The following is a 514,731-nucleotide window of genomic DNA, read 5'->3' on the forward strand; positions in this document are numbered from 1 at the left end:
CAGCTTATTGCGCGTTTTCAGGAGGAACTGAACATTGTCACCTTTCAAGAGACAGCAGTATTCGCGGATAGCTTTGCAACGAGTTTAAGAATGTATTCGTAATCAGGAGCGCCACACAGAACACTAAAAAGGTGAGTCGATGACTGTCCATATCATTTATACAAATAAGAAACGTGTGTTTGCAGAAAAAACTCTGTGTGATTAACATATTCTAAAAAGCCCGAGGTAGAAGCTTTCCGTCCAACCTGTAGCTTCCGCTCATGCAGCATGTCTCATATGAAATACTGAGGTGTATAATTTTCTCCATGATTACGATTGACCCGAAGTGGAAATTGATAAAACACAGCACATAGTTTGCAACTTACATTGATAGCTGGAAAGGAAAGCTAGTGTCATCGGAATGAAAAATAAATGGGAATCAACCTTGCCCCACACTTAACTAAAAAGTAAGGTAAAAAACACTTTGCATCTTGAAATCGACTGTATCTACGTGCAGTCTCGTGTCACACACTGTCAGAAGCTCACGGCTAAAACCTCAAATAACATGGATATAATAAAATTTACAAAATATATAAAGACGTTTGCGGGATGTCAACATAGTATACGCGATCAACACAGACGACTAACACGGTAAGGAGACGAGGTCGACTTTATAATCTCCATGTCCGAGGCAGAATTCGAACCGTATCGGTCGCGCGGTTCCAGACTGAAGCGCCTAGAACCGCTCGGCCACAAACCGGCGTCTCATTTGCATTTCACTGTATTGCATGTGGTTCTGATTCGGAGGAAGGCAGAGAGTGAGTGACGTTGACATAAACCACTATGTCCAGTGCCTGATCTGAAGCAGCCGGTGGCCTCCGCTTAGAGAGGACCAGACTTCCCACACTGCCAAAGCGTTAGCCGGGTTAGGTGCGATGACTGAACTGCCTTTGAAGTCTGCGGGCGAAGCTTCACGCCAGATCCCAAGCGCAACTAGCAAAATCACTACTGCTTGAGACTCGTGACGGTGTGTGGAAGAGGCCTGTTCCCACTAGCCAATAAGCCTCAGCACCCTCTTCTTCACCCAGTGTCAGCATCCACTTACAGTCACCGCCGCCAATTACACCTTACTACACATCAACAGAGTGGAAATTTCATTGCTCATCTCTATCTTCAGATTGGGACCACGAGATTTAATCTCCTCGTAACGTCTGTTCACCTACAAAATGCAAACACACCCCGAGACAGACTTCACATCTTAGCCATAGGCAATGTTTGTATTTAAAACTAGTCGTTACACAGAAAAGAAAATGGGCAGTGCCCAAGTGAAGCCGCGGCTGGTTCACAGTCAGTGCAAATGGCGATGCCCTCTGTTTGCGGGCACCAGGAATTATTCCAGAACACCAAATGTACCTTCCAAACAGTTTGATGTTCTTTTACCAAAAAATTGTTCAAATGGGTCTGAGCACATCAGGACGTAACATCTGAGGTCATCAGTCCCCTAGAACTTAGAATTACTTAAACCTAACTAACCTAAGGACATCAGGCATCCATGCCCAACTAACCTAAGGACATCAGACATCCATGCCCAAGGCAAGATTCGAACCTGCGACCGTAGCGGTCCCGCGGATCCAGACTGAAGCACCTAGAACAGCCTGGCCACACCGGCCGGCATTTCACTAAGAAGTTAGTAATTTCGACTAAGATGGAATTTTGCTTTAAAAGCAATCCCTTATGCGAGATGAAACGGTGCATCGTACGTGGATACAACAAAGAGACGCTTTGAGCCGTAAGGAGGCGTCAGGTCTGGCAACTTCCCCTAAGCCGTGAAAATAAACTGTGATTAGCCGTAAAAATGTAGCACCTCTCTGGACAGTCGGCCATTCCCTCGATCGCCGAGTTTTCTAACAGTGTTTCGTCTTCTTATTCTGTTTACGGTTTTACAGGCAATAACCATATTCTGTGGTTAGCAAACACCGTCTATGGATCACAGAGATATACACTTATATGGATATGGTGTCTGTTCTTTCAGACATGTCCGAAAGAGCAGACACGATTGATGAATTACAGCCGTCTACAACTAAATTAGAGTTATATTAATACCTTCAGCTGCTAACGGGCGTTGATATATATCAACGGGGACAGGGGGAAATGTGTGCCGCGACCGGGACTCGAACCTGGGATCTTCTCCTTACATGAAGACGCTCTAACCATCTGAGCCACCGAGGGCACAGAGGATAGCGCGACTACAGGGACTATCTTGCTCACGCCTCCCGCGAAACCCACATTTTCACCTTGTATGTCCACACACTACATTCGTTGTGTCTCACCCCAAGACACTCATTATTCGCGGAAGACATTCTTACCAAGTCCCGTAAGAGTTCGGGGAATATGTGTGCATCCGCACAGAAGAAGAAGGTCATGGCCGGTGTTGCCAGCACTAAATACTTATATGGATGTGGCATCTGTTCTTTCGGAACCATAGCCCGCGGCCAGCCGTGCAGTTTGAACGTCCAAACGCAAACCGTTCGGAAGTTTCATACAGTTCAATAATTGTCACCCTGCACTTAGAGTGTGCTTTATATACGTATATAGGAGACTCGGAAAATGCCGCTAAAAATTATAGGACTTGCTGACGAGACTGAGTAGACAATATTTCAAACTGGAACCCATGTTTGGAAACGTAATGTTTCCGTTTCTGTGCTACAACCGTTTGAAAACATGTTTGCTAGGTAGTTATACAACAGGGTAGTCATGGTGAGGGATACTTTCGTCGGATTGGAATGTCGTTTGACATCTATCCTACCTCTTTGACCTGGTTCGAGCCCCATTCACGTGCCTGTGAGTATTAGAGTAACATGGTTGAGTACACATAAGGAGAATACACAGACGTGGTCCTTCTATACGGCGAAGCTCATGATAATGAAAGAACTGGTCCTCTCCTTCATAAAGATCGTTACAGACAACGTATGACTCCAGCGCATACCCTTTTTGCCACAATGAAGCAAGGGCTTCGACAAAGTGGTACCTTCACTTTCAGCAAGCGTGACTATGGCGCAGAAAGGAGACGCCAAACACACGAAATTAAGTAGGTCGTACTGCTCACGGTGAAGAGAACCCCTCAACTATCAAACGAGGAATTCTTTGGTTATTAATGAGTGGAACTGTAAAACAAGAGATGTACTGGATCACGTCAAATAAATTACTTGTAAATGTGGTCACGTTACCAAATAGTTGTAAGATGGAAACGATATGTTTCCAAACATGGATTCCTGTTCAAAATGTTATGTACTCTACAAATTTTGGAAGTTTGTAACAGGAGCTTCAGAAAATCCTGTATACTAACTGAATATCCCGACTTCACTCAGGTAGCCACTACGTCCATGGGGGAATATGAGGCTGAAAATGAGGGGTTACTGCAGACTGATACATGATAGGTGCAATGCAGATACGCGCATAACCCCTGCGCTGCATCAATGTAGAATGATGTTCCTGAAGTTAGGGCCATCTATAGATCTTACCTATGCAATCTTGGACGACTGGGCTGCATTGAAATGGTGTTCCTGCTTCCCTGGTGGTCGTTTACTGAAATGTACAACTAATATGTAGCCATCTCCCGGCAAACTTTCCAAGGCAGTTTTCAGTTGTGCAATTAGACTGTTGCGTCTGTGCAACATTTCTTATAACGTAATCACGATCTCGCGACGTGTGCCATGGTAGCATTCGCATAGTCTGCCTGCCTCGAGGACGCTGTTACCTAGGAGATACAGTTGTAGCTATTTGGGGCCATTGCCTTCAGGTGGCACCACACACTCTCCCAGTAATTTATCTGCCCCTGAATCTTGAAAGTGGTTGATGCTATGGTGTGCATCCATTGTGCTGTTGTACCGAACGACGTCATTTTGATTGTTGCGTTATATAGTCGAATGTGCTGTGAGAAATGTCTTGACTACTGCGTGTCCTCTTGTGTCAGTCCATGTAATTCGGCAAGTGGTGGACCGGTGTGGGCAGTTTAACATGGCTATTCCTGCAACATACGCCAGGTGGTTCGGTGGGAAACCTTTTCGTGCCACAGTGTGGACATAATGCTGACATTTCGGGTCATTTACAGTGCCATCATTGAGCAATGACGTCATACCTAACGCAAAGCCGCTGCATGGAGGCAGTATTTAAAAGCAACTGATCATATTCGTAGACAAAGGAATGTAGTATACAATAAAATTACAATCGCAGTTCATGTGATTAATTACTTAGCCACGAATTATATCGAAAAGAATTGAAGGTAATGAAAATAAATAATAGCAGAAAAAGATAAATATGCATATTTGAAACAAATTACTATCGTAATTTATGCGAGTACCTTTAAATTTATTACAGTACAGCGCATGGAGAAGTCGTAGTATTATTAAACAGCGTTAACTTTTAATAATAATTATTGAATGTAATAAGACTACTGCGACGAAATCGGGGGTTTTGGGTGGGGAGAAACTAGAATGAAACACAACAACAGGAAAATGAAATAAATAAAACATATGAACCATAACAGTAGCGTGAAATGTGTAGAAACCTTCACCGAACCCTGTTCCTTTCCCAAAAAAAGAATCTGAGAAAAAGCCAGCATGCATACAAGTTAAGAAAATTCATAAAAATTAAAAAATTAACAAATACTTGAATCGGTAACGAGAATCAAGCTACACAGGGTGTTTCCGTAAGAGAGTGCAAAAATTTAACAGGGCATAGAAGATGCTCGACTGAACAATTTGAGGTAGGGAATCTGAGGTCGGAGAAGCCAGTTTAAGGAGACAGGAATAAAATCATACTACTGTGTACTTTTTATTTCCATTAATTACAGTTAACTGCAGAGACCATCACTGAAAGCATGAACGTGCCATTTGGACTGTATCTTACAAAATATGCTGAAACTGACACCCATCAACCACAATGCAAGCACGACATCGGTGAACGAGGTCCTGACACACCCCGACAAATATCCCTGGTGTGTTTCGAATCATATCACAGGCACCTACAATTCTGGAAACTAATTCCATCTCCGTATCCACTGGGGTCTCATACACAAGTGACTTTAGATATTCCCGTAGGAAATAATCAAGGAGATTCAGGTCAGGTGACCTCGGGGGCCATAGAATAGGATCTCCCGTTCCAATCCAGCTGCCAGGAAATACAGTACTGAGGTGGTAGCGGACATCCGCTCTGAAGTGAGGCGGTGTACCGTCATGTTGTATCCAAATCCTCTCACGAAGAGCCAAGAGTACATTCTCTAGCAACGCAGGTAGAACTCTTTGCACGAACCCCAAGTACGGGCAGCCATGCAGACGGGCAGGTAAAAGATATGGTCCAGTGAGATCTTCATCTACAAGGTCGTCCCAGATGTTCACAGCAATTGGTGCCTGATGGTGTGACTCTGCTGCAGTGTGAGAGTTCTCCTCATCTCACTCATGGCTATTCCTGCTGTTCGAAATATCATCACGATCAAATAATGCTTCGTAAGCAAACAGCACGATTTGGGGGAAATGTTGTCGATCAATCCATTGTTGTAGCAACCACTGACACAATGCGACTCCTGGTGCAGTCAATCACAAGCACTACATGGACTTGTTGTGGGTAATAAGGGTGTAATAATTGTTCGTGGAGTACTCGCTACACGCTAGTATGTGCAGCCGCCAATTTCACGTGTAATACGACGAGTACTTGTAGTGGGGTCCGCTGAAACACGTTACAGCACCTCCTCTTCAAAATCGGGTGTGCGAGTGGTCTTCATGTTGACAGATCCCTCATTTCTTCTTTCCAGTCAACCAGTCTTCCACATCCATCAATCGCGAGAAATAAACACTAGTTGTCACAGGTGAAGCCTGTTAGGAACTCCTTCCCTGTACAGCCTTTCAGCGCCTGCCGGAGTGGCCGAGCGGTTCTAGGCGCTACAGTCTGGAGCCGAGCGACCGCTACAGTCGCAGGTTCGTATCCTGCCTCGGGCATGGATGTGTGTGTTGTCGTTAGTTAGGTTTAATCAGTTCTAAGTTCTAGGGGACTGATGACCACAGCAGTTAAGTCCCATAGTGCTCAGAGCCATTTGAACGACATGAACAGCCTTTCAGCAGCGTTAGCATTGCAACGTACTAGCCCAACACAAGGTGCATGCCAGTGAGTTCTGCGAAACTGTACCGGTACCTGGTTCAAATGTCTCTGAGCACTATGGGACTTAACATCTATGGTCATCAGTCCCCTAGAACGTAGAACTGCTTAAACCTAACTAACCTAAGGACATCACACAACACCCAGTCATCACGAGGGAGAGAAAATCTCTGACCCCGCCGGGAATAGAACCCGGGAACCCGGGCGCGGGAAGCGAGAACGCTGCCGCATGACCACGAGTTGCGGACTGTACCGGTACTCTTCGTCTCTGAATAGCACTGAATAACGAATAGGTCCGTCGTTGATTCATAGCACGTTCTCTCACGGGACAATGTAAATACGATACAACGGAGTCTCCTTATGAACAAGTAAACAAAACCTGCATCATGACTTCCCAGTAATCAAGCTTGTCCTCCTCGTTTCCTTCTAGAAAATAAAGAATATACATGTAAATAAACAAACAGTACGTGTAAACTTGTACGCATGTTAGTTGTAAATAAGCTGGAAAACAGTAATGCTAGACAAAGCGGCACACAAGTTTACTTCCTTATCTTCTTAAGCTGGCTTCCCTGAGCGCAGGTTTCCTACGTCAAAATGTTCAATGGATCATTGTCTATGTCCTGTTACATTTTTGCCCACTCTTACGGAATCAAACTGTTTAAGTCAATTCTAGTTAACGATTCCAATCATTCCATGCTTCATTATTTAGATCGTTTCCAGCAAGTATGTACAATAAAATATGATAGGATTTCTTTATTTGTAACTGCACTCTGGACTACTCCGAAAAAGTAATAAGTATTGGAATTTGTAACTAGCCTTGAACTATACAGGTTAATTCTAGGAACCGATCGAACCCATTCCATAGTTCGCCATTTAGACCTCTATAACAAATGTGTGCACTACTGTGTTACAGAATTTTACAATAATTGGTATTACTCTCTCCACTACTACGAAAAAGAAAAAGAAACTTGGAATGTATATCTACAACAGTTGTTACTTTTTTGCAGAAGTCCTGAGGTCAATAAGAACTCTAGAAATCGTACAAAAGAAGGTTTACACACTTACTGCAAACATGTCCTGAGTCATGAAGCATCATATGGTGGGAATCAGAAACTAGAACTGATCTCGTAGGTCAATTCTAGTTATCGATTCCAACAGTTCAATTATTTAGATCGCTCTGCGGCAGGTGTATACACTGAAATATAATAAGATTTCGGCACTTGTAATTGCTCTCTAAATTACAGCGGAAAAGTGAAGAATATTGAAATCAGTAACTAGAATTAAGCTACATAAGAGGTAGAGTAGTAAGTAGGCTGTTTAGGTTTTTATGTTGGTAACGCCACGTAGCGCTCTATATGAAAATCACTGACTGTGCTGTGTGATTTCTGAGGTTGGTTGGCATCGTTGGAATAGTCGCTATTGTAGTGTTGGGCAGTTGGATGTGAACAACGCGTAGCGTTGCGCAGTTGGAGGTGAGCCGCCAGCAGTTGTGGATGTGGGGAGAGAGATGGCAGAATTTTAAGAGCGGACGATCTGGACGTGTGTCCACCAGAAAGAGTGAATTTGTAATACTGGGTATCATGAACTGATAGTGATATATTATGACTTTTTAACACTATTAAGTTAAATACATTGTTTATTCTCTATCAAAATCTTTCATTTGCTAACTATGCCTATCAGTAGTTAGTGGCTTCAGTAGTTAGAATCTTTTATTTAGGTGGCAATAGTGGGGCTCGCTGTATTGCCGTAGTTTGAGTAACGAAGACTTTTGTGAAGTAAATGATTCATGAAAGGTATAGGTTATTGTTAGTCAGGGCCATTCTTTTGTAGGGATTTTTGAAAGTCAGATTGCGTTGTGCTATAAATATTGTGTGTCAGTTTAGTGTTGATCAGAATAAGTAAAGAGAGTAATGTCTGAGTACGTTCAGTTTTTCTCCGCTGTTTGAAAATCAGATAACGTAAGAGATTTATCAACACAATCAATTGACTAATTTTTCTAACGGGATGTTTCAGTAGATTCTAGTTACCGATTTCAACTATTACATAATTATTTAGGTTGTTTTTGCAGCAGGTGCGTGCACTGGAACGTATTAGGATTTCTACACTTGTAATTGCACTCTGAACTATTGTGAAGAGATAACTAATATTGGAATCTATGACTAGAGTGAACGTATATAGCTCATTTATAGCTACCCGTTCCAATATTATTATTATTATTATTATTATTATTATTATTTACTTTTCATGATATTCCATATTTGTGTACTGGCATTTATGGGGATTGCTGGGTCGGTTTTTCATATTTCATGCTACTACACTACTGGCCATTAAAATTGCTACACCAAGAAGAAATGCAGATCATGAAAAGGTATTCATTGGACAAATATATTATAGTATAACTGACATGTGATTACATTTTCTCGCAATTTGGATGCGTATATCCTGAGAAATCAGTACTCAGAACAACCACCTCTGGCCGTAGTAACGGCCTTGATACGCCTGGACATTGAGTCAAACAGAACTTGGATGGCGTGTACAGGTACAGCTGCCCATGCAGCTTCAACACGATACCACAGTTCATCAAGAGTAGTGACTGGCGTATTGTGACGAGCCAGTTGCTCGGCCACCATTGACCAGACGTTTTCAGTTGGTGAGAGATCTGGAGAATGTGCTGGCTCGGGCAGCAGTCGAACATTTTCTGTATCCAAAAAGGCCCGTACAGGATCTGTAACATGTGGTCGTGCATTATCCTGCTGAAATGTAAGATTTCGCAGGGATCGAATGAAGGGTCGAGCCACGGGCCGTAACACATCTGAAATGTAACGTCCACTGTTCAAAGTGCCGTCAATGCGAACAAGAGGTGACCGAGACGTGTAACCAATGGCACCCCATACCATCACGCCGGGTGATACACCAGTATGTCGACGACGAATACACGCTTCCAATGTGCATTTACCGCGATGTCGTCAAAAACGGATGCGACCGTCATGATGCTGTAAACAGAACCTGGATTCATCCGAAAAATGAAGTTTTGCCTTCCGTGCATCCAGGTTCGTCGTTGTGTACACCGCCGCAGGCGCTCCTGTTTGTGATGCAGCGTCAAGGGTAACTTCGTCGAACTGTTCGTGCAGATGGTGGTTGTCTTGCAAACGTCCCCATCTGTTGACTCAGGAATCGAGACGTGGCTGCACGATCCGTTATAGCCATGCGGATAAGATGCCTGTCATCTCGACTGCTATTGATACGAGGCCGTTGGGATCCAGCACGGCGTTCCGTATTACCCTCCTGAACCCACCGATTCCATATTCAGCTAACAGTCATTGGATAACGACCAACGCGAGCAGCAACGTCGTGATATGATAGACCGCAACCGCGATAGGCTACAATCCGACCTTTATCAAAGTCGGAAACGTGGCGGTACGCATTTCTCCTCCTTACACGAGGCGTCACAATAACGTTTCACCAGGCAACGCCGGTCAACTGCTGTTTGTGTATGAGAAATCGGTTGGAAACTTTGCTCATGTCAGGACGTTGTAGGTGTCGCCACCGGCACCAACCTTGTGTGAATGCTCTGAAAAGCTAATCATTTGCACATGACAGTATCTTCTTCCTGTCGGTTAAATTTCGCGTCTGTAGCACGTCATCTTCGTTGTGTAGCAATTTTAATGGCTAGTAGTGTATTTCATATACGATATTATTAATTTGATTTTTGCGTTTTAACTTTATGTTTTAGTTTCTTCCTACCAAGAACTCCCACTTTCCTGCGGTTGTCCCGTTAGATTCAATAATTATTGTTATACATTAACGTTATTTTATAATATTACGATTTCACCACGAGCTATACTGCAATGAAATTTAAAAGTTCTGTATGCTTTTTTTCTCTCACAAATTACCTCAGCAAGTTATTTCTAACACATGTATGTCTCGTGTCTTTTATTCTTATTTATCTCCGTTTTCTTCAGTTCGCTTCGATATAATTCGTGGCGCAACAAAGAATCGCTTGGATTGTCATGGTAATTTTATTGTGTGCTACATCCCTCTGTTTACGAATATCATCCGGTGCTTCCAAAGATTGCCACTATGTGTCGTCCGTGCCCTTGGCATGACGTCATTGCCTAAAGCAGATCACCTAGCGGTTCTAGGCACGTCAGTCCGAAACTGAGCTGCTGCTACGGTCACAGGTTCGAATCCTGCCTAGGGCATGGATGTGTATGATTCCCTTATGTTAGTTAGGTTTAAGTAGTTTTAAGTTCTAGTAGGCTGATGACCTCAGATGTTAAGTCCCACATTGCGCAGAGCCATTTGAACCATTTGAACTCAGAGCAGACGAGTGGAATCAGACATTTTACCAACACAAATAACTGGTATCTCTGCATATTTCTCACAAGGTATGCAATGTTGGGCCAGCGTGGAGCGGTATCGATGTGCATTTGCCTTACGATGTCTCATGTTTTCGAGGCTGATTCACGCTTTAGTTGAGCCTCATGTGCTCGTGAGTGGCAGGCGTACTGCCCTAGCCGTTGGAGCCTCGCAGCACGGTCGTCGTCAGACCCGCCACTCCACGAGTTCCTGCAGTTCATCGCATGTGTGCATGGCGTCGTTCCATGTCCTCAGAACGTTCCTGCGCACGTAACTTTTTCGGCGTATATTACGGATGCGTACTTGACCTAACGGCATGTACTTTCGTCTGAGCATGGTATCGGATCGTGTCTATGCCGTTCATCCACGCCGCATTGCGTACTACGCCGTTCGTGATTGGTTAATTGTTCGTATGATTTGGGGAGGGGACCAAACAGCGAGGTCATCGGTCCCCTTCGGATCAGGGAAAGAAGGGGAAGTAAGTCAGCCGTGCCTTTTCAAAGGAACCATCCCGGTATTTGCCTGAAGCGATTTAGTGAAATCAAGGAAAACCTAAATGAGGTCAGCCGGACGAGGGTTTGAACCGTAGTCATCCACACTGCGAGTCCAGTGTGCTAACCACTGAGCCACCTCGCTCAGCCAACCTTGCCGGACACGTAATGAATGTATCATTTGTACGTAAGTATAATGGGGATCAAAACACGTAGGTATTTCACAGTAGGTGAATGAGTACTCTTTCCGCGCTAAGTGTGTGGCATACTTCCGGTGACTTTATGTTGTGGGGCACACTCCGAATGTCTAATTGCAAAGCATCTAGCACGCTTCCTATGATGTACTCATGGCCATTACCTCGAAAACAACTCATTTTATTCTGAGGACGACAGGAGTGAAAGGGCGTATGCTGAAGATGGAAGGAGGGGGGGGGGGGGAGGCAGTATATCCACGTGTTGTCTATTCGATTGTCCATAAGGACCATAGTAAGGACTTCACGTGTCTGTATCTCTGTAAATATTAGAGCAGGACCGTTATAACCCCCACCCCCCCACCCCTATGTTGGTCTTCTTGAGGCAAGGAGTTGTGCGTCAAGTCCACTTCAGTCCAGGGACTTGGGAAGAATTTTTACACATACGTACATATTCTCAGCTATTAAAATGCTGATTCTAAAATTTTCAACGCGATTGCGTCTGCAGGTGCGATGATTTTTTTGAATTTCTCTTTATTTTATGTACGACTGTACAATTTCGGCCTTAGGTAATTTTCAAGGAAAACGGAAGCATTATACATTGGATACATTAATGACACTTGTGATTTTGATTTAGAAACAAGTCATATCTGTAGATAAACTAGGTGAATTATAACTTACTTTATGGGTGACTTTTTAGTAGCAAATTATGCCATGTATGTCTTTGCTCCTATGACTCCATGTTATAGTCATAAATTAAATCAGAGAGGTTTTATGCTATTTAGGAGCATGTTACTTTCGAGCAGTTGTTGGAAAGCCCTTATCTATAAAGTCCATGTTTTAATGTACTTAACACTAGGAAAATTATAATTATTTCCCAGAAACCTGTCAATTAACCTGCATATGCTTTTGTTCTCAATTATATTTAATTATTTAATTATCGTTCATCATTGGTTTAAATATGGCGGTATGTAATTTATTTGAAATAAGTTGAAAATACTTGTTCTTTTATAATGCTAGCACGTCATTTCTGAATAATTGGTACAAAGATCTTGTATATAATTCTAATGGGGCGTCAGGTCATGACCACCATGATGTTGCTGTAGTCTCAGCTTCAGGCCACCCACTAATGTCATTCTGTTCAAATGGCTCTGAGCACTGTGGCACTTAACATCTGAGGTCATCAGTCCCCTATATTTAGCACTACTTAAACCTAACTAACCCGAGGACATCAGACATATCCATGCCCGAAGCAGGATCCGAAGCTGCGACCGCAGCAGCAGCGCGGTTCCGGACTGAGTTATTCTGTAGCTGGTGGGGATATTCTTCCATTTGTGTTTGACTGAGTCGCTATATGGTATACCTATGACAACCAGGTATTTCCACAATCAAGTACTTGACGGGAGCCTACAACCTTTCGTAACAACCCATCTAGAGGGACTATAAAAGCTTTCAAATCAGCTGGTAGTATCATTGATTTGCCGTCATACATTCGACTGGCGCATCCTCCGTGCCAGTTGAGTGTACAGCTAAACTACTCATTGAGTAATGTCGCCAACTAGTCGAAGCCACTGGTGTACGAGCCGTCAGGACACATTGATAGTTCCACGCTTTGAACTGGATCTGAGGAGGCGACACTGCCCAGTGGTGCCATTGCTTGACAACCCATCTGGTCTGTGAGGATTCTGGATCTGACATGGAGCCAGTGCAATTTCCTCCAGTGTCACAGAGCGCCGGTGGCAACTGACCATTGCCTGGCTTGATCTCACGTCAGCAAGCTGACAAGACGACTTGCTTCCCCCAGGTCGCTGTCCACCGCCAGCCGCCGCTGTCTGAGCATAATGCTTTGGACGTCACCCGCTCTACACAATCCACGACTGGCACCTTGACAACTGCGAGCTAAGTATTGTGCGGAAGGCGTTAAATAATAAAGAGTTGTCGGAAGTTCCATGCGGCTTTTCGCGGATCATGCTGCAGTGTACAGAGAAGTTGCAGCATTAGAAAATTGTAGCGAAATGCAGGAAGATCTGCAGCGCATAGGCACTTGGTGCAGGGAGTGGCAACTGACCCTTAACATAGACAAATGTAATGTATTGCGGATACGTAGAAATAAGGATCTTTTATTGTATGATTATATGATAGCGGAACAAACACTAGTAGCAGTTACTTCTGTAAAATATCTGGGAGTATGGGTGCGGAACGACTTGAAGTGGAATGATCATATAAAATTAATTGTTGGTAAGGCGGATTCCAGGTTGAGATTGACTGAGAGAGTCTTTAGAAAATATAGTCCATCAACAAAGGAGGTGGCTTACAAAACACTCGTTCGACCTATACTTGAGTATTGCTCATCAGTGTGGGATCCGTACCAGATCGGGTTGACGAAGGAGATAGAGAAGATCCAAAGAAGAGCGGCGCGTTTCGTCACAGGGTTATTTAGTAAGCGTTACGGAGATATTTAGCAAGCTCAAGTGGCAGACTGCAAGAGAGGCGCTCTGCATCGCGGTGTAGCTTGCTCGCCAGGTTTCGAGAGGGTGCGTTTCTGGATGAGGTATCGAATATATTGCTTCCCCCTACTTATACCTCCCCAGAAGATCACGAATGTAAAATTAGAGAGATTCGAGCACGTACGGATACTTTCCGGCAGTCATTCTTCCCGCGAACCATACGCGACTGGAACAGGAAAGGGAAGTAATGACAGTGGCACGTGCCCTCCGCCACACACCGTTGGATGATTTGCGGAGTATAAATGTAGATGTCGATTTTTAGATGCACCCTAGACACTGTAATAGAGAACCCCTCAAGCCCCATAGATCGCCGCACATGCAGCTCTTCAGCCACAACCGATAAGTCCTTAACAATAAAGTCGTGTTGTCAGAAAAATTTCGTACACATCAAGTTCTTACGCTGTCTTTTACCAGCCTTTTGGGTCGAGTCCTAACTTTTTGCTCTCTCACCTACTTTGTTCCGTTTTGTGGCTCTTACTCCGTTATTCAGAGAGGAAAGCTGGTATTAAACTTATTGAAGTTTGGAAGTTTGTTTATTGTAGACCAGCGGCGCGTGAAACCCACTCGTCGCTGAAGAAGACTTGGCGAAGGCTGAAGAGCAGGCGGCGAGAGGGGCAGAGAGGGCGCCACGTTAAAAACGCGCCTCGGCCTCAGCTCGCCTGCAAAATCGGCGCCGACGTCTCGTAATTAACAAGCTCGCGGTGGAGCTGCAGCCTGCAGCCTGCAGAGAGCGCTACCCGGCGCGGCGCGGCGCGGCGCGGCGCGGCGCGGCGGAAGTGATTTAATTTCCTCCAGACGAACGCGCCGCCTCCTACGCGGCCGCTGCCTCTGGCTGCTCCTTCTCCTCGTCGACGTTTTCTCTTTTTCCGCGAGAAACGAATTGTAATTGGTTTTTACGATTCATTGTCGGGTCGGGCGGCGCTGCTATCTGGCGGCGCGGATAGGTAGGCGGGTCGCGCAGGTTTAATTTCCCCGCAGCCAACAGCCAGCCAGCAGCCAGCCAGCCAGCCCGGCCTGGACGTGGCGCAGGTCTGACGGAAGGTGTGAATGAACCCGCCGTGATGGCCGACAGCGCAGCGTCGCCAGTAATTACGTTTCCGCCCTCAAACTTTCCGCATCCCAAAAACTCGCGGTAAAAATCTTTAATTGGCCTAGTTGGAATTGTTTGTAATCGGCTGCCAATCCGAAGATGCCGGTAGCGCAGAATCACCAATCGTTCTTTAACCACTCTTCACTGTGGTGACTGGAGGGTAATTCAAAAAGATGGACACAGTTTCAGTTGGCTACATTTCCTGTCCTACACACTGTACTTCAATTCTGTCAAGAACATTTTTTTTTTAATTTATTGGCGATCGGAATGTGCCCATACAGCCATATCAATGCAGTAAACATTGTTTTACAATTTATTCAGTTTCAAAATTTTGTTGAGAGGGAACCAGCAACTTTATTAAATTTCTTAAAGCATTTATTAACGATTCTGTCAACAGTTGCGATATTTAATTAGGCGACTATTTTCGAACCTTACAGGTTCATTTTCAAGCCTGACCTGAGGCTGCACCGACAGTGCTTTATCTTGATAATAAACGTGAAAGTGACAATACATGCTTTATCAATGTTTGCAGAATCATTGCCACAATCAATCCACACTTGCCTCTCACCAACTCAGAATAATTTGGTAAGAGGTAGGTGTAGATTGTGGCAACCATTATGCAAACATTTATGAAGCATGTACTCCCACTTTTATGTTTATTATTAAGATCAGGCACTGTCAGTCCATCCTTAGTAGACCAGGCTTGAAAATTAACGTGTAAGGTTTGAAACTAGTCTCCTAATATAAATATTACAGCTGTTGACAGAATCGTTAATAAATGCTTCAAGGAACACTACAATTTATTTTAACGTGGACCACGTTATTCTGAGACATACTCTGGTACGAAGTTACATGTGATTAGCGAAGGATTGATTCGACATAAAACAAGATTCACAGAGTGTACTAAAACAAATAAACAAGACGAAAATGTAACACAGGATAGACAGTTGTAGTATACAAAAAATTCCTATAGTAACACAATAAGAAATGATAAACTGGCGTAGGCACACATTTGGGATATTCCCGATCCCGCTTCAGTCCATGTAAGTGACTTGACAAATACATGTTCTTTGTTTGCCCTGTGAGAATTGTTTCAAAAGCTACGAATAGAGAACTGAATATTCGTGCAGCTCTACAAGCACTAACTACGGCAGTATTCAGGCACATAGACGTAGGAGTTACTGTAGTGAACTGTGAATTCTTTTCTCTGGTGCTGGACATGGTATGACGAGTAGATGACTAATGATACTGCTCCACGTTAGGAGCCAACAATTAATTGATATCAATAATTAAATGAAATCAGAAACAAAGGGTACGAAATTAAGGGGTTCATGTATAAATGTAAAAGGTTGCTTATAGGACCAAAACATGAAAGAAATGTGTTTATTTTTGTGTTGTTTACAGACACCAAAACAAAATTAAAAATATCAGGGCCGATTTTACTGGTGGTGGACGCGACTCAGTTACTAAGGGAAAGGAGGACGGGACAAAGCGTCATCGTTCGTCGTCTACTGCTGTCCGCGGCAATTACGGCTTTGCGGCGGGGCCCAGGTACGATCTCCACGTTGTCTAACAGTTGTCGGTCGCGTGACTGAAGCTGTGCTACCACGGTATCGGAAGGTGGATGTTGGCGATGGTAGAAGAGCGACCATGTCCTCTCGCTTCGCCGGTGTCTCCAAGACACACCTATCGCTTCTCCTTCATCTCTCAGGTCAACTCCTCTTCGAAATATTCTTCCTTTTAGTGTTGTAATCGGCGGATGAAATTGTTCAAAAAATGGGTCTGAGCACTATGGGACTTAACATCTTAAGTCATCAGTCCCCTAGAACTTAGAACTACTTAAACCTAACTAACCTAAGGACACCACAGACATCCATGCTCGAGGCAGGATTCGAACCTGCGACCGTAGCAGTCCCGCGGTTGCGGACTGAAGCGCCTAGAACCGCAGGGACGAAATTGTGAATGCAGCTCAATGACAGATCGCCGTTTCATCGCCACCCCTCTTCGTGCAGGGTGGAAATTTTCTATCTGGCCTGGGCTGTCGTGTGCCCCGTGAATTGGCATCTTACTCAAGATTTCACATTCTAAAGATGTTTTCTTGCACTCCGAGGATGTTCGGAGGGCAACTACACAACACTTCTTTATAACCGCTTTTTATAAGGAATGTCCTCATTGTCGCGAAAAACATCTGACTTCTTTCACACACTTCCCTGCGGTAATTCCCCACGCTTTGTGTACACTCCTCCTTGTGCTCATGGCGTGCTGGAACCATTGGCACATTCCTCCTTTCTAAGGCAGGTAAAATGACTGCCGCCAGGAAAGAAGAGCCGGCCGCGGTGGTCTCGCGGTTCTAGGCGCGCAGTCCGGGACCGTGCGACTGCTACGGTCGCAGGTTCGAATCCTGCCGCGGGCATGGATGTGTGTGATGTCCTTAGGTTAGTTAGGTTTAAGTAGTTCTAAGTTCTAGGGGACTAATAACCACAGCAGTTGAGTCCCATAGTGCTCAGAGCCATTTGAACCATTTAAAAAAAGGGAAGGAAAGAAGAAATAACATGCTTTCACGCACACATTCTTGGCGTTCCGTCCCAATGGCTGCAGGTGTCCATGAGTTCTCAGCAAGCTTCTCACTGTCAAACAGGTCCTTCACAACGTGTCCCTTCTTGAGTGAGGCGAAGGCGTCTGCCCGGCTTTTCCACTGTGTGTTTGCAGAATAACAGCAATGTCCTCTCCTCTGGGGCTCGCCTCAAGGCGTTCGTTTCCCTCCTCCTCCACCTCCTCGGACCCTCGCGAAGTGGCCGCGGTCGGGTGTATTACAGTACACACGTACAGAGGCAGAGCATTTCAAATTATGCAGAGAAGCACATGGTGATAGAGTCAGAAAACTGCAGTTTTGGTCTTCCCCTGGCATTCTAAGCACCAATGGCAGTAGATTAGTTGTGCAGGGAACCATATCTTGAATTTGGCACTGTTGACAAACTCGTATAGTAGCACACATCAGCATATTGCTGTGTTGTTGAATTCTAACTAGGTTTAGAGACTGCCTGGGAACAGGTTATTAAGACCCCAAGGATTACTTGAAAGATCATTTAAGTGATATTTGTTCTGAGAACATTGAAGAAATTATGGTTCAAAATTGGCTCTGAGCACTAACATCTGAGGTCATCAGTCGCTTAGAACTTAGAACTAATTATACCTAACTAATCTAAGGACATCACACACATCCACGCCCGAGGCAGGATTCGAACCTGCGACCGTAGCGGTCGCCCGGTTCCAGACTGTAGCGCCTAGAACCGCACGGCCACAACGGCCGGCGCAGAAATTATGGTTTGGATCTTCTTCTTCTCTGCAAACACATAGAGCAGTGCGCATAGTTCGAGCTGATAGAGGTGTTTGTTGAATTGTCAATGATTTAATTTCAGCCTTACTATAACTGTTGTAAAGCTTCTTCATGTTTGTGGCTTATTACACCATGGCACTCTTGGGATCGTGAGATGAACCAATGCCTAGTGACTGCTTTTGATTTCAGATGTCTGCGTCCATTCCTTTACCAGTCCAAGGATAACCGCTTTTTGAATACGGGTATCATATCTGTAGGAGGGAGTTTATCATATTTAATAGCTCCATTCAGAGATTTCTGCTACACTAGGGCGTCCACTTTTCATTACTAGGTATCCCAGAGTGGTGTTTCATCAACACCACAACGATGTTGCTTGAGTTCCTCTGCACCTGAAACACAACGTCGTCAATTGCTTCAACTATGGGATGGGCACAATTATTATGTTGCTTTCTAATCAGTAGTAGGGCTGACATACTATCAGAGATGGTGACTATTGTGTCGTCTATGGTCGGCTGTGCGAATGGGAGAATTTCCCAAAAGGCAATCAGCCCAGCTATCATAAAAGTTGAGTGTGGATCCAGCTTGTAGAGGCCCTGCTGTTTGCTTTTTTGTAAATTTGTAATAAGATCTTGGGACCAGACTGCTGAGGTCATCAGTCCCTAAGCTTACACACTACCTAATCTAACGTAAACTAACGTACGCTAAGTACAACACACACACTCATGCCTGAGGGAGGACTCGAACCTCCGACGTGGAGAGCCGCACGCACCGTGACAAGACGCCCGACCAGCGAGGCTACCCCACGCGGCTTGCTTTGAGGTACACAGTAATCAGTACCAGTGCTTCCACTAGACTTGGGCACATCTGTATAGAGCACGCAAGCATCTTGACAGTGTGACAAGAATTCCACCGCCGTTGTGTCACTTCGATCCCGATTTTGACAAGTTAGGCTGGTCCTACCATCAATATTCAGAGTCGTCGTTTCATATGACCTGTTGTAGCTCTGTGGAAGAGGACATTAACATACCTGGTGCCTTAATGCAACTCAGATCCACGTATTCAATCTTCACGGGTGGGACTTGTTCATTTTTTCAATATCTTCCGCATGCACATTAGAACGTTAATTTCCGCATTTTTTGTCAAGGATCTCATATTCGAAAGAGAGTCGCAGAAGGATTATCTTGCAGAGGAATATTCGTCCCAACTTCAACGATGGTGCATTAGCTTCAACCAGTGTGCTTTGGTTAGGGTTGGCACGAACACCCAGTAACTATACGCAAGGCTTTGTACTGCGTAGTGTCGAGTCACTGGAGTGTGCTGTCTGATGCTGATCCCTAGCACAAGGTCCGTAATCGATGTGTGTCCATTGTGGGGGCCGGTATAAAGACATCGCTGTCTGCCGATCCTAGCCTCACCATACTCCAGTCACAGCTCTGGTGAGATTGAAAGCTTTTCCACATTTGGTAATGACGTGTCGGATTTGAGGAGGCCATCTTAGTTCATTATCGATAAGTATGATGTCCCAATTGCATTGTTTGGGGAAGAAGAATCCTATGGCGAGTAAAGATAATAAAAGTACACCTGCTACCATAGATTTCGAAACCACTTTTCGCACACCACAAACGCAGAGGTATGAGGCGGATGTGCATTTTCAGCTAAAAAGACTGAAGAGTACTATCTTCGAATTACATGAATACGTCATCTACATAGTGTAATATTTCGATGTCACTAGCAAAGAGATTACGAAGGTATACACTATAGAGGCTGAATAATAACGGAGCCAAGACAGATCCCTGTGGGAGTCCACTGCTAGTTACACTGGGTCCCAGTGTAGTTCCGTGTTGCAAAATAATTGTCTTCCTGTTCTTCAGAAGGCTTTCAGTGTAATGCACGGGTGACTTTGGGACCTGGGGTGTTTCCAATTCTTTCCTAAGATTGATGAGACGGCGTCGTCTGCGATACTCTACTATTGTATAAGTATTCAGAGAGAAATTTATCTGTATGTAACTAACTGTAAAAGTGAATTGTATTTGAAAAAGGATGTTGTAAAGTTTAGAATACTATCGTTAGAGCGCTCCAATACCGCACTGCCTGTAGCATGTAGCACATCAGTTGTAAGCGTTATGGCTGCTATGCCACACAAGATTTTTTTGCACTCGTGAGTTCAGTAACTGCATGCAACTGTGGAGCAATGTGCATTTCAGTGTAAGTTTACCGTTGAACCTCCAACGAGGAACATCTCTGATCGCTGGAACAAACAATTTCATGAAACTGGCTCTGAATGTAAAGGTAAAGATCCAGGCCGACGGTCTGTATCGAAGGAGAACGTGGGGTGAATTCGAGTCAGCTTTGAACGTAACTTGTTTCTCAAATGAATAAAGATCCAGGAGATATCGTTTTCCAGCAGTACGGAGCTCCACCTCGTTTGCATCTACATGTTCGAATTTTCCTGGATGAATGTCTAATTCAACGATAGGTCGCATGGGGAATGAAGACTTAGGACTTCATTTCTAGCCACTGGGGTCGCATGATCTCACACCCTGTAATTTTTTCTAGTGAGAGTTCGTGAAAGATGCAGTTTACGTGCCGGCCGCGGTGGTCTCGCGGTTCTAGGCGCTCAGTCCGGAACCGTGAGACTGCTGCGGTCGCAGGTTCGAATCCTTCCTCGGCCATGGATGTGCGTGATGTCCTTAGGTTAGTTAGGTTTAAGTAGTTCTAAGTTCTAGGGGACTGATGACCACAGCAGTTGAGTCCCATAGCGCTCAGAGCCATTTGAACCATTTTTTTGCAGTTTACGTACCACTTCTTCCCACAGATTCGAATGACCTAAGACAACGTTTCACAGATGCGGTGAATCCAGTGACGCAAGACAATCGTTACTGAGTGTGGGATGAATTCAGCTACCTGCTAGATATTTTCCGTACAGCTGTGTAGTGGACATCCGGAAGCTTCCATATATGTACAACGAAATGTAATTTACAGAATTAAAATAAAGTGTCTAGCTCAGGAAACACAGACAAATGAAGTTCGGTCCATCTTTTTGAACCATACTTCTATCCACTTTTTTGAATCATACTTCTGTCCATGACGCAAAGAGCATACTCGCAGAAGCATATTATTATAAATAAAGCCTTTCTCTCTCAAAATAACTCCTTTATTTTAGGACTGAAACATCGGCAGGAGCACATGGAGGCATGGAGCTGAGTTAACGTATCGAACACACGCGTAATCTTACCTCGGGCTCAACTGTCTAAAACTCGCAATCTATTCAGTGCTCAAAGATGCAACAGGCAGCGGCGTGTTCTGGAAGAGCTGCACTATGGTTTCACAATACTTCTATTTGAGGTATAAAATTTTACGACAGTATGCAGGACGTTTAAGAGAATGTGTTGCTGATAACGGTACTGAATTTTAGACATTCGGAACCTACTATATTATTAATTTATATGAATAAATTATGAAACAGAATCTTAAGAATACATCACTTTTTCACCGCTTCAATCCGGATCTCTGTTAGAGATTTCCTAAATGAGGTAAATGTGGTTTCCAATGCTAGGCTAGCGCCTTGCCTTTCACGACAGCTGGTGGCTTTATAAGCCGGAGTGGAATCTGATGAATCCAGAGGCAGACTGAGACGTGCCGAGATCTCTTTATCAGTCCGGATCTCAGGCCGGTGACTTGGAGTGTGGCGGGTTACCCGACTCTTGGTACAGCAGACGTTTCCTGTCAGCTGGTCTGCTATGGATGAGGCTGTGACCACAGCGCATGTACGTTTGCCTCACAGGCGGTGCTGAGAGTACTCTGCCAAAATCACTGCCTGTGTTATTACATCACATGGACTGCGATGTCGGATACTGTGAAGTCATGTTAATGCTCATCCTGGCCCACCGGGTCAGTAAGCCACTTGACTTGAACGATGTCGAAGCTACAGAGCACCTGTTACCCAGAACTGGAACGGATTTTTTAGACCTGTGGACTTCCAATCAGAAGCTGCTTCAGTATAGGATGCAGATTCGCAGCCATCCGTGGCTACGGATCGGTGGTCATCACGTCATGTAACAACAGTTTGACTACCACTGGAAAGTCCCACGAAAGATGTTATGATAACCAGACAATTGGAAGCGAATTACATGAACGCCGTCGAACCTACTTATCGGCTGATTCTAGGCTACATATACACCTGCAGGATTACTCTGAAATTCATAATTAAATGCCTGCAGAGGCTCCACCCAACCACCTTGCGTCTATTTCTCTACCATCTGACTCTTGAATGGCGCTTGGGAAAAACGAGCACTTAAATATTTCAGTGCGAGATCAAATTTAAATTGTTTGATCATGATGATCATTTCTCCCTATGTAGGTGGGTGCCAACAGAATATTTTCGCTATTGGAGAAGAAGTTTTGTGTTTGAAATTTCACGAGAAAATTCTGCTGCAATGAAAAACAACTTTGTTTTACTGATTACCACCCCACTTCACGTATCACATCCGTGGCACTTTTTTCCCTATTTCGTGATAATGCAAAAGGAGCTGCCCTTTTCTCAACTTTTTGGATGTCCTCCGTCAGTCTCATCCGATGCAGATCCCACATCTCACAGTAATACTCCAGATGAGGCTGGACAAGCGTTGTCGGGCAGCCTCTTTAGCAGACGTTTTACACTTTCTAAATATTCTGCCAATAAATCGCAGCCTTTGGTTTATTATATGCACAACATTATCTATGTGATCTTTCTAAAGTAAGTAAATCGTAATTGTAATCTCTAATTACTTAGTTGAATTTACAGTATTTAGATTTGTGTCATTTGTAGTTTAACCGAAATTAGAGGATTCCTTTTAGTATTACATATAATTTCCACTCTCGCAAGTTACCGATATCTTGTCCAAATCGTTTTGCAGTTGATCTCTAACATCTGATGGCTTTACGAGACGGTAAATGACAGCACCAGCTGCAAACAATCTGAGACGAGATCTCAGGTTGTCTCCTATATCGATTAGGTAGATCAGGAACTGCATAGAGCCTACAACACTTCCCTGGGGAACGCCATACCTTACTTCTGTTTCACTTGATGACTTCTCGTAAGTTACTATGAACTGTGATCTTCCTGACAGAAACTCGCGAATTCAGTTTCACAACTGGGGCAATACTCTATACTCACGCAATTTGATTAGAACAAGCTTGCGAGGAACGGTGTCAAAAGCCTTCTGGAACTCCAAAAATATTGAATCCATTTGGCATCAGCACTCTTTACTTCATGATAGAATAAAGAGCCAATTGTGTCTCACAAGAAAGATACTTTCTGAGTCGGTGCTAACTGTCAATGAACAATTTTTTCCGAGGCAATTCATAATGTTCGAACACAGTAAATGTTCCAAAACGCTATTCGAAATCAATATTAGTAATGTGGGTCTGTAATTCAGCGGATTACATCTATTTCCTTTCTTGGGTATTGGGGTGACTTGAGCAGCGTTTCAGACTTTACGTACAGAAATTCTGATGAGGAACATGATTGATATACACCATGGATCGGAATCGGGGTGGAGTTTTTATGGCGTCTAGGAGTAACTTTGCTGTACGATGTCATTTGTAATCACAGGAGCTTAGCGGTCTTTAGTTTCACTGTACTGGCTTAATCAGTTAGTTGCAGTATCATAACGGTGTCTTGTAGCGTGATATTGGCTTATCAAATGCTAAAAGAAGAAAACCTTGAGAAAAAATAGCCTGGTTCGCCAGATTGGGGTTGTGCAGTGGGCCAGCTCCTCACTCAGACAAAAATATTAAAATGCTAAAAAACCAAAGAATATGCCTCGGAAAAACTGTGATCTTGGACGACGAACTGGCGAAGAAAATTGAAAAATGACATTTCGATGCAGCAATGTGCAAGGTATCCCTACGAATTTGAATACATTACCAATAAAACTTAAGAGGTTCAAAATGGATATTGCCGTACTCTCTGAGACCAAGAGAAAAGGCAAAGGAGAAGAAGAACTTGGTAATTATGTACATATTTGTAGTGAAGTGCCCAAAGCGAAAAGAACCAAAGCAGAAGTCTCAATTGTGATTTTAAAAAAAAAGCAAGGAAAAAGAGAGTCACAAATTGAAATTTATCAGTTCCATATTATTATGGTTGAAATGAGATTATTTGCCAGGGAATCTGTGAATATTGGTGTATATGCACCCACAAATGATAAAAGAGACAGGGGAAAGATACTTTCGGGACAGTACTGAGGGAGGCTATAGAAAAAATCCCAAGAAAGAAGGAATTGGTTGTCATCCGGAATATGAACGATGTACTGAAGTTTGTGAAGAGTTTGATCTGAAAATTTCAAACACAAGGATATTCATAAATATACTTGCAACAGAATGCTAGCTAACGTCGTCCTGTAGTAGACTGTATTACTATGAGACAGACAAGTAGTTTCAAGAGAGCAGATGTTAGATCCTATAGTGGAGCCCAGTGTGAATGAGGCCTTTGTCTAGTAAAATGAAGAGTTTTTGGCCATGGGATAATGCAAAGAATGATATTAACAACTCTAAAACGAATTGTGCTGAGAAAGTTCAAAATCTGCACTTTGATAGCCCAAAATGAAAGTTTACAAACGTTCTTTGTTGCCAGAATGGAAAAGACACTGGAACGAACATTTGAAGGAACTACAGAGGAACTATATGAATACATAAAAACCAGTGTTATAAACATAGCCACAGAGGTGCTGGGCATAAGGGGGAACAATCACAGCCGTACAGCAGAATGGTGGTCGGTGGAAACAGAGGAGGCAATTAAAGAAAAGACGAACGCGTTCAACCAGTGGCTAAGTGATAAATCGGAAGCAAAGAGAACAATCTACAAGGAAAAGAAGAGTGAAGTGACGAAAAAAATAAGGATAGCAAAGAATGAAGCATGGGGAAGGACACGTGCCAATGCCAAGGGTAAACTAAAATTTAAAGAAGCGTAGTCACTATTAAATGGGCTTCGACAAGAGACGGAAGCCAAAAATCAATCTTCAACAGATAACGCGAAAAGAATGGGATGAATATTTCCGGAAATTATTAAATGAGGATAGGGAAGCATATCTGGAGAAAGGGACAATGGAAGGAAAGGAACAGGTAGGCAAGGGGGTCCATTTTTTAGAAAGCGAGGTGAATAAGATATTAGGAATGAGGAAGAACCGTAAATCACCTGCACCAGGCAGTATCAATCTGGAGTTCTTAAAATATGGAGGTGACAAAGTTGTGAAACTAGTAAAATATTTATTCAGTAAAATGTTACATGGAGATTCAGTACCCAAGGAAATGAAGCTAGGATATATCAATATCATATTTAAGAAAAGGGGTAGCAGAAACTGCTCGAACTATCGAAGAATTTGAGTTATAATCACAATAATGGTAATTTTTGGGAAAATAATTAAAAATAAACTGGAAATCTGTTTTATAACCCAAGAAAAACAGTGTAGCTTCACAACTGGCAGATAATGCGTAGACCATATTTTTTTCACTTTACGACAGGTTTGAGGGAACCATAAGGAAACTTCAAAAAACAAGATTGATTTTCACAGGTTTAGAAAAAGACTATGATATTGTCCCGAGAGAATTACTTTGGAGTGCAGTACTTACGGGGAACATAAGGAGGCCGTTAATTAAATTAATATAAGAAATATATAAAAATAACATACGTCAAGTGTAAATAAGTAATACAATTTCAAAGAAATTTAGAACAAGCAAGGTCTGTTACAAAGCTGCTCCCTCTCACCATCAATATTTAAAATCGGCATAAACATAAATCTCGTAAATGAAATGGGACGGGTGTAGAAATCAAAGATAGAGTTTGATTACATCACCTTCTATTTGCTATTGATCAAGTAGTTACAGCACAAGACAGGGATGATGCAAATGGTGTTTGTAATCAGTTAGCAATTGAATACAGAAGCTGGGGATTTAAGATTAATTATCAGCAAACAGAATACCTCACTAATAAGCCAGATGACTTATACATAGAGGGAAAGATAATTGAGAAGGTCAATACCTTCAGCTGTTTGAGATCCATTTTAGAGAAGGAGGGGAAATCAAAGTCAGAAATTAATAAAGCAATTAGCGGTGGAAGGAAGGTCATTGGGATGTCCAACTTACTCTTATTGAATAGAAATGTAATAAACTGAGGCAAACGAAGCATGTATAAATCGATACTTGAGAGAATAGTTATGTATGGACTGGAGACATGGACTACTAATTTGAAACACGTAAAAAATTGCAAGCAGTAGAAATAGACTTCTGCAGAGGATCAGCAAGAATTTCTCGAAAAGAGAAAATTAGAAATTACAAAGTAATAAAGAGAATGAATGTAAGAGAAAGAATGAAATTTTCTTACACTTTTGCGCTGAGCTCGCTCGAACTCACACACATGGTGACCGATTAACCATGTCGAAATGTTTACGCATAACGACTGGCTCATGCTGATACTTCCATGTGCTTGAGTAATGCTGGGCTCTAAGGACTTGGAAAAAGTTTCTCTCTCCATTTAAATTCTTATCTTAATACGTAACACCACGTTTTATCATCAAATGTATTGCTTACTTTTCATATCTACTATTGACATTACTCTTGTCACGGTTACAAATGCCTGAAGCTGCTCTATCATTACTGTGTCGCCCGATCATTTACTGCGCTAAATTTTCAAAATACTTTCACTATAGCATACTTTTTCCACGGTTTGCTGAATATCGTTGTCGGTTCTCTTTGGGTTATCAATGGTGATTTTCTTAACAGTTTCGTAGTGAAGGACTGAAAAAGGAGTAATATTATATTATTATTTCTGAAAAAGTAATCTTTAATTTGGGCTCTCATTATTCATTCTGGGTTGTGGTGTCAGAGATAAGGTGGCAAGGTAATGGCTGTATTGTGGCGAAACAAGCGCTGTATCGTTGTCAGAGATACAGATGCGAGGGAGTGAGCCGGGACATAGCCTAGTTCACTATTCGTACTAAAGCCACGTCATCGCATAGCACCTGTGCGAAGTCTCACTATAATCTAAGAGTGAAATTAAGAATTAAAGTAACTTTTGCAAACGTTGTCAGTATATGTTTCAATATGTTAAAGTTAAAATTCTTAAGTGTCCGAATGATCAGAAGAATACGTTTTTCTAAGCATAAAATTTTAAGAAAAAAGTATGTGGCGCTCAATAATGAAGCTTGAGAGTTAAAAAAATTGAAGGCGCTAATTATTAAACTCGGGAAGATGAAAGTTCGTATTTAGCCTCAGTTTCAGATAAAAACCTTATATAAGTGACATCAATAAGCTACCTCTATTAGTTTTCAATTTATTTACAAAAAACTAAATTTGGAACAAAAACAGCGTTATTCATAATATATTAAGTATCATATGTATCTGTAATACACTCCTGGAAATGGAAAAAAGAACACATTGACACCGGTGTGACAGACCCACCATACTTGCTCCGGACACTGCGAGAGGGCTGTACAAGCAATGCTCACTCGCACGGCACAGCGGACACACCAGGAATCGCAGTGTTGGCCGTCGAATGGCGCTAGCTGCGCAGCATTTGTGCACCGCAACCGTCAGTGTCAGCCAGTTTGCCGTGGCATACGGAGCTCCATCGCAGTCTTTAACACTGGTAGCATGCCGCGACAGCGTGGACGTGACCCGTATGTGCAGTTGACGGACTTTGAGCGAGGGCGTATAGTGGGCATGCGGGAGGCCGGGTGGACGTACCGCCGAATTGCTCAACACGTGGGGCGTGAGGTCTCCACAGCACATCGATGTTGTCGCCAGTGGTCGGCGGAAGGTGCACGTGCCCGTCGACCTGGGACCGGACCGCAGCGACGCACGGATGCACGCCAAGACCGTAGGATCCTACGCAGTGCCGTAGGGGACCGCACCGCCACTTCCCAGCAAATTAGGGACACTGTTGCTCCCGGGGTATCGGCGAGGACCATTCGCAACCGTCTCCATGAAGCTGGGCTACGGTCCCAGACACCGTTCGGCCGTCTTCCGCTCACGCCCCAACATCGTGCAGCCCGCCTCCAGTGGTGTCGCGACAGGCGTGAATGGAGGGACGAATGGAGACGTGTCGTCTTCAGCGATGAGAGTTGCTTCTGCCTTGGTGCCAATGATGGTCGTATGCGTGTTTGGCGCCGTGCAGGTGAGCGCCAGAATCAGGACTGCATACGACCGAGGCACACAGGGCCAACACCCGGCATCATGGTGTGGGGAGCGATCTCCTACACTGGCCGTACACCTCTGGTGATCGTCGAGGGGACACTGAATAGTGCACGGTACATCCAAACCGTCATCGAACCCATCGTTCTACCATTCCTAGACCGGCAAGGGAACTTGCTGTTCCAACAGGACAATGCACGTCCGCATGTATCCCGTGCCACCCAACGTGCTCTAGAAGGAGTAAGTCAACTACCCTGGCCTGCAATATCTCCGGATCTGTCCCCCATCGAGCATGTTTGTGACTGGATGAAGCGTCGTCTCACACGGTCTGCACGTCCAGCACGAACGCTGGTCCAACTGAGGCGCCATGTGGAAATGGCATGGCAAGCCGTTCCACAGGACTACATCCAGCATCTCTACGATCGTCTCCATGGGAGAATAGCAGCCTGCATTGCTGCGAAAGGTGGATATACACTGTACTAGTGCTGACATTGTGTATGCTCTGTTGCCTGTGTCTATGTGCCTGTGGTTCTGTCAGTGTGATCATGTGATGTATCTGACCCCAGGCATGTGTCAATAAAGTTTCCCCTTCCTGGGACAATGAATTCACGGTGTTCTTATTTCAATTTCCAGGAGTGTAGAAAGTTCCCACTAAGCATTCGATTACAATAGTGCTATATTACAGATGTATCAAGTTTCACGAATGTATTATATATAATAATGAACATAAGGACTCCTTAAGAGACAATTCGGAGGTTGTGTTCTACTGTAGGTTCAGTTCTAAACATTGTAGCTGGCAAAGCTTACATGTAGTCGACCTAAAACTTTTGAAATAACTATAGCCAACTTAACTCTAATTAGAAACGGATTAAGAAGATTGTAAATTACTGAACGACAGAGATATTAATTAATACGCATCCAAGAAAGGCGCCATTTAGATGCTGCTGGCTGTCGCTAGAGCTGTTGATACCAGATGTTCCGTTCGGCAGTCCGCTTCGCCCATATATAAATACAACCAAATGAGCCGTAAGATGATCCATAACACGGATTCCTACACCTTTTCTCCCTCCGCCGGTCTGCCCCAAGGCTCCGTCCTCTCCCCCCTTGTGTTCCTTTTGTACACGGCGGACATGCCGCCGCCGTCATCCCCCATCCACCTTCTCCCGTTTGCCGATGACACCGCTTTCCTTGCCTTTGCCCCACCCTGCAGCGTTCCCAACACCTTCTCCAATCCCATCTTGGCTTGTTCACCTCTTGGTGCAACCAGTGGTGGCTCAAGGTCAATCCCTCCAAAACCCAGGCGATCATTGTAGGCAAAACCACCCCTTGCTTCCGCCTCCTCGACTGCTGTCCAACCATCTATGGCCGACCTATCGCCCTCACCCCCACCCTTAAATACCTTAGAGTCACCCTCGACCGTCGCCTCTCCTGGACCCCCCATCTCCTGACAATCCAAGCCAAGGCATGCTCCTGACTCCATCTCCTCAAGCTCCTTTGCAGCCGTACTTGGGGTCTGGACCCCTTCACCATCCTCCACACCTATAAATCCCTCATCTGCCCTATCCTCTGCTACGTCCATCCGGCCTGGATTTCCACCCCCCCTACTTTTTATAAATCCCTTCAGATCCTTGAATGCCATGCTCTCTGCCTCGCATATCACATCCGTCTCCCTTCCTCCACGTGGATACTGTACGACTTAATTCCGTTCCCCCACCTCCTCCTTTTCCTCGAACAGATTCGGATCCTTTACACCTCCTGTAAACTCGATCCTCCTAACTCACTTGTCTCACCCATCCACTCCCAACCCCACCCACTGCTGCACCTGTATTCCCATGTCCCACCCGTCTCCATCTCTCCACCCTCCTTACCCTCTCCCATGGTGGCTTCTGCCAGCTCCCCCTCCCTGATGATGCCCTCCTCCCCTCCATCTACCCCTCCTATCAACTTTGATCCCCCTCCCACTTCCTGTGTTTTTTCCTTTGGGCACCCTCGCTCCCTTCTCCTTCTTTTCCCCACATCCCCCCTTCCTCCACCCCGGGCTTCCCCTCCCCTTCCTGCCTTCCTTCCTCCCCCTCATATCTCCCCAGCCCTTGGCATCTCTGCTCTGCGCTCTCCCACCCCCTCCTCCTCTCTTGACAGGTCCCGGGACTCATACACGCTCAGTGGACATTCGCACGCCGGAGATCATCGCCATCAGTGCCTCGTGTTTGTGCCTTCATGTTTGTGTTTAGTGTTATTTCGCCGTAACGCCACCAACGTTCACCTGTTCCATCGCAGTTGTCTGTGTTTTGTGCGCCGTGTCAACTGGTTTTAGTGTTTTTTCTTGTCCAGCGTGAACGGCTTCCTGTATATTGTTTTCCGTTTCTACAGTTTTTTTACCCGCCACTTGTGTTGTGTCATCTGTACCTCCATTATGTTTTATGTTGTGTCACTCGCGGCTGAAGAGCACCGTATTATGCTGCTGACAGCCCACCTTTGTACAAGGTGTTCAAAATAACAATTAGAAAAAACCGCAAGAAGAGAAACTTTACACCGAGATATTAATCCGTCCGCGTCAGTCAAACGTCTGCGTGAGCTATGCGTCGGATGACGACATAACTTCCTAGCAATGAAAAGCGTTTCCGGTAAAAGTAGGAAGTGAACTCGTGAGACTGTACACCATCCCGGATCGCTTACATTATACGGAGGTAACTGTTTGTGTGCCACCCGTAACGTTGACAAAACCGCGTGGCAAGTGAGGAGATTATTTTCCACTTTTAAGGCGAGGAATTAGCTTTTGGTGATTACAAGTGAGGGCGATAGAACATTTCACCTCTAACTTTCCGTAGAGGTCGCCTCTGAACTGTTAATACTGCTTTTTCCGATAGGGACATTATTATTATTATTAGAAACTGCATTAAATTTTGTGCGTGTGCACTTTTACTGAATATATCTATCAGTTAAAATTCAAAAATTTTAATTTATAGTTATTGTTCTTGATCCCAATGAGTAAACAGCAGGTAGGATCATTTTCCTTCAGCGAGCAGATTGAGTAACGTGGATTCGCGGACTGGAAATTATGGCCAATATGTTCTCCTTCGCTTTCTGGCTGAAAGCTCTTGTAAACTGTGAAGATTTTATTTATCAGCTGCCCCACAGTATGTGCACAAGTATTTGCTAGCCCGTTGGTTTCGCGTTTGGGGAACCGTCGTTTGCTGAGAGATAATAGTTCGTAAGTCCCATCTTTTGAATACATTATACTTACGAACGGTTCCCCAAATGCGAAACCGACTACGTTTCGATGCTGAAGACAATAAATCATTTCTCCTTTTTCTGTGCCAGATTGTTGGTGCTATCAGTAACGACAGAATAGTTGGGAGTACTACAGTATTATCAGTAACAATTACTGATGGTGGAGACACGTGATGCGCTGACCTATTTCTCTCAACTGAGTTCGTATATCAATTCCCTGGCCAAGGGAGCGATGCCAAACTTCCCCACCGAATAATATGTCCGCACCCGGTACCTGAGTGGTCAGTGTGACAGAATGTCAATCCTAAGAGCCCGGGTTCGATTCCCTGCTGGATCAGAGATTTTCTCCGCTCAGGGACTGGGTGTTGTGTTGTCCTAATCATCATCCTTTCATCCCCATCGACGCGCAAGTCGCTGAAGTGGCGTCAAATCGAAAGACTTGCACCCGGCGAATGGTCTACACGACTAGTCACACGACATTTACATTTACCGAATAATAATTCTTAAGCTTCCTTCTGACATTGAGCAGCATTTGATAATACACCAAATAATTATAATAGGGATAAAATATTGAAAAGGAATTTATCGGAATATGCTTCTGGACAACAGCATTGGGTCGAACTGGGTACTCGAGTCGGAAAACTGGAAAAATTAAGTACTGCGTGAGGAAAGCAATAGGCAACGGCGTTGCCGCAGATGATACGCCGTTTCCCGTGTGATCACCGAAGTTGAGCGCTGTCGGGCGTGGTCGGCACTTGGGTGGGTGACGATCCAGGCCGAGATACGCTGTTGCCATTTTTCGGGGTGCACTCAGCCTCGTGATGCCAATTAAGGAGCTACTCAACCGAATAGTAGCGGCTTCGGTCAAGAATGCCACCTTCCTACCGGGAGTGCGGTGTGCTGCCCCACGTCCCTCCTATCCGCATCCTCCACCGAGGATGACACGGCGGTCGGATGGTCCCGCTAGGCCACTCGTGGCCTGAAGACGGAGTGAGGAAAGCAATACATGGGAAACACTAACTGCAAGGAAGGGTACGGTACTAATGCCATAAGTGAAGAAACAACTCCCGTGATACAACAGGGAGCGCTGAAAATGCACCGGAAAACAGATGATAGCCCACACGAATAAATGAGAATTTTGGGCGTATATCGGGACCAGCCACGGCGCGTCAAACTTCACACGTGCGCCACATGCGTGCCAAGGCTCAGCCTGCCGCTCGGCTTTTCTCGGTAGTACGCAGAACACTGCGACATTTCATGCAGCATTGCGGTGCGGTGGTCCCCAGATTGTCAGAATGGTGGTGTTACCGCTGTTTACACTTCGCTATTTGTTCGTAGTATGAAGGACGTTCATAGGTCCAGGAGCTGTTTGCACAAAAAGAGGCAGTCTGGCAGTTATCCTCACAATGCTTTAAAAATTAGTGGGAATGACAGAAGAGAGGGAAGAGAATTGTCACTTCGCATAAGCGACGGGTAGTGCATATTTGCCTGAAACGACATTACAGGACCATGCAGAAAGGATTTAAAGATTTAGACAACAGCGAAAGAGCTGCTAAATTTGCAAGCATGGAGCAGGTGAAGAAACTATTGGCATGAATGGTAAAATTTCAGAAGTTACACGCATTATTCCATTGTCAGTTGCAACAGTTTTCAGAGGAACTGAACGAAGGGTATGGAGACTTTATGTAGCGTTGCAAAGTACGTTGGTTAAATCAAGAGGCATGCCTGTAAGGTTTTCCGCATTAAAACTCGCTATTGTTGACTATATGAAGGAGAAATTAGATCATCCGGATTGGATTGCAGACTTCACTACACTGCCCACAGCAAAATATTGCATGGTAACTTCTTTCTGATTTGATTGGGATGCATTTAACGATAAAATCTCTTTGCAGAAGGGACACATTCCCTAAGCACACACGCGAAATTTGAAAAATCCATTGTGGCCTTGAAACAAATACAAGGATAGTTTCCTAAACGCGTTTCAGCGACACTGCCAATGTTACATTAGTTTTCAAGTTGTTTTTGGTACCGGTTGCCTTATCACTTCAAAGCGCCCCTGTGCGTGTGTTTGATCTGCAAGACAATTCCCATTTTAAAGACAAATATTTCTGATGTTTAAACTGTCTAGGACGTATACATTACTTTCCTCAGGCGAGTCATCTAGCCCCTTTAATGATATTGCAAAAGTGCTACAATATTTCGATTAACATATATGTGTGAAAGATTCTTTTAAATTATGAAACTAAGTAAGCACTCTTACGTGGCAACCTGAGTGCAAAAATCTGTGAAATTTTCCGCTTCTGCCTGTATGACGACAGTCTGTATCAGAAAAAAATTGTCTTCAGCACGTTAAAAATGATTAAATAATACTGAAATTTTGCTTTTTAATCCATGTTGTTCAGAAATGTGAACACACAAAACCAAGCTACATGCAGTGCGACTGCGCTGCTATTCAAATGCGGCACGTTCGCAGTTTCCCGCTCTACCCCCTCCGCTCGGTCACACAGTATAGCGTGGTGGTGGGTGAACTGTTACAGCCAGTTTAAGCTCTATGACCACCCCTGGTGTAGATGATAATCGTAAATGAAAAGGTTCACACAGAGATTTTCGTGACGGTCCACATCAAACCAATCCGACGGCAGTTGAACCAAAGGAAAGAAATGGAACAGCTTGCAACGCCGTAGCTTCAGTCGGAGCCCTACTTTTCCATAGTTTTTTTTTTTTTTTTTTTTTTTTTTTTTTTTTTGAGGTTGAGGCATCAGACTTCTGGCTGGTTTGAGGTGGCCCTCCACGAATTCCTTTCCTGTGCCAGCCTCTTCATCTCAGAGGAACACTTGCAACCTATGCCCTCAAATTATTTGCTGGATGTGTTCTAATCATTCTCTTCCTCTACATTACTCTTTCGATTTCTTCACACTTTCCATGCAGCCATTTCGCCTTGGCTTCCTTGCACTACCTATTTATTTCATTCCTCAGCGACTTGTATTTCTGTATTCCTGAAATTACCTGAACATTTCTGAACTTCCTTCTTTTATCGATCAACTAGAGTACTTCTTCTGTTAGCCATGATTTCTTCGCAGTTACCTTCTTTGTACCTATGTTTTTCTTTCCAACTTCGGTTATTTCCGCTTTTCAGAGATAACCCTTACTCTTCAATTGAAATGCCTAGTGAGCTAGTCTTTATCGCAGTATCTATAACGTAAGAGAACTTCAGGCGTATCTCTTTATTCCTTTGTACTTCCGTATCCCACTTTTCTTCGCGTTTGTTCTTCCTGACTAGTCTCTTGAAAAACTTCAGCCTACTCTTCAACATCTCAAAATTGTGATCTGAATCTACATCTGCTCCTGGGTGAGCCTTTAAATCCAATATCTTGTTTCGGAATCTCTATCTAACCGTGTTGTAATATAACTGAAATTTTCACGTACCTCCCGGCTTTTTCCAAGTTTACCTCTTCCTCTTGTAATTATTGAAAAGAATAATCGCTATTACTACTTAAAATTAACTGAAGAACGGCAATTAGTCTTTCTTATCTGTCATTCCTAGTACCAAGCCCATATTCTCCCGCAACCCTTGCTTCTACTCTTTGAACTGTTCTTTACTATGTTTTTTCTCAGTGCCTGTGAGTTGCACAAATTGTTTTCGTGATGAAAAAAGATATGTTCTTGTATTATGGAGGAACACAGGACCGTGAAAATATGATAGGGATCGAAATCTGGAACGACTCCAGTTCAAAGTTATGACACAAAATAGTTCCAGACAAAAGTTATCTGTCGAGAAGAATACTGCACCTATATTTAGAGCAATTTATCGAAATGCGGTAGTGACAGAATTGCCGTCAATCCACTTAGCGTATCTCTTCATTGTTTCATACAGCATCGCATGTCGAGACCCTGCTACACGTCATCTGCCTCGCCTCTGCGATATTGCATTTTATCACGTAAACAATAAGGTAGCATCCACAAATGTTTAACAAAAACGACGTGTCATGAACACCTTTCTTACTCTTACAAGAACTGTTGAAAATATGAATTTTCACAATCTTCAACGCAAATTCAATCATGTATAACAGATGCAGAAATCGAATAGTCAGTGCCAGAGGGAATTTCAACACTGTATGTTAATATTTGCATGTACTTTGCGTTAAAGTTCATCGGAGTTTCTTGTAGTTTCCTTATTATTTGTCTACTGTTTGCTATAGATCTAACGTAGATGTAAGCAAAGCATACACATTATACTGGTTGAAAATGGAGTTTGACCCTGATATGGGCCAGATCCAGCAAAAGCTCTTCAGTTAATGGAGACCTTCCTGATCGTCTTTCCAGAGTCTATCTGGTCCTCCTGCATCCATTTTGCTTTGTCCCACGCATAGCACAAGATATAAGCTTTGAAACCCATCGGGGTTTCTTTAATCTTGCATCTCAGGGTATCTCTAACATCTCTTTGTTATTGGTAGTCAAGATCATGGTATTCAGACAGTTTGAGTTTGCTCTTACCTCTCCTCCTAAGTACGTATTGCGTAACAGTCATTAGTGCTTTTGCTCACATGATAATTCTGACATTTCCGAAAACGAGAAGCCAGTATAGCTACATTCGTCCTCCATTCTCCCTCAGACATTAGCTTTACATGGTAAAGTGTTGTACTCATGAATCTTGACCAGGCAGAAAATGCCGAAATTGTACTGGTAAGCATCTGACGTACGGTACAGACAGATCACAGTACCTTTCGTCCAGGTCCATAGAGTGATAATGTCACATTTTTGTGTCTGCCACCTCCATTTCTCCTGTAAAGTAATCGATGTACACTTCAGTGAGACGTTAAATTATGTTGCACCAGCCAGTCTGGCTCTCCGCTCCAAGAAGAGCTGCCACAACATTCTGCTTAGGCAAATCGTATAAATGCGTGTTTATTGATGGAGCTGGAGAAGACGTGCTCCATTGTGAAACGTCGTTGCCATTACTTTGAAGACCACCTTTGGTCTGGAACTTGTTTAAAAAATGAAATTACAATTTGTCCAAAGTGTTGTATCGACGCTGGACTAATGCAGTGGGTGCAGACCCGTTGCGCTGACGGCTCGACCCCGTCTGCGATGTGGCGTCATGGATCAGAATTATCTTTCATTGCCCAGAAACAAAAACTATCTCTTACTGCAGTGGAGACACGAATTTCGTAGCTAGCGTGCTGCCTGACAAAACGTGATCTTCCCGGACGAGTACCGCTTCGACCAGCCATGCAATAATGACCACATACATTTTCTACCCTACTTTCGTGACTGACATTTGGCCACCGGTGCTTCTGAGTGTCGAACCGGATACATGTTAAGTGTGATGTCACAGAATCACAAATCTTTTAATGCTCGAGGTATAGCCCCTCCTTCAGGTAACTCTAGACGTCATATTTCAGGAAGGTTTAGTAATTTTCATTACTTGTATTGCAATTCATTTCTGAAAGTCAGGTGATTTGATTGTTCCCTTGTGTAAAGATGCCTCTGTATGTAGCAATAATTTGCAAATCTTTTTCAAATCTTTTGATCCTCAGTCTGAATCTCTGCATAGTCCATCCTTTGCAAGTCTCTTAATCGCTGCATAACTACTGCAACCAACACCTGATTTATGTTCTATTTACTTGTCTTGCTCTTCAATTGCCCCGACCACCCACTCCTCCTCATACTTTCCTCCATTTTTAATTAATTATTCCTCGGTTGTTGCTTCCTCAGGGTGTATTCTATCAAATTATCCCTTCTGCTACTCGAGTTGAGCTACAAATTTTGGTCCTCTCCGCTTCGATCTAGTACCTCTATGTTTGCTATCCCTTTCATTCATTCAGTCTTCCCATCCCTTCTGCAGAACCAAGTTTCAAATGCCTTTATTCTCCTATTACCTTCATTGTGTACTGTTCATATTTCAATCCTATGTAGTTACACTCAAAACAATATCAGAAAAAGACTTTCTAACACTTAAATTTAATTTCAGTGCTGACATATTTGTTTTTTTATGACGTTTTCTTGATACTCTGGGTCTGTACTTTACAACCCTTTCTGCGTCCCATTGCCTGATCTGATTCCCTCAGCAGCACTTGGATTTAATGGTGCTCCAATATTTTATGTTATTTTCAACTTCCTACCTTGGAAAAGAAGTTGTATTTGGGTGACGTGCTTGGACGCTTGCAGCTAGACGTGTCACTGGGCAGTCGTGAATTAAAGCTCAAATAAGGATGGCAATATACTGAATGATGATGAGCAACACGATGAGGCTTGGCACTCTAGTGAAAGTTCGGATCACTGGTCTCACCTAACTCAGGCAATTTTGACTAACTAATTTAATAGTTATTCACCCAGGACAGTTTATTCACCCAGGACAGTTTATAGTTCAGGGTCTAATGATGATAAACAATTCGATACTCGGCGTTAACTTCCCGATGATCTATCATAAATAGCTGCTGGTCTGTAATTGTTCGGCAGTTGCCAGTGTTGACCAACTGCTGACCTGCGACAGCTGTATCTCGAACTTTGACAAATAGCCGAGACAAGGTGTGCGTCTACACTCATCCGCGAATGGCAGAAGAATCGTCATCTGCCAACTATTTGTCCGGTGAAGGAATTAGTTCCTAGTATCAGCACTCTTTGGTTGTAGAGACAACTATCGGAGGATGTAGCGTTAAGTCATGTGGCGGAAGTGTCAGTAGGTTCTTGTTATCTGCATCTTCTATGTGGCGACTGGTCATAGCTCCTTAACGCTACGCTAGAAACTGTCTGGCCTGTAGCGCCATCTGTATATGAGACTGTGTACCGTAACAGACGGTGTACACTGCACATTCCAAGACCCTTGTTTTGCTTTTGCTGACGTCCGTGTTGATTAGCTCTTTTCAAGACGCTAATCGATACTGTTTGACTCATCTTACAAGTTTTTCACCGCCTATAACAAAATAGCAATATCATTGCAAAAATCTCAGTTTTTACTTCTTTTCCGGCTTATATATGATATCCTTTACCGCTTGACCTCTGTACACGCTGAATATCATGGGATATACGGTATGGCGCTATCTCAGTCCCAACTCTCCTTATGTCTGCCTTGCATGTACTTTGACTTCTTTATTTCAATCCCATCTCTACAAGTTATTCATAGTGTTTTGTTCCGAGTATGTGCTAACTAAATTTCGTTTTTATTTTATTTTTTTAAATTCACAAAGGTTTTTTGTTTTTGTTCACGTAAGTTACACACGTTCATAGACTTCGTCTCTTATGTAGATCGTTTTGTAAAAATCGTTTCACTCACATTTATCACCATATATTTTTAACTAACCTGGTGATTTATACAGGGTCTATCAAAAAGGATGGCGCAAACTTATACGGCTAGAAGTACACGATAATATAAGCACATATGTCAAGTAAACATGAGCTCTAAAACGCATTCCTTAACAGCTATGAGATATTCTTGATTTTCAGTATGTTGAAACAAATCTCTTCTACTAGAAGTTCTTCGCTTCCCATGTTTTGTGAAGTGGTAGTATGAACCAAAAAAAGAAAAATTGTCCATTAAATGTGTGCTGTAAAATGCATACTTTAAAAGTTACGAGCACTTGTTCATTAGAAAAGTTCTGTTCCAAAGCACCGAAGATGAACAGGTGCGCAAAACTGTTAAAGTATGCATTGTAGAGCACACATTTACTGGACATTTTTTCCTTGTTTTGGTCCATACTACCACTTGGCAAAATATGAAAAGTAAAGAGCTTGCAGAAGAAGAGATTTGTTTCACAATATTGAAAATCAAGAATATATCATAGGTCTTAAGGTATTCGTTTTAGAGCCCATGTTTACTTGATATATGTGCTTCTGTTATCGTGTACTTTCATCCATATAAGTTTGCGCCATCCTTCTTGATACACCCTGTATACTGAAGCGCCAGAGAAACTGGTATAGGCATCCGCATTCAAATACAGAGATGTGTGAACTAAACACACAAAACACGGCGCTACGGTCGGCAACGCCTATACAAGACAACAAGTGTCTGTCGCAGTTGTTAGATCGGTTAATGCTGCTACAATGGCAGATTATTAAGATTTAAGTGAGTTTGAACGTGGTGTTGTAGTCGGCGCACGAGTGATGGAACACAGCATCCCCGAAGTAGCGACGAAGTGGGGATTTTCCCGTGTGACCATTTCACGAGTGTGCCTTGAATATCAGGAATCCGGCAAAACATCAAATCTCCGACATCGATGAGGCCGGTAAAAGAAACTGCAAAGAACGGGATCAACAATGACTGATGAGAATCGTTCAACGTGACAGAAGTGCAACCTTTTCGCAAATTGTTGTAGATTTCAACGCTGGGTCATCAACAAGTATCAGCGTACTAACCGTTCAACGAAACATCATCCATATGGACTTTTGGAGCCGAAGGCCCACTCGTGTAACCTTGAGCCTTACGCCTCGTCTGGGCTCATCAACACCGGAATTGGACCGTTGATGACTGAAAACATGTTGCCTCGTTGGACGAGTCTCTCAGATTGTATCGAGCGAATGGACGTGTAATGGTATGGTGACAACCGCATGAATCAATGGACCCTGGACGCTGCACGTCAGCAGGAGCTGTTAAAGCTGGTAGAGACTTTGTAATGGTGTGGGGCGCTTGCAGTTGGAGTGGTGTGGGACCCCTGATATTTCTACATACGACTCTGACAGATGACACGTACGTAAGACACACCTGTCTGATCACCTGCTTCTTTCATGTCGATTATGCATTCCGACGGACTTGGGCAATTTCAGCAGTACAATGCGACACGCCACAACTCCGGAATTGCTACAGAGTGGCTCCAGGAACACTCTTCTGAGTTTAAACACTTCCGCTGGCCACCAAACTCCCCAAACATGAACATTATTAAACATATCTCGGATGCCTTGCTACGTGCTGTTCAAAAAATGATCTCCAGCCCCTCTTATTGTTAGGGATTTATGGAGAGCCCTGCAGGATTCATGGCGTCAGCGCCCTCCAACACTTCTTCAGATATTACTCGAGTCCGTGCCACGTCGGTGTTGAGGCACTTCTGCTTGCTCGCGGGCTCGCTACACGATATTAGGCAGGTGTACCAGTGTCTTTGGCTCTCCAGTGTATTACCCATGCTTCAAGAGCCACTCAAACTGATTTTAATCATTTCTCCTAGTGACGCATACCGGCACGAATAGAATGCTTCTTGTATTTGGTCAGCAGACAACGCTGTTGTGATAATGTCGCTGAATGCAATTACGGGTGGAAAATTCAATCAAGACATCTACTGCAGTTGTACCGATTAGTGTTTTAATCAAACCGAAAGATGTGACAGTTAGTGAAGTAATTTTTTGTTGTCTGTATGATCGTACTATTAAAAGAGAAGCTTCCAGAGAATACTGAATTGAATGAAGACACGTACTTGTTATTAGCTACCCTTTTCATCGAAAAATCTTTATATAACTGTAACAACATGCGGCGTTCATTTCGAGGCGCCTCTTGGTTCACTTTAAGTAATTAAAATCTTTTTGGGAGTTTGTGCAGTGGTGCGTTGGTTGCCGGCGTAATTAACGAGCAGGCGGCGTGGATTACACGGAAACAAATTCAAGGGGCGGGGGCGGTCGCGTGCGCTTTCAAGGTTATTATGCGCCCTTTTGACAGAAGCATTTCATCAGGCCCATGAAGATCTTCCCGCTGTAACGAATGGTCATTTCCATTTCATCTCTAGCAACGGAGAAGATAAAAGGTATCTGACCATATATAAATGGTCATTCAAGTGAAATATGCATTGTATCACTCTTTATAAGTAATGTAATAAGCACATTAGCTAATTTTACGCCGTTATATGCGCGTGCAAGGTTAAACCTAAGTGATCCATTCCTGGAAGTGTTATCGTGGAAGGTCCTCAAAGTAACCTACTTGTCTACGGATGATATTAACCTTCACTGAGCTGTAAACGTTTTGTAGCTACAAATTTCTTTACTAATGGGAATATGACGAGATCAGAAACTACTGAATTGAGTGCATATCACAAGTGTTCTTACTTAAAATAAGTGTATATACTGTTCAACCTTAACGAAGGGTAAATAATAACTGTTTTATCACTGTGAAGAGAACTGTTAGAAAAATTCATAATAAGTTTCATCGATTTGACGCTGTCAGTTAGCAGCGATATTTCCAATGCCTAACGTAGTGTCGCGACACATTACTACGAATATTTTTATCAATATCACAGAATCACCTAAATGAATTTGCTACTTCCGAATGTGTGAATAGTAACAGAGCCGTCGTAGCTTTGTGGTTGTTCATTTACATTCCATTCACCATCTATTATCAATTGTATTTCCTATATCTACAAAGAGAATGTCTTACTCGATTCGGTGCACTGCTTTTCATAACTTTTCGAAATAACGTGATAGTTTCATAATTTCTTTTAAATTATGCACCGATGAGTGGAAACGTGACAACTACCTGCTTAACAGTTGTTGGTTCACCTTGGGAACGCAGTACAACTGCGATTCTGGCTGGCACGTGTATGATAAGTGACTGTAGTTTTCTGGAGTACTTCTCAATCGATTTCTACGGACTGGTCAAGCAATCCCCGTAGCTTACGCATCTGTGGTTTGTGTGTGCATAGCAGGCAACCAATAAAGCGCCCCAGATGTGTGCCACCTGGTTGCAGAGGGAGCTGAGCGGAGACATCCCTGTGTGAAATCAGGATAGCTGTCGGGACTCTGTCACCGTGAGGTTCTAGGCGCTGCAGTCTGCAGCCGAGCGACTGCTACGGTCGCAGGTTCGAATCCTGCCTCGGGCACGGATGTGTGTGATGTCCTTAGGTTAGTTAGGTTTAATTAGTTCTAAGTTCTAGGGAACTGATGACCTCAGAAGTTAAGTCGTATAGTGCTCAGAGCCATTTTTTTTCTACTGAATGTGTACCTTCACTCAGCAGACGGTGTCATTATGTGCCAACGACCCTATCCACCTGTGACATACTGGCTCGCTTCCTGCTTCCACCTCTTCCATCATTTGAGTTTGCCTGTGGCAAAGTGAATTAATTTTAATACAACTTTCTAATTTCTATCAGTTCACTTCTTTGTGCCATAACAGGGGCTCAGATAACACCAACACCGGCTTACACCCACTGGTGAGTTGCATGCTTGAGCAGCCGTGCATCCGGATGACAATGTATCCGGACACAACGATCAGTCTGTTGTAACAAGGAAGGTCATTTATCCGAACAAGTTATACGTTTGCATTTAGCCATGAAACAATCTCAATGATGCTGTGCGCACTCGATTGTAGCTGACGATATCGTTTCATCGACTTGCAAACAAATGGTTCTGCATCGGAATAACTGAATGAAATTTGTATGTGTAATCTGCCTCCAGAGATACCCTGACAATGCTTACAATCAGTGTACTGGCATGCCTCTAAAATTAATCACTGGAGCGATAAAAACTCCGTGTAGTATCATACGAAGTAATTTTTAATTCACGGGACGTAGTAAGACTTCAGTACTTACTGATCACACAGTGCCGACTGTCCATGTACGGTGTTGTCTTTAATACCGATACACATCTTTATTTCTTTACACCAAATGATATGCAAATGATCATAATCACCTAGGTCCACACACGTAATTAATCATAGATGTAAAAATGTAAATTATATGATTGAACTGTTGCTATCTAATGCTGCCAACAGAGAATTACTAATATTTTTATACACTCTTTTACGTATCTTCTTACTTGCTTTTCCTTTCTTTCTTTGGGGCACAAAATTAATCAGGGAAAAATTCTGTTTACCTAAGTAAGAATTTGGGAAACGATTTTTAATTTTTCACTAATCAAATATTTATTTGATGTTTATTATCTTTACAAAAATTTATCATCGGCTGTGAACAGGTGCCAGCAAAGCTAATGCCCCAAATCAGCAACAATACTGAATAATAAAAAAAAATACAAACAAAAGAAACCTAGGCGCCACCACCACTTTAGGTCCTGAAGCCACACAATCAAATCAGAATTCTATCTATTCAGGTGTTGGCAGACGTATCCCACTACCATGTCGTTAACGAATGGTCACTCGCCATAGTAATTTTGCAACTATATGGTCATTCTGCAAAAAGCTCGCATTAATATCTCCATCAAGATACCATTCCTAAATAATTCATGGAAAGATCTTCGAAAATATTCGAGAAACATACGGCGTATGACCAAAGCGAGGTTCCGTTCTAAAATCTCTAGAGACAGTTAAACAAAATATCATGCAACTGAGTCCATTCCTCGCTCAATGCAAAAAAAAAAAGGTTCAAATGGCTCTGAGCACTATGGGACTCAACTTCTGAGGTCATCAATCGCCTAGAACTTGGAACTACTTAAACCTAACTAACCTAAGGACATCACACACATCCATTCCCGAAGCAGGATTCGAACCTGCCACCGTAGCAGTCGCGCGGTTACAGACTGTAGCGCTTAGAACCGCTCGGCCACCTCGGCCGGCCGTTCAGTGCAAATCAATTCACAACAGTAGTCAACGTTTTTTACCTACCGCCAATTTTGTATCTCTACTAGTACTAAAATTTTCTAACTGCTACCCCCTCCCCACGTATTCCACTGATAAAGATGGGAAGCAACCTTACTCTATAAAATTTCTATAGCAGCGTACAGTCTATTAACGCAAATAATAATACTTACTTACCAAACACTTTATATCAAAATTTTATGAGTATCTAATGGAAATACCGTCTACAACCTACGTCCCACAACGAAATCTGGAACAGCCAGTAGTGGGGGGTATGCAACAGATTGACTACCACTGCCTTAGAGGGTGCCGAATAAGACCACTAGTCATGAGATACGATACAAATCAGATCACAGCTCTATCACAACAAATCCTGACACCAAAATAACAGTAGTAATTGCTTGATCAAAATTCAGATCTACAACAACAATGCTGCAGTAATCTAACAGTTGATACATGCCTGCTCTCTATACCATTATCTAACAAGAGTTCCCCATATTAGCAATAGTATCATGCTTGTTGATCATGGTAATTTAATCGGTAGGAAACACGAGGAGCTACAAAATTAGCAGGTATTCACTCTCTCTGTAACTGACTTATCACACCCACAGGGTAACTTCCGACTATGTCTGAGCTCCCACACAAAAATGGTCACTAGTTACTCTGACCCCCTGAGTACACAAAGCTCAACTGCAACTGTCCATAAGAACCATGTTAATCTTTTCTGTAGCCATTAAAGCAAACAAATGTACAGCGCTACTATCACTTTTGACAATGTTGTCAGTTCATCTTCTAGTAGCCAGCTGATGAGTGCTGTAATGTCCTTGCCACACGAGATGCTTTTGTGTCATAGACAATGAATAAATTGTTTTCCAGTGACACTTCTTCATTGTGATCAGCAATGAACAATATACACCCAGGTGGAGAGCCAATAAGCAAAGATTATAATTTATACCGTGACGCCAAACACCATCAAATCTTTTGACCCATCACAACACACATTAAGGTTACGCACATATACGGAAACAGTCAGGAAATTCAGTATCCAAGGTCTACATTGTCAAGAGTGTGCCAAGAACACAAAATTTCAGGCATTACCTCTCACCATTAACAACGCAGTGAGCGACGGCCTTCACTTAACGACCAAGAGAAGCAGCTTATGCATAGAGCTGTCAGCGCTAAAAGATAAGCAGCATTGCGTGAAATATCCGCAGAAATAAATGTGGGACGTACGGCCAACGTACCTGTTAGGACAATGCGACGAAATTTGGTGTTAATGGGCTGTGGCAGCAGACAGCCGACACGGCTGCCTGTGTTAACACCACGACAACACCTGCAGCACCTCTCGTGGACTCATCACCATATTGGTCGGACCCTAGATGACTGGAAAACAGTGGCCTGTCCAGATGAGACTCAATTTCAGGTGGTAAGAGCTGCTGATAGGTTTCGAATGTGTCGCAGACCACACGAAGCCAATGATCCATGTTGTCAACAAGGCACTGTGCAAGCTGGTGGTGATTCCATAATGCTGTGAGCTGTGTTTACATGGTAGGGACTGAGTCCTCTGTTCCAGCTGGACCCATCATTGACTGGAAATGATTATGTTTGGCTACTTGGAGACGGTCTTCAACTATTCATGAACTTTGTGTTCCCAAATAACAATGGAATTTCTTTGAATAACAATGTCCCGTGTTACTGCACCACAGTTGTTCATGACTGGCTTGGGGAACATTATGGACAGTTCAGACAAATGATCTGGCCAGCCATATCACCCAACATGAGCCCCATCGAATATTTATGGCCCATAATCGAGAAATCAGCTTGTGCACAAAATCCTGTACCAGCAACACTTTCACTCTTATGATCGGCTATAGAGTCAGCAGGGCTCAATATTTCTCTAAGGGAAATCTGACGACTTGTTGAGTCCATGTCACTCTGAACTGCTACACTACACAGTGCAAAAGGAGGTCCGACACGATTTTAGAAGGTATCCCACGCCTTTGTCGCCACAGTGCATTTTTCTCCCGTGGAGTACGATGACCAGCAATGTGTTCTTAATATGTTGCTCCGATACACTTGTTCCAGCACCAGAAATCTTCTCTGTTATCATATCTATCGCAGATCACCACTTATCCTGTTTGGAGAGTGTTAAAGCCATCGAACTCCCATTCAGTGATAAGGCAAGCACGTCCATAATTTTGTTACCTGCTTGTGATTTCAGTGTCCTTTGCCGCGCGGGGTAGCTGTGCGGTCTTAAGCGCCTTCCCACGGTTCGGTTCGCGCGGCTTCCCCCGTCGGAGATTTGAATTCTCCCTCAGGCGTGGGTGTGTATGTTGTCCGTAGTGTGTGAGTTTAATTTAGATTAAATAGTGTGTAAGCCTATGGACCGATGACCTCAGCAGTTTGGTCCCATAGAACTTACCGCAATATTCCAAATTTTCAATGTCTTTCAACCACTTTCCATATATGCTTACTGCCATATCCAGATATCAGTTCAGAGAGAGCGAGACAGTTAACAGTTCCACTGATGGCGGCACCACGTACTCCCACCAGGCAGCCATCACATATACGTGTGCTGGAAACAAACCCAGAAGCGCCACATCATGTCATACTACGCTACCTTCTGATCTTCAGAGCGAGATGAAGCTGTCTGTGTGTTGCGGTAATCAATTACTTGCTTTCAACATACACACTACTCCCCTCTTGTTGACATCCAATACTATCTTTGACTCTATTTGATGTTTGTCTCTGGCTGAAGTTCTCTTAGCATTACATTAGACATTGACTTTGTTGACAGACCTGCAGCAATTTAGAGCACTCATTCTTTGTGTAGCCACCTCCAGACACGAGTCTGTGTGGTGCACCCATAGAGAACTTGTAATCATTGTTTGAATTTAAATAAATGAAATGGAAAAACTGTCCCAACACCCACAGCAGTAGCACGTGAACAGCCAGCCAGATTCTCCATTTCGGAAACGCTCAGTTCCTGGTTCTAGGATATAACAATCTGTTCTTTGTAAAAGTCGCTTATTTTAGTGGATGTAACGATTTGTGCCCCATATCGTTGGTTGAAAGATCCACCACTTGCCTTTGTTCATATTATATAGACATGTTACATGCCTCCAACACCACCAGGTGGCATTCAGTTGTCCAGTTGACAGTGGTAATATTTTTATTTCTTTTCAGAAAACTGGGATCAACAGAACTGCAATAATACGAAATGTTCTGGAACAGAAGGATATAAAATTTTTGTGGACATATAAAGAATAAAATGAAAGATTATTAGATGAATAAGATGTAGAAGGAAGTCTGTGTGAAGTCCTATTAAAAAGATATGATGGATTGTAGCTGCTGAGAAGAAAAGATAAACAGGAAAATAATGTTATCATAGAACTATACCATCAAACCCTAGTCTCTCACTCGTGGCACATTTCTGAGACATATCGTCCAATTATATGATATTTCACGTCCAAAACAACTTTACAGGCCTGTGGCTTATTGACGTAATTACCTGGAGAATTTTAATATTGATTCATTGAAAACTGGAAGCTTTTCTTTCATGATCAAGACTATTGTTCGAGGGCAGTAACATTTGCATGGCCTATGTGTCAGAATCAGCCGGAAGTGGTTAGCATCAATTAAACCCTGCTAGCTGCACACACTTCACAAGGAGTGCCTACAGCACCAATAAAAAGTGTGAGTAATGAGTCCCATGTGTTTCCAGAGCTTGATGACAGAGTGGGATCCAGACTTAGGCCCTGTCTGCTACAACCACTAATCCAGCAACACGTACTTCCTATGACTACTGAATTTAAAGGATTTAAGTATCGACCTTATGAGAGGTCTTAGAAGGTAAGAGATCATGATTATGGGATATATAAACTGGCAAAAATGTTCCAAAATGTGGAAGCATCGAGTACAAAGGTTTCTGTATTGCAGTTAGATGAAGTACTTACTGCCAAGCTACGGGAAGTACAAGAGCAGGATGCAGAAATCCAGCAATATGCTGCTCTTCCAGATTTCATGTTTGATGATTGTATCGTATACGGAAATTATAAAGCTTTCTACAAAGCAAATACGTAGCAACTGGCCAGCACTAATCATAAATAGAGACTGCCTGAAACCCTCACACGCTGTATTTAGATCTAAGGTGCATTTGTGTATTTGTTTTATTATTCTGTAGTTTGCTGAAATATTTTGTCTGAAAGTAGAGAAAGAGGTATGGTCAACAAAATTTTGTGTAAAATACTAAATCAGCCCATACTGTGTATTTTTACTGCTCTCCCTAGAGATTGAATTACATATTTTGAAGGACATATTCAATGTACCACACGGCGGCCTCTAATTTATGATAGGTGTTTTGTGCTTAACTGGAAGACTATGTTGCACCTGGAGGATAGTGTACATAGGAACTCATGATGTTTACTGGTCTATGTAACGGTCTTTTGCGCTTGTCTTTGGGGAGAGCATTGTATCTGGAGGACAGTGTACCTAGGAATTGTAATGTTCCCTGGCAGCACACACACTGTTAATAAACTGAAATGACGTTTAATTGTACTATGTACGCCGCTATGAAGCAATTCGTACGTACTGTAATTGTTTAACAAAAAATATTATTTAATTTTGTATAAAGGACTTTGGTTATTATTGTAATATTATCTGTAATAATATTCTCGACGTATTTATGATTGTAATATTTCTATACTCATAGTATAATTACGAAATATGTTATATCTACGAAGGAAAAATGTAAAATATAGCCGCAGAGGATAATAATGTTGTATGATTACAAAGAGATATTAATAATCAGCAATAGTATAAATAGCACTACATAATGTGCATTCTTTGTCGTCTTCCTCGAGAGCTGTGAGAGAGAGAAGAACCTGTGACGTAGCATTATATGCATGAGTAGACTTCTTTTGTCTGTATCTGTCTTTAGCCGCCATTAGAGAAGAAATTATAAAGGTGTGTAATTTTAATTATTGTTGTGGTCTAAATACATTATAATTTATCAAAATTGTGTATTACTAATGCAAATTAGCTTTCCCATGTCTTCAATAATATTTCTTTAAAGAATTTTCAGCACTTTTAGCGATTATCGTCGGTGTTGCTGGGCTGTGCCATGACCGAACGATTTGTAGCGGCGGCACATTTAAAAAAATTGTTCCGCTAAAGAATTAACCAAACCCATAAATCGGGAGCAGGTAAAATTAGCAGTGAATTAAGACATATTTTTCTTTTACAGCGATCCTGAGGATGACTGAATTTACTACTGGTTTTACATTTGTGCATTCATAGGCGGATAATTAACGTTGAAGATGTTAATCTTTTGGTTCTTTCAATTTCTAAAGCAAATACCTTATACGTATAGTGAAGTGTGTTCTGTCAATGATAATTAAACGTTCAGAAGTCATAAATGTTATTAATCAGTTAGTTTGAATTTATCAGCATGAGAGGGTTGTCAAAGATCACGTAATTTTAAATGTGTTTAATTCTGTCTAAATGAATTTTTATTACCACACGTAGAAAAGGGTTCTACAAATAAGTTCGTACTGAAAGAGTAAATAACAAAAATATTTAAAGCCATTTCTTCCCCATTTTCATCCATTCATTTTATGTATATATGTTGTTGTGGTCTTCAGTCCTGGGACTTGTTTGATGCAGCTCTCCATGCTACTCTATCCTGTGCAAGCTCCTTCATCTCCCAGTATCTACTGCACCCTACAGCCTTCTGACTCTGCTTAGTGTATCCATCTCTTGGTCTCCCTCTACGATTTTTACCCTCCACGCTGCCCTCCAATGCTAAATTTGTGATCCCTTGATGCCTCAGAACATGTAGTACCAACCGTTCCCTTCTTCTAGTCAAGTTGTGCAACAAACTTCTCTTCTCCCCAATCCTATTCAATACCTCCTCATTAGTTATGTGATCTACTCACCTAATCTTCAACATTCTTCTGTAGCACCACATTTCGAAATCTTCTATTCTCTTCTTGTCCAAACTATTTATCGTCCATGTTTCACTTCCATATATGGCTACACTCCATACAAATACTTTCAAAAACGACTTCCTGACACTTAAATCTATATTCGATGTTAACAAATTTCTCTTCTTCAGAAACGCTTTCCTCGCCATTGCCAGTCTACATTTTATATCCTCTCTACTTCGACCACCATCAGTTGTTTTGCTCCCCAAATAGCAAAACTCCTTTACTACTTTAAGTGTCTCATTTCCTAATCTAATTCCCTCAGCATCACCCGACTTAATTTGACTACATGCCATTATCCTCGTTTTCCTTTTGTTGATGTTCATCTTATATCCTCCTTTCAAGACACTGTCCATTCCATTCAACTGCTCTTCCAAGTCCTTTGCAGTCTCTGACAGAATTACAATGTCATCAGCGAACCTCAAAGTTTTTATTTCTTCTCCATCGACTTTAATACCTACTCCAAATTTTTCTTTTGTTTCCTTTACTGCTTGCTGAATATACAGATTGAATAACATCGGGGAGAGGCTACAACCCTGTCTCACTCCCTTCCCAACCACTGCTTCCCTTTCATGCCCCTCGACTCTTATAACTGCCATCTGGTTTCTGTACAAATTGTAAATAGCTTTTCGCTACTTGTATTTTACCCCTCCACCTTTAAAATTTGAAAGAGAGTATTCCAGTCAACATTGTCAAAAGCTTTCTCTTAGTCTACAAATGCTAGAAACGTAGGTTTGCCTTTCCTTAATCTTTCTTCTAAGATAAGTCGTAGGGTCAGTATTGCCTCACGTGTTGCAACATTTCTACGAATTCCAAACTGATCTTCCCCGAGGTCGGCTTCTACCAGTTTTTCCATTCGTCTGTAAAGAATTCGCCTTAGTATTTTGCAGCTGTGACTTATTAAACTGATAGTTCGGTAGTTTTCACATCTGTCAACACCTACTTTCTTTGAGATTGGAATTATTATATTCTTCATCAAGTCTGAGGGTATTTCACCTGTCTCATACATCTTGCTCACGAGATGGTAGAGTTTCGTCAGGACTGGCTCTCCCAAGTCCGTCAATAGTTCTAATGGAATGTTGTCTACTCCCGGGGCCTTGTTTCGACTCAGGTATTTCAGTGCTCTGTCAAATTCTTCACGCAGTATCGCATCTCCCATTTCATCTTCATCTACAGCCTCTTCCATTTCCATAATATTGTCCTCAAGTACATCGCCCTTGTATAGACCCTCAATATACTCCTTCCACCTTTCTGCTTTCCCATCTTTGCTTGGAACTGGGTTTCCATCTGCGCTCTTCATATTCATACAAGTGGCTCTCTTTTCTCCAAAGGTCTCTCTAATTTTCCTGTAGGCAGTACCTATCTTACCCCTCGTTAGATAAGCCTCTACATCCTTACATTTGTCTTCTAGCCATGCCTGCTTAGCCATTTTGCACTTCCTGTCGGTCTCATTTTTGAGACGTTTGTATTCCTTTTTGCCTCCTTCATTTACTGCATTTTTATATTTTCTACTTTCATCAATTAAATTCAATATTTCTTCTGTTTCCCAAGGATTTCTATTAGCCCTCGTCTTTTTACCTACTTCATCCTCTGCTGCCTTCACTACTTCATCCCTCAGAGCTACCCATTCTTCTTCTACTGTATTTCTTTCCCCTATTCCTGTCAATTGTTCCCTTATGCTGTCCCTGAAACTCTGTACAACCTCTGGTTCTTTCAGTTTATCCAGGTCCCATTTCCTTAAATTCCCACCTTTTTTTTCCGTTTCTTGAGTTTTAATCTACAGTTCATAACCAATAGATTGTGGTCAGAGTCCACATCTGCCCCTGGAAATGTCTTACAATTTAAAACCTGGTTCATAAATCTCTGTCTTACCATTATATAATGTATGTGATACCTTTTAGTATCTCCAGGATTCTTCCATGTATACAACCTTCTTTTATGATTCTTGAACCAAGTGTTAGCTATGATGATATATATATATATATATATATATATATATATATATATATATATATATATATATATATATTCATTAAAGAATACATTCCGTTTTTTGGACGATGTGACTGATTTTACAATCACATGAAGGAATGCGAACTAGAAACAGCGATGTCCAGTTTCCGGCATTCTCCGCAGTTTTTATTGTTGTGAAACATGTGGTTGTGTTTAGTGCAGTGTTTGTAAACAGTATCAGTTCTACTTATTTAAGTGCTGTATAATTACAGTAGAGCTGCTATCGGAGAAACCCTGGACTGCCTAGGTATTTATTTACAGTTGTGTGTTCACGCCCGTGCCGATGCTGTGTCTGACCTTCTGCTTAATGTTTATGATGTCATATCTCCCGAACTATGCGTCGTACAATGATATAATTTTGTAGGTCAATTCAACGCCATATGTTAATACTGTCTGCAAAAGCCGTTGCGAATAGAGATAATAGCATCGAAGTAATATATTCAAACATCATCCAAGATAAGGCAGTTTTCCATGTATGTCACCGTTTATGACGTCATGTCTCCTGAACTATGTATCGTATAATAATATATACGGAACCGCTAAAGAAACTGGTATTCAAATACAGAGATATGAAAGAGGCAGAATACTCCGTTCGGCAACGGTCTTTCCAACACCAGCATTGGGCTGGTCCAGAAGGACGAGGTTTCGAGCCCCAGAACGGATGGTGCCAATTTTAAATTCCCACCGTTCCAGGGTGGGAGAGGTGGAGTGGGATGTCAGCACAGCCCTGCAATAAATTTCTACCAAAATTCGAAATTCCCGCCAAAATTGGAAATTTCTGCCAATAGGGTGGGTTGGGGAGGTGGTTGGGGAGGGGGTGGGGGAAGGGAGTGGGAGGAGGAGGAGGGGGCTGGGGCACACGTGCAGCTGAGAAAACATGTGACGTCATCTGGAGGGGGGTGGGATGGTAGGGGATGGGTGGGGCGGGCATGGGCGGGTGTGTGCGGTGGCATTGGTGATTAATTGATCAGTTTAATTAATTTGCATATCAAAAGTGGAGTGGTAGCCCCAGCTCCCTATTACTAACATGACTGTCACAATGAAGGCCGAAAATTTTGAACGTAATGGCCGAGATGTATTAGATCTGACGACATATCGGAAACTGAGCACAGATCCGACGCAGCGTATCACACGGAACACGAATCATCAGCTTCTCTCTTGGCCGAAATATTGAGGAACCTGCACAAAACACAAGCCCTACCGCCTTGGCTTTATGGATTACCGAAATTCGATAAGAATAATGTTCCATTAAGACCGGATGTTCGCGCTCCTGGCTCACCGTCGGGTAAACTGGTGAAACAGAAGGCACGTGCAATTCTAGTTGTCGTCTGACCATATTGGGCTCGTTGTTGCCACCTAAGGTACGGAATCCAACTAATTTTGGCCCACTGCAGACGATTTTGTTCGTTGCACATGAAAGCAGTTGTCCATAGCAGGTGACGCTAAGGTCCTGAAATGACACCATTTGGTCATCGAACCTGGTAGCTTGTTTTGAAAAGAATAAAGGACGCTGGATTCAAATACACCCACTTTTTTTTATCAGCATTCAAGTTATAAGAAGTGTCACAAAATCAGACACTCGGCGAAGTGACACATTGGAGAGACAAATGTAGGGGCTTCCTTTTTATCATACACTCACAGAGTGCCGGACAGAATCGTCAGTAAATAAGACAAACACAGCGTGATAAAAAATTTTAAACCGACAAGGAAAATCAAAGAGGGTCGCAGATCGATAAGGATAAAAATAACCCACTTACAGCGTCGGGAATACACCGAGAAAGTCTATGTTCGAATGTCTGGAAGATTCATTGACACCAGGTTCACCGAATTGCAGGCTGGTGCAAGTGGAGAATTCGGCGGTCACGGAGCACGCTCTGCGTGAGACCAACCACACATTGCAATTCGCCGACACGGAAGTTCTTCTTTAGAAATACACAATAATGACAATTCCTTCAACAACAAATAAGAGAGCCTCAAGGTGAACGGCCCCTGGATTCCCGTGCTGCAGCGAACCACCGTTTCAGGTAGCAAGGGGCAAACCGCATCGGAAATGCCCACAAAATAGCTAGTGGCCTTTGGCGCGCCTGATGCATATAGTGTACGGCCTCGAGCTCGGCTCCTGTCCACCACCAGGAATGGTGGGTGAAGCTGTGACAGTACCAGCCACTCGTGCCAGTGAAACATCAGAAAAACCATCAAACGTCGGTCGAAGAACACGACACGGAAACCAACATGATGTTTGTCAACAAATTGGACAAAAGCTTTAACAATTTTGTGGTGTTTCTTTGTCTCATTATTCCACTTTTTATCTATTACGGTTCCAATGATGACATCATGGCAGTTGGGGAATATCATCTGCGACTAAGGCACAAACGTAAAGAAATATTTGTAGTATATTCATTTTAAGAACAATCCTGATGTAAACATTACGCTGCATATTCTTACGTGTTTGCTATTACCTCATTAGATTTGATTTCCCATCGGGCTTCAGCTGTGTATATTTTGGTACAGTAATAATTTTACGTTTTATGCAGTAGTACAGCTCGCCTACACTACAGCTAACAATTCAACGCACAGCGTTTTACTGACGCATTTAAACAGGGATGACGGTCTATCAAGCCCACAGTGATTTGAACAATTCCAGATACTGGTGTGGAAGCTTATTTGTTTCTGTTCGACATTCCACAACAGAATGCTACACTCCTGGAAATAGAAATACGAACACCGTGAATTCATTGTCCCAGGAAGGGGAAACTTTATTGACACATTCCTGGGGTCAGATACATCACATGATCACACTGACAGAACCACAGGCACATAGACACAGCCAACAGAGCATGCACAATGTCGGCACTAGTACAGCGTATATCCACCTTTCGCAGCAATGCAGGCTGCTATTCTCCCACGGAGACGATCGTAGAGATGCTGGATGTAGTCCTGTGGAACGGCTTGCCATGCCATTTCCACCTGGACCAGCGTTCGTGCTGGACGTGCAGACCGCGTGAGACGACGCTTCATCCAGTCCCAAACATGCTCAATGGGGGACAGATCCGGAGATCTTGCTGGCCAGGGTAGTTGACATACACCTTCTAGAGCACGTTGGGTGGCACGGGATACATGCGGACGTGCATTGTCCTGTTGGAACAGCAAGTTCCCTTGCCGGTCTAGGAATGGTAGAACGATGGGTTCGATGACGGTTTGGATGTACCGTGCACTATTCAGTGTCCCCTCGACGATCACCAGAGGTGTACGGCCAGTGTAGGAGATCGCTCCCCGCACCATGATGCCGGGTGTTGGCCCTGTGTGCCTCGGTCGAATGCAGTCCTGATTGTGGCGCTCACCTGCACGGCGCCAAACACGCATACGATCATCATTGGCACCAAGGCAGAAGCGACTCCCATCGCTGAAGACGACACGTCTCCATTCGTCCCTCCATTCACGCCTGTCGCGACACCACTGGAGGCGGGCTGCACGATGTTGGGGCGGGAGCGGAAGACGGCCTAACGGTGTGAGGGACCGTAGCCCAGCTTCATGGAGACGGTTGAGAATGGTCCTCGCCGATACCCCAGGAGCAACAGTGTCCCTAATTCGCTGGGAAGTGGCGGTGCGGTCCGCTACGGCACTGCGTAGGATCCTGCGGTCTTGGCGTGCATCCGTGCGTCGCTGCGGTCCGATCCCAGGTCGACGGGCACGTGCAACTTCCGCCGACCACTGGCGACAACATCGATGTACTGTGGAGACCTCACGCCCCACGTGTTGAGCAATTCGGTGGTACGTCCACCCGGCCTCCTGCATGCCCACTATACGCCCTCGCTCAAAGTCCGTCAACTGCACATACGGTTCACGTCCACGCTGTCGCGGCATGCTACCAGTGTTAAAGACTGCGATGGAGCTCCGTATGCCACGGCAAACTGGCTGACACTGACGGCGGCGGTGCACAAATGCTGTGCAGCTAGCGCCATTCGACGGCCAACACCGCGATTCCTGGTGTGTCCGCTGTGCCGTGTGTGTGATCATTGGTTGTACAGCCCTCTCGCAGTGTCCGGAGCAAGTATGGTGGGTCTGACACACCGGTGTCAATGTGTTCTTTTTTCCATTTCCAGGAGTGTATTTATGTTTCGTTTAATCTGTTGCCATTTTGACACTTCTCACAGACAGGTATTTGAAAATGCTGGAATCCTGGAATGATTCCCATCAAAAGTATTAAAACACAACATTCAGTAGCAGATTAGACCAAACATTACACCTGCAGATGATTAATAAAATCATCGAACAGCAGACAAATAGTAAAACGTTCAGTAATACTTCGGTAATACACTTCTTAAGGGACCAGGCAGAAACCATATTTTAGTTTAGAAAAAGAGCATAAAAATGCTCGTGTAAACACACTATGTGTTACCGCTGAGAACAATAAGTGACTTTAAGGGCATACTGGAGAGATTTCGCTGTATAATGAAATACTGAAGCCACTTAAATTATTACTTACCTCAGTCATGTGGTAACCTTTAAACTCCTTCCATCTCCGAAACTGAATAAGTATTTCATCAATCGAACTGCATCTTCAACATCGATTAGTGGTCGTCAACAACACAGTCTATGAAATATCCTTGTTGTTTTGCCTCCCATCAGCGTTTGGTAGTGACATGCGACAGAGCAACGTGCATTAATGTAAGCACGTCTGATAGCTTAAATGCCGTATTATTTCTTGCTACTTGTCCTTTACTTTGACTCCAGATAAGTTCTATGGAGTTCAAACTACAATGTTATGGCGGTAACCTAACGACAATATGAATTGTACATTGCGCCCTTCCGTCAATAATGTACTGATCAACAACGTAAGCTTCAACCTGTTCCAGTAATTCAAACTCAGTCGCAGTAGAATTGCCATTTGCTCCTTTTCCCATCAGCCAGTTCACAATGTCTTCCTCCTAAGATTTTTATTGCACCACGGTCAACATGGAGCATTGTCCATAATTATAAAGCTGTTGGGCTCCAATTTGGATAGAATTTCTTTGAATCATTTTAGGAACACTTAACCATTCTTGTCTTCATGATAATCTCGTCCTTTTTTATTCAAAAATCAATTCAGCACCTTCCACAAAACTACAGTCCTTGCCTATGTGCGCTGTATTTAGTCTTTTACGTTTTCCCGTCGGAATTTTGTAAGCACTTGGCAACTTTATTCCCATGAAGTAATGACTACTGTCGACAAAGGATCTCAGATCGATTCCATATTCCTAGATTTCGAGAATGCTTTTAATATAGATTCTCACAAGCGACTATTAATCAAATTGCGTGCATATCGAGTATCGTCTCAGTTGTGTGCCTGGATTCGTGAATTCCTCTTAGAGAGGGCACAGTTAGTAGTGATAAACGGTAAATCATCGAGTAGAACAGAAGTAATATCTGGCGTTCCGCGAGGTAGCGTCATAGGGCCTCTGCTGATCCTGATTTACATAAATGATCTAGTTGATAATCTGCTGGAATATTGCTGTGCAGTGTGAGATCCTTACCAGGTAGGATTGACGGAGAACATCGAAAAAGTGCAAGGAAGGGTAGCTCGTTTCGTGTTACCCCGCAATAGGAGTGATAGTATCACTGATATGATACGTGAGTTGGGGTGGCAGTCACTGAAACAAAGGCGGTTTTCTTTGCGGCGAGATCTATTTACGATATTTCAATCACCAACTTTCTCTTCCGAATGCGAAAATATTTTGTTGACACCCACCTACGTAGGGAGAAATGATCATCATAATAAAACAAGAGATTCAGAGCTCGAACGGAAAGATTTAGGTGTTCCTTTTTTCCCACGCGCCCTTCGGGAGCGGAATGGTAGAGAAGTAGTATGAAAATGGTCCAATGAACCCTCTGCCAGGCACTTAAGTGTGAATTGCAGAGTAACCATGTAGATGTAGATGTAGACCTGCATGAAAAGCTTATCTCTTATCTGTCGTTGTTTTATCAGTCCATAATTTTTGTGTCACGTATCTTGCATTAACCCATGTTCCGTCATCTGTATCATTAATTACCCTTTGTCTGTGATTACGCTATTTCATTTCCTACTTTATAAATGAAAACCAGTAACCTTATCAGTTTAGATAATGTCGTTCTTTTGAAAGCAGGCAGTTCATCGTCATTATTTACCACTATCAAGTACCTGGTTTGTTGTAGATGCTTCGATCCTGAAGAAATAGGAGCACACCTTTGACTGCACCGTATTTTTACCGAAACTGTCACGCTTTCCTACAACAATGGACTGTCGGCTTTTTGTCTTTCCTTGAGTTGACAGCGTACCCGTATTGCATCTTTCTTTGCGCGATCACACTACACTTCTCACAGAAACACAAGTAAACTCGGATCTCATTTTCGTATCCTTATACAGTGTAAGGTGTCAGGCAAATCCATCACCTTCCATGAAAACCCTGACATGATAAGAAAATCCAGTAGTATGTCACATAGCTCCGAATAAATCGTGACATTAAATTAACCAAAGTAATACGAGTAACGAGTGAGCAAATGAAATACAACAGACAAACACAAGAATGCCTAAATGCCTGTCGTACCTTCCCATCGTGAGACAGACGCAGTTCCAAGGGCAGAAACGAGGACAGAAGCCGAGAGTAGAACCGTGTTAAGATAGAAGGTCCTACGATAAGGGACGCACACCCACGTCTCCAGCTAACCGCTAGGACCACCTCCCAGCACAAGTTAAAAGCTAGAGCCCTCCAGAAGAACAGTATAGATCTTACGATAACACAAAAAGGGCTACCCCAGTCGCAAGTTTTAGAGTGAGACTTTTTCGCGTCTCTGTTACGTCAGGACCACCCCCCACCCCATGTTAAAAGATAGAGCCCTCCAGAAGAACATTGTAGATCTTACGATAACACTAAAAGGACCACACCAGCTGCAAGCTTAAGCGTGAGACTTTTCCGCGTCTCTGTTACGTTGCAAACTTTAAAAACATTGCCCCACCACGAAAAGTATAACGTTTCTCATTGGATAGACAGAATTTTTGTAGGCGGAGCTTAAGGTTAATATTGAGACCCTGATTGGTCAGATTAAAACACAGCCACATAGCTTTTTTTAAACCAACGTCGGTAAATTGTAGTAAGGAGAAGTTAGGAGAGAGTTGCTTCCGAGATGGTGAGGTGAGCGGAGCTGTGCTGCCCTGCGCAATTCCGCATTTTTGAGCGCATAAAGCTTCACTCAGAACTGCAGAAGTTTCATCTGTTACACCCCCTTTTTGCGTAATACTGGTGTCTATCGTCAATTAAAGCTCATGGTGTTCACATTTGCCACTTGAAGTAAAAATCTGAAACATGATTATTTTTCTGTTATATAGTTATTGAGAAGCCACATCAGCCACTGTAATTTAAGACAAGTTAGATAAGTAATTAAAGATAATTGAGGGTCACTGTAGACCATTTTGATAGTTTTCTCTTTTGTGAAACTTAATTTAAACCTAGATTATAGATGTGATATGGCATAGGCCATCCTTCGATCCGTTGTAGAACTTGGAAACCCATTCAGGGAATATTCGTTCACATTTTTGTTGAACACAGTTGGTTTTTTACCATCCTGTATTAAAACATTTCCTTTTATCAATAGTGCAATTTATAAACAATGTTTTGTGAGTAGAATAAAATTTCCAATGGTACACTTAACTTCTTTTTCGACGTTATTTTTACCAGTAACTAAAAATAGGAACCCCTTCCACTAAATTTAGTTAGTATTAAGATTCTTTTACAGTGAGTGCAGTGGAGCTGACGCTGAAGTCATTAAGTATTTGGTTATATTATCGCTAGTCTCACTGAACTCTTCTGAATTCTACATGTCATGTGTGGTCTGGCGTCTCCTTACCAGCAACAGGTCCCAGGTTCAAAACCGAGCGAGGTGGCGCAGTGGTTAGCACACTGGACTCGCATTCGGAAGGACGACGGTTCAATCCCGCGTCCGGCCATCCTGATTTAGGTTTTCCGTGTTTCCCTAAATCGCTCCAGGCAAATGCCGGGATGGTTCCTTTGAAAGGACACGGCCGACTTCCTTCCCCATCCTTCCCTAATCCTATGAGACCTATAACTTGGCTGTTTGGTCTCTTCCCCCAAACAACCAACCAACCAACCAGGTTCAAACTAGTTAATTCCCTAAAAAACACGGTCAGAGCATCGTTGAGCGAAAGTCGTAGGGAGGCACAATATACAACAAACAGACACCACGCAGAATGTTAGAACGGAACCGACGAATGTTTCTTCTATATCTTCTGCAAAACATTTATAACTATCAGTTCTTCATCTCTCTATAACGGTGCTTCACCTCTCTAGAACGGTGTTCCTCTTCTCTGTTTCTCAAAAGAACGCAGTATCACCGTACAAGTTGGAAACATGAACGAGTGAGAAGCAACACAATGAGTGCCGGCTTTATAGCTGAAAAGTGTTTTGAGGAAAGGGGAGAGGAGGGGAGGACATTTCCCGTTATTTCTTCCAGTACTCACAACGGGAGAGGTTCTTTGCACTCTCCTATCCTCCGGATGTTTCTTCAGAATGTCGTATATAACTGAACGCTCCAGTACAGGGAGATCACAACTTACAAATTGTCACATACAAAGGTTGATTTTCCTCCGCACATTCTATTCATTCTCAAGTGTACAAAACATAATGCCATTTCGCTAAATATTAAAAAAACAGAGTAAAATCAAACCCAGAAGATTGCGTATGCATATCAGTTATTATATCCAATACACTACCACAAGTATGTAGATTTAGTGATATTTATACCATGATAATTTACTACAGAGAAGATGAAAACTTGAGCGTTTCTGCATTCCATGTTCAAAGGAGAAATTGAGAGGGTATTTACAAATCATTCCGGCATTTACTGATCAGAATTAGACATAGTGTCTTGCAAAAATCAGTTCAGAGATAGCGACTGTACACTGGTATGTGAATAAGGTATACATGGCGTAAGTAATTATCAAAACCATTGCTATCTGTTAATGCTTCCGAACGTCTGAAACTTTCATTAGCTGTAGTATAACACAAAATATCTAATACATAACTGGGGTCTACTTGCAGTGGCGCCAGAACATCCAGTACCGCGTCCTACGACCACTGACCAATCGCCAAGCGCGGGAGTGTTTACATAGGCATTGTTGTTACGATTAATAGGGTATAGTTCATTGTTGCTCTACGGCAAGATAAATGTGATGCTGCGTTATACGTTGATGCCGTTTGACACCTGAACAGTGTTTTTGATAGTTGAGAATTACGTAAGTATTCCCAACGCCATATGTATCTTTTGCAGCTATTAATTCGTATTCTGTGGGGTTCTTTTTCAAGATCTTAAGAGCTTACGTCTCGTTTTGTTGCATAAGAAGATTTAAAAATCTTTATTTACACAGAAACTAAGAGGTTTTCCAAATATTTTTTCTTAACAGTAAGAAAAGAATTCTGTACGTTACAGAAATGTGCACACCAGCCTTGAAGAAATCGTTTTTCTTTATTTCACAATGAGAAGTGAATGATTACAAATATTATATTTCTGACAAAAACATACCTTTATTTTATTTTGTAGCTCATCCAAGAACATCCGTGTATGACCGAATATAAAAAGTAATGAGTTCGACGCCCTATACCTCTATACACTGAAACATTAAGTGTATGTGCATACACAAAAAATAGATTACTTAATTAATTAAACAATTCATGTTATAAACTCTGTTTTAATTGTAAGCGCAGTAAATGGACGTGAGTGAGACAGACACCAGCGAAACAGGATGAAGCCGTGCTTGTATGTTTCTTTGTAGGATAATACTGGTGCCTTAAGTACTTGTTTTCCTGCATAAATGAAATACTACTGCTGCTGATCAAAAATTTCTCTTACCTTACGTTTCTATTAAGCCACAAAACAGTCATCTACAGAAGTAAAATCTTCATGTTTTGTTACTGTTTTATAGTTTACGTATTATTCAATGTTACCAGAATGTTTCATTGGTTCGCTTACTCGAAAATTTATTCTATTTCTGTCCGCTGCTGCAATAGACACGTTGAACGTATTTTCTTTAATTTGGTAACACATTTACGTCAGGTAATATATCTACTGTAACAAGAGTCGTAATAGTGATAGACGAACATTACAAGTTAAAAACATCTCATTTGGCTTTGATTTTATTACTAAACCGATTCTGTAAGTTAGCTTAAAATATGAAACGAAATGATCGTATGGCATTGTTGGCTGGGAGGCCCCATGTGGGGAAGTTCGGCCACCGTATTGCAAGTCCTCTTTAGTTGACGCCACTTCGGCGACTTGCGAGTCAATGATGAGGAAAGACACACAACACCCAGTCGTCACGAGGCAGAGCAAATCCCTGACTCTGCCGGGAATCGAACCCAGGACCGCGAGCGCGGTAAGCGAGAACGCTACCGCAAGACCACGAGCTGCGGACAGCTTAAAATATAATAATCCGTAATTGAAAGCATATCCACTCTAACAGATTCTTATTAAGTAAGTAATAAAAAATAAATCTTCAAATCGAAAGATGCGTACAATTTGTCTTACTTTCTGTCGCTGCATATATGTGGGTGCGAGTGTCGTACATTGAAAAAAAAAAGTATTATGTGTGACATATGGATACTGAATCGAAACATTGTATTTGCTTTGTATTTCCGACTGTAAATTCATTAAAATGAATCTGGAGTGCTCCAGTGCCGTTTCCTGTTTCGCTGTTTAAAATTTAAAGCGTATTGATATTTGTTATTTCGTAGAGAATAACATTACAGCGAATCACCACGTTAGTGCATTTTACATTCATGATCAAAACTTTGTTCCCTGAATTTCAGTTTATTTCTCGTTTCTCTCATTCTGTTCGAGTCTGGTGTTCTACCCAGACCATTTTTCTTATATTTATACATGCCTTCTACCATATATCACGGCAACTGAAGCTTGTAGTTATTCTTGCTGTTATTTTCTGAAGAAAGCTACGAATGAACTTTTTACAGTGGAAATAAATAGACGCTATGATTAATTAGACTTTCATTCAATTTCATGAATTCTTAGTATCAGTTATATTATGTTTCTCCTCTGAAGTTAGTTCATGTTATTGGGATAACTTTTAATTTATGTGTTTTATGACAAAGTGATTCGATTAAGAAATACATAAAAACAGTGTTACTCCTGACGCATAATGAGACCCTATTGTGTGACGCTTTGGCTGGAGACTAAGGAAACATTTCCCTGTTGTATGGCGACAGCCTTTCGTTTGCCGTGTCTACACAGCTAAATAGTCACTAGGCTTTATTCTACAATTTTAGGCTCTCGTGTCTATATACACGAGTCTCACTTCAGCTAGTGACTGTTAAAACATTGATTTCCAAGTGCAGTTTGCTTCAGAAACAAACGAGAAAACAACACAAAACAAAAATTTGCATCAATAACAAACGTTCAGTTTCCTAGTGCTGTGAAATGTGGAAAAAAACTCAAGTGGCAATTATAAGAAGAGAAACGGCACCAAAAATGGAACAGAAACGTAAAATCGTCCGCGCAGCCTATAAGTAGAATTTAAAATATACCTCATCATAGCAAAAACCAATCGCCAGAACTGTATATACCCTATAGGTACATTGCCCGATAATATAAGCTAAATAGTAAAAATATGGACATATTCCAGGCCACTGAAGATGCCTTGCAGAGAATAAAGGTGAAACGCGTGTGGCACGAAATTGTGGTTCACTTGTAGTCGGACGGTCCAAAAAGTAAAAATTATCAATGTACCGTAAAATTCCGTACTGTTGTCCATGTGATGGTCAATTCTCATGACATTGCTCTACCTCTAGCACTGCCTGGTGCTGCAAGGTCAGTTACAGCAACATCAGCCTCGTCCATAGGAATAGAACGTCTTCCTCTTCCTGTTGCCAATTTTTTCGGATTTCATGACCATTTTCTTTAAACCTTTTAATGACATCAAGCATCTCCTCAGACCGTTCAGTCGGTGATACTCTCTCAGTTCAGCACTGTAATTTCTGTCGTTTACATAAAACAGTTTAACTAACGGCGCACGTTCTCTCATCTCGATAGACATACAGTTTATTCAAGGTATGTGTTGTGAAATTACAGAGTGGACATCATACCGTCGTACAAACGATGTACGCCATCAAATCTGCACCTGGTGGACACAACTGGATTGCATGAGCAGATCAACCAACTTTTTTCTGCCGTACGATGACTGCAACACTCACTGGACCTCTGTTAGAAGTGGCCCTTTAACTAAAACTAAAAGGAAGTTACATGTCTGCGCTCTGGCGGCTACTTTTTGCAATATCGCCCGTGAACCAATAAAAACTGGTACACTGATTTCACCAATAGTCAAGTTTTTTTACGGAAAAAGAGCGCCTTTTTTCAAAATAAATGTTATTTGTAGGTGAAGCTTACATTTAAGAAACAGGTCTACAAATGCGAGTCGCTGACTCTTCGTCGTGTAATGTACCTGTTGATAACGGATCTCCGCAGCAGCAGCTCTCTCACTCCTGTGGTGTTTGCTTAGATGTTCAGCACTCACTTCCAGTTTCAGGTAGCGGGTAGTCAGTCAATTTCACGAGCAGCATGCTTTACAATGTGTGGTCAGAAGACTGGAAGGTCACTGCTGAGCACTGGAAATATTTGTTGCCAGTTGTAACCTCGGCCAGGGTTTATCTTATGAGTGCTGACTGGAAAAAGGCGAAGTCTGTTTAATTTCTTCCTGCACAATGGTGAATTGCTTGTAACGTCAATACGCAACAGCATTTACTGCACTTCTTTGCAGTAAGACTCGTAGCTTCGGAGCTGTTGGCGGTGATAGAAACAGCCGCTTGTATCTTACCGTGAATTATTCACACCTGTCACTAGCCACGCCGTGGGAAGCGGTACCTGTGTCAGTTCGAGCGACAGAATATTCAAGCCCTTAAGAATCTAAATAAACTATATTAAAGATCATGCAATTTACTTAAAAGTCAATATACTGCCCTTTGTTATTTAGAAGAAGATTTGTTCTCAGATTTCTAGCTGGTACACTTTCAGAGTTGGAGAAAATTACCTAAAATACCCCGAACCGACACTTGTAAGATTAAAGTCAGTTAGGATTCATAATAGTCTGTCTTTTAGTATCATTTGGAATCTTTATCAAAGTTCACAAAATGTTAGGTCAATTTGTTTCAATTTTCATAATTAAAAACGTTAACTATTTTTAATTTTTTGTAATATAAAACCCAGAAAAGATTAATAACTATTTGTTTTGTTATTTTGGAATGAATGAGAACGAGTGAGCGTGTGTATGTAGGACATACGTAAGGATTCAATATTATACTATATACACCATTACGTAACTGTGTCGTGGGAAACTTGTGTTTTACCCCCATTGTTGATGACATATGTCTAAGCACACTTGTTTTTGTAAGAAGACAACCAGAATTGTCATTTGTAGAATAATAGTTTTCTAAATTTATATCAAGATTAGTTTCCTTTTCGTTTGGTTTTGTTAAATAATTTATTAATATTTCACGTTTCTTGCAGTGGCCATTTTCGCAGCAGCTGTATATAAATTGCAGCTGTTTCAAAGAAAACGCGTTTTGCATGCTGCACATCAAAATTTTTATTTTTATTTGTGCACTCAGACGCGTTTCGCCGTTTGTACTAGTTATCTTCAGTGGGTGCCCTGTAATATTACAAGATTTCTCCTTTTTTCACATAGGTTATACTTTCCCATCTAGGCTATAGATTTAAAAACAGTTGCCAGATGAGAAAAAGCAGTTTGCTTGGATGCAGTGAATTACAAGTTACCTGTAAGTACCGTTCCACTTCGTAAAAAACGTTAAGGAACTGTTTTTAAATCTATAACCCAGATGTGAACCCGTAACCTATGTGTGAAAAGGACAAATCATGTAATATTTCAGGACACCCACTGAAGATGCATTGTAAAAAATGCGAAACGCGTCTGGGTACACTAATAAAAATAAAAATTTTGATGTGCAGCATGCAAAAGGCATTTACTTTTAAACAACTGCAATTTATTAATATTTGTATGACGAAGTGACGTAAATGCATCTGTGAATGTTGATTGGTGTAGGACAGTTTTGGTGCGAGAATGATCTCGAACGATTGTTATGATTGGCTGGTCATTTTGATCAACTAATCAGAGTTTAGCAGTTTCCCCACACCGCCAGGTACCTATAGAATGTGGGAGGAGCAACATTCAAGTTAGTCGCTGGCTAGCTATCAGACGTGAAGGTCATGTTGGAAGCGTCTGTCTACATTACGAGTAAAATGAAGAAGTTATTGCTTTCTCCTTTTCTGATTATATTGCCATGAAAACAGTTGCATTTACGGACAGATTGTCAAAATGTGAGCTTGGTGAAGTGATTTGTTAAAGAGATAAAAGCCTATGAACATTCAGCCTTTGTAAAATTCCGCCTTACATGCTTCATATTCGATTATGGAACATTCGGCGTGCAATTTCTTTATTAGAAATCCACTGAAAAAGGACTGAATGTGAAACCCGTATATTGTAGCAGACTAATGACTGTAAATCGCGTAATAATTCGGGTTGGACTTAGGTACATTTCAGGCTGCCTACCCCCAGGAACCATGGACATGGCCGTTGGTGGGGAGGCTTGCGTGCCTCAGCGATACGGATGGCCATACCGTGGGTGCAACCACAACGGAGGGGTATCTGTGGAGAGGCCAGACAAACGTGTGGTTCCTGAAGAGGGGCAGCAGCCTTTTCAGAAGTTGACTGATCTGGCCTTGCAACACTAACCAAAACGGGCTTACTGTGCTGGTACTGCGAACGACTGAAAGCAAGTGGAAACTACAGCCGTAATTTTTCCCGAGGGAATGCAGCTTTACTGTATGGTTAAATGATGATGGCGTCCTCTTGGGTAAAATATTCCGGAGGTAAAATAGTCCCCCATTCGGATCTCAAGAGGACGTCGTCACCAGGAGAGAAAAAAAAAAAAAACTGGCGTTCTACGGATCGGAGCGTGGAATGTCAGATATCTCATCGGGCAGGTAGGTTAGAAAATTTAAAAACGGAAATGGATAGGTTGAAGTTAGATATACTGGGAATTAGTGAAGTTTGGTGGCAGGAGGAACAAGACTTTTGGTCAGGTGAATACAGGCTTATAAATGCGAAATCAAATAGGGGTAATGCAGGAGTAGGTTTAATAATGAATAAAAAAATAGGAGTGCGGGTAACCTACTACCAACAGCATAGTGAACGCATTATTGTGGCCAAGACAGACACGAAGCCCATGCTTACTGCAGTAGTACAAGTTAATATGCCAACTAGCTCTACAGATGAAGAAATTGATGAAATGTATGATGAGTAATTATTCAGGTAGTGAAGGGAAACGAAAATTTAATAGTCATGGGTGACTGGAATTCGAGAGTAGGAAAAGGGAGAGAAGGAAACGTAGTGGGCGAATATGGATTGGGGGAGAGAAATGAAAAAGGAAGCCGTCTGGTAGAATTTTGCACAGAGCATAACTTAATCATAGCTAACACTCTGTTCAAGAACCATAAAAGAAGGCTGTATACATGGAAGAATAATGGAGATACTGGAAGGTATCAGATAGATTACATAATGGTAAGACAGAGATTTAGAAACCAGGTTTTAAATTGTAAGACAGTTCCCGGGACAGATGTGGACTCTGACCACAATCTATTGGTTATGAACTGTATATTATAACTGAAGAAACTGCAAAAAGGTGGGAATTTAAGGAGATGTGACCTGGATAAACTGATTAAACCAGAGGTTGTACAGAGTTTCAGGGACAGCATAAGGGAACAATTGACAGGAATGGGGGAAAGAAATACAGTAGAAGAAGAATGAGTAGCTCTGAGGGTTGAAGTAGTGAAGGCAGCAGAGGATCAACTGGATAAAAAGACAAGGGCTAGTAGAAATCTTTGGGTAACAGAAGAAATATTGAATTTAATTGATGAAAGGAGAAAATATAAAAACGCAGTAAATGAAGCAGGCAAAAGGGAATGAAAACGTCTCAAAAATGAGACCGACAGGAAGTGCAAAATGGCTAAACAGGGATGGCTAGAGGACAAATGTAAGGATGAAGAGGCTTATCGTACTAGGGGTGAGATAGATACTGCCTACAAGAAAATTAAAGAGACCTTTGGAGAGACGAGAACCACTTGTATGAACATCAAGAGCTCAGATGGAAACCTATTTCTAAGCAAAGAAGGGAAAGCAGAAAGGTGGAAAAAAATATGGAGGGTCTATACAAGAGCGATATACTTGAGGATAGTACTATTTACAATTTGTACAGAAACCAGATGGCAATTATAAGAGTCGAGGGACATGAAAGGGAAGGAGTGGTTTGGAAGGGAGTGAGACAGGGTTGTAGCCTCTCCCCGATGTTATTCAATCTGTATATTGAGAAAGCAGTAAAGGAAACAAAAGAAAAATTCGGAGTAGGTATTAAAATTCATGGAGAAGAAATAAAAACGTTGAGGTTCGCCGATGACATTGTAATTCTATCAGAGACTGCAAAGGACTTGGAAGAGTAGTTGAACGGAATGGACAGTGTCTTGAAAGAAGGAAAACGAGGGTAATGGCATGTAGTCAAATTAAGTCGGGTGATGCTGAGGGAATTAGATAAGGAAATGAGACACTTAAAGTAGTAAAGGAGTTTTGCTATTTGGGGAGCAAAACAACAGATGGTGGTCGAAGTACAGAGGATAATAAATGTAGACTGGCAATGGCGAGCAAAGCGTTTCTGAAGAAGAGAAATTTGTTATCATCGAATATAGATTTAAGTGTCAGGAAGTCGTTTCAAAAGTATTTGTATGGAGTGTAGGCATGTATGGAAGTGAAACATGGACGATAAATAGTTTGGACATGAAGAGAATAGAAGCTTTCGAAATGTGGTGCTACAGAAGAATGCTGAAGAATAGATGGGTAGATCACATATCTAATGAGGAAGTATTGAATAGGATTGGGGAGAAGAGAAGTTTGTGACACAACTTGACCAGAAGAAGGGGTCGGTTGGTAGGACATGTTCTGAGGCATCAAGGGATCACAAATTTAGTATTGGAGGGTAGCGTGGTGGGTAAAAATCGAAGAGGAAGACCAAGAGATGACTACACTAAGCAGATTCAGAAGGATGTAGGTTGCAGTGGGTACTGGGAGATGAAGAAGCTTGCACATAATAGAGTAGCATGGAGAGCTGCATCGAACCAGTCTCAGGACTGAAGGCAACAAAAGCAGCGTGTACTGGGATGCATGAACTGTGAGCTGAGGACAGTGATGTTATTCGTTAATTAATTCGGACTCAGTGCAAGTGTTTAAGTTTTGAACCTAAAGAAATAAAAGAGCTCGCTGCAGAATTTTGTCATTTTTCTAGAGGGATGAAGCAATCGCCCTCCACCCGGAATTTGTGTTACAAGATATTACAGGACAGCTTGGCGCCAGAGTTAACGGGGACTTTGTAAACGTAAGTATTGACAGTATTTTTCTTCAACGCTGTTTTTAACATCGTCCTAACAGTATCTACGTATGCAGAGCAACGGGCTGGTGATCTGACGTCGTACTGAGGTAGGTGGAACTTTTGTAGTGAACAGTCCGACGAGAGACAGTGGTCAAACAATTACGCAACGCAATGCGACTTTTAACCCTCCCAGCCGCAAGCTATCGCGTTTTCTTGCGTGAATTCTTAATGTTCAAAATTATCGTACTAATTCATCTGAAGAAGGATCACTGGCTTTCACGTAAAATCTTTGAGTAGACAGTTTCCGAACTAATATCTGCAATGTGAATTATTATCGTACTAATACATAAGAGACACGATTAAAAGATATTGTCACATTGCAGTATGCCACATTTTCAGAACCACTTACGTTCGTTTTTCAGAAGACCGAGTTCAGACTTATAATAAAAGCCAGAGACCACTAAATCACTGCCATCAAATTTCTTTGTCACAGCAGCAGCCTTTGGTGCACAGCGTGCACTAGGTAACTGCTGCGTCCAAAAATGCTTCACGTACCATAAAATTTTCTTCTTCTCCGTAGACCAGTGACTGTAGGTCTTTTATCACCCTAACGGACGTTGCAAGCTCTTGATAGTAATCAGTGTCTTCCAAATAGTCCCACAACAATAAGTACTGAGTCTCACAGCCTGTTGATAGATATATCTGCCACTCACCTGTATCTTCGTACATCCAAATTTGAACTGGATGTTGGTGGGACATCGGCTGGTATAATTTTTTTTTTATTGAAAATGAAACTCCTCCAGCTGTATTTAAGATTTCATATTTATTTGGCTACTAGTTTCGACGTTGCGTCAACGACATTTTCAGGCCCGTACCCTTTAATGATATCAATTGTGTTTGGCTGTGTACTATACGTCCGCGGTGAGACCAATACGTGTTCCACATGGATGGCGGGCAATAGCTTCCCGCCATCCATTTGGAGCACATAATGGTGCGGACTACAAGTAGATTAGCGAATCCCTTTTTTTTCTTTGTAAAGATATTCTGTATACCATGTTCTACGTATTTCAGTATCCCCTTATGGATCTATTAGAGAAAGAAGTACGTCTAATCTAATAATCCATTAGAGGCGGAGCACAAGCTCGTATTACTAAGAGTAAGTAAGGATATCGGCTGCCTCGTTTTCAAGTGAAACACACTCAGAAATTTCCTTAACTGATCTAGGAAAACCACGGAAAATGTCGATTTGAAACGCCGTTCTCCTGGCCAGTGAACGGAAACTGCGAAAACTCTCCGACGAGTGCCTGAGCTTATGCCCTCCACAGTCATTCCTCATCTGAACTCGTTTAGTTCTGTAAGTAAACTCGGCCTGATACAAGTCAGGACTATACGGTAACACATTATGTCCGTCCTTACACACCCCTGCAGTCTTGGTGTTCTGTTAGTTTTAGGCTCTCAATATAAATATGAAGTCAGTCCAGCTGTAATATGTGTGATAGTTAAATTACCCGACTTGGATTATTTTATTCTCACTAAAATGCTCGTACGCTATGTGATCAAAAGTATCCGGACACCTGGCTGAAACTTACAAGTTTGTGGCGCCCTCCATTGGCAATGCTGAAGTTCAATATAGTGTTGGCCCACTCTTGATGGCTTGATGACAGCTTCCACTCTCGCAGGTATATGATCAGTAAGCTGCTGGAAGGTTTCTTGTGAAATGGCACCCCATTCTTCATTGAGTGCTGCACTGAGGAGAGAAGCGATGTAGATCGGCGAGGCCTGGCACGAAGTCGGCATTCCAAAACATCACAAGGATTTTCTCTAGGATTCATGTCAGGACTCTGTGCAGGCCTGTCAATTACAGGGATGTTATTGTCGTGTAACCACTCCGTCACAGGCCGTGCGTTATGAACAGGTGCTCAATCGTGTTGAGAGATGCAATCGCCATCCTCGAATTGCTCTCCAACAGAAGCAAGATGATACATGAGACACCAGTGTAGGTCTGTGCAGTGATAGTACCACGCAAAACAACAAGGAATGCAAGCCCCCTCTATGAAGAACTCGACGACACCATAACACCACTGCCTCCGGATTTTACTTTTGGTACCACACACGATGGCAGATGATATTCACCGGAAATTCGCCACACCCACACTCTGCCATCGAACCGTCACTCTGTGTACTGTGATTCGTCACTCCACACAACGTTTTTTCACTGTTCCATCGTCCAATGTTTTCACTCCTTACACCAAGCAAGGCGTCGTTTGGCATTCACCGGCGTGATGTGTGGCTTATGAGAAGCCACTCGACCATGATATCCAAGTTTTCTCACCTCCCGCCGAACTGTCATAGTACTTGCAGTGTATCCTGATGCAGTATGAAATTCATGTGTGATGGTCTGGATAGATGTCTGACTATTACACATTACGACCGCCTTCAACAGTCAGCGGTCTCTGTCAGTCAACAGACGTGTCTCTTCACGTTTCCACTTCACTATAACATCGGAAACAGTGGACCTAGGGATGTTCAGGAGTGTGGAAATCTCGTGTAGAGACATATGACACAAGTGACACCCAATCACCTGACCACGTTTGACGTCCGTGAGTTCCGCGGAGCGCTCCATTATCCTCTCTCACGATGTCTAATGACTACTGAGGTTTTGATATGGCGTACCTGGCAGTAGGTGGCAGCATAATACATCTAATACGAAAAACGTATGCTTTTGGGGGTGTCCGGATGCTTTTGATCACATAATTTATATGAATAACTGTTTCAGTAACGAGCCTGCAATATACGTATGTCGAATGATAACCTGTCATCCACTGTGAAGGAAAACGCGATTTAAGTTTCTCCCTAGCCCGTCGGAAGCAAGATTGTAATACGAAGTTTAACTGAGCGACAGAAGATCTAAGGCTGGTGAAACATTAAGTGAAAGATTCAAATGGAAATGTTAAAAAGTAAACACAGAGCATTTAATCATACAATGAGGGCTTTCACGCCCATTATTCGTTACATGGCCTCACGGAGAAAAAGGAATCCCACAATTTCCAAACTTTCTGAATGATTTTCATTCTAATATACAGTAAACTATGAAAAAAGAAGCCAAATTTCATCTTTAGAAATATAAATTCTTAGAAAACCCGACGGAACTTCAGGACACGAAGTCTACAGTAGACCCACCTATACGTATAGATACGTTCATAGAAATTCCAATTACTATCCCGACCAGAAAAGAGGAGTTATTCAAACTTTGGTGGTTCGGGCTGAATGAATCCGTGAACCACAGTACTTGGAGGACGAGCTCGAGCATTTAAGAACTGCCTTCAAAAAGAAACGACATCTCTGACAAAGAGACAAATAGGCCATTACATCCTAAAATATCTGAAAGTTCTAATGAATAAAAACCTATTAGAAGAAAGTTTTTTTTTTTTTCCTGTTGTAAGGACGTTCGCAGATCGTGAGATGAGCAGAGTATTCACAAGTTAGGGAATTGACAGTTTTTAAACCAGCAAGAAAGATGCACGAATATTTGAACAGTGCACACTACGCCCACCACTTACCGCAGCAGGAGTATATAAAATCCTTTGCTCATGAGGTCAAGTTCACATATGAAGTACCCACCTTAAGAAACACAGGAGCTGTATATACTGTACTCTGCTAACAGAGACAAATAGACAGCTCAGAACGTGCACTGGGACCATAGAACCTCCAAATTCATTTCTCTGGTATTCCTTTTATAACCCTAGAACGTCCTGAGACACCACAGAAATTCAAAATCACAGAAACAACTTTCACAGAAAAGAGCCTTGAAATGAGCCAAGTTGGGTGCCTTAGTATTAAATGAAGTTCTATAACACACGTCCCACAGGTCTCCATGGCCTTAAGCAGCGAACTGATGGGGTTACGGCCGGACAGTTGCCTCGATACGTATAAACAGTTCGGTTTGCTGAGCTTGTTTGAAACTGTAATTGTTTTGTGAGTTGTTATGGCGTCTGATGATATCTCCAGCAATGGAGGACGAAGCGTTATGCGGAGAAATGCGACGTAGACCACAGCTTAATGCCCATAAAAAATATATCATCAAAATTACGAAATATTTAACTATCACTGAGCATTATGAGACACTATCAGCGACCTATGCATCGATTTAAGTACCAGTATAAAATTCAAGATGTTAAGATCTTACTCTGCAGTTTCCTAAGCAAAATACTATGTATAACATATACATAACAGTGATGACTACAGCTATAGCTGCTGAATTTTGTAAGCAACTTAAAACAATAGGAGCCCTCCAACCGGCAGTGCGTCAACATGCCAACTCTGATGGACAAGCGATTCTTCTAACAGCGCAACTAGTTCCGGACAGTAGTAGAAACTGAGCTCCTTAGTGTCTTACGAAGTCATAATATTATCGAGTCTTTGTTGTGATCGTCAGTCCGAAGACTGGTTTCGTGCAGCTCTCTCGACTGTTTCATCCTGTGCAATTTTACTAACACCTCTTCCCCAAAACCATCACTTTTCACAAACCCCTTATTTTAATCGTGTCATACAGTTCCTTTTTTACCCAATTCGGTTCATTACTTATGCAATATACACATAATATCTTCTATTGCACCACATTTCATAAGCTACAATTCTGTTCTTTTCTGAACCGCTTATCGTCCGCTTTTCATTTCCGCATAATGCTACACTATACGAGTCGATACATACCTTTAGAAGAGACTTCCTAACACTTACATTTCTATAGAGAATTAAATTTTTTTCAGAATTTTTTCCTAGTTATAGCCAGTCTATGTTTTATGCCCTGTCTATTTCAGGCACAGTCAACTGCTTTGCTGCCCAAATAACAAAACTCTTCTATTACTTTTCCTAATCTAGCTCCCTAAGCATCACATGATTTAATTCGACTGTCCCCCATGATCATTGTTTTACTTTTCTTCATGGTCATCTTACAACCTCTTTTCAGGATACTTCCATTTCGTTCAAGTGTTCTTCCTGGTTCTTTGCTGTCTCTGACAGAATTAGAATGCCATCGGAAAACCTCAATGTTTTTATTTCTTCTCCCTGAACTAATTTATTTCGCAGGTTTTTTTTCCTTTGATTCCCGTTAGTGCTTGCTCAGTCTACTAACTGAATTACATTCGGATTAGGCTACAACCCTATCTCACTCCTTTCTCACCTATTGCTTCCCTTTCATGTATTTCGACTTTTATAAGTGCAGTCTGATTTCTGCTGTACACAATCTCTCGCTCTTCGTAGTTTCCCCCAGCTATCTTCAGAATTTCAAAGACTGTATCCCAGCCATCACTGTCAAAAGAGGTGGGGCAACGCATTATTGGCTTGCACTATTTGTAAAGCTCTTTCTCTTGAATAAATCATCCAGTTTTTCTCAAATTGGAAATTGTAATAATTTGTTTGATGTACATTTACTTCACATCCATCACTTTACGCCCGATTCGAATAATTCCTTTCCGGTGCGCCCACCCCCTTTTTTGTATAAGTCTGAAGGAATGCAGTCCAATCCAGGTGCGTTGTTTTCTTATATATATTTCAGTGCTCTGTCAAATTAGTTCATCTCGCAGTACCATATATCCAGCTTAATCTTTAACTGATTCCATGCTACATTATTGTCTTAAACTTCATTTCCTTTGAATACCCACCTTTCTGTTTTTCCTTATTTCCTTAGTACTGGCTTGACATCTGACGTTCTGAAGTATTTATTCAGTTGTTTCTCATGCCTCAGAAGATCTCTTTCGTTTTACAGTTGGCTTCATCTATATTTCCCCTGGTTGTGCATGGTCCTACGGTCGTACATTTGTCCTCTAGCCATTCCTGATTTGCTAATTAGCATTTTATGTGAATCCCATTTTTTAGACGCCTGTATTCCTTTCGGCTGCTTCAGTTGCTGCATTTTTATATTCCCTCCTTTCGTCAATTAAATTCATTAAATTCCGTGCTATCCAATGATTTCTACTAGGTCTAGTCTTTTTACCTACTTGATCCTCTTCTCCCTTCACTATTTCGTCTCTCAAAGATACCCATACGTCTTCTACTTCATTTCCTTCCCCAGTTTGAGTCAAGTGATGCCTAACACTCCCTTTAAAACTCGGAACAGACTCGGGCTCTTTCAGTTTATCCATGTACCGTTTCCGCTATTTCTTAGCATTTTGTAATTTCTTAAGTTTTAACTTACAGTTTGCAACTAATAAATTATGGCCAGGGTCACGATCTGTCCCTGGACATGTAATACAGTTTAAAATTTCGTCTCCATATCTCAGTCTTATGATTATACAATCAATGTGAAACCTTTCAGTTTCTCTAGGTCACTTCCACGCATACAATCTTCTTAAATCGTTGGAAATGATTAATAATCACTTTGTGCAGAATTCTACCAGGTACTCCTACTTCATTTCCCTTCCCCAGCCCAGATTCCATTATTTTTCCCTGTCTTTCTTTTACCGCTATCGGATTCCAGTCCCGCATCCAAATTAAATTTTGGTCTACCTTAACTGCTTGAACATTTTTTATCTCATTATATGTTCTATATCTTCATCATCTACACAGTTAGTTGACATATTAACTTCTGTGGTAGGCTTTGGCTTCGTGCCTATTTGGTTACAACAATAAGTTCACTATTCTCCCCGCCTGGAGATCCGAATGGGCAACTATTTTACCTCCAGAATATTTTACTCTACAGGATTCCATTAATATTTAACCATACAGAAGAGCTGCACTTCGTTTGGAAGCATTACGGCTGCAGTTTCCCATATTTTCAGCTGTTCGGATGTGCCCAAACAGCAAGATCACGTGGGATAATGATACAAGGTCATATTAATCGTCTAGACTGTTGCCCCTGTAGCTACTTAAAAGAGTGCCGAGCCATTAAGGAACCAAATGTTTATCTGACCTATCCACACACACCGCTCCATTATGGCTGCACCTGCGGTATGGCAGTTGTGCGTTGAGACACTCAAGCCACTGTTATCGAGTATCACCCGAATCAGAAGAAATGCACTACTGACCATTAAAATTGCTACACCAACAAGAAATGTAGATGTAAACGGGTATTCATTGGACAAATGTATTATACTAGAATTGACGTGTGATTACATTTTCATGCAGTTTGTGTGCATAGATCCTGAGAAGTCAATTCCCAGAGCAACCACCTCTGGCCGTAATAAAGGCCTTGATACGCCTGGACATTGAGTCCAACAGAGCTTGGATGGCTTGTACAGGTACAGCCGCCCATGCAGCTTCAACACGATACCACAGTTCATCAAGAGTAGTGACTGGCGTATTGTGACGAGTCAGTTGCTCGGCCACCATTGACCAGTAGTTTCAATTGGTGAGAGATCTGGAAAATGCGCTGGCCAAGACAGAAGTCGAACATTTTCTGTACCCAGAAAGGCCCATACAGGACCTGCAACAAGCGGTCGTGCATTATCCTGCTGAAATGTAGGGTTTCGCAGGGATCGAATGAAGAGTAGAGCCACAGATCGTAACACATCTGTTCAAAGTGCCGTCAATGCGAACAAGAGGCGACCAAGACACGTAACCAATGGCACCCCATACCATCACGCCGGGTGATACGCCAGTATGGCGATGACGAATATACGCTTCCAATGTGCGTTCACCGCGATGTCGCCAAACACGGATGCGACATCATGATGCTGTGAACAGAACCTGGATTCATCCGAAAAAATGACATTTTGCCATTCGTGCACCCAGGTTCGTCGTTGAGTACACCATAGCAGGCGCTCGTGTCTGTGATGCAGCGTCAAGAGTAACCGCAGCCATGGTCTCCGAGCTGACAGTCCATGCTGCTGCAAACGTCATCGAACTGTTCGTGCAGATGGTTGTTGTCTTACATACGTCCCCATCTGTTGACTCTGGGATCAAGACGTGGCTGCACGATCCGTTACAGCCAAGCGGATAAGATGCCTGTCATCTCGACTGCTAGTGACATGAGGCCGTTGAAAACCAGCACGGCGATCCGTATTACCCTCCTGAACCCACCGATTCCATATTCTGCTAACAGTCCTTGGTTCTCGACCAACGCGAGCAGCAATGTCGCGATACGATAAACCGCAATCGCGATAGGCTACAATCTGACCTTTATCAAAGTCGGAAACGTGATGGTACACATTTCTCCTCCTTACACATGGCATCACAACAACGCTTCACCAGGCATAGCCGGGCAACTGCTGTTTGTGTATGAGAAATGGGTTGAAAACTTTCCTCATGTCAGCACGTTGTAGGTGTCTCCACCGGCGCCAACATTGTGTGCATGCTCTGAAAACCTAATTATTTTCATATCACAACATCTTCTTCTTGTCGGTTAAATTTCACGTCTGTAGCACGTCATCTTCGTGGTGTAGGAATTTTAATGGCCAGTAGTGTATTATCTAAGCTGAACATTATCAAGTATCAAAAGAATTAAGATAACTATTTTTAGAACTCTCATGATCATCTTAATTTAGTGTGATAGTACGGTGTCCATTACTGATAGCTTTTCACTTCTGTAACCTAAACGACAGGTGTGTTGTGCCAATGCTTTCCGTGAATGCTTCCAGTAAGTGCCTCAAAAAAGGTACGGCACCTCTTTAGCAGACTATTGCTGCATACCCTTCATGTGAATTTTATTGTTGTGACAGTGAGTGCGCCTCTGCTTACAGTATGTCATTGTTCCGTTTGGTTCAGCATCTAGCACGACCGAAGTTATCTGGAAATATTTTACGAAGTATAATAATCAAGTGAAATATTTTGGCCTTTTACCTGTTTATACTTACAAGGAACCTCCCTATCGCACCCCTATCAGATTTAGTTATAAGTTGGCACAGTGGAAAGGCCTTGAAAAACTGAATACCGATCAATCGAGAAAACATGAAGAAGTTGTGTGGAACTATGAAAAAAATAAGCAAAATATACAAACTGGGTAGTCCATGTGCAAGATATGCAACATCAAGGACAACATGAACTCAGGAGTGGCGTTGTCCCGTGGTTAGATTGAGCAACTGCGAAACGAGACGTCCTTGGTTCAAGTCTTCCTAGGAGTGAAAAGTTTAATTTTTTTATTTTCAGACAATTATTATCTGTGTGTCCGTCCGTCCGATGCGAGGTAACTGCACCGTAGTATGGAGACGCTACACCTAAACGGAAAAATTTGAAAACGTTAAAAATATATGTTTTGACAGAGCACACGGAAAACTGTGCGACTGTGAAACTGTTGCATTCATTTGTTGCAGTTTATGTGACAAACTCTTATGTTTTCATCACTTTTTGGGAGTAATTATCACATCCAAAAGAAAACCTAATCGGGCAAGGTAGAAGAATCTTTTTACCCATTCGCCAAGTGTACAAGTTAGGTGGTTGACAACATATTCCTGTCATGTGACGCACATGGCGTCACCAGTGTCGTATAGCAGATATCAGACGTGTTTTCCTGTGAAGGAATCGGTTGACCTATGACCTTGCGCTCCGGTGTTTTCGGTTCCCCTTTGGAGAGGTACGTCCTTTCGTCTACTAATCGCATGATTTTGCGGTGCAGTCCCAAAGCATAGACACTAAACTTATTACAGTGAACAGACGTCAATGAACGAACGGACAGATCATAACTTCGCGAAAATAAAAAAAATTAACATTTCACTCGACGGAAGACTTGAACTAAGAACGTCTCGTTCCGCAACGGCTCACGCTAACCCCTGGACCTGATGTTGCATACCTTGCGCGTGGACTACCCAGTTTGTATATTTTGCTTATTTTTTCATAGTTCCACACAACTTCTTCCTGTTTTCTCGATTGATCTGTGTTCAGTTTTTCAAGGCCTATCCACTGTGCCACCTTATAAATAAGTCTGAGGAAGATGCGATGGGGAGGTTCCCTTGTTAGTATAACAAGTGCTTCAGTCCTAAAGTTGTTTAAATTGTCAGTGATAGTGTCCCTCATTGGATATAGTTGAAGTGTAAGCCTCCGTTCAGCTCACAGAGATTTTAGCTCGTATCGCTTTTAGTAATACGTGGGTACCAATTAATCCCATCTTTTTTACGACGGATGTCGGTTGACGTGCTTCAAAATTTCACGAGTAACTCTTCAAGTGGCTCACTTCCTTCCAGTAATTTCTCCCAAAGGAGTTTATTCAGAATCTTTATAGCGGCGTTGGACCGTCTAAGCAAGCCCTTCACGAATTGCGAAACTTTCCTTTGAAACTTCGCCGTTTTTAGTCGTTTAAATCTCTCACGAATGCCAAGCAGAAGAGAAATCATGTGCAGAGTTTCATATAAGAGATATTAAAAAAAATTAGCAGCTAAATTTAGTAGTGGCCATACTCGGACATTCTGCCTGCATAGCACAAGATCTATGTAATTGTTCCATTACATCTCTCTTCATGTCTCCTTCCACGGTATTCAGTCACGTTGTAGACGCTAACCGACGTTGCTAAAGATTAATTTACGATTTGAAATAGCTATCGTTCACTGCACAAGGTGCTGGTGTTCCCGTAATTTGCAGTTGATTTCAAAAGTATCGTCCTGCACATTTTTAGCTTCTTGAATTTTCATCTAAATTGTTGACATATTCTGTGATCAGTGACTGCCATTTCAGACACTTAATGTAAATTTATTCTTAAAATCTTAACTACTTATGGGGATGTACTGCTGCGAATATCATCAGTGTAGTTGAACATCTTATGTTGTATTTTAGATGTATGACCTTGATTTATATGCTTGCAGAGAAAAACTTCATATCCAATTTAACCCTACAGAGTACAGTGTGAAGGGAAGAAATGCGTCTGAGAGATTTAAATTAACTACAGTTAATTTAATTAACTTTACAATTGGAAATTAAGTGTAATGCTGCACCTTAAAATTTTTTATCCGATACAATTTTTACTGTCTTCATTTAGAAGAGTCATACGAAAAATTATATTTTTAACACGTTAATTGATTCTACCGCTGCTACTGGGTTAATTAGACAATATTTATTTATTTAATCGACCGTTTTTCAGCTTACAAGCCCATTAACGACTCATGACGTTGTTATAAACGGAAGATGGTTACTTAAATAAATGCTGTGCAATATACACATTTTTCGGCTTTTTATTTAAAATAAAAATTTTAACTCTGTTGTAATTTTTGTTTCTGTAATTATACTAAAATAAATGTTGTAATTTTTCGTAATATACTCCCGAGGATTCTTTCCCATCCCGCAGGTTCCGGATTACTCTTTGGGCACCACATTTCTGTGCCACCAGCTTCTGTTTGCGGGTATCTTCTTGTTTACAACTGTTTCTAAACAACACGTGTTTATCCCCTAAACACATTTGCAACACAAAGTAAATTTGTGCGTACTTTGCAGATACCTGTTGTCTTGGAGAGGCGACTCTCTTGCCGAATGGGATGACACGTGAGTGACGACGGTCAGTGTTACAGTCAAGTAAAGGATGGCCGATATCGGTGCATTTACCACGGCCAGATCGTGGAGCTCGATGCATGAGGTAGTCCGTTTCTCAGGACATGTGGCAACCGGTGTTGTCACGGCTCACTGTGCCACGAGTTACTGCGAGTACCCATATTCGGGGAAAGCCTCCGTCGATAGAGATGGCTGCTGTGGGGAATGTGACGTTGATGACGTGGTGTAAGCTGCACGTCGTGGTGTGTATAGATAGTCCGGTGTTAACGCCGCGCCGGCCCGGGTGGTCGAGCGGTTCTAGGCGCTACAGTCTGGGACCTCGCGGCCGCTGCGGTCGCGGGTTGGAAGCCTGCCTCGGGCATGGATGTGTGTGACGTCCTTAGGTTAGTTTGGTTTAAGTAGTTCAAAGTTCTAGGAGACTGATGACCTCAGAAGTTAAGTCCCATAGTGCTCAGAGCCATTTGAACCATTTGTTAACGCCGCGCTTCTTCCTTTGGAGCGACATCGGTGGCGGTCGCCGAGAAAGAAGTGTGTTTGCATCCCCTGACATCACAAGGTGGTTCAAAATTCGCATTACAGGCTTTTAAGGATTGTAGAGGGCACTTAGTTTGGATGTAATATCGGTTTGAGTATCAGATCAATTTCAAATCTCCCGCTTCACATTATTGACGCCGCGGGGACAATGTCTTCTGACCTGTGTGCTGTAGCAGCGCAAAGACGTGAACAATGTTTAGAGTGCTTGTCCTCGGATTCTCTTCTACGAGACGGAAGACGTTCTCCTCAAGGTCGAAAGAGCTGCTCAATCTTGGAGCACCACAGCCAACCCTCCTAGTTTAGAACTTACTGATTTCTCACATCCTTTATTGTAGTCGACGAAGGTGTTACGTATTGTCATAATTACAACACGGGAAAGAGAGGCCGTGGCGTGTATTTCACAGCACGCCGCACTGTAGATCTTACGAGAGCCAGCAGCCATCTCCGCCTTGGAGCGAACAGCTATTTCAGACGAGTTTAGTAATTCCTGACTGCGCGCTCAAATCCAGGCAAGCTTTCATTGACACACGAAAAGTTAAGACCTTTAGTGGGTACCCTTTCAACTACATATCGATTACCCATGAACCCTGCACAGAGCCGAGCGTTCGCGAAGTGCGGCGTACAAGTCGACTAGAGTGACGTCACAAGTTCGCTTCAGGACCCGTACAACAAGACCTGTAGACGGCGCCCTCCTCTCAGCTTTTGTGGTAACCGTGAAGAGGAATGTTTTACATCCGAACGGCACATTTCTGGATATGAGTTCCTTATCAAAACTTGATCTGCTAATTCCCCTCTACAATCCTTACAAGCCTGTATTAGGAATTTTGGGTTACTCTTTATAATGATGGAAGCTTGGTTCGTTCATTGGAGTACGGAGCAGGGTGTGAAGTTAAAATCTTCTGGGTGATTAGGCCGCTTCATGTTTCTTCTGAAATGCTAGCAGTAGTGGACACCAAAAGATCCTGAGGAAGATCCCAGCAGAGGGGTCGAAACGTCGAACATTTTAGAAGAAACATGACGCGGCCTAATAACCCAGAAGATTTTAACTTCAGTGACAGCGGCCATAGCCTGCAAACTTACATATGGTGTGAAGTTCAAAAGTATATTTGAGTGGTATGAAAGCAATTATTTGGACGTGTGCGTACCAGAGGTGGCAAAAATTAAATTAAAATATAAAAATAACCGGTTACTGAGAAGTAGCAGTTACAGTAATAACCACTCGTCTGTTACTAACCGCTATTTTATTAACTGCAAATAGCGTGGCGCCATGTGCTTACCGAACTGCGTGCTACGCTTTCGCATCATCTGAGATGTGACCACGGATAAATGAACAGAGCAGAGGGACCGACCATCTACGAGGTACTGTATACCTCATGGAAATAATTGTCAGAATGCTCGCCATTGATTATCGAAGTATGTACCTCGGTTTCGTGTTATGTAACTATGTGGAGTGACCACAAGGGATTCGTGCGACTGTGGACATGATCTACAATATCTGGAAGTTATTCTTCTGTGGGTGCTACTTTTTTGGAAATTTGGAAATTTGTCGTAAGGTCTTATGGGACCAAACTGCTGATGTCATCGGTCCCTAAGCTTACACACTACTTAATCTACCTTAAACTAACTTACGCTAAGGACAACACACACCCATGCCCAAGGGAGGACTCGAACCCCCGACAAGGGGCTATTTTTTTGTCAATCATTTTTCTCTGGGAGTTACGGCTACCGCTGCAGGTAATGTGAAAATTTATAACTGTGTCCCGGACTCAGTTATCAGGAAAGATATTAGAGTGTAACAAGTATTTTCGTGCTTCTATGGAAATAGCTACCGTCCATCATGCTTTCCATGGACTGTACGAATAAATGGAATGTTAGTACACTTAACGTGATGCATATGCCGCCATACATGCAGTTGCCATTAATATGTATGCGGTAACTGTTAGCGTGGTGCTGTCCGACACAATCAACACAATAAAGCAAAACAAAAAATGAAAATTTCAATTAACCAAAGAGTTTTTAAATGGGCTATGACATCACACAAACGGGCCTCGAGGCCCACGAGAAAGACAAGCTATGGCGCGTACGTCACAGCACGTGAAACTGCAGATCTTACGAGTGCCAGCAAGGCGAGGAACGAGAATTATTTCAGATGATTTTAATAATTCTTAACTGGATGTATAAATTGATGCAAGCTCTCGATAGCACATGACAAATGTAAGGCCATTAGTGAGTACATTTTCATTGACACTCTGATTTCCCGTGCGACCTGCATGAAGTCAAGCATTCATGTGTAAGTAGGCTGTTTAGGTTTTTTTATTGGTAACGCCGCCGCCACGTAGCGCTCTGTATGAAAATCACTGGCTGTGCCGTGTGCAGTCTGTGGCTGGTTGGCATTGTTGTAATACTCGCCATTGTAGTGTTGGGCAGCGGCAGCTGGATGCTAACAGCGCGTAGCGTCGCGCAGTTGGAGGTGAGCCGCCAGCAGTGGTGGACGTGGGGAGAGAAATGGAGGAGTTTTGAAATTTGTGAGAATTGGTGTCATGAACTGATATATATATATTATGACTATTAAGGTAAATACATTGTTTGTTCTCTATTAAAATCTTTCATTTGCTAACTGTGCCTATCATTAGTTAGTGACTTCCGTAGTTTGAAACTTTTAGTCAGCTGGCAGTAGTGGCGTTCGCTGTATTGCAGTAGTTCGAGTAACGAAGATTTTTGTGAGGTAAGTGATTTGTGAAAGGTATAGGTTATTGTTAGTCAGGGCCATTCTTTTGTAGGGATTTTTGAAAGTCAGATTGCGTTGCGCTAAAAATATTGTGTTTCAGTTTAAGCACAGTCTTGTATAAATTTTTCAAAGGGGACGTTTCACATGAAGTACGATGGAAAAAGCGGATTGAGTGACGTCACAAGTTCGCTGCTTAGCCCGTTTTTCTCCTGGGAGCCGACTGCTTGTTAAGAGACTGGACTGCCTATAGATTAAGCTAAGAAAGTTAAAAGTCCTGCTCATAAGAAATACATTGAAGAGATCTTTAGCGTCCCCATCTTTGCCTGATGCTAATTACGGAACTGTTGTTCAGTTAATGAAAAGCGGCACCAGTTAGCTAATTAGATATTCATTAAATTCACACGCTTGTTTTCGATCTTTGTATTTGGCCATTAACAAGTGTATCTGAAAGGTATGCTGTAGCGAAGAAATTATTCAAGTCCGAGTTAATGCATAGGCGAGCTAAGGGAAATCTGGACACTCACTTTACGCGGGCACTATGAGTTAACAGACAGTTATAAATAGCTGTTAACTAGTATAAACATAACCGTTACAGCGATAACTAATACTTTGAAATACCCGTTTGGCCAACGTGCGAGTATATGCCGTGTACGTGTGTGCCCCTAATAGTCCAAACGATACATTTAGTGCACAAATTAGGGCACTTCGTACTCCCTACTCCACATTCTCTAAAGAACTGAACTCCTGTGTTTATAACAGTTCCAATTTATGAATTGCTAGTTTTGTAAATATCTGAATGTTTATGAGATGATTTCTCGTCAACTATGTGTCGTACAATGACATACTTTTGCAGTGGTACATGTGGACACTGCAAAATGTATTGCGAATAGAGCTAGCAGTAAAGAAGTAATAAATTGAAACGTCATACCTGATGCTGACGTTATACTGCATGAACAGCGAAAATTTAGTAATCAATAAACTTTCTTCTTTTATCTTGTATGTGTGTGGGGGGGGGGGGGGGGGTCGGTGTTAGAGACAAAGGGTTTTTAATTATGCATTAAGTTTGATGGAAGTCACTGAATGTTCTGACTATTAAATACTCGATGAATATAGTCTGGGAACGTTGCGCACCATTAGTTCCGCTGCATCAGGATGTACACTTACGGAAAAAGAAACGCAACACCAAGAAGGAGTTGACGAAATAAACGATAGTTGGTGGGCGTGTTCATGCATATGAAATATGATGTCTGTTCAAATTTTGCGCCAGTCGCATAGGAGTGGAGCTAGTAGGACGCAATTCAGGTTTGCTTTAAATACTCGTTTTAACGGTCGTGTGCTTTAACTACCTATGAGATCGGACATGCTGAGCTGACGTCAAAAATTCCTTTAAGGCGACAAAGACTCCGTTATCAACACCTTACCGAGTTTGAACGAAGTCGTGTGATAGTGCTACGAGAAGCTGGATGTTCCTTCTGCGGTATTGCAGGATGACTCGGCAGGAATGCAGTCACTGCTTATGATTGCTGGCGACAGTGGTCAGGAGAATGTACGGTCGCAATAAGACTGGACTCGATGTGGCCATGCGACACAACCGAGAGGGGACACCATCGTGTTCGGCGTGTAGCCTTGGTGCATCGTACTTCAACTTCAGCAGCTATTTGAGCAGTAGTTGGCATCACAGTGACACAACGAACTGTCACAAATCGGTTACGTACAGGAAAGCTCCGAGCCAGACGCCCTTAGCGTGCATTCCACTGATCCCAAACAAGCCCATTTTGCGACTTCAATGGCGTCAAGCGGAGGCTCACTGGAAGTCAGGGTGGAGGCTAGTTTTGCTTTCTGATAAAACCTAGTTCTGCCTCGGTGGCAGTGATGACCGTGTGTTGGTTAGAAGGTGGCCAGTTGAGGGCATGGAATCAGTCTGTGTGCGTGGTAGACACACTGGAGCTATTTGCGGAATTATGGTCTGGGATGCGATCTTGTATCACACAAGGAGCTCTCTCGAGGTTATCCCATACACCCTGGCTGCAAATTTGTACTTCAGTCTGGTGATTCGATCTGTTGCGCTTCCATTCACGAACAGCATTCCAGGGGGTGTTTTCCAACAGGATAGCTCTCGTCCAAACACCGCTGTTGCAACTCAATGTGCTCTACGGATTATCGACTTGCTACCTTGCCTGTTCGCTGTTCGATCACCATACCTGTCTCTAGCTTAGTACATATGTGACTCATAGAACGAAAACCCATCATCCACCAAATAGCATTAAGAGTCATTGTATTGACCAACCACCTTCAACAGGCATGGAACACTGTACCACAAACAAACATTCGGGACGAGTACTGCACAATGCAGGCATGTTTTTATGCTTGCATTCAGCATTATGGCGGTTACTCCCGTTATTATTGGACCAACATTTCACGTTTGGAAGGGCTTATCTCATGCTTACATTTACGTGTGATCTTGCAATGTTAATCAATTAAATGTGTTAGCTATACATATGTTTTCCCGAAATTGTATCTCCACACATGAACTACTTTTCAGCATTGCGATTTTTTTCCATCAGTGTATATGTACAGTTTCTAATTTTACTAAATCTCTTATTGTGTTAAGCTCTTAATCTTGTGACACGACAGTCATTTGGAGAGAGAAGTTTGGTCGCGGGTCGCGCTTAAAGGGCGAGCGCACGGCGACCGACGAGGCCGGCTCAGCCAGGTAGCGGGCGAGAGCGGGATGGAAGAAGGCGGCGAGCGAGGGGTCAGCGGCAGATCGTTTCACGTGGACCTGCCGCTTTTAAACAGCTGGCGGTTACGTGACGCCACGGGGTTTACCGATTCCAGCGTACAATGCTATATCCACGTTTGTGTTGATTAACGCAAACGCATATTAGTACGACAAAGTACGACACGGCAAATGAAAGAGGAGTTGAGACTAGTCAGCCGACATGCTGATACGATTTATGTGAATTTCATATCAAAAGATATTAAATAAACAACTCTGCTATATGTGCAATTTAGTGAATAATTTATAACTTCTGAGCCAATATAAGTGCAGAGCACAGCGAGTGCTCATTATAACGTCTCGTCAAAACGCAATGACTGACACATTTGCAAAATTTCACCATTAATATTTCACTGGTAAAACACCAATTTTATTAATTTGTTGCTACTGATTAATTAAAACAATAATACCAGACAGATACACGAACAACAAGGCAGTGTACAGCAGCGGATGACATTATACACATTTCAACATGATTACGTGATGCTGAGGGAATTAGATTAGGAAGTGAGACACTTAAAGTAGTAAAGGAGTTTTGCTATTTGGGGAGCAAAACAACTGATGGTGGTCGAAGTAGAGAGGATATACAATATAGACTGGCAATGGCAAGAAAAGCGTTTCTGAAGAAGTTTGTTAACATCGAGTATAGATTTAAGTGTCAGGAAGTCATTTCTGAAAGTATTTGTATGGAGTGTAGCCATGTATAGAAGTGAATCATGGACTATAAATAGTTTGGACAAGAAGAGAATAGAAGCTTTCGAAATGTGGTGCTACAGAAGAATGCTGAAGATTAGATGGGTAGATCACATAACTAATGAGGAAGTATTGAATCGGATTGGGGAGAAGTTTGAGGCACAACTTGACCAGAAGAAGGGATCGGTTGGTAGGGCATGTTCTGAGGCATCAAGGGATCACCAATTTAGTATTGGAGGGCAGTGTGGAGGGAAAAAATCGTAGAGGGAGACCAAGAGATGACTACACTAAGCAGATTCAGAAGGATGTAGGTTGCAGTAGGTACTGGGAGATGAAGAAGCTTGCACAGGATAGAGTAGCATGGAGAGCTGCATCAAACTAGTTTCAGGACTGAAGACCACAACAACAACAACAACAGGTAGAACTATTTGTAATTATTATGATATATTGTCTCCGGTTATTAACAATTTTTGTGTAGTCATACCCATATTTGTTTAACCTTTGTATATACGTAAAATGTGACCAGAACATCAGAAAGAGCGCTTCAAATCCGTATGGAAAGAGGTGCCCTTTAAAAAACAGTAATGTCGTTTAGTAGCACAAAAGGACAAAAACTATTTTCACACTGTGCGAAAATAATTGCAAAACATTAAAATATTAATTCTGGGTGAACCACTGGAGCTACAAATTTGTGTAACATATGTTTTTTGACGGGATTTTGGGCACGCATAGAATGGTGCAAACAAAATTAAAATTGCTCTTGTACGTAAAAAGTCATGCCAAGAAGTGGTGATCAGTGAAAAGCAGTTAGTGACTTAGCTTGGGAAACTTCGGATCGAGGATATTTAAGCGGAGCTGACCCAAAGCTCCAGGACAGAGTGCTGCACGCCATGGCCGAAGCCGGACTTGGGTTTCTCGACGCAATACTTTGGTGATAGTTCTTTGCTGTTCCAGAAGTGTTGAACTTCGCCCAATTTCGCGTGTGCGTGCAAACGGAAGATAGAATTTTTAGCTAAGAATCCGGGCTTAGGATATTTCAGTGTCGAACACACCAGGGACAATCGTTGTGTCTTTTGGTGATTGTTTTTGCAAGCAAACGGAACTTTTCTGCAAAAACGTAGCTGCAGGACCCTGTTTCCACTCGAGAGCTGCCACACCTAGCCGCTGAAGCGCTACTGTGGGACTCCGTTAGTTTTTGAGGATTCCGAACTGTGTTTTAGGATACCAACGGGACTTAGTTTCTGATACTGTCAGGTTAGTTATGAGTTTCACCACCTTTAGGTGATTGATTCTGAAACGGAGCCACTAGACTTTAACTGTGTTTAGACTAGACGGGACTTGAAAATATTTTGTGGCACCCGACATTTTGCAATTCGCGAAAGTGTCGGCTGATATTTAGAATTTTGGGACTAGGCGGTGTTTTAGGGAACTGATCGATTTTTTAAATGTAAATCTATGTTTTTTCAACATTCAGAACCTTTTATTGAAATTTATGGCATTTCGGAATTTCTACAGGGGGCTCAAGCAAGTATTAAAACGGCAGTTACTATGATTGGAAGACACCACCAGTGAACTGTATTTATGGAAAAACATGTGAATTTTAAGGAAATTAACACACGCCATTCAATTCTTCATTTGACTTCAGCCTCCTAGAGTGTACCTTGGTTAACATTTGTATGTGTCGGTCACCAGCATCGAGAGTATTTTACTGATACACTTTAGCATGTGTTAAGCGCGCGTGTCTGGCGGTAGAAAGGGTAGGAGATCATCCCGAGTCAGACGACGCGAGCCAGCGAGCAGAAGCACTTGGAGCGCTACTCCATTCCACCGACCGTCACAGCCTCAGATTATACCTCTTAATGACTGCAAGAAGACAGAATTCAGATTTTCAAATTCGGTCAATAACTATATGAATATCGAAATTAGAATTATTTTTGTTCCAGCAAGCCGTTAGACAAGCTACTTGCAACTGTGACTGGGTGACAGTAGGCGTTTAGTAATACAGATATCCGTATACACCTGCCGCGACGCATTGACTGAACAAGGAGTATCTTGATAGGACCGCCAAGAAAGCGATCGGTAGAGTTGTGTGGTTTGGCTGTGAAGGTGATTATGATTTACGTATGAGAATAGCACGCGGACATTGGTCTCCTGAGAGTGAATATTTTTCACAATAAGCATTACCAGAACTTAATTAGTTTCATCGGTAAAGTAGCGCTCATTCCCCCAGTGTCGAAATTTTATACTGTACTGGAACAGTTCATTGTATCCATATAACGAGAGAGGTGGCGCAGTGGTTAGTACAATGGACTCGCATTCGGGAGGGCGACGGTTCAAACCCTCGTCCGGCCATACTGATTTAGGTTTTTCAAGATTTCCCTGAATTGATTCACGCAAACTCCGGGATGGTTCCTCTGAAAGACCAGGGCCGACTCCTTTCCCATCCTTCCCTAATCCATCGAACCGATGACTTTGCTGTTTGCTCCTCTCCACCATATTAACCAACCAACCAGCACATCTACATACGATAGCGAGATAAAGGAAAGAGCAGCCTGAGATGAGGCCGCAAATAATTAGTATAGACCACGGGCTCAAAACAGTATTTCCGTTCCAGTATATCTATTATTATTCCTGCTGTGTCGCACAAGTGATTAAGTATTGCAACTGGGGATAGACGAGCCAACCTGCAACTTATCACTCACACATTCATTTTCGGAGAACAATAACAACTGAGTAGCTATACCTCCCAAATAAACGTTTTGATTAATGGCTACAGAAGCCACCGCTTCATAAGTGTACTTCTGATGATTGAAGTTCATGGGTCGTTGGACGCTTGAAAAATGGAAAAAGGCAACCTGCACTGAAGACTGGCAATATACATGCTATAACCCAACAAATCAATTCAGCATCCCACAGAACCCAGACTGTGTCCGAATAGTTTGAAGATCACTCCACGAACAGTATGAACGGTCCGCTCATCAGTAGTTACATGTTGCAATTGGTTTTGATGAAACTCGAAGTCTCACATCTTGCGTCCTATAAAGACATCCTGGAACTGATGCTGTGTACGGCAGTGCCAAATTATATAGACCAGTTCCAGTTTCACAATTCACAGTTTATACAGGTGAAGGAACCCTCATCTCTTCCGGTGCAAATATATACAGAAGAAAAGTTACCCAATTATTAATCACACTCACAGTATTTGTTAAGCTTCAAAGTGAAATAATGTACAATGGCAGCGACATGAAAGCAAGAGGGCACGGTTCAAAAAATGGTTCAATTGGCTCTGAGCACTATGGGATCTAACATCTGTGGTCATCAATCCCCTAGAACTTAGAACTACTGAAACCTAACTAACTTAAGGACATCACACACATCCATGCCCGATGCAGGATTTGAACCTGCGACAGTAGCGGTCACGCGGTTCCAGACTGAAGCCCCTAGAACCGCATGGCCACACCGGTCGGCAGAGTGCACGGGAAATGATCTATAGTAAGACCACTAGGATTAATGACACTGTTCAATAAATAATGGTGGCGGAATCTTAACACTTTAAAGCTGTATGTTTACCATTTTACAAGAGATGTTAAAGCAGCAAAGTTGTTTCACGATTGCTGACACTTTGCATTAAATGACATATTTGTTGCAAGTACAAACACTGGCGGGAGGCTCTTCGTGTGTCGATCATATTCGGGTCATTTCCGACCACGAACTTAATGCATGTTTTGATGCGAAGATGTTGCCTAGATAGTCGTGGGTCACAGACGCCAATGCGATCCAACATAGAGATGGCATTGGTGTAATGGTCGGTCACAGACTTTAACGCCAATCGACACAGCAGAGCGACGTGTATGAGCTTGGTGAGCAGACTGCCAATTTTGGTGGAAGGTGCTTATTTAAAGATAAACGTCAAAGTACGGTGTGATTTCTGGAACCACACAATGCTTTGAAATTCAACTAGGTTAGATTTCACTATTTTGCATGGACTCTGAGAATTTATTACTGTCTGGTTTATGAGAAATGTTTCAGGTTAGTGATTCACAAAAGTGTGTGCTGCGTTAATATTACTCGTACTCTGAAATCCCTTATTTACGACCATGGCATCCACCTTGAAACAAAAATGTTATATGATATTAAATAATTCAGAATCTTAGCTATAGCCTGAATTAATTAGTGAGACGTGTTGACCGATTCAGAAAAAAATATAGAATAAAGTTATATTACCAAAGTTCAGGATCTCGCAGCCCTTAAAGCAATATACGCGATTGAAATTTTGAGAAACCGAACTTTAGATGTCAGTTATTTCGTAAGTTAACAAATTTCAGGTAATTCTAAACACTTAATAGAAAGTAGAAAATACCTGCTTTCGAATGGCATGTAAAATACGTCCTCTCCTTTCTCTTTGCTCACAATGTATTACCATTAAATGGGGTTATCTTTACTTTAATCAACTGCAACTTTTAATTATTCAGGCTTCTAGTAAAACAAAATGCATCACTATAATAAAAAAACTGAGCTGTAAGTTTAATTAAGATTTCGTATCAACAGCAGTTATACATATTCCTGTGCAGATTACCTACAACGTGTGCAGCGGCATTGGGTATAGAATGAAAGAGCGAAAAATTTTAGTTATATTTGGGAGCAGAAAAAAGTAACAGATGGGTTGGATTCCAAATTACGGCATTTCAGAAAGTGCTCTTGTGTGGCTTCCTGCCCTCGTGACCTCCGTCTTATCCAGTGTGTCTGTGGCTCAGCAGTTCAGTCGCGTGTTGTTAGCGACTTCTGCCATGCAGGCAATCAGTCATTGTGACTTGTTGTGGAGAGTCTCAGAACGAAATAAATCAGATTGTTTTGACGATCGGTCCAATAACAGTACTCTCCTGCTAAATTCACACTCACATACGAGTGCAGCATGGAGAATTCTCCGTCCGGCAACGAGAAGCTGTACTCTTGGCCATAACTGCAATAATATTTCGACGGAGTCCCATTTTAGTTCAGCACAGTTCGTTCATTGTTTTCCCAGCAAGTAGACTCTATCTCAAAAGTTTAATTCTGAGTATTCTATAGAGTGATCGTTTGTGGTTCTCACAAGCTCTGCCCTCCATTCAGTACGTTTAGCAAAAATCCATTTGGGGGTGGGAATACTTTGAGGTAAGTGTGAGATGCAGCGACTATGGATAATTATCCTCAATTCCCTTAGTTTTCCCACTGCCGAACCACCTTCTTAAGCGGTTGCATAGTTCTGATACAAAGTCATGTCTTTTCCTTTCACGATAGATGCGGCTTGTACTTGATAGAGAGGACTTGTGGAGGATCCGCATCCCACAAAATACGAACCACTGGTTTTGAAACGACCCCTTAGAAAAATTAATGAATTACTGTGCTGATAAACCTCATACATTATTTAATATTCAAACAGCTGAGCAGAACTGAACGTACTCGGACATTTCGCTCTTTGCCTATTCTGATCAACACTAAACTGACACACAATATTTTTAGCGCAACGCAATCTGATTTTCAAAAATCCCTACAAAAGAATGGCCCTGACTAACAATAATCTATACCTTTCATCAATCACTTACCTCACAAAAATCTTCGTTACTCGAACTCCTGCAACACAGCAGCACCACTACTGCCAGCTAAATAAAAGATTCAAACTACTGAAGGCACTAACTACTGATAGGCATAGTTAGCAAATGAAAGATTTTGATAGAGAACAAACAATGTACACTCCTGGAAATGCAGAAAAGAACACATTGACACCGGTGTGACAGACCCACCATGCTTGCTCCGGACACTGCGAGAGGGCTGTACAGGCATTGATCACACGCACGGCACAGCGGACACACCAGGAACCGCGGTGTTGGCCGTCGAATGGCGCTAGCTGCGCACCATTTGTGCACCGCCGCCGTCAGTGTCAGCCAGTTTGCCGTGGCATACGGAGCTCCATCGCAGTCTTTAACACTGGTATCATGCCGCGACAGCGTGGACGTGAACCGTATGTGCAGTTGACGGACTTTGAGCGAGGGCGTATAGTGGGCATGCGGGAGGCCGGGTGGACGTACCGCCGAATTGCTCAACACGTGGGGCGTGAGGTCTCCACAGTACATCGATGTTGTCGCCAGTGGTCGGCGGAAGGTACACGTGCCCGTCGACCTGGGACCGGACCGCAGCGACGCACGGATGCACGCCAAGACCGTAGGATCCTACGCAGTGCCGTAGGGGACCGCACCGCCACTTCCCAGAAAATTAGGGACACTGTTGCTCCTGGGGTATCGGCGAGGACCATTCGCAACCGTCTCCGTGAAGCTGGGATACGGTCCCGCACACCGTTAGGCCGTCTTCCGCTCACGCCCCAACATCGTGCAGCCCGCCTCCAGTGGTGTCGCGACAGGCGTGAATGGAGGGACGAATGGAGACGTGTCGTCTTCAGCGATGAGAGTCGCTTCTGCCTTGGTGCCAATGATGGTCGTATGCGTGTTTGGCGCCGTGCAGGTGAGCGCCACAATCAGGACTGCATACGACCGAGGCACACAGGGCCAACACCCGGCATCATGGTGTGGGGAGCGATCCCCTACACTGCCCGTACACCTCTGGTGATGGCCGAGGGGACACTGAATAGTGCACGGTACATCCAAACCGTCATCGAACCCATCGTTCTACCATTCCTAGACCAGCAAGGGAACTTGCTGTTCCAACAGGACAATGCACGTCCACATGTATCCCGTGTCACCCAACGTGCTCTAGAAGGTGTAAGTCAACTACCCTGGCCAGCAAGATCTCCGAATCTGTCCCCCATTGAGCATGTTTGGGACTGGATGAAGCGTCGTCTCACGCGGTCTGCACGTCCAGCACGAACGCTGGTCCAACTGAGGCGCCAGGTGGAAATGGCATGGCAAGCCGTTCCACAGGACTACATCCAGCATCTCTACGATCGTCTCCATGGGAGAATAGCAGCCTGCATTGCTGCGAAAGGTGGATATACGCTGTACTAGTGCCGACATTGTGCATGCTCTGTTGCCTGTGTCTATGTGCCTGTGGTTCTGTCAGTGTGATCATGTGATGTATCTGACCCCAGGAATGTGTCATTAAAGTTTCCCCTTCCTGGGACAATGAATTCACGGTGTTCTTATTTCAATTTCCAGGAGTGTATTTACCTTAATAGTGTTCAAAAGTCATAATATATATAGCAGTTCATGACATCCAGTCTTACAAATTTATTGACTCTGATCGACACATGTCCAGATCATCCGCTCTCAAAACTCCACCATCTCTCTCCCCCCACATCCACCACTCCTGGCGGCTCACCTCCAACTGCGCAACGCTACGCGCTGTTAACAGCCAATTGCCCAACACTACAATAGCAAATTACAACAATGCCACCCAGCCACAGACTGCACACAGCACAGCCAGTGATTTTCATACAGAGCGCAACGTGGCGTTACCAATATAAGAACCTAAAGATCCTACTTACAGTTCGATTTCTGTTTAGCGTCTGGCATACAGCGGAAAACCCACGTCTCATCTTCAGACACGGTCCGACAACCAGGAGTGATTGTCTGGGGTATCATTTCTTTTCATAGAAGGAACCCTTTGGGTTTCATTCGCGTCACCCTTACACCACAGTGGTACGTCTACGATATTCTGGGCCCAGTTTTGTTCCTCTTCATGGTAAGCCATCCCAACCTTAAATTTTAGCAAGATTAGCCCCACATAAAGTGAAAGTTTCGGCTGCTTATCTCCTTGTTTGCGAAAGGCTGCCTTGGCCAGCAATTTCGCCGAATCTCTCCACAGGTGACAACGTTTGGAGCTTTATGGGCAGCGCCCTCCGTCCATCTCGGGACTCTGACCACATAACGCGCCAATTGGCACATTATTCCCCAGTGGACATCGAACAATCCTATCAATTAATGTCAAGCAGAATAACTGCTTGCATATGGGCCAGATGTGGACCAATGCGTTATCGACTTTCTCAATTTGTGAAGCTCTTTCTCCTGAATAAATCATGCAATTTTCTGAAACTGTAACCATTTGTTTGTCTGCACATGTAGATTACATGTACCAATTTCTTCGTGGTTCGTCCTTTTTTCGTCTTGGAGTAGACTCCACAACCCACTATAAAAGTGTCCATGTTGTGAGAGATACTGATACCTCTTCCAAAACCAAGACGAACTTCTCTACGGCTATGTATGACTGGACGTATTGCATTTAGACTTAAGTCTTGCCTTCATATCTTGAGGAACGGCATAGAGTAGTGGAAGTTGGAGTCAGGTGTCTCAGGCTTTTTGATTACCTCTTTAGGATTAAGACCATAATTTCTGCAAGAATTTTTGACAGCTTGATGTATATAATACGAAGATCATCTTGAAAGAAAAGAATCTTTTTTTGATTTTTAACAAGCAAAGTTTGAGGTGTATAAGGGTGATGTTTATATTTGGTAACGGAATATTGCATTTAGTAACTCAACTGGGTATTTCTTTTCTGAAATACATTCACTTCTAAGGAGTGGTGGAATCTTGCCACTCGAACAACCATCTCGTAAGTGCATTGACTTCCCTCTGCGACGACAGCATCTGCTACATGCGCAATCTGTGCAGCTTTGGTCGTGATTTCCAGTTTTTCCTACGGTTTCGCGGCGAATTCCAGTCAGAGAGAACACTATTTGTGACACTTTATGCAGAGATCGTATTTGTCAGAGGACGTCATTCAGTGCTGAAGCAAACAGAAAATATACAAAAGTGGTGTGCTTTACAGAAACCATTTTAGCTTGGTTCAGTGTTAAAATTATTAATTGGCATAAAAAAATTTTCAAACTGATGTTCGGTACCAGTTACTTATTTTTTGCAATGAACAACTTGATACAAACTGTGCAGAGTAGTACCACTTATAGAAAATTTGTTTACGTTTGTAGAATTAGCACAGATTTCTTCCAAAGGTGTCAAAATTTAGAAACAGAACAGGAATCTACAAAGTAGACAGAGAACTCTGTTTCTAACCCTTCCAAGTCGATTCAATAGTTCAGTCAAAACCATTGAGATTTCCACGCCCTTTAAATAGATTTTTTTTTAAATATAGACATTCAGTTTTGTTTCAGTAATATTTTTGGTTGTCAGAGTCATTTATTTTTATGTGTATCACATACATCGTCCTGGAAAGCGTCAAGTCTTGAAATATTGTTTTTCTTCCAGTTACATTTCTCTTTTTATAATATTTTTTGTTTCGTTTAATTCATAGTAGATCAGCGCCATTAAAATGAAAGAAACCTTCCTTTTTTCTCTGTTTAATGAATTTACATTAATTTAAGCTATTTCTGTTTAACGTTGAAATTAATTTGCAAAAAGTACGAATTTCAGCCTATAAACAAGCATATGATGACGTCAGGGAACGCATAGAATTCTCAATGGAATGCAAATAAAAGAAGATGAAGCGAACTGCAGGAATGTGAAAAATGCACATTAACAATGATGACGCACATGCTCCATTAGTTGCTCTACCTATTTATTTAATACTAAACAGTGTCAGGCGTATCAAAATATAACAGTAATTCGCAGCTCACACTACAATTTAAGAGGACCGGTAATTAATAATTAAGGGTGTGCTTCAAACAATCTTATGATTGATATAATTCCATTTGATTATAAATCTCTAAAAACTGGTTCCTAATCTCGTCAGATGCATCTATGCTAGATGGTAAGCGGAAAACAATTTGAAAAAAAAATGAATATTCTTGTGACATGTTGCAACAGTCTTTAGAAGGGACTTTCTTGGTGTATGCAGGTGGATCAGATGCCGCGTATACATCTACATTTTCATGGATACTCTGAAAATCACACGTAAGTGCCTGGCGGAGGGTTCTCTCTAGTATTCCAGTCTCGAACAGCACGCGGAGAAAAAACGAACATCTATATCTTCCAGTGCGATCTCTGACTCTGATTTTATTATGTTGACCGTATCTGCCTATGTAGGTCGGCGTCAACAAACTATTTTCGCATTCGTAGGTGAAAGTTGGTGACTGAAATTTCGTGAGAAGATTCGCCGAAACGGAAATCGACTTTTTTTTTTTAGATGTCCACCCAAAATCCTGTACCATGTCAGTGATACCCTCTCCCCTATTTCTCGACAGTAAAAAACGTGCTGCTCTTCTTTGAACTTTCTCGGTGTACTCTATTAATGCTATCTGGTAAAAGATCCCATACCGCGCAACAGTTCTCCAGAAGAGGACGGACAAGAGTAATGTAGGCAGTCTCTTTAATAGATCTGTGCATCTTCTGAATATTCTGAAAATAATTCGCAGTCCTTGGCTCGCCTTCCTCATAACATTTTCTATGTGTTCTTATCACTTCATGTTGTTAATAACTGTCATTTCTAGATATTTGGCTGAATTTACAGCCTTTAGAGTAGACTGATTTATCTTGTAACCGAAGTTTAACGGATTCGTGTAAGAACTCATGTAGATGACGTCAGACTGTTTATTATTTAAGGTCAATTGCCAATTTTCTCTCCTTACAGATATCTTTTCTAAATTGTTTCACAGTTTGTTTTGATCGGCTGATGACTTCACTAGACGATAAACGACAACGTTTCCTGCAAACAACCTGAGATGGCTGCTCAGATTGTCTCCTAAATCGTTTATACAGATAAGCAACAGCAGACGGCCTATAAACACTACCTTGTGGAACACCAGAAATCAATTTCTTTTTACTCGGAGACTATCGATCAATTCCTACGAACTGTGACCTCTGTGACGGGAAATCATTAATCCTATCACATAATTGAGACAATATTCCATAAGCACACAATTCCATTACAAGCCGCTTATGAAATATAATGTCAAGAGCCTTCTGTAAATCTCTAAATACGGAATCAATTTGAAATCCCTTGTCAGTAGCACTCAACACTTAGCGTGTGTGAAGAGATAGTTCTGTTTCACATAACGATGTTTCCTAAATCAGTGTTGCCTCTGTGCCAGTAGAACATTCTGTTCAAGGTAATTCACAATGTTTGAACACAATATATGATCCAAAATCCTGCTGAATATCGACGTTTATAATATTGGCCTATAATTTAGTGGATTACTCCTACTGTCTTTCTTGCATATTAGTGTGACTTGTACGCCTTCCTAGTCTTTGACTACAGATCTTTCGTCGAGCGAACGGTTGAATACAGTTGTTAAGTATGGAGCTATTGCATCAGCATACTCTGAAAGGAACCTAATTGGTATACAGCCTGGACCGGAAGAAGGGCTTTTATCAAGTGATTTAAATTGCTTCACTACTCCGAGGATATTTACTTCTAAGTTACTCATGCTCGCAGTTTCTCCTGCCGCATGTATAGAATGCACCAAAGCCAGTGACTGATTTCCATCTTGCATGTTGCTTGATATTGGTTTCGGCTGTCGCCGAAAATAATGAAATGTTTTGTGCAATACCTCGCTTTTTTCTGAAGTTACTCATTCTCTGCATGCGAGAATTCACATAATACATGAATTTAGGATTAAAATATTTCCACGACTATATTCGTAAGAACGTCGTGACAACTACATGTTTTTGTGTTGAACGAAGGACTATATACCCCCAGTTCCACGTCAGCAGCTCTTTATAATGTTACACATTGCAGGCATTACATCAGGCTCATTGTGGTCACAGATGTTACTTGTGACACACTCTGGGGAAAACTTTGGAGCGCATTATCGGATATTATGTTTTCTTGTTGGATTGCAAAAGCTACGAATGTGGGAAATGAGTCTCTCACAGAAGAAAGCCCCTCGTTTGGTAGGTTGTTGAGAATCATAATCAGCTTAACTCCAACACTTGACTTGATAAAGTACGAGGCAATACGTTAGGCATAAGCTGACTGTTGTCTGGAACGACGCTCTTTACAAAACGAATTGGCTTACGCAGAGGACGTTGCCCTGTGTTCTGAAAATTTTTATTGTATAGTCTCTTTAGCTTGTGTTCAGTGTCATCGATCACTATAACAGATTACTGCCTACAGGGTCACGATAAGGTTTGATCTATCGTGAACAATTCGTATTTGCACTGAGTTGCAAATAGAGGCAAATTTGCCACTAGGGTGATGTTGGGCAGTTTTAGCACATAGCTCATGTAATGCAAGTGAAACGTTGCGGCACAGTCTACGAGTCAAGTAATGTACACAGACAAAAGGAAAAAAAATGTTTTCTGGGCGTAAGGCACCAGTAGTGGAGTATGCTAAAAGTTAACGGAATAACAACAAATAATCGAATTTTCAGTCATGCGAATCGATTCGCTTTCAGAACAATGTATTTTTAAATAACAATAGGAAGAAAAGCCAAGAGAACATTACTGTAACATCAACAATGTACTTTACAGTGAATAAGGAGTTGTTATTTAGTAACGTTGAAAGCCACTAACAGCTGTATATACTTCCCCGTAAGTGCAATGTCCGTTGTTGCCGATGAGTTCTACACAATTGGAAAACGCCTCCATTTTCAGTCGCTTATAAGATATGACAAATGATTTCAACATAATTCATTCTTTTCCTGTGTTTGACTGTACCTAGTGTCAGAAGACATGAATATTGGGACTGAAAGTTGACACAAAAACAAAACAATAACAGATGAAGCATCGCCTTGGTCGGACAAGATTGAGGGAAAATTAGTCGTGACTTAATCCACCAAGTGACCTGAAATGATTTAGTGAAACCCTTAAAAGTTAAAGAACATCGCCTAATGGAAATCTACTGCCTACTTATTTCACGTACAGTACCACATCGATTGGTCTGGAATTATATCATGAAAGAGAGATGCTACTGACTTCTGTAAAAATTCAGTTGTTTGTGCTACTGTAAGGAGAAACATTTTGTGGTTTACTTATTTTATGATTGAAGACAACTGTGTAACTTGAAAGGACATGTTTAATGTCGCAATACCAGCATGAAAATACACGCTTTTAGACAGTTTTCAATGTGACAATAAAAAACAGCTGTCAGGATATCGCATCTTCTCAACATCAAAAAGTGAAATAATCTTAAACACAACAGTATAAAATATTAACTCTCAGAAGTTTAAATTATCCTAAATACGACAATATTAAAGTTTAACTAGAAGTTTCTTTACAAAATTGTTGCTACACTTACGTTATGATGTTGGTCAATACTACGAAAATCGTCCGATTTCGGTTCAAAGTTCGGTACTAATTTTAAGATGACAATCAAGTCTGCGGTGGATGGTTAGTTATGTGACAAACTGAGCAAAATATTACCCAAGGTCGCTCGAGTTAACAGTGGAAGAAAGCTGGTGAACCAATACGTTTACGCCTATGCTCGCGGTATTTACGTTAAGCTGCGATGAGCTATCGTCTGCTAGGGCGCTCTCTTCCGCTGAAATTCCTATAAAACCAATTACATTTTTACTGAATTTTCCTGCAGAAACTTTCCCTGTGTTTTTCGTTAGGCGAGAGAACATGTACTCACCCCTAGTCTTAGAATGTGGCGATATACACGAGCGTGGTTGGAGCAGCATGCATATTAGAATGCCCTTTCAGTTCTCGCAAGAACAATTAACTAATTGGCTGGTTCGTTTCCGCACAGTTGGAGCTAAACGATGCTACGGCTAATTTCTAGCTGAATATCAGCAACTGTGAACGCAGTGTTCACACAAATTAATCCTCTGCGTCGTACAGAGCGTTATGCGCTCTATTCTGCACTTGATACCAGTTCAGAGAAGAGTCCTCAGAATTTCAGCCTTGCTTACTCTTAGCCGAACTGTCTCTCCACCTGTGTTCTCTCGTTCTTCATGTCACGGCTTTTTTCGACCAATAGGAGTGTTCCTCTTATTTTGTGGAAACACTCTCTACCAATAACAAGGTCTCTGCCATTAAATTCTGTCGAAACCTTGCCTCTTTTCTCCTTCCTAGCGGGTTTTCTCCAATCGGACGTTTTGTGCCCGTTCCAGATGCCTAAATGCGTACATTGACTCTCTTACATGTGTACCACTCGCTGTGATCGAAAATGCGTCACTGGTCTTGTTTCGTATCCATTTAGAATTCCGATACGCAGCTTTCTAAAAGCTTTCTTTCCTGCCCTCCCTCAGATGGGTTCGTTATACTCGCTCTCCCCACTTCAGTCACTTGGTCGATCGCTGACTTTCCGTCTGGGACAGCCCTTTAAGTGGTTTCTGTGGTACCCCCTGTAGCACGGCCTTGCCTCTGACCTCGTCTCTCTGAATTCCAAATTAAAACGCCTCTTGCTGCTTGTTTCAGCTTCCATCCAAACATGCATTATAGGAACGGTGTGTTAATTACTGTCAATTGAGTGTCGTCCCTTTTTACATTACATACTGATGGGCAAATTTGCTCATTACCACCGAATTAAGTTAGGTGTCATATTCACCTTCCTGTTTCGATGTATAATGCTCTCTTGTAATGTGAGAATCTGACCTTCATTTATTCTGTCTCCTTACACTACCACTCTTTGAACATAAAGTTGTTGCTTTTCCACTGTCTATGAATCACCGATTATCTCGCTCACAAAGGACAATCTCAAGAGTCCAAAGAAAGGAGCTTAGAAAATTTTCATTAGCCGCTTTGATACAAAGAGGTAGCACATCTGTACGTATCTACTACAGTAAGCTTGCCCCGGTCCTCATCACAGATACATTAGACTGTAGAGAGTTCCAAGGAATGTAATTATTGCCTGGGAATCAATTTTTTAGCATACGACAACATTAGTTCGCATTTAACATTCCAGCAGCAAAATTACTGATATTCCATTATATTTGAATAACTTCGTATGGAACTACTGTTGCCTCGTCAAATTCCCCAGTTTTGATTTTACAAACCATTTACTGGGCTGCTACAATGTTTAACACAAATCCTGACATTCAGAGTTCTTTTAAGGGCCTTTTATTAATATGAGTACTGTTTCACTGTTTTCTACAGTTAAATCTAGAGGCTCCTTATTCTGTCCATGATGAACACGTAATATCTTCCAGTATCACACAAATTACAAGACGCGCATAGTATACAATAGGCTCCCCATTCCAGCTAGCATTAGTAAGTGATATGGGCCTCATTCACGTATTTCTGATAATACTCTCTGTCTGGTACAGTAGGCACCATAAACGTACCACTTGGTCGAAGTAATATGGCAGTGGAAAATGTATAAATTTTGAGGCCCTTACGATAAATTTACGTCACCCATTCTGCTTGCATCATATGCAAGAGGTATGAAAATGTTCTTTACAACACCCGCTTACTTTTCATCATTCCTGAACTACCTCTGAGGGGGTACGATGTGATATGTATTGTATTTTCTTCTGGCGTAAATGAAGTGTCTCCATAGAAGCAGTCGCATACACGTGAACTACAGCAGTGGGCATCGGTACAGAGACAGCAGACACAAACAATAGAGTGTTCCAGTTAAATAGCGTAATTTTAGGTAATCTGGGTACTTCGAGTGTAATGGTCAATTTAGTGACTATCCCACACTCACAAGGGAAACTCCCCATCCCACCCTCCTCAGATTTAGTGATAAGAGGGCGCCAGTGGACACCTTGTCAAAAACTGAACACAGATCGAGCATGAAAACAGGAAGGAGGTGTACTGGATTGGGAGAAAAAGGCAAAATAAAAACAGGGACCAGGCCTAAGAACACAAGAACAAGAAGTGTAACATAGAGAAGGCGGGAACAGAAATGGTGCCATGGTTAACAGCCGGCACAGTAGCTCAGCGTGTTCGGTCAGAGGGCTGGTTGCCCTCTGTAATTAAAAAAAAGTGAGTAAAGGAATCAACGATCAGTTTGAACGAATGTCATGTGACGTCCACCCCGATCAAACGCAACGAGAAGTACCGAAAAAAATGGGCTGGTTGCACTCTGTAATAAAAAATGTGAGTAAAGGAATCAATCGTCAACTTGAATGGCTGTCATGTGACGTCCTCCCCAAATCAAACGAAATGAACAGTACGGAATAAAATGAAAAAAAAGTGCGTACTATGTTGGACTTCCAAGTGGGTGAACCACGTTCAGTGCTCCGTGGCATGATTTTTTTCCGCTGTTCGCTTTATTCAAATTTGTGTCTGCGTCGTGGTGCACTGTCCGTTTGCAACAGCGACATGTAAGGTAAGGACGTATGACAGTTGACTCTGCACAACTACTCTATTAGCATCCGAAAGGAAGTGGCTTCATAATAGGACAAGGCGACAAGTCAATGGAATCCTCCACCGAAAAACACGTCTGGTGTGTCATTTATGGCATTAGTGACAGTACGTGTGTTATGTGATAGAAATCTCTTACTGACGCACCTAGTTTGTACGACAGGTAAGCGAGTGAGATATGCCTCCTTGCCCGATATGGGTGTTCATATGAATGTGAATGTGATCACTCCCAAGAAAATGATGAAAACATAATAGTACATCACATAAGCTGCAAGAAATGAACGAAACTGTTCCACAATTACACAGTTTTTCAGTACTTTGTCAAAACATATGTTTTTAACGTTTTTGAAGTTGGATTCCGTTTTCGAAGTCTTGACTCTTGAATTCCCTTTTTGTAACGTAGTTCACACCCGTCTATTTGTTGTTTTTATTTCTGCGAGACGTCTATATCATATCCCGCCTGCTCTCACTATTCATCACATTTATTTGCGAAGGTAAAGTATTCTTTCCACATGACTTATGTTCTATAACCAATGTATTGTATGACAACTTCCAAGACTACAGAAAGAGAACAAACATTTCAATGACCGGACGAACATTTCCTAATGTAGTGGGAAAAAATGGTAACAGGGAGGTTTGAACCATGCTCGCATGCCTTGCACTCCGATACTAAGACCGCGTAACCACGACACCGTTGCTGTTGCAGGCTGCTCTTTATTGCAGTTCTTGTTCTTCGACTTTTCGCTGATCCTGTTTTGATTTTTTTTTTACATTTCAGTATTTCCTCTTCCTGTTTTCACGCTTGATCTGCGTTCAGTTTTTGAAGAGCTATCCACTTTACCCTCTTGCTGTTTAATCTGAGAGGAGTGCGATGGTGAGTTTCCCTTATCAGTAGCTTCCGCTTCGTCGTGTCTGGGTTGACAGTTCCTCGTATCTCTTTCTTTCTGTCATAGAGCCAATCAATAACCAATAAAGGTGTAAAGTGATCAATCCTATTTAGTATTTTATGCTATGGTCCTGCTAATTAAGATGAAGGTCAAGATACGTACTCAAAATATTAACATGTAGCGTCATAAGAACGCAGTCGTTATCAATACGTAGGAAAACTGCACCTGAGTACACAATTTGTCTAGGGAAGATTGCCATGTGAGATGCCCCAGTTTCTCGTTACATTACCGTATCGTTCAAAGCAAATATTGGCTTGTAACACTTTCTTGTAAATTTGACAACACAGTTCTTACGGCTGGCATATACTATCAAATCACCGTTCTATTGTAGGATGGTCACAGTATAAGGTAGTCTTTTCGCACTCTCAAAAGAATATACACTCCTGGAAATGGAAAAAAGAACACATTGACACCGGTGTGTCAGATCCACCATACTTGCTCCGGACACTGCGAGAGGGCTGTACAAGCAATGATCACACGCACGGCACAGCGGACACATCAGGAACCGCGGTGTTGGCCGTCGAATGGCGCTAGCTGCGCAGCATTTGTGCACCGCCGCCGTCAGTGTCAGCCAGTTTGCCGTGGCATACGGAGCTCCATCGCAGTCTTTAACACTGGTAGCATGCCGCGACAGCGTGGACGTGAACCGTATGTGCAGTTGACGGACTTTGAGCGAGGGCGTATAATGGGCATGCGGGAGGCCGGGTGGACGTACCGCCGAATTGCTCAACACGTTGGGCGTGAGGTCTCCACAGTACATCGATGTTGTCGCCAGTGGTCGGCGGAAGGTGCACGTGCCCGTCGACCTGGGACCGGACCGTAGCGACGCACGGATGCACGCCAAGACCGTAGGATCCTACGCAGTGCCTTAGGGGACCGCACCGCCACTTCCCAGAAAATTAGGGACACTGTTGCTCCTGTGGTATCGGAGAGGACTATTCGCAACCGTCTCCATGAAGCTGGGCTACGGTCCCGCACACAGTTAGGCCGTCTTCCGCTCACGCCCCTACATCGTGCAGCCTGCCTCCAGTGGTGTCGCGACAGGCGTGAATGGAGGGACGAATGGAGACGTGTCGTCTTCAGCTATGAGAGTCGCTTCTGCCTTGGTGCCAATGATGGTCGTATGCGTGTTTGGCGCCGTGCAGGTGAGCGCCACAATCAGGACTGCATACGACCGAGGCACACAGGGCCAACACCCGGCATCATGGTGTGGGGAGCGATCTCCTACACTGGCCATACACCTCTGGTGATCGTCGAGGGGACACTGAATAGTGCACGGTACATCCAAACCGTCATCGAACCCATCGTTCTACCATTCCTAGACGGGCAAGGGATCTTGCTGTTCCAACAGGACAATGCACGTCCGCATGTATCCCGTGCCACCCAACGTGCTCTAGAAGGTGTAAGTCAACTACCCTGGCCAGCAAGATCTCCGAATCTGTCCCCCATTGAGCTTGTTTGGGACTGGATGAAGCGTCGTCTCACGCGGTCTGCACGTCCAGCACGAACGCTGGTCCAACTGAGGCGCCAGGTGGAAATGGCATGGGAAGCCGTTCCACAGGACTACATCCAGCATCTCTACGATCGTCTCCATGGGAGAATAGCAGCCTACATTGCTGCGAAAGGTGGATATACACTGTACTAGTGCCGACATTGTGCATGCTCTGTTGCCTGTGTCTATGTGCCTGTGGTTCTGTCAGTGTGATCATGTGATGTATCTGACCCCAGGAATGTGTCATTAAAGTTTCCCCTTCCTGGGACAATGAATTCACGGTGTTCTTATTTCAATTTCCAGGAGTGTAGTTTAAAAATTACTGGTTGTACTTTGTCTAGTAGTAAACATTTTTAAACGGTTGTCATTTGCTAACCAGCGCTATTCTACAGTACGCCAACGACCTTGCCGCAGTGTAGACACCGGTTCCCTTCAGATCACCGAAGTTAAGCGCTGTCGGGCTGGGCTAGCACTTGGATGGGTGACCATCTGGTCAGCATAGCGCTGTTGACAAGCGGGGTGCAGTCAGTCCTTGTGACGCAAACTGAGGAGCTGCTTGCTTCAGAAGTAGCGGCTCCGGTCTCGGAAAATGACATACAGCCGGGAGAGCTGTACGCTGACCACATACCCCTACATATCAGCATCCAGTGACGCCTGTGGGCTGAATATGACACAGCGGCTAGTCGATACCTTTGGGCCTTCATGGACTGAGCGGCAGGAGTTTAGTTTTTTAGTTAACTATTCTGCAGTCAACTGCAGTTACATTAGATTTCCTTTGGACAGAATACTCAAGACTAAGCCGTACGTGGCGTTCACTATAACGTCATTACGTAGGAGCACGTCCTCAAATTGCTGAAAGATGGGAAAGGAAATGAGACGTGTGGTTTTCAAGAGAACCGCACCGGCATTTCCATCGAGGGATTAGAGAAAACCATATAAATAACTGTGACTTCGGTGTAATTATTGTCTTTGAATAAAAATCTAATTTCTACTCGTTTCACTGCGTATTTCTATCAGTTACCTTCTGTACTATACTTTCTATGTATGGTACCAGTTTCATCGAGCTATAAGCTAGATGTCAGTGGCACAGCATCCAGAATTTAGTTTCATCCTTAACTTTTGCCCACCAGTGTACTATCGATAAATTGAACGAGTTATTTCTTAGCTTTTGGCTGGGTTGCACTTACTATAATAATATATAATTTACAATTAATATGTAATATTATAACTCTCCCTCTCTCTCTATCTGTTTTTGTTGTGCTCTTCAGTCCCAAAACTGCTTTGATGCAGCGCTCCATGCTACTCTATCCTATGCAAATTTCTTCATCTACAAGTAACTACTGCAACCTACATCCTTCTGAAGTTGCTTAGTATATTCATCTCTTGGTCTTCCTGTACGATTTTTACCCTGCACGCTGCCCTCCAATACTAAATTTGTGAACCCTTGATACCTCAGAACATGTTCCATCAACCGATCCCTTCTTCTAGTCAAGTTGTGCTACAAATTCCTCTACTCCCCAATTCTCATCAGCAGCTCCTCATTTTTACATGATCGACCCATCTAATCTTCAGCATCTTCTGTAGCACCACATTTCGAAAGCTTCTATTCTCTTCTTGTCTAAACTATTTATCGTCCATGTTTCACTTCCGTACATGGCTACACTCCATATAAATACTTTCAGGAGAGACGTCCTGACACTTAAATCTATACTCGATGTTAACAAATTTCTCTTCTTCAGGAATGCTTTCCTTGCCATTGCTAGTCTACATTTTATATCCCCCTGTTTCGACCATCGTCATTTATTTGGCTCCACGAATAGCAAAACTCTACTATTTTAAGTGTCTCATTTCCTAATCTAATTCTATCTATTATCTATAAAGTAACCTACCTACGCCCCTGGGAAGTAATTTGTGAACTCTGTAAGTTCTACACTTAGTTTACACAGCATATGGGCGTTTGGCAAGACAGACTAGCTCCTTCTCCTTTTTTTAAAAGCCATCCAGTCACTAGCACGCTTCGATACTGAATGGATGGATGGCGTTGATGACTACAAGTGTAGCTGCAGCTACCTTTAGAACCACAATCTGCGTTCGAATCTCTTTTTGCAATATTACAGCTACCGTGCTTTATAAAACATCTCTGCTTATTAGATATTTAAGTACGGAACCTGCCTTCAGTACCTTCACATTGCTGATCTACAATGAGGCTGATTTTCTACTTTACCTTCACGCTGTTATCTGCTGTTGCATGTTTGATTTAGAGTGTTGCTGTCAATGATGTTACTGTATCGAAGTGTTTGGATGCATTTCTAACTTTTTAATTGGCTTTTATGGGCCTCCATATTGCTGTAATAGCAGCCGTTTTTAAAGATTTTCGGCCTGCTGATATTCCTTTTGCTGATACTGATGTACATATTGCATCTGTTGAACTTGCTGAGTGTGATGCGGATGCAGCTAAATCCGATGAACGTCTGATGTTTGCAGTAGAAAATGATTGTGCCGTATAATATGAGTAGCATGACTAACGCTTTGATCTTCCAGGAGACTGCAGTCCTGCAAAACCCATGGCACTTAGTTAGGCCACTATCAGTTGGCCATTGTCGATCGTGATAGAATCTTTCATCTTCACTTCAGTACATAACTCTTTCCAACTGACGATGTAGATACTCTACACTGAAGCACTCACAAAACATGCGACATAACAGAGTTCTCGAGTCTAACTGGGCGGGAACATGGAGTGGATTCGAACGCTAGAAGTGACACATGTCGTCTGTGTTATCTAGTTGCCCTCATAATTGTGTACTGTCAGGCTTGTTCCGTGTTAGTGCCAGTCCGTGTAAAATTTACACGTCATTTTAATGTTAATCGCGCAACAGAAAGGGCAAAGCAATGTATGTGTCCTGTTAGCGTGATTTAACTTACTCCGATTCGTAATGGCACAGTCCAAGCGTGAACGTTCCTGCAGCAAGCTGTCTTCCCTAGGACCATTTCCAGCACGAATTACTGGAACTTCGAACCTGCTCACCATATCAGATTCCTCAGAGTTCCCTCTGTTCCTACACATGAGAAAATTGGCCACTAGGCCGCTAGAAAACGCTTTAAGCCCAATGGACAAGTTTTGGAAGGCGTATGTGGGAATTTAACAGACGTCGATGTAATCCTCTTACTCGAAACTAGATAAAGTACACACACCTGAAATATGCTTCTACGAAAAAATTCTGTTGTTAGCTCAAAAAACTTTCATCCTTACCAGTCGTAACGAAGAGCTGACTAGCAAGTTTTAACTATGGAACGATCACGCAAGTATACGTACGTGAACTAGGAGACTTACACCTAATACTCACTTCACTTTGTTACAGGAGATATGCAGTACACATCTTTCCGAATCGCCAAATGAAAGTCTTTGATATTATATCGACATCAGTGAAGTAGAATTATTTATCCTTACGCTAATTCCAAACGACGGTTGAACTTAGCTGTATACTAATAAACCGTTCCGTCTGTCGGTTCACTATTTCTGAGCAACTACTGATTATTCTTTCGAACCAACAATCTCAGTCGGGCATTAATCGGCAATGTGTGAGACGGTGGTGTGGTTCACTCTCGTAACTGGGAGACGTTAGTTAAGAAACATTTACAGGCTAAATACGTTGCTATTTCTTGATATTTACAAATCAATAAAGTTGCCCCCAGTGAAGAGTTCTAAAAATCTTCCTGCTCATATTACCTCTCATTTCATACAGTACCATCAAATTGTTTATCCATAGCCTTCGAGATAGTACACGAATGGAGTGACGTCACATTTCTGCGGTGATATCCTTGATTACTCACATCGGTGTAATGAGTTCTTTGTGAACAGCGCTGTAGCTGCAATAAAAAATTATGATATCCGGTAAATTCGAAGAATTTTCATCTTCTACTATCCATTTCCTTTGAAAAAAGAAATATTTACCAAGCGTTTGGTACAAAAGAGCAGCAATAGACGTACCATAGGTGACAGTTCTAGAACTGAGACTGATTATATTCTTCGATGAAGCTTGAATTCCAAGAATGGAAATCCCTGTTATGCGTCTGCCCGACAAATGAAGATTTGAGTTTAGAGTCTTCAGTATCGAGGTATGAATGTAACTGAAAATGTGCGCTCTTATTCTTATTCTGCCAGTGCTCACGCCAGTGTCCCCTGTTTGTGTACGCCTTTCGGCTGCTTGCTTGTTTTCAAGAAATTTGTTCACTTTAACATGAGCACCTACAGAAGCACTTGAAATAGTTTGCCTGAGTCCCTTCTGATCAGTTAAATGTTCGTACATAGGTCCATTTAGAAAAGCAGCTCTGGTATAAATGAGGCCTATGGAAAGGTTCTTGTTTCAGACTGAAACAAGCAGAAATTCACTAACTTTGTTTTGATGAATAGTGTTTAACATACGAGGTGCATTCAAGTTCTAAGGCCTCCGATTTTTTTTCTCCGGGCTGGAAAGAGATAGAAACATGCGCATTGTTTTAAAATGAGGCCGCGTTCATTGTCAATACGTCCCAGAGATGGCAGCACCGTACGGCAGATGGAATTTTACTGCCAGCGGCGAGAATGAGAACTATTTTAAATACTTAAAATGGCGACGTTTTCCTTACTTCAACAGCGTGCAATCATTCGTTTTCTGAATTTGCGTGGTGTGAAACCAACTGAAATTCATCGACAGTTGAAGGAGACATGTGGTGATGGAGTTATGGTTGTGTCGAAAGTGCGTTCGTGGGTGCGACAGTTTAATGAAGGCAGAACATCGTGTGACAACCAATCAAAATAACCTCGGGCTCGCACAAGCCGGTCTGACGACATGATTGAGAAAGTGGAGAGAATTGTTTTGGGGGATCGCCGAATGACTGTTGAACAGATCGCCTCCAGAGTTGGCATTTCTGTGGGTTATGTGCACACAATCCTGCATGACGACCTGAAAATGCGAAAAGTGTCATCCAGGTGGGTGCCACGAATTCTGATGGACGACCACATGGCTGCCCGTGTGGCATGTTGCCAAGCAATGTTGGCGCGCAACAACAGCATGAATGGGACTTTCTTTTAGTCGGTTGTGACAATGGATGAGATGTGGATGCCATTTTTCAATCCAGAAACAAAGCGCCAGTCAGCTCAATGGAAGCACACAGATTCACCGCCACCAAAAAAATTTCGGGTAACCGCCAGTGCTGAAAAAATGATGGTGTCCATGTTCTGGGACAGCGAGGGCGTAATCCTTACCCATTGCGTTCCAAAGGGCACTATGGTAACAGGTGCATCCTACGAAAATGTTTTGAAGAACAAATTCCTTCCTGCACTGCAAAAAAAAAAAAAAAAAAAAAAAAAAAAACATCCGGGAAGGGCTGCGTGTGTGCTGTTTCGCCAAGACAACGCACCCGCACAGCTTCTTCGTGATAACAACTCTGAAGTGATTCCTCATGCTTTCTACTCATCTGACCTGGCTCCTAGTGACTTTTGGCTTTTTCCAACAATGAAAGACACTCTCCGTGGCCGCACATTCACCAGCTGTGCTGCTATTGCCTCAGCGATTTTCCAGTGGTCAAAACAGACTCCTAAAGAAGCCTTCGCCGCTGCCATGGAATCATGATGTCAGCGTTGTGAAAAATGTGCACGTCTGCAGGGCGATTACGTCGAGAAGTAACGCCAGTTTCATCGATTTCGGGTGAGTAGTTAATTAGAAAAAAATCGGAGGCCTTAGAACTTGAATGCACCTCGGACAGTCGAGGAGATCAGTAAACATTTTATTATTACTCTTCACTGTCTATCACTGTAAGGGTCTGGACCTAATATCCCATCGAAATTTGGTTAGGGTGGAGGGTACCTTATTTGGAATATATGGAAGGGAATTACCAGTTCAAACATTTGCTTTACAAACTAGAAGCACTTCCAGATAACGTTGATCTGCAGCACGATGGAGTGCAGGAGCCTGATAGTAAATAGGTATATCCTAAGGCATTCGTGAATCAAGGATCGCTTCTAATTTTTATTCCATGGGGCGAAGCCATGGAGAACTGTTTGACGTCCAGCGATTATTGAACTCGTACATTTTCAGACAAATATCAACCAGCTGGGAGTACATCACACCGCTCGGCCACCCCGGGCGGCTACGTGGTTGTGGGAAGACTTTCAGACTCTGAGAAAAAACAATCAGCACACTGATGTATCTACCATATATCCGTACTTATACCCGATACACCTGTATATGTACTATTGAATCACGAAACTCTCTGTTTTTCTTCTTAATTTATTCCTACAAGTAGAGCAGGGTGTTGGAGCAATGGTCCAGTGGAATATTTGAGCGAGTATTTTCAGTTGTTCGAGCGTATGTATCAGAACCAAAGAAATCCATGCGAAAACCTTGGTCAGAAAAAGGGGATGGGGGCTGTTTTTAATTTAATTCTGGTGCGAAATATCCCAGAAGTGTGAAACCTTGTAAAGTGGGAGGGTATTTCTTTGCGTATATACAGATTAAGGTCTATAACGTGCTCTACTTCTGCCGATTTGGGCCAGGACTTTGACGTTCTCCTGCTTGAGACCGACGGCGTGCCCAGAGGACTCCACCTTGGGTGTATTTAATTTTCTGCATTGCTGCTCTATTTATACATGCAACATTTATTGGAATCGTATGTTATTTTAACCTCATACTCTAAATGAAAGAAAAAATAGTGAGATGTTGATGAATCTATCCATAGACTATTCATGTCTTCTTCCCTTTAGGGTTATTACGAAGCAAGACCTGCGTGGCTAGATTTCATTTCACTTACGGCATGGATATCTCTTATGGAAACAATGTAATGCTTTCAGACTACGGTTACTACAGAGATCCTCTACACTGTAAATAGTTTCTGGAAATATAAGAACTATCTTCCCGGAAATTATTTTTTTTCAATTATTTGTCAATTTGCCATAGAACTACATAGAATCTTCTTTGAAATATAGGTAGACGCAACCGAAAATGAACGAAGCTACACACAACTAGGTACTAACACGACATTCCGATCAGAACAGCTGCACGTAAGTGAAGTCTAATTCGAGACGTGGCACTGCACAGTGTCTTAAGCAGTGTTAACTTGTGCAGTTCCCGCGTAGGAATAGCCAGCCAGGGAGGCGAAATATCATTTCAGTTTCGCAGCATGACCAAATTAAGTGAACTTGAAATTATTTTTGTTTCTAGCTGACTTGAGGATAGTTCTAAATCAGACCCTTCTACAGCATACATCTCTTTCTTTTCTTTACTTCCATACTCAAGCTATGACACTGGCTCTAACAGCGTCAATGTCGTTGAAACATAAATTACAGCTTACCTTCATTTGTTTAAATGAACCTGCGTGATTTCTCAATTAAAATTAACCATTGTAAACAAATTTCTATAACTGTTACTTCTTTGAGGACTGTAGCAGAGTAGAATCTTGGATTTTACCCTGTTTAACATGACAAGTTTACTAAAAATATTCTATACACAGAAACAGGGCACGAAAATATGAGAGAAAAAACTTTTTTATAATTTATGTAACAGTTCTAAGGCACATATAGCTGGAAAGAATATTTAGTGGATCTATATAATGGAAACAGACTTGAGGTCAGTATTGCAGAAAGAGTAGCTGAAGCAGTTGAATACGGACGGAAGATATGATACTGCGGTTTGGTTGGTTGGTTTGAGAGAGGGGACCAAACAGCGAGGTCATCGGTCCCATCGGATGAGGGAAGGATGGGGGAAGGAAGTAGGCCGTTCCCTTTGAAAGGAACCATCCCGGCATTTGCCTAAAGCGATTTAGGGAAAACACGGGAAACCCAAATCAGAATGGCCGGACGCGGTTCTGAACCGTCGTCCTCCCGAATGCGAGTCCACTGTGCTAACCGCTGCGCTACCTCTCTCGCTGATATTTCGAGAATTTGACAGAGTATGAAACACTTAATTGGAAACAAAGTACCTGTAATATAGAAGGTTACCTCAGGATTATTGACATCCTTGTGATGCTAGCCACAACAAAATTATTCCACTTGGTGTGCTATATATATGAAACAGGCAAAATACCCTCAGAGTTCAGGAAAAACGTAACAACTCCAGTTCCAAAGAACGTGAATATTGGTTGCGAAAGTTTATTTCCAACTTTTTTTTTTTTTTTTAGCCAAACCGCTGTTATAACAGCCAAAGGACGTGAAAGGCAAGCTGTAGTGGAGAGGGGAGTGTGACAGGACCGTAGCATACCTCCTATGTTATTCAGTCTGTACACTGAGCGAGCTGTGAAGAAAATGAAGAAGAATTTTTGAAAGGGAATTAAAGCTCAGACTGAAGAAATAAAAACTTAGTGGTTTGCCGATGACATTGAAATCCTGCCAGAGACGGCAAAGGATTTGGAAGAGCAGTTCAACGTAATGGGTGGTATGTTTGAAGGCATTATACAGTGAGTTTCAACTAAAATAAAGCTATGGTAATGCAATGTAGTCCAATTAAATCAGATGATCCTGATGGGTTTAGATTAGGAAGTAAGAACTGGATGTAGTAGATAAATTTTGCTATTTGGGGACCAAAATAATTGATTATGGCTACGGTAAAGGTGAAGTAAAATGTAGAGTGGCAATAGGAAAGAAAGAAACCTCAAAAAGAATAATTGTTTAATGTCTAATTGTAGCGCTACGAAGCTTTTCTGAAGGTATTTGTCTGTAGTATAGCCTTATATGTAAGCGAGACGTTGACGATAATGAGTTCAGACAAGAAGAGAATGTGATACTGAAGAAGAATGCTGAAAATCCGATGGAAAGATCAAATAAAATATGAGGCCAGAAGACGTTGCGCAAAAAAGAAATTATGGCAAAAATTGACAAAAAGAACGGTCCCATCGACAAGATACATCCTGAGGCATTGTAGAATTGTCAGTTTGGTAATGAAAGGAACGGTAGGGGATAGTAATTGTACGGGAATGTAGCAAGCATGTTCAAATGAATGAAGGTTGCAGTAGCCATGCATAGATGAAGACAGGATAGACTAGTGTGACAGGACGCATTTGTTGGAATGAATACCACAACAACTATCACAATGGTTGTTCATAAAGTCTGTGACTACGACCACTTTATAATCGAATGCTAGAAATGAATCCTCGTCCTTAAAATAGTAAAAAACACTATAAACAAAGAAACACAACTAATGTGCGAATTAAGTTTTCTCATCTTTCTTGTGGTTACACAATAAATAATACTCAACGAGACCATGAGAACATGCGTACATACTACTCGTGAAAGTTCAGTGTGTGCCTTAGCAATATATCTGACTTCTTCCCTATATGAGGAATACGATAATATTGTTCCTTCTTAAGATAGTATTATCTATAACTAATTTTTATTTTCTTCATTAACTGCTGCATTCCTTAAAATATATTCGATAAGCAAGATTAAGTATTTGTCTCCTGCGGAAGAGTGGAGTGTCGACAGAAGCGGTGCTCTGATCTCAGTAACGGAGGAGCCATCCATTGACCCAAAAGTCGAATTGTAAAAACATCGTGTGTAGCAGAATGGCGGATATCTGGGAAGGTCTTTTAAAGAATGTGAACCCTTGCTATTATCATTTATTCAATTACAAATTTGTTTTATTTGTATTTATGACTCTGTAGGCATATAATCATATAACATCAAACATTTGCAGTCGGTGAGTTACATGTACTCTTAATTACGAAATTCTCAGTGAGAGATTAGAATATTTGCCTTTGGGAGAGGTAATGTTGATAGGTTGCTTGATTACCCGGTATGAGTTCAATAATGGACATTCCTCAACACTTAACTATGTGCACAGTTCATTGATATAAAATTGTTGAGGACTACTCAATATACATACAGTATGAAGCAGTGAGTCGTTCACAAAATATAGTGTAATAAATACATGTTTTGTGTAAGACAATTAACATATGTCTCATACTGATGCGAATATCTAATTTGGAGTACGTATATTGTAAATAAGAGGACAAATACCTCATTAAAAATTCTACTGAAATCGATCATAAACTGCAAACATCAGTATCAAGAAACAGCTTCATCGACATTGCATAATATGTACACATACAGTTACTCTTCATTTGAATTTTCAATTTACAACATTCACATATTGGGAAACATTTTTAATTTACGTGGCAGGGACGTAAGTGTGGAGTAGGTTGCTGATCTTTTCTCTATCTTTAAGCGACATTCAGCCACGGTGAAAGCACATGGTGAGCACACATACAACTAAGTGAGGGAAACCGTTCAGCAAGTCATCACAACAAACAAGCGATTGCATTATACTGACTGTTGTGAATTTTTATGAAGTTCGTAGTTACAAGAGCTGTATGAAAAACACTAATCGATTTTCATATTAGCTGTTCACATGTAGTACGAAGCAGATACGACCATCAATGTGACAGATATGCACTTTATACATTGAGTGTACACAGATGAACGCGTCACAGAGGAATTTTCCCTACAGAGCTCGTGTGACTAACATGCATTATCTTTCATGGAAGTATGATACCAGAGGTTCACTCATGTCTGGAGCCCAGCATTACGTCTGCATAGAATAGTTCTGTACACTACGAACTACGTCTCCTATTACATAAAGCGATCTACACTTGAGTGACGGATATTTAATACTCGCTCCACAACTACTTCTGCAATATTCAATACGAATCACGCTTAGATTTATCCACACTGTAATTGACTCTAGCGTCTAAACATAGCTAAATGCTTAGTACGAGAAACATTTTATCCAATGTCAACAAATTTAGACTCGTAGTACACTAAAAGGATACAAATTACCATGCCATATTGTAATAAACCCTGGTTGGGTATACAAAAAAGTGACTGGGGAAAAAAAGCTATCCTCTCACCTACTTTTTATATATGTATATGGGCCCATATAAAATGTGCAACGGTATTAAGATGCTTACAAATACAAACATTTATACGTTATGTACACTTTTTACAACACAGACATTACAAGGAAAATCAAGTGTCCTCAATAAATATATTAAATATTTGGGTGGTGGGGTACCTCTCATGCAAAGGCCACCAACAGACAGCACGATGCCCATAATAAAACTATGGAGTGCACACGCATAAAAATAAAATTCTTCTATAAACAAAACGACATTGTTCTTTTTTGGCATAAAATATAAAAAAGATGCTTCTCGAAAGTTGTGCTGCGGCAGCAGGGGTGACGGACAGCTCCCAGCTGGCGTGTGAGGTTGAGGTACGGGTCAGAGGCGTGACAAGTAGGAACATCAATCGAAACATCTTTTTAGAATAAATACTGTACAGTGCGGGGGAAGGTGGACGCCTCCCTTTGCTTAGTCGACTTCAATCAGCTGACGATACAGCACACCAACAGCAATACAGCGTGCATATAGTAGCTAGCAGGAACACAAACATGGTACGGTGGAAAAAATTCTGGAGACACCTCGCTTTTTTCGGACGGAGTCCGAAGCTAGGTCATGTTATCTACAGGAGACGATTAATGCACCACCTCAAAGAAGTGGATACAGTAACCTGTTGACAAAAACTATTCAAACGTACCGTCTCCACAGCAGTGGCTGTTCAGTGCGTTACGCTTCGCGTGTTAAAGAAATGTGACATTTGGCGCGGGTAGATAAATAAATATGTTGTACACGAATAGCTTCTTTTTGGTATCGGTTGCCGCCCCCCGCGGTTGCGGACGACGGAGTCGAGTGACTAGATTCAGGCATTTGACTCTTTGAGGTTGTCGAAGTACTCCATGATCTGGTCGTAGTCCATGCCGAGGTTGAGGTCGTCCAGCCCGACCAGGTGGTCGTGGGCGGCCCCGGACAGCGCCACGGCGGCGCCTGCCGAGAACATGGGGTTCCCGACGATGGTGGCGCGCTTCACCTCCGAGCCGCAGCCCGCCCCCCGCTGCGCGCCAGGCACGAAGTCGGAGTGGTTGGCGCCGGCCGCCGCTGCGGCTGCTGCCGCGGCTGCCGCCTCGTGCTGCAGCTGCAGCTGCTGCAGCTGGTGCTGGTGCGGCGGCACCTGCGGCTGCACCTGCACCTGCGGCTGCACCTGCGGCTGGTGACCGGACGAGCGGCGGGACTTGTGCCGCTGCGGGGGCTGCTCCGGCGCGCCGCCGTCGTGGCCGCCGCCACCTCCGCCTCCGCCAGCCCTGAGCACAGCACAGCGTCACATCTGCTGCACACTTCCCGGTAACACAGCGCTATGCAGGGGTATCAGCTTTTCTACATCACTGGAGTGCTGCTATTGCGTTATCATCTGGTCTTTTTACCAAACCATTTGGGTCACAAAATAAAAAAGGAAACGAAAAGATAAGCTGCTACCTACTACCTATAGATTAGCTTAGGTTACGTACATTACATCGAGACCTTACTGTGAGGGGTGTTGAAGAGAAACGGTACGAAACATCATTGTGGGTATAATTAAAGTCTTTATTCAAAAGCAAACACCAGAGGTGTGACTACAACTATCGCACTGCTTCACGAGCCATATGATTCCCAGAATGCCTGTGGCTTTGCCAGGAACCAACCGTACACCGTGTCCTTTTTGGACATTACACATATTGACTGGAATACTCTCTTTCAAATTCTAAAGGTGGCAGGGGTAAAATACAGGGAGCGAAAGGCTATTTATAATTTGTACAGAAACCAGATGGCAGTTATAAGAGTCGCGGGCATGAAAGGGAAACAGTGGTTGGGAAGGGGGTGAGACAGGGTTGTAGCCTCTCCCCTATGTTATTCAATCTGTATATTGAGCAGGCAGTAAAGGAAACAAAAGAAAAATTCGGAGTAGGAATTAAAATGCATGGAGAAGAAATACAAACATTGAGGTCTGCCGATGACATTTTAATTCTGTCAGAGACTGCAAAGGACTTGGAAGAGCAGTTGAACGAAATGGACAGTGTCTTGAAAGGAGGATATAAGATGAACCTCAAAAAAATGGTTCAAATGGCTCTGAGCACTATGGTATTTAACATCGATGGTCATCAGTCCCCTAGAACTTAGAACTACTTAAACCTAACTAACCTAAGGACATCACACAACACCCATCCATCACGAGGCAGAGAAAATTCCTGACCCCGCCGGGAATCGAACCAGGGAACCCGGGCGTGGGAAGCGAGAACCCTACCGCACGACCACGAGATGCGGTCAAGATGAACCTCAACAAATCCAAAACGAGGAATTAAGTCGGGTGATGCTGAGGCAATTAGATTAGGAAATGAGGCACTTAAAGCAGTAAAGGAGTTTTGCTATTTGGGGAGCAAAATAACTGATGATGGTCCAAGCAGAGAGGGTATAAAACGAAGACTGGCAATAGTACGGAAAGCGTTTCTGAAGAAGAGAAATCTGTCAACATCGAGTATAGATTTAAGTGTCAGGAAGCCGTGTCTGAAAGTTTTTGTATGGAGTGTAGACATGTATGGAAGTGAAACATGGACGATAAATAGTTTGTACAAGAAAAGAATAGAAGCATTCGTAATGTGGTGCTACAGAAGAATGCTGAAGATTAGATGAGTAGATCACATAACTAATGAAGAGGTACTGAATAGAATTGAGGAGAAGAGGTGTTTATGGCACAACTTGACTGGAAGAAGGGATCGGTTGGTAGGACATGTTCTGAGGCATCAAGGGATCACAAATTTAGCATTGGAGGGTGGGTAAAAATCGTAGAGGGATACCAAGAGATGAATACACTAAGCACATTCAGAAGCATGTAGGTTGCAGTAGGTACTGGGAGCTGAAGAGGCTTGCGTGGGATAGAATGGCATGGAGAGCTGCATCAAACCAGTCTCAGGACTGAAGACTACAACAGCACATATGTGACCTTTGAGACGTGTGCGTTATGTGGAGCAGAATCACGCCCTCTGTGAACAGTCCAGGCCGATTGCCCTTGATAGTCTTGCTCAGGCTACGGAATGTCTCACAGTACACGCCCCCATCCCAAAACAAATAGCGTCGCCTGAAGTTGTCCCGGCATTCTCCTTAAACAATGCCAGCCTGGAGATGATGTTAGCCCCTCCTTAAGGACAAGTAAAAATATTTTTTGCGCCTCATTGCAGGAAAATTTGGCATCTGTTTACAATATTACTTGCAAGTCACGTGTCTTGAAACGGAACTAGTTTATGACTCACTGGTAGTGCGAGTCCATTGCGAGAAAATGTCTCCCGTTACAAATGTGCCAAGGAGTTGTTAACTCAGTGACTGCTCGTATCTTCATTAGATCAGGGCGACTCCACCGCCACTCACTAGGTGCCGCAAGGTTTTTCTTTTTTTCTTAGGCGACAGAGAGGCACTTTACCAGAATCAAACAAAGACCTGTATTTTTGAACGCACTTCAACGCAGATGTTCTTCAAACATGCTATAAAAACGACAATGTCATCCAGACAGCAAAGGTACGTCGTTCATTTTAGGTGCCGAATCAGGTTGCCATCACACTCTGGAAGGTGGCTATAGTGTTAAATAATGCAAACTACGTAGCTCATAGAAGTCATCAGGAGTTACGAAAGCAGTTTTCTCCCAGCCAACGACGGTTTACCAGCAGCCAGTCTCAATGTACATAGCCGAGAAATGTTTTGCTGCTTTCAAATATTTTATGGTGCCATCAGAGCGCGGTGGGTTGGATAACAACTTCTTCAGTGGTAAACAACGACCCAGAGCAGTGATTGTTATATGTTCTCGTTGGAATAGCTTCGTCGACCTGAAGCTCTGATCTTTCATAGTTCATGACTGCTTGTGACACATGTGAAGTCCCTTCTGTGAATAAAATTGTGACTATGTTCTGTTAAACTGACATATTGTAATGTTTGTGTTCTGTCATTGATTGTTATTGAAATATTTCATATTCCAGTTGGCACTATGTATTTCGTTTCTGAACTTCGGCACCATCGCTTTTATATCTCGGAACATGGTATGCTTTAGCTGGCGATGATGAGCGTTTGACATTATGGACAAAGAAGTCCCTTAGGCAAATTGCACCAAGATTGGTTGGCCGGCAGTGACGACGTGGTTGAGATTTCCTCTCTTGTTTGCAACTATCGTGCATGGAGGATTTCTATCTGTGGCAGTGTCACTTCTATAGGGGTCGCGTGGCGTTGTTTTCCAGATTTCGGCAGCCAGGCGAGTGGCATGCTGGGGAGCAACCTCTTACAGATTACGACGATGAGTTTCGGCCCATAGGTCTGAAGATGACTGGTGTGTTTAGGAAAGTTGTGGTTGACGTCTTACTGCGTAACAGTCGTCGCACAATCGTCATCATTTTCTGCATTTTCTCACAATATGTACAGGGCATCTACACTGAAAAACCAGCGGCATGTTTTCCTCCGTCCTCCAAATGTGTTTTCTTCTACTAGGTCCTTTGGTTGGTGAAAGACTTGGAGACTTGGTTGTACCCACATAGTTCGGATGCTGGGTTGTCGTTTGACGCCAGCAACGTAAGTCCGAGCTGACCTTCATAGTGCCTTGACCTATGGTGGCGATTCGTGCTACAGACTGATTCACTTCTTCCTCATCATTTTCTATTACCACCTGTTATATCGAGCCGATATTCAAGACTGCTATCTCTTGAGTACTCGGTTTGAGATTTCTAACTGTCATCCACTACTATTACTCTGCCCTTATTGTCTATCTTGTTAGAGAGGTGAGCTCATGGTAGTCTTCACACTGCAATAGGAATCACATTTGGCAGTCCGTCATAGGTCTTTCGACCGACTCTTTCTTTGTTGCATTTTCTCGATTCGTTGTCCCCTCTTGATGAATTTCTCTGTTGTTGTGACGCCGTTTACCATGAGAGCTTGATGCATATTTTCCACGACTGCTTTCATCAAATGTGGGATTTTGTCAGCTTAAGTCATATTCGGATTTAAAATGTGGCATAGGGCCAAAACATTATGTATACATAACTATGCCATTTCCTCATGACGTTACTCCCAGTTCTTAAATTATTCTTCCGCTAAGTGGAGTTGCTTCTGATTGTCACCAAGTGCTTCAGTCAGTTCAGCCCAGAATTTTTCCCAGCTATCGTGCTTCTTTTCGTTGTTCTCGAGCAACTTCTGGGCTGTTCCGCCCAAACAGATGTACATATTTGCCAAATAAGTTATCTTATCTGTTGTATTTGGCGATCTGGTTCGAATCCTATCTGCTATTTTGTTGGGTCTTGGGCAACATCTCCGGAGAACACTGATGAATGTCCAACGTGCAATTTACTGCTGATTTGGAGTCCACTGGTCTACTGGACAGATGGACATTTAAACAATTTACTGCTAGTATTCCGGTTCCTGACCACGTAGGTTTCGGCATTTATATTGCCTAATTGGAGCCACGATGACGTACACGTTTTACAAGTACGCAGCGACTTTATCAAACAATGTCATATCGTTACAGCTCTCTTGTCCAAATTTGGAAGGTGGGTCGTAAATGAAATACAACAATTAGAACTTGCATGCAGCACATCTATTAAGAACAACAACATACAACCTGAATAGAGAATGCAGGTATTTATACAAATATCCACTATTTCAGGGAGCTAGTATTTATAAAACCGTCGAATACTGCAGATATAAAAATATTATAAGAAATTTTTTTTTGAAGAACCCTTCCAGAAATGATAAATTAGAAATAATAAACAATTTCTGGTGGCTGGATGTGAACTAGCGACCCACAACACGCCAGACAGTGACGCTAACCACTACACCACAATCATGACACCGGAGGTCACCACAATATATTCTCCTGTGAATTATAAGGCATACTGTACAAAAGATGGTTTTACAGATATTGCGTCCCCAGATGCCTGCCGGACAACATACTTCCCCACGTCACTGTACCACTGGCAGTCTACCTCGCAGGCGCAGCCATACAGTAAGGATGACGTCGACAGCCGCCTCCACAGGGCACTCCTGACGGGGGAAACTACTTTGCCACGCCCTCCTCAAGCACCAATGAAACGTCGGATAACATCATCGTGCCCGGCGAGCCAACTTGGGAACTTTTCGTTCTTGCGACCAGTGGCAGCCAATCGTGCAGGCTGAACATACCCCTGAACTTGATGTGATAACCAACCTCGCCAGGCCCATACGGAAATCTTCAGTGAGCCTACAGCCAAAGCTACATCTACCATCTCTGACGAGGATCTTCAGGATGTCTAGTCGGAAACCTGCGTGCTAGCTAAAGCCTTAACTTGGGACTATCTCGTACTATTCAGCCCATCGATGTTGGACTTCTACAAGCGATGTGTTCAAGGAAGTGTTCCTTGTATTCATTTCTCATGAGATTTGAGTGTTCGAATACATAGTTCCTCAACTTGGACTCTTCTCTGTGCAGTTGTTCTTGACCCTAACCAAGTGTACTAACAATGAGGTGACGTACTACTGGACAGATGCAACCACACCACAACAACAGCTCACCTGTTAAACTATAAAAGAATTTCTGTTGTGATTACCAGATCATTCAAGCATTCTTTGGACTTACAGATTACTTTTTGTCTCAGTACATAGCATATGGTATGGGTTTCTTCTCCCCACTACTAATATCTGAAAACATCCTACCACACGTACTATACGTCAGTATTTCTGTACGTCGGTAGTTCTGCCTCTTATCTATAGTTTTTTGCAAGGAGAGAGGAAAGAGCAAGTTGACATGTAAAGGAGCAGACATAGGGTACACAATTTTTGTAGCCGTAATTTATTGTTGTTTGATTGTCTTATCCTGAAGAAGTACGTGTATCCGCAAAATTTAACATTTGTGTTACCATTTGAAGTAAGGACCATGATTTCCTTCGGAAAGTAACTTTCTTTTAAATTTTTAGAGTGGCGTCCGCATTTAACACTGTCTTCTGCTGTGACATCATCAAAGGCTTCCTCACGTAAATTCTGTACATCTTTAATTTCGCCTAGCCAGTTAATGGATGCGACCTTTCCTTCCACTAGAGCCCCCGCATATAGTATTGGATTCTATTGGTGGTGGCAAGGATGAAGCCTTACAACGTCGTCGCTCATTTTGGTGCTAAGTTGTCAAGATAAATTTTATTGTAAAGGAGCTTGTAGCACCACACATCTTCCTCCATCTTACCTTTCAAAACTGAAATAATTTCCTGGCGATTTCTTGATTTCTTCTTTCTTTGTAACTGAATCAGCAACTTTCGCTTGTTGTCCTTTCCAAAGATTATTGTCGTTATCCATGACAACAACACAGCCTCCTCCTAAAGGATGTATTAAATCCAAAATTAGCGCTCTACACATCACTACGCGTCTCTTCTAGATAATCGTTGGATTTGCTGGCTGCAAATATTAGCTTTGCAGCTCTGAGACAGCCATACTCAGATGATCCTTCATGACAGATAATAAACCAGTCTCCTCTGGTAGGCAGCACTTTCAAACTTCTTATCTTACAAGATGTGCTTCCTCGCTTGATTTTGATTAAGCCAAATCTCATCGAGAAAAATAACGGGGCAACGATGATTTTCTTTGCTAATGTCGTGCAATGACTCAATTAAATTGCCAGAGATGCTGTAAAAGCATGCCTCTCCATCAGAATATGTCTCCAGCGTCGCACTGTCTGTACCTGAATCCCCCAGACCTTTGAACTACACTCCTGGAAATGGAAATAAGAACACATTGACACCGGTGTGTCAGACCCACCATACTTGCTCCGGACACTGCGAGAGGGCTGTACAAGCAATGATCACACGCACGGCACAGCGGACACACCAGGAACCGCGGTGTTGGCCGTCGAATGGCGCTAGCTGCGCAGCATTTGTGCACCGCCGCCGTCAGTGTCAGCCACTTTGCCGTGGCATACGTAGCTCCATCGCAGTCTTTAACACTGGTAGCATGCCGCGACAACGTGGACGTGAACCATATGTGCAGTTGACGGAGTTTGAGCGAGGGCGTATAGTGGGCATGCGGGAGGCCGGGTGAACGTACCGCCGAATTGCTTAACACGTGGGGCGTGAGGTCTCCACAGTACATCGATGTTGTCGCCAGTGGTCGGCGGAAGGTGCACGTGCCCGTCGACCTGGGACCGGACCGCAGCGACGCACGGATGCACGCCAAGACCGTAGGATCCTACGCAGTGCCGTAGGGGACCGCACCGCCACTTCCCAGCAAATTAGAAATGTTGCTCCTGGGGTATCGGCGAGGACCATTCGCAACCGTCTCCATGAAGCTGGGCTACGGTCCCGCACACCGTTAGGCCGTCTTCCGTTCACGCCCCAACATCGTGCAGCCCGCCTCCAGTGGTGTCGCGATAGGCGTGAATGAAGGGACGAATGGAGACGTGTCGTCTTCAGCGATGAGAGTCGCTTCTGCCTTGGTGCCAGTAATGGTCGTATGCGTGTTTGGCGCCGTGCAGGTGAGCACCACAATCAGGACTGCATACGACCGAGGCACACATGGCCAACACCCGGCATCATGGTGTGGGGAGCGATCTCCTACACTGGCCGTACACCTCTGGTGATCGTCGAGGGGACACTGAATAGTGCACGGTACATCTAAACCGTCATCGAACCCATCGTTCTACCATTCCTAGACCGGCAAGGGAACTTGCTGTTCCAACAGGACACTGCACGTCCGCATGTATCCCGTGCCACCCAACGTGCTCTAGAAGGTGTAAGTCAACTACCCCGGCCCTCAAGATCTCCGGATCTGTCTCCCATTGAGCATGTCTGGGACTGGATGAAGCGTCGTCTCACGCGGTCTGCACGTCCAGCACGAACGCTGGTCCAACTGAGGCGCCAGGTGGAAATGGCATGGCAAGTCGTTCCACAGGACTACATCCAGCATCTCTACGATCGTCTCCATGGGAGCATAGCAGCCTGCATTGCTGCGAAAGGTGGATATACACTGTACTAGTGCCGACATTGTGCATGCTCTGTTGCCTGTATCTATGTGCCTGTGGTTCTGTCAGTGTGATCATGTGATGTATCTGACCCCAGGAATGTGTCAATAAAGTTTCCCCTTCCTGGGACAATGAATTCACGGTGTTCTTATTTCAATTTCCAGGAGTGTATTACAAATTGCGGATCTCTGTGAAGCCTTCTCGTGTAAAACATCAGTCACCTTTTGTTTTGTGTGATACTCGTCACGATCGTAAAATTCCAATACAATACGATGAACACTGTCCTTCAAATACTATCCTTCCTCGGAGACGGTAACATCACTTTTTGCTCCCAGATTGTCACTATCCGTGGTTTCTGTGTACTGTTTGGTGAGAAAACACCACACGCCTTTGCCGTTAAGAATTTCCTCTCTTATGGAGTTGTCTAAAAGGTCACGAAGAAACTAGTTATTTGGTTCCTTATGTCTTGTAACCCGGAAACGAGAACAACAATAGTATGCGGTAATAATCACATCGCTCCCCGCAGATCCGCAATATTTCTTCACAGCAAATCGATAAGTGAAAGTAGCAAAGCGCTGCCAACCTCAGCGGTAGCAGTTGTTTTTTATGCTATCTGGACGGTAGCTAAAGCAGAAATGATAGTGTAGCAACAGTGTACAATTAGCCATGGATTGAGACGGACTACGTCAAAGGTTTCTCATTGGTAGTTACAAACGAAGTGAAGACGAGAGTTGAGGGAACGACCATTCGTTTTCGCTGTTTCTTAATATAGTAGCTTACAGGTGAGGAAATCCCATCATAAACCCAACAAGGTGCAATGTTGTCCCCTCTACTTTTTGTTCTGATAAACAGAACTGAAATGAAGTGAAAACATATTATTCTTTTACATACCTCACCATCCTTAAGAAAAACGAAGTACAGTACAACACTTATATTCAGTGTACAGTACTTCTGCAGTATATGCAGCTGGCCAAGGTAATGTAGTGGTCAAGTCATCAGATTCGAATTTTGGAGATCTGTAATTCAAATATCCAACCAACCTCCACAACCAGTCTTTCCGACGGGGCTTTCCCGAATTTTCCTTAATCGTTTAAGCCAAATTCACGGCGGATTTCATTCTTCCACTTTCCCTGAAATTTTAAGATACCTTCCTTTTTGAATATGATATCGAAATTTATTTATCTGTTTGTCACATACATACGCTACAAATAAAGAAAATGTATTAACGCACAGCAGACGATGCAGTCGTTTTGCTACTCGGTGAATAGGATAAGAAAGGAAAAAAAAGGAAGAAAGTAGGATTAGCATTCAGTGTCCGTCAATGACGCATTCATCAATTCCAGATAAATGAAAATACACTCCGAAACAAAAGGTGGTCTCTTACAGCTGTATACTCAGCAGTACACATCTCCATTTCACAAAGAAAAGCACATACTCACGAATAAAATACCGTCAACGCGAATTTTTATGTATCCATTTTCTATCCCTTGGGCATATCGAGCAAAATGTTTTTCAATGTATGACATCGTGTTAGGATGTAATATGATCCAAAGTTTTAGCCCCTTCTGAAAACGTGTTTGACCGAATTGATGATGTACACAACTGATACACTACTTCATCTATCATGACATGAGTGTGTCATCATAGCCGTAATATTACTGGATGGTAAGAACAGAGAGGAAGTGACCGCAGGTGTTTTATTGATGGTAATGTAAACTTGATTTTTCAGGGAATATTTTAACTTCTGTCTCACGGAGTAACACAGAAAACGCACCAATCTAAAAATGAGGACGACAAAAAGTTTCATCGATTAGTAAAATTCTACCATGTTTCTCTTTGTCGTAAGAAACTGAATATAATAAGTGTATCAGACAGTAGTGAACATAAACCACCTCAGTGGCACAAGATATGAAATAGTTGTCGTATGCCACCCCTACTAAAGTTTCAAGATCGATGGGAATACGTTTGCGAAAATGATGTGAAACGTGTGTGCGTATGATAATAAAATAAAGTAATTTGAAAAGGAAAGCAAACTATTATTTCTTAACGTAATAGTGTTTTCGTCACTAATAGCGATGGAAACAAATAAAAATGAAGAAGAGCTTTGTTTCTAAAGGATGAATATATTCTGGACACTTTTTAAAAGCATTGCAAACTCGCTTACTTTATCAGTGAAAATACTCACCAAGCCCTATTTGCGCTGAAGATTAGTCAATAATGTAACAGAGAATATTGACCAACAGTTGCGTTAAGATTAATGTCTCGAAAATAATTCATTGCCACCACACATACTAGAAAGCAGAAAGACACTGCGGACTATTCCTCTTATGGTGCAGATTAGTAGATGTAAGAACCATCAATTCGAAGTAAGTCTTACTCCAGGACCAGAGGCACTAGTACATGCCTAGTTACGATACACAATGCAGGACTAGCATTTATTTTATCAGTAATACTTAATTTCTATGCGTGAATTGGGACTTCTAGTTAACGCAAGACAATTTAGGTTGTCGAATTCAGCATATTAGCAGAAATTTTGAGATGCCACGCAACCTAAAATACATAGGTATTCCAACATGTTGTTTCTAACATATCTCTTTAACACTAAGCATCAAGAGGGAACGTCACACTTATATTATTTTCAAATCTATATCTCTAAACATGAAGACTAACATGCTTAACAGTCTTATGCAAATTAAAAGCAGGCAACTGCACATTGCATGAATATGGAAAATAAAGTTCTAAATGTAGATAAGAACAATATTTTAAGTGATAAAAAGAACGAGGAAAGACTACAGAAAAACTATGGTTAGCGGGGTGAAACATAAAATTGGGGAATGCCCACTAAAACTAAAAGATATTTGATTTACGTTCAGCAACTCGAGCTTGTGGCAGCTAATAAGCAAGTGACGCTATTTTGACATTCGTTTACCTTTTATTTAGAAAATTATCTGCTTTTTCAAAATTTTTCTTTTTCGACACTAACGAGAGAGAAGTAATTGTATGATAAGCTATCATCTTTTTCCAAAAAGCGTAAAAATGGGAAAATGGAAGAGATGTTTCAAAAGCTTGTGTTCATAAATCACTTTACGAAGAGTTTAGAACAAAAATCTCCAGAAATTACTTCAGACACAGAAGAAGAGGATTTTTTTTGCGTCATGAATTCGAGATAAGAGGCGAAGAGGAATTTTAACGTTGTTAATACGACAGTTATCCAGAAAGTAAGAGACGTTTTGAAATAAAAAATTGTCGATATGTAAAAACGAAATACTATTACACACATTATAAAGGTACACTTTTAAGCTATTTTTAAACGTAATTGCCACTCAAATTGAGGCACTTGTCAAACCGAGGTACAAGTTTTTCAATACTGTCTCTGTAGAAATCCGCCGCCTGCGATTGCAACCACTGGTTTATACTGGCAACAAGTTCGGCGTCAGTACCAAAGCGTTGTTAGCGACGCATGTCTTCATTGATGGAAAGAGGTGGCTGTACGGCGGACAATCAAAACTCTGTTGGAGCTCTCGCTCTCGGGTACGACTGGCCGTGTGTGGACATGGGTTGTCGTGAAAAAACAAAACACTTGCGCTAACTCTCTTCCGACACTTGTTTTGTATCGCCGCCTTAACTTTGTCAGGTTTCGATATTACGACTCTGAGGTAACTGTTATGCCACATTCAAGGAAATCAACGAGAGTCATTCCCTTAGAGTCTAAAAATACAGTAACCACGATCATTCTTGTTGACAGCTTTTAAAACCACTTCCTTAGTTTCTTGGGAGATCGCGTGTCCCATTCCGTCGATTGCCTTTTTGTTTCAGAACAGACATGCTTCACCCAAGTCTCGTCCCCCATTACGATACGATCGATAACTTTGTTACCAGTTTTCTCGTAATCTTCGAAGAAGGTCAGTGTCGCAGGCAGTCTCTGTTTTATGTGGTCGTCCATTAGGATTTTGGTAACCCACCTAGCAGAAAATTTGTGGTAACCAAGTTTCTCCGCCACAATTTTTTTGCACTAAATTCCGTGAAATTAGGGGAAAATATTGCGAAAGCTTTTTAATGGTGGAATGAATGTTGACACGTCAAAGAAAGCAAAGTAGCGGAGGCACAGATCACATGCTACCACCGCCGGATACATAATGAGTGTAGTAACGTTATGCCACCAACATGACAGTGGCTGTAGCCTGTGACCGCTCAATGTCATTCAATACGATCACGACGACACCCCTCGATCGATGTTAGCGCTCGTGGTGTGACTCGCCTTCATACATGGCAGTGGAGGTTTGAAAATTCGTGACGCTAGTTCAATGGTCGTCAATTGATTTAAATGTTATTCCCGGCTGCCACGGGCGTGAGGAGAAAGAACACATCCTGGTGATACCAGCATTATGCGTATTTACATGTTAGATTAATCTGAATGGTTTGCAATGTTCCAGCGATTCTATTCGAACTCTATGCTGGTGTACCGGCAAGGAGCATTTTCGCAGATAAACATGTAAGCCCGTAATGAATGTTCAGTTTCTCAATATAGTTCGTCGCACTCACACATTGTACATCCGCTGTAAGAACAATTTCATGCTTTTGCATTTTTGGTGTCCCACAATATTGGTTGGCTAAATATTATGACGATACGTTGTATACAACTTCCACAGATATTGTTTATCATGTAGTCAAGACTGCGTAATGAAGCCAAAATGGTAGATAAAATTGAAATGTAGTTTGTTTATTAATACTTTTCTTTTCACTAACTAAATATGAAATATGAATCGGGATCGGAGGTGATGATCCTATCCTTCTTTTCAGTATTAGAATGGTCGATATAGTGTTCTGAATAATGCGTGTCATATAATGTCCAAATATCGACACGGCTCAGGCTCTCAATTCGGTACTTAAGTGTCTATTCTTCGCTCTCGGAAAGTTAGATGTGATTGTCTTTCACACGCAGGGTTCAATTTAACTGTGTATGCACTGTTTTTAATATTTTAGGTCCCCGTTTATTAATATCTGGTAGTTAATAAGCGAACTATTTTTATGCTGGCGCGTTGTTTGTATCAGTTACCCCCGCAACCGTACAAGATTCTCTAAATGTTCCGCGCACACGCGTTTCACAATTTCATAAAATGCAGAATTACGTAAACTATAGCTTTCCGTTGCGTACAACTTTTGTGGGTTCCACAACCATAATAGTTTCACAAAAGTATTTTTCCCAGCGAACACAAAGTTCGAATTGTGTTGTCGGAATCATTTTCACTTCACCCGACAATAAACGTCTCTGATCACATCGTCCCACGTAATGTATTTTAAACGTGCTTGAAGAGTCTTTAAATAATCTCCTTAACGAATTTCGCAGTCGCGTACCACTTTTTCATCGGTTAGCCCCATGGGGATAACTGAAGGTAGACAGCTCAATAATGTGTTACATGTTCTTTTGTATGTATTAAAAAACAAACGCAGCCCTATATCTTTCTGTCCCACTTGGACTTTGCTACTTTGCTTTTTATTACTTTTCATTATCTTGCTTCTTAGTAATACTGTGTAGTTATTAAAGTTTCGTATTACTTTACCCTTTCTAGTTCTTATAAAGTAAAAGTCTATTTATGCCCGATTTTAATTAATATGATGCTAATTGACACGCGTGCCCGCAAAGTACCAACAGCAGCAATAGACCAAAAGATCTGTTACTTTCTGGACAGCCTTCGTAGTACTGGTTGCTCCTACGAAATTGAGGACTCGTTTTTAATCCCAGAGTGTGTCAATACGTCCACGATGCACTGGCTGTCGACATGCTTGGCAACCGTTTGCTGCAGAAGTGAAGAAACGGATGCATTCCGGGATAGCGGCTCAGGCAAACGCAAGCAGAGTTTACCTGCCGACAGCAAGGTGCAAATAACGTAAACGTGAGAAAATAGAAACGGGAAAGAACATTTAGGATGGTACACAAGAATAGCACTTGCTTTGAAGCAGCGGACTCCGAGTCCTTCACGACGACTGGAGCGGCGGCGCGTGGTTGAGGCAGTAGTGGGTCTCTAACCTGTTGCTGCGGTGGTGGTGGTGGTGGTGGTGGTGCCTGCGCTGCTGCGGCTGCAGCTGCTGGTGCGGAGGCGGCGGGGGCGGCGCCGGCAGCGGGGAGGCGGTCTGCGCCCCCGCGGTGTCGGCACCGGCGGCTGCCGGGCTCTGCTGGAAGCCGGCGGCGGGCAGCCCCGCGGCCGCGGAGGGCCCGATGCGCGCCGTCACGCCCATGTTGCGGTGCGGCGGCACCGGAGGCCGGTACTCCACCTCCAGCGGCTTGTCCGCCACCGAAGACGCCGGCGCCGGCGCGGGCGCCACCAGCCCGTGGGGAGGCAGCGGCGGCGGCGTTCCGCTGCTGCGACTGCCGCACACACCAAGTAGCGTCTCACTACAGCCCTTCCGGTGCCTTTCACCACGACCGCGCGGCTGCTACCGCAACAAGGACGAAATTTTCGAAAGGAACGAGCCAAACCGACGCCTACCCACGACCTGAGCCAGAGAAGACGAACTTGGCAAAGGGTGCAAATCATATTAATTTCCTGGTGAATGAAGTACACTCTAAGACAAAAAAGTGACGCTCGACGAAATAATTATCCGAATGGGACAGAAATCGGTAAAGATAAACAAATTATTGTAATTACAGAAAAATTAGACGATTTATTCAAGAGAAAGAGCTTCACAAATTGAGCAAGTAAAATACGCATGGGTCCTCATCCGGCGCGTATTCCACCAGTTATTCGGTTTGACATTAACTGATAGAGTTGTTAGCTGTCCTCCTCAAGGATATAGAACTAAATTCTGTCACAAAATTGTTAAGGCTTTCGTAGCCACTTGTTGACAAACTGCCTATCTGCTTCTGTCTCGGGTTCTTCTGCTGACGTTCATCTGATGGTTTTATTGACGATTCGCTAGCACTAGTGGCTGTCATTGTCAAAGCTTCACCCTCCATTGTCGGTGGTGATCTGGTGCCGAGGTCGCGGCCGCAGACTATATGTACCTGGCGCGCCAACGTCCGAGGGCTTCTCCGTGGTCATTTCCGGTACGGTTCTTCTCTTGCTACCGGAAATGACCACGGAGAAGCCCTTGGACGTTGGCGCGCCAGGTACATATAGTCTACGGCCGCAAGCTTGGCTCCAGTTCACCACAGGCAGTGGAGGGTGAATCTTTGACAATGTCAACCGCTCGTGCTGGTGAAACTTCAATAGAATCATCAGATGAACGTTGGCTGAAGAACCCGAGATAGAAGCTAATAGGTAGTTTGTCAAATTCTGTCAAAGTGGCGTCTTAGATCGTCAAAAACCCGAGATGTTTGGAGGACCCTGCTCATAATACGCGAAACGTTCTCTGTTGCGGAGGCATCCGATGATATTGCTCGATGTTGGGCCGCCGTATGGTGGGTACCCCACCGCTGTCTTGGGCGTCTCAGACGGGTTTTCACTGATCATCGGGGCTCAGTTCGAAGCGGTACTGATCACTGAAGACAATTCTAGTCCATTCAATGAGATTCCAGGCCGAAGACGCGTCTGCAGACGCCCCAGACAGCGGTGGGATACCAATCTGACTGTGGTAAGACACCCTTAGCTTACATTTCAGCAAGACAGTGCCCACCCGCAGGCAACGAGAGTTTCTACTACTTGTTTCCGTGCTTCTCAAGCTCTACTTTGGCCAGCAAAGTCGCCGGATATCTCCCCAACCGAGAAAGTTTAGAGCATTACAGGGAGAGCCTTCCACTCAGTTCGGGATTTTGACGATCTAATTAATCAGTTAGACAGAATCTGGCAAGATATCCCTCAGAGGACATCCAACAATTCTATTAATAAATTCCAGGCCGAGTAAGTGCTTGCATAATGGCCAGAAGTGGACCAACATGTTACTGACTTGCTCAATTTGTGACGCTCTTTCTCTTGAATATATAATCCAATTTTTATGAAACTGTAACCATTCGGTTGTTTTTACATGTACATCACAACTACCGGTTTCTGTCCCATTCCGACAATCCCTTCATGGTGTGTCACTTTTTTCGTGTTAGAGTGTAATTGTTTCTGGGGTGCGGCAGCCCGCATCTCGTGGTCGTGCGGTAGCGTTCTCGCTTCCCGCGCCCTGGTTCCCGGGTTCGATTCCCGGCGGGGTCAGGGATTTTCTCTGCCTCATGATGTCTGGGTGTTGTGTGTTGTCCTTAGGTTAGTTAGGTTTAAGTAGTTCTAAGTTCTAGGGGACTGATGACCATAGATGTTAAGTCCCATAGTGCTCAGAGCCAACGATAATGGGGTGCGGCAAGTGCACCACCTCTCCCCACCCCCACCCCCCTTTCTCGCTGGATACGCCAATGAGCTAAATCCTGTCAGTGAACAGAACCTCCCCTTTCGAGCTTAATCCCATTGCTATGGCGATCAAGCAATGTTGCTCCTCCATGAGTGTTATTACTAACTCTGTCCTTTGTACAGCCACTTTCCTTATCTACAATTTGCCTACTTGGCTTGCATCGCTAACTGTACAGTAGCAAAATTAATTAGATGAGAAAATTTACGTTCATACGAAACGTAATCTTTTGTGGTGGCATTCTAATGCTGTCGGTGGAAGGAAGTTTCATAATAAATATTTGGATTGCTGTTGACTTGTAGTTTCTGTTTATCACACTGTGTGCCAGTTTCCGGGAGTAAGTCCCAAATTGAATGTGTCATGGAGAGTGGGTATGTCACACTGTTGACGGTCATCAGTCCGTCACGTTCGGGTGTTACTTCAAGCTGCCCGCTTTGTGCTATTAAACAATATTAGGGCAGGCGAATGTAAGACGTAGGTTTGATGATACGGCTCTGCGAAAGTGGTATGCATCTGTGAAGGTAATGGATACAAGACACTAGAGGATGCAATTATACAGTATAGTTTCAGAGTTTTAACCCCTCATCTTGTAGCATGACAATAGGTATCGGCGTAATTTAGAGACTTAATTCAGAGACTCACTCTTAGCATCATGGAAGGTCGGTGCGTCTCTCATAAAAGAGTAACAGAAATTCTCTGGCAACTGAAATGAGAATCCTTCGAGGAAATACGACGAAATTCTTGGATTTCGTAGACAACCTTTCAAAGAAAACTGTGCAAAAATTAAGCTGGCACCAGCGGATGTCGCGCATAGAGATGATGAGACTAAGGTAAAAAAAAAAAAAAGATTAGGACACTTTAAGAGGTGTATGGACAGACACGTTTCACTCGTTCAATCAATATTGTTATGATGCTCCCTCCATCATGCACTGTACAGTGACTTAAGGAGCACATACTCAGCTCGATAAAAAACGGAAAGAACCCAGAACACATGGTTGAATACCAATGTAGCTTGTACACGTTCTCATCGCCGATAGGTTGATGTAAAGAATTACAGATACAATTCCGTCTGATATGTAGAACGACAACCAGAGTGGACTAGTGTTGTAACCACGCCTGGCAGGGTAGCGATCAGTGTGAAAGACGCACATGTGCAGCGTACTTGTTTGAGAGACAGTATTAGCACATGAGATAGTTTAAATGCAGCCCCATTGTAGATCTTCATTTTGCTGTCTGGCTGAATCGAGCAACTTCCAGATTTGTGGGGCATTCGTATCTAACGTATCTAACAGTGACCAGTTTTTTGATTGAATTTGAATGTGAAGGAAGGCATATTCGTCGTGAAGTTTCCGGTTGAGTACGTATGACCAACACAAGGCAGGATCGCCATATTGTGCTCCAAGCACATCGCAAACCTACACATCTGCGCCTGGCATCGGAGAACAAGTAATTCAACATTCTGTGCCATCTCGCACCATTTGTCGGCGGCTAGCAGCAGTGGACTCTCCAACTACCGCCCCATGCGTAGGCCGCCGGTAACATCACAACACAAACATCTGCGTATGGAACGATGTCGTGATTGGGAAGTATGGACTCCTGATGAATGGAGTCAAAATACGTACAGCGATGAATCGCTTAACTTCTTTTTTCAGGCCGTGTACATAGATACAGAAATACATGCCACGCCAGATTTCACTCTCTTAATTTTCTCTGAGCTCTTAAGAAATTTCTCTGGCCATAATGTTCAATGCCGGTGTTAAGAAGAGTCGCTCATTTCCTCGTGACTACAACTGTAGAATTTTCACTCAAATGTGATTTAAGGTAGTTGTTTCACATGTACATAGTGAGTATGTCCCCCTAGAATAATGTGATTTGTTACGGAGAAACTTTATCTCGACAAGTAATTACTGAGAAGAGATCTATTCACAGAATTTTCACATTTCCGGTAGAATACGTTTAATTATAACCCAGAATGCAATACTAGTCTGGCTAGGTGCTTTAAGAGAAGTTCATTTCCAAATGTATGAGAGAAATATTTTGATTATCCTCCCATAATGGTGAAGCAGATGAATGGCGACTGAAACTCATCTGTTACGAGTTGTTAGATTTCTTCTATGAATCACTTTGCTGTATTCTAGCTGATGAGTACGTTCTCCAGTACTTACTTCCAGGCGCAAACATGTTGCTACGACTGATTTGCGTTACTATTATATCGTGGAGAATATTTCAGTGGCATTCTCTTCGGAAGTTAATCACTATGAAGGGCAGTTCCGGTATCTTCCCCAGGCTGAATGTGATGTCTCAAGAAGATAATGTGCCTTACCGCACAAGTAGACATTGAAAAATGACGAAGGCTTTAGGGTCCTTTGAGGGACCTAATTAAGCGTTTGTGGATACACCCGCCCCTCCCCCCTCCCCGTAACAGGATCAGAAAATAGTTCCTTCTATTTCCTTTATTTTCATTTTGCAAGGAAAGTAAATTCCTTAAGCGTAAAATAATAGTTATTTTCTTACTTTTCAGTATAGTTACCATCTTTGTTCACAGTTTTACCACACTGAAACAATATGATTTACACTAATGTCGTATGAAGCGTGGACCTCCTTCCGAAGGCAATAGAGCAAGTCTCGTCTTCAGGCATAATTTTCACCAAAACCTCTTCTTCCTTTCATCCCTCGGCGCCCTTCATACTGAAGCGCAACAACAGATTGAATGCACTTGTTGTCCTTGCCGCTTTATTCTCGTAAGTCAAAATTTCGTTTCCCAATATTCACAAACCTTGAAGTAGATCAGTTTTTCAAAAATAGCCATCAGAGCTCCTTCACCGGTGGACAACTGGAGACACACTCCATCTGTTTTTTCCCGACAGTCGTCAGGGACGGTTTGGCCCACACGTTGGATGCTGTGTGAAGTCTCTGCAGTCGCCGGCCGGTAGCTCCACTTTGCTGCGGCCAACTGTGTTCCGCCTTCAGCTTCTCTACAGCGACGAATCCATCTTCTAACGGCCCTGGCGTCCACCGTATCATGTCCATACTTTCATGAATACGACTGGGCGTTTCATCTTTTGCAGTGAGTAGTTCATGTTCAGAATGGTGTCTCATGTGTTCGTCGGCTATTTTCTGAACTTACCCACTACTTCGATACATTGATGTAGGACGCTATTCCTACAGTGGGGAGAAGAAGTTTTCGGAAGTTTGCCGCATTCATGATTACTATATTACCAGCTTAATGAAGGAGATACATGAATTACTTTCTGACTGGTCCTCGTAGAATATTGTGTTTGCTGTGTAAATCCTCCACAATCGCCTTGCGACACTACAGGCAGTACGATCTCGGACGTCTATCGAAACGTGATTGGGACCTGATATATGTTTTTTGTGTGCTATAAACAGCAATTTCTCTGTGAACTAGTACACGGTTATATTACAGTGACCCGACAGTATTCATTATTTCGTTTTGCTACTCTTGTATTAGCCGAGTTTGCATATAAAATCAATGGATGTAAGGTCTGCCTGTTATGCAAAAACATGTTTTCTGATAGAGACCTGAACATGTTTCAGCACTTTTATCCCCATTCAGTTTTCGTAATTTAAATTTCTAAAATGTGTACTTCCTTTGAGTGATAATAGATCTATGAAAATTTGGCTAAAAGTAGTTATTGTTTGTTATTGCGATTACCTTCATTTTTTTACATCACAAGCTTATGCAGGATCCTCTGCACATTATCGGGAACTAACATCTTGTCATTTGTTATTATACAATGTTAATGTGAATTTAGTTAGTGAATTAACACATCACTTTGCGTCAACAGCAATTTTGTTGCAGAAAGATATTTCGCGAGAGTATAGGGTGGTCAGAAACACCATTAAAATCTTCTATGGACGCTGCTGGGGAGGTTATGCTCAGAAATATTTGTTAAAAAAATCGATACGTTGCCCCGTTTCCGAGTTATTTAGCATTTAAGTTAGCCAATCAGGCCGTTACGCTCGCAAATTCAAGCATTTGACAAGCTAAGCCGCGGTAATGCACAGTCACTTTTGTGTTCGTGAATTGCGATTTGTTCAAAGGCTGATTATCATTTAAAATGTGCCTTTTTCGGAACTGATAAAGTGAAGTTCGGAAACCAAACGAAGAACACAATGGGTCACACTGCCTCCGGCAGGCTGCTTGAATTTGCGTACACAGCGACCTGATTGGCTAACTTTAATGTCACTTAAATTGCAAACGGAACAATGTATCTAATTTTTCTCTTAACAATTATTTCTCAACACAACACACCCGCAACACTCGTACAAGCTTTTCAGACTTTTCTGACCACCCTGTAAATGCGATTGCTTACAGCTTTCGCAAATACTTCTTTATATGCATTCTCACGGGTGCCCGAGAAGTGCACACAAATACTACACATATTTTACAGAATTTCATTAGTAAAAAACACTTTTCAACGTCGCTTAAACACAATGTAAAAATTGCTGTTGTATGTAGAGTCCCAGCTGACGTTCACTTGTTAAGCGCTTTGGCTATGCAAGCGCAACTCATGGCCCAGACTGAAAATTCCATATTTCGTCGTTTTGCGTCACAACCAGTACTCGCACACACGTTATACACTGAAGCGCCAAAGAAACTGGTATAGGCATGCGTACTCGAATACAGAGGTATGTAAACAAGCAGAACACGGCACTGCTGTCGGCAACGCCTATATAAGACAAGTGTCTGGCGCAATTGTTAGTTCCGCTACTGCTGCTACAATGGCAGGTTATCAATATTTAAGTGCGTTTTGAAAGTGGGGCACAGCATCTCCGAGGTAGCGATGAAGTGGGGATTTTCCTGTACGACCATTTCACTAGTGTACCGTGAATATCAGGAATCCGGTAAAACATCAGATCTTCGACATCGCTGCTACCGGAGAAGAATCTGCAAGAACTGGACCAACTACGACAGAAGAGAATCGTTCAGCGTGACAGAAGTGCAACCCTTTCGCAAGTTAGTGCAGGTTTCAGTACTGGGCCATCAGCAAGTGTCAGAGTGCGAACCATTCAACGAAACATCATCGACTGAAGGCCCACGCGTGAGCCCTTGAGGACTGCGCGATACGCAACTTTACGTATCGTTCCGGCCCGCCAACACCAATATTGGACTATTGATGACTGAAAACATGTTGCCTGGTTGGACGAGTCTCGTTTCAAATTTTATCGAGCGGATGGATGTAAACTGGTATGGAGACAAGCTCATGAATCCATGGAGCCTGCGTGCCATCAGAGGACTGTTCAAGCTGGTGGAGGCTCTGTAGTGGTGTAGAGCGCGCGCAGTTGGGGTGATATTGGATCCCTGATAGTCTAGATTCTTGACAGGTGACACATACGTAAGCATCCTAACTGATCACCTGCACCCATTCCTTTCCATTAAGCATTCCGACAGACTTGGACAACTCCAGCCGGACAATGCTACACCCAACACGTCCATAATTTCTACAGAGTAACTACAGGAACACTCTTCTGAATTCAAACACTTCCGCTGGCCAGCAAACTCCCCAGACTTGAACATTATTAAGCAAATCTGGGATGCCTTGTTACGTGCTGTTCAGAAGAGACCTCCACACTCTCGTACTCTTACGCCCTGCAGGATTCATGGGGTCATTTTCCTCCAGCACTACTTCAGACATTACTCGAGTCCATGGCACATCATGTTGCGACGCTTCTGCTCGTGTAAGCCCTACACACTGTTAGGCAGGTTTACGAGTTTCTTTGGCATCAATGTATAATTCCTGTAAACGGGATGACATTGTAGTCGAAAGTCTCTGCCTGGTATCGGCGAATAAATGCGTATCGCAGTGCCAGTGTTGTTAAGAAGAGCGGTGCGATATTGCGTCAGACATGCACACATGTCAGAAGGAACAGGGCATCGTTCTTCCTAGCAACACAGGCACTGCGATATCGCAGGAGTGCTGGCGGCGCCAGGCGGTACTCACATCTGCCACATCCTCTCTGGCGGCGTGGGCAGTGCCGGCTCCCTGGAGTGCTGCCGCACCGGCGTGGCGGGCTGCGGCCTCTCCCTGTCCCTCTCCCTCTCCTTGTCCCTCTCCTTCTTGCAGTAGGTCGAGCTGTCCACGGCGGGCACGTGCCGCACCGCCGCTGCCGATGTCGATGACGCCTGCATCTCCGTCGACTGCTCCAGCGGGTTCGCCGTGATCCGTACCTGTGCCCGACACAAGCACTGCAGCTGCGCGCTACATCCCTCCAGAACTCGAACAGAGGAATATTTCTGTGGACATCACGACGGAGACTGAACCAATGTTTTACTCACATTTGTCACTATGAATCACGAACTATGCAACAAACCTTCCTGGCAAATTAAAACTGTGTGCCGATCTGGGATTCGAAACCGGAATATTAAGTAAGGAGGTCAGGCCGCATCGTGAGTCGTCCCTGAACGGCTCGGTTGGTAACTGCAATGTCCGTGGAAAAAAGGTTCCCGGCGTTCGGATCCCGATCCGACACACAGTTTCAATCATCCAACAAGTGTCACAGTTTTCATGTTTCACCATGTCACGCACACACATTTGGAAAACTTGAATTAAAATAGTACGGGACACCAGATGATACTTTTGTGAAGACAACCGATTCATCGAACAGGAGCTATCTTGCACAAGTTTTCAAAATAGCACGGGAGCAAACACACTTCGCCGCCCTAGGTTTGCGAACAGTTTTCGATACCATACGACACTAACTACTGATATCCATGAAACGATTGTGTAGATGTCATCCCGTATATGTGAAATTTTCTATGATTTCATCGATAGATTATATTAGACGACAGACGTTCAATGTAAGTAATAATGGCTCCACTGCAAGAAATGTGGTGAATTCATGATTTACCGCCAGAGAGGTCACAGTGCGTAGTGATTGACGGGAAGTCATCGAGTAAAACAGAAGTAATATCCGGCGTTCTCCAAGGAAATATTATAGGTCCTCTATTCTTCCTGATCTATATTAACGACATAGGAGACAACCTGAGTAGCCCTCTTAGATTATCTGCGGATGATGCTGTCATTTACCGCCTTGAAAAGTCATCAGATGACCAAAACGAATTGCAAAATGATGCTATCTGTATGGTGCGAAAGTAGTAGTTGACACTGTATAGAGAAAAGTGTGAAGTTATTCACATGAGAACTAAAAGAAATCCGTTAAATTTCGAATACGCCGTAAGTCACACAAATCTGAAGGCCGTAAATTCAATTAAATAGTTAGGAATTATAATTACAAATAACCAAAATTGCAATGATCACATAGATAATTTTGTGGGTAGAGCAAACCAAAGACTGCGATTCATTGTCAGAACACTTAGAACGTGCAACAGATCTACGAAGGATACTGCTTACATCACGCGTGTCCGCTCTAGCCTGGAGTACTGCTGTGCGGTGTGGGATCCGCATCAAATGGGACTGACGAATGGCATCGGAGAAGTTCAAAGACAGGCGGCTCGTTTTGTACTATCGCGAAATACGGGTGATAGTGCCACAGACATGATACGTGACTTGCAGTGCTAATCATTAAAACAAAAGCGTTTTTCTTTGCGACGGGATAATCTCATGAAATTTCAGTCACCAGTTTCCTCCTCCGATTGCGAAAACATTCTGTTGGCACCCATCTACATGGGGAGAAATGGTCATCACGATAAAATAAGAGAAGTCAAAGCTCGCACAGGAAAATTTAAGTGCTCGTTTTTCCCGCGCGCCATTCGAAAGTGGAACGGTAAAGAGACAGCTTGAAGGTGGTTCATTGAACCCTCTGCAAGGCACTTCATTATGAACAGCACAGTAATCACGTAGATATATATGCAGATGTGGAACGGTCATGGTTCCCGAACTCATATAAACAATTTTTCATTAACGGTCAGCAGAATTCTGCTCGTAATTTATATGACGACCGACCACATGCAGGTATCGTCGATGCCTTCGCTAACGTTTGTTCCCCGATTTCTTACGAATATATTTTCTTAACATGGTGGTCCCTGCGGTATCTAACTGATGGTCATTTTTTTCCCTATTAAGGTAGTCGCTACGAGTCTTTAAAGTAATTCCCCATAAAAGGAAAGAGTAAAACATCATAATAACCAAAGTCAAATTCAGTATATTTAGTCACATTAAGCATAGTGGTTACAAGTAGTTCCTATTATGTTCCTTTTTGCTATAATTTAATAGGATATTCCAGTGTTTATACTGTGGCAGAGTGGATACCCGGTGACTTTTTGGTGCCATCTTAGCAGCTGTCTCAATGAAAGGTGAGTCACAGTGATAGAAGTTGCTGAAAATTACCTTAACACAGCCGCAAGCTACGTAAAACAACAACAGTATTTTTTCTTTTCTTTTTTCATATCCACTCGATCCTTCAAGATACTTTTCCTTAAATCCGACGTAAAGTTTGCCTTCTCATGGCAAAGTAAAACTTAGAAAACCATTGTTTAAGTACCATCTACACCAATACGAAAGCCATTTAGTATGAACATAAATTAATTTTAGTAGCGTCAAAATGTATTAGAAGTGATCTCCAAGAACAATTATCGTGTGAGCGCCGTTTAGATAAAGACACAGGACTCGTATCCATAATCAGTGTTCAAATCCCCTACCGTTCGCTCCTAATCGGCTTAGGCGTATTTGTTTATGAAGCATTTGTTATGCGTGTTATTATGTGACAGATCGCACCGTGGACCCTCGCGTAGTGGCAACTAACTTGGTCGTGTGACAGGATACAGTCACGCTCCAGTTCAGAAAATTGTGCGTTCTTGCCGGCAGTCTAAGAGTGGAAAGTGATGCATTCGTGGGCAGCCACAACGGCTTGGTCTTAATGCCATTAACTTACTGAAAATGAAGAAGAGAATGGAATGGCACTGCAGACGGGAAACGTGACAGAACGCGTAACAAATGTTGTTAAGTTCGGTAAGTGTATGGTGTGCAAATTGCAGCAGGAGGGAACAATGTTCTACGAACTGAGATTCAAGTACCCGAAAGCAAAGTGCACGTAATAGACAGCCAATTGAAGATACGGATAAACGTTTTTATTAGGCAGCGGTTTTCGCGACATTTTGTACTTTGGGTATACTTCACTCCTTTTGCTGCAGATAACTGGACTTCAAAGAAACTCTGAAAAAAATATTCTCTCTATGGATTTTTTGTCTCAATAAGGAAGTCTATGTTATGATTAACTAGCAAAATGAAACGGCGAATAAATGTTGTCAAAGTGTGCCAGGAATGTTTCCAGGTATTAGCGGCGATGAATCTTCAAGAATATGTAGAAGAATCTAAAAGAAATGGAGGAGTTATTAGAATCACGCTGGCTATAACAAAGGGTAGACCACAACCACTACAGAATCAGTTCTGATGTTGCGCCTGATAGTGGAAGCAAGACTTAAGACGAATCAAGACACTTTCATAAGATTTTTCGGTCTAGATAAAACAGTCAACAGTGCACAATGGTGCAACATGTTATAAATTGTTAAAAAAATGTTATAGGAAATACAGTAACGTGCAATATGTATAAGGCACAAGAGTGAACAATAAGAATGGAAGACCAAAAACATAGTGCTTGCATTAGAAAGAGTTTAAACAAAGTATTAAGTCTCCACTACTGTTGAATACTTGCGCTGAAGAACGAATAATGGAAACAATGCAAAGGTTCTGAAGTGTGACTGAAATTCAGGGGGAATGGATATAAAATTCTTTGGTGACAAGTGAGGAAGAATCACAGGATCTTTGGATGGAATGAACATGGTGTGCTATATGCAGGTCGGTCACGAAGAGTCTGAAAATTTGGTAAGGGTGTTGCATGGTAGATTGTAAGAAAAGATTTCGATACGTTGTGCCGTTAATGAGCATTGAAGTTAACAATCAGACCGTTGCGCGCCAAATTCAAGGGGACAGCCAGATACAATTAGTGACAGTTTTTCTCATAACGTAGGTGATAGCGTACGAGACTGAGCCTTTGGCTCGGGTTTGATTCTTACTACTGTTCAATTTCTGGTATGGCTCTCTCGTTCGGCTTTAGGAAACCAAACAGAGTACACGTTTGGCGGCACCGTGTCTGGGCGGCCGCTTGAGTTTGCGTGCGCAAGACCTGATTGGTTAACTTCAACTCGGCAACTACTATATGTATCGATTTTTTTTATTTCATAAAGCAACGTACCCTGCAAACACGTACAGGTTCTTCGGGCAGTTTCTGATCAGCCTGTGGATTGACAGTAAACAGAAGGATGAAAGTAATGGGGAGAAGTACAAATAAGGTTAGAGATAGACTTATCAAAATTGGAGAATACGAGGTTGGCGAAACAAGAGAGTCTGCTGTCTTGGAAGCAAATAACATATGACGGACGCAGCAAGGAGGACATAAAAAGCAGATTAGCAAAGAGAAAGAGGGCATTACTGGTCAAAAGACATTTGTTCCTCTCAAATATCGGACTAAATTTGAGGAAGAATTTTGTGATATCGTTTCGAGTACAGTATTCTGACGAAGTGAGTCATGGACTGTGAGAAAAATGAAAATAGAGTCGAATATGTCGTGCTGTAGACTGATGTTAAAAATTAGATGGACTGATAAGGAATTTTGTCTGCAAGCTCGGTGAAGAAAGGAACATTTGGAATATTGACAAGAACGATTGACATGCTGATAGGTATGTGTTGAGAAATCTAGAATAACCTCCAAGGCACTAGTGGGAGAAATGCAGAGATTCGAAAGTATCCAACAAATAACTGAAGACGTCGGATTTAAGAACTACACTGAAACGCAGAATCTGACATAGGACAGAGTTCGTGATGGGTGGCATTAAATACAGTTTATTCAAAAAACGGAGGCATAATTGCACAGTTATCATTTGCTGGGTGATTAATCGTTGAACTATGCCGGCCTTGTGGTACGGACGTGTAGCATGTGATAGCGTTCCTACTGTGGGAATACGCAGATACTAATCCCAGTTCCCGATCCTCGAACATAAACAGCACGGCACTGCTTGTCTAAGCAGGTCTCCGTTTTGTCGGGTAATAGCCCCGCTACGTGAGTCAGCAAACGCTCGCGGAGGTCACGATGCCGCAGAGAGCGGGCAGCTTACCTTGCAGTTGTTGTTGTTGTTGTTGTTGACGACGGCGTGGCCGGAGGCGCGTTCGAGCGTGGCGCGGCCCAGCCAGACCCAGTCGTGCGCGTTGGTGGTGGTGGGCTCCTGGCCCTTGGGCGGCCCCCCGCCGGCGGCGCCCGCCCCTCCGGCCGCCCCCAGGCACGCCGCCCCCGAGCTGGCCGCCCCCGAGCTGCCGCCGGCCGCCCCCAGCGCCGGGCCGCGCGCTCCCACCATGGCCGCCTCCATCGGCGTCAGGGGCTTGAACTTGGACGCGTACACCACGCAGGACACCACGAAGACGACGATGGCGAAGCAGAAGGCCGCCAGCAGCACGTACATGCCGATCTCGAGCGGCGTCAGGCTGACGGCGGGCTGGCCGTGGGCGGCGCCGGGTCCCAGGTGGTGGTGCGACACGCCGCCGCCGCCCACGTGTGAGCCGCGCACGCCGGATCCACCGCCCAGACCGGACACCGCCGCCGAGTGCTGGCGCGCCTGCACCGTCGGCTCGTGGTTGTTCTCGTCCTTCAGCGGAAACCCTGGCGCCACACAAAGCACGCATTAAGTATAAGCCGTCTGGAGACACCGAAATTTCGTGACTGCGTTGTCAGGCTCTTATAGAATCATCGAGAGCCGATACTGTTCTGCATAAACAAATTGAACAAACATTAGTCACCCCTAGGCCTCTATCCTTGAAAATGACCTAAATTGGGGGACAGAGAGTATCCTTAAGTTTCTTCTCGTACGCAATTCCAGCTAAAAACATTGATGATTGAATTCCTTAGAACTACCAAACTGCTAGGATGTTGTTCGCTATGTTCCACCCAATATTCCAAATAGTACCCTATGCAGGGTCATTCTTGTTAACGTTTAGAAACCACTGAGAAAAGTAAGACACATGGGGCCGCAAATTCCTGGAAATACCCCAAAAGCGAATGATAAATGTTAGACATGTGTCATCAACAGATGACTTGCTTGGCCGCTTGTGAAACAGTATAACCCATCGATCCGTCGCACCGGATCATCCAAATCCAAGTCAATTATTCACGTCTTTGTGGCTCCCGGCCTAGGTGGTTAGGTGGTTAGGATCTTGCATCTGGCAGATAGATTGAGACTATTATCAGTTTACAGTAAGGTTTTGACTTATTAATTTATTTACCAGTCTCGCGGTCTCCGCTGGTTTATTGCAAAGTACAGCATAACGATACTCCAAGCTTCCGAACTGCATCTTAACTAGCAAATAACGTATGTTTTCTTTACAACATAAGATCTGTAAACAAGAAAAAGAACGGAAGAAAAGTAAGAACAAAAAAAAACAGCTTTTGCTTGGTTACAGCGAGGATAACAATTTTGTAATTTCTATGGTCACAACACATCACATTCACAAAAAGTGTTCGAAATGTGTACCGTCTGCCTGAATGCAAGTATTGCATTGCTCAATCGTCCCCCTATGCTCACGCTCGAAAACCCCCTACGTATTTTGGATGTGACGTCACATGTTCAATATTTTTCATCCACTTTTGGTGTATTTCCCGACTTTTGCACCCCATATGTCTTATATCAAATTACTTTTCTCTGCGTTATTTACGTCGGTTAAGGTTTATTTAAACGTTAATATGAATCATCCTGTTTATTTCAGCCCTAATACAGCAAAATTTTTCAAATAACTATTTGTAATTAAATTCCAAAGGGCGAGTACACTGCATTCTGTACGTACTATGGAGGTATCTATATTACTCGTAAAACTGGATAATGGTTGCTTATGTTCTCTACAGTCTATAACACAGTATGCAATGTTAACGCTTACCGCTGAAGGATGACTTGAAACTAATTACTTGAGTAATGATAACAAAAACAGGGGCTGTATTTGAATCCAACATTGTTTATTCTTTTTAACACTTCCTACCATTTTCGACACCAAATTGTTTCATCTTCAGGCCCCAAGCGTAACTTGCCGTCCACAACCGTCTTCGTGTGCAATGAACAGAATTGTATGCAGCGGGCCAAAATTAACTGGATTCCGTGGCAATAACAAGACCAGCATGGTCAGACGATAGGAATGCAGTACGGCAACGGCATAGTACCATTGATCGCTATCGGTAACTCATCCGTTTCGCTAAGTAACCAGAGGCGTCCTATATCGCATTTTTGGTGTACACAACTCCCACAGACTGCAGTTCACTAACGTGTTAACCGGTGCCATTGGCAGGTCATTTGTACTTTTTCACGTTATATTATGCATAATTTTATCTGTACAACATATAAATTGTTATTTACATATACTTTACGAAAATACCCAGCATAGTATTAAGATTTATATACATGCTGTCTAACGTGTACCGCATTCGTCCTGTCCTGTTGGGTAAATGGGACGTCGAGTAACAGGTAACGAACAGGATATCTGCTATCCTACTTCATGACGACGTCAAATAATCAGCAATCGATATCAGTGCATGGTATCCACGGTTTCTGCTCCGCACCATTGTCTTCACACGATAACACTGTGTATAACATCGTATCTTTCATATTTAACTTAATGTTTATTACATTACATACTTCGTTCTGTTCTGTTGTACTCTAAATTGCACAGTCGGTGCCAAGACGATGCACATCGGGTAGAAACTGGTCATCACATACAAATATAAGTGTTTTGATCCGATCAAGATTGTTCTACGAGTATATAATATTTTGTTACTGTTCATTGTGATCTCTGCTATCCCCAATGTGTTCATAAAGGTTATTCTCTATGTGATTTAGATCTCGTGATTTGGCGGACAAGTCGATATGCGATTGGGTACTTGACTGTTAGACATGGAATGTAACGGTGAAGACTTGCAGACTTGAAAACCGGGAATGTTCACAGCGTACCTATTATGAGGATGCAGCAGACAGGCCAAGATTCCTTCACCGACAGTGTAGAACTAAACGTCCTGTTTCATGTTTACGGTAACCCCAATGAGGATGCCCACGTTGCAGTGCGAATAACATCTATTTTTGTCAAAATTTCGAATATTTTGTACCACTTCACATTTGCTACCGTTTTTTCCTCTTCGAAAAATCCTATGAATGTGTCTTGATTTTATTTCAGTTTTACGCCGGCCGCGGTGGTCTCGCGGTTCTAGGCGCGCAGTCCGGAACCGTGCGACTGCTACGGTCGCAGGTTCGAATCCTGCCTCGGGCATGGATGTGTGTGATGTCCTTAGGTTAGTTAGGTTTAAGTAGTTCTAAGTTCTAGGGGACTGATGACCACAGCAGTTAAGTCCCATTTGAACAATTTCAGTCTTACTTCCGTTATCAACCGCAGCGTCAGAACTGCCTCTCTGGTGCCTTTACCCTTCCTAAAGTCAATCTGATCGTAATCTAAGGCATCCTCAGTTTTCTTTTCCATTCTTCTGTATATTATTCTTGTCAGGAACTTGGATGCATGAACTGTTAAACTTATTGTACAATAATTCTCGCAACTGTCGGGTCTTGCGATCATCGGCATTTGTGTATGATGTTTTTCCAGTATTCTGATGGTATACCACCAGTCTCACACTTTCTACATACCATCTTGAACAGCCGTTTTGTTGCCATTTCCCCCAACGATTTTAGAAACTCCGATGGAATGTTACCTATCCCTTCTGCCTTATTTGATTTTAAATCTTCCAAAGCAACTAAATTCTAATACTGGAGCCACTATCTCTTTCCTATCGACTCCTGTTTCTTCTTCTATCACGTCATCAGAGAAGCCCCCCCCCCCCCATCCCCACCTCACAGAGGCCTTCGATGTACTGTTTCCACTTATCCAATCTCTCGTTTGCATTTGACAGTGGAATTCCTATTGCACTCTTGATACTACCGCCCTTGCTTTTCATTTCGTCGAAAGTTGTTTAGACTTTTCAATAATCTGAGTCAGTCATTCCGACAGTCATACCACTTTCGATTTCTTGACATTTTTCATGCAGCCATTGCGCCTTAGTTTCCCGAACTTACTGTTTGTTTCGTTTCTAAGTGACTTGAATTTTTGCATACCCGTCTTTTTCCTAGCATTTTTGTACTTCCTTCTTCCATCCATCAATTGAGGAATTTCTTTTCTTGTCCTTGGTTTCTTTGGAGTTACCATCCTTATATGAACGTTCTTCTTTCCCACTTCTGTGACTGCCCTTTTTAGAGATGTTCATTCCTCTTAAACTGTATTGCCAACTGAGTTATTCCGTGTCGGAGTATCTATAGCCTCGGAGAACTTTAAACGTATCTCTACATTCCTTAGTATATCTGTATCCCACTTCTTTCCGCAATGAGTCTCCCCAACTAGTCTCTTAAACTTCAGCCTATTCTTTATCACTACTAAATTGTGATTTGCGTCTATATCTCCTCCTGGGTACTCCTCACAATCCAGTATTTGATTTCGGAACCTATGTCTAACCATGATGTAATCTACGTAAGCCTTTTCCAAGTACATCTCTTCCTCTTGTGATTCTTGAACAGAACATTCGCCATAACCAGCTGAAATTTGCTGCGTAACTCAGTCTTCTTTCTCTCTCATTTCTACTATGAAACCCATATCCTCTCGTATCCTTTTCTTGTACTTCTCCCCTACAGCCCCATTCCAACCCCCGTGAATGTTACATTTTCATTTCCGTTTACGCAATGTATTACCCCCTCAGTATGGTCATATACTTTATATCTTCATCCTCTGCTTGCGACGCTGGTATCTAAGCTTTCGTTGTCAGTGTTGGCTTGCTGTCAATTGTGATGAGGACAAATCTATGACTGAATTGTTTACAGTAACTCACTCTCTGTCCTCCATTCCTACTCATAACGAATCCTACTCCCTTTATTCTATTTCCTGCTACTGTTAATATTACGTTACACTCGTCTGACCTGAAATCCTTGTCTTCTTTCCATTTCACTTGACTGTAGTGGGCATAGTGGATGAATGCTGTAAAGCCCAAACTGTTCATCGGTTTTAATAAAGAAGCATGTCACCAAGACATTCACTTTTCCAATTTAATCGCAGCTAACACAGTGCTTTTCCCGCGCCTGTTTCGTGGAAACACCATGAAGGCAACGTTAGAGAGATTCGAGATCACGTGGAGGTTTGCCAATAACTGTCCTTCCAGCACAGCAACGCCATTGAAACCTGAAGCGCGGAGAAGTGACTGTAAAGATGGAAAGTTGATCAGGGTTTAATGTCACGTCGACAATGAGGTCAGAAGTTCGGATTGCATCAAAAAAGGGGCAGGAAATCGGCCGTGCGCTTTCAAAGCAACCATCCCGGCATTTGCCCGGAATGATTTAAGAAAATCTCGGGAAATCTAAATTTGGACCGCCGTACGCGGATTTGAATCGTCGTTCATCCAAATGCGGATAGTGGTACACATCCAGCACACACCAGAAGGTGGACTGCAGGGTATAGATGTGGCTGGAAGTAGCTTTATTATTCTGTGAGTATAGCCGTATCTGATCAAAAAGTCAGTATACATTTTAAAACCTAATAAACTACGGAATAACGTAGATAGAGTGGTAAAAATTGACACACATGTTTGGAATGACATGGGGTTTTATTAGAACCAAAAAAAAAAAAAAAAAAAAAAACACACAAAGTTCACTAAATGTCCGACAGACGACGCGGAACACCAACACGTCAGTGACTGCGAATGACAATCGTGTATAAAAGGAGCTGTAATGAGAGAGAGAATCAGATGCGATTATTGGCTTAGGGGTTACCTGAAGTCGCAAGTACATCGTGATCGACCGACATCTCTAGGGATTCTGAAAGACAACATCCGACGCCAATGCCTCACCATAATTTCGGAGATACGTTACAGTGTTGTTCACAATATTATTGCTCGACTACAGCTATTGTTGAGGAATGATGGTGGACATATTGAGCATTTTCTGTAAAGAATATCATATTTGCTTGTTATGCTAATTATTGCTATTCTGATCAGATGAAGCGCAATCTGTCGGACATTTTTTGACCTTTTGTATTTTTTTGGTTCTAATAAAACCCCATGTCATTCCAAGCATGTGTGTCAATTTGTATCTCTCTATCTACATTATTCCGTGAGTTATTCACTTTTCAAATTTATACTGACTTTTTGATCACCCGGTACTTTAAGCACGATAGCGATAACACGAGTAACAAAAGGGAACATTTTGATTTAAGCAGTGTTACGTCAAGAACGTAAGAACGTTATTTACGTGAAATTCATCACTCAACTGTGGTAATTATGTTTGACTATAAGGCTTTGTTGGGAAGAAGACTTATTTATATAGTTTCTACCGTTTCCCCGAACAGTAGGATAATTTCAAAAGCTGTTTAAATCTGCATGTGCCGACGGTAGCGCGAGTGTCGCCGGCTCACCGATGGAGATGTCCGGGACGTCGGCGACCATGTCGCGGCTGGAGCGCGGGCCGAAGCCGAGCGGCAGGCCGCCGCCCACGCCGGGGCCGCCGTCGTTCTGCACGAGGTCCGGCCGCTGCGGCAGGTCGCTGCCAGAGAAGTCCACCTCCACGTAGGCCGATGCCGCCGCCAGCGCCGGCGCCGGCGCCGCCCCCGCGCCGCCCGCGGCCGGCCGCCCACGCGTCACGGCGCCCCCGCCTCCGCCGCCCCCGCGGCAGGCGTCAGCCGGCAGCAGCGCGACGCGCAGCAGGTCTCCGCGGCCCTCCCCCACGGCGATGACGCGGGGGTGCGGCGATGTCACCATGGGCGCGAACGCCACCACCTCGGGGTCGAGGCTCTCCACCAGCAGGTGGTAGTCCGACACCGCCACCTCGCGCAGCGGCGTCCGCGTCCCGTCGGAGAACTCTATGTCTATGTCGAGCAGGCCCTCCTGCAACACCAACGACGGCCACTCGTCTCTCTCGTCTGACAACACGCTGTCTCACGGTCATCCTCACCGAGAACATACAGGAAATAACTTCATTGCGGCATTACCATTACACACGGCCTGTACTAAGTTATTTTATAATTTGCAGGAAGAGTTTTCATAGGACTCGGATTTAATTTAATGTCGTACTCTAAGTGAAGAAGGGATATTAGGGTTTAATATCCTGTCGGCGGCGAGGTCATTCGAGAAAGAGTGCATGTTCGGATCGGAGACGAGTAGAGAAAGAAACCACTCATGTCCTTTTTAAAGCAATTGTCTTCATATTGTCTTCGGCGAGTCGGTAAATACTGGAAAACTTTTATGGTCTGATTGGGATTTGAATCTCTACCCCCCCCCCCCCCCCCCTCAGAATAAACATCCAGTGTCTCATCACTCATTATACACTCCTGGAAATGGAAAAAAGAACACATTGACACCGGTGTGTCAGACCCACCATACTTGCTCCGGACACTGCGAGAGGGCTGTACAAGCAATGATCACACGCACGGCACAGCGGACACACCAGGAACCGCAGTGTTGGCCGTCGAATGGCGCTAGCAGCGCAGCATTTGTGCACCGCCGCCGTCAGTGTCAGCCAGTTTGCCGTGGCATACGGAGCTCCATCGCAGTCTTTAACACTGGTAGCATGACGCGACAGCGTGGACGTGAACCGTATGTGCAGTTGACGGACTTTGAGCGAGGGCTTTTAGTGGGCATGCGGGAGGCCGGGTGGACGTACCGCCGAATTGCTGAACAGGTGGGGCGTGAGGTCTCCACAGTACATCGATGTTGTCGCCAGTGGTCGGCGGAAGGTGCACGTGCCCGTCGACCTGGGACAGGACCGCAGCGACGCACGGATGCACGCCAAGACCGTAGGATCCTACGCAGTGCCGTAGGGGACCGCACCGCCACTTCCCAGCAAATTAGGGACACTGTTGCTCCCGGGGTATCGGCGAGGACCATTCGCAACCGTCTCCATAAAGCTGGGCTACGGTCCCGCACACCGTTAGGCCGTCTTCCGCTCACGCCCCAACATCGTGCAGCCCGCCTCCAGTGATGTCACGACAAGCGTGAATGGAGGGTCGAATGGAGACGTGTCGACTTGAGCGATGAGAGTCGCTTCTGCCTTGGTGCCAATGATGGTCGTATGCGTGTTTGGCGCCGTGCAGGTGAGTGCCACAATCAGGACTGCATACGACCGAGGCACACAGGGCCAACACCCGGCATCATGGTGTGGGGAGCGATCACCTACACTGGCCGTACACCTCTGGTGATCGTCGAGGGGACACTGAATAGTGCACGGTACATCCAAACCGTCATCGAACCCATCGTTCTACCATTCCTAGACCGGCAAGGGAACTTGCTGTTCCAACAGGACAATGCACGTCCGCATGTATCCCGTGGCACCCAACGTGCTCTAGAAGGTGTAAGTCAACTACCCTGACCAGCAAGATCTCCGGATCTGTCCCCCATTGAGCATGTTTGGGACTGGATGAAGCGTCGTCTCACGAGGTCTGCACGTCCAGCACGAACGCTGGTCCAACTGAGGCGCCAGGTGGAAATGGCATGGCAAGCCGTTCCACAGGACTACATCCAGCATCTCTACGATCGTCTCCATGGGAGAATAGCAGCCTGCATTGCTGCGAAAGGTGGATATACACTGTACTAGTGCCGACATTGTGCATGCTCTGTTTCCTGTGTGTATGTGCCTGTGGTTCTGTCAGTGTGATCATGTGATGTATCTGACCCCAGGAATGTGTCAATGGGACAATGAATTCACGGTGTTCTTATTTCAATTTCCAGGAGTGTATTAGGTAAGCTATAGTATGTGGCCGACGTAGTCGAGCGGTAATGTTCTGTGAATGAGGCGAACGAAAGGCATTTTCGTGGGTTTTCAACGATAGATACGGAGGTCGGCGCGTCGGGATCTTTCTTTTTTTTTCTTTTTTTTTATAAAGCTTTTAGCGCCTGGGGCATTACCTCATGATAAATGTGGTTTGATGATGGAGCAGGGTTTCGTATGCTTTTATCGAAAGGTAAATAGACACTTTCAAAAAAACGAAAAAGAAAACGTAAACAATATTGCGATAAATGCTGCTAGTAGCGAGCATGAAAGCAGGGAATATCCAGTCAGAACACTGCAATTCAAGATTTACTTCGAAAGGCTGAGCCGGCTTTTTGATGTTTTGCAAGGTGCACAATGTGCTAAGTAGATTGAGCTGGTTTTTATTTGCTTAATAGTGAAAGACAAACCGTATGAGCTACTTATGTGTCTTCGAATTAAGTATTTCCACCCTTACCACAAGCCATATTCAGCTCCAGATCTATTTATTGTGAATCGTATTTTGTCAACGGGATGAAACTTCAGCGATATCGAACAACGATTCGCTGTAACTACATTTTAACTTGAAAAAGACCTGCGACGTATAATGGCATCGGTGATGCTAAGGAAAATAAAAAGTTATCCAGAGAGTATCTGTCGTCATTCATTATAGTAAAACTCGTTGTGTTATTTACTTAAGATTAATGTTACGTAGGGTATACAAAATTACGTGCGACGTGAGAAACGTTCTCACAACCCGACATCAAATATGCTTCACCTTACAGGTTTTTGCCAGAGCATCGTGTTTTCCAGGGCAACAGTGTAGTGTTGTATCCGACACGGGAGTCACTATTTGGCAATTGTCAAGAGTTGTTTTTTGTATCTAAAACTACCCGACGGAGTCATCGATCGAAGAAGTGGACTTGGCAAGGCTAGTTAGAATTCAAATACACTATGTTGTATTTGTGGAAAACGAAGTGTTTGACTGTGTGTCACTATTCGCTCTCGTTGTTTCGTTACCTTAACCCAAGACTGTACTCTTCAGAGATTTGCTGAGGCTGTAGCAAGAAAACAAAATGAGAGTTAACTGGAGACCGAGGTGCATTGCCTGCGGTCCGGAGGCCGTATCAGAAGTGAAAGTGAGTCCAATCAGATTGCCACAGGGCTCAAATCAATGTACGAGCAGTGAGTGGCAAATAGAAGTGAAGCTGGCCACCTCTATTGAAACTACTTCGTGAGTACACGAGCACAAGAAGCTGGAGTGGATTTTAATGGTTAACGTTTTCTTCACAAACCGAGTAGTAGTCAAGTAGCCTGTACCATGTGGCTGGCTTAGTCAGACTTGACTTCGTAGCAACTGAGGAGAGCTCCGCCTACCATCCTAAGGAAGCCATAGGTCTGATGATGGTTATGTAAAAATAACCGAAACCTGTTACCTATGTCATTGAGATATAAATGGTGTGATCAAGACTGAACTTTAGTCAAAATATAATAGTCTATTGATCACTGTATTCCAAAAATGTTTACCAAAATCGTACAAAGTTAAGTCCATTAAAAAATTCCTATATCTGAGCGTTTGACCATCTCTAACGGAAAATACACTCTTCCAGCTGGATCCAAACAACTTCAACCACAAATATAAACGAGATTATAAATCAAAGTCAATAAGTTAACATATTAAGAACCACACATAATCATAAAGTTTCCACAAAAGGAACATATGGGTTTGACGTCCCGTCGACGACGAGGTCATTAGAGGCGGAGCACAAGCACGGGTTAAAGAAGGGTAGTGAAGGAAACGCCAGCGATCTTTTAAAGAAATTGTCCAAGAATTTGCCTTAAGCGAAACAGGGAAAGCACGAAATACCTAAATCTGGATACCCAAACAGGGATTTGAACCATCATCCTCGTGAATGAGAGTACAGTGTACTTACCACTGCGCCTCCTCTTACGGTTGACATTCCACAGAAATAAGTGGAATATGTTGGTTTCAATTAGATGTTGTTAGTCCATCTCTAATTGACCATCACCTCCACTTAGCCAGTGGCTCTCCGGTTCGACACGACGACCTGTCGTCTATCGAGCAGTAACAAGCGCAATAAACTGCAGCACTGACCTATAGAAAACTAGAAAATTATTAATCGTAATTTCGCTCTAGGGCACGGGAATGCTCTTCCGAATTATTTTAAGCTTTCCGTATTGGAAAAAATAACTTATCTTAAGTACTGCTCTCCGGCCGCTCTTTATGCAAGTTACTCGTCAACAGGTGCTGCAAAGCACCTTCCGTTATGGGCGGAGTTCTTAAAGACAAACTCGTAACCGAGCGAGGTGGCGCAGTCGTTAGCACACTGGACTCGCATTCGGGAGGACGACCGTTGAATCCCGCGTCCGGCCATCCTCATTTAGAGTTTCCGTGATTTCTCTAAATCGTTCCAGGCTAATGCCGAGACGGCATGCAAGGGAACGGTCGACTTCCTTCCCCGTCCTTCCCTAATGCGATGAGACCGATGACCTCACTGTTTGGTCTTCTCCCCCAAAAACAACAACAAACGACTCGTCTCCCTGCATGCGATATGTCGGGTGTCAACGTTCAGATCATGATCTGACTTCTCAATGATCTTACCTGGAGTCATGAAACGCTGTCAAGTACTTTGAGCGCCAAACGCTACATAAAAACTAAGCTATGGCACATAAACTGCAAACACAAAGTGTAATACTGCCAAAATTACTTTTGGTATTTTAACCATCGTTAGCAACTGAAATTGTATGTAACGAAATAATAAAGAACAAGGTGCATAAAAGAAGTTTAACTTCTTTACCAGTTTTGAACACTTGTGTCCTTATTCAGAAGAAATGTCACCATTAAGATCATACAGCAAAATGCCGTTTTCCTGCGACAGATATCATGTACAGCGTAGGTTTAGCGACTCCCACAAGGAACTACGAAAATGCAAACTTAACCGGCCGCAAAGCTGTGAAGCCTCTTCATGCAGATTATCACCATCCACACAAAACCACCTTTTTCTCACTCCATTGGCAGTGGCTGTGAAAAAAGGTGGCTTTGGGTGGATGGCTATAATCTACATGAAGAGGCTTCTGGAGCTCTACGGCCGGCTACGTCGCCATTTACGTGGTTATCGCCGCTTGTGGTGGAGTCACTAAACCTACGCCGTTCGTGGTACATGTCGCAGGACCACGGCATTTTGCTGTATGCACCTTGTTGGTGACACTCGAAAACAATGCGACTGAAGAAGGACACTAAGGACCCAAAATTGGTAAAGAGAATTAATTACTTTTATCAAAGTTATGAAATAGCAGTGTCCTCTGAAAGCAGTTATTTGCGTTATTAATACCTCACTGCGTTTCAGTTTAATACTGAATCCCATATACTGAATGCTAAAAAATCATTGTCCTTGTTGACAAATTTAACCACTGTTGGATTCCTTTATCATACCAAAGGAAGTAGTGTCACCTTACTAGAAGATTTTACAATTTATTTATTCGTTTAATCATTAAAAGCAGTAGATGAACGTGATGAGACATCTCTTAATACGAGGTACAATGTGAGGCAATTAGAATGGCGTGTAACCAGTGACGTGGCCGCCCCTAGAGCGCTCTTACGGAGAAATACATCCATCGAGATGAACGCACTACATAGAAACTGTGATGGGAGACTGCTATTAAAATAATGGACTCAACCAAAAGAGGGAGACCGGCGGTAGGCCTCAAAATTGTGCGTGTCTTTAAAATATGTTTAACGGTATATTTTTCTAAGAATTACAAATACAGACATTCTCTCGCTTTTACCACCAGTTGAAACAGAGAAGTAAGAGCCAGCCAAGAAAAGAGTGAACGCTAAATAATGGACAAGGCAAGCAAGTAAGTAAATATGCGTGCCACCTTGGTTAGCTGTGACCCAGTGACTGCATAGGTAAATCACTGTTCCAACATTGCTCTGAGGCACCACTGCGCTGATTGTCGAGATGCAGTTAGCGTCTCTGCATCGCTATACTGACATTCGTGGTTTATACGCCTTCTACGAAATGTATTTACGTCTAGCTACTTCAGGTCAGCTGAGAGAGATTGTGAAACGCAACTAGCCACGATCAACAAACCCAGTAATTACTAATTCGTTATTACGGAAGGGTTGAAACAGTGTAGCAATTTTGTGCTGAGTCTGCATTCCGCGTGATAGCAGCCGCAAAATACCGGTTATGTTTTACCTATAGGAATTGAGTTTGAAGACGCCATACTCACTCTGATATTTTCCATCGCTACAATGACATCCTTTAGTAGCGTATGAGAAAGAAAATTTCACTCACGTTTGGTTGACTCCTGTGGTTTGCTTGTTATCGGATCAGGTGCAATGTAGAAGAAAAATTGTCAAGACATAATTGTAAAAATAAAATAAGTAAGTTCTGGGAAATAGCATCAAAATACTTTAATGGATGAAACACCACCGTTCTTTCTCCGTTGAAATTCTTTGCAGTTTATTCTGCCAAAAGGAAGCGTACCAGCAACATATCCCTCCATAGGCGTCAGAACGGGTAGTTGGTATGGAGCGGCGGTCAACTGTGATTCAGAGCAGCATCTCTGCTCAAGATAAGTGGTCGCATAATGATGTTTGATACTGCTGTGCTCCTCCCAACCGTTTAGATACTTTCAGGATAGGATAAGTTCGCAGTGGGGTGGTGCAAAATTAGTGAACGTCACCCTCCAAAGATAATGTGATTAGACTCAGAAACACTACCAGGTAATCTCATCTTGCAAGCAAATGATTGTTAGTTTCATGTGCCATATATCATTTTACATGATGTGGAAAGAATCAGTATACATTCACATCGCAAATTAATTTGCAAATATGGCTACATTCCGAACATCTATAACTTTTATTCTTTTCAATATACAGATATGTGTTAGAAATTCCTGTCCACCTCCTTTTACACATTATAATAATAGAAATTCTTCTATGGAATAGAGGGAGTTATCTAGCAGAATTTATATCAGTTATTTTTACTTTCCTGTCAAATATTTTATATCACTGGGTAAGAGATCAAAAATTTTTATTGCAGCATTGTACACCTCTTTTGTGCTAAAGACAACCTTAATGTGAAGTAATGAATGTCATTTTTCCCTCTGATATTGTAATTATGTATATCATAGTTTCTTTTGAACTGTATTGGGTTATTTACAAAAGTTCCATGAGGGAATAAATATGCTATGAAGCAGTAATTCGAACGACCGATTTCTTAAACAGACGTCTACAAGCCCATCGTTTTCGAGCAACAAAGATTTTCTTTCCTAAAGATGAGTTACCCCATATCGTTACTCCATACTACATTATTGAATGAAAATGCTGATTTGTCTCTCCGTAGTATTTGCAATGATAGTATTTGCAATGATTCTACGTCAAATGTGGCTGAAGTAAGTTGTTCTAGGAGTTCTAAATGTGATTTTTCCAACGTAAATTCTCATTATTATGGACATCTAAGAATTTTTGAGTTTCCAACCTATTTATTATTTCCTACCATGTGTTACACTTATAATTGGTGAAGTACTCTTAGATGTGTAGGACTAAATATTTCGAGTCTTCTTGAAACTGAAGGTGGGACCATTCGCCAGTGAATGATACTTTTAAGAACTTTGTTTCCCATTTCATTACATACAGGGTGATTCACAAAGATATGAAAAAATTTTAATATGTTATCCTACAAGTAAAGCTAAAGAAAAATGTTCATATAAACATAGGTCCGCAAATGTTTAGTTACCGAGTTACGGCTTTGCCTGAAATTCACCAATTTCCCTAATATGAAGCCATCGCAAAACTGTATGAGGTTAAAGTAAAGCACAATTTCCATTTATTTTGTTATTATTGATCTGGTGAATATAATAAAACATGTCCCAGACATATATCTGCAGTAGTTTTCCAGAACATCCAGAGAAGCAAAGAAGTAATTTCGTAAAATTTTTAATTTATTAACTACTTGGCCCATTTTTTTAAAAAATCCAGACAATTCGACAAAGTTTTCAACAGAAGTTGTCGAGAATTTTATTTCGGAAAAATTCCTCTGTCGTAAATTTGAAAGGCATCCCTATTTCATGAATTATCTACAAACTGCAACAGTTACTATGTGATTTCACTTAAATACACTATTGTTATTATATTCCTTCACTGAACAATACAGAAAACTAACTCACTAACGGTTGCCAACAATGATATAAACGTTTCGACCATCTTAATAGAAAGTAAACAAATTTTCTTGTTTAATAATGTTTGATTCTCTGGATATTTTGGAAAGCTACTTCAGATACACGTCTGGGGCATGTTTTATTAGATTCGCCAGACCAATAACAACAAAATAAATGGAAATCGTGCTTTAATCTCTTACAGTTTTGCGATGGCTTCATATTAGCGACGTTGCTAAATATCAGGCAAAATCTATTATTTTGTATGTCCATTCTTTTTACAGGAGGTCTCTGGGACGACGGACGTTTACTATCGTGACAAATAAAAACATCTACAGCCGTCCTTATGATTTTATTTTATTTTGTCACTACCAGTTTCAACACTTCAGTGCGTCATCTTCAGGCTGTTTTTGATGCGGTACAGGTTGATATGATCCCCATGCATAACACATCAGTCAGCTGACACATTATTTGCGTATCCAGTAATGCTGGAAACTGATGTGTTATGCATGGGGATCATATCAACCTGTACCGCATCAAAAACAGCCTGAAGGTGACACACAGAAGCGTTGAAACTGGTAGCGACAAAGTAAAATATCATAAGGACGGTTGTAGGTGTTTTTATTTGTCACGAAATCTATTATTAGGCGTAACTCCGTAACTAAACATTTTCGGGCCTATGTTTATACCAATTTGTTTCTTTAGTTTTACATGTAGAACAAAATATTAAGATATTTTCATATATTCGTGAATCACACTGTAGATGAGGAACAACAGTGGACCTAAGATTGAGCCTTGGGTAACCCCGTTCATGATTCCTCCTGGATCAGAATTATGTTTCCGGACTGTATTGGTTATATTACTCAATATAACTTTCTGTATTCGTTTGGTTTTCCATTGATCGACTATACCATCATTCCCGTAAAATCTCAATTCATCTAGAAGAATTCTGTTATTCAGACAGTCAAATGCCTTAGATAGGTCGCAGAAAATACTAGTCGGCGCAATTTTATTATTAAATGCTTGTAAAACCTGGTGAGTTGACATGTAAATGGCGTTCTCAGTAGAGCAGCATCTGTGAAAGCCGAACGGTGATTTGCTTTTTAATTATGGTGGTACACACCGAAGGCGCAAATTCTTACATAGAAATATTCCTACAACTAGACATGTACCAGGCAACTCAGCAACCTCTGAGAATATCCGTAACGACTGCATTCGCTTGATAAGAGCACAGTTGCAGAGTCCTACCTGGTACTGGGCAGTCAGCTTCCTCGTGACGGAGGTCTCGGCGACGTATCCGTTCTCGACGGCGCTGTCGGGCACTATGGAGAGCTGCAGGCCCGACACGACACGCACCTGCAGGCGCGTGATGGACACCTTGTCGTTGCCCACGCGCACCTCCTTGGCGCCGATCACCCTACCAGTCGGCGACAGCACCTGCCGTAAGCGACACATGACATCCACATCACAAGCCTGTTTGAGTTACGTGACCTGCTGGCCACATCGGGATTCGAAACAAGACAGTAGCCATTAGCGGACGCGTCTCTTACAATTGAACGGGCAGTTTGTAGACTTTTAGTCAGGCACTGCGTCCTACCTTTCATTCAGAACTACATACAGGCTACCCTGCTAAACCTCTAGAACCAGCATTGTTTGGGGAAGACGCTATAGTGGAGAGACTGTCTTTTAATACAGTCGACGTTGCCAATGGAGCATAAACTTGTGCTGCAGGTGGGCTCTTCATTGTACTGAACATTCACGACAGTTTTCGCTGAAAGCAGTAGAATATTGAAACTTGAGGCGTGCACAGAAAAGTTCGAATGACTGTACAGCCCGTGGTGGAAGTAGGTTACAAAAAAAATTTCGGCCTATCTACTAACTGTAACGTACTCAGTACAGCAAATAAACTGCTTCAAATGAAATATTTCAATCCTCGGTATATTTCTATCTTTTTAACACCTAATAACATTAGACGCAATGATATATGGAACAACAAAAATATTAGACCTTTCTCAAAATGTGCATTGTTATATCCTAGAAATAGCACTGGCAAAGAGATGAAGTAGGATCGCAGTAGTAGCGCAATGTAGACCTTAAAAGAAAACGTAAAAGTCAAACAACACAGTTGAGTCACTAGTATACAAGAGAAGCTCATTTATTCCTACAGGAAAGAAAGCTTTCAATGGAAACACTCGTAACGTAGATGTTTGGAATAAACCAAGCAATGTATGTGAAATCCAAATGTCAACGTTCCTAACCATACAGGAAAACTACAGATACTAAAAAGAACATGAATAATATTGAACCATACCTGTGTGATTGTTTGTTTGAACAGCTAACTAAAAATCTGAGCAGTATGATGTTGATGACTTTTGCTATCTGTGAATCAAAATAATTGATGATCGAAGTAGACAGTATACGAAATGCGGACTGTCATTTCTGTAAAAGAGGAATATGTTAATATCTAACATAAGTTTAGGCTTTTGGTAATTTTTTCACAAGGTACTTATCTCTAGTATAGTTTTGTGCGGAAGTGAAACGACAAGTAGTTAAGATAAGAAGAGAGCAGAAGATTTAGAAATGTGGTGCTACAGTTAATGCCGAAGTTTGAATGGATAGGACTCAGGAGAAAAGAAATTTGTGGCACAACTTTACTAAAAGAAGAGATCGGTTGATAGGACACGTCATAAAGCATTAGAGAATCAACGATTTGGTATTTCAGGGAAGAGTGGGAAGAAGAACTGTAGAGAAGGACCAAGGTATGAATACAGTAAGCAGGTTCAAATAGATGTAGATTGCAATAGTTATTCGAAAATGATGAAGTCTGCACGGAATATACTAGCGTTGAGAGTTGCATCAAATTAGTCTTTGGACTGAAGAACTCAACAACAGAATCCAAACAACAACTGGAAAACAATTTTTTTTTTTTTTTGTTAATCTCTTCTGTGTCACAGACTTTCTCTGAAAGAAATAGATAACTTTTAAACGTACTGCACGAGAACAATAACGCAAATAAATAAATGGAGATCAATTATGGTAAATTCCTTCAATACCTACCTCACTCTTAAGGTTGCGGAGATGGAAAGAAATACATCTCAAATTTCAATATAAACTATGCATAAAATTCATGATTTCGAGCTACTATGAAAACAACCATTTTCACAACAGGGCGCTTATGAACATTAGGAGTAAAATCCTCTAATAAACAGTAGATTAATGCTTAGAATGTCAAATTAACTCGCTTTCGATGTTAAAAAAATGTAATACTGGCATACGGTAATCAAAATAAATAGCTGGTAGTGTGTTACTGTCAAGTAAGATGATCACCTATGCAAGGTGTGATACCAAGCAGGTATTTAATCATTAGGGAGATGATAAAACTATCCATTTTATTAAGTTGTACCACTACTGTTATTGTAGTACATGTAAGCTATCGTGCTGCAAAATTGTTGGTAGTGTTGACCATGCCGTTTGCCTGGCCGGATATGTGATCAACAGCAAATGTTTCCGGAACACGTCCAACAACATACACACATCAAAAATGCTTTGCATCACCTCAGTTTCAAGAGTTCCGGAACCTATACAGAAAATTGGAATATAGATCAACATGAACATCATTTACGCCCATTTTATTGCTCATGAACACCTCACACTGCATGTTGTACCACCATACACCGAGACCTTCAGAGGTGGTTGTCCAGACTGCTGCACACACCGGTGCCTCTAATACCCGCTAGCACGTCCCCTTGCATTGATGCATGCCTGTTTTCAAAAATCGCTCTGAGCACTATGGGTCTTAACTGCTGTGGTCATCAGTCCCCTAGAACTTAGAACTACTTAAACCTAACAAACCTAAGGACATCACACACAACCATGCCCGAGGCAGGATTCGAACCTGCGACCGTAGCGGTCGCGCGTTGCCAGACTGTAGCGCCTAGTGCCTGTTTTCGTCGAGGCATACTATCCACAAGTTCATCAAGGCACTGTTGGTCCAGATTGTCGCCACTCTTCAACGGCAATTCGGCGTAGATCCCTCAGAGTGGTTGGTGGGCCACGTTGTCCATAAAAATCCCATCTCAATCTAACCCCGGCATGTACGACAGGGTTCATGTCTGGATAACATGCTGGCCGCTCTATTCGAGCGATGTCGTTATCCTGAAGGAAGTCATTCACAAGATGTGCATGATGGGAGGTGCGAATTGTCGTCCATGAAAACGAATGCCTCGCCCATATGCTGCCGATATGGTTGCACTATCTGTCAGAGGATGACATTCACATATCGTAGAGCCGTTACGGCGCCTTCCATTACCAACAGCGGCTTACGTCGGCCCCACATAATGCCACCCCAAAACAGCAGGGAACCTTCACCTTGCTGCAGTCGCTGGACAGTGTGCCTAAGGAGTTCAGCCTGACAGGGTTGCCTCTAAGCACGTCTCCGACGCTTGCCTGGTTGAAGGCATATGCAACAGTCATCGGTGAAGAGAACGTGATGCCAATCCCGTGCGGTCCATTCGGGATGTTGTTGGGCCCATCTGTACCGCGCTGCATGGTGTCATGGTCTCAAAGAGGGACCTAGTCATGGACGTCGGGAGTGAAGTTGCGCATCATGCAGCCTATTGCGCTCAGATTGAGTCGTAACACGACGTTCCGTGGCTGCACGAAAAGCATTATTCAACATGGTGGCTTTTCTGTCAGGGTTCCTCCGAGCCATAATCTGTAGGCAGCGGTCATCCACTTCAGTAGTAGCCCTTGGGCAGCCAGAGCGAGGAATGTCATCGACAATTCCTGTCTCTCTGCACCTCTTCCATCTGCGAACAACATCACTTTGGTTCACTCCGAGACCTCGTTTAGAGCTCTTCGTGGCACAAAGCAACAATGCGGACTTGATCGAACCGCGGTATTGACCGTCTAGGCATGGTTGAACTACACACAACAAGAGTCGTGTACCTCCTTCCTGGTGGTATGACGGGAACTGATCGACTGTGGGACCCCCTCTGTCCATAGGCGCTTCTCATGCATGATTTTTTGCGTCTTTGGGCGGTTTTAGTGACATCTCTGTGGTCGAAGGGACTGTGTCCGTGACACAGATCCACAGTCAACGTCTATCTTCAGGAGTTATGGGAACCGGGGTGATGCAAAACTTTTTTGATGTGTATATACATAGTGCGAGCTACCGAAGACTGCAGAAAATGTGTAAGGGAATCAAAAACGTATCTAACATTCTTCACGCAAATCAATATTTATGGAGCTTTCGCTACTTCTGTGTAGCTCACAAACGACGGGCACATTGGTCGCAAAATGTAGTATATGTTTCAAAGTGAACACTCGAGAGATGGTCGTACGTAGTAGCTTCGGGAACAGTGTACTTCTATCTGTGGTGGCTGACGGAGAGACTGGGGATTTGTCGTCGAACGAATGTGGCACCTTAACCATTCACCGCATATTCCCAACACGAATCGGGAAGCCTACGACGAGGCTGGTCGTTCCCACCTCCACGCTCGGTTCCTGTTGGAGTCACGGGTAGTTACCGAAGGTCATTTTTACCAATGGAAACATTAACATTAATTTTGGAATAATACAATGGCCAAACAAAAGAAAATGTCTGCAAGTTAGTTGCAGTTTCTGCCGAAGATCCTACTGTATACATGGGTTATTTCCTTATATCGTGTCGGACCTCCCTTTTCCTGGCGTAGTGCAGAATCTCGAAGAGTCGTGGACTCAAGTCTTCGGAATTCTACAACAGAAATATTGAGCCTTACTGCCAGTATAGCCGTCTATAATTGCTGAAGTGTGTCCGGTGCAGGCTTTTGTACACGAACTGACCTCCCATTTATGTACCACAAATGTGGGATTCACGTCGGGCGATCTCACTGGCCAAATCATTTGCTCGGATTGTCTAGAATGTTCTTCAAACCAATTGCGGACAATTATAGACCGGTGACATGGCACACTGTCATCCATAAAAACTTCATCATTGTATGGAAGCATGAAGTCCATGAATGGGTGTAAATAGTCTTCAAGTAGCCGAAAATAACCATTTCCAATCAATGATCTGTTCAGATGGACCAGAGGACCCAATCAATTCCGCGTGACCACAGCCCACACCATTATGTAGCAACCACCATCTTGCACAATGCCTTCTTAAGAAGTTGGATCCCTGACTTCGTAGGACCTTAGCCACTCAACTCTACTGTCAGCTCTTACCAACTGAAATTGGGACTCATCCGACCAGACCAAGGTTTCCCAGTCGTCCGCGGTCCAACCGATGTGGTCACGGCCGGTCGGAGTGGCCGTGCGGTTCTAGGCGCTACAGTCTGGAGCCGAGCGGCCGCTACGGTCGCAGGTTCGAATCCTGCCTTGGGCATGGATGTGTGTGATGTCCTTAGGTTGGTTAGGTTTAATTAGTTCTAAGTTCTAGGCGACTGATGACCTCAGAAGTTAAGTCGCATAGTGTTCAGAGCCATTTGAACCATTTTGATGTGGTCACGAGCCCAGGACAGGTACTGCTGTCGATGTCGTGCTGATAGTAAAGACATTCGCGTCGGTCGTCGGCTGCCATAGCCATTTAACGCAAAGTTTCGCCGCACTGTCCTAACGGATAGTTCTTCGTACATCCTACATTGATTTCTACGGTTATTTCACAGAGCGTTGCTTATTTGTTAGCACTTTGCCGCTGCTCTCGATCGTTAAGTTAAGGACGTCGGCCACTGCGTTGTCAGTGGTGAGAAGCAATTCCTGAATTTTGGTATTCTCGTCACACTTTTGACCCTGTAGGTCTCAGAATATTGAATTCCCTAACGATTTCTGAAATGCAATGACCCTTGCGTCTACCTCCAGTACCATTCCGTGTTCAAAGTCTATTAATTCCTGTCGTACAACCATAATCACGTCGGACATTTTTCACGTGAACCAGTTGAGTATAAATGACAGTTTCGCCAATGCACTGTCATTTTACACTTTTTGTAGGCGGTACTAAACCATCTGGATTGTGCATGTCGTTATTTTGTGACTTTGGTCAACTCAGTGTATAATACAGAGACAGTACGATAACGATATCCTGAACTTCAGCAGACTGCAATGTGTGTCTGAGGAACTAGCTCATGATACGAACTTGAGTAAAGAAACGGTGCCACAGAGCGTCTAAGTTATAGGGGCCAGTGAGTTCAGACGGGAAATGTACACAGACAAAATGTTGTCTTGAGCGGCGCCTCAGGTCCTGAATGCTGTGGTAACTTGTTCTTGCTGTCTGTCTGTCTACAGACTCAGGTGTTGATTAGGTACAGCCGTTAGTTCCTATAATTTCGACTGTCTGCAGCGTTGTTGGAAGACGTTTCTTGACCTTCGGTGCTACTGAATTTACTCCTAAAAATACCATCTATAGTCCTAGTTAATTGGTTGGTATCGATTTGTTGGACATTGCATATAGAAGAAATGAACAGTTGAAGGACTAAGACAAAAGTAAATGCCTGTACTTAACTATTTTCTAATGTTGACAGGAAGGACATTCGTCCACACCTTAAATTAACCAAGACAAAACTGTTAATAACCATGCCATCCATGGGCTCACGCCGGACAAAAGCACAGTAAAATGAGGATGAACTACTCTCTAAGAACGTCATCTCCTTTTTGAAAATACAAACTTTTATTTAAATGCTAAGTCTTGAGTTGCTAGTACATACCCTGCTCTTCTCACAAAGGTCGTCTCCATACAGCGAACAAGTTGCCATCAAAAGTTATACAGACCCTCTTGTTGGAGTACATTTATAGACCCTCTCGTTAGGATACACCGTGAAAAAGTTTGGGTTTTAAACCAGAATATTGACGCTATGTACGGTGACCATCAGTTACACAACCACTCTCTCCTCAGTTCTTTGCTTAAACACAGTAAAAACATTCTTACAGGATACCACCCAACTACCTATGAATAGAACACCATTGCTGGATCTTGGCCTTCCATGGAACCAGCCCGTTCGAAAACTGGGACGTCTGTATGCGTTTTTACTTTTAAGAACTTACATTTGTAAACGACGCTGTCGTTAAGCTGTCAATTATAAGTTTCTGTGGATGTCATTATCCTCTGGAACCGACTCGGTTCAAACCCTAGGTCGTAATTTTGTGTTCCTTAATTTACATAACGAACTTTCACAGTCTTAAGACTGTTCATCTGTGGAAGTTGCAGTTAAACGTGACACGTCTGTCACTACCGTCACTGCCCAAAACGAAAATAAATACATAAAGGAAGGATGTCTTTTAAAAAAAGCATCATTTGCTACTTTATCAGCCTCTTTTACAAAAGTGGGTTGCGCATAAGAAATGTTATAATAAGTAACATTCGAAAGTCGGTAAAGGCAGAAGTGAATGAGTAGTCCGCTGTTACACATGATTTAGGCGACTTCCACTGACAAGTTAAAAGTTCATTTTACTTGTTCCCTACGGAAGTTAACACATTCACAAACCAGCAACAAAGTAAGGTATCTTTATTATAATGGATAGTTTAGTTGTCTGACATTGTGTTTGTCAAAAAAGAGGCATTCTTCTGAAATAAATTTCTTCTATTTCTGTCTGTAATCACAAACAAAAATTGGTCCTTAAACCATCGACACACGGACTGTGCACTCGAACGTTGAGCACGATTGGTTTCTGACGTGATAACGTGCAAAAAGCACTCTGCTGGGTCTTTCTGAACGTGGCTTTGAATGTAGACTTACGTACAGAGTCGCGAGACACCGTATTGGCTTTCGATTGAAGGCCACATCTCTGTATGTGCTATTTCTAAGCACCAGCATATTCGTATCTCTCGAAAGCTCGTCGTTAATTGTAAAACTGTTGTGATAAAATGATGGAAAACGTCGTACTGGTGGTTAAAGAATTATTGTGACTTGCGAATTATGAAAGTATGAAAGTAAGGCGACCGATTAGTGAAGATCCATCAAAAACACATTCTTCTTGGTACAATTTGTTATAATTAAATGTCGGTTAATAACACATCTAGGTTAAAACTTTCAGGAGATAGTAAGATGCAAAATATGATGGTAAATTGTACACAGTCGATGTACCGTAGTGTAACACATGAGATGTTACTTGTTCGCTTCTCAATGGATACAATATTTCCTTTTTTCCTAACCTTCGTGGTTTATAATCGATTCTAATACTTTCTTATATGTAGTTTAATAGAAGAATATTCTATAATATTCGATTTTATGTAAATGTAATTGCACTCTTGCTGAGGAATGAGTTCGTTCAATTGGTTTTTTCTACAAGACAGCTTGCACTACTCGGTGTAACATATTTTGCACTTAGTTGTTTGAAATTTTGTATGTATTTCACATGTTGTAAGGATTCTGCTGCTGAACACGAACAGTGGTCAAGCAAGAATGACCTTACCGTTTTACTAAATGAAGTGAGAGTTATGAAATAATTTTTATTTTATTTGAAGAACTCCTATAAATTTGTATCGCAATATTTGTAATCAAACTCTTATAAGTCGGTGTCCTTATTGACTGCACATGGTATTTACCTTTATGCCTAATACGATGTTCACTTATACTGAAATTTTTATTTATGTATACTACAGACGTTCGCCGCTCGCGGTCTCCCGGTAGCGTTCTCGCTTCCCGACCACGGGGTCCCGGGTTCGTTTCCCAGCGGGGTCAGGAATTTTCATCTGCCCCCAGGACGTCTGGGTTTTGTTGTGTCGTCTTCATCATCATCATTCATCCCCATTACGGTCGGAGGAATGCAATGGCAAACCACCTCCACTAGTACGGCGGTGCGGGTCTCCCGCATCGTTCCCCTACGCTCTGTCAAGAAGTATGGGAATTCATTTCCAATTCCACACTACAGACACAATAAAATAACTAGCATACGTGCAAGGGAGGAAATGTGCGTATTTTTTAGTGGAACAACAGTGTAATTGTATTTAATTTAGTAATTAAAATACCTTAACAATACATTCATTCGCCCGGGTTCCCGGGTTCGATTCCCGGCGGGGTCTGGGATTTTCTCTGCCTCGTGATGGCTGGGTGTTGTGTTATGTCCTTAGGTTAGTTAGGTTTAAGTAGTTCTAAGTTCTAGGGGACTGATGATCATAGATGTTAAGTCCCATAGTGCTCAGAGCCATTTTAGCCAATACATTCATTGCAGTTTGTTTAGGCAGACTACTCCCTAGTTTTATTAATATGAAATAGCACAATTTTATTTTCAGGTTACAATCTTTTGTGAAGGACTGTACAAATATAGAAAATTAACTAAAGGTTGACACTGAATGTAGAATTTTTAAAGAGCAATGGGGATGTCTATATTTCTTGATGGAGTCAAGTAACAAACCAATTTGTATTATTTGGATAGCCACAAGTTTAACTATGCCCTTCCGCTTTGTAAAGATAGAACTCCGACAATGTCGCGGTGTATTGGCCTCGAAACTCAATTGTTGGCAGTATAGGTACCACCTCAAATATTTGGCGGGCCGGATACCGGGGATGTCCGGCCAGCTAACGTGGGCCGGTTTGCCGGCCCTCGCGGGCCGGTTTCGGCCCGCGGGCCGTAGTTTGGAGGCCCCTGATCTAAGATATTTTTGTGATCTGATTGAACTGAAGAGGCGTAAAGTAGACTCGAGAGCAGAGACGAGACTAAGTGGTGTGTACCTTCTGAGAAAGAGCAGCCTGTGGCGTACGTACCTGTACCTCGGAGCGGCCGACGCCGCGGCCCTGCAGGATGCGCCCGCTGAGGCTGGCGATGCGTGGGTCGGAGACGCGTAGCAGCGCCTCCACCAGGTCGGTGACACGCAGCCAGGTGCGCCGGTTCACGAAGTAGCTCACGCGCCCCGAGTCCTGGTCCGAGGCGCTGAAGCGCGCGTACACCTGCAAGAAACGAGGCAGGCACACAGTAGCTCAGTCCAGCGTCTCCCCTCACCGGCACTTTCACTCACCAGCCAGTTTTAAACAGTCCTAAAGCTCACGTACTAACAAGAGAAATGAAGAGTCAGTTTAAGCGAAAATGGAATTGATGACATTACCCGCCAGTGGGTGTAGCTTTATATCAAATGAGGCAAGTTGAAAATTTGTGCCAGACCAGGGTTCGAACTCGGGTCTCCTGATTACTAGGCTGCTGGACTGACCACTATACCATCCGGATCCAGTGATCACGACAGCTGCACTGCACTGAAGGGATCATTGGTCGTCATCTCATCAACTACATATATGCGGTGTCTGTCTTTAGGACATGTATCAAAGAACATACTAATTAAGAGGATGATGGCCAATGATCCCTTCAGTGTAGATGCACACTACGCTCGAACCCTTATGGGAATCGGCGAGATGCCAAGACTAATGAGGATTATGCGCTAGGGACACTACATCAGTTGCGTGTGGTATAAGCTGAGAATTTAGGTTCAAATGGATCTGAGCACTATAGCACTATAGCACTCTGTGGTCATCAGTCCCCTAGAACTTAGAACTACTTAAACCTAACTAACCTACGGACATCACACACATCCATGCCCGAGGCAGGATTCGAACCTGCGACCGTAGCAGTCACGCGGTTCCGGACTGAGCGCCTTAACCGCGAGACCACCGCGGCCGGCCAGAATTTAGGTATGACAGGAGGCGCACAAGGGTCCGGATGATGTAAGCAGGAGACCCGGTTACAAATATCAAATTTTCAGCTGGAGGAGGAGGAGATTAGTGTCTAACATCCCGTCGACAACAAAGTCATTAGAGACGGAGCGGAAGCTCGGGTGAGGGAAGGATGGGGAAGGAAATCGGCCGTGCCCTTTCAAAGGAACCATCCCGTCATTTGCCTGAAGCAGTTTGGGGAAATCACGGAAAACCTAAATCAGGATGGCCGGAGACGGGATTGAACCGTCGTCCTCCCGAATGCGAGTCCAGTGTGCTAACCACTGCGCCACCTCGCTCGGTAAATTTTCAGCTGGCACCATTTATATAAATCAATCTCCCCCACTAGCAGCTAATTTTATTTCCTCTGCGATTTGATTCATAGTAGCTGCAAGATCGAAATGGTGTCTGTTCTTTTGGAATGTCTGAGAGAATGGACACCACATATATAATTGAGCGAGTTTCAGCAGCAGCTCTGCGTGTATCGTGAATTAATAGTAAACAAGTTGTTACAGGGCGAGTTGACAGATGGAATCCATTTTGAGTTATTAATCACGGCCCTATTAGAGTTATTGTGTCCTTCGTCTGGCCTTCTAATATGCTTATCCATTAATTTATGGGGGACGTACAGTATAGTGTAAAATGAAATTCGATTTACGACGATTCATTTCTTCACTAAAATTTATTGCGAGATGGCGTTACCGAATCAAGTGACAGTTCCAAAGGCAAAAGGGCAATCGAAGCTTACATTCCTGTGGTAGCAGCCATAGCCACACTGTTTCCGTTGGAAATGAAAAAAAGAAGACAAATGCAATAGAAACTTCTTTAACGAGCACGTTTCTCATCAACCCAAATCATTTTATAATCAGAGTATACTTTCAGCTGTATAAAAAGGAATGTCTGCGTACGGCTGCGGACTTAGGTACAACGGGTGTCGGGAACCGAAAAATAAGGAAAACAGCTCTTCCCTTATAATAGTACGTTAACCGCCTATTTAATGTAGGACCGAAAAAGCCACACACTCACTCCATTTCAAAGTCCGGTTCCGACGGTGGTGCAGCCGCAGTTTGCAAGAAATAATTTGTCGAAGACCTCACGTTTCTTGAATTGGATAGCCAAAGACAGCCATCATAAACAAGGTGATGAAAGAAATACGCTTGAACCGCACTAAATGACAAAACGTGTCTTTATTGGTACTAATACAGGAAAAGGGAAAAATAAAAAATACTGAAAGACACGTAAAGCGCTTTTATTGTTTGCGGTGCTGCGTAAGAACCACCACCGAAGCATCCATCAAAAACTGTCGTACAGAAACGATCATTTCCTGTGTAGCTTTTAAACCAACAAAACGGTGCAAATAACTCTAAACATGCTGTCGGCTTGGAATTATGCTTGTTTACGACCACCACGACACTGCATTAGACCTCTTCAAATGACGTTCTGCACTGATTGCCCGATGCGGGTTGTGAATGTGCTGAATATTCAGTATTCTCCATTAAAACGATTTATGTGGCATCTGCAGCGGTTAGACACACTGACCGGCGGTCTCTCATTGATGTTAATTTGGAATTAATTCTGGTCTGTATAAAACGGTACAAATGTTGCAGTCAAAACAACCACTGAGAGGAAGCTAGACGCACGTACATTGCAGCACTTCTTTTAGTGCTTTAGCAAATACAGATTCTCGTGACTTCAAGTTCACATCAACCAAACGCAGTTATTCAAAGGGACATTTTTTCTGGTACGTCTATGAACGAAATATAAAGGATATCGACTTCGAAAACGATTATTTTGTGTCAAACAAAATGGTTCAAATGGCTCTGAGCACTATGGGACTTAACATCTGTGGTCATCAGTCCCCTAGAACTTAGAACTACTTAAACCTAACTAACCTAAAGACATCACACACATCCATGCCCGAGGCAGGATTCGAACCTGCGACCGCAGCGGTCCCGCGGTTCCGGACTGAGCGCCTAGAACCGCTAGACCACCGCGGCCGGCTGTGTCAAACATCTGGAAATAAATCTATTATTACATGTACTCATGTCTAAATGTTTTATGTGTGTTTTGTTCTCGCTTCCCACGCCCGGGTACCCGGGTTCGATTCCCGGCGCGGTCAGGGATTTTCTCTGCCTCGTGATGACTGGGTGTTGCGTGCTGTCCTTAGGTTAGTTAGGTTTAAGTAGTTCTAAGTTCTAGGGGACTGATGACCATAGATGTTAAGTCCCATAGTGCTCAGAGCCATTTGAACCATTTTTTTATGTGTGTTTGTGTTCTAATTAATCTGACAAATACACATACACACAGACAAACAATCTTATACTCAGAATAAAACCGTTCGTAAATTTTCTACATTAAATTCACCGTGGCTGCGGATGACAATCTGTGGGAAAAAAGGAAGAAACCATATCGGCAAATATAGAACACCACAAAAACCACAGCATGTAACAAGGTATACATGAGAAAGCTAGTCCGTCTTCCAGATTCTTGAATCCTTTCTTAAAAACTCAAATTTCCTTAGGTACAGTTTCTAAAGATCAATGTTTCTGATATTTAATAGAAATTAAATAAATAACTCACTGATGATGCTGCAGTTTCAACCAAACAAGATGGATCCCACCCAAAAAACGAACTGGTGCAAGTAATGTAAAGAAACAATAGGTCATTTCTATATTTTTAATAACTCATTCACACAAAACGTAGCCTACGTGACAGTCTCCCGAAGTATCAATATTTTGGTTTCTCTGCATTGTCCTGTTGCTTGAGACTGTTAAACCCCATTCTGTAACAGCCAAATTCAAATACCAATTACATTACACGAGACAGTTAAAATATTTGCTCCTTCTTAGCAAATGCCGGAACCGTTGATTTATATATTTTTCTTTCAAGGTATTCCCCTGTTCGTTACACTACAAACAGCAGCTTCTCCCAAATGGAGATTTATACTTGAGTAGTGTTTCGTTGCCGACGAGGCTCTCCACGGGAACGTTGTGTTTTTAACCTCGCATTTTCTCAGGGTCACAGAAGTCAAGTGAATATCACTGTTTGGAAAATGTGAAACTAGAAGACCGACAGATGGGACCACAATGAAATTTATACCGCCGATTAAGGACATGACACTACACAAATGACTGGCATTACCGAACCGTACATGCACTATAACTGATAAAATTCAGTAGAGATTAGCGCCAACACGTGCTGCAATGACAGCCGCTCCACGTCAAGACACTGAATCAAAGGATATGCTGCTAGGGAGTACTTTACCACGTGGTTTGTAGACAGGACCACGAAGCATTAACTGTTTCTGCAGGAGCACCTGAATGAACGAGTTGCTGGCCGACCATATCCCAAGACATCTTTTATGGATTACATATCAGGTGAAGGGGCATGTCAGGAGAAGGCTTGCCTCTTCGGAGAAGGCTTGCCTCTTCAGAGAAGGCTTGCCATTCCTTGCCATGTGTTGTCTTGCTGAAATATGGCATCCAGGAGCGGCAGTATCTGGGGCTGTAAGACCTCCCTGATGTAGCGGTAGATGTTCAGGTTGTCTAAAGACGCAAAAGGCGAGATCGAGTGTCGTAGGCAATTTGGCCCCAAACTATCATACACGGCCCTTGTCTCCTACGCCGCCCGGTGCCAGCGCAAGCGTATACGGCCATTACTGTAGGGCAAGTTGAAGCTGGACTCGCCCAAAAACTACGTTTTTCTACTCAGTATGCTTTAGGCGTTCACGTGCAGGCTGCAGAGTTGGTGGGTTCTAATCAATGGAAATGGATGTAATGGCAATCGTGCCACCAGTCCAGCCCCTTTAAGACGGCGTCGATCCGTTGACGCAGACATTTCCACACCTATTGAAGTGCTCCAACGTCGCGGCAACATTGTGGGTGAAGTTGTTCTGTCCGAAACGGCCAAGCAGACAAATGGCGGTTATGTCGCGCAGTGGTAACATTGTGTTGTTCAGTACGCTGCCGGCACTGTGTGCGACCCTCTTCTCTCCACTGGTTCCACATACGCCTCACCGGTGAAGCAGCGTGCCCTGTACGAGCCACAATGCCACGAAACAACAGATCCGCGACACCCAGAGACCAATCATTCTGCCCCGTTGGAACGCCGATATTCCACTCTGTGATGTCGGCGAGATATAGTGGCACTTGGTTCGAAGTTCCCACTTCGTATAACGGCTTCGCACCGAATGAGTTCTGCGTAATACTGACATGTCCACCCACACAATAGATGGTGTTGTTGGGCCTATGTGCACGCCATCTCTCTTCCATTTAAATCACTTACTATAGTCCCGCTGTTCTACACGTCCACTTATCGCGGCGTGTTGTAGACCATTGTCGCTGAGTGTTTCTCTTTTTACAATCACTAGCGCATCTTTGAATTTATTGTAATAAAAACCTAAGTGGACTGCTTTCAATTTTTAGCTGACCCGTTGCTGACATTACGACCGAGGACCTGTAAGGCAACCAGTGGCGGCGCCTTCTCACCTCGACGGGGCTCTGCTGGAAGCGCAGTCGGCAGCTGGGTTTCTGGTCGTGCTCCATCATGTCCTGGAAGCTGGGGTCCTTGCCCCACCGCGGCACGTCGGCGGCCTCACGTTTCCTCAGCTTGTTGCCACCTCTACTGTAACACAAAACACGGACATTTGTGAAAACGACGAAATGAAATACAATGACACTCGAAGAATTCCGATACTTTATATTCTGTAACTCTAGAATGCACTCAGGCTGAAATAAAATCTGTAACAACTATGAGCACGAAACTATCCGTCTCGTCATGCTCTTGTTTGGCTGTTGATATCTGATGCCCAGTGTCCGGTGGACATAGCTGCTGATGCTCTTAACTCGCGTTACACAAACTGCATACTGACATTTATTCTGAAACATGCAAGTTTCAGCTTTAGCGTTTCCATGTCTGGCCGAAAATGAGATGCAGGCGATTGCAGTCCCTAGATGTTACTGTCACTTCTATGTCTCCATAAAATTCTACTGCAACAATTTATACGGTCTATCTAGCATGTTGATACAAAAGTAAAGATTCTTGTCATTGTATTACACAAGAAAAAAATGCGAACAAGTCGTGTAGGAATTATTTTTAAAACGCTAATAGAATTTTATCAATTTTTTTGATCTGTACAATGTATACCACTCCAAAATAGAAAGAAAAAACTTGCTCTCATGCAGGAAGCAAATTACAGAAGAGTCTTTGAGACTAGCGTAATGCCAATACTGACCTGTTGACCTGTTCAAAACTAAATGAATCCAGTTAGGAAGAAATGTTTTATATTTCTTACTGAAATATTGTTGAAGTTTTGGTCAACAAATATCAGATCATAGCCTTTAAGAGGCCTTTTAAAAGTGATTGCATGAAGTCACACTCCAGCAGCTTGACCCACATGAAGAGTGTAATGTATTCACTTATTTTGTTTTTCAACTTATCGACTCTTCACTGAAATTCAACTGAAATTACGTATTCCTACTTAAGTGCCGGATTTTGTAAATTGTTTCGCTATCCTGAGAAAAAGCTTTGATATTTGCTCCCGCAGTGTGTATATTTTACGTCGTGTTCTGAATTTCGCTGACTGATCACATAATAGGCCGTTGTGTTTGTGTCTAATGTAGTCCAAAAAAGTGCTGAAGGATGTCTTGCAAAACAATAATAGTCTTAAAAATAGCCATTTGAGTCGAAGTTGGAATAGCTGAAAATAAATTTTGAGCTTCGGATAAATATATTCTTTTATTCCATAAGATAAATATCACTTTACTGTACGAGTGTGCACTCTCATGCTTGGGATACATAACTAAAACATACCTTACTGGAAAGTTACTACTAGTAATGGTGCACCGATTTTTACAGACTGGTTTTCTTTAAAATACTATACAAACTGTGGCTAGCAAGATATTGTGTTCAACGTTGCGAATCGACTCGAAGAAGACTTTTTTAAATTTTTTACGTAGGGTATATTGTTGGGGATCTAAATACGTTATCTTGCAGACATCTTCATGTTAATATGTTGAGATATTTGACTTCCCCTTTGTATCGTGGATCAAACAAAACAGCCTGAGGCATTAAGAATTTTGCAAACGTAATAAGATGGACATGTTTAATTAAGATTATGCTTTAACAATATTAAAAATTATTAGATAAATCGTACTAATACAATATTTGACGGCAATATTTTTTTTTAGGTCAGTCCTTGTTGTCTGGTGGTAAAGCGCCTCCCAAGAAACCAAAAGATCACAGGATCGAATCCAAGTCGGACAAATTGGACCACGGAAATTTTCCGTCTACCTATAATTTAGTCTTCATCTCCACGTTTTGAGGAGTCACCAGGAACGACACATGGTTCGGTTTCCACGTAAAACCTTAGTTCCCCTTTCCCCCGTTGGATAACTTTGCGCAAGTAGTCAATGTTGCGTCCAATTGAAAGGATTGAACTAGGCACTGAGCCACACGAAATTATCATTAGTATCATTTTAAAAGATTCTGATGATAGACGAGATCTGCACTTCACTGGAAATTATGCAGGGTAATGCTGTGATTATGTTACAAATTTTCGGGGACGATGGGTAAATGTATCGGTTTGAGCCTGTCTATTAAACTTGAGGTCTACAATACATATCTTAAGAGATATAAGTACCTTTCCAGCTGAAAAGAAATGTTTTACAGTAGCAAAGATGAAGTGCTCCTAGCTCTTAAGGTATGTATTGTGGAGTCCATGTTCACAAGGCAATTTCCTCTTGTTTTCATTCATACTACCTGCTCTCGAAACATGGAAAGCAAAGAGCTTTCAGTAGAACGGGTTCACTGTCAGAGATATCAGAACTATTTTGCCTTATAACTTCCGACTCGGTCGTTTCCGGACCAGAGTCCCTTACCTCAAGCTGATACATTTACCATTCTCCGTCATCCCTGAAAGTTTGTAACACCAGTGCTGAATCACCCTGTACATTTTCGAAAGACAAAATAGATGGCAGTGCGAAACTTTAGAAAAACAATGCAGCACGTACGTTGAGGTCTGACTGCACAATATGGAAGTTTTGTGCCAACGAAAATATGGCGCCGGCCGCGGTGGTCTCGCGGTTAAGGCGCTCAGTCCGGAACCGCGTGACTGCTACGGTCGCAGGTTCGAATCCTGCCTCGGGCATGGATGTGTGTGGTGTCCTTAGGTTAGTTAGGTTTAAGTAGTTCTAGGGGACTGATGACCATAGATGTTAAGTCCCATAGTGCTCAGAGCCATTTAAACCATTTTTTTTTTTAAATATGGCAGATGGGAGTTACTAAACGTTCATCAGTTCGCGACTATGCAGAGGAAAGAAACAAGAGAAACATTGCGAAACCTGGGATAGCATTGCCTTGGTGTAGGCTAACACACAAGGAGACATCAAAAGGTGAGTTACACGCGTCATCCCATGCTAAGACCATTGCGGAGCAAGAGTGGCACTCTGTCAGCAGAGTAAACAGAGAAGCAGGCCACTGCAGCCGTGGCCCAGACGTAGTTTTTTACTTTGAAGTACCATAATCAGAAAAGTTTTATGTCAACTGACTCTGGCCTCGGAAGCCTATGCAGTTATAAAAGAGAACATGTTTTGAATCTACTGCAGAGACAGTCCTGCTGCGGTACAGATAACAGGCTCATCACGGTGAAGGGATTGAAATTGCGCTGCAACTGGAAGCGTACTGATCCGTTTTTGGTTAGTCATTGGTCTCGTCCACAGTTTCAACAGAATCGCAAGGAAAGTCGCGAGTTATCGCACTGTGATTTGTTGCATTCCGAGTGGGCTAAAGAAATCGTAGCTTGGTACAATGCGTCCTTTCAGTCTTCGAAGGTAAGGAAGCCGCAATTGTATTTGTTTGGTGATACAAATATAGGGAAGTCTACTTTGATTGAGAAGATCTTAGGCCGTAAACAAGAGGTTTATATGCCATATTGTTCAGAATTTGGGTTTGGCGGATACAGTTCCTCTATTCACTCTGTTATTTTGTCTGAGGAATTCAAGTGGTGTAGGTGGCCTTATGCAGGTATATTAAAGAGAACTGTTGAAAGTAGGCCTGTAACTGTCAATGTTAAAAAGAAGCCAGGCCTAATAATTACTCACTCTGGCCTCGTTATATGTGTGCCTCTTCTTAATATTATTCATGCTAATTGCCATATTGGGCATTATTTGTCTGTGAAGGAGGAGATCGACACTTGGTCGGTATTTGTGTAGAAGGGTTATTACCACGGGGCAAAACATTTAATTATGTAAACTGAAGGTGGAGAGGGGAGAAAGGAAAGGGAAGAAATTAATGGTATCAGCTGCATCGGGACTTGATGCGTAGTCAGCGGGACCAAGTGAAAATGTGTGTCGGACCGGGCTTCGATCCCGCCATGTCCTATTTACGAGGCAGTTGTCTAAATCACTGCGCCACCCGGACTCAGTGTTGCTGGACATCGAACGTCCATGTGCACCTGGCACTGAAGATTGTTGATTCATTGCACATCGAGGCGAATCGACTATATTATTTTGAATATGTCCGAAAGTACAGACACCACGAATGCGTATAATCAAGATCTCTATGTTGATCAAAAGCAATGTCCCTTCAAGCTGTAATTTGATCAAGGCCGTAAAGAAGTTGGTGATACTGATGGGGAAGGAATATCATGACAATGACCACAGACGACAATATCCAAGCAATCGAGGAAATGATTCGCTGCCATCGTACATTTTCCAGCGATGTGGCTGTTCACACAGCGTTTCGTCAATGACTTCGAGACGAAGGAGAGGAGTTATATCGTCTAATACCTGAATTATTGGTGTAATGTTCCGACTGTTGTTTATAGGTAGTTGGTGACTACGTTGAAAAATGTGTCAACATTGAAATAAAGTGCAGCATTCGATGAAAGTTCTTTGACCTGCCATAATAATACGTAACTTACATTTTGCAGCCCCCTGGCATGTATTAGGAAAGATGAGTATCAGGGCAATTTACGTTGCATTGGAAGAGAATTTGATTGGTATAAGCATTATAAATGAGTTGGAGGTTGGGGGATGGGAGTGACTGGAGCGGATTGGTAACATTGGCACAGAGTTTACAGACGCTGGTCTGTAGGATACTCTAAGGTGTTCAGCAGAGGTGAACAGGAAGTTGACATAGGTGGACGAAACAGTCTTGTCACACTTACAAGAAAAGTCTCTCGGCTCGAACAGGAATTCAGTGATCCAACTGCGTTTAGAAGTTTTATGTACCACTTAGATTAGGATGGTGACGGCTTTCGATTGTGTTACTCTTAGTTTACCCGCTACTGGACTTTAAAAATGAACGTGATTCTCCTGAACAAAATGAATGAATGAATATGCAGAATCATAATAGGCACATTTGGTGACAGCAATATTGGACAATCCTCAGAACCACATTCTAGAGCTGCAAGATCAAATACCAATTGACTCACATTCTTGAATTCAGCAATATGTACGGGAGTATTTTACTCATCCGCTTGTCAGGAATACTGAAGCTAGGCTGATACAGAGGAAGGAACATCTGGTTGTGAGTAATAGAATGCATTTTTAATTATGAAATTTCTGTTTCCTAATTTAGAGTCGAAATCACTGCGAAAAGTCGTTATAGAGACTGTTATTCTTCTTACATATATTGCATTTATATATTGCCAAAAGAAATACACGTGCCACCACTGTAATTTTTTTTTTTACCGAATGATAATGCATTCAACGTCTTTACCCGCAAATGAATCATTTATTATTGTTGTGTCCTTGTGAGTACTCCAGGAATCATCAAGCAGTATACATTTCTGGTTATTTGCGACAAAGTCATTAACAACATTTATGAAACAAGTATTTTAATTGATCTCTTGACACTTTCTTACTGATCTTTTGACACATTCTTACTTGTGATAACCTCCAAATATATGTTTGATGGAAGTTTTTTGTTCAGGACAAATATACAATTTTTTGGTTAGGTGTTCACTCATTGAAAGTCGAACATCTGTTGTACAATTCTGAGTTATATCCTGTCATATTTGATCAAGAGGACTGTTGATCTTTCCCCCTTTTTAGATAGTTTAGTGCCAGAAGTTAGTTTATAATTAAATCCACTTTGATCAGTGTGATCAATGGTCCAAATACAGTGTGGTAGTATTTGTGAACTGGCAGTTTTCTGGTTCACTTCTTTGACCAAAGTGGCCACAGACTTGCGAATATCTTGGTCTTCCTTTACATCTCTGGTTGTTATGATAGCAGTGATGTGTCAATGCCACTTTCTGTATTCTTTCATGAGACGTGCTATGAAAGCTGTAGAGAATTTAAACTTCGTGTGACTAATTCCCCTTGCTTTTGCATTGCCAAAAATTTTGGTGGGAGATTCTCCTTCATTCCTTGCCATGTCCAATTGGGACAGAACGTTTTGGTTTTATGACCAGTTCTTTGATTGCCTTGTTTCCCCGGAACGGACGTTCATTAAGCCTCTCTTTTCTCCACATAATCAAATATTATTTTGATGTTAGATGTGCTTCTTATTGATGGATGTCTCTTTTAAAACGAGCTGTAAGCCGTAACTTTACGTGAATGTGTATGATCATCATCACAAATACGTTCAAGACGTTCTCCGGAAAATTTTGATAAAATATTAACGGTATTGGATTCCCTTACAGGTGACGGTTCATAGTCACCAGAACTGTTAGCTTCTCTTTGAGGAGTACTGTTCCAGCCACTGCCACTAGCACTACAATTATTAATCGTGCAGCCGCGCGGGATTAGTCGAGCGGTCTGAAGCGCTGCAGTCATGGACTGTGCGGCTGGTCCGGGCGGAGGTTCGGTGGTGGTGGTGGGTAGTGTTTAACGTCCCGTCGACAACGAGGTCATTAGAGACGGAGCGCAAGCTCGGGTTAGGGAAGAATTGGGAAGGAAATCGGCCGTGGCCTTTCAAAGGAACCATCCCGGCATTTGCCTGAAACGATTTAGGGAAATCACGGAAAACCTAAATCAGGATGGCCGGAGACGGGATTGAGCCGTCGTCCTCCCGAATGCGAGTCCAGTGTGCTAACCACTGCGCCACCTCGCTCGGTGCGGAGGTTCGAGTCCTCCCTCGGGCATGGATGTGTGTGTTTGTCCTTAAGATAATTTAGGTTAAGTAATGTCTAAGATTAGTTACTGATGACCTTAGCAGTTAAGTCCCATAAGAGTTCACACACATTTGAACATTTTTTTTATTATTAATCGCGTTACCGCCTTTCAAGTCGTTTTCTTTATCCACTTGACAATCCAATGTACCTTCAGTTGGGCAGTCAAATGAATATTCTCGTGGCCATGAAGTTATAGGCGCTTCAGTCTGGAACCGCGTGACCGTACGGTCGCAGGTTCGAATCCTGACTCGGGCATGGATGTGTGTGATGTCCTTAGATTAGTTAGGTTTGAGTAGTTCTAAGTTCTAGGGAACTGATGACCACATCTACATCTACATCTACATCCATACTCCGCAAGCCACCTGACGGTGTGTGGCGGAGGGTACCCTGAGTACCTCTATCGGTTCTCCCTTCTATTCCAGTCTCGTATTGTACGTGGAAAGAAGGATTGTCGGTATGCTTCTGTGTGGGCTCTAATCTCTCTGATTTTATCCTCATGGTCTCTTCGCGAGATATACGTAGGAGGGAGCAATATACTGCTTGACTCTTCGGTGAAGGTATGTTCTCGAAACTTTAACAAAAGCCCGTACCGAGCTACTGAGCGTCTCTCCTGCAGAGTCTTCCACTGGAGTTTATCTATCATCTCCGTAACGCTTTCGCAATTACTAAATGATCCTGTAACGAAGCGCGCTGCTCTCCGTTGGATCCTCTCTATCTCTTCTATCAATCCTACCTGGTGCGGATCCCACACTGCTGAGCAGTATTCAAGCATTGGGCGAACAAGCGTACTGTAACCTACTTCCTTTGTTGTCGGATTGCATTTCCTTAGGATTCTTCCAATGAATCTCAGTCTGGCACCTGCTTTACCGACGATCAACTTTATATGATCATTCCATTTTAAATCACTCCTAATGAGTACTCCCAGATAATTTATGGAATTAACTGCTTCCAGTTGCTGACCTGCTATTTTGTAGCTAAATGATAAGGGACCTATCTTTCTATGTATTCGCACCACATGTTAAGTCTCATAGTGCTCAGAGCCATTTGATTTATTTTTTTGAATATTCACGTTTCTGATTAATCAGACCCACATAAAACACTCCGAAAGTGTCATCATCCTATCCTGCACCGTCTTCCGTTGGATAACGTCTTGACTTCGGACGCAACAATATTTAAAATGTTTCAAACAGTTAATTTTTGTTTTATATGTACGGTAATACTGACACAGATGTAGTAAACACGTCAACTACTAGCTGATTTAAGTGACTGACTGGCATGTTAATTCCTCCTCCCCCCCCCCCCTCCCCCTCCAAGACTACAACACTGCAAATGCAATTATGTACTAACCAACAGATCACACGCCGTCACAGTTGGTTGGAAACGTGAGATGGGTCTCTGTACAAATGTTTAAATACAAATTTCCTTTCGAGCCGGATTAAAATTAGCAGGTGTAAGGGCGGCCAGTCACGCAGGCAGCACGTTGCGGGCTGTGCTTACCCAGAGTGCTCGTCGGGCACGCGCCAGCCCTTGACCTGGCTGAGGCGGAAGTCCGCGACGCTGACCTCTAGCGGGAACTCCGGCATCCAGACGGTGAAGCGCGCCAGCCCCGTGTACGTGCCGTACTTGACCACCACCGAGGCGTTGGACGAGCCGCGGATCTCGGAGCCGTCCACGTACACAGAGCTGCACGAGCTGGACACCTGCGACAGGCGGTCACTCGCTGATGGGCCACCACCTCAACTCTGTCTCAGTCAAATGTGCCACAATTGGCAACACAGTAAGGAGCAGTTGCATTCCCTGCGCACCTGCTGACTTCGGCGAAATCCTCGTGGAAGCCAAGGGGCCTATCCTGAAACATAGCTGCAAGACAAACACCCCACACACACCAAGTCCTTTCTCTGGACGCCACTCAATCTGTGAGCGTCAGGATTAATATAATAGGCTCAGATGATCTGTTCTTTTCATCGGACTTAGTTTGTAAACGTTGGTGTAAGTGGTAGTCGTTACTGAGCTACTGTTACAGAGAAACCGACTGCACATGGAACCTCAACAGTTTACTGGTTAATGAGGGAAGGGAAAACTTCTGTCGCTTCGGTGAACAGATGATTATTAACTGCCACATGACCGCGTTGTCATCAGAACCAAGAATCGCTCACAGAATGGACAATGCGGGCATTTGAGAGCAGCACCACGTCACGTCACCGAAATAGTTGTTTAAAATGGTTTTTTATCGTCCATTTTTCCGTTTCAGTTGCACATTTCTTTTACGTTGAGACTAAATTCGATTCTACTTGGGCATCTAACTATAACGAAAAAAATATCGCAGCACCAAGAATGAGTTGTGAACATAAACGTAAGTTAGTAGTCACGTTTCTACGTCTTAAAGACGATGTCAATTCAAATTTTGCGCCCGTCGCAGAAGATTGGCGCTAGTGGCACCACTATGAGGATGCAATTAGGTTTGTTTCAAACATACGCTCTAACGGTCGTGAGCTTTAGTTACATATGAGATTGTACGTGGTGAGTTTATGTTAAAAAAACCTGCAACTGAGACAGAGCAAAGGACGATATAAGAAACGTTAAGTATCAACACAGTTGTTGATTTCTCTAACGACCAATATGTAAGCAACAGCGAAATTTTTCAAGGGCCAGTCGTGAATATCTCGATTCTGGTAAACGACACTAATATAGCATTGTATATTGCGGAGGTGAGGACTAAGTTTGGTTTTGATCGAGTGACTAGCAGGAGCCAAGAATCTATCAATGATAACCGAGTCTCCGAAACAGAGGCTAAAAAAATGTATTTAATCTGGCAGGGCCTTAATGTCGGTTCATGGTACTGATTCTGTAAAATTACAAAAATTACGACCGATAGAAAGTGCACACATAATGCTCAATAAGCAGCTGTTGCAGTGTCTAGACCGAACCACTGAACTCACACCGTTGTGGCTATGACTGCGGTTCCTCGTGGAAATTCCGCGACAATATCGTAGCTCTCTGCATTTTGCTAGCGATTCCTCTGGGAAGATTTCAGACTCTCAGCACGGCTTAGGGTTTGCCGTTCACCTTGATCCGTTTTCTAGGCAGTATGCTATGTGAGACAACTGAGTCAATACGATGACGACTACTGATATATGTGCCTCTTGTTGGTAATAGCCAGTTGTTGTAACAAGTAGCAGAGTAGAAACGCCTCGACTCGTCTTTGGTATGACGTCTGAGGCGTGCCACTGGTCTAGCGCTAGTCACGGAATATGCTACAGCAATTTTCGTGATCGCTGTCGTGTCGTCCAAATTGTAAATGCGAACAAGTCCGTTAAAATTGCAATTGATCTTTTTCCATGGTCAATGCTGGACAACCAGAAACAATACGATATTGCAGTGCTTGTGTTATTCCGAACTACGAATTCCTTTGGACGTACGTGCAAGCATTGCGGCTGCTACAGCCGTTATGAAATACATTAAGTATATTCTCAATTGTGAATATGAACAACCATCAGCTGTAGAATGAAATGACGACAACGAAAATTTGACTCAAATCTGGATTTCCCGCTCATCGTGAGACGTCACCTTACCATCTGGCTATCCGTACATGACTCACGGCCAGACCCAAACTTCCTTATGTCGTCAACAATCAACAATGCGTCTATAACCTGTACTCGTACATCCATTATGTATATTCCCGTACAGGTAAGACGTTGTACTTGAAAGTCGCTTGCCCGGTATCGGCAGATAAAGACGATATTGTAGTGTCAACCTTTAACCATAACCGGGAAATCCGGGTTCGAGCCCAGCCTGACACAAATATTGAGTCTCATCATTCCGTTCTAAAGCTGATGGTTGTCCACATTCACACTTGCGAATACATTTAACGTAAATGGTGTTAGGACAGCAACCAGCCACGAATTTAGTTTGAGTTCCTTTATTCAAAGGAAACCGTTACCGGTTTCGAATCGTTGTAATTCATCATCAGACGGTTTACACGCTTTCTTTATAACATTTAGTGTGTTTTTATAGATTAATTGTCCTAAAATATAAATAAAACATAATTATAAACACGCCACACACAGATGGTTGCGTTACAGATTTTCGTTGCATGTGATTTACGTGAAGCGTCAGTTCCGAGTGTTTGTTTTCATAACGTTCGTCCAACCGAAACAAAAACAAACACTCGAAACCGACGCTTCACGTAAGTCAAATGCAACGAAAATCTGTAACGCAACCATCTGTGTGTGGCGTGTTTACAATTATGTTTTATTTATATTTTAGGACAATTAATCTATAAAAACACACCAAATGTCACAAAGAAAGCGTGTAAACCGTCTGGTGATGTATCACAACGATTCGAAACCGGTAACGGTTTCCTTTGAATAAAGGAACTCAAAGCAAATGTGTGGCTGGTTGCTGTCCTAACACCATCAACATTTGTCTTCAAACAACAGCCACGGTCTCCAACATGTCGTCATACGACAAAACTACATTTAACGTAAACCAGAAATAAGTCTTCGATACGGGGTACAGAAAGCAGTGCTTGGGTTTAAAATCACTCCTAAACGTGGTACACAGCACAGCGTTCTAGAAAACTGAAAATATATTTGCCAGGTTAAGTATATGAATTACACAAACATAAACTTACAAAGACATTCAGAGAGGAGCATCAGGCAGCCGCTTTACCTTGAGCACGCTCTCGTCTTCGGAGTGGCAGGCGGACTGCAGCGTGACGTCAGCCACCTTGCCCGCCTGGCTCACGATGAACACCTTCATGGCCTGCGACACCTGGTGGCCGGTCAGCACCGCGGTGTTCATCACCTCCCAGTTCTGAAACACGGTCGGAGTATTTGTTACAAAGTGCTGTAGGTTCTTCGTTTGATACAAAGTAATGGCAAACCAGATCCTAAGACGATGCACAAATATTCCATGAACTACTGTACCTAGCTTCTGACTAGACGATATGATTGTCACACAACCTATTACATCAACCTCCATGTTTGGTAGAATTGTGTTACACTTTTTCTGCGAATCAGTCTACCAACATACAAAAATTAATCTTCCCACAGAACAAGGTTACGTCAATTTTAGAACTACTTTATAACGATCGACAGAAATACATCATTATCAATACAATTACAGGTTTTGCGCATGTGTGTTTTTTTTTTAGTTATGCTGAAAGAAAACCTAATGTAATTACTAAGATATTACGAGGCAATGTTTTTATGCGAATGTGGCAAAGTTCCTGTAAAAGTTTGAAGTTACTGGGTGACTCACTAACGATGTAAGAGAGCCCAACTTACTCACCGTCACTATAGGTCTAACAAAGACGAAGCAGTGTGGTTAGTTCCTTCACGAGGCGTATTCGGAAAGTAAGGTTCGATTAGGCGGGAAATGTAAACAAGTGTGAAAATCCGATGGAACTTTGCGCAGATGTGTTGGGCAGTGTCTTTAGTGTGCCTCTCGATCGCTCCACGTCGCTCTTTTCGGTTCAGAGCTCAAAGTGATCATCTACAAATGCCTAAAGCAACACTGCCTCCTCAAGTACGTGGATCTGGTCAGAGATTTCGCCTGAAGCTATGCATCTCACATAACATGAATGTCATGCGAGTTTTTCTTCAAGACAATTTTCAACCGCATTCTGCAGGGGCAATGAAGAGACTTCTGCAGCGTCTTCGATGGGAAGTGTGTGATCACCCTCAATACAGCCCTTAATTGCCTCCCTCCGATATTCATCTCTTCTCATATGAACTCCTGGCTATGAAAACAACATTTTGGCACAAACAACGAAAGGCAGACCAGCGTAGAGAATTGGCGGAAAGCACAGACAACTGCTTTCTGTGAAGAGGGTACTGGAAAGTTTGTACAAAACGACCAAATGTCTAAGTCGGAGCGGCGAATATTTAGAGAGGTAGCTGGAAGATGTGGTTAACTGTTGTGAATAAAATTTTTTGATTTTCACTGTGCTTACCATTTTGCGACCGATCGAACCTTACTTTCTGAACAGCCCTCGTCCTTCTGTTGGTATGTCGGTACCTTATAACTAACATTAGACACAGTTTCCTTTGTAGAAAACTGAAGATGGCTGTATATGGCTTAATCAGCAACTTCGATGCTAAAAATCTGTAACGATTCTAAGAGGAATGCACTAGATGTTGGAAGCTCATTTAGAACATAAAAAACAGAATGCATTTCATGTTATATTTACAGTAGTAACACTAGACGCTTCTTGAATGGGCCGACTGAAATGCCAATCTAGCTTGAAATTCTGACAGTATTGTAATGGTCGGTTTTGTTTCGATCTGATATGCTGTACAAAGTTTCCGTAACAGCCCGCAATATACCGTAGTACTAACATGCCTAAGGCAGCAAAATTCAAATGCGATATGGAACCGCTGTTTTTGTGTGCCAAAATGCATTGGTATTGTACGTCTAATACACACTGTATGATCAAAAAACACACTTTTTTCATATTAGGCGCATTTTTCTGCCATCTACTTCCAGGTATTCTATATCAGCGACCTCAGTAATCATTAGACATCTTGAGAGAGCAGAATGGGGCCCTCTGCGGAACTCATGAACTTTGAACGTGGGTAGGTGATTGTGTGTCACTTGTGTCATACGTCTGCACGCGAGACTTCCACACTCCTAAAAATCCCTAGGTCCATTGTTTCCGATGTGATAGTGAAGCGGAAACGTGGAGGGACACGCACAGCACAAAAGTGTACAGACCTACCTCGACTGCTGACTGACAGAGACAGCGACAGTTGAAGTGGATTGAAATGTCTAATAGGCAGACATCCTACCAGACCATCACACAGAAATTCGAAACAGGATCCACTGCAAGTACTATGACTACTACGACAGTTAGGCGGGAGGTGCGAAAACTTGGATTTCATGGTCGAGTGGCCTCGCGTAAGCCACCCATCACGCCAGTAAATGCCAAATGACACCTCGTTCGGTATCAGGAGCGTAAACATTGGACGGTAGAACAGTGGAAAAACATTGCGTGGAGTGACAAATCACGGTACACAAAGTGGCGATCCAATGGCAGGGTGTGGGTATGTCGACTGCCCGTTCACGTCATCTGCCAGCGTGTACAGCGCCAACAGTAAAATTCGGAGGCGATGGTGTAATGGTGTGGTCGTGTTTTTCATGGAGACGGCTTGCACGCCTTATTGTTTTTCGCGGCACTTATAACAGCACAGGCCTACATTGATGTTTTAAGCACTTTCTTGCTTCCCACTGTTGAAGAGCATGCTGATTGCATCTTTCAACACGATCGAGCACCTGTTCGCAATGTACGGCCTGTGGTGGAGTGGCTACAAGACAATAACATCCCTGTAATGGACTGGCTTGCACAGAGTCCTGACTTGAATCCTGTAGAAAACCTTGGAACGCCGACTTCGTACCAGGCCTCACCGACCGACACCGATACCTCTCTTCAATGCAACACTCCGTGAAGCATGGTCTGCCATTCCCCAAGAATTCTTCCAGCACCTGATTGAACGTATGCCTGCGAGAGTGGAAGCTGCCATCAAGAATAAGGGTGGGCCAACACCATACTGAATTCCAGCATTACCTATGTAGTGCGCCACAAACTTGTAAGTTACTTTCAGCCAAGTGTGTGGAATACTTTTGATCACATAGTGTACGTGAAAATGAGTCTCAGTTTAGTGTGGCCTTACAGAGAGATTCGCAGGATAGAGGCATTTTGCCTTTTATTCCTGATAATGGTGATTCGATGTCTTCCTTAGTTGAGAGAAACGTCTACAATAAAAATGAAATCTCGATTATCCACCCTTGATGCGTCAGGCTGTGGTAGCAATCCTGCGTTTCAAACTGTAGCAAGTACCTGATTCTGCCCCTGGATTCGTTCCTCAATAATAATAAGAACTGTAATGACCTCGTCACCGATGGATTGTTAAAACCTAATCTTCCTTACTTCCGCCACTATATATGAAAAATTTTAGTTTTCCTTCATTTTTTGTTTATTTGAGTGTTCGTACTTCTTGAAATATATTTACACGGGCCGGCCGCGTGTGGCCGAGCGGTTCTAGGCGCATCAGTCCGGAACCGTCTGCTCCGGTCGCAGGTTCGAATCCTGCCATGAGCATGGATGGGTGTTGTGTGATGTCCTTAGGTTAGTTAGGTTTAAGTAGTTCTAAGTTCTAGGGGACTGATGACCTCAGATGTTAAATCTCATAGTGCTCAGAGCCATTTGAACCATCATTTACACGGAAAAAATCTGTCAGATATAGCGGTATGAGGAATCAGACAATAACTGAAGTCTGTTTACTCATTCAGTGGCATTTCAGGACGGTTGTCGCAATGTACCTAGATCCCCAGTTATCTTAGGTATCTCTAGTATTTCAAACAGTGATACTTCCTGGCTATTGTGACCAGAACGCAGTATATTCTGTGTACCTGCGTCTTTTTTTTAGACAATGCTGCGCAGAGGTGGAGTCTGTTTTATGCAACTTACAGATTTTGTGTCACCATGTGGTGGTTCGAATGTTCCAGGGAGTAGCTGGAGCGTAAGTGTAAGTAATCAACTGATGTTGCCGCAGAACCCGCAGAGGTGAAATCCTTGTCTCTTGTGGGAAGCTGATCTTGGAGATAGTCCGGAAGGCACTAACTGACAGTCATACCCCGCAGTGGTGTATCAGGTCAATTATCTGTAACGTCGAAAGTGACGCTCAACTGTATGCGAGACTCTGGAGGGGACTGGACCATTGCTCTGTAGAACTGTATCAAAGCAGAGCGGTCCTCGCTACGTTTTCTGTCACAGGGGCATCGTAGAGCATTCTGGCGCGACCAACCTGTCCACTTTAGACAGTCTCAAAAAACGATGAGAGTCCACCACAGTGGGAGACTGGCCGTCAAGGTATAGATCCGAATGGGGATAGACTGTATGGTAGCTGAGAAATGGAAGCCGTGAGTGAAAGCCAAGGATTGTGCTCAGTATATTGCTTCCTGCAGTCTGCTTTCAGCAACGCTAATCGCGGATGAACAAACATAAATACAAAAATCATGCAAAGAGGAGGACACCATAGGCCCCACCAGACTGTTGATAGCCACTAAAAAGTGAGGAACCCTGCGTAATCCCATTCTCCTGCGTATAGAAGGTGCTACAGAAGGTACTAACCTTACCTTAAAAGTATGATATGAAAGAAAGTTCTGGATCGCGAGCGGGCATCGTAGGCCCCATTCATCGCAAGAATGTGGTTGCGCAATGCGGTGTCATAAACTTCATGCAAATCGAAGAAAACTGCAACAAGACGTTCACGCCAGGCAAAAGCCGTTTCGATCGTAGACTCTAGGTGTACTAAATTATCTGTGTAGAGCGGCCTTGGTGAAAACTATACTGGGTCGAAGCAAAAGGTTCCTGGATTCAAGAATCCAGCCTTCGACATACAATGCGTTCAAGTAACTTGCACAGGACGTTGATTAAAGTAACCAGGCAATATCTGTCTATCTGAAGAGGCGATTCACACGATCTCAGAACTGGAACAAATATACTTCCTTGCCATTAGGAAGGTAATTCGTTTATGCTCCAAAGACTGCCAAAAACTGCAAGTATATGACATTGGTTAGCAGCCATAGCTGTCGAAACATCTGGTTATGCAACCCAGTCTGGTCCAGGAGCCACGTAGAGAGCCAGGACGCTAGTTAATTTTCACTCGGTAAATGGGACCTGGGTGTTGGAGAACAAAAAATAAAGACATTTGTTCCAGACGGTGTTTGAGAAGACAGAATGCAGGCTGAGAATGGAGCGACGCCGAGGCCTAGGTGAAATGCTGGGCGGAATGCTCAGTGATAGAGTCTGTGCTCGTGAGACTAATACCATTCAGGGAAATTTCCAGGACATCTTTAGGAGAACAGCGGCCAAAAAAGCGCCAGACCTTTGCCCATACCTGTGAAGACGAAGTATGCGATCATATGGCAGTGACGTATCATTCCCAACAAATTTGTTTCCGTAGTTTAATAACGGGCATGGGCACAAAGGCCAAGAGGTGGTCGAGAGATGGATGCCATTTGATGTGTTGGAGGGCATTATGGTGGTCTTGAAAAGCCACAGGAATTTCGGGGTTCCACCGAGAGGCAGTCGTCCATCAGGGAGAACCCAAGGAAGAAGTATTCACCGAAGCAGCTGTTGAAAGTATGATGTTGGTCAAACTCTGTACAGACTCATCAGCGCTGTCACATGGTCGAGCAATTGGGAAGGCAACTGACGAAAAGGCATCCCAGTCTGCATTATTAGAGATCCAGGTGGGAGAGCATTGAGGTGAGTGATGGTGGAGAAATAAGACAATCAGAAACAATGATCGCTATCACACAAATTCTCATGAACTCCCCACTGAACAGAGGGGAGCAATCCAGGGCTACAACGGAATGATCAATGGCCGGGAAAGTGCCTTGTGCTACGCTAAAGCATGTGGGGCTTTGGTGTTGAGGAAACAGAGATCAAGCTGTGCCACCAGAACTTCTACAATCCTGCTACACTCAGTGGTCACAGCACCAACCAATAGAGGGCTATGGGCATCAAAGTTCCAAAGGAGAAGGAAAAAGAGAGTGAGATGTCAAAGGAGTGCAAGACGATGATTCAAATGGCTCTGAGCAATATGGAACGTAACTTCTGAGGTCATCAGTCCCCTAGAACTTAGAACTACTTAAACCTTACTAACCTAAGGACATCACACGCATCCATTCCCGAGGCAGGATTCGAACCTACGACCGTAGCGGTCACGCGCTTCCAGACTGTAGCGCCTAGAACCGCTCAGTCACCACCGCCAGCGTGCAAGAAGAGCAGGATGCATAGAATGCTTGTCTTGGGGGGAGATCCAAATGGCCATTGCTTCAAGTGCAGTATCAAGAAGAACACAGAAACTAACACTGTCCAAGGGGACAAACGTGCAGACTCCACTGGAGGGTCACAAAGGCTGACCTGGCTCTGGCAGAAAGCTTGGAAAACAAAACAAAAACGAGACTCCTGCAGCACAAGATAAGCTACAGAGTAGAGAGAAAGAACAGACTGCAATTCCAGAAAGTGTCGATAATTATCATTCCATTGGAGGAGAGTAGTACAAGAGGCTGAATGGGCGTCGAATGAGCCAGAATTGGCCATTGTGCTGAGTCAGTGTCACCAGTAAGGATTAAATGAATGTGAGGTCAGACCTTGATTGAAGAAGGAGGTGTCCTCTAGGATGTTGGAGGAGATAGATGGCGGCCACCCCCGACTTACGTATCTTCTTCTCCTTCAGAGGGCCATTGGAGGTAAGGTCAGGAAGAGAGCAAGTCGCTGCAATATCAGGACCCAAAGATAACGAGCCGCCTTGATGGCCATAGAGAGTGGAGTCCCGAGAACGTAGCCGGCTTCATGGCGAGGTGGGGGGGGGGGGGGGTGATGTGGGGGGAAGGCTCCTAGAGGGAGCCCCATCCCCAGTGTGTGCCAGAGAAGAGGGTTTCTTCTCTGCCCGAGGAGACGAAGTGGCTCCATGAGGGGAGGGAATGGGAGCCGTCAGGGAGGAGGAAAGGGAAGGGGGACAGGATGGATGGAAGAAGGAAGGAGGAGGAAGGAAGGACGTAGCAGGAGCAAAGGTAGTCTTAAAGATACTGGGTGGAGAGTATGATAAACGGTCAATAATTTTGAATTCATGAAATCTGATTCTCTGATGCATTATTTTCTTAAAAAAGTTTGCTTCTAATGCCCCAAAAGCACAGCATGCCCTGAATGATGAAATTACGCTTCAAGTTTGTACTCGTATTCAGCGATTTTCTAAAACTGGGCAACTGGGCATTGAAAAGAGGAGGTGAAGATTAAAGGTCCAGACGCAAATTACAAATCTGTACCACCGTTCGCACTTGTCAAATACGCAGCTGTATTCCCTTGTGTGTGACGTCCCGGCTCTGTCAATAGCACCCTCCCCCCTCCATCGGCCGCCGGCCCGTGCATAGGTGTGGTGTGCGAGCACAGAGGCGCAGCAGCACCGCTGGACCCTTGCCCCACCCCTTCCCCTCCTCCTCCTCCTCCTCCCTCCACCACCGCCCCGCTTACTTTTACTCTGTCACCGTACCGTGACAAAGGTCGGTATCAGCTCGCTCCATTACCCGCACAAAGCGCCGGGCTGACCCGGCCTTCCCAGGGTCCGGACGCCATCGACAGCTCACACCAAATCCGCGGCCTCTGCTCTAAAGTGGGCCGCGTTGTTCGTGTGTGTGTGTGTGTGTGTGTGTGTGTGTGTGTGTGTGTGTGTACGGGTATGTGAGAGAGAGGAGCGGAATTCGGAACCGACGCTAGAGGCATGTCTGAACGGAAACGTTGATCTGTGAAGGTGTTGGTGCCACGAATGCTACCACGAACAACGTCACATGCCAGCCCTCATACTGCTTATTACTAGATGTCAGAAATGAGTTCTGTGTACCTACTTTCAACTCGCCAGCGGGTGCTCTGACGTCATTCCGAACTAACTATCTCCATTTATCTGAAAACTCGTCGCTTAAGTCTGTTGTCGGTTACAAATCGACTACACATAACTTTTTTGAAGAGTACTATAAATTTATATTATTATTTAATCTCTATTCAGAGAATGTCTAACAATTACATTAACATACACACTTTCGTCAAAATACATAGTTTGTGTTAACAGTACAAGAAAACAGGACATGAAGATGAAGTGTATATTTGTATGTGATTAATTGGAAAATTAAATTTACAGCAGTTTTCAAAGAAGTTAAAGAAATGAATGGTAAGTTACACAACTAGCTGTTAAACCATAAAAGCAAGTTAGCAAGTTTCTGCGATGAAAAGAATACACAAATAGCGTGATTTTTGGACGCAGGGACATAACAGTTTTCGTTTTCTGATGATGGATGGGTAATATGTAACAATACAACTACTTTGTCTGCATTGGGCGAAATTTGTTTCTTTTTTTTTTTAATTCGCCTGAAGCACGGACTATAGTATCGAACTTATTCAGATAGATAGCTCTGAGCACTATGGAACTTAACTTCTGAGGTCATCAGTCCCCTAGAACTTAGAACTACTTAAACCTAACTAACCTAAGGACATCAAACACATCTATGCCCGAGGCAGGATTCGAACCTGCGGTCGTAGCGGTCGCGCGGTTACAGACTGGAGCGCCTAGAACCGCTCGGCCACCCGGGCAGGCCTGAACTTATTCCAGACATCACACACGCATTTGCAACTGTACACATTGCATCATCTAATTTTCACCTTACACCCTCCACAGTCTCATAAAACACACCTTTGTTAGAGGCCACCTGGTCGGAACAACGAGGCATTTTGCTCTGTCGGTATTACTTTGCAACACCAAGGTCGTGCATTCAACTTCCATACTGTACGTCACGACAAGCCTTTCACTCCTGCATACTTCAGTAAGGGATAAAGAGCCGACGACCAGACAGCGACGGCAGCGCCACAGTTCTCAGTCTCAGACTCGTCATACTCGCGGAACTACAGCGGGAAGGAAGGAAGCAAGCCGGTGTAGCAATAACGTACCAGTGGCGCCTTGATTTCTAGTGTATGCAACCCTCAACATTACACCCGTACTCGCTTCATTTTCGATCTCTTCTTACTGCACGCGATAAAACTTACATTCCTTTTACACCGTCAACAGTTCAAGATATCGAAATGCGAATGTCGCCGAATGACAGTAGACGGGCACGTAATTTTGGTCATTGGTAAGAAACATTCTTAATCCTTGTAGCAATTGAAATACTGGAGCGAGTATTGATATTTCTGTTTCCTAAAAATATCTGAGATATATGTTAAAACCGAAAAGTAAAGATGCTGGAATTGGGAGTCGTGAGGCAAACATTGCCGCGTTTCGCTTCCATGCTTACTAACTCTTATGACTTCCTTTGCACACTATTTGGTTCTTTAGTGGGTATAGGAGCGAGGAACAGGGTGTTTATGAGCAGAGAATTTAGCTATTAATTTATCCCACACCTAATACCAAACAGTGAAAAATAATATATAACTTTGTTGCTGTAGTAGTAGTGTCAGTTGCTAACAGTTGCTATGAGTGTAAAAATATACACAGATACAAAAGATTTATAAATTTGTCTACATCTACATCTACATTTTTGCTCCGCAAGCCACCCAACGGTGTGTGGCGGAGGGCACTTTACGTGCCACTGTCATTACCTCCGTTTCCTGTTCCAGTCGCGTATGGTTCGCGGGAAGAACGACTGCCGGAAAACCTCCGTGCGCGCTCGAATCTCTCTAATTTTACATTCGTGGTCTCCTCGGGAGGTATAGGTAGGGGGAAGCAATATATTCGATACCTCGTCCAAAAACGCACCCTGTCGAAACCTGGACAGCAAGCTACACCGCGATGTAGAGCGCCTTTCTTGCAGAGTCTGCCACTTGAGTTTGCTAAACATCTCCGTAATGCTATTGCGCTTACCAAATAGCATTGTGACGAAACGCGCCGCTCTTCTTTGGATCTTCTCTATCTCCACCGTCAACCCGACCTGGTACGGATCCCACACTGATGAGCAATACTCAAGTAGAAGTCGAACGAGTGTTTTGTAAGCCACCTCCTTTGTTGATGGACTACATTTTCTAAGGACTCTCCGAATAAATCTCAACCTGGTACCAGCCTTACTAACAATTAATTTTATATGATCATTCCACTTCAAATTGTTCCGCACGCATACTCCCAGACATTTTACAGAAGTAACTGCTACCAGTGTTTGTTCTGCTATCGTATAATCATACAAAAAAGGATCCTTCTTTCTATGTATTCGCAATACATTACATTTGTCTATGTTAAGGGTCACTTACCACTCCCTGCACCAAGTGCCTATCCGTCGTTTATATATATTGTGAAAAGCAAGGGTCCCATAACACTCCCCTGTAACACGCCAGAGGTGCCTTTAACGTCTGTAGACGTCTCTCCATTGAGAACAACATGCTGTGTTCTGTTTGCTAAAAACTCTACAATCCAGCCACACAGCTAGTCTGATATTCCGTAGGCTCTTACTTTGTTTATCAGGCGACAGTGCCTCCTTAGCACAATGTCCATTCGTAAGATGTCGAGCTCATGCCATTATGAAAGTCTTTAAGTGTTATTCAACTGGCAAACACACAAAATGGGGTCAGTGCATGAATGTACGAACTTAAGTACATCCACCACTGTAGCTGCCAAGAGGGGCTGCTTGCACCTCATTGGCAGCGGCGTAATGGTTCGTGGCAGCGCCCTTGTTCCGCAAAGCCACGCGGTGGCGTGACAGGCAGAGCGCGTATTTCAAAGGGCGGCCGACCGGATATCGGCCCGTACCACACCAACATTTTCTGAAGATTTCATTTCTATTCTCGAAGCCTTCACAAAATAAAAAGATTGTAGATGATAGGTTATTCTCCGAGTATAAATGTCGCCTGTTTGCTAACAATAGTTGTTTCCTTATACGACATCCAATTGGTAACTGCCAAAGATACGTCTTCTGTTATTTATGTAAGTTAATAGAGTACAGTGCTTTTTTTAGATTGTGGCTATAATAATATATGATCTAGTTTTGTTCTTCTACCTCCTTCTCTTATATCAAGAGGCAAGCGTCCTGTGATGAAAGGCCATACATTGTATTGCGGCCAGTGTGCAACGCGATACGATGAAATGTTGATTCAGCTTTGCTACTGATAGCTTTCTGCTTTGTAAATGACGTTCATCCGTCACGTCAGTAGCAAGTGCTGTGACGCGGTTCCCACATCGGTTATTCGCTAACCTGTCATTTGTCCCCTCTGATACATCTGTATCATGAAGGCAAACCAACAACTAACAGACGACGCTATTCTGGAAATTCTGCCAGCCTTGACATGAAAATTGATGCCTGTCCCTTCATTCGACTGCAATAAATCATTCCTTTCTAGGTTTCGTATCTCAGTCGGTAAAAACGGAACTCTTATACAATACGTGAATTCGCAAATGCGAATGAAGACAACCAGCAGCTGTAGATTGGAATGATGACAGTGAAAATTTGTGCCGGACGGGCAATCGAAACAAAATTTATCGTTTATCGCGAGCGATCATCTTATCATTTTCTTTATTTCTTTTTCCTTTTTTTCTTCTGTTTTTAAATACCACATAGGAAGCCCTCGAGACGAAAAATGATGAAGTGCAATCAGCATCAATAGCAAACAAACTATATATGGAATTAATAAACACTCTCCTGGCAGAGAAAACAAAATGGTATCCGCACCCCGCCAGCTTTTGGGTAGACACACTCAGAATCTTCAAATTTTAAACGTTTGATTAGCCGCGATCCAGCATCCGTATGCTATTTAGTTACAGAACGTATATACAGCCTCTTCGGCTGCATAAAATTTTGGCAGTTGACCACGGTTTCCATTGCACTAGGGCAATCCTCATCAGAATAAAAAGTTGCATGGACATTTCTGTTCGACGAGAGCAGTTTTGCTCAAATGCTTTAAATCATGATGTGATTACATGCATTCCATGTAACTTTTTATTCTGATGGAGGTTGCGCTAGTGCAATAGAAAGAGTGGACAATTGACAGAATTTCGTACAGCCGAACTGCCTGTAAATACGTTTTGTAATTATTAAGCACTCACAATCCCAAGGCAGTCAGTCATACTCAGAGAACGTCTTCGCGAAGGATATTCCATTTCGCCGGTACTTTGGACAATGTTCCGGTATTATACACTCACACTAAAATCACCTTCTCATAGCCGCGACATTCCAGCTGCAGGGGCGATCGAAGAAGGCACTAGTCAAAATGTTGGCATAGTACTGACGGTATCGCGGATGGTGCATGAGAAAAGTAAAGCGATCTTGCAGCAATGTTCGAAAATCAAAAAATGTCTTATTGCCTTCAGGGAACAAATAAGAGATCGAGAGGAGTTTTATCCAGTTCACCACGTTGGTCTTTGTACGTGGGAAATAAACCTCATCTGGGAATAGAAGTATCTTCGGTGTAATGGCATAGGGAGCGGTACGTAGAAGAAAGTCAAGCATTTTCTGAATCAACTGCCATGCCTCTGCTGAAGATCAACAGATCAGTCGATGTTCGACAGTCAGGAACCGCGCAACAGCTCCGGTCGCAGGTTCGAATCCTGCATCGGGCATGGATGTGATATCCGTAGGTTAGTTAGGTTTAAGTAACTCTAAGCTCTAGGGGACTGATGACCTCAGATGTTAAGTCCCATAGTGCTCAGAGACATTTGAACCATTTGAAGCAAGTTCCTTTGACGATGTATGAGCTGTACGAGACTACAGCCAAAAGGGTCAGTCCGCCTTTAGCCGCGGAGCAGCTCGGACTTGTTTACGTCCCGGCTGCGAACGTTCGCGGAAGAAGCGGTGTTGACACCGTCGTCACTCGCGTGTGTTACTGTTTGAATCGAACGCAATGGCACACAATTTCCGAAAAACCACGATACAGTTCACGTTCTGTAACGAGTATGCAAGACCGAAGACTATCGAAATCGAACGTTTCTTGAGGGACTAAGTGCAACTCAATTAGACGGAGATTATGGTAATTCATTCATCAATCGTAAGCAGCACTCTTTACTTGAAGATAGTTGACGACGCAGCATGCGATAGGATCATTGAAGCCGCCACACGAGGATTCCAGTTCCGACACTCTGATGGTCATATTGGCGAAGTTTTAGTCGCTCATTCGGGCCTGGGCGTGCGTACGATTCGAGTCTTCGAGCTGTCTTTCGAGGTACCAGAATCATTGGTCACTGAATCGCTCCAGCCGTATGGCAGAGTTATCAGTCATACGGCCGAACGTTGGGCAAGTTTTAGCACGTATCCAGTGCTCAATGGTGTTCGACAGGTGCGAATTGCCCTTACGAAACATGTGCCATCGTACATCAACATCGGCAACTGTCGAGCTATTGACATCTATGATGGACAGCCCCGGACATGCTCCGGGTGTGGTGGTGAACGATCTGCGTGAATTCAGAGGAGACTCGTGCAACTTCACAGCGGAGACCTCCAGAATCCGTCTACACCAACGTCACTGCCGATGACTTACGTGGCGGCGCTTCGCGGGGAGGTGACGCCGAGGTCGAAGCGTACTATCGAACCGACGCCGCAGTTGACTGGGGCACCTTCGTACTCCACTGAAGAAGGAATGGCTCCGACCAACCTCCAATCCCAGACATTGCAGGTGGTGCAGAAAGAGGTTGACAGCATCACAACAGGCGTGGAAGCTGAAGTGGAACGGCCCCAGGGCGTTGTGGCGGCGGCGAGACAGCAGGATATACAAGATAAACCAACACCAGACGCCGAGGTTAGGGCCCGCAAGAAACGCTCGCCAAAGCGCCGCAAGAAGCGCCGACTAAACTCTGCGGAGACGCTCCCTTCACTTCTTGGGAGTCCAGATGAGTCTAACACTATGGACCTGTCTGACTTGGAACCACAAGCTTCGGATGTCGCAGACCATATGAATTCGGACAGTGAAAAGATGTCATGTCGCTCAGACGACGCATCCGCTCAGGGGCCTGCTACCCCTTCTGCGGTGGAGTCTAAAGCTGCGAAAGAACAACAGATGTCACTCATCAATGCCGCACAGGAAAATTTGGAGCACCCCAATAATACCAGCTGGTATGAGCAGGACGACGAAATCACTGATGCGTACCATTCTACTAGTGGGGACTCGCATCCGTCCGCATCTCAAGAAACCTAATGCCGCAGGGACACGTCCGTCGGGCGACCCTCTGCGGGTGTGCAAAGGGACTGTTGATACGGTGAATCTCTGTCATTTTAACAGCATGTGGAGATGACAGCTACTCAATCCCAGGCACACAGAATAGGGACAGTGAATGTAAATACCATTAAATCACCCGTGAAACAGCAGTTATTTAGGGACATGATATACGCGTCGGATGTGGATATACTGATGGTGGAGGAAATTTACATTCCTGAGTTCCAGGAAGTCCATGGCTACATCTCCTACACCTCGCTGCACTCGAACAACGACAGTGGAACGGCGATATTGGTCCAGGACTGGATTCCGGTTCGCGACCTGGCTTATCTACCTTCGGCACGAGGACTGGCGATAACTGTTAATGGAATTCGCATTCTCAATGTTTATGCCCCTTCCGGCACCGACAACAGACGGGCGTGTGCGAGATATTATTCGGAAGAGATTGTGCCCTTATTTATAGGCAGATTCGATCATTTCATTATAGGTGGTGACTTCAATTGTGTTTTAGCCCAAAAAGGCCAGACTCCACATTACAATACCTCTCGTGAATTGCATGCGCTATGCCGGGATCTGGAGTTAAGCGACTCCTGTAACATGATTCATAGGAACCGTGAGGGATATACTTTTTATACCAGTCACTCGGCGAGCAGACTCGATCGAATATATGTTTCGGTTGGACTACAGGATAAGGTGGTCAACGTGGAACGATAGCCTGCGGCATTTACTGATCATCTGGCTTACATTTGTACCATATCACTCCCTAGGCAAAGTGTGTGGAGAAGCCGCGGGACATGGAAGCTCAATTCGTCACTTTTGGCGGACCCCGAATGTCGTCAGAGAGTCGAGGAGGTATGGGCCACATGTCAGTGCCGTCTACCAACGTATACCTCCGCGCTTCAATGGTGGCTCGAGTGCACTAAGCCGGCAATAAGAAGAGCTCTAATACAGTATGGTCGGGATAAGACGAGATGGCAAAGAGACACTATTGATTATTATTACACCATGCTCCGTGAGCTGTCCTTCCAGGTGCCGTCTGCAGAACATCATGCGGAAGTTCATCGTGTCAAGGCATAAAACCTATCGATCACGCGACGACGACTGGGTGGCATCCCAATACGGGCAAGATGTCTCGACACCATCACTGGGGAACGTACATCGATGCACCATGTGTCGCGGGAACAAAAAATGGTTCAAATGGCTCTGAGCACTATGGGACTCAACTGCTGTGGTCATTAGTCCCCTAGAACTTAGAACTAGTTAAACCTAACTAACCTAAGGACATCACTGACATCCATGCCCGAGGCAGGATTCGAACCTGCGACCGTAGCAGTCTCACGGTTCCGGACTGTGCGCCTAGTACCGCGAGACCACCGCGGCCGGCCGCGGGAACATAAACGTTACCACCGGGCATTGGTAACAGTACTCCACGGTGTAGATGGCCGTCAACTGACAACACAACAGGACATTGCAAATGAATTTTTAGAGCATTTCCGCCACCTCTATGCCGGTACACCGACGGACCGTCTGGTGGGGGAAGAGATACTGCAACAGCTGCAAACGACACTGACAGAGACGGATAATGAAGCGCTTATGGAACCACTCACAGATGACGATATAAAGGTGGCACTCACAAAAGGAGCGGCCCATAAATCACCAGGGCCAGATGGGATTACGCTAGAGTTTTATCGAGAATTCGTAGACATGATGATGCCACAGTTGGTGTCGATGTACAATGAGGCGATGCGTCCGGACATGCGCCTACCGTCGGATTTTGTGACGGACTTTCTTCTTCTTATCCCGAAGATGGCGGGGAGTCGCAGTGTTAATCAATATCGGCCTCTCACTATGCTAAACACCGACTATAAAATCTTTGCACGACTACTAGCGTCTCGTCTCAAGCTGGCGATATCCAGGACAATATCCCCTGATCAGGCTTGCCTAGGGGTGCGAAGCAACATCTCCTCGGCGTTAAGTGAATACCGTGACGTTATTGCCCTTGCTGAAACATGTAAAATGCGAGCAGCGATGATATCGGTGGACTTCGATCGTGCGTTCGACAGGATAAACCATGACTTCTTGGCGTCAGTCATGAGCCGAATGGCGATTCCACCAGTTTTCATCTCCAACGTTATGAGGCTAATACGAGGGGCTACATCGAAGGTGATTGTAAACGGACGGGAAGCGGGCTCGATCCCTATTAACAGCTCAGTCCGACAAGGGTGCCCACTCTCCATGATGCTGTTTGCGATAGCGCTTGAGTCGCTGATGTGTGTTATAAGGCGCTCACTTACTGGGATAGCGCTTAATGAGAACTCTTTCGTATGTCACGCATAAGCGGACGACCTGATCCTTCTTGTCAGATCAGGACATGAAGTGCGTCAGACTGTTGAACATTTAGACGCTTACGGGACGGTGGCAGGCAGTGTCATTAACATGACGAAATCCAAAATTATGCACATTGGACGGGGTCTGGAAGACGTATCGGGACCGTTTCAGACGGTGGAATCGCTGAGATGTCTGGGGATTACATTTGCCCGTTCACTACGGCGGTCAGCGGCTCGAGTTCTCGGCGGCTTCTGCAGAATGTTCGTCTGACGATACGCAATAACTCACTGAGAGCCTTTGACATGATCCAACGTGTGACACACACCAACGTTCACATAGCGTCACGACTGCCCCATTTAGCGCAGATCCTGCCAATACCGAAGGGTATTGCAGACCTCCTCATGGCTGCCTTTGGTTACTATGTTAGTACTGGGATGTTATTTAACATCAAGTATGATACGTTAACGCTACATGCTTTACATGCGAGCGATGATACGAAATTGGCAACAAAGAAAGCATACCATAACGTCAGCTCTGATAGAAGTACTTGTTCCGCCTTCGTACGAACCCCCTATTGCGGTGGGCAATATTTCGCCTTCTCTTGCGCACATTGCCTCACTTTTTGTTGATTACAGTTATGTTCGTCTAAACGTACCTTCGACGAAAATATCCACGACTCGGGAGATCTATAGATGCTTGATGGATCACCATGGACGCAACATAATGGAAATCAAATACCCGTTGAGAGCGTGGAACCACATTTGGTGTGCAGTGCATACTCCATTACTGTCAACAGCAGCGAGATCGATGTGGTATGTCCTTATAAACCGTAAACTTGTGACCAGGAGTCGATTACATACAATTCATATGGTCGATTCTCCTCTTTGCACCAACTGTGGACTGTTAGCAACGGAAGAACATGGTTTAGTGTGTGGCGCAGCTAGGGACGTCTGGATGCTGACGCGTCGAATACTGGCCTTCCTTCAGCGCAATAACTACACAGAAATCACATCGGATGTACTTTTTCGACCGGACAAGACCTTTTCTCCCAAACAAAGACGTATGCGGTCAACTGGATCGCTGGACATGCGACGAAACATCTGTTTTCGTACGATATTAAGTCCGTGATGGATTATTGGATGTATTTACTAGAACAACACGAGCTCATACGGAGTCATACGAAATACAGGACTTACTTCTCCAATTTTTTAGGAAGTGTTTTTCACAATCCGCCCGACAGCTGGGGCGTCCGCCCGTGACTAGGATTGTCATTTACTTTATTCCTGTTACAAGGGGGAAGAAATGAGGGCGGCCTTTGCGTTGATTTTATGGTTTCCATATTGTTTTTGCTGTCTCGATACTTTTCTTATCCATAGGACAGCACAATTGTACGAATAAAGATTGTTTGTTTACCCTGCCTTCCTGTTCCCCCCCCCCCCAAAAAAAGGAAAAAAAGTGGTCGCCTTGTTGGACCATAAAGCGGAGGAACCGCGTTTTTATGTATCTTATTTTTTTCTTACAGCATAATAAAGGTGGAAGCCGTTGAAAAAAAAGCGAACCTAGGCGCTGTAAAAAAAGTAAAAAAAATGGTAAGGTGACAGCTCACGATAATCGGAAAATCTGGGTTCGAGTCCCGGTCCGGCACAAATTTTTATCGTCGTCATTCCATTCTACGGGCGATGCTTGTCCTCATTCTCAGTTGAGAATTCATTTAACGTATTCCATAACGACATGGATGCATATCCACAGGAACTTTGCTTCGTATTCAGAATAACACAGGCACTGCAATATCGCAAACCTCACAGGTTCACTTTGATATCCGTCTGTCTGTCCGAGTGTTAAAATGCCTTTTTCCTAGAAATGTGTAGAATTATCACGTTGGAAATTATGTCACATAATGAGGTCTATGATCCCCTGACTGTGTAAAACATCGGAGCTTCTAAGTCAATGTAGTCAACAGATACGGCTATTCATGACATATATTTTAATACTCGTCAATTCACTCATCAGAACCTATATAGTAGTTTCCATTGCCCTAGAATTATGAAATTTAGCATGAAGCTGGGTTTCGCGGTACAAGCTAAGAATAAAATCCGAAAACTGTAAATCTGTCATTATATCACACGATTTTTTTAATATATATTTATTATCTGAGACGCTGCCTGTCCGCCCTTCTATTAAGATGCCTTTTTCTCTGTGACTAATAGACAAATCGCGTTGTAATCTATGCCACATTCTGAGGACTGTGGTCCCTAGACAGTGTAAAACATTGAAGCTTTTAAGCCGCTGCAGTCGAAAGATACGGCCATGTATTGTATTGTATGGAACTGGGGGCATAGAAACGACGGAGAGGCTTCGTCCCCGCCGTAGCCCTCAGTGGTTCACAACCCCACAACAGGCTACAGCAGTTCACTCACCCCATCACCGCCCCACACCAAACCTGGGGTTAATGTGCTGTTCGGCCCACAGTGGAACCCCCGGGAACGTCACACACCAGACGAGTGTAACCTCAATGTTTGCGTGCTAGAGTAATTATGGTGCACGCGTACGTGGAGAAAGTGTTTGCGCAGCAATGGCCGATACAGTGTAACTGAAGCAGAATAGGGGGAATCAACCCGCTTTCGCCGACGCAGATGGAAAACCGCCTTAAAAACCATCCACAGACTGGCCGGCACAGCGGACCTCCACAATAATCCGCTGGCGGATTCGTGCCGGGGACCAGGCGCTCCTTCCCACCCGGAAGACAGTGCTTTAGACTGCACGGCTAACCGGGCGGGGTACGGCCATGTAAGTCACGTATTTAACATTCGCAAACTCACTCATAAAAATCTATAGTGTACTTTCCATTGGCCTAAAATCATGACATTTGTAAAGAATCAATGTTTCATAGTATACGTGAAGAGAAAACTCCTAAAATTGCTAGTTTTTTAATTACATGACGCGAAAATTTTTTTTTTCTTTCGTTTGTTACTTGAATGCCTGTCCGTCCATCCGTTAAGACGGGTAGATGTATCAAGTTGCTATTTATGTCACATACTGAAGTCTTAGCTTCTAAGTCAATGCAACTAAAATTACGGCCATTTAGGTGACATATTTTGAACTTCGCAAGTTCGCTCATCAAAAACTGTACAGTACTTTCCCTTGACCTAGAATCACGAAATCTGTCAAGAAAGAAGGTTTCTTTTGTCATTTAGATTCCGACCTCAAACTTGAATTAAAACAATCAGTACTTCTGCATTCAGGTTGACTGTGTCGCAATACCAAAAGTCAAACAGCAGGCATCTCAAGTTGTACATGAAAAAAACATTTGTGCCCTAGTCTGAAAAACGCCGTATCCATGTGCAGTAATCGCTTCTGGATATCTGATGATGGATAAATTGCGAAACGCGTCATATGAACGATAAAAGCATTCCTTGCACCATGTTTGACTTTTAATATTGCAATCCGGTCAGCCTGAATGGAAAACTAATGATTATTATAATAATGTTCGCTTGCCTCCTGCATGACTTTATGTCACATTTATATTATTGAAATTAGAACATTCTCTAAAATCTTGGAATCTCTGGGACAGATATCTTGACAGTATCACTATCGATAACTGGCAAAAATGGTCGAGATTCTCGAATCCTAGAATGGATGAACTGTGTACATACTTCATTATGTTAGTGCGGAATCCTCAGTGCGTGAGTTCTACTCGCACCTGGCCAGTTTTTTCCATGACATTAGCGTTTCGTGTTCAGCTATGTATTATACTACTCACTACATCAGCTGGTAGCAGGCGATCAGAGGCCGTAAAAATGTGAATCATCTATATAACATGTACGAAGGAGGAGAGCTGGTGTGACTGTATATCACACCTTTCCTTCTACTTAAAATTTTGCGTAGATATACTTGACAGAGACAGATAACGAATCAGCTACCCGTCACTTACATTGTACGAACCTACATACTCGCCCCTGGACAGCCACATTGCTCTAGATCCGTAACAAATAGTGGAAGTCCGAATGGTGATAACGTTGAGTACTGACTTAATCCTATACATACACTTCACTGTTTCTCTCTTTCTTTTTCATTCAGTGTAGAAATAAACGTTTCCAAGTGCAATGAAATAATACGTATTATCGTATTTATTCTTTAATCTTATAATCTTATAATATAGATTTCCGGAAAGCTTTTGACACCGTTCCTCATAAACGACTTCTAATCAAGCTGCGGAGCTATGGGGTATCGTCTCAGTTGTGCGACTGGATTCGTGATTTCCTGTCAGGAAGGTCGCAGTTCGTAGTAATAGACGGCAAATCATCGAGTAAAACTGAAGTGATATCAGGTGTTCCCCAGGGAAGCGTCCTGGGACCTCTACTGTTCCTGATCTATGTAAATGACCTGGGTGATAATCTGAGCAGTTCTCTTAGGTTGTTCGCAGTTGATGCTGTAATTTACCGTATAGTAAGGTCATCCGAAGACCAGTATCAGTTGCAAAGCGATTTAGAAAAGATTGCTGTATGGTGTGTCAGTTGGCAGTTGACGCTAAATAACGAAAAGTGTGAGATGATCCACATGAGTTCCAAAAGAAATCCGTTGGAATTCGATTACTCGATAAATAGTACAATTCTCAAGGCTGTCAATTCAACTAAGTACCTGGGTGTTAAAATTACGGAAAACTTCAGTTGGAAGGACCACATAGATAATATTGTCGGGAAGGCGAGCCAAAGGTTGCGTTTCATTGGCAGGACACTTGGAAGATGCAACAAGTCCACTAAAGAGACAGCTTACACTACACTCGTTCGTCCTCTGTTAGAATATTGCTGCGAGGTGTGGGATCCTTACCAGGTGGGATTGACGGAGGACATCGAAAGGGTGCAAAAAAGGGCAGCTCGTTTTGTATTATCACGTTATAGGGGAGAGAGTGTGGCAGATATGATACACGAGTTGGGATGGAAGTCATTACAGCATACATAGACGTTTTTCGTCGCGGCGAGACCTTTTTACGAAATTTCAGTCACCAACTTTCTCTTCCGAATGCGAAAATATTTTGTCGAGCCCAACCTACATAGGTAGGAATGATCATCAAAATAAAATAAGAGAAATCAGAGCTCGAACAGAAAGGTTTAGGTGTTCGTTTTTCCCGCTCGCTGTTCGAGAGTGGAATAGTAGAGAGATAGTATGATTGTGGTTCGATGAACCCTCTGCCAAGCACTTAAATGTGAATTGCAGAGTAGTCATGTAGATGTAGATGTAATAAATGTACTGTTATCAGTTGTTGAAATAGACATCTGTTTATTTCAAATAACAGGGGCAAGGAATCATGGCGCAAACGCGACATGGAAAATACTTCGGCGCCATCCTCAGCCACGGTCGCTCCAGCAGATACTTATTGGAAGGCGCGCGTCTCGTTCGGTGACGTACCACTGAGCTCGGTACTACTGACGTCACATCTCGAGGCAGGGAGGAAGGAGGGAGGAAGTAGCACGCGTGTGTCAGAGTCTTCCCCAAATAATTTTGAAATAGGGTAGCGACGTATAAAAATCTGTTACACATTTGAAAATGAGTAGAGCGCTGTAATCTGATGAAAGCGATGTCATTTTTCATTAGGATTAACAGAAAGGATTACGTCGTAAAATGAGGTTTTAACATGAATACTAACATAAGTGAAACACCTATAATGAATTGTTATTATTGGAATAGCCTGATGGTATTAATTAGGAAATTAGGCACCTAAAACTGACGGTGGATGAAACACGAGGTATATAAGATGCACTGGCAATAGCTAGGAAAGCCTTTCTGTAAAAAAAGAGCCATCCTTGCGGACTGTAGAAATGGTTTTCGTTCGAGACGTCGGTTATCGTTGTGGACTCTCCACAATAGTTCATCTGCACGACTGATCGACAGCTTCATGTGCGATGAAGGCATTAATGGGCTATTACTGAAGCCTCCTCCTTACGCCGCTCTAAGAAGGAAAGGCGGACGCGTGGAGGCGCCAGTTTCGGTGGCCAGCAGTGAAGATTTCCTGATAGGTAGCGGTAAGGACAAAAAATGGTTCAAATGACTCTGAGCACTATGGGACTCAACTGCTGTGGTCATTAGTCCCCTAGAACTTAGAACTACTTAAACCTAACTAACCTAAGGACATCACACACATCCATGCCCGAGGCAGGATTCGAACCTGCGACCGTAGCAGTCGCACGGTTCCGGACTGCGCGCCTAGAACCGCGAGACCACCGCGGCCGGCGCTAAGGACAATTACTTCACCTAGAGATTTAGCACACGCGCACTGGGCATGCCGCCGGAGCTCCTAACGTCCACTATCGGGAGCTGCAAGCCGAAATACGCGCCGTTGTCGTCAGAATATTTATGTTGCCACTGAAGCGTCATCCGTTGTATGACCAATAATTTCCCTTCGTGGTCGCTGTGATTTTAATATTGAGACCGTCGGATGAAATGAAATCTAGCGTCTCTATTCACAAGGTCTGTCGAACTGCGAATTTCGGCTAATCACTCTGTGCGAAGAAGTCGACGAGTGAATTTTGTTATTTGTGTGTTCTTTACTGAGCTCCACTTGCATGCGTGACCATCCGGTCTGCCGAGCGCAGTTGGCAAACGGGGTGACTCAGCCCTTGTGAGGCAAACTGGGGAGCTACTTGATTGAGAAGTAGCGGCTCCGGTCTCGGAAACTGACATACGGCCGGGAGAGCGGTGTGCTGACCACATGACCCCACATGACCCTCCATATCGGCATCTAGTGACACCTGTGGGCTGAGGATGACACGACGGCCAGTCGGTACCTTTGGGCCTTCATGACCTGTGCGGGAAGATCCTTACTGGACCGCCCACTGCTGATTTCTGTGGTTGATCCAGACGTGTGAGCCGGTAATGCTCGGTGAGTCTTCTAGGATGCGACAAATATGTCCAATCTATGACTTTCTGCAGCAAGGAACCCTATAAACACCAAGCCTTCTCAGATCAAATTCTCTCGTCGGCGTCTTCGTACTGTCACAGCGCAACTAAAGTAGCGGTGGAAAATCGCAGCTCAACACAGGATTCCAACTTAGCACAGCGTGGAATCCAGCATTGACAACATTAAATTCTTAATAAGTAAAAAGGGGAACTATTGGTCATGATGAAGCTTCAGTGATTCATTCCAGCGCGGATGCGTATATCGGCATGCGCCTTCCGACAGAGGAATCTGGGGCGGCCGACGGCAACGGACAGCTGGAACGACAGCCTTTGCGTGTTCACCGAAGCTCCTGCTTCATCGTCTGACAGATGTAACTGACCTTACCACTACGGAACAGGAGATCTTCGCTATTGCCCACCTCGATGCCTTCGCCCGTGAGCGTTTCCTACTTACAATGGTATAAATCGGAGGCTACAGGCATAGCTCAGCAGTGTGTGTGCCGCCCCGGAAGACGTCGGCCAGATGAAACACTGTGGGGACCTCACACGAGATCCGACGTCTCACTCGAGAACCTCGTCAACAAGAGGAATTTGTTAGCAGCTAACATAAATTCAAGTAGTGCGAGGTCTTCTTTGAAGATACTTGTGTAGTGTAGACTTGTACGGAAGTGCAACTCGGACGATAAATGTTTGAGACAAGAAAAGAATACAGTCTTGGAAATAAGGCTCAGCAGAATAATTCAGATGCATGGATGGGACATATTTACGAAAAAAGCTGACTACAAGACTGGATATCCGTTGAGATACGCTGGATTGTGAGCACCCCCTCGGGCGCGTATTTAAATAATCTGATGATAACTTTTAACAAATCTAAGCCTGTAAAGATGCTATTTGTCTGACCAAAAGCTGAAATACGTAATAAAAACTTCTACAGGACCATCACTATTCTGTGTACGTACTTCAATTTCATATTCTTTTATTCGTTAGTGACAATCTAAATAAATTACTGTCCAAATGATCAACTTGGGCGCTTTACCATGGAGAGACAACCCGCAAACCGCCGCGCAAGAGACAGAACCCCGATCTAATTCACCGTACTGCCCTGCTGGTCAGCTGCCCTCATTCCGGCAAGAAGCCGGCTGCCGGGGCGCCACAAAGCAGTGCAAATGCAGTGCGGCGGCGGCGCTCCGTGGCGTTTTGATGAGCACCGCAAGCACGGCTCGCCAGCCGCCTCGGGCTGCCCCTGGCAGCGCAGGGCCGCGACCCGCGTGACACAGCGGGCGCCGCCGCCGCCGCCGCCGCCACAAATTGAATTCCGCGCAGCGGCCGCTGACCCCCTAATGGCCGCAGCCACCCTCCGCCACTCACTGTCGCCCCGACAACTCCCAGCGGTCACCGCATCACTTGCACTCCAGGCTCGGGTCGTCCGACCGCTCCGCACAGACGAGGCACCACGCGGAGTGGCGGAAAGTTTCCCTCTACACAGATCTCTTACCTCCCAGTGGCGTAGCAGCCAATCATGTTTCTCGTATGCAATCTCACGTAAGTGGTGATACGTATCTGACATCACCCGAGGAAAGACGAAACCAGCAGAAATGAAATCGGTCAAAATTAGGGATCAGTTAGCAGAAGAAGTAAAGGAATTGGACTACCTGGGAAGCAAAATAAGGGATGACTGTCGAAGCAAGTAGGCCATATAGGACAGACTAGTACAGACAAAGAATTACTCGCCAGAGGAAGCCTGCCAGTATCAAAAACAGGTCTTAATTTGAGTAAATAATCTCTGGCGAGGTAACACGGAAAAACTGCAAGTTTATCATGAGAGTCGAGAATCGAAGAGTTTGAGTTGGAGTGTTGTGGAAGGACGCTGTAACTTAAGTAGACTAATAAGGAATGAGAATGTTCTCCGCAGAATAGGAAAAGAAATGAATATGCACTAACTAGAAAAGAGGACAGAATCATAGCGCGATGAGTTTCTTCTTGCATTCGAATAGGGTTCGTTCCCCTACCAACCCATACATTGCATATTACGTTATATCGAATTGTCAGTCGTGTATCTCATAAAATATTCCGGTCTCCTAACATACTTTGCACCTGATAGGGGCCCGCTAATTGGTAGCCAGTAACCGTACTCCAGCATTAAGCGATGGAGCACGTATCTTCTTCCGTAATTGCAAGTGCTGGAAAGAGAACTCTCGTCGTCTGCCAAAACTACCAAGGAACACCGGAATTTTCTTGCAATAACCGTTATATTTAACAAAACGCTTTTACAAGCCAATCAGTTCCTTAATATTCTGTACATAGATCCATAGATCGCCCACGTACTCAAATATCCGCCCAACATCACAGACAGTTTATATTCGAGTTTTCTCTCGTAACTAATACTACAACCATTCAATTGTTTCTTTTCTTTAGATTTCTGTCCTTACAACGTCCTTTACTCTGAGACTAGCAAAGCGCAGGCAATCCCCCCAATTTGAAACATAGGCAGCCAACCCTCGCCCCCCCTTCCCCCCCCCCCCCCCCCTTCGGCCAAGTGAGCGACGCCCATTCCTTTGCAACGTCGTGCTTGGTTGGTGCACCTGTCGGACGAACGGACACAAGGAGACTATGCATCGGAGTAAATACGACCATTAAAGCAGATGAACAGTTAAGCAGCAGGACCTGATAATATTAATGCAGAATTTAATAAATGTGGAGGAATACTGTTAGAACTGAGGCTGTTGCATTTATAAAACGAATGTTAAAAATGGAAGATAATACTTGGTTTTTGGTAGTGGCCGAAGGAATACCACTCCATTGAAAAGGGACTATAAATACTTGTTGAAATTACAGACGAATAATCTGTTGAACACCAGCTATAAACTATACGCACGAGGACGCTGCACAGGTGCCGTTCGTGGTCGAGTTTTATTTTCAAGCATGAATTACCTGCGGTGTTTCCATACTCTTGTTTAACCTCTGTACCCCTTCACACTGAACAGGCTGGTGACAATTATAAGCCTGAGGACAGAAACGGCATGTAACAACGTACAATCAACCTTCCTCCTTACCAAGGAAAGAAAAGCAGACATACTTTTCCCTGCTATCACAAAGCGAAAGTTGGAATGAATTGAGTCTACATGTTTTGAAAAGCCGTTTAAATTCTTATTTCCAAATCATCAAACAATTAAAGTGTGGTCTGTATATCTAAACTAATGCAAGATTCAATGCAGCCTACTCCAGAGTGCGTTATTCGAAATCTTTCACATACGAATTGCTAATAATAGGTGACAAAAAGGTTCCCTTCGCAACTTCATGTGCCCGTTCAATCAACTGGTCAAGGAATGAAAAGTCAATGGAAGTCAACACATGTCGAAATAGGTTTGTTAATTTAACACCAGGCCTAGCCTCAATTAGCCACAAGTGATCAGACAGAGAAACAGGAGCGAAAAGACCACGTCAGAACTTATTAAAATAAAATTGGTTCGACTCCATATTAGGCACCTGGCACAGCAACCGATTATGAATGTCTTTAAATAAGACAGTCACGGTTGCACCATCTCTTTTATTTATAGGAAATGACGCGTTTCGTCATTTTTTGGCATTATCAGATTGACCTAGGGGTGAAAAATGACGATATTGAGGCATATGCAGCTTAAAATGAGGAAATGAAGTTAATACAAAAACACAAGAGAGGCAAGACTTTCTAAAATATTAGAGCCATTCAAACGCAGCCCCTCCAAGCATAGCTAAGCTCTCGGCATGCCCCTATGGATGTCAGAATGATCATCAATAGTTGAACTGGTCGACAGTCTGACGCTCCCCATGGAATAAAAAGTTGTCGTGCAATGGATAACTAATAGGACAGGGGTGGCTCTAACAAACATGAGTCATACTTGTTGGGCCTCACACAAATGATTTCTCCTCTGACCCACAGTTCATTCTCCTCTCAGTGCAGTTCCCGTGCGCCAGTAAAAAAGGCTCTGCAAAGTGGTAGCCAATGATATTTCTGTTGACATGACAACTGTCTCTCGTCTTAGCCAAAGCTTTACAACGCTGGCCAATCGTTACAAACCCACGAACGCAGTCCTTAATCAGTGATGGTTATTCTCCCACTCCTCAGCTAGGTGTTACTTCAAACCAATATGCTTGTCTCCACATTCCCATTTTGCATAAATTGACTTTTCCTACTCCGCTTTTCTTTTTCTTTTTATATTAGACAGTGAACAGCCATCTCACAGCGTTTTACACCAAAGGTTATTCACCCCACGAGAAACGGCCCCAACAAGTCGATCCGTTGCATTACAAAAGAAAACTATCCCTCTCAACATTGCAGGTCGTCGCTTCTCACGGAATGTCGAGACCTACGTCCGTCACTGACTTCCCGTCACACAGCGTTCTCGAAAGGCGACTCATCGGCGCAAAACAAGGTTCCTTTGAAGTGTGTTTTGGCCGGATGGCCCTGCTTGTAGAAATTGAGACTCTCAGCAGGTGCAGCTGTTTGTCGTGTTACTTCAAGCGATTTCCGTGAATGTAGCACAGAAACCCATATTGCGCAGGGCGCATTATGCTAAAAATTTCAATAACTCGACTCGGAGACACCAGGAATGACAATAACAGGATCGCTACCCTGAGTCGTCCGCTCGTCTCATCTCATCCTCTAGTGCTTTCCTCTGAATAGCATACCGCAGCTCCCAGGAGGGTCGGCTGAAACAGAGGTGGCAAAAAATAACTGATACGAATGACCAGTTACTGAGAAGTAGCAGTTACGGTAATAACCGCTCGTCTGTTAGTTGCAGTTATTTTAATAACTGCCAATAGTGCGTGGTGCTATAGTCTACCGAAATGTGTACTAACACTTTCGCTTCATCTCAGTGCCACAAAATAAATGAGCAGAGCAAATCGATCGACCATATATGAGGTGTTCTCATCGATATAACTGTCAGACTGCGCGCAATCTGTTTATCAAAGTGCGTACTTCGGTTTCGCGCTATCTAATTCGTCAGTAGACGAGTAAAGTCTGTAAGTTGTTTTTTCTGTGTCATTACTTTTCGCTCGTAGTTCTTTATCTACGGGCTACCATTACAGATAACCTGGAAGTTGATAGCGTGTTCCTGATTCCAGTACGTCAAGGCAGATGAAGATATTTCCAGAGAGGACAGATATTGGATTGGAATGAAACAAGTATTATCGTACTTCTTCTTACAAATAAATGGACTGTTATTGATTTAACGAGATCCACATGCCGCCCGCACGCACGCATGCAGTTGCTGCTAGTCTGGTACCATGCAGCAGAATAAACTTGCACAGTTACTCCTCCCCCCCCCCCTCCCCCCCCCCCCACACACACAGAAAAAAAAATTACCTAAAAATGGGCTGTGACTTCACACAAGTGGACATTGTGAGACAGAGCTGCCTAGGGATTAAGCGACAAACGTCAAGTTCCTGCCCATAAGAAATACATTGGAGGGAGATTAATCTCCGAATTAGCACGTATATGAGCTGAGGCAAATCTAGCAGCTAGCGATTCAAGGGCGCTCAGAGTTAACTGTACCCCTTTATACGGAATACGATAGTGAAAATAACTGTTAAAAATAACTTGTATAAAGATAACCGTAACCGAGATAACTAATAATTCGAAATAACCGTTTGCCCCACCTCTAGTGGGAATACATGGTCACTGGCCTGGGCCACTGCGTCCAGCGTGACTCATCACATACCTAACTAAACTACACAGAATATTACATACGAAACAGACACCAGGAAAGAGAATAAACTAATATAGACGCATACGGCTTACTCATGACAATCACTGACGTTATTAATTACAAGCATTAGCTATTTTATTAACTATCAGAATGGTATACATACAATAATGATTTCAAATCAGTTACAAATAATGCATGAGACGTACCAGTCCATTAACGGACTGATGCTTATCAATGAACCGACAGGAACGCATTACCTGTGGACTTTCGGAAGAGCATATAATCTAGGAGAGGACAGTGTTTGTCGAAATCATCAACCAACTGCATTCGATAAGTTGTTTGAGCGTTTTATACGCCTTGAGAAGCTCACGTTTCTCATCCAGAAAATATTATTATAAACAATTTCATTCATTTGGTCCGGAGTAACTGACTCTGTAGTCGGCACCACTCTTTCTATGCACTTGTTGTATCAAGGCCTGGTATTTTACCGTATTTACAATAATTTCCACGAGAATAATTGCGGAAAACGGAGCATATAACGCAAAATTGGATTAATATTATACAATAATACAGTTTAGGTTGTTTTATACAAAAATTCAGATCCGTTATAATATGCGGAACTGTGACAAAATGAAATAAGTATTAACTGCTGACTAAATGACTATGCTAATTTCGTAAATATTCAAAATATCAGGAGGCAGATTTGAAGGCAATGTTGTAAATTCGGAGTGCAACGCATTTAGCACTTACTCACTGACTACTTTATACCATTAAAAAGTGTATATTAGTTTTACGACGGTTTTCGTTAAAGCTACAGAGAGTCTACATCTACATCTGCACATATACAGAATGCTTATGATTAGTTATACAAAAGTAACATTCAGTTGTGAAAATGGCAATTATCTTACAGAAATACTTGCTACAGCATTGAATGCAGTATATCTTCAAGTTTTCTTTATAAATGCTCGACGTGGCTACCTTTCGTAACACAACAGATGCCGTATCTGCCAAATCCCATGAAGCAAATTCTAATGTATGGTGGCAACTGCTTGTGTTGTACGCTGTCGCATCTCATAAACGTTTCCCAGAATAGAAGGAACAAACACACTATCTTTAGCGTAGCCCCAGACACTTAAGTCTACTGGGGTTACGTAAGGTGATATTGGTGGCCAGGCCAATGTTGTCCAATCCAAGGAGGCACACTCCTACTGAGATACGCGACAACTTCACGATAGTGTGGTAGCGCGCCATCCTGCTAGAAAATAAATTCTGTGCCTATATCTTGTTGTAATTGAAGCTTTGGAGAATGTCCAAACATGTCCAGCTATGATATGCCGGTTAGAGTTGACCTGGAAAAAAAGAAATGGTCGTAAATCTTGTTATAGCGCAAGAATTATTTATCTTAGGAGAGCCCATACATGAGGTTGTTTCTACTCAGCCCATATCAGAAAATTATGCCGATTCACTTTACCGCAGTTATGGCAGGTGGCTTCGTCACTGAACACAATTTTATTAAAAATAGCATCTTCACTCTGCATTTTGTCAAACATTTCTACATAAAACTCAGCCCGTCTTCATTTGTCACTTTCTCTTCAGGCTTGCAACAGTACCAATTTTTAGGGCTCCAATGACAGGCTTTTACGTAACACCTTCCACATTGTAACACTAGTCATACTCAATTCTAAGCTGGCACGTCTCGTTGATTTACCCGGATTACGAATGTAAGACTGCTGAACTTCTTCAACTGCTGCGTCAGAGACTGTGGCCGAACCTGAGCCGTCGTCGTGTGTGATACACAGCCACGATTGCACCATATAATAACTATTTTGTCCTCCATTGTCTCTTACCTGTAGCAGTGGCTTCGGATTCGTGAAACAATAAACAGCACTGCGCACACTCTGCTCCGTTATACGACTCCATGATGGCTGTTTCAATGTCACTTAGGGGGGACGTTGGGAATCAACAGTGTCAGACGGGAGCAACACTTGAAGATATCTGCATTCAGTGCCGCATCAAACATTTCAGTACGTTATTTACTGTTTTCACAATTAAAGATTACTTTCGTATAACTAATTCATAAACAGCCTGTACATTGAAAACAACTGTGAAGTGGATGGCAGATGGTATTTACCATGGCACCAACTGTACTTTTTTTCTTCCATTTCATTCGCAGAGAGAACGACTCTTTAAAAAACTCAAAGTGTGCTGTAATCTTGTCTTCGCCGTCCCTTCCTGAACGACTGCGACTGGATTCGTTATTTCCCATGAGAGAGATCACAGTTCGTAGTGATGGTAAATCATCGAGTAGAACAGAAGTGATATCTGGAGTTCCGCTGCTGTTACTGATTTACATAAATCACCTAGGTGATAGTCTGATAGCCCCCTTAGATTGTTTGGAGATGACGCTGTAATTTAACGTCTAGTAAAATCATCAGACGATCAATTCCAATTACAAAATGATCTAGAGAGAATTTCTGTATGGTGCGGAAAGTGGCAATTGGTACTAAACAAAGAAAAGTGCGAGGTCACCGACATGGGTACTAAAGGAAATCCGAAAAAATTTGGGTATACGATAAATCGCACAAATCTGAAGGCTATCAATTCGACTAAATACCTAGCAATTACAATTACGAGCAACTTAAATTGGAAAGACCACATAGATAATATTGTGGGGATGGCGAAGAAAGACTGCGCTTTGTTAGTAGAACATTTAGAAGATGCGACAAACCCACTAAAGACACAGCCTACATTACACTTGTCCGTCCTATGCTGGAATATTGCTGCGCGATGTGGGATCCTTACCTGGTAGGATTGACGGAGGACATCGGAATTGTGCAAAAAAGGGCAGCTAGTTTCGTGTTATCGGGCAATAGGTGTGAAAATGTCACTGATTGATACACGAGTTAGGGTGGCAGTCACTGAAACAAAGGCAGTTTTCTTTGAGGCGAGATCTATTTACGAAATTTTAATCACGACTTTCTCTTCAGAATGCAAAAATATTTTATTGACACCCACCTACGTAGGGAGAAATGATCATCATAATAAAATAAGAGAAATCAGAGCTCCAACGGAAAGATTTAGGTGTTCCTTTTTCCCACGCGCCTTTCAGGGGGGAATGGTAGAGAAGTAGTATAACAATGGTTCAATGAACCCTCTGCCAGGCACTTCAGTGTGAATTGCAGAGTAGCCATGTAGATGTAGATGTAGACATATAGCGAACTGAAGACGTCGAGCTAAAAATCGAAAAGTATCGATTTGTTTTACAGTTGAGCAAAATTTCACACAAATTAATGAACAATCACCAGGTTCCTTCTGTCAGATTAGACTTTAAAAAAAGTATACGAATTAAATATTGAGGTTTAACGTCCCATTGACGACGAAGTCGTTAGAGCCGTAATACAACCTTGCACTCACCAAGCAAATCAACCGTGTACTTCTTAAAGACACTGGCCTTAACTGATACAGAAAAACGATGGGAAATCTCTATCTGAACAGCATGACTCCTGAGTACGAGTTCGGTGACTTAATCACGTCACCACCTAGCACAATGAATATGAGTGATATGATATCTCGTCCACATATTCTGATTATACTTCAGCGTACGCAATTGACTACAACTTTAGCAGTATCCTTTAAAACGTTGACGTATATGAGAAGGTAGGCCAATCCACTTATAAATCCCTCAAGAATATTAAACTGATTCACGGTTAAGCAAAGCCTCGAGACACATGCGACAGTGGGATGAAGTATTTAGAAATTGTCCTAGCCACAGGTATAACTGAGACGATCTTTTTAAATATTTCTGTTTCCTAGGAAAGGAAATAAAATTTTAATTTCAGTAACTGATAAACAGTTTTGTACTCTGATATTATTATTATTATTAATATTATTCATAGGCGGCCACTGTGACCGAGCGGTTCTAGGCGCTTCAATCTGGAACCGTGCTGCTGCTACGGCCGCAGGTTCGAATCCTGGCTCGGGCATGGATGTGTGTGATGACCTTAGGTTAGGTTTAAGTAGTTCTAAGTCTAGGGGACTGATGACCTCAGATGTTAAATCCCATAGTGCTTAGAGCCACTTGAACCATTTTTATTATTCATAATATCTTTTTTTTCATGCATTTCGGTAGGCGCTAGAAAGGTTTTTATATGCCCATGCAGCACAAATTCGCCGCCAAGCCTTCGAGGATGCGTCGGACCTCATCTTTCACCTGGTCATTGCGGTTGAATCGTCTCCAGTCAAATGTTCCTTCAACTTAGGAAATAAGTGGTAGTTATGTCGTAGCACATCCTAACTATGCAATGCGTGGTTGCCAATGTCCCGTCGTTTGCTACACTCCTGGAAATGGAAAAAAGAACACATTGACACCGGTGTGTCAGACCCACCATACTTGCTCCCGACACTGCGAGAGGGCTGTACAAGCAACGATCACACGCACGGCACAGCGGACACACCAGGAACCGCGGTGTTGGCCGTCGAATGGCGCTAGCTGCGCAGCATTTGTGCACCGCCGCCGTCAGTGTCAGCCAGTTTGCCGTGACATACGGAGCTCCATCGCAGTCTTTAACACTGGTAGCATGCCGCGACAGCGTGGACGTGAACCGTATGTGCAGTTGACGGACTTTGAGCGAGGGCGTATAGTGGGCATGCGGGAGGCCAGGTGGACGTACCGCCGAATTGCTCAACACGTGGGGCGTGAGGTCTCCACGGTACATCGATGTTGTCGCCAGTGGTCGGCGGAAGGTGCACGTGCCCGTCGACCTGGGACCGGACCGCAGCGACGCACGGATGCACGCCAAGACCGTAGGATCCTACGCAATGCCGTAAGGGACCGCACCGCCACTTCCCAGCAAATTAGTGACACTGTTGCTCCTGGGGTATCGGCGAGGACCATTCGCAACCGTCTCCATGAAGCTGGGCTACGGTCCTGCACACCGTTAAGCCGTCTTCCGCTCACGCCCCAACATCGTGCAGCCCGCCTCCAGTGGTGTCGCGACAGGCGTGAATGGAGGGACGAATGGAGACGTGTCGTCTTCAGCGATGAGAGTCGCTTCTGCCTTGGTGCCAATGATGGTCGTATGCGTGTTTGGCGCCGTGCAGGTGAGCGCCACAATCAGGACTGCATACGACCGAGGCACACAGGGCCAACACCCGGCATCATGGTGTGGGGAGCGATCTCCTACACTGGCCGTACACCTCTGGTGATCGTCGAGGGGACACTGAATAGTACACGGTAAATCCAACCCGTCATCGAACCCATCGTTCTACCATTCCTAGACCGGCAAGGGAACTTGCTGTTCCAACAGGACAATGCACGTCCGCATGTATCCCGTGCCACCCAACGTGCTCTAGAAGGTGTAAGTCAACTACCCTGGCCAGCAAGATCTCCGGATCTGTCCCCCATTGAGCATGTTTGGGACTGGATGAAGCGTCGTCTCACGCGGTCTGCACGTCCAGCACGAACGCTGGTCCAACTGAGGCGCCAGGTGGAAATGGCATGGCAAGCCGTTCCACAGGACTACATCCAGCATCTCTACGATCGTCTCCATGGGAGAATAGCAGCCTGCATTGCTGCGAAAGGTGGATATACACTGTACTAGTGCCGACATTGTGCATGCTGTGTTGCCTGTGTCTATGTGCCTGTGGTTCTGTCAGTGTGATCATGTGATGTATCTGACCCCAGGAATGTGTCAATAAAGTTTCCCCTTCCTGGGACAATGAATTCACGGTGTTCTTATTTCAAATTCCAGGAGTGTATATATTCATCTTAATCAGTTCTGGCTGGAAACTCTGAGTTGTGCGTTTCACAGTATCGATAAAAAATTATTAACCAGACTCCGTTCGTATTTCAGACACTGTTGGCATGATTTTGCCGGTGCATAATGCTTAAACTGTCGGTACTTTTAGGTAGGAGAATGTCGTTCCTCAAGTGTTTGCTGTCTGCTTTTTAGCGAGATATAAAGCAGACAGGTTTCTAAATCAGTAACGTAGGGGACCAAGACGCTGTCCATTGCGTCCGCGTAGCGCGGAATACATGTTGTTTATAATTACACTTTCGGTACTTGAGCTAGTGTATACGAAAAACTATTTACCGCATGGGTACCAAAGTTTGTAGGAATGTTCTTCAGGCTGTGAGCTGCAGGATTTGCGTTTTTTAGTAGTTTCAGTGTCGTGACTTGCTGTTAGGCGCCGGTACTGCAACGGCGACGTCGGAATCAAACATAAGCATTAGCGTGCGTTGTAGCTGAAGACAGTCAACACGGGTCTGCACAAAGTGGCCAGGGCTCTACTGGCAAAGCTGTTTTATCAAAACAACAGCAACAGTGCTGCTGGTCTTCATGCGTGTCGACGCATTGTAGAAATAAGGGTACTCCTCCTCCGCAATGGGGCTGAACAACGTGGTCCGGAAGTTAGAATTAACTGGTGATTTGGAAATTTTTCCTGAGATAGACCGAAGTTCAACTGCGCCAGGAATAGTTGAAGAAGTTACTGTACCCATAGAACGCTGGACGTAATCTTCAAGCAATGCACCTGCTGTGTCACGAGAGCTCAACATTCTGTACCCACAATTTAAAAAGGGCCGCGAACACCTGAAATGGTATCTCCAGTGTGGTTCCAGGCTCTCGTGGATGCAGACGGTGGTCAAATTGAGCAACGTTTGTAGGATGTTACGTAGACATGGTGAGCAATTTACGATTTTTACCTTACCCTCTCATGTGGAAATTAAAATGTTTTTATTTCAATCGTTTGTCCGTTATTTCTCTTCCGCATGTCCTTACAAATGTTTCCACAAAGTTTCATTGCACTACGATCACTCTTTTTTCATGGCTGTCTTCTCAGGTAGCGAAATCTTAATAATAACAAGCATATACATTCGCTGGAAGAGTCCACGCGTTGTCGTTCGTAATCTGATTTGAATATTCACAGAATACATCTTGCAGACACATTCCTGTATTCCATATTCTATGAATAGCGCTACGAGAGAGAACAAGCGTAATCAGGAGATGATGACAGATGCTTTATTTGCAACTGTCCCTTGGTAAATTTTGTCTCCCATTTCATTCTTCGATTTAATTGAGAGCAGATTTTGACTTATTACAACGCATCGGAAAGTTTTTAATGGTTCAAATGGATCTGAGCACTATGCGACTTAACTTCTGAGGTCATCAGTCGCCTAGAACTTAAAGCTAATTAAACATAACTAACCTAAGGACACCACACACATCCATGCCCGAGGCAGGATTCGAACCTGCGACCGAAAGTTTTTGAGATCTGTGCACTGCACATCATATACTTCTGTTAGCTGGAAATAAATTTCGATACGGCAGGTTTAGCGTTCGAATAACTGTGTCAACTTCGCAGTTGATGGTAGCGGCAATCTGCATACCCATAAACAGAACTTCAGAGCGAAGATTGAGCGTCCCTGTGGACTTTGCTGTGGTTTGTTAGGGAATGAAGGTAGCGCTGAGTACGGCAGTGTGACCAACTACGAAATGTTTTCCCGAGGCCCAAGCGTCTTTGAGTCATTACTTTCGAGTTTACCTTCGTATGTGATGAGATAGGGAGGGAGGAGATGGCAATTCAGATGAGCTCTAGAGATGATTGACGTCTTCCAGATAAAATTGTCCAGCATGAATTTCACTTCAATGGAGTTTATAGTGCATTATGCTGAAAAAAGTGAAGAAGCTGCCTGGTATATCAGCCTAGCAGTTTTTCAAAGTAATCAGCAAATTGTAATCTCAACCTGGGATTATGGCTTCACAGACGGCTAGCGTCCCTTCTGGCAACTTACAGAACTGCCAACATCAAAAAGTTTTAATATCAACACGACTGAACCATATTATGAATTGAACTTTTTTTAACTCTTGTATTTTCCATACAATAGTTTTTCAGAATAGACAAACTATTTGTTAATGACAAATCCACTCACATGGATTTTATGGTTAGAATCATTTGTGCTCACTAGTGTACATAACTGAGGAAATTACACGTACCAACTAGTGACTTCAAATGATGATTATTTCACAGCAAAACGATGTCCATTTAGGCTCAACTTCAAATGGTCTGCATTATTTGAATAGCAGATAGTGTATGAATCCGAAAAAATAATTTGCATTACCAAAAGTAAAATTAAAGAAAAAGATAGATCGACACGCCAATGAATGCAGCATTCAGTAGAGGTCGAAAGGTTACAGCACGTAATGCCATGACATAGTCATACATCCAGAAGACGTTAATCGAAACTATTAACGCGGCATTAGTTTCTGTTGCTTTACTCATTTCTACAAATTAAAAAAAAACTAATGACTCATGTTCCACTGCACATAAGTCAATTCTCAATCCGTTTCAGTTATTTTTTTCAAACAAAAATTACGCGCTTTACTTCAGCAGGCAAAACCTTACTATCAGATTTGATGAAAACAATTCAGAGTACCACACAATTTGAATTGTTTTGATAACATGTGATGGAAGGAGTTTGCTTTCTGAAATTCATCGCGTGACTTTTCTTAACAAATAAACAAAAATACAAAACCGAAACAATTTTTTTTTATGCTACCGGTTAGTTGCTGCTGAGGATTTTCTTACGAATGTTACGAGATACTACTGCTACTCTTCACGGAAAACAAGTAGCTGGTTTAAATTTCTTCAACTCTATCTTAATGGTGAAAGTAACGGTATTTCTTGGGTGATCACTTTTAATGTGCAGCGACATTTAAAGAAGCAAGGACAAAGCAGTCATTCCTGCTGTTCTGGTCTCAGAGAGATTTTTTTATGCTCGAGTGTTGGCAAATCCGTGCTCCCGCAAACGTGCTTTTGGAAACACATGGATGTTTATCCGGAAACTACTCCAAAACATACACTTCGCAGAAGCAACAGTACGACGTAGCGCTTAGACCTGTTAACTGTTCTGCGGTAATTTATGGGCGGCTTTTGATGTTACCGCCATTGCCCAGAATGCTTGGTTCTCAGAATTTTCTGGAGACCGCAAGTCTGTTTGGCTAAACTGCTAGCAAGCGTGTCCGTCTACAACTGTCGCTGTGGTCTGCCCCAGTTTCTTCACTCTTCGTTTCGTGCGTTAAAAGTAGCATTCTCTTACGGAAATTTTGAGGTAAAAATTATGAACAATGGTGTTTTGGAAGTATGTGCCTTCGTTTCTTTGTATTCTATGAGAAAATGAAGAAATACTTAACGCTGCCATGCGGATACGCCAGTCAGTGGGTGAAATTCGAGGAAAACTTGAAAATGATGTGGTTTTCTCCTGTCCGTTTATTTGGTCGGTAGAGGTCGAAGAAGTGCACCAATTTTCTGCGTAAAGCATTTCCTTCTCAACGGCCTTCATCGGGAAGTTTGCAAACTTCCGTAGTACCTCCAGGAACGTTCCCAATTTGCCTACATCTTAACGGATACCAAATCATTTGGCACATTACGAATCTTTGTATTGTCCTGAAAAATGATAAGAACGAGTGAAATTTGTATGCACACAAAAATCTCAACGTCTCTAATTCGTAATGATTTCAGTGGTTCGGCAGGCCCCTTTGAGTGTTACTATAACCATTACTGCACAGAAGATTGCAGCGTTTGATTTGAACTAATAAGCAGCATTTCGAATAGAAAGACAATGGTTTTATCTTTTGAACCCCAATAATATTTACCTTACTGTGTAAAAAGTCGATTCCCCATATTCTCCTAGGTAGGTGGTCCAGATTACTTGCAGATCAGACACGATCATTTCGTCGCTGCCGTTGCTGCTGGATCCAAATTTCATCTCGTGTGACTATTCTGCTCAAATACCCTGCTCTCATTGAATGCGCTTGAATACCAGCAGAAGTAACAGAGCTCAACACATTTGCTGCAGTTTTTATGAAAACTGAGCACGTCTTAGATGCTATGGTAAGCAGACCCCCAACTCAACTGCGGACATTTAGGGTCTTAATCTATTCGCAAAATTTTTGAAGTTCTCCGTGCCACATACTTCCTCTCATACATACTCGCTTCTCTGTGTTGCCTCATGCTGTGAATGAAAGCTTATGGTCAATTTATTCTCTTAGCGCACCTTCTACTGAAGCAACCAAAATTTTGCTACTACTCTTTCGGAATTTCTGACAATAACCTAAGCTGAATTCATTCTTTATTTCCATTTTATTTCTTCGATGTCAGGTTTTCAGCACGAATTCTGTTTTAATAGAGACGAACAGGGATCCATTTAACTCAAACTTCTACGAAAACTGAAAGAATCTCCTGAATGCGTTAAGAAACAGTTGGTCGACAGAGAAGACAGCAAACCAAGGGGTTCTTGCATGGCTCCTCAGTATTTACACAGCCAGAGGCACAAGACACTGGCGAAACTACATGAAATGTGAGACGTCATTTCCTTCGGACACCCAGTTTTATTAAAAGACACAGTTTTTTGTTTATTTAAAGTGTATACCAAAATGAAACGTGACTTTGTTAATGGATTCTTGCAACGCTACTTGATAGAAAAATTTCGTACTTATTAATAAATTACGAATCTGTGAATGTTAATCGGCTTTCCTGTTACATGGTCATCTTTAGACAATAACTGACTATCGCCATTAAAGACGATAGTACAGAGCGTAAATACATTGAAATGCCATAGAAACTGGTATAGGCATGCATATTCAAATACAGAGATATGTAAACAGACAGAATACGGCGCTGTCGTCGGCAATACCTATATAAGACAAAAAGTGTACGGAACAGCTGTTATATCGGTTACTGGTGCTACAATGGCAGATTATTAAGATTTAAGTGAGTTTGAACGTGGAGTTATAGTCGGCGCACGAGATATGGGAAACAGCATCTCCAAGGTAGCGATGAAGTGGGGATTTTCCCGTGCGACCATTTCACGAGTATACCGTGAATATCAGGAATGAGGTAAACCATCAAGTCTTCGACGTCGCTGCGGCCGGAAAAAATCCTGCAAGAACGGGACCAACTACGAGTGAAGGGAATCGTTCAACGTAACAGAAGCGCAAACCTTCCGGAAATTGCTACAGGTTTCAATGCTGGGCCATCAACAAGTGTCAGCGTGCGAACCATTCAACAAAACATCATCGATATGAGCTTTGGAGCCGAAGGCCATTCGTGTACCCTTGATAAGCGCACGAAACAAAGCTTACGCCTCACCTGAGCCCGCCAATAACGACATTGGACTGCTGATGACTGGAAACATGTTGCCTGGTTGGCCGAGTCTAGTTTCAAATTGTATTGGGTGGATGGACGTGTACGGGTATGGAGAATCCTTGGACCCTGCATATCAGCAGGGGACTGTTCAAGCTGATGGAGGATCCGTAATGATCTTTGGCGTGTGCGTTTGGAGTGATATGGACCCCAGATACGTCTAGATACGACTCTGACAAGTGACACATACGTAAGGATCATGTTTAATCACCTGCATCCATTCATGTCCATTGTGCATTCCGACGGACTTGGGCAATTTCAGCAGGACACTGCTACACCCCACACGTCCAGAATTGCTGCAGAGTGGCTCCAGGAACACTCTTCTGAGTTTAATCACTTCCGCTGACCTCCAAACTCCTCAGAAATCTGGCATGCCTTGAAACATGATGTTCAGAGGAGATCTCCACTCCCCTCGTACTCTTACGGATTTAAGGACAGCCCTGCAGGATTCAGGTTGTTCCTCCAGCACTATTTAAGACATTACTCGAGTCTATGTCACGCCGTGTTGCGGCACTTCTGTGTGCTTGCGGTGATCCTACACGATATTAGGCAGGTATACCAGTTTCTTTGGCTCTTCAATGTAGTGTAGTTTGTAACACATCGCTGAGACGACCATTCATAAGTAATTTTAATCCTCATACGAATAGTTGGGATGGGAGAATGAATTAAACAGTACTACTGAACGTCCTGCGTAAAACACAAGTAAGCGATTTAAAAAAGGCTCTGAGCACTATGGGACTTAACATCTGAGGTCATCGGTCCCCTAGAACTTAGAACTACTTAAGCCTAACTAACCTAAGGACATCACACACATCCATGCACGAGGCAGGATTCGAACCTGTGACCGTAGCATTCACGCGGTTCCCGACTGAAGCGCCTAGAACCGCTCGGCCACCGAGGCCGGCTGTAAGCGATTTACCTTGTGCTAATGCGTGTGTGGGGGGACAAGGAAGGAGCCTCCCAGAAGATTGTACATGTACAGTCAGGCGTCCCCTGGGCAACGGTAAATACTGAGCTACGTCTATAACGACATGTATTCAGAATCTAAAACGAAGAAAAGGCCCTTTTCAGAGCCATGTTTGACAGTCATATCTCTCAACATCGAGGGCATGTCATCTGAAAAAGAAGAACTTATATCCAACACATGTAAACTTCATTCCTGCGACGTCCTGTGCGTCCAGGAGACACATAGATGGCCATCACAACGCCGTCCAAATATTCCTGGGATGACCTTGGTGAAGGAGGTCCCTCACGACATGGAAATCGTAAATTTACCATCAAACACTGAAAACTACGGAAAGTTCGACCAAGCTTTTAAAAGTGCTCTGTTTATTCGGCCTGGTATCGAAGTATCCAACTTTCGAGTTTACACCGTTAACAACACAGAAATCATTTCTGTTACTATCGGAAGCATTACGGTGTCATCAATATATATTTCAGCCAACATGTCCGTCACCCACAGCTAATAATGGGAGACTTTAACTGTCACAATAGAGTGTGGGGCTATCAAGACACAAATGAGGATGGAGAACTACTGGAAAGCTGGGCAGAAGAACACGAGCTGAATCTCATCCATGATCAGAAACAGCCTGCGTCATTCAACAGTGCAAGATGGATGAGAGGGTATAACCCAGACCTCATATTTGTTTCCAAAACCTTGTCCGGGTCATGCAACAAATTCGTTCTAAACCCTGTCCCAAAGACCCAACACAGACCAATCATGCTAAAGTTTAGACCAGTAATACTGCCACAAAAAGTACCCTATAAAAGACGTTTTAACTTCAAAAGGGCCAACTGGAAAAAATTTGCGGACACCTTAGACATTGAAATCGTAAATTTACCATCAAACACTGAAAACTACGGAAAGTTCGACCAAGCTTTTAAAAGATTAGCAAGACTCAGCAAACCTAGAGGCTGCAGAACACTCTACATTCCTGGAGTTTCCAACGACATGAAACAAATATATAACGAATACCTGGAGCACTACAGCATGGACCCTTTCAGTGAAGAAACCATAAAACTTGGGGATCAGCTAATTGAAACGACAAACAAAGACAGACAAGAGTCCTGGAAACATACGTTGGAGAGTCTTGACATGAAGCACAGTAGCAGAAGAGCTTGAAACTTCATAAAGCGATTTTCCAGCGACCCAGCAGCCCCAAGGATCAGGTTTCCGTAACAGCTACTCAAATCGCACATCAGCTCCTTTTGAATGGTAAACCAACCCAGGAACAGTAAGACTGCCACGTCATATAAGAGGCCACAAGTGACTGAAATACCACCTGATCCATACTTCACTTCAACAGAACTGGAAGCTGCTATCAGTTACTTGAAACCCAGGAAAGCCGCGGGTCCCGATGACATCATTAATGAATTTATGCAGAACCTAGGGCCCATAGCTAAGGAATGGCTTTTAGAACTCTACAATCTCTGCTGGTCAAACGATACCTAAGCTATGGTTGAAGGCCAAGGTAGTAGCTATCCCAAAGCCAGGTAAACCAAGAGATGATGCTAAGAACTATGGTCCAATATCGCTGCTGTGCTGCCATTTCAAGTTATATGAACGTCTTATCTTGAATAAAATAGCACCACAACTATAACGGCAAATCATTCCACAACAAGCAGGATTCAGAACAGGTAAATCTTGCACTGGCCAGGTCCTCTGCCTAACACAATACATAGAGGACGGTTTTGAGAAGGGAGAAAAAACTGGCGTGGTATTTGTCGACTTATCAGCAGCTTACGACACGATAAACCACAAATTCTCCTGGGAAAAATTTTCAAAATGACGGGGAACTACCACCTTACTGAAGTTGTGAGATCACTGATCTCCAACAGAAGATACTATGTGGAATTTCAAGAAGAAAGAAGTCGCTGGAGGAACCAGAAGAACGGGCTCCCACAAGGTAGTGTTTTGTTCCCCCCTATTTTTTAATCTGTATACAAATGACCAACCAGTTGGACCGACAACAAGAAGCTTTATCTATGCTGATGATGTAGCCATTGCATGCCAATCTAGATCAATCAAACAGACTGAGAGAAGCCTAACAGATGCCTTAGAAGTACTAACTGAATATTACAACGGAAACCAGCTGCGACCTAATCCAGCAAAGACGCAGACTTTTTTATTTAATCTAAACAACAGGAAGCAAACAGGGAATTACAATTGGAATGGAACTCAGTTAAACTTCACCACTGCCCAAACCCAGTTTATCTTGGAGTCACGTTAGATCGAACATTTTATTACAAGAAACACGTAGAAAAAACTAGAGCGAAAGTCAACACACGGAACGGCATAATCCGTAAACTTACCAACTCGCACTGGGGAGCAAACCCTGAAATTCTACGTGCATCATCCCTGGCATTGTGCTTTGCTCCAGCTACAAACCGTGATCTCCTTTATATGTGTTCTGGAATAGCTCCCCCACAGATCAGACGGCAAACGTTGGCGATGGCCGAACGAAGCAGGCAGTGTGAAGATAGAAGACATCCCCTGTACTCACCTCAGCCAGTGGAGGCAAGACTTAAATCTAGGAAAGACTTCATAAAAGTTGAACGTCCACTAACCGAAAGTCAGTCTACAACTAGAGAATCAATGTGGAAACAGAAATTGGATGAAGGCAGTCTGAAAAGTTGGAACATTAAAGAAAAACTTCCTGCTGGATCACAATTGGAATGGAGAGTCTGGAAGAGCCCAAATAGACTTAGATGTCAAATCGGAAGATCACAGGATAACCTGATCAAGTGGGGATAAGCCGAAGAAGAGCCTTGCCAATGTGGAGGAAAACAAACCATGACACACCTGCTGACCTGTCCATCTTTGCTGGCCCCATGCACTTTCCAAGACCTGTGGTTGGCCAACGACGCTGCAGTGAAGTGTGCCGAACACTGGAGAGAGATATGAGCCTTGTTTTAGACAATACTGACGACTTACAATATGTGAATATCATGAATGTATATATGAATGTATAACTATCATTTATTTGTATTTGTAATCTAGTATACATAGCGTATTAATTAATTACAGATGTAGCTCAGACACGATTAAATAAATAAATGCGTGTATGTAAAATTGTTATAAAAGAAGGTTTTTTAGCGACGCCACGTAATATGAAGAAGTACTGCAACAGGTGAAACTGCTTTGTCTAGGCTGAGTGGCCCACTACAGTACAGGGCAACAGCACTCCGGCGACCATGCAGTGTCGGGGCGCCTCTGCTGAACAAGAAAGATGGCATCTAATTATGTACCGTCAGTCATCGCAGTGCATTTTTTGTTGACTTACGTGAGACATTCAAGCTGCGCCAGGCCAAGATGTGATTCTATTTTGTACTGACTTCAATCTTAACCAAAGCTGGATAGGAAAGATATGTCGCGTTGGGTGTAATACACTGACGGAAATAGATTCTCAGCACCAAGAAGGAGTAGCGCAACATAAACGAAAGTTTGTACGGGGGTTTCTACATGTGAAAGAAGTCTATTTAAATTTCACGCCAGTCTCATAAGAGTAGGGCTAGTAAATCCAATATGGGGATGCAAATCAGTTTGGCTTTAAATACACGCTGTTACGCTCGTGACCGCTAGTTACCTTTGAGACTGAGCGTGGTGAGCTGATATTAGTCAAGAATGGCTTTAAAGCTACAAAGACTCTGCTATAGACGGCGGATGTGGCCGAGCGGTTCTAGGTGCTTCAGTCTGGAACCGCGCGACCACTGCGGTCGCAGGTTCGAATCCTGCCTCGGGCATGGATGTGTATGATGTCCTTAGGTTAGTTAGGTTTAAGTAGTTCTAAGTTCTAGGGGACTGATGACCCTAGATGTTAAGTCCCATAGTGCTCAGAGCCATTTGAACCAATTTGAACTGTGCTATAAACACCTCAGTGAGTTTGAAATAGGTCTAGTAATAGAGCTATGAGATCCTTCTGCGACACTGCAGAAAGACTTGGCAGGAATTTAGCCACTGTACGTGGTTATTGGTAGTGGTCGTAGCAAAAAGACCGGCTTCAGGACGGCCACATGGCACTACCGAGAGGAAAGACCATCGTTTTCGGCGTATGGGTCTAGCGCATAACACTGCATCTGCAACAGCAATCTGAGCAACACTTGGCACCACGATGACACAACAAACTCTTACAAATAGATGATTTCAAGGAAAGCTTCAATCCAGACACCTTGTATCGTGCATTCCACTCCCTAAATCGCCGCCATTTGCGACTTCAGTGGTATCAAACGAAACTCACTGTACGACAAGGCGAAACTCTTTTGTGTGTTCTGATGAAAGCTGGTTCTGCCTCGGTGCTAGTGATGGCCGTGTGCTGGTTAGAAAGAGGCCAGTTGAGTGCCTGCAACCAACCTGTATGCGGCCTAGACACACTGGCCCTTCTGGAGTTATGGCCTTGGGTGTGATTCAGTATGACAGCTGCGTTGACAAAAAAAAAAAAAAAATACTTAGAAGTAATGACTTACAAACGGACACTGACACCTCTGTGAAAAAGAGCCACAGCGCTGCATCCGTCCTATATTGACTTTTGAGTAACAAACCATACTTCACCACAAATACGAGGGGAAACGAGACAGCAAATTCGAAGAATGGGACGTCACCTGCTCCACACAGTATGAAACACAATATCTGTAGGTTCCATTTGTTACGAGTATTTTCCTTAAGGTACTGTTAATAGTATTCAGACAGTTTAACGTTGTCCCGCTCTTTTATGTTCTTTGAACTGGTACACAGGAATCTGATGATGGTCTGTCGATCGAAACTGGTTGTCAAATTAAGGAAGTCTATCAGCAGCTCTTGACGGTAAATCACGACTTCTAAAACATCTGATGTTTAGCTCCTTTAGCGACGTTCGCAATCTCAGTTGCCGACAGACACGCTTTGCTAGCGGCTGCTGATGTACGACGGTCGCTCGACTGTCGATCGCTGCCTCAGTTCACAGCCGAATCCGGGACGGAGAACTGGCAAGAGTTGCAAATGGGCGCGATCCATCAGCGGCGCCCGCAGTTCGTTTTACTCGTATCTCGCGGCTGGCTCGGCGCCCAGGTCGCAGCTCCAGGCCAGAGTCCCTGCAGTCCGGGCTTTCATGCGGATTGCTTCAGTTCCTCGCAGATAACGCCAGGGCGCGGCCCCGGACGTTTTGGAGCGACAGTAGTTTAAACCGAGGCAGGGAATGGAAGTGCATTGCTGATGCTTTTTTGTTTTGCAGAGTATATCGGGGAAAACTGCAGACTTCGTAAGTAGCCCTGAAAAGGAACAGTTCCGAGCTGTTTCTGCCGGGCTGAACTTGCAAAGAGCCGTTCGAAGAGTCGTTGAGCACAGTGAGTCGTACTAGGTTACTACTTAATTCATCGCTAAAACAGACTCCTAGATTGTAATGTGTTTGTGTTGTTCCGTTGCTGTTCGGTCAAGTTTTTGTTAGAATAATTAAATTTTTTGCTGCTGTCAGTTAGCCAAGAACAATCAATGGACCTTTCTTTCTAAACTTTTTACTTCCCGAAGTTAGCAAGATTACAGCATAAATATACTCTAAGGAAGAAAGAAAGGGGAAGAAAACGATGTCACACCATGAAGGAATTATCCCAATGGGACGCAAATCAGCAGATGTGATGTACTTGAACAGGCAAACAAATGATGGTAATTTTATAAAAATTAGATGATTTATTTAGGAGAAAGAGTTCACAAATTGATCAAGTCAATACGTGTTGGTGCACTACTGGCACCTATACAAGCCATTATTCGGCTTTGTATTGACTGATAGAGTTGCTGGGTGTTCTACTGAAGGATAGCATGCCAAATGCTCTCCAATTGGTGCGTACGATCATCAAAATAGCGAGATGGTTCGAGCCCCTGGCAATAACACTCCTTACGTTATCAACTGGCGACCTTGCTGGCAAAGGCACTATCTTGCTGAAACATAAGCCCAGGATGGCTTGCCATGGAAGGCAACAGAACAGGGCTTAAAATATTGTCAATGTACCGCTGTGCCGTAAGCGTGCTGAGGATGACAGCCAAAGGAGTCCTGCTATCAAAAGATATGGCACTTCAGACCACCACTTCGGGCTGTCGGACCGTATGGCACGCGACGGTGAGGTTGGTGTCGCACCGCTGTCTGGGACATCCGCAGCCATGTCTTTGGCCTGGAATCTCATTGATTGGTGTACAATTGACTGGTGTGACGAGTCCAACTACGATTTAACTCCGACGACCTGCGTTTATTTCGTTGCCTGCCAAACCATTCTCAGGCCACGGAGGTCGCCGGACGTCTACCAGTTGAAAACGTTTGGAGCATGATGGGCGGGGACCTCCAACCAGCTCGGGATTCTGATGATCTAATGCAGCAGTTGGACAATTTGGTAAGGTACCCCTAAGGACATCCAACAACTCCATCACTCAATGCCAAATGGAACAAGTCCTTGCATAAAGGCCAGAGCTGGGCTAACACTTTGTTGAATTGCTCAGTTCGTGAAGCCATTTCTCTTGAGTTAATCGTCCAGTTTTTCTGAAACTGTTATCATTTTTTTTATCTGGACGTGTACATCACATCTACCTATGTCTGGCACATTGGGATAATTCCTTCGAATTGCGTCGCTCTCGCTCTCTCTCTCTCTCTCTCTCTCTCTCTCTCTCTCTCTCTCTCTCTCTCTCTCTCTCACACACACACACACACACACACACACACACACACACATACACACGGAGTGTATTTTAAAGGAGGAGTAAAGCAGGACGTTGATTTAACATTGTCCCAGGTAGAGAGAGAGGATTTATGGGTAGTCAATATAACTACGTGAAAGAACTCTTTCTATACTCGTAGTACGAATGAGGGGCAGTCGTAAAGTCCAATTATCACTTCTAAAATAATAAAGTTTCGTATTAATATTCTGTATATTTTCAGTAACAAGATATAACTGAAACCTCCGCGGCACAATACAGCAACTCGCCACGTGGGAAGAAAAGACGAGGTGATGCATCTCAATGTGAAATTGAAGTATCATAAGTTAATAGGTTAACTCCATTAGAAGAAGAAAAAACTGCAACAGACCACGCTGATTTGCTGGAAGTGCACGACAACAATGCACGAGCATATAACAAAGCTTTTATGTGGCGCGAACGCCGTCAGAGCTGTCAAACAAGTCTGAAAGGTAAAGAACGGCATTGCAGAGCATATCTCTGTGACAAAATAAGAGTCACAAGACAAGTGGAGGCCTGTTGCTTGAAGATACACCAGTCAGGTCACTTTTCGACGTGTTGCGCGACATTCTAAAAAATGTTTCAGATGGCTCTAAGCACTATGGAACTTAACATCTGAGGTCATTACCCCCTCGACTTAGAACTACTTAAACCTAACTAACCTAAGGACATCACACACATTCATTCCCGAGGCAGTATTCGAACCTGCGACAGTAGCAGCAGCGCGGTTCCGGACTGAAGTGCCTAGAACCGCTCGGCCACACGACATTCTGAACACGACAGAAGTTGCTTAACTGCTTCAGCCATTAACACTGAAAAGCCAAAGAAATTATTACATCTGTCTCATATCATGCATGGCCATGCGAGCACACAGAGGTGCCACAACACGACGTGGCATGGACTGGACTCGTGTCTGAAGTAGTGCTGGAGGTAATCTACACCACGAATTCTGCAGAGCTCTCCATAAATCCTTAAGAGTACGAGGGGGTGGAGATCTCTTCTAAACAGCACGTTGCAAGGCATCCCAGACATGTTCAGTAATGTTCGTGTCTGGGTAGTTTGGTGGCCAGCGGAAGTGTTGAAATCCAAAAGAGATTTCCTGGAACACTCTGTAGCAATTTTGGACGTGTGGGTTGTCGCATTGTCCTGCTGGAATTGTCAAGTCCGTCCGAATTCACAAGGGTCATGAATGGATGCAAGTGATCAGACAGGATGCATACGTACGTTTCACCTTTCAGGGTCGTATCTAGAGGTATCTGAGGTCCCATATCACTCCAATTGCACGCGCCACACACCATTACGGAGCATCCACCAGCTTGAACAGGCCCCGCTGACAATTTGGCCAGGCAAAATCCCCACTTCTTTGCTACCTGTGAGATGCTGTGTCCCATCGCTCATGCGCCGACTGTAACACCACGTTCAAACTCATTTAAATCTTGATAAAGCGCCATTATAGCAGCAGCATCCGATCTAAGAACTGCATCAGACACTTGTCTTACATAGGCGGTGCCGATCGCAGCGTCGTATTCTGCCTGTTTACATATCTCTATATTTAAATACGCATTCCTAGACCAGCTTCTTTGGCGTTTCAGTGTAGGTATAAGGCCTACCGAATTGAGAAAGCAACGGGAACGTTGCAGCTATGTCAATCCACTGCAGACGATTTCTTTAGTTACCTAACCATAAAGGACCAGATATAGAAACAAACTAAGTGGATAGAACTGACATGAAAATCAGCATTGGGCGTATTTTGTTGTTTTATTGTCAGAAAAATTGATTTTCGGTCCCTTCGTGACCATCTTCAGTGCTGTCATACACAATTAAAATTGGTAGGCACTGGTATAAAGCTATAACCACAAGCTTAGAGCGATCACATAAACTGAGACCGCTTTTTACATCGTTTATGTGATCGCTCTAACCTTGTGGTTATAGCTTAATACCAGTGTCTACCAATTTTAATTGTATATTACAGCAGCTGACAATAAAACAACAAAATACGGCCAATGTTGATTTTCCTTCCAATTCTATCCACTATTTGGTCGTGGTGCACACAACACGCCATGGAGTCGCCAATCAACAAACTAAGCGGTCTATTCATCGCCACCTACAAAGACGAAGACTCTGAAATCATCAGGCACGGTGACAGTGTGTTTTGGGATTGCTGTGGTAGGGTGCTAAATAATTCAGCTCGTAAGGGGGAAATTGTAACAGGAACATGCAAGCGACATACCCTGACGAAGTTACGGGTTTTTGTCCAGACGAACAAGTCCACAAGTGTGTCCACGACAACGCTCCAGCTTTTTGCACAGGTACTCAAGATGTTCGTTTTTACAATCAAAGTCAAAGTTTTATTTGTCTCCTCACATGGTATCCAGCGACTTTCCAGAATTATGAGCTTATTTTCAAGACGGAACATGTCCGGAACACCCAAAATGCAGATTTTTACAACTAACATCCTCGCCACCGACATGAAAAATATATCTCTTTGAAGTGTGAGCATGTTGAGGAATTCTAACAAAAATGGTCGCAGCTTCAATTTTTCAGCATATTTCTCCAACGTCTACTGGTACGTAAAGTGGCTCAAAATTGCCATAAAAGAGGGGAAATGAGGGAGAAGGGGAGGGAGGAGAGAGAGAGAGAGAGAGAGAGAGAGAGAGAGAGAGAGAGAGAGAGAGAGAGAAAGAGAAAGAGAAAGAGAGAGAGAGGGGGGGGGGAGAGTACGAAATGTACTGTACTAGAAAAAAGAAATGTCTTGTAGAATATAGTGCGAGGCATACAAGAATAGTTAATTTGACAGTCAAAGAAGTCGATAGGGAAAAGTTTAGGGTGGGAGACGGCTAACATGGAAATTATACACTGGTGTGCAAAACTTAACCACTAAAGTAACTTTCGCATGATGCGTCACTGTCAAGTTACTAAGCTAGGTAAAACTTGTATCACACATAGAAAAAATACTACAGTATAGTACAGAAGGTAAATGGAAGAAATACATACTGAGACGAACAGACATGACACTTTCGTTCGCATACAATAATCGCCATATGAGAGTACCTTATGCACCCAGGAAGACTATCGAAAGTGATCGGTTTGGAGGTCCGTGTTTTATGGTGTGGGAGGCATAATGTCGCGTGGGCGTACTGACCTCAAAGTCTTTGAATACGGTACATTCATCGGTCAATATTATTGTGACACTGTGCTCCTTCCTCATGTGAGTCTCTTCAGGGATACATTCGGCCCTGACCTCATTTTTATGGATGACAGTGTGCAACTGCATGGAACGGCGAAGGTGGCGGAGCTCTTGGAACGAAAGGATATTCGGCGAACCGACTAGTCAGCCCGTTCCCACAATTTAAAACGCTTCCCACTTTGTAAAGCCCGTCCCACTTGGGGGAGACACTTTGCAACACTTCCGCGTGCACCAACCACCATCCAGCAGCTTTACAAGGGCGCTGTTGGAGGAAGAACGCTCTACCACAGGAATTCCTTGTGCATAACATGGATTGCCATCCGTGGTGATCACAGATCCTACTAAGAACTACGTCCCGCCATGTCCAGGTGACCATCATAAACCACGGTGATTTCAGTGTAATTATGATCATTCAATAAAAGTATTTCTGGTCGTCTCATTGGGTATTTCTTTCAGCTACCTTCTGTACTACACTGTGGCGGTTTTTTCAATGTGTGGTCCCAGTTTCATCGAGCTATGTTACTCGCCAGTGACACATCATGCGAAAGTTACTTTCGTCCTTAGGCTTGGCCCACCAATGACATCAAGAAATACTAGCACGGAGTGGAGATGGATTTTGCGAAAAAAGTCGGCAGTCGTCTAGTTGATCGAATAATACCGCTACCCACCTTAAGTAATTCCAAGTAACCACGCCACGGAAAGCTTTAATTGGTCAGATAGTTACATTAGCATCGCTGCCAGACATAACGAAAATATGTAAAACATTGGTTGTTGTGGCTGAAGGGGGATCAAAAACTTATCCAGAGGTGGATTGCAGGATCATATAACATCATCTCAAACCTCATCAGCAGTTTTGAATCACTATTACTTTATTTACAAGGAAATATATCAATCTTTCTTCTATACTGAAACTTTTAATCGCTCGGCAAGCTTAAAATTTCTTATTACCATCCTCATGCAATAGGGGCTAACCGATTTCACTACCCTGTGATACCTGCACCTTTACAGAACAGGCGCATAATAAAAGCGTTTATCTGACATCCTTGAACAACTATGAATGATTTGGCAGATGTCAAAGCAGAGAACACTTGTCGTTATCACACGCGACGAAAGACACATCTCAATCACTTTATGCCACATGAGCCTCGCTCACGGTGTAGCCCTTCCCTTGATATTGTATTTGTGCGCGCGCACTTACTTTCAAAAAATGTTGCCGACGTTAGCTTATTTATAAACAAACACTACTCCCCATGTGCACTTAGCGATATATTTCATGTACTAGTGGAGAAATATAGCTCATCTTGTGATTCGTAATCAATGAAAAGAGAAAGAGCAGTTTGTTTAGTTACAACAGAAAACATCCTTGCTTTTATAATGCACTCTTTACACGCTTATCGTGATTCTGACTTGCTCCACGCCGCAACCTGCCTCATATTAAGTCTGGCTCGCACACGATGTGGAAGTGCACCCGTGCGCAGTACCCGATCCCGTGGCAGACGCTTACTTTCCCTCGTCTGTTTTTTGAAAACAGTAGGACTGATTGCACCGCCATCTTTCATTCATGGACTGGCTCATGGTAGCGAGCTGCAGCCTAACATTTCTACCACCTCTGAACGTTAAAAAATTCAGTTTAATCTCTCGCATTCTGCAAAGCAATAAAAGGAATGCACATAAATTTACTCTCTACGGCTTATCGTGTTACGGGCAAATAATAGATTTATCAACTCGGGAAGTTAGAGCTGTGATGAAAAATGCGGGTCGCATCGGCTCGTGGCCTTCCGGGTCACAATTCTGTGCAGTTTATTTCCAGAAGCTTCAGTGATTCTCTACACAGATATAGCACTTCGCTCGCGTACGGAAACAATTTCTACTGAACAGCGTCAACAGGTGTTTCAACAATATATATTTGCTTCCACATATAGTGACGTGAAAGGGAAGGTGATTTTATTATGTCGCACAAAATATTATTTTTTCATTCCTAGAATATATTTATATAGACTATTAAAACATGACAAGAAACAAAATAGAAATAAACAATTGCATACACACTTCTACCTTCGCATTACATACATGCTGTTTATTGATCACCCAGAACATTATAACCACCTACCTAATAGCCGTTATGATCAACTCTGTCACGAATATCAGAGGCGACGTGTCGTACCATGGAGCAATGAGAATTTGGTAGGTCGCTGGAGGGAGTTGGCACCCCATCTGCACACACAGGTCACCTAATTCCCGCAAATTCCAGGGAGGGGGACGACGAGGCGTGACGTCACGTTCAATCACATCCCAGATGTGTTCGAACGGGTTTAGATCTGCCGAGTTGTGGGGCTACTACATCAATTGGAACAAGTCAAGGTGTTCCTCGAACCACTCCATCACATTCCTCGGGCTTGTGACATAGCCCATTATTTTATTGAAAAATGTCAATGCCATCGAGAAAGATGATTGCGATGCAACCAGTATATCATAGTCCTTGGCCGTCAGGTTGCCTTTCACCCACTGGACTCATGGATGCCCACGTGCATGTTCCCCATAGCGTAATGGAACCACCGCAAGCTTATCTCCAACCCGCAGTACAGGTGTCCCCCTGGAAGACGAGGAATTCGCGCCCTACCATCGGCATGATGAAGAAGGCATCGGGATTCAACTCTCCCACTGCACCAACATTTAGTGCCGACCGTCACGCACCCATTTCAGTCGTAGTTTCCGATGTCGTGGTGTTAACGTTGGCACGTGTAGGGGTCGTCGGCTGTGTAAGCCCTTCGTTAGGACTGTTAGGTGTACGGTGTGTCCAGACACACTTTTACTCTGTCCAGCATTAAAGTCTGACATTATTCCCGCCTCAGTTCGCAGCCTGTCCTGTTTTACCAGTAGCCCACCCTACGACATCCATTATCTGTAATCATGACGTGTGGACGTGGTTTTAGCTCGGTTGCGCCACGTGTTGAAGATAACTCACCACAGAATTCCTCGACCACCCTCTAACGCCTCAAATCAGTGCATGATCATACAATTTCTACGTGTTTTGCAAAGTTTGCTTTATTAGTTGTGCTGAATGTTATTCTTGTAAATATGTTGTAAAGTCACAAATGCTGTTTGTTATTTAAGATGGAGAATACGCATGTAATGTTAACATTTTGAAAGTAGACACGCTAGCATAGTCAGGGAAAAGGTATTGTCAAAGATTGTAATAAATTGTAAATTCATTATCGCTGGGCGAGCGAACGCTCCAAAAGTAGTAGCAGTTGGGAGTCGCGAGGAGAGGATTGGTGTCGTTGGTTGTGGGTGTTAGTCGGTGTGGCTATGCAAAAGTGCAGAGACAAAAAGTCTTTTCCGAAGTGCGGAACAGTGAAAATTAAATTAGTTGAGTTGGCGGATGTTTAATGTGGGCAAGTTATGGCAGTTATTGGGGACAGTGCAGCAAGAGTAATTCACATAACATCAGGAATACTGTGGGCCCTTGTTAGTGGCTATGGTATGGCAAGAAGATCCACCTGTGCCCTATTTACCGATAAATGAAGCCCCTCGACAAACCAACAGCATCATGAAGTGAAGTAAGATCTAGACTTTTTATAACTAGAAGTATAATAGACTGACCAACGTAGTTGGAATTTTATTGCTTAAATAACATTGTTTTCGTACATATTGTCACGTAAATAATTTTTCTAGTTCTTTATCCAAGTAGTATACATCCTATCTCTTTGTATGAACCGAGATAATCAGAAAATGAACTGAAAATGAAGGAACATTAATTTAGTAGATTATCAACACATAAATTTTACAACTTTTGTACAATTACGTAATAATGAAAGCTTTGACTGCAGTATGAATAATGTCAGAAACAGAATGATGTAAAAGCCAATATTAATTCATTTGCTAAAAATAGTGTAACTTTCATAATAAGAAATTGTTAGTAAAACTTTACTTAATTTGGACAGTGAATTTCATTGTCAAAGCACAGTTCTAATTTATAGCTCGTCGTATAATTTGTAACTTTTATTGCCAAGTAATATCAAAGTAACTGTTAAATGCAAACAATCTTTCTGCTTGCTACAATTACGATAGTCAGTCTTACGGTAAGTAACATAATAAAAAAAGTTTTTGTCCACAGCCAGTAAACAACCTTAGTTCATTTGATCTTTGAAAATTATTATGATATGTTGTATGTGTTTGCTAACTGATTATTATCTGACTACTGTGACTTGTGTGGTGTGAAGTACTTGAAAGTGTACGTTAGATAGTGTTCCTGCGTCATGACGCCAATAACTGTTCTCACGTAAGATTGCTTACGAGTGTAAAGTTCAGTTTCAGTTCAATTATTCTTGTTCCGCTGAGGAACTGGTGACCGTTGCTTATTTCATTAACGACATACTTTGAAAACCTTTCTTCCAAATTTTCCGCTAACTATTGTTAATTAAAAACTAATTTACGTAATTAAAAATACACATAGTTAACCAGACTTCGTTTCTAATCGTCATAGCTAAAATACTGAGCAGTGGCGATTCGGTTATAACTTCATCTACTACTCTCGGTTTAGCATTATTCGTCGAAGTAGATGCCTTTCCCCCACAGATTAGGGACTTTAGGTACGGTCATATAGAAAAGCCTAAGTAGCTGGAGAGGTAGGAAGGCTGTAACCCGAAAAGTCGTGTGGTTTCAGAAATGCCCGTGCTGAGCCTCGAGGTCGTCACAATCTGCCCTCCGTCTGATCTGGCTGATCAGTGTATGCTAAAATACAGTATTTTTTTCTATTTTTTTCCTTGCGTCATCCCGTGTCCTCACGGGTTCGGCATGATCGTCTGGCTTTGGTAGAGGATGGTCAGATGTCCTTCCTGTGGCCAGCACTTAACCGCGCCCCGCCCCACACCCCTCCCCATACTCATTAAGTAGGGATTTGTATGCCCCATCTGTCCGCGTCTAGTGTGTACAGGCTGAATTTACACTTCCCACAGTGCGATGCCGAACCGAATCGAGCAATGGCTTTTCCAAGTCCAAAAATTCAAAAGCCCGACTTGGCGTAATATTTAGCCGGACATTTTGCCCTAAAAACCGAACTAGGCACTTTACACAGAAATAGTCATTTGGGAATTTTCGGTCGAGTATTAACAATCTTCTCTTTTCTTAAAATCAGTTTTTCATATTGCGGAGCCAAAGCAGTAATATATTTCTTTAAAGTCAGTACCGCCATTAGACTGTTGTTTATTTACAGTGTTACATTTACAAAATCATGATTTTGGCATTTTACTTGATAATGGCACTTTGAACCAGATTCATGATTGCGTAAGTGTAAATGTAATATTGTAAATAAACAACAGTCTAATGGAGTACTGACTTTCAAGAAATATTAATAATCAATTAGTGTTTAGCGAGCTGGAAATTTAACAAAAAAAACTCTAAATAGCTTTAAGCCTTATAATTTTGCAAGTTATGATAGCAACTAATTTCTCAGCTTCCTTAACTGCTGTCTTCTTCCTAAGATAATCTTATGTCAAAATGTGAAAGGTGTTCATTGATAATAAACAATTATCGTCTCTTCCGGGACGGAAAATGCAAAGATTTTCAACATATTTGGTCATTTCAGTTAGATTTATAAATAAATAACAATAATATGTAGTTAAGTATTAATATCCGTTTTTGATATGACTGTATCATGAACTGAATTTCCTCATTTAAAGAGAACTGAAGGAGCGATCTGATTTACTTGCTAAAAACATTCAACAGTCTAGATAGCAAAAATATTTCTTTAGTTATGACAAACCTTTTATAATGTGCCGATTTGAATCCACACAACATGGTATGCTGTTCAACGTAAAACGAATACGCTTCACAACAAAAAGAGAGCAAACAAACTCTATTGAAACCGGTTGTTTTAAATAACGTAATATTTTATGCGAAGTAGGCTCCTAACTTTTTTTTTTAAAAAAAAAAAGAAAATAACCTTTGCTTTCCTTCTAAACCATTTTGTGGAACTATTGACAGGATAATTTTCAATTATAGAACATCATATTTGTGATTGCGTCGGTTTACAGTTAATTCTGTTCCTTTGTCCGCTGGGAGCTTACAAAAGAGCACAGCATTTCGAGGATGTCATTGTAGATTGAAATAGCAAAGTAACATCCGGCGAACTTCAGTAATTCCATATAAAATGCTTCATTGTGATGTAATATTAAGTAAGCTGTCCACTTTTCATGAACCAGAAGCTTTGTAAAGTCATCGCTTTTTTTTACGAATTTCGCGAAGTTTCCGCGCTCATCGAAGAATTTGCTTTCATCCAACATTTTTTCTAGACAAGCACCGTTCGTATATCGATACATATCCTTATAGCATACTCCTGATTCTTCCTTATACTTATTTCTTGCGCTTACGTCACTTGCATGGAACGGGTCTTCATTGCGCCTTTTCTGCTTAATCGCTAAAAGACCTAACAAAAGCCAGACTTGTATATATTTGGCCGGACACGACCGTAAAAAACCTAACATATCCGATTAAAGCCGGGCACCTGGCAACCGTAGATGCGACGAGACGTAGTCACAGATGAGTTTGTGTTTCGTGCTATAGTTTGCAAATAATTTCTTGCGATGGGCGTCGAAAGGCTCATTAATAATGTGCGTGAACATCACAACAGGAATCTGGTGCGTAAAGCTTGCAATGAAAAAGCGAAGATTATGAAGAAGATCATAAATACAAAATTCAAAATAAATAACTGCAAAAGTTCCAGAAATAAGTTAAACGAAGAAATTGTATTCTATCACATCTAAATTACGTATATATTTTTACCTTTTTCATAATGAAATGATTTCACTGTAGTTACAACATTCAATCAATTGATCATGATCCATGTTTGCATTATTGACGGCTGAGATAGTTTGTGAAGGCCTCTTTCACACTCATCGCTCTTCTTTAAGCAATAATGTTTGCTGTGTCGTTTTGAAAGCATGCTGCCAAAGCCTTATTTGAGATGTCCAGGTCAATAAATAACTGAAAGTCGACGTCCGGCTCGTCTTTATCGATTGTTATATTGCGCAAGACGCATACGGACTGGATAATAATGTCTACATGTCCAATTGAAGTTCCAATTTCGTTTCTGAGAAGACACCACTTGCTTCCTATAATTCCGACCGTGTGTTCCACTAACGTCCGTGCTCTTGGTAATCTCTTGTTAAATAACAATTTTTCCTCACTCGCTGAAAGTCCAATATGGGAACGGCTTCATGTCCAATCAACACTAATAGAGCATTTACTGAGATAGTGGGTAGTTCTCTCGGTAGCGGCCAGTTTTGCGGAAATTTCAAACAAGAATTATACAAATCACTTGCCCTAAATGTGCCGCCATAAACTCCAACGTCAATTGCTATTGATCTGCAGTTATCAGTGGTTTCAGCTAGCAAAGTATACAAACAAAAAGAGGAATTATAGCACGTTCTCGCAGAACCGGGGGTGGGATGGTTTACTCTCTACTTGTCGATTCCCTTGAACTCTGAGAGCACAGTTTTTTTTTTTTTTTTACAAAAAACGAATTTACTGGGGCGAGGAGAAATGACATCGTTCCAAAACTGCTGAGCAGCTGCGCTACTCCCCGTTCGCCAGATCGCGCCATGGAATCGCAATACTGTGGGGAATCTGCTTCGCATCGCATCCCGGGCAATATAAATTCTGGCTATGCGTGAGAGTGTTTTCGAAATGTTTGCGAATCGTAACTGATGCGGGATGGGAGTACCAGCAACGTATTCACTAGGCGGGTCCAGAGAACGGCCTAAAACGATATCCATGCCGGTCGGCTCACGTCCTCAATCGTTAATCCTCCGGGCCGATTCGTTTCGGAGTCAGCGCGCTCCCTGAATCCCGGAAGCGGTGCGCCAACGCACGCAGCTATCCGGGTCGCTCAACAATACACTACCCAGTTCTTTTTAATAACAAAACAACTAACTGCGATTCCATTTCTGCTTAAGAATTTCGCTAAAGGCTGTGGAAATATCCAAAAACAACCTCGTTAGATCAGGCATGAATATCCGGTATATAAAGACTGAAACAGTAAAATTATTAGACGCAACCTGCACAATTCAAAAAAAAACTCTACCTCTGCAGTTCGGGATATCTCTGTACAATTTCTGATGCAACTGTTACTCATGTCGTTGTTATTTACATAGGACCTCAGACCTAACACAAAATTCATCCATAAGCAGCTAAAAGCTTTGCATAGGAATGCCTTACGGAAAGAAGTACGGAAGAATTTAAAGTTTACCTCTGCTTTAGACCGATTATTGCTTGTTCTGCAGTACTGGATAAGTTTAAGTTTAACAAAACTGCCTTAGTATTTCTTAGAAGGGGGTTATGTCCATGTGTCAGAAGAGGATATACTGCAATCGCTATTGTAGACCATTGCCGGAAAGCCCTTTTAAGAAGTGGGAGAGCTTACCTGAACAGTATGTTCGAAGGACAACGGAATAAGATTAAGCTTCATCAGAATACAATCAGCATTTAACACAATCCAAAATACGGAAACCTTACATCGAATAAGCAGGAAGCACAGCGTCACACCTCCGTGACACCATTACAAAAGAGGAAGAGTAGCTTTCATTCTGCCTGTGTCGTTGACGTGTGTTCGGGTAAGTTTGAAATTGAAATATATATATTTCATAAAGTGAGAGGAACTAGATATACTGTTTCCTTACAGAGAATGCGTAGAAAACTGTTGAGTATTGCGACAGACGATCTCTAGAGAGAACGACAATTCAGCGAATGTGCAAAAATTTGCCATTTGGAGGGCACTGGAATTCTACGCAGAGAGTAAGAAGCGAGCATGCAACGAGGAACCCAAATGGCTCTGAGAACTATGGGACTTAGCATCTGAGGTTATCAGTCCCCTAGAACTTGGAATTACTTAAACTTCTTAACAGCACACACATCCATGCCAGAGACCGGGTTCGAAACTGCGACCGTAACAGTCGCGTGATTCCTGACTGAAGCGCCTAAAACCGCTCGGCCACCGGGCCGGCGCTACGAGCGGAGTGAACTAAAAAGATGTTCTGAAAGCTGTTGCTCACAGTCCACACGTTATCTCCAGAGAAACTGTGAGTGCGTCCAAAGTAAGTCGTCCCAGCATTCTTCGTATTTTGTGCGCAAACAGCTTGCAGAATTATGGAATTTCGTCTCTCGTTTCTGACGTGTGACCTGGAAACAGTTTCTTTCTTCAAAAATTTCTCTGTACAGATGAAGCTACTTCTGCGAATGATTAGAAACAGAATGTAAGAAATAAGAATTACTGGACGGCTGACAATCCGCGCTGGCTGAGGCAGGTTGAACATCAGGGCGCAGTTCAACGGGAATGTTCGCTGCGGGGTTGTTGGAGAGTACATGACGTACTTTATTGAAGAAACTTTAACAGGTTGAAGATGCGTACAAATTCTTATCGTAATGCTACCGGCCTTCCTTGAGGCGATAGCGTTTGAAATACGTATACCGGCGCAGTGGGTGCGTAGCTCACTACTCGCTTTTCACTAGGTAAGCGCTCAACCAGGTCTTTTCTGCTCGATGAATAGGACGTGAATGTGTTATCAGTTGGTCTGAAACCTCGACTGATTTGACGCCACTGGTCTTTTTACTCTGTGGTGAACTCAAAGATGAAGCCTATGCCCAAGTTCCAACGATGCACCGATATGAAACATTGGGTTGTTGCGGTATGAGCGGGGTATTGAAGGAATCTCTTCAGTTTCTTCAGAAGTCGCTTTGGCACTGATGTGTGGTCATTTCGCGCATTGTACGAAGTAAACAAAATTTTAAGGACTTGTTTATTACGACATTCTTCAATGGTTCAAATGGCTCTAAGCACTATGGGACTTAACATCTGAGGTCATCAGTCCCCTAGACTTAAAACCACTTAACTAACCTAAGGACATCAAACACATGGAATGATAATATAAAGTTGATCGTCAGTGAAGCAGATGTCAGACTGAGATTCATTGGAAGAATCTTAAGGAAATGCAATCCGAAAACAAAGGAAGTAGGTGCCAGTACACTTGTTCGCTCACTGGTTGAATATTGCTCACCAGTGTGGAATCCGTATCAGGTAGGGTTGATAGAAGAGATAGAGCAGCGCGCTTCGTTACAGGATCATTTAGTAATCGCGAAAGCGTTACGGAGATGATAATTAAACTCCAGTGGAAGACTTTGCAAGAGAGACATTGAGTAGCTCGATACGGGCTTTTGTTGAAGTTTCGAGAACATACCTTCACCGAGTAGTCAAGCAGTATATTGCTCCCTCCTACGTATATCTCGCGAAGAGACCATGACGATAAAATCAGAGAGATTAGAGCCCACACAGAGGCATACCGAAAATCTTTCTTTCCACGAACAATACGAGACTGGGATAGAAGGGAGAACCGATAGAGATACTCAAAGTACCCTCCGCCACACACCGTCAGGTGGCTTGCGAAGTATGGATGTAGATGTAGACGTAGATCCATGCCCGAGGCAAGATTCGAACCTGCGACCGTAGCAGCAGCGCGGTTCCGGACTGAAGTGCCTAGAACCGCTCGGCCACAATGGCCGGCCCATGCTCTTTGGTGATTTCCATTTTGTTGCTGTACATGATGTCAGTTTGCAATGTAAGTGTGTATATTTAGATGAAATTCGTAACCCGAAGGTACTATTTATCAAATGTCAGACCTCACTTTGTCACGAATCCTTTCAATTTTTGACGTGCACATTTCTTTTAAGGTTCTGCCACAACTAAGAGACTTATTACCAAAGTTAGCTGGTGAATCATCCGCAGATGCCACTTCCCTTGCCTTCCAATTGCTATGCGAGTCGAAATAATGTGGCCAAGTGCTGTTAGCATCAGTTTTAAATTATCGTTTCTCCACAATCCCGCTTTCGCAATCATGCCCTCTTACTTGCATCAAGCTGCAGCGCTCCATCAACCCGACGCGACACTTCCGTGCAACAACACGAACTTCCGCATATGACAGCAGTCGGTTTCATATTAAAACAGGTAAATCTTAAGTTAGGTCGCCTCGGTAGCTGCATGGTTCAAAAATGGCTATGAGCACTATCGGACTTAACTTCTGAGGTCATCAGTCCCCTAGAACTTAGAATTACTTAAACCTAACTAACCTTAGGACATCACACACATCCATGCCCGAGGCAGGATTCGAACCTGAACGTGACCTTTATTAATCTTCGAACACATCTGTCGCACCTGAATAGCCTGGAATGTGTTTGGTGTGCTGTTTCAGTTGGACGATATCATCAAAATAAACAACCTGACGATGAAGGATGAACCTACTCTCAAGGAGAAAATTTTGTAGCAGATTAATGATCCTTAAATTTGTTTTTTAATGTTGTGTTAAAGATACTACATGTCCCTTCATTTTCTAATTTAAGTAAATGCATGTAATGATTACTTTTAAATTAGAAATCTACATCTACGTGGTTACTCTACAATTGACAGTTAAGTGTCTGGCAGAGGGTTCATCGTACCATTCATACTACTTCTCTACCATTCCACTCTCGAATGGCGCGTGGGAAAAAGGAACACCTAAATCTTTCCGTTCGAGTTCTGATTTCTTTTACTTTATTATGACTATCATTTCTCCCTACGTAGGTGGGTGCCAACAAAATGGTCTCGCATTCGGAAGAGAAAGTTGGTGATTGAAATTTCGTAAATAGACCTCGGCGCAAAGAAAACAGCCTTTGTTTCAGTGACTACCACTCCAACTCTCGTATCATATTAGTGAAAGTCTCACCTTTATAACACGAAACGAGCTGCCCTTCTTTGTACTTCTTCGATGTCCTCGGTCAATCCTACCAGGTAACGATTCCACATCGCGCAGCAATATTCCAGCATAGGACGGACAAGTGTAATGTAGGCTGTGTGTTTATTGGGTTTGTTGCATCTCCTAAGTGTTCTGCCAACAAAGCGCAGTCTTTGTTTCGCCTTCCCCACACTATTATCTATGTGGTATTTCCAATTTATGTTGCTCGTAATTGTAATTGCTAGGTATTTAGTCGAACTGACAGCCCTTACATTTGTGCGACTTATCGTATACCCAAAATTTATTGTATTTCTTTTAGTACCCATGTGGATGACCTCACACTTTTCTTTGTTTAGCCGGCCGCGGTGGTCTCGCGGTTCTAGGCGCGCAGTCCGGAACCGTGCGACTGCGACGGTCGCAGGTTCGAATCCTGCCTCGGGCATGGATGTGTGTGATGTCCTTAGGTTAGTTAGGTTTAAGTAGTTCTAAGTTCTAGGGGACTAATCACCACAGCTGTTGAGTCCCATAGTGCTCAGAGCCATTTGAACCATTTTTCTTTGTTTAGTGCCAATTGCCACTTTTCACACCATACAGAAATTCTCCCTAGATCATTTTGTGACTGGAATTGATCATCTGATGATTTTACTAGACGGTAAATTACAGCGTCGTGTGCAAACAATCTAAGGGGGCTGTTCAGAGTATCATCTAGATCATTTATGTAAATCAGGAACAGCAGAGGGCCTATGACACTACCTTGCGAAACTCCAGACATTACTTCTACTAAATTATTTACCATCTATCACTACGAACTGTGACCTCTCTGAGAGGAAATCACGAATCCAGTCACACAACTGAGACGATACTCCATATGCACGCAATTTGATTAATAGTCGCTTGTGAGGAACGGTATCGAAAGACTTCTGGAAATCTAGGAATATGGAATCGATCTGAGATCCCTTGCCGGCCAGTGTAGCCGTGCGGTTCTGGGCGCTTCAGTCTGGAACCGCGTGACCGCTACGGTCGCAGGTTCGAATCCTGTCCCGGGCATGGAAGTGTGTGATGTCCTCAGGTTAGTTAGGTTTAAGTAGTTCTAGGTTCTAGGCTGAAGAAAAATCAAGACACGTTCATAGGATTTGTCGACCTGGAAAAAGCTTCGACAATATAAAATGGTGCAAGCTGTTCAACATTCTGAAAAAACTAGGGGTAAGCTATAGGGAGAGACGGGTCATATACAATACGTACAACAACCAAGAGGGAATAATAAGAGTGGACGAACAAGAACGAAGTGCTCGTATTAAGAAGGGTGTAAGACAAGGCTGTAGCCTTTCGCCCCTACTTTTTAATCTGTACGTCGAGGAAGCAATGATGGAAATAAAAGAAAGGTTCAGGAGTGGAATTAAAATACAATGTGAAAGGATATCAGTGACTCGATTTGCTGATGACATTGCTATCCTGAGTGAAAGTGAAGAAGAATTAAATGATCTGCTGAACGGAATGGTCTAATGACTACACAGTATGGTTTGAGAGTAAATCGGAGAAAGACGAAGGTAATGAGAAGTAGTAGAAATGAGAACAGCGAGAAACTTAACATCAGGATTGATGGTCACGAAGTCAATGAAGTTAAGGAATTCTGCAACCTAGGCAGTAAAATAACCAATGACGGACGGAGCAAGGAGGACATCAAAAGCTGACTCGCTGTGGCAAAAAAGGCATTTCTGGCCAAGAGAATTCTACTAATATCAAATACCGGCCTTAATTTGAGGAAGAAATTTCTGAGGATGTACGTCTGGAGTACAGCATTCTATGGTAGTGAAACATGGACTGTGGGAAAACAAGAACAGAAGAGAATAGAAGCATTTGAGATGTGGTGCTATAGACGAATGTTGAAAATTAGTTGGACTGATAAGATAAGGAATGAGGAGGTTCTACGCAGAATCGGACAGGAAAGAAATATGTGGAAAACACTGATAAGGAGAAGGGACAGGATGATAGGACATATGCTAAGACATGAGGGAATGACTTTCATGGTACTAGAGGGAGCTGTAGAAGGCAAAAACTGTAGAGGAAGACAGAGATTGGAATACGTCAAGCAAATAATTGAGGACGTAGGTTGCAAGTGCTAATCTGAGATGAAGAGGTTAGCACAGGGGAGGAAGTCGTGGCGGGCCGCATCAAACCAGTCAGTAGACTGATGACCCAAAAAAAAAAAGTTCTATGGGACTGATGACCACAGATGTTAAGTCCCATAGTGCTCAGAGCCATTTGAACCATTTTGAGATCCCTTGTCAACAGCACACTGCATGGGAATAAACACCTAGCTGTGTTGCACAGGTACGATATTTTCTGAATCCATGTTGGTTATGTATCAATAAGTCATTTTCTTCAAGGTGATTCATAATGTTCGAGTATAGTATATGCTCCAAAACCTTACTGCAAATTGAGGTCAGTGATATGGGTCTGTAATTCAATGGGCTACTCCTATTTCCTTGCTCGAATATTGGTGTGATATGTGCTACTTCCCAGTTTTTAGGAACAGACATTTCGTCAAGTGAGCGGTTGTATATGATTGCTAAGAAAGGCACTATTGTGTCTGTATACTCTGAAAGGAACCTGATAGGTATACCATCTGGACCGGATGACTTTATTTTCTTAAGTAATTTAAGTTGTTTCGCAACAGCTCAGTATCTACTTTTGTATCATTCATGCTAACAGCTGTTCTGGTTTAGAATTCTGGAATATTTACTTCGTCTTCTTTCGTGAAGGAATTACGGAAAACTGTATTTAGTAACTCCGCTTTAGTGGCGCCATCCTCGGTAACATTTCCATCGCTATAGCGCAGTGACGTAGTGACTGTTTTTTGCCATTGGTGTACTTTACACACGACCAGAATCTCTTTGGCTTTCTACCACATTTAGAGACAATATTTCATTGTGGAAACTGTTAAAAGCATCTCGCATTGACGTCCGCATTAAATTTCGAGCTTCCGTGAACTTAGCCAGTCTTGGGGATTTTGCGTTCTTCTGAATTTGGAATGCTTCTGCAACAGTGTTCTGATGTGTTTTGTGTACCATGGTGGATCAGTCCCGTCTCTTATCAGCTTATGCGCTATGAATCTATCCATTTCTGTCGATACCGTGAATTTGGGCCATATCTGGTCTACACTTATATAATTAACTTGGAAGGAATGAAGACTCTCTCTTAGGAAGGCATCAGGTGAATTTTTATCTGCTACTTTAAATAGATATATCCTGCGTTTATTTTTAGTGATTTTGGTTGATATGGTTTCGAACATCTCTGCAATGACCTTGTGTTCACTAATCCGTGTACCCATCAGGACAGTCTCTATTAGATCAGGATTATGTGTGGCTAAGAGGTCAAGTGTGTTTTCACAACCATTTAGAATTTGTGTGGTAGCATATGAACTAATTGTTCAAAGTAATTCTCAGAGAAAGCATTTAGTACAATTTCGAAAGATGTTGTCTGTCTACCACCGGCTTTATGATGTATGTATCTAAAGTATTGTAAAGGAATACGTTTCACATCCGAATGTTTTTGCCACGGTATGGGTGCCCATTGCTTCTTGAGTGTCTTACACACATTAAAAGAAATATTTCGCAGTCTGTATAGTAAAGGAGACCTGATTTAACAATTTTTTATTTATTTTTTCAAAGTAAACACCAAAGTCAGAGCGTGCCAACAGTGACTTACAATAAATGATGTCATGAGCCAAACTCGGTAACCTTGCCGGTCGTTGGAAGCTGCGGAGATTCGGCGGATAATTGATAAAAAAAACAATTACTCAAAACAACGACTTAAGTTTTCAGTGGCATATTACAATACTAAAATGTATTGTCCTCCAAAATTTCTGTTCTGAAAGTTATTTCACCATCCAGTGTCGGGAAGACTAATTTGATGTTATCGAATCGGTGCAACATACAAACTCTTGCGAAATAAGAAGTGGTCCGTCTTAAGTTGAAGAATTTTGCTTTAGTTTACAGCAACTACAGGTGAAGTTTCATGGCTGCTTTAATCGTTAGTCGTTAACGCATTTCAGCCGTAAAAACTTCCACGAGCATTTCTGAAAAAAAAAGGTTTGTTGTGAAATATCTGGAATACATCCATAAGGGGACTGGAAGGTTCTCTGTACACGTATAGCCTACTGTTGACATGGTTGACGTGGTTTACCCCTGTTGCAACTTTTAATGATCATTGGCTGACGATGAAGAAAAATGGGAGGGGTGAGGTAGGACTACTTTTGATACGTTGTAGAGTCACCTGTTGTGCGCCTCTGTGTTCGTATGGTCAGTGCACTGACTGACGGCCGTACGAATTGTTTTTGTTAATGGGAAAAAAACAACAAACTATGTTGAGCTGATGAATTAGTAATAAAACACTATTTCTAACTAAAACATATATCCAGTCCGCATGACGTAACAAAGAGGGTAATGCAGCAGTAACGTGTGGAGGAGTGCTGTAGCAAAACTGTAAAGCGTAAGAAATTACAGTGGTTCGAGAACACGTGATATTGAAAGAAGCACGAACCTAGATGCTGTCGTAGATGTAGCAGTAAATGCCTTTTGGCGGAAAAGCAGCGTTGCCAGAGCAGTGGCGGAGGGTCAAGGGCCGGTCACGTGACACTGCGGTGGCGCCGGACAAACGGTGTGGGTCGCTGCTGAGCCGGCCAGCACAGGGAGAGGAAATCCACGGGCGGATCCTTGTCTTGTCTTGTCTTGTCTCCGAGCTGAGCGGGGGGCACTTCTCGTGGGCGCCGAGCCGTGAGTAAGAGATAGCCGGGGGCTGCTGGCCTAAGGGGTAGAGAAGGTGGAGGGAGGGTGCAGAGGGGGAAGGGTGATACGGCGACGTAGAGCGCGAGCACCCTTCAGAACAGTCCTGAGCTTATGCTTTCTACTAGAGAGCACTGGTTAAAAAAACACAAATGTTACGATTCCTATGTCGGTAACTATCAAGGAAAACAAGAGCGAATTCATCTCAAGGATGTCAGTGAACCGGCCGCGGTGGTCTCGCGGTTCTCGGCGCGCAGTCCGGAACCGTGCGACTGCTACGGTCGCAGTTTCGAATCCTGCCTCGGGCATGGATGTGTGTGATGTCCTTAGGTTAGTTAGGTTTAAGTAGTTCTAAGTTCTAGGGGACTGTTGACCACAACAGTTGAGTCCCATAGTGCTCAGAGCCATTTGATGTCAGTGACGATAATTGATGCATCCCTATCGATTCCTCCCAGGATGGGTATCGCTCACGCAAAGAGTTTAGGCCTCCCTTTAACAGCATGTGCACTCTTTGCCTTGGGAAGGGTCTTACGTTGCGTGCAAAAGGAAAAGTGGTCTGTGCTGGGTGTTTGACTGTCGAATATATCCTTTAACACATACAATTACAGCAGACTTCCACAAGAAAGAGAAAATCACAATTTTTTGCACAATACTATTAACCAAATTAATTGTGTATGAATTCAACAAATCGCCCAACACTGACACATAAAAGGTTGAAACAGTCAGTGTGGAAATTCGGCACTTAAGTCACGACTGTATTAGTTAATACCTGAGTAATGATACAGCGAGTGAACAAATATTCGTCGTTCAGTGCTCAGAGAGTGCATGCTGGCAGCCACGCATTTCGTATACGCAATGAGCAATTCCACGCTTTAGTTAACCGCACAAGTAACGGAGTACAGTTTGTCACTGACATGCCGCTTAACACCCTAAGCGCCTAACCAAATTCAGAATGCAGGTAATCTACGGAAATTTAGTTCAAATGAAATGTCCAGCAGGTTCTGACTGTCAGTTAGACGGAAGAGACGAGATCAAGACAGCAGTCTTCGGCACGGTCCGGACAGCGTGCTTCGCACAACGACCCGTTGGGCCAGCAGCAGCAAGCTGCGCTCTTAAATAAATTTTGATGGTCGCAATAAAAAAGAGGAGTTAAGACTCCTGAAGTGTTTTAAAACTGTGGATTGAAAATCTAATATTTCAAAAGACAAAATAATGTAAAAAATGAAGACCAGTGTGATAATTAGACAAAGAAATCGTTTAAACCTCCTAGCAAATTGCGTGCCAGAACGGAATAGAACGTAAACCATTGTCTATCATTAGCAAGTGCTCCACTAAATGTCTTATCCAAGTACGACTCAGGACCACTTCACAGTCTTACTTTCGTCAGTACGTCTTCAGCTACCTTCCAAACCTACTAGAAGTTCTCATGGGTACAGTGTAGGACTAGCAGTCTTGGAAGAAAGGGTGCTGCGGAGAAACAGTGTATGCACGTCCTGGGGGTACTGTCTTTAAAGTGCATTTTCACTCTTCAGGCGAGTGTGCACTGATTTGAAACCTCCTGGTACATTAAAGCTATATGACGGTGTTCGCGCTCGGGTACCTCACTTGGGAGATCACTTGACCGCTAGGAGAGCGTTCGGCAAACAGTTTTAATCCGCCAGGAAGTTTCAAATCTGAAACACCACAGTAGAATGAAAATTCATTCAGGAATCTAATTGTTGTGCCAGTTGTCAGAAATGAGGCAGATGATTTTGCTGTTCTCCACAATGATTAATGAAAGAAACTCTATTTACTTTTTAATGAGATGGCAGCAGTGGAACGGTCAGGGTGTTTTGAAAACGGGAAATAACGCGGAGGAATAGCCCAGAATATATCATATTTCGAATCGACAGTAGCAGCAGTAACTCTCAGGTATAAGTAATAATGCAGACACGGTAAGAGCCTCTCTCACTGTGCGCCGAACGCCGTGGTGCTGGAAGTGGCGCAGCCCAGGGTCTGCGCGGGATCTCCGGCTGCGGCGTCTTCGTGGCTCTTGGAGCGCGTACTGTTTGCAAGCCGCGCCAGATCAAACAGCGAAGTTGCTCGACAGCTCGGCTCGAGCGTAATTTAAATTGCATGAGTTGGCTGCACTGTTGGGGGAAGCTCGTGAGCTGCGCCGGGCTCACCGCGGGAGATTGGCCACCGAAGTCGCTGCGGTGCCATTTGCGGGAAATCTGTTGCAAAACTGCGAACCACAGGCTGTTTAAAGACCCGTGGGAAACTGGAGTCCTCAGACTGCAATTTAGCGTCTTTGAGAGCCAGGCGAAGACACAAGGAAAAATATTAAAACGATATTTGCTTCTCTTAAATTTTTGTGTCTAATTCTCCTTTCACTGAAACTCTAGAGTAAATACTTCACTGATGGAGAGGTGAACGTTTGTACCTTTGCAATACAGAGCTAACCATTATTAACGACGCAAGATTCAGGAAGTCTAAAAACAAAATTATCTCTTCTAGCTTCAAAGCATAGTAAATATAGCCGGAGAGAGGGGTAATTACTCCTTAAACCACCAGCCCCTTCAATGGCGAATAATGTCTACCATTCCGCATTGCAAAATGAAATGATGGAGTGCGAATTGAATCATTTCGCTTTACACCCCACACTCTGCCCTCCGCTTTCACTCTCTCGACATTGCGAAATCGCCTGTCCTCAAATGTCCCGTCATTTTTCGAACAGATGACAATATGAGTGTCAAGGGCTGTCAGATTTTTGATGGAAAGCATACTGCTATTGCTACGACTGCAACGAAGCGAGGTGGAGAGATTTAAATCCCCGTGCAGCCATTCTGTGGCTTCTCTAACTCTGCTTCAATAGTTTAAAACGACATGCGTCATGATTTTTTTCCGATAGGACATCACCTTTCCTAAGATTATCCTATCTCAGATTGCTTGAGTTTCACCTCTAATGACCTCTGTAAAATTGCACCTATTAATTTCTTCCATTTTTCAGGTGCGTATGCCTGCATCACAACGAATAAGGTTCATTGCACCTATTAATTTCTTCCACTTGTCTGGTGCGTATTTTTACATTGTGTAGTAGACAAGAAACTCAAATGCACCGAGGTAGCAATTGAAGCTGCGTATGAGATTATTTGGGCGAAGCTCAGTATCAAGGGTGGACTTAAAATAATAAACATAAAATAATAATGGAGTCCACCTGTCGCCAGCCAGACTCGTGTCCTGATGTAAGCGGAAACCTTAGGGAAAACCTCAGCTCACTTGTACGTAAGTTCCCTGATCATACTACAATCGTCGGTTGAGGTTTCAATAATCCAACAATTAATTGGGAAAATTACAGTTTTGTTAATGGTAGGCTGATAAGACATGCTGTGAAACCTTACTAAATGCCTTCTCTGAAAACTACCTAGAACAGATAGGAACCCCACTCATGATGGAAATATATTCGATCTATTTGCAACAAACAGACCTGACGTTTTTGAGGATGTCCACATGGAAATTTGTATCAGTGTCCATGAAACGGTTGTGGCAACAATGACTACCAAAGAACAAAGGACAACTAAAACAAGCAGAAAGACATACATGTTCAGTAAACTAGATAAAAAATCAATAGTGTCTTATCTCAATGAGGAACTTGAAACCTTCAGCACAGGGCAGGAGCGTGTACAGGAACTATGGCTGAAGCTTAAAAGAATAGTTGACCTTGCAATGGATAGGTTTTTACCCAGTAGAACAGTTCATAATGTGAGGGAAACTCCATGGTATACAGTCACTGTAAAGAAACTTCTAAAGGAACAGAAAAATTCTGCGTAATAAGAGTAACACAAAGCGTAGGGCTATAGATAGATATACGCTGAATGAAACGCGTTTGGTTGTCAAGAGAGCAATAAGTGATGCCTCCAGTGACTAAGGTAGCAATATATTGTCAAGCGATCTTTCACAGTACACAAAGCAATTCTGGTCTTATGTAAAACGTTGGTACACAGTCCCTGGTGAATGAGAGAGGAACTGAAACTGACGATAGCAAAGCTAAAGTCTAAATTATTAACTCCGTTTTTAAACAATCCTTTAGAAAGGAAAACCCAGGTGAACTGCCTCAATTTAATCCCCGTAGCACCGAAAAGATGGATGAAATAGGTATTAGTGTCAGTGCTGTTGATGTATCGTTAAAACTGATCAAAGCTCCAGGGCCAAATGGACTCCCTGTAAGATTTTACACTGAATTTGTGGCTGAGTTGGCCCCTCTTCTAAATATAACCTTTCGTAGATCCCTCGAACAAAAATCCATGCCCAGTTCTTGGAAAACGGCACAGGTCACACCGTCTACAAGAAGGGTAGTGGAAGCGGTCCACAAAACTAACATCCAATATCCTTGATATCCATTTGTTGTAGAATCCTAAAACATATTCTGAGCTCAAACATAATGAGATTTCTTGAACAGAATGACCTCTTCAATGCCCACCAGTATATATTTCGAAAACTTCGATAGTGTGAAACCCAGCCTGCAGTTTTCTTACATGACATACTGAAAGCGTTGGATCAAGACAATCAGGTATATGCTGTATTCCTTGATTTTAACTACTGCAGTGGGAACGGATCACCGGGAGTGGATAGTGGACAGAGGGGAAAGAAGTTCATCGTAGAATGAATCATGTTGTGATCGTGTCCTGATACGCTGTCATCCAGCTGAATTTGCTGCTGAAAATAAGCACCACAACACGGACGTAGGTCGTAGAAAGTGGCGGAGATCGACTGTGCCATGAGTGCCGTGGCATCATGAAAGCTATGGACTACGTGAACATTGTTACCGACCACTTGCATTCCTTCGTGCCTCACGTCTTCCCCAACGGCGATGGCTTCTTCCAGTAAGATAACTGTTCGTGCTGTAAGCCAGAATCGGACTACAATGACTTGAAGAGCATGACAGCCAACACACTTGCCCAACTAATATGGCTGATCTGTATCCGATGGAACACATCTGTGGTGCCATCGGGTACCAGTTTCGAGCCCACAACCCACCAGTCTACATAACCTGTGCCAACACATCTGCTGCCACATACAGAAAAGCACCAAGGACCCGTCAAGTTCACGCTACACAGAATCGTTGCTGTACTGCGCTCCAAATATGGGTCATCATGCTCTTAAACTGCTGATCATCATGTTTTGGCTCATCATGGTGAAATGAAGTGGTTGACGCAGGGAGAGGAGGTCGTGACGGGCAGCATCAAACCAATCAGAAGACTGATTATACAGCGAAAAAAATATAAAAATTAGCTACAGATACCTCTTCTATTATACACACATCAAAAAAATGTTTTGCATCACCCTGGTTTCCATAACTCCTGAAGATAGACGTTGGCTGTGGATATTGTATCACAGACATAGTCCCTTTGACTGTTCAGAGATGCGACTAAACCCGCCCTAAGATGTAGACAACCATGTATGTGAAGCGCCTATTAGACGAAGGGGGTCCGACAGCCGATCAGTTCCAGTCACTCCACCAGGAAGAAGGTACACGGCTCGTATTCCCTGTAATTCAAACATGCCTAGACGGTCTGTACCGCGGTTCGATCACGTCCGCATTGTTACTTTGTGCCAGGAAGGCTCTCAACAAGGTAAGTGTCCAGGAGTCTCGGAATGGACCAAAGCGATGTTGTTCGGACATGGAGCAGATACAGAGAGACAGGAACTGTCGATGACATGCCCCGCTCAGGCCGCCCAAGAGCTAGTACTCCAGTGGATGATCGCTAATTACGGATTATGGCTTGGAGGAAACCTGACAACAACGCCACCATGTCGAATAATGCTTTTCGTGCAGCCACAGAACGTCGTTTTACGACTAAAACTATGCGCAGTAAGTTGCATGATGCGCAGTTTCACTCCTGACGTCCATTGCGACACCATGCAGCGCGGTACAGATGGGCCAAAAACATGCCGAGTATACCGCTCAGCATTGGCATCACGTCCTCTTCACCGATGAGTGTGGCATATGCCTTCAACCAGACAATCGTCGGAGACGTGATTTAAGGTAATTCGGTCAGGCTGAACTCCTTAGACACACTGTCCAGCGAGTGCAGCAATGTGGAAGTTTCCTGCTGTTTTGGGGTGGAATTATGTGGGGCCGCGTACGCCGCTGGCTGTGATGGAAAGCGACGTAACAGCCGTACGATACGTGAATGCCATCCTCCGTGCGATACTGTGACGATATCAGCAGCATATTGGCAAGGCATTCGTCCTCGTGGACGACAATTCGCGTCTCCATCGGACACATCTTGTGAATGAATTCCGTCAGACTTGATCTCTATCGAATAAGCCTGGGACAGATTGAAATGGGCTGTTTATGTACGACGTGACCCATCAACCACTCTGAGGGATCTACGCCGAAACGCCGTTGAGGAGTGGGAAAATCGGCACCACCAGTGCCTTGATACACTTGTGGATAGTATGCCATGACGAATACAGGCATGCATCATTGCAAGAGGACGTGCTGCTGGGAATTAGAGGTACCGGTGTGTACAGCAATCTGGACCACCACCTCTGGAGGTCTCGCTGTATGGTAGTACAACATTCAATGTGTGGTTTTCATGAGCAAAAAAAGGCGGAAATGACGTTTATGTTGAGCTCTATTTCAATTTTCTCTACAGGTTCCGGAATCCTCGGAACCGAAGTGATGCAAAACCTTTTTGATGTGTGTGTATTCAAGTGTCCAATTGCGTTAGGGATGTATCCATTGCTAGAAATTAAAGTATGTGACCACCTTTGTACGACGAATGCAGTGCGACGTTCTTGCCACCCAGCTAGAACACAAGGCTGCTGCGGCCCCCTCCTGTGTGCGTCGCGCGGGCCGAGCCGTTCGGATTGGTCCGACCCGGCAGAGAAGCAGCGGAGCAGCCGGCCGTCACGTGTCCCCAGGCGAGGCGGGTGACGTGCAATTACGGCGCGGCTCGCTTGCCCAATAGGACGAGAGGGCGGCGCAGCTCGCAAATCGATTATCTCGATAATTGAATCTGCATCTGCGACGGAGACCTCACTTAGTTAACAGATTTTTAACTCGATGCGCCCTGACGGCAGGCCAAATGAAAACAGTTTTTGTGCCCGACATTGTCTGCCAATTTCTATTATGAAAACCTCTCGGACGGACAGTTACGTGACGTGTGTTTCTGAATTAATGCGACGATTCCCTATATTTCCGTGCCGGAATGTCGGTAACGTACAGACGTGTAACACCGAGATAAGCAGCCCAAATACAATCCAATACGCAGCACTTTCTACTGTAAACCCCGATTTTATCCCATTGTCTCATTTACAAGAAACATATGTTACGAATTTTACATCAGATAACTTAACAATTATTCTCAACTTAGGTGCTGTCCTCTGTGGCACATTTCCATGATGTCGAGCTGAAGACAGGGACATCAGTATGACCAATCCAAAAGTCGATTCTATTGTTTTTTTATAAGTACAGAGTTCACGAGAGGTAAAGATACCACGGAGACGCCACATTTGGAACTTGAGGAACATTAAGATAATTTAGTATAATTTGTTGGTCTACGAGAAGAGTTCAGCAACGCTAATACAATTAATAATGAACAGGCACCAACAAAAATGGAAAAATAAGAGAGGAGTGCTCTGCTTAAAATGAGCGCAAGGAGGGGTGCAATCTATCTCTTCTATTTCTCAACCTGTTATTGTAGAAGAAGGAAATAAAAGAAAACGTGAGATTGAAATTCAGTGTGAAAAGGTATCAATGGTAACACCTACTGATGCCATTGCTGTTATCTGTGTAAGTGAGGAAGAACAACAGAATCTGCTGAATGGAATGAACAGCCTATTGCGTACAAAATACGGATTCAAAGTTAACCAAAGAGAGGAAAGCGGGATGGGAGGAGTAGGGGGAGAAATGAGTCTAATGTCTTCATACTTGGAGACCACGTACGAACGAATCAGTGGGATTCTTTTTTTTTTTTTTTTTCGTAGGAAACACAGTCGTGTAGACGTTTTTGAAAGAAATTTCCGCCATTTTACTGCAGACTGGTTTTCATTTTTTGACTTAGTCTTGACTTGAGCCTTCTAACCATTCTCAAGTGAAACTTGAAATCTCAAAAAATATCCGACCTCTCTAAATGACATGTAATCGTCGAAATAATATTAATCTGGTCTTACAAACCAGTCGACTTATTAAAGGATATGGGTACATATCAGAGACACATAATGCATCTGAAAATGTCTATAGAAAATAATCATTAACGAACTGAACTGTGTAAATACACAATATGCTGTGACTTGCATTCATCACGTCCGTAAATCGACTGGTCAACTGGAACATGAGACCTGTGGCACAGCAGGAAGACGCCTCGCACTGCCAGAAGTCTAATGTTCTCTATGCAGATCGTCGCTACGGATCTAAAACGGTAGTCTAATGATTGTTTTTATGATCTTTGTCTTGAACTGGTGAAAAATTTGTACTTCCTGTCTTTCTACGCGACTCTGTTGCAGTTTGTAAGTACCACAAGCGCTGTGCGCATCGTTTCTTGCTACTTTCCAGGGAAACAAATGACAGAGACGTACGAGAACAATAAATTCGGTAATATTGTGGCGGCTAAGACTGCAGGCGACAGCTTCCGATGCCATTTAGGAAATTGTTCAGATCACCACACAAAAGGTTCTCCCCTGTTCCAGTCTCCTAAATAACCTAGAGTCGAAGGTGAACGCTTAGAATAAGTTTCTTCAGCCGATGGATAGATGGCTACTGCAAGACCGGAAAATAATTATCCTTGCCACTAAAATAAGATGGTCGAGACGGTGTTCATTTCATATATATATATATATATATATATATATATATATATATATATATATATATATATATATATATATATACACGGCCATTAAAGAAGAATACTACGTTTTCAGTCTGTGACAAAACGAGGACAATAACGAAACCACGTGACTATAAATTACGGAGAGGAGAAAACTCTGAAAACGCGTCAGCAAATTGTGTTCAAGTTATAACCTCCATTAACAAGGATATTTGGCTGTGTCTGATGTGCTCCACGAACACTTGCTAGAGGACACTGGCCACTGGTCACTGGGACGAAGCTTCAGTAAACTAGAGTTCCGCCCTGAAGACGAAATTTGATTCGCCGTAATTAGATTTGGATCGGAAGATGATCTGCAGGTTGGGACTAAACCGTAAATTCGAGTAAAGATAAAAAGTGCAAAACCATATCTGTCTTCCTTCATTCACGCCGAAACATGACGATGCACCCTGAATAATAATGATGGTGCAACTGACTGAGAGTAGAATCTTGATCGGAATTGACACGATTTCGTAAGAAACCCATCCATGACGCGTGCAGTGAAACATTACCAAAAAACACATGAACAAAGTTCACGTAAGAGAGAGAGAACATTTTAGCCCTTTCATTAATGAGTTCATTCTAGACCACAAATAACTTTATTTTGCACACAGGACTGGTTTAGTCCCGTTATCTCGCCAGATTTATCAAAATAAAACAATAGTTAAAATACAAGATAAAAATAAAATACAAATAATGGTGCAGTACAAATCATCACAACGTCAAAGGTCTGATACAGTTCATGTCGCCACAGTACTTTGCTTAATTTACAGGCGGTTACAGTCAAGTGTTTCATTTACGTATACAATCTCCTGTAAGTAGGCGCGTCTTCCACAGTCAGTAGGAGGCGAATGTGTGCCTCGGAGTTTCAGTACCTTAACTGTAAAGTTCTGCATTTATTAACTTAGGACATTACACAGCGTTGACAACCAAATACAGAGGCAAATTATTCACAATCTGTAGGCTGATTTCGTACTGGAGAGACACTTCCATGCGGGGAGTTTTAAACATGACGTTAGCATTTGATTCTAACCACGTGTGACCATACACATCGTGCTTATATGTATCTACGTCCATACATTGCAAATGGCGGAATGTACTTTTTGTATCCCCCTCTCCTGTTCCATTCGCGAATGGTGCACAGGAAGGATGACTATTGGTAAAGCTCCGTATGAGATCTAATTTCTGTGTTCCTAAACTTTCCATTTGTATTTCGGGAACGCAACCGTGCAATGAGATAAAACTATAAATAAACTAACCTCTGCTGACCTGCAGCCAGAGACTACTTTATTTATAATACGTAGATACATTTTGTTGCTGAAGACAACAACAACAACAACATGTATCTACGTCCGTATATTGCAAGTGGCGCAATGTACTTTTTGTATCTCCCTCTCCTGTTCCATTTGCGAATGGTGCACAGGAAGGATGACTATTGGTAAAGCTCCGTATGAGATCTAATTTCTGTGTACCTAAACTTTCCATTTGTATTGCGGGAACGCAACCGTGCAATGAGATAAAACTATAAATAAACTAACCTCTGCTGACCTGCAGCCAGAGACTACTTTATTTATAATTCTACGTAATTTTTATGATCTTCTCGTTGTAGTAACTCGGCAAGACACATGTGGCAAAAAGTAATATATCGGCCGACTGTTCTTAGAACGTATGCTCCCTCAATTTCAGCAGCCAACCTTACCGTGATTCACTATGCCTCTCTTCTAGCGTGTGGCTTTGCAAATAAATGAAAAGCACCAGTTTTTTATAATGTTGTTCTACCAAGAACCGACGGAAGATTCTGTTAAGATGACAAATTGTTGAGCATCTCCGTAACGCTCTCGGTCTTTGTAAACAGTCCCATGACGAAACACTGCGACCTGCGATAGATCTTCTCTAGTTATTGTATTTACCCAACGTGTTAAGATAAAGTTGAAGAATGTTTTGTAAGCCATGTCTTTCGCCAATGAATTAAATTTGCTTATTATTTCTCCAACGAATGTCATCCTACTGTCAGCTTTTCCTGCAATTACTTTTATGCGGTATTTCGACTTTAGACCTAACCAGACCGGTTACTCTTGGGTGTCACACATTTGTTACTGTTTATAGTGGTTTAACGTCAATTGTGTAATCGAACACTAATGGATCTCGTTGCCTATCTGCACCTAGTTCATGACATTTATTTACGTTCAGTGTCAGCTGCTAGTTGCAGCACCAATGTCTCTCGGTCTTCCTGCATTTCGCTTCTGGAGTTGCTACCTTCCTATCGACTGCAAATAATCTTACTGAGCTTCCGACGTTATCATGTATATCATTTATACAGCCTGAGTCAGTTGGCCCTACCACTGTGATTTTATGCAGCCCGTAATGTTGCAGCTGGCTGTCATAAACCATGCGCGAGATTTTCAGATTTTTTCACTCGCTATGCGCAAACTATTAGTCCCACAGAAAAACTGAACACTGCCTTTTTGTAGGAGATTTAATGCAGCTAAATTTTGGACCAGGATGCGTTTCCGATAGAGGCCGTAGTTTGCGAGTCGTTCAAGAGAAGCGAAGTGACCTCCAAACGCACTTCCACTCCCACACACTTCCCTCACCAGTCACGATTTCTAGTACGTTGTTCATGGCACTCCCTCCTACCACTGTACATATATTTGCGACTGCACGAATTATTTCTTACATTCGACCGTTTTTTATCTTCACTGACTGGTCTTATTTCGCCAACAACCCAGTCGAGCACTAACAAATTGTAAAAATTGTCGTTTGTGTAATTATACCTAAGAGAGTTGTGAATTTTATCAGCATAAAATAGGAGTAGATAGTAGATCATTGTATTCGTTAAACCCTCTGACTACGAAACTACCGTACTTGTAAGAGTTAAATTTGGACAGAATCGTCATCAAAAAAATGATTCAAATGGCTCTGAGCACTATGGGACTTAACATCTGAGGTCACCAGTCCCCTAGAACGTAGAACTACTTAAAACTAACTAACCTAAGGACACCACACACATCCATGCCCGAGGCAGGATTCGAACCTGCGACCGTAGCGGTCACGCAGTTCCAGACTGTAGCGCCTAGAACCGCACGGCCACTCCGGCCGGCAGAATCGCCATCGTAATTAGTTTCAAGCAACGTTTACAAAATCCATTTTTTTCGTTACACTCACGAGCATGTTTAAATTAATAATGTTAACGAAGTATCCGACTATGCTGGTGGCAGAACAACCCAACAAATAGAGCCAAAAAATATCTGATAGCAGAGATAGCTTGTATAGCCGAAAATTTTAGTACAGTGGTAGCAGAGAGTGCCACGAACAACGTACTAGAAATAATGGCTGGTGGTCAATGAATGTGGGGTGGAAGCGATTTTGAAGGTCACTGTTGTAGTTTTTCTCCTGAATAATTCGAAAGCCGTGGCCTCCATTGACAACCTATTCCAGAATAAAATTTAGGTGCGTTAAATTTCCTACAAGAAGGATTTGCTAGTTTTATTTTTGTAGGCCTAACGGTTTGCGCATGGCGAGCGAGAGGATTATTCCCTCGCTTGGGTTATACAGGTCAGATTTACAGTTCGGTTTGCATAAAACCACAGCAGTAGGGACGGCTGAACCACCATGCATAAAAGGTGAATCAGAACTCCACCGATAAACTTTCAGAGGTGGTAGTATGGAACAAACCATTTAAAAAAATGTGCTGCAAACATGGGGGGCAAGATACGTACCTTTGGGCTATGAGTACTTCTTCAGATTCGATACTATGAAAAAGTACTCTCCTGCAGCTAGCTTTTTGCATTCTTTGTTTTGGGAGTAGATAGTACGGATGAAAACAAGAAAAAAGCTCAGTAATCACGGGCTACAAGATGCATACTTCAAGAGCTATGAGCACTTGTTCAGTAGAAGAAATGTTTCACTGTAAGGAAGATGAACAAGTGGTCACAGCTGTTAAGGTATGCACTTTAGAGTCCATGTTTATTGATATTTTTTCTGGTTTTGATCTATATTACCACCTCTGAAAATATCGAAAGCAAAGAGCTTGCAGTAGACGTTTCACAGTTGCGAAATGAAAAGGTGCTCTTAGCTCTTAAGGTATGCAATTTAGAGCAGAAGTTTACTAGACACCACCTCTGAAGGTTTGTCGGTGAAGTTCTGGTTGGCCCTATATATGGTAAATAGTAACGGCCCTATACCAGTCGCTTGGCAAATCCGAAAATTAGCTTTAGATTTGTCGGTGACGTCCTATTTGCTAGAAAGTCCTGATCTAGCCACAGGTCTGATCCAGTACTCAGCAAGCCCTTATTTGTGTTCATCAAAAGACAATGCGGAACTGTATCGAATACTCACGGGAAACAAAGAATAACGACGACCTGGTAGACCTTGCCATGGTGGGAAGGCCTGCGTGCCTCAGCGACACAGATAGCCGTACCGTAGGTGCAACCATAAGGAAGGGGTATCTGTTGAGAGGCCAGACAAACGTGTGGTTCCTGAAGAGGGGCAGCAGCCTTTTCAGTAGTTGCAGGTGCATCAGTCTGGATGATTGACTGATATGGCCTTGTAACACTAACCAAAACGGCCTTGCTGTGCTGGTACTACGAACGGCTGAAAGCAAGGGGAAACTACGGCCGTAATTTTTCCTGAGGGCATGCAGCTTTGTTGTATGGTTAAATGATGATGCCGTCCTCTTGGGTAAAATATTTAGGAGGTAAAATAGTCCCCCATTCGGATCTCCTGGCAGGGACTACTCAAGAGGACGTCGTTATCAGGAGAAAGAAAACTGGCGTTCTACGGATCGGAGCGTGGAATGTCAGATCCCTTAATCGGGCAGGTAGATTAGAAAATATAAAAAGGGTAATGGACAGGTTAAAGTTGGATATAGTGGGAATTAGTGAAGTTCGGTGGCAGGAGGAACAAGACTTTTGGTCAGGTGAATACAGGGTTATAAATACAAAATCAAATAGGGGTAATGCAGGACTAGGTTTAATCATGAATAAAGTAATGGGAATGCGGGTAAGTTACTACAAACAGCATAGTGAACGCATTATTGTGGCCATGATAGATACGAAGCCCACACCTACTACAGTAGTACAAGTTTATATGCCAACTAGCTCTGCAGATGACGAAGAAATTGAAGAATGTATGATGACATAAACCAAATTATTTAGATAGTGAAGGGAGACGAAAATTTAATAGTCATGGGTGACTGGAATTCTACAAACGAAAAGAAGGAAATGTAGTAAGTGAATATGGAAATGAAAGAGGAAGACGCCCGATAGAATTTTGCACAGAACACAACTTAATCAGAGCTAACACTTGGTTCAAGAACCATGAAAGAAGGTTGTATACATGTAAGAACCCTGGAGATACTAAAAGGTATCAGATAGATTATATAATGGTAAGACAGAGATTTAGGAACCAGGTTTTAAGTTGTAAGATATTTCCAGGGGCAGATGTGGACTCTGACCAGACTCTATTGGTTATGAACTGCAGATTAAAACTGAAGAAACTGCAAAAAGGTGGGAATTTAAGGAGATGGGACCTGGATAAACTAAAAGAACCAGAGGTTGTACAGAGTTTCAGGGAGAGCATAAGGGAACATTTGACAAGAATGGGGGAAAGAAATACAGTAGAAGAAGAATGGGTAGCTTTGAGGGATGAAGTAGTGAAGGCAGCAGATGATCAAGTAGGTAAACACACGAAGGCTAGTAGAAATCCTTGGGTGTCAGAAGAAATATTGAATTTAATTGACGAAAGGAGAAAATATAAAAATGCAGTAAATGAACCAGGCAAAAAGGAATACAAACGTCTCAAAAATGAGATCGACAGGAAGTGTAAAATAGCTAAGCAGGGATTGCTAGAGGACAAATGTAACGATGTAGAGGCTTATCTCACGAGGGGTAAGATAGATACTGCCTACAGGAAAATTAAAGAGACCTTTGAAGAAAAGAGAGCCACTTGTATGAATATCAAGAGCTCAGATGGAAACCTAGTTCTAAGCAATGAAGGGAAAGCAGAAAGGTGGAAGGAGTATATAGAGGGTCTATACAAGGGCGATGTTATAGAAATGGAAGAGGATGTAGATGAAGATGAAATGGGAGATATCATACTGCGTGAAGAGTTTGATAGAGCTGAAAGACCTAAGTCTAAACAAGGCCCCGGGAGTAGACAACATTCCACTAGAACTACTGACAGCCTTAAGAGAGCCAGTCCTGACAAAACTCTACCATCTGGTGAGCAAAATCTATGAGACAGGCGACATATCCTCAGACTTCAAGAAGAATATAATAATTCCAATTCCAAAGAAAGCAGGCGTTTATGGATGTGAAAATTACCGAACTATCAGTTTAATAAGTCACAGTTGCAAAATACGAACGCGAATTCTTTACAGAGGAATGGAAAAACTGGTAGAAGCAGACCTCGGAGAAGATCAGTTTGGATTCCGTAGAAATATGGGAACACATGAGGCAATACTGACCCTACGACTTATTTTAGAAGCTAGATTAAGAAAAGGCAAACCTATGTATCTAGAATTTGTAGACATAGAGAAAGCTTTTCACAATGTTGACTGGAATACTCTCTTTAAAATTCTGAAGGTGGCAGGTGTAAAATACAGGGAGTGAAAGGCTATTTACAATTAGTACAGAAACCAGATGGCAGTTATAAGAGTCGAGGGACATGAAAGGGAAGCAGTGGTTGGTAAGGGAGTGAGACAGGGTTGCAGCCTCTCCCCGACGTTATTCAATCTGTATATTGAGCAAGCAGAAGAGGAACAAGAGAAAAATTCGGAGTAGGTATTAAAATCCACGGAGAAGAAATAAAAACTTTGAGGTTCCCCGATGACATTGTAATTCTGCCAGAGACAGTAAAGGACTTGGAAGAGCAGTTGAACGGGATGGACAGTGTTTTGAAAGGAGGACATAAGATGAACATCAACAAAAGCAAAACGAGGATAATGAAACGTAGTCGAATTAAGTCGGGTGATGCTGAGGGAATTAGATTAGGAAATAAGACACTTAAAGTAGTAAAGAGTTTTGCTATTTGGGAAGCAAAATAACTGATGATGGTCGAAGTAGAGAGGATATAAAATGTAGACTGGCAATGGCAATGAAAGAGTTTCTGAAGAAGAGAAATTTGTTAACATCGAGTATAGATTTAAGTGTCAGGAAGTCGTTTCTGAAAGTATTTGTATGGAGTGTAGCCATGTACGGAAGTGAAACATGGACGATAAATAGTTTGGACAAGAAGAGAATAGAAGCTTTCGAAAAGTGGTGTTACAGAAAAATGCTGAAGATTAGATGGGTAGATCACATAACTAATGAGGAGGTATTGAATAGAATTGGGGAGGAGTTCGTGGCACAAATTGACTAGAAGAAGGGATCGGTTGGTAGGACATGTTCTGAGGCATCAAGGGATCACCATTTTAGTATTGGAGGGCAGCGTGGAGGATAAAAATCGTAGAGGGAGGCCAAGAGATGAATACACTAAGCAGATTCAGAAGGATGTAGGTTGCAGTAGGTAGTGGGAGATGAAGAAGCTTGCACGGGATAGAGTAGCACGGAGAGCCGCATCAAACCAGTCTCAGGACTGAAAACCACAACAACAACAACGTCGTTTATGGGCCGCATCCGTTGGCTGTGTTGGTCGGGTTCATTCTCCAGCCTCTAAATAAGATGGCCGGTCTTCCGTTAATCCGGTTCAGTGCTGTAGTCTTCGCCAGAGTAGTACGGGAAGTTGAGGTGTCTAAAGTGTTGCTTGTATGGAAGTCGGGCGTTAGTGATCCTGAGATTTTGTGAGAAACGGAGGCATTTAGTGGACTGCCATTCGCTAGGTGGACAGAGATATATTATAAGATGGAGGCAAGCATGAGCTAGCTGTTTGATAATCACGAGGTAGACGTTATGTAAGACAATAAAGTCCATTTGTCCCATTGGAAACAGGTGGTGTTTAGAGGCCCTCCTCCTCTTATCCTTAGACTGTTGTCCAGTTTTGTTTATGGAGGAAATACAGGATGGGGCAAATAAAAGAAGCCCGGACCACCTTACATTACCAACATTTTGAGACCACTTGTGGCTGCATGTAGGGAGGAGGAAAGGACCTACGGTTACTTCCAACCGGATGGAGCAACTGTGCATACAGCCGGCCGAACTTTGGATCATATTTACGCAATCTTCACCATGACAGAGTTGTTAGCAGCCTTCAGTCTCGGCGCCACCCTAAATGGCCAGCCAGGTCACCTGATCTGTAAGTGTGCGATTACTTTGTTTGGGAAGGCGTCAAGTCTAAGGTCTTCAAGAACAGCAGCAGAACGTTTCGAATGATACTTCAGCAAGTCCTGGAGCCCAGCTTCGAGCTGCCTTCAGCAACTTGCTGACGAAGGTCTGAAAGTGCCAGGAGACGAATGGTGGTCACTCTCAACATCTTCTGTAGTCAGGTTAGTATTATATCTCCTTTCTTCTGCTTCCCTGGAACTATTTGCCCGACCCCGTGCTACAAATCGTTTGGTGTAGTAACTCATAGTGGTGCTCTAGCCTGAGAGCCTTTTGAAAATAATTGGATTGCTACAAGCCATTGATTAGTAATATAGAAGAAGTGAATGTTGCAACTCTGTCTAGACTAGTAACCCTTATTGCGAGTGATAGTATTAGCTAAGCTTCTGGTGAGACTCCCTGGTTGTATGACCGTAGCCCTCAAAACGTTTCGCCCGGAACTGTGCTCGACATTTTCAGAATGCTCTGTTCCGTAGGTCGGACGTTGGAGAGTGACATAAATACGGAGGTAAAAGGGCGCGGTCGAAGTACTCCACAGTATTTATGTCGCTCTCCGAAGAGCGTTATTGGTCAGCCCACTGACCACCACCATGCAACTGTGGCCACATCTGAAGCAAACCACACTGAATAGGGTCAACAGCATCCAGAAGACAACCACCGAGAGGCTACAGCACGATTCAAGAAGCTGGAGAAAGAGGATCCATGTGTTCAGATCTCCGTCAATCCCAGGGGGAGCAGCCACCCCTATGAAGGTACCTGCAGTTCCTAACCATCAGTCGACAAGACTCGGTGAAACCAGACCATCTCCGAAAATGTCCGACGTAGTTCTGGACGAAATTTTAGGAACTGAAAGTTTCATGAACCACGGTCATACAACCTGGAAGACTCGCCAGCAGCTAAGAGATTCGGTGGTGAAAGCCTTCACTGCATCGTTATCGACTATGCTTCTTGAAAACGAGGAGTCTGTGGTTCTTTTTCCAATCGTTTGGTACCTTGCGTTGCTGCATTTTTTTCTCTATACGAATTTTTTCTGTTGCTGTACCATTAATTTTCTCCATTCCTCGTATGCATATTTTATTTTTTATCAAAACCTATCAGCTGCTTCGTTTAATTTTCACAGAACTGATTTTTTTATTCGTGTCAAAGGCATCAATTACAAGAGAATTAAGAGAAATTAAGTTATAAAACTTGTTATAGACAATGGACATTAACTTGTAAACATGAAAAAGGACATTTTTCAAGAGTTTCTTTACATCACCCAACACCAGTTCGTAATCTGTTGAGCGACTTCCAAGTACATCAGTTCTCATTACCACCGGAGGGAGGTGGTTCTTATTTAGGTTGCCTCCAGCCTAGAGGAGCAGTCTCTACTCTCTTTCTCCACGTGTCTAGCCTTTGGTTTGTGTTGTTGTTTGCATAGACCCTTACAAAAATTTTTCTGGACTTTAAGCGAGACGGTGCTGGCGAATGGCCAAATAATGGATGAGTGTCAGATGTCAAGACTCTACGTCCTTCTGCTTGAGCAGTTGTTTCACGCCTGATGTCGGGCGGAGCTACACTTGATAGATGATAGAGCTGCTACACTATAGTGGGTCTCAGGCACCCAGTGATTATGCGGCACGTCTCATTCAGAGCGGTGTCCAGGTGCCTAGCAAGGCAGGAGTTACGCCAGACATGCGCTGCGTATTCACCAGCAGAGTAGCACAACGCCAAAGCCGAAGGCCGAACAGTAATTGGCTGTGCACCCCAGTTAGATCCCCTTTGTTTTCGCATGGTATTATTGCTTGCGGACACTTTCATTTTTGTGTTTCGACAAAGCGTTTTGAACGTTAGGGTCCGAACTAAGGTCACTCCAAGATACTTTGGGGAAAATGAATGTTCAAGTTGAGTGCCATTCCATGAAATATTTAATTGTTCGATGGCCTGTCTGTTTTTAGGTGGGAAGCACAGGCTTGCTTTTTCGTAGGGTCAGACCGTAGCTTGTTACTTTTGCAGAACCGTCCTAATTCTTCCAGTGCTTCAGACAGCTCGACGTAATGGAAATCCTTTCCTTTAGGTGGCCAATGCGATATCATTCCGGTGTACAGCGGGAGTGGTTGATCATTCGTATACATATTAAAGAGTCCTTGAAATTCCACGAAAAATCACCTGTTGCTAAAGAAGATGGCTGCTAAGGTGATTAAATAGAGTCATTAGTGATGTCACAAAAATTTTCGGGAGTAATTTATGGTTCACAGTGTCGTACGCAGCAGACAGGTCAACAAAGGCCACACCGGTTATCATACGTGATTCAAAACCGTCTTCGATGAACTGGGTGAGACTGAGGAACTGTGATGTGCAGCGTTTACCCACTCTAATGCCAACCTTTTGAGGTACTAGAGCAGTGTCAATTGCTGCTGTTAAGCGGTTCACAATCATTCTCTCCAAGATTTTATACAAATGGCAAAGAAGAGATATGGGATGGTAATTCTTAGGGTCATTGTTCTCTGTATCGGGTTTAAGGATAGCTATGACAGGAGCTTTCCGCCAGACTTTGGGGATGCTACCAGAGCGTAAGCAGTTGTTAAAAAGTTCTACACTCATGCGCATAAATTAGGATAATGCTGATACATGATGAAACAACACTCGGGTGAGCGATTTGCGGTTTTAAATCACGGTGCATTTGACCTGCGGTTGTCGCACCATGGCGCTGGCAGCAGTCCACATACGCAGAGGTGTGTTGACGCATGTCATAGTACGGTGCAGCGAGTAAGAGTGCAGACGTTTTCAGATGTGCTAATGGTGACTGTGTGTTAAAAATGGTTCAAAGAACACGTATTAATGACCTTATGAGGGGTAGAAAACTAGGATGACTGGAGGCTAGTCAGGAAATGTGTCAAAGTGCTACAGTAAGGTACGTCCACAGTGTACAACACCACAAGAAGACCTATATATCACCATCAATGCCCGCAGACGGCCAAGGAATACTGTAGATAGCTTTGCTCGGGATCTTACCGCAGCCAGTGGAACAGTTGTCTCCAGACACACAGTCTATATACGACTGAACATATATGGTCTATTTGCGTGGAGTCCTGCAAGGTGTATTCCAGTGACCCCTGGTCACAGGAGAGCCAGTAAAGCCTGGTGTCAAGAACACAGTACATGGTCATTGGAACAGTGGTCCTAGGTTATGTTCACGGACGAGGCCAGGTATATTCTGAATAGTGATACTTGCCAGGTTTTCATCTGGCGTGAACCAGGAACCAGATACCAACTCCTTAATGTCCTCGAAAGGGACCTGTATGGAGGTCGTGGTTCGATGGTGTGGGATAGGATTATGATTGGTGCACGTGCACCCCTGCGTGTCTTTGACAGAGGAGCTGTAACAGGTCAGGTGTATCGAGACATCATTTTGCACCAGTATGTCCGCCTTTTCAGGGGTGCAGTGTGTTCCACCTTCCTCCTGATGGCCCCACCGAGATGCCGTCGTGGAGGAGTACCTCGAAACAGAAAATATCAGGCGAATGCAGAGGCCCGCCTGTTCGTCAGACCTAAACCCCATCGAGAACGTCTGGGATGCTCTCGGTCGAGGTATCGCTGCGCGTCTTCAAACCCCTACGACACTTCAGGAGCTCCGACAGGCACTGGTGCAAGAATGGGAGGCTATACCCCAGCGGCTGCTCGATCACCTGATCCAGAGCATGCCAATCCGTTGTGCGGTCTGTGTACGTGTGCTTGGTGATCATATCCCATACTGACGTCGGGGTACATGCGCAGGAAATAGTGCCGTTTTGTGGCACATATGTTTCGGGGCAGTTTTCTCGACTTATCACCAATACCGTGGACTTACAGATCTGTGTCATGTGTGTTCCCTATGTGCCAACGCTATTAGCACCAGTTTTGTGTAGTGCCACTTAGTGTGGCACCACATTCTGAAATTATCCTTAATTTATGAGCATGAGTGTAGAACCCATTTTAGTGTTGCAGGACTAAAATGTTTTATTTGTTCATTCGCAAGATCATCCAGCCCAGCACCCTTTCCTGTTTTACACTTAATAATCGCCCTCTGCAGCTCTGATGATCAAATCTGAAGATGACGGCCGGAATCAGTAATGTGTGATTTACGCAAAAGCAAAGTGTTGCTGTCTCGCAGCACAGCGTGAGACCGACCTTGGAGATGGGCAGCACGGCCTGGATGTCGTCCTTGTGCACCTCGAGCCTGGCGGTGTGCCTCCGCCGGCCGGACGCCTCGAGCAGCGCGGGCTTCCTGGCCGCCCCCGCCGCCCCCGCTGCCGCCGCCACGTCGCCGGCCAGCACGTAGCGCGCGCTCAGCACGAGGCGCGCGTCCGCCGCCCCCGCGCCGCCCTCGTCTGACACGGCCACCAGCAGAGAGAACACTTCCTCCGCCTTGGACGGCCCTCCGCCGCCGCCACCGGCCGCTCCGCCGCTCCTGCACAATCACTCAGTCACTCGAGGCATCGCGTTTTCATACGGTCAAAGTTCTGTAAGTACTTGTACCGTGAGAGAAAAAGAGAAAACGCTAAAAAATGAATGTAAAGCACAGATGTTAAGTTGGAACACTGTTTCAAAGACAACTTCTATCCAGTAGAACAAATGTTTTATTTTCTTCAGCCTATAGTTACACCGTCATACTTTGGAATTATTTGGCTACGGAAATTAGTGCCATAACACTCCGTGCTAGGACAAAAAAAAATCACAGTGAACAATTAAAATCTGCTTTACATACCTTTATAAAATATTTTTCAATATTGTAGCTAAAATAAAGTACGAAGTGCAATCTTAAAATACAGGCTACCCCCAAACCCCTGGCACGCAGACGTCTTCTTGGTTTTCTTTGCTTTAATGTTATGATTGTGTTGATCAGAAAATGTTGCTGCAGAAACGACCATTATGGAATAAGAGGAGTATTTCTCAACTGCTACCTCTTGTACTTTAAGAACAGACGAAAAAAAAGATCATTCTCCACAATAATGGTAATGATTATGATATGGCGTCTGATAGGGGCACTATTAAGTAGGGAATGCGGCTTCGATGCTGTTTCTTATACGAGGGTCATTCCATAAGTTATGGCAACTACCGTGTACCTTGCGAGCTTGTGGTATTCTTGTAATCGTAGAAAATACTTTCGAAAGCCCACGATAAACATTCCGAAATTAACCGACAGGCCAGCCGAAGTGGCCGAGCGATTCTAGGCGCTACAGTCTGGAACCCCGCGACCGCTACGGTTGCAAGTTCGAATCCTGCCTCGGGCATGGGTGTATGTGATGTCCTTAGGTTAGTTAGGTTTAAGTAGTTCTAAGTTCTAAGACACTGATGACCTCAGCATTTAAGTTCCATAGTGCTCAGAGCCATTTGAACCATTTTTTCAACCGACAGCTCGCTACCACATGCGAGGATGGGTCGGTACTAGCGCCTAAAACATTCATGCAACAAAAATCATACGTGAAAGTTAGCTTCTCGCTGACACAAATGCTACTCATTGTCATGCGGAACTATTGGCCGCTATGGCTGAAGGCGTAAACGTCCGGGCGTTGTATAATGCAGTCATACTGCATGATACCGCTATTACGCACACAGCAGACATGATGAACTCTGTACAGATATGGGGTTGAAAATTCTTCTCCAGCCATCCTACTCACTAGACACCCATCCATGCGACTTCGACCTCGTTCCATAACTGAAGAAACCATTGTGTGGCAGATGCTTTGCAAACGGGGCGGATATCCTCGCATTTCGGCGACAATTGGCACACACTGATGTCAATGCTAATGGAATTTAACGCCTTCCCCATCGTTAGCAACGCTGTCTCGATCCATTCGGGACTGTTTTGAAGGATAGTTTATTTGATTCATTTTTGTTCCATTTGCACTCGTGCGAAATAAATTTACATTGATTTCAAATAATGCATGTGTTCCATGTCACCCTTTGCTGTGACCTGTACTGGAACTCTGTTGTATATTAGAATTCTGATACACACTGCGTTACCTCTTCATCGCACACCGTGAAACTACTACGTTGTCGCATTATCAAAAATGGTTCAAATGGCTCTAACTACTATGGGACTTAACATCTGAGGTCATCATTCCCCTAGACTTAGAACTACTTAAACCTAACTAAGCTAAGGACATCACACACTCTCATGCCCGAGGCAGGGCTCGATCCTGCGACCGTAGCAGCAGCGCGGTTCCGGACCGAAACGCCTAGAATCCCTCAGCCACAGCGGCCGGTGTCGCATTATTCCAAGATATGCCATAGCTTGCATGACGTATGGAATGATCCTCGTATATACAAGGTGGTCATAAACAGTCTGAAAAGCTTTTATGGGTGTTGCAGGGCATGCAATGCTGAGAAGTATTTGATAAGAAAAAAAGTGATACATTGCACCGTTTCCACGTTAATTAGCACTGAATTTACCCAATCAATCCGTTGTGTGTTCAGATTCAAGAATCTACCCGTCGCCTCCCCCCCCCCCCCCCCCTCCTCCAGAGACGGTGTCGCCTAACGTGTTCTTCGCTTAGATTCATAAAACAGAATAAGAGAGCGATACAAATGAGACGATAATAAGGTTCGAGCTCGAACCAAAGGCTGAGCAGTCTCGCGCGCTGTCATCTACGCTATGAGAACAGCTGACACTAATTGTATCTGGCGGGGCTCTTGAATTTGCGCGCGCAACTGTCTGATTGGCTAACTTCTTTGCTAGTTAACTAGGAACGTCGAAACGTATGGAACTTTTTCTTAACAATTATTTCTCTGTATAGCCTGTCCTGCAACACCCTTACAAGCTTTCAGACTGTTTATGACCAACCGGTATAAATTATATAAATATAAATTATATACCTCCTAATATGACGCTTGATTCTAAAGTTTGTTTGCTAATGACACTAGCTTGTTAATGAATAGTCCTGAGTGCAACACAGGCAATGTATCAATTCGTACGGTTCACGACATAACTTAATGGCCTGTAGAAAATCAGTCTTTGCTACATCTCGGGAAGACTCAGTTTTTACAGTTTTTAACACACACTACGTATAATTGAGTGTGAACAATCCAAATAGTACAGTTCAAGACGTAAGTTCATAGCTTATAAAAAATCAGTTTATGCTAAATCACAGGAAGACTCAGTTTGTATAGTTTCTAACACACAATACGTATGATTAGTGAGTCTGAACACCTAATTCGTAGTCGTTCATGTAGAAGGTACGCTGTCATAGAAATCCTATGTTCCGAAACTTGTTCAAAAACTAAGTTGTGCTGTATTTATCATTAGAATAGAGTATGCATGAAGTAATGTTTCAACACAAAAATTAGTCTACTTTACCTTCATTCATTCCTAACGCAAGGCATTATTTCCCTGGATAACTATTCCCCTTTACAAAGTCTATTCTTCGCTCAGTTCGCACAATATGTGGTGTAAGTTCATGAACTTTTTGTAGACTTCTGTTGAGAAGTCTCATAATTCTCATATTGGCCTTTACGTATATATTTTCTTTAATGCCGTCTTCCTCTAACTGTATAAGCTTATAGCCAAGAATTATCAGATTTCATTCAGTTAATACTTGGCAGAATTCTGGTCTGTGTTTGGATTGCACCTCCTTGACTCTTGTGCAGAAAGGTGTACAGTACAGTATTCTGCTACGTCTATTTTCAACAAGCTGCCACAAGAATTAAAGCGTCTTAGCAATCGCACGTTCAAGTCTAAATTTAAGAATTTCCCCGTGGTTCACTCTTTCTTTGCTGTCAGGGAGTTCCTGAAAAAATTTCTATGTCATATTGTTCCTTAAGCGAATGTACACCAGCAGTTTGCAGTCAATATAGGAGTCGAGTAAATTTTATTTTGTTATTAACTTCTCTGTTATAATTTCATGTAGTGCAGAGATTGCTCGTCAATTTTGTTCTACAGAACTATACATATATTTTTATATGAAATGCAAAAGACGGAAAGATAAAAAAATGTCCCTTTGCGTATTGCTATAAGACACTTACTTTTATAGCCGATAGATATATAAAGGTGTTCATTTAAACTGAAATAATAGAAGTATCTCGAAAATTACACATCGGACCAAAAAAAGTTATGATTCTAATTTGTTTGTTTGGGAGGCAGACACCCACCGCCACCACACCCATTGAAATGTTCAATGGGGACCCCAGTTTTTTTTATTGCAGATTACGATTCTACGGCAGAACATACATACGTTTTGTGTGAAGCATACTATTCGTTTCGCCACGGTTTTCGCTGTAATCGGGGCAATAGAAATCAGTACACAATCGTAACTTATGACTTGCTACTCAATGAGCCTCGAATATCCAATGGCACGTGCGACAGGCCAGTATTTCATAACTTGCAATTGGAAACCCCATCCGCAAAGTTGTATTCCTCCAACTTATCGGACAGGGGACTAGTCGACGCGTTCTCGTCGTCGTGTAGCGAGCTACGACGGTCACGATCAATGGACCACCCTGTAGACGTACCAAATCGGATGATTCTTTTTGATACGCCCTGTACATTGCAAAAATGTCAGCAGGACCGGGAGGGAACTCTAGTGGCAAAAGAGGAGGGGGTCATAAAAACACTAGTGGATAGGGCCAATAATATTTGTGAACCAGGCTACTTACAAGAAGAACTAAATCATTTACGAATGGCTTTTGCGAAAAATGGTTATACGAAAAACGAGATTAACCGAGCACTTCACCCAAGTAGGAAAATGCCTAAAAATAGGAGACAGCAACAACCATCAGCTGGAAAAGTATTTCTTCCGTTCATCCATAACATCACGGATCGCATTGGGAAAGTACTAGCCAAGTTTCAGGTGGAGACTATTTTCAGACCTACTAAGAAAATTAGCGAATGCCTAAGATCAACAAAAGATACTCGTCATCCCCTAGCCACCCTAGGGGTATATAAAATTCAGTGTAGTTGTGGCAGCGTTTACATAGGAACTACAAAAAGAAGCATCAATACACGTTTGACGGAGCACAAAAGAAACTGTCGCTTGGGACATATCGACAAATCGGCAGTAGCGGAACATGTTTTTAAGGATGGAGATCACGAAATAAAATTTGGTGCGACAAGCGTGCTAGCGAGGACGTCGCATTATTATACACGTATGTATAGAGAGGCAATTGAAACCCACAAACATCAATACAATTTTAATCGTAAAGAAGAAGGATTGAAATTGGACAAGATATGGCGGTCGACGTTGCATCAATCACGTGACAATCGATTGCCTGCAATCGAGAGAACAGACGATAGCCAGAGATAGCTACACATCGACGCCCCGTGACGTGCGGTGGCGCCCTCTACGATCTCCATATAAGCGGCGGCCCCAACTCCTAGCAGCCAGTCGTCGACTCACCTCGGAAGATATTCTCCGTAGTTGAGAACGAACCGTCAGGGAGAAGCAGTTCTACAGACCGACCACGGCAATTTAGGCCGGAAGTGTTTACTGATGAAGACGCCGGCCGTGAAAGCGTAAATGGGATGCTAGTGGCTGACTCACCCCGGCTTGCCGTGCGGCGAGGGCTGCAGCTGCGGCGGCGCGTCGGCGAGGCTGTCCCTGCGGAAGGCGGTGACGGTGGCGGCGGTGTGCTTGCCGTTGAGCGACGCCGTCACGTTCCAGCGCTCCGAGCTCGCCTCGGCGCCCAGCAGCCGCAGGCCGTTCTTCACGCGCACCCTGACAACCAAACAACACACCACTTACCGCACGTTCCTCCTCCTCTCTTTTTCTCTATACCTCTATCACTGTCCACTGTGCGTGGTGCTCGGGATACACCCGATAGACATAACTTATTAACCCAAGGACGCACAAGCCTTTTTTTCTAGCTTAGATGCCTAAGGGAGGGTGGGAGGGGGGTTCGGCGAGCCCACAGGTATTAAATAAGTTTATTGACGAAAAATTACAACTTTCAAAATGGTTTATGTATTTTAACTAAGGCATCGGTTTATAAATGCTGTTAATTGTTATAAATATTGGACTGACTGTATAAAAAATTGACATATTACAATACAAAATACAGATGTGTTCCTATACAATAGACTACTCTGACAAGGGGAGGCCACCAATTGTGAAATTCAGATTCGATTCATACTGCGCAAATAAAAGCTCATGCCGTACAGAAGATATCGCCGTCGTTCGAAGCAAACAGTGTACAAGACCATCGAAAACATCGAATTCGCTACAACAGCTGGACACAAGAAGAATCGAATTCCAGTGAAGTCTGTCGCTGCACAAGCACTGCTGGATGGTCCTGCTGTTTTCGTCAGTTGTAGACTTAATTTTAGTTTAGATATAAACGATTCCTTTGGTCATGGTAACGGATGGTTTACCGTTGCCATTGTTCGTGGTGGTACAGGAGTACCAAGTGTGGCTGCACTTGAAAGTTTTGTTGACAGAGACGTTATTGCATTTCGCAATTACCATATTTCTGAATTGGCTAATAAGGATTTTGGTAAATCAGCCTATGTTTCTCCATCTTCTTTGTCATTATATACTCGTAACAGGAGGAAAATATCTGTAAACGAATCTGTATTTATTTGGGTTAAAGGCAAAGGTGTATGTGAATATGTAAAGTTTGTTGGTGATTGTACCGTATATTTTCATAAATAAATTGTTTTTTTGCAAACTGATCTGTAGCGTAGCAGAGAACCTGACAAGGGTACATCTAGAACCGTACAGAAGTAATGTGGCAAAGCACCAAGATGCACTTCTCAGCCGTTGTCGAGAAAATCGACAGTTAAAAGAAACCGTTGCGGTGAAATACTCTCCACGATTTATAATTACCTACAGTGTCGTGGTGGTTCAGCGGTAAGCGCTCGGGTTCGTAATCCGAAGGTTGCCGGATCGAATCTCGCGCCATTCAACCTTTTTTTTTAGTATTTGTTTTTGTAATTCAAAGATATATATATATATATATATAAATTCTAACGCTTGACTTACACGTATTCGTTTCGGATTATCGTGTCTACGTCTTCCGTTAACTACACGTGTAAACATTATGAAGACAATTAATAACATTTGTGAAATACAACTTTGTTTGCGGATAACATAATCATGTTCGAAGTCGCCAGTTTTTCCACGACAAACGACTTTCAACAACTTATTATATACATAATTGTTGCAACTGATTGCCGGGTATATATATATATATATATATATATATATATATATATATATATATATACTCCTGGAAATGGAAAAAAGAACACATTGACACCGGTGTGTCAGACCCACCATACTTGCTCCGGACACTGCGAGAGGGCTGTACAAGCAATGATCACACGCACGGCACAGCGGACACACCAGGAACCATGGTGTTGGCCGTCGAATGGCGCTAGATGCGCACCATTTGTGCACTGCAGCCATCAGTGTCAGCCAGTTTGCCGTGGCATACGGAGCTCCATCGCAGTCTTTAACACTGGTAGCATGCCGCGACAGCGTGGACATGAACCGTATGTGCAGTTGGTGGACTTTGAGCGAGGGCGTATAGTGGGCATGCGGGAGGCCGGGTGGACGTACCGCCGAATTGCTCAACACGTGGGGCGTGAGGTCTCCACAGTACATCGATGTTGTCGCCAGTGGTCGGCGGAAGGTGCACGTGCCCGTCGACCTGGGACCGGACCGCAGCGACGCACGGATGCACGCCAAGACCGTAGGATCCTACGCAGTGCCGTAGGGGACCGCACCGCCACTTCCCAGCAAATTAGGGACACTGTTGCTCCTGGAGTATCGGCGAGGGCCATTCGCAACCGTCTCCATGAAGCTGGGCTACGGTCCTGCACACCGTTAGGCCGTCTTCCGCTCACGCCCCAACATTGTGCAGCCCGTCTCCAGTGGTGTCGCGACAGGCGTGAATGGAGGGACGAATGGAGACGTGTCGTCTTCAGCAATGAGAGTCACTTCTGCCTTGGTGCCAATGATGGTCGTATGCGTGTTTGGAGTCGTGCAGGTGAGCGCCACAATCAGGACTGCATACGAACGAGGCACACAGGGCCAACACCCGGCGTCATGGTGTGGGGAGCGATCTCCTACACTGGCCGTACACCTCTGGTGATCGTCGAGGGGACACTGAATAGTGCACGGTACATCCAAACCGTCATCGAACCCATCGTTCTACCATTCCTAGACCCGCAAGGGAACTTGCTGTTCCAACAGGACAATGCACGTCCGCATGTATCCCGAGCCACCCAACGTGCTCTAGAAGGTGTAAGTCAACTACCCTGGCCAGCAAGATCTCCGGATCTGTCCCCCATTGAGCATGTTTGGGACTGGATGAAGCGTCGTCTCACGCGGTCTGCACGTCCAGCACGAACGCTGGTCCAACTGAGGCGCCAGGTGGAAATGGCATGGCAAGCCGTTCCACAGGACTACATCCAGCATCTCTACGATCGTCTCCATGGGAGAATAGCAGCCTGCATTGCTGCGAAAGGTGGATATACACTGTACTAGTGCCGACATTGTGCATGCTCTGTTGCTTGTGTCTATGTGCCTGTGGTTCTGTCAGTGTGATCATGTGATGTATCTGACCCCAGGAATGTGTCAATAAAGTTTCCCCTTCCTGGGACAATGAATTCACGGTGTTCTTATTTCAATTTTTGAATTACAAAAAAAACTTAAAAAAAGTTCCATGGCGTGAGATTCAATGCGGGGACCTTCGGATTACGAACCCGAGCGCTTACCGCTGCTCCACGACGCTGTAGGAAATTCTAAACCGTAGAGAGTATTTCTCCCCAATGGTTTCTTTTAACTGTTGATTTTCTCGACAACGACTGAGAAGTGCACCTTGGTGCTTTGCCACATTACACCTCTGGCCATGAGCTTTTATTTGTGCGGTATGAATCGAATCTGAATTTCACAATTGGCGGACTCCCCTTGTGAGTCCTCAACTTCAAGGCAAGCGACACACTTCGCAATGTTTTCTGAATGTGTGTTACACACATGTTTATGACACTGTCCACAACTCTATTTTGGTTTACTTAGATTGTTGTAGTTCTGCTTCTTTGTTTTAGCTTTTCTTACACAAATATGGCACCGACCTTTCCCTGCAGGAGGCTGACGTGCTTCTGTTGTCACTTCTTTGATTTTCTTTTGTAGAATAGTCTTCATTGATTGAACAATTTGGTTAGATAACCCTCTTGCATTGGCACTTCTTTCTTCTACCTGCAATTTCACTAGTTCCATCCCAGCTTGCAGAAGATCAAGTTTCCGTTTGTTGTGTTTCTTTTCATTCCATCTTGGATGTTGCTGGATGAATATGGTGGATGCATTGATAGTACAAATATCGATGAGAGTGTAAAATACAGATAGAGGCCATCTCCTTGTTCCCCTCTTGCAGGTGTACATACGCGTCATTTGATCATTGGTATCAATTCCACCTTTAGTAGAATTATAATATGCATTTATCTCTGTTTTATTTTTCTCTCCTCCAATTGTGCCTTCATTTTGGTGCATTGTTCACAACATCAGTAAGTTTTTACTTTGTTTCGTTTTTGCTGTGTAGGACACCAAAGTTACTGGAGGCCTACGTGTTGGGAACTGCTCTAACTCACTGCAAGTTTACAAGATAAATAACAGCTGACTGACATCAACAATCACTTCCTCTGAAAGTAAACCGATTGTTGTGAATATCAAGAATATCAACCAACAAGAAACTAAGTTGCATTGTTGTATAGATGAGAAATACGAAATCCTACAAAGGGAAATTTTCTATAGCATGGAATCCTAAGGGTGGATATATTGGACACATAATAAGTTTATTTATTTTTTCTTTCAAAGCAGGAACTTTCTATAAAATATATTGACACTAAAATTTCATAAAATAGTAAAATAGCCAACAAACAATAACTCAAAGGGAATATGTAGAATGAAAATTAGTTGGGGAAAAGCAGGGGACATAAAAAAATGTGTGTTCAACGAACCGCTCCCCCCCCCCCTCCCCCCCCCCCCCCACCCCTAGGCGTCCTACGGTTCAGTGTACCGCGGCAACATGCTGGCTGAAAACGGGCAGACCAGGTGCAATCAGAGATCTCTTGTGGGAGAATATACAGACATTGAGAGAGCTCAGAACCTGGACAGTGATTCCACAACTGCGAATAGGCTCCTAAGGTTTATTCTTTCTTCTCAAGATGAGGGAGCTATTGAGGACGAAACATGCCAATCAGTTCTTAACCATCCGTGGCCATACACAATGTATTTGCTACATGTATGTTTCGCTCAGGAGACTGATTGTACCTGTGTAGAGAGAGTGACTCCAGAAATCACGCTCCTACATTGTGACTTCTGTCAGAGACAGCAAAGGACTTGGAAGAGCAGTTGAACGGAATGGACAGTGTCTTGAAAGCAGGGTATAAGATGAACAACAACATAAGCAAAACGAGGATAATGGAAAGTAGTCGAATTAAGTCGGGTGATTCTGAAGGAATTCGATTAGGAAATGAGACACTTAAAGTAGTAAAGGAGTTTTGCTATTTATGGAGCAAAATGACTGATGATGGTCGGAGTAGAAAAGTTATAAAATGTAGACTGGCAATGGCAAGGAAGGTGTTCCTGAAGAAGAGAAATTTTTTAACATCGAGTGTAGATTTAAGTGTCAGGAAGTCGTTTCTAAAAGTATTTGTATGGAGTGTAGTTATGTATGGAAGTGAAACATGGACGATAAATAGTTTGGAGAAGAAGAAAATAGAAGCTTTCGAAATGTGGTGCTACAGAAGAATGCTGAAGATTAGATGGGTAGATCACGTAACTAATGAGGAGGTATTGAATAGAATTGTGGAGAAGAGGAGTTTGTGGCACAACTTGACAAGAAGAAGGGATCGGTTGGTAGGACATGTTCTGAGGGAGGCATCAAGGGATCTCAAATTTAGCATTGAAGGGCACCGTGGAGGGTAAAAATCGTAGAGGGAGACCACGAGATGAATACACTAAACAGATTCAGAAGGATGTAGGTTGAATTAGGTACCGGGAGATGAAGAAGCTTGCACAGGATAGAGTAGCATGGAGAGCTCCATCATACCAGTCTCAGGACTGAAGACCACAACAACAACAACATATTGTGACTGTTGGCCACAGGGGAAAAAAAGCTAGAGGATTCGCAGGAAGACTTATTCACCTAGCGACCACACCTCGTGAACCGATCTCAACGCCTGTGCAAACAGAATATCTAGTCTCTGCTTATTCATTCTGGACGTGGGACAGCGTCTGGTCAAACATTTAACAAAGAAATACGCTAAACAGCAGTGCAAATTGAGAAGTTTTTTATTTTATTTTCGCTACCTGTTCCGACAATTCAGTATGCCACCATCTTTAGGTCCCATACGTACCTCCCAAAAATTATCGGTATAGGCGTGCTGGGGCCATCCGTTTCTGGATGTCGTGAACGCTCAAGTGTTTCCTCCGAAGACTTGACTGGTCAGGTCTTCGCAGGAAGCACTCCAGAGTTCACGACATCCGCAAACAGATGGCCCGAGTATGCCTTTACCGAATGTTTGGGAGGTGCATATAGCACTATAGCACTCCGTCTTCATGCCACAAGTGGCCCATCGGGACGATCAGACCGCCGTGTCACCCTCAGTTGAGGATGCGAATAGGAGGGGCATGTGGCCAGCACACCGCTCTCCCGGTCGTTTAGATGGTTTTCTTTGATCAGAGCCGCTACCAATCGGTCGAGTAGCTCCTCAATTGGCATCACGAGGCTGAGTGCACCCCGAAAAATGGCAACAGCACATGGCAGCTGAATGGTCACCCATCCAAGTGCCGGCCACGCCCGACAGCGCCTAACTTCGGTGATATCACGTGTACTGGTGTATCCACTGCGGCAAGGCCGTTGCTGGGAGGTGCATATGGGACTTGGGGCTTGATAATGGCATACCGAATTTCCGAAACTGGTAGCGAAAATAAAATAAAATAACTTCTCAATCTGCACGGCTGTTTAGCGATTTTTTTTTTTTTGTAGTAGTATCTAGAGTGCTGTATAGATGCTGACAAGAGAACGAGCGGCAACGAGCACAGGCGACGAATGATTCTACAGACAATACTAGGGAAGCAGACGTCAGTAGTGGTGGTAACAGATCAGACGACAGCGGCACAGGCGAAGATGGGGACAAACGTAGGATAAGGACTAAATGTACAGTCACTGAAGTGTCAGGCAAACAAATGGAGAGCGCAGTACTGGCTATAAGCTAACCTAGATGTAGGATCACGCCATATGAGGCCGGTAGGCTCAGAAGTATTGTTGAGATCTTCGCCCTCGGATGGCGTGTAGTTGTAGATCAGGCAGCTGCTGTCCGGGAGCGAGAGTCTCAGTGTCCTTTTGAGATACTCACTCTTGGAGGGCATCGGCTCTGGTATCCTACTAACCTAAACTCTTTCCAATCTTCCTATTTCACTATCTTCTTACTACGTAAATAGGTAATTTAAAGAATTTCCATTTACTAATTAACTTTCCATTGCAATTACTTAAAGATTCAGCACCGTTAAAAAATAAAGAAATCAAAGAAGCTTCATACTATATTGTGGAAACACGACCTGTCTTAGTCACTAGATAGCAGCAAATACAATAAAATAAAAATAAAATGAAAAATAAAAGTCGTTGATATATTTGAGGAGCAATAGTAAATATTTTAGAACTTACTTGCATATGCATCACTAAGTAAAACAAAACACTCCATGTAACGTGTATTCAATTTTTATTGCTTGCAGAGATTTAGCTACTAGAATTCAACGCAAACAAGAATCCACAAATCTTTTTAAGCAGTGGCAAATGGTTAAAACTTCCAAAATCTCTTGACAACAACATGTGTCACTCTTCAGAGGTGGCCTTGGCGTTCTTTTATGAGGGCGGTACCGTTCATAATTCAGAGTATCGTATCTTGCATTTACTTTTCCTCTGCACACTTCGCCTTTCTACCACCCCATAGGCGAAAATCTATAGCAGGAAAGGTCCGGGGAGGTTGGTAGCCAAGAAATGTGAGGTTTTCTTCCTATACACATCCCAAGAAATGTTCCGTTCAGACGATGTGTACCTGACGTGTAGAAGGTGCAGATGACCTCCTCATTGTTGTAGCGAACGGAAACTCTGCCAATAAAGCAGGTCGCTCGTTCTCAAGGGACTCTACCTAAAGGAGCTCTGTAAGATGATGCGGTAACCCAATATGCCCAACCAACTGTCTGTCATAAGACGCCACACATTACCATAAGAACATTCCTGAAAACGTCTCCACGAAGGGATAAGTTTTTGATTTCTGGAATAACAGCCACAAATTTATTGAAGAACAGTTTCATTTTCCAACCTGTCTGTTATAGAATCCCTTTTGTTTAAACCACGATCAGCTGACTTCCGACATTATCCGTTTTCAAGTGCCTACGCTTGGGTTCTTAAACAACGTTGTTCTTGTCAGTGTTCTTTCAGAATAAAGGCATACGCTCTTCAAAATGGCTAACTACCGAAATCTGTTGATTGCGGTGTAAATAACGACGATTCTATAATAGCGAGGATGGAAAATGGAACTGTACTTCAAAGGGCCGTGGGTCTTCACCGGATCACCAATCTCAGCTATGTGTGTTATTGATACCCTCACAAGCGAAACTCGTTTCATCAGTAAAGAGTGTTAATGAGATTATTCTGCGATTTACAATTACACAATGACAAAATTGCGATCGTCTACCTTCACCTCATCCGAGAAGCTGTTCAGTCTACTGTAAACGCCACGGACAGACGCCGATCATACGTAATGTACATCAACTCTTGAATGTCGGACAATGTTAGAAATTCTGAGTACGCTTCTTCAAGGACTACGTTCTGCCAATAGAATAATATCTTCTATTTCAATCACATTGTCATCACTTGCATGTTCAGATGATATATGACTGCCAAACACTGTACCAGTCTCACACAGTTTAGTGAAGACACGACTAAACAATTTTGAATCTGGTGCTCTGCGGTTAGGGGAAGCGTCTACCGTACGAGTATGTTCTACAGACAGCAGTGAGCAGAAACCACCCGCCTTCTTAGTACTCGTCGCGATGTCAATATCAAGATTGGAATGGATTCTCTGGTCGCCGCTTATCTTTGGTGAGTTGGCTTCCGGCGCGCCTCGAGGCGAACAGAAGGAGGAAGAAGGGGCTTGTTGTGAGTTAGCTCGGGGCTGTGCGTGAGGAGCGGCGTCGGCGTCGGAGGGCAAGGCCGCTTGGTCGGTAGGCCCCGCAGAAGCAGTCTGTTGGGGACGGAACGCCGTGGGCTCGAAGATCCTAGTGTGGAGGGCTGGTGTTGTACCGAGGGCGATCATCGTGTGCCCATTCTATAGTGTGCCCATTGAAGAGTTGAGAAGAATTAAGGTGCCAAATATTTTCTAACTGCCTTGCTGAGGTTGTCTTGCAACAGTTGTTGATTTGTCTCTTGTCTACTCCACCGTACTGCTCTTTGGCGCGGTTCGGTGTAGTCGAAGTTCAAATGTTCAAATGTGTGTGAAATGTTATGGGACTTAACTGCAGCCGGCCGCGGTGGTCTCGCGGTTCTAGGCGCGCAGTCCGGAACCGTGCGACTGCTACGGTCGCAGGTTCGAATCCTGCCTCGGGCATGGATGTGTGTGATGTCCTTAGGTTAGTTAGGTTTAAGTAGTTCTAAGTTCTAGGGGACTAATGACCACAGCAGTTGAATCCCATAGTGCTCAGAGCCATTTGAACCATTTGAACTTAACTGCTAAGGTCATCAGTCCCTACGCTTACACACTACTCACCCTAAATTATCCTAAGGACAAACACACACACACACCCATGCCCGAGGGAGGACTCGAACCTCCGCCGGGATCCGCCGCACAGTTCATGACTGCAGCGCCTAAGACCGCTCGGCTAATCCCGCGCGGCGTAGTCGAAGTGTTCAGTAGTACCGCATCTATTCCCTCGGGAGTTTTAAGATTTGCGAGCCGCACCTACATCGATGTATAATCCTAGTATACACGTTGTGTATGTAGGATGCGCCCTACTAACGTTTTGTACATCGTGGAAAATCTTTTCCGTGCCGCATGTGATCCTGAAGGAGAGCACGGAGCACAACAGCCTATGACCACGACGAAATCAAAATATATGTACTGTATATTTTTTAACGGATGTATCCACTGAGGTTAAGAGTTGATTTATGTTTTTGGATTCTGAAAGAAAAAAATTTCACATACCTGGTTAATTATAACTTCTATGCTTAATTATTTGTCATAATTTGTTGGCAGTAGTATGCATCACATGTAAGGATGTTTATGGTTGAAAGTGTTTAAAAGGGAAGAAATTATTTTGTGATACGGTGCGCATCGTAGAGGCTACGGGGTTTGAGTGTACGTCATCAGTAATCAGATTTTATTGTATTTAAGTTGTTTTCATTAAAAATTTTGTTATCAATATTTTATTGCCTTTAGAGATCACTGGTCATATCTACGAAAATTGTGGTATTGCCATGTGGCGTTAGAATCTTTTATTTAACCTTTCATTATGCAATTTGTATAGTTTTTTTAAAAGTTGTACATTCATTCTCCTTTGACTTGTTAAAATACTTCAGGAACCTTCATTAACAAACTACACTCCTGGAAATTGAAATAAGAACACCGTGAATTCATTGTCCCAGGAAGGGGAAACCTTATTGACACATTCCTGGGGTCAGATACATCACATGATCACACTGACAGAACCACAGGCACATAGACACAGGCAACAGAGCATGCACAATGTCGGCACTAGTACAGCGTATATCCACCTTTCGCAGCAATGCAGGCTGCTATTCTCCCATGGAGACGATTGTAGAGATGCTGGATGTAGTCCTGTGGAACGGCTTGCCATGCCATTTCCACCTGGCGCCTCAGTTGGACCAGCGTTCGTGCTGGACGTGCAGACCGCGTGAGACGACGCTTCATCCAGTCCCAAACATGCTCAATGGGGGACAGATCCGGAGATCTTACTGGCCAGGGTAGTTGACTTACACCTTCTAGAGCACGTTGGGTGGCACGGGATACATGCGGACGTGCATTGTCCTGTTGGAACAGCAAGTTCCCTTGCCGGTCTAGGAATGGTAGAACGATGGGTTCGATGACGGTTTGGATGTACCGTGCACTATTCAGTGTCCCCTCGACGATCACCAGAGGTGTACGGCCAGTGTAGGAGATCGCTCCCCACACCATGATGCCGGGTGTTGGCCCTCTGTGCCTCGGTCGCATGCAGTCCTGATTGTGGCGCTCACCTACACGGCGCCAAACACGCATACGACCATCATTGGCACCAAGGCAGAAGCGACTCTCATCGCTGAAGACGACACGTCTCCATTCGTCCCTCCATTCACGCCTGTCACGACACCTCTGGAGGCGGGCTGCACGATTTTGGGGCGTGAGAGGAAGACGGCCTAACGGTGTGCGGGACCGTAGCCCAGCTTCATGGAGACGGTTGCGAATGGTCCTCGCCGATATCCCAGGAGCAACAGTGTCCTTAATTAGCTGGGAAGTGGCGGTGCGGTCCCCTACGGCACTGCGTAGGATCCTACGGTCTTGGCGTGCATCCGTGCGTCGCTGCGGTCCGGTCCCAGGTCGACGGGCACGTGCACCTTCCGCCGACCACTGGCGACAACATCGATGTACTGTGGAGACCTCACGCCCCACGTATTGAGCAATTCGACGGTACGTCCACCCGGCCTCCCGCATGCCCTACTATACGCCCTCGCTCAAAGTCCGTCAACTGCACATACGGTTCACGTCCACGCTGTCGCGGCATACTACCAGTGTTAAAGACTGCGATGGAGCTCCGTATGCCACGGCAAACTGGCTGACACTGACGGCGGCGGTGCACAAATGCTGCGCAGCTAGCACCATTCGACGGCCGACACTGCGGTTCCTGGTGTGTCCGCTGTGCCGTGCGTGTGATCATTGCTTGTACAGCCCTCTCGCAGTGTCCGGAGCAAGTATGGTGGGTCTGACATACCGGTGTCAATGTGTTCTTTTTTCCATTTCCAGGAGTATACATTGAGGATCTTGTTGTTCTTGATAACGAATGATCACTCACTATTTTAGAATCAAGTTAATAATGTTGTAAAATTTTAAAGGTAAAAAAGGGCTTTTATTAGAGTACCGATGCCTGCCCGTACCCCTCCCACAACTTCCACGTGTTCAAAGCATTGGCCATCGGGCGTTGTCTGATGTTTCCCCGGTTTCTATCCCAGCTAACGCCTGCGGATCCACGTCAAGCAGCAGCGTATCTATCACAAAACCAGAACTCAGGTATCACATAGCAGCACTCAGCATTTGTAAATAAATTCCGTTAGCTTAAATTATAAAGCAAAATTGATCAACAACTACAATTACAATCATAGTTTAAAAATCCATGCACAATTTCTCAACTTGAACTCAAAATAATAAGGACAATCGATAAATAAACCCGTAGCAGCTGGAGTACCGATACGTGAAACGAAAACTTGTCTCTTTGACCACCAGTATGTCTGTAACCAATAAAAATTGGACATATATTGTGTGGAACGTTTTACTCGAAACTTGTATACAATACCATCTCCTACACTAGTCACTATCCTCCCGCTCGTGTTATTTTGTTAGGAAAGGACAAGCTATATTGAAGTTCTGAAGGTGCCGGGTAGTTGTAACTAAAGTGCAGTTACTCACGGAGGTCCAGTGTGGGCTTTGCATATCGTATAGCAGCGGAACCTCGTAGACATGATAATCAGTTTAGGCGGAACGGATCTAGTGAAAAAAAAAGTTAGAGCTTTGGCCAACAGGTGCCACTCTGGTGCTGCACACTGTTTGTACGACGGTATGACATCTACGCTGTCATTGGGTAAGCCATGACATGAATGAACGGTATCGACGTCGAGAACAGAGATCGTGCACAGGCAACAAAACTGTTTTATGTGAACGGCAGTAACACACTACATTGAGAGAGTATCGTCGACTGAAAGGTCTGAGTAGGTGCCAACGTCATTAAAAGGTCTAACTGAGACGAGGAAGAGGAGAATATTGTTTAACGTCCCGTCGACAACGAGGTCATAAGAGACGGAGCGCAAGCTCGGGTGAGGGAAGGATGGGGAAGGAAATCGGCAGTGCCCTTTCAAAGGAACCATGCCAGCATTTGCTTGGAGCGATTTAGGGAAATCACGGAAAACCTAAATCAGGATGGCCGGAGACGGGATTGAACCGTCGTCCTCCCGAATGCGAGTCCAGTTTGCTAAGCACTCGCCACCTCGCTCGGTAAGAAATTCGAAAACACGGATGAGTTTGGTGTAGCACCTGGAAGAGGATGGCGCCCTATTCCAGTGTAAGATATTGACACGTTCGCTGTTCCTGTAACTGATCATGCAACACATGGTCCGGATACTGTTAGTGCCCGTGCAGCGTTACAAGGACTGTCTGTCCCATGCTCAGCAGTACGAGAAGTTTTGCGGTACGGAGTAGCATCTACATCTACATCAACATTTCTACTCCGCAAGCCACCCAACGGTGTGTCGCGGAGGGCATTTGGAGGTATAAGTAGGGGGAAGCAATATATTCGATACCTCATACAGAAACGCACCCTCTCGAAACCTGGACAGCAAGCTACACCGCGATGCACAGCGCCTCTCTTGCAGAGTCTGCCACTTGAGTTTGCTAAACATCTCCGTAACGCTGTCACGCTTACCAAACAACCCTGTGACGAAACGCGCCGCTCTTCTTTGGATCTTCTCTCTCTCTTCTGTCAACCCGACTTGGTACGAATCCCACACTCATGAGTAATACTCAAGTATAGGTCGAACGAGCGTTTTGTAACCCACCTCCTTTGTTGATGGACTACATTTTCTAAGGACTCTCCCAATGAATCTCAACCTGGCATCCGCCTTACCAACAATTAATTTTATATGATCATTCCACTTCAAATCGTTCCGTACTGCATACTCCCAGATATTTTACAGAACTAACTGCTACCAGTGTTTGTTCCGCTATCATATAATCATACAATAAAAGATATTTCTTTCTATGTATTCGCAATACATTACATTTTTCTATGTTAAGGGTCAGTTGCCACTCCCTGCAGCAAGTGCCTATCCGCTGCACATCTTCCTGCATTTCGCTGCAGTTTTCTAATGCTGCAACGTCTCTGTATACTGCAGCATCATCCGCGAAAAGCCGCATGGAACTTCCGACACTATCTACTAACTGGACCTCATCATCTGCAGCAACGTTCCGAATCTGGTCTTGAGTTTCTAGCTCGGATTGAAGTTGACGGGCGTTGGCCGGCAATATTCTACGGAACGCTGAGGCACAGTTTACACTACAGGGTGCAGTGACTACACAAATGGTTCAAATGGCTCTGAGCACTATGGGACTTAACGTCTATGGTCATCAGTCCCCTAGAACTTAGAACTACTTAAACCTAACTAACCTAAGGACATCATACAACACCCACTCATCACGAGGCAGAGAAAATCCCTGACCCCGCCGGGAATCGAACCCGGGAACCCGGGCGTGGGAAGCGAGAACGCTACCGCACGACGACGAACTGCGGACGGTGAATACACAGAACTGATGAATTTGGGGTTCTGTTAGACAGCGTGTTGTGTACGACGAGCCGCTGGACTCGCCATATGTGACTAAGTGCGGATACACAAGCACCTTTACTCTCGGTCCGTTATTATGAAAGACGCAGATAGTGTATGTGAAATAAATCATTACTTGCTGTTTTATGCACAAGCCATTCTTCTTATTAAATACCATGCAACCTGATGACATTTTCTGAGTCAATAACTGGAATACAGATAATTACATACTCATCATAAACTTCTCCTGCATGTTGTCAACCATATTTGCAGGTCTTTCTAACTAAATACATCTGTTTCAGTTAAACAAACGTGGTTTTAACGATGTAATAGTTATTTCTCACACCATGTACAGACGTGCTCTCACCATTCAGTGCTTAATATGTAAATAGAGTCATCTGAAGATGGACATGTAAGTGTGCAACTAATTACGACTTGACCAAACACCAGATGACGGCTTTATATTTTTCCCAGAAACATTCTTTTTGGGAAGTCCATTCGAAAATGGTGAACTTGCGTCAAGAATCATACGTGATAACGAAATGAATTACGTCAAAAAAATGGAAATCTACCAATGACGGCAATTGAAACAGACTCATTAGCATTATAAACAACCAATGCGACCTATCTAAATTCATGCTCGCTTCTATTAATTGTCTGTTTGCTTTGTATAAAATTCAAAGTACTATGTAAAAGCTGCCTATTCTGTTAGATTTAATTGGAGCGGCTTTTTTATATTTCCGAAAAATCATAATGTTGTCGAATTAATTGGCTGAGACATCAGAGGGCCCTAATCCTGCACTGTTATGAAAAGCAAACAGATGCCGCAGCGTATCGCGCAGCTACACTATTCCAATATCGCGCGTTTGCTTCCGACCTGTGAACGTAACGACTACACGCCAGTTAATCAGTGCATACAGAGCCGATCAAACGAATGTTCCCTCTTTTAACTGTTCCGCCAGTGTTTTCCGAGAATTGGATGCTTACGCGCGGATAAAAACCTTTGAACGAAATAAAGGTCTGATACATCATAGAATAGAGCTGTTTAACTACGTTTTTCCGAGAAACGACAGAGCCTTAAAACGGTAGACCCATGAAATCTGCATTAACTGCTTCGATTGCATTGGCTTAAACATCAGCGTCGGAAAGCATTAAGAGGTTATTTTTTCAGTTACAAAAGCACTCGGCGTGCTGGTGAGGTGACTCTTTCGGGCATGTAGCAGACTGAGTTTCTTATTTCGACAGGGCGTACGCACTGCTTATATTTAATTGTGAGCTCGAGTCTGCTTCAGGTAGTTAGACTCTCCTATCATCCGTAAGTGCTACAACTCGGCAACAGACGGTGACAGTCAAGCGTGCGAGGTTTACGAAGAGACACAATACATCTAACATTTGTGCCAACGTGAGTTTGCCTAATCGGTTTGGGCCAGAGAATGTTTGTCATGAAGACAGAAACGAATGGCTGTCATAGTAGACTGAGGAGCTACTGGATAGACGCCGGAAATATAGATTATAGAAAATGTCCTTCCTGTTACATCATTCACCTTCTCTGACTTTGTGAAACATATATGATACTGAAGTGAAGCTCAGTGTGTCACTGCGGTTGGCTACATTTATCTGTTGTGCGGTGCACGGTCCTTGGCGCGTTTTAACATCGAGGCCTCTGCTTCTGTGCTGTGTGCGAAATTTTAGATTTTTTCTGTGTGATTCAATCATGTTGTTTTCGGGCTTCCAACTTAGCTGATGATTCCTCCTTTGCGAAGACCTACGCTGAATAACTACAGTAATTACATAATTACAGAGCTGAAGGAGTACTTAGGTAGGCATAAAACATGGATTTTGTAACTAAAATAAACGCCTGTTATCGAGGAAGAAACAGCCGAACATCAGGTCGCTTATTTTGCCCTGATATGGGAAATTCTCTGAATAATCGGGAAATCACGTCCAAGGAAACATGACATTCATTGCATCTCAGTTCGACCAACAAGGATAAAAGTGTGTTCTGTAATGGTAACACGATCAAGACCTTGTAAATCACGTGTTCACTGTGTTCATTGTCAGCGTGGCATTTCGCTTCTGGACACTCAATAAGAATAGTCGAGGAGAGATATGGGGAACGTCGGCGGGACACCGGACAGGAGTAACTAAGAATATCAGCTGTCGCCGATCGTTGTCTAAAAACGAACTGTGACATGACAATGAGTAACTTTAATGAGGAGCTTACGGAAACAAGGATATTCTAGAAATTCCCAAATTAATCAACTCTTGGGAATTGACATTCACTTTATGCCCCCCGTCGGAGGTTCGAGTTCTCGGGCACGGGTGCGTTTGTTGACCTCAGCGTAAGTTATTGTAAGTTAGATTAAGTAGTGTGTAAGCCTAGGGACCGATGTCCTCAGCAGTTTGTTCCCATAGGAAATTACCAAAAATTTTCAAATTTCAGTTTATGAAACTCTCAACAGCCATCTCATTCGTAAATTCCGGAAAGCTCCGAGTGCGTGAGTGTTTCAAGGAAAAACAGAATAGACGCTGGAAAAACAGAGGCGCATCAAAGAACGCAGCAAGTCGAACTTCATTGTACATAAGGTCGCAGTACCACCAATATCTCACAGTATTGTTAGAGAGCACATACGCCAATTTTTACACCAGTTGACAACAACGCATCTCGTCAGGCTGTAAAATTTTATTATGTGATGGTGATATCTTTGGCGATACCACTTAACGCACTTGAGAATGATTCGCAATTGAATCTCAACCGGTTTTGATAGTGAAACTACAGCATTACTGGTCACTGGAGGGTCAGATTTCATTAAACACACTTTATACTACTGATAGCAGCACCAGAGGAAGAAAATTAAGTCAGACGAGGAAATATTGGTCACAAAAAGGGACTCGCCAAATGCTGAAAACCCGAAAAACAATCCTTAACTATTATTTTACGAGGACCAATACGGTAGATAATAGTGATTTGACCTGACCGGAAAGCGGATTGGGTACAACACCTGCGAGTACTAGCTCTCAAACAAGTTGAAGGATGTGTCGTCGCACATGTTCTACTCTGAGGTTCAAAAAACGATAAATTTACCTCTGAAATTAAACGCAGCTCAAACATGAATGAAAGGCTGATTTTCAAACACGCAGTACGTTATTGTTTTCTGTAGCTATTGTGCTCAGAGACCATCGCCAATGACAAGCTCATCCGTCACCAAGCGGCGTTTCGCTGCCATTGTGCCGAATACATTTCCAGCATTCGATGCGATACAGAGTCGATGCAAATCAATTTCGATGTGCTCTGGTGGTGTGGTATGTCACCTCGCAAACATTTATTGAGTATCGAAATCCTTTTATTATCACGTTTTAGGCCGCAGTTTTACTACTAGTGCCAAGATAGGTAAGTGGAGAAAAGGAGAGATCTAGTCCTAGTCTAACCACGCTGAGTTTCCCGTTGTGTTATCAGTTACGGAAAATTTGAAGTGGGTTATTAAATAAAGAAAGCGTCGGGGACTTTCTGACAAACCCTTGCGCATTTCCTTTTATTCATTTTTACAAATGGCCGAGACATCAACAAGCTGTTGAATGCTGTCTTTCCTTTTACATGTGCCAATAGTACATTCCTCTAAAATTCCATGAATCCAAGTGTTACTTGGATTTAAGGATTGTGCAATTCTTCCGATTATTGGCAATAACATGACACAAGCAAGAATTTAGAACGTCCTGCGTAGGTATGGTGTACAAACCACTACAATTTTCTGAAGGTCGTTTCGGAAGCAGACAGACGGCAACAGGGTACGTGGCTTGTAGAGATACTGTACATTGTAGGACCAGACACTATTAATAATCGACCAGCAAATAAAGTTAAACATGATCCGTTCTTCTATCCGTCATCTTGGAGCACATCCAATAATAACACACTCGAGTTTGTACTTCCGAAATATTTCCATCTGATTAATAATTACAGCACACAGACCGTATGTCTCCCACTTTTATGATCAGTAAATTTAAATAATAATCTCAGAAAACCTTCGCGTTTAAAAAACAGTACACCACGGGAATTTTCACTTTTAAGGGAACCTTACGTTTCTAATACGAGTTTGAAAACGACAAAGACCAATTCATGATAAATGGTCCACATTTTGACCTCGAGTTAATGCCATAAGCAAATAATACTGATGTAAAACCTAAATAAAATGACAAAAATCACAGTCTGGTTAGGGATACCATCTCTTGCAGTGTTTTCTGTTAACAGCGCCTTCTTGTACTCTAAGATGAGGCTTCAACATCCACAAACAGCACTTGAAGAGGTAATGTAAAAACACTGTTACAGAAACCTTCTCACAGTAGTGAGTCAAAAATATATAGTTAGCATCATCACCCGCATAACAGTCTTCAGCTCTACGTGTGTATGCTGTCTCAGCATTATTTATAACGCCATGTACCCACGTGTCAGGTCGTTCTCGCTGTCTTTTCATATATCTTGGAATCCGTCGAATATAGTCCTTGATCTACCATGCATTTGTACCTTTCGGTCACTTCCATCCCATCTCCACTACAGTCTCAGTTACGTCTGGTTTAAATTGCGACATAAAATCGCTGTTATACGGATACTGAGCACATCTTTTTTCACCGCTTTTTTGGCCGCTGATAAGAACTGTGCACTTGTTGCTATCATCGGCCAAAACAGCGGTGAAAAGGGCTTACATCTCCCACTTCTGTGTCTTTCTTGATACATCTGTTTACTCTTGTGACTAATTTCCAAAACGCGTTTTTTCGTTTCTTGCTAAGCAGTCACCATTTCTGTAGAAAAGTCACCGTCTACTTCCATCAATCAAGACTGCTAAGACAGATTGTAAGGATTACTTTTCAGGCACGTCGGCAGCTCAGTTCTGGGAACCCTATTTGATTCACCTACAGCACACTAGGCCATTTTTACCTTTCTGTTTCTTTTACTCCCCATAAAATACCCTGAGTGCAAAAACTTGTGATCTGGTTCTAAGAACTATTGCTCATTTGTCGAGTCTGTCGATGTGCTGATAAGCTTAAAGAAAAAACATACATGGTTATACGATGAAATCTATGTTTAAAATATACTACGAAGAAAGAAAATCATGAGACCTGAGTGAAATAACTAAAATAATGAAAAAAGTGTTCACGGGCGTCCAGCCACCTCGAGTGCTAGGAATGCCACGAGCTTTCGACAGTATGCCTCTATGCCACTGTGAATTCGAATGACTGCTGATGGCCTGCTAATACTGTCTTAGATGTCGGATGTGACGTCACTGGTGTCCACTGGTGCGTCGCTATATGTGTATATACGTTGACTCTGATTTGACCCACTACTGTGTAAATGTCTACTATTACCGTGTTTTGACAATACCTCCTCAAGAGATGGTATCCCCAGCCAGAGTGTGATTTTTGCCAATTTATTTAGGTTTTACGTCATTATTATTTGCTTATGGTATTGTCTCGAGAGCAAAATTTGGGCCATTTAATCTCGTGATCTCTGAATCCCTCATCGTGCTGAGAAATTGCCTGCCGTATTGTCAGCGATTTTTATTTAAAGAGATTTTTAATAATACTGTCCCAGAAGTAAATGTCTCTGAGCACTATGGCTCTGATCACTATGGGACTTAACATCTGTGGTCATCAGTCCCCTAGAACTTAGAACTACTTAAACCTAACTAACCTAAGGACATCACACAAATCCATGCCCGAGGCAGGATTCGAACCTGTGACCGTAGCAGTCCCGCGGTTCCGAACAGCAGCGCCTAGAACCGCAAGGCCACCACGGCCGGCCCCAGAAACCATAAGTGCGAGAGGTCACTGACCAGGAAGTACTTGTCACGGATGGCACTCCAAGAACATTTTATTCATTATTACCGAATAAAGACTGTACGTTCTTATTCAAATAAAATTATGTAGCTAGAGACATGTGAATGGCTGGTAGCTAGCTGGAAATTGATGAACCGGTCACTCTGCAGTACATCGAAGCCTTCATAAAAAGAGGAGATACTACAGCACACAACATTCTAAAAATCACCGTTCATTTCCTTCTTCATTAGCTAAACAACAGTGTAAGGCCACATATTAGTAGAAATCAATGCACTTCTTGGACACTGTAATTACATATGGCTGACAACGGGTTATTACAAGAGACACAGACGGGTTCCTCTCGTCGCGACAAAAGGAAATCACTCTTTAAATAGCAGCGCCCTATATGAAATCGATCGAAGGTCCTGAGGCACGATTCAGTGACTAACACTTGGTACGCTGAAGCTGCACAGTCTTACTGACATGCAACAAGAATTTATCTGTCACCTAAGGTCCATTTCTACCTCCAGGCGCGTAACTCTGTACTCAAATCGAAATGAAAGCTTTCAGCGAAGATGTATGTTTCACCCATCCGTCTAAAAGAACAGGTCATATTGTCCATTATCCTGCTTGTGAAACAATGGTTGGGTTGCCAACTTTTGTAATAGCCAATTTTCATACCCGAAGGAGGAGGATATAAACTCATTGGAATTAATTTTTAAGGAGGCCGTTAAAAATTAATAGAGCATTTCAGAGTGATCGTAACTCCCGCCGACATCGAGTTCTCACCAAAAGTAGACACTAAATATACAGGAGGGTCCATTGATCGTGACAGGGACAAATATCTCACTAAATAAGCATCAAACGAAAAAACTTCCAGGAACGAAACTTGTCTAGTTTGAAGGGGGAAACCAGATGGCGCTATGGTTGGCCCGCTAGATGGCGCTGGCATAGGTCTAACGGATATCAACAGTGTTTTTAAAAAATAGGAACTCCCATTTTTATTACATATACGTGTAGTACGCAAAGAAATATGAATGTGTTAGTTGGACCACATTTTTCGCTTTCTAGTAGACGGCGCTATGTAATAGTCACAAACACATGGCTTACAATTTTAGACGAACAGTAGGTAACGGGTAGGTTTTTTAAATAGAAATTCAGAACGTAGGTAAGTTTGAACATTTTATTTCGGTTGTTCCAATGTGATACATATACCTTTGTGAACTTATCATTTCTGAGAACGCGTGCTGTTTCAGCGTGATCACCTGTAAATACCACATTAATCCAATAAATGCTCAAAACGATGTCCGTCAACCCCAATGCATTTGGCAATACGTGTAACGACATTCTTCTCAACAGCGAGTAGTTCGCCTTCCGTTATTTTCGCACATGCATTGACAATGCGCTGACGCATGTTGTCAGGCGTTGTCGGTGGATCACCATAGCAAATATCCTTCAACTTTCCCTACAGAAATAAATCCGGGGACGTCAGATCCGGTGAACGTGCTTCGACGACCAATCCACCTGTCATGAAATATGCTATTTAATACAGCTTCAACCGCACGCGAGCTATGTACCGGACATGATATCCATCATGTTGGAATTACATCGCCATTCTGTCATTCAGTGAAACATCTTGTAGTAACATCGGTAGAAATCGGTAGAAATCAGCATACATTGCACCATTTAGATTGCCATCAATAAAATCGGGGCCAATTATACTTCCTCCCATAATGCCGCAGCATACATTAACCCACTAATGTCGTTGATGTTCCACTTGTCGCAGCCATCATGGATTTTTCGTTGCCCAATAGTGCCTATAATGCCGGTTTACGTTACCGCTGTTGGTGAATGACGCTTCGGCGCTAAATAGAACGCGTTCAAAAAATATGTCATCGTCCCGTAATTTCTCTTGTGCCCAGTGGCAGATATGTACACGACGTTCAAAGTCACTGCCATGCAATTCCTGGTGCATAGAAACACGGTACGGATGCAATCGATGTCGATGTAGCATTCTCAGCACCGACGTTTGTGGGATTCCCGATTCTCGCGCAATTTGTCTGCTACAGACGTGCGGATTAGCCGCGACAGCAGCTAAAACACCTACTTGGGCATCATTATTTGTTGCAGGTCGCGGTTGACGTTTTACGTGTGGCTGAACACTTCCTGTCTCCTTAAATAACGTAACTATCCGGCGAACGGTCCGGATACTTGGATGATGTCGTCCAGGATACCGAGCAGCATACATTGCATACGCCCGTTGGGCATTTTGATCACAATAGGCATACATCAACACGACATCGTCCTTTTCCGCAATTGGTAAACGGTCCATTTTATCACGGGTAATGTATCACGAAGCAAATACCGTCCGCACTGGCGGAATGTTACGTGATACCACGTACTTACACGTTTGTGACTATTACAGCGCCATCTATCACAAAGCGAAAAAAGTGGTCCAATTGAAACATTCATATTTCTTTACGTACTACACGAATATGAAATAAATAATGGGAGTCCCTATTTAAAAAACACAGTTGATACCCACTTGACCCATGGTAGCGCCATCTAGCGGGCCAACCATAGCGCCATCTGGTTTCCCCCTTCAACCTAGGCGATTTTCGTTCTTTGTAGTTTTTTCGTTTGATGCTTATTTCGTGAGATATTTGGACCGGTCACTATCAATGGACCACCCTGTATACAATATCAGTACATCGTCAGGTTTTTGGTTTGCGCAGTCCTTCAATTGAAGGTTAAATTACAGAGAAAATAATTGAAATTATAAATTTCAAATATCAATTCACTACCAATGGTTATTTTCAGCAGTTTACGTACTAATTAATTGAAATGTTCATAAGCGATTCATTTCGCTGCGGATGGACGCGAAATTAATAGAAATACGAATCTACTTCGTCTGGTTTCCTTTGTTTTTGTTCTCTTTGTAGATATTAGCTGCATATTTTAAACATTATATTCAACTGGAAACTATTTCCTTGCATGGAGTAAAACTAATGGTGCTTGCTACCTAACTATTTAAATGCCAACTATTTAGAACTAGCTGTTGTGTGAAGTTTGCACTGTTCGGTTTTTACCACCTATACGTGGCTTTTTCCAGGTCTTCTCCTTTTACCTACGTAAATATCATTTATCTCCTACGCAGAAATTAAATAGCAACGATATATATCGTTTAAAGAGAATTACAGCCTTTAGCTTGCTAGCTAGAAATATGAGATATTTCAATCTGCAGTCGTTCGTGTAACTGACAATCAAATGAAGAATATTACAGGTATGTGGACCGACGGACAAAAACAGATGGCTTCATTCACACTGTTGGATCGTAACAATAGTAAAAAGAGACAACACATGGCTAATTGTAAACAACTAAATTATTCGATAAAACCATTGCAAAAGATAAGTAGTTTCTAAACGTAGGTAAAATCTTGTTTGGATACCACATGGAACCGTCCACAGTCCACTGTTATGTACTGTCATCTGTTGCTGAGATACCACCGTTCGTTCACTCCCAGAAGGTCACATGTCTAACACACAGGCACCACTTCGATCTACATTACATAGAGGACGAGCACCATGCTATCGGGTGCTGTCTTGCTGGAATTTATCGCTTGTTGTGATCTGAACAATAATGATGATTTCTAAAGTACTGGTCACTGAATCATCCATCATTTTCAACGTTTTTCATAATCCACTACAGCGAGCTGTATCTTCACTAGCTTCATTTACAGTGACCATCTAATTAAACGATCCAAAGCACATGCTGGAGCATGACTCCGAGTCGTCAACATATCAAATATAGTGCGTACATTAGTGCAGATAGTGACAAAAAGTAAGCTATTTGTTCACGTTGTTGAATAAGTCTGGGTAGGATATCACGTTTCTAAATTCCCCTTTACAAATGGATAAAATATGTATAATGCTCGGAAAACAAAATAATGTGAATAGGAATCCACGAATGGAAACGAAATAAACTTCTCACAACAGGTATTGGGTTACACTTACGTGTCAGTCTGACTTCTTTTATCGGAAAACTCTTTCTCAGTCTCTTTTGGGCACAAGTAATCTCTAAGTACAGTGACCTGCGCAATGGGCTGAAAATTAAACCTGCACTCTTCAGCCAACATACCTCTACATCGACATCTACATCCATAATATGGCGGAGGGTACTTTGAGTACCCCTATCGGTTTTCCCTTCTATTCCAGTCTCGTATTGTTCGTGGAAAGAAAGATTGTCGGTATGCCTCTGTGTGGGCTCTAATCTTTCTGATTTTATCCTCATGGTCTCTTCGCGAGATATATGTAGGATGGAGCAATATACTGCTTGACTCTTTGATGAAGGTATGTTATCGAAACTTCAACAAAATCCCGAACCGAGCTACTGAGCTTCTCTCCTGCAGAGTGTTCCACTGGAGTTTATTTATCTCCGTAACGATTTCGCGATTATTAAATGATCCTGTAACGAAGCAATATTCCAGCAGTGGGCGAACAAGTGTACTGTAACCTACTTCCTTTGTTTTCGGATTTCATTTCCTTAGGATTCTTCCAATGAATCTCAGTCTGGCATCTGCTTTACCGACGATCAGCTTTATATGATCATTCCATTTTAAATCACTCCTAATGCCTTCTCCCAGATAATTTATGGAATTAACTGCTTCCAGTTGCTGATCTGCTATATTGTAGCTAAATGATAAAGGATCTTTCTTTCTATGTATTCGCAGCACATTATACTTGTCTACATTGAGATTCAATTGCCATTCCCTGCACCATGCGTCAATTCTTTGCAGATCCTCGTGCATTTCAGTACAATTTTCCATTGTTACAACCAACCTCGAGAGGTCTTTTCAAACTTAGACTCTGTGTACACTAACCTTGTATGGCAAGAATTGCCTGCATGCGAAATTACCCGTCAAACTGAAATAAGTCACGGCGGAGTCATTCGAATACTCATCCAATATCGTCAGACTCAAAAATAAACATCTTAACAGTAATAGGCGTTTTGTCCGGTTTGATGCGATCCGCCTCGACTTTCTCTGCTGTACTAAATTCCCCCTCTAGCATATCCAACGTTCTAAATTATTTGTTGGATATATTCCAATCTCTATCTTCCCTTATAGTTTTTGTGCTCTTCGTCTCAGATTAGAACCATGGAAGTTATTTCTTACCGCCTAAACACATTTTCTTTCATCCCAACCCTTGTTCTTTTCATCCATCTTCCTTCCATCCCAAGAAACCACAATTCGCGAGAAAAAGACTACGTCAGATTTGATAACGTGCATGCGACGCACGGTTCCTGTAATATATGCGTGTTAACCGTGGATGTGGAATACGTCGATGCCTATAAATTATCCATTATCCATCGACTAAGATCAAGTGAAGGGGGAGGATACTGAAGTGGACCTTCTCTATCAGTCCATTGCTTATGAAGTGTTTGTGCAGGGTACCGTTGTACGACGCGAAGAAAATGGACTGGTTCCCCGACGTGCATAACACACATGTTGTCTTTCTGCAAGTGTAATGTTCTCAGTCGCGCAGTAATTTGTCCTGGTCGAACACTGGCACTAAAGCGAAACTGCTGCCTTGCTTCCACGATGCCTCGAGGATTTACGTCAACACACACGTAATTTACTATCTTCAGCGCTTTGTCTTAGACTCTGGTGGCAGAACTGTAATCTGGCATTGTGGACTGAGGGCCGGCACACGCTAGAAGTTACATGCATAAAGTAATTGGTCGTGCAGAATCAACCACACAAGAGCTTTGTTTACATCTTCAGCAGCTCCATCTTTTCATGAACTTATTTCAGGAATATTTATTCGTCTCTACCATGACCCCTTTCCTTGTTCCTAATATACTTGTGTGTGCGAGTCGCTTAAACCACCTGATAAACTTTCTCTCTCACACGTTGAAAGAACAGTTGAGAATATCGATTGGCGTACATGACGAGCATCTGTCGAATAACGCTCAACCATAGTAAAATAGCATGTCGGCCATTTCCTTGCGTTGTACACACTCCACAAAACCAGTAACCTTGTCCTGAAACCAGGATAACATTAGAAAGATATATATAAAATGATTGATTTAGGATACAGGTGTGCTACGTGTGACAATAATATCAAAGCCAGAGAATCATCTGCAAGAGGCAATCACAACCAACAAGAAATGAGCAATGAACATCAACAGCAGGACAGCGTACACCATTAAGGACACCATTAAGGACTAACTGTTCTTCCATATCTCAGGAAGTTTTGTTACCGGACGTAGTAACATAGAGCTACCGATTCGAGTGCCTTAGCTCATAGACACAAGTCTTTCAGACCAAGGAACCGTGGAAGATTCGAAGTCGAGGGGACAACGCCTGACACGTGTGAGGTCAAACGTTTTTTACGAGTCTTACTCATTCCACAATTGAGAGTAGCGACAGCGGGTTCCCTCTTCACTTTTTCATTAATTCTTTATCAAACAACTTGTTTTTAACTATAACCACTTGCTGAATGGTTCTGTACTATCATCTACATTGCCAGAAAATAAAACATCTACCTCTACATGATTACTTTGCAATTCACATTTAAGTGCTTGGCAGAGGGTTCATCGAACCACAATCATACTATCTCTCTACCATTCCATTCCCGAACAGCGCGGGAAAAACGAACACCTAAACCTTTCTGTTCGAGCTCTGATTTCTCTTATTTTATTTTGATGATCATTCTTACCTATGTAGATTGGCCTCAACAAAATATTTTCGCATTCGGAAGAGAAAGTTGGTGACTGAAATTTCGTAAATAGATCTCGCAGTGACGAAAAAGTCTTTGCTTTAATGACTTCCATCCAAACTCGCTTATCATATCTGCCACACTCTCTCAACTACCACGTGATAATACACAACGAGCTGCCCTTTTTTGCACCCTTTCGATGTCCTCCGTCAATCCCACTTGGTAAGGATCCCACACCGTGCAGCAATATTCTAACAGAGGACGAACGAGTGTAGTGTAAGCTGTCTCTTTACTGGACTTGTTGAATCTTCCAAGTGTCCTGCCAATGAAACGCAACCTTTGGCTCGCCTTCCCCACAATATTTTCTATGTGGTCTTTCCAACTGAAGTTGTTCGTAATTTTAACACCCAGGTACTTAGTTGAATTGACAGTCTTGAGAATTGTACTATTTATCGAGTAATCGAATTCCAACGGGTTTCTTTTGGAACTCATGTGGATCACCTCACATTTTTCGTTATTTAGCGTCAACTGCTACCTGCCACACCATACAGCAATCTTTTCTAAATCGCTTTGCAACTGATACTGGTCTTCGGATGACCTTACTAGACCGTAAATTACAGCATCATCTGCGAACAACCTAAGAGAACTGCTCAGATTGTCACCCAGGTCATTTATATAGATCAGGAACAGAAGAGGTCCCAGGACGCTTCCCTGGGGAACACCTGATATCACTTCAGTTTTACTCGATGATTTGCCGTCTAGTACTACGAACTGTGACCTTCCTGACAGGAAATCACGAATCCAGTCGCACAACTGAGGCGATACTCCGTAGGCCCGCAGCTTGATTAGAAGTCGCTTGTGAGGAACGGTGTCAAAAGCTTTCCGGAAATCTAGAAATATGGAATCAACTTGAGATCCCCTGTCGATAGCTGTCATTACTTCGTGAAAATAAAGAGGTAGCTGCGTTGCAGGAGAACGATGTTTTCTGAAACCTTGCTGATTACGTATCAATATATCGTTCCCTTCGAGGTGATTCATAATGTTTGAGTACAGTATATGCTCCAAAACCCTACTGCAAACTGACGTCAATGATATAGATCTGTAGTTCGATGGAATACTCCTACTACCCTTCTTAAACACTGGTGGGACCTGTGCAATTTTCCAATCTGTAAGTACAGATCTATCGGTGAGCGAGCGGCTGTATGTGATTGCTAAGTAGAGAGTTATTGTATCAGGGTAATCTGAAAGGAACCTAATTGGTATACAGAATGAGATTTTCACTCTGCAGCGGAGTGTGCGCTGATATGAAACTTCCTGGCAGATTAAAACTGTGTGCCCGACCGAGTCTCGAACGCGGGACCTTTGCCTTTCGTGGGCAAGTGCTCTACCATCTGAACTACCGAATCACGACTCACGCCCGGTCCTCACAGCTTTAAGTCTGCCAGTATCTCGTCTCCTACCTTAAAAACTTTACAGAAGCTAGATACTGGCAGACTTAAAGCTGTGAGGACCAGGCGTGAGTCGTGATTCGGTAGCTCAGATGGTAGAGCACTGGCCCGCGAAAGGCATAAGTCCCGAGTTCGAGTCTCGGTCGGGCACACAGTTTTAATCTGCCAGGAAGTTTCATATCAGCGCACACTCCGCTGCAGAGTGAAAATCTCATTCTGGAAACACCCCCAGGCTGCGGCTAAGCCACGTCTCCACAATATCCTTTCTTTCAGGAGTGCTAGTTCTGCAAGGTTGGCAGGAGAGCTTCTGTAAAGTTTGGAAGGTAGGAGACGAGATACTGGCAGACTTAAAGCTGTGAGGACCGGGCGTGAGTCGTGATTCGGTTGCTCAGATGGTAGAGCACTTGCCCGCGAAAGGCAAAGGTCCCGAGTTCGAGTCTCGGTCGGGCACACAGTTTTAATCTGCCAAGAAGTTTCTAATCGGTATAGAATCTGGACCTGGAGACTTGCCCGTATCAAGCGATCTGAGTTGCTTCGCAACCCCTAAGGTATCTGCTTCTAAGAAACTCATGCTAGCAGCTGTTCGTGTTTCAAATTCTGGAATATTCCATTCGTCTTCCCTGGTGAAGGAATTTCGGAAAACTGCGTTTAATAACTCCGCTTTGGCGGCACAGTAGTATGTAACAGTACTATCGGCACTGCGCAGCGAAGGTATTGACTGCGTCTTGCCGCTTGTTTACTTTACATATGACCAGAATTTCTTCGGATTTTCTACCAAATTTCGAGACAATGTTTCGTTGTGGAACCTATTAAAGGCATCTCGCATTAAAGTCCGTGCCAAATTTCGCGCGTCTGTAAATTGTAGCCAATCTTCGAGATTTCGCGTTGTTCTGAACTCTGCATGCTTTTTCCGTTGCCTCTGCAACAACGTTCGGACCTGTTTTGTGTACCATGGGGGATCAGTTCCATCTCTTACCAGTTTATGAGGTATGAATCTCTCAATTGCTGTTGCTACTCTATCTTTGAATTTGAGCCACATCTCGTTTACATTTGCATAGTCAGTTCGGAAGGAATGGAGATTGTCTCTTTGGAAGACTTCTAGTAACACTTTATCCGCTTTTTTAAATAAAATTATTTTGCGTTTGTTTCTGGTGGATTTGGAAGAAACGGTATTGAGCCTAGCTACAACGACCTTGTGATCACTAATCCCTGTATCAGTCATGAAGCTCTCTATTAGCTCTGGATCCGCGTGGGTTCGTGGACTAACTGCTCGAAATAATTTTCGGAGAAAGCATTTAGGACAATCTCGGAAGATGTTTTCTGCCTACCACCGGTTTTGAACAAGTATTTTTCCAACATATCGAGGGAAGGTTGAAGTCCCCACCAACTATAATAACAGCACCTTCAGAAAAAGGTAATTTTACTGACAAGCGACGGGGTGTCCATCACTATAGGAGTGTATGATACATTCAGACCAAATGAAACACACATGTAACAGTAAAAGGTGGGGATGAGGACGATATCGGCCTTGTGATTTCAAAGGAACCATGTCACCATTTGTTTTAATTTGAAAATCAAATTCCCGATAATTCCCGTCTGGAACACAGCTATGTATGGGAAGTGGATCATAGTATTATGAAGAAAATGATGCATGGATTCTGGGATACTGTGGAAAGAACAAAAATAAAGCGTCTGAGATGTGGCGTTAACCGATGGATGCTGAAAATTAAGTTCATTGATAAGATAAGATCTAAGGTGGATGTCCTCAGAATCGGAAAGAAAAGTAATATATAGAAAAAACTAAGCCACGGAAGGAACAAGAAGTAATTTTTTTAAAATAAATTATTGCAGTGAAGCATGCAGTGATTTGAAACTTCTCGAGTCCCAGCCCAACAAATAATTTTAATACACTAGGAAGTTTCGAAACAATGCACATTGTAGTAGCAAACTTATTCTGGAGATTGTGAGGAAAGAGAGAAATTGGAATACGCACGACTAAATTTGCGGAAGTTAGGTGTAGCCGCTACTCTGAGGTAAGGAGATTGACGCAGTTGAGATTATTGTGAAGGACCTTCAAAACTTACTTTTTATAAAGGTACAGCAACCAGTCACAAGATGGTATAAAAAGTTCATTCACATTTAACCATCAAATTATTATGCTCACGTAGGTTACATAGCGTCATCCATGTTTACTGGCTGTTTCGCCCAATGTGTACCTACTTCGTCTGATTATAATATAATTTACGAATGATTTCATTGTACACTTCACATCTATAAGTCACATTTATAATGAAAAATTATGCTTTATCTCCTACATAATTGTTAGTTATTCAACAGAAAATGACATACTACTCTTTATTTCATATGATGTAAATTTTTTATTCGACTTTTAAAATCTGTTTCCTCACTTCTGCAAACTCACATTTTACTATGATCGTGTACTTTACATAGTATCAGAAATTCAAAGTCTTTGATACTTTATCATCATTGGAAGCTTTGTAATGCTAATTTTCAGTGAACTGTACAACACATACCTATGTAGTACATGTGTAACACAAAGAATGTTTGGAAAAATAGGATATAACTAATCAACGCACGTGTTGTCCAGGGAAATCTTACACCATCAAACAATTAACGACCACAAAAAAGTCTGCAGCTTGGAGATTTTATTTAGGTATCTAACGATGGATTTTAAAAAATCGGGGGTGATTATGGTGAATAAATTTTTTAAAACGTGCTAATGGCTGGTTGAAGTTATAATCCTTATAATTATATTACAACTTAATGTTCTAGCCAATATACACGCCTTTTTAATTCACAACTGTGTTGATCCCATTTGGTGGACATAACAGTTTACGATTCTAGAACCAGTATCTTGTTACTAAAGTAACATGTCAAGTAGTCATTTAAAATTCTGCTTATTTTAAGTGACTACGATGGGTGTTACGTGTTTATTTCATGTTTTAATACCGTATAAGAGGCGAAACCGGTAAACTGTCATCTGCCCACCGAATGCGATCAAGACGTTTTTGAAAATAGATCGCGAGCGCTAATTTGACTAAGTCAAATTTCACTGAACTTAACAGAACAGTCAAAAGACTACGGAGCAACTCCCACCCTCAACACCCCAAAAGAATGCTGCGGAGTGGGTACTTTACTATCCTACTCAGCGTAAGTACGGAAAGTTCAGTGTCACTCGGCAGACAGTGACGCGGTGACGGTTGGAACAAACGGCTTTTACTAGCTCCAAGAAGTGAACGATCGGGTAGAAGCAGATCGAAAACACAGCTAAGTTGGTTTAGAGTGAATACCGGAACAGAGAAAACCTTAAAACAAGAAACAGTCACATAGTACCAAGTGTCGCGGATTCGACGGAAGGATCATAGGGGGTCAGAACTTACTCCAAAGAACAGTTTACTAAAACCATTTACACTTTCACATGTATCAGTTTTCTCAACCTTTTAATCATCTCTTGTCAATTAATATAGCACCAGACGTAAGCGTCTTGATAATAGCTTCCTTGAGGGCTTCTCCAGATGGGTGGGGTTGTCTGCCTGAACGGTTACAGAAGTCATTTGAGGCATGTACAGACGCCCATTTTCAGGCAGATGGTCCCTGCTCTCAACAACAACATATCCGACGTGGAGGGGAAAATCCTCCACTAAAGAAATAATAAAGATTCACCTCTCCCAAACTTAGGCAGAACTTCTGCAGCTTACACGCTCGCTCAGCCATAGTCTGCAGATGTAAGGTTACGATATATACAAATCCTGAAGCGGTCGATACTAACTGAGTATATAGTACTGGAACCGCGCGACCGCTACGGTCGCAGGTTCGAATCCTGCCTTGGTCATGGATGTGTGTGATGTCCTTAGGTTAGTTAGGTTTAAGTAGTTCTAAGTTCTAGGGGACTGATGACAGATGATAAGTCCCATATTGCTCAGAGCCATTTGAACCATTTTTGAGAATATAGTAGCCTTACATCTGCAAACTAGCCGCCCGCTGTAGCCGAGTGGTTCTAGGCGCTTCAGTCCGGAACCGCGCTGCTGCTACGGTCGCAGGTTCGAATCCTGCATCACGCATGGATGTGTGTGATGCCCTTAGGTTAGTTAGGTTTAAGTGGTTCTAAATCCAGGGGACTGATGACCTCAGCTGTTAAGTCCCATGATGCTTAGAGCCATTTCTACCATCTGCAGACTATGGCTGTTCGAGCATGTAAGCTACGGAAGTTTTATTAGTTTTGAGTGATTCTGCTCACGTTTGGGAGAAGTGAGTCTTTGTTATTATTTCTTCAGCGGAAGATCTTCCCTCCATGTAGTCATTTATTTGTCCGATTTGTTGTTGAGAGCAGGGACCACCAGCCTAGAATGAGCGTCTGGCTGATTCTGAACACTATGCTACTTAACTTCTGAGGTCATCAGTCGCCTAGAACATAGAACTAATTAAACAAAACTAACCTAAGGACATCACACACATCCATGCCCGAGGTAGGATTCGAATCTGCAACCGTAGCGGTCGCTCGGCTCTAGAATGTAGCGCCTAGAACCGCACGGCCACTCCGGCCGACGAATTGGCGTCTGAACCTGCCCTATGCCCTCTTTATACACAACAGCAAAACTCTGTGGGAGTGGGAATGTAAACTTATTTAATACTTATGATACTTATCGCCACATTTAAAGGTAAATCTCTGACGAGCATGTTTTCAACAATCGGGCAGGACGAGATATATTCTTGCTCGATTGTCGAAAACATGCTCATCAAAGACTTGCCTTTAAATGTAGGGATAAGTTGAGAAGAACAAATATTGACACTATAGTTTCTCCCTTTCATATCGAAAACACATGCGAATAGACGTCAGCACAACCTAGGGGAGGTGTAAGGAACCAACTAGTTCGTCTTTCAGACACCAGGTCGGGGTGTCACATATGCAGACATCCGCCGCGATACTTGAAGAAACTAAAATCCCAGTGACGCCCAGCAAAAACAACGATTTATTAACTGTTAATCTGTCTATAAATATAGCTGTGAAATGTATTTCAAAAGAGCGATCATCAGTACTTATTCCCTTTTCTCTCTAAACGTGATGTAGAGTAAGATGTATAGGGACAAACAAAATAATCTGTAATAATTGTGACGATTTATTATATTGACTGAATTAATCTGTGTTAGTAAACACTGAAAAGAGAAAAGATAACTAATAATTCGAACCCTAATTGGTTTTGTAATGAATAACTGAGTGGTATATGCAAAAGAAGAATTTCGTAACTGAATAGAAAATACTTTCGTTCTTACTTGGGGTAGAAATGTATTTATTTTTGAAATAATTAACCCTGCTGCAATTAGTCATTGGTTAATTAATTAATCAGAAGCGACAACCATATCTTTATTGTTTCAGCTGACGTACTGACAGACGAAACGGACAGTTCTAAAATTCTTTTACCTGAAACGTACTGTAGCCAATATAACGAAAGCCCTCGGTAATACCACAAACAAAACTGAGCTGGAGGAACGTCCCCTCAAGACAAGAGTCAAGTTGAAACTTTTTTCTTTTCCCTCTCTTTACCTTTATGGTCTACCAGCATCCGTCTAAGGTGGAGTGCGAAGTAAAATACTGAGAGGTGAGTACACATTTCCATTTTTATTTGGCGTAAATTGTGATTTTGCAAGAGTTGTGAAGCAATGTTGATATTAAGTTCTCAGATCAATTTCATGACACGTGTATTTCAAATTTAGCGAGGAACACTTTTCAAATGAAATTTTTATCTAAATTTCGATTTGCTTGAAGATATGAGCAGGGATAGTCGAAGAGCCGACGAAGATAAATTATCGAATTAAAACGTTTTATGTATTTTATTGCTATTGTTATCATAACGGAAACCTAGGCGTCTGTGGAAAGTTAAAACTTGGAGGAATCAATTACAAGGATCATTCAAATGAAAAGCTCTAAAGTGCAACATAACTGCTAAAATTTGTACTTTCGAATTTGCAGCTGGAAAGTGTTATTACTGTGTTCAGACAGTTGGTAGCGCAGAAAAGGAGACTGTTTCAGTGCAACTTTTGCCGTTGGAACAGCGACCTCTGACTTGCCTTTTGAGTAGTGAAGCTGCTAAACTTGTGGAAATGCATACCTATCAAGCGTTTCCCTTCACAACAAGTCTCAGCCGCATATTGCCGGAGCAATGAGGACGACCCTGCTGCGTTTTCGATGGGAAGTGTCTGATCACGAACCATACAGCCCGGACTTCATCTCTGTTCACATGAACAGCTGGCAATGAAGACAACATTTTGGCACAGACAACGAGCTTTCTCCTCGACTTCTGTATCACCATTTATAGCCGTCCTATCACCCTCACCCCCTTCCCTCAAGTACCTTGACATCACCCTTGACCATCGCCTCTCCTGGACCCCCAAGACTATCCAAGCCAAGGCATGCTCCCGACTCCGTCTCCTCAAGCTCATTTCTGGCCGCACATGGGGTCTGGACCCCTCCACCATCCTCCACACCTATAAATCCCTCATCCGCCCTATCCTCTGCTATGCCCATCCGACCTGGATCTCCGCCCCTCCCACCTTTTGCAAATCCTTTCAAATCATGGAACGCCATGCGCTCCGCCTCGCCTATCGCATCTGCCTTCCCTCACCCATGCAGATCCTGTATGACCTCATTCCGTTCCTGCACCTCCTCAATTTCCTCGAGGGGTTACAGATCCTCTACACCTCCCACAAACTTGACCCCCTCACCCGCTTGTCCCTCTTATCCTTTCTCACCCCTGTCTGCTGCCGCGTCTCTATTCCCACATCCCACCTGCTCTCCATCTCTCCACTCTCGTTCAAGGAGGCTTCTGCCAACTCCCCCACTCCGATGATACCCTCATCCCCTCCATCTACTCCTCCTACCAACTTTGATCCTCCCCTCCACCCCGTGTTTTTTCCAAGGACACTCTCTCTCCGTTCTCTTCCTCCTCCCTTCCTCCCCCCTCCTCTTCCGCCAGACTTCCCATACCCAACTACCTACTTCCCCCCTCCCCTCTCCTCAGCCACTGGTATCTGAACCCTCCCGCTCTCCCTCCTTCCCCACCTTTTCCCTTCCGGCAGATCCCCAAACTCGTACTCGACCAGTGAACATTCGCGAGCCAGAGATCATCGCCAGTGTTTATGTGTGCCTTAGTGATTCAGTGTTTCGTTGTCTGTGGTCCATTGTTCACGTGTGACATTTCTGTCGTCTATGTTCGTATACAAGTGCTGAACGTTTTTTAATTCACTACGCTTGTGAACGGCTACATGTCTTTTTCTTTATGTGTCTACTGTCTTTTATCCACCGTTTTGATTTGTTTTCCTGTGTCTTCATGTGTACTACGTGTAATATCTGTGACCGAAGTGCGGCGAAGTTTGCCGCTTCCGGCCTACCTGTATCAGGTATCAAAAAAACAATAGAGGGAAAAAAACGAGCTATCATCGCAGAGAATTGATGGGAAACACAGGCGAATGCTCCTATGACGAGTGTATTGGAAAGTTGGAATGACGCTAAGAACAAATAAGTAAGTCGGAGCGGAAAATATGTAAAGAAATAGCTGGAAGCGTTGGCAAAATTGTTGCAAGTAAAACAGTTTTGATTGTGCAGAGACCATTTCGTGACCGAATGGACCTTACTTTTCGAACAGCCTTTGTAGTCTACAGCAGCGAAAATGAAAAATGAATTGTTTTCTAATGAAATCTTGGAAGTGGTTCCCGATTTGAAAAAACAAATTATGCCCTCATCTCCCCTCTCTCTCCCCCCCCCCCCCCCCCCCCCCGAACCGAACCACGGAACCTTATCTGTCGGGTTGCACCGTCCGCGCAGTCGCGAGAAACCCCTGTCTAGGAATAGGCTGCGCCCACACGCCTGCGCCGACTGCATATCCTACAAAACAAAGTAATCAAAATCATAAGCAATGTTCCTCGATACACACGCATCGCGGACCTTCACCGGGAATACCGACTTGAGACTCTCACGGAGGTAATCCACAAACTCACCACAAGACTATACAGAAACTCCAGACATTCGCAGAACCCGTTTATTCTGAATCTGGAGAACTACGACCACAACCATAGATGGAAACATAAAAGACCAAAAGACATACTTGTAAGGACCTAAAATCTATGGCCAAGTACAAGCAAACACAACGGTACAGGTGAGCCCCTGTTAACCAGCCACCATTACTAGATATCCAGTTGGAACACACTTGCCGAATAACTGGCACCACGCAGGGAAGCCGTACCGTACACTAGTACACTACATGCGGGCAAGCTTCCCCCCCCCCCCTCCCCCCCCCCCCCAGACACACAGACAGTGAGACAGTCTATGGCCGATCTCCAACTAATATACGAGGGCTATCCACAAAGTACATTACTTTTTGGAATTAAAAATAAATAAAGTATTGGAAAATTATTTCATTATATACAGATGAAAGCCACACTTAAATACTACTTTTCTACATAGTTGCCATTCAAATTAAGGCACTTATCGTAGCGATGGACGAGCTTGGAAATTCCTTCGTCGTAAAATTCGGCCGCCTGCGCCTTCAACCTCTTCTTGAAGCTGTATGTCATCATCAAAATGCTGCATAGCCAACCACTTCTTCATTGCTGGGAATAAGTGGAAGTCGCTCGGTGCCAGGTCGGGACGGTACGGCGAATGAGGAAACAACTCCCACTTAAAAGATTCGAGAACTTCACGAGTAGCATTTGCCGTGTGGGCCCGGGCGTTGTCGTGAATCAGCGAGATCTTTGAGTCCAACTTTCCCCTGCGCTTGTTTTGTATTGGTCTTCTGATGTTGCGCAGAGTTTGGTAATACCTTTGAGAGTTTATTGTAGTGCCTCTTTCCAGGAAATCCACAAAAATCACACCTTTTCTGTCCCAAAAGACAGTCTCCATCACCTTCCTTGCCGACATTGTCTGCATGCATTTCTTGGGTTTTTGGGGGGAATTTGTGTGCCCCACTGCATTGACTGCAATTTTGTCTCGCAGTTCACACGCTTATCCCATTTTCGTCACCAGTAACGATGCGATCGAGTAATGAGTCGCCATCTTTCTGGTAAGCGTCCAAAAACGTTAACGCTGCAGCCATTCGCAGATTTTTGTGAATCTCTGTCAAGATTTTTGGTATCCATCTTGCACAAAACTTGTGGTAACCAAGCTTTTCGGTAATGATTTCGTGCAACAAACTTCGTGATATTTGTGAAAAACTCATAGAGAGTTCCGTTATTGTGAAATTACGGTTTTCACGGACCGCGGCATCGACTTTTTCGACAAGTTCGGCAGTCACTATGCTGGGTCTTCCACTTCGCTCTTCGTCGTGAACGTTAGTTCGGCCATTTTAAAATTTTATGACCCAATGACACACTCCAGCTTCAGTAATTATGCTGTCCCCATACACTTCACAAAGCTGTCGATAGATTTCTATCGGTGTACAGTTTTTTTGCAGTCAGAAACCTTATTGCAGCACGCACTTCACACTTCGCGGCATTTTCAATTAACGCTGAACAATTTCAAACTGTCACAGTAACTCAACGGAGTACAGCACGAACCTCTCACTAGCACTGCAGGATGCCGACTGAGCGGCGGAATGCCATGACACCAAGATGGCCACGCTAGCCCCGCCCCTAACGGACACAAACGAAAACGTAATGTACTTTGTGGATAGCCCTCGTATAACGATCCTGATTGTTCCAGGGATGCAGCTGCTGCAGCAACTGGGATACATCGCCATCGCCTGCCACGGTAATGATGCATTATACCCATACTAACAAACCCAATCTAGCATGAACTATCGCAGCTAGTAAACCACTACTGCTCTTACTACCCATCCCACTGTCGCAGAGGGTTTTTTTTCCCACGGCACGAGCCTTGGCACTTTTCTTCCCTCTGCTCTTCATATTGCTACCCTCATTCGCGTTTCGTCCACTATCTATCACCTGATGGACCGTGTTAATGCTTAGTCTTGCCTAAACGCACGGACAACATCACAGCCAGCATCCTGTGATCCACCTGTTAGATAACTAACATGTTGACGGAGGTGACACGTTTGGGAGAGGTGAGTCTTTGTTATTATTTCTTCAGAGGAAGATCTTCCCTCCATTTAGTCACTTATCTTGTTGGATTTGTTTATGATAGCAGGGACCACCAGCCTACAATGGGCGTCTGAATCTGTCGTATGACCTCTTAGTGCACAGCAGCAAAACTCTGTGAGAGTGAGGCTGTATACTTATTCAATACTTATGATACCTATCATGTGTACTACTTGTAATATCTGTGGCCGAAGAACGATAAAGTTTTCCGCTGCCGGCCTACCTGTATCAGGTACCAAAAAAAACAATATAGGAAAAAAAAACGAACTGCCTATCATCGAAGAGAACTGAAGGGAAACACAGGCGACTGCTCCTATGACGAGGGTATTGGGAAGTTGGTATGACGCTACAACAAATGACTAAGTCGGAGCGGAAAATATGTAGAGAAGTAGCTGGAAGGGTTGGCAAAATTGCTGCAAGTAAAACATTTTAGATTGATAGTGCAGTTTCCCTATCGTGACCGAATGGACCTTACTTTTCGAACAGCCTTTGTAGTCTATAGCAGCAAAGATGGAAAATGGAATTGTTTTGTAATAAAATCTTGGAAGTGGTTCCCGAGATGAAAAAAGAAATTGTGCTCTCATCTCTACATCTACATATGCATCTACATCTACGTATATACTCCGAAATCCACCATACGGTGCGTGGCGGAGGGTACCTCGTACCAAAACTGGCATCTTCTCTCGCTGTTCCACTCCCAAACAGAAAGAGGGAAAAATGACTGCCTATATGCCTCTGGACGAGCCCTAATCTCTTTTATCTTATCTTTGTGGTTTTTCCGCGAAATGTAAGTTGGCGGCAGTAAAATTGTACGGCAGACAGCCTAAAGTGCTGATGCTCTACATTTCCTCAGTAGCGATTCAAGAAAAGAACGCCTCGTTTCATCTAGAGACTCCCACCAGAATTTCTGAAGCATTTCCGTAACACTCTCGTGATGCTCAAACCTACCAGTAACAAAGCTAGCAGCCCGCCTCTGCATTGCTTCCATGTCCGACCTGATAGGGATACCAAACGCTCGAACAGTACTGAAGAATAGGTCGTATTAGTAGTTTTATAAGCAGTCTACTTTACAAAGGTACCACATCTTCCCAAAATTCTACCAATGAACCGAAGACGACTATCCGCCTTCCCCACAACTGCCATTACATGGTTGTCCCACTTCATATCGCTCTGCAATGTTACGCCCAAATATTTAATCGACGTGACTGTGTCAAGTGCTACACTAGTAATGGAGTATTCAAACATTACAGTATTCTTTTTCCTATTCATCTGCATTAATTTACATTTATCTATATTTAGAGTTAGCTTTACACCAATCACAACCGAACCACGGAACCTCACCTGTCGGGTTGCGCCGTCCAGGCAGTCGCGAGTAACTGGAGGATCTGTGTCTACTTAACAGTCCCAGTGATGCGGAATTTTCTTTGACAAAAAGCCTTTTATCGAGTATCGAAATTAGGACTCGGCGATGAATCTGAATCAGTGTCGGGCAGGGGAGGCACTCACTTAACGACGAGCAGCGCGGCGGCGGGCTGCAGGAGGAAGAGTGGCGCGTGCAGGCGCGCCCGCGGGTAGAGCGGCGCGCGCGGCAGCAGCAGCGCCAGCAGGCCGTCCTCTGCGGGCGGCGGGCCGGGCGCGCGCAGCTCGCGGTAGGCGGAGGCGGCCGGCGCCAGCAGCACCGTCCCCAGCGGCGCCACCGGCTGGATCTGCACGCGCGCCACGCAGCCCTCGCCGCGCGGCTCCAGCACAGAGTACGCCAGCTGCACGCGCCGCGGTGGCCACTTGGAGGGGCCGCCCCAGCCCGGCGGCGACAGCGGCGGCCACCACGTCGCCGGCACCGTCACCTGCGAGCCACAGCCAAGCACCGTGCTGCACAGACACTGCTCCACTCTTCCTTGCAGGCACACAGACAATATAAATTCATAAACACCGTAATACACTGCCGCCCATTAAAACTGCAGCACCCTCAATGTGACATGCGACAAATGCCAAACTGTTATAATTTTTTTTTCTTCTTCTTCTTCTTCTTCTGGTTCCGTACATCAGTCGGTAGAAACGGAACCTTTATAGGCTCACTTTGTTGTCTGTCAGGGGCCTGTAGATGCACCAAGTTGAAATTTATGTTACATGTTAAGGTGTACAGTTCTACCTCCAGTTTAGGCGAGAGCGCTAATGCACTGCTTCGAGTAGGTGCGCCAGCCCCGAATAGAATCCGCCCGGTGGATTAACGATCGGCCTGGATGAGGTTTTTACGCGGTTTTCCACATCCAACCTGGTGAATACCGGACTGTTCTCCACGTCCCGCGTCAATTACACCCCTCACAGACATTTGAGAACGTTCGCACTGTTTCATGACTTACACTAGATGCAGACAGCAGGGATACACCAATTCCGTCCCGGCGCGTACGGGGTGGCGACAGGAAGGGCACTAACATCACCAATTCCATTATCCCGCGATGTAGTGGTACAAAGGCCCAAACAAACTATGATGATTAAGGTGTACAGTCCCTTGGTGATATAAAAGAGTGTAGCTTCTAAGACAGGAGATGTTTTGATATTCGTGAGCTCATTGATCAAAACGTAAAGGGCAATTCCTCTTCACCCAGAATCATGAAATTTGGCAAGAAGCAAGGTTTCATACCTTCGAAGGAAAATATCCGAAAATCCTGAATTTCTGATTATATCAGACGAAGAAACTTGTTTCTATTTGTTATGTGACTGCCTGTCCATCCATCCGTCTGTTTTCAAATCTTTGCTGCTTAGGTGGCATAATCAACGTTAGCTTCTAACGCAATGTAATCAAAACATTCGGCGATTTGTGTCACATATTTTGATACTCGCAAACTCACTCTTCAAAGCATACACGGTACTTCCTGTTGATCTAGAATAATGAAATTTGGTAAGAAACAAGGTTTCGCAGAGCAAGTAAAGGGAAAAATCCGAAATACTGAATTTGCAGACACACTACACAAAAAAAACAATATTTTGTCACTTTCTCCCTACCTCTATTAAGACTACGTTTTCTGAGGAGCGAGTATGGGTATCAAGTTGAAATTTATATCGCATACTGAGGTCCACTATCCTTTATTGGTATAAAAATTTTAAAGTTCTAAGTCAATGCAGTCGAAAGATAAGGGACTTAACCTCACATACGTTGATACTGCAAGTGCTCTCGTAAAACAAACAGCTTACTTCCCCTTGAAGTACAATCATGAAATTTGGCACGACGGAAAGTTTCGCCGGCCGGAGTGGCCGAACGGTTCTGGGCGCTACAGTCTGGAACCGCGCGACCGCTACCGTTGCAGGTTCGATTCCTGCCTCGGGCATGAATGTGTGTGCTGTCCTAGGTTAGTTAGGTTTAAGTAGTTCTAAGTTCTAGGGGACTAATGACCTCAGCAGTTAAGTCCCATAGTGCTCAGAGCCATTTGAACCATTTTTTTAACGTTTCACAGTGCAAGCACAGGAAAAAAATCACAAAATTGTTAATTTACAATCATATCACATGGAAAGAATTTTCTTTTGGTATTTATTATCCGACTTCGACCTTGAAATTAGATCATTCTCGAGAGTCTTGGAATCCTTGTGGTTGATGTCTTGCCAGTATCATGCCTGTCGATAACAGACAAAACTCGTCGAAATCTTCGATTCCCGCAGTGGATGAACTTTATTTATACATAATTATGTTCGTATGGTTCCCTCAGAGCGTGAGTGCTATTCGCACCTGTCCAGTGTTTTGCCAATTTGTTAATGCCGAAGAGTGACAGCCTCTGCCGATTTTTTCTTTTGGTACTTCTGGTAGTATTACGTTTTCGCTTTACTTTTGTTCGTCCTCTGTTTAGGTACTTGGCCAGGCTTATGATCTGTTTAGTCGTGTGTTATAGCGAAAAGGAATAAGGAAGGTACATTAAAATTTTGCGACCCGTCGATAGCGACTTCGTTAGACCACAAATTCGTATTGGGGAACAAGCAAAGGAAGACGATCGTGCCCTTTCAGAGGGATCATCCCAGTATTTGGTTTTAGCGTTGTAAGACTACAGTACACTGTCGTAAGAAAGCGTAGACTGCGGTACTTTTCCTAGTAGCTTCGATCAGATAAGATCGTAACTGCGTTGTCTGTACGTTAGGTGCGTTGTGTATCCGTTGGGCATCTCCTCATTTTGATCGCTTTGCTTCCGTATGCAATCAGTGTCTCATTAAATTTCCCTAGAAACCGGAAGCCGTGATCTGTCTGGAAATTGAGGATATGTAAAGGACCAAGCATCCTACGAAACATTTATGTTCTTCATAGTTATCCTTCCATCTGTTACTAAAAATAAATAGTATTTATAGCAATCTTGAAACTGTCAATGTTTAATTCATGTTTTATTCGCAAATTATTGATTCATAAAGTGAAAGAGGAACGTTGTAGTGAAAAATCACACAATATATGTTTACCATATATATTGGAAAACGAAGTTTCCTCAAGTAAATGGTAAAATTAAGAAAACGTAAAACAAAAACATATCAAACCTCATTTCATTACTTCGTCAAGATCATATAAGACATGTTTCTGTTATTCATAAACAACTTTCGCACTTATTAACAATAACAGGAAACTCTTTCCTAAGATCATAATGAAAAATGCTCTATTGAGTAGAAAACAACAGTAATTCATAGATTTTTAATGTCTGTGTACATAAACTGTGCTTGCATCAAAAGTAATTGCTTTGGTTACAAAAAAATCACAGAAGTCACGCGAGCAACTAATTTTTATTACTTATAAAATGCAATTTATATTTTGTACCAATGGACCAACACTGGGCGATGTGTAGTTTTAATCATGTGAAAACAAACAAAACAAAAACAAGAAGCAAAGACAAGTCGTCGGCTCCCATTTTCTCTTTCACACATTTATTTATGTTTCTTTCCCTACTAATGCTTCCAATACTACCTGTAATCCTACCTTTTATCACATTATTTATGTACTGCCCAAACTTCCGAACCACTTGGGTAAAGCGCAGCTCTATCCTTGAGCGATTTAGGGAAATGACGAAAAACCTAACTGTGGATGGGCGGATGTGAATCTAAACCGTCGTCCTCCGAATGCGAGTCCATTGTGCTAACCACTGCACCAACTAGTTCGGTGTGTTACTGTGTTACAGGGGTTTTCACCAGTTAATTGTTGCCAACTGCTTTGTCTCGTTGAATACACCGGTTCTCGTTAGATCACCAGACGAACGTCGTGCGTGCCCAGTGCTTGGATGCTGTTGGCTATAGGAGAGCTGGTGGCGTAAAGTTCCTGATCGCCAGACTTTGCGCCAATGTTTTGGATTAAATTCCAAACCTCTAAGCAGTCTCTCTTGGAGTGTTGGCATGTGACACCGTTGACGGTGGTTCCTCCGTCGGATGCGGCGTTAAGTCCATCGACACCCTTGGTGCTATCTGAGAGTGGTAGGCTAAACCTAGCTTTCACGCTTCACCTTCTCGCATCACCAGTCAACACAAACAAGACTCTACACTACAATCACTCATTCCTGTCACCTCCACTTATCAGAGACGTTTAAATACGCAACTCTCACACTTTAAGAGAGAAAGGTGTCATTTTGCATGAAGGATAGAAAAATCTTTTCAATCAGGCTCCCAGCCGGCAGTGCCATACAGCTTTCGAAGTTATTTAATTGCTGTTCCACATTTCAGTCAAGTCTTCCTACACCCTCTATCCTGAGTTTTAGAGTGCGTTTTTCATGCGTACTCTGGACATTTTATATTTATATCACCTTTATGAGTTTGCTCGTCCTACATTTTCAAGCTGTCACATAAATCTTCTGCGACTATTGACGAATAGCTTTTCCACGTAGTGTTTGACTTTACCGACCAGAAATTTCTGTTACAATTCCTCGTGTTCTAGCCCAGCTTGGGATTCCCAGCTTCAGTTTCTTTTTTATTTTATCGTTTTTTCTCCCTCTATCTAGTGGCTACAGCTTTCGGATGATGGATACGCAATTTACGTGCCTGGTTGAGATCTTTACTTGTGAGAAAAGGCATGAACGCTCACATCATCTTCGTGTTGTTTAGTTTTCGTTCCTGGATATAGGCGTATATGGAAACCTCTTGGACATGGCTCCTAGGTATTTTACAGCGTTGTTCTCATGAAGTTTCTTAACCCTTTCAGACCCGACTTTTTTATGGTGGAAGGAAAATTCTTATTTATGTGGTAATGCTCTTAGATGACTTTTTAAAGAATTTATGTGCAAGTTTTATACAAAATACTGTGCCTGTTTTCAAAATATATTTCATATATTTGACTTCATTATATTGACCAAGATAACTAATTTCGAAATTTTCTCTACTGTAGTAATTAGTAAAATATTCATTCAATAATTATCATTCAAAATAACAATAAAAATATTGGATTATACGGTGTAATATATCGAACCAACCACAACTGTGTATACTGTTGTTCATCATTTGCTACATTGTCCTGCTGATGTTTTCACAATGAAGCACAACAGTTGGCAGCACTTGCACAGGATGGAAAGATTGAACACTCACAGATGTATGCTTCAGGTTAACATTGGTAAAAAATACTTCTGCTGCAGCCAGGACATAGTTAACTTTAATGAACACAATTGTAGCCAGAGGGTCTGAAAGGGTTAAGTGCTTGGATATTCATATGATTGTCATTTCTGGGCAATCGCACAGATTAGGCAGGACAAATGCCATTTACATGCTATGTTCAGAATACAGAATATGATCGTTTATTAGAAAGCAGTGGCCGGCCAGAGTGGCCGAGCGGTTCTAGGCGCTACAGTCTGGAACCGCGCGACCACTACGGTCGCAGGTTCGAATCCTGCCTCGGGCATGGATGTGTGTGATGTCCTTAGGTTAGTCAGGTTTAAGTAGTTCTACGTTCTAGGGGACTGATGACTACAGCAATTAAGTCCCATAGTGCTCAGAGCCATTTGAACCAAGAAAGCGGTGAGATACCCCTTGGAAGTTCGGCTGTACCGCAACACATTCAGGCTGCCGGCGAGTCTCGCCGCAACTCAACCGACGGTAACAAACACTAGAGGCTTCGTGAGTCCACTGTCCGTAAATATAATCATATTTAGCGGCAGACTTACGGAAAGCTCTGCACAATATAGAGGCTCCAATGTCGCACCAATGAATGCCACAATCACGGAAGTATTTTCCTGCACAGATCGCGAGCCGCCTGGAAAGCGATCGTGTAATCTTCCGCCAGGGGTTCATAGAAGTGGTAGCCCAACTCATGATCATAGACAGTGTTTTTGCCGAGCTCCCGTCCTGGACATCAGCTGCCTGCTAAAGCAGTCAGCACCGCCGATAACAGCGTGCAACAGGTTACCGAGTCACGTCGCTGCAGCCACGAGTGGTTGCCGCCTGCCACCGACTTCAGTCTTATGGTTACAACTCCGTATGCTGTATGTTCTGCTACGCCGTCATCGTGCAGCCGTCGTTCACCCGCCGGCCACGGCCTCGCTTGACGCCGTATATAGATATTCTGCAAACCACCGTACGGTGCGTGGCGAAGGGTACCCTGTACCAATACTTGCCATTTCCCTTCCTCTTCCACTCTGCCTATATGCCTCCGCATGAGCCTTAATTTCTCGCATCTTATCTTCGTGGTCGTTACGCGCAATGTATCTTGGCGGCAGTAGAATTGTTCGGCAGTCAGCTTCAGATTACGGTTCTCTAAATTTTCTCAACATCTTTTCTCGAAGACGACGCCTTCACTTCAGCAGTTCCCATTTGAGTTGCAGTAGCATCTCTGTAACACTTACGTGTCGTTCGAACCTACCGATAACAAATGTAGCAGCCTGCCTCTGAATTTCTTCGATGTCTTCCTTCAATCCGACCTGGAACGGGCCCCAAATACTCGAGCAGTGGTCAAGAATAGGTCGCACCAGCGTCCTATATGCGGCCTCCTTTACAGTTGAACCACTCTTTCCTAAAATTCTCCGAGTAAACCGAAGTCGATCATTCGCCTTCTCTACCATAGACATTACATGATCGTTCCACCTCATATAGCTTTGCAAAGTTACGTCCAGATATTTAAATAACTTGACTGTGTCAATCAGGACACAAGCAATACTTTATTCCGAAAGTTACAGGTTTGATATACATACTCATCCGCATTAACTTACATTTTTCCACATTTAGGACTAGCTGCCATACATCACAACAACTGGAAATTTTGTGTATGTCTTCTCGTATTTCCTACAGTCTCTCAACTCCGACACCTTATCGTACACCACGGCATCATCAGCAAAGAACCGCAGATTACTGCCCGCACTATCTGCCAAATTATTTATGTACATAGAGAACAACAGCTGTCCTGTCACACTTCCCTGGGGCACTCCTGACGATATCCCTGTCCTTGATAAACATTCGCCGTCGGGGATAGCATACTGCGTCCTATTCCTTTAGAAGTCTTCTAGCTATTCACATATCTGTGAACTTTTCCATATGCTAGTACCTACATTAACAGTCTGCGTATCAAATGCTTTCCGGAAATCTAGAAATGCGAAGTCTACCTGTTGCCCTTCATCCATAGTTCTCAATATATCATCTGAGAAAAGAGCAAGCTGACTTTCGTACAAGTGATGTTTTCTAAAACCATGCTGATTCGTGTACATAAGCTTCTCAGTCTCAAGAAGGTTTATTGTATTCGAACTGAGAGTATGTTCAAGGATTCTGCAGCAAACAGAAGTTAGGGATATTGGTCTGTAATTTTGTGGGTCCATTCTCTTCCCCTTCTTATATACTGGAGTCACCTGCTCATTTTTCCAGTCGCTTGGGACTTTGTGCTGGTCGGGAGATTCACGATAAATGCAAGATAGGTAAGGGACCAATGCCGTTGAGTACTCTCTATAAAATCGAGCTGGGATTCCATCCTGGCCTGGTGATGTATTTGCTTCCAAATCTTGCAGTTGTTTCTCTACGCCCTGTATGCTTTCTACTATGCCGTCCATATGGAAGTCTGTCCGATGGTCAAATGACGGTTTGTTTGTACGATTCTCCTGTGTGAACGATTTCTTGAACGTGAAATTTAAAACTTTGGCTTTCGTTTTGCTATCTTCAACTGCCACACCAGATTGGTCAACAAGGGACTGAATGGAAGCCTTAGACGCGCTTAGCGCTTTTACATAGGACGCGACTCTTTTATTGCCTCGGTCGTCAACAGATCCAGCCATTGCTTACCACTGACCAATGTCTCGTGGGACAGACACTGTGAGACGTTTTCTGTATCAGTGATCAAACGTAGGTTTCCTATTGGTGAATAGAGTGTTAGCCTTATTTTTGGCGTCAAGCAGTAACTTTTATTTTTTTGTTACTCCTGTACCATGTTCAGTGATATAAAAAACATTATCCAAAACTACTGGTTGCTTATCAATAAGTGTGTTGTTTCCCTTGCGCTCACGGGCATAAAGCAAACTTATATTAGTGTGGTCAATAAGCGTTGCATCATCGGTAAAGAGCGCACGTTGGAAAAAAAAAACGTACGGCTGCCTCTCAGTTGCTGAAGGGCAAATGGAGAAAATTCTGTATGGCTTTCGAAATCACGGCCGTCGAGTGCCTGATGTGGTGATAGATGATAGGGTTGGAAATTCTGTCGAGGCAGAATGCGAATAACACTTATCTGGTTAACTCCGCATTCCTTGGCAATATGTCTCGTACCAGTGTATGGATTCATTAGCGTCGTAGCCAGAACAGCTCCTTCGTGTTCTTTGTCAGCTGCAACCTTCTTTCTTGTCCTCTTTTTGACGTTTTGACTGCTGATCGGGACAGATAGCCCTGTATCGGTGTAATGTTTTTAGGGCGTTTCTTTCACATTAAACATATAAAAGTAGTATATCCAACTTTTCCTCATTGGTGTGCATGCCTGAACGCAACTAATGTTAAAGCTGAAATGAGCAGCCTGCAGTGCAGAAAAGTAAACAGGCAAATTAGTTGACTTCTGTCACAGCTCTCCTTGGCAGTGTTTGCACCGCTAATGCCGATTCCGGCCACCGTGCTCTCAGAGTCTAGAACATTTCTCGAACTCTTTTACGACGGGTTTCAACGTCAACATTCACAAACGCTGTGTCACTATAATTCTCTTCTCATGAGCAATCGATTGCAGCTACAAAACGTATACAGTTCTATAAAAAAAAAAAACTTGCTTCAATATCTCCGTTGATACCATCACTGAAAAAGTCACCAAATAGCAAATAAGTTCCCCTCGATGCTCTAACATGTGTGGAAAACCGTGTTTCACGAAATGAAATGCGTGTTACGTCTTACGTGACTCACCTTGTATAAGGGGCCATCAAAAAGTTTCCGTTTGAGAGCTTTGCTGAGGCGTACATGCAGCGTAGAGCGACTAAGGTATCAGTACATAAGCATCAACATGTGGGCAAGGGATTAGTGTGGGATTCATGTCTTTCCTACGTGCGTATAGAAAGAAGGGCAGGCTTCAGTCTGGAGCCGCGTGACTGCTTCAGTCGCAGATTCGAATCCTGCCTCAGGCATGGATGTGTGTGATGTCCTTAGGTTAGTTAGGTTTAAGTAGTTCTAAGTTCTAGGGGACTGATAACCTCAGATGTTAAGTCCCATTGTGCTCAGAGCCATTTCAACCATTTCTGAGTAAATAAGGAAACGTTAACTCAGTCGACGTTATCAACAAATGCGTCCAAACAGGACCAACATGACGTTATTCATTTCTGGCCGCCGAAGGACAAACATTACTAGATATTCATCGGAGAATGAGTAATGTGTGTGAGGCACAATGTCTGTCGAAGACTACCGCTGTGAAATGGTGCAGCAAGTTTCGTACTGATCGCAATTCGACACAAGACGCCGAGAAACACAGCTGGAAGACACTCGAGCACCCACCCTGCAGTTTTGTCCGGTCACCACGCGATTATCACGCCTGCAGTACCTTAAGAAAGGCCTTGAAGGGTCAACGATTCCTGTCGGTCGAGGATGTGTAGCAGGCAGTTATGGACCTCTTCACGCAGCAGGGCACGGCATTTTACCAAAGGCTTATCTTCAGTCTGGTGTATCATGGGATGATTGGGTCAATGCTCACCGTGATGTCGTCTTGTTGGCGGACCAATTCTGTACTGCACGACCTTCATATTGAAACTTTTTGATATCACTTATATAATCGATTTGTTTCAAGTGGGTATGCTCCGCACCCAATGTGCCGAGACCCTTAGAGAATAGGCATATCGTTCGCTCAGCTGTGCGGGATCAAACAAATGGATCACGTAATTTGAATCAGGTGACTAGCTGTTAGCAGCAAGACAAGTATTATTACGGACAGTTCCAAGACGTCTTGGATACATCTCTCTGTCAGCACGACCACATTGATGCCATTTTTCCAGTCGCGGCATCACAGAAGCCACGCCGACCGCTGTTCGTCCAACGACAACACAGGACTCAGTAGTGGCATCATATCACCCTTTCAGACGAATTCCAGTATTAGCGTATCCGTGTGTGGAGGCTTCGAGGAGATGGATCACCACCAATCTCATAGGGCCCAGCACCTGGCGTGACGATGGTTGCTGCGTTTGGGTATACAACAAGACTGCCTTTGGTTAGCATAGCCAGTAATCTGCTCTGTATCAGTTACGTTGCTGGTCCTGACCAGTAGGTGGATAGTCAGTTGTGTATGAATACTCGTAGACGTCTTAGTATCATGTTTGTGCTCTGTATTTATTTTATGTTTGGCATGTAAATTTCTGGCGATGTTTACGAAACATGTAACACTAGTTACAGTACTGATAAAAATATTATGTAATGTGATAAGGCGTAAGATCCGAAGATAACAACACAGACAGGCCTTATCTTTTAACAAGATAACACAAGACCGAATGTAGCCCGTGTTGCCTGACCTGTCCCATTACAGAGGGCATTCGACACTTGTTCCTGCCAGTAAGTCCTCCGCATTCCTCGCGCACTGAAATGATCAGGTCATGAACTGTCGAGAGACTGGGGCGCCATCGCCTCGTCAGCCACTACGACTGATGAACTCTAGTACAGGACGAAGAGCGCGTAATTACGTACCCGCATCTGTCGCTCAAGTTCATTTCGATTCTGTGTCCAGCAGAGCTACAGCCATTGTTGCTGTCAGACGCGGCAAGCTGCGTACTCAAATTCGCACCCTTTGCACCCACAAGCCATATATAAATTTAATCACGTATTCTTCCTACTAACTGCATATGTAGATTAAGGAACATTTTACTTCCAGGATGAATTTTTGATTCTGCAGCGGAGTGTGCGCTGATATAAAACTTCCTCCCAAATTAAAACTGTTTGCCGGACTGAGACTCGAACTCGGGACGTTTGCCTTTCGCGGACAAGTTCTCTACCCACTGAACTACTCAAGCACGAACCATGACCCCTCCTCACAGCTTTATATCCACCAGTACTTCATCTCACACCTTCCAAACTTCACACAAGTTCTCCTACGTACCTTGTGGGACTAGCACTCCTATTGCGCAGACGCGGTTTAGCCACATCCTGGGGCATGTTTTCAGAACGAATTTTTCACCCTTCAGCGAAGTGTATACAGATTAAAACTATGTGCGCACCGAGAGGACTGCAAGTTATGCAAGTTACGCAGGAGAAGTTTTGTGAATTCTATAAGCACTGGTCGTGCGTCATCCTTGGATAGCTCAGTCGGTAGAGAACTTACGCGCGGAAAGCAAAGCTCCCGAGTTCACGTCTGGGTCCTCCACACAATTTTAATCTGGCAGCAAGTTTAAATATTTTATTTGTCTTCCTGGTGTTTAATGGCCAACTATATAATTTTAACAAACTGAAAGAGGGAGTTATTATAAATGAAATATGGATTCCGATTTTGCACAAAGAGAGGAATTATGGCAATCGATTTGTTATAATCGAGAATGGTTTCGCCTGTACAAGACTATCATGTCAGATCAGCATTAGCTGACGGAGTGCACACAGCTCATAATTTCCCTACAAATTCCGACCCCTTGGGTTTTCTACTCAGATACTGAAGATTTCCCTGCAGACGTGGGTGTAATATTAGTGAATAGCAGTACCCATCGATGCTCTCTGCCCGGACGTTCGAACAGAAATAAATATCGATAGTTCATAACCTCACTGTATTATAACTAGAATTTTTAATGTGTTCTGATTACTGCAGTGAGTATCTGGCATGTGTGAGACAAACGAAAGTAGTGCTCTATCCCAACTTCACCCTCAACATCAAAATTGGTGCCTACACGTGCCTCCGAATTTGCTTTCTAATGGGTACCCTAGATCAGTCCACTGTCGCATGCGTCCCGCTGTTACAGCGTTGCTATGATGAAATGGTCGTCACCTGTTATGATATTGGTTAGCCTGCGCAAGATTTTTAGAAGTGCCACTCTCTGATGGTTTGTGTCGCTTTGAGACATATACGTTATTTTTAAACGGAAAAAAGCAACACTAAGATTTAACGTGACATTCATCAAGAAGTCGCTGTAAATGGCGTTCAAGCTCTAGTTGGGGGAAGGGAATAGGTCGTCTCTCCCAAATCAATCGTGTTGGCTTTCCTCTAAGTGATTTAGGGAAAACATGGGAACTTAAATGTGGATGGCGGGGCGGGAATTTAAATTGCCGTCCTTACTACGGAGACCCGTGCCTTACCAGCACTGTTAGTAATATGAATCACCGACCACTGCCCATTATTTAAGTAATTTTCCGTCTTGATCCGCTTTTTATTTTTTTGTACAACGTAACACCATTTGGCTTGGGCCAAAAAACAATCAAAAGAACTCGATATTCAGTATCTCATCAAATTCCGACCTACCTATATCTGTGCCACGGACTCTTGCTAGGTATTTTAATGCATTCTGGTGATAGCTTAAGACGAAACGACTTCAAGTTTGTAGTTTATAAGATGACAAAGTGATAAAGACGAAAGATTACATTATTATTCTGACCAATGCACCATACTGCTCGGTAGTATTTTTCTGAGAAACATAAAACGAAAGTGGTGATATCGCGTAACTTACTTTTTTGAAAAGAGAGAAACAAAAATGATCCATTAATTTGGAATGAAAATGTTTGACTAAAGAAAATGTCTTTTACATTTATTAAAACCCTCGGCTAAATTTCCTCAGGGCGCTATGGCCAGAAATATCGTGCATATTCCAACGTGAAGACATCCGTCTTACTTACGATGGATAAAAAAATTTCTTTCTTTAATGTTACGCGACAAGCAAATTTAATATGATATTAAAACAATTATTTTTCTCTGTGAGGCTTAATGCTCCAGTATAGCTGCATACGTGCAATGGTAGCGTACACAATTAAAATGATTCCTTTCAATAAAACTGAACCTCTGGCCTAAAATGAAATGAAAATTATTATGAGACGCCGTTTTACATTTATTGGGATTAAATCCTTTCAATACTTTCAGAATTACATAGCTATTAATAAATTTTTATCAATTTTAACAGCAATGGCGTCGCTTCAACAATGCAGTTAAAATGGCAATGGCAGCGTTATATTGCAGAAATGTAAGCCCAGGATGGCTTGCCATGCACGGCAACAACACGGAGTGTGCAGTGTCGTCGACGTGCCACTGTCCTGTGCGGCTGCCGCAAATCACAACCAAAGGGGTCTTATTATCAAATGGAATGGTGACCCAGACCGTCACTCCTCGATGTCAGGCCGTATGTTGGGCAATAAATAGGTTGGTATTTCACACTGTCCAGGGTTTCTCCAGCCACGTCTCACTGGTCATCGGAGCTCAGTTTGAAGCGGAATTCATCACTGGACACAAGTCTACTCCAGTCATTGCGAGTCGAGGCCAAATAAGTCCAACAACTCTATTCACCAATGCTAAGCCGAATAACTACCAGAAAAATGGCCAGAGGTGGACAAACGTGTTATTGACTTGCTCAGTAAGTGAAGCTTATAAATAAGTCACCCAATTTTTCTGAATTTTAATAATGCGTTTGTCTGTACATGTACATCACATCTATTTATTTCCGTTCCACTCGCATAATTCCTTCGTGATACGTCGGGTTTTTTTTTCAGTATATTTCAAATGAAGAATAAAGTGAGCTCAGAAAATATCCTTGAAAAACCTACGAAATTTCGTCAGTGGAGTGCAAGTTCACCCTAACCTAACGTTAGCAAAATTTAAAAGGTAGTAAATCAATGAGTGAAAATGGTATAAGAACAATAATGCGCGTATGAACAACGAATGAGAAATATGAGGCTTTCCATATTTAATTTTCGCGTTTAATAGCAGACGCATGACGTGCACATCCATATGCACACATATACGGTTTCGTGTTTATGAAAGGTCAAATGGCCACATGTGTCTGACGCTTGCGTTGCGTGATATCCATTACGATGAGGTACTGGGAGTTAACAGATTTTGTTCTCTTCATAGCGCACGTCAGGCCGAACGCGATCGGAAATTACTAGCGCACGCTGTGTTCACTGGGAAAATTGATTACCAAAATTCCTTCCACCCATTACGTAGTATTTAGTTACAAAGAACCATCCTCAAGAATTTTTATTATCGTTTCAGTAACATTCTCGATCATGTTTATGCTTAGCTCAACATTCCCTACTTTTTTAACACGTATTTATTAGGTTGCTTCATGTCTGTTTTTTCCATATAAACATTGCAATTGATTTTAAACAACCTTCCAAATTACTTAGAGACTTGGGAGGAGTAAACAGGTGACAATGAAGTGTAATGCAGAGCACCGCCTGTCCAACTCGAGTTCCTGCCCGATGGATGTGCTTAGCAGATTGTTACAGCCCCTAATGGCGCAAAGTGTGTAAATTACCTTATACAGAAAGAACCTGCGACAACCCACTCTCTATTTCTTGTGCCTTTGTCACACAGGTTTCGCAGCGGCGGCATGATTACGGTCGAATTTGGCATGGTTAACTGAAGGGGTGGTCACATGCTCTTCCTGTCGTCACCCCCCCCCCCCCCCCCCCCCCGCCTTCGGGACGGAATCAATGTACCCTAGCTGCCTTTGTTTACTATAAACATGAATTGGTGCGAACGTGTTTCAAATTTCTGCGAGTCGCGTAACTGAGCCGGGACGTGGGGACCAGCCCAGTATTCATCTAGGAGGATGTGGAAAAAAGCCTAGAAACAACATTCCGGCTGGCCAGCACACCAGCCCTCGTCGTCAATCCGCCTGGCAGAATCGATCCGGGAACGGCGCGCCTACCCGAATCAGGGAAATAGCGCAATAGCGCTCTCGGCTAACCTAGTGGGTTCTGCGAAAACTCACTGTATGTACGAGTGTATGTGCACCTCTTGAATGCCTGAAAACATTTCTACCAAACTGGGCACACATATCATTCACAACGTAGACAAAATTGCAGTGACATTAAGACCATCCTCAGCACCATTACAGCTGAGGAAGGGGGTAAAAAAGAGGTTATAAAAGAGTAACCCAGGGCCGGCTAAAGGAATTTCAGCTAAATTTGGTATATACATCACTCATTTTACCAAAATTTTATTAGTTAGCTCTCTTGTCTGTCTGTCTGTTAAGCACACATTTTGTAACTGATTTTAACCTAACTTGCCGATGAGCTAGAAACTTGAAACTTTCAACATAGCTCAGACCTGCTTCTTTGTGTGGTGTATGGAGCGGGGTAGTTTCTTTACCACTCTTGTCTCTTCATGAGCTAAAGATTTGAAACTTACAATGTATCTCACAGTTGGATGATAATGCATTATTAATTCTCATTCCTGTCTGGCGTGTAGCGAAAAGTACTTTAGTGCCACGGCCATTTCCCTCTTTCGGGCTCCAGTGGTCAATGGTTCGTGGTAAGAACAATTGTTGGTAAGTTCTTAGTCCTTGAAAACAGCCACAAGTCGCACCTAGTATTTTCGTTTACCTGTTTCGCTCGTCAAATGAACAAGAGCACCATCAGAATATACAGTTGAAAGTTTGCTAAAAGGAGTAAAGGTTGCGTTTACAGTTGTCTGACAGCTATAAAGATTACGGTTACGTTTAAAGTACAGTAGTAAATGACAACATCGACAGCGCCACAGATGAATGCCTGCTCTTGCTAAAAAAGATTGTTGGGCAAGCCTACATGTGAGCTCAACCCTCTCTTTCACCTTTACAGGTAGGAGAAATCAACATGTTGGTTGATACAGATGAAAAGAAACTGAAATAAATTTTAAACTTACCAAATGTCTCTGTTGTAATATCAGCAAGATGTTTTAAATCGATTGAAAAATTTCATACATACAAGACTAAAAAGCAGAAAATAATTATTTAAATAAAAGTAAGTTTTTAAGTTAACACTTTTTAAATCAAACTAAAAGGTCTATAACAATTTCAGCTAGCCCTATTTACAGATTCACCCAACACAGATAGTTCTGATAATTTATGATTATGAATTTTGAATAGCTATAAAAGGATTGGATGCAACACTTAATTAAGGCATGAATAGTTCACCTCCTAACTATTATCTGTTGCATTTTTCCCATTATAAACCTCACAAGCATTTACAAAGCTATCAAAAATAGACAATCAAAAATTTTCAGAACTATCTGTGTGGGCTTAGGAATATGTGTGGCGCTAGGAGAAATTATTGAATACTTTTTAGTCTAGTTTAAAAACTTGAAGTACTAAAAATTTGTTTTTATTTAAATATTTATTATTTCTGCGTCTGACGTAATCTGTTACACATAGAATGTATCCATTACATAGAATGTATCCATTATCCATTTTGCTAACTTGACCTTGTGCAGTCATTACAGCGTTAGGACTCATCTGGAAAAAATGTATAGCATAACTTCTCAGTTTCATTCCCTTACCTTCTACGGACGCAGCAGCTGACATCTGGCATTCATTGTATATGGGCTTTTTCCAACTTGGAGCCGATTGTTTGGTCTTTCTCTGATCCACCTAAAGTGGTTTGTGACTGAAGCCTCCCTAAGTACTGTGACTCTTCCATGACGACAGAGATTTCACAGCAATACTTGCGAAAAGTCCTCGCAGCAACAACACCATCCAGTGGAATGCTATTAGCGGATGGCATGAAACGATAAGCCAAAATGCTTACATTATGCTCCTGAGACTAACTGACTAAAAACACGCAGTGTATGAATACTGTTCAGGAGATGGCAGCCATCCTCTCTGTAGGAGAAAAGTCATGGATTCTCTGGGGTGGAAGTGATATCTATGAGTTTAACATTACCTAATAATCAGTGATCAAAAAAATGATTTTTATAAAGCGGAAAGCCTACAACACTTAGAAATAATGCTCCTATACCCGGGGCTTATCTGCGTGGAAAACCAATTTTTTCCATGGTAACTTGAAGTCCGATGTCTTTGTGTGACCTGTGACGAACTGACTTTGTTCTGTTAATCTACCTTCCGTTGCTGAAATTATCGTGAGTGCTAGTAGTTGTTAGGAGGAGATGTACAGAATGTTTATGGTGTACGTTTTCGAGTCCAGTGGTCAAACCTCGGAATCTTAGTGACTGCACAAAGAGAGCTACAGAGAATTAAATCTCTAATATTCGGAGCAAAGCATCACGTAGATTGTCTCGCGAGTCACAGAACGCGTGGGTTCTTGCCACGACCTCTCCGACTACGAAACAAAGGACGTTTCAACAATATAGGAGATTTCTGATACCAAATCCTGTGCAGATTTGTTGTTACGGATGCTCTCGCTGTGGCGTCACTTTACGCGTACACGGAGCAGTGGGGTAAGTACACTCCTGGAAATTGAAATAAGAACACCGTGAATTCGTTGTCCCAGGAAGGGGAAACTTTATTGACACATTCCTGGGGTCAGATACATCACATGATCACACTGACAGAACCACAGGCACATAGACACAGGCAACAGAGCATGCACAATGTCGGCACTAGTACAGTGTATATCCACCTTTCGCAGCATTGCAGGCTGCTATTCTCCCATGGAGACGATCGTAGAGATGCTGGATGTAGTCCTGTGGAAAGGCTTGCCATGCCATTTCCACCTGGCACCTCAGTTGGACCAGCGTTCGTGCTGGACGTGCAGACCGCGTGAGACGACGCTTCATCCAGTCCCAAACATGCTCAATGGGGGACAGATCCGGAGATCAGGGTAGTTGACTTACACCTTCTAGAGCACATTGGGTGGCACGGGATACATGCGGACGTGCATTGTCCTGTTGGAACAGCAAGTTCCCTTGCCGGTCTAGGAATGGTAGAACGATGGGTTCGATGACGGTTTGGATGTACCGCGCACTATTCAGTGTCCCCTCGACGATCACCAGAGGTGTACAGCCAGTGTAGGAGATCGCTCTCCACACCATGATGCCGGGAGTTGGCCCTGTGTGCCTCGGTCGTATGCAGTCCTGGTTGTGGCGCTCACCTGCACGGCGCCAAACACGCATACGACCATCATTGGCACCAAGGCAGAAGCGACTCTCATCGCTGAAGACGACACGTCTCCATTCGTCCCTCCATTCACGCCTGTCGCGACACCACTGGAGGCGGGCTGCACGATGTTGGGGCGTGAGCGGAAGACCTAATGGTGTGCGGGACCGTAGCCCAGCTTCATGGAAACGGTTGTGAATGGTCCTCGCCGATACCCCAGGAGCAACAGTGTCCCTAATTTGCTGGGAAGTGGCGGTGCGGTCCCCTACGGCACTGCGTAGGATCCTACGGTCTTGGCGTGCATCCGTGCGTCGCTGCGGTCCGGTCCCAGGTCGACGGGCACGTGCACCTTCCGCCGACCACTGGCGACAACATCGATGTACTGTGGAGACCTCACGCCCCACGTGCTGAGCAATTCGGCGGTACGTACACCCGGCCTCCCACATGCCCACTATATGCCCTCGCTCAAAGTTCGTCAACTGCACATACGGTTCACGTCCACGCTGTCGCGGCATGCTACCAGTGTTAAAGACTGCGATGGAGCTCCGTATGCCACGGCAAACTGACTGACACTGACGGCGGCGGTGCACAAATGCTGCGCAGCTAGCGCCATTCGACGGCCAACACCGCGGTTCCTGGTGTGTCCGCTGTGCCGTGCGTGTGATCATTGCTTGTACAGCCCTCTCGCAGTGTCCGGAGCAAGTATGGTGGGTCTGACACACCGGTGTCAATGTGTTCTTTTTTCCATTTCCAGGAGTGTATATATGTCTGAAAAACGTAATTTCTACTACTAATACTATTGTACCTTCTCTTCATGTTCCTCTCTCATATTTAAGATTTTCCATAGCGTTGAAGCAACGTAATTAACATAAAACATCAGTTTCGAAGGGTAGTACTTCCTCACAAAAACTATAAAATTTCGGAAAATAGCATTTACTTATAGCACATTAGTGGACAGCTTCAGCAATGGAGTACTTCACTTCCTGGCTTGCAAAACTCGTATCATCTCCAGCAATCCCAAACTCCGATAATGGGTCTGAAAATATGTCGCAGAAAGAGTAATGAAGCTAAAATTTGGTGGTGAGTGAGAACTGGTTATTTGTAATAGTTCGCGAGTATAATGTGGACGCTTACACGCGAGGTAAGAAGTTACAAAGCATATTTCTGTGACCCTGCACGAGCACTACCTACCACGCCACTGTTGTCAGGGATGGTACCAAGTACATGAAACTTCGGATATTGAGTGTTTGGCCTTCACGATGGGTGCATACGAGAACTGCAATATATAGTAGCACTACTGATTTGCGACTTAGTTACGTTTTGGATTCTTTACGTATTCAGTGTTTCATTTAATTTGGACATGTCCGAAGATGCAACTGCACCTGAATTAATTACCAGTAAGGAAACAGCTAAATGAACTATCTAATAACAGTACAGGAGAGCATATTCTTTTGTAATAGGTAGGGGGACGTGAAAAGATAGTGAATATTTCCTATTCGAGATGCAGTCTGTTGGTGAGAGTAATATTAACTCCTCACAGGCTGCGTTGACGTCATAACATGGCTGATGGTTGTTAGTGTCAGCTATGCCAGTATGATTGTTGATATGCATAGCACATAAAGGTATGAGTTCTTTATTTGACGTTCTGAAGTATATTTGACATTAATGTAGTACCATAAGCCTGTTTTGTACAGAATTTACGAAGGTTTTACGTGATATATCTGTATTTTTTATTGGCTACCAAATATTCATTCACCGAATTGGCAAAGTGATGATATACAGAGGGTTTCACAGTGGTGAAGTTTATGGACACTGAAAAGTTTCACAGTCTTGTCGACAAACGTCTAGGTGTGACAGATCACACCATGTGGAACAATTTTTGTTTCACTCAAACTTTCGAACGCGGTTCCCAGCGATAGCATACTACCTAGTAAATTTACAGAGTAATTTTTAGAAAGAAAATCATAAGAATGATTGTCACTAAACGGAGAGAGATATTTTAGAAGCAGATCGGAACTGAAATTGGCTGGGTGGACCGTCTTCACACAGAGCAGCTAACTGGATGATAGGCAACGCACATTGCAACGCACTCCACAGAGTGCCTATGCCTTGCCGCTTCTCACGGGCATAGGCAGACACGTGACGTCGCCGGGAAGTGACAGAGTTGTTCCCTATGTCTTATCAGCCTTAGATGTTTGTCTCATGGGCTCTGAGCCACCCTGTAATTAGCAGAGGGTTATGAATGAGGACTGGGAGGTTACGTACAGCATTGGGATTTAAAGGCCTATCGACGTCTGTAGAAGCAACTGTAGAGCAAAGAAAATCCCAAAGCACTCAAAAAAATAAAAATGAAAAAACTACTGGCTTCAGTTGTTCAGACATCGAGGAACTCCAAGACCCCACTGATGAAGATGGAGTCAGAATGCATTTTCATCCAGCAAGTGACAATACAGAATGCATAATTTGTGGGGCAATATTTTCCTACAATGTTAGGGAGTAGAGGGGAATTATGTACAGTCTACTCAGTGCAAAATGTGGGACCACGAAGAATGTTCTGGCTCCCATGCAGATCAGAACGTTTGCGATTTTTGTCTCTGAGAACACCCTTAATTGAATTTTGTAGATTCCCATCCCTACTCCACTACATCCCCTCCCCTCCCCCCCCCCCCCCCCACACACATTTTTCTTTCAGTTTTCTGCTAATTACATGGAACTTTAAGTCTAAACTGATTTAAAAGGATAGTTTTCCAAACAAATCAAAGTTAAAACTATCTTGGATAAATATCTTATGTGTTATTCACTTAAAACAAAACATAATGCAATAAGCAACTTCTTTCCTTCATGTTAAGGGATTGAATAGTATTCCGCTGTACACACTCTGCCAGTGGAATCCCACATGACACAACGGCATGCACACTGTTAAACCTGGGTGGCAAGGAGTTTGAAGATACGTGGTTATTCTACCTGTGGGGTTTCAGAAGACGGCTGCGCAAAAACAAAGAGAAATACAGAAAAATGACACATATCAGTGGATAGACCAATCTTCGATTTTCGACCCGTAATATGCACTGCGACATAGTTACAGAGAGCACCACTAGGCGGCAGGCATGTCACCATTCCCTGGAGGGGGAGGGGGGGGGGGGGGCAGCAGCAGTGATCTGAATGAATTGGACAATGCGTAGGCTTCTGTGGCAGAGCCAGTCGACATAAAGGTTTTCTGGGTATGGTATCGCGCCATATTGTATAAAACCAACGTTTCGGCTACGGTTGCAGTGGCCTTCTTCTGGGTCTACTGGAGCGTTCCAGCTATGCAGTGTCTCTTATATTTTGTTATTAATATTCACTGCGTATGCCACTAAGTCATAATTTTAAAAAGCTAGTTCATTTCATTGGTCACTTAAGGAAGAAGGAGAGAGAACTTTATTTTAATTGCATGCACATGACCTTCCGCCCACATTTACGTGTGAGTTAAAATGTCAGAGAGATACTGCACGCACTAATGCGTGTCCCATTCTCTCTATTTTTTTTTTAATAAACCCACTCGACGCTGTCGTATGACTGAGTTCTACTCCACCAAAACAACAGTTCTGTAGTTTTGGCACAGTACACGAATGACGTAGTAAATAGTAGGATTGCCGGTAGCATTGGTAACATTAAGAGGGAAACATACATAAATGACTGTGTAAGAGACAAACTGGTTCTTACTTCTCTCTCTCTCTCTCTCTCTCTCTCTTTTCTGGTTTCTGGTGCACATAATTAGAACTGTACAACTGGACATGATTCAGTGTTAGTAAATTATGTATATTAATCGTTACAGCATTTTTAAGTAATAAATGTTACTTGATAGCTCAACGTCTGTACTTTTACGTAACAAAGGCAATTACTTTTGGTGAAAGTACAGTTTAAATCGACAAATATAAAATATATATGTAATTATAGTTGCTATATTATATTGAATAGAATGTTCTTCATCATCTAAAAGGCAAGAGTTTCCTATTATGGTAGATAAATGCGAAAATCGTTTATGAATAACAAAAACATGTTTTATAGAAGTTCGATGAAGTATTGAAGCGATATTTGATATATACATACTTTTGTTTTGCGTTTCCTCTTCTTTTATTTTTTTTCCTTTGTTTTACCCTTTTCTGAGGAAATTGCATTTCCTAGAGCTCTATGATAAATCTGTATTGTTTTCTTTGTTTTACTACAACGTGTCTCTGCTTCACATTACAGATCAACAATTTTCAGCTAACACCAGATATAAACATTGGCAATTTCAATTTCTCTCTCAATATTGCTTATTTTTAAGTAACCATATAGAACAAAAATGTTTTGTTTGTTACCCAGCGATTTATATATGGTCACTCAGTTTCTAGAAAGCTCGCCTCGTCCGGTTTCTAGGGGGATCTGGCAAGACATTGATCGCACTTCTGAAGAATGCGATCATTATGGCGTAACGCCCGACAGTTATGCAACACACCTAACGTACAGGTAACGCCGATACTACCTCAACTGGCCAAAACTACAAGGAAAACTACGGTAATCTATATTTTTTTGTATTCTGCGGTAGCACCTCTGCATATAACGCTTCTAAACGCTACAGAGGTAGAGTGAGTGAGTGAGTGAGTGAGAGGCTGCTACGCACCTGCGCGAGGCAGACGCCATCCTCGCCGTCGGGCGAGCAGGCGGCGGTGAGCGGCGGGCGGTCCCCCAGGGCGGCGTGCAGCACGATGCAGACCCTCTGGCGCGGGTGGCGGCGGCCGCCCAGCGCCGCGACGCCGGGCCCCACGTCGGCGGCGGCGGCGGTGCCGGTGCCCGCGTGGAACAGCACGCGCAGCTGCGGCTGGTCGCGCGGCAGCTGCGGCCGCACGATGTGCGCGCTCACGTCCAGGCGGCGCGGCGCCGCCCCCGCAGCCGCTGCCGCCACGGCCGCCGCCGCCGCCCCCGCCGCCGCGTCCAGGAGGCTGCCGTTGTGCTGCAGCGTCGGCAGCGGCGGCTGCGGCAGGTCCAGCGGGTCCGGAACCACGTAGCGCGCCGGCACCTGCCGCACAGCACCACACAATACGTCTTAGCCTCACCAACCCAAAGCTGGCTTTTTACTTTATTTCTTTCTTTTCCTTTCTTTGACCGAGTGTAGATTCAAAACCGTATGCCGGACCGGGACTCGAACTCTGAGCTTCGGCTAGTAAATCTATTAGGGTCGGTCGTCCCGCTCGGACAGCTCATTCAATAGAGCCTTTTCCCGCGAAAAGGAAGAAGTGCAGATGTAGTTTCTGGTCCAGAACACAGCTTTCATTCGCCATGAAGTTTTAAAACAGCATCATTCCATTGAAGAGTGGAAATCCTCTCAGAAAGATAGTAGATTAATAACTTGCAACAAAGTATCGACCCTAGAGCCGGCCGTTGTGGCCGAGCTGTTCTAGCCGCTTCAGTCCGGAACCGCGCTGCTGCTATGGTCGCAGGTTCGAATCCTGCCTCGGGCATGGATGCGTGTGATGTCTTTAGTTTAGTTATGTTTAAGTAGTTCTAAGTCTAGGGGACTGATGACCTCATATGTTAAGTCGCATAGTGCTTAGAGCCATTTGAACCATATTTTTGTCGACTCTAGAATATACTGGTTGGTCATAATTAAAAAGCACCTACTCAGAGAGGTCCCAAGTGGGTGGGATTATCGTATGGTATCGAAGTTTGGTAGACATTGTAATGCGTTAATGCATGACTGATTTACACTGAAAAAAAAATTAGTTCCAATTTTGGCGCTGTGAATACAAAAACGACACACACAAATATTTTCATATGTAATCTATTAGGAACGGGAAGTCGGCAGAAAATGTCAGACAAGTGAGAAAGGCGTAATGAACTTATTATCAACCGCCAATGACACAGTCTGTTCAATATGGGCACCAGAGACGACTACGAAAAATAACGCCGCATTTGCATCAGGTGTCCAGACTTTGAACTACTTTTTCCCAGCGTAAACCGGTTTCACATTAACGCATTTTAAAATCGTTTCGCTGCCATACGATAATTACAGCCCACAATGGACCTCTCTAAGTAGCAGCGCTTTAATTATAACTACCCGGTAGACATCTTCGTTACATCTGCTACGTATTATAAAATCCACGAAATTTAAATGTAAACCGAAATGTACATGTACTATGTCACTCTACAGATCAGACGAATGCTTGCACTTTTCTCAAGAGAGTGGCTATTGCTCGTTCCACGTCCAACATAATATAACGACGTACAGGCTCTGTACATTTCGTATATCGATATACGAGTAAACAGATTTTTGTGCAATCTTTGGCTGTCACAGTGCCTCAGTACGTATCAGCACGAGTAGCTACAAGCAGCGTACCTTCCTTTACTACCAACTCGTCTATGGTATAAAGGGTATGCACATGAAAACGGAACATCCTTAACAACGGGACCATGGAATGATTCCATTCAAAAGTATTTCCCAGCACTTTAAGCCATTTACCACACTGGGAGACAAGATGATCAATTCCTGTTTAGCAGTAAATGGTCGGCCACAACTGCACCCACTCTTGCAGTTCCTCGTTCGACTCAAACTGACGTTCACTCATATCTTTCTTCAGGTTGCAAAAGACGTGGAAAACACAGCGCGAAATAATGGGGCTACGGATGATGCTGCAGTGTTTACCAACCACATCGCTGAAGCCTAGTGTAGCCGTCAACCGAATGGCAGTCTGTGGGCGGATGATGTAGTGTAACAGGATGATTCCATCCGACAGCATTCCTGGCCGTTTTGACTTTATGGCGCAGCTTCTGCAAAGTGTGTTCATAACGCTACGCACTGACTGTGGTTCCATGCTCGAGCATCTCGGCGAGAAGAGTTCCAAAAGAAATTCAAATGCCTCCATGCATTATGGTACTTAACATTTGAGGTCATCAGTCTCCTGGACTTGTTGTTGTTGTGGTCTTCAGTCCTGAGACTGGTTTGATGCAGCTCTCCACGCTACTCTATCCTGTGCAAGCTCCTTCATCTCCCAGTACCTACTGCAAACTACATCCTTCTGAGTCTGTTTAGTGTATTCATCTCTTTGTCTCCCTCTACGATTTTTACCCTCCACGCTGCCCTCCAATATTAAATTGGTGATCCCTTGATGCCCCAGAACATGTCGTACCAACCGATCCCTTCTTCTGGTCAAGTTGTGCAACAAACTTCTCTTCTCCCCAATCCTATTCAATACTTCCTCATTAGTTATGTGATCTACCCATCTAATCTTCAACATTCTTCTGTAGCACCACATTTCGAAAGCTTCTATTCTCTTCTTGTCCAAACTATTTATCGTCCATGTTTCACTTCCATACATGGCTACACTCCATACAAATACTTTCAGAAAAGACTTCCTGAAACTTAAATCTATACTCGATGTTAACAAATTTCTCTTCTTCAGAAACGCTTCCCTTGCCATTGCCAGTCTATATTTTATATCCTCTCTACTTCGACCATCATCAGTTATTTTGCTCCCCAAATAGCAAAACTCTTTACTACTTTAAGTGTCTCATTTCCTAATCTAATTCCCTCAGCATCACCCGACTTAATTCTACTACTTACCATTATCCTCGTTTTGCTTTTGTTGATGTTCATCTTATATACTCCTCTCAAGACACTATCCATTCCATTCAATTGCTCCTTTGCTGTCTCTGACAGAATTACAATGTCATCAGCCAACCTCAAAGTTTTTATTTCTTCTCCATTGATTGCAATACCTACTCCGAATTTTTCTTTTGTTTTCTTTACTGCTTGCTCAATATACAGATTGAATAACATCAAGGGCAGGCTACAACGCTGTCCTACTCCCTTCCCGTCCACTGCTTCCCTTTCATGTCCCTCGACTCTTATAACTGCTATCTGGTTTCTGTACAAATTGTAAATAGCCTTTCGCTCCCTGTATTTTACCCCTGCCACCTTTAGAATTTGAAAGAGAGTATTCCAGTCAACATTGTCAAAAGCTTTCTCTAAGTCCACAAATGCTAGAAACGTAGGTTTGCCTTTCCTTAATCTCTCTTCTAGGATAACTCGTAAGGTCAGTATTGCCTCACGTGTTCCAGTATTTCTGCGGAATCCAAACTGATCTTCCCCGAGGTCGGCTTCTACTAGTTTTTCCATTCGTCTGTAAAGAATTCGTGTTAGTATTTTGCAGCTGTGGCTTATTAAACTGATAGTTCGGTAATTTTCACATCTGTCAACACCTGCTTTCTTTGGGATTGGAATTATTATATTCTTCTTGAAGTCTGAGGGTATTTCGCCTGTTTCATACATGGAATGTTGTCTACTCCGGGGGCCTTGTTTCGACTCAGGTCTTTCAGTGCTCTGTCAAACTCTTCACGCAGTATCGTATCTCCCATTTCATCTTCATCTACATCCTCTTCCATTTCCATAATACTGTCCTCAAGTACATCGCCCTTGTATAGACCCTCTATATACTCCTTCCACCGTTCTGCCTTCCCTTCTTTGCTTAGAACTGGGTTTCCATCTGAGCTCTTGATGTTCATTCAAGTGGTTCTCTTATCTCCAGAGGTCTCTTTAATATTCCTGTAGGCAGTATCTATCTTACTCCTAGTGAGATAAGCCTCTACATCCTTACATTTGTCCTCTAGCCATCCCTGCTTAGCCATTTTGCACTTCCTGTCGACCTCATTTTTGAGACGTTTGTATTCCTTTTTGTCTGCTTCATTTATTGCATTTTTATATTTTCTGGCTTTCATCAATTAAATTCAATATTTCTTCTGTTACCTAAGGATTAGTACTAGCCATCGTATTTTTACCTACTTTATCCTCTGCAGCCTTCACTACTTCATCCCTCAAAGCTACCCATTCTTCTTTCCCCCATTCCTGTCAAATGTTCCCTTATGCTCTCCCTGAAACTCTGTACAAGCTCTGGTTTAGTCAGTTTATCCAGGTCCCATCTCCTTAAATTCCCACCTTTTTGCAGTTTCTTCAGTTTTAATCTACAGTTCATAACCAATAGATTGTGGTCAGAGTCCACATCTGCCCCTGGAAATGTCTTACAGTTCAAAACCTGGTTCCTAAATCTCTGTATTACCATTATATGATCTATCTGATACCTTTTAGTATCTCCAGGGTTCTTCAATGTATACAACCTTCTTTCATGATTCTTAAACCAAGTGTTAGCAATGATTAAGTTGTGCTCTGTGCAAAATTCTACCAAGCGGCTTCCTCTTTCATTTCTTAGCCCCCATCCATATCCACCTACTACGTTTCCTTCTCTCCCTTTTCCTACACTCGAATTCCAGTCACCCATGACTATTAAATTTTCAACTCCCTTCACTATCTGAATAATTTCTTTTATTTCATCATACATTTCTTCAATTTCTTCGTCATCTGCAGAGCTAGTTGGCATATAAACTTGTACTACTGTAGTAGTTGTGGTCTTCGAATCTATCATGGCCACAATAATGCGTTCACTATGCTGTTTGTAGTAGCTTACCCGCATTCCTATTTTCCTATTCATTATTAAGCCTACTCCTGTATTACCCCTATTTGATGTTGTGTTTATAATCCTGTAGTCACCTGACCAAAAGTCTTGTTGCTCCTGCCACCGAACTTCACTAATTCCCACTATATTTAACTTTAACTTGTCCATTTCGCTTTTTAAATTTTCTAACCTACCTGCCCGATTAAGGGATCTGACATTCTACGCTCCGATCCCTAGAACACCAGTTTTCTTTCTCCTTATAACGACATCCTCTTGAGTAGTCCCCGCCCGGAGATCCAAATGGGGGACTATTTTACCTCCGGAATATTTTACCCAAGAGGACACCATCATCATATAATCATGCAGTAAAGCTGCAAGCCCTCAGGAAAAATTGCGGCTATATTTCTCCCTGCTTTCAGCCGTTCCCAGTAGCAGCACAGCAAGGCCGTTTTGGTTATTGTTACAAGACCAGATCAGTCAATCATCCACACTGATGCCCTTGCAACTACTGAAAAGGCTGCTGCCCCTCTTCAGGAACCACACGTTTGTCTGGTCTCTCAACAGATACCCCTCTGTTGTGGTTGTACCTACGGTACGGCTATCTGTATCATTGAGGCACGCAAGCCTCCCCACCAACGGCAAGGTCAATGGTTGATGGGTGGAGGGGGGGGGGGGGTAGAGGAGGGGGGGCGGGGGCTGGACCTAGAACTACTTAAACCCAACTAACCTAAGGACATCACACACAGTCACGCTCAAGGCAGGTTTCGAACCTGCGACCGTAGCAGCACCGCGATTCCGGACTGAAGCGCATAGAACCACTCGGAGCAGAGTACCCCTTCTGTTGAAGAAGGAAGTCATCATGACCTGAACCGGAACTTGTGCAACTTGCTTTGGATTTCTTTGGCAGTGAAGATGTGGGATATTTCTAGTGTTCGCTTTTCCGTTTGTCCTTGGGCTCGAAATGTCAGTGGTCTGAAGGAAGACAGGTGTAACGTCGCTTTCAGTCGGAAGATGAAATGCAAAAGTACTGATCCATCAGTAGCCGACCGCGTTTTACGAAACGAGAATTGATCGCCTCGTCTCCCAGTGGCATAAATGTCTTAACGCTTGTGGCGATTACTTTTGAATGGAACCATTTCATGATTCCGTTGTGAGAGCTGTTCGGTTTTCATTTAACTGCCTCAAAAGCATATTATTAACTGAACCGCATATGTTGACATTCCGTCTTGACTCTCAACAGTGTACACCTACGTAATTTTCCGTAATTTTATGCTCAAATGTTTGTTGCATGCCTAGGAAAAATGAATACGCTAGTCGTTCTGAAACACTTTTGAAGTACATGTAAATGATAGTAAGTTTTAATTACATGGTATACAATTTATTTTGTCTATTATTTTTATGGTTTTAACATTGCACTGCCGGTATTATTCTAAATCTGAATACATTCGATGGATATTTATTATGTTTTAGATATCACTTGACAGTGCTGCTACAGCCGAAGAAGACCCTTGGTGAAGAATAATACGTATTTAAATTTCTGATTACAGTGCAGATGGAACAATGGTTTCAACCCTTAACACACTTTAATAGAGATCATAAGAATGAATAATTTACGAGAGAGTGAGTACGATCTACAAAAGGTAATAAATTGTCTATCCCATATATTCAATAACTACAATTATACTGTATCTCAGAGAAAAACTAAGATTACGTTTTTAAATGTAAAAAACTTGCACGTTACAACATAGTGCTCAATGGTTATGTTTTGACTAAAGTTTCCCATTTTAACCTATTAGGTCATCAATAAGCTTGAAACTGACGACAGAATGAATCAAATAAATATCTGGTGACATGAGGTGGGATTCGGGCGACCAATCAAGAGTGTGCGGATAGGAACAAAAATAACCTTTTGCAAAGTAATGGTAGCAGATAAGGTAATGAGTGGTGGAGGTATCAAAAGCATGACGAAAGGCATGCACAGTCTATAGACATGAAAGTATTATAATCCTTTTGGTGATTTAAACTACTTTACTCTCGTCAGATGACAGTGCAGCATGAGTACATCTACATCTATATCCTTACTCCGCAAGCCACCTGGCGGTGTGTGGCGGAGGGTACCCTGAGTACCTCTATCGGTTCTCCCTTCTATTCCAGTCTCGTACTGTTCGTGGAAAGAAGGATTGTCGGTATGCTTCTGTGTGGGCTCTAATCTCTCTGATTTTATCCTCGTGGTCTCTTCGAGAGGTATACGTAGGAGGGAGCAATATACAGCTTGACTCTTCGGTGAAGGTATGTTCTCGAAACTTCAACAAAAGCCCGTACCGACTACTGAGCGTCTCTCTTGCAGAGTCTTCCACTGGAGTTTGTCTATCATCTTCGTAACGCTTTCGTGATAACTGAATGATCCTGTAACGAAGCGCACTGCTCTGCGTTGGATCTTCTCTATCTCTTCTATCAACCCTATCTGGTACGGATCCCACACCGCTGAGCAGTATTCAAGCAGTGGGCGAACGAGTGTACTGTAACCTACTTCCTTTGTTTTCGGACTGCATTCCTTAGGATTCTTCCAATGAATCTCAGTCTGGCATCTTCTTTACCGGCGATTAACCATGTTATTGCTTGTGAGCATAAGTAAGCACAATACGTTTCTCTATAAAATTCTTTTCAATCAAACCTCACAAAATTGTTGAATCGACTAGTCATTATCAGTACTCCATAAATATTTATCATAAGCACGCAGTCTAAGCTGGTATAGCTACCAAACAGTTTCGTAATCACTGACTGAAATAGACTGTAAGGTAAAACTAATTTTGACTCACGAACGTGAGTAGGACGCTTGTATAGAAACAACGCTTCGTTCGCTTTCTCAGGGCCGGATAGTGTTACTATCTGCTGAAAAGTAACCAGACGCCTATTGCTAGACATTAATAATAGAGGGTGTGTCCACGTTTAGCCTTTATCACGGCTTCAGCCCTTCTGAAGGTATTTTCAAGGAGGGGTTTGAATGTCTGAGGACGAATGCCAGGCCATTTTTCTTCAAGAGCGGAAGCCAGAGAAGGTAATGATGTCGAACGCGGGAGTCTGGAGCGAAGTCCACGTTTGATCTCATACCAAAGGTGTCCCATTGAATTCAGGTCAGATTCTGGGCAGGACAATCCTTTTCGGAAATGTTATTGTCCACAAAGTATTGCCCCACAGATGCTGGTTTATGACAGAGAGGACAGTTATCGTCTTTCAAATGTTCCTCTACTACAGGCAGTACACGGTGCTGTAAAATGTGTTTATATCCTTCCACACTGCCGTTTCCTTAAGTTAAATAATGGGACCACACCATGATCACGAGAAACACTCCCGTACTGCAACACTTCCCCCTCCGTAGTTCACTGCTGGCACTGCACTTCGTAGCAGGTAACGTTCTCCAGCCATTCGCGGAACTCAGACCCATTCATCGGTATGCCACAAGGTACTGAGTGATTCATCACTCAAAATCGCTCGTTTCCAATCCTCCAGTGCGTGGCGTCGCTCTTCACACCTTCTCCAGCGTCGTTTATAGCTGAGTATAGAAATATGTGATCTACGAAAAGCTGTTCGACCATTGTTTCCCATTCTTTTTAACCTCTTACGCAAAGACATTGCGCTAGATGAACGGCTGGAAACATATCGTTAAGTGACGACCGATTCCTTAATGAAGCAGAGCTGCTCAGTCGCTGTTGGAGTATTTCGTGTTTTACGATCTCTGTTAACACATATCGACAGAACGAATATCGCACTAGAGGCAAATCTGGCGAAAAAAACCATGAAGATTAAATTAGAGAGATTATAGCCCACACGGCGGCTTACCAGCAATCGTTTCATCCGCGAACCATTCGCAAATGGAACAAGAAGGGGAGAGGGAGTGATGTCGGAACACAAAGTACCATCCGCCACACACTGTAAAGTGGCTGGTGGAATATGGATGTGGATGTAGATGGTGATAATAGTTCGAAAAGAATTGACACTAGAAGGCCTAAGTGGACACAAAGACTCTGGAATAAACGACATCCCGTCAGCATTATTCAGAGAAACTTAGGAAAGCCCGCCATGACAAAATTACTCCACCTGGTATGCAAGATATGTGAGAGGCCCTAAATACCCAAGACTTCGAGAAGAAAGTTATAATTCTAGTTCAACAAAAGTCACATTATGATGGCAAAAACTGATACGAATTATTTACAGAAGAATAGGAAAACTGGTACAAGCCGACCTCAGAGACGATGAGTTTTGGTTTGTAGGAACACATGAAGTGATACTGACCCTACGAGCCATCCTAGATAAAAGTTTCAAGAAATAACCTACATTTAGAGCATTTGAAAGCTTTTGGCAATGTTGACTGGTCTACACTCTTTGAAGTTCTGAACGTATCAGGGATAAAATTAAGGGAGCGGAATGTTATCTGTCATTTGTATAGAAACGAGTCTGCAGCTATAAAAATTGACATTAGCAAAACTAAAACTTGGGTAATGGAGTGTAACCTAAGTAAATCTGGCAGTACTGGGAGAACTGTATTAGGAAATGAGAAACTACAGGTAGTAGATGAGTATTCCTATTTGGGCGGTAAGATAACTGATGCTGGTCGAAATAGATAGAATGTAAATTGAAGCCTGCCTATATCAAGAAAATAAGTTCTGGAGAAGAGGAATTTGTTAACATTAAACAAATTTAAACATCAGGAAGCCTTTTCTAAAAGTATATCTTGTGGTGCAGGCTTGTACGGAAGTGGAACATGGACTATAGGCAGTTTAGACAAGAAGGTGGTGCTAGTAAAGAATGGAGATGAATACAGTAAGCAAGTTCAAATAGATGCAAGTTGCTATAATTATGATGAGATGTAAATACTTGCACATGATAGACTAGCATGGAGAGCTGCATCAAACCAGTCTTTCGAATGAAAACCACAGTCACAAGCAATTGATATGCTACAAAGCAGTAGTGTGTGAGATTGATCTCTCCATATAGCTTTTGACGTGTACTTTTCTAACGCCCAACTGTCATCAGATTCATTATGTATAATGTTCATGACGTCCTTATTCTCTGTCCTAATACAGGAATCACGATCTGTATTGAAATACGCTACATTTCTGAGTCCTACTTTGCATCTAAATTGCTGTCATATTTTTTCCTCATTTAAGCACTTACAAGCCTATTAGTTTGCAGAACCCAAGGAAGACGAAGGAATAGAGATCAAAACAATAAGCAGGATAACTGCTTTTAATTTGCTATCACTATAAAAATTGCATCATGTATGACGATACACCTGCCACCACTCTGTTGTGGTAAAGCCGTTAGGAAATACGCAAACAACGCTATCTTTTAACAAAAGCTTAATGGTTCTGTTCGCAATTGGCACACATTCACTTTTTTCAGTATATGCAACTTGCTTGGGTTCTTTAGTTGGAATGTTTAGGACGCTGTCCCATGCTAACATCAAATGGAAATTACTATCTATTAATTTTTGCTATTACCACCGTTGTAATTGGTTTTTAAATTCAACGGTACTGCCGCGAAATGAGCTTTTGTGTAATTACACGAACACGTTACATTAAAAACGAGAAACGATGTAAAACGAACAAGAGGAATATGTGAGTTAGTGTAAACAGCATGTTCATAATTGATGCGAGGCAGGTTTGCCACGTTATTTAGAGAGATGCATGAAATGCAAACACGCACTATTCGGTAATCGGACGGAAAACTAAGTTGGAAACAATATTAGAAAGTCTTGCGAGTTTATTATTAATTTTTAACGTATCATAAATCTAAATCAATGTTGGTGTTGTTGTTGTTGTCTTCAGTCCAGAGACTGGTTTGATGCAGCTCTCCATGCTACTCTACCCTGTGCAAGCTTCTTCAAGTAACCACTGCATCCTACATCCTAATGAATCTGCTTAGTGTATTCATCTCTTTGCCTCCCTCTATGATTTTTACCCTCCACCCTGCCCTCCAATACTAACTTCGTGATCTCTTGATGCCTCAGAACATGTCCTACCAACCGATCCCTTTTCCTAGTCAAGTGCCACGACTTCTTCTTCTCCCCAATTCTATTCAGTACCTCCTCATTAATTACGTGATCTACCCAAATAATCTTCAGCATTCTTCTGTAGCACCACAGTTCGAAAGCTTCCATTCTCTTCTTGTCCAAACTATTTATCGTCCATGTTTAACTTCTATACGTGGCTACACTCCATATAAATACTTTCAGAAACAACTTCCAAACACTTAAACCTACACTTGATGTTAACAAATTTCTCTTCTTCAGAAACGCTTTCCTTTCCATTGCCAATCTACATTTTATATCCTCTCTACTTCGACCATCATCAGTTATTCTGCTCCCTAAACAGAAAAACTCCTTTACTACTTTAAGTGTCCAATTTCCTAATCTAACTCCCTCAGCATCACCTGATTTAATTAGTCTACATTCCATTATTCTCCTTTTCCTCTTGTTGACGTTCATGTTATATCCTACTTTGAAGGCTCTGTCCATTCCGTTCAACTGCTTTTCCAGATCATCGGCAGACCTCAAGGTGTTTATTTCTTCTCCATGGATTTTAATTTCTACTTCAAATTTTTCTTTTGTTTCCTTTACTGTTTGTTCAGTATACAGATAGAATAACATCAGGGATGGGCTACAAGCCTGTCTCACTCTCTTCCCAACGGCTGCTTCCCTTTCATGTCCCTCGAATCTTATAACTGCCACCTGGTTTCTGTACAAATTGTAACGAGCTTTCGCTCCCTGTATTTGACCCCTGCCAGATTCAGAATCTGAAAGAGAGTATTCCAGTCAACATTATCAAAAGCTTTCTCCTAGTTTACAAATGCTAGGAACGTAGGTTTGCCTTTCCTTACTCTATCTTCTAAGATAAGTCGTAGGGTCAGTATTGCCTCACGTGTTTCAACATTTCTATATAATTTAATCTTCCCCGTTTTTCCATTTGTCTGCAAAGAAGTTGTGTCAGTATTTTGCAGCTGTGACTTATTTAACTCATAGTTCGGTAATTTTCACACCTTTCAACACCTGCTTTCTTCGGATTTGATCTAAATCATTAAAATATGAATATGCCTTGTAAGAAATGTGTCTCATGACTACATTTGTTAAAATGTGTGAAAGTATCCCGAAGCTTAAAAGAAAATTTCTGTGATGTAATGTCGACAGAAGGAATCAATGTATTTTCTTGGAAAGCTAGCTGGTGGCTGAGAAAATGCGTCACAACTATACTGCATTTACGTAAATGAAGTTCTATGCAATACTACTAATTATATAATTTCAGTGCGATAGGGTCTGCAGCTGGCATGAATTTTTTGAAAGATTTCATGATGCCTTCAGCTGCCGTTCTTTTATTTCAAGTACGTTAGTACAATTTCTGCCTTAGGCCATTCTCAAGCATCTAAAACGAAGGCATTACACATATTGGAATAATAGAGAATTGTGAAGGTGGTTTGATGAACGCTGTGCCAGGCACTTAAATGTGACTTACTGAGTGTCCATGTAGATGTAGATATGAAGCTGCCAGAAAAGTCGAGAAACTAATTCCCCTATTTTACATCCCTAACTCTGCCCAGTACTTATACATCCTTTTTGTGCTATAATGAGAAGAGAATTTTTCAGTCTGGTTCCCAACTTTCACTCTAATAATTTCGACATCCGCAATAGCTTGGCAACCGATGCAAATTTTTGTTCACTGAGATGACGACTGGTCCGCTATAGACATTTTTATTGTCTTTCGAAACATATTGTTTATATCATAGCAATTTGTGAATCTTTCACAAAACGACAGGACTGCCACCAATTACATGTATTTGCCTGCGTTGTTATAGAATTCGAACCAGTTCGCAGAAGTTTGAAATACAGAGGTGGTACACGTCAAGGAACTCACAGAAAACGTGTTTATTGCGGGGAAAGTGAGAATGAATTGTTTAAAGTGAGTTTTCAATTTTATCTTAGGAACGCATTTCTTATTTATCTGAATCACTTTAAACCGTTAACTCCGCATTCAATTCGTGTAAGAATGTATTATACCTGCAACACTTAGTTCGACTTTGAACCATCGTATCTCGACAACGGACAAAGATTATTGGATAAAACGCATCATTTTGACGTTATCCCTTTCTCTACCTTCGTGCAAAGTTTGAACTTATTCGTACAATTTTAAAGAACAGAAGCGGCACCCTTGGAAAATCTCTCAGAAAAAATGTGGTATTTTATTTCAAGTAAAATTCGAACGGTGCGCATACAAATGGTGGCATTAGCTGAGCATTAATTTCAGCCCAATTAACATATTTTGCAAAAGTAATCAATCGATTCACACAGATGCCTGGGCGCCAGGTACGGTTCGTCGTTCAAACCTTTTTTAACATGCTATACAGTAAGAAAGATGTTTAAACAGCTATGCAAATGACCATTGGTCCGCACTAAACCAAAAACTTTTAACCCCATGTTCCTAGGTCAAATAGCACCCGAGCATCAAGACGTAGCGCCAACCACCACAGATTGAGCCATGGTGGCTTTAATTTTGGCGGCATGGCATTCCGGTGACGCGTCTAACTACTTGGGATGCCGATATCGATCTGATCATACGTCGCGAGCTATGTTCTTTTGTCGAGGCGTGTGTCGTTCGTTTGACGGGTCCTGGTGCAGTCAGACGACTTGAGGGCACGTGGCTGGCAAGTTGCTTTTGGGAGCCTCCGCCTGGCCGGTACAGGCCCCGATAAGCTGTTAGTAGTTAAATCGGTCGGAGGCAAGCCTTGCCGGCTCGCTGAAGGATTGGTAGCAGCGAGTTGCGGGAAGAGCAGGCGGCGTCGCCTGGAGCCAGATCGTCAAGTTCCCAGTGTACTCTGCAAGCTAAGATTTTACGGCACCTCGAAGACCGCCCGTACGGATTGGAGGCAATAACACACCGACTTGGAATGCTAAAAGTCGCAGTTCCTTCACATCTGAGTGGAGATAAGTGTTGTTTTCTTATTTTTTGGATATTTAATATTGCAAGGCCACGTCTGTGTTAACGTGAAATTGGACCTGAATTATTAACTCACCTCCGAGTGATAGTATCATCATCGATCGGTGTAGCTAACAGCAATCTGTTGTTCCGTGAAGGGTACAAGTATTCAGTCATAAACTGAGTTGACGAAATTAAATTTGTAACATAATCTGTGTCGGAGGCAAAACACCCTTTTTAGATGAGTATGTCTTAATCATTACATCAGCAGGCGTTGATATTTAGTCTTTTTACAAGAAATTTTAAGGAGTGTTAAGGTTGTAACTTGTTTGTGTAGTCGGTTTCGCTATAAGTTGATATTTCCCACATCTTAGGCTATTTCGTCTGTAGCCTTATTTGCACAGATTATTGTTCCCTTCTGATGTGTGTTGGCATGGTAGCTTTGGCAGAGGCCATGGGGCACAGACGTGAGTGCTTTCTACTGCGGCGGCACTTCCATCGTCGCATGACGTCTGGGTCGGCCGGCGATCTGGTGCCTCTACCAGCCGTGTCGTGGTGGTTCAAGTTAAGTGAAGTAGATAGTTTGATGAGTGACATTGAGAAGTGTCGCCGATTAATCGGGAACTACTGATCTGTTCTATTAGTCCTAAATTCAGTAAGCTAACGATGTTTAAAGCATGTTCTGCAAGCACGAAGTTGCTCCTCACTATACTTGCTCTTTAAATATTCGTTTAAACCTTGCACCTTTATAGCTATTTATGGAGCACGTTTAGTTTTAAGGGCTTTTACTTGTCCATATAAACTGCTGAACATTTCTTTTTAACCACATAATTAACTAACTCCACTCATTGTGAACTTGCCTGATTCTTCCTTGTTCGCTGTTATAGCCGTTTCATGTAGTTCTCAGTTTTCTTTGTATTTTGGGTAATTGCATATTTATTAAAGACCATTGTCAAGTTTCTGCTGGTGTGTACCAGTTGGGAATCACATGTAAATTGCATGTTTTCCCAAATTATCTCGTATTTTGGGCAGTTGTATTATCTTTAAGGGTCATTATCAATGTTTCTGCTGGTGTGTCCCAGTTGGGAGCAACATTTAAATTTAATGTTTCCCAGCTTTTGAAGGATTGTGTGTTTTATTGCTTAATGGATTTTTATTGAGGCTTATACATTAAGGGCTTTACAACAGCCACGATCAGTAGCGTGACTTCTTACTCGTTCTGTATTTTGAATGGGCGTTGTCCACTGTAACGTGTTAACATGCTTGTAAATTAATAGCACATTTTGTGCCTGTCATTGAAATTCATTTTACTGATAAAATTGTTTCTAGAATCCTCTTATTGCCATTGCTAGTCGGTGTGACGTCTTTCTTGTGCTTGCCAAGTGTATATTCCCGGTTTTACGCCCTGCTTTTAATTGTATAAATTGTTAAAATTTGTTATTAATGAATTGAGTCAGTTCAAGTTCTTAAGTTCTTAAAATAATTGTGAGCATTGCTATTCTTTTAAGATTTTTTTTTTTTCAAATTGTACTTATAATATTGTTGTCAAGCAATAAATTGTGTTCTATGAAACAAGAAATGACGAAATATGTGGGTCCACCTTCCATGTGTTTTTCCTTAAAATTATCCCAAACCTACTTCTGAGGTATCACAGACGAACTCTGGAACTGGACGAATGCAGCATGGATGGCTAACACGCATTGATTCTATCATGCATGTAACAAGTTATCAAGGCCCGTGGTAGACATTATGCCAACTAGTCAACGGGGCACATGCTGAACCGAGATGACTGAAGTGCTAATGTTTTCTCCAGAACTTAGTAATGTACATATCCTGCGAATACGAAAGACCTTTCTGTAGTCACTGAAAGTCTTCTGTTCTTTTTTTTTTTTTAATCCAAATCATATTCTGGTTCATTTAATGCACAACTGTGCCTACTCGTAATTTGTTTGAGAAAAGAGCGGCAAACAGTTAGTTTACCTACTTAAAATATCACACCTAAGCCTTTTAATTTTGTATTGCTATATTCGCTGGCTTGATTTAAAGCAGAGGTGCTCAAAATTTTTAGGCTTGAAATCTATTACATGCAATTTAGACCACTTAGAGACATACTGACTTAAAAATTGATAAAGGTTTAAGCAGAAAACATCAACGTAGCCAAAATTAACCATTTTAATTGCATAAAATACATAAAAGGTCTTTTTCTCTCCTTCAAAAATTGTAAGCCTACTACTCAATTTTCAATATATTACACATGTGAATAAAATTAAAAGACGACTATCATAAATGCTGAAAAAAATTTAATTTCATTCTTGGCTTTACACATCATTGGAAAGTTAATTATAATGTGGTGAGTATTTTGTCAGAGCCAACATTACACAGTGTGAGACAGATTTTACAGTGTTACTCGTTGAAAACGCAGTCTCACACACATAATTTTATCCAGAAAACGATAAAATAAACGATGCAACTTTTATACTGATAGGGTAGGTTTTTACACTCACCAATTTGCGCAAGTTATCTGCATTGTATTCTGACTTTAAGGAAATGTCATGCACATTGTTGTGTGTGGAAGGTTCCTGTCGCCTACTGGAGGCGGAACTTGTTCACCCCCGCACTGCACACAGCACCTCATCTCTCAACAAACCCTGAGCGCTCTCCCGGGTCACAGCGACTCCCACTCACAACGCACCGGGTTACTCTTCGCGAGTAGCACTTGATTATGCGATAGACAAGACTTGCTTGGCGTGACCGTTGAAGGCGGTGAAATGTAGATGAAAGACGCAGGTGTTGTCATACGAGCCATCTACAGATCCCATGTGGAACACTCATTGTCAAAAACCTGGTATTTTACAAAAGCATTCCGACAGAGGTTTTGAGTAGGACGGCTCATTCAGCCGTGGTGATCGACTGGCCGATTGGGGTCGACGGGTTCAGCACCCCTGCTTTCAATGTTTCACAGATTTTTTTTTTTAAGTTCGTGTTAATCTCTGCACGTTTGGACAACCTGTGTTCCATCACATTTAAGTGGTGTTAATTGTTCATCCATTTGTTGTTTAGAAGTTTCATGCAGTCCCGAACTCAGATGGGTTGGCTTTTAGAGGGCATTTTATATTAAGTCAGTGGTCTACTAAAATATTTTAAGTGTGGTAACTATTTATTTTATATACGTCCGCAGGCTTTCCTCGCCTTCTGAGTTGTTAGGCCGTGCTATATTTCCCTCGAAAATAATCGACGTTTCGACCCCTCTGCTGGGTATTCTTCAGGATGTTTCGGTGTGGACTATTAGTAGAACACTGTCAGAGACCAGTGTCGCGTTCTCTTATAAAGGGAAGTTTCCCAGGTTTGTGACGGAAAAGCGGGAAAACTCCCGTTTATAAAATAACGCGATACTGGTCTCTGACAGCATTCTAACAGTAGTGGACACCGAAATATCCTGAAAAATATCCCAGTAGAAGGGTCGAAACGTCGATTCATTTCGAAGAAAATATAGCGTGGCCTAACAACCCAGAAGATTTTAAATTTAGTAATATTTATATTTTGTATGTATTTTAGAAATTCCTGTCCATATTGTTGTAAGCTGTTGTGGGAAACACATGTCATGCGGCCGGTGATGGCGCTCAGTTTGGGCCTGTAGCTGGTTCCTTCCGCACCTCGAACCAGTCGCAAAATACATTATTGTAATGATTTAATTTCGTAAGTTTCCATTTTTAGGTGATTTAGTAGCTGTTTTACGTAACTAATTTTTGATTTCAAAGTTCGCATCTGTTTGAGCAAGTTACAATACCGGGCCTCAAAGTTTATCTCTGTGGTCCTTTCCTGATTATTTCTTTGTTTTTATTTATGTATTTGCTTTTTGCAGTAAGTAATATTCTTGTGCTTGTGGTTAACTGAAGCAAGCAAGCAGTGTGAGTAGAATAACGTGATCGAAGCTGAAAGTAAACCGACCAGAGCTCATCCAGCACCCGCGTTCCGCAGACGCAGGACTGGTGGGGCGGGGAATGCTCACCGTCTGCTTGGTGGAGAAGGGCCCGTAGGTGGCGCGCACGGAGACGGGCCTGGAGCTCTGCACGACGCTGAAGCGGTCAACGCTGAGCACGGCGCCCGCCCCCGCGCCGGCGGCCGCGTCGTCCGGTGGCGGCGGCGGCGGGCTGGGCGGCGGCGCGTGCTGCCCCAGGTCGGCGTAGTGCTGGCGCGACACATGCTTCAGGAAGAAGCCGCCCTCCTTGCTCTCCAGGTGCACCTCCACCGTGCCCGCCACGCCTGCAACACACGGCCACAGCCCGCTCTCAATCTCGCCAAGAACCAGCAGATCCACATCTACAGGGTGATTAAAAAAAACGTTTACAAACTGACATGGCGTCTCGGGCATACAACAAGAAACCCGAATCACATTTCCCTTTCCATTCACGTATGCACCACGGGAACAATGATACTTTCAACGTCCCTATGCGCGCTGTAATTGAGGACCGATTTAACAAAACTCAACTAAAGACTACTACAGATGAGGTATTTTTTAAGAATTCTTAACATCCTGCAGCCCCGTCAGCAACTGTGATAATTAAACATATAACACGCCAAGCCTCAGTTGCAAATAGAAACCAATCTTTACCTAGGTTCAAATGGTTCAAATGGCTCTGAGCACTATGGGACTCAACTGCTGTGGTTATTAGTCCCATAGAACTTAGAACTACTTAAACCTAACTAACCTAAGGACATCACATACATCCATGCCCGAGGCAGGATTCGAACCTGCGACAGTAGCAGTCGCACGTTTCCGGACTGCGCGCCTAGAACCGCTTTACCTAGGTTTCAGCTAAAATAATTTCTCCTTCTTCAGAAGCTATTGACACTAAACTATTGCATACCGAAGTCTGTCTATGTACCGAGCACTGCTGATGGTCATGCGCATGCGCGCATGGAAATATAGATGAATAACAGTAGCTATCTTTACGTTAGGAATTGGATTAATATAACCGTTAATGGCGTAATGTGTAACCGAACTTACTTCTGAGGCTTATAGGGTTCTCGGTCTCCGCAGAAGTAAGATGGATTACATATTACGCCATTAACAGTTTTAATGGTTATGCTAATCCAATTCGACGCTCGCAGGCGCACGACCACCATCCGTACATAGCTACTCGCTGCGATTAGTTCCGGCACAGCTTTCGCGACCTGCCGACCTCGTCCGCTCAGTGGGGCCTGCTGTTTCTCTTCAGCTAAGGAATGTAGATTTATGACTGGGTACTACGGCGCTATAGTTTTATACTTGATATGGCACGCAATGGTTTAGTGTCAATAGCTTCTGATGAAGGTGAAATTATTTTGGCTGAAACCTAGGTAAAGATTGGTTTCTTTTCGCAGCTGAGGCTGACGTGCTATATGTTTAGGTATTTTTTAGTTGTACCCAATATAGTTGAGTCAAAAAAATTCATAAATATAATACTGGTCATCCATGTAGATATGAACTGATGAAACAATAATTTAAGTCCATCACTAATCTCCTTTATTCAGAAAAAAAGTTAGAAATTACATTTTTTTATTTCTTTTATAGAAAATGCGACGTATCCACTTTTTCATCTGTGTTTCTCCTTTAGCGCTACGACTACTTTCACATTTTTATTTCTACCTCTCCAAAACCGGAGGTGAATTTTAGAATTGACGAGCTCCTTTTACGCTGAAATTGATGCTCTACAAGTTTTATGCATAACACTTTTCATTTCAAGTAGCAGTTCCTGAGTTAAAGGCGTTGGAACACGAGCATAATTCACTTTTCGACAAACTGTTAAAATTTGCTTCCTTTTAAAGATGGTTTATCGCTGAACGGCTGAAGCGAATTTAAATTTTAAGTCGGTCACTATGTGATAAAGTTTATATTCCTTCATCCTGATGTTTAGAAAATTTTCTGTGGAGTGTATCGTTTTCGAGATATAAGCGAAAAACTGAAAATAACGTGAGTTTTTGGCCTTTAGTAGTTTATCACAAGCCATAAATCGTCACAAACTCATTCAACTCTAATTTGGGATGACTAACGCCGATTAAAATTATTTCCATACTGATTGGCCAGCAAAAGCCCACTTTTCCTCCACTAATAGTTCTAAGAAATTATTCTGCTCACTTTTGTTTTACTCATGTACGGGTATCTCTAAAATGAATAAAATCATTCAAACACAAACATCCTGCTTTGCTTTTTGTATCTTTTGTTGTTTCAACATGGTGACAATCTATACTCACGTCTTCTCACTCTTTTGACGTAGCGGTTCCTGCTTTATCTTGCATTTTCGCCTCCTGAACTGTTTCATAATATTTTGAATCTTGTAACATCTTAAGTGATTTTCCAAAAAGAGTGTACTACAACAGCTAATAACCTTGTAGTGAAACAGTGGCTGGGCGTGAAAGAGAAGTGCGACAATATGCATTGTTGTCCAAGAAACACTTAACAAACAGCCGGTTTATTTTCTAGGACGGTGTCCGAATGCCCGATAGTAAACACAGGAGAGTGTAAAGGCTATTAAATATAACTTTTGAATTTTATACTCTAAGTTGCAGCTATGCAGTATAAAAGGAATATTAGTTGAGTTTTGTGGAATCTTGAAAAACGAAAATGTCGAGTTTTCTGATAATTAGCTACATGTAGGCGCCTTTGACAATGGGAAATATTAAGTTTTGCTGTATTTTCTTTTAGCCATTGTGTGAGGGCCGTATTGAAGTACCACAGTTCGCCGAAAAACGCATTTTGAAAAAAGTGGCGTTTGTTTAGTTTAAACGGTCTCCAGTAACTCTTTGTCTTAGTGATCCGTATGAGAGCGATACGTAGCCCGTCACACGAATATTTATATGCAATCTCCTTTGTAGACTAATTGCATTTTCCTAGTATTCCAACGAACCGCAGTCTGCCACATGGTTTACCAAAGGCGGACACTATGTAATTGTTCCATTTCATATCACCACAAATAGTTAAACCGAAGTATTTTTATAACCTCTAGATTACAACTGAGTCTCATTCATAGTGTATGCATAGGATACCATAATTTTTCGTTTCGTGAAGACAATAATTTTACATTTTTGAACATTTAAAATGAGTTGCTAATCTTTGCATTGTTTCGAAATCTTATCAAGATCTCACAGAATATTTGTGCAGATTTTCTCAGACAGTTCTTCACTAGAGATAACTGCATCATCTGTGGAAAGTCTCATGTTACTACTAATTAACACGGCGTCTCTCAACACCGACTACACAATAAATACTGTCAAAAGCTTTTTGTAAAGTGGAATTGACAACAGCAATCCACAACACGTTAACTGACACACATTCTAAAATAACGTTCACATTGTGACTGCCTACAGCGCCATATTTTCACCTGGTGGCGGAAAAAGGGAACTAGTATTTTACCGGCAAACTCCGTGAGTGCACCGATTAATGAACAGCGTCCAGCAGCACATACACGAGCGAGTGGCAAAGCTATTTATTATACACAGTGATGGAACTATATAGCAACAGGGGCAGAAACCACTCCAGTAAACAATGACTCACGACCCGCCCTCACAGCATTACTTCCGCTACTACGTCTCTGCTACCATTCAGACTTCATAGAAATTCTTCTGCGCATTGTGCAGGACTAGCACTCCTGGAAGGCAGACATAGCAAAGAAATGACGGGGCTTGAGTCGTGCACGGATAGCTCAGTCTATTGAGCACTTTCCTGCGAAAGGCAAAGGTCCGGGCTTCGACTCCTGGCCCGTTTCACAGTCTTCATTTGTCAGGAATTTCATATCAGCTCAGGTCCAGCGCAGAGTGAAAGATACTTAACTTGACGGTATCACCACTAACGTTAGGCACAAAAGGAATATGAACGTGATTTCCCTATCCTTTCCGTGAAGTTACATATTTCAAAAACATGTATTTCTCGGAGAAGATGTGATGAACACTTACCGAACTCGAAAGGCAGCAACTCTAAGAGTCAAGTATTGTATGATCATACTAACGAATCGGCGTGCCGCAGCACAGCGCCCCTACTTAAAGGTGCTGGACGCAAGGATTGCTCTCCATGTTTTGCTGTCGTCATCAAGAAGCATCCTCGTAATGAATACAGAACTGAACAATCTGAGATGGCCTAATTGGTTTGGCAGGTAAAATTACCTTGCCACAACATCTTGTCTAACGGGAAATCAATAAAAATGTTCTGTATACATCGCAAAAAAAAACGCAGGATTCGAACCTGCGGCCGTAGAACCGCTCGCCCACAGCGGCCGGCCCTGCAAATCCACTTGCCCTTTTATTTGAAAATATCTGACATTTAATATGGTTCAAATGGCTCTGAGCACTATGGGTCTCAACTTCTGAGGTCATCAGTCCCCTAGAACTTAGAACTACTTAAACCTAACTAACCTAAGAACAGCACACACATCCATGCCCGAGGCAGGATTCGAACCTGCGACCGTAGCGGTCTCGCGGTTCCAGACTGTAGCGCCTAGAACCGCAAGCCCACTCCGGCCGGCTATACATTGCACATCGCATGAAATACCCCACGAACAGTATTTCTTTAGACTGATCTCACCTTCACGTCATAAAAAATCTGAATCATAAAAATCACAAACTGGGTGGCTACACTTAAACTGGCAGTGCTGCGAGTGCAGTAGTGGGGGCTGTATGTGTTGCTGGACGCTGTTCATTAATCGGTGTACTCACGGAATACGCCGGAAAAATTACTAGATCCATTTTCCGCCACCAGGTGAAAATATAGCGCTGTAGGCAATCACAAAGTGAAATGTTTCCGATTTTGAAGTCAGTATGCTGCCTATCGTTTGGCGACATATGTAACTTCTATTGTGAAGTGACTGTTACTGTAAAAGGTTAAGAAGGTTGAAATTCTACACATGAGACGCAATACCTACAGAGAAGAAAGATCATGCACTGCTAGTAAAGTTGCTTTATCAGAACAGCAGCAATAGCAGCGCTGCATTTTTTGGTGGTAAGCTCCTATGGGAACAAACTGCTGAGGTTTTTGTTCCCTAGGCATACACACTACTTAATCTAGCTTCAGCTAACTTACGCTAAGGATAACACACACACACACACGCCTGAGGGAGGACGGGGAGAACCGCGCGAACCGTGGCAAGGCGCCTAAGACCGCGCGACTATCCCTCGCGGCACAGCTGCATTGCGGAAATATGCAGACAGAAACAGCTGCGAAGAGGTCCCATGTCAACAAATGGGCTAAAGAATATGATCAAGTAAATTGAAGAAACGGGTGTATTAGCTGGTGCAGTGGAGAGAGGAATGTGGTCCATATCCATGGCAGCTGTTGATGACTTGCTGTAGCTATAGCCGACCGTGCAGCACATGTCTTAAATTCTGCAGCCAGCGCTCGAGTTGTCACGCGATTTGACTCTCCTGTTGTCAACAGTTCAAGAGATTTTGTGGCCCGTTTTCACTTGTGTCCCTACAGGATTCAGAATGTGCACCAAATGAAGCCCAAAAATAAACTGCACCACCGTGACTTTACTTTTCGATTTCTTGCGTGCATGGAAATGGATGACATGTGGCTGGGGAATATTCCTTGAATGTACTAGGCATACTTTGCTCTGCACGGTGCCGTGAGTGCACATAACTGGAGCATATGGGATTATACCTCCCAACATGTTAAACGGGAACATCCACTTGCAATGGTTCTTCATTTACGTGACCATTACGGCACTCCAAACCCAGTTCTCAACACCAGTAATATCGTACCACTTTTCTGCGAAGTAACAAACGTATTTTTGTTGACAATATTCACATTTGGTTTTATTAATGTATAGGTACTCAGATTTATCTATATATTACAGTGATATGGTTCTTGTGTGTATTCATTTCTGTGAGACTGTCATAATCGTTGACTTACTTGTAACCGTTTTGGGGCGAATGCGCACAGAGTAGTCTTTGTTTCACTTTGCAGAAGTTAAGTTGTTGTTTCGATTTGTAAAAGAACACTTTGGTTAAAGTGGAATATATGAAGATTGATACAAAACTGTTTTCTTGATGATGTGACAAGTAAGAATACGTATATGTGAATTTACAAGAAGTTTAATAAAAATGAGGATCGTGAACACCAAGTCAAAAATTATTTCTACCACACCATTGTTCTGATATGGGATTGTTTGACCATTAAGAATTTCCTGAAAAACGCATTTGTTAGGTCTTCAAATATTGATAAAATACAGATCTGGACCTTCTAGCAGTCAAATTAGAATCACCCTATAATCAACAAGATGAGCCATAACAACTTCGACGAAGTCTTCGTAGGAATCCATTCAAGATAAGAGCCAAAATTAATGACTTTTTTACAGTGACTTCTTTATTTCCATTCTGACGATATCATCCACAGTTAATAACTTTGTTGTTGCCCGATAAAGCGAACATATGCTGCGGCAGCAACATTATTAATATGATTTCTAACTTACTTTGCAAGTGGTGGTACTGTTAGACACTGCACCCAGCTGGTGTGACTGTGTGGTATGGTTTCACAAGCTCCCTCATTGTTGGTTCTCGTTTCTTTAAGAAAGTGACATCTCACGGGCCTGTTAGGTGTACAGCGACATCTTCAAGCTGTAATGACTTGCTTGTGCGACACGTGATTCCAGCTTTGTTAGAACGCAACTGCGTCCACATCACTACATTAATGCAATATGGGGCGACGCCAAATGTCGTGTGGTACGTGAAAGATTTGCTTCGTAGAACCGTAGATCGCATCATATCCAGGTAATTTCAAAGCGTGTAGCCTTGCAGATCCACCGATCTAAAGTCATGTGACTTTTGGTTCTGGAAATATCTGAAAGATTGAGTCTATCAGGAATGCACCCGGTCTCTTCCTGATCTGAAGTGGAGAGGTAGAGTCACAAGCAGATTTACCAAAGTCTTGATTAGCAAGTTCAAACATATGGTAGGTACGATAGGCAATAACGTCTCTATCATTAAAACTTTCAAGTCCAAGTACACTAGACACTCTACTACCACCTCTCACTATAGCTACAGTGAACCATCCATTTCCTTCTGAGAATGTGTCGTTTATATCAAGGCTAAAATTAAGAGAACATCCAAGAAATACAGAAGGTCCATCGATGAGAGTGTGGGCTGCAACACTCTTCACTGGAATGCGATTCTTCTTGTCTCCTGCTGTTGTAGTCAGTTCAATGTTTTCTATATTTTTGTAAACTGTTGAGTGACATACGATGACATTTCGCTCTGACTACACCGGATATACTGCGAGCAACTGTCGACCATGCGGTGTTATCGATGCAGCATGTTGTTGAGTCACGAGACCATTTGAACACATTTTCTAACTTATGACTATATCCTAATAAACTACCCAGAACCACTATTATCATGTGTTTTATCGCCCCTCCCCTTTTTCTGCACCCTTATCAGATTCTAAGACTGCTTACAGGACCATATTTTCATCTGGTGGCCGAAATTGGAACTCTTTTTAACGTAGTGAGCGCACCCATTAATGAACACGAAGTTTCAGTGGGTGTGTTGTCCAAAAATAGGGTACAAAGTTTCTTCTGACATGCATGCATGTCCAAAGGAGGTTTCCATCGTACTTCTGGACAACACAGGCATTGCTATGTCGTATTTATCTGTTGAAACCGGGCAAAACGACTTTCAATTCCTTGCACAGGAATAATGTACATAATGAATGTACGAGTTAAGGTTGTAAACACCTGGTTGACGACAATTGGAAGTTTGTATCTGGCCTCGATTCGCACACGGATAGCGTAATGGTAAGGCGAGAGATCGCGATAAGCGGAAAATAAGGTTTAGAGTCCTGGTCCGGTGAATATTTTCACTTTCGTCATTCCAATATTCAGAATATGGTTATCCACATTTGCAACTGCCAAATACATTTCATGCATAAATGAATAGACCTACAAGTTTCAGCGTCCTGCGATTTAGATAGCCCCCATTACAGGACTCGGAACACCATCAGTTAATTACAACCACTTGCTAGAAACGACGCTTGTCGATGCTTACAAGAGTCACGCTACATAGTAGAATTAAAGTAGAACGTATGGCTGTTCCAGGTTAATGTGACGCGCCTCGGACGAATCACTGGCCAGCAGACGCCTGGCGCGATACGCGGAGCACAGGCGAGCATTCTGTTTCGCAGAATAACTGCAGAGGCTGCCGCGATAAGCGCGCGCCGACGCGAATCACGGCGCGCCGGCCTTATCGCGCCGGTCATTACGAACAAAGCGCCAGCTTCATTACGGGGCGAGTCCACAACACAGGCCGCCCCGCTAACAACAGGCTCCGCGTGACTGCTGCTGCTGCTGCTGCACCTGCATGCGCAGCGAATTAACGTAAAATTATCGACCCATACTAATGCTCAGATCGCAGGAGCTCAGCGTCCATGTCATGGAAATCCGGTAGCATTTAGCACGTCAGTTTTCTATTCAAACACTTGAATGATTACGCTTAATGCGGTGTAAATTCAATTCCGCTGATTCTAAAACGCCAAAGATTACTCTATATAGGAGACAGGTCTCATAGAGTATGACTTAGTCCCTCTTACACCTTCAGGTAACTACACTCCTGGAAATGAAAAAAAGAACACATTGACACCGGTGTGTCAGACCCACCATACTTGCTCCGGACACTGCGAGAGGGCTGTACAAGCAATGATCACACGCACGGCACAGCGGACACCCCAGGAACCGCGGTGTTGGCCGTCGAATGGCGCTAGCTGCGCAGCATTTGTGCACCGCCGCCGTCAGTGTCAGCCAGTTTGCCGTGGCATACGGAGCTCCATCGCAGTCTTTAGTGGGCATGCGGGAGGCCGGGTGGACGTAGCGCCGAATTGCTCAACACGTGGGGCGTGAGGTCTCCACAGTACATCGATGTTGTCGCCAATGGTCGGCGGAAGCTGCACGTGCCCGTCGACCTGGGACCGGACCGCAGCGACGCACGGATGCACGCCAAGACCGTAGGATCCTACGCAGTGCCGTAGGGGACCGCACCGCCACTTCCCAGCAAGTTAGGGACACTGTTGCTCCTGGGGTATCGGCGAGGACCATTCGCAACCGTCTCCATGAAGCTGGGCTACGGTCCCGCACACCGTTAGGCCGTCTTCCACTCACGCCCCAACATCGTGCAGCCCGCCTCCAGTGGTGTCGCGACAGGCGTGAATGGAGGGACGAATGGAGACGTGTCGTCTTCAGCGATGAGAGTCGCTTCTGCCTTGGTGCCAATGATAGTCGTATGCGTGTTTGGCGCCGTGCAGGTGAGCGCCACAATCAGGACTGCATACGACCGAGGCACACAGGGCCAACACCCGGCATCATGGTGTGGGGAGCGATCTCCTATACTGGCCGTACACCTCTGGTGATCGTCGAGGGGACACTGAATAGTGCACGGTACATCCAAACCGTCATCGAACCCATCGTTCTACCATTCCTAGACCCGCAAGGGAACTTGCTGTTCCAACAGGACAATGCACGTCCGCATGTATCCCGTGCCACCCAACGTGCTCTAGAAGGTGTAAGTCAACTACCCTGATCTCCGGATCTGTCCCCCATTGAGCATGTTTGGGACTGGATGAAGCGTCGTCTCACGCGGTCTGCATGTCCAGCACGAACGCTGGTCCAACTGAGGCGCCAGGTGGAAATGGCATGGCAAGCCGTTCCACAGGACTACATCCAGCATCTCTACGATCGTCTCCATGGGAGAATAGCAGCCTGCATTTCTGCGAGAGGTGGATTTACACTGTACTAGTGCCGACATTGTGCATGCTCTGTTGCCTGTGTCTGTGTGCCTGTGGTTCTGTCAGTGTGATCATGTGATGTATCTGACCCCAGAAATGTGTCAATAGAGTTTCCCCTTCCTGGGACAATGAATTCACGGTGTTCTTATTTCAATTTCCAGCAGTGTACTAAAAACTGCAAAATGGGTTAGTTACTCTTACTATTTCAGGTAACTAGTAAAAAAACGCATTCATTAGTAGTGACAGGCGACTAGACACCATATGGCAACAACAGACCAGCAGAATTTCTTAGCTGCGATGAGACTAATTACTTCCGTTACTATCCAAAAAGTATCAAATGGAAATAAAGCACCTGATATGATCATTAGAGAAAGTAGACCAGGTTAAGTTGGTGAAAAATGGCCGACGATTCCACTACAATCTGTTGAAGGAATCCCTAGTAATGTTCAATTGAAGTGATTTAAAGTAATTACAGAAAACCTGAATCACTGTCTTTTTTATCCTTACAAATACAGTCACCAGCCCCTAGACTTAGAACCACTTAAACCTAACTAACCTAAAACATCACACATTAATGCCCGAGGCAGGATTCGAACCTGCGACCGTAGCAGTAGCGCTGTTCCGGACTGAAGCGACTAGAACCACTCGGCCATAGAAGCGGGCCAAATGTTACGAAATCCTGTAATTCTCACTCATTTTTTTGCAGGTGTTTATGTATCTAATTGGTAGCCTCAGTTCCAAGTACAGTAAAATAAAATAATGTAGATAATTTCCTTATGAAGAAACGGATGGTAATATGTGCAAGCCCTTCCGACGCAGTCAAGCCTGTGAAGAAAGTCCTACAATCCGATACGACATTTTCTTCTCTTTTTTGCACATCAAATATAAAACTGCAATATTTCGGGTTTTGTGTTTCTTTACATTTACGTTTGTAACTGACACCTAAGGAATTACTATTTTATTTTCTTTGTGATACATGTAAACAAGTTTAACAAAATGTAATGTGTCGGATATTCTGCAACGGCGAGCAGCTTTGAAAAATGTTGTAGGTTGTTTTGTGAAGTATCAAAGGAGTCTAGAATGAGGGAGAGACTGATTGTCGTGGGCAGACGAGTGAGCGTCTTGCTTGTAACAGCACAACAACAACTTTATACACTGTTTTTTCTGAGTACAGCGCGGACTGTTTTTCATACACAGTGCGGACTGTTTTCGACGCATAGCGCAAACTACGAATTTAACGGACGAACAGAAAAGAGACTAAATGAACAGAATGCCACGAATGTAGTACTCTCTAGAAAATGAGACTGACAGTTAATGAGAAAGGGCTAAGCAGCAACTCCTACAGAACAAATCTAAGGTTGTAGAAATATGCATGTCCAGGACAAAGATAGATGTCGAGTACAGAATAAAAGAGGAGAAACTCTATGAATATCAGGAGCTTAGATGGCAAGCCAGTATCGAGTAAACAAGGAAAACTTAAAGATGGAAGGGGTAGATACAGAATGGTGCTACAAGGGAAGTGAACTTTAATATTGTAGAAACGAAAGCAGGAATACGTGAAGATGAGATGAGAAAAATGATACTACGAGAAGAATTTGACGGAGCTCTGAAGTCCCTAAGTAGAGACAAGGCCCCAGCAGTAGACATTCTCATATACAAATTGAGATCTTTGGGAGAAGTAACCATGACAGAAGTATAACACAAGGTATGCACGAAATATGACGCAGGCTAAATACCCTCAGCCTTTAAGAAGGACGTGATACATAGTGTGTCCCAGTTTAGGACTGCTTGTGTGAAATTCCAAACTGTAATGCTGTCTCGTGATGAGCTGTGGCGTAACGATTCCTGAAGTTTCTACAACAGCCGTGTAGACGGTCAAAGTGATAGCTTCACTGCAGCAGGCGTCCCGACCGAAAATGTAACGGTATGTGTCTGACACTTGTCCAAAAATGGCGGTAGAGTAACGATGCAACATCGGGTTTTTTGAGTCCACCATCGTTTGTGGGGTAGAATTCGTCGAATTCCACCCTAACACCGAGAGGCAGATTCTTCGTCGCAACTCCACGACAGTGACCAAGCCCACAAAGTGCACATCGTGTGGACGTTTTTGGTCAGCAAACGGATCACAGCGCTGGATCACCCGCCGTATTCGCTGGACTTGGCCCCAGCCGACTCCGTGTTCACCGAAATGGAGTTAACTATGAAAAGACGTAATCACAATGCAATTGGGGACATCCATGAAAATTGTACTGCAGTACTAAACATAGTTCCTAAAAAAAGACTATAATGACTGTTTCAAAACACTTTTCAAACGATTTTAGCTGTGTACTGATTCAGAGGGAGACTATTTTCAATAAATACAGTTATTCTGTGAACATAATCCATGGCTTTTATTTTTCTTTAACACCGCCCTAACGCGGCTGGGACGCACTGTGTAATTCCAACTACAAAGAAGACAGGTACTGACAAATGCCGGTCGGAGTGGCCGAGCGGTTCTAGGCGCTACAGTCTGGAACCGCGCGACCGCTACGGCCGAAGGTTCGAATCCTGCCTCGGGCATGGATGTGTGTGATGTCCTTAGGTTAGTTATGTTTAAGTAGTTCTAAGTCCTAGGCGACTGATGACCTCACAAGGTAAGTCGCATAGTGCTCAGAGCCATTTGAACCATTTCTGCTGTTGAAGAATGGTAAAACTACATTTATACCATTTGTAGATTTAGAGAAAACTTTTGACATTGTTGACTGGACTACACTCATTAAAATTTTGAAAGTAACATTGTTGAAGTACAGGTAAGGAAAGGTTATTTACATTTTGTACAGAAACCATACTGCAGTTATGAGAGTCAAAGGACGTGAAAAGGGAGCAACAATTGAGAAGGAAGAGAGATAGACTTGTAGTCTATATCCCATGTCATTCAATCGGTGCTTTGAGCAAACAGTAAAGGAAACCAATGAGAAATTTGGAAAGGGAATTTGAAGTTCATGTACAAGAAATAAAAACTTTGAGGTATGCCGATGACTGTAATCCTCTCAGAAACGGCAAAGGAGTTGAAAGAGAAATGGAATGGATAGCCTGTTGAAACGAAATAATCAGATGATCATCAGGAAAACCAAAATAAGGTTGCATGAATAGAGGAAGAGAGATTTCAGTCACAATGTTTTAATGTTTTATATAATTACACGACTGATTTCGGACCCTGTGCTTCCATCGCCAGGTGCAAATTGTCTTAACACATGATTTACTTCTACTTATAAGTGGAGTTAAAGGTATGGTTCTGCAAACACAGGGTTAGATGTTAGGTTCTGTATTTCGCTAATCAACTGCGAAAGACACGAGAAACATTGGAAAAACTAGTGAAAAACTTACTGAACGTTTAAGGAAGAATATTTTTATCATTTTAAAGACAGCATACGTTGGTTTATCCTTGCTATCATTGCACATCCTGTCGCCCACGGCGCATATTTGGTCATACATTCAAAAAAAAATTCACAGATGTAGCTTAACAAGGTGCGATCAAAGATGAAGTTTATCACGTAGTGTCAAATATCTGAGCATCAACTAAATTGATATATGTAATGAATAAATATAAAAGAAGTCTTTAAAATTACCAAAATAACTACAACTAACGAAATTTGTCTATTCATTTTATTTAGAATCAGGCTTTTTGGTTTAATGGAAATATAGTTCCAGTTGTTCTCAAAGATTTAGGGTCTTACTGTTGGCTTCCTTGTGTAGTACTACCACATTGTTTTCTATCTTGTTGATAATGTTTGGTTTCCAGCGTATGCTGTGAAATAACTGATTTTTCATAGTGACTGAATCTAGAAGCATTTGTGTGTTCTCGGAAACAGGTTTTGAAGTTTCTGTTTTCCCTACAGAGTAGGGAAGATAACTGATGAATTTTTGGGCAACTGTTTGGATTAATAAGAGTCCTAATTTGTTATTAAAGAAAATGAAATTGTTACGTTGTTTTCTTGAACAGGTTATCAATTTTTCATAGTATGGAAATTAGGTGTGGGATGCTGCCAAATTTTTCTCTTCTTTAGTAGTGTGACAATTTACAGCTTTCTTCATGTGTATTTGTGTGTCTAAATTGTCAATTCTTTTGTCTATGTAGTCACTGTTGACGCCAAGACTTTTCATTGTTAAAAAATTTTAAAGCTCAGATATCATGAATATTTCTTTATTAAAAATAACTGCTTTCGACAGGCTATGCTGTCGGTTTGGGTCTTAAAAATTTTTAAAATTATGAAACGTGTTCATATTATGTTTGACCTCACGACAAGTTGTCAGGTGGATAAAAACAGTACATAAAAGGCTTGTCATAACCAAACTACTTAAAAACACAAAGCATCTTGTACAAGTTGACCTGTCCACATATATACCGCTCACAGATGATTGTAACGTCACAAAAACGCAGTACACAGTAGCGCATCTGTTTCTCAAATTGAGAAAAATTCAACTCTTTATTGTGTTGCGCTCTGCACTAACGCTGTTTCCTTCTAAGTTGACAGAGTGTGTTCTGTGTAGCATGGACCTAATTTCAGAATGTTTGTGTGCGCTGCCATGGCATGACGAGCAGCCTATCGTTATGTCTTTATATTTGTTTTTTTCTGTGCCTGCGGACTTATCTTTTTGTGACTGAAGAGGTTTTTATTCATACTTCGCCTCTATTGCATACAATGGAGTTCACTGCTGAAAAAATAGATAAAACAAGATTAATGGGTAAAATCTAACTAAATCAGGAGATGCTGAGGGAATTAGCTTAGGAAATGAGACTCTAAAAGTAGTAGATGAGTTTGTGCTATACTACACCAAAATAGCTAAAAATGTCCATAATTGAGAGGATATAAAATCCAGGCTGGCTAGAGAAAGAAAAGAATTTCTAAGAAAGAGGAATTTGTTGACATGTAATAAAAATTTAAGTGTTAGAAAGTCTTTTCCGAAGATATTTGAAATGTATCCTTGTACGAAAGTGAAACGTGGGCAATAAGCAGTTCAGACACGAAGCAACAGAACTTTTAGAAGAATGCCAAAAATTAGATGGAATTAAATCGAACTGAAGAAATCAGAAATTCATGGCACAACTTTTATTAAAAAAGGGATCAGTTAATAGGACACATACTGAGGCACCAAGAAATAACAAATTTGGTAATGAAGGGAAGTGTGAGGGGGTAAAAATTATAGAGAAAGCCCTAGGCATGAATACAGTAAACAGGTTCAAATGGATGTAGGTTACTGATTGGCGACTCCATAGGGTGCAGTGTGCGCAACGACCATATACGTGAAATTAGAAGGAAGGCCAGCGTTGGCCGTAATTTAGATGGTTTTTTGACAGTAAAATCGATTTTCAATCACATAGTAATCATCTTCAGTGCTGTAGTGTACAAATTAAAGTCATAGGCACTGGTGTCAAATTATTATCAGTAACCAAAGCTATGAAATGATCACAATAACTCAGGTAGGTTATAGTAGGTTATAAAAAAAAATGGTTCAAATGGCTCTGAGTACTATGGAACTTAACAGCTGAGGTCATCCGCCCCCTAGAGCTATTTAAACCTACCTAACCTAAGGACATCACACACATCCATGCCGGAGGCAGGATTCGAACCTGCGACCGTAGCGGTGGCGCGATTCCAGATCGAAGGGTCTAGATCCGCTCGGCCACATAGGCCGGATAGTAGGTTACAGGTTGTGATTCAGGTATGTAGGTTATAGTAGTTATTCAGAAAGGGCTAGCACAGAGTAAACTAACACAGAGAGCTGCATCAAACCAGTCTTCGGGTTGAAGACCACCGAACAACAGAACATTGTGATTCTCATTATAGACTATTATCTAAGAAAACAATAACTTGAAAGTCGCGATGTTCGGAAAGTGAAGGAAGTGTTTGTTAAAGTGGACTGCTTTTGATGCATCCCTGAACTGTGAAATAAAAGTATAACGAGGTACTCTTTGTCGTGGACTACCATTTCGCAAAGTAATTCGAAACCTACGATTTTTTTCCCGATTTGTTGGCTTTCTGGCAGTGCCAATTCCGCATCTCACTAGTTAAACGTCAGGTACGACGATACGACCATGAGGACAACACAACACCCGTTCTCCGAGCGGAAAAAAAATCTCCGACGCAACCGGGAATTAAACCCTCGCCCCTGTGCATAGCAGTCCGGCGCACTGACCACGCAGCTACAGAGACGGACAAACTATGATCTTCGGACTGTTTTAGAAACGAAGCAAGTGCTAATTTTGCTAGTTGGGGACAAAATGCAGGTAACGATGCCTAAGAAGTTACGGTGCAAATAAGGTCATATGTCCGGAAATGCGTTCCGTGGGAGGTACACCCTACCCACTTGTCAGCTATCGCTGGAAAGTCGTAATAACCCAAATTGACCAATAGTTGAAAGAAACAAGAACTAACGTCGACGGCAGAAAAAGGCATTTCAGTAAAATCGAGGTAGCTGCCAGAAAAAAGTCTCAGTTTGCAGTTCCTTTATTCACGTGCAAAGTACCTTTGCACATTTGGGCTTGTTAATACACTACGTGTAACTTACTTAAGCCCAGTTTCCTCTTGATGAAACTAATACAAATGGAGTGTGGAATTTGGCACATCGAGAAGGATGTACACTGAAGGGTGAAAGAAACTGGCATAGGTCATATTCAAAGTCATAGGTATGTAAACAGGCAGAATACGGCGCTACGGCCGAAAACGCCTATATAGGACAACAAGTGTCTGGCGCAGTTGCTAGATCGATTATTGCTGCCAAAATGCCAGGTTATCAAGATACAAGTGAGTTTGAAAGTGATGCAACAGTCGCCGCGCGAGCGATCGGACATACCATCTCCGAGGTAGCGATGAAGTGGGGATTTCCCAGTGCGACCATTTCTCGAGTGTACCGTGAATATCAGGAATCCAGTAAAACATCAGATCTCCGACATGGCTGCTGCCGGAAAAAGGTCCCTCAATAACGGCACCAACGACGACTGAAGAGAGTCGTTCAGCGTACAGAAGCGCGACCTTTCTGCAAACTGCTGCAGATTTCAGTGCTTGGCTATCAACAAGTGTCAGCGTGCTAACGATTCAACGAAACATCATCGATATGGGCTTTCGGAGTCGAAGGCCTACCCGTGTACTCTTGATGACTTCAGGACAAATGGTTCATATGGCTCTGAGCACTATGGGACCTAACATACGAGGTCATCAGTCCCCTAGAACTTAGAACTACTTAAACCAAACTAACCTAAGGACATCACACACATCCATGCCCGAGGCAGGATTCGAACCTGTGACCGTAGCGGTCGCGCGGTTTCAGACTGTAGCGCCTAGAACCGCTCAGCCACCCCGGTCGGCACTACAGGACATAAAGCTTTACGCCTCGCCTGGGCCCGTCTGTTGATGAGTGAAAACATGTTGCCTGGTCGGACGAGTCTCGTTCAAATTGTGTCGAGCGGATGGACGTGTACGTGTATGGAGACAACCTCATAAATTCATGGACCCTGCATGTCAGCAGGGGATTGTCCAAGCTGCCGGAAGCCCTGTAAAGGTGAGGGGCGTGTGCATTTTGAGTGGTGTGGAACTCCTGATACGTCTAGATACGACTCCGACAGGTGACACGTCCGTAAGCATCCTGTCAGATCATCTGCATTCATTCATGTCCATTGTACATTACGACGGACTTTGGCAATTCCAGCAGAACAATGCGACATCCCACAGGTCCAGAATTGTTACAGAATGGCTCCAGGAACACTCTTCTGAGTTCAAACACTTTCGCTGGCTACCAGACTCCCCAGACATGAACATTATTGAGCATATGCGGGATGCCTTGCAACTTGCTGTTCAGATGAGATCTCCACCCCCTCGTACCCTTAGGGATTTATGGACAACTCTGCAGGATTCATGGTGTCAGTTCCCTCCAGCACTACCTCAGACATCTGTCAAGTCCATCCCACGTCGTGTTGTGGCACTTCTGCATGCTCACGTGGGCCCTACACGATGTTAGGCAGGTGTGCCAGTTTCTTTGACCCTTCAGGGTATTTATTTGAAACAAACTTTACAGTACAGGTTATGTACATAAAGATGAGCATACAAATGAGCTGATATTCAGAAATAACTGCTGTATAGCCCTTAGGTGCCACAATAATAATCTCTAAACTTTTCAGCATCAAATTAAAGCGGGACTGCATATGTTTCCGGGAAAATGTCAGACTACACGAAGCGAAGCATCCACTGTGGTTCCTGGAGAACAACAAGTAAGAAGGTGCCGATCAACTGTGGTGCATCCAAGTTCAACGAACAACATATCAACCTAGCGTGAAGGCCAGAGAAGCAGTGGAAGTCTACACTCCATCAAGAGGCGGAGCTCCAGTGAACACTGTCGTCAAAGACTTTGTACTTTCTGAGCAACAGAAATAAAGACAACAGCAATCGTCTCTCCAGTCAACAGAGATACAACACCAATCGTCTCTCCAGTCAACACCACCGCAGGCGGCTTCCACTCTTCGACGTAGTCCCATACGCTTTCTCGTACTCCAGCGCTGGAGTTACACAGCACACGAAAAAGCACTATGGTGTTATTCATTGACGATGATGGCAATGTAATTGTTTGGCAGCAGGGTAACGATGTCATTAGAATGTGCCACGAGACTCAGAGGGCAATAGACACGGGTTCACAGGTAGATGCCGTGTTTCTTGAATTCCGCAAGGCGTTTGACACAGTTCCCCACAGTCGTTTAATGAACAAAGTAAGAGCATACGGAGTATCAGACCAATTGTGTGATTGGATTGAGGAGCTCCTAGATAACAGAACGCAGCATGTCATTCTCAATGGAGAGAAGTCTTCCGAAGCAAGAGTGATTTCAGGTGTGCCGCAGGGGAGTGTCATAGGACCGTTGCTATTCACAATATACATAAATGACCTTGTGGATGACATCGGAAGTTCACTGAGGCATTTTGCAGATGATGCTGTGGTGTATCGAGAGGTTGCAACAATGGAAAATTGTACTGAAATGCAGGAGGATCTGCAGCGAATTGACGCATGGTGCAGGGAATGGAAATTGAATCTCAATGTAGACAAGTGTAATGTGATGCGAATACATAGAAAGATAGGTCCCTTATCATTTAGCTACAACATAGCAGGTCAGCAACTGGAAGCAGTTAATTCCATAAATTATCTGGGAGTATGCATTAGGAGTGATTTAAAATGGAATGATCATATAAAGTTCATTGTCGGTAAAGCAGATTCCAGACTGAGATTCATTGGAAGAATCCTAAGGAAATGCAATCCGAAAACAAAGGAAGTAGGTTACAGCACGCTTGTTCGCCCACTGCTTGAATACTGCTCAACAGTGTGGGATCCGTACCAGATAGTGTTGATAGAAGAGAGAGAGAAGATCCAACGGAGAGCAGCGCGCTTCGTTACAGGATCATTTAGTAATCGCGAAAGCGTTACGGAGATGATAGATAAACTCCAGTGGAAGACTCTGCAGGAGAGACGCTCAGCAGCTCAGTACGGGCTTTTGTTAAAGTTTCGAGAACATACCTTCACCGAAGAGTCAAGCAGTATATTGCTCCCTCCTACGTATATCTCGCGAAGAGACCACGAGGATAAAATCAGAGAGATTAGAGCCCACACAGAAGCATACCGACAATCCTTATTTCCACGAACAATACGAGACTGGAATAGAAGGGAGAACTGATAGAGGTACTCAGCGTACCCTCCGCCACACACCGCCAGGTGGCTTGCGGACTTTGGATATAGATGTAGATGTAGATGTACTCATGCTGCACTTTCATCTGACGAGAGTAAAGTAGTTTAAATCACTAAAAGGTTTATAATACTTTACAAACACAAATTTTTTTTCATGGAAATTGCTCTGTAGCACTCAAGCACGCTGACGCGCGTGCACGCACACGCACACACACACACACACACACACACACACACACACACACACACACACAGGCGCGCGCGCGCACGCACGCACCAAAGCTTGTTATACGTGAGTTCCCAAAAACTGGCTAAACTAAAAATAGATATGCCGGATACTCTGCAACACACTAAATAAATCCCTTAACCTAACATACTGCCCAACGAAAATAGTGAAGCATCAAAAAAAAAAAAAAAAAAAAAAAGGGAGAAGAAAAAAAAATGAAACTTCAAGTATTGAGATATTAAGAGATGTTATTTCAGTGATGACAGTATCTAGTCACATTTACAAAGAACTTGGCATTATAAGCCCATTTCTCAGTAATACATTCCACTCCCTGTGATTTGGGTGCGTACACTGATTCGGTTGTATCTTCTCCTGAGTCAAGACGCCCTACAGCTGTTGCAAATGGTACCAGATATCTGATATTCTGATTCTGGCACTGGGACAGCGGTGACGTCCAGATCAGTCTCAGACGTGGTTCTACCATTGACATATCTGATGAACCTGCTGGCCACGGGAATGATTCACCATAGAGACAGAGATATGTGCAGACGACAGTTGAACTGTTGAAGAATGGTACCGTGATACTGTCACATGAGAGGTAACCCACGAGGACGTAGAATGTTTTTCTACAGTGCCCCCTAACATGTTTTTGGGGAACACTCTCCCCAGGCAGTCTCTATAATCGCCGACGATGGTCACCCGATGTAGGAGAGAACCGCGATTCATCTCTGAACTCAATGCGACGCTGCTCACCAGAAGTCCGTGCTTCTTGACAACGGCACCGCTCCACAAGCAGCCGTTTTGTGTTCCAGTGTTAATGACAATTCGGTTGCTGCTAGTGTCCAGCCAATGGTGCGGGATTAAGCAGAATGTTCTAGAACTTCATTACTTGCTCTCAGATAGCAGGTGCAGATACGGAAAAGCTACAATGTTCTTGGTGTACAACACGGCGATATTCTATTGTGGTTGTCAGATATAGTCGGTCGCAGCTTTGACGATGAGTATGGCTGCCCCCATGTTCCCGTGGAATCTTACACCCGGCCACTGTCACAACCGAACGACCCACAAATCTCGTTGTTTCGTGAGTCGAACAGCCGGGCAAATGTGGCTACTTTTGAACTCTGTTTCACATGGGTACTCGGCATTTTCGTATCCTTCACAGTGATCACTCGATATCTGGCCCTGGTCACACCCAAGGTTGCTAACCACACCTGGTAACAACATTAAACAAGAACAACACTAATGCCCTTTCGTGACAGTCCTACCTATAATCATTTACATAACCGTCAAAGGTGCTTGTCATTCGACCATATCCTCTTTTTGTCAGTATAGTTGAGGCTGCACTCTGGACAGATCACCAAATATTAAACTACAAACAACATCGAAAATAGGGAGAATGTTCCTCAAATATAGTGCTGCTCCTTCGTCAGAATATAATACACACTCAGTTGAAATATGACGTATCGAAATACATACGTCACAAAGTTGTGGGTCCTCACTCCGTAGTAAAACCATGAACCATAAGACAATGGCGTATACTAAGACAGGTCAGTGGTTTTTCTTACTGTTTCGTTACAGCCATGCGAAATACAAATGTGTTATTCACTGCTGCGACCACATTGTGGGATTTGGTACTCAACTGTCACTGTGAACGACCCACACACTTCGTACGCCGCGATCGTTGTTTAGACACTTTTATTGTTCCAAGATGACCAGTTTCAACAGCCTTATGTTACCATCAACTGCTCTAAGGGGAAGACACAAGGATTAAAAAGGGGAGTGGAGGGAGATTGCAATTAATTTCACCGATTAAATAAAATATAAAATTGCATGTGTCTCGTTGAACTTGTAATAAAATTGCCGTATTACATTACATGAATTCAAAGCATAAAAGGCGCTCCACGTATATACCTAGCTTGATAAAAGTCCAGTTGATAAAACGCACACAGTTGACAGAATCCTAGCTCCATTTATGAAGCGTGTATACTGCGATCGAAGCGTACGAGATGTGCTCTTCATTCTCTATCACACCGATCGTCCCGCAACAATACATGTGTACCTTACACGCATCACTGTTTAGTAGGACACCCCGTACGAAACGGAACGCCGTGGTTGGAAAGAACCACAACGGTCTACTCCATTCAAATTTACTCACTTGCGGAGTAATTCGCTCTTTCGCGTCGACGAGGCAAAAGGCGATTGCTTTCCTACTGTGCACGTCAGTTCAGACCTTATTGGTGATAAACACTTCCACACACCCTCCGAGCTCGGATTTGTTGCAGCCATTATTTCTGGATGTTTTAATTTTCTCAAATACTATCGTATTTGTTTCTCGAGTGTAGAGAACCAGTTGCCTTAAACCAGCGGTGCTCAATCTGTCGAACCAGATCTGACCGGTCGATCGTCTTGGCTTTATGAGTCGATCATTAAAACGTTTGTCCGACAATTACTTAAACGAGTAGTAGTTTCATGCAGTTTCTCATATGATGACGTGATTGGAGACCGTGGCTGTTATTTTAAGACAAATGTTGATGGTCTTAAGACAGCAACCAACCTCAAATTTATTTTCAGTTCCTTTATTCAAAAGGTGCCGTTAGCGGTTTCGAATCATTACGATTCATCTTCAGAAAGTAGAACATGTGGTGCGGTTTTTTACAGATTAATTGTCCTAAATTATAAATAATACATAATTTTAAGCTCGCCATACAGATGGTTGCGTTACAGATTTGCATTGGATGTGGCTTACGTGGAATGTCGGTTTGGAGTGATTGTTTTATAGTTTTCGTCCAACAGAATTGAATACATTCCCACTGCATTCTTATCGTTGCACACGTAATTTTTTCTCACTGGACACTTGAGATTTGTCACAGAATAGATTTCTAACATGCACCAAATGTTTTCATAGATACAAAGTGCTTACAGACATTAAAATGAAAGATGCTATGATATATCGTAACATTATAAAGATGTTCCATGTTTGGAAAAAGATCATATATTCACTTACGCAATTTAAACGCCTTTTACACTACTACAGAGAGACATTGATTTTGTGAGTCTTAGAGAAAATACAGTTACATTGATAATAAATATGTTCCATGTCAAAGATAGATTTTTTGTGAATATTGTGTAGGTAAGACAGTACATTATTTATTTACATTTAGCATCATGAGAATTGTAGTAACATACAAATTTGCTGCTTTACCTGCAGATAGGTGTATGAATATTACTTGCTTTGGAGGGTGGAAAATAATTTTTGGAATTTTTTGAGGAAAGGGGTGTTAGCTAACTCGGTTTGTTCATTAAGGATGTAGTGTAGGGTGCTGTTGTGTGTGTGTGTGTGTGTGTGTGTGTGTGTGTGTGTGTGTGTGTGTGTGTGTGTGTGTGTGTGTGTTCTCAATTTTTCTCACTGAATGTTTATCTTCAGCAATATGCGCTGCAAATGCAGATTTGTTCAAGTTGCCAAGCCTTAAAGCATCAATGTGTTCTTTGTATCTGACTTGAAAACTTGTGCCTGTCTGCCAAATGTAGAATTTTGGGCATGTATCATATTTAGGTTTGTGTACTCCTGATTTACCGTAGGGACTATTGATGGTATTTACATCATGGATTACTTTTTGTTTTAATTTATTATTTGTAGAAAAGCTGATTGTGATAGTAGTTTTGTCTCCATCTGCATTTCACCGCCTTTAACACTAGCACTAAGCAAAAGTCTTTCCTGCTCCATTTGTTTATTAAAAATGAGTACAGCTAAGCACAGGGAAGCTTTCTAGTGCACACCGAAGTTCGATAGCTAAGTAGAGGTATGGTTCTAAACAAATCTAGAGAGCTTCTGCCAGCGATAAAATCTTTTGTGTCTGAAAGAAGAACACATCACAACAGTATGATCTGAGCTGAATGTTGGATCTGGCGTTTGTAACTGACACGATAGTTAACCTGAACGGTTTAAACAAAGAAATTCAAGGGAAAGACCAAACGGAAGCAACTCACACGTCCTCTATAAGGTGTTTCATGCAAAACTGTGACCTTTGAAAGTAAAGAAATTAAATGTGAAACGCCGGCCGGAGTGGCCGAGCGGTTCTAGGCTTCAGTCTGGACACGCGCGACCGCTACAGTCACAGGTTCGAATCCTGTCTCGGGGATGGATGTGTGTGATGTCCTTAGGTTAGTTAGATTTAAGTAGTTCTGAGTTCTAGGGGACTGATGACCTCAGATGTTAAGTCCAATAGTGCTCAGAGCCATTTGATCATAAATGTGAAACACTATCCTCAAGTACAGCCAGAACTGTCGAAATTTGTCTTGAAAATTTAGTAGGCCAACAACTTTTGATGTAGAGGAAATAACTTTTACGTAATTTCGTAATTATGTTATTTTTATAATTAAAACCTTAATGACGTTTCAAGACAGTAGATATGGAAATGGACTGAACAGCAAATAGTAGAGCATCCCTACGTTAAACTGACAGATTTGATCCTCGCTGATATAATTAGTGTTCTCGCGATAAAGGTCCATTTCGCTGGCGAGAAATCTCGGAAATAAAAATACGGTGCAGGATTATTGCAGCGGTGGCGGTGTGCCAATTACAGCGGCGAGGTAGCAGGCAGGCAGACCAGGTGCCTGGAGAGGCGGCGGCGCGGAGGGCTCGCGACGCTGAGAGCGCACGAGAGGTGCTCCGCTCCGGAGCGCAAGGCGGCGGCGCGTGGGGCAGGACTCGCTGTCTCCTGCTGCCTGCTGCCTGCTAGAGCCGCACCACGCCAACTGACAAGTAATACTGCGCCGCCCTGAGCGACAAGTCCTACAGCGAGGCAACGAGGAAAAGTTGTTGTAATACACCGTTCAAAAGAATCAGGCAAACACGTGAATCAATGTCCGGAATGTTACACTACTGGCCATTAAAACTGCTACACCGCGAAGATGACGTGCTACAGACGCGAAATTTAACCGACAGGAAGAAGATGCTGTGATATGCAAATGATTAGCTTTTCAGAGCATTCACACAAGGTTGGCGCCGGCGGTGATACCTACTACGTGCTGACATGAGCAATGTTTCCAACCGATTTCTCATACACAAACAGCAGTTGACCGGCGTTGCCTGGTGAAACGTTGTTGTGATGCCTCGTGTAAGGAGGAGAAATGCGTACCATCACGTTTCCGACTTTGATAAAGGTCGGATTGTAGCCTATCGCGATTGCGGTTTATCGTGTCGCGACATTGCTGCTCGCGTTGGTCGAGATCCAATGACTGTTAGCAGAGTATGGGATAGGTGGGTTCAGGAGGGTAATGCGGATCGCCGTGCTGGATCCCAACGGCCTCGTATCACCAGCTGTAGAGATGGCAGGCATTATATCCGCATAGCTGTAACGGATCGTGCAGCCACGTCTCGATCACTGAGTCAACAGATGGGGACGTTTGCAAGACAACACCATATTCACGAACACTTCAACGACGTTTCCAGTAGCATGGACTATCAGCTCGGAGACCATGGCTGCGGTTACCTTTGACGCTGCATCATAGACAGGAGCACCTGAGATAGTGTACTCAACGACGAACCTGGGTGCACGAAAGGCAAAACTTTTTTTTTTTTTATGATGAATCCAGGTTCTGTTTACAGCATCATGATGGTCGCATCCGTGTTTAGTGCCATCGCGGTGAACGCACATTGGAAGTGTGTATTCGTCATCGCCATACTGGCGTGTCACTCGGTGTGAGGGTATGAGGTGCCATTGCTTACATGTCTCGGTCACCTCTTGTTCGCATTTACGTCACTCTGAAGAGTGGACATTACATTTCAGATGTGTTACGACCCGTGGCTCTACCCTTCATTCGATCCCTGCGAAACCCTACATTTCAGCAGGATAATGCACGACCGCATGTTGCAAGTCCTGTACTGGCCTTTCTGGATACAGAAAATGTTCGACTGCTGCCCTGGCCAGCACATTCTCCAGATCTCCCACCAATTGAAGACGTCTGGTCAATGGTGGCCGAGCAACTGGCTCGTCGCAATACGCCAGTCACTACTCTTGATGAACTGTGGTATCGTGTTGAAGCTGCATTTGCAGCTGTATCTGTACACGCCACCCAAGCTCTGTTTGACTCAATTCCCAGGCGTATCAAGGCCGTTATTACGACCAGAGGTCGTTGTTTTGGGTACTGGTTACTCAGTATCTATGAAGAAATTGCACGAAAATGTAATCACATGTCAGTTATAGTACAATATATTTGTTCCACGAATACCCGTTTATCATGTGCATTTGTTCTTGATGTAGCAATTTTAATGGGCAGTAATGTAAATTTGTTTTGATACAGGTGGTACTTGTGACCTTACTGCAAGGTTTGGAATCTCCGCTTTCAATGTATGCAACAGTTACAGTCATTCGCTATCTATTAGCTGTGTAATGGATTAAAGTGTCGGGTGACTCCTCAGAAAGAAGTGAGTACCGGTGTCCCAGTGTTTTCTAGTGACGTACGCAGATGGCAGTTGTCATTTCTGGACGTTGTATTCAACCAGGGACACGCAGTGCGACATCTCAATGCAATGAAATTCCCAATGTCTATCTGTCATCCACAGGAAACGCTATAGGGAGACAGGTCAGTACACAAGGCAAAGCTGGACGAAGTTGCCAACGTGAAGGCCGATATCCGGCCATTTCTGTGCTGCAGCGTCGCACGGATACTGCCATAGCTATGCGAGACGATGTCAGAAGGGCCACCGGAGAAGCTGCGTTCGATCACACTGTAATGAATAGGTTACAAGAGAGGTGCGAACTATCCAGACGTCCCGTTCGATTACACAGTTTGACACGAACAACATCTTGCAGCTCGCCTTCAGTTCTGCCGTCCCCTGTCAACTGGCAGCTTCGTCACTGACGAGACGTGTTATTCACAGATGAGTCAAGATTTTTGTGTGGAGACCCGTGGTGAGCGGTAGGTCCCAGATGTTGTCCAGGAAATCGACAGATTCCCAAGGTTCTGTGGTGTTGTGTGAAGCCTTAGTGTTGATAGCGACACGGATCTTGTCGTCGCCCATGGTCGCCTTACCGTCACACGGTAAATCGAACAGATCCTGTTGGATCGTACGGTGCGGACATGAATTGCTTCTAATGCCAGGATCCATGTATCAGTAAAGGAAAAGAAGGCAGTGACTCCCGACCTTAGCCCCATCTTGCATATGTGGGCCATGCTTGAAAGACGTGTTCTTGATCCTCCTGTTCCATCACTCTCCAGAAACTCTCGCCGAAGAATGGGAACAGATACCAGATGGTGACCTCCGTAAACTTATATGAAGATACAGACAGTGACAAACGCTTACGTAGAGCATACACTTTATTGAAGCTCTCAAAGTCCAATCAAAAGCACCCAGCATGGCAGGATGAATGCTTGTTTCCACTTTGTTATTGATGCGTCAGGAATTTCATTGCATTTTGTGCAAACAATCGGGGATGTAACGATGTTTTGTTGAGTACTTAATTTTTGAAAGATAAAGGTATAATTTGATAACATATCCTGATGATTACTTCTCAATGGAGTATGGTAGACGCCCAAGCCCATGTTCCTCTAGCTCTTTCGAGCAGCGTATAAGAGCGAAGGCTTTCGCTACTGGAGGCCATTTCAATAAAATCCCTCCGGGTTTGTGACCGCATCATAAATAACGAAATTATCAAAATTATAAATCTTTCGGCTGCTACAGCAAACATCCTCATAAAGTCGGTTACCCGGAACGATATTATTGAAACGAGAAAAAAAAATCGTAAGATTTCACCCGTATCTGCTGTTGGTAGGCTTACACAGATAATCATGGTCAAGCAAGTACCACACGACGACACGGATAAATGCTACAGTTAGATCCTCCTTGAAGAATGCTATGTCACAAATTCTGGCCGACAAAGCAAAAACTACCCTTGTCTGTGACTGACAGCACCGGTATGCACAGTTTTCACACTATCGACATGATTAATTTAATCACGCGTGAAATGTATTTCAATGGTTTCACTGAAAACACAATTCCAAAGAGATGATACAGATGTTAAAGTCTGGACGTTCTCTTAATCTACCGTAAGGCCTGCCTAAACACCATGTTCATCCAGGGGATATTTATCAGGTTGTAAATGGCGAGTATAGTGTCGATGCCACACGTGACGTTCTTGAGCTGTACGTAAAATACGGCAGAAATACGTCGAGTCATACCGATAAGGAATCTCTGCGTAGAACCAAGTCAACCTTCACAGAGCCGACGACAGTGGCTATTACGTTCTAAAAGCACATATTATTCGACATAGTCCGTTTCAAGCAAAGAACTTAAAGTTTTACTTCCACTTACACGCAAACTATTTGAATATGACGTATTATTCTCCACCACTGCTACTCGACTTTCATTTCTGAAGTGTACCTACGAAGCGTAAAAACAAACATTTATGGACATGTGAACGAGGCGAAATATGTGCACATAGTGACAACCAAAATGGCTATAGAGGTATTAATATATTGAAAAGGAAACAATAATCAAAGAAATTAAAACCTATTACTTACTAATATGACCATATAATGTCCAAAAATCTTCGAGATCAGATTAATGAAAAATATAAAAACATTAAGACGGTGTTGTTAATGGTTTAGCTGTTCAACGTAGTCTTCCCACTTGAGTAAAACGCGCAGAACGTTCATACAATCGTGTGGCACTGTCAGGAAAGTCCTTCTTTGTGATGTTCAACGCGGGCGTCATATTAGTTCGATTTAGGTAATATCGTCAAAGCGTTGAACCATTTCAATCAATCCGCAGCAGGCATCCACGAGTCATTGTTCTTTTTTTTTGGGAGGATGTGGCGGGGGCGGGGGGGGGGGGGGGGGGGGGACTTGGCCTGTGAGGCAAACTACGCACATACTACTCCTGTTCTTCAAGACGTTCTGAAGAATGTCTAGAACACTTGATTTAGAGACGTTACTCCATTGCTATTTTTGGCGCAACAATGTTGACACACTAAGGTCGCACATTCACTTTGTAATACTGGTTACTCGCAAACGACTGCTTGAATCCCTATATGTTGTATACAGTTGACAGTTCAAGCTGACGTCGCTTACGTGCCAGGAATACGATCAATCTGGAATTTTTCAGACGGACAGTGTATGTTGTTAACAAATCTGTATGAAATCTAAAATAAAGAGAAAACAATGTGGTATGGTCCAAATAAACCGACACACCGTTACGGAGGGTAATCTCGAACTCCACCAGCAAAGTTTCGTTGGTTCACCAGGGAGATTTTCGGGACATTTGGGTATAAGGAATCTGTTGTCTCAGGTGGATCTTTACAGAGGAATAGTGTATCGTGAATTATTTCGTTTGTTGTTCCAATTACCTTAGTTTATGTGAAAATACCATCGTAACAGTCAAAAAGCCAGTAATCTATAATCACCAAAACATATAACACACAGCCCTGAGCAACTCTAAACCAATGTACTGGGTGCATATCTGCCAACTCTTCACCAGTTAATCTGTCCATAATGCTATGTACCTCTATTAGTGTACTACAAACATTCGTGGATGAACAAGTTCGATAGAGAACAGTGCAACACTGAATGCAAACTTGAACAGGATGAGTAAAGTGGAAAAATCTCTTTTCGACAGCGAGTACTCTGAATGAACTGAGATCATTTGTTTCCAAACAAGACATACAGGGCACAGAGCCAACACAATACAATACAGAGAAACACAATACAAAGATAAATATGAGTAAGGAATTAAAAGAAATGCAATTAATATGTAACGAGATACGAGAGGTCACAGCTTCCTCATACCAAAATACTCAGAAAATATCTCTGATCCATCTCCACACTTTTGTAGATAGAATTCGGATTCAGTCTGTATACTGCAGCACTCATCAGTACGAAGATCTGCAGAGACTCTGGACAAGCAAATTAAAGCAACAAATCTTATCAGTTATAAATAAGTGGTGTTGCAAAACAAAATACCAGGCAGCTATGCTCACTTTTATTGCCAGATAAATAATACAGCGTAAATACCTTATCTTGTACACGTAATTTTGTAATGCACTTTTCTTTTAGTACACTCATGGACACGCTAATGTCGATGATTTTCTTCACAATTACTTCGCTTTTTTTTTCCTTCTTTTTTACCACAGATGTGTTAGCAGATATCTCTTGGAATCCGTCCACGTATTATGACATTCTCAAATTTTAGTACTTGTTTGGGCAGTTTCAGCCACATATTTCAGTTTTCGGACTGTAATCAAATAAATGTTGTGACTTAAGAACTGAATAGGTCACACAGTTTATTCATGATCGAGAGCGAAAGTTTTGGTAACCTCTTGTGAAGTCAAGTGCAACTGTACCAATATATCTGGATGGAGACTATGACACATTAGTTGTCGAACTGCACAATTTATTTAATTTCGAACACGTTTCAGGGCGACATTACTCCATTACCCAGTCCTATAAACAATAAAATCAAGGATAATTGTTTAGTATTATTCCACATATTAACATACATATGATGACAGCTCCATTTGTTCCAACTTCTTAAAACTATATTCCATTAGGCACCTTCAAATATATGAAAGCGGCAAAAAGAATATTCAAGCATGTGACTTTCATATTCAATCATATGAGCCCCCTCTCATATTTCTATCTTACTCTGAGTAATTGGATTTTCCTCTCTAATTGCATGTGGTGAAAGTTGCTATTCCTTCACACGCGGACTTCCCACGCAACGTCTCTCGTCACCCGGGTGGTCCGTTGATAGGCGAGTTCTGCTGAGCTTGGAAGGGTTACGCCCACGGGTGTGAGGAAGTCGAGTGGATGCTTTCCAGACGCCGACATTGTCATAAGAGCGGCGGCGACAAGCCACAGGGGCCTGACGGAGCGGATCGGGGTTAGAGATTCCGTTACTTCGCAGAAACTTAGTGAAGACACTTTCTGACGGTCTACAAGCGAGGAGTGGGAATGACTTGCAGTCTTGGCGGGAAATTCCCGCGTTTTCTGCAAAATCGTAACCGTGATTGGCTTGCTCAGGGCATAGCTCTGCGACGTAGCAAAATCGGCGCAGAAATTGGCGCCAAGAATCTCCATTGGTGGAATTGTCCGCCGGTTTTCGAGTTGCTGATTGGAACGTTTAACCACGGCCACAGTCATCGGGGCGGGAATGTTCTGTGTTCGGTTTGTACGGGTGTTCTTGAGAGGGTCGGTTCTCGCCTTTCGGTCGGAGGAGGTTACAAGACTGAGCTCTCGCTGCTCTGGACAGCCTGCATTCCGTTGGCTGTCTAATATACTTTTACTTAATTGCAACTGTTTGACGAAGTTGCTGAAGTTTCGACTTCAACATAACTTTCCGAGTACAGTTGGCAATTGAGCGTTCTGCGTACAAGCGGCCTATGTTGTCTGTCTTGAGCAGTTTTGGCTAAAGTTGACTGTATCGGAGTAGTTGTGTGACTTCGTTTGTTAATATCAATCACTGTACAATCAGTGATTGTGTGGCGGACCTTCTTCGTCTCCCGCAGAGGCTCATTTGTATTGCTAGGAAGTCTTTATTCTGGAACAACCAGACCAGGATAATTTGTTTCAGGCTATACTCGCGACATTATCGTCACCACGACAGGACGTCGAAGCAACCAGCCATCGCCTCCAGTACGCAATATCGTGTTCTTGCAGTTAACAAGACAGCTTGGTAATGTATGTCCGCAGCACCGGCAGATTAGGGAATTTTGCTAGGTGATAATCAGAGCTCAGCAGAGCGCGCCTGTTCGTCTTTTCTAACTTTGTTCTGTCTTGGGTGTTCATTGTCTGAGTTGTCACTACTGTAGCACCAATTAATGCTGGGCTGGCTGGGTGCTTTTCTTAAGATTTGAGTTGCAAGGAATTGGCTCCACATACCACTTGGTCATAAATGTCACAATCTAGTTTATGGACAACTTCACCTTCACAGCCTTTATTTGAGTATCCAATTTGATGTATTGTAAATGTTTTGTTTATTGAGTTTAGTCATAATAAATCAAATTGTTATTTTGGACGAAACTTTCATTCTGTTAATCGGTAGAGAAACCCTTTCATTTCTCACTACGTTAATAAAACTTTCCTTAATTTCTCTCCAATTAAATTATTGCAGGTGCCAAACTCTTTTCTACTCCACTTGCAGGGTCGATTACAGTCAGTTCGCGTTTCTTTTTAATCCATGTGCAACAGCAAAAGCATGAGTTAGAAAAGGGGGGGCTTAGAGCATCATTTCCATATGAAGATTCGAAAAGAATTTAGTGTTAAATACACTGCTATCCCCGGCACCTCGCAACATGTCCTGGTATAACGATCGCTAATACTCACAGAACTCTGTTCACTGACCAATGAAAGCTAACTATCATTCACCTACTTAACATCCTCAGACTCTTTTGCTTACCCTGTATATCAGTGCCAACCAATGATAGAGCTGTCCATTGAGAGATCTGTGCGTTTATTTCATAGTAAAAACATTTTTACATCTCTGTTACAATGCTTACATCGGTTGACATCTGACAGAACATCATTATCACCTCTAAACCTCAATCAGTTCAATTCCGACGGCAGGATCATCAGTGACGTTCAACACTTACTGCTCCAGGCACGTTCATTAGTGACGCAATTGCTGTATGTTCATTGGACTCTGTTTTTAAAATTTCTCACCGTTTGACCCACGTACTTCATCTTAAAACCTTGCCGGCCGCTGTGGCCGACCGGTTCTAGGTGCTTCAGTCCGGAAGCGCTCTGCTGCTACGGTCGCAGGTTCGAATCCTGCCTCGGGCCTGGATGTGTGTGACGTCCTTAGGTTAGTTAGGTTCAAGTAATTCTAAGTCTATGGGACTGATGACCTCAGATGTTAAGTCCCATAGTGCTTACAGCCATTCGACCCATTTTCTTACAACCTTGGCATTTTATTTCATACACTCCCGCTTGTATCACTCAATTTTCGTCGGTGATAGTGTTACGCTCCAGGCTTGGCTGTAGTTAATTATCCGTCCGAAATGCAGCTTTTGGGACTCTATAAATATCCATAATGAAGAATTTCTTACGGAGATTCACCTGTCTGTGTGAATCGAGCCATACCACCTCAACACGTATTTCTACCCGAAGTTTAGCTGCGCCACGTTTCTCCACGACCAACAAACGGCGACTTCCTTCCGCAGTAATGTTTCCAGGAAAACGGCCGCTTTCCTTGTCGCTGTTTGGCGGACGTCAGACCTCGTGCGCTAAATACAGGGACGGCACGTAGCGAATTTACTGCCTGGCGTGGCCACTAGCCGTTAAGTCACACTGCACGCGATCCAGACTCTTGTTTTAGGTATCTGCTGGCTGTTTCAGCGCGTAAACTCGTTATTTATACAGATTTATATGGTCTAATTCTCTCCTTCCTTCTTGCTGAACATTTCTTGAAGTAAAAATAGGGAAGACAACACTATGCTTAAATGTGCTTTTAACAAAGGCGAAAGTGAACAACATAGTATTAATATCCTAACTTAAATCACTTAATAAAAGCAAGTCTTCCGCTCCAGACTGTATACCAATGAGATTCCTTTCACAGTATGCTGATCCCATAGCTGCATACTTAACAGTCACATACAACCACTCGATCGACGCAAGATACGTACCCAAAGACTGGGAAGTTGCACAGGTCACACAAATATTCGAGAAAGGCAATAGGAGTAATCCACTAAACTACAAGCCCATATCATTAACGTCGGTATACAGAAGGATTGTGGAACAAACATTGCGGTCGAACATTATGAATTACTTGGAAGAGAACGGTCTATTGACACACAGTCAACAGATGTTTAGAAAATATCTTTCTTGTGAAATACAATTCTTTCTTTAATCACACGAGGTGTTGATTGCTATGGACAAGGAATTTCAAATTGATTCCATATCTATAGATTACCAGTAGGCTTTTGACGTTGTACCGCACAAGCGGCTTATATTAAATTGTATGCTTGCGAAATATCGTCTCAGTTATGTGAATAGAGTCGTGATTTCCTGTCACAGAGGTCACAGTTCACAGTAATCGGCGGAAAGTCAGCGAGTAAAACAGAAGTGATTTCTGGCGTTCCCTATTGTTGCTGTTCCTTATCTATGCAAATTATTTAGGAGACAATCTGAGCAGCCGTCTTAGATTGTTTGCAGATGGTGGTACCCTTTACCGTCTAGTAAAATCATTAGAAGATCAAAACAAATTGCAAAAATATTTTGAATAGATAATTGTATCGTGCGAAAAGTGGCGGTTGACATTAAATAATGAAAAGTATGAGGTCATCCGCATGCGTGCTATAAGGATTGGTTAAACTTCGATTATACGATAAATCAGTGAAATTTAAAGGCCGTAAATTCAACTAAATTTGTAGGAATTACAATTACGAACAAATTAAATTGGAAGTAACACGTAGACAATGTTATGGAAAAGGCGAACCAAAGACTGTGATTATTGGCAGAACTCCTAGACGACGCAACACATTTACTAAAGAGACTGCCTTACGCTACGTTTACCCCACCTCTGTGTTGTCTGGGGTCCTTACCAGATATTACTAACGAAAAGCTCAAAGAAGAGCAGCACGTTTTATATTATCGAGAAATAGGGGAAAGAGTGGTACGGACATGATATGGGGTCTGGGGTGGACATGATTGAAACAAGGGCTTTTCTCGTTGCGATGGAATCTTCAAGAAATTTTGATATCCAACTTTCGCCTACAAAAATATTTTGTTCACGACGACCTGCACAGGGAGAAACTATAATCATAATAAAATAAGGGAAATCAGAGTTCGCAAGGAAAGGTTTATGAGTTCGCTTGCTCTTCGAGAGTGGAACAATAGAGAAATAGTTTGAAGGTTGCTTCTATGAGTACTCTGCCAAAAACTTAACTGCGAATTGCAGAATAATCATGCAGATGTAGATATACAGACTTAACTGAGATATCGATACGTCATTTTACAACCACCCTTAACTTTACCTTATGCTACCTGTGATGTACCCATGTCTGTGCCGTCTCCGCCGTCAAAAGCAAACTTACCTCCAACAGAATATCTTTCCCGATCTTCGTGGTCAACTGCTTATTTAGGTACTCCTCAGTCATGTCAAACCTAACTGAATGCTCTTCTCTTTGTTATACAACATTCGTGTCGTCTGTGACGTCATCGGTGCTCAGAGCACGGCAGTATAAGACAAGGTTTTTGTCCTGTGTCTGTCGCGCCAGCTTCAACCCACCGACAACCGTGCTCTACCCTGTACTCTGCTGAAACCGCCGTGTTTATTGAGGGTGTTATTAGAGATTCGATATCTGTATCTTATCACAGAAGTAGTTAGCCTTTCTGATAACGGGTTGTTGTATCCATTTTTTGTGTATTTCCCAATGCAGATATTGTCGATTTCTCTGGATACTTTGGTTTCAAACCTCAATAATATTCAGTCCGACATTGTTCTATCGTTTGCATGGTCAATCCGACGTAATACTGTCTTCACACAGTATTTTGTAGACGTCGCGTGATTCGGGGTCCACTTTATCTGTCAAAGGTACCATGAGTACCTGCTGAAGACTTGGAGATTAACTTGATGATATGTGGCTAATGTTACCTGTCACTGAAACACACAAAAATAGTTCACTTCTTATCGCAACTTTTTGACAACAGAGGCAGCCTTCCATTGATGGAATGAGTAACTTATAACAGTACGCTTTTGGACCATGTCGAGGTAACTAACAATAATGTAGCAAGTCAATATCAAATATCAAACATTTCTGACGCACTTGTTGCTAGTTAGCAACTCGGGATACATACGTAGCTTAAAAGTAGGTGCGTCGGCAGTTACAGCAGATAAAACAATTAATATGATAATAGTTGTTCAGATCACTATGATGTTAACCAGTTATGTGAGAAAATGTTGACGATTAAAATGAAACATACTAAATCAAGATGATTCGACTGGCAAAAGAGGATTCCTAATTAGGCTCAGAGTTTTGCTAATGGATACACACAAATGAAGAAAAGTTGCTCAGTTATACAGGTTACATTGGGATCTACTTCGCCATTTCTACAACCGCTTCCAGTGTTAATTTATAGCCGATACATGCAAATATTTTCCAGCAGTAACGACTTTCTAAGATATTATTCGTTTAAGCCAAACAAAGTACTAATAATCAAAGTATAAACGGAATGTATGAAATATAAGTTATTCCTTTTGCACAGTTTATACCAAAGTGGGGTACAATGTTTTCAAAAATGCGGCAATAAATTTAGCGCTTACCTCAGATAAAAGAGTACACAGAATTTTGGGTACTCACCATCAGAACCTTATACTGGCAAACTCGAACAAACCCCTAAACACTTCAATTCCAAAGAGAGAACGCACAACTTCAAATGGTGATATTATACACATCCAAGACGCAAGACGCATTTCACCACACAGAACAGCCAAACTAGAGTTGACTTACTCTCATAAAAAAACTAGAACTAAAAAAAAAACATTTAATAGCAAAAATTCTTTACGACTTTCAATAATTATTTTTTAATATGTATACGTTGCCAGAATTTCAAGGATGAAGCAGCCCTGTGATTCGCGAGTTGATGCAACTCAAATACAAAGAAGTTTGTTGTGCTAATGATTTTTGTGTGAGAGCATGCACCATACAATAGGAACGGAAGTGCGAAATAAAATTTTTCTTATTATTTTCACGAGCTATCAGCTCATATACATAGAAGCGCCAAAGAAAGTGGTATAGGCATGCGTATTCAAACACAGAGTTATGTAAACAGCCAGAATACAGCGTTGCGGTCGGCATGGCATATATAAGACAACAAATGTCTGACACAGTTGTTAGATCGGTTACTACTGCTACAACGGGCAGGTTATCAAGATTTAAGTGAGTCTGAACGTGGCGTTACAGTCGGCGCACGGGCGATGGGACACAGCATCTCCGAGGTATCGATGAAGTGTGGATTGTCCCGTACGGCTGTTCCACAAGTGTACCGTGAATATCAGAAATCCGGTAAAACATCAAATCTCCGAAGTCGCTTAGGTCCGAAAAGGATCCTGCAAGAACAGGACCAACGGCGACTGAAGAGAATCGTTCAACGTGACAGAAGCGCAATCTTTCTTCAAACTGCTGCAGATTTCAATGCTGGGCCGTCAATAAGTGTCATAGTGCGAACCGTTCAAAGAAACATCATCGATATGGGCTTTCCGAATCTAAGGTCCACTCGTGTACTCTTGATGACTTTACGACGTCTGTTGATGACTAGAAACATGTTGCCTGGTCGGACGAGTCTCGTTTCAAATCGTGTCGAGCGGATGGACGTGTTCGTGTATGGAGACAACCATACAAATCCATGGACCCTATATGTCAGCAAGGGACTGTCCAAGCTGGTGAATGCGCTGCAATGGTGAGGGGCGTATGTATTTGGAGTGACACGGTAGCCCTGATACGTCTAGATACGACTCTGATAGGTGACACGTACGTAAGTATCCTGTCCGATCATCTGCATTCATTCATGTCCATTGTACATTCGGACGGAATTTGGCAATTCCAGCAGGACAATGCGACATCCTACACGTCCCGAATCGCTACAGAGTGGCTCCAGGAACACTCTTCTGAGTTTAAATACTTTCGCTAACCACCAGACTCCGCTGACATAGCCACGCGGTAGCCGCATAGTCTACGGTGCCTTGTCACGGTCCATGCGGCTCCCCCTTCGGAGGTTCAGCACTCACGCTCCAGTGCTGGTGGTGGACAATTTCAAAAAAATTATCAAGAACCAGAGGCAGAAGCCAACAGGCAATTTGTCACTTTTGAATTAAGTTATATAATTCAAAACCGGCTCTGTTCTTTATGTTTAGCCTAATACAAAAATAAAGACCCATTTTTGAAATACCCAGTAAATGTGGACAGGTGACCCTGAGGGTTTCGCCGAACTAGAACCTTGGAAGGACCTTTTGCCATTTTATTCAACCATATGTCAATGTCGTCGCACCTCCCCGTAATCATGCCACAGGAGGGGGTGAAACAGGTGGACTGAAAACATAAGCATACTTTGCTACTTCGTTCATGTACAACTCCCGTCGAATGATTTTGGACGATACCTAGTGGTTCCACACCTTACAACAGAGCAAAAATCGTGGTTGTACTGCACTCCAGAGAGTGTGATAACGTTGAAGCAGGTTGCTAGGCCATAGTGTCCTTAGAGAAAAGTTCAAGCATGAGGGAGGATTGTTTATAACGTCTTCCTGTTACTCGCCGCACCGCAAACTGCCGTTGTCGGCTGCGAAATGTGTGGGAATCAACGTTCCGATGAAAGGGGTGTTACAGTGGCATTCTCCATGCCAGCCACAGAGACCTTTTCGTGTCCATTCTGAGCGGCGTTGTGTCTGAAATGTTTTCTTCGTCCACTCGTACGAAAACCGCGTGATTTCAAAGCCGGGCGTCGCTGCTGTGACCTACATCGTAGGGGAGTGAAAATAGGGGATAAGAGAGGCTGTGATTACGTTCGCATCGTGTGTCACACGCACGGTGGGGCAGGCCTGAATTGTAGTGATGTTTGTTGCCAAAGCGACGTCCTCGCCTTAAATGCCACATGAGCTTCTGAGCTCAGGTCCTTTTTTGTCCACATGTACCGAATCTTTGCTGTCAGAGGTGTCGTCTAGCATGAGGATGACGTTACAAGGCGCAACGCTTTTGCACCATCACAGAGGAAGCTGTAGGCACCTTCGAGTCAAATTTAAAACTTAGGCGTCGCAGTGGGACACAATTACGGGGTTTCAAAAAAGTGCTGCTTTAATTCTGTAGCGCACTGTATTTGATAAGTGTCTAGTCACAGCCATCTGTATTTACATTCAACTAATCGAGTCCTCCCCCCCCCCTCACGTTCAGGAGCTTCATCACTATACACTGACGTGACAAAAGTAAAGGGATAGCGATAATCGCTTGTACAGATGGCAGCAGTATCGCGGACACAAGGTATAAAAGGGCAGTGCATTGGCGGAGCTCTGATTACGCACACGCACGCACGCAGTAGACACACATCAGCCACGAGTCTGCGCTGAGATGTCGGAGCGAGAGGATGTCCGTACAGCGAAGGGTGTGGCGGATCGCCGTCCGGCAGAGCTTGCTTTGCCGGCGGCCCCATCCGGCCCCCCACCTAAGACGACCCAGGCATCGTCATTGGACACGACTATGGATTTCGAGTCGGCTGCACTGCAAGTACCGCTGCCCGAATCTGACGACGAGACGGCGGCACGACATGAAGCGTCCACCTCCACCAGGACGAAGAAAAGAAGGGCGACCACCACCACAGGAACTACTAGAGCCCCTCCTAAGGGAAAGAAGGCAAAACCGGCGGATGTCGTCGTCGACGAGGAAGGTTTTCAACTCGTCAAACGGCCGGCGAGGAAGGCTCAACTGTCATCTGCACCGCCGGTTCCGACGGCAAACAGTTATGATGAGCTCGCTGAGGGTGTGGAGTTACCTACTCAGAAGAGTGAACCAAGGCCGCCGCCTATTGTGGTCCAACATACTGAAGACTACGACGGCCTCTACAGGATGCTGCTTCGTCTTGTTGGCCAAGACAACGTTGTCATCAAGCCTGCTGGCACCAACCTGTACAAGGTCACGCTAAAAACAGCTGATGACTACAGAAAGGTTACGGCTGCGTTCGGAGAACAGGAAAAGCCGTTCTACACTTATCCGTCGGCAACGGACAAGACGCTAAAGATCGTCTTTCGAGGGCTCCCTCGAAACTACAGCCTGGATCACATCCGGCAGCAACTGGAGGATATGGGCTATGGATTTGGACTCAGGTCGATAACCCGCCTACCGTCTCGCCGAACCAGAAAGGAGACGCCGCTGGTCCTAGTGGTCACTTGTGATATCCCACACAACCGTGGGCTGTGGCAGGTCACGAAGATAGCGGCGACACCAGTCACTACAGAAAAACTCCGCTCGAAGAGGGGAGAACCTCAGTGCTACAACTGCCAAATTGTTGGGCATGTAGCACGGTTCTGCACGCTACCCCCACGCTGTGTTAAGTGTGCAGGGGAGCACGCTAGTCGCGACTGCACACGGCAGCGGACAGATGGACCGCCCAAATGCGCTGGATGTGGGGGAGAACATGTTGCCTCTTACCGCGGCTGTTCCAGCTTCCAACGGGCTGCGGCACGGAGCCGTGGCCAGCGCCCTGGCTCAATAAAGCGGCCTGCACCAGTCAGACCTAGAGTCAGTTTTGCTGCTGCTGTTTCCCCTGGCTCCTCTCCGCAGGCCCCCGTACCTGCGACGGCGCCAGCCACTGTTGCAACAGCTGCAGACAACAAGAAGGCCCGCCGTCCACGAGGCACAGCGCGACCACCAGCACTGCGTCCTGATCAGCAACAGAGTGAAGACCAGGGACAACACGACCGCTCCCAACAGGGACGCCAGGCTGTCGTCGTGGAAACCCCAGCTCAACACCCACACGCTGCATCTGCACCCTCCCAGGCGGCCGATTCCAGCATGGAAGAAATGAAGCTCCTCCTGCAAGAACTTCGGGAGCTTCTCAGAGATATCCCGCGGCAACTCATCGCCGCTGTTAGTGCAGCCGTTCAGGCAATCACCACCGGACCACTGAAGACCCAGCATGGCCCGTAGTCAACGAGGAGTCACTGTATGCGTGTGGAATGCCCAGGGCATCCGCACCCAAGATGGCGAATTTCGTCAGCTGCTGCGAGATGAAGCCGTTGACATTTGCCTCGTCTCGGAGACTTTTCTCAAGCCTGGAGTTCACGTCCGAGCAGCGAACTACGTGTGCTATCGGACTGACAGACCAACTCATGGCGATGGTACTGCGGTCTACGTCCGGACTTCACTGGCGCACCATCAGATTCAGCTTCCGCCACTACAAGCGATGGAGGCAACTGCTGTAGCTGTTGACACCTCACATGGGCGCATCACGTTTGTGGCTGTCTACCGTCCACCTGGCAGGCAGTTACTCCAACAGGACGTTGAAGCGCTGCTGACATTACCTGGAAAGATCTTTGCCGGCGGTGATTTTAATGCAAAACATACTGAATGACATTCTCGTCTTACCAACAACCACGGACGGAAACTTCTCCGAGTCGCACAGCGGTGGAACGCCATCATCCTCGGACCTCATGATCCCACGCACTTTCCTAGCAATGGTGGACTTCCAGACGTGCTTGACATTGCGGTGGCCAAGGGGGTGCCCTATGTTATATCTGCCAGCACTCGCAACGCCTTATCCTCGGACCATGTTCCAGTTATCTTTGACATCGATGTCGATGCTCAGCCAGTGTCGCGGAGAGGAATCCAGACCAGGAACACCAACTGGATCCGATACCAGGAGCTGATCGCTGAGGGCCTCCGAGATGCACCAGATGCTGCTGAGGTTGGAGTTGATGGCTATGCCCGATTCCTTCAAGACTGTGCTATACAGGCGGTGCACCGGGCCACACCGCGGCCGCGATCTGAACCACCTGACCGATCACGGCAACTGCCACCACATCTAATGGAGGCGATAACCACCAAAAATCGCCTATTCCGTGAATGGCAGCTGATACGAAACGCAGCAACGAAGAGGGCACTAAACCGTATGAGGAGAGAGATAAAGGTTGCCGTTGCAAATCACCGTCATCAGGAATCGTCCAACCGCCTGGCCACTCTTCGGGTCGATGATGGTACTGCTTGGAAAGCCACGCAGTTCTTCCTCCGCCGACGACAGAGGATACCGCCGCTACGAGTCGGTCAAAACATCGCCAGCAGCCCAGCGGACAAAGCCAACGCCATCGCTGATGTCTTTGAACGAAATTTCCAGCCCATCATGGACCCCATGGATCCGGATCACATTCGACTGGTTACACAACGTCTTCCGGTATTCCTCAATGCACCTGTGGGCGACGATCACATCGAAGAGGTGGATGCTGATGAAGTCTCCGTAGAACTTCGGCGACTCAACAAGCGCAAGGCGGGAGGCCCTGATCAGCTCACAAATGAAATGCTGCGACAGATGCCACCAGCAGCCATAGAACACCTGGCTCGACTTTTCAACAACATTCTCCGCACTGGACACTATCCTCAAGCATGGAAACATGCGGAGGTAGTGCCCATCCAGAAGCCTGGGAAGGACCCTCGTTTACCAAGTAGCTACAGGCCTATCAGCTTACTACCAGCGGTCAGCAAGGTCTTTGAAAGACTTTATCTCAGACGCTTACAACGTCACATTCAGGAAGAACGTCTACTGCCGGACGAACAATGTGGCTTTCGCCCTGGTCATGCAACAACGCACCAACTGCTTCGACTAGTCGAAGAGGCCCTTGATGCCATCGAACGACGGGAGTTTTTCGGGGCCATCTTCCTGGATGTCTCACGGGCGTTCGATTCTGTATGGCATGAGGGGCTCCTTTTCAAGCTTCTGGACCTCGGTGTGCCCCTGCCGCATGTCCGCCTTCTACAATCTTATCTCGCCAACAGAAGCTTCCATGTCCGCACGGAGGACTTGTCGACGCGCCGTCTGGTCAGGGCTGGAGTTCCCCAAGGCTCCGTCCTCGGCCCCATACTCTACATCCTGTATACTGCAGACATGCCGCGGATGGACAGGGTCCATCTTGCCCTCTACGCAGATGATACAGCGATGTACGCAAGGAGCATGAATGCAGCTCTACTCCAACGACGCATGCAAGCAGCAACTGACACACTTAGTCAGTGGGCCAGGAGGTGGCGCCTCAGCTTCAATGGGGCTAAGACGCAAGCCCTCCTCATCACGAAGAAACATATTCCAGCTGCTCTACCGCAGATCACCATTAGGGGAACCGCCGTACCTTGGGGCACTACAGCAAAGTACCTGGGTGTAACGCTGGATAGAGGGCTCACTTGGAGACATCACATCGATGATATAGTCAAAAAGGTCAGGGGTAGAATGACACAGCTCTACCCCTTCCTCAATCCATCAACTGCACTCCCACCTGACCTGGGTGTTGCGATGTATCTGACTCTAATCCGTCCACTCATCGACTACGCCGCTGTGGTTTGGGGCAACGCCGCAGCGAGCCATGTCAGAAGACTACAACGACTCCAAAACCGGATCCTACGGCTGGCGTTGCACCTCCCTCGGGACTTCCCGTCGGACGACCTTCACCGAGTCTCGAACATTCCAACTGTTAGAGAGAGGTTTCGCCAGGCTGCACGCCTCTTCTACGAGAAGACCATGCAGTCAACAAATCCGCTCCTCCGAGCACTAGGCCACCGTGTGCAGCGTCTCAACGCCACCAGATGGCCACACCTGCTTCGCGACCAATAAGTTGCAAGCACGCCAGGAACGCCGTCCCAGCAGACTGAAAGGACATAAACACAACGAAAGGACAACCCACACACACCGCCAGCTTGGAGGAATAGCCAACCAGCTTAGACTCCACCGAACAACAGAGACCAATCTGTCTCTGTCAGGCTGAAGCAAGGCGAAGCAAGGCAAGGAGCTCTGATTTCTACTCCCGTGACTCATGTGAAAAGGTTTCCGACGTGTTATAGGCGGAATGGTAGCTGGAACTAGAGGCATGGGACATTCCACTTCGGAAGTCGTTAGAGGATTGAATACTCCAAGACACGCAGCGTCAAGAGGGAGTCGACAATGTAAAATTTCCGGATTATCTCCCACCACGCACAACGCAGTGGCGAACGGTCTCCTCTGAATTACCGAGAGCAGCGCCGTTTGCGTGCAATTTTCTGCCTGACAGAAACGCAGCACTACGTAAATTAACCACAGAAATCAATTTAGGGCGTACGACGAATGTATCCTTTAGGAGATTGCAGCGAAACTTTGCGTTAATGAGCTGTAGCAGCAGATGACACACGCGTGTGCCTTTGCTAACAGCACGACATGAAACCGTGTCCTATAAGATGTCCCGATACCAGCCGTGGTCTGGGGGCAGCGTCTTTGGTTTATAATCAAAACGTCTTCGGTGCAGGCTTCGAATTCCACCCACCGCTGCTTAAGCTTCGATTAGTAATCACCATTGCCCGTCGAAGACTTCCTTCATAAGAAGTCAGCCTCATTCTGCCAACGGCCTTGTCAAAGAGGGCTGAGGGGCGGACAGAGTTTAAGGGCACTCTCTTGTCCTACGGGTGGTAAACTTCCCCTAAATGCGGAAGAATCTGGAACGATCAACGGCATGAGGATGCAGAAGGCAATGAAAACCAGTGAATTAAAAACACGTAAATTGTATCCACAGGACATGTGGTCTGTAATTGAAGTGTCATGATGATTTTTCCATTGGCAAAAGATCCCGGAATAGTTCAAATGGCTCTGAGCACTATGGGACTTAACATCTGAGGTCATCAATCCCCTACAACTTAGAACTACTTAAACCGAACTAAACTATGAACGTCACACCCATCGATACCCGAGACAGGATTCCAACCTGCGACCGTAGCGGTGGTGCGGTCCGGAATAGTCCCCCATTCTGATCTCCGGGAGGGGACTGCCAAGGCGGAGGTTACCATGAGAAAAAGATTGAATAATCAACGGAAGAATAACGTTCTACGAGTCGGAGCGTGGATTGTCAGAAGTTGGAACGTGATAGGGAAACTAAAAAATCTCAAAAGGGAAATGCAAAGGCTCTATCTAGATATAGTAGGCGTCAGTGAAGTGAAGTGGAAAGTTGACAAGGATTTCTGGTCAGATGAGTACAGAGGAATATCAACAACAGCAGAAAATGGTATCATAGGAGTAGGATTCATTATGAATAGGAAGAAGGTAGGGGAGAGAGTGTGTTACTTGAACAGTTAAGTGACAGGGTTGTTCTTATCAGTGTCGACAGCAAACCAACACCTATAACGATAGTTCAGGTGTACATGCCGACGTCGCAAGCTCAAGATGAAGAGAGAGAGAGAGAGAGAAAGTGTATGAGGATACTGAAAGGGTAATGCAGTACGTAAAGGGGACTGAAAATCTAATCGTCATGGGGACTGGAGAGCAACTGTAGGGGAAGGAGTAGAAGAAAAGGTTACAGCAGAATATGGGCTTGGAACAAGGAATGAGAGAGGAGAAAGACTAATTGAGATTGTAACAAGTTTCAGCTAGCAATAGCAAATACCTTGTTCAAGAATTACAAGAGGATGAGGTATAGTTGGAAAATACCCGATAATGCTGAAAGATTACATCACAGTCAGACAAAGCTTCTGAAATTACACTGGATTGTAAGATGTACACAGGAGCAGATATAGACTCAGATCACAACATAGTACTGATGAAGAGTAAGCTGAAGTTTAAGACATTAGTCAGGAAGAATCAATACGCAAAGAATGGGGATACGAAAGTACTAAGGCATGACGAGATACGGTTGAAGTTCTGTAAGGCTTTAGATAAAGTAATAAGGAATAGCTCAGTTGGCAGTACAGTCCAACAGGAATGGGGATCTCTAAAAAGGGCCGTCACAGAAGTTGGGAAAGAAAATATAGGTACAAAGAAGGTAACTGCGAAGAAACCGTGGGTAACAGAAAGACATACTTCAGATTGATGAAAAGTGGAAGTGTAAAAACGTTCCGGAACTCAGGAATACAGAAATACAAGTCGCTGACGAATGAAATAAATAGGAAGTGCAGGGAAGCTAAGACGAAATGGCTGCAAGGAAAAATGCGAAGACATCGAAAAAGAAATGATTGTCAAAAGGACAGCCTTTGGTGTCATTAAAAGCAAGTGTGATAACATTAACAGTGCAACGGGAATTCCACTGTTAAATGCAGAGGAGAGGGCGGATAGGTGGAAAGAATACGTTGAAAGCCTGTATGGGGGCGGGGGGGATATTTGTCTGATGTGATAGAAGAAGAAACATGAGCTGATTTAGAAGAGATAGGGGATTCAGTATTAGAATCACAATTTAAAAGAGCTTTGGAGGACTTAAGATCAAATGAGGCAGAAGGAATAGATAACATTTCATCAGAATTTCTAAAATCATTTGGGAAAGTGACAACAAAACGACTGTTCACGATGGTGTGCAGAATGTATGAGTCTGGCGACATACCATCTGACTTTCGGAAAAGTATCATCCACGCAATTCCTAGACGGGAATAGCTGACAATTGCAATAATTATCGCACAATTAGCTTAACAGCTCAAACATCCAAATTGCTTACGAGAATAATATACAGAAGAATGGAAAAGAAAATTGAGACTGCGCTAGATGAAGATCAGTTTGGTTTTAGGACAAATAAAGGCACAAGAGAGACAATTCTGGCGTTGCGTTTAATAATGGAAGCAAGGCTAAAGAAAAATCAAGACACGTTCATAGGGTTTGTCGACCTGGAAAAAACGTTCAACAATGTAAAACGGTGCAAGATGTACGAAATTCTGAAGAAGTAGGGATAAGGTAAGGGAGAGACGGTTTATATACAACATCCAAGAGGGAATAATAAGAGTGGACGACCAAGAACGAAGTGCTCAGGTTACAAAGGGTGTAAGACAGGGATGTAGTTTTCTGTCCCTAATGTTAAATCTGTACTTCAAAGAAGCAATGATGCAAAAAAAAGAAATGTTCAGGAGTGGAATTAAAATTCATTGTTTAAAGGATATCAATGATGCGATTCGCTGATGATATTGCTATCCTGAGTGAAAGTGAAGAAGAATTACATGATCTGCTGAACGTAATGAACAGTCTAATGAGTACACAGTATTGATTGAAAGTAAATCGAAGAAAGGAAAAGGTAATGAGAAGTAGTAGAAATGTGAACAGTGCGAAACGTAACATCAGGATTGTGGTCACGATGTAGATGAAGTTAAGCAATTCTGCTACGTAGGAAGTTAAATAACCACTGACGGACGGAGCAAGGAGGACATGAAATGCAGAGTAGCTATGGCAAAAAAGGCACTCCTGGCCAAGAGAAATTTACTAATAACAAATATCGGCTTTAATTTGAGGAAGAAATTTCTGAGAATGTACGTCTGGAGTACAGCATTGTATAGTAATGAAACATGGACTGTGGGAAAACCGGAACAGAAGAGAATCGAAGCATTTGAGATGTGGTGCTATAGACGTATGTTGAAAATTAGATGGAATGATAAGGTAACGGATGAGGAGGTTCTACGCAGAATGGGAGAGGAAAGAATTATGCGGAAAACAATGATAAGGAGACAGGACAGGATGATAGGACATCTGTTAAGACATGAGGGAACGACTTCCATGGTTCTAGAGGGAGCTGTAGAGGACAAAAACTGAAGAGGAAGACAAAGATTGAATTAAATTCATGAAATAACTGAGGAATTGAGGACTTAGATTGCAAGTGCTAGTCTCATATGAAGAGATCAGCACAGGAGAGGAATTCGTGGAGGGCGGCAGCAAACTAGTATGATGATCAAAAAAGAGCTGATGGTAGGTTCGAGTGTGACGCACACGCGACGAAGCAGTGGACGCAAGATGGTAAGAAGGCACTGTGTGAGCTGGTAGTGGCTCCCTAATGGTGTGGGCTGTGTTTGCATGGAATAGCATGGCTCAAATGGTTCAAATGGCTCTGAGCACTATGAGACTTAACATCTGAGGTCATCAATCCCCTAGAACTTAGACCTACTTAAACCTAACTAACCTAAGGACATCACACACATCCATGCCCGAAGCAGGATTCGAACCTGCGACTGTAGCAGTCGCGCGGTTCCGTACTGAAGCGCCTAGAACTGCTTGGCCCTCGTGGCCGGCAATAGCATGGTTCCTCTGTTCCAAATGAACCGACCATTGACTGGAAATGGTTATGTTCGGCTACTTGGAGACCATTTTCAGCCATTCATGGACTTCATTTTTTTATGGATGACAATGAGCCATGTCACTGGGTGGTGATTAGTTTGGTGAATATTCAGGACAATTCGAGAGAATGATTTGACCACCCAGATCGCCCGAAAGGAATGCCATCGAGCATTTATGGGACATAATTGAGACATCAGTCAGCAAAAAGTGGTCCGACGTGATATTATGAGGTGGCCCACGAGTTCTGTCACGTGTAATGGCAGAAATCAACGACCGCAAGGTGTTACACGGATAAGGAAGCAGCGGAGTACGTCAGGTGTAGCGCCAGCCCAGGGTTGGACGAAGGGCCAGCGAGACGCCGCCGTGCCGCTCTCCGCTAAGTATAGCAGCCGGTGTCCGTCGCGCCGCACCGCAGCGTTAATCAGGCGAGCGGCTAATTCTCGCCTTTGTGGCGGGCGCGTCCGGCGGGTGTTTTTGTTCGGCAGTGGGCACCGTGACTCAGTCGGCGGCGCCGGCAGCGGCACTGGCTGCTATTCCCGGCGGCCGCAGCGGCGATCCGCGGCGTCTATTCCTGGCGGCACACCGCACTGTGCCGTGCACTACTGCTGTCAGTGCATTCCGAGCCGCCAGGTCGCGCCTGCCCCGACACGTGACTCGCCGGCCACTGTTCCGCTCCCAGCAGAGAACTCAACGCCGCGCTGAAGCCATTCCCCCGAGTGAGGCACTGTGCGAAGAGTCCGTCACTTGCTGAGCACGGACTGGGGCACACACTACAGTCGAAGCTCCTGATTCATCTGAAACAAACAGCGGGGAATGCTGTGGCATTACCCTTCCAGACTTCCTAACTACACCACTAGTCATCAAAACTGAGACGCCATAATGGCGCAAAGCAACAGACTTTAAACTTGGATGAAGCGTTGATGCTTTGATAGACAAATGACTTGCACTTCAGCGTAGTTGTACTGTGTAGGTCGAAGCAACGCCGTCTACATTCCACATTGCTGGGAAAAGAAATTACTGCACCTGGAAGATGATGTCCTGTGACGGCCTCCACCACCTAGAGGATAGCAGATGTCTACACTTCAATAGGGAAAGTTCACAGCCAGAAGGATCAGTGTGGTGCAAAGGCGCGAAGCAAGCTGGCAACCATGTCACAGGAATGAACTCGTGCTTCCTACAGCCAACTGGGCGAGTTTGAGATGGGTCCAATTTTAGCCTTCCGAGTGGCGGGATGGTCCTTTTGGAGCACTGTCACACAAGTCCTGCGTTAGCTGTGCAACGATACTGGTATCAGTGGTCATGTGAACATTCTCACATCCATGGACGAGGTTTCGGACGTCCAACAAGAAGGCGCCCACCAGGGTCGTCGTGTAGTGCGGGCAGTAATGGCACATCGTAGAACTGCCACAGCACATATAAGAAGGCTTGTAGACCTAGTCCACACGAACTGTTGCGGACCGGTTATTAGCAACGGGACTATGGGTACATCTCTAGCCCGATTTCCACTTACGCTACAGCACGATTCGACCTAGCGCCGTCAGAGGGTCATTTGGAAGATGGAATGGCGCGCCTTGGTCTTCAGCGATGATGATTCTGCCTGCACGTGTAGAAAGTGGGCCTCGCGTACTCTGTCTCGTGGAGTGCATTCGCCCAAGATACACTGGCCAGAGCCCAGGACTTATGGTCTGGAGTGCGATAAGCTACAACTCTCGTTAACGTTTGATATTTTTGGAGAGGACGGTAACCAGCCTTCAGTACGTGCACAGTGTTGTTAGATCCTTTCTTTTCCAGTTCTTGGAACAGGAAATGTTCCAGTAGGATAATGCTCGCCCATGCACTGCATATGAAACTGTACGTGCTCTGTAAGATGTGCAGTAACTTTCGTAGACAGCACAATCTCCGGACTTGTCTCCAACCGAGTACGTGAGGCCTATGATGGGTCGAGAAGTGACTCGTGCGGCTCGTCAAACAACTGTTCTCATACAACTCTGTGGACGAGTCTAGCGAGCGTGGCGTAAAGTATACCAGGACTCATTTGCCATCTGCACGGTCGACTGGATGCCAGCCGAGTCAGCACTGCATTACGACCAGTGGCTGCTTCAGCATTGGTCGATACCTGACATCTCGGAACCGCTTGTGCTATTTATCTGCAAATGTAATCGTTTCATGTACTCCATATGCACAGTTTCAACAATAAATTTTGAGTGAACTGGAAATCTCTAAAGTGGTTTGCTAACTTTTCTCCCGGAGTGTAAATATAACTGTATGGAATCATCACGCAGTGAGTTTATTATACAAAAAAAGCATTTGTGGTATCATGCTACGCCTGGTGATATATTCCTCGCGTTGTAAGGATACTACGACTGCCATGCGTATTTGGAATCGAATTGAGGTGGTCCGGATGCAACGGCATGCAGCATCTCTACAGCCCCACGCGACTAGCGCCCGATGGGTCAGACTTATTGCACCCTCGCCCATATGTAAACGTACAGCCACGTCACATACAGTGAATCACCAAATGGGTTTCTTTGTAGCACCGACGAAGCTTGGATCACCGAGCACCAGCACGGAGACCACTGTTGGGGTTTTTCATGTGGCAGCAGAGAGCGGCATCAGCAGTGGTGAGTCCAACGACAACACGGGGCACAGGAGTCACATCACATCGTCTTGTCAGACGAATCCCAGTTCTGCGTACGGATATGTGTGTGAGTGAAAGATCCGACGAGAAGATAGTTCCAAGACTGCATTCGTAATAGTCATACTGCCCTAGTAGCTGGTTTGATGGTACGGGGAGGTGCTGGAACATATCATCACCTGTTGTTAACATATCCACTAATTTGGACAGTATTCGTTCCATTTCTAACGTTTTAAGGCCGGTGACTGTGTCTTCGAGGTCTTCATGATGTCATTTTTCAACAAGAGAACGTAAGACCGAATGAAGTCTGTGCTGTCGTGAACCTCCTCGACCCAGTTGACGTTCTGCAGAGCTCTTATCCATTAACAACGTGTGGCCAATGGCTGCCGAGAGAATGGCACACCACCACTAGCCTCAACCTGCTTGTAATGACTTACAAATATGTGATCCGAGATCAGCTGAAGACAATGCCTACTCGGGTTAGCGCCATAGCTGATGCGACAGGTGGCAGTCCTTAATTCTAAATTTCGCACCCTGTGCACCCCAAACTAACAACAAATTTGTTTAAGTATTCTTCGTCCTGTAGTGTATACCCACAATAGGGGTAGGCGGTTCTTTCCCAGTAGCAACCGTTGCCTGAAAATACGGGATATGTGTACCGAGTTTGGCTGAAATCGGTCCAAGGTTTACGAGGAGATGTGGAACGATCAAACACACAAAATCACACACGCATTTATATGTTCGTATTACGGATTGTTTCTACGCCAACGGTATTGCTGAAACTGAACAAAAAATGTATCTACTAAGTCCCCCCTAGAAGTTCTAGAAGCCTGTCACAAGAATTGTTTAACAGCCTGTGTAAGCTGTTCTATTATACGTTGTACTTTATAGGCGAAATACTCCTATGTGTATTGCATTTCGAGGGTAGTGGCGCGATGGACGGAAATCGGTAAATATTTATTCGTTAGATCTAGGGGGAAGGACGTTAATGAAGAAAAAACTAGATTACTAACGCAAACAGTATGCAATGGAGATAAAGAACTGTCAACGAAAATAAAACATAACTCGACTTTGCGGACAGATAATTTGGTTAAGGCAGACGCGCTGAGAAACGAAATATTTTCAGCACAGTGATAAGGTAAAATGAAATTAAAAAAGACTGACTATTCAAAACGGGCATGCCTCTGAGACCTGAGAGTCAAAATTTGACGCGTTATTTCCGCTTGTGCCGTCCAGCCGTGCGGCTGCTCGCTTGTCAGTGCCCCGCAGGCTGATGTGCCGGCGAGACCACCCCCACCTCCGCCCCCGCCCCTCCGCTTTCGCACACTGCCGTGTCATCCGCCAGGGGAGTGGAGTGGGCCGCCGCCGCCACCCACACACCGGGGTCGCGGTCGCCTGGCGACGCTCGCCGCGTGAGCTGTCAGCGCCCCTGGCGGTGACACGAGACACCAGCGGGAGGCCGTTTGTAACGCTGGCAGGCTCGAGAGCCTCTGCCACACTGCAATCCGGCCACCCACGCACCTGCGTTTATCAGCGCCAACAGCAAGACGTCGCAGTCACTTAAAAAAAAAAAGCGCGGATACAGGGTTACCGTAAACTGAAGTTAGTTGGGCCCAGTTTTTGCTGGCTTTTTCTATATGGGAGGGAAACGAAGGATAGTGCAGAGAGAAAATTACAAATATTTTTCTAGTACTGTTAAAGTCTTGCATCATCAATTAAATAAAGATATTAAAGAAAATACAGCTGTGGCTGTGGTAACATTTTAAGAAATGGGCTGTTACCTATACTCGTGGCTACTTTGACCGACTCATTTTTTTGTCAAAAGGTCGTAATATAATGCTACGACAAAGTAAACTCAATGTTTATTTGTACACTAGACATCCAGGAGCATGAGGAACAAATAAATCACTAAATTTTGAAGGCAAGAACAAAGAATTCTTTCTTTCACTGGCCCACGGTGATGCAGGGTCGGTATTGTGAGGAACGGATTTGGCAAGGTTAGTGGAAAGGGGTGGCCGAATGCCCTTCCTGCCGCCACCCCATTCCCCCTGGAACAGAATTAGTGAACCCCTATTGTCTGCGTCGACTGTAATTAATGGAATAGTGCGAGCGTGTTCAGATGTCTAAATTGTGTAACAGACGGAACGTGGGGACCAGCCCGGTATTCACCTTACGGGATGTGGAAAACCTCCTAAAAACCACATCCAGGCTGGGTGGCACACGAGCCCACATCGTAAATCGCCGGGCGGATTCGATCCGGGGCTGGCGCGCCTACCCGAGTCCAAGAAGCAGCACGTTAGCGCTCTCGGCTATCCTAGTGGGTAAGGCAAGATCGAAGAATATTAAACTTTATTCAGAAAGTAATATAGTAAACATACGAGTATAGTACATTCCACCAACTGAATAACTCATTCTGAAGTTACATGTTGCCACAGTGTAACTAGCTGCAAAAATAATGTTTTTGAATGAAACTACAGTGCGGATAGGGCCCGTATTACACAAATTACTCAAGCTCTCTTAGTTCAAAATAGCCACGTTTTGTTACTAGTGTTGGACTGAAGTATTATGAAATCCTCCATATGATAAAATTGTGTTTCTTTTTTTCGTTGTTCTGACCATTTACAGTACGTCTGTCGTTCCCGTACAGTTCACTTCAGCACCCTCACCATTTCTCTGTCCCACATTCGGAATACCCTTCGTCATATAAAACTGTAGTATTTTGCCAAATGTTAACTTATCTTTCAACGTTTTCTCGTGGTAGACATAATCTTCCACATAAAGACCAACTTTCAGAATGACCATCATGGTCTAGCACCACTTGAACATTTTGCGGTAGTTTTTGCACGAACGAAAGTAACATCATTTTACAGAAATATGAACAATTTTACATGGGTGTTAAATACGTTAGCTAAATTTTATTTCACACTAACGAGTTTTCACCGTATTATCTAATACCGACAGAATGCGAACTTACACTGGCTTCTTTTTTCTTTTTTTTTTTTAACCGTAACCGATGTGAACCCTCCAGGTAGAACATACAGTGTAGGATTTCACGACCGGCATTGTCTTCACTTAAAAGTTCCGGGCTGATAGGCCGTGGTCGATGCATAAATCTCTCCCCTGACGTTTCGTCTCCGACTGAGACCACCTCCCAGGTTCGCCGCTTTACCTCTGAGGATGTCTCCCGCAGCCGGAGACGAAACGTCAGGGGAGAGATTTATACATCGACCACGGCCTATCAGCCCAGAACCTCCAGCTAGAAGTTATTGGGAGTAATAGCTGTTAGCCCATCCGGCTAGCGCCGCAGTCTAACACGCTGCTTCCCAAGCGGGAAGGTATGCATGCCCACCCCCGCCGACATGAATCCGCCTAGCGACCGAACCGCACAATAACCCTGGTTTCGGTGTGGGGTGACGATGAGGTGGGTGGACTGCTGTAGCCTGTTTAGCGGTTGTGAAGCGCTGAGGGCTACGATGGGACGAAACCTCTCAGTCGTTTCTAGGTCCCCGGTTTAATACGCAACAGCTGTTAAAATATTTATTTCAGTCGACACAATATTACTTTATGAAACTAAAAACTTTTAGACAATTATTTGCTCTTTGTGTAAGCATACAGCCTTGTTTACTTCATTGTGTAGACATTCTAGCAGAAAATCCTTTTTCCGACCAGTCGGCCAATGTAAGCCCAGCTTGCTGTATTCAGAAATATGGACCCGCTTTAATTTTTATTCCATGAAATACATCAATCTGTAAGTGTAAACGAAGATATCAGGTTTAAAAACAATTTGAGCTGCGCACAGAACTTTCATTTCGATTTACGTTCTCGTCTGACAAGAGACGAGCCCGTGCTTTGTCCTTTGCATACACATCCTTTGTGTTGAATTTCCTTAACCTAACAGCTTATACTTGTTTTAACTGGTTCATTTCCAGATCGCAGACGAAGTGCTCTCTGCACAGAAATTGCCGGCTCACATCTGAAGAAGGAATACGGAAAAATTGCAGCTTAATGCCTACAACTGACTGACATTTCTAACTGCCGTTTACACAACTATTAACATTGCAGCAATGGTAATCTAAACTATTTCTCTTTCCAAATTATTCAGTTCTCATGAAACAGAAATTGAAGTGGGCTCAGGTTTACGAATGACCATGTATATGTAGTCAGTAAAATATAAAACAACACAACTGAAGTCTCAACAATCTTCGGCAAATCCGTTGCACTCATATTTACTTTAAATTTGTATATTTTCATTTCCATTTATCGCTATATGAGAAATCTGTATTGTATTATTTTACTACGTCAACCGTCTATTCCACACTGCAAATCAGTTTTCGAATAAAGCCTGAACTACATATTGACAATTTCAATTTTGCTATAAATACTGTATTTTTAAGTAACAGACAGGAGGGTAACAATGTAGAAGGAAAATGTTCAGTGGGTTACGAGGCCCTTTATAAATCTGTTCAGTTTCGAGATGGTTCACCGCTTCCTGCCTTAACTGACAATAACTAACAGGGAATCTAATCCATGCTTTAGACAAACTACCGTAATCTTACATCTGTTTCTTTTGCACAGCACAAACCTAAAAAACAGTCGTAGGTGGTCAAATTCACTTGTGTTCATTCAACGATATACCAGTTTGAAAGACAGTACGATCTCTGCTTCTTGAACGTCTCAATCTTTCTTAATTTCACCTCATTGCTCGTGTATTTTTTCCTTCTACGTTTAGTCATCCACCTCTGTTGTGAAGCTAAATGTGCTGCTCACTTCTCGCTCTTCGTCCGTTTCATTTCTTAGCAATCTTCGTTCCCTTTTCAGTTAACCGTTGGCACGAACTTACGTTTTGACAGTGTTAAATGCTACGGTGGGTTTTAGAACAGAGAAAATCCACACTTATTTAAGTCAAATACTGAGTGTTCAGAATCAGACTGAAAAGCTTGGAAGGATGTTGCAGTGTAGATAGTGTTTGGAAACTTAAGAAAAAACAAAATTCGTTAAGTTACGCCATTTCCGAGGCTATTAGGATTCAAGTTAGTCAATTAGGCCATTGCGCGTAATAATTCCAGGTGTCCGCCAGATACATTTAGTTTCACTTCTCGTAACGTAGAAGGTAGCGCACCAGACTACCCAGACTTCGGCTCACGTTCTAGCCTTACTACGGCACCATATCTAAGTTTTCTATCGCTGTCTTGTATAGTTTTACGTAACCAAATGATGAACACGTCTGGCGACACGGGCTCCGGCGGACCGCTTAAACTGGCGCGCTGAACTTCAATGTTAATTAACTCTGAAACTGTGCAACATGTCTTATTTTGCAGCACAACGTATCCTCAAACACCATTGCAAGATTTTCAATCTTTTTGATCAGCATAGATGGAGCTTATCTCCCAGTTTTAACTCATAATACTTGGACAAACGGAGCACAACTCTAGCGTGCGTGAGTTTGCCATTCCACTGCGTATCACTACATCTAATTACTTCGCATCTTCACGTAAGCAGGCCAGTGAACAGACTCCCAACGAGGGCCACAGTCGCAACGACCCAACTTCATTGAAAGAACGCGTCTCCTTCCACCCGTAAGGACGCTTGCCAGCTCACAATTACGTTTACCGAGTGAGGTGACGTAGTGGTTAGCACACTGTACTCTTATTCGGGAGGACGACGGTTCAACCCCGTCTCCAGCCATCCTGATTTAGGTTTTCCGTGATTTCCCTAAATCGTTTCAGGCAAATGCCGATTTCCTTCCCCATCTTTCCCTAACCCGAGCTTGCGCTCCGTCTGTAATGACCTCGTTGTCGACGAGACGTTAAACAACACTAACCTAACCACAAGTTAAATACCTGCATAAATGCTCCATCCACTGATGTGGATATGTATGTCTTGTTTTCTCAGACCGCAGAGGTACTTGCGAATAAACCTGTACGTTTATGTGGACCACTACGTCTTTGACAACAGACTTCGTCGGAATCAAAATACATCGTTTTAAAGCACTTGTTAGAACGATTCTCATCACATAACACCCAATTTTTCCATGCAGTATCTACTAAAATGCAAACGCGCAATACGTACTGAACTTTTTGAATCTTCGTAAATTATAAGGGATGTCTGAGCGTGCTGCGGCTCGCATTGGTGCTGTTGGTAGGTTTCCGCCCTCTGTTGGAGGCCAGACCGTATCGTTTAGTTGGCACGGTTGCAGTTTTCTTCTCGTCTTGACTGGCGCCACTCGTTTCGCAAGCGTAGCCTGTCCGCTAGTGGCAGCAGCGGTGGTTATCGGTATGTAGTAACTGTTGCTCTGTCTTTGGGGGACGTTTTTCTATGTCATGTTCGTGTGGCAGTTCAGTTGGGAGACTCAGGAGGAGCTAGGTCCGCGCAGTGAGAACACGCAGGGGCTGCTGGCGGCACGCATGGACTGCCGGATGGAAGGGCTGTGGCGACGAGGGTGAACCACCGCCTCCTAAACCGGATCCAGAATGTTTTGAGGTGAGTGCATTTCATTCCAAGTAGAGAAACCACCATTGTGATATTTCGCATTCTCCAGTGACTTGGGTTCGAGTTGCTGCTCGTAGTGTCGCCGAGTGGTGATCTAATCTTGTGGTAGGGCTTCCTTTCTCGTTCTGGGCGCTCCGAACAGTATTCTGGGGACGTAGTGCAATCCGCCAGTTCCGGCTTTGGTGTGTTGTTCCATTCTTGCATTTGGTTATTGGACGCCAGGTTACTTCGTGATTGTCAGTCATTCGTTAGATTGCCACTTGTCTGAGTTACCATCTTGTGAAGTGTTTGCAACTCTTGCTTGCCTATCTCATCACTTTCGCAAGTGTTTGTTGCCGGATCTCCACAGAGGTTGATTCCTGGAGCACCGTCTGTGACTGGTCCTTGTGTTTTCTTATATTTATTATACCTTGTAATGCCTACATTAGAGGTTATGTATGACTAATAATTCTGGTCACCTTCTGGAATATATCTAGTAGTGTAAGGGTTGTGTTACAGGTTACCATTATTTTATTTCACCCGTTGTTTGTTTCTTTTAATTAACCTTTAGTTGTATTTGCTGTTTTACAGCAAGTTTCAAAAACAGTTTATTCCTTCATTAATAACGTGTGGTATATTGTTGAGTCTGGAATTACTGTTTTAAAAGTAAATGTGTGCAACTAAAAGCCAACCAATAGTAACTTATTACAGACCCGTCCATAACCGTAGCCGAATCCTGCCTTCCCTGTACTACCAGGTACAATGCCAAAAGAAATCTGAGCAGAGGGAAAAGCAAGCAAGCTGTTACTGCAAAACTAATCACCGTAATTGTCAATGCATTTATCCCACCGAGGGACATGACGGTCAACGCCTTCATGGAAAAATGTCTGCAGTATCTTACAGAACCATTACTATGCACATGCGTGCACCTCTTAGAAGCACAGTACACAGACATTGATTTTGTGAGTTTTAGAGCTAACATTAATTACAAAGCTGATCCATTTTTTTCTACGTGTGAACCTCTGCAGCAGGCACCGGTTCATCGGCTACGAGCGCTGGAATTAGGAATTTTCATGCCCAGTATCAACTGGAAGCTCACTGAATAGAGACAGGTGGCGTTTTGAAATAAATCATGTCTTACGCTCCATTGGACAGAAGGTAGCACCCGGCATTCGTCATGGTCTTCCGTGGCATTTCCTGGGTTATTTCTTCGTTTTGGAAGGCACATTGGGTCAACACTAGTATCTTGGGTACCATTCAGGCTTTTGACAGGTAGTAACATTGTGACTGGAAAATTTAATTACTTAATGTTTACATTGAGATGCGCCCATTAGCTCATGAAGTGACGAGGGGAGGCTTAAGACGGCCTACGAGGTAACTGCATGAGACTGAACCGGGTTTGGATAAATTAAGGGAGGGAATTGTTTGAGCGCCCAAAAGGCCGTTAGTTTCGACTATAAAACGTTGTTCGAAGCCGTTTACGTCGAATTTGTTTAAATATGAGTCCTCCCTTCCCAAGCTTAAATTACACATACCTTCTGAACGATGAGATTGAAAGCGAGCCTGATGCTCACTTGTGTGAATTAAGTTTCCAATTAAGAACTATGCTTGGACTGAATTACTGCGATGTTATGTTCATGAGTAACATTACATTACATTGAAGTAAAACCTTGCTGTGGACATCAAGTAACATACGAAGAAACAATAGAGAGAGGGAGGCAGACAAAGCTGGACAGCTTGTAATAGTAACTTTTCAAAGAATTTAGTAACCATTTAAAATTTATTTCACAAATTAGATGGTAATAACGTCAAATTACTAACAATAAAGCTCACCATAGGAATTCTTGGTACCGTATGCTTATCAGTACTGCGTATTTCTAAACACTTGGGAAAGGACTCAGGCTTGTCTTCGGTGGCATTCGTCTCGTCTACATAGACACGCACATTCGTACAACACACGCACAGAAAGGAGAAGTGGACGGACAGAACGTTCAGGCAACCTTTTAGAGCTGCACAATAGTTTCCGACCAGTCTCCTGTAGTGTCTATGGCCCAGCAGAAGCTACTTTGTGCTGAAGTTGAGTGAACTGCCACCACCATTTAGAATTACTGACCAAGAAACTTAGTACAATGAAGAAAGCCAGCCATTTTCACACATTAGCAGACGAGACAAGGAATGGAAAAATAGGGAAACATGAATATGAATAGGTAATATACAAATGGAAAAGGGGGAAAAGGATTATATGCGCTTAGTATATCTAGTAAGGCATAATCATAAATTGATAGATGGCTGTTTGCATATTGAAGTGCCGCTGTGGCTGTGTGGCACCCTGCTGCTCATCCTTCTCCCCATAATCGACAGTAAAGACGTACCGACCCATAGAGGTGCAAGTAGCTGTACAAAGCCTGCAGGCAGCCAATGAGAAGGCTCACCGAGACGTTTGATCACCATATGATTCTGGCGGAAAAATGAGCAGGTAGTGGCCTTGCCATGCAAGAACATTAATTTTGAGATACGTATTTTAACGTAACGTATCTATTACGTATCTCAAAAACTGTGGTATTGTATAGAACTATACTAATACAGGCCTCTTACGACCATCACAGTTAACTTATGTCATTTCGCTGGATCTTAAAACATTGTTTGCAGAATGAAAAAGATAAAGCAACACAGGACCAAGAAGTGTTACAAAATTGTCACATGAAAATAATGACAAGTACAACATTAATTTCAGAATCAGTAAACAAAACAGTACCCACAAAGAATCACAGGACAAAAATATTTATATCAAAGTTATCAGTGAATAAAATGAACCGTTATCACTATCTAGGGTATCATTTACATACAGAATTATCAGCCTTTATTACACCTGGAAGCAGGCGTGACAATGTCGTTCCACAGTGTCAAATACTAAAAATTATTCGGTTAAGTCATGAGTGATGGACCAAGAGTAATCAAATTATTGTAACACTTAAAATTCAGAATAACGACAAAGACCTCAGTCGGCTGAGACAACCGAAGTTCGTAAAACACGCTGTACCAATGATATCAAGTACAGAAGATAAGTTATGCTGTACGAAGAACACGCAGAGATATTGCTTGCACCTTTTACTTCACTTGGCACGCAAACACTGAGGGGCAGTGGGACACTGATCTTCAGTGGAAGGTACTTTGAGACTAATGGGAGGGCTCGATGTTCCAGTTGTCAGTAAGTGGTGACAATCTGCGATCCAAACAGCCTTGCTGCCTCCGGCATTCCTCCGAAGAGCTCGATCCGGCTCGTGCTGACCATCTCGTCTCGCGTACTCGGCCGCACCCCAGGACACGGCGGCGCGTACAGGTACAGGACACTGGCTACGAGGGCGGCGACGTCACGTACCGGTTGGCCCCACGTCGGCAGCAGCTCGTGCATAAGGGGGAGACGCACTATTGCTGTCGCACCCCACTGGATTTGCAGCCGACATCTCCACATCGTGTGACACCAGGTACAGTGTCAGATTGCCTTGGGCAGCTGGAATGGTGTCAGCAGGTGGTCTCGTCTCGACGTCACTGCGTGGTGCTATCAGCTACTGTAACTGTGACGGACGCCCTGGTCGCGTCACTTATCTAGTGGCAAACCATGCTAGTTTCTTGATAGTGCTGCCGTGGGCTAGCCATCCCTATCGTTGCGCCGTTGTGTGGGACAGTGATAATCACCGAGGATGGCACACCCAGCAGTACCAGTCTATCATCAGTTTCTTCGCTGATAGTACTTCGAAGCATGACTGGCAGCGAGCCGTGCACGCCTCTTGATAGCGCTGCAGTAGGCGGGTCGTGCTTACGCACTGCCCGCGACGTCCAAAGGCCACCCGGGGAGATCCCTCGTGCACCTCTGAACGATTCGCCGTCAACACCCAGACCGTCCAGTTGAACGGGATACGGAAAGCTCCCCATTCCTCCGTCGGCAATCCACCATCCACCACTTTCGTGTCTGAGCGACGGGGAAAGAACGGCGTGCAGTTTTCGCCGACGACTAGACTCAATACACAAGCATCTAATCATGAAACCGTAAGGATTCATTTCCGCAAAATTTTACAAAGTGGGGTGTTCAACTTAACCTACTATCAATAACAATGGTAAAACATAGTAACAATAATTAAAAATATAGAAATAATTTGTAACCGATGTAAAATAGTTTCTTTGGGCAAGTTAAGTCCTCAAAATTCAATTTATCATTAAGTTTTACTGAACAAACAAAATCACAAGTGAATAAAATATTAAAATAACCAGTTCATTTATCACACTAAGTAATCTCACAGTATCATTGAATTCATTATCACAGAAATACGGTGACGATTTCCGCTACACACAGACGAACTACGTTACCACCACCACATCACAAATACAACTGCATGCACTATAAAACAATTCTAATAAAAATAAAAGATTTGATGGACTCCTTTCCCTCAGGCCACATCTCCCACATTGTCCTGTGGCTTTCCCTCTTTCCACTGAGGACCTCCTCATGACCTCGTACCTCTCATCAAACTTTTGTCTCACATCTGAAACATCTCGTTACACATCAAATGAACGTATTCCTAGCAAACACTATGTACTTAAAATGCACAGAAAACTTGAGTAAAAAATTGATGCCGTCTTTTTTGCTAGTAAAAGAAATCCATACAATGGAATGAAACAAATACCACCTGGATCCTTGGGCAGTCAGTCTCTACTGGCAGTACCTCACTGAACACTCCAGAGGTGATTCAGCCACCTGGATTTCCACGTTCGGAGTGCGTCCTGCAGCATGTTGGTAAGTGGCATCCTGCACTCTCGGTATGGCCAATGAACACATTTGTACAGAGTTCTTACCATTTGTTAGACACTGTGAAAGCAGGTACGGAACTACGTTCCTCGCCCTTTTGGTAGAAATTCATTCGCATTTTGGCAGCATTTTTTGTATTTTTGATTGCCATTTCAACTGCGACAATGCGCCGCTATCTATTGTATTGGCCGGAGTACATATCTGCACGCTTATTTGTGACACTAACATGCATGATCTATCACACAACATATCACAGTAAGTTATTCCCAAAGAGTATAGAACAGTTTAAAGATCTTTTAAGGGAAATAGCCTTCACACAAAATATATGGAACAGGAATTTCCTTGTTTATCTATTGACGTCCTCAAGATACCAGTTGGCAGGGGATCATCGTGGTTGGACCGTGAATCAATGGAAACGTGTCACCGGATCAGAGGGACGTTTCTTGGGTGGCTGCGTCCGGGTACGTCGACACCCTGGCCCGAAATATGAACCGAACCACTGGCAGGCCGGTGGGGCCTATACTATGGCCTTCGAGAAGGTTAATCACACCATCCTGCTGCGACAAATTTATTCCTATGGAGTAAGAGGAACCGCCGAAGACTTGTTTGAAAGCTATCTGAAAAATCGACAGCAGTATGTTGAATTGTAGGAAATCAGGCCCCCAGGAAGAGCTAGCGCTGCACATTCACCTAACCCATAAAGTAAGACGTTTCCGAGGCTCAGTCTTAGACCCCCTGTTTTTACTTCCACTTAGCCTACCACACAGCAAAATCCTCCTGTTCGCCGACGAGAACACTTCTCGCGTCTTGTACAGAAGAAACGCTCCAGCTTGCTGTAGACAGAACCGCAGATCGATAAACTCATGGCTTAAAGATTAGTAAAAAAGACGGTCGGACTAACTTTGCAGTACCAAAATAGAAATCCATAGTCAAACTATGACTAGAGATTAATGATGAATGTTTCAACCAAATACTTGGAAGCTTCCGTAGCACACCCTTACCTGAAAAAGCACTTTAACTAGCACAACATTCAGAATGTTTTATGATCACATTATTCAGGAACGTCATAAACAAGAGTACACTGATAATGTATTATGCTCTGTCACGCTAAACGTAATTATGAAATTTGGGGTCAAAGTTGTGTGTCAGTTAAGCTATTTATACCTTAAAAGAAAATAAATTGAAACAGCAAAAAAACAAGTAAACCTTTTTAAGAAGTTTAATATATTTCTTAATTTTATCCATTGTTTACCAGTGTTTCGTCCGCGACTGTTTTACTTTCGTAAAATAAAGAACAAACCGCCTTCAGTCACAAGTTGCATTTATTTATTGCACTATGCATTTCGAGCCCTGGAGGCTCATCTTCAGGTGCTTTTTAGTGATTTACTTCATGTGTTTTAGTTGTTTGCCTGTTGATATTACATTTTTGGTTACAACATGGTATATTGTAAATATAAGTTTAACAGCGTTAATAATATGAAAGTAACTTACAGTTAACATTGTATACTGTCTGCTTCTGTTGTCCAGTTGGTATACACAATACACATCATTAATTTTACGGTACATACTGGTATATATAGATAGTCACACACTTTTTTTGCACATTGTGTTAGCAGAACGTAAACATGCCAAAGATTCTCGTTCATACAGATATTCTACTTCTAAATATAATCGATTTTTCTTTTTTTTCGTCACAGAAGATAATATGATATAGTATTACCAGCACACAGGTAGTATTAAAGTAATTATTTGGTACCATGTTGTAGGTTGTCAACTGTTTGTACTATTATAGATTTGATTCCTCAGGAAAAAATAAACTTTTAAAGGTGTAGAAAAAATTGTGGCTGTTAAACTGTTTGTTCATTCAACAAGTTTTGAGGATATTTTTCTTTGTGTAGCATTATTTCTAACTGTTCTAGTAGGCTAAGTTTTTTACTGTTGGGTTCTGTGTGAAGTACAGTTAGGCTGTTGTGGATGTTGTCAAGTCTGTGTTTATTAACATACATGTGGTTAGCTATTGTAGATTTTTCAAAATGGTTTAGTCGAAAGGCGTCGGTGTGTTCTTTATACCGTGTGTGGAAGGTTCTTCCAGTTTTTCCTATGTAAAATGCAGGGCAACTGTTACATTGTAATTTATATATTCCACTGTGTTGTGTTATTGGCTTGTTTGTGTTCACTGTGCGAGGTAAGTGGTATCCAAGTTTGCTGTTTGTGGAGAAAGATATTTTAATATTGGTTTTTTTGAATAGGTTAGCTATTTTTTGTGATACTGTGCGTAAGTATGGAATGCTTGTGAAGATTTGTTTTGTGTCGGTAGTTATCTTTTCAGTGTTTTTGTGGATGATGTTGGTCTTAATTTTTCATCAACCACTTAGAGAATAAGTTCTTCAAAGGAGAAAATAAACTTGTTCAAAAAATTGTATATTACAAGAGATATGTAGATGACACACTACTCTTATTTGATGGCACTAAAGATGAACTTGAAGAACTCTTCACATCATTCAACTCACTCCACAATAAAATAAAGTTCACAATAGAACATGAAACTAATCAATCCATAAATTTCTTAGACCTCACAATTGTGAATGAACAACAAGAACATAACTTGTACATTTACCGAAAACCAACCTACACTGACATCACAATACATGAATCTTCATACCACCCGAACACACATAAGTATGCTGCATTTAGATCATTGTTGAACAGGGCACATACATTACCTTTAAAACCCAAAGCACTAACACAAGAAATAGATACTATCAAAACAATTGCAGTAAATAATGGTTACTCTGTAAAATCAATTGATAAACTATCTAAAAAAATTCAGACCAACATCATCCACAAAAACACTGAAAAGATAACTACCGACACAAAACAAATCTTCACAAGCATTCCATACTTAGGCACAGTATCACAAAAAATAGCTAACCCATTCAAAAAAACCAATATTAAAATATCTTTCTCCACAAACAGCAAACTTGGATACCACTTACCTCGCACAGTGAACACAAACAAGCCAATAACACAACACAGTGGAATATATAAATTACAATGTAACAGTTGCCCTGCATTTTACATAGGAAAAACTGGAAGAACCTTCCACACACGGTATAAAGAACACACCGACGCCTTTCGACTAAACCATTTTGAAAAATCTACAATAGCTAACCACATGTATGTTAATAAACACAGACTTGACAACATCCACAACAGCCTAACTGTACTTCACACAGAACCCAACAGTAAAAAACTTAGCCTACTAGAACAGTTAGAAATAATGCTACACAAAGAAAAATATCCTCAAAACTTGTTGAATGAACAAACAGTTTAACAGCCACAATTTTTTCTACACCTTTAAAAGTTTATTTTTTCCTGAGGAATCAAATCTATAATAGTACAAACAGTTGACAACCTACAACATGGTACCAAATAATTACTTTAATACTATATCATATTATCTTCTGTGACGAAAAAAAAGAAAAATCGATTATATTTAGAAGTAGAATATCTGTATGAACGAGAATCTTTGGCATGTTTACGTTCTGCTAACACAATGTGCAAAAAAAGTGTGTGACTATCTATATATACCAGTATGTACCGTAAAATTAAAGATGTGTATTGTGTATACCAACTGGACAACAGAAGCAGACAGTATACAATGTTAACTGTAAGTTACTTTCATATTATTAACGCTGTTAAACTTATATTTACAATATACCATGTTGTAACCAAAAATGTAATATCAACAGGCAAACAACTAAAACACATGAAGTAAATCACTAAAAAGCACCTGAAGATGAGCCTCCAGGGCTCGAAATGCATAGTGCAATAAATAAATGCAACTTGTGACTGAAGGCGGTTTGTTCTTTAGTTTAATATATTGTCCCTTCTGTGCTAATACGCAGTATAAATATTACATTTCACTAAGGAAAACGTTGAAGTGTACAGACATGTGGATTGTAACCATAATGACAAGAACCTTTAAGACTAATTCCTCAAACGTTTACGGTAATGGTGTTAAATGCACAGGAATATAATTATAACTTCCCAGCACCAATAAAAGAGTATCTGGAACTACATGAATTTAAAGTCTCTAATCACTGTGCACCAGCTAAGAATTTTTGGAGTCTGATCTAACAGTATATCAAAATTCTTAACTTAAGCCATTTTAATATAAATCTTATGCAATCTTCAGAAATAAAGGTAAATGAATAAAAATGTTACCGTTGAGTATATAAATCTTTACCACCCATGCAGCACATAAAATGGTAGACAGTAAGGTGTAGCTATCATAACCTGTGCAATATAGATAAAACCACTATCAATATTATGTTCCTGTGTTTTTCAAGAGCCTTTAGTAACATGAGTATGCTTGCTATTCGTGTTTTAAAGTTGTAATATGATATTTGTAGTGACTTATCCTGTGTCAGGTGTACATAATACCTTACTGATATGATTCACGGGACAAATCACGAATAAAAATCTAAACTTATGGAGGGAATAAACCTTGGCATCTGTGGTAACAGTGGTAGGAATCAAATGCGTCATGACAGCTGTGTCTTACGCAAACACTTTCGCGGGACCCTTACGTTCCTCTATGCTTAATGTCTCCCCGACGGCTATGTCATCTTCCATAGGGATAACTACGCGTGCACCTAGCCCAAAATCGTTTGATGAGCATAACAATGATTTTACGTTTATATTTTGGCGATCAGATTCGCCTTCTCTGACGCCGATGGAACACACACAGGGGACGGTACGGCGCACCAGCTCCGCCCCCACAACCGACTGGCTCGTTTTGTATTGCTTTCCAAAAGTGGACCAAATTTCATTTAAGCAGGTGGGCTTAGTGCTTTTGCTAATCAGTATAGCGTATATTTGCTCGAGCGACTATGTTCAGACTCGGCACTTACATTAGTAACTAATCGAGTAGTCGAGGTACCGGCAGAAGTAAAGCTGTGAGGACGGGGCGTGAGTCGTGCTTTGGTAGCTCAATTGGTAGAGCAGTTGCCAGCGAAAGGCATAGGTCCCGAGTTAGAGTCTCGGTCCGGCACACAGTTTTAATCTGCCAGGAAGTTTCATATCAGCGCACACTCCGCTGCAGAGTGAAAATCTCATTCTGGAAACATCAGTAACTTTTAGGCTTAAGAATTGGCTTTGACAAAGCATAGCGCAATATATGCATCTTAGTAATACAGTTTTGAATCACGTGGTGCTGAGTGTAATGTAGGACGGTTTTGACAGTCAAAGGCGAGTCGGTTCTCGCATTGAAGATGACGTCTGTTTACTACAAGGCAAGAGGTAACGGCTTACGGGTGTGGAGCTTAGCGGAGCAGGACCCAGTTAACGGGAAAGGCCGCCCTGACTGGAACAATAGCTCACCTGCCGCTTAGATTACTCATTGTTGCCGACGAGGCGCTCTGGTAATTACGTTCGACTGATGTGGGAACCCGCGGTGGCAGGCTGCAGGCGGCGTGCCGATCACAATGAATCGCCGTGCCAGGGGGATTTCGTTAGCCGAGACGGACGACTCGGGGCGGAAGGCCCCCTAATAACACCGCGTCGGCGTCGGCTTCGGCATCGGGATCGGTGTCCAATAGCGTGTCTGGGCCCGTCATTAACGAGCCGCTATTGTGTTACGTGTGCGGGCAGCCTCCTCCCCGGCTGAAGGCGACAAGCCGGGACACAATGAGCGGGGAGATGACTGGTGTCGGCTCAGCCGCCGTCAGCAGCCGCTGCTGCACGAACAGGACGGAGGCACTGCGCCTTCTACCGACTATGAAGACTTTCCTATGCCCCGTACTGTGTGTGTCATCTTGTGTACTTTCGTTCGATGTTTGCGAGAGATATATGTTGATCAAAGACGGTATTCCGCGAATTACACTTTGGAAATATTACAAGGCGATATCAGAATTCGAGAGCTTGAAACTGCATCAACCTGGAGGGTATACCCAAACGAGCTAGAAGCTTCCAGTTTGTGCAGAATACTTCCATTTCTTGCTGCTAAACATTCACTTTTAACAAGATTCATATGTGTGTGACACACATTGTCCCAAAATTATATTGGACTCTTTCCTTGGTTTAAAGGCAAACATCAGAACTGGAAATCTCGTCCCAAAAATTTCCATCTGGGATTCCCTCCGACCCACTTCCTGTCTACTCGAGTTTTAGGCTGAAAATGAACAGCCAATCCAACACTGAAGAGTGGTGAGGGGGGGAGGGGGGAGGAAATACAGAAACAAGTATACATCGACACACAATGCACATAAACCCAATTTTTATGGAGACGATAAAGTTTACCCAGATATAAATTAAAACAGTTCTAACTTAACCTATGAAACAAAATATACAATATAAGAAAACGGAAGAAAACGGAGTGAACGTCTCGAGAGAATTAACTGCCGCTGACTGCGTTACGAAGCCAAAAATTATGCTCTGGTAGGCCGACGTCGAAGAGATGGCTACCGTAGCAGGCAAAGGCTTTGTACTGCAAGTGCAGAAGAATTACTAGTTTTAATCCTCTCGTCCCTACAAAGGTTCTTACGTTTTCAGATGAATGCCATAACTAGAAATTGCCAGCAAAACAAATTCCTAATTTGAGATCGTCTGCCCGATATCAGGCTAAAAAAAGCGAATCCGATGGTCTGGATCCCAAAGAGCATACTTTGCATCAGGGAATGGAAAAATGAAAATTACACACGCTGCATTTGTGAGGGGAAACATCGGCTTTAGTTTTACAAATGTGTCGTCACTTTCATTGCGATTTCGAGGATGGCTATCATCCCCCGGTTAAGACTAAGGTTTTTGAGTAGTTTTCTTTTCAGAATGGTTTTCTTCTGTCGCAAAGTAAAGGCCACAAGTGGCAACCCCTCTCCTAAGAAGTCCTGCCCCACTACAGGTCGCCTATTGCTTCAGTGAAGGTAACATGACTTCTTGTTACTCGAACATCCCGTCTCCCTAAATAGTTAACTGCCAACGATTTAAGGTCCCCAACAGGGCCTTTGCTGACTTACGGTAGTACCGATTACTGTCTCTCGACAACAGCTGGTCCGAGAAAATTATCCACACAATCAGCTTTTCGTTTGGCATTGTCAATTTTTACAATGTTTTTACAGCTTTTGAAGTACCTGGTCGTATTGTACTGTACGTAGATTGGATTACAGGATCGAAGGGATGCGTATGAAATGCCTATGTTCGCTCTTTTGCACTACGTGGGAATGCGTTCGCCGGTCTAGACTTCAGTTTTGGTCGATACGCTCCACGGATACAGGTGGCTATAGGCGATTCATCCATCCACGGAAGTATTTCTTTGAATCGATGTGCATAGCTATACTACTAGAGGCACTTAAAATGGGCCATGCCTGCAACCGGTGGTGTGAAAATAAGTTATGCACAGTCTAGTGGAAAAATTTTTCTACAAAGCACAAAGAAGATTAATAAATCTCTTCCTTTCCACCTCTTCATCTTGCGGACGCTTATTTTCGCTGTAAACTATTCGAAGTGCGTTGATCTTTTTGGTAATCAACTTTTTCACGATCACTCAACTGAAGTTGCGCATGTCTGGTTTTTCACCTCTCGGTGGCTATAATCCTGAGATTTTATTCCCAGAGGCAAGGGAAACTTGGTACAGCTAGTGAAAAAATACTCCACAAGAAAAGGAAAGCTACACTTTGTATTAGAGGAAGTGGAAATTTTTAGACACAGAAAACGCACATTTCACGCTAAGTAACCAATTGGAATTAAAGCACCGTAGTATTCTGGATGATTTTGACTGTATGATTAGTTGTTAGTATGTAATAAAATTTTCTATTATTCTCACTTTTAAATGTAGCGACTCAGCGCTCCTGGTCGTGAGTAAGACTTCACGCTGTCCACATGGATACCACTCCGCCATACAGCTAGTCTGCCGTTCGCTCACACTGCCACCAGGTACTTTCCACATTGTGATTTGTATGTGCCGCCCATTTTCTTTACCTTTGGCTCGCCACGCTGTTGGCGATTTTTCTGTCTAGTTTCGCTAGTAGCGGTGGGCATGCCTATGCTCTTTTGACGTTAGTATATTTTAGACATTGCCCACAAAATGTGGTGTCATTGTACTTTGCTTTTTACAGTGTAGGTTCCCCTGATTCGGTTTGAAGCGGCGGAACAGGTTGTGTTTTAACAAAATTTTACCAGCTGTAAGAGGAGTTTTTCCTAACATGCCCTTCAGCAGATGCGGTTTCCCGCATTATAAACTTTTTTTAACTATGAAAAATTCGCGAGTCCGTTGACTCAATTTCACGACTTTCGTTCGCCAATACAGGCACAATTTTTTTTGTGGGTCTAGGGCGCACAACTTCAGTGGTCATTCGCGCCCAGACTAAATTATGAATGCACTACGAGGCACAAGGTTAAGGCAGCAACTAAAAACACTAAAAGGCACATTAACAGGCAAAGGATTAAAAGAAAGAATAATCAGATGTCCTTACACAGGTTTGTGAAGTGGATAAAACGAAGAAAGCGAGCAGCTGCTCCTGGGTCATCCACTAAAATATCATCCAGAGTACATGGCAGGCCAAGATCAATGCGCAGTATATCAATATTCGGACAGGACTTCAAAATGTGGCGTACCGTCAGCAATTGCCCACATAGGCAGAACGGTGCCGGCGCAGCCGTCAGCAGATGGCGGTGGCTGAAACGGCAGTGTCCTATCAGTAAACGGGTCAAAACGACCTCCTCCCGCCGAGAAGAGGTCGTCCGAGTCGTTGGGGAGAGGTTTCAAGGACCGAAGCTTGTTTTCAGTAAGTGTAGACCAATCGGCATGCCACACCGATAAAATGCGCTGACAAATGACCCAGCTAAAATCAGATGAAGGCACACAACAAGAAGCTGTCCGAAAGCCTGGAGGACCGCAGCCTTGGCCGCGGCATCTGCAGCTTCTTTCCCAGGGATACCGACATGGCTAGGAACCCACATGAAGGTAGCCGGAGAACCGTCGTCCGCCTGCTGGTGAAGCTAGTTTTTAGCAAACAGAACACAGCATGTTATCAATGGAGATACGTCTACAGACAAAGTAACCTCTGGTGTGCCACAGGCGAGTGTTATGGGACCATTGCTTTTCACAATATATATAAATGACCTAGTAGATAGTGTCCGAAATTCCATACGATTTTCGCGGATGATGCTGTAGTATACAGAGAAGTTGCAGCATTAGAAAATTTTAGCGAAATGCAGGAAGATCTGCAGCGGATAGGCACTTGGTACAGGGAGTGGCAACTGACCCTTAACAGACAAATGTAATGTATTGCGAACACACAGAAAGAAGGATCCTTTTTTATATGATGATAGCGGAACAAACACTGCTAGCAGTTACTTCTGTAAAATATCTGGGAGTATGAGCGCGGAACGATTTGAAGTGGAATGATCATAAAATTGTTGGTAAGGCGGGTACCAGGTTGAGATTCATTGGGAGAGTCCTTAGAAAATGTAGTCCATCAACAAAGGAGGGTTACAAAACGCTCGTTCGACCTATACTTGATTATTACTCGTCAGTGTGGGATTCGTACCAAGTCGGGTTGACAGAGGAGATAGAGAAGATCCAAAGAAGAGCGGCGCGTTTCGTCACAAGGTTATTTGGTAAGCGTGATAGCGTTACGGAGATGTTTAGCAAACTCAAGTGGCAGACTCTGCGCTGTGCATCGCGGTGCAGCTTGCTGTCCAGATTTCGAGAGGGTGCGTTTCTGGATGAGGTACCGAATATATTGCTTCCCCCTACTTATACCTCCCGAGGAGATCATGAATGTAAAATTAGAGATATTCGAGCGCTCACTGAGGCTTTCAGACAGTCTTTCTTCCCGCGAACCATACGCTACTGGAACAGAGAAGGGAGGTGATGACGGTGGCACGTAAAGTACCCTCCTCCACACACCGTTGGGTGGCTTGCGGAGTATAAATGTAGATGTAGAGCGTTGAATGCGGTGCACGAAAGGGTGATACGGATACACGCACTAAAGTGACAGTTTTAACATCTAGCGTAGCTAAATTTGAGTGACAAGACTGGCGGGTCTACATTCAGACTTTACAATCTTCAATGTACACAAAGCTCCAACCCATCAGTTCAGTAATTTTGTCAACTTTCATTCAATTCATGCACGACTGTCCAACGTCATTGCAGACACAAAGTTTTATTTGACAAATCTGGCATGATCATGGAAGACAACGAAACAGTACGTGTACACCAGGCTTGAATGCAACCATTCATATAACAAGGTAGTTTTACTTCGGCATCCAATGCTCCGTGCAGTAGGTAGGCGTCGAGACGAGCAGGCCGAGATCCGCCAATATCTGGCCGGGGCTCTTGTCCCCGGGTCGCGCGGCGGCAAGCACTGTGCCTGCGACCTCAGCCAGCGCAGCGCAGAGCAGAGGGTATATTGCGGCACGGGGCGCCCTGCAATAGCCGCGATATTGCGGCGCTGCGGCCGGCCACGACCGCCTCCGCCGCTGCTGCTGCTGCTGCTGCTGCTGCTGCTTCCGCCTCACTTCTTAATACAACTGTCCCGCTGATTTATGTCGTCTCCCCCGCAGGCCAAACCGGAAAAGTAAATACGCTCGCCCAGCCAGTCTCCCTCCGGCGACCGGAGTTAACCGACATCCGCTTTACGCCCTCGGGAACACGTTTCAATTTGGCCGCTCGTTTTATATACTGCACGAGTTTCCGCGAGGTAACCGGGCCATCGTTTGCGCACTTTTTCAACCAGAGTCGGAGACTGGTATGAAACTGCCCGAAGTATAAAGACTGGTGCGGGTTTCACGTACGTTCCAGACCAGCATAAACTCTGCAATGGTATACGGAGTCACTGTGTTCCACTAAGTATTTTATAAGCAGTGCACGGTACAGTAGTAAGATTCTTACTAGTTTAGCACTTCAGCTGCTCGGTTAAAATTCTCTCTACAGAATTATCCACTCCCCTTGTGGTGATCTTGCCTTCCGTTGCTCTAACACGCCGTCCCCATTGGCAAACCAGTAATGTTTGTCAGCTGTATCGGAAACTAGCCGTGGTACGCATCTCTACAGGCTGCATTACATGTTTTCCGCTACTTTAACACTGCTATTCATTGAAAGACAATCCGAGTGAAAACATCAGTGGTTTGATACAGATAAACAGCCAAGTCCGTGATGGTCTCAGTTTCGACACTCACAAGGAGACCGCACGACCGTGGGGTCGGGGATTTGTCCGAAATTGTGTGTGGTGAAAGAGGATCCCTAACACCTAACGTTGTTAAAGTATTAGGACGCGCTACTCGGAAAATCCTGAGAAAAACTGATCCAAAGTTTCTTAAGTGCCGTATGAGAATAAAATGTTATCCCGTTGCCGAGCCGCCGTTTGGCCTACATGGTTAGCGTTCGGACCCTTACTCCAGAGGTCTCGAGTTCGATTCCTCCGACACTTATTCTACAAAATTGCTGCTTATTGTTACAGGAGGATCGTGAAATCCCCGGGAAAATTGTATAAAAGTTCATGCTGTAATTCACCAACTATCGTCACCAATAATCCGAGACATGAGTCAATATTCCTGGTTTGCATCAAAATTATCAGAAACTCAAAACATTTTCGTTAATTTTAATGGGGCATGTTTCTGTAGATTTATTGCAAACGCCCTGTGATTGTAAAAAATCCGCTTTTGTATGTTGTGCAAGATATCGCAAAAATTATTGCTTTGCTTGTTTTTACGATAATTACTACTGCGGTTCTTGTTTATAATTATTATGTATAAAAATTGAATGTTTCCCATTCGACTTTGTTAATCTGATTAAGAACTCAATGTTTCTCCTCCTACTCTCTACAATGAAAAATGGGAAATCCACCGTCATGAATTGTTGGACAAAAAACATTTTTATTCGGTAACGTAACTAATTTGTTAAAGATAATGTAGGTTTGGGAAACCTGTATAATTAGTAGAATAACAAAAGAAAATGATACAGAAGAAAGTACCGGAGGAGTAATCGAACCCGAGACCTCTGGCGCAAGAGTCCGAGCCCTAAACATCTAGGATAGACAAGGCCCGGCAAAGCACTAACATTTTACACTCATACGCACCTAAAAAACTTTGGATCGATTTTTCCCGGGATTTTCCGGGTAGTGCGTCCTAATATTTTAACCACGTGAGACGTTACGGGTCCTCATCACACAATTTCGGACAAATCCCCGACCCCACGCTCGTGCCGTCTCCTTGTCAGACTTAACAGCCAGCGAATGGTACTTAAACTTAATACCAGAAAGGAGCACAGAACTTGTCAGAGCCAGAATGCTCGCTCACATATTGACCACTTAAACGTTCAGTTCTCTGTCCCGAGTTGCACAATTATCCACTCTTATTCTATTTAATTCGAAAGTCACAGTTTTACACGAAATCGAAATTTCAGTATACACATAATCGGGATTTCGCGTGCTCTCCTCACTCGTTAGCGTTCACTTTGTGGCACTCCACGATCAGATTTAATTCCTAATTCTGCAGAATTATCACATCTATTCAGAGTTTATCATGAAGCTTGAGCTCCGAAATTAATTTTGCTTAAATAATACGCGCTAACAAACTACCCTCTGGTTGAGGTAGATCATAGCCAATCCAATACCAGTATTAAATCGCGCAGTCCCTCGTCTCTTACACTGGACCAATCAGAAGTTTCATGAGCAATTAATTAAATGAAACTTACAAAACCCACAAAAATAAAAATGTCTTCTCTAAATATCTGAATTATCGTAAAATGTTTCGTTTCCTAGTACGATAACTAGCTAGTAGCACTTCACAAATTTCCCCCTAGAGAATGATTTATTCTTCCTGTACAGCCTAAGTTCTCATACTGGCATATACTCAGTTAACACAGCAAAAATACTGATTACATTACTTCACATTCAGATCTTCATTCACATTAATAACTAAACATATTTGATCATAAATAAAAGTAATAGTCACAAAGTTTCGTTTTCGAATTAATTTAGGACATCTGTAAGATGCCGACACCTTTCGGCTACAGTCTTTACTTTAAATTGTTACTGTTGCTATATCAGGACACACATCCATCATGCTAGAATCGTGGTACATTGTATATTTGGTAGGTACTATCGGAGATACGTGCGACAGAAGGCGCTACACTTCGACGTAAGAGCACAGCAACATTACTTTCCACGTATCGTTTGTTAAAGTTTAACAGTATGCACTGTTGGTCATTAATTACTGTAACACCATGAAGGCGGCTTGCAACAAACGCTGAATTGCCGCGAAGCAAAATACACGCTAAGCCGTACAACTCACTAGCTTCCCAGCAAAACCATGCTGAATAGGTACGATTAAAACCATCTACATTCCGAGAGAGATTACGCAGCTGTTTGTGAGAAGATCGTATTCTGCCTCATGCAGAAAGGAGAAATGTCTGCCAACATTTGTCAGAAGGCAGAATCGTGGCCCAGGAGAGCAGTTTACCGTTCGACGACGCTACTGCTGGCTTGATCGGGATCCCAGGACCATCATGTGATGGGTTTAGGAGGCTCATACTCAACGCAACGCAGGATCTCTACGGCACTACGCTACTAGCACCCAGGACAGATATTGCTCAATCAGCAGAGTGCCGCTATGCAGCCATGGAACAAATCTAATGCGGAAATTTACTTTGCAGCAAGGCAAGTATACGCATAGACAGTGCAGCATCAGCAGCATCACAAACTTAGCGCTCCATGACTTGTCTTTCGGATTCCTTTGATATGGTAGTAGGAACGCGCCGACAGTGGTGCATCCAATTTTTACCACTGTCTTTTGAAAAGTGCCACGGTTCTGTATACGAAATGATGGACCTCCGTATGTGGCGGTTCCAATGAGAACGAACATATATTGTTGAAGTCATACAGAACCTGGTCTAATGGTGTGTGGTGCAACCGAGTACCACAACTATCACTTCTGGTTCAACAAGCCGATAATTTTAACAGTACCCTCCATATTTTGACATGTTATGTCTGACTGTATCCTATCTATAAGGTCCCTCTATGTTATATTCCAGCAGGGTACCTTAAGACATGTTGCGCGTGACGTCGTGACTACTTCGATCCAGAGTGTGCCTGTTCAGCAGGTCCTCCAGATATCTCATTCGCTGTTAACACCTGATCATGGGTTGCCCAAAGAAAGGGACCTTATCTGCCGCCGAAAATCAATCGACCGATGAACTGACATACAAGTGGCCCGTAGCGTAATTTTTAATGACAGTATGACATTTTTGATGTAGATTCATTGGCATTAAATTTTGTTAAGATCTGAAGTGAAGGATCTTAAAAATTAGGAATATTGCAAGCGAAGCCACGATAGCATGCACAGGAAAGTTAATCTGCATTACCACAAACATCCCTTAACTAGGCGGAAACTGTACTGTGCACTACACACGTTAAAAAGAGTTGTTTTACATTATTTGTCTTTATACTCATTGTCACTAGTACGTTCAACTGTTTTGACCACAGTTGAAACATTTACGTAAAGACTAGTACAGGGATCGACATTATGTAACTGACCTGGAGCTATAGAACCGACCTGTCCAGTCAGTCATGACTGAACAAGTCAAAACAGTGGCTACTACATGGAAGGTCGACCGGACGCGGAAGACTCCATATCTATTACAAGGCTGCCTACTACCGGTAGCTAGAGAGGAAACCAACTCAGACGCCGAAATCTTATCTGTCGTACCACCGTTGTCTTAATAACTTTACATTGTCTCAGTAACGTCCATCTTACCGTAAAATTTTACACAGTATCTACTGACTAACAACTTGTCTGTTGCCCATTTCCTAAGGGTAATACTAAAGAGTTCGTTGATCGTCGCCACTCAACACGTTCTTAATTTCAAATTACATAAAGCTAAACTCGTGATTCTTTTATCCACAAGCCGGCGTGTCAAAGTTTAACGCAGCAGTAAATAATAAAATATAACGAACACGTATTCAAGATCAGTTAACTGCCGTCAGAATAAAGATGTTTCAATAAGTCTACAGAAATATATTGCCATTACTAAAAATACGATAAGTTATAGAAATTATTCCATCTTTACGTGGCGTTGTATCAAGTTTATATTGCTACTATTTAAAGTCTTAGGTTGCAGAATGTTCTGTATTAACTTAAGAACGACGCTTTTCGCCCGAATAGGATATCAGGTTATCTGAAAACTAAGGGGATGACGATATAACAAGATATCCGGCGTGGTCTTTTGTAGACTACTTTAAAACCAAAATAAGTTTCAAGAACTGACCGAATAAAACTATATAGTGAAACTTTACTCAGATTAAAACATTGATTTTTAACTCAAGTTACATTACGTTTACATAATTTTATTCGGTCAGTTTTTGAAGCTTATTTTGCTTTTGTAGTAGTCCAGGAGAAAACCACGCCATATTTGTTCTAATATCGTCGCCCTCATTTTCACGTAAGCTGATGATGCCCTACCGGGGCGAAACGAGGCTTTCTTAAGCTAATAAAGAATACTCTGCCAGCTACGACTTTTTTATAGTCTACAGCAAATTAATTCGTAGCAACTGAAGAGAGCTCCGCCTAACATCCTCCAAGGAAGCCATGGGTCTGAAGATGGTTATATAAATATAACCGAAACCGGTCACCTATGTTATTGAGATACGCGTGTTGTGATCAAGACTTAACATTAGTTAAAAGATAGCAAAGTACTTCTCCCATCGCGTCATCACTCGTCAAACTCCTTTTCAATATCAAACATCTTAAGAAATGTTACGGCTATCTATGTATGCTTTGACACCCTATAGAGGAAGCTGAATGCCTTGAATTCTGAAATATGAAGAAAGAAACATTTAGGGCTTCCTCCTCTCAGTACCTGAATAAACTTAAGATTTTTCCTGTTCACAAACCTGAATAGTTAAGTTATAGTCAGACGTCATTCTTGGCAACCGGAATAAAACAATAGTTGGATACTTTTACCGACCTCCGAACTCAGATGAGGCAATTGGTGGAAAGTTCTAAGAAAACTTTAGTAATTTCAAACACGTACCCAACACGTAGAATTTTAGTTGGTGGTGACTATCTTCGATGTTAGCGAAAACACATGTTTAAATCCGGAGGTACGCATAAAGCATCGGAAATTATGCTAACGCATTCTCTGGGAATTATTCTGTCAGTTGATGAGCCCATGCGAATAGTGAACGGTTGTGAAAACAATTGACCTCTTAGCAACAAATTATCCAGAGCTAATAACGAGTATTAACATTGATACAGGGATTAGTGATCACAGGGTGGTTGTAGCGAGATTTAATATTGTAACCCTCAAACCCTTCAAAAAATAAACCAAAAGTATAGCTATTCAAAAAGCAGATAATTCACTCAACGCCTTCCTGACAATCTCCACTCCTTCCAACTTAACGTTTAGACCAGACGTAGGCTGAATTCAAATAAAATCGACAGCAGATTTATACCACCAACGAAACTGATCCCTTGGTACTCCAAAACGGGTCAGAACATCATTGCAGAAACGAAAAATCACGCCAAATTTGCAAGACTGCAGATTTTTTACAGAAGCTCGAAATTTATCACGGACATCGATGCAAGATCCTTACAATAGTTTCTACAACGAAACTACCTCAAAACCTGGCAGAAAATCCGAAGAGATCTTGGTCGTAAGTGAAGTATATTAGCGGCAAGAAACAGTCAGTGCCTTCTCTGCGCCATAGCAATGGAAATACCATGGACGACAGTGCTGCGAAAGCAGAATTACTAAATATGGCCATTAGAAATTCCTTAACCAAAGAAGACAAAGTATATATTCCAGAATTCGAATGAAGAACAGCTGCCAACGTGAGTAATGTAAAAGTAAATATCCTCGGAGTAGTAAAGCAACTTAAGTAAATAGAAGCAAGTTTTCTGGTCCAGACCGTATACCAATTAGGTTCCTTTCAGAGTATACTCATGCAATAGCTCCATAAAAAATGGCTCTGAACACTATGGGACTTAACTGCTGTGGTCATCAGTCCCCTAGAACTTAGAACTACTTAAACCTAACTAACCTAAGGACATCACACAAATCCATGCCCGAGGCAGGATTCGAACCTGCGACCGTAGCAGTCGCACGGTTCCGGACTGCGCGCCTAGAACCGCGAGACCACCGCGGCTGGCAATAGCTCCATACGGAAGACCAGTACCCAAATGCTGGAAAGTTGAACAGGTCACCAATATTCAAAAAAGGTTTTAGTAATAAGTCACTAAATTACATTAACGTCGATATGTAGCAGGATTCCTGAACATGTGTTCGAACATTATGAATTACCTCTAAGAGAACGGTCTATTGACGCACAGTCAACACGGATTTAGGAAACATCGTACTTGTTAAACAACTAGCTGTTTACTCGCATTAAATATTGAGTGCTATTGACAAAGGTTGACAAGGGATTTCAGGTTGATTCCGTATTTATGGATTTCCTGAAGGCTTTTGACAATGTATGCACCATACAAGCGGCTTGTAGTGAAATTGCGTACTTATGGAATATCGTCTCAGTTATGTGACTGGATTGGTGAGTTTTTGTCAGAGGTAACATTTCGTAGTAATTGACGGAAAGCCATCGGGTAAAACTGAAGTGATTTCTAGCGTTCCAAAAGTTAGTGTTATAGGTCCTTTGTTGTTCCTTATCTATATAAACGATCTGGGAAAGAATCTGAGTACCCGTCTTAGGTTGTTTGTAGACGAGGCTGTCGAATATCGACTAATAAAATCAGAAGATCAAAAACTGCAAAACGATTTCGGAAACGAGAGCTAAGACGAATCCGCTAAAATCCGGTTACGCGATAAATCAGTCAAATCTAAAGGCCGTAAATTCAACTAAATACCTAGAAATTACACTTATGAACCATTTAAGTTTAAAAGAACAAAAGGTGGGGTTTGCCAAACAAGGACTGCATTTTATTGGCAGAACACTAAAAAGCTGCCCACACTACGCTTGCCCGTCCTCTTCGTGCACTGCTTCGTGGTCTGGGATCCATACCAGATGGGATAACTAAGTACATCAATAAAGTTCGACGAAAGCAGACGTTTTGTACTATCGCAAAATAGGGGAGAGTGTCATCGACATGATACAGGATCTTTGATGGACACCATTAAAACAAAGGTGTTTTTCGTTGCGGCGGAAACTTCTAACGAAATTTCAGTCACTAACTTCCTCCTCCGAATGCGAAAATATTTTGACGCCGACCTACATAGGGAGCAACTATAATGAAATAATGGACATTAGAGTTCTAACTGTGATTTGCAGAGCATCGATGTAGATGAGTATTCTATCCTTTTCGTTAATGGATACCTTTATGTGCAGCCCTAATATCAGAATTGACGCTAATTTAGTGTTTTACACACATTGCTTTTGGAAACGTGAGATTATAGGTTAACAAAGCCCGTTTTTTATAAAGTTGTTCCTGCCTCTTGTGCATTAGCGGTTTTAGCTCTGACCGCTGACTTATTGCCTTCTACGTTTTTCTTGATGCGAGGAATGATCTTGGGTGCTTTATCCTTCCCACAGTGGCACACTATGTGTGGGGCACTGTCGTCAATACTCTGTTTCGACTAATTCTGCTGCTTTTAATTCTCTTAAAATTTGCGGGGTATCTGTGACACCAAGGCACAAACTTGTTCTGAACCACTTACACCTTGTTAAAATCAAAGCTCATTCCTTCCGACTCGTCTACCCGTATACCCTCCCAGGGTATCTCCTTTTCATAGTACAAACCATAAGCCTGGAGCAAATTGATGAAGTATGAATGTCGAATAGATGAGCTGTTGGAGTACAGCCACCAAAAGTGTGCGTAGGTGATAGAATATTAGGAAAAACTATGGGTTTAGAGAACTTTTGTATTCATAAGAGGATAGGATGGGAAAAGTATATGTAACTTCCCGATAAACAGTAACTTTGTGCACATAACTTATTAACTGGTACAAAATTGTATGAAGTATACACCAGTACACGGTCAGAGGAAACTTGTGTGATAGAGAAAAACTTAACTGTTAAAGGCCTTTAGCAATTCCAACAAAACATGTGAAACGTACTATCTGGATCGAAATACTGCGGTGGTGAGTCATCTGCGGGGAAGGGGGTTAATGTAACTAGTAAAATTGAACGAAAACGTGAATATAAAAAAATTTTAGTTAAACAGTTTTCTGACACGGCAGAAGTCAAAGATTACTTGCATTGCACGAACTTTTTTGAACCTTATGAAATTATTTGGAACCGAACATAAACGCTTACAATATCTGAACGTGCAAGGAACCCTAACGTTATGGCAAAACAAGCAGCTGGACAAGACCGGTTAGTGAAAGTTTTCCTACACTACTGTAGGCGAATTCGGTAACTTTCTAGAACACGGTGATGTTCCAGGCTTCTACCTGGCGACTTAGCTATGGTATGACGTATCGCAAGAAAAAACGTCAGTGTTTGGAATGGAAGTGTAGCGGCAGGGAGTATTCCAGTGCACGAATTTGTGAAGCTGTCTGCGAAAATGCGAAAAAATTAAAATCTAACGTTAAACAGACAAGTAACGAAAGTAAAAATTCGCGAATCTTATGTCATGAGTGGGACGGAACTATGAAGAAATTCGTTCGTACTATATGCATTCTACAAAGAGATTTAACAAATGTTGTACCAGAATAAGACGATAGTAACAGCAAAGTTTCTGAACAAGGCATTTTAATAAGTCATTTTACTCTGCGAAACCTTAATTCTGAGACAGTCCATACCTATTTACCATACATGTTGTAAAGCAATTTCTTTCTGAGATTTGCACGGAAAAGCAATTAGACTACAAGTAAGTAGTGCTTGACAGCTGGTGTCCGAGGTTGCACGTTTAACAGGTTTCCTCTGTTTGTCCGAGTTTGTTAGGCCAGGAAGCCTTCGAGCTGCAGATTTCCTGAAGATAAATGTTATTTCACTTCTACGGCATCCCAGTTATATAATCTCCCGTGATTGCTTTCCAGCTTTCTGCAAGCTGGTTTATTGCTCGTTTCTTATTCGAAACTAACGTCTGTAGCTGTTATAGCCAGTATAAGGAAAAAGGAGCTAACAAAGAATCTCAAAATACAGTTGTATAAATACTGTTAAAATTGCGGAGAGTCCAATTAACGCGTTAGCTGTCATTGTTCGTGCAACCTGTAACATGGCATGCAAGTACATCCCCATGTGTATTTCTGCGTAAAAATACGACAAAACTTTATAAGGTTAGTACTACTAAATTACCAAGTTCAGAATTCTCAACAATAAAAAATTATTGTGGCACGCTAGTTATAAACAAATTACATGACACGCTATCATAAAATTACTTACGAAGTCTAATGTCCCATGTTATCTGAAAGGCTTAATGCGTGTTCCAAAGAGCAGTGAGGAGTACTAACTGACGCTACCACCAATTTAAACAATATCTGAAACATGCGGCAACGCGAAAGCGTCTAGACTGTTGAACATCTAAATTTTAAGATGACTGCGGTGTGAATACAGCTGTACCTGCCGCACCCATTTTAACATAGATGTCCTTAGATATGGTGCTCCTAAAGTGAAAGTAATGCTGTGTGTGTGTGTGTGTGTGTGTGTGTGTGTGTGTGTGTGTGTGTGTGTGTGTGTGTGTACTGAAGGCCGTCAGAATTGGCTTCTTAGGTTGAAGGACGACTTAGTATGCGTGGCGAACATGAGACGAGTTAACAGCAGCTCAGTAAACAGTGTAAGCCGGCATGGTGCGCGGATGAAATGAGTGCGAGGCGTGCGTGCCATCTACCACTCAGATACCGAGAAAAGCTGTGCGCTGATTGGACCTTGGACCACGCTTATACACTAGGTAGATGTAGACATTTGTGTTGCCGTAGATAAAGGGAAAAATATAAAATAGGCTATGTATGGAAGGATTTACTGTCATGTAAAATGAAAAAATACGAACTATATAACAAGGGTATGAAGTAGTATACAAGATAAAGGTAAGGGGATAGGGCTGGAAGAAGGGAAAAATGTTAGGGGAAGGAACTGGAAAGCCTAAAAGAAAAGTGGAATAACGAGGTGGTGTATAGTGATATTGGAAATAGGGGTTGAGTGGACGAGAAGATGTAATAGGTTTTAAGGACCATAAGCAAAATTACACAGCGAACACATGATTCAAGTTGGTCGAAAGCTGCGAATTAATCAAAATTCACTTCGATTTTTAACATCTGTGACTGCTTAATCCTTCTGAAGGTGTCTGCTTATCAGATCTCACTCCGTACCTACTCTTCAACACGGTTGCTATGATTTCCCCGAATAAGATCTCCAAAATGTGTGTTACATTTATAACTGAATCCGTTGTCATGCAGATATGGATTTTTCAAATTAAGATGTTCTTTGAACCGTGTCAATCACTTGCTGCCTTCCTTCCTTACATACCTAGACACCCGTAGCAATTACCTGCGTATTTCACACAAGTACCCTTATATAGACTGGCATTAGTTCGTTCTTTGCGTCTTTACCTAAATCAGATGCTTTCCTGTATGAAAACACTAGAATTATGTTTCTTTTCATAGCTGCCTAGTTGCTCTCAAATGAGGTCTTAATACGCTAAACGGTGATATCGTGCTACTGTTGGCTTGCGAAAGTCTTAACGTAGTAAAAAAAGCTGTGTTGAAGGAAGAATGATTTTTTAGTACCTAAAGTTCTGGACGAAGTTGACACTGCATCCATTTGCTCTAGCAATCGGTTGTATGTGTTCCCAACTAAAGCCTCACTTGATAAGAGGACATTGTGAAGGCGATGTAACAATGATCTAAAAGCGGCCTTTATAATTTGGAGGGTCTTCGGAAGACCGATGAATGACATGGTCAGTGGGCGAAGTTTTAGGGAAATACTTTTTCAAAGTAATCGACAAATCAAGTTAGTGTCAGAGCTACGTTCTACGCAAAACTGGATGTTAGCGTGTCTGAATATCTGACAAATATCGCAGGTTGTTTTGGGACTTTTCTATGATAATAAAACAGAAGGATGAACGTAATCATACTCTAGACAAATATTGGTCAAACTATGACAGGTAGGGTCTCATTGCCATATCCCTTCTCTGAATGTAGAATCTCCAAAGCTGGTTTACTACTTCCAGGAGTTTTAATACTAAATCTCTGCTGTGGGATCTACACTCAACATCTGAGGCAATTATTTTTTCCCTAACACTACCTACGCCATTCTGACATTAACTATCAGACGCGCAAGAAAATCCCTTTGTGAACCTTTATAGCAGTTCACTTGGAGCTTCCATTTTCATAGATAAGTAATCTGGGAAAGCGATTTTGCTTTTCAATTTTTTAACTGTTACACAAATTTAGTAGCAGGATCGTACGTAAACCGAGTGATGTTTTTATTGAAAGTCGTACTTTCGCTATGTACTGTCATCTATAGACTTATCTTTATCCGACCTAGCTATGATAGACTGGTGTTCAAGTTTACTTTTGAAGTTGACATGTTACTATCATTCTTTGCATTTGCTCCTTATGTGACTTGCTCTGTTGCTGGGCATGACTTATTGATACTAGCGACAGCTTCATTCCGTTGAGCTAAAGCGAGTAACGTCGCATCCAAGGCGGAAAGAGTGAGCTGTGGAACAGCCCACTTGGACTCGGGAAAGACGATATTGTAAGTCAAACTTTTCAAGGAGTTGTCTTCTGTCAAACGTAATATCGGTTAAACTACAAATACGTAAAACGAACTACGATTACTGGAGGCGAACGGCCTAGGATATCGAACAGTACTGGGCAACTAACTACAGTGTTTCAGAACCGATCACCTGTAAACTTTCCGTTAATACCATGCTCTGAGGCCAAACACACAACTGCTAACCATAAACGGTTAGCGTAAAGGGCGCTATTAATCTAGTCCCGAACACACAAATTACGGACTTTATTACGCAGGGGGAAGGTCATGATGGGTCTGATGGACGCACTAGATAAGGGGGCCTTTAGCTATGTTTCTTATATAGTTAGAGAACACACAATACGCAAGGAACAACATTTTAGGAGTAACTGTATAATAAAATTATGATTACCACAACCAAAATAGCTAAATCTCAAGAGCACACATTACGTTCTGTTATGTCTAATCTTGTCAATACGTAAAAACATTGCAGTGGTTTTAACCAGTCACATTCATGTCACTGTACATTCCCATGAACTACAGATTGTTTGAAAATGCCGGATAAAGATAATAAAACTGCAAGTTTTGCCTTGCAGGAAGAAGAATCTTTCATAACAAATTACTGTAGATTTCTTAGCTATGAGAAACTACAGCCCTTCAAATGTTGGCTCTTAGTTTTAGTCAAACATTTTAACAGTGACTTCTACAAGAATATGAAACATACGTAAATTCTGTCATTTTTAAAAATTAGTCTGGCTCTACTTAAGAGATTATGTGCAGTCCACAGAATGTGTGAAATACGTACATGGGTAATAGTTATATGGACGTATCTGACAACAGTGTTACTTATTCTATTTAACCCTCCACCAAAATTGCACATTATATAACTGTTCCTGAACAATGCCATTTTATTTCAGAAAGTAGTTTGATATCCATTCTCCCTACGATAGCTAGTTGGAGGTTGCTTAGATATCTTAGAATGGATGTCCACACTGTCACTCTTTAATCGGTCTTAGTGGTTTCGTCCGTACATGTAATTCATAAACGGACGAATGTACATTGTAAGGAGGATGGGAGCGTATGCAAAGCACACCGTTGTCACTAAGATGAAGACAACGTCCACAAATAACTCTGAGTCAGAAGGCGGCCACTCCCTCACGGGTCTGCTGTCGGTGGAGGTGGATGTGGATGTGATGTTACCCATGGTGTCGGCCAGCTGAGGACACACCGACTGCAAACGCTGACTGTCTGTGTGGCCGCGTCGAACCGTGCTGAACTCTCCCACGTCTGAGAGGGCGCTGCACACGCATTCTACCCTCCTCCAGCGGCCAAAGAGCTTGGTGGAGCAGAACAGAGTGCCTAGTCTATATCGTTTTAATTTTTGTTTCATTTGGGTCTACTTACAGCACCTGTTGGACCTTTCTCAATATTACTTTTATAACATTTTATTTTAGGGACGTCTGGAGCTCTCCGAACGTAAATTTGTTAGTGACAGCTGGCTTCATAATGTGTGACTACGGCTAGTGGTAGCGTAAATTAGTGCGCCTCATTACACCTTGGAACACGCTTTAAGTCATTTAGATAACACAGGATCTTAGGCTTTGGAATAATTTTTTGACAGTGAGTCATATCTTTTGTTAGTAATTCGCATGCAATGATGATAATTTTTTAGTATTAAGAATTCTGGACTTAAGTCAGTAGTACGACTCTTGTAAAGGTTGACACAAAAATTTTTACGCAGAAATACACCCGAGGACGTACCCGCACGATGCGAAACCAGTGGTAAAAGTCTATGAGTGATGCAATAAAAGAGCTAAGGCGGCAAATTGGACTCTCAAACAATTGTACCAGCATTTCGGAATCTTAGTATATTTTAATTTGTTTGAGTGTTTCTTTCAGTATGTATAATAACTCAGTATGTGGACGGCCTACTTACAGCGTTGTTTGCAATAACCTGTATGGTACGGCAAAAAGGACATCTTACCAGTTTTAAAATTTTAAGAAACCTATGCATAGAATTACTATGCACCTTCAATTAATAAGACTTGCCTTGCGCATTGTGGGTTCCATAACTATGTTAATTTTTATCTAGTACATCCACAGGACGCATAATGACCTTTTGCGTAAGTAATGACGTCCGTAAATTTTATGTTAAGAAAGACAAGATCAATAGAGCCATTTATGCTTTCCTCTTATCGTTAGCAGCTTTACTTAATATAATGTCTGTTTATTCGGCCCTAGAACATATCGATGAATGTATTAACAAGTTTACATGTGACAGACTCTAAAACCCTACACCATTTGTTGCCCGTTACTCTTCGATCTTCTGGTCATTCAAACTCTAGTAATTCTTTCCAGTTGGCTCTAAGTATCCGTAATTTAACTGATGTTACCTTTTAAAGGAGAGAAACGCAACTCCTTGAAAAAGATCTGACGTATAACATGAACCAACGTTTTTCCCTGGACCAACTAGACTATTCCACAGCTCATTATGTTTCTGCCTTGGATGCAACATGACTCACAATAGCTCAAAGGAATTATGCTGTCACTAATATTAACAAAATCACCAAAAGTCATGTCCAACAACAGAACAGGTCACATACGAGGAAAATGCAAGTAATGATAGTAAAATACTTCGTAATATCAATAAGAAATTTGATGAAGACCAATCCATCATAGTTAAGTCGGATAAGGATAAGGCTATAGTGGCCATTATAGAAGATCAATACACAACTGAACTATATGACATTTTTCGATGTAGATACGGCGCTACTGCTAAATATCTGGGACAGTTAAAACATACATAAAAAAACACAACCACTTTTTCTCCTTAATACCAATAAAGTCAGAACCTCCACGTTTAAGGGCGGTTGTAAAGGTTCATAAAAGGGACTTTCCTGCCCGTCCGATAGTTAATGCCAGAATGGCGTGGGATACTGTTAGTAAAATTTCGTGCATATCTTAATTCATAATATGCTAACACTAGTTTGCCGTCGTACACAACTCTGATGACACATTCTCCTACCTCGATTTGCCGATTACTTCGAGAAAGTCGTTTTTCTCTATTGACATTTACTGTAATGTTATTCACAGCAACGTCATTTATCGATCTTCCATTCACCCTCCAAATTATAAAAAAGCCGCTTTTAGATACTTTTTGCGTCGCGTTCACAATATCCCCTTATCCCAAAAGGCCTTTGATCGGGAATATAATATCTTACAACAGATTGCTATAGCGACTGGATAACAGAGTCGGTTTCGTCCAGGACATTAATAGAGAAATACTAAAAAAGAAGATAATATTTTTCCTTTGATGATGATGAACACAAATACCCAATCCTCGGGCAGAGAAGAATCCTCAAACCCGGGACCCGTGATCCAGAGGTAAAAATGCTAGCCGCTAGACCACGAGCTGCGAACATATTTTTAATTTGTCCACCCTCCTTTATTTACTACGTTAACACCTTTACAAGGTGTCACCGTTTACCGTATTATGACAAAATATGACAGCAAATATGCTGCCATTTGAAAAAGAAAAAATTAACATGAATTTTTCATACCCAAAAGCGACTGAGTTAGGTATAGACACAAGGAACGAAGTAATACCAATCCATATAAGTATACTGGTGTGTATTATGCAATTAATTATAATGGATGTCAAAATAGATACGTAGGGCAGACAGGAAATGATTCTGAGACACAGTTCAAAGAACATCTTAATTTGAACGATTCCAGATCTGCCATGACAACGTACATAAGGGATACTCGTCATTCAGTTGTAAACGTAAACCACAGTTCGGAGAGCTTATTCAGGGGAATCAATGGAACCGTGTTGAATGGCTCTAGGCACTATGGGACTTAACATCGGAGGTCATCAGTTCCCTAGACTTAGAACTACTTAAACCTAAGGACATTACACACATCCATGCCCGAGGCAGGATTCGAACCTGCGACCGCAGCAGCCGCGTGGTTCCAGACTGAAGGGCCTATCACCGCTCGGCTACCGCGGCCGGACCATGTTGAATATTTTAGACTAGGTGCAGGTTATGAGAATAATAAGCAGACACCTTCAAAAGTACTAAACAATCAAGCAGATCTCAGACATCGCAGTCTTTACGTGAATTTGATTATTTACGTCCTTTCGACTAACTTTAACCATGAGGTCGCTGTACAATGTTGATTATGTTTTTTATATTCCATTGTATTGTTTCTCATCCAATGATCTCTTCTTTCCAATATCACGCTAGCCCCTTCACGTTATTCCCCTTCCTATCCTATTTTCTTTCTTTTTTCCTTTCCAGTTCATTCGCAAACAATCAATCCCCCTTCTTTCCACATTCAACCTCCCCCATCCACCCACCTTTATCGGAAATCGACGTTCCATGGATTCAACAAGTCTATGGAAAGTACACTGCAGAAATATTCAGCCATGCTGCCTCTACAGCTGTTCGTAATTACGAAGGTGTTGACGGTGCAGGATTTTGTGCACAAACTGACCTCTCGATAATGTCCCATAAACGTTCGATGCGATTCATGTCGGGCGATCTGGATGGCCAGGCCATTCGTTCAAATTGTCCAGAACGGTCTTCAAACCAAATGTGAACCGTTTTTTTCCATCATTATCGTATACAACGTGAACAATTGCAGCCCAGTGACTTGAATGGCTACAAATGGTCTCCAGAGCACCCAGTTCATTACATGTACAGGGTGATCAAAAAGTCAGTATAAATTTGAAAACTTAATAAACCACGGAATAATGTAGATAGAGAGGTAAAAATTGACACACATGCTTGGAATGACATGGGGTTTTATTAGAACCAAAAAAAAAAAAACAAAGTTCACAAAATTTCCAACAGATGGCGCGTGAAATATCTCTTGCGCGCGTCGATTGATGTTGATCGTGTGCTCAGCCGCCACTTTCGTCATGCTTGGCCTCCCAGGTCCCCAGACCTCAGTCCGTGCATTTATTGGCTTTGGGGTTACCTGAAATTGCAAGTGTATCGTGATCGACCGACATCTCTAGGAATGCTGAAAGACAACATCCGACGCCAATGCCTCACCATAACTCCAGACATGCTTTACAGTGCTGTTCACAACATTCTTCCTCCACTACAGCTGTTGTTGAGGAATTGTGGTGGGCATATTGAGCATTTCCTGCAAAGAACACCATCTTTGCTTTGTCTTACTTTGTTATGCTAATTACTGCTATTCTGATCAGATGAAACGCCATCTGTCGGACATATTTTGAACTTTCGTTTTTTTGTTTTTTTTTTCTCTTTTTTTTCTCTAATAAAACCCCATGTCATTCCAAGAATGTGTGTCAGCTTGTACCTCTCTATCTACATTATTCCGTGATTTGTTCAGTTTTCAAATTTATAATGACTTTTTGATCACCCGGTAGACACAGCCCATATCACGACCCAGCCACCACCAGGTTGCACAGTGCCTTGCTGACAACTTGAGTGCATGGCTTCATGAGGTGTACCTCGCACTCGAACCCTGCCATCAGCTCTTAGCAACTGAGATAGAGACTCATCTGACCATGCCACGGTTTTCCAGTCGTCTAGAGTCTAGCCGATATGTCCATGAGCCCAGGACAAGCGCTGCAGGAGATTTCGTGCTGTTAGTAAAGACACTGGCGTGGGTCGTCTGCTGTCACAGCCCATTAACGCCAAATTTCGCCGCACTGTCCTGACATACGTTCATGATTACTCGGCCAAAGTACAGCCTTTTTGTACCTTTTGTATGGGATATTACCGCCACCTGTATGTGTGCACATCGCTGCCTCGTGAGTTTTATTACCTCAGTGTATTTGCTACCAGTTAACAGCATAGCCTTGTTCTTGTAATTGGCACTTTATTCATTTTATGTAATGGTAAGTTCTTCTATACATTGGATTGTTAGCAAACTCTTTCATGTTTGTACCGTTATCTACTGCAACACAGATGTATACGTCTTCTATCTAGCGTGTAAGCGAGTCCCAATGTCCAGTCAGCGCACAGCTCTATCGGAACTTCACAGGAGCAGACGGCTCGCACGCCTCGCACTTGCTTCATCCGTGTACCACGACGGTTTATATAGTGCTCTGCTGTTACCTCGTCTCCGCACAGACGCTGAATCGTCCTTTTACCCGTGAAGCCAGTTCTGATTGCCTTACTACTATGCGGAATGAATTTTCACATCACATACACACGTAGAGGATCATTTTCTCATAAGTGCCGTCCTTAGATCCTGTACTCGTCTTGTTGTTTAGGACGGTGAGAAATTTCGCCTTATAGTGACTTTCGTTTTAAGAGCATACCTACCAGTTCTGAGAATATATACGTCTTTTTAAAGATGGGAGCTGTAGACACATGTGTATTCACTGTTGTCATATCAGAAATCAACTGTTCAGCAGTCTAGATGGTTTCAGGTTTCCACACGTGAGTCAGACAGTATTGTTTTAAATTTTTCCCTCCATTTGGATCTGCTTATAGCCCCTGTCGAACCTTCCTCAATGTTACTTTCATAACATTTTCAGGCATATTTGGCGCTCTCCGAAGGTAAATTTATCAGTGACATCTGTCTTTATGAAGTTTGACTAACGTTTATGGTAGCGCAGTTAGTGCTCTACATTGCGTTTTGGGAGGCGAATTAACCCATTTACATTACATGCAACATTAAACCTTATAAGTAACTTTATGATAGCGCCTCATGTCTTTTGTTATCAGTTCGTGTGCGATAGTAATAATCTTTTAGTATTAAGAATTATGAACTTAGTAAGATAGTAGTACAGCTCTTATAAAGGTTTGTATAAAAATTTTATGTCGAAATTCACCTGAGGATGTACCTGCATGGTACGAAACTGATTGTAACAGTCTCTAAACGCCAACAGTAAAACAGCTAATGCTGCAAGTTGGACTCTGAATAAATTTTAACAGAATTTCAACGTCCTAGTAACTTTCTTTAATTTTTTGGAGGGGGGGTGGCTCTTCCTTTCAATATGTATAATTATTTTAGCCGTGGATGCCGTGCTTGTAGGATTGTTTGCAGAAACTGTAACAATAAAATTCTGTATTCACATTAGGGACATTATGATTATTGCATCATACGTAAAGCGGATTAAAAAGAATTGCCGCATGTTGTTAACTTATTAAGCAACGCGTGATCGCTGCAACAATAAATTTATCTGGCTCGTAAAATCTTTTTAAGTTGTGCTCCACAATTTTTATGAAAGATTTTTATAACACAAACAACCTGCTTAAATCATTGTTGTTCCAAATCTAGTTTCAACAGTAAGCCATCGTCTGAGAGACGTAAGCGCTTGTTAGATTATATTTTAACAAATTATCACGGTCTAATAATAGCCAGTAGGGTTTGAAATTGTTTGATGCGTACAAGCCGATTACTGGAGTGTTTCAGGCCAACAAATATTGAAACGTCAGAATGGTTTCTTTCCATTTTGAACTGTGTAATTCATCTCAAGTGACTAATGATACTTAATCAAACTGAAAATAATACGTTTCCACTGAGCGAGGAACTCAGATGTTTAAACATATGTATATATCATATTCATGCAGTCTCTCTATAGCAATGATTACTTGTTTGTTTCACGAGTAGGAAAGATCTGTCGATTTGTTTCCCTCAGTATTTCCTTCTTCCTTGTAACTTTTGGGACGGAATGTCAGTGTAACTGTTCTTATATACTAAGAACTGTTTCAATCGCAAGATGTATCGTATTACTTTATTTCAGTGCCATAACATGCTCGCTAGATACTGATGGCTCATTTTTAGTAGCTTGTCTCATGGGTCAGATGGTGAGATTTCTAAAAAGGATTAGCAGGCTTAGTTGCGATTTGCACAACTGCAAATGCGTTCATCTCATTGAGATAGTTAATATTCTTATCACTTAGAATCTTCATGTTTTATCTCGATGAAGTCCGATCTATCAACGTGAACAGATAATGACGCACATATTATTTTGAAGATTCACAGTCGTGAAATTTTCAACCCAACCAGTTAATTCTCAGCACAGATTTCTGTCTCAGCGACGTAACGGGCGTTTTCTATGTGATCTGAAAGCACGATTTGGTTTAAATGAAACCGACATTGGGCACTGTTTAAACTAAAAGTTTGTTTGTAATTCCTCTTGCTTATCTCGCATACAAACGACGTTACAATATTTAAATATAACATGGTGTTGTACTTTTGTCTGACGATGTGGTTATACCTCGAAACATGTACGAATATAGAATAAATTAAGTTAACAAGTAATTGTGCGTGGCAGTGGTCTCTGTAAAATCTTTTCGTAAATTTTAATGCACAGTCACGGTCAAATTACGCGTTACCACTTTTGTATGTTGCACGGCTGCCGTTGATGATGATTCAGAAACGAAACCGGTAGGTAAATGAAATAACATTATTACAGGCAGTACAGTGTTGGGCATTTTTTAAAAAGAATGTCAAGTAACAGTCAGCATGACTTTAAACGCTCACAGATAACCATCATATTTCAGTAGCTATTTATCCATGCACTTTTTATGGTTGCTTCATCGCAAGTGTCAGTGGCTATTCCTCAAAGCAGTTTTTCCCACAGGCAGAGTTGTTCTAAATTCTAGTAAGTCTCGATTTAGTACTTAATCAGCTTTTCCAACACTAAATTTATATTTTTATACCATATTTCAAACGCTTACAATTTCCTCTTCTCCTGATCTTGGTTTTATATTTTTCTTTTTGTCATAGTCAATCTTCCGCTGTCGCTCATCTTACTGTTTTTTTTTCTGTTATTCATATTTAGTTGCAGTTATCCATATGTAGAATTTCAGAAGCTTCTTCCTGGGTTTCGTGCTTATGCGCGAGATTCCCAAGAAAATGTTTCTGTTTGTGTTAGTCTCTTACTAATGTCTCACCCGGTGAGCTATGTGCGTAATCTGTCGTTTTTGGTAAACTACACGATATTCTGATTTACACTTAGTTTTGTCATACTTGACTCTGCTTTGTTTTTCTCTTCTAAATAGCCTGCCGGCTCAATCTAAACAATTTCTCCAAATTTTCCTCTCTTTCAATTCAAAGGGTTATGTCCTCTGTGAACCGAGGAAGCGACATCCGCTTCTCTCGCAAAATAATTTCGTTTTTCAAGATTGGATTAGATTAGATTTTCGTTCCAGTAGAGCCATAGGGAGGAGTTTCCCTAGGATGTTGAGTATCTCAAAAAACAATAATACATAAAAATATTTGCAAATAAAAAGCACATGTGCTACTGTACCATTCACGAATCACAATAGTCCTCATGGATGTGTGAGAAGATCTTAAACATATTTTCACTTATAAGGTAACTTGTCAGAAAACATGAAAATCTTCAATTTACTAAGGTGGATATGATAATCCTGAGGATACTGTAGCCATACATCATAAAATAGGAAAATCATTTTACAACACTTACATACAATGATCGAGCGGCTGCCTGAATTTGTACGGAAATCAGGTTGTAAGTAATGCTCGCATTATTTAATATTATTAACCACAGATATAGTTGTAAAAATCATTTCGTTGTACTAGGAAACTGGACGGCCGGTGTGGCCAAGTGGTTCTAGGCGCTTCAGTCTGGAACCACGCGACCTCTACGGTCGCAGGTTCTAACCCTGGCTCGAGCATGGATGTGTGTTATGTCTTTAGGTTAGTTAGGTTTAAGTAGTTCTAAGTTCTAGGGGGCTGAGGACCTCAGATGTTAAGTCCCATAGTGCTCAGAGCCATTTGAACCATCTACGCAAACGCTTCTGCTCTCGGTCGCCAAATGAAGACCGTCGGCCATTTCGTTGTCCGTGGTAAGAGGTAATGCTGGAAAATTGGTATTCTTGGGACGCTCATGACACTGTGGATCTCGAAAGACTGAGCTCCCTAACGATTTCCGAAATGGAATGTCCCATACGTCCAGCTCCAACTACCATTCCGCGTTCAAATATGGTCAATTCGCGTCGTGCGGCCACAATCAAGTCGGAAATCCTTTCGCGTGAATTACATGAGTTCAAATGGCAGCTCCGCCAATGCACTGTCCTTTTATAACCTTGTGTACGCGATACTGCCGCCATATGTACATACTATATGTACATACTATCAAATGTCTTTCGTCACCTGAGTTTATATTACAGAAACTTACACAGCAGTGTCAATGCCATCTTTATAGAAACATGATACCATGATATATCCAAAAATCTATTTATTTTATGTGACTACTTTAAACACAGATTGACAGTTTACAGCTGTTGGATCACATCTACATAAATGTCAAACTGCTGTGATAGCAGCAGTGAATATAGCCTTCTGTTAAGAAATACATACAACCTCATTTCTAGGTGACTTTTCATAACGTATGCCTCATTCACTAAAAAAAAACAGCCATCACTGTGTCCTTTACCATTAATAATACTACTAAGTTGCTCTTTATAGAGCAAATGAGAAACCACCAACAGACAAACTTTTCAAATCTGAAGCATATAAAATCCAATGTAATATACGTCGAAGTTTTTATATAGGACAGACAGGGAGGGCAGTTAAGACCCGCTTTCGTGAGCACTTGCACAACAAAGGCGGCGATAAGTCATCGAAGTCAAGTTTTTCAGTACATCTCACAAGGGAACCTATCCATCACAGCCCCCTCAGATTTAGTTATAAGTTGGCACAGTGGGTAGGCCTTGAGCAACTGAACACAGATCAGTCGAGAAAACAGGAAGAAGTTGCGTGGAACTATGAAAAAAATAAGCAGAATATACAAACTGAGTAGTCCATGCGCGAGATAGGCAACATCAAGGAAAATATGAGCTCTGGCGCGCCGTGGTCCCATGGTTAGTGTGAGCAGCTGCGGAACGAGAGTCTCAGGTTCAAGTCTTCCATCGAGTGAAAACTTTTACTTTCTTTATTTTCGCAAAGTCATGATCTGTCCGTTCGTTCATTGACGTCTCCGTTCACTGTAATAAGCTTAGTGTCCCTGTTTTGCGACCGCACTGCAAAACCGTGCGATTAGTGGACGAAAGGACGTGCCTCTCCAATGAGAACCGAAAACATATGATCGCAAGGTCATAGGTCAACCGATTCCTCCACAGGAAAACACGTCTGGTATATTCTATACGGCACTGGTGATGGCATGTGCGTCACTTGACAGGAATATGTTGTCCACCCACCTAACTTGTACACTTGGCGAATGGATGAAAAGATTCTTCTACTTGCCCCATTTAGATTTTCTTGTGGATGTCATAATCAATCCCAAAAAGTGATGAAAACATAAGAGTTTGTCACATAAACTGCAACAAATGAATGCAACAGTTTCACAGTCGCACAGTTTTCCCTGTGCTCTGTCAAAACATATGTTTTTAACGTTTTCAAATTTTTCCGTTTGTAGATTGTCAGATCCTGCATATGTCCAAGCAAATCTGAACATGTCCTGGAATTTTGGAGAGCGAAGTTGATTATGTGTGAGTACTTGAACTTTGATAATGGTCTGAAAATAAAAAAATTAAACTCTTCACTCGCGGGAAGACTTCAACCAAGGATCTTTCGTTCCGCAGCTGCTCACGCTAACCAAGGGACCACGGCGCTACTGAGCCCACACTATCCTTGATGTTGCCTATCTTGCGCATGCACTACTCAGTTTGTGTATTTTGCTTATTTTTTTCGTAGTTCCACACAACTTCTTCCTGATTTCTCTATTGATCTGTGTTCAGTTTTTCAAGGCCTATCCACTGCGCCAACTTATAACTAAATCTGAGGGGGGTGCGATGGGGAGGTTCCCTTGTCAGAACAGAGAAACACACTCATCATCTTCCATTATTGCTTAATTAGAAATTTTGCATGTAGTTGATAACGACTACAAAATATATCTTTTAGGAGAATTTGAAATATATAAACATTGACACCGAAATTTTAAAAAAATACGCGTGATCAATTTGCATTAAAAGCAAACACTGTTTTGATTATATAACATATCTTACAAAATGTGAAAAATGGCAAATTTCTTTTATATATTAAAACTATGTGCCATTTCTTTTTCAAATTTATTATACACAACTCTTTTATATACTTTGATCACACTTTTTATACGCATTTGTGTGTGTTCCTCGCTGCTAGCACAACAGCTTAACATACACATAGATGTGATTCAAGTAGTGTAATTTGTAAGTCTGTGTTCTCGATAATCATATTCAACGTGTACATTTGTGTACATCTACATCTACATTTATACTCCGCAAGCCACCCAACGGTGTGTGGCGGAGGGCACTTTACGTGCCACTGTCATTACCTCCCTTTCCTGTTCCAGTCGCGTATGGTTCGCGGGAAGAACGACTGTCTGAAAGCCTCGTACGCGCTCGAATCTCTCTAATTTTACATTCGTGATCTCCTCGGGAGATATAAGTAGGGGGAAGCAATATATTCGATACCTCATCCAGAAACGCACCCTCTCGAAACCTGGCGAGCAAGCTACAACGCGATGAAGAGCGCCTCTCTTGCAGTGTCTGCCACTTGAGTTTGCGAAACATCTCCGTAACGCTATCACGGTTACCAAATAACCCTGTGACGAAACGCGCCGCTCTTCTTTGGATCTTTCCTATCTCCTCCGTCAACCCGATGTAAAGTGGATTATGCTTCTATGAAGAAGATATTGACATCTGCTAATCCAATGCTAAGTAAATTTCTGTAGTACACTTCCTTTACTTCACGCAAAGCTACAGCCAAGGTCTAAAGATTATAATATCTCTAATTTTGTAGCCTTATGAAGAAGACAAATTAATTTGTCGAAACCTGTAGGGCGAAATAAAAATATTTTTGCAACTTACGACTGAATTTCAATATATAATTAATGAATAATGCTGGCACTCATGTACATACTTTGCCGTGATTTACAACCGAAATTAGGGCTCATTTGATATGTTGTACATCGTATACATGAATATTTAAAGAAGACTAACATTGTCACGTACACCTTGTAAATAGTTGTTAACGCTTATTGCATGAAAGGTGATGGTGTGTCTTTATTATCAAAACGGCGTAATGGATGATTGCCTATACTAGTAGAGGTTGGAACGCCAGTGGAAATGAAACGGCAGGCGTAACTCAGGCCCTGGGTGGAAAAAGCCGCGCAAGTGTGTTGGTCCTGCTTAACACAGGAAGTATCCCAAGACGGACGGTCGGGGCACCTGAGCGCTGAAGCACAATACAGAGGCGGCCGGCCGGTATTGTAGCGGGCGCCGGAAGAATAGCTGGATAATACTTCAGACACTCTGAAAATCTTGGGCGTAGCAAACAGGAACGAGGAAGCGGTACTTCGGAAATCACTCAGTCTGGGTTATTTCCGAGGATTTTTGCTCTGAGAAGCGTACCATTGTATGAATTTCTAATTAACGAGGATAGGTATTTCCTCGAAAACTTTATGCGTTGGACGACAAAAGACTAAAATATGGTTGGTCAGCGTTTGGAAGAATTTGTATAGAGGGATAATATTCCTTGGTTTCGAGAATATGATCCACCTCCTGCTTTTATAAGGGAGGGGAGCCGAGCTTTGTGGGGAAGACAGCGGTGGAGGGAAAGAAGTCTTCCTCTTTCAGCGCCCGTGTTTGACGGTCGCTCAGTATCAGCTTTTGTTGGCGCAGGTGGACTTGCTGTCCTTGTTCTCAGGAGATTTTATAGTTAGAAAGGTTAGGTACTGTACTGTTGTTAACTTATACGATTCTAGATTTCGTCCTCGGGTAGTAAATCGTCATTGAGAGTGCAGCGTTCAGTGATTGAGAGCACTTCTGTCTATGCTCATGTTGTGACGTTATCTGAATTCCGTCCTTGTGGGTGGGAAAAAACGGTTCAAATGGCTCTGAGCCCTATGGGGCTTAACATCTTAGATCATTAGTCCCCCAGAAATTAGAACTACTTGTTAATGCTGTTGTTGTAGTGGTCTTCAGTCCTGAGAGTGGTTGAATGCAGCTCTCCATGCTACTCTATCCTGTGGAATGTTCATCTCCCAGTACCTACTGCAACCTACATCCTTCTGAATCTGCTTAGTATATTCATCTCTTGGTCTCCCTCTACGATTTTTACCCTCCATGATGACCTCCAGTACTAAATTGGTGATCCCTTGATGCCTCAGAACATGTCCTATCAACCAATTCCTTCTTCTGGTCAAGTTGTGCCACAAACTTGTCTTCTCCCCAATCCTATTCAATACTTCCTCATTAGTTATGTGATCTACCCATACTTAAACCTAACTAACCTAAGGACATCACACACATCCATGCCCGAGGCAGGATTCGAACCTGTGACCGGAGCAGTCGCGCGGTTTCGGACTGAGCGCCTACAACCGCCAGACCTGTGGGTGGGAGTTTGCGTTTCTCGCCTGTAGAACACAAAGAGGAGAAGACAGTATTAGATTATACTAGTCAAAGGATCGCCTTTAGCATCGAAGTCTTTGAATGTGTTTTTATTTTGTGGCTGGAGTTCTTCCATCATCGCAGATGTGTACGAGAATCATCGCCTACTCCTAATTGCTTTGGCGTATTAGGGCTGTAAACAGCTGTGACCACATAAGTTTTATTTCCAGTGAGGTTGCCACCATTGTAGATCATCTTTGAAAGTAGAGTCTTCTAGTGTTTGGTACGTAAATGACATCATCTCGTGTTATTTATATTAGATCGTGTAGCCATAAAAAGGGGCAGATTTGGGCAATTGATCAGTAATATTAGTTAGGAAATTCATGTGTATCTTTTTATGTCCATTGTACATTGATATACAAACATTTGTAATATATAAAAGGGTTTTGATCTACAATAAATGTAGAAGCAGAAACAGCATTTCTCATTTTGTAGTTACTTCTTCCCTTAATCATTCATTTATGTTTATGTTGCAATTTTTACGTTAAAGAGCAAGAAAGAGAAAATAACGTCACCACTAAGAGATCCTAAGATCTGCTTCAGGGGGAAGTCAGACAGGGCCAAATCTTCATTTTCACGTTCAGTATTTTCCGTTGTGCACGTTCATTTTTACACCCGCCTGGAGTAGCATCTTGGAATTTTCAGTGCAATATAGATGCAAATATAAATGGTAGTAATAAATGAAACGAAATGAAATTAACCTGTTAGGGTGACTGGTGACTGCACGCGCCCTGTATCAAAATATTAGTCGAAAATTATCTCCCTGAAGTTTTGTTTCACAGTATGGACAGATTCGTAAAAGAGACATTAGAAGAGCAAGGAATTCTAACAATATGGTTCCAGAGATCTTTTCAAGTCTCAGACATCTATGTATCACACCTCCACCGTCAATCCAAATTCTCGTTCACTCCTCAGCATACTTGTCATTCCTCCCAAACTCGAACACCATGGCAAAGGCTTTCCAACTGTATTGGAATAGCACCTCAGCATTAAACGAAATGAGGGATCGTTCCTGAAACCCAGGAATAGCTGCTTTAACCAAACGAAACTACACTACTGGCCATTAAAATTGCTACATCAAGAACAAATGCAGATAATAAACGGGTATTAATTGTACAAATAGATTATACTAGAACTGACATGTGATTACATTTTCATGCAATTTTGGTGCATAGATCCTGAGAAATCAGTGCCCAGAACAACCACCTCTGGCCGTAACAACGGCCTTGATACGCCTGGGCATTGAGTCAAACAGGACCTGGATGGCGTGAACAGGTACAGCTGCCCATGGAGCTTCAACACGATACCACAGTTTATCAAGAGTAGTGACTGCCGTATTGTGACGAGCCGGTTGATCGGCCACCATTGACCAGACGTTTTCAACTGGTGAGAGATGTGGAGAATGTGCTGGCTAGGGCAGCAGTCGAACATTTTCTGTATCCAGAAAGGCCCGTACAGGATCTGCAACATGAGATAGTGCATTATCCTGCTGAAATGTATGGTTTCGCAGGGATCGAATGAAAGGTTGAGCCACGGGCCGTAACACATCTGAAATGTAACGTCCACTGTTCAAAATGCCGTCAATGCGAACAAGAGGTGACCGAGACGTGTAACCAATGGCCCCCCATACCATCATGCCGGGTGATGCGTCAGTATGGTGATGACGAATACGCGCTTCGGTTGTGCGTTCACCGCGATGTCGCCAAACACGAATGCGACCATCATGATGCTGTAAACAGAACCTGGATTGATCCGAAAAAATGACGTTTTGCCTTTCGTGCACTCAGGTTCGTCGTTGAGTAGACCAAATCAGGCGCTCCTGTCTGTGATACAGCGTCAAGGGTAACCGCAGCCGTGGTCTCCGAGCTGATAGTCCATGCTGCTGCAAACATCGTCGAACTGTTCGTGCAGATGGTTGTTGTCTTGCAAATGACCCCATCTGTTGACTCAGGGATCGAGACGTGGCTGCTAGATCCGTTACAGCCATGCGGGTAAGGTGCCTGACATCTCTACTGCTAGTGATACGAGGACGTTGGGATCCCTTCTGAGCCCACCGATTCCATATTCTGCTAATAGTCATTGAATCTCGGCCAACGCGAGCAGCAGTGTCGCGATACGACAATCCGCAATCGCGACAGGCTACAATCCGACCTTTATCAAATTCGGAAACGTTATGGTACGCATTTCCCCTCCTTACACAAGGCATCACAACAACGTTCCACCAAGTAACGCCGGTCAACTGCTGAGAAATCGGTTGGAAACTTTGCTCATGTCAGCACGTTGTAGGTGTTTACACCGTCGCCAACCTTGTATGAATGCTCTGAAAAGCAAATCATTTGCATATCGCAGCATCTTTTTCCTGTCGGTTAAATTTCGCGTCTCTAACACGTCACCTTCGTGGTGTAGAAATTTTAATGGCCAGTAGTGTATATGGTTCGAGAGACCTTTTCAGGTCTCAAATATCTATTATGTATGTATGCACACTGAAGCGATGAATGAAAATTTGCACCTTGGCTGGGATCCGAACCAGGGTCTTCTCCTGACTAGGCAGATGTGCTAACCACTACGCCAACCTGTGACAGTGGCTCTGCACAACTGCACGCACTACCCTAGCATGTGTCCCCCCTAAGTCCCTTCTCCCATTCACGCCCATGAAGTTATGTAACGTGACTGTGCCAGGCTGTCGTAGTGGTTGGCGCTACTGCATAGTGAGCAGGTGACCTAGGTTCGAACCCCGGCATTTAACAAATTTTTTATTTGTCGCTTCAGTCTGGATATATAGACCAATGAAATGTTGGCAACAACTTTGTCTGTGATGACAACAGTCGAATCACCCATTCCTTGAGAGAAAGGAAGAAGAAGAAGAAGCAGAAGAAAAGGGTGATAACAAGCATAAAAACCTCGCAGGGCGACGCGTTTAGTTCGCTGTGATTCGCGGAAGATGCTCTGAACGAGCGGTCCGCCCCCTAGTTGGGCTTAACAAGGTGGCCTTGTCGCACTGGAGGACACAAAGGCGGTCGCGGCTGCGCGGTTTGCAGCTCCCAGACCGGAGGGTTGGGGACCGGGGCCCGGGCCGGCGTTTTCCGGCTTCCGGCGCCTACCCGCCCCGCGCCGCCAGATTGCAGTCCGCGCAGCGTGCGGTGCCGCCAGCTGCAACGGCTGCGGCGCAGTTCGTCCGCACACCGCTGCAGAGAAAGCCGTGGGGTGGGCACTGCGAAAGTTAACGCCGTATACCCGCAGTGTTGCTAACGACTCGCTGTCTATTATGCGAGACTAAGTAAAAGCCCACATTCTTGGCCTGAGGCAGCGCCTAAATACAGAGGGTTTGGCAAAAATATGGAAACACCAAAACCATGGCACGGTTAATACGATGTAGGAAACCCTATGGTGAAGACATAATGACCTTTCTAGACTCTGAGAACCTCATCAGCAGAAACCAGCACGGTTTTAGGAAACACCGGTCATGCGAGACACAGCTGGCCCTCTTTGTGCATGATATACAACAGGCTCTAGATACCGGCTCCCAGATTGATGCCATATTTCTTGACTTACGAACGGCGTTCGACTTAGTTCCGTACTGTCGATTGCTCCAAAAAGTGCTTTTTCAAGTGGATATCCCGTTTAGAACCTCTTGTGATCTATACCCATCTGCTCAACCTTTCCCCATCCTCAATAATTTAGTACAGATCACGCCCATCGTTTGTGCTACTGATAAATGAAATTTTCAGCATGTTATCGAACTTGTGGAAAAGTGAAATCTCCACTATACCCACGTACGTGATTCCTGTAATGAAGTGTCGGCCGGAATGGCTGAGCAGTTCTAGGCGCTACAGTCTTGAACCACGCGACCGCTACGGTCGCAGGTTCGAATCCTGCCTCGGGCATGGATGTGTGTGGTGTCCTTAGGATAGGTTTAAGTAGTTCTAAGTTCTAGAGGACTGATGACCTCAGCAGTTAAGTCTCATAGTGTTCAGAGCCATTTGAACCATTTCTTTTTGACATCACACAACACCCAGTCATCACGAGGCAGAGAAATGATGGATACCGCAGTGAGTGTTCCCTAAAAAAAATGCATGTTGATTCATTATAAGTTGCTAGGCGGGATATTATTTTCTACCATTCCCTGTCGTCATTTTTTTATGTAACGGGAAGTTTTATATGCATCTCAAATTAATAAGACGTTTTGTTTCTTAGAATTTCGAAAGAAACCTTTTACAGGATTGCAAGCATTTGAAATAAGCTACAGTGAGCTTTCGATCTCCATAATTGAAGAAGATTTTATGGAAAATTCATTTATCGATAATAATGTAAATTTCAGTACCTTCACGAAGTCACACGGGGTAATTGAGGGTGAACACAAAACACAGTCATTAACTCTTCAGACGTTAATTAATGTTTCTGAAAAAGCACCTTGGGTTACCAATCAAGTCAATTTGCTCGGGACATTTTCATAGCAGCAATTCGCCGCGAAACCTTACACACGCACACTAATTAATAGAACCAACAGTCTGTTAACTACGGCTTCTCCCGAACATTCGGGCTACTGCATACAACTTTAAATTTCAAGTGGTTATAGTCAAGTCATTTCACAATGTTTTTAAAAGGAAAGCAACCGTCATGCCATACCGAACGAAAATCTGCGTGTACCGTTCAATGCTTTTCAAAGTTACCGAACAGTAATAACGTCATGTTATTTTTCCTATGGTATCTATTTCGTTTTCTAATCTTGAAATTATGGATAAGTGGAGGAAAAATCTTTGCGATTTACAACCTGTGTACAACAAGTTGCCTAAATATTCTGTACTAATTACACCAGCCTCGCAATGTTCTTAATGATAAGAACCTTATCTCTGTTCCTGCGGCTCTTCTTCAGCTCCACCGGTCGGGGTGGCCGAGCGGTTCTAGGCGCTACAGTCTGGAACCGCGTGACCTCTAAGGTCGCAGGTTCGAATCCTGCCTCGGATGGATGTGTGTCATGTCCTTAGGTTAGTTAGGTTTAAGTAGTTCTAAGTTCTAGGGGACTGATGACCACAGAAGTTCAATCCCATATTGCTCAGAGCCATTTTCCTCTTCAGCTCCCTCTAGTACCACGGAAGTTATTCCCCGCTGTCTCAACAGATGTCCTAGCGTCCTGTCCCTTCTTCTAGCCATTGTTTTCTGTCTTTTCCTTTCTTCGCCGATTCTGGGGAGAACCTCCTCATACCTTAAGTTACCAGTCCACCTAATTTTCAACATTCTTCTGTCGCACCATATCTCAAATTCTTCTATTCTCTTCTGTTCCGATTTTCCCACAGTCCATATTTCACTACCATACAATACTGTGCTCCAAATATGCATTTTCAGAAATTTTGTACGCATTTCTCTTACAGGCCTCTGGTCCTGCACTGGTACATTTAAGTTTCGAGTGCATAGTACTAGAGAACTGGCTGCCCTGCCCTATTTCCACAACACAGTGAGAAGACGTAACATAACGTGCTACGTAAAAATACTTTACTCAGTAATCTGCAAGGTGCTACTTCGTAGAACTTTACAAATTACACACGTTTGGCGGTGCAGTGGTTGACTGGCCGAGACATACTTGGGTTCGACACGGTGTCTCCACGCTATCTGGAGCATCCGCTCTCAACGGCCGCTCAGCAGTAACTGACTGAGCGAGGTGGGGTAGTGGCTGGCACACTGGACTTGCATTCGGGAGGACGACGGTTCAAACACACATCCGGTCATCCTGAGTCAGGTCCTCCAAGATTTCCCTAAATTGCTTCAAGCAAACTCTGGGATGGTTCCTTTGAAAGAGCACGGCCGACTTCTTTCCCAAATCCGATGGGACCGATGGCCTCGCCGTTTGATCCCTCCTCTCGAATAAACCATGCAAGAAATATCTGCCTACACGAAGGACATGGAAGGGCTAATTCCACACATCCACAGTTACAATATTTCGGAAAGGGAGCAGGTTATAAGGGACAAGATGAGCTGTTCAGTTTGCAACATGCCACTAGATGGCGCCTCTAGTGGCCAAGTAGAACTCCACAAGTTTTTTCATCAAACTCTGTTTGATGCTAGTAGATTTCTCATGGCCAAGAATGCTCTTTTTGCCAGTGTCCTCCTTTCTCCGCCCGCCAAACGTGTTTTTGCTGCCTAGGTAGCAGAATTCCTTTTGCCTCAACTACTTCGTGATCTCCAATTCTGACGTTAAGTTTCTCGGTATTCTTATTTCTGCTACTTCTCATTACTTTAGTCTTTCTTCAAAAAATGGTTCAAATGGCTCTGAGCACTATGGGACTTAACATCTGTGGTCATCAGTCTCCTGGAACTTAGAACTACATAAAGCTAACTAACCTAAGGACGTCACACACATCCACGCCCGAGGCAGGATTCGAACCTGCGACCGTAGCAGTCGCGCGGTGACTGACTGAGCGCCTAGAACCGCGAGACCACCGCGGCCGGCAGTCTTTCTTCGATTTACTCTCAGTCCATATGTTCTACACATTAGATATTTAATTCAGTTCAACAGATCCTGTAATTCTTCACTTTCACTGAAGATAGCAGTGTCATCAACGACTCTTACCATTGATATCCTTTCACCTTGAATTTTAATCCCACTCTCGAACCTTTCCTTTAATTCCGTCATTACTTCTTACATGTATAAATTGAAGAGTAGAGGAAAAGGACTACATCTCTGGCTTACACCATTCTTAATCCGGGTACTTCGCTCTTCGTCTTACACTCTTAGTGTGCCCTCTTGATTCTTGTACACATCGTATTTCACCGGTCTTTCCCTACAGCTTACCCCTATTTCTCTCAGAACTTCGAACATGTTGCAACCTTTCGTTTATCGATCGCTTTTTCCAAGTAGACAGATCCTATTAAAATTATTTTTCCTCAGTCTTACTTCCATTATCAACAGAAACGCCAGAACTGTCTCTCAATTGATTGTCATCTAACAGATTCTCAATTTTCTCTGCCCTTCTTTTGAATATTATTCTTGTCAGCGACTTCGACGCATGAGTTTTTAAGTTGATTGTACGGATGATGTATTTCAGAAAGTCTGATTGTAACTGTCAGTCTCGGACATTCCACGCGTCACCGTGAATAGGCATTTTGTTGTTACGTCCCCCAATGATTTTAGAAATTCCGATGCAATGAATTATTTGGTCTTAAGTCTTCCAAAATTCTTTTAAATTTTAATTCTAATACTGGATTCCCTAACTCTTCCCTGTCGACTCCTATTTCTTCATCTATCACCTCATCAGACGTGTCCTCCCCCTCATAGAGGCCTTCAGTGTACTGTTTCCATCTGCCTGCTCTGTCCTCTGCACTTGACAGTGAAATTCCCATTGCGCCCTTACTTCTAATTTCAGCAAAGATTATTTTACATGCAACCATTTCGTTTTAACTTCCCTACACTTCCTATTTACACTCCTGGAAATGGAAAAAAGAACACATTGAGAGCGGTGTGTCAGACCCACCATACTTGCTCCGGACACTGCGAGAGGGCTGTACAAGAGATGGACACACGCACGGCACAGCGGACACACCAGGAACCGCTGTGTTGGCCGTCGAATGGCGCTAGCTGCGCAGCATTTGTGCACCGCCGCCGTCAGTGTCAGCCAGTTTGCCGTGGCATACGGAGCTCCATCGCAGTCTTTAACACTGGTAGCATTCCGCGACAGCGTGGACGTGAACCGTATGTGCAGTTGACGGACTTTGAGCGAGGGCGTATAGTGGGCAAGCGGGAGGCCGGGTGGACGTACCGCCGAATTGCTCAACACGTGGGGCGTGAGGTCTCCACAGTACATCGATGTTGTCGCCAGTGGTCGGCGGAAGGTGCACGTGCCCGTCGACCTGGGACCGGACCGCAGCGACGCACGGATGCACGCCAAGACCGTAGGATCCTACGCAGTGCCGTAGGGGACCGCACAGCCACTTCCGAGCAAATTAGGGACACTGTTGCTCCTGGGGTATCGGCGAGGACCATTCGCAACCGTCTCCATGAAGCTGGGCTACGGTCCCGCACACCGTTAGGCCGTCTTCCGCTCACGCCCCAACATCGTGCAACCCGCCTCCAGTGGTGTCGCGACAGGTGTGAATGGAGGGACGAATGGAGGCGTGTCGTCTTCAGCGATGAGAGTCGCTTCTGCCTTGGTGCCAATGATGGTCGTATGCGTGTTTGGCGCCGTGCAGGTGAGCGCCACAATCAGGACTGCATACGACCGAGGCACACAGGGCCAACACCCGGTATCATGGTGTGGGGAGCGATCTCCTACACTGGTCGTACACCTCTGGTGATCGTCGAGGGGACACTGAATAGTGCACGGTACATCCAAAACGTCATCGAAACCATCGTTCTACCATTCCTAGACCGGCAAGGGAACTTGCTGTTCCAACAGGACAATGCACGTCCGCATGTATCCCGTGCCACCCAACGTGCTCTAGAAGGTGTAAGTCAACCACCCTGGCCAGCAAGATCTCCGGATCTGTCCCCCATTGAGCATGTTTGGGACTGGATGAAGCGTCGTCTCACGCGGTCTGCACGTCCAGCACGAACGCTGGTCCAACTGAGGCGCCAGGTGGAAATGGCATGGCAAGCCGTTCCACAGGACTTCATCCAGCATCTCTACGATCGTCTCCATGGGAGAATAGCAGCCTGCATTGCTGCGAAAGGTGGATATACACTGTACTAGTGCCGACATTGTACATGCTCTGTTGCCTGTGTCTATGTGCCTGTGGTTCTGTCAGTGTGATCATGTGATGTATCTGGCCCCAGGAATGTGTCAATAAAGTTTCCCCTTCCTGGGACAATGAATTCACGGTGTTCTTATTTCAATATCCGGGAGTGTATTTCATTCCTAAATGACTAGTAGTTTTGTATTCCTGAATTTCCCAGAACATTTTTGTGCTTCCTTCTTTTGTCGATCAACTGAAGTATTTCTTCTGTTTCTGCTTTACGAGACGATGCAGAAGGGTTTTGAAAGAATCCGTAACTTAATGCACATATGCGTGTAGTATTGTATCCAGATGCAGGGACAACACGATGACACCAACACTTCCGCTGCTGCGGAAGTATAGACACGTTCTGCTACGCTGTTCCACAATCGCCGCTTGGGTTTTCCTAAGGACGTCTGTATGCTTCGTGAGCTGCCGATCTTTCACTGCTGCGAACGAGTTAATTCCAAATCTCAGAGGATAAAATAGTTTCGCATATATATTATAAAACATGTGTGCCTTATTGCGTGCTATTACTTACAAAAATCTCGTTTCCATACCCTGAATCGTTTACGGGACACGACAAACTTATGACCATGATTCTCGATGCACAAGAACATGAATGAGCGCGTCGTGCGCACCATCTGTCGGATTTAAAACCCAAAATCTTGAGAACGAAATGAGGTAGCATTCCGCTCTCAATTTTAAATAAAATTCACAGTAATGTATAAGCCAAAACTAACCATTATCAAAGTTTACGCAAAGCTATTTTACCTCTGAAAAATCTGCAACATTTCGCGCAATTTAATGAGGTGCAGTAACTACGGCATATAACAAAAAGAAATTCAGCCCGTTTTGGGTGCAGATATCAGATTGTAAGATGTGTAAATATCAAATTTTTTCACGTAGTAGTTTTCGAAAAATCGGATGATAAGTATTTCATATCGGACGGAAGGCCGTCTCTCAACACAGGCACCAGAATATGGCGATCGGTGCAGCCGTAACAAACGCCGCACTCAGCAAAGAATGTAGGGAGTACGGCTACAGCAGCGAAAGGGCTAACACACGTGCACAACAAATTGTAACATATAACGTGCTGAAGTAGTATTTTATTTCTTGTTAAGTTGCCTATGAGTGACATTTAGGTCTGTTTACATAGGAACTTAATTGATAACTTTACATTTGTAGTATATAGGACAGTACCTCATGCAGAAACGATGATGGCTCGTAACCACAGATTGGCAACTGTCTCGCAGATGGCTTGTCTGAGGGCTATGTTTACTGGAGCTTTTTTCGCTTCTGGTTCATTGTATTTTTGTGCCTATAGTTTTTTCTGTTGTTACGAAGCACGCTGTATCTTTTTGAAAGAAATTCACGAGTTTCTCACTGCTAATTCGCTATAGTCTCACCTTCTGACGACGTTAAACGGATTTCGCTTTCTTTTTATCTACGAACTACTGATTATATCTTGTAATTGAACATGTTATGTATGTAAAAGTGCTTCTTTACAGTGCATTCTAATCTTTCGTTGCATGCTCTCTTGCCAAATGAGAAATCTGTCACCCAAATTTCAATTAAAAACATGTTTACAATATGGCACCTCGTTGGCTCATAAACAAGGAATTAACTTTATTAAGTACTTGGTTACTCAGAGCACAAAAGTCGCAAGATACGCAAACCACAAAGAAACATACGGAACGTCTTACACATACTATTCAATAAAACAGAAAATCATAAACAAGACAAGATAAAGAAGTGAATCCTGAAAATAGGAAATCGTACACTGAATCTTAAGTTACAGACCTAAGAGGAAATCTTTTTATTTTGTTTTGAATATAGTTACATAGGAAGAATTTTGGTTTATTTCATTTAAAAATGTATGTGTATTAAGAAAAGGAAAGGTGTGGCAACAACGAACGAAAAAATCATTTATTCAACTATTTTTTATTTATTTCATTTATTTTTCTGTTGTTTTATTTATCCAGTTTGATGTGCAAGCGTATCACTTACTGTGAATCAGTAATGTCGTGAACAGGTCGAATGGAAATGTCTTGGGTTCAATCTCCGACGAGTCCTATGATGTTTACACGTCACTCCCTATTTCTTTAAGCTCTAGGTATATTTTTTAACATTAAAAAAAGCGAAGTTGCACCGTAGTTTGGAATCCACACGAATCCATACTAAGCAATACGTCCCTCTGCAGCTGGCTGGGTTAGTCGCTACAAAGGTTGCAGGAAGTTCTCCGCAGCTCGTGGTCTCGCGGTCGCGTTCTCACTTCCCGAGCACAAGGACCCGGGTTCGATTCCCGGTAGGGTCAGGGATTTTCACCTGGCTCGAGATGACTGGGTGTTAGTGTTGTTCTCATCATTTCAGCATCATTTCTGGAAGTGGCACCATTGGACTGAGCAAAGGTTGGGAATTTGTACGGGCTCGGATAATCGCGCAGTTTAGCGCCCCACAAACCACATATCATCATCATCGAAGGAATGGAAGAGCACGCTACCTTCAATAGGGCCATGCCCAGAAAGCACCGTGGTGTGAAAACAAAAGGTTCAACACCTCCTGTGCCTTGCTGAGCACCCATACTCCGAGAAGAGTAGGAGACGATGCGGGAGGCCCGCACCGCCGTAGAAGGCAAGGTCCTAGTGGAGGTGGTTTGCCATTGCCTTCCACCGACCTTAATGGGTATGAATGATGATGAAGACGACACAACAACTCGAGGCAGGAAAAGCCCCTGACCCCGCCGGGAATCGAAGCCGGGACCCCGTGCGAGAACGCCACCGCAAGACCACGAGCTGCGGACTCATGTGTCTTACTGTCATTTTATTTGTACTTCGCTAAAATTGTACAGTAAGTAAACATATAATGATATGTGGAGGGCAAATGTGATATCATGTATCGACACCACTGTAGTGGCATATTTAGGTTGACATCGGAATTGCAAGTTTCCTTGAGACCCCAATAGTGATCGTGCATAATCTGGAGGACTGAATGGTGCCCACCTGCTGTGCCACAACTCCAGTCGCTCTGGAGTGCGACCGCCCTCTGCTACCGCAACACAGAGTGGTGGGCATTCGCCCCATTTGCACTCGGAGCCTCTCTACTGAGACACCATCGCGCGTGCTTAGTAGAGCGAACCTCTACCTTGTTGACATTGAAAGCTGGTCTTTATTTCCTGCTGCATTATTTGTAATAAGTCTTCGTACGCTTGGAGAAATACAAGTTCAGATGGCTCTGAGCACTATGGGACTTAACATCTCAGGTCATCAGTCTCTTAGAACTAGTTAAACCTAACCAACCTAAGGACATCACACACATCCATGTCCGAGACAGGATTCGAACCTGCGACCGTAGCGGTCGCGCGGTTCCAGACTGAAGCGCCTAGAACCGCTCGGCCACACCGGCCGGCTACAAGTTAAGTAAATTTTCTGTTTACAGTGTTAACCTGTTAGCCAGTCATTTCTGCTCCGGTCCAGCTTTGCTACGACAACAGTTGCCGCACCAGCTCACCTGCCGTTACTGCTGCACACGACGGTAGCACGGGTGCATCGGCGTGGCTGCTGCAGCGCCCCAGGGCACGCTCCAAGACTGCGGCCATCCGTCTTTCGCGGCGCGGGCCTGCACCGTCGCAGTGGCCGTACTTCAACCGCGGAGGAGCAGCGCGTCGCCAACCGCTGCTTCTGGCAGCCGCTAAACTGGTTTCGTGGCGGTGGCCGCCAGCCTTACTTATGTCCCACCCGTGCAGCTTACGGCGCTCATTGTTCTTTCTCAACGACTACTGGGGCACATAGCGCTGACAAACTGCAATTGGACCCTTCGCGGATGGGGAAAAACGCACCGTCGCCGTCTGCGAAACTACTTAAACCCATCCTTCTTTTACTCTTCTCTGAATTTAATTTCTTACAACTTTGGACGTTCCTGTACTCCATCATTTCGAGTTCACCCTGTTAATGAAAGTTATGATTTCCACTTAACTGCATTCTACCCCAATGTCTACACAAATATTTCGCAGGTCATTGTACATGTCGCACATTATATTGTGCCAGTAATGTCACTTCTCCTTCCTACTTCACTCCCGTACACAGCGAGAGAACAATGACTGTCTGTATGCCTCCGTACGCACACTGCTGTCACTTATCTCATTGTCACGATCGCTACGCAAGTTATAAGATGGTGACAGCATAATGGTCGCACAACCTTCTTCGCACAGACAGCCTCTAAATTTACTGAATAAGGTTTCGCGAGAACTATGCCGTCTTTCTTACAAGTATTTCCATTTAATTTTCCCGACCATTTCCGTTACTGTGTGGTCTCAGCCATCACATCCTATTGCCACCCTAGCAGTGCGTTCCTGAATTCGCTCGAGGTCTTTTATCGTGACTACTTGATAAGCACTCCACGCGATGTCCGTCCCCGGTAGCTGATTGGTCAGCGTGACAGAATGTCAATCCTAAGAGCCTGGGTTCGATTCCCGGCTGGGTCGGAGATTTTCTCCGCTCAGGGACAGGGTGTTGTGTTGTCCTAATCATCATCATTTCATCCACATCGACGCGCAAGTCGCCGAAGTGGCGCCAAATCGAAAGACTTGCACCAGGCGAACGGTTATCCGACGGGGTGCCCTAGTCACACGACATTATTATTATTGTTATTATTATATTAGCGCTGCAACAACACATTTCCTTTACACATCCACAACACTTTTCCAAAATCCATCCAACAAATCTGCGAAGGGCGTTCAATGAGCAACTTAACACATTTTTCTTACAAAAACGTCATCTCAGACGCCGTCGCAATCTGTTCCACCGCGCGACCGTGGCGCGGGGCGCGGACGGTGGAGGGAGCGCGCCGCGGGCGGAGGGTATTTAAATCGGCCGCCGCCGCGACCGAATCCAGTTCCCTCTGAGCAGCCATAGCGTACGGATCTCCTTGCCGGCACGTTCACAGGAGCTCAGTCCGTCAGTTCACCTGATGATGGCGACATGTATGATCACCGAAATATTGTGCCCGTTGGACACTGTAGACCGACAGTACACCCGTGGGTATTTTGATAATTAGTTTTGTTTCCGATTCGCGATTCATCGCCTGTGACGATGGTCGACAAAAAATTATCACTATCAGCCTCGTAAAGCGCAAGAAATTTCGCAGAGATGGTCCTTCGTTGCTCTTTATGATCTTTTGTTAGGCGGCAGGAAACCCAGCTGGCATTCATGCTTGAGTGGTAGACGAGTGGGTCAACACTACCAACACAGACGTCCAGTTGTGCAGCGAAGTGTCTGATTCTGATCCGCCAGTCGCCTCCAATGAGAGTGTCCGCACGTTGCAACGTTGCAGGTGTCACAGATCGGCACTGGGCACTCTGGACTGGTTTGCTCGTCCTTGTTGGGATGACGACAGATGCCTCGCCTAACAACTCACCTTGCTTTTGTTCACTGTCTTGCCTGCGTAGACAATCTGCAAGAGCCAGTAAATATCAGCGATGCTGTGGCTCTTCGCCAAAACGAACCCTATCATTGAGTTTCTTTTGGTTGAACACCAGAGGTCTCTGCTTGGAACGCACCTCCATGTGTAGAATGATATGTATAGAGCTGAAACCTATCGAAACTTCGTAAAATTATAGGGGCTGAAGCAGGAATATCCCATGATGTCCCACAGTAAATTTCGCATTTTTCAATCGATACTGGCCGAGGAAAAAATGTATTGCATTACTTATTGAACACCCGTAGTATATACAAGAACAGACACAGAACGACACAAAGTGTAGTGTATCTCGTACCACCGCCCAATACGGGTGGCACCCGATATACAGTTTCGCCGTTTGCTGCTCAACGAGTCTGGATAACACCGAGGCTACATCATAAAAGAGCTTTATAAAAACAACAGTAGTATGCAAAAAGCACAGAGCGAATTAGAGATCGTTTCCAGGCAGGTTTGATTCCATCAAAACACACGATAAAAATGCGTATTAGCGACTAAGGACTAGATAAGCTTTGAAAAACAAGCGATCAACTCCAGATACAAATTCATGTCATCCGCTGCATATCGTCCTTCACGAGTTTGTCTCAACAAAACGCAGAATTTCCAGGTAGCAAGGAAGCAGGTCATTTATATTTCTGACTTTCACAGCTACAAAGACAGGTACTGCAACAAGTGAAATAAAGAAAGAACTTTTGCATATCGTCCTGCCAACAAATGAAGACAAACAAAACGACAAGCGAATTTCTGGACAGTCTGTGAATGTCTGGCAGGACACTTTTTTTTTTTAATTACGTCAACAAATACACTCTTACTACGAAGGCAGTAAAACGAACACATTCTTTCAACGCCCTAAATATAATTTCACGATTGTACAACAGATCATAAAACTTTTCGAAAATTAAGACGTGACTGTAATGTGACATGGAATTTTTACGTCCAAATTTTATAACTTCCGTTGCACCTTCTTTAACGAATTCTGTTTGCCTTTATTCAATACTATTTTCATTCCTTATTCAAAATGCACAATTTTCCGCTTTTCAGACAAAATTGTTTGAAAAATATTGTCAAATATCGGGATATCATTGAGTATAGCTTACAGCAAGGTCATTCCTGATGATGAAACCATGAGTAAAAAGAACTTGTATCGAGGAAAAGTTATGTGCGATGGTGCGACATCGCGCTCTCTTAGTGTGGGTAACCATATCATCTAATTCCCTGGCCTTAAAGGTTACTAGATTTCTCCTCTTGCAGCATGTTGCGGTACAAAAGATGTAACCTCAATGGCAGATTTGATGAATTCATTGTGTATTTACATGCCATCGACACTAGGCAAAACTGTAATCGTTTAACTTTGGTTAATCAAGCAATGTTGCATTTGTTCTAGTTTTAATGTTCCAAAACTTTGTGTTTTTTCCGCTACTGCTGTATTGGTATCTTACGCCTTTTAAATATCCTCTAATGTCTACTACCGTGCATATTGTATCTCTTCTTGGAATGTTTTTCTTCCATTAATTATTGTTTAAAAACCGCTAAAAGACTTCATGGTTCACCTCCAAGAGCTGATAATAAATATGTCTTTATTATAACAGTACCAATCCCCATTCTTCATCAGTAAGTAGCAATAAAAGTAGTAAAATACAGAGGGTTTCAGAAATAAGTACAGAATTTTTGTGGGATTATAGGTTGGATATAGGGTATCATTTTAATCATATGAACATATTTACGACTGTAGGCGATCTCAAAAAGTCATCGGTCCGCGTGGTGGTGCGACAACCGGCGGTACGTATTCATAAGTTTGGATGTCTAGTGTCATTTGTTTTCATTGGTACCCGCGCCCTGACGAGGAATCTCTCTACTAGTTACTTTTGTCCCCATTCGGTGGTGTGTACTCGAAGTGAGTTGTCGCTTATGTACTTCGCTTCCACGTCAACGTAATTCGTAATCAAGTATTGTACCAAAGATAAGGGAGTGTGTTATGGAACAATGGTATGCACTTGCAAATGTAAAAAGATTGTTTGCTCTGTGTTGTCATGAGTAGGTTAAGGAACGTTTCACGTTGAATGAACTCACAGACATGCAACTGGCCTTTGGTGCTGCAAGAACTATGGAGGGAGCACGGCGTGCGCACGCAGAACGTTATCCAAACAGACGAATACGAAATCAGAGAACATTTGCAGCTGTTGATCGTCGTCTCCGTAAAAGAGGGACGTCAGAGGGAGATTTTCACGCTCTACATCGGCACGGAGTGTACGCCATTCTGGTTTCGAGGAATGCGTACAACAAATATTCGATAGCACTCCTTCAGATAGCGTACGCTTCGCATCTCATGCTTTAAATGCTAGTTTTAGCAGTGTTTCTAGAACTCTGCGTGATTATCATCGTCGTTCCTATAAGTTGTGTGAGGTACAGGACCTTCTATCCACTTATTTTCCAATTCGGAACAACTTTGCCATGTGGGTTTTCCAGGAGAGAATAGTAAGTCCCGACTTCGCAATCATTGTTCTGTAGATTGATGAATCGACTTTCAGCCGCAAAGGAATGCGCAGGAGTCGCAGCTCCCATGTAAGGATAGGCAAAAATCCTCGAGGTACGGCAATCCATCATTTTCAGCAACGATTTTCAGTTAATATTCGGGCTAGAATTATTCATAACCAAGTAGTGCGGCCTTAAATTCTTCCACACTAACTGATCGCGTTTATCGCATTTTTCTCGAGCACTTACATCCCGGTCTTCTCGAAGATGTGTCGCTTCAAAACAGAAGACGAATGTTCTTCCAGCAGGATGGGGCATCTTCCCAATTCACAAATCGATTGAGAAGGTTCTTGGATAGACAATAACCTGGACGCTGGAATGGAGCTGTTCACTGGCCTGCAAGATCCACAGATCTCACACCACTTTACTTTTATCTCTGGAGCCACGTGCAGGCTCTTGTTTATCAAGCACCCGTAAACACTGTGGAATACCTAGTAGCTCGAAATACTGTTGTTGCAGGAGACGTCCGAGATCAGACCAATGAAACGTTACCCAATGTCCACCGTTCCTTTCTTCGACGGCTTGAGTTATTCCATCAAGTCAGTGGCTCACACTTCGGGTATTTACTGCAGTAATCACAATGTACGGCAATGTTTCCTCCAGTCAAAACGAAAGCGTTTTGCAGTTGTCTAGCGCACTAGCTATGAGTCACAGACCTTATGTTCGTTATGATTGCCTATACCCACCCTATCATCCCACAAAAATTCTTTACTTATCTCTGAAACATCCGGTATATTACTAATTGACAGCAGTGACTTATGACGGATTTTATGCTATTATATGTTACAGTTTTTGTATCACCATGTAAGCTGTTAGTAAATGTCTTATAATACCCGATGATGAATCGACAGCTGAAAGCGGTTGTCATAAAGAGATATTCACCAGTATTTTTTAAATACGGTTTGTGGGCACCACCATCACAAAACATAAAAGTCAATTAGGCTGGACAGCGGAAAAGTGAACTGGTCGGAATCTATCCCAACCAGACACAGGAAAAGAATAATGAAGTAACGACAAACAAAATTGACTTATGACGGATTTTATGCTATTATATGTTACAGTTTTTGTATCACCATGTAAGCTGTTAGTTAATGTCTTATAATACCCGATGATGAATCGACAGCTGAAAGCGGTTGTCATAAAGAGATATTCACCAGTATTTTTTAAATACGGTTTGTGGGCACCACCATCACAAAACATAAAAGTCAATTAGGCTGGACAGCGGAAAAGTGAACTGGTCGGAATCTATCCCAACCAGACACAGGAAAAGAATAATGAAGTAACGACAAACAAAATTTGTGTTGTTTATGAAGAATAGTGTCAGAAGCCGACTGGGTTTTCCAACTAATAACCATCAGGCATTTCTCTGGGTCTTCTGAGCAATGATGGATATCTCTAAAATCAGCCTAGAATGTGACCCATTCGTCGATTAAAGCTGAAAAATGGCAGATGAAATACACTCTGAGTGGCAGGCTAGAGCTTTTCTTCCACAGTCAGCTTCACGTATTTCAGAATGCTTGTAAAATAAAAATGAATGGTTATACTTCAAGAAAGCAACTAAGAAATGACAGAAGACAGAAAAAACTGACGAAAAGTTATACTCTTGGCAAACTACGGATTTATCTTGCCTGTCCATATTACAGACTATTTGCAATGTGCCCGTCAACAGCGAAACTGAACCGAAAGAATCGACTGAATTGAAAGTAAGCAATAGTACATTATATTTTTTATATGGACTGTATTAATTAATCCACAGCACACAACATGCAACGTATAAATAAAATTTAGTTAAATACAACCATGTAAAATACATTTTCTAACACTTCTTCATATCACTATCTATAAGCTGATTTCATCTGTGGAGTCCATTTCCTTCTACGTAGTCTATCAGATAACGTTAAACAGCTACACGATATATACGGCCATCAGGCTTACTAATAGTTTGATGTAGCATCCTACATTTATTTCTCTCTTTTGTCATACATTTCATTTTTCATTAAGTCTCACACCTAGCTCCCATAAACTTCCGAGCTATATTTTAAATGGAACATTTCTCACTATGTCTAATTTGTCTCTTCTGCTGCCATCTCTACTGCCAAATTAGTTGTTCCTAAAGATCACAGACCACGGACTTTTTCTATTATGGATTTAAATAGACATATTGCTTCACCTGTTCTGTTTAATATCTTTTCATTTTGTTACATCCACGTACATTGCATATTTGATGTCCACCCATTTTCATTTGGCCATCTGTTCATGTGCCACTCGATGCACTGCATAGTTCGATATGCACACTTCTAGAACATATTTTTATACAAAAAGATATTATGTATCAGTGCCTCCTTTCAGCTATTCTTTGGTTCTGATTATTATACATGAAAATTATGTCACTTTTTGTCATTACATTTTCCTGTATCTAATGTTTTCTGAGTTCCATTTCGTTGTTCTATATCATTTTTCTGAGACTTTTATTTATCCTTTTTTGATCAGAAGCGGCAGATACTTCTTGCAGGTTCGTATTAGGTATTTTTTACTTCAACCAAAACGAAAGAGTTGACGTGCCAATATTAAAATGACGCTCTGATCGCAGTTTCAAAAATTTGTTTTCATTTGATATTTCTGCTACCTCAGCTTTTCCTTTACCTCCAGTACCGATTCTCTGGTATGTTAAATAAACAGGAATGGTGATACACTACTACAACCCCGCCTAACACTAGTTTTATGAAATTTTGGGATTTGATTTTTCTATAAGCGCTCAACATATTTTAAGGTGGCCGCTCTGATATCACTTTTTCCGTTCCATCAGTGTTAGTTTTTCGATGGACCAGATATAGAGAAAAATAAGTATCCAACCAATAAATTCGAGACTGCCAGGGAAACAGAACGAGATATATTTCTTACGTTACGAGGTTTGGGTCATCATATGTCGAATGAGAAACGTGTCAATGCTATTATTATAAGCACTGAGCACAAAGAAAAACTCTGTTTATAGCAGTATGCATGCTCAGGTATATAGATTACAGCTCGATCTCACTAATGACACACAATGCATCGTAGTGAAACTCTGTGCTCGATTTCAAAGTAGGATTTTGCTTTTACAGAGTAAAAAATTAGATATTCCACGGAAACATTCATTGTTTTCAACGTGCTAACATTTAACAATTGCGATATCCTCTTAAAAGAAGCTAGATTCAGAAAAGGGAGTAATGCAGACAGAAATTTTCTGCTAGACACAACGTAAATGTGTCGGTAGTGGGTCTTTTATTCGATATCTGAGCAAGTACGAATAAATTAAGTCCTGCCGATAACGCAGTGAAGTTGGTGAAGAAGCAGAAATCGTGCAGAGAAGACCGTTTTGTTCGGAATTTATGCGGGTATAAGGAACCCAGTAAGCCAATATCGTGGATGTGAACAAGCCGAGGACCAGAACTTCCATCTTAATGCAGTCTCTCCCACATATTTTTCACTAATGATCAAAGTCTGTTGTAATAGCGACGCTCACAAAAGATTCTCTAAGCGCTGTGCTCTTCCAGGTCACGTTATAGGCCAGAACTCTTGGCAGAGGGGAGAGAGGGCGTGGGAGGAAGGGGGACGGCTGTATAGACTATACTCTTCCTCCGTAACGCCGCGAACAAAGCAAGAAATTTATAGCTCCCTTCGTACGGAGCAGCAATAAATTATACCGCACAGTTTTACAGGCTTAACTTAACCTGACTGTTCATTATGACAGTTAGGACTTTCGTAATGAAAACTGACTATTTCAGAACTAGAATGAGCAGCTCATTTTCGGCTTGAGATGTTCCTGCTCACTTCTGCAGTAATTTTCTTTTGTCAAATACTACGATGATGTATCTCCGTGTCATTATTTAAAGGAAATTCAGTTATAAGCAGCAAAAGAATATGTGGTGTGAATGGTTACCTCCTATTTTACTCAAATGGTGTTCAGTCAAACAGCGTCTCTAGAAATTACGTCATTGCAACAGCTTTAGTCATTACTGTGGCTCCATTATGGAAGGGGCCACAAGGTATGCAGTAAAATGGCGACATTTGTCGGTCGTATCAGAGTAACCTGAAGAACGTCCACACAGCAGTGTGAGACCTAATCCAGCAGAACATTCCTGCTGCGAAAAGGGCAGTGTGTAGGGACACATGCTATTCGTGTCTTATATTAATGGTCTAGGACACATACTAATAGCAATCTCAGACTTCTAGCAGATGATGTGATCTATGAGGTGTGGCTATGAACTAACAGTACTTAAGTGGTGAAACATTTTATTTAAGAAACCTACATATTTAGTTATTGTCACCCCCAATACATTCTCCTCCTCTATACACACAGCGCTCCATGCCAATTTTCCACTGATGGAAACAGCGCTGGAAGTCTTCCTCTGTGATATCCTATATGACACGTCCCACTTCTTTTTTCACTGCTTCAACGAACAGAAATTTTGTTCCTTTTAATGCAGATTTGACCTGGTGCTAGGTCAGGTGAATAAGGTGATTTGTCTAACACTATGATGCTGTATTTCGCTAGAAACCTTTTAACTAACAATGCGATATGAGCCGGAGATTTTATTTTTTTGAGGGAAACCCATTACTTGTTCCGCCACATTTAGGGTCTTTTTTTTCTTGTTACCTTAGGAGTTGAGCAAGAGCGTCAAGGTAGTAACGTTGATTAATAATCTGACCTTCAGGAACTCATTAAAAATGCACAGTTCCATGGATATTGAAAAAAATATCACCATCGCTTTACATCTTGATTTGCTCATTCGAACTTTTATCGTTGTCGGTGAAGTTGCGTCCTTCCATTGCATAGACTGGCGTTTAACTTCTGGATCATAAATGAGAAATCAAGATTCGTCACATGTTATCACTCTTTCCAAAAAATTAGGATAATTTTAGTGGCATTAAAAGTGTCATTACAAACATTTTCACGATGTGCTTTTTTTCTTGTTTTTCGATCGTGAGCATTTTCGGCATCAGTTTCGCGTAAAATTTGCGTTACTCGTTCTCTGTCAATACCTACAGTTTAAGCAGTCGATCGAATACTCAACCAACGATCATATAGAATCAGATCACCTACTTTTTGCACATTTCCATCCATTTTTGACGTTAAAGAGCGTTCCTGGTGTGAGTCATCCTCATCGTCTTCTTGGCCATCTTGGAAAAGCTTGAAACACTCAAAAACTCTCTTACGTGATAAACAGTCTCCGCCACATATTTCTTTTAGCAAAAAATTGGTTTCAGTTGCAGTTGTTTCAAGTTTCACGTGAAATTTCACGACAATTCATTGTCTGTTATTGCACATTATTTTTTCGTCAAAACAAAATAACTCTTGCACAAACGAACGCCAGGCCGCACTGATTTGTCTAAAGAATCAAAGTTGCCGCATTTGGTTGAGAAGGGTTCAAGCTTCACTGTTATTGGTCGATCATCTTTGGCGCATGCATACTTAATCTGTGACTGTATTATCCCTATTATTTTACAGACACACCTCATGTAACTGAAGTGCTAGCTGAAGAATATGTACAAATGCCAGATCAGATTATGATTATATTTGAAATAAGTGCAACGATCAATAACATGATTTAAATATTCAGAAATGTAAAACTGAGAACGTCACAAATCCCCTGAATGCAAAAATATGCGAAGACATGAAATGGAAACATCATGTACGCTCAGTAGTAGGTAAAGCTGTTGCAGACTTCAGTTCTTTCATAGGGCACTGGGAAAAATCGGTCACTCTACAAAAGAGATTGCTTATAAAAACATGTTTGCGACACATTCTACAAAATTTAGCAAGTGTATAGAACGTATGCCATATAAACTAAGAGGGGACACTGAACGGATACAGAGAACGGCAGCACGAACAATCACAGTTTGAGATGTCCCGAAATATACCGAAGTATCTTCAGGGAAATTGAAGCATAGTCTCGTTAACAAAGTCACACATTATAGTGTTTGACAAACTCGTTATCGACGAGAGTTTAAACCACATACTTTTTAACTTCATTTCCAGTAGATCTGATTAAAACAGTAGTATCCTGTTAATTTGCTAATTCTGCATTATCATTTTCCACTCATTCAAACTTCCTGTGAAATACAGAATTTTGAAAGCTTCACATGTTGGAAACAAGTCACGTATTTAAATTCAAAATCTGTAACTGACAATTGCGTGTTGAAGAGAGCATTTCTCTCCTTCAAAAGAAATAAAATTATGTCATCTCAAACTTTTCACTTTCCTAAAGGCACCAGGTGCAATATTTACTTGTTCTTATATAGGTGTACCGAAACAGGAGGCAAGGAGATAATACGAATTTTAACTATTAGAAACACATCTCATTAAGTTAGAAAACTGTGACAGCTCTAATCATTATGCAGCGAAAAAAAGAAGCACAGTAATGCTACGCACAAAATCCTATTATTAGGATTCTTAGAAATATCGTTTTTTGTTATATTTTCTCATCATCAGTATTCCAATGAACAAATCACACACTGATCGTCCTCAGTATTTGTTGTATATTTTCTAATCGTTCTCTTCCCCTACAATTTTTGTGTCTTGTGGTTTCCTCTGGAACCTTGCATGTTATTTCCTGATGCACTATCATCCCACACCTTCTTCTTGTCATTGTCTTCCATATATTCCTTTCCTCCCCGACTCTGCGGGAAACCTCCTTCCCTTGTGTTGTTGGTCCAGTAGCCAACAGTAACAACATCTCAGACGCTTCACAATTCTGTTCTCTTTCTGGTTTCCCATACTCCATGATTCATTACCTTCCAATATTGTGCACCAGACGTACAGTGTTAGAAATTTATTCCCCGAGTGTTATCAGCAGGAAATTTTAATACAGTTTCTGAACCTTTCTTTTAGTTCCTTTAATCTCTCTTGGATATATAGACTGAACGGTACAGGAGAAGTACTTTATTCCTGCCTTATACTTTTTTTTAAATTAAAGCATTTCTCTTTAGGTGTTGCATGCTTATCGTCCCCTAGTGGTTCTTGTGCGAATTTTATACCTCCCCGCTTCTCAGCAGCTTTATCTCTCTGTGGAATAATAGCATGTTGCACTATTTTACGCTATCTAATAGTTTTTGTATACCAAAGGAAAAGTCTTGATTTTTTTCTTGAAGTCTTGTCCCCATTATCAAGCACAGCCTCAGAAGTGCGTCTCCGCTGCCTTTATCTTTACATACGCCAAAATGATTCCATCTAATAGATTCTCAATTTTGTTTTCTGTACTTTTATGTACTATTCTTGACACCAGTTTGATGCAAGCTTATTGCGCGAGAGTTCTCGTAGTTACCTGCCATCTCTGTCTTCTGGATGGTGTGAATGAAATTATTCCTAAACTCCGATGATACAGTATGTCCATTATCTCACAAATTACAACCACTAACTGGGACTAGCCTTAGCTGCCACTTTCCACAATTACTTAGACAGTCTGATACAATGTTATCGAGCCCTTCTAGTCGGTTGATTATAAGTCTTCAAAAACTTTGTCATACTCTGACTGGTAAGTGCGTGAGAGTGCCTGTTAAATAAAAAGAATGGTGAAAAAGAGTAAAATCGATCGTTTTTGCAGTTGCTGTTCTGAACTTGATTCGCATCCAACAAAATTCTACTAGGTGTACCTGCATTTCCCCAATGGTAAGCAATTTGCCTTTATCAATCCAGCCGAAGGAGTTACTCTGAATTAAAGATATCCTACGTGCAATTCGTTTTTCAGATTCCCTCGTGCACTACGACCAAACTATTGGCGAAAAAAAATATTAATTGGTTCTTCAAGAGTAAAACTTTTTTTTTCTGTCCTTAAGTTGCCTACGTTTATAGCATTAGTAGACTTAGAGAGAAAGGTTTTGACAATGTATACTGCAACACTCTCTTTGAAATTCTGAAGGTGCCAGGGGCCAAATACAGGGAGCGAAAGGCTATTTAGAAATTGTACAGAAACGAAATGGCAATTAGAACAGTCGAGGGGCATGAACGGGAAGCAGTGGTCGAGAAGGGACTGAACCTTGTAGCCTATCCCCGAATTTGCTTAATCCGTACATTGAGCCAGCAATAAAGAAAATCAAAGAAAAATTAGAAGCAGGAATTAAAGTTAAGGGAGAATAAATAAAACCCTCGAGGTTTGCCTGTGACATTGTGATTCTGCCAGAGACAGCAAAGAACTTGGAATAAAAGGTGAACGGAATGGTGAGGGTCTTGAAAGTACGATATAAGATGAACAGTGACAACAGCAAAACAAGGATAATGGAATGTAGATGGATTACTCGGATGATGCTGGCGGAATTAGGGTAGAAAACGAGACACTTAAAGTTGTAGACGAATTTTGCTGTATGGGCAGCAAAATAACTGATGACGTCCAAATTAGAGAGGATATAAAATGTAGAATGACAATGGCAAGAAAAGCGTTGTTGAGGAAGGGAAATTTGTTAACATCAACTATGGATTTAAGTGTTAGAGAGTCGTCTCTGAAGTTATTTGCCTGAAGTGTAGCTCAAATGGCTCTGAGCACAATGCGACTCAACTTCTGATGTCATTAGTCCCTTAGAACTTAGAACTAGTTAAACTTAACTAACCTGAGGACATCACACACATCCATGCCCGAGGCAGGATTCGAACCTGCGACCGTAGCGGTCTCGCGGTTCCAGACTGCAGTGCCTAGAACCGCACGGCCACTTCGGCCAGCCTGAAGTGTAGCCACGTATATATGTGAAACTTTGACAATAAACATTTTGAAGAACATAGTTATTATTACAGGAAACAGCGATCTATAATTGTTGTAAATAAACTGGAAGCAGTCTTGGTGGAATATTTGAATGTGGTGACAAGTTTCGATCTTATTATAAGACCATCTTCAGACATACAGTGTACAATATTCCTTTCAAACGTATAAAAGACGAATTCGTATATTGATAAAACAGTAAATAACGCTGATATACCATAGATGTCTGCCGGAGGCGGTGGCGCATGGCAAGCCTCTTGCTTGTGGCTGGTGGTGTACTGCAACGTGAAGGACTCTAGGTGCTAATTAAATACTTGAAGCTCCGCCCACCGTCTCCAGCATAACGTCATGGACAGCTAATCACGTAAGTAGAGGAAGATATCGGTTGATAGGACACATTCTGAGAGATCAAGAAATCGCCAATTTAGTATCGCAAGGACGGGTTGGAGGTAAAAGCGTAGAGGGAGACCAAGAGATGAATACAGTAAGCAGACTAAGAAGGATGTTGGTTGCACTAGTTATTCGGGGATGAAGAAGCTTGCACAAAATAGAGAAGCATGGAGAGCTACATCAAACCAGTCTCAGGACTGAAGACCACAACAACAACAACAAATTGCCTATATAATAATAATTATGGCAGTGGAAAGTTGACAGTGGTTTTTTCGTAACGTTCATTAAGGGAGGTTACCAACATCGTCGTTAAGCTCTGCCTGCTGCCGCGGTCGTCTTGTAGTGTCCACAGTTCTGCTTTACGGCCTCTCGGTGGGGATGTCTTACTCGCAGGCTCCCCCGGAGCTGCTGGAGGTTTACGGCGCGGCCCCGCCATTAATTGCAGCCTTTGTCTGGCGATGCGGTGCAGGTAGGGGCTGCCGAAGCGCCACTTCATTACGTGGGTGGGGCGGCGGAAGCTCTGGACGCGCTGCCGGCGACCCTGGACAGCCAGACAACCCCTGCTGGGCGCTACCGCTCCCTGCCGCGACCAGCAGACAATGCGCACAGCCGGCCACTGCACTATATCACTATATATTGGACTTCATTTATAAGACACGTACTGCACTTTGTTTGTGTGTGAATAGTCGCACAGTACTTTGTAAATCATCCACCGAAAGTATTCACCGTGATAAAATACCAACAGCTTCCTCAGTAAAGTAACCATGAACAAGTGAACAATCTCACCGGACAAAATATCAATCAAGACATGGAGGAGTTGATGACATTGGTTGTCAGTGGGCACTGATTTAAGTGAAACTGTTGCAGAATCGGGATTCGAACCCAGGTCTCCCGCTTACTAGGCAGATGCTCTGACCAGTAAGCCATCTCAACACAGTGGTCATTGCAACTGCACGGACTATCGTAGCATTTCTCCCGTCAGACCCAAACTCTCATCCATACTCCACTAATGTAGTGTCCCCTGCCCATTAACGTCACTGCTCGCAGCATTTCGCCGAAACACGTAAGAGTTCGAGTCTGGTGTGCATTCGCACTGAAGAAATCACTGGCCGTCTCGCCCTAATTTGATTTGATTAAAGCGACGACGGCCAATAATCTCTTCAGTGCGAATGCACACCAGGCTCGAACTCTTACGGGAGTCGACGAAAAGCTGCGAGCAGTGAGGTTAACGGGCAGGGGATGCTACATTAGTAATGTGTGGATAAGGTGAGAATTTGGGTCCCACGGGATTCGTGCTTGGATAGCCCGTTCAGTTGCAACGACCTTTGTGTCTGGCTGGCTCAGTGGTCAGATGATCTGCCTATTAACCAGGAAACACGGGTACGAATCTCGGTCCAGCACAAATTTTCAACTTTCCCCATTCATGTCAATCAATGCCCGCTCGCAGCCAGTCTGTGGAAGTTCTTTGTGTCTTAAATCATCTGTTCTTTTGGATTGCACTTCTGAAAGTACACTGATCACTCTGGGCCACTGTTGACTTGGAACTGATGCTAAGGTGGCATGTAACTCTCTACCGTCACTTATACCACGGCTGTGAGGTGGTGTGTGTGTGTGTGTGTGTGTGTGTGTGTGTGTGTGTGTGTGTGTGTGTGTGTGTGGTATACGGTTGTATTTTATTTATTTATTTTTTCATTGGGCACGAAAGATCACACAGCCACAGTGGAAAAATGAAAGGCATTCGATGCATAAAAATAAGCTCTCAATGTAAAACAAAAACACGAAAAGACGAACACCAAACAGCCAGCAGTAGTTACTACAGTGCCAAGTTAACATTAGTGCAACTTTCGCAATAGAACAATGATAAAAGTGTGAAGTACAAACATAAAAGTTCGTTATATAAATTAATAAACACAATTTTCGACCCAAGATTTGAACCGGGCCAGTTCCAGAGAAGAATGACATCCGCAGAACTTATAATTAAAGGCTGGACAACGGAGTCGTTTACAAAGATAAGTTCTTAATGCGAAATGAAAACAAAGACAGATGTCCCAGTTTTCGAAACTGGCTGCGTCCATGGGAGGACAAGATCCACGCAACTTGTAGGTCAAAGCTGGATACCGACGTCTTTCAAACAGTTCGCGAGCATCGAAACGGTGAAGTAAAGTGCACTTGTATGAAGGGAATAGCCTCTCACAACCGCTTTTTTTGTAAAAGACCGTCTGTGTGGCCGTTTACTTGGTACACGCCAATACGGCATGGTTCAGACACTCCATCGACGTGGTGTCCTGAGCACAGCGTCCAGAAGCGATGATTTTCAACCATTATAGGTGGGGGTAACACACTTGTCCCAGCCTGATGTTGATGAGAGAGGACACATGGTGCGTACTAAGTTTCACGGCCACGGCTTTTTTTGGGGGGTGGGGGGGTGGGGAGGGGGGGTCCAAGGAATAATCATCATAGATTATTTGGAAAAAAGGCAGATTCATAACGGGACCATATTATGCTTCACTGTTGCATCCTTCGGAAGTTGGGTTGCCTGAAAAAAGACAAGGTTGGCTTGCAAAAAGTTATATAAATTGCACAACCCACGCAACAGCGATTAAAAGGAGAAAGCGCACGATTTGGACTTTGAATTGATTCCTCATCCATTACATTCACCAGACAGCCGTAAGTGACTTCTTGCTGTTCCCAAACTCGAAACTTTGGCTTGCTGAGAAGAAATTTTCATTAAACGGGGAAGTGACAGTTTCAGTCAAAGAGTATTTAGCAGAGTTCGATGGAACCTACTATTACAATGGGACGAAAAAGATGGAAGATCTCTGGAGCAAATATATGTCCCTCAAAGGAGACTGTGTCGAAAAGTAAAGTGAGTTGTTTCCGAAACGAACGTTTTTTCTTGCTTTTTTAATCAGACTTTTCAAAACACTCTAGTACAATGGTCTAAACAACACACAAACCGGACAGTAGCTGACTGGAGGAATGTAGTGTTGTTCAACAAGTCGCTATGTTCCCTCTTTTCATATCGTGCAAAAAGGTTCAAATGGCTCTGAGCAGTATGGGGCTTAACATCTGAGGTCATCAGTCCCCTCGAACTTATAACTACTTAAACCTAACCAACCTAAGGACATCACACACATCGATGCCCGAGGCAGAATTCAAACCTGCGACCGTAGCGGTCGTGCGGTTCCAGACTGAAGGGCCTAGAACCGCTCTGCCACAGCGGCTTGCCCATATGATACAAGATGTCGAGTGTACAAACAACCGGATAAGGCGTTTAACCCGCAGTGTGTGGAAGGTACAGTTCACGCTGGACGCGGTACTGTGACCCTTTGGGAATGTTTTCGTTCCGCGACTGGGGACCACTCATTCAGTTTACAATTAATATGTACCATGATGTTTATTTCAGCATCTCGCTAATCAAGTGCTGCCCTCTCCTCTGAAGCTTCATGATGCCTTCAAACACGAGGGACGTTCAATAAGTAATGCAACATTTTTCTTTTCTCCGCCAATTTTGGTTGAAAAAATGCGAAATAAGCTGTGGGCCGTCGTGGAATATTTATGCTTCAACCCCTATATTTTCATGAAGTTTCGATAGGCGCCGGTCGGAGTGGCCGTGCGGTTCTAGGCGCTGCAGTCTGTAGCCGAGCGACCGCTACGGTCGCAGGTTCGAATCCTGCCTCAGGCATGGATGTGTGTGATGTCCTTAGGTTAGTTAGGTTTAATTAGTTTTAAGTCTAGGGGACTGATGACCTCAGAAGTTAAGTTCCATAGTGTTCAGATCCATTTGAACCATTTTTTTCGATAGGCGTCGGCGCTATACACAGTGGCATCAGTAACGGTGGTACGTTCCAAGCAGAAAGCTGTCATTGAGCTTCTTTTGGCGAAAAAAACAGAGCATCGCTGCGATTCATAGGCGCTTGGAGAATGTCTACGGAGCCCTGGCAGTGAACAAATGCACAGTGAGTCGTTGGGCGAGGCGTCTGTCATCATCGCAACAATGTCTCACAAACCTGTCCGTTCTCCAGGGTGCCAGCCGCCCGCACACAGCTGTGACTCCTGTAGTGTTGGAACGTGCAGACACTACATTTGAGGGAATATCCTTCTCCACGACAATACAAGGCCTCACACAGATCAGAGCAGCCGAGAAGATCTCACAAATTTTGACTGCACTGTTCCTCCTCACCCACCTTACAGCCCGGATCTCGCAATTTCCGTTTTGCGTCTGTTTGTCCCAATGAAGGATGCATTCCGTGGGAAGCAATGCGTGGATGATGTGGTGGTTACTGATGCAGCAAGACACTGGCTCCGACATCGACCAGTGGAGTGGTACCATGTGGACATAGAGGCCCTCCCAGTAAGGTGGCGTAAAGTCGTCACATTGGACAGAGATTATGTTGAAAAGTAGGGCTTTGTAGCCAAAAGAGAAGGGAACAATATGGTGTTTTAGAATCCTGAATGAAACCGACTTGCTTTCAGGAAAAAATGTACTGCATTCCTTATTGAAGTCACTCGTACGGCAATTGCCGTGTTCACACACTTCGACGCATACATTTAAGGTCTGATACTCAGGCACCCTACCGTAATTTGAAAGCCCAGCTAAAAAACCGAATGTTAATCCCTTAAAAAACACATCTCGCAGTAGTTTGAACGGTGGGTGAAACGTAGTATTCAACGTCCCCCAGTTTGGCAGCATTACAGGACCATGAAAGGTTTCAGCTGGCGATGGCGTACCTGACGAAACTTATTGACTGTCTTCCTCACTGAATTGAGGAGTGTGCGAAGGTCGGAGGCAGTGCTCCTCGCCATCATCTCTCCCAGGCGTGACAATTTTTTGTCCACTGTGGCTACAAGGCACAAAGAATTGATTATGTCCAAATTCCAGTTCACTTTCGTGTGTAACAAGTAACAAGTGTTGGTAATCGCACTCCAATACTATCTTCACCATTATATCAACGACTGTTAATTATTTTGTTAATGGGTTGTAAATAAGTTTTTTATTGTTTTCTGTTTAGAATTGACCATTACTTCAAAAACTGACCTTGTACGAGTAGGACTCGCGCCCTGAAGGTTCCGTCCGAACAAAGTTACGTATGTGGACAAGTTTCCCATCCCAGAAGTCGAGAATCTCTTCGATTTTTTCCCATTATCGCCACTGATACTGTCAAGAAAACAGCCCCGAGAATGTTTAGTTTCTAGTTCGAAGTAGGACAAAGGAAATATTTTTTCTTCTGATATAACTAAAAAATAACAATTTTTTATTTTATTTTACTTGCACTTGCATTGTGAAACCTTGCTTCTTGCCAAATTTCATGATTCTAAGTTAATGGGAAGTACCCTATAGTTTTCGATTAGTGAGTTTGCAAGTGTCAAATTATGTGACATAAATGACCGTATATTTTGACTGCATTGAATTAGAAATTTATATTTATAACAACACCAAGGGACGACAGACCTTACTATGTGATATAAATTGATCCTGTAAAGATTCTGTTTTCACCGATTGAGGTACGAAGCCCTAAAACTTATAATAACAAGACGAAATTGTATCTACTGCTTAAGATTTTGATACATTTCATCCATAAGGATTTAATAATGTTAAACAAATATGTGTTTCCCTTTTAACTATTTAGTTTAGTTTAACCAATAAAATTTATAATTAGGTTTACGCAAGAATATACATACCAACTGTGCTGGTTCACTGGTACTTCCGTAACATTAGAAGATTGTGGATCTTTACAATTAAATGTCCAAGGGTGACAATATCACAACATTGTGGCATAGCATACATACCATACGATATGCTCAGTCTACTGTCGTAGAAGAAATCATGGTGGAGGAAAGAACTGAAACGTATTTTTTAGTGTGAATGAAACATAGACTTTAACACTATTTTGTTTTTTAGTTTTTACAAACAGATCTGAAGATGTTTTCGCTAAAAGCAGTGAAACTGGTGATCAATAAAAGTTTGTATATTGATCCTAACGGTGTATACACAGAACGATCCTCCATGACACAATATCTTTATTGGTCGACTCAGCAACAGGCACTCCCATTGGTTCTGCTTTTCCCACAACACTTGCAGTTCACTGTTCGGCGATGTCTCGTGGCTTGATCTATCGTTCCGTTATTTACCACTCCAATGTTCAGGAAACTTTTGATTTCTTTCATGGGATAGTTTAGGATAGGCTGGAAAACCCTTGAAATATTATTCTTCGAGCGCAGCCTATCACACGATGGTCAGCTCAAGCAATCCCACTGCAAACGCCAACAGATAAATAGAAAAAAGGACACGCCGACAATTGTACTTTGCAGGATAAATCCATCTTAACGTCTACCTCTAACAAACGAGAGAAATCAGGTCCCAGCGAAGGTAGTCCGCCCGCCAGACTTAATGCATGTCCAAGTTACTCCATGAAAGCCCATGCCTACATGTTCGGAAATGAAATGTTACAGTACATATTTTATCTCAGTACTCCTTCAATGGGAACACTACCGAGGTGAAAAATGAACTGTATCCGAGAGGGAATTTTAAGGGTGTGATTGCTATCCATATCCACAGTATAATGACTGGTGTACACACTCCTTACCGAAGCCGTCTGGTGAACTATATCATAACGTCGAGAAACATCGTCTACAACAAGTTAATCTATATGCAAATGCCGACACAATGGCTGCGAGATGGAGTGTTGACATTAGATTACGCCGTTCGACAGTCTTTGCACATCGCTTGACAGCTAATAGAGGACAGGCCGGCAGAATCGGTGAGTCTCTGCGTCACGCAGTGGATTGGAGGACAACCTGGGACGGACTTTTCCAGACGACGTTAGTACCACCGTTACATGCGACACAGGAATAGTTGGCAGTGACTGGTTAGTGACAGGAGGAAGTATCGCTGTTTCCGACGTCACTAAACGTTTTAAGGTCGTACAGGCAATATTTTTAGGGCTTCGTTCCTCATCTGTAAGAAACGAACCCTTTTAGGAGCACTTAACTGTCTTTTGTTCAAACTCCTGTCTGTCTGTTCAAAATCCTGTTTCTCAGGAACGGGTTGACGTATCAAGTTGAAGCTTATATCACACATTAAGGTCTGCGGTTCCTTGGAGATGTAAAAAAGTGAAACTTCTGAGACAATGCAGACAAAAGATACGACCATTTAAGTCGCATATTTTGATACAAATTCAGACATCAAAACCCATATTGTACTTCAAGTTGACACAGAACCACTAAATTTAACTAGAAGCAAGGCTTCACAATAAAAGCAAAGGAAAAAACCCGAAAATTGTTAATCTGTAATTATGTCAAACAAAAAAGTTTGCCATTTGTTATTAGCCTGCCTGTTTGTCAGTCTATCTGTTAAGATCCGTTTTTCTCAGGGACGAGTAGACGTGTAAAGTTGAAATTTATGTCACATACTATTGTACCTTGGCAGTACAATAAACGTTAGCTTCTCAGTTAATGCAGTCACAAGATACGGTTATTTATGTCACGTATTTTTGATACTCTCAAAGTCACCCATTAGAACGTATGGGGTACCTCCCCTTGACGTAGAATCATTTAATTTGGCAAAAAGAAAGGTTTCACACTACAAGTTTTTTTTAGATAGAAGAAATAAAAGACTTAAGGTAGCATCAACATCGACATTATTATAGGCGGATCAGTGGCTCGAACTGAACAGAAATAGGGAAAACGATGGGCCATGGTATTGTGTTCTAAGAAAATATCGTGACATTTCCTGAAATCATTGTGGAAATCGTATTAACCGTTAACTGTGAAGACTACGCAGAGGATGTGAGTCTCTTCCTCTCACTCCAAATACGAGTTGTGTACCATTATAGCTGGTCGCGCGAGTAAGTACTCAAATGAAACGAAGGTAACATGTGGAAAAATAAATGTGGGTGCATCCAAAGTACGCAGAAGTGAGATTGTGTTTCTTTGCAACTCACTACCAGAGTTTCAACTTAGATCAATTTACTTTTTGCCTATTTACAGAAAACTCGATGAAAACTAATAACAAACTTCTATCCCAGACTCCGTTTGACTATGACTCGGAAGAAATGTCGCTTTGCTAAGGTCTATGAGTTTTATAACATTTTCGTAAAACAAGTAACTTGCGTGGATAAAGTAACGCATCAACCACTACCTTGCAATACGGGTCGGAGTTAAACCAGCAATCAATTTGCAGTAGTTATTGATAATAATGCCCAGTTGTAAATCGTAAAATCGAACAGACAACCTGCCCTATGGTCCAATGAATCTATGACGTTATCCACATCTTCAACGTACAGGCGAGTGATGCATTCGGTTAAGTCAGATAGTGCGAAATGCCAAACTCAGATGCCGTCGTTATCACATATTGAAAAGTCTGAAAACAACAGTTTTCTAGAAAAATTGCTCCCAACGCGGACGCTCTCGGTTATGCTAGTGACCTTGGCTACGTCGCCAGATCCAGTTTACCTTAACCGTAATTTTTTCCTCATTTCTTCACCATTCCCATTAGCATCGTCAATCATCATCATCTTGTGTCCTATGGCGGTCTTCACATGTAGCTTACCATGTTTTAAGTAGTTCTAAGTCTAGGTGATTGATGACCTCAGATGTTAAGTTCCATAGTGCTTAGAGCCATTTGAACCATTTGAACTAACTTGTTCTATACCTTCCTGCCGTGACTTTATAGTTGTTCTTATTCTTTTGCACTTATCACCACACAGTTTGTCTTTTTCTTATTCGTTCTCATTAATATTCCAATTACATTTCTTTCGCTCTCTGATAATAACACCATATAATCCGTATATCGAATACATTTATCCTCCTACTACCAATCTGTTCTCCTCCTTTTCGTTTCTAACATTTATTAATAATATTCTCCAAATATAAACTAAACAATATTTGGGAGAGACAGCAGCCTTGCCTCACCCCTTCTAAATGTGCCTTTCTCTGTAAGCTTATTTCCAATCTATTGTAGGCCAGCCTCATACAGACACTCTACACATCCTTGCCACCTTCCCATTACTTCCTTCTGTTTATGAATCATTGTACCATCATTTCTTTCTATTCCCATACTTGTCTTGCTTTTCCTTGCTTCAAAGACTATGTCACCCGCTAATCTATACATCGTTCCATATTTTCTTTGCTGCCAGGAGTGGTGAGCGGTTCTAGGCACTACGGTCTGGAACAGCGCGATCGCTACGGTCGCAGGTTCGAATCCTGCCCCGGGCATGGATGTGTTTGATGTCCTCAGGTTAGTTAGGTTTAAGTAGTTCTAAGTTCTAGGGGACTGATAACCTCAGAAGTTAAGCCCCATAGTGATCAGAGCCATATTTCCTTTTTTTCCTAGTTTCTCTATTTCTTTATATCTCCTTACCTCTTCTGTTTGTCTCCTTAATTCACTGTTCAGCGTTCTGTACATTCTTCCTCCTTCCTTAGTTCATACTATCTTCCACTTCCTTGATCCTTCCTTCTTACCCAGCACTGCTTTTGTTACCCATTCCTTCTTTATGCTTTCGAATTTCTTCACTGTTACAATTTCTTATGGAGATTCCTTAAGGTTTTGCCTCATCCTCTTCCATTTCTCGTTTGCACCTTCTTCATTGGATCTTCTTCCCCATTCTGACATTAACACGTTTTCCAATTCAGCATCCTTACCTTCTCCCTTTAGTCTATCTAGGTCAAATTACTCTCTTGGCTTTTTTCGTCTCACTGTCTTCAGCTTTATTTTCAACTCTGCCACAAACAAGTTGTGGGCGAATCTATGTCTGCTCCATGGTATGCTCTGTCATTCTTTACGTAGTTTTTGTACCTTTTCTAAATTATTATACACGTTTGTTTGTACCTACTCTGAATTATGATTTACCATTACCATGGTAAACAAATGTCTAAGTACAATATTTATTTTTATATGTTTTGACCTTTCACTTGAAAAACAAATTATTCTACAAAGATATTATACGAGGGTTATACAGAAAGAAAGAAACGTTTTGAAATAAAAAGTTAGCAATACGAAAAAACAAAATTTTATTACATACATTTGAAAGCTGTATTCTTCAGCTATTTTTCTACGTAATCGCCATTCAAATCGAGGCACGTATCATACCGTGCCACAAGTTTTTCAGTATCGTCTCTATGACAACAGCCGCCTCCGATTGCAACCACTGATTTATACCGGCATGCAGTTCGGCGTCAGTATCAAAGCGTTGAGCAGCTAGCCATGTCTTCTTCATTGCTGGGATGATGTGGTAGTCGTTTAGCGCCAAATCCTCATCCAAAACCCCGTTTGTGCTCTCGGGTACGATTGGACTGTGTGGAAGTGCATTGTGGTGAAAAAACATTACTTTTACGTGAAGTTTTCCCCGACGCTTGTTTTGTATAACCTGACTTTGTCAGTGTTCCACCTCTTTCTGAGGTAATTGTTGTGCAACGTTCAAGGAAATCAACGAGAATCACATTTTCACACACTTCTTCGACTTCTTGGGAGAATTTGTGCGTTGTCGTTGCATCGATTGCCTTTTTGTTTCACAACTGACATGCTTCACCCTACTCTCGTCCCCAGTTACCACTTTTCTCGAACCTTCGAGGAAGGTAAGTGCTGCACCCAGTCTCCGCTTTTTGTGGTCTTCCGTTAAGATTTTGGGAACTCACCTAAAAAATGGTACAAATGGCTCTGAGCACTATGGGACTTAACTGCTGTGGTCATCAGTCCCCTAGAACTTAGAACTACTTAAACCTAACTAACCTAAGGACATCACACACACCCATGCCCGAGGCAGGATTCGAACCTGCGACCGCAGCGGTCGCGCAGGATCTCACCTAGCACAAAATTTATGATAACCAAGCTTCTCCCCCATAATTTCATGCACGAAACTTCGTGAAATTTGGGGAAAATGTTGCGAATCACTGGTCGGGGTGGCCGAGCGGTTCTAGGCGCTACAGTCTGAAGCCGCGCGACCACTACGGTCACTGGTTCGAATCCTTCTTCGGGCATGGATGTGTGTGATGTCCTTAGGTTAGTTAGGTTTAAGTAGTTCTAAGTTCTAGCGGACTGATGACCTCAGAATTTAAGTCCCATAGTGGTCAGAGCCATTTGAACCATTTTTTGTTACGAATCGCGCCTATTGTGAGGTACTTTCTTTGATTGGGTTTTTGTTGGTATACAGTTGCAAACCAATTGAAATTTATAGTGGCTTTTGCCATGTGTATAGGAAAGGAGTAATGAATGAAAGCCGAGTGAGGCAATGGTGAATTGATTTTAAAAATGTCAGTATCAATGTTCACGATGGGGATCACAGTGGGAGGCCTAGCCTTCTTCGCTGACGAGCTGGCGGTGAAAATCAAAGACGAAATTCTTGAAAATCATCGTTTCATGACTACTTTCACTCATTATTCCTTTTCCACACGTATCACAAACGTCGCGATAAATTTCATATGGTTTGCAGTTTTTTTGCCAGAAAAGAACATGACTATAGAACGCCCCTCACAATTGGCGGGCTTATCTATTGCAGCGCACATTTAAACACGCGACAGGAAGCAAAGTAAAGGAGAGACCGACTATACTCTACCACTGCTGGATGTGTACTGACTGTACAAACGCTATGGCACCAAGGTGGCTGTTCTAGCCCTCCCCTCTACAGCGACGATAGACAAAAAAGTCTGTTAATTTTTTTATGGCGTTCGTATTTGTGTATCCGTGCCTAACGATGCAACGATATTCGCCTAAGATGTACAAAAGGGCTACTGATAGAATTATATAATGTAAATGAATCATACCCATGATATGCATTCTTATGTCTCGCAGTAATTTATGATGGAGCAACAGGTCGCCGGATCAGTGGAGAAGTCGTTCAAATCAAGCGTTGCTTTCTGTGAACACACAGCATCTCCGTCATTTCCATGCTGAGAGCAAACCCGCTCCCCTGTTGATAATTATTCTGCTGTCGGTTTCAGAGAACCGGCCTCGCGAGAAAACACTGAATCGGTGTTTCGGAGAGAGCGCGCCGTACCTGTATGGAGGGTCCACGCATGTTGGAGATTAACAGCCCCGGCGCCCCCCGTGAACTTGGGCAACAAATCAGCGGCAGAGTGCGCCGCCATTACCTGTAAATCGCCTCGGCATGAATTACGGCGGAAACAGTGCGAGAGCGCAACGGCGCCCCAGTGGGGATTACGGCCGAAAGCAAGCCCAGCCGCACGGCGGGCACCGGCGCAGGTGAGCGCCGACCGGCTTCCAACTCAGGCGTGCTGGCATTAGCGCAAGCATTACGCAGAGAGTCAACAGCACACGCACTAGATTAAAGGCCGCTCGATCTGCCATAGCGATAACATCGCATTCGGGCGAGGTACGCTGGCTGTCCTATTGCCTGTGTTGGGCCCTAGATTTCATGGTGCTTTACGTCAATGCGACACAATATCCAGTTCTTGGTACTATTCTCATACACACGCGCATACATTTGTTATTTTTACCCGAGATTGTCCCCCCACCCCCCAAAAAAAAAATTAAAAATATGAGGTCGCATGTCTACGTGACCGTTCGGTAAAATTTTTGGAATTGTTAGGCCGCGTCATATTTCTGATCAAACTGTTGAGCCACCTGGCGACAGCAGAAGCAGCAGGAAGAAGAACCTAGCAGTAAGTCGCGCATTCTGGGAGGTTTGGAGACAAGTAGCTCGTGGACAAATAACTAACAAGCATCAAATTAACAGTGGCTTCAGTACCTCCTGTTGCGATCGAGGTTTTGGGAAGTATACCTTGCTTTCTAATACAGAATCCTGAACTGCACACAAGCGCTCTCGAGAGCGACCGGATATCAATAACGGACATTTTTATAGAGCTTAAGAATTTTTAGAAGATCAAAACAGTTACAACTTCACACAAATGATATTGTCTTTTGGGGAAACCGAATCAATCTTCTGTGCCAGCCGCTGGTGGCCTAGCGGTTCTAGGCGCTTCAGTCTGGAACCGCGCGACCGCTACAGTCGCAGGTTCGAATCCTGCCTCGGGATGTGTGTGATGTCCTTAGGTTAGTTAGGTTAAAGTAGTTCTGAATTCTAGGGGACTGATGATCTGAGATGTTAAGTCCCATAGCGATCAGAGCCATTTGAACCAATCTTCTGTTTTAACATGTTATTCGCCATGTGGATCACAATGCAAGTTCTTGGCGATTACCTCTTTCTGATTATTTTAGTAAAACATCCCCAAATCTATTTAAAAAATAGTTAAATAGAATTACAGAGTATTTTAAACCTCAGACACATTGAGTAATAGTATTAAAAACACACATACCGCTTCATTCTTTCCACTGCAACAGTATTGCACCTATTCGTTGAACATGTCGCACGGCAAGTTATTTCTAACTACACATTTGTGGCTACTGTAGCCTATTTAAAGTTGTTTGACTTTGCAGTCTTAAATACGTTACGCTGTTGTGATTTTGTTGTTCTCTTCACTCCGAAGACTGATTTGAAGCAGCTCTCTATGTTGCTCTTCGTTGTGCAAGCTTCTTCATATCTGAATAACTACTCCAACCTACATCCTCCTGAATCTACTTACTGTATTCATCTCTTGATCTGCCTCTACGATTTTCACCCCTCGCCCCCACACTCCCGTCCAGTACTAAACTGATGCCTCAGAATGTGTCCTATCAACTGATTCCGCCTTATAATAAGTTGTGCCACTGACTTCTTGTCTCGTCAATTCTTTTCAGTACCTCCTCATTAGTTATGTGATCCATCCGCCTGATCTTCAGCATTCCTTTCTAGCACCACGTTTCTAAAACTTCTATTCTCTTCTTGTGTAAACTGTTTATCGTTCATGTTTCACTTTCATACATGGCGTACTCGAGACAAATACCTTCAGAAAAGATTTCCTGACACTTAAGTCTACATTCGATGTTAACAAATTTCTCTTCCTCAGAAACGCTTTTCTTGCCATCGCCAGTCTACAGTTTATATCCTCTCTACTTCGACCATGATCAGTTATTTCGCTGCCCAAACAACACAACTCATCTACTACTTTAAGTGTCTCGTTTTCTAATCTTATTCCCTCAGAATCACCTAGTTTAATTAGATTACAATCCATTATCTCTATTTTGCTTTTGCTGACGTTCATCTTGTAGCAATATAATAAATAGTAACATCATAATAGCATTATCGTAACATCAATATCATAAACGTTTTACATTATATTCCATTTCACACGCTTATTAATTAAATGTACTACCGCCATAGTGTAAGGAATGACCTGGCATGTGTTTATCAGTAATTTTACTTAATAGTTTTGTGTTTTAACGAGCACTTAACGCTATTTTATTATTTTCTTCACACAGAAAATACGCATTTCAAATACATTTGTACTATCAAGAACAATATCTCATTCTGAAGTCAGTGGCGGCTCGCAACCGACAATTGCAGTTATCTCGAGAATGGCTTGTTAGTGGAAAATTTTTACTGGAACGTTTTTGCTTGTGTTAGCGTATACTTTCACATTCCTCAGTTTTCTAGATTGTTACCCACCCTGCATATATAATAACAATTTTTTCATTAAAACCTTTTAAAGGTCTCTTGAATTACTTTCAATGGAAGTGAATCGTTACTTCTCTTAATATTTAGCACTGGATTAAGATTTAGATATTTATTTTTGTTTAAAAGAAAAAGTAACTCACGTCTGCTATAAACATATTTATTTATAATAGTTTTGGTAAGAGCCACTTATGTCGGTGAGACGGTGGGGTGCAGGGATGGACGGGTGTGTGTGTGTGTGTGTGTGTGTGTGTGTGTGTGTGTGTGTGTGTGTGTACGCGAGCGCGTGAGTACAAGGAAACCCCAAACGATACGTCGCTGGTGGGAAAAAATATCCTCAAAATTTAATTCCACTCGACGCATGTGTGGACAGTGACCGTTGAACATTCATTCGCATACGTCCGTAACTAGTCGCAGATCTAGATTTCGACTATAACACAGTCACTGGTGTTGAAATTCAATAACATGTAAAATCAGAACAGGTACATTAAATGCGTACTCGCACAACGCAATACAAATCTATGGAAGTGGGAACATAGCAATAACACACTATTACCAGACGATAAAATTTTGAACATAGATTCTGTTCAGCAATGGTGAACGTAAATGAATGATAGCACCAGTCACATATGGCCGATTTCACTGCCTTTTAATTACATGTATATTCTAATGTGAAGACTTTTACGCTTAGCCCACCTCCAATGGGAATGTGTTTTAATGGATTTTATTTGGTTTTACTAATGGTGACATATACAAGTTACTTGACATAAGCTTTTTTGCTCTAAATTTTGAGGTTGTCAATATGTAATTGTTTTGTTTATTATATTTTTATCCAGTCCTTTATATCTGATATTCTTTTTAACTATGATGTGAAAAAATTTTCGCTATATATTCACGTACTTCTGAAGAAGACAATTTTACGTAGTTGAAACCATGGTCAACAAACCTTTATACCTGCAACTGGATGGCTGACTTTCTCAAATCATTAAATTACCCGAAGAGTCATACGGGTACCAATTTGATCAGTGTATAAACTTGTAATGCCACAAACAAAACTGACGCAATTACTTACAATGAGCGCATATGGCATGAATTTGCGTCATCGAGGACCTGTAATGCCCTCTACAGTAGCAGAAAACCACGAAATTTTAGTCTGACTGAATGCCATAACCGGTACATGAATCTTAAAATACGGTATCTCTGGGATATGTAAATTACACAGTGATGCATAAAAATAAGTAACAGAATTTAAATCCAAACAAAGTCATGAAGGACATGTGGCATTCTTGTGGATTGAGAAAAAATCATTTTTAACTTTATAATAAAACCAATGGATAGAATCCGTTTACAAAAGTGTTATACTACACGTTTCATTACTGTGTGTCAAAGGATGAAACAATAACTGGTGGGTACTGCACTTTAATTCTCCGACAATAGGATGAAAAACATAGGAGAGAGATAGAGTACGAAATCAAAAATAAAGGAGAGTTGTCGGCACCATCTGGCCACAATGGGATCTTCCTAATGAGCAGTACTGAACGGATTAGATGTGTCTGGAACACGTTTTTAGTCCACTAAAGATATTAAGCCAACTGAACAAATCAACGGGATTGCACACTTTCCACATCCACACATCAGTACGGAAATCTTCACAGCTAACAGTTTAAAAAATGGACAAAATGCATCAACCTAAATGGGTACTACTGGTACGTTGCATGCTAGTGCCTTTCTGACAGACCTCGGAGCGCCAGGAAGAGAACTTTTCTTGTGCCCTCATGGTGTCCATCCGCCATTCTTGTCGTTGCTTAAATGAAGGTCGTGAAATTCAATTTGCTACCGGACAGCGGCTGGTCTGGAATGGCCGCCTCGTCTAGTTTGATACCTTATTACTTACTGACAACAGTGGTAGCTGTATTAATAATACTAATAGTAGTTTTGTTCAACTGTGAATCGTTTTTACAGGGATACTGAACACGTCATGGTATTATGTTTTAAGAACAAATAATTTTATACAAGGTGGTCAGAAGCAGTCTGAAAAGCTTGTAAAAGTATTGCAGGGTAGATTAGGCTGAGAAATAACTGTTACGGGAGAACTTCGATAGTTTACCCCAAAATAATGAGAATGGAAGTTGGCGAATAAGGTCGTTGAGCGCGCAAATTCAAGCGGCGCACCAGATACCATTAGCGCCGGCTGCTGTGACTGAGCTGTTCTAGGCGCTTCAGTCTGGAACCGCGAGACCGCTGCGGTCGCAGGTTCGAATCCAGTCTCAGGCATGGATGTGTGTGATGTCTTTAGGTTAGTTAGGTTTAAGTAGTTTTAAGTTCTAGGGTACTGAGATATCATTAGCGTCAGTTGATCTCATAGCGTAGATTAGACATGAGCAACCTTTTGTGACCCACGAGCCTGATTCACATAATTGTTAAAGCTCACAGGCCGTCTCGCTATGACGCGACAACAACCCTGATAGCGGATCAAGTCAGAACTACAGCCTTCAAGAGTTGATTGTTTATGGGATAACGCACCGATATGAGTGGTACCCCTTTCCCAATACACCACGATAATGACGTATGCCTCAAAACACATGTTTTTTGGAGTACGTTTTATTTTCACCCGGAATTGTTTTCACGGGCCCGACTTAAACCAATTGCGGACCAACGGCTGCCCATACGTTGCGTCGATGACAGCTCACGAAACTCCTAAACCTTTGGCTCGGGTTCGATCCTTATTGCAATACCATGTCCAATTTTTGCATCAAACGAAGAATACGTTCGGCAACACCTCCTGATTGGCTAACTTCCGTGTAATTAATTTTTTTTCTCTGCAGTTAAGCCTGCCCTACAACACCGTTACGAGCTCTTGAGGCTGTTTCTGAACACCCTGTATATACGGGTATTTAATACAGACCTAGGATGACGAGGATGGGGAATGTAAACGAACGTGTCCATCTACATCTACATAGATACTCCGCAATCCACCATACGGTGCGTGGCGGATGGTACCTCGTACCACAACTAGCATCTTCTCTCCCTGTCCCATTCCCAAACAGAACGAGGGAAAAATGCCTGCCTATATGCCTCTGTATGAGCCCTAATCTCTCTTATCTGATCTTTGTGGTCTTTCCGCGAAATGTAAGTTGGCGGCAGTAAAACAGTACTGCAGTTAGCCTCAAATGCTGATTCTCTAAATTTCCTCAATAGCGATTGACGAAAAGAACGCCTAGTTTCCTCTAGAGACTCCCACCCGAGTTCCTGAAGCATTTCCGTAACACTCGCGTGAAGATCAAACCTACCAGTAACAAATCTAACAGCCCGCCTCTGAATTGCTTCTATGTCCTCCCTCAATCCGATCTCATACGGATCCCAAACGCTCGAGGAATACTCAAGAATAGGTCATATTAGTGTTTTATAAGCGGTCTCCTTTACAGGCGAACCACATCTTCCCAAATTCTACCAATGAACCCATTTCATATCGCTCTGCAGTGTTACGCCAGAATATGTAATCGACGTGACTGCGTCAAGCACTACACTTTTAATAGAGTATTCAAACATTACGGGATTTTTTTCCTATTCATCTGCATTAATTTACATTTATCTATATTTAGAGTTAGCTGTCATTCTTTACACCAATGTCAAATCCTGTCCAAATCATCTTGTATCCTCCTACAGTCACTCAACGACGACACCTTCCCGTATACCACAGCATCATCAGCAAACAGCCGCACATTGCTATCCACTCTATTCGAAAGATCATTTATGTAGGTAGAATACAACAGCGGACCTACCACACTTCCCTGGGGCACTCCAGATGATACCCTCACCTACGATGAACACTCACCATCGCGGACAACATACTGGGTTCTATTGCTTAAGAAGTAAAAAGGGACCATGCGAGCATTTTTCTGAAGTTATGTAGAGAAACCGTGTAATACCTGAATCTGGACCTCGTGCAGCATACATGCATGGCCACTCTTTTTAAAACATCGTAACCTCAGTTGGTTTAACCATAGAGTAAATATCTCTGGAGTGAGCACTCACATGCGCAAAACAATTTTGTGTTGTCAACATACATTGCCGACCTGGTTACGTGTTCTCGGGACGTCGCGCGGGCATTTTAACAGTATCCATTTGATACCGGGAATAAACCAGCTACGTAACTTTTAAGGGCAAGTGATATTGCATCCAGCTTCTTTGCGATAGGTGTCACAGTTCAGATGCTTTCGATTTTTGGTAGTTTTCGGTATGATACGGCACTTTATAGTATTACAGAGCCTAACGTACATTTAGGCACTGATAGTCTTGCAAAACGACTTGGCAGTACTCTAGTGCTCTTGCAAGTGTAGGAAAAACATCGAATTTTCCACTCATTAGCGATTATAACCCTGCTAATTCGTCCTTTTTTCTGCTATTTCTGCGTATTTATTTTCTAGTTTTTGCGACCTAAAGCACAATTTTTCTTACTGGTGACACTCTGAAGTATTTATGTAACGCATTTTACGTACTTGCTCCCAGTTTATTAAATAAATAGTAGACTGAGTAATCTATATACATAAGCGACAAGTCACTGATAAATGCATGGAGGATAGTATTTGCTGAAACAACTAACCATTCCCTTTCCTGTTCCATTTGCAAATTTACGAGAGCAAGCGATTGTATGTAAGCTTTTGTACGAGCCGTAATATCTATTATAAAGTCATAAAATCGTAGAAAAAGAGGTCTACAGAATCAAGCCTTAATTATAACTCGTCCCGAAATTTTTAAACATATACAGTGTCTCTTATAATATGATAACTCTAATTAGAGCTGCATGGTATGTACCCATGAAAAGTTACTATCCTTCCTTTCACATATTTTTCTTTGCATCTGTAGAAACAACGGTAATTCACCATCACTATTACACTATCAACAAACGGTGAAACACAACAAAAACTCTTGAGATTACAAACTTCAAACGCTGCATGAAAGCACACACGCACAGCGGCGTCCCAAAAACACGTGACAATCCTGGTTTAATGTTAACAACTTGCGCAGAACGCAATGCTCATTCCAGAGATATTTACTCTATGGGTTTAACTACAGCGTACAATATTGTTTTCCAGAGAAATTAGTGAATAATGTACAAAGCTAATGCTACACAAGTTATTCATTTCTCGGCACCAATGAGCGCAGAAATTACACAACACACACTCGCTGGAGACCAGCAGGGAGCCCCGGACGGCTGTGCATCCCCGCTTCCCTAGGGAGCTGCACCCTTCGCGCCGCGATGAGACACGCTCCGTGACGAATATGCTAAAGAGTGGCGCACGGCGTGCGGAATGCCGTGACTCACCACCGGTTTGCGTCATCGGCACTGCAACCCGGGTGTCACCGCCCCGCAACCCTGGATTTGGTACGGTGTTCTCTGGCGCTACAGGGGGATTATGCTAATGCCGTCTCTAAGAATTGCCGTGCATTACATTTGTAAATCGAGTAAGTCCCTATTCCACACAGGTAAGTACTCGTATTTACTGCTTTCACTCTGGCACACCATTGTCTCTCAAATGGTCCAGATTCCGATGGCGTGTCGGATATTTCGCGAGCAAAGCTGTCGTCAGAGCTACACGAGCACACGTTACCTGTCTCCCCGCCTCCTTGTAGGTAACAATAGAACGCGCTTTTGTTCATGTTTGAGGCTTTTGTCCAACCTGCGTCCGAATCGACAGCCTGTACTGGAAACAAAAGGAGTGGCAGCAGCTATGCCTACTGGCTTACATTGTGTTGCTTTCTGCGTCACCGTTCCAGAGAGAAACAATAGTTTACAGTATATGGCACGCTCACTTTCTACGTTGTTCGTCGTAGTCTTGTCAAGAGTGGAATGCAGACGTTGATATGTTGACCCATACTCTGCATTATGCCCAAATTGTCCGAATTGTTTTCTCGAGGTAAATAAGGAAATTACCGGATTTGATGACTTATAAGGATGCTCTGCAATTCTTCTCCATAAATAATAGCTCACCTCGTAATATCGACACTTCCGGCTTATAACATACTGTAGCATAAAACAATGTTTCTGTTCTGACGTAACCACAAGCGCCGGAACGAAGATAGGGAACTAAAGAGCACAGAAGGCGGTGAGGAAACGTCGGCCATTGGTGCGCGGAATTGGACCGCGCCGCGCCAAAAGCGACACCTGGAAGTACCGCCGCTACTGCCAGCCTCGTGCACTTTACCATAGGTGGCTATGCCCTAGACACTGCTAGCCAGGGCATAGCCACCTATGGTAAAATAACATACGCAAACAAGCGACAAACGTCGGCAAGCCCCTGCATATCAGCAACACTGACTGGTAATTAGCAGCTGCTATTCGAGCCGACAGCAGGGACACCGAAGAGCTCGCCCACTGACGCACAAACAAACCGCCAGCATTACCTTACACTGTGCATCCGATATATGACCTATCGGACACAAAAACGATAATAAACCTAACTGTTGCAGGTTGCTGACGCTGAACGAGAGCTCTACACCGGCACCCAGCGCCAGTCTCCGAGCAGCACAACCGCACAACGTCAAGGTATCGACTTGCATGATACCCACTACTAACAAAGCCTATCCTTGCACAACCTATCGCAGGCAGCAAGACGTCCGCTACTGCTCTTACCACCCGACCTAACTATCGCAGAGGTTTTTTTCCCTTGGCTCTTGCCTTGGCACTTTTTTTCCTCTGCCCTTCAAACCGCTACCCTTCGTTCGATTTCGACCCAATCTATCCCCATATGGCCGCGTATTAATGGTTAACGTTAACCAGACGTATGCAGACATCGCAGTACCCACATCCCGCGACACCTCACTTTAGTGAATACTAGCCCTTATGCAGAGATGGCAGTAGACTTATTGTGTTGGCCATCATGCCGGTGTGGTGGGCGTGGGTGGAGGGGCTCCACCTCTATTAAAAAAAAAAAAAAAAAAAAGCCTCGTGCTAAGATCGGGCCCTGTGTGCAACGGACATTAGTACTACACTAACAGATTGTCGTGATCCCTATCAAGTGCTTACTAGGACTCTGTGTACAACAAGAACTTAACTGTTTTTATGCTAGCGACATTTACTGTAATTAGAGTTAAGTGTATTCAATTTGCTTTCTAGCAATAAAACAACTAATTTTATTGTTTGTTTGAGTTGTTGTATAGTATTCCGAGAACGCTGCGTCCCTTAGGCACCCTATTAGCGACGCGTGGACAGGACCCCACAGTTTCAGAACTGGATATGTCGCTGGAACTGAACTCCTGCCACAATACATACAGTATATGCCCGCAATTCAGACAGTAACCTCTTTCGATCCATGGATTCGTTCTGTACAATCTCCACGCCAGCCATCGGTCGGATGTCCAACCAAGCAGCTGCATCTTCAGCTCATTGACTGGCACCACAAAGTTGGAAAAACTGCTGGTCTACGAGCTGTCAACTAGCCCTAATTGTTCTAGGTTTCGAACTGATAGTGCCAAGGCGAGGCTTCTTATTGTGTACCATCATCCAACCCTCCAGGAAGCCTTCGAGAGTCCAGGGTTCGACTTGGGGTGTCTACATGCCCTTGCCGTGGGCAGAGTATATCAGTCCAGCCTTGCGCCAGCTTGCCACATCAAGGTTACTGCCGCCACCAGCCGCTGTTTCGCTGTCTTGGCCTTCTGTTGACTCAGTGGATCCACTCGCTACCTCTAGCCACTTTCAGCACCAGGACTACAGCTGTAAATCTTAAGTAGTGGGGTGCCCATCTCCACAGCCTCCGCACACGACATTGTGAGGTTAGAAGTGGCCGTCTTACAACATTTGGGTTAGCGTAGCGGGCAAGGTGAACACAGCACGATTGCAACTCTGTGTCTACTAATATGAGAATCATCTCTGGACAATCACACTCAAGTTGATCTCAAATATTGTTGATATGGACAAGAAAACTTTGAAAGGTTTGTCAGATTCACGAAGAAATTCCTTCATAGATTGCGCCTTAAACGATCAGTCGGATGTTTGTAAGAGAAACTTAACCAGTGCATCCCCTTATCTCATCTCACCCATCGTTACAGTTTTAGGTAAAGCAACTTGGTTTCATTTCTGGGCGAATCTTATAGACACGAGACAGAAAGTGCTGCACTGTTATCGTTGGGCTGTCGTTGCAGTTGTCGGTCCCGACATATGGCTATATTTACCAACGTCTAAGATAACTTCGGGACTGCGAGAACGAAGCCACGTAGCGTTAGCCCATGGACTATCGAATAGGTCGTATGAAGGCGTACACTGGCAGCGGAGAGAGGAATTTCGCCAATAGGAGTACTCTTCTACCATGGGCTCCATGATAATTGGATAAGAACCTGTGGCACCCTCGATAGTAGGTAATCTAGCCAATTCGGATGCTTTGTCTTCACTCACTGTAGGGATACTCTGGTGGTATCGCTTCCTCCTGTCAACTGATCGGCAGGCGCACTTCATGGAACAAAGCAATTCATGTTTGGCTTTATAATCCACTTATGCTATGGTTACTGGATTTTTGGTTGCCAGTTGATGCGCAAGCAAATATTTTTAGTATCCCAGCAAATTCATGAAAATAGTTTAAGTTCCGAAGAAGCTAGAAAATCAGAGAAATTCGATATCATACGATGGATAACCGACAGCAGTTCCTACATGCTCTATTCAGGATTGCAGCAGGCAAAGAGGAAAATGACAGTGGCTTCAGAAATACCGTCACCACAACTTGGCTTCCAAAGTGTAGATGCATATTTATCAAGACATCAAGGCATATATTTACAGCTTTACATCAGACGACCTATCAAAGAAGAATCTACAGAATCAATTCATTTACGATTTTTTTTTTTTCGAAAGGGGTTTGTTGTTTTTATGTAGTGCCTGTCTCTTAGAACTTTAAATATGGTGCGATAATGCTTAAATGTCAAGTTTCTTGTAATGTGCTTCTCCTTCTACTTTATTTTTCTATTTCTCTTATTTCCGTTTTAAATCTGTTACCACTTTGTCCCGTAGTAGGCCGATTTTCGTTCCTATTAAGGACAGCTACCACTGCTTTCTATTTACTGCATTACCTGCCCAATAACCAACCGCCAAGTTAAACAAATTATTACAATAATATAGCTTTTAGCCATCTGCAGTTACCGTTAGGTTGTCACTGGAAGGTAATACCCTTGGCAACAGTAAGTAGAGGTACACTGCACCAACACTTGTACTGTCCTTTGCGACGATTTCACACAATGCAAAAATCACTGCAATTCGGGTAGCGAGTATTCAGTGAATTTAAGGTGTCGATCCACTGCAGATAGATGCGTGACGGACGCATATTTCGTACTGAAAGGCCTGAGTTAAATTTGAGAAACCAGGAAAGTTAACATGTAATGTCTGTACCCCAAGTATCAGAAAGTAAGTTATTACAGCTATTGCTTAATGTTTAAGATCTTTTGTTCGGAATACATCAAGCACTTTAGAGCTCTAACATTTCATGCTTCCGCTAGGCTGAAAATTATAGAAATCAAATTATGTGAAAACGTCTGGCTGACACAATATATTGATAATCACATGATGGCGACTGGGAACCACGCGGAAATGCACCAATAAGAAACGTCCAACCAGTTGCATCCATAAGAGTTCTTACTACATCGCCTCGGTCAACGACCTTGTAATTAATCGAACAAGGGGCTGGTCCTATCTGATACCCATCACGAAATGTTTTACGCAGAAAAAATATATCGAAAGAAATCCACTGTCAAAGTTTTAGCTGCTAAGGTGCACTGCAAGTATCTTTTAAAAATTGTTGAATTTAGTCCTTTTTGTCGCACGAAGAACCGCTTATGACAGCCGTTTGTAAGGCCCTTCCTGCCTATATTCATGGGTTTGTCTCCATACCCGTACACGTCCAATCCTCTCGATACAATTTGAAAAGAGACTCGTCCGACTAGGCAACATGTTTCCAGTCATCAACAGTCCAATGCTGGTGTTGACGTGTCCAGGCGAGGCGTAAAGCATTGTGTCGTGCAATCATAAAAACCCCATATCGATGATGTGTCGTTGAGTGGTTCGCAGTTGACACTTGTTGTTGGCACAGCATTGAAATCTGCAGAAGCCTGTGGAAGGGTTGCACTTCTGTCGCGTTGAACGATACTCTTCAGTCGTCGTTGGCCCTGTGCTTGCAGAATCTTTTTCCAGCCGCAGGGACGTCGGAGATATGTTTTGCCGGATTCCTGATATTCAGAGTACATTCGTGAAATGCTCGTATTGGAAAATCCTCACTTCATCGTTACCTCGGAGATGCTGTGTCCCACAGCTCTTGCGTCGACTGCGCCACACGCTTGTTGGCTTATTTAGGCTTTGCCGCCCGCAGCGCCACATTCTGCCTGTTTACATATCTCTGTATTTGAATATTTATGCCTATACCAGTTTTTTTGAACTTTAGTGTAGGTGTGAATACCTAGAGTGACACACGTGAATTTGAAGCACCTCAGCTGCACAAAGCATTTAACGAATCATTAGTTTTTTAATAAGAAGCACTTCATGTCGACAACTATACTGCAGCAGATGTATTTCTTGCAAAGGTGTCTAGCAGGGTAAAATACATCAACGTAGTGTCTGCTGTTACATTACAGCCGAAAACCATCTATCATGAGTTTAAATTGTTGAAATGACGTATTTTTTACACATGCGTTATTCTGTAATAATTCCTGTAGCGCGGTTCTTATGACAGTTTTTAAAACGTTTATTTTACTAACAATGAAACAGTTCCTTGTTTATTCTCCATAGTCGTCGCAATAAAGCGAAGTGTCATTTGAATGACTAACAAAGACATTTTATTTAGACCGAATTGCGACCGAGTAAGAAATGGTTTCGGCTATTGCTCTACTTATTGTGTTGCATACCGACCACATTCAAAAACAATTCGTAAGACGTACCGGTGCAAACTGATAACGCAGAAATGAGTGAAATTCAAGAATATTGTCCTACTGGTAAACCTCAAATGACACGGAGCTATCGGAAATTATATTGTCCGACATTTCCCTTAAAAATACTTTCCATAGTCGAAAAAATTGTTTATCAGAGTCACACTAGTTGTTCCAGATGGCATCAAAAATCTTTTCGTTGTCTTCCTCAAAGTCAGAGGCGTCTTGTGTCCAGGCCAAGAGTTCGACAAAAGCAATGAATTAAATTCTGCAACTGCTTAGAAATTGTTTTAATTGAAATGTTAAAAATTGTTCTTTCCTATTTTTCCAGATTATAAGATTTTTGGCAATGCGTCTTAGCAGGTAGAGTTTTGACTGAGTGTTTCTTTCAGTATATTCTTTCCGTGTAAAAAATTGCAGGACACGTATCAACTTGTCGGATTGGACCATCCCCATATAAATTGAACAGAAAAGTCTCTGTTTTTCATTATTATTTGTAGTAGCAATAGTAGTAGTAGTTGTTGTTGTTGTTTTTGTTGCTGTTGGTGATGGTGGTGTGATCTTTAGTCTAACTAGCGGTTTCATGCAGCTATACAGGGTAGTCTAGCTTGTGCAAGCCTCTTCGCCTCTTCATACGTACTGCATGCTACACCCATTTAAAACTGACTTCTGCAAAGTCGTCGTCTCTCTTAGCAAGTTAAGCATCACACGCCCCCTCCCTGCGTTGCCGGTGTCACGGTTTCTTGATGCCTCAGGATGAGTCCTATCAATGAGTCGCTTCTTTTAGATAAGTTGTGCCGTAAATTTAATTTCTTCTTAGTTTGATGAAGTATCTCCTTGTTACTAACCCGTTCTATCCATCTAGTTTTCAGTATTCTTCTATACCACTCCATTTTAAAAGGTTCTAATCTCTTTTGTCTGAATCACTTATCTTCCAAGTTTCATTTCTGTTCAACGCTTCACGAAAGCTTTCTTAACATTTAAATTTACATTTAATGTTAACTAATTACTCTTCTCAAAAATTCTTTTCTTGCTATTGCAAGTCTCAGTTTTATAAATTCCCTACTTGACTACAGTCAGCTACTATGCTGCGATAGTAGCAAAATTATCTAATTCTTCTATATCATTTCCTAACCTGATTCCCTTACCTTAGAATTTCCTCCGCATAAAATCTTACCTTTATTTACTCTTGTTGGTGTTCATCTTATAAACCGCTTTTCAAGACACTATTCATTCCGTTCATCTACTCTTCCAAGTCTCAAGCCATTTCCGACAGAATACAATGTCATCGTCACGTCTCAAAGTTTTAATTTCTTCCATCTGAATTTTACTTACATTTCCAAATTTCCCCTTGGTTTCCTTCGCAATTTTCTCCAAGTAAATTCTGAAAAAACTCGAGTATGGACGACACCTCTCTCTCCATTCTCAACTATTGCTCAACTATTGTTTCTTTTCCTATAACTGCAGCCTCGTTTCTGTAAAAATTTTTGCTCCCTACAGTTTATGTTGCAACTCCAGAATTTCACTGTGTGGATCGTTCAACATTGTCAAAGACTTTCTCTAAATCCACAAATGCTATTAACGTAGTTTGTCTTAAGTCTTTCAGTTATTCATATAATTTCAAGGTGAAGAATATTTCATGGCCGGTCACTGTAGGCATTACGGAAATACGCATTGACACCCCAGTAGTTATTTTATCTTCAAATCATGCGACTGGTATATCTTGTAAAATAGTCACAAAAATAATTCCAAAAAGATCGAAAGGTATTGTGGCGTACCGAAATTTTTCACCCCTACATAGCGCTCCCGATGAGATAGGGCGGTAGATTATCCATTCCATGGAACTGTAGAGAGTACCTCACTGCTATACTCAGAACAAAAGAATGACGTTTGGCTAGAATTATGTGCGGAGCTAATGTTCATAACTGCCCCAGACACACTTTTTCCACCACATAAATTATTAAGAGCAATGTAAGTAGTATTCTTATATTCGTTTTCGAAGTGAGGCAGACAAATAAATGGCTTTTTCTCTCTGCTCGCGTACTAAGAACTTGTTGTAGGACACGACAATCTTCTTTCCTCTCCGACGACCAGAAAAACCGTAATGAAATTGTTCTCCTTACGTAAACCCAGAAGCAATTTGAGTGCTAGTAGAAAGCCAGCTCGTCTTGGCATTTCATTTTACGTTTGAGAAAGCACACGGTCTTCACAAGACACATTCCTGCTTCCCGAGAGGCACGTACCCTACGAGAAATTGTTTATTTTCAAGTTTCGCAGTTAACTTAAACAACGTAATGTTTAAAAATAGTTCACTACATCAAAGAGAGGTTTTATAACAACATTAGTAAGTTAATGGGTTATATTTTGCTGTACGGCGTCTCTCGAAACTTTTACAGCAGCTGATACATTGAAACAAATGTGGTTTCACAAGGAAGAATGCTGGATTCGAAAGCCCGCGAATACAGCGGTGCAGTAATGTAGCTCACATATGCCAGTTTTCATAATGACTCTTCTCGCAGAAGTAAACGGATAATTTTGCTAAATTAATATAGTACGAAAGTCGCTTGCGGTGGTGAAGAATGAATTAACACTGGCATAATAAATGGAATAATAGGAACCATACAGTATGGTCTGACAGAACCGATAGTTGAAGAGACCGAATTTGTTCGCCTTGGGTTTAATGTTGGGAGTGGACGGCGTTCTACAAACATATTAAATGAAGGAAATTATTTTCTACTTCCATATAGGTGTAAAACAGAAAATGGAACCTTGATAAGAGAAATAGATTGAAAGTGATATTGATGATTTGCTTCCACATGAATTTATGACGATACATTTTAGAATGAAATTAATTACATATGTTTGAAAAGGTTTCGTCTAACTAGCAATTGGTGTATATGATAAACTCATAACTTTCACGTCCCACGGTATTTCTTTTTTTACAGGCTGGACTAAAAGGCATAGTTTGGGTAAGATGAAAAAAGACGTTTGATACCATCACCAGCTTTATTACATGTTTTATTGCAAAGTAATATAAAATAAAATTATTGCAAATTCCGGGCATTCTACAACTGATATTTACTGTTTGGAGCACTGTCATAATACATATATGATTCATACATGTATGTTTTAGGAAGCCATTTCTTACAATGAATGTCCTGCATCCAGTTGATTGATGGTCCGTTTCCTTTTCTTTAACCATTGCGTTCAGCAGTCGATTTCACTTTTGTTCCTCGTTTGGTGCTTGGAAGAAACTTTTTAGGGTACCCTTCGTGCTCTTTCAACACCAAAACAGCTTTCTTCCTCCATTTCTACGGTGTTTCCAAAACTGTTGCCAGTGCAGTCTTCTCGAACGAAGTCCCTGCATTAGCTACAACATT

General features: G+C 43.0%; 1 protein-coding gene and 1 pseudogene across 1 annotated transcript; one reads left to right on the forward strand and one right to left on the reverse strand.

Moving 5' to 3' along the window:
• Positions 1 to 106,573: 106,573 nt before the first annotated feature.
• Positions 106,574 to 106,691, forward strand: LOC126292263 (5S ribosomal RNA; annotated as a pseudogene).
• Positions 106,692 to 115,748: 9,057 nt separating this feature from the next.
• On the reverse strand, positions 115,749 to 486,441 carry LOC126274703 (transmembrane protein 132E). The gene is made up of 17 exons (XM_049977139.1): positions 486,389 to 486,441; positions 486,244 to 486,302; positions 361,797 to 362,050; positions 344,000 to 344,395; positions 321,497 to 321,834; positions 281,867 to 282,040; positions 276,519 to 276,798; positions 187,712 to 187,855; positions 184,538 to 184,740; positions 176,409 to 176,544; positions 170,986 to 171,168; positions 161,558 to 161,746; positions 151,797 to 152,265; positions 145,445 to 145,983; positions 140,316 to 140,542; positions 132,053 to 132,391; positions 115,749 to 118,342 (listed from the first exon to the last, which is right to left on the reverse strand). Exons 1-17 carry the CDS (start codon positions 486,439 to 486,441, stop codon positions 117,904 to 117,906), a joined length of 4,422 nt encoding a protein of 1,473 aa, XP_049833096.1. The 3' UTR covers positions 115,749 to 117,903.
• Positions 486,442 to 514,731: the final 28,290 nt, after the last annotated feature.

Source organism: Schistocerca gregaria, chromosome 1 (assembly GCF_023897955.1).
Source record: "Schistocerca gregaria isolate iqSchGreg1 chromosome 1, iqSchGreg1.2, whole genome shotgun sequence".
NCBI lineage: Eukaryota > Metazoa > Arthropoda > Insecta > Orthoptera > Acrididae > Schistocerca > Schistocerca gregaria.

Excerpts from the sequence above, each read along its gene's own strand:
- LOC126274703 (XM_049977139.1), bottom strand. The coding sequence starts at position 486,441 with ATGAAGTGGCGCTTCGGCAGCCCCTACCTGCACCGCATCGCCAGACAA. Across the intron at positions 362,051-486,243 it reads AGAGCTTAACGACGATGTTG|GCGTGGCGGGCACGGTGGAG; the intron begins GTAACCTCCCTT and ends CGTGTGTTGCAG. Across the intron at positions 344,396-361,796 it reads CCTTCTCCACCAAGCAGACG|GTGCCGGCGCGCTACGTGGT; the intron begins GTGAGCATTCCC and ends GCTGTGCGGCAG.